Source organism: Chelonia mydas, chromosome 2 (genome assembly GCF_015237465.2).
Source record: "Chelonia mydas isolate rCheMyd1 chromosome 2, rCheMyd1.pri.v2, whole genome shotgun sequence".
Taxonomy (NCBI): domain Eukaryota; kingdom Metazoa; phylum Chordata; order Testudines; family Cheloniidae; genus Chelonia; species Chelonia mydas.
The window spans coordinates 110107442-110684157 of NC_057850.1; the positions used below are offsets into that span (position 1 = coordinate 110107442).

The 576716-nt window shown below is 41.8% G+C and overlaps 1 protein-coding gene and 2 long non-coding RNA genes across 15 annotated transcripts; 2 read left to right on the top strand and 1 right to left on the bottom strand.

Annotated features, from left to right (window-relative positions):
- Window positions 1–12901: 12901 nt before the first annotated feature.
- Window positions 12902–436360, bottom strand: PHACTR1 (phosphatase and actin regulator 1). Of its 11 annotated transcripts, none has more exons than XM_037893141.2 (16): window positions 436211–436360; window positions 433918–434044; window positions 422857–423003; window positions 311716–311784; window positions 190929–191093; window positions 114751–114831; window positions 100043–100207; window positions 97440–97646; window positions 86606–86936; window positions 74165–74373; window positions 70233–70389; window positions 47061–47116; window positions 40176–40237; window positions 28047–28187; window positions 21744–21820; window positions 12902–16541 (listed from the first exon to the last, which is right to left on the bottom strand). In XM_037893141.2, the coding sequence occupies exons 2-16, from the start codon at window positions 433979–433981 to the stop codon at window positions 16526–16528; spliced, it is 1947 nt and encodes a 648-aa protein (XP_037749069.1). In that variant the 5' UTR covers window positions 433982–434044; window positions 436211–436360; the 3' UTR covers window positions 12902–16525. The 11 variants fall into 11 exon arrangements, with proteins under 11 accessions (XP_037749069.1, XP_037749070.1, XP_037749072.1 ...); XM_037893142.2 differs by lacking the exon at window positions 436211–436360 and adding an exon at window positions 435268–435402; XM_037893144.2 differs by lacking the exon at window positions 311716–311784.
- On the top strand, window positions 122602–123107 carry LOC122464538. 2 transcript variants are annotated; one of them, XR_006288675.1, is made up of 2 exons: window positions 122602–122676; window positions 122957–123107. It is a non-coding gene; the product is annotated as an uncharacterized LOC122464538 (long non-coding RNA). The 2 variants fall into 2 exon arrangements; XR_006288674.1 differs by having other exon boundaries at window positions 122633–122680.
- On the top strand, window positions 422811–451674 carry LOC119565626. Of its 2 annotated transcripts, none has more exons than XR_005224402.1 (3): window positions 422811–422893; window positions 450124–450309; window positions 451374–451674. It is a non-coding gene; the product is annotated as an uncharacterized LOC119565626 (long non-coding RNA). The 2 variants fall into 2 exon arrangements; XR_005224403.1 differs by lacking the exon at window positions 422811–422893 and adding an exon at window positions 448762–448824.
- Window positions 451675–576716: the final 125042 nt, after the last annotated feature.

Below are 576716 nucleotides of genomic sequence, written 5' to 3' on the forward strand. Positions count from 1 at the left end.
ATAGCTGCTGATTCTGTGGGTGCTCCAGCACCCTTGGAAAAAAATAGGGGGTGCTCAGCACCCACCAGTCACAGTTCTCTGGTGGGTGCTCAGGGGAGAGAAGAGAACAGCAAGCTGCACGAGGTGGGCCGGGGCGGGGGGGGGAGGGAAGGTGGGTGGGGCCTTGGGGGTAGAGCACCCATGGGGAAAAATAAAGGTCAGTGCCTGTGCCCACCGGTGTGCTTCATCAAATTGGGATAGTCAGCCACTGAACTACAAGTAGATTGGTGAAGGGGCTGGAGGAACTAAGCTGGGGGGTAGCACTGTTACTTTTGGAGTAAGCAGAGGCGGAAGGACCAGTAGCTGGATGGCTACCAGCTCTCGTTGGCTGGCCTGTGCCTCAGGTAGGGATCCAGCCGTGGTTTGCCAGCTGAGCCGTGCCGCTGAGCTGGAGGCTATTTTGCAGCGGCAGGGTGGTGAAGAGACCATCTGCTCAATGCTACTGTGTAAAATGTAGGCCTGGGCTGTGCGAGGCAATGTACGCCTGGCCGACCTAGTTGGAGTACATGGACATTTAGAATCCTTTGAAATGAATAGTGCTAAATACATACAAGAATGTATTTGGGCGAAGGAGCACGAGTAGCTTGTAGCAGGTCTAAATTTGGCCCTTAGCCCACAGGGGCAAATAAAGGATTAGCTTTGCTATCACATTTTCTGTTAGCTTCCTGTCACTGTACAAGAGACACTAAGTCATTTGATCATAGGTTGTTGGGTTTTTTTTTTAAAATAACTTTCCCCCCATGCCACCCCTTGGAAGCTGGAAACTGAAGTGTCAGGCGTATTATTTCTCCTCCCTTCGCCAGGCATAAGGCTGGTGGCTGCATGATTGTGAGTGTACGTCTGCTGGAAAATAGAAAGAGCACTGAAGCATTTATTTTGGAGGGGGAACCCCCCCCCCGGAAAACAACTACATGGATCTGTCAAACAAGTCGCAGCATCTTGGTCTGGTCCAGTTGTACCCAAAGCAGTTGTTTTTCCTCCAGAGGCTTAAAAAGATGCCCTGGCTCTAGCCGAGCCCACGGTGCCTGCTGCAGTTCTTACACTGGCAGCATCCAAATGTGTGACTGTGGCACTGGCACAAAGACACCAGCTGATAAAGATAACGCTGACCAGCAGAGGACGCCACCAATGGGGCGGGGGGGGGGGGCCTCAATTCTCTACCACCCAACAGAGCTCACAGAAAAACCTTGGCTAAGAGTCAGTAACAGTGAGCCAATAGCACATTTGTGCATTGGCCATAAATATCTTGTCATATATCTAACTGAGAGAGATGATTGTAGGTATAAGGGGCTAGAGCTGCAAAGGGAATTAGGTGTTGCAACATATAAGTCCTAGGATCCCTGCTGCCTAGTGGAATTCACAGCCCTGAATGAGGTGTCAACGTCCCTCCTGCATGGTGTGGTATTCTATGTATCGAAAGCTTATGCTCAAATAAATCTGTTAGTCTTTAAGGTGCCACAAGTCCTCCTGTTCGTTTTGCAGCTACAGACTAACACGGCTGCTACTCTGAAACCTGTCAGTATGGGGAGAGTTGCCTAGGAAAGTGGTTCCCAGCAGCCAGTGAGATGAGCACAGAGCTGTCTAAGCTAGCCGGGAGTGAAATGCAGAGGAAAGGAGCTGGGGTTATATCCCCAAGTGCCCCACTGCTGTTCATCTGGGCCTTGGGCACATGACTGACAGGCCAGAGGGAGGCACCTATTTCTGCTCAGGATTCTTAGCTGTGACATGGAGTTAGGTGCCTAAACCAGGTCAGCCCTTGAGAGAGAGAGAGACCCCCCCTCCCACCATTTGGAGGGGACGACCGCTGTTGTGTCCCATTTGGAGTCAGAACTTAAACCCAGCTCTTGCCCATGGCAGGTGAGCGCCCTACTCACCAGGCTCTATGATATTCTGGGATGAGTCTCTCAGACTCTGTTACATCTGCCAGGCAATTCTGATAACACTTGGCTCTTACACAGTGCATGGAATGACATGCACATGTCAGGCAGCTAGCTCAGTTCCACGTTTGCTTGACCACTTGTCTTTTAGGTGAGGTGAACGCTGAGCATGGTTCCTAGATTGGGTCTTGCAGGCAAGAGAGGTGGAGGAATGCCTAGTCTAAGAATCCCATCAGGGTTTTGTGTTACCCTGTCACCTCTGTTTTCTTGGGGAACCAGCCTTTCTGACACATGAAAGACACCCCCCCCCCCCCCGCCCAGCCTCTTCTTGAACCAAAACTGATCAGAAGAAAGACTTACACCTAAACACCTGGGATAAGGATGACAGGATTAAGGAAACTCCCCTAGCCTCATTTGCATTAAGATGGGACAAGGAGGCATCTCTATTAGCACACAGAATGGAGAACAGAGATTTCAAGGCAAGAACCGCACTGAACTCTGGGACCAGAAAAGTAGGGAAGCACTGCATGATCGGGGAAATCTCTGCTCCAGATGTTAATGAACCCACACCTGCACACACCCAGCCAGCTCAGTACTTATCAGACCAATTCTAGTAATAAATCCTTTATTGATATCCAAAATAGTGAAGCTCCTTAATTGCACTGTGAGCTCCCTCCAAGGAACACCGCCCAAAGCCAGGAATGATCAGCTCCCATTGTCTAGCCTGAACAAAACACCTTTGGTAGACTCCCTTGTTTACACATAAACAAATCTCGTGTTCTCCCTTAAACCATTGTTGTTTCTCTACAAAAACCCCTCCCATGCTCAAGTAAGTGGTCTGATGCCTGGATCCAAAAGCTGCATCAGTTCTATTGGGACTTCGTCTTCTCCTGACTGATCGTGCTGGGGGCTCTGCCGTGTGATCCTCAGCTACCACCACCACCTGGCAACCCCAACTGGTTCAAGCTTCACGGAGCGGTGAGAACTCCTCTCTCTCTCTCTCTCTCTCTCTCTCTCTCGGTGTAGCCTTCTGACCCTGACTTGTGTGATCAGTTATTGTTTTCTAAACCTTTCCTTTCCTTTTTTCTAAACCTGACTTTTATAATCAAGTTTAAGTTAAATGTAATATTATAACTGTTTTGTTTCTTTGGCTCCCCTATGCCCTATGGTTATTACCTGGCAATAAATAACTTGCATAACTAAGCTGGTTGAATCTCGCTCTCTCTCTCCCCCTTCTGGTTTTTTTTTGGTTTCCCCATTTGCTCTGCAGCAACACTCCTTATACCTAAGCTAAAAGATCCCCGCAGCGCCCAAAAATCCTGTGGGGTTTGCTCATCAAGTGGGTTACTACCAGAACAATTGTAACATGAAAGTGGGGATAGGGACGTGTTGAGCCTGGGACATATAAGGGTGGCAGCTTGGACGTGCTGATTAACCTGGTCCTCTAAAACGTGCTCTGTTAATGTGTGTGTGTTTGTCTGATTCTGGGAACCTAGGTCCTGCAGGATAGCTCCATTGGGAGGGGACTTGCAGAAGGGAGGAGTAAAGCTCCGTATGAGACCACAAGTAGTACATTGATAGAAGTACAGAAACCGCCCTCCCCCCAGAAGAGTAACCCTAATAAACGAGCATACCTCGAAGTAAGGGGGAAAGCTGGTAACATTTGGCATTAGTTGGGTTCTGAGCAGCTCATCCTTGAGGGGGCCATTTAGGGATCTGGGGCAAAAATTGGGGATTGGTCCTGCTTTGAGCAGGGGGTTGGACTAGGTGACCTCCTGAGGTCCCTTCCAACCCTGCTATTCTATGATTAACTGCCAAAGTCTTCATATTGCCCCACAGGTTGGTACATGCCCACTGGCAGAAATTTTAATGTCTTTGGGGATTTAGGTGCTTAGATGGTCAGGCAGCAGCCGAGCAGTGGTTTGGTCAGTGGTGCCTAAACATTGGACTTCAGGCACCTAAGTCCCTTTGTAAATCCAGCCCCCTACTGTGTGCCTCATTTCCCCCCTATGAGAAACAAGGGGTATAGTAATACCCACATTACCAGGTTAATTCATTAGTGTTTGCAAAGCTCTAGGAGCTCATCAGATGGAAGGTGCTGTGTAAATGCGCATTAGGCTTTGTGCCCTGCTAACAAAGCATTTTGCAACGTAGTATTTACAGGTGAAACTATATGCAAGTGTTAGCTTTGTTGGTTATACTTAAACCTACAGTGTTTACATTAAAAAAAGGACAACTCTAAACAGAACCCTCTCCTCTGCTTTCCCCTTCTTACCTCTGTCAAACGGGTAGACAAAGCTAGGAGGTCCCTCAGCCCTTAAGGCTCTGAAGCGAGAGTTGTTAGAAAAAGCCTCAAGGTAGCCGCTGCTCTACACAAGCTGCTAATGCTGTTCCCAAACTGGCCACCAGAGTGTACCTTTCAACGTGGAAGTAGAACACCCTCAAGACACAGCCAGATTGCAATCCATGTTGCAGACAATTATAGTGGGCTATGCTACACTTAAAATTAAGGTGAACTTTCTGATTAAAGCTTGATTAAGTACTCTAAAATCCACATTGCTACTTGCACTGCCTTGAAACTTGGGGTGCCTCTCAGTGGCCCAGGGATAGCGAGATAGTCCCCTCATTGAGCAATGCCCCAATACACCTATAACACATACTCACTCTGTATTTGCACTGTACTAAACAGGAGCTACCTACACTTGCCCAAAAACTTAGCCTGCTTGACAGCAAGAACACCACATCTGCTAAATTTTACAACCCCTTCCCCTTAAAGCACACAATGCTATCCAATGCTACATTTTCCACTTACCCTTCATTAAACTCACAGACCAGGCTTGTCTCCCATCTAACCACTGACTATACCCATGGCAGGAAGACCCCCCTCTACTGACAGCCTACACAACGCAGTGCTGAAATGAGGCCTACATACATCTCTTTCCTTTGATAGCACACCTGGTGATCAGGGAGAAGGATTCACACAGCCCCCCAGATCACCTCATATCACAGTCACAGCTCTTCCAAACTGCTCCAGCCAATGCCTCCATCATTCAATACAGCTACACCTAACACAGTGAATACAGCTGGCCCTGCAAGCTGATAATTGCCAGGGGCTGTTGCTGGCTCCAGGGAAGCAGAGTTACGGTACATGCTCACATAATCTTAACTCCATAATTCTTGGTTCTCAGTTTTGCTGAACTTCATGATATATAATAAAACCATAGGGTTAGATGGGACCACAAGGTCATCTAGTTTAATGTCCTACCAAGATGTAGGATTTGTTTTGTCTAAACCACTCAAAACAGATGGCTAGTCACATGGGAGGTAGGTAAGCCCCCCCCGTCCCTTTCAGGGAGGCAAGCCCCTCCATGCCCCCTGAGGCCCCACCCCTCCAGCCCTCCAGAGCCCTGAGCAACCTCCTGCAGCTGGAGGGGCCCCGCCCCACCCCCTCTCAAGCACTAGCCCCAGCGCCGCCTCTGGCCACCAGCGGGCCCAAACTCAGGCTGGAGTTGAGACTCTGGCGCCCTGCCAGCTTTAGGATGTGTGTGGGTGTCTCAGGGAACAACATGGGCATGGGCAGGGCCCGGCCTGGGTCAGGGGAGGCTCAGCCTGCCCTATGATACCCACCGCCCATGGCTGTTCAGTCTCTTCTGTGAAAACCTCCAGTGCAGGACATTCCACCACTTCCTTAGACAGTTTGTTCCATTGTCCTACTGTTCTTACCAGAGGCGGATTAAGGTTTCCTGGGGCCCTGGGCTAGAGCAAATGGGGGCCCCTCCCTATCCCTTCCACCTACCGTCCCTCCCCCATTCCACCGCTTCCTTCTGCGGCCCTGCCCCTTTCTGTCTCTTCCCCGGGCCCCGCCCCATTCCACCCAGGGTCTCCCCCATTCCATCCCTGTACTGTGGCCCCGCAACCAGACATGCGCAACCCATGGAAGAAAATGCAGAAATTGGGCTTGATTTTGGCTTAATTGGCTTGTGAATTGCTTGTTGACTAGTTTTTGGCTTGTGGCTTCTTTTTTTATCATCAGTTCCCGGCAAGCTGGCGCAAGTGGGGGAGAGAGTCAGGGGTGCACAGCGGGCCCACCACAGTCCCAGACTGCATGCGGGAGGATCTAGTCACATACAATGTTGGGATTCTTAGGGATTGGCTTGTTTTGGCCTTGTTTTGGAATGGGATTAGCTTGATTTTTGGCTTATTGTGAAAGTTGGGTGCTCATTTACTGCATGAAAGTTGGCAACTGTGGTGGGCACCAGGACCCAGGAGGTTGCATCCAGCTGCTGAGGCAGCAACCCAGAGCAGCTGCTCTGTCCTGCTCCCTTTGCTTGGCCTGGCAGGTGGGAGAAACGCAGTGTGGGAAGGACGGCCCACTCTCCCCACCCCAGGCTAAACAGTGCAAGCCCTGCAGGACAGCTCAGCATTTGCAAAAATTGGCGGGGGAGGGGGGGAATTGGAGTGGCATGTGCCCCTGCATGTGCTCCCCATACATCGCCTTTGTTGGGGGGGGGCAATGCCACCCCCACAGTTCCCAAAACTACACCCATATATGTGACTTGCATCCTATGACTCTGTTAATGCAACCCAGAACTGCATTTGCTTTTTCTGGAACAGCTTGGCATTGTTGACTCATGTGAGATTGTGATCCACCCATAGGTGCTGACTTACCCTCTGCCCAGTGGGTGCTTGATCCCCCCCGCCTCTGCCCCGCCTCTTCTCGCCCCTGCACTGCCCTTGCCCTACCCCCATTCTACTCCTTCCCCAAAGTCCCCACCCCCCACCTGTTCCCACCCCAGACCCGCCACCATTCCACCCACTTCCCGCAAGTTCCCGCCCCTTCCCTGCCTCTTCTCTGCCTCCTCCCTTGAGCGCGCCATGTCCCCGCTCCTCCCCATCCCTCCTGGAAAGTCCTAAGTGCCGCCAAACAGGCGTTGGGGGGGGCAGCAGGGAAACAGCGCGCTTGGGGGAGGAGAAGGAGGGGATGGGGTGGGGGGAGCTTGGCTGCCAGTGGGTGCGGAGCACCTGCTAATTTTTCCCCATAGGTGCTCCAGCCCTGGACCACCCACGGAGTCGGCACCGATGAATCCACCACAGCTTTCAGATCCTTCTCAGCAGTGCTGCTGCCAAGCCAGTTATCCCCCATTCTGTATTTGTGAATTTGGTTTTTCTTCCCCAAGTGCAGCACCTTACATTTGTCTTTTTTGAATTACATTTGGTTATCTATAGTCCAGTTCTATACTTTATCAAGATCCCTTTGAATTTTAGTTCTATCTTCCGAAGTCTTTGCAACCCTCTCTACCTTTGTGTCACCTGCAAAGTTGATCAATACACTCTCTATTCCTACATCCAGGTCATTAATAAAGACGTAAAACAACACCAGACCCAGAACAGATCCCTGTGGAACCCCAACTGAGACCTCCCTCCAATCTAACTGGAGGCTCCGAGAGGAATGAAGCGGCCCATTCCATGATCATTCAGGGTGAGAACCTCATTTGAAGGAGAACACCCGATGGAGATGAATGCAGCCTGAAACAATAGCTGAGATGTGAACTACTTCAGTAAACTCAGTGGGTATCCTCATGTCTCCAGTGAGTACTTGGAAGCCTGAGATATGCATCAAGCCTCACACCAGTGTGAGCAGCGTGTTCTCTTGAAGCATGCTCTGCGTGTGCCTGTTCTCAGCTGCCCACCCAGAGGGCTCACATGGGGGGACAGGGAGAGGGGCTGTAATCCACCTGGAAAGACAAGGTCCCCCATATCCCAGCTCCCAAGAGACAACAACGGCTCAGATACCTACTAAAAGGGCCTGGCCATGCCCCACCCAGATCTTGGTGCACACATGGGAGGAGAGAATGAGGCTGACAGGTGCCTCCAACGCCAATCCCTCCCACTTACCCTGGCACCCACCAGCATGTCCCCCCAATCCCAGTATCCCATCCCTTCCCTAATCTCCACATCCTCCCCCTGAGCTGAGCTGAGCCACCCCTCCCCCAACACTGCTCCACTCCTCTGTCACCCAGCCCACCCCCCAAATGCCCCCATTCCTTGCCGCAGCCCCCATGCCCCTCTCCCAGCAACCATTCACACGTGTAAGAGAGCTTCAGCATCCTCTGAATTTTCTGCTGCACTCAGATTGCACCCCTCCCCAAATAAAAAAAGCCCTTTGCCAGAGGCAGATTGTAGCAGAAATCTGATATAAAAAGAGGCACGTTGCTATCAATCCTCTTGGCTTGTCAGGCTACACATGCCCAGTGTAATCAGACTGGCACATGAGCCACTCTTAGGACTTTTAGGCCTGCACCTAAATTGAGAGAGACTCTCTTGGGCAAATTCTCTTCGGAATTTTGGTCACCAAAAGGCTTGTGGGTGCCATTCCCTCTTTAGGGATAACACTTGAGTGACTGAGTCCCTGGTGCAACAATCACAGCCCTGTTTCCATTCCTATCTGCACAGAAAGAAATTGGAAGAATCCATAAACCTTAAGAAACACTTTTACAGGGGGCTGTATCTTGGGAACCCCCTTGACAAATGGTCTTAAATTTGGTTTACTAACTCTCACCAGCACCCCCATGAGGCACGCCAAATATCAAGACAATGCAATTCACTGTACAGATTTTATAACCCTTAGACTAATCAAGCATTAAACAAAGCTGGTCTAAAATTGCTGCTTTGGCACATGTCACTACTGCTGTTCCCACACTGGCCACCAGAGTGTACCTTTCAGTGGAGATTAGGAGAACCGCCTTCCTCCAGACTGAGCAAGTGCTGGTAATAAACTAACATTAATGAAAGCACAGGCCTCTCCTTCATTAGTCCAGTTTGGAGCACTACTTTAGCTTGTAAAGTTTGAAAGAAGCCGCTGATTCAGGAAGGTTACATTAGTCTGTCTACAGGCGGAGAGCAGTCAGTCTCCAGCAAGAAATATAATCAGACACCTGTAGCAGTCTAGGCTCATCTGTTCTGAGCTAATGGTAAATCCAGATGTTCCTCCTAATTTTTTTAATCACTGGAAATTTTGAATGGGCTTTTCTCTTGCTTACTGGACTTAATAATAACTAAGGCAGGCTGTACAGCTGCACAGATGAAATGTGGAAGTTGGCCAATGAGGCTGAGGCAATATGAGATGCTGAGAAGTGGGGGGTGGGAAGGAAGAGACAGAAAGCAACTAATAGAAGAGAGCAAATGTTTATTTAAAAGTAGAAAATCTAGCCCCATACTTGATGGGTAATAGCAAGTTGTGTATAAACCAAGCCTGTAATGCAGGCAGCCTTGCCAAGCTGTAATTCAGTAATGGTGGTAACTCATGGATCCGTAGTTAAAACACATAGTATCTTTGCTGTTTAGTCAAAGTAAATGGATTCCCCCCTCCCCCATTTTCCTTTAGAACCCATCAACAACAGAGAGGAGGCAGAGCAGAACTGGGACTGGTAAAATACATAGAACTCTCTCTTCTACCTGAGCAATCCAAATCCACCTGGCTTTTTAGAGAGCAAATGCTATTGCCATCTGAGAGTTATTCAGAGACCAACGTGAAGCACATCGGGACTAAAATCTACAAAGGCACTGTCACCAGGACAGGTTACTGCCTGGTAGACCTGGATGACCTGACTACCACAGACACGAGGGAAGGGAGGAGACAGAGAACACAGCAGTTCTTCAGACACAGATTCTATAAATGCTGCACATTCTGAGTTTCACAAGTGCAATCAAAGACTTTTTTTCCCTTTCAGGAACCCAAAGTACAAGTCTCTAAAGGGAGACAAGCCCAGCTTATGCCCACTTCAGTATCTTCATTTCCAATGGTCCGTCATTCTCTCCCATACTCTGCTCCCAGGCTCCAGTCTAGCCTTCCTTGGCTAGTTGTCACTCTCCACACGCCAAGCTTTCTTTAAGCCAGCCTCAGAAAAAAGCAGTAGCAAACACTCCCTTCCACACATGAGACCTCTCCACCCGGCCCCCTACCACTCCCAACAGCCTCTGAGGGGATTGTGGTTGATTAGAGCCAGCTAGACTACCTACAGTTGCCTTGTTTAATTTGTCATAGGGAGTGATGCATTGCAATGCCTGTCAGGTGTCCTGCTGCCCAGTGGAATTCACAGCCTTGAATTAGGTGCCTAACAATGGGATTCACAAAAGCCAGCAACAACTCCAACAGGAAAGGCTGAAACAGCCTCACCCCAGAATATCCAGTAGGCTGGAAGGTAAAGGCACGCACCCGGGACACACAGTTTCAAGTCCCTGCTCCAAACCCAGCAGCATGGGGATTTGAAAATGGGTGTCCCACATCCCAGGTGAGTGTCCCAGCTACTGTGCTATTGGGTATTGTCGTACACGTGCCAGCCAGCCTGCCCCATGAATTCCTGATCTGGTCACCCTTGCTCTCTTTTGCGCTGGTGAGGCATGCTCTGAGAATGCCTATTGGATCAGGCCCTGCAGGCAAGACTGGCAGGGAAACACCTAGCTTGAGAATCCCACCAGGTCCTTAAGCATCCCGCTACAATGCCAAGAAGCTTGGTGTCATCAGGACTTAGGCAGTTTTGTGTATGCCCACGGGTGGAAACTGAGGCGACTAAGGGAGTTTACTAGCGGACATTTAGGTGCCTAGAGGGTTAGGCAGCAACTGAGCAGGGACTTTAAGAATCTCAGGGGCACAAAGTGGTGGTTCAGCACCTAAATACCTTTGTGGATTTTATCCTTGATGGTTTTAGCCCAGCTCTCTGGAGACACTAGTTCACATCACAAATTGCTACCCTGGACTGAATGGGCATGGCAGGGGTGTTACCTTCACATCTGTGTAGAGAAGAATATTAATAGTGGAGTGTCAGGAAACTTGTACTTCAGCACCTCAAGCTGTTCTGCCTTCATGGATAGGAAATTTCACTCTGCAGTGCTGTCAAGCTGGCAACCTTTATAAAGAATGGAGGCACTTGGAGAAAAGAAAAAAGAGGAGCAGAAGCCCTTTGTTTGCAAGAGCCTGAATGAGTATTTCTCTTCCCATGGCTTTTGCTAAATTGTAATGAGCCTTTGCTGCTGCTCCTGCTTGCGCTTGTCTGATCAATATCTGCTCTAATACTATCCACCAAACTTCTGTGCCTTGAGATTTCCAGAACAAGGAGACCACTACAGATGTGACTCCTGTAATGGGTACTCAAAGGACAGCAAAAACCACAAAATTCACATGCTGAGCGGGATTTTTCTGCAGTGAAGACCAGAGTTTACTAGATTAGTGTTTGGGACAATTGTAGCTGCAGAGTGAACAGCCAATCCTTCCCAGAGATACATGGTGACAGATTTCACCCAGAGAGGTTTCCCAGAGATGGTGGGCTAGATCCTCAGCTGCTATAAATTGGCATTGCTCCACTGAAGTCAGTAGTGCCATGTCAATTTACACCAGGTGAGGATCCGTCATCCTGATTACATTCATTTTCCCTTTACAGGCTAATACTGTGAGGTATTGAGTGCTTACAACCCCCTAGCAGGGCTGGTATCTCAAAGTACTTTTTTTTTTTTTTTGGCAATATCTGACAAAGAATATAACAGGAGGTGAATAAAATACACAAGACCAGGAAAGGTTTTTTTTAAAATGATTTTTTTTTTAAAGAAACTGCATACATCAGAGACAAACAATAATTTAAATACCATGCAGTTTCAGTATGTACAAAATCTAGGACAGAGATCCAGTTTACTTTTTCTTCTAGTTATTTACACTGTTTTCATACAGTTATAATCTGTTAAATTACAATACTGGAAGAGCACATGATTGACAGTCACCACATTCACTCCTATACAAAGACAAACTATGTACATACACTTGGATATCAGCTGGAAAATGCAACTGGTTCTGGAATATGTGAGACGCATGGAAAAGCAGTTAATGTACCCTTCACGTACTTTGTTTTTATAGACGTGTGATACTAAATTAGAGCTGGGTGAGCAGTGGGGAAGATCATTTGTAACCATTTCTGTTGGCCAAGTTTTCATCCTTTTCTTCCATGGATATTTGTACAAAGTGGGTTTATCTGCAGGAACATTGGGGAATGGATGTTCTGCGTGTCATAACCCTATTTGCATGTGAACCTGGGTATTTGTGTGTGAATGCAAGTATTTGCTGGTCATTTTTGGAAGTACTCTCCTCCTGTTTATAAAGTTTCAGCTGTCCAGTCGGCATGCAGAAGCAGTAAAATGTTATTCAGGTGACCAATCACACCTGATGAAGAGAGAATAGTCAATCACAAAGTGAAGTGCTTGCATGTAACCCAGAGGTTGAAACCTCTCAAGGGTTCATTGAATAACTATAAATAAATAAATTAGTAAAAATAGAAGCCTATTATTCTTCTTCACTATTTTTCCTGGTAATGCGTCCTAGGCACCAGATGCACAAAGATGGTACAGGCCCTGCCCCAAAGAGTTTATATCCTGAAACCTACTCAGATCTGAAATGGATAATGCACAGTACATTGTTCACTATGAATAGTTCACCCAGCTCTATTCTACACTATTTCTGGTCTGGAGGTGAAGGAATAGACGTCACCATCACTTCTCAGTAGTTTGTGTCACTTTCTCAAACTAAATTATTAAATTATCTCAAGCAAAACATTTAGTTAAAAGTTTTATGATTATTTTTACCACAACTCCTTGTTTTTTCCCCTTCAATTTTCCACTAATGTTTCCATAAGTTCTCGAGCAGATGTTGCATCACACCTTGTAAGTATTAACACCATTGATTCATTAGATTATTACCGAGATATTTTCTTTTTCACCATTGGCATTTTTTCCTCCACATAGTTTTTAGCAATCAGTGATGAGTAGATGAAAATTTTGCTCTCACCAACCTAGTTTTGTTTCTTTAAACCAGGTAAAGTGAAGTGCGTGCTATTATAAATTATAAATCCTTCTCATACAAATGGAACTCACTGCTGATAACAACGGTAAGCAGAAAAATTATCTGCTTTCTTATTAGCTCTACTTGGCCAATTTTTTTTTAAAAAAAGCTCACTCCTTGTTCCAGATGGAATCCCAAGTACAGTAATACAGTGGACGTGGCCGTAGCAGCGTATTTGATGGGAAAAGCATTTGCACTTCTGCAGAAAATACAGATTTAAAAAAAAAAAAAAAAAGTCTGCTCTCATTTTGGTCTTAAACTTCCATGCCTGTCAGGTGGAGTGATGTAAGTAAACTGAGGATACAATGCAGTGTTCAGTCACCAACAAGTCACCTTTCAGGAAGATGCCTTGTCACTGCGTAACTCCTGCTAAACAGAAGAAATGCCAACCGTGCAGCATGGACTGATGCTGTTACGCTGGGCATTTCACCTGGATTCCTCCGCAATCTGCTGTAGCTGCAGCTCATGAGAAATATGGCAGTTCCACTGAATACTGTTTCAGATCAGAGCGGAACTGCGGTGTCTTCTGCTAGACTGTCAGGCAAATGGAATAATACCTCAAGCGCCTTCCACATCTTGTCTCAGTGCAGAGCAAATCCTGAAAAAAACTTCCTGGGAGTTCAGTGGGATCTTATCTCCAGCCACATGGTAGTCTGTAATATTATGACCATACCCAGAGCCAGAACTCTACTGTAAACTAGAAAACCATTGAGCAGGGCCAGTTCAGTCTGGCTGCCTGACTTGCAGGTGAACCGGGGGTTGCGGCATGGCCCTGACACACCAGGGACAGGTTATATTGCTACAGTGGCATTTCCTGTGTTCGCTCCTCCACCAGCGGCTCAGTGTTGCCTGAGAAGTCTGCAGTGATAGCAACAGCTGGATGCCTATCCCCTTATCTCAGCCTCTTATTCCTCCTCTTTAACAAGAAACCCAAATCCACCCCTTCCTTAGTGCCTCCCACCAACACACAAGCTCTGAATACTCTGATCTCCGTCCTACTGCTTCCTCAGCCCTCCCATCTGACTCAACCTCAGACAACAAGGCAGAGAAGCCAGGACATGTGGGCAGCTGTGGGAGGTCACGTTCTGAATCCCGGAGCTTGCAGCTGTTTGAAGCAGCCATGTCTCTGGGCCATTTCATAATGCAATGTGCACATACAAATGCCAAGACCTTTGTTTTCTTCTTTCAAGCCATGTGTGAGAGTGAATTGAATAATGTGCACCCCTTTGTGATTTCAGGGAAAAAACCCTGCAGCAATACGTGCTAGGCGGATACCTGCTCTGCTGTTCCTGCACTGTGCTGATAATGTTGAACATTAGGTTCTCACTGCTGGTGAACTCTTGGCTGAGGAAGTGCATTGTACTTCCCCACTAACTTTATTTTGCAATATCCTGCAATCAAGCCACGGAGAACTGGTCACTGGCAGATCATATTTACATAGATGCCTCTGTCTGAGATAAATCATCTTCTCCCAGAGTGTATTGGGGTTATTATTTTCTTTTGACAAGTCCAGGTAAGTATATCCTGTGCGTGTGATGGGGATGCAGGAATCACCTTTATTTTTAGGCTATCGTGAAACCACTAAACAGTGCTAGGTAATAACTTCAAAGACCTATTGCCTCAAATAGAAATGAGGAAAAAGGGCAACAGTCAGTACTTTGGCTCCTGTGGGAATGGCTGAGGGTTTTCTTTCTTTTTAATGCCCTCCATCCTGTAACAGACATTCACTATTCCCCAAATGCTCACTCGTAAGTCACACGGGTGACCTCAGATGAGACTGAAACGCTTCCACTCTTCTCGGATACAGCCCAATCTTGGCAGGTGCTGACCAGCCTCAGTTCCTTAATGAAATCGATAGGCATCATTCTGTTGTAATTTACATGGGCTTTATACTAACGTAACTTCACTGAGTTACATGGGGTTGCAGCCGATTTACACCAGGGTGAGTGGGATGAGAAAGAGGTCCAAGAGGAGCTGAGCGCGCTCTGCACATAACTGGACACATAATATACACCTGTTAAAGCAACCTCAATCTGATGCTGGTCTGAAATCAGCGGAGGGGATGGGTATTGTATTACCAGGGCACTCCGGGGAAGAATGGGAGGAAGGGTGAGTGGTTGTGCATGCAAGTGAACTCTTGCAAAGGATACCGTTGTCATAGAAAACATAGGCCTCCCTGCACAAACTTTCAAAAGGAAAACAACATTTGATATTATTCCACAGTCATGATCCAGAGCACTGCAACTTACAGTCATGTTACTTCAGCATTTTGGCCCCTTTATATTGAGTGTAGCAATATATTTTCTCATAAGGGATGGCATCACAGACATTTGTTCCCAGCTTGTTAGGTTTATACTGAATCAGGGCTGGGTGCTGCAAGGGGCTGAACCCTCTGGTCCTGACCCGGCAAAGCACTTCAGCCTGTGCTTGACTTTAATGAAGCATCTGCATAATCTCGCTGGTTTCAAAGTGCATACTCAGTTAAAGTTAAGCACAGGCCGAAGTCCTTTGCTGGATCAGGGCTAGAGTGATCACCCCCTTGCAGTGCTGAGCTGTAAGTGGCCATTTTAACAGTTAAAAGCATGCCAATATAAAAAAGCCTCGGGGTTTTTGCCTATTGCCTTGGTTCTAAATATGGCAGATAATTCTGAGCCATCCACAACAATACAGTAGTATATTATTGTTACACCAGGCCCACATTTTGCTACACCAGAACCGAGAAAAGATTATTCTCAATATGATTGAAGAGCAGGCCCTTACATGCCCAATCTGCCCTTTAAAAATCTCATACGTACAGAATAATACATATCCGATGGATACCTTATTGGAATCCAGACCTTTCACCTGATTCACTGCTGCCTTACAGTTGTGTGAACTGGAGGGCAAACACAGCTATTCTGATTTGAGTGTGTTCGACACGCCTTTACGATCACTAGGCACAGGTATAAATGACTACACAAGGTCAAGGTGGTGCCTTTTGCTCGTTATTTACCAATATTATTGTTACTTAAGGTTTGTGGAGTCATAATTAGGTTTGGAAAACAAAAAATTGATTGAGTGAAACCAGCCGTCAGTAAGTAATGCTGTTCTTGTTCTTGTCAACCAAAATGGTGATGATCAACCAGTCACAAACTCCTCCATGGAAAGTGAATTTCTTTGTACTCGGAAAGTGGGCAGGTCCTGAGAGCAGTCCTCCTCCCTCACTGTCCTTCTAAGGTGCTCCTAAACTGACAAGTGTTTGGACTAAAAGTGCTTTAACGTGGCTGCAGGCCTTTTGGAGACTTCACCCAGCACAGTCATTGCCAGAATAACACCAAGTGCCTCAGCTTTCTTTGGAGTCAGGTGACAGATACTTGCAAGGATGCGGGGTGACTGAAGACAGAATGGATGCATTACCAGCTGGGCTTGGACAAATATGGTGAATCCACATGCCAGGAAGTCATAAACATAGATGCCAGCTCTTGGTATGATTCCCACCAGGGGTATTTTCTATTATCGAAGCTTGTGCCGGCAGATCTGATGATGCAGCAGAACCCATCACATGTAAGTACAATTTCCATTTTGCTTCTTCCCCCCTTATTTTCATTTATTTCTTTAATTTAATTATTTTAAAAAGGCAGTTCAGAAGATTTACATTGTACGTAACAGGAAGTGAATAATACCAGCACTTACGGTCCTTTTTAGTTAGGTTTTAAAGATGGCATAGTAGTCAAGTAGAATGGAACTGCTACGGCCTATGAAACCTAAAAGAGAAAGGATGAATGAAAAATGCAATACTTTGCAACAAGCTTGTTCTCACATAAGTATTATATGTCATCAAATAGGTGGCATTATTTAATGGTTTAGAGCAATGGCATTGGACACCAGGATTCTTGGGCTCTGTTTTCAGCTCAGCTATTGACTCACTATGTGATCTTGGAAAAGTAATTTAAACCTCCTTATTCCTCAATTTATCCATCTGAAAAAATGGGTTTAGCAACATTAACACTTACCAAACTCACCGAGTTGTTGTAAGGGCCTGATCCAAAGCCCACAGAAGTCAATTAGCGTTTTTGGATCAGAACTTTAGGACCTGTTTACGCACCAATTATTCCAGAATAGCTATTCCAGAATAACTCCTCAGTGTGGACACTCTTATTTCAGAATAAAAGTGTCAACACGTAGTTATTCCAGAATACGAGTGTCGACACATAGCTATTCCAAAATAACTATTCCACTTCAAATTCAAGGCCTACCTTACTCCAGAATAATTTTCATGTGCAGGCAAGCCCTCAGATCTTCAAATAATAGACTTGACATAAATTCAAAGTATTATTAAGGCTATATTTTAGTCACTGGTATTTTTAGTAAAAGTCATGGACAGGTCACGGGCAGTAAACAAAAATTCACGGCCCGTGACCTATCCATGACTTGGAGCTTGTCTACACTTACATTTTATAGTGCTCTAACTTACTGGCTCAGGGGGGTGAAAAATCACCCCCCTGAGCGCAGCAAGTCTGAGTGCTTTAAAGTGCTAATGTAGACAGGCTCCGAGCACTGGGAGCCACGCTTCCAGCGCTCGGAGCTAATCCCCTCATGAGCTAATCCACACTTGCACTTCAAAGTGCTACTGCGGGAGTGTTCCCGCGGCAGTGCTTTGAAGTTTCCAGTGTAGACATACCCTTGTACTATATACCCCTGACTAAATCTTGGGGGCGGGAGAGGGCCGTGGGTGCTGGGGGCGGGTGGCCCGGGACCCCTGCCGGTGCTGGTGGGGAGACAGTTGGAGAGGCTGGCAGGCTCCCTGTCCGGCTTTGTGCCTCCCTAGAAGTGGCAACATCCTCCTTCCTCAGCTCCTAGGCAGAAGTGTGGCCAGGCAGCTCTGCACACTGCCTCTGCCTCGAGTGCCGGCTCTGCAGCTCCAATTGGCTGGGAACCGTGGCCAATGGGAGCTGCGGGAGGTGTCTGCAGGCAGAGGCAGCATGCAGAGCTGCCTGGCCACCCCTCTTCCTAAGAGCTGAGGGATGTCGCTGCTTCTGGGGAGCTCCTTCCCCTCCCCCCGAGGTAAGTGCCCCTCAGAGCCCTCACCCCCTCCCGTGCCCCAACCCCCAGTCCTGAGCCCAAACCCAACACCCAAACTCCTGCTGCTGCTGGGGGCGCAGTTGCCTGAGACTGCCCCAGCAGTGGCCTGAGCAGCTCGGGCAGCCCCTGGGCCAGCTGCACCGGCCACGGCAGAAGTCCTGGAAAGTCATGAAATCCGTGAGTTCCATGACAAACTCACTGCCTTAATTATTATTCATTAATGTTTAAGTTTAAAGAGACATTTGAAGTTAAATTTGCAGCTTCTCTGCAGAGGCTGTTTTGAAGTGTGTCCAGAGGCTTTTGTTTCCAGCCATGTATGTTTGTTTTGTAAGTGTTGGTCTTTGACTCTATCATCAACTAAAGTATCCATTCCTCTAGAACAGCAAAACTCATATCCTTTACCAAGCACATATGTCATTATCTTAATGACAAAAATAGATTGTTACCCTGCTAATGATTTTATAATGGTGACTTATCTGAGTTTAAGAGAATTATTCGCTTTCATGTAAGTATGTTTCATTTATGTGGATATTTTTTGGTTAGACTAACAGCTCAGCAACCCTGTTGAACTTTAAATGAATCTTTCTCCAGGTTCAAGTATGCTGGGCTTAGCTTTCAGTGAGCCCAGGGCCAGATTTGACTGAATCAGAACCAACTTATGGATTCAAATGGAAATCAGACAAAATTCAAGAGACTTCAGATGAACGGTCTCCTCAAGATTTGGAAACAAAAGCAAAATTCTGGCTGCAAACCCACAGGAACCAAACTGAAAGAAAGCTCACGCAGACACGCCTGCAAACCAAAATTGCTAAGTTTTGCAGTGCTTCAGTGAGCTGCTGCTCACTGCCATTGTAGTTCTGTAGCGTAAAAACTTACTACAGAGATGGAAGGGGTTTTTCCACCGCTGTAGTAAATCCACCACCTCAAGAAGCAGTAGCTGGATAGTATAATCCTTCTGCTGATCTAGCTGTGTCTACACTGCGGGTTAGAAATTTTTCACAAACCTGAGCAATGTACCTAGGTGAACCTAAGTTTTAGGAGTAGATCAAGCCACATGCTTCTAGACTTAATGCCTGATCTGGTGAGTTGTTGAGCGCTCAATGGAAGCTGACAGCGCTTAGCACCTGTTAGAACCGTAACCAGTTATAGGTATCTCACATCTGGAGGCTGAATTTAGCAGGACAAACTCAACCCTCGTGTAAATCCATTGAGAGGTCAAAAGATTAGGTCAGAGATGATTATGACCGTTGTGTGCAAGTACTAAACTAGAACTGGCCTAAGATCTCATGACTCAAAGGCAGCTGCTTGTCTCTTGCAAATGACTGCCCTGCACCTTTAAGCGGGGGGTTGTTTGGCTGGCTGGCTGAGTGAAGGGAACAGTGCTTTATGGCTGCTGGTGTCAGCGTGGTTGCTGACTCATACCCTGCGAATGCAGGGTTTCAAAGGGGAAGCTCAGCTCCTGAAGCCTTCCTTTTTACACAGACCAAGGCTGAAGCGACCCACCCTCCCTCCCTTTTAAGTGGTAAAATACCAGGTTTGGTCAACACCTGTGGTGGGCATTACTCTAGCTGCTCCTTTTTTAGGGGGCTGGGAAGGAATATTTCCCTTACCACCATATTGGCTTGGGTGCAGTTGGGGGTTTTTCCTCCTTCCCCACAGCAGGTTTCAGGAAGGGGTCTGTTCATGCATGGCATGACGGGAGATAGGCTATATGTCACAACTCATTATTTAAGTGTATGGTGGATGTCCAGTGCAGGTACTCCATAAGGAAGGTATACAGTGACCAGATAAAAGGCTTGGAAAATAACTTAAAAAGAGGTGTTCATTAAAGGAACGAATGGGAGGTGGTTGGGGACTCCTATGATTAGTACGGCAGGGAACCAATGCCCTATTTTAGCCCACCTTAGCCCTCCTACAAAGGGGTGTGTGAATGGTAAGGTCCCAGCAACGGATTTACTGGACGGACCTGGATGGAAAAAGACGGGGAGCTGGTAAAAGCCCCCTGGGTAATTATGGAATAAACATGGGGTTACCTGCACTGTACACTGTTATCTACCACGTAGTCTCAGACATCTAATAAGAAAGTTGCGGCCTGATTAAACCCATATCAAATGTCTCCTGTCCTTCTTTTGGCATAACCAGACAACATACACGTACATTCTTATTTGTTATTATTTGACTCCTTTTTCCACGTCTTCAAATATGACAGTTAATGTGGTGCTAGCTGGTGGATCACTTCTACAAATGAATATGTTCATAAACTATGCAACACTTTTAACATGATTTTAATGTATTGTGACAAAGTTCCTGCTCTACCTTGGTGGGTCTTGCGCTTATTGGTGGATTTGCTCGCCTTGGAGCTTCACGGCAGCCCTCAGCTTGGCCGTTTTTCTGAATTCATAGTCCAGGTCGACTCCTCCTGTGTCTGACCAGGAGTTGGGAGGATTTGGGGGGAACCCGGGCCCGCCCTCTACTCCGGGTTCCAGCCCAGGGCCCTGTGCAATGCAGCTGTCTAGAGTGTCTCCTAGAACAGCTGTGCGACAGCTACAACTCCCTGGGCTACTTCCCCATGGCCTCCTCCCAACACCCTCTTTATCCTCACCATAGGACCTTCCTCCTGGTGTCTGATAATGTTTGTACACCTCAGTCCTCCAACAGTCCGCGTTCTCACTCTCAGCTCCTAGTGCCTCTTGCTCCCAGCTCCTTACATGCACACCACAAATGGAAGTGAGCTCCTTTTTAAAACCCAGGTGCCCTGATTAGCCTGCCTTAATTGATTCTAGCACCTTCTTGATTGGCTGCAGGTGTTCTAATCAGCCTGTCTTAATTGTCTCCAGAAGATTCCTGATTGTTCTGGAACCTTCCCTGTTACCTTACCCAGGGAAAAGGGACCTACTTAGCCTGGGGCTAATATATCTGCCTTCTATTACTCTCCTGTAGCCATCTGGCCCGATCTTGTCACAGTATATAAATGTAAATAAAGATCTACATAATGCAAAATTAATTCAGCCATATGCTTTTCCAGGGCATTCCAAAAGTAATAATTGACAGAGACTTGCTTGAGACCTCTCTTTCTTGAAATGAATTCCTACAATTGTTATCTGAAAAAGAATCTATGAAAAATCAATGTAATTTAATTTAGTGTAGGACTTTATGAACCACAGAGAGCTTGATTTTCAGAGGTGCTGAGCTCCTGCAGCTCTCACTGACTTCAGCTGGAATTCTAGGGATTTAACACCTCTGAAAATTACAGAATAGAAGCAGCATGGACAATGGTAAGGCAATGTGCCTCAGCCCTGAATTGTTAGGGATGAGCGTGTTAGTTCAGGCTCCTGGCTCATTCAGTCCTGGGCTTTTCTGTCCACACGGCCTACAAGGATATGAACTGGTGCCAGTTATAATGCTGAGTTTGAGATTTTCTCCTAAATTGCCTATGGAAAGAACTGAAACACAGGGATTAATAATAGAATAACCTGAGTATTCTATACGATTTGTGTTCACATTGCAGTGCATTAGCATCCTACAGTGTATGAGCTCTGAAACTGGAAATGCTGTTATACCCTTTCTGCTTTCCTTTTCCTTCTGGACACCAACACCATTTATTTTAGATACCAGAACAGTGAAATGCAAAATGACCAGCATGCTACACAAGCAAAATAAAAAAAGAGATTAAATATTGTTACAGAGATGACGCACAACTGCATACAAACCTGTAATCTTGACGGGCATATCTCCTGAGTGGTGGGTTGATTGTGAATGCTGTTTGCGTGTGGCTACGTATTTGGTGTGTGCATGTTTGGGAAAAGAGGATGTCTATATGTTTTGGAAATCAGCACTATCAATTGTTAATCTTAAAATAAACGAACAGAAAAGTCTCATCCAACCTTGTTAGATGCTTGCTTAATTCATGAACCTCCATTTCAGTGCTTTTAAATTCGTTGAGCTCTTTTCGAATGGCTGCCTGCAAATGACAAAGAAACAAGTAAATATGCAAATAAAAGATCAAAATAAGCTCACTTTTTATTCAAAATGGTATATTTGATTAACAAACATGAAAGAGGCCATAAACGATGTTCTCGCAGGTAGAAGAGAAAGCATATACAAGGCTCTTTAAAATATTTCTTAAAAAAAGAGAGATAAACCCGATCTAAAAATCACAGGAAGGCAAGAGCAGAAGAATGTTTCAGTGAGCTGTATCTATTAGAAGGAGAGGTTCTTTGTAAACAATGCTGACATAGGTCCTAGTTCTGGTCCCTCAAATAAATACCCCACAATGGGTGCACATATATGTTGCAAAAGCAAAATTAACAAAAAGCCGTATGGAACAGACGAATGGCTGCCAGACTTGGACTATGCCTGACCATAAGGGACAGAGCACCAGAGCTGAGTGCCTTTCACCTAGAATGCCCTGCTGCTTATCCCTATTAAGTCAACCTCTGGGAGAGACAGCAAGACCATTCCAGTCAAACAGAACTGCTGCAGCAGGGCATATAAATAAGAGATGCCAGCAGGGCCGTCCCTAGCCATTTTGGTGCCCTATGCAGCCCCCCACCCCACGGGGGGGCTGTGTGGGGCCCCAGGCCTCCACGATAGGGGGGCTGGCCCCAGGCCTCTGCAGGGGGGGAGGAGCTTGGGGGGCAGAGGGGAAACCGCCCCCCAGCACTCACCGGTGGAGCGGAGTGGGCTGGGGCTGGGTTGCTCCACTTCCTGCCACCCGGTTAGAGTGGGGTAGGCCAGCCCCCACACTCACGAGACAGCGGGAAAAGGAGTGACCCGGCCCCAGCCCACTCCACTCTGCTCTCCTGGCTCCCAGCCTTGGAGCTCGGGGGGGTAGGGGAAATCGCCCCCCAGCACTCACCGGTGGCGCGGAGTGGGCTGGGGCCAGGTTGCTCCACTTACTGCCGCTGCCAAGTGTGGGCCCGACCGCTGCTGGAGTCCTCAGGGGAGTGGGGGTGGGGGTGGGGCTGGGGTGGAGCAAGGGCTTTGGGGAAGGGGTGGAGTGGGGGCAGGGCTGGGGCAGAGCAGGGCGGGGGCCATGTGGAAGAGGTGGAGCAGGGGCTGGAACAGCACGCAGCTGCGTAGGGCACCCCAAATTTCCTGGTGCCCTACGCAGCTGCGTACTTTGCGTTTGGATAGGAATGGCCCTGGATGCCAGAACGCTGAATTGCAGCACCCACAGCAGACTGGAAGCCAGTGCAGGGCAAAAAGCATGAGTGCCAATTGCTCACATTGGCCTGTTGCTTAACAGGCAGATGGCCACATTCTGCACTAGCAGAAAATTCAGAGTGATCTGCAAGGGTGGTCCCACGTAGAGCACATAGCAGTTTCCAGAGTAGAAGTGCCAAAGGCATCGGCAACTGCGGCACATGGAAACATTTTCAAAAGTTCCTAAATCCCACTGACTTTCAATGACGCTTGATGATCCTGGAGCCCAACACATCTTACAGTTTGGATTGCTTCATTATTTATTTAAAACAATATTCTTTCTGCAAAAAGAACTTCTAGCAGGAGATAGCACTAAGCAAAGTACAGAAATAGCACCAAATCCTAAAATAGCTAGAGTAACTGGATAGTATTTCACCCAAATCACTAAAGTCTCAATCCTGAAATTTCCGTGGATCAGGACTGGGCCCAGATTGAAGAATGTCTAGCCTCCAAGCAGTCTCATAGACATTAAGGTCAGAAGGGACCATTACGATCATCTAGTCCGACCTCCCGCACAACGCAGGCCACAGAATCTCACCCACCCACTCCTGCGATAAACCTCTCAACTACGTCTGAGCTATTTAAGTCCTCAAATCATGGTTTAAAGACTTCAAGGAGCAGAGAATCCTCCAGCAAGTGACCCGTGCCCCATGCTACAGAGGAAGGCGAAAAACCTCCAGGGCCTCTTCCAATCTGCCATGGAGGAAAATTCCTTCCCGACCCCAAATATGGTGATCAGCAGAACCCTGAGCATATGGGCAAGATTCACCAGCCAAATACCCAGGAAAGAATTCTCTGTAGTAACTCAGATCCCACCCCATCTAACATCCCGTCGGGCCTATTTACCATGAATATTTAAAAATCAATTAAATGCCAAAATCATGTTATCCCATCATACCATCTCCTCCATGAACAGATCAAGTTTAATCTTCAAGTCAGATAGGTCTTTTGCCCCCACTGCTTCCCTTGGAAGGCTATTCCAAAACTTCAGTCCTCTGATGGTTAGAAACCTTCGTCTAATTTCAAGTCTAAACTTCTCGATGACCAGTTTATATCCATTTGTTCTTGTGTCCACATTGATACTGAGCTTAAATAATTCTTCTCCCCCTCCGGTATTTATCCCTCTGATATATTTATAGAGAGCTGCTGATGGTTTAGCCCAAGATCGAAAAACCTTGAACTTTGACTTTTTTTTCCCATTGGTCTTATCAGTTTATGCTTCTACCTTACTGCCTGATTATGAAACCTTTTACTCATGTGAGTAATGCCACCGGTAAGTGCTACTCATGGGAGGAAGGGCTATCTCTAAGGAAATCTGCACTGGTATAACCCCCTAATACAGATAAATTACATCAGTGCAAAACAGGATATGTGCCAGTGTGATTTATCCAAGAGCAAACTGCCTTCATCCGGACTAGAACCAACGCTAGGCATAAACAGACTAAGGCTATGTCTACACTAGCGCTTTCGTCATTAAAACTTGTCGCTCAGGGGTGTGAAAAAACCCACCCCCCGAACGACAACAGTTTTAAGGAGGAAAAGTGCCAGTGTGGACAGCGCTTCGTCGGCAGGAGCCATGCTTCCAGCAACAACGCTACCACCCCTCATTTATTTTGTCGCCGGGATAGCTCTCTCCCGGCGACAAAGAGCGGCTACACAGTACACATTACAATGGTACGGCTGCAGTGACACAGCCATGCCGTTGTAAGGTGCGCAGTGTAGACATAGCCTAACAATTGCTTAGGGCCCCGCGCAGCTTAAGGGGCCCCCAAAATATTCCTGCTGAGGGTCTCCAATGGGCTACCACTGCCTCTGATCTAGACAAGCCCTAAGCCCGACTCTTTGCATGGGCTACAGAACTGGGCCCGTTGTGCTCTTCAAATACAGCTTTGTTGTTTTATTTACTTCGGAAATGACTGTCAGGCTGTGCCTTATCTATCACTGAAAAGACTGACTGTTTATGCAGCAGCTCAAGGGCCTGCCCTCAGCAGACTGATTTGCGACCTAAGTGACTGTGAAGGGCCACACAGGCCGCTGACTCCCACAAGGTCTGAAATCTATTACCCCATGCATTCCTGATCTATTGGTGAGATTTTAACATGCCCTTTTTATTCCTCAGACCATTACAGTTGGTAAAGATGAAGTCAGACTGAACACAATTCCGCACATCCAGAACACGGAGAGCAAGATTAACTTGACAAACAGAAAATCCACTAGAAAAATATATTTTTGCAATAAATCTTCACCCTGGCCTGTGAAGACAGAGAGTTACTGAATAGTAGCTGTGGAGGGGAATAGTCTTCAATAGGGGAGTTTTGGTTTTGTCAGAGCTGGTTTCAAATTGTTTTTCTATTTTTTGTTTAAATGGTGCAAATGGTGATGTGGAAAAGCAGGCATTGCAGATGCCAGCAATCAGGATATTTTCCACAGAACCTGACCTGAAGAAGGAAAAATAGATTAGTGCACTTTTTTTGCTCCCTTATACATGCAGAAGGAATGCCAAGCCTTGTTTCCTCTGTTTTGCTGGAGGTCTTGATCAGTGACCACAAGAACTCAGTGATACAGACTGGCTTTCTACATACACCATAAATAAGGGTCCCAGCTGCATTTTTCTCCCATATTTACTTTATTTTCCTTTACTTTCTTTTTAATACTGGTACTTAGCACTTTTATACTACTTTTCAGCCACAGATCTACAAACACTTTACAAAGCTGGACAGGCATTATTATCCCCATTTTATAGATGAGGAAAAATAAAGTACGGATTGGTTAAGTTACTTGACTAAGGGCTTGTCCATAAAGGAAAGTTATGTTAGTATAAGCCAAGATGTGAATTGAAACTGATATAGTTATCTCCACATAATGCCCAGGATGGACAGTCTTGTTCTGGAATAAGTAAGGCTTGTTTTGGTTTGGTTTTCATTGCTTTGGAAGGGATTAAAGTTAAACTGAAGAAAGCCACTCTTATACTAGAATCAGATTGTCCCCCTGGGTAGTTATACTGATATAACTATATTGGTTTAGCTATACTGGTGGTAACTGCTAACACATATCTGTGTAGACCAGCCTTAGTTGCACAGTAAGTTAGCTGTAGGGCCAGGAATAGAAATCAGGGCTCCCAGTCTTATTTCCTGTCCACTGGATTACACAGCCTGGTGGTAACATGCTGGGGTTGACACAGTTCCACATTTAAAAAAATGTAGACCCTGATTTTCATTACACTACGGACCCTTTAAATCACACTGGCAATGTAAAGGCCAAAGAGTGGATGTAACATTTCTCAGGCCCACAGTCTTGTCTGTCTTGAGAACTGCAATAAAAAGTTTAAATTTCTCTGTCTCACTTTGTGGACGCTATCACCTTGTCTCTGCTTGAGATAGACATTACACTCTACATAGTAGGACAAAGAAACATGCAGAAACAGCCTGAACTATGAATACAGTCCACCTTCTTTCTGCAACCTCAGTGTGATTTATAGAATGTCAGGGCATTAAGCCCTTTGCTGCTAGTTCCACCACAGACTCAACGTGGTGGTAGAATATCGGCATAACTGATGTGCCGAACTCCACTAACACTCAAAAGAAGGTGCACTTGATACAGAGAACTGCTTTTCTCAATATATATGACACACAAGACAATAATTAGGTGGTTAAAAAACCTTTGGGGAGCAGGAAAGAACATAACATAAGAACAGCCATACTGGGTCAGACCAATGGTCCATCTAGCCCAGTATCCTGTCTTTGACAGTGGCCAATGCCAGATTCTTCAAAGGGAATGAACAGAACAGGGCAATCTTCAGGTGATCCAAAATCATGTTCTATCCCTCCTGCCTTAAGATAAAGATACTGGGTAAAATTTCCAAAAGCAAACAGGACCGGCTCTAGGTTTTTTGCTGCCCCAAGCAAAAAATTTGCCGCCGCAAGCTTCGAGAGCGCAATTGCCCAAGCAAAAAAAAAAAACGGGTGGCCGGAACGCCGCCCCTGGACTTGTGCCACCCCAAGCAGGTGCTTGCTTTGCTGGTGCCCAGAGCCGGTCCTGAAAGCAAATGAGTCCCAATGGCTTTCTACTGGATAGGTGCTTTTGACAATTTTATCCATTGACATTTTGCACCCAAGGATTAATTAATTATGCGATTACAGCTTTGGTGAGTGCCACTGAGGTACTGGTTCATTAATTCTGTCTCCCGGTATCATGCGCAACCTTGCTTGTAGGAGCACCCCACCCATAAAGTGGTAGAATTACTCAGCGCAACCAACCGACACACATGCACAAATACAAGGGCAGTCAGCAAGGTCTCTTCCTCACAGGGCCTGCTTCCCCTCTAATGCTGATTTTACACCAGTGTAACTCCATTGATTTCACTGGGAATTAGTCCTGGTTTACTGGGATTGGCAAATGAGGCTCAACGTTTCCAACAAGAAAACAAAATAAATTAACATAAGCAGAAAAGGAACAGAAAACTCATCAGCTCCGAGTTCAACACAGCCCTGCAACCCTGGATGGTCAGTACCCTCCCAAAGGCATTTTACCCTCTACCTTCCAGCCAGCCGCTCTTAGCCCTTGTCTACATACAAAAGTCGTACTATTTTAACTATACAGGTATAGATAAAGCAGTACAATCCCTCTAGTGTTGATGCAGATATATGATGGGATAAAAGAGGTTACACCAGTATAGTTTATTCCTGTATAGGAAGGGGAATAAGTTATACTGATATAAAGCACCTTTGTATAGGTAGATCTGCATCCTCACGAGGGAATGTTCTGGCATAACTATATTAATTACAATCACATTCCTAACCAGCATAGCTATGCAGATACAAAATCTGTGGGTAGACCAGGCATTCTAGCCTTTCCCCTGTACACCTTTGGAAGGAGACTGAATTGAGGTTAGGCCCTTGTTCGCAGTGTCATGTCACACAAGCATTACAGAACCTTGTGATCAACACACAGCTCCTATCCCATCCTAAGCTCACTGGGCTTACTTTGTCGGCGGCTGAGAGTCGCGTCCAGGGTTTGTCCGCCCTCCTGTCATAGTCCTGAGCATCTGCCACTTCCACGTAGTCACTGAAGCGGATGAGGATCTTTTTCTCACGCAGCTCTTCCACTGTGGGCCTTTGGCTCAGCTGCAGGTACGGGGGAGAAAGGGCATCACAACTTAATTCCTCCCCACTCGCCAGTGCTATTCATTGAGTTATTTTACAGGCAGAATGATCATAGCAGGTCCCAATGGTAACACGGCCAGCTTCATTAGTTTTAATTATCTTCTGCATAGTCACTGGCTGGAAGACAAGCCACTGTTTTGCCTTCTGAATACCAGATATGAGGGTGCAAAAAGGCCCTAGAGTTGGAGTAGCTGGTTGCAGGAGGATCCCTCAGTGGCACAGAGTCGGCATAGCAACTTATATGCCATCCCCCCTACGGCTGGAGTAGGGGCAGTAGGTTGGGGAGGGAGTGGGGCTGGAACGTCCCTATGCTTCACTGATCCCTGGCTGCTGTTGATACCCAGCAGAAGTCAAGCTAATACCAGAGACTGGCCCAGTGCACAACAGGCATAGGAAGATCAGGAGAGCACAAAGGTGACTAGCCACCTTCACGCACCTCCTAGGGAGACCAGACGTCTGATATTATCGGCACTGTTGCAGTATAAGGGGCTTTGTCTGACATAGGTAACTATATTTCCCCCCCCCCCAAAAAAAAAAAGTGTCCCAATTTTTGACACTTGTTATTTGGTCACCCTAGCACCTCCCCACCCCCACGCCCACTCCTGGGTTGTGATGTGTGCTCTTCTGCTGTACCGGAGGCTGCAGGCTGAGGAAGTGAGCCTGTCCCTTTCCGAATTATGATCTAAAGGTGACAAAGCACCATTACTTACCATTGTAATACCTCAGGGAAAGGAAGGCAGGATGGCTTTTGCTCATTAAGCTTTTCACTTTATGCTTTAGTTTGATTTTTTGTCACAGCATATTGGATTTTTTTAAAGATTATATTGAGTACAAGCAAAAATGTTCAGGCACGTATTGCATCATGTCAAGAAACCATCTTCATTGTTCCAAAGCAATTTTTCTGAGTTCTGCAGAAATGTAGGCCAACCATGCTTAAAAACACAAATCAGAAATAATATGCCCATAGTCCACACATACTGTAGTCATGTACCCAAGGGCAGAATTTGGCTGTAAGGGATTTATTCTCTCTGAATGCACAGAATTGCCATTACTGTCAATTGGAATTATATGTACTTTTCTAAAGAAGAGACTATATATACATATTCAATGCAAACAGTTGCATTAATCCAACATTATAGCTGAACAGTTAAACTCACAGTATGTAAGAAACTGCAAAAATTAAAGTTCCAATAGCAATTTTAACTTGGCCATGTTGCCCAATGATAAGCTTTATGGCACAAAATACATTCTATATTACCTCAGACCTTAGTCCACCCTGTGTTTTGCTGCCCATTGGGCTACCCACATTTGCCATCCTTGCCTGTCAATGCCCTTCTCTCCAAATCTTCCCATTTCATGTTGAGGTGCTTGATGTTGTTCAGAACTGTTCGTTATTCGCAGTCTTCCTTTCTTTCTTCTTGCGTTTTCTGGCTTCCATTCAAGGTTGGTATTTGGTAAGTGTTCTTTTTCCATTCTCAGCACATGTCCCAGCCACTGATCTCTTCTTTTGTAGATTATCTGTGAGAGGGTGCCTTGTCCAGTAATTTTCCTGACTTCTTCATTCGTCTTCCTATCTCTATAGGTTATTCCCAATATTCTTCTCAGACATTTGTGATGAAATGCAACAAAATATGATGGAGGAGAACGTGCCGGAAGAATGGACCCTCGGTATCATAATCAAGTTACCAAAGAAAGGTGATCTAAATAATTGTTCAAATTGGAGGGGAGTAACACTTCTATCTGTCACAGGAAAAGTATTAGCAGCAGTCTTCCTGAACAGAATGAAAGGAAAGATGGATGCCATCCTACGTGAACAACAATCTGGATGTAGACAAGGGATATCGTGCACAGATGCTATTTTCTCCCTGAGACGGATTATTGAGACCACAGTTAAATTCCAAGGCAGTCTTGCCATCAATTTTGTGGACTTTCAAAAGGCATTCGACAGTGTAAATGGAGAAACAATGTGGAAAATTGTGAAACAATACGGAATTCCAACAAAATTAATCAACATTATGAAGGCATTCTACACCACCTCAAAATGCTACATTAAAATGGAAAATGGATTGAGTAAGCCATTCAACATTTTATATACGTAACATATAATGCTACCCAGTTAACTAGAAAAACAGAAATGGTAAATACTACACATGTGCAACATAGCTGAGCTAATAGTGCTGGGATAATCTTAATTTTTGCATTTCTTAATTTTGATTAAAAGTTTCAAATAAGCCGAAGGGCAACATCTTCAAAAATGCCTAAGTGACTTAGGAGCCTAAGCCCCATATTCAAAACTGACTGAGGCCCAGATCCTCAAAGGTATTTAGGCCGTCAACTGATACGAGTTAGGTGCCTAAATTTCTTTGAGGACCTGGGCTGCACATACCTCCCCGCCGAAATTCTAGTGACTTTCAATGAGCTTTAGGCTCCTAAGTGCCTAAATTGTTTTTGAAAATCACTTAGATGGTTTGAAAATTTACCCTTTGTGATTTCTGTGCAACTCCAATGGTGCACTAACAGTTTTTCCTTAATGTTACATTTCCTAAGCTTTTTAAAGAAACAAAGATTAAAAAAAGCCCATACTTAATGGTGATACCATTTCAATGGTGACAATTAGGCTTTGGTGTTCACACATCGCTGAGGTGAATGGGGCAAATTCCTATGTTTGCTGCTGCTACTGTATGGATGAAAATAATTTTCTGCAAGGCTGATTTAACAGGGAAGAAGCTGATTGCAGAATATTGCTGATGCAGCCAAAATTTCTTATTACAACAGAAAAAAGAAAGATTACTATTTGCAGAATATTGCTGATGCAGCTGAAATTGCAGAGATCCTAAAAGCAGCTGTTCTCTCTCACACCATGTTTTGATATGAAGTCAGAGTTTTATGGGAGGATTTTGTGGTGTGTATTTCACTAAAACAATTTCAATCACTTTTACGCAAACTGTACTAACAGTGGCCTGAGAACAGTAGCTACTGCCTATGCCCAATCCCACGCTCAGGAAAAACAGCAGACACTGAGCATGCTGGGTTGGGCGGGGAAAATGCACATTGTGATGTCAAAGCGGGGCTTTGTTAAACTCTGCTAATAACATTGCAAGCCATCTTGGTTTTTGAAAACAACAGTGCACCTCGGCTTGTACAATATTTTTCGCTACTTTTGTGAACTATTTGTTCCAGGCAATAATACAAAACTATCTTTGGGATATACAGTACTTTGTCAGTCAAGTGTATAAAGTACAACTGTCTCTGTGGTTCTCTCCACACTACAGAGATAACCAACAACCAATAAGGTTGGCTGAAACATGATTATGTTATAAACACACTCTCTCATTACTTAGCAGGGCAGAAAAAGCAAAACCACCACCTGCAAAACATGGTAAGGAGCCATTTATAGGCTATATCAGGGTTAATGCATGGTTCTCGAACATGTTTTTTTTCTGTCCTCAAAAGCAAGGAAAACAAAACATGTTTGGGCTGTAACTGTGGTTATTTTTATCTCGTAGATGGTCCTTCTCTCTGTGTATTACACCTCACATCAAATATAATTGTGAATTATGTGTTAGGGGTTCCGTGCATGTGAAAATAATAGAGAAACAAATGCTGTCAACTCTGTTAACATTACAACATTGCTGTTCAGGCAACTCTGCAGCAGGTTAAACATGATTATTTCTCCTCTAAATTTTTATCTAACCCGCAAATGAGCCACTAAGAAAATCCCCAAACCACCCCTACATTTAAATAATATCACGGCAGGAACGAAAAGCAAGGACATTCAAAGATAAGTTTGACACTCCATCTTTTATTTGAGTCAACGTGCCTCTTTTCCCTATGACATGAATTAAGGAAGTGTCAGTGTGTCTCTTCATTTCTGAGCTCTTGTCAGTTCATGACAGACCTTGGTCGTTATTTAAAAGTAGAGATTTTTTCTTTGGTATTTAATGCCCTATTTATATAGTAGGGGATGACATTTGATCAAAAGATGAAAGCGTGTCAACTAAATACAGTTTTTAAAAGATGGATTCAAAGGAAACACTGAAGTCAATTTTTACAGATTTTGACTGATAAATTACTGCAGTCCTTTTGGGGGGAGGGAAGGCTTTTTTTATACACTTGTTTTTCTTTCATAGCTCCTTGCCCTTTTAACCTGATTTAATATTTGGGCGGTGTTGCCATACTAAATTATTTGCTTATTTTCCCTGCAGCAGGCAGACACGAGGATGCCGTTTGATGCACCATGGCATACAGTGCCAAGCTAGTGCGTGGGTATATGGGTGGGTGGTGCTTCTCACATGTCAAGGAGGCACAGGTGCCAAGCGGCTTCCATGCCATGGAACTTTGAAGTTTATTTCATTACGGTGTGTTAGCTCAAAATTGCAACAAAGGCTTGAACAGCTTAGGAGTAGGGCTTGTACGTGCTATGGTCATACAAAGAATATTGATAATTATACATACACACATATATATAATTTTTATAATAAAAATCATATTTACACACACTAAATACTCAGTACGTTAAACCAAATAAGGATCTGATAATAATAAATAAAAGAAGAGACTACTACAAAGAACGTGTGTGCTTTAGATAGACTGCAATAAATAAGGCGGTTATTTACATAGTTAACATACTGATCTGTTAGCAATTCGTTTTCGTTCTATTTCGATTACGTCCTGTTATTTACAGTCTCTCTTAGGGCCCAATACTGCACAGGATGAGCACCTCTTGTACCCTGCTAAGCATCCTCAGCTCCCAGTGGGTGTGATTCTCCAAGGTGCAGAGAACCCTCAAATCCTACTGATCTCAGTGGCAGTTCAGGATGCTCAGTACGTTGCAGGGCTGGGTCCTTAAGCAGAAAAACAGCACATACCACTTCAGCGTTTGTTCTTGGCAAGGACATTCAGGTTATTTGCTTTGAGACCTTTGCTGGGAATTTAGTTTCTATCTCCTGAGCTGCAGTATCTTGGGTCAAAAGTACCTACTTAGTGGACAACTAGTAAAACGGATGACTGCCTCCTCATAATGGTCAGGTGGGATACATCACCATTATAAAAAAAGGGAAACTTGCTTCAAGCATTCAGTCAAGAGTCTGACACAACTGGTTGCTTAATGAAGGTGGTCTACTCATAAAGATGGAGAAGAATTGTACCCAGTGGATGAAGCCCTGGCTTCATCAAGTCAATGAATGTTTTGCTACAGACTTTAATGAAGCTAAGCTCTCTCCCCGTGGGCTTAGGGATGCTTTGGGGCAGTGTTTTAGGACGGGAAGTTTCCTAAAAAAGCTGGTGTTCACTAGCACAGGTTTCACTGTCAATATCTGGAATGAGCATTTTTTAAGCAGAGGGAATTCTCGTTGCTCCCATCTGTGATGGCAATGAGATATGCATGTATCTTTTCCTCCTTCTGGGTGTATACAGGGGGGGCCTGTGTGTGAATACTGGGGAGTTGGGGAATGTAATCTCTTGGGCTGGATATTGATCTCACATTAGGGAAATCAGGAGGAACGCCCCTGAAGTCAATAGAGTTCCATCAGTGTAAATGAGATCAGAACCAGCCCTCTGTATGGAAGGGGGGAGGGGGCAGGGGAAGAAGGGGATTTCTTTCAGTGTTGTCAGGGACACTGGAGATAAAACAGCAGCTAATTGCAACCTTTGGTAACAACCCCGTTTGCAAGCTAAAACAAAATAAAGTGCTGTCTCCTCAGGTTGGCAAACCAAACCACCGATCCCCTGTACAGCAGAGAATAACATAGTGTTCAGCAATCTGTCCTGGGGATGTTACTGGGTATGCAACTAAATGCTGAACTTGCTCTGTATTTCTAGTGTAACAGCAGCTGAGGGCTTGGCTCTACAAGGAATTCATGGGGAAGTCAGTGCGAAATAGCAAGGATGTGAATTTAAAGTGCAATAGCTATTCTGCACTAGCTCCCCATGTGTACACTCTTACTCTGCACTAAGAGTGCCTTTGTGGGGTTTAGCTTAATCCACTTCCAAGGTGGATAAACCAATATCAACCAAGGAATTGTTAGTGCGGAGTAAGAGTGTTCACAGGGGAAGCTAGTGCAGAATAGCTCTTCTGTACTAGCTATTATGGGCTTTTCCCCACAGGCGACAAGCCCTAAGATGTTGCTGTAGCCCATCACTTAATCATTATCTCCTTAGGGTTCTATGGAAGTTCTAATGGGGTGTTTACTCTCACACTATCCACCCCAGTTTCCATGAAAATGCATGCACCGCTAACAGACGATAAATTCCTTGCAGCGTTTCCCGATGGCTCAGAACCTCTAAAGGAAGGTTACTCACCTGTAATCAGAACTCTTCAAGATGGACTCTGCAGGGTCACACACTTTGGATATACCAGTGGCACTGGTCATACTGGGGTAGCTTCTAGTAGCAGTGTCTGTTGGAGTGCCCCCTTCCTCGTGGCTCTGAATGGTTGGGGGGCAGGGCCATACCGTGGGTGCACGGTGTGCGAATCACCTCAGTTCTTTTCATTACCCCCCTCAGGTACAAAACTAAAATTAGGATTCTGGGGAAGACGGGGAAGTGGGCAGGGGAGTGCGACTGTGCAGAGTCCATCTTGAAGAACTCCTGTTACAGATGAGTAAACTTCGTTCTTCTTCAAGTGGTCTCTGCGCATCTGGGGAGTTTGTCAAGCAGCATTATGCTCTCTGGCTGGTGCGATGAGCTGGCTTGCTTAAAAAAGAGACTGTCATATGGCGTTACCAAATTGCGGACTTTACTTCTTCTTGCTCTTTGAACAGCAGCCACCGCCACCAACCTGGATGTATCTGGCAGGATGGGAACCTGCAGGATGCAACTGGTATAGCTTATCTGATTTTTTAAAAATTGTCTGTCCAGATGATGGATTAGCCAGGTATTTACTGCAGACACTAATAAACCATCTCGAGCTGGCAGGCTAATCTTACTCCTAGAAAGTGATCCCAGAACTCTGAAACCAGGCATGCCATTTCTAAATTTACAAAAGAGAGGGTTTAGAAAAACGGCAGGGCAAGGGGCACCCCTCTTGGACCCTGGTTTCTTTGCTGTCGTTAAGTCTGACACATCAGATCCTTAGTTAAAAAAAACAAGAAAAGAAAAGAATAATGTAAAACGAATTAAAATCTAATTGAAGGCTGCTGCACAGGGAATAATCCAAAGACCTGGCAAGGCTCCTGGTCCATCTGCTACCATGGTTGGAAGGAACGAAGGCAGTTTGTGTGCCAGACCCTGACATTTGGAGCTGCAAGGTTAACAGAAGATTCTGCTCATTCAAGATGCACTGTCAGTTAATTCCAAGAGTGGGAATGTGCAGAGGCCACCTGACGAAGAACATGTAGTTTTGGCCCTGTTTTCAGTAAGACGCTGCAGGGAAGGCTGAGGCATGACAGCTGGGCAATGTATTCACACTCTCCAGGGCCAAGAAAGCCCGCACAGTGATGAGCGCTATGTAAATAACTAGATGGAGATGTATGTATATAGAGAAATCCACAAGCTGGAATTAGTCTGCCAGGACAACACAGGCAAAAAACCAGTTTACAAAACCAAACTGAACTTTCTGTGGGTTAGGCTATCAGCATTTGAGCCATACAGGAAACAACTGTTGCATTTTAAGTTGCCATAGGAAAGAAGGAGGCGCAAACAATCTGTACAGACTCCCCAACAACCCCTGTGATGTTCATCTGCAGCCTCTGCTCTCTTCCCTCACCATCCTGAAACTCCTTGATGCTTCCTGCTGACACACTCTCTCTCCCTGTCTCTCCAGTGCTTCGCTTACTCTGAAGTTTTTGATCCATCTACAGTGCCCTCAGACCATTGATCCATTCTTAAGGACTTCCACACACTCCTCAGGAATGCGTTACTCTGTCCCTGATCTGGATCTAGGTCTGTGAGAGATTTATTTCAGGTTTTAGATTTACAGTAAATCTAAGTTGCTCTTTGAATAGCACTGAGGATTTCTGTGTAATGAAGCTTGTGAAATCATCAACGGCTCCTTTCCAATCCTTTCTGGGCTGAGAAGAGGTCTCCATTTGGATGTCTGTATTAAAAACGTAACCTTTAACAGTTTGCCCATGGGGTGAAATCTCATGTCCTTATAGTGCGTCATATTTCAATATATCATCATCATGCTGTTTCAAAAGGCCAGCCCTAGAAAATTTTCAAGGACACTGTCAGTGGTGCTCGCAGCCACACACATATTATGCACGGTGCATAGCACTGGCAGGAGTACCAGTTGGGCAGCAGGTTTGCCGAGAGGTATGGGGGGGGAAGGGGCAGTTTGTCTTCGGCCTCCCATTTAAGAGGGGGGCCCCCAAATCAAATGGTGTTGCAAGCTGGCATGTGAGGTCACAACACCATGCAGGTTTGGCTCAGTGGCTCCTGGATGGAGTGGCTGCTGGGCAAACCTGAGGGTGATTGTGACCCTGTATGCCAATTTGCAATGCCCAGAGCCAGGAACCGGGCTCAGCCCCGTGGGATAGGTGCCCAGCCATTGCAGGGTGAGCGTGGTTCACGTGAAGAATTTCTGGAGGTGCCCCTGGACACCGAAGAGGAACTGTTCCACTGAAGACAGGATGGTCTCACAAAACCAGATGGGTAACAATTTGTGTTGTTTAATGTTCTTACAGTTAAGAGACTTTAGAATGGAAACTACAGAAGCGTCTTTCCCTGTTGTTGTTAGACATACAATGCTACTTGAATAAAGCTCTGCATATATTTCTTCACTTCGAATTTGCTGTGTGTGCGTGCGTGTGCATTAAATACCACCTGGAAACAGGCAGGTATAGTGGAGTAAACATTTGGAAAGACCAGTTAGCTGTGTCCACGATCTCAGGTTTAACATTCCTTGCTAATTAGACTCCAGTACAGCTGGGCAGAGAGAACCTGCCATGGTACTCAAGATGCAGAGACATATCTGGGCCATATTCATGAAAGTGAGAGCTTGGGGAATAATTGGAATCTTTCTGAAATTCACCAGGTACTTGGCATTCCTAATTGTTATTTGTAAACTTTCAAACTTTATTCATTCCTTCTCTCTAGTGATTTCTGAGCATTTGTTCTCTACAGGGACACAGTACATTTGTAGATCACAGGAAAATCCAATATTAGTGAAGTACCATCATTCTTTCTGTATAATTACAGACAATTAGAAGCTGTCACTAGAACAATTAGTTTACAAATTGAAAACAGATAAACAACCTAAGCCATGTATCCACTTAGGGCTTGATCCCAGGAGCTTTCCATGCACAAAGCTCCCACTGAAATTCAGTGTGATTATAGTATGTGTAGAGCTCATGAGATCAGATCCTTATTTAGCAAAAGTCCAAAAAGGGCCAAAAGAAATGTGTCTAGATATGAGCATCAAAGAACCTAGTTTAATAGGAACGGAGGGTGTGCAGTACCAGGCTCAACTGTTGCTATTGTTTGCAAGTGTGAACAGGAACTGCCTGTCAAGTAACTGAAATCTTCAGGCTCACAGGTACAGTTGCAGTTATACAGTAGACCAGTGGTCACCAACTGGTTGATCGCGATCGACGGTCGATCCTCGAGGATCTCCCAATCGATCACGATCTCTGGTTGCACAGCGGGGCTGCCACTAAGACAGGCTCCCTGCCTGTCCTGCCCCATGGCGCTCCCGGAAGCAGCCAGCACATCCCTGGGGGCAGGGGGCGAAGGGGGTCTCCCTCCACATGCTGCTCCTGCTTGCAAGCACTGCCGCCGCAGTTCCCATTGGCCGGGAACGGGAAGCTGTGGCCAATGGAAGCTGCGGGGGTGGTGCTTGCAGAGAGGGGCAGCGTGCGGAGCCACATGCCACCCGTCCCTGCCCAGGATCCTCAGGGGCACATTGGCCCCTTCCGGGAGTAGCGTGGGGCCGGGGTAGGCAGGGAGACTGCCTTAGTAGCAGCCATGCTGCACCGCTGACCAGGAGCTGCCAGAGGTAAGTGCTGTCTGGTGGGAGGCTGCATCCCAAGCCCCAGCCCTGAGCCCCCTCCCAGAGCCAGCACCCCATACCCCCTCCTGCACCCCAACCCCCTACCCCAGGCTCAGCCCAGAGCCCCCTCCCACACTGCGAACCCCTCAGCTCCAGCCCAGAGCCCTCACCCCCTCCCAAACCCCTACCCCAGCCTGGTGAAAGTGATTGAGGGTGGGGGGGGGTGGAGTGAATGGGGCGGGACTTTGGGGAAGGGGCAGGGACTCGGGGAAGGGGCAGTGTAGATTCTGGGTTGTCCTTAAATTCAAAAAATGATCTTGGGCATAAAAAGGTTTGAGAACAATGCAGTAGACAGAACACTTTAGTCCTTGTAGCGGTGACCTCTTCAGTGCAAGTAGCTGCTCTTGCCTTCTGCATTTCCTGAAGGGCGGATGTGTAGCGGGGAACTGTACAGTGACAGGGCAAGTTGGTGTATGAAAGCCAGATTCTTTGGCAATTATTTGTGTGTGTATGTAATATTTCTATCTTGCAGGTCTGTTTAGCAAATAGCACTACCATTTGGACTGGATTCCTGTACATGTTTGCCAGTCTAAATACAACAAGAATGAAAGACTTGCAAAATGATATTTGCAATTTCTGTGCAGAGATTAACACAAGCTTTGCCTTGAAGTAGGTGCAATGTGAATTGATTCTTTTCCTCAAACATCGGTATAGCAGGATGGCAGTGAAAGTGTACTTAGCCTTGTTGTCAGGATTTTTTTTTTTAAACATTATAGCTCAGTGGGCCAAATCCTCATCTGTAAATTGGCATACCTCCATTGAAAAGATAGAGCTATGTTGATTTACACAGACTGAGACTCTGGGCCATTATTTCTAAGGGTGAAAGAAGCCAGGTTGGACAGAAGACAAACTGACCCAAAAATTAGCCTGGAATTAAAACTTTTTTTTTCACATTGCAACAAATATCCTGTTTATAGCCCTTTCTCAGTTTTATTATTTATATATTTTACTACTGTCTATTCAACTTCTTGGTGTTTATAAAATTGTTTGGACAAGAGAACTATTTAACAGTATGAGTTCACAGTGGTGCTTCTTCCATCTCTCTCCTCATATGGGAAATATTATACAAACTGCAAAACAAACTTTATTTAAAAAGAACAGGCAAGGTCCTGAACGAATATAAATGAGTATAGTGCCGCTGAAATCAATGGCTCCATGACAGTGGTGGGCAACCAGCGGCACGTCAGGGTAATCTGCTGGCGAGCTGCGACACAGTTTGTTTGCATTGACCGTCCGCAGGCACGGCCGCCCGCAGCTCCCAGTGGCCAATGGGAGCTGTGGGAAGTGGGGGAGGGCTGCAGGTTGCCCACCACTGCTCTGATGAGGATTCACACCAGCTCACCAAGTATATATAAAATTACTACTGTTTGCCCTTAAGAGTAGAAGAATCATAGATGGAAAAGACCTATTAGGTCATCTAGTCCATCCTCTTTTGCCAAGACAGGATTGTTCCCTTTCCTGCATTACACACTATCTCTACTGCTTTGTTCCTATCTAGTTTTAAATGTCTCAGGCAATAGTTCTCTTCCATTAAAAGTCCATTCCCCGGTATAATGCGTCTTGAGTAGGATTTTCAAAAGCACTCAGCATTGCCTTAACGCTGCTCCTATAGAAATCATTGGGAGCCACTGACTTCAATGGAAATAGCATTAGACCAATGCTAAGCCTTTACTCTTCCTTGTTACGCCTAAGAAATGCTTTCCTGCTCTTGAGCCTAAATTCTCCTTTGCTTATTTTCATTCCATTATTTCTAATAATTGCCCTGGAAGTCCCCAGAGATGCTTCTCTCTTTCCCCTGGGTTTTCACCCTTAAAATGCATAGACAGTTGTTTAAGATTTCGTTCAATAATATTTCAAGTTCTCTTTTTAAAAAGGGTGCTCTGGAAAAGAAAAAGGCAAAGAATTATGCAGTCAGTAGCAAGTTCCAGCTGGACTACAACAGTATAAAAGTTGCCTCTCACCTTGCGTGTTAATCTTCTCTTTATCTCCCGTTTTTCCTCCTGCTCCTCTTGCTCATTCCGAGCTAGAAAAAGATTTACATGATTCTAGACTGTTGGCATGATCAAAATGCACAGTATGCAACAAATAAGCCTCTAAGTCAGTATACTTATGGTTAGGGCCCTCCAAATTCAGGGCCCATTTTGGTCAATTTCACAGTCAGAGGATTTTAAAAATCGTAAATTTCATGATTTCAGCTTTTTAAATCTGAAATGTCACGGTTTTATAATTGTAGGGATCCTGACCCAAAAAGGAGTTGTGTGTGTGTATGTCACAAGGTTATTGTAGCAGGGGTTGCGGTATTGCTACCTTTTTATGCTGCTGCTGGTGGTGGCACTGCCGTCAGAGCTGGGCAGCTGGAGAGCGGCAGCTGCCGGCTGCAATCCCAGCTCTGAAGGCAGAGTCACCACCACCAGCAGCGTGGAAGTAAGGATGGCATGGTATGGTATTGCCACCCTCTGCGCTGCGGCCTTCAGAGCTGGGCCCTTGGTCAGCAGCCACCACTCTGGCTGCCCAGCTCTGAAGACAGCAGCACAGAAGTAAGGATGGCATGGTATGGTATTGCCACCCTTACTTTTGCACTGCTGCTGGCTGGGCGCCTGGCCAGCAGCCACCGCTCTCCGACCGCTTAGCTCTGCAGGCAGTGCAGAAGTAAGGCTGGCAATACTGTGACCCCCTTAAAATAACCTTGTGACCCCCCTGCCACTCCTTTTTGGGTCAGCACCCCCAACTTGAGAAACACTGGTCTCCCCCATGAAATCTGTATAATCTAGGGTAAAAGCACACAAAAGACCAGATTTCATGGGGGAAAACCAGATTTCACAGTCTATGGCGTGTATTTCATTACCGTGAATTTGGTAGGGCCCTACTTATGTTTCAGGGCTTGACAGATGCAGAGAAAGTGCTTCTGGGAACAGCAAACTTCCCTACCTACTTGCTACTGCACTTCCTTCTGTGCCTCATGAAATATCCACATCTTCTGCCTCAGTATCACTATGAATTTTACTTCTTTGTGTGTTTCACTTTCTAGCATTACCAGGCAGACAGCCAGTGCTTCAGAAACCACTGTCTGCATTCTGGTGGCCTAGCGGTGGACAGTGATAATACAGCTAGCCTCTGAGAAGAACAGGCTGAAAGGGCAGGAGTTCGGGAGGAAGCAGAAGTATTTTTTCCCTGGCCACAGAATAATTTGCCCACAGTTACTCAGTGGAGGGTCTGGAAATGAAACTCACAATAGGGGTACTGGGCAAAGTCCCAGGCACAGCACACAGAATAGCCTGCCATTATCTGAGCTATTGTCTAACAGAGTGGTGAGAAGGGCCTTCCGATACGGGCCTTGCATAGCACAGCACAGGAGCACAACAGCCAACACTGGGGACAACACGCTTCACAAACTAAAACCAAATAGGCCACATGGCAGTTTCTTACCAAGACAAGCCTGTGTCACAAAGGCTCAGGAAAGTAATATCTAGCACTGCCAGCTCTATTAAACTTTCACAAGCCTCATTGATCCTTAAACTTAAAAAATAGGCTCAGGGCAAAACTTTCCAAAGCTCTTAAAAATCACATTTTCAAAAGTGACTTAAGCACTTACAAGTCTAAATCTCACTGAAAGTCAGTGAGATGTAGGAATTTAAACAATGGGATGTAGGCTCCTAAGTCAGTTAGCGCTTGTCTTCACTGAGGAGTTAACCCAAGTTAATTCTGCAGTGAGACCATATCCTTATTTACACTCTTTTTGAAAAGCTTACCCCATTGTCTAGGCACAATCATAATACACAGATAGCTTAGGTAACTAAGCAATAAGCCACAACAAAATGTTCATTACTGAGCTGCTGGAGTGGACTCTTAAGGCTGAGCACCTTCAATGAGTCAAGAAATAATAATAATATACTATTACTTTACACATACAGTCTATTGTATACAGTGCCTTTCATCCAAGAATCTCAAAGTATTTTACAATTGTGGGTAAATATTACCCCTGTTTTAGAGAAAGGGAAACTAAGGGCTGTTCTACACACAGTTGGAGCACTGATTTAACTGAACTGGTGCTGGAACCAATGTAGCTCAATCCGGGCAAATCCCTACTGTGGGTATTCTTAAAACTTTCAGTTACCAACTGCATTAAATTAAGCCAATTTAAGGCACTCAAACTAATCTAAAAGTGTCCACACCTGGAGTTTATTTAAAACGATGCAGTTAAACTGGTGTTCAAAGTGGGCATAGACCAGCCGTACAGCGCAGAGGAACTATTTGACTTGTCCATGATCACAGAGCAAATTGGAGGCAGAGCTAGGATTAGAAACCGGGTCTCCTGATTCCCAGCCTGAGGCTCTAACCAGTACAGGAGAAATCCTGGCCCCAGTGAAGTCAGTTGCAAAACTCCCACCAACTTCAGTGGGACCAGGATTTCCCACTAAAAATGCAGCAATTCAATACATGCTGTGCATGATCGTCTCCTATTATAATAGGGCTCTTTAATTTCAAATGGCAGATTTCCAGTAATACTTTTAAAATAAAATTTTCTGGAGGAAGGCGTTTCATGCAATAGCAGAAGGATAAGCAGACAGCAGGGGACAGATCCCAAGCACCTTTTCTATACTATTTCGAATACATGTGTTGCTCAATTGTTGCTCTTTTTCTTCGTTTTTTTTTTTTTTTTAAGTTTCCTGCATAGTTTCTCCCTCCAATCAGTCTCCAGTCAGACTGATTTATTGTTCCACACAAAATCTAAGGAGCTGATCTTGTCAACAGTTTACTAACAGAAACAGTGCCATTGAGTAAATCTTTGAAGGATCAGGCTGTGAACTGGGAGAGGTAAACAGCTTCTAACAGGGCTCAGAATAGAATAAATTGGCTGGAAGACTACAAATAAGTGTCTGAAAGGGCAGAAATGAGGCTTCTTAACAACTGCACTATTTTTCCTGTCTCCTTGTTTCCTTCAGCCCAGTTACCAAGCTGTAGAGACAACTGGGTAGGGTGAAACCTTTACCAAGTGAAAGCTGGTCATTGGCAATTGTCCTTGTCTGAAGCCAGAAAGTGATTTCTTTATTTTAAAACATGGCTAAAATTGATGAAGTCCTTTTAGATCTACAGAGCTTACAAAACTGTTGTTTTGTGTGTTTTGTTTTAAGTGGTCAGGAGATTCTCTCTTTCTTTCTAGCCTCTTTATGTGAGAAGAACTTGAATTTTCAGGTCTGATGTCAGTGCCAGTGTGACATTTTGACTGAAATCGTGTCAGACCCATCAGATCCAATCTCATTGCCTTTTTACAGGGAATTCATGCTCATTGAAGGTGCCAACCTGGCATCCTTAAAAGCTGAAGTCCTCTATTCATCACAGATAACAGTCACCATGCAAGTTTCCTCACAAACTAATGTGCCTCACCCATGCCATAGAAGGACCCTCCGCATGGGTGAGCATCAGTTCAGCCTTCATGCTTATCCAGCACACAAAACTACAGGGTGCTGTGTTCCTCACCCAAGCTGCTTCCTGCCCGTGACTCTTATTTAAGTCAATGGGAGTTGAGGGCATGTGACATTTCATGGGAGGCCCTCAGCTTCTCTTCTGAGACAACCGTAAGTTTACTAGTGCCGTCTGTGGCCGTGGGTTTTGTGCTATGAGTACCTGTGCTTTCGGAATTCGATCAGCAAGACTCTTATTCATTCCGTCATAGTGGGGCTAGGAAATGGACAGGTGATCTCTGCATGAGCAAAGACTGGATGAGTCAATACATTTTGCCTCCTTTTGTTTTCCCCCGTGGAACGGAAACTGACACAATTGCATTTGATATAAGAACACAGTGATGTCAACCGTGACAAGTGCATCAAGGAAATTTCAGCTCTAACCACAGAGGAAAACCAACTTACTTAACTTTGAAAAACACCACGTGTTCATTTACTGTATTGTAAATTGGGCTAATAAAAATAGTTTCACTTGTTTGGGATAAGAACTTTGGACTTAATTTTCTTGTTTTACATCATCCGTCTGTCCATCTATCTATGTTCTTATATATTTATTTAAATTGCATCACTGAACTATTCAAGGGGAAGTGAACAATGCTGTCTTGTAATGCTGACCATACTGGTATCTGATGCTCCTTAGTTTGGATTTTTAATATTTGATGTTTTCATTACATAATATTTCAATAATTTGTTCATCACGCAGGTGCTTCAGCAAAGGTGTGAGGTGATTTATAAATACAATTATTATGTAACAATTTCCCCCCAAGTATTTAGGAAATTTTTCATTTACCAAGACGTATGGAGTTCTATGGCAGATCTATGTTTTATTTAGGTGCCGAAATGTAGTTCTAGATTTAGGGTAATAGTTTCAAATGCACTTAAGTCACTTAGGAGCCTAAGTCCCATTTTAAAAAAATCCCTAAATGACTCAGGGGGATGAGTCCCAGTGAGATTTAGGTTCCTAAATGACTTGGGCACTTTTGAAAATTTTACCTGTAACAGCCTACCTTTAGATACCTAGGTTTTTAAATGTTGGCCATTAAGTCTATGGTTCAGACAATGCTGCCAAAGCTGCAGCCTGACCCCCCGACTCCTCCCGCACCAGTACCAGTGTGGTGGTTACTGGTCATGCTCCAGTGCCAGGTGATGTGCGGTATCAGATGGTTCATGCTGACTGGGAATTCTGGGGTGATAATATGAGCTCTTTGGAGAATCTGGTTCTGGTAGGGTGACCAGATGTCCCGATTTTATAGGGACAGTCCCGATTTTTGGGTCTTTTTCTTATATAGGCTCCTATTACCCCCCACACCCTGTCCCGATTTTTCACATTTGCTGTCTGGTTACCCTAGGTTCTGGACACATCGCCTCTTTTTCCAGTCATTTTCCCCAGGAGACTGACTCCCTCCACCTGACATGACATAGAAGTTTAGAGAATATAGTAGGAGATGACACACTCATAAGTGAATGATGACCCCATATCGGCTTAAATTGGTTCTGATAGCTAATCTAATCTTCTCTCTAGATCAGCGGTGGGCAAACTACTGCCCGCGGGCCGGATCTGGCCCATCAGGGCTTTAGATCTGGCTGGCGGGATTGCCCCCCGTGGTGCCGCAGGGCCCACGCCACTCTCAGAAGCGGCCGGCACCACGTCCCTGCGGCCTGGGGGGGCGCAGGGGCAGAGGGCTCCGTGCATTGCCTTTGCCTCCAGGCACCGCCCCCTGCAGCTCCCATTGGCCGGGAACGGGGAACTGCAGCCAATGGGAGCTTCGGCGTGGGAAGGGCAGCGCGCAGAGTCCTGTGTCCCTCTCATCCCCCAGGGGCTGCGCAGGCCTGGGGCTAGGGCAGGCAGGCAGGGAGTCTGCCCTGGCCCTGGTGCATGCTGCTGCCACCCCGGAGCCACTTTAGGTAAGCAGTGCCGGGCCGGAGCCTGAACCCCTCCTACACCCCGCCCCCAACTCCCTGCCTGCACCTTATACCCTCCTACACCCCAACCCCTTGCCCTGAGCCCCCTGCCGCACCCCACACCCCTCCTGTACCCCAACCCCCTGCCCTGAGCCCCCTGCCGCACCCGCACCCTTCCTGCACCCCAGCCCCTGGCCCTGAGCCCCTGCCACACCCTGCACCCCTCCTGAACCCCAAACCCCTGCCCTGAACTCCTCCCGCAGTCTGCACCCCTCCTGCACCCCTTCCCTGAGCTCCCTCCTGCATTCCGCACCCCTCCTGCACCTCAACCCATTTCCCTGAGCCCCCTCCTACACCCCGCACCGCTCCTCTGCCCCAATCCCTTTCCCTAAGCCCGTTCCTGCACACCGCACCCCCTCCCACACCCCGCACTCCCTCCCACACTCTAACCCCCTGCCCTGGCCCTGCTACAATTTCTCCACCCAGATATGGCCCTCGGCCAAAAAAAGTTTGCCCACCCCTGCTCTAGATCTATAGCTATTTGTCTATTCATGTGCCATATTTACAGAAAACCAATCACTGCAGTGCCAGCACATTTTATTCTCTAACTACACCACTAAAATATGTTAGAAATTTGATTTCATGGTATTTAATCAATTAATTTTACTAATTTCTAGAGAGCTAATCACTCATTACATGCCTCTAGGATTCTGTTCAATGTAGAAATTAAAAAACAACAATGAATATACAATGTTTAGCAATGGCATCCTATCTAAAGACACACTAAGGAATTTAAATGCATTATTTTACAATATTTTTTTCTTGTAGCTTTTTAAAAATACTCTAGTTCCATGCTCCAGAAAGGATGCAGGATACATCACCCAAACAAGAGTGTCAGTGAAAATTGTATTCCTGCTGTTCTCTGCTTTCTTGCTAGTTACCTTCAAACAAACAGTTTTATCTTTTTATATTTAAAACCATTTTGCTTTGATAAAAAATAACTGCCATACTTTTTCAATATCTGATTCGTTCATCAGAAAAACTTGTTTCAGATTCAATCTTCCTCTCCTTGAAATCAGTGGTAAACTGGAACAGGATCAGGCTGTCTGGGTGTTTTTTGTGGCTTTAAAATATCATTAATTACTTTAGGGATGTTGCAACTCCCCATAGGTTTGTTTGTTTAAAGGATCAATACAGATTAGAATTCAGAAACTGTGGGCTAAATCCTGAAGTCTTTACTGGATTTCAATGGGAGGTTTGCCTGTGTGAGAACTTTGGAAGATGACCCTCAGTTTGAATTTTCTTCTCAGACTGCTTATATTGGTTATCTTACTGAATGTCTTTTTTACAGTCATTCCCACCCAACCATAGCTCTTATATATATTATTACTTATTTGTGATATAGCTACAGACTTGATTTGGTGCTTTATAAAAGATATTGAGCAGCTACCAAGTTCAATTCCGAATGGTACAAATGCTTACGTTTCAGAATGTTCCTCTGCTCCAGTTCCTCAGCAGTGGGCCTCTGGCTCAGTCGTCTGCGAAAAAAATCCAGGATCAGTTTTTGGACCATATCACATCCTCCTTAGTTCAATGTGTATAAGAGCGACTTTGCGGCGCAAAAGGCAGAGAATGGGACAATGACATTGCTCCATTATCTACACAGTATGTCCACACACTGCGTGATATTATGGCGTATTCTTTGCTCTTCTATTTCCAACCCACAAAAACCAAAATGTGTTGTGTCATGTTAGACATGTGACCTTCCCACTCCCACCCTGGGCAAGCCTGCTAAAAGGTAGGCTGTGCAGATTTCTTCACTTAATTTCCTTCCTTTCATGACTGTTTCCTGACTTCCACAAATATGACAAGTTTAGTTCTAGCTCCCTCCCTCCCTGCCCTCCAGTCTGCTGTGTGTGAGCCTCCCAACTGTACCCAGCTCGTCCAATCAGAGTTTGAACACAAAGCCAGTCCACAGAAACAAGGAGGCATGGTTAGGCTTCGCAGACTGCAGAACAATAGCAGCTCTTCTCCTCCTCCTCCATTCTCACTCCCTCCTTGGACAGCTTTATTAAACGTACTAATTACAAATGAACATGAATTGAAATCACTTGGCAGTCAACCTGTATGTAATACAGTCACAACAAATAAGATCTAATTACAAAATGGGGACTGCAAACAGAAGCAATCAGAAAACTCCGACTGGAAAGCAAGAGAGCGCAGCGGAAAGGGGTGTTAGAAAAACAAAGGAAACCAGCAAGATGACCTCAGAAATTAACATTTGTTGAGCCTGCTCTGACACCCACTGAAGTCAATGGGAGTCTTGTCACTGCTTCCAATGGGAGCAGTAACAGAACATTAATCACCATCCAAAACATGAACTTGGGGCCTGATCCTGTGCTGAGTACCCTCCACACACAATGCAGTCATTTACATCAGGGAAATTGATGACTCTCATTTAAATAAATGGAAGCTGAGGCCGCCTGATACGATGTAGGCTCAGGGCTACTGTCTGACAAAGTTTAGGAAATGATTTCAGGCTTCTCAGAACAAACTGGCCCCCCATCCGCAGCTGCAGCCAAAGACTGCACAGCACATCACAGGAGGGGCGTGCAGCAGTATCTTCAAATCATCTTTGCACTCCATTGATCCCGGAGCTACTGTGTGCCAATCTGGTACCCAGGCATAAATTACAGCAGCCTGGGGACTGCTCTTCATTGTGCTCATTCCCTGTGGCCTCAAGGAGTTGTTACAGCAGCTGGGATTCACAGCAGTGCTGGGACTTCTTCTAGGCATACACCCTATGCCAGATGCTTAGAGGGGAATATGCCAGAGGTACCACTACTCAGCTCTGTGAAGATTCCCATATGCAGGGGGTATAATCCCACGGCCAAATATGCTGGTTTTATGATTCATTTACACCACTGCAGCAGCAAAAAGTGACCTTAATGCAGTAGAGAATTAGGACCATTAGCTTGGTCTCTTTGCCATGGTTGACTGGACAATTACTTCATTGGAAAAGTGCTGAAAACGACAGAAACTCATCCTTAATTCAGAATGAATGAGTGTTTGTAAATCACTCTGAAAATGGAAAGTGCTATTCAAACACTATTATTTATTATCATTATCCTTAAGATACAGTAACCGTTGCTAATGGGATGTTTAGATAGTTCACCTTAGTGTAAGGAGGCCATTAAAAGCAGTTTGTTACTAGCAGTGTGTGGGAATCAAAGAATAAAGTCACACAGTTTAGCTCGGCAATACGTAGCTCTAGTGACTGAGTTACATAATGCTTCTTGTGCATCACATTGTGAGAGTTCTCAGGAAGATGCATCAGAGGAATGCTGAGGCCAAATTCCAGCCACTGAGCATCTGAGTTTTCCACAGGGACAAACAGCACATGGTAAGAAAAAAGAGCAATCCCTGTGACTTTATGAGGAGGATGTTACTGTCAAGGGCCTTTTGCTCGCAGTGAAAAAACAAAATGGGATTAAAAAGGATCAGCTAAAAATCTCATATTTTTCAGACATCAGAGTAAGTGAAAGCTGGCCATTTCCGAGCACAGGGCCAAATCCTGTGACTTCAGTTTTTGGTTGAGTGAGGAATGAGTAAAAACTGATTTAGGCACTCGAGCATTTCAGTCATAACGAAAGATGTACTCTCGAGGGCAAATCCTTAACTGGCATAAATCAATGTAGCTTCACTGAAGCAAGAGAGCTACACCGATTTATACCAGCTGAAGGCCTGGCCCCTTGGCTTTATCTTCTGACAGGACCATCTGAAAAATGTAAATGGAGTCATGAGCACTATGCAACCTCTTCTGTAGTTTAGATTACCCAGCCTTTTGAGGCATGACCTCCTGAGGAGAGGGGAAATTTTCAGGAGGCTGGGAGACAAAGCAAGAGTTTTGGTATAAAAGACTGGGTTTATACTGACAGGGGGGCCTGCCTTTAGATCCAGCAAATGGACCTGACCTTTGGTCCAAGCAAGGATCCAACCCTGCTTGAAAGGTTGGAAGAACTTTGCCCTGTCAGACTCCTCCATTTGGTCAACAGACGACCACTGGTACATTCAGTATGTGATCCTTTGGCTATTTAATATGTTTTCTCTGTATGATTTTTTCCTTAAATAAATGTCCTCTGCTTTGAAAGAGCTATGTGGTCACTTATAACCATTGGCATTCCCTGGTCACAGCCCTTGGAAAAAAAGCAAAGTGCGGGGGCTAGCCATTAGTCAGACCTGCCTGAGATAACTTCAGCCTAAAACCCGATCTGGGGAGAAAAGGGACACAGGTTCCTGCCCAGAAAGAGGTGCTGGCTGGAGGCCTGAGAGGGCATTCCTTGAGCAGATCATGGAGGGGGTCCAAGGTGCAGTTACCCTGAAACTGTGACATACCTTTCCCCAAAATGATAGCTAGATAATAAACAAATGCTGTTCATGGCCTTTCAAAAGTTTTCTGCAATCCAATACTAAGTATAGGTGATTAGAAGAGAACTAGGGAAGAGACCAATAATCAAATCTCATGTTTCCACGCATATGTTAACTGTTAGCAGAGGTCAGGGAAGAACTGCCTTCACACCTCCTGGCCCAGCAGTGCACAACTGGATAAGTGCATTTATGAGGCTCAGGAGTTTCACTTTCTTCTGCAGCATCAGTTTTCACTTTCTTCTGCAGCATGGCTAGAAGTAGGATTCCAAACTTGAGGGGCTTATTTTCCTATTGAGAATCAGCCTTCTCTAGTCAGTCTTCTCCAATTAGGATTTATGAGATGGGGGAAAACACTGTCTTGTCAATTAATTAAGTTCTCAATTGCCTACATGCTAAACTGAAGGCTTCTCAAGCAAGGAATCCCTATCCAAAGAAGCACAATATTAAACATAAGACCTCTACACTTGTACAATTCCTGACAGAAAACTTCATTAAGATATTGTTAAAACTGAAAATGTGCCTGACACACACTCTCTTCCTTCAAGTTGTTCTTCCTGCCAGTTCTCTTTGTTGCAGGTCTCTTGGTACCTTTCCTGACAATGCTTCTCCCTCTCTCTCTTTACTGATTTTTAATTTCCCAGGGAAACCCGTAAGGAGCATTTGCTGAATTTCAGCTTTCAAATAACGACTATCTTTTGCCTTCCTGCTGATTTTAAACATTCAGCTCCAGTTAGATTTTTGCATTTGTGCAGGCAAATACAAGAGCATGAGTGAGGCAACGGCTAGAGCAAGCCAGAGCGGATGCAAGACCATATTCAGCTCCAATGAAGATGAATTTAGAATGGGATTGGTTGGATAATGGATTTTTCCCTGTGGAAAATTTTGATTTTTGGAGAAAATTTGAATATTGAAACATTTGAAAAATGATTAAAAATGCCGCAGTGGTACCTTGTGGAATCTGTTGTTTGGTTGCCTCATGCTCCCATTCTTCTCTATTGGCTGGGCTCCTGGTCAGACTACAGTTCCCATGATTGCCAGTCTTCCCTCTTGGATAGGTACATGGGAGTCCCAGGTCCTGGTGCATCATGGTAGATGTAGTTTGGCTGGGAAGACCAGCCCATGGAGCAAAATGGGGATGAGAGGCAACCAAACTACAACTCCCATAAGGCATTGCAGCAGCATATCCAAATTGAAATATTTTGATTTTTATGTGAAATATTCCTGGGTTTTTTGAATGAAAAACTGAAATTTTCTGTGAAAAATTGTGTTTACTCAAAAACCTAATTTTCTGTTGAAAAACAGTTTTAATGGGAAATTTTTAACCAGCCCTAGTTTACACTGTTGGAAAGATTTTTAGCAAATCCAGTCAACAGTTTTTTGCTTTATTGCCTTGCTCAAACATCTGTGGATAGTCAAAAATATCGTAAAACTGGCCTTCTGAGTAAAGCCCCAAACCTGGGTTGCTTTGATTACTTCCTTTTCTAGACCTCCTTGAGGCCAAGCAAGTCAGCTTCTACTTGAGACATCTCCAAAAGTTTATTAATATTGGAGATTTTAAAGAATGGGTTAGACAAACACCTGTCTGGAATGGTCTGGTTATTACTTAGTCCTGCCTTGAGTGCAGGGGACTGGAGTAGATGATGTATTGAGGTCCATTCCAGCCGTACACTTCTATGTTTATCTTCTGTTCCAGCTCAGTAAGGAATTGTTTTATTATGATTTTGTTTTACTCTTAGGAGAAGTTACAGGTTATTCAAGAAAAGGTCTTTAAGATTTTTCAGAAAAGTATGGGCTGTTCAGAATGCATCAAATTATGTCTTCTAGAAAAAAAAATCACCATTCATAGTCAAAATGTAGATTCTCTTAATTTGCTATCCCTAAAAAAATAAGACAACTTTCTTGAGATTTTGCCTGTAATACATGGGGTTTATGTATTTAAAAAACTAAAAAAACCCCCCACAAACCCCAAGCTCGACACTGTCTGATGTCCTGACAGATGTAATCTTTGCTAGAACATCCATACACACTGAATCTAGTCCAAAAAACGGAATGAACGGATAGATTTATAACTGGATACAAATGGAGTTGTATGACTGTTTGAACAATGATATACTCAGACCCATAATCTTCAATAAAATCACAGGTATATCACATCACCAACCCAATAAAATCCCTTTTAAAAAATGAACGTTCTTTTTACACGATGAATATCACAGCCAGGCACTCAGTATTTTCTTGGAGAATTATTGCATTTCTCAGGGCTTTCAAAAGATGAAGCCGTAGCCTAGCACAAAAGACAGGCACTAAGGCCCTGATCCTCTTCCCACTGAAATTAACAACAAAACTCCCTTTGATTTCTGTCATTAGGATCAGGTTTTAGTCCTCCATCCCGAAAGGGAACATCCTTTACACTTTACTGTTTCATTAAAAAAGAATGACAGAAGTATAACAATTGCATCCACAATGCAATAATAACTCTACAGCAATAACATCTCCCTCTGGGGAAACTCTGAGTACTCAAATTCCTAATCTTTGAAAGGAGAGTGCCTACTATGAATTAGCTAATTCAAAAATATATTTCATGGGCAACAAAATAAAAACACTTCACAATGGCTGGCTGGGGATCTAAGATGTGCTAGATGGCTATCAGATGAATATTAGGACCCATAATAATAAAGCAAACGTTATTCTAAAATGCTAGAGATCTTGTTCAATTGTACTCTTATTGTACACACCATATCGCAGAAAGAAAATGAGTTTCCCAGACGCAGAAACACTGGTCCAAAATCTAATTTTACAAGTCTAGCATGAGTAGCAATAATCCAGAACCAGGATTAGAGCTCAGGATTTCCTGTCTTCCTGCCCTGAGTTCAATTAATTACAATGCATTACCTGTAGAATAAAAAGGCACTATGGGGATTACGCAGAGGTTAGTAGATCTTCTTCTCATGTTCCCAGGCCAAGGTCACAACTTTGGTTTAGTAGATCTGTCCTCTCATTAATTTTGGGCCCCTCTAAATCTGTGCTGTGCATGAACACACTTTTCTTTTCAGGAACGAGCCTCTAAATGTATGTTTTTAATGAAAGTTTTGCAGGGCGAGAACCTCATGGATACTCAGCTATTGCCCCTCTCTTCTTATACGTTCCTCCTTGTGACCCAGAATTCTCTGTTTCCCCCCATAAATACCACAGCTTAGAAAGCCCTTTGCTGTCCTCTCTTTTACTTTTATTTGGTTTTCGTATACTGCTGTGGCGATCTAATACTTGGAGGCTCCACTGTGAAACCATCTGGTCCCTGGTGTAACTGCAGTGGAGTCATTGATTATCCGCTGTCTAATAGCCTCCTGTGCAGTCCTTTGGACTGTTCTCGTAAATAAAGGGATAGATGATGGGACCTAGAACCTTTCAACTCTCAGTCACTTGTTCAAATCCAGCTAAGGGTAATAGTAACTAAAGTCACGTTCATCTGATGGTTGTTTGGCAGTGTATGTGAAATGCACTAGTGGTCTCTCTCCAACCCCAGGTAAGTAGGTGTTTCACATCACAAAAGCCATAATCCCATTAGCACACTTGCTGGAAGACTCAACACAGAGGACAAAGACTGAATGGGTATGGAAAGAGAAGAACCCTGTCACCTATAGAGATGATTCATTCAGTGAAGGCCAAGACCTGTTGGTGGCCATTGTGGATTTACTATGGCTCCCCCTGCTAAGTGTGTTCTGTGAATAAATAGATGCCTTCCATTTTTAGTGTTGTCAATATTCAATTAGCCTTTTTTTTTTAAAAAAGGTCTCTATAAAGGGCATATAACTATTTACTACTTCATTTATTCACGTGTTCCTTAAGTACAAATATGTCCATCCAAATGAGGAATCACATATTGGGAATTCTATCAGTTATAATCCATACACTCAATACTTCAGTACCTGTGCCGCTTAATGCTGCAAAATCTCCACTGTTATTACAGCAAATACAGACTATTCAAAGAAAACAGGCAAATGGAGTTGTTCTGTGTACCCTCTGACAAAATTAGTTCACACGGAAAAGATCTGTCAGTGCCAGGGATGAACAATGGCATACAATCAGTAAAAATCACTTAATAAATCAAAATTAACTCAAAACAATTGGTTTTAGATTCCAGTGATATCATAAAGAAACATCACCTTCCAAACATTAAGACAGAAATTAGTCTGTTCATTGATTCTTATTATTCACAAGAATTCCAAAGGTGTGTTTTTAAAATTAAAATAATAAAGTTTCAACAATTTAAAACATGGCAAGTAAGGTTCTGAGGGAAGGGATGCTTGGGAAGTAATATAATCTCCACACTCTCTCTTTCTGTATTGTTAATGAAGTGGAAAATTCTGGGAACTGCACAGGGTTTTGATGTTTAAGAGTGGTTAACTACTTCAGGCTGGAGGCATTTCAGATTCTCACTTTGTTATGAAGAGTGGTGGATGGTTGCAAGGAGCTGTGCCCTAAGAAGTATATGCGGGGTTGTTTTAGCTGTGTTGATCCTGGGATATTAGAGACACAACGTGTGTGAGGTAATGTCTTTTAGTGGACCAACTTCTGTTGGTGAAAGAGACAAGCTTTCGAGCTTATAGGAGCTTTTCTCCATATCTGAGAAATGTGACTTTCCCTTGAATGGTCTCTTGAAATGTGTGTTAATTACTTATACTAAACAATCTGTTCCACCTTGTATTCAGCTGTGGCACTCTGAATATGTTTCCCAGACCTGAAGAAAGTGCAAGCTCATAAGCTTGTCTCTCTCACCAACAGAAGTTGGTCTAGTAAAAGATATTACCTCATCCACCTTGGCTCTCTGAAAAGTACATGTAAGATACAGCTTCCCTACAGTAGCTATTTGGTAGTCAGATTTGTTTTTTCATTTGTTTTTATTATTATGAATCTTTTTTGTGAGTCACCACATGTAAAATCACCCCTTATCTTTTTTTTAATGTCTTCATGAATTTTGCGTTTAGCCATTACTTATTCAACATGTATGTCTCCTGCCCTCTAAACTTCCCAACAACTATTTATTCCCATTTAACTACACATTCATACCCCTTCCCCTTCTCAGATTTCTCTAGACAGTGTGCCTTCAACTACTTCCGCCTCTATAATTAGCAAAGCACAGGAGTAATCTTTTAACTGATAGCTTTTCCCTGGAAGTTCAGGGAAACCATGCTGTACCAGATGCAAGCAATACTGGAAGTGTTTACTCTGATAAATCTCGTTCATTAAACAGAAGTGCAATAGTTAAAGGCACAGATGCCTCTTGGAAAACTTTGAAATTATTATTATTAATTATTATTATTTTAGAGATCAAAGGACAGTTTTGTGTCAGTTACACCAGCATATCTGGAGTTAATTGCAATGACCTCAGCAGAGTTGTGCTGGATTTGCACCAAAATAACAGAAGAATTTAGCCCATACTCGGTTTTTCCCTTCCACCTTTTTATATTAAGGTCATCTGTATGCTGACAGATTTTTTTCCCCCTCAGGACAAGTCTTTCCCCTCTTGGGTTTACTTCCTCACTTAAGGCCAGGGAGTTGCACCCGCTTACATTTGGGCTGAATTTGGGCCAGGAAGTCATAATCCTTTCTTTGTTGCATCATAACTATTTCCACAGCAAACAAATGTAATGTTGCAAAGAGGATTATTATTTCAAATGAGGAATTAGCAGCAGGAATTGATAATCTCTAAAGTAGCAAAGATCCTGTTTCCACGCAATTATCCTTAAATAAAAAAACAACAACTGGGGGTGGGGGGTGGGGGGGAGAGAAGGGGAGGGAACAAAACATGAGCACACAAAGAAAAAACATGCAGAGGGATATAAAAAAACAACAACATGGTATGTTATAGAGGCAGTACTGTCTCTAAATAATAATATTTTACATTAGCTTTTTACATATTCCATGAATTTTCAAGGGCTCGGTCCGCGCTCACTGACATCTTTCCATAGACCACCTTCTGAAATACCCATGCACATACTGTCACCTCCTCCTGCACATCCACCCCTCTTTGCCAGTAACATTCAGGCTGTATTTTGAAGGCTGAAGAAACTTCACCAAACTAGAAGCCTGCTTTATTATCCTAATCCAAGTGTAATGGTCCCTGCGGGACTGCTAACCTTTTAATAAGGAATATTTCCTAATTAGAATTGATGTTAAACAAAGAAAGTGGAGGGGGGAGGCCCAACAACCTTTTCCTTTCTGCAAAATAGAACAGGAGCTATAATCCTGGCCTAACTTGTCTAAAGAATCATTATCCCTTTACACTTTAAAATACTTTGATCTTTAGACCCCACTGGGATTCTGTCATAAATTAAACTCTCGACAAGGACACGGCAAAAGAGGAGACTAGTAAAAATGACAAATTGTTTTTGTTTGCTCTCTAAAGAAATTAAAAAAAAAAGTTAAGTAAAAACTGTGTTTTGAGTTTTTCACTAACATGAATAAATTATTTGGATGATGCTCAGAATCAGAAGCTGAATAGAGTTATTATTACAGAACGTTCTGTATGCAAGAGCTAAAACGCATGTGTTCATGGCAGTTAACTGGTCTACATTCCACAGGAGAGTCCTGGATTTCCCCCTAGAGTCCTGCAGACATGCTGATCTGTCCTACATGTAGTAGGGATGCCAGCCGTGAAATATTTTCCCCTGTAATTTGGAACTCTTGCTCCAAGGGGATACTCTTTTGACTGCTATGCACGTAGCTAGTGGGACTTGGTTTCAAATTTGTCTTTGGGAGGTAACAAATGGAGTAAGTGTGGTAGTCTCAGCCTAGTCCATAATGAGTGTCCGTTGACATCACCAAAAGAGCCCACTGTACGGCTGGCCCAGGACTAAGCTAGTAGATAGATTGCAAGTCAGTGTTAAAACACAGTCAGAAATGAATGGGGAAACCATGCACAAAGCCTGTTCCACATTTATGCTTAATTTCATCCATTACTACAAAACCTGCTATTTCACATTCATCAGCCTTCCACAGAAGTGTCAAAAGGACTTGCCCCCTTCCAGCCCAATCTTGAAGGGCACACATTGACCGTGTAACCCTACAAAGCAGGAGTTAGTTTTACTTATATCACACTAGCTTCACACTGCACACTCCTAAGGACCTCTCCTTAGATTTTTTTGAGGCAGGGTTTATTTGGGTAGCAGGGTCCTGAATACTGAACTGAACATTACTCAGTCATCCAAAGAACTACATATTGTCAGACACACTGCGTAAGAACAAAAGCCCAACAAACAACCGCTCCAACAACAAAAGCACTGGGATGACGTTTTTGGCTGACAGCGAATGCCAAAGGGGTTGTAAATTGTTCTCGGTGCTCATATTTATAATTATCTGATTAGTATTTAAAAGCAACTTTTAAGAAAAGAAGCATAGTGCTAAATCCTTTATGCTGCTGGCTCCTGTAGTTTCATGCATGAAAATACATATTTACATTTAATAATAACAATAGAGGATTTTCATTCTTGTTTATTTTAATATTGGCAGTTAACATTGAGGGCCAGATTGTGGATGATCTAGTGCAGATACAACAAAGATGCGGGAAGGGACAGGGCATAAGGAACGTAAGTCAGAAGATCAAAGCTGACATAGCAAGTGGGACAATGGTAGGCAGCTGGGTGTGCTGAGACCATGCCTATCATGCTGACCAATATTGTCTCATTGTTTCCTTGTGCTTCCCAGATCTGTCTGTATCCACCTGTTTGGTCTTCGACTGTAAACTCTTTGGGGGTAGGGACCATCTTTTTTGTGTTTGTTCAGTGCCTAGCACAAGGGGTTCTGGTCCGTTACTGGGGTTCCTAAGGACTATTGCAGTACAAATAAGTCAAAATAAAGTGGAAGGGGAGAAACAGAAGAAGGGGGAACAAATGCATGCCATACCTTTTCAAAAGGCTTAGCAGTTACTCTGTTGTGGCTTCTAGAGGCAAAGCCAGAACCGTCCATTGCTGTAGAGTCTCTTCCCTGCTCTCATATTACATTAAGTCATGACAGAGCCCCAGTATATATATATTTTTAGAGGGTAAAAATATTAGTATAATCTCTTACTATTCTGAGAGAGGTGAGGGGCTTTCTGCTTCTTTGATGACCCCTGGATAATAATCTACCTGCTTTACACAGGTAAATTCGGCCCCTTGCACAAGACCCTGCCAGCCACTGTCCTGGAGAGGATAGCCTTTGGAACCAGCCAATGCTGCTCCTTAAAAAGCTGAGATGTCATTGCTGAGTGATGCACAGCCCTGCTGATTGGTGGAGCACCTTGCCCTTTGTAGGCCAGGAGACCAAGAAATCCAGAATCTCTCCAAATACTTTTATCACCAACAGCCCAATTAAGAATGCATGCAGCATGATTACAGAAACACCAGTGCACTGCTCCTGCCCTCCAACCCCTATCATACTGGATTAGGATTTCCAAATTTTCAGGGCTAGTTTTTAATCCTGACAGTTGTCAGCAGGAAGAAATAAACACACAGTGTCCACTTTTATTACTGTAACAAAAGAAAACTTGTTGAAGATTTTGCTGACAGACTGAAGAATATAGGTATTTTTTTGGATCACGGTTCCAAAACTATTCTAAACACATCCACTCTTAGGGTAAAAGTAACATCCTGAATGCCTATTCCTATGATATAGAATTCATCGCTGGCATCACTGTCCATGAAATTCAGTGATCTCAGTTAAGAGTTGGGTTATCAAAGATGCTAGGTTACTTAATTAACTGGGTGTGCCACATAAATATGTGGTTTCCCTGTAGTCTGCTATGTTGCAGATTATTAGAAATCTCCATTGTGAGCCCAATATTTGCAGCAAGTATTACAGCTATGGATTTAAAGGACACTGAGATTTGGTACAGCACTCATTCTCTTCACTAAAAGAAAAGGAGGACTTTTGGCACCTTAGAGACTAACAAATTTATTTGAGCATAAGCTTTCGTGAGCTACAGCTCACTTCATTGGATGCATGTGTTAGTCTCTAAGGTGCCACAAGTACTCCTTTTCTTTTTGCGAATACAGACTAACACGGCTGCTACTCTGAAACCATTCTCTTCACTGTGGACCAAAGCATGTTTCTATTAATTAGCATTATTAATGTGCTTTATAATTCCACATATCAAGATGCATAGTCTAGGGGGGTATATTTTAATCTCCACATATGGTGTGAGCTGCGCCCATAAATCCCAGTGCACTGAGATGTGAGCATACCTCTTAGCCATGTTTTCCTGTAAAATAAGCAGTTGTGACTAGGCATGCAAATAAAACACATCTCTCTTGACCTTAAAGTGACCCTTGAGGTTCTCCACAGTCTTTCAGGAAGAATGTGCAATATTTCAAGCTTGTATAATTTTATCATACATAATGGTAGATACGGTAGTTTTCTTGAAACTGATCTGACTATCCAAAAATCATTTAATTCCCTTAAATTGTAATGTGAAGGTCATGAAGCAATACTTACCACAGACCGAATATAGGCCAAATGTTTAAAAAGTTACCTTTAATTATTCACATACATCAACTTGCACATGAAATTATCATGTTTATACACACAAATAGGTGATCACGCATGCAAACTGGATTGTTACAAGTCCAAAAATCCAGCTTGTGCTCATGTCCATGCCTATTTAAAGGCTGGCTAAAGAATTGGCCTTGCATGTTGACTGCTTTATGGGAGTGAACACACATCAATTAATTTATTTGAGCATAAGCTTTCGATGCATCCGATGAAGTGAGCTGTAGCTCACGAAAGCTTATGCTCAAATAAATTGGTTAGTCTCTGAGGTGCACTAGTACTCCTTTTCTTTTTGCGAATACAGACTAACACGGCTGCTACTCTGAAACCACACATCAATTGTCAATCAGGCCATAACATGTTGAGAAAAAAGGAAAAACTAAGAGAAGTTAAATTCTTTGACCAAAAAAGCAATTTCTTCATCTTACAATCATCAGTCTATACAAACGAAATTTATTCCTGTCAGTCTGCTTCCTTTATCTACTTGCATTGCTTTCTGATTTGTTTCCTTTACAGAATTTACAAGGTCATCCAATCCATACAACAATTGTTCTTGTGATTAACTCCCTACAATCAGCAGACACAAAACGAAAGATGTATGATGAGATTTTTCAAGGTGGAAATTTATGACCTGGTTCTTAGTGCAGCTGTCCTATATTTGTCAGCATTCAGTATAACAGGGAAAAAGCTATTTTCTTGTTTTAGATCTAAGGCATTAAATTTGTAAACAGCCATTTCCTTGTTTTAGTTCCAGACTATGTCTCAATTTTTTATTTAAATACATCATTCTTTAGCCAAGTAAAAAACTCTGGATTCTTTGTGGTTCTCCTATTTATTGCAGTGATATAAAGACTTTTTTATTATTCCTACTGCAAGCTCACACTATATTATACATATCTAGGGTGACCCAATTTTTCACATTTGCTGTCTGAACAGGGCGTGGTGGGTAATAGGAGCCTATATAAGAAAAAGACCCAGAAATCAGGACTGTCCCTATAAAATCGGGCCATCTGGTCACCCTGTACATATCAGGAATGATTTCACCCAGTGCTGAAATGCAGCTGTCTCTGGGTAGAAACTGTTAGCTGTTTAACAACTAACACTACCACCACACAACAATTTAGAGTAGGAAACAAAGGACTCCACATCCCATTGAAATTGCAGAGAAAAGTTAAGTAGACAAAGTTTTTTAGTCTCTGCAGTGGCAAGAACATGTCTCAGACCTGTATTTGGGCAAATATATCTAGATTTGTATAAAAATGAACGGGGGTGGGGGTGGGAATTGGCAACCCAGTTGTATTTACTAATTTGGTTTCCACAAAGAAAGGACCGGAGAAACATGCACCACAATGAGAATGTAGAGTGATGTGTACTGCGTCTGTCACAGCAGACAGCAGGGGTACTGAGAGGCATAGGAATAATAGACTTGTTCAATGACTGGTAGCACCTCTGACTGAAATACAAATCTTTAATGCAACACAAATACTTTCCATTTAACGAGTGACCACACTGATGCCTTTGGGGAAATTTTGTCCTGAAATTACACTTTCAAGTCACAGTTGTCTATGATTAAGACAAGAGCATCCCTTTAGTCTCATCATTTAAAATAACAAAAATAAATAATCTTGACAGATTTAGAAGTCAGGCTTTGACACAGTCATGTCTGCCAAAAGGACAGACTGCAGTCAGCTAGTATATACCTCCACTCATACAAGTCTGCTCTCACACACATGGCATCCACTGGACTCGATTTGCTGAAACTGGCACAGGAAGGTATAAATTTCACCCTGGGGTCGGGGTTTCCCTGTTTGGAGGGCGGAGGGCAGAGGATGATGCATCTGCTACCAATTTTCAGAGTTCTACTTGGGGTGGGGAGCTTTAGTTTGCAGATGAGGGAGCCTGACGAGGGGATGTGCTGAATCAGTGCATTCTGTGGTGACACTGGACATGACCCCTTCCCTCTTCCTGGCCTGCTCCATATCCTTTCTGGTCTGGATTGGCTCCTTAGGAGCCTAATATATTAAGAACTCTAACTCTTAAAAAAATTGAACAAATTATTAATGTGTTGATTCCTACAATGTGTAAGGGGTTGGACCTCTGCTTTAAAAGGGGAACCTCATTCCTGATATAGGGAACAATCCTATTTTTATTTGCTTTATCAGTGACACCTACAGCCCCAACCCCGAGTTCATGGCTCCATTTTGCTTAGTACGGAAAATGCATAGTAAGACAGTCACTGTCCTAAAAAGCTTAAAATCTACATGGACAAATTAGAATCCCATTTTACAGATAGGGAACTGAGGCACTGAGAGACTAAAGGTGGGATTCACAAAGGTATTTAGACACCTAACTGCCACTGATTTCAGTGGGAGTTAGGGGACTCAGTACCTTGGTGAAGTACCTCAGTATGCCAAGGGCCAGATTTTTAAAGGTATTTAGGCATCTAAAGATGGAGATAGGCATCTAGAATTTCCAAAAGCACCTCGGCGTTGAAATGTATGGGTGTTAGGCACCTAGATGCTTTTGAAATTCCCACTAGAGACTTATCTGCATATTTAGACACCAAAATTCCTTTACAAATCTAACTCTAAATGACTTGCCCAAGGTCACACAGAAAGTTTGTGCCAGGCCCAGGAACTGAACCCTCATCTCCGGAGACCCAGTCCAGTTCCTTAATTGCAAAAGGCCATCCTTCCTTTCAACCCAACCGAGCTCACATGGATTTCAGTGAGGCAGGATTTGGCCTCACAGGTGCAATGATTACTCAGCTCAGTTTGCCATTATCTTGCCTCTCACAATAACTCTCTGACAGCATCCCAACTGATGATAATAGCAGTAATAGCCCTGGGGTGTCTAGAAAAGTATGGTTTCCTTCATCAAGCTCTGACAGGAAGAAAAAATGCCATTGATCTTGGATGCAGGGAGTGAACAGATGAGCCTGCACCCTCATCACTTAACGGTACATCTACACAGCAAAGAAAAACCGACAGCTGGCCCGAGCCATCTGACTTGGGCTCGCAGGGCTTGGGCTGCAGGGCTGTTTCATTGCTGTGTAACCTCCTGGGCTCAGAAACAGACCTGCAGTCAGCCATGGATTTTAGTTTGCTGTGTAGACATAACCTTTAGATGCCAATTAGTTTCCCAGGGAAAGATGACTGAGGTAATTAGATAATCAGGCTGGTGGGGATAGAGAGCCAATGAGCCCATCATCCCAAATCTGATAAAAAGGCACAGGAAGGAAGGAGGATGGGGGAAGGACAGGGAGGGCTAGTTAAGCCCTCAAGTCCTGATGAGAGGGTCAAAAGCACAGAAGATACTGTAAACAGACTGTTGCACAGGGACTCTTCTGATATTGGTGGGAACTCAAAATAAATGGCACTGTGAATGCAGAGCTAGTGGGAGTGTAGGCAGTTTCTATGGGGCAAGATGTCAGGAGCGAAGGCACTCCCTGTTATACTCTGATTAACCATCATCACCAAAACACGGGCTCAGCTCTCTTCAGCTTTTCTTCACCAGACAACACTCAGACATCTAGTTCTGCTGGACCCTCCCCCTGAATCCAGGATTTAGAGGAGCTTGTTTACCACAATTCTATTTTCCGCGTAGTTTTTCCCTAACATGCAAAATGTGCGGAGGCAAGCTCCTAACACTCTGCTGCCATTAAGGATGAGTTGTTGCCTTGGGGAATGTTTTTCTCTCATTACTGAAGCCTAACGATGAATGGTAGAATTGCAGACCTCAGAGGTAATTAGGAAGAAATGATTTCACATTAAAGAACTAAAATAAAATCTTTGAGCAAAGCCCAGAATCACTGCCTGGCTATCCCTAAATGATTCTGAGATAGTGAGAGAATGAAAATCCTGAGAACTGGGTCCAGAACAATCATTCAATCATGATCGGCAGGGGCTACCTTGCAGCCAGTCTGTGGCTGAATAAAGCCTGCGCGCACCCTCAGTGGGACTGGTTAAATAATAAATCATTTCAAAAAGCTGTCTCTGTCCTCATAGCAGAAAACTTTCAGTAAACAACAATGATCTCTTTTGGCTGTTTCCTGCAGGCCTTTTAAAGAGCCTTTGTGCATTTAAAAACATTGAGCAATTCATGGGTTGGTTGGTGAAGACATGTAGTACAGTACAACTGCAATTACTCTATCACTGAATAATGTGTGTGTGGCCATGGCAGTGATTCAGAGGGATATTTAGCATTTTCCCCACATTACAACCAACTGACTTTGTCTCTCAAAGTTCAGATTTAGAACCTGAAACGAAAAACCTGCTGATGTGAGAATTGGTCGATCAGCATAACTAGTGTTGTGTTAGGAATAGAGGTCACAGTTACAGTCCTTGCTGCATCTGTCAACACCATGGCATGGAGTACGGAAGGCATGATGTTACTGAAGGTGCCAGCAAGCCATCCTCTGAATGGCATGTTCAACAATTGCTGGTCTACTTTTACGGGCATGAACGATGCCATGGTCCCTTATAGAAATATTTGCCAAATTTTATTGTTAAAAATAAATTCTTTTGGACCGCTTTCTACCAAGAAGTACTGTCTCTGCCAACGGGATAATAACATCTCCTCTGAACACATCATCCTCTATAAGGATCTGTCAACCTGAAAAATGCAGCTGACTTAAATAATTTGATTATCTTTTATTGCATTACATTTAACATTGAAGCAAATTTCAGACAAGTCAAATTATCTGAAGGCGACTTGACTATCCAAATAGCCATGGTGCTTGCTGTTCTGCAAACATTGCAGATTTACAGTACTTTAATACTTATGACATTTCTGCCAGCCTTATGGTCAAATCATATCTGAACTGATGACATAATTTCCCCTCCACCTTTTCCCTGCCAGCCCAGTTCTCTTTCCTCTTCGCTCCATTTCATCTGTCCGCTCTTCCCTCTTTCTCCCCTGTGTGTGCACACACACTCCCTCACACACGTAGGCAATCAGAACTTGATTTGAACAGGTCATAAAATCCCACAACAGATATGTGACATTTCAGAATTGCATGGTGATCTTTTACTTCCATGGGAATTCCCTGGATAAGCGGATTCCTTTGTTCCTAGGCAATGTTTTTCAGCACAGTCAAGGCAGACACAGCATAGGTAGGGTGAGTGTTCAGAAAAGATTATCTTCCCCAATAAAACTGTGGGAGACCACCATCTGTGAAGTCCGCTATTCAATAACAGATTTGACATGTGATTTTTACCACAATATTGCCAAACCACAAATACTTCATTCTTATTCTTTAATAATCTGTGGGATTGTATTGTGTCACACCTGTTTTTATTGATATATTATGCGGAATGCGTTTCAATAGACTACTCTCATACATCATATTTGTCTTGTGATACATGCAGTGTATTATCTGCATTGCCTGAAATCAGATTTTCCAGTGGCGGTGGTATAGATAGTGTGTTGCAGAATGAATAAATTTAGGAATATAGAACAAAATATAGTGCAGAGCACTATCCTCTTACGCCTTTCTGCGGAGCATGTTACTGAAGTATGTGCTGGTTAACACTGTATTAGGGCCTGGCTACACTCGAAACTTCAAAGTTTTTTCACACCCCTGAGCGAGAAAGTTGCAGCGCTGTAAAGGGCCAGCGCAGCCGTAGCCTTATTTGCATTGCAGATCTCAACACACTATCTAGGTGCCCCTTACTCAGATATGTGAGGATAGGGGGCAGATCACAAAAAAGAATGCATATGTGTTGGAAAGAGACTCCTTTGTTTGTTTGTTTTTTAACTGAATCCTTTTAATTCTTAAATGTGTGGATGGAGACAGGATGGGAGTCATGGTTTCCCTGTGCTACTTTGGATGGGTTTCAAAGGACATTTTGAGCATGGCAATGCTTAGACATAGCTTTGCAAATAACGGTGTGTGGCAGGGGCACAGCACACGCTCCGAGTATTGCTGCAGAAGGGAGGGCAATTTACATCTGCTCCCTGCAGGCCTAACGGGCACCTGGCCAAAATGCCTAGAGCATATGCACATTGTCTGGAAGATGGTGTGGCATTCCTCTGGTCTGCCCTCCTGAGGGCAACATTTGCATATCCCACACAGTGCTGCAACACCAGTACTCTGAGGATGATGTTGTGACAGAAAGAGCTGATATGTAATGACGTTATGCATACAGAGATGTAACCATTTCATTAACATTGTATGTGAGCTGGTTGGGAAGGGGAAGTTATGGTATACTGGGTTAGTAGATTATCCTGTATTGATCTATCTTAACACGGGACTGTTGGAACAGCAAACAGGACGCTGTGGTGTGACTCCATCTGGATCATGCTGTAATGGCTAGAGGCCTGAGAGCTGAGCGGGGGTGCACTCAAAGAAACCAGGAGGGGCCAGAGGTGCAGTTCAACCAGTAACTGTGACAACTGTAAGGTCCCAATTTTGCTTAAATTACCATATTCCGGCCTAACGTCACTTACATTGCACACCTCTGCCTTATTGTGCAGCCGGGGGGTTGAGGAGGCACCAGAAAACATAAACAATAGGAGGTGTAGGTGAGCAGGTGAGCATACCTAATAAAGAAGTTTCCAAACACAAACTTTGAAATACACAGTTTTAAAAAAAGATTTGTTTAAAGTGCCCCATCCTCAGCTGGTGTAACCCAGCATAGCTCCATGGGAGTCAATGGAAATATGATGATGTACAGCAGCCGAGGAACTGGTCTACAGTGTTCAACTCCTACCCGCATCTCATGAGTGTTACAAACTGAAGGACAGTATCTTGTTTCACTACTAGAAACCAACATATCGGAACAGCTCCTTCTAATTTGGCCACAGGGAGGATTCCATATAGCCACTTGCTGGCATTGCTGCTTCTGAATTGATGGGTATTAGCGCATGGTCCCATGGCCAATGCATGTGACTGGGATTCCAGAGACCTGGGTTTTCTTCCTGCTTTGTCACAAACTCATTTTGTGGTCTTGGGTAAGTCACTTTACTTCTCTGAACCTCAGTTTCCTGATCTGTGAAATGGGGATAACAATACTTACTACTTGTGCGAAGCGCTACAAACGTGTTGAGTGTTGTTATTATGGACCGTGAAGATCCTGCGTTGCATTGTGGTGATGCTAAGATTCAAAGAGCCTACTGTAGGCCAAATTCTGCTGTGGGATATGCTCTGCAGCCCTATTTACTGCTGCAGCATCACTGGGGTGCAAATCAGGCTAGAACTGGTTCAGCTGGTGAACTTTGATAATTTATTAAATGTGCTGTGGTATCTGGCTATGGGTTGGCAGACACAATAATAGAGTCATAAGCATTTTCTGAGAACAATTTGAGATTTAAATACAATATGAACAGACACTTCTGAGTCAGTGGAATTACACAGGGATGAATTTGGCCCTGTGCAGTAGGTCGAAGATCGAAATCTTAGCATGCCAGCCCATAAGCTTCTTTTTTAAATAACACTCTCTTTTTAGATCTGCAGCTAATGTTCTCTCCTTAACTAAGCATAGAGAAGAATGCACATAAATACTGAAGTGTCCTAATCAGCGTTCTAGTGAAAACAAATTGATCCTGTTCATTGCTGACAATGGTAACTATCTGCTAAAGTTTTTATTCTGTATTTTATATTTCTTCTGCAAATAATGTTTGTAATTTAATTGGCTGGTTATTTCAAACCTTTGGGACCCATTGCTGGAATGGTACAAATTCCTCAGAAATATTATTAAACTTACCAACTGCAATCATAGTCTGCATCTCAGTTCTTCCCCAAGGACTATAAATCCTGTACGCCTTTAATTTTGCTTGCAATTTGGATCATTATGTGACAACAAAGGATGGATGCAATAATGAGGTTTTGAAATGTTATTTACACAACAGAAAAAAAATCGACTTGAGTTTTCTGAAAATTATTCTGCAAGCCATGGAAATGGCACATTTTTACACACCAAACTCGAGACATTTCCATCCAAATAAATGTAATATCTATCAGCCTACAGGCTAGCCATAGATAGCCTGGATTTATACTCTGATATTTTGTATTTAGACATAAGACACATTCTAGGTTTTTACTACTGAGACCTGTAACCCTGTCTAGTTTTGCAGCATTTGTGACCTATCATATTCGCAGCCTGGCTAAGGAAGTATTTTTCTCCCCAAGTTTCTTAACTCTACTTCTAACTCTACTCAGCAGAGGGAGATGCAAAACTCTAAATTCCAATTGTCACAGAGCCTGATTCACCACTATGTTATTCCTATTGTGATTCCATTAACTTCAATGAAGTTACACTGGTATAAAACTGGAGTAATGCAGTGATGAATCAGGTCCTGTATTTTTCTCAGCTCAGATATTTTATCATTCTAAACTTTTAGGATTTTCACTCTCTAACCCATGGCTACATCAGAAGACAATATCATGTTTCGTACCTCCGACAGTAAAGGAGCACAAATAGCAAGATGAGTGCACTGGAGAAAAAGGCAGTGATGTTGTGAGAACATGAGGCCTAACTAAGAAATGCTCTAGGTTTGTCAAAATTGGTTTCCCTAGCTGAAAATCAAACTGCAGAAACACCTTGTTCTCACAAGGACATTAAATCAGTTGGAGCAGTGTTGTTTAATATATGTATTAATCATCTGGAAAGGGGAATGAGCAATGAGGTGGCAAAAGTTGCAGATGACACAAAGTTATTTACATTAGAGAAGTCCAGAGAGGAGTGTAAAAGTTCAGAAGGGCCTAACCAATCTAGGTGAATGGATAACATGATGGCAAATGAAGTTGAATATCAACAAATGCAAAGTAATGCACATTGGGAGGGAAAAATTAAACCCCTCAGATACCTTACAGGGTTCTAAATTAACTGTATCAACTAAGAAAAAGGATCTGGGTGCCACTCTGGACATCTCATTGAAGACCTCAACTCAGTGTGCACCTGCAGTCAAAAAAGAAGTTATGATGAATAAGGAGTAGGATGGAGAATAATATGGAAAATATTATAATACCATGATATAATTCAATGGTGCAGCTTCATCTGGAATACTGCTCACAGTATTGCTCACCCATCACAACCAAGATATGGCAGAATTAGAGGGATTTCAGAGAAAGGTGTAAAAAATGATTAGGGGCATAAAGAGATTGGAGAAAAGACTGGAATTGTTTACCTTACAAAGGAGATGAGTAAGAGGGGACATGGGACAAGTATATAAATAATGAATGATATAGAGAAGGTACATTAGAAGCGTCTATTCTCTCTGTCTGATAACACAACAAGACAACATTCATTAAAATTGAAAGGTGGCAAATTCCAAACCAATAAAAGGAAATATTTTTTCACACAGCATGTGATTAATCTGTGGAACTCATGGCCATAGGATGTTGTTGAGGCCAAAAACATAGCAACATTCAAAAAGTGATTGGACATTATATATAAAAACAGCTTATTCAAAGTTGTAATGATTAATATACATTCTGGAGAGATATTAAACCACATACTTCAGGGTTTAAGACAATCTCTTACTAATAAGGATTATAAGGATACCTAATGTGGGGAGGCAAATAATTTTACAGCTGCTTACTGCCAGGTTGCATGTACCTTTCTCTGAAGCATTTGGTGTGGACCACTGTCAGAAACAGGATACTGAATTAGGTGAGCCTTGGTCAGATTCAACATGGCATCCTATGTTCCTATATGCAAGTTAAGAGTCACCCGGTAGAAATAATCTGACCTGTACCAATAACACAGGGTTCACTGAGGGAAACTCCCGAGTACTGTATGTGATAAAGCAGATGTTGCATATAGATACACACTTCTCCTTCTCTTCCTGACACTTCTATTTTTAGCTCACTATCAATTTGGATCTTTTTGTGCAAATACACTAAGCCAAGCTACTAAGCAAGCTGTAGAGTTGAAAATTTTAGTTCATAAAGCATTATTACTGCCTACTCCTGCATAATACTGGTGCCAGACCCCACAGGCTAGTTGGAGTATTAGATTTAACATAGAAAGCATAGGTAAAAAGTATACAGGAAAGCACTCGAACATCTTACATATTTCGCCAAGGAATGCTAACTATTCTGAATGCAACTAATTGCTGAGAGGAAGAGAGGTAATAAATTCTATCCTTCATGTTTATCAATCACCTCTCTACCCTAGCCCACATCTATCACGGCAAAAATAAGATCAAGTGGAAAGGAATAACATTAGAAAGATGAGTCTTCAAAAGGAGAAACCCGGCCCAAGCCTGACCCACCCAAATCAGGTTGTGTGTGATAGGTATGGAGTGTTGCTGGATAGGAATATATTTAGCTGCTCCAAAGGTAACTCAGTCAGGAGGGGGCTTCATGTCAGTCATTTAGTAGCACCAATGGTTTCACAAAAGAGTACATAAAGAGGGTTCCACATGCTACAGCCCAGAATGTCCCCAAAGCTACACCTTTTCATTGGGAAGTAGAAAATGGGCACCAATGCAGAAAGCACATTTCCATGGGCCCTTCTGTAGCAAAGGACCCCTGAGGGTGAGATAGGGCTGTGTATGGGAAATTATACTGAAGCAGAGGCAAAGCCTAGAGCTGTTGGTTTTCTTCAGCCCGTTGGGTGACATCTCACATGTAGAGCATTGCGAACAGATGACCTTAAATCTCCATAGCCCAAGGCTAAAAGTTGTATCTTGCAGTCCACTCTCCCAGCAACCCATTGCTTGACGGTAAACATTAGAAAAGTGTTTGGATCTTACCTTGTTAGCTTTGTTCCAATCTGCTGCCTCAGTTCAAGTCTCTCCTCATCCGTCTGCTTTGGGAGGATGTTCTTTTCCTCCAGCTCTCGTTTGGAGGGCCTGTTGCTAAGTTTGATTGCTAAAGAATCCTGCCTGCAGATTTTCATTGCCAGAGAACCTATGGAAGAAACGAGAGGTCTTGCCAAAGGGGATGTCAACATTATACCATATCATACTGCAGGCAAAGCAGTACCCGTCAGGAGAGGATAAGCAGAGTGAACTAAGTTAGATTCTAGTCTACGCTACAGTGGCACAGTTATGCCACTGCAGCTGCACTGTTGCAGTGCTGTAGTGTAGATGCTTCTTACATTGACGGAAGGGGTTTTTCCATCAAGGTAATTAAACCGCCACCTCAAGAGGCTGTAGCTAAATTGACACAATAATTATTCCACTGATCAAGCTGCATCTACAGTGGGGGTTAGATTGACCTAAGTATGTCGCACAGAGTGTGACATTTTTCATAGCCCTGAGCGACGTAACTAGGTCAATCTAATTTTTAGGGGTAGCCTTAGATTCGAATTTTTTCCAGATTTACACCAGTTTATTAGCTTCAGTGGAGTCACTTTTAATTCACAGTAACTCCTCACTTAATTTGGTAGTTATGTTCCTGAAAAATGCTACTTTAAGTGAAACGATGTTAAGCAAATCCAATTTCCCCATAAGAATTAATGTAAATAGGGGAGTTAGGTTTCAGGGAAATATTTTTTGCCAGACAAAACACATTGTATACATATACAGTATAAGTTTTAAATAATTGTAAACAAACAATTTAATACTGTACTCACCAATGATTACTGTGAAGCTTGGTTGAGGCAGGGGTGTAGTGGGGTTGGGGTGCGGGGGCTTGCTCCGCTCCACCCACCCAGTTCTCCTGATGGGGAGTGGGGTCAGGGTGCGGGGGCTTGCCCCATTCTGCCCACCCAGCATTCCAGCCGGGGAGCGGGTGAGCCCCCGGCCCCGCTCCCTGGCAGGAGCGCTGGTCAGGTGGGCAGAGTGGGGCGAGCCAAACAATCTTATAACAGAACATTGTGCAAGTTTAAATGAGTATGTTCTCTAATAGATCAGCGACCTAATAATGAAATAATGTTAACCGGGATGACTTTAAGTGAGGAGTTACTGTATATCATTACAGTGAAGGACAGAATTTGGTCCAACAGGTAAAGAGAATAAGATGCAGATGTAACAATTGTGGGGGTGTTTTTTAATAATGATTAATATTGTATCTGGATCTGCCACTAGCGTGGGGTTTCTGTGCCAAATAACAGAATGGATATTTCACCCTCAGCGTCTGACTGGGTAGCAGGGCCTGTCCACCTAGAGACGGATGGAGGAGGTCTTTTCTCATACTCACCTCACAGCTTACACTTAAGTTTCACAAAGAGACAATGCCAGAGCATGTATCCTTACTAAGTCAAGCCTGCTGTCCTTGGGCAGCACCCAGACCAGCTTGAACAGTGAGAGTCAGAATAGGTACGTATACACTGCAGCTGGGAGTGTCTCTCCCAGCCCAGGTGGACAGCCTTGTGCTAGCTCTGCTTGTGCTAGCTCTGCTTGAGCTAAAAATAGCAGCGTGGCGCTGTGGCATTAGTGGCGGCTGGGGCTAACTACTCATGTCCCTCTGGGTCTGAGCTTGGCTGGCCAGCCTGAGCTGCCACCCATTCTGCAACATCCACACTGCTATTTTTACTGTGCTAGCTCGAGGAGAGCAAGTGCGAGTCTGTCTGTGTGGGCTGCAGTGGCACCAGTTTGGGGAGGGTGGGGGGGGAAGGCTGGAGGGGAATGAACGTCTCTCTCCAAGGTTTTTGCACTTGCTCAAAGTTGCATAGGTTGTGGAGCCGCAGGGCCCATGGCCTGACCACTTTTAAGCAGTGATCCCATTCTAAATCAGTATGGCTGCTGCTGGTGCGGTCCAGAGCATACGACTCAATACTACTCAAATTTGGCCTGGCTGCGGAGGGGTGGCCAGCCCAATCGGTACTGTGACTGGCACATGCAAAGTCTGTTCAGATACAGCAGACTGCAGCCGACAACTTGACTTTTGTCGGAACCAGCTCATGCAGTATGAGGGAGGGAAGCTCACCAGCTGAGGGAGACCTGGGGTTCCTGCAGGAGGAGGGCGGGCATGAAGAGAGACTGGAATGGGGTCCCTTGCCGGGGGGTTGGATAGAGGGACCGGAATTTGCACCTTCCAGGAAATATCTGAATTGGTGCCACTGACAGGCTGGGAGGCATGCTCCCAACTGCAGTGTCGACACACTAACTGAGAGAACCAGATTGAGAGTCTCACAGACACAGGAGGATCAGGGCTTTGAGAGGTGGCTCTGTTCTGTTCTTGTCATTTAAGAGGAAGTCTATCTAACTTAGCCTGTAGTGAAGCATAAGATTAGATGACATTAAATATGCAAGTAGGATGTTCGTTATTTTAAAATCTTGTGTCTTTAATTCTTTGTTCTAAGTGCTCAATAAAAATGCTTTGTTTTAAGAAAGCTGTTTGTCAATATTGTCGGTCATATAATCCCGAAGGGAGGAAATGCAGGTCATTCAGACCTTCAGGGTGATATTCAGTTGCTGTACACAGGGTAGCGGACCCATGTTCTAGTCAAAGAGTGGAAGAATTGTGAGATTTCACCTAGAGAGAGCTATGGACTAGAGGCCAAATACTGGAGGGGGGTGCACTCAGAGAGCAACCAGAAAGGGGGAAGAGATGCAGCTAACCCCGCAACCGTAGGTCTCAAATTTAACGTAGAGTTGTCATTTGTGGGCCTGATTCTCCGCTGCCTTGCACCGTGTAGAGTAGGAGTAAAATGATACCAAATGAGATGATAGCATTTGTACAGATGTAAATTACGCTACATTGTGCAGGGTAGTGGAGAATGAGGTTCATGTTTTTACTAGTAATTACACTTCGTATTGTAGCTTAGGGTTTTGGAGTCTGATTCTGAACTCATTTAGACTGGTGTAATCCAGGAGTGACTCCAAAGAAGTCAGCAGGGTTACACTGGTGTAAGAGCGCTGTAAGCAAGGTCACATTCAGGCCCTTGATTTTTAAATCAGTAAGGACTAAATTAAGAAAAATGTGAGCACAGCATACAGAGAGCTGAATACTGCCCACAGTACTCAAGTATTCAGTGAGTTCAGTAAGTACGTGAGCAGAATTGGCCCTGCCCCCTGTGGATAATGATCCTAACAAAAAACAGTGTACCTGTGTTATTTTGTTCTTAGAGAACATGCTGAGCTTTCTCTATGTGTATAATCCACACTATATGAGGTACAAACCAGAAATGCCAGTCAGTGCTGGAAGGATCTATTTCAAAAACTACCCCTTGTCCATTAAGGGTGATATTTAAAATAAAGAGCAGATGTCCAGCAATAATTTAGGGGCGAATCCTGAAGTCCTTCCTCGTTTTTTATCCAATACTTACCTGGACAAAAGTTCCAGGGCAAAATACTCACACTGACTTAAATGGGAGTTTTTCCTAAATGAGGATTGAATAAAACCTGAGTCAAGATCTCCAGACCTGGCCCTACTTTAGTATTGTTTCAAAACTGCTCAGTACTGGGCTCATTCTGATCCTATTTAAGTCGTTGGTAAAACTCCCACTGCCTTCTTGACTTGACGCCGACACGTTTTAAAAAAAAAACCTGTATGTAAATATTCTGACATGACTTTGTACTTATTCAGTATAAAACACCTGATTGTCCTCTCACAATCACTGATTTTATGCTGCTGTTACTCTGTTGTAGTCAATGGAGTTTATTCTAATTTAGGTCAGTGAAGTGACAAGAAAATCCGGCCCAAGATATCCAGTTTGCTTGTGTTTTCCTTGTGCTTTGAGGATAAATTAAAAAAAAACCAACACCAATAAAAGGGGAGAGGGAAGGATGAGTCTTACTTGTAAATAATGAGCTATCATCATCTTCATCTTCCTCGTCATCCTCTTCCTCTCTTGAGTAAAGGCAGGAAGAATCTTCATAGTCAGATTCATGAGGCACATTTTCTTTATCGTCATCGCATTCGATCACAACGGTTGGCACTTGTCTCATGTCGGAAAGGCCTCCAGGTCCTGTTTTCGTGACACTGTCACCCGGGTGTAAACCAGAGCTATCGGAAAAGAAGAATTAAAAAGAGAAATTAAGAAAATTAGAGAAAATTGCTTAGCAGGAGTCAGGGCTGCTTCTCTGAAGTCAGAGCACAAGGGCCTTTTTATACTGCAGACATTTTTTTTACGAGGGGAAGATGGAAGGATTATAGTTACCAACAAGAATGGGTTAAAACATGGTAAACAGGAGAAATTAAGTTACATTGGTTAGTAAGGAATTAAAGGATAATTCCAATTTAAAAACTTGCATAACCAGAACTGAGAAAGGACCTATTATTAAGGTTGTCTGACACCTCCCAATATATGACCCTGTTTTCAGTTGCTTATAATGTTGCCAAATGTTAATCATCTGGACTAAACTTTCCATGCTTGGTGTCTGCCTGAGGCTGAATTTCTTTGGAAAATTTTGGTGAAATTGGTTCTGTTGTTTCTGAGAATGAGTTTAGGGAAAAACATGACGGTTTGCTCATGTTAAAAAATTCTGCTGACCTTTGCACTGAAAAGCTATAGAGCCCCAACATTTTGGAGGACATGTTGAAAAATTGGCAGGAGCTGTGGCCTGTATGTCAGGGATGTGCCTTTTGCTATCCCTGTGAAAATCCACATAAACTGGGACAAGTTATAGGAGGGAGTTTGGGACCAGCTGGACAAGGAAACTAGGACTAGGAACCAGTGTGGGGAGGACCCAAGATTCCTGAGTCTCACCATTCCTCTGCTGTCAGCAAATATCTGTGAAATTCACTGGCATAGTGCATGTCTCAGCCCCCTCTAGGGTTGGTCCTCATGAAGAATGACAACCTGCTACTGCTATCAGTTACTCAGTTGCATTGGCAGAAGCCTGTGCAGTGTGTCTAAAGGTGCCAATCCCACTGATGACTCATGTGGGCATCAATATGATGCCACATGATTGAATTTTTGTTTTTCCAGTTTGCTTTCTAAAACGCCTAGGAAATTACACAGAAAAAACTATATTAAAAAGAACATTATTAAGGTTGCAAAGTTAAGCATGTCAGCCATTCAAAAAGGCCAGAATCAAGTTTGAATGAGTAATCTTAATCTGGCCCCTGGGGCATACACATGATACAATCTGTAATTACATGATCACATACTATGTTTTTCACAGGACCCCTGCCTCACTCAGTGCACAGGATGGACCTGCTCTGGGAATGTGCCAGGGTTGTGTATAAAGGAGGCTGTTGTCCCTGTGACAAATGAAGCAGAAGATGGAAGGTGTGTAGAGAATGAGGTATGGAGGGAAAGGAGGGTCTCATGGTTAAGGCAGTTGAATGCTGCCCTGGAGAACTAGATTCTATCTTGCCTCGGACAGAGATTCCTATGTGACATTGGGCAAGTCCCTTAAACTTTTCACAGGTGGTTACTAATTGTATGTTTCTCATTTTCTGGGTCCGCAACTTGAGACCTCAGGGTCTGGTTTGTAGAAGTGTTGAGCACTCACAGCTGTAAGTCAATGGGAGCTGTACTTTGAATATATCAAATGATATTTAAGGCCAAATACTCTGAAAAATCAGGTCCTAGGAGTCTCAAATTGGGCCCCCAAAATTAGTGGAAACTTTTGGCCTTAATTTCTGTGTCTCAGGCCCCCATCACAAAATGGGGCTAGAACCACTTCCTAATCTCACAAGGGGTTTTTTTTGGACTATTCATAGATCATTTAATCTGATCTCCTGCAGAAGGCCATAGGATTTCCATGAATTAATTTTTGATTGAATTAGTGCATATTCTTAGCAAAACATCCAATCTTTGATTTCAAAATTACTAGTGAATCTAACAAAAAACTGTTGTAAAGTTAATTACCCTGACTGTTAAAACTTTCCACCTTATTTCTCGTCTGAATTTGTCTAGGATCAACTTCCAGCCGTAGGATCTTGTAATACCTTTGTCGGCTAGACTTAAGAGCCCGTTATCAAAGTTTTGATCCAAAAGTACGTACTTACAGACTGTGATCAAGTAACCTTATCTTTGTTAAATTAAACAGATTGAGAGCCTGAAGTCTATCACTATAAGGCATGTTTTCCAATCCTTTAATCATTCTTGTGCTCCTCTCTGAACGCCTTCCAATTTATCAACATCCTTCTTGAACTGTGGACACCAGAACTGGACAGAGTATTCCAGTAGTGGTCAACCAGTGTCAAATACAGAGGTAATATAATCTCCTTGCTCCTACTCAATATTCCTATTTATACATCCAAGGTGTTAGGATTCTGGGCGCAGGTAGACAGGACTAGTGGCAGGAGCTTGAGATCCCAGAACTGAAGCTAGGGTCAGAGCCAGTATCAGGGACAAGTCAAGCTGAGGGTCAGAGCCACTGTCAGGAATCAGGCTGATGGTCAATACCACATATCAAGGTTCATTTTGAGTTTCCGGGGGTCAACTAGGAGTCAGAATCCAAGTCAGAGCCAAGGTCAGTACCAGGCGTTCAGGAACAGAGAAGCAGGGTGGTCATGGCAGGTAGCTAGGGATCTGCCTTGTTGCCTGGATTCTTCCTGGCATGCCCCCTGGGCTTCTATAGGGACAAGGAGACAAACAGGGCTTGCTAAGACCACTGTCAGTCAGATCACTCGAGGTGAACCTTGTCATGGCATTGAACCTCTGTAGACTATGAGTTGCAGGGAGTGGCCAGGTTACAGCTGCTGTCAAGCAGCAATGTGGGGATTCGGCTGCTTGGTAGCATTACTGGCCTGGTTCAACTCCTGCTGATCCTTACAGAAGGATCACATTACCTCTCAATTGATTAATGTTTGTGAAGCACTCGATATTACAGTGATAAGCGCCATAAGAAAAACCTGGAGAAATTAATAATTCTGTCTTCAGAGCAGAGTTTGAACAGGGTCCAGTAAACAATTGCTAGGGTCACACATTGAACAATGAGAAAACAAAATATTGAACAGCTACTCATTAAGTGAGCACCCTCCATCCTGTGCACCTAATGAGGCAGGGCTCCTGTGGAAAAAACAGTATGCGATCATGCATTTAAAAGCTCAAGGGGAAAGAATGAAGGTTGCATCTCCAATCTTATTTCTGAGTGCATGACTTAAACTTAATAATATTCTTTTAACATGGGTTTCTGTGTGTAATATATATACATCTCTCTCAAATTCAAGGATTGTCACTCTGAAGCCTAGGATGACATATTCAAACAGCTACAAGCATGGTTGAGACCTCTTTTTGTTTAGAATATCACAAGGTTCAATCATCTCTAGGATACTCAGTCTGTGACTGTCCAATTCTTAAGTTCTCAGCCATTTTGACTGTACTAATTACACCTGTGCAGCGTCCAGCTACAGCAAGGCATATATCTACACCATGCAAAAAGTCCTAGAGCACTGTGATATCAAAGGGTTACTCAGCCCATAGGCACTGACTTCTACTGGCGCCGGTAGGTGCTCGACTCCCCTCTGCCCCAGCCCCGCCCCCACTGCCCTACCTCCTCCCGCCCCCATTCCAACCCCTTCCCCAAATCCCTGCCCTGGCCCCACCTCCTCTCCTGAGTGTGCCACGTTCCCACTCCTCCCCGCTCCCTCCCGGAGCTTGCTACAGCTGTTTGGTGGCAGCAAGCGCTGGGACGTAGGCAGAGGAGTGGGGACATGGCATGCTCAGGGGAGGAGGTGGAGGAGGTGGTGAGGTGAGGCAGAGAGGGGAGCTTGGCTGCTGGTGGGTGCAGAGCACCCATTAATTTTTCCCCGTGGGTGCTCCAGCCCCGGAGCACCAACGGAGTCGGCGCCTATGACTCAGCCAATTACACCACTCTTACTCTACAGCTAATTTGCATGCAACACTTTCATTAGTTGTATGAAGGAGACTGCACAGATAGTGGATTAACTGGCCAAACTGCCACACCTATGTGACAGCATGGGCTTCCAACTCTCCCCTGCCCCGAGAAACTTTAAATCCTTGGGAAATATAAATACAGCATAGGAATCTTTACCGAGCGAGGGGAGATTAATTAAACCATTCCAAGCTTGCCAAATAACTTGGACGAACAGATGGTTTTATAATTTCTTTCATTATTTTGGTATTTTACATCATCTCTCCAGGAAGAAGGTAAATTGAAGCGAAATGTAAGTCCTGAGATTTTTTTCTTCACCTCATTTACAATAGAACAGTACAAAAGATGAATGGGGATACATTATCTGCAGATGAGCTGTGTCTCAGATGAAATATATGACCAAGGTTGTGTTTAATTTGTGAATGTCAGGCAAGGGGTCCTACAGGAATCAAAAAGAAATGGAAATGTGCATTAGAGCTGTCTGTCTACAAACTGACTTGGGAGCGCCAGTGGTCATTTTCTATTTTTAGCGAGATCCCAAATGGGATACACCAAGACACATGAATTGTCTGTGCAACAGCCCAAAAAGCCAGACACTGAAGAGCAATTTGCTTTTACTCTCTAAACATTCAGTCCTATTGCTGCTGCCATATAGTATCTTAGGTTATGAGCTCATCGCTTCCCACAACCTAATAGGTTCAAACCTGGTTGTTATTACTACTGTTTAGCTCTCTTCACATGTAGATCTCAAAGCACTTCATAAGGGAACGTAAGTATCAATGCAGGTACATTTTTACAGACAGGGAAACTGAGAACGGGAGAGCTGAAGTCCAATGTCACATCGCAGGTGAAGCACAGAGCCAGGAAAGGAACCGAAATTTCCTACCTCCCAGCCACGTGCCCTATTCACCAGACCATATTGCCTCCCTCTACTAGGATCAAAGACTGTCAGAAAAAATCCTGGGTGTTGCAGTGGTGTTGGTGATTCAGTAGTAGGTGCTCTTCTTTCAGAAACAATAACTGTATGAAATCAGGAGGCACTGTGCTGTTGGAGAGGCTGCTCTTTGGATGAGAAGTAAATCTGAGTTCTTGATCTTGCAATTGTTAAAATTCTCATGCTCCTTTCCACATGAATATGGACATTAATCCAGCTGTCCTGGCCACATTCCATTTGAGGCAACTATCAGATTTGGGTATGATCCTGCAAAGCAACTGCTACTCCTTTAGAGAGTCTAGGATGTGCAGAACCACAGTAGATACTCCACAGCACCCTGGAGGACTGGGCCCTTTAACTATTTAAATCACCTTCCACTACGTCAGTTGGAGATGTTATCTTAATGTTCTGCCCTAACCTGTTGTGTGGTGTTGATGAGGACCATTAAACAGTTGCCAAGTTTCACCCCAGAAATGACTGCATTTTCAAGGGGGGTGAACTGTTATCCCATAAAGTGCTTTGGGATTCTTAGGGATAAAAGGCCCTAGATACTATAAGTGAGTGATACCATTTGTTATCATTATGTTAGACGTCAAAGAGATCATTTGGTAATTGCAGCTTATATTGCATATATTTACTGACTGGACATATCAAAGAAAGGAATTTATTTGCCTAGAGATATTCTACATTTTGTAGCACAAAGTATTAAACATTCATGAAGAATTGGGTTGTGAATTTTTCTATTAGATTTCAATGAATTTTACATTATACTATTTTTATCCAAGAAGTAATTTTGGGATGCATCAGCTGAATTCTTCTAAGGATATATAAATGCATTACAGTCTTTAAAAACTTTCAATTAACTTTTATTTTATTGATATGCTTTAATAATTTAAATTCAATTAACTTCTTTTAAAAATCTCTCTTTTTCTGATTATCTGTTTTTCTGTGTAACTCTTCAGTGGCAGATATACGAAATCCCGAAGACTCAGATCTAATATCTTAGAGATGATAAAGCTCAGCATAATGCTGTTCTGTAAAAAAAACAGTGAATGCTAGGCAGTAAAATCATTCAGCTCAGTTTAAAAACAGCACTGTCAGGCGCAGGACAAGTTCACCAAGTAACAGAAGAGGTGAGAGGGTAGCTCAATCTTTATGCCCATTCAGTCTGCCTCTACCTCTCTGCTGGAGTTACCAACCAGGTGCTAATTGTGACAGAGTATTTTGGGGGGGGGGGGGAAGAGCAGGGGGGCTGGGGCTATTCATTCCTGAGGTCCTGTGTACATTTCAACAATTTAGGTTACCATACAGCAGTTAGATGGTAATAGCAAGTTTCAATCCCTATCACACTGAGGCTTGATTTGAACTGGTGTCCTAGCAGTGGAAGATTCTCCATCTCTTTACAACTTCCCTCAGTCACGCAGTCCACCAATAATACCACTTGCTATTTTAAGCCCTATTTTTTCCTGCTATTTTATGTATTTCCTGATTTCTGTTCCACACGATTAATTTCATTCGCTAAGTCAGATGACAAGGTGTTGTGCACTTTTGCCCTACCTGCAGTACTGCAGTTTACTTATGAAAAACAATCAAGGGCACAAGTAATTCTACTGTGATAGAGTTCCTCTTTGTTGGTAGGAAATATGCACTGTCATGTGGTCTACTACAAAATTATTTGTAAAGGCTGTTGGGCTAGTAGTAGTATTACGTACTGAACAATTACACTACTAAATGTTTCAGATCATCCGTTTTAAAAGCTGTTTCAGATTTTGTTGCTTTGGTTGTTTAGAGATCAAGACCATGGCTATGTGGGCACTGGTTTCAAAAAAGAATTTATCTTAATATGTAAATTACAGTGCTGCTATTAAGAAAAGATTTTCATGAGAAGTCAGAATTTAAGGATTATACAGACAACTACTGATATTCTTGTTACTCAATGGTGTACTCTAAATAGAACAGAAGAAATCACTCCTGTAAAAATCTAGTGGGATAAAACATATCCCCACAAACTATCACCCATTCTTCTTTGATAACAGAATGAAGAGTTACCAGAAAAGATTCTATCAAAATGTTGTCAGATCAAGAGTATATTGTTTTGTTGCTTATCAATTAAAATAAAAATAGAAACACTTCAGATCACTGTACATTCATTAATATAATACTACACTGGGATGAGCATGGGATTAGCTATACATATTGAGAGTGTCTATCCTCAGGCCGTGAAGTTTAGACTAAAGTAGTTCTCTTGAAAAGTTTTATAGACTGAAATGCATTCGATAAGAACTACAAGACTTCTGGTAAGTAGGTCTAATATGATTTATTTTATAAATTTGAAGTCTGAGGGAACTGGATGTCTAAGGACAATTGGTTACAGAAACTTTCTGATACAGAGGTTTTCGCCTTCTATCCCAGGGCAGGGCATTGGTAACTGGAATTACCCATCATTACCATCTGTTAGCTGTTTAGTATCCTGTAAGAAATAAGGTCTGACCCCAGTTGCGAGTTTACAAGAGTATGCATCATGATTGACACTAACTGGCAGCCTCATCAGAGAGACTGATTGGGCGCATGGCTGGAGATTAGACTAGCATGTCACGCCAAGTAGCTGCCTCTCCAAGTCAACGTTCAGGAACACAGGAAGGGCACAAACTATATGTCAGAAAAGCCATAGTGAAGTCGGGGAAGAGAGGTACCCTGATAGCAAATCTACATCGTGGAACCCAAAATTTTCTTGAATTTTAAAGAAGTTGGCTGCATAAATTAGCCCTTTGTTTAAATTGTGACACAATGTTATCCTCATGTAGGAAAATTGCGGCCTAGCTCTTGTCCCACCGTTGCTACAAGAAGAGGGAGTGAGTGCAGATCCTTTATGAGAGTTAGGAATGTGTCACTTAAAATCATAACACCACTTGGCACTTACATAGTAATTTCCATTTTTAAAATGCTTTTAAAATATTGCCCTGTTAATGCTCACAACACTCTTGCGAGGCAGGTAAGTGTTATCACCCGTTTTACAGAGAGGAAAACAGAGGCATAGAAGTTAAGTAACTTGATCAAGGTCACACACAAAAACGTGGTCCCTGGTTCCTACTCCATGATCAGGTAGTCCTCATTTTTCTTTGGCATGCTTCTAACTCATTGGCAAATCATTTCTAACTTCCTTTCACATAGCTCGTACCTTTTCCCTACCTTCAGATGTTGTTAGACAGTCAGCTCTCTGAAGACCTGGTCTTCTAAAGCAAAAAATCTATGTTGTTAAAAGAAGGGGATTGCATGTTCTTTCTTTCCCTATTCTTGGCCACAGAAGCGGAGGTGGGTGAGGAGGGAATGGTTTAGGGGCGTGAGGTTTAAGAAAAGAATGCTGGAGAGTTTAGGGAGAAAATTACAGATGGGCTCAGGAATCAACCCACACCAGCTGAATTTACCAGAACGAGCAAATCCCACTGACTCAGGAAGAAAGCAAGAAGAAATAGGCCTTTTCTTTTAACAATTAAAAAAAAAGGCACCCTTTTGGCTGAAGAGGGCTGGTTATGGTTCACACTGGGGCTTGTCAGTATCCTCTTCCCTTATAAAAAAATACTATAGTGTTCTTTAGTAATGCTTCACATCACTTGACAGTAGAACAACTGCAGTATCTGGAGTGATTATTTTAGAATACTTAAGTATTTAATTTTTGTAGATAATATCTGGGATCAGCTGAAATGGGTGCTACACCAAGTGATGTTAGGCACACCCAGATCAACTAGTCTGTCCTGCATGCAACAGGCCACCAACACCACAGGTTCACATTTGGTGTTTTTATGGGATCATTAAATTGGTGGCTCATAGTCATTCTGTGATTAACTGACACACCCAAGTTTTTCTCCTCTGTCATTTCCAGCTGATAGCAGAGATTCTTGTTGTTAGTCCCTGAGTGCATGACCTTATACTTTGTACTATTAAATTTCACCCCATTTCTATACTCCAGGCCTCTAGGTCATCCAAATCTTCCTGTATAATATTCTGATCCTCCTCTGTATGGATGATGCCTCCCAACTTTTTGTCATCAGCAAATTTAATTAGCACAGTCCTACTTTTTGTGCCAAGGTCACTCATTAAAATATTAAATACAATCAGTCCCAAGAGTGATCCTTGAAGAATGCCATTAGTAACCTCCCTCCAGCCCAGCAGTTCTCCTTTCAGCACAACCCACTGACCTCTCCCCTTTACACAGTTTCCTTACCCACATGACGATTCCTGTATTAACCCCCATTTTACTAATAATTCCCCATGTAGTACCAATGCAAATGCTTTATTGAATTTTAGATAGATTTCATTCACTGCATGTCCTTTGTCTAAAAAATCAATTATTTTATCAAAGAAAGATCTACCTTTGATAATCCCCTGTTGGATTTTATCCCATTTTTATTTACCTCCAGTCTTTAATTATTCTTTCCTTCAAAACTTGTTCTAAAACCTTGCATACTATTGAGATCAGACAAACAGATCTGTAGTTGCCTGGACTACTTTTTTCCCCTTTCTTAAATACAGATAACTGTTTGCTATTCTCCAGTCATATGATAACTTGCTACCTGACTTGCAATTTCATGTGCCAGTTCTTTCAGTATTCTGGGTTGGAGATTATCTGTTCCCCCAGTTTGGGAGCATTAAACTCTTTGAGCTTTGTTTCTATTTTGGATGTGATCATTTCCGTTTTCATACACTGATTCCCATTAGCCATCCTGCCTTTGCCTCTATGTTCTACATTCTTCTCCACAGTTGCTGGCCTGGGAGCAGGGGCCCAGCAGCATGCTATTTTGGAAGCAGTAGAAAAGTTTAGGAACCAATCTCAGATTCTACATATTTGATAGACATGATCATACAGCAAAATTGTATATTGAAGAAAAAACAGATCTCAAATATAAGCAATTTACAAGGTTTTCAAGGCTTCTGAGCTGAAGTGTCTCATAACAAACACTGCAATGTGATATAATTTGGGTTTAAACCTGTTTTTTTGTACAATTAGGGAGAAAAGAAAGCATTACTGTCAAAATATATCAGGAAAAGATACCACCTGGTGTACATAATCCCCTCCCAAATCAAATCTATTCTGAAAACCTACACTAATCTCCTTGGAGACATTAGCACATTTGCTAAAAACAGAGAGTCCCTTGGAAGTATAAATTAAAAAATTTAACAGCACATGTCGACTTTACAGACGGTTCGTCCGCATACATTATGAAACTACTGACTGCCTTTCCAGAAGAAACAGTCATCAACTCTTTTTTTCCTCGAGTACCATAAACATTACTGACTTACTGGACAATGAGTGTAACTGAAATACTTGATTCATTATTCCATGACTGAAATATCGATTGAGGCACAAAAAAACCAGTTAATCGACTGAAAAGAAAAAATCAAAAATCTGTTCTATTAATGTGAGCTAGGAGTCCCTTAAAGGTGAAATCAATACTAATCCCATTTTTAAAAAAATATTCTCTTCTGTGATGGGAGACAACTGCTTCATTCTGGGAACTGGATTCTTGCTTGTTCAGTTTTAACAAGTAGCTCAGTTTCAGCTTCTGGTAAATGTTAAAAATTAACAAAAAGAAAAAGAAAAACCACCACAATCTTTACATCACCTCCTTTAAACCAATTAAACATACTTGTAAACACAGACTTGATGGAAGCTTAGAAACTGGAACATCCATTGCTGGGAAAAGGGGGGAACAGATGCCACTATGAAGTCATATGAAGAGAAATATCATTGGGTTTAGAATAATGAAGTGCAGCTTGCATGTACCAGGGCCAGATTGTGCAATTAACACCCAGACTTGTGCTAGGAATGGTGTGAAGCTGCACTGCTCTAGAGGGGGAGACAATCCCTCTTGACATCCCCCAGCACTCAGGAGTGTGTACAGTACTTGGTATCTCAGGATGATGCAGCTAGTTCTGCAAGGGGCTCTTGCTAGGCTGTGCTGGCCTATGTGAAAGGTGGCAGGACTGTGGTCCCATCAAATCTTTACCCCTGTTATAATGACTTGTGCTCATAGCATGCTACCTCCTGCCTCACCACTGGAGCCCCTTATCTGTGGCAACAGGAACCTCCCACTACAAACTAGTCAACTTCACACCAGCTGAGGATTCCCTTACACTGGGAAAATCTACAGCGGCCCTTTCAGAGCAGCTACAAAGGTCTCTTTTTACTACTCTGGCAGTGCAAAGGGCTAGTAGCATGGGGCAGAATCTGGCCTCTTGTCTATTTAAATTGCACGTGTTTGGTTTTCTGTACAATTTCCTATTTTCCTATCACCTTATCAGTTTCAATAGAACTGTCCGTGGTGAACTGCCCAGCTACCTCCTTGTGTTTTCACCGTCCATTTAGCTAATTCTCCTGTATATAAATTACAGCAATATTCAGATTACGCTAATTTATACTGGGGACAGGTCTGGCACCAACAAGGACTGCAGAGCCAAGCCTTAAGCCATATTTCCACTGCTCCTCTTGAGCTACTTTGAGCACTGATTTCTGGTCACCTGTATTTATTGATTTCTTCAGACTATAAGTATTCAGTGTAAAAATTCCTGTAGGGGACTATGTTCTGCACTACAGGGTGTACACACTGTTTCTCCAGGAAGAAGCTCCACATGTCATATAATTTGGTATTGGATCTACCCCCCTTGAGAGCCCCCACAAGGCTCCAGTTAATTCAGGTGTCCTGGTGAAAGCCTAAGGATTGCTGTTCAGAAGCCTGTGCTTTTGACCAGAGACAAGCTGGTGGAATCCGTGCAAGGAAGTCAATATACTGGGATACATCCCGCATTCAATTAACTCACTTTACAAAATATGTGTGGGGATCTTGCATGGAATTGCATTAATATTCTCTATCCCCTTTGCAGTCTACAATTGGGATTGCTACAAAACAGCAAATTATGTTGTGTTTGTGTACACACACACACATACACACACACACACACTCTACCCCGGCACACATTTATTTTATTTTATTCCCAGATGCATTTTAGATTACATGATAAAACCTAAATAGCTTATGCAAATCACTATGTGCTCCCTCCAGCTCATCAGTAGCATGTAGATTCTTTGGTGGGGGCAACACATTTGGTCTTTATTGTTCTTTTCTAAATCCTCCACTTTTTTTTTCATTTTATTTTCTTTTGTCTTCCATGTAACCAAAGCTTTATTTGGAAACCAGGTGTTATGTTGTTGCAAAACAGGAGATTCCTAAAAGCTTTTTAATCTAGTAGCATCATAATCTAATGGCTAGAGCAGGAGACTGTGATTCAGGACACTTGCGGTTTATTCCTGACTCTGCTACTAACTCACTGCATCAACTTGGGCAAGTCACTTAATCTCTCTGTGCTTCAGCTTCCCCAATAATGACATGGCTTTGTAAAAGATTTTAGATCTTCAGATGAAAGGCTCTCTGTAAGTGCAATGTATTATTGTATGATGTTATGTTCTGATGCTGTAATGACACAATATAAATTAATATTTTTAAAAAACAACCATTACCTTTCTAGCCTCTGCATGGTCATGGCCAGTGTCTTGTTCAATTCATCTATCATCCGGCACCCTGAAGGGTGAATAGGTAATGAGCTGGATCCAGAAGGCAGATGCTGGCTGTGGCTGCCATACGGAAGCTGGTGCTGGTGTGCTGCTAATTGGGATGGCAGTACAGAGTGATGGTGTGGAGCCAAAGGCTGCTGGGAACTCTTCTGCATGGAATAGGATGCAAGAGAGAGGTCTGGCCCCCCTAAAGGCATGCAAATCATGACTTTCTTTGGAGGTAGTGGAGGCGATAGTTTAACTGGCATACAAGGCAGTTTCATAGGACCGCCAGGATCTAAAACACAAGAACGAGAGGCACACACATAAGTTTCTATGGCATTAAAAAGAAGACCACAATATCGGGTAATCAGGCACAAAGGTTGCCAGTAAAGACAACAGGTGAATCTGCATTGGACTTACCCCTTTCCTGATGGTGAAGGAAGATACTGTACCCTATAACACGCTGAATGGTTTTCAGAAGGGAAGTTTTCACGTCACAACATTTTTGAGCCTCACAGAAACATTTGAGGACTCTCAATAAGAAATGCCTTAAACAACAATAGTTCATATAATCACAAGATCTATGTAGTGCTTTTCATCTTCAAAGCACTTTCTACCAGGGACTAACCCTGACAACATCCCTGTGAGCTCTGTGTTATTATCCCCCATTTAATGAGTAACCTGAGGTAGAGTGACGAGGTGCCCAAAGTCACAGAACGAATCATTATCACCACAGCGGGGATTAAAACACAGGAATTTCTGGCTCCGACTGCTACGGTCTGACTACTGCACATCATGTCTCACATTTTTGTGGACCTGCAGAACATTTGGTGTAGCAGAATTACGCTAATGAAAAAAAAAAATCATGAATGAGGTACAAGGATAATCCAGCAAAAATGGAGGGAAATGGTAGGATTAATTTATACTTTTATAAAACACCCAGCAAACAAACTTTGTTCTGGATTCCCATGCTGTGGATTTTAAACTTTTTAACTCCATTCCGCATTCCTCAGAAATACATAATTTTATGGGGTTTACCCATGGGGGAAAGATTACTGTTGACTTCAATGGGAACTGGATAAGGCCTCAGAGATGCATGTAATGGAGACATCTATAAGCAGATGGAATTTCAATGCATTGGCTGCCTGAGCTCAGCAGGGGGAAGGAGACTTGCTGGGTTGCATTATGAAAATGTTTACAATGTCAGAGAGCCAATGAGAGGAGCTGGAGGTCTGAGAATGAGGAAGGCAATGGAGAAGTAGCCACTTGGGGTTGGGGGATAAGAGAAGTTGGGAGTTTACATTATGGACTGATGTTGTTTGAAGTTATAGGGAAGGAGGGAGCTAGAAAGGCCTCCTGAAGTTGGGAGGGGAGTGACCTCAATGAACCCTTTCAAATCTGGCAAACCTCTGGCATTCAGGTTCTGTAAAGGAGTTCTGGCACCATAACATATTTAGCCTCTCTTATTTGAGTTCATGCACCTTACTAAAATACAATGAAGAGATAAAAGTGCCAACAGCTTCTTGGGAGTTGACAAAGCCCACCAGATAAGCTGCTGCTGAGGTTTCAAAGGCCACCACATGTTTGTGAGCTGCATCACAGTTTTTAAAAGCACTTCTATAAATTTTCATGTTTGCACTAGCAATCCATAATCTCTGGCCTGAGTATTTATTTGTCAGTAATGGGGCCAACCCTAGTAGCTAGGGTACAAATGGCTCCCGGGGCAACACTTCTCCAGAAATATCAAACTGAAAAAAGACACTAAGCTAGAAGATGACACGGACCAAATTCAAGGCTGACATTACTATTAATTCTTATTAGAGTAGCTCTACAACAGCACCTAAAGGTCCCAGTTTAGGTCAGGACCTTATTGTGCTAGTCACTGAACACGCAGATTGTAAGAGACAGACCAAGTCCCAACGAACGTACAATCTAAACAGCCAGCCAGGATAGAATCCAAATCTTTTGACTCCCCGTCCAGCATGTCCTATCCACTAGACTATGGTCTCTCCACTAAAGTCAATACCTGTTGCACCCCCTTGTGCAGAGCCAAATACGGCCCTTGGATTTGCCAGCAAACATGAGCTGTCAGTCAGCTACACAGTCAGTCTTCTAAAGCGGACTGGTTTCCACATTTTGCAATTAGAATTTTTGTGAGTTTTTTACCCAAACACAGAACAGGCTGAGCTATCATGTCTCTTATGCACATACATGCACAGTAGATATGTTTTATCTTTGTACCCTGTATGAAAGCACACACTGTCTTCAAGAAAACGTAAGAGAGACAATAAAGAGTAAACTGAATAAAACCCTGAGAATTAGGCTCCTATGCAATTTGTTGTAACAAAACATTTTAATACATTATTTCTCCAGGATACCTTACTACTAAAAGATGGGCCTGAGCTACACAGCTGGGATCCAGATCTGCACTTCCCTAAACTTCTGCAGTAGCCAGATCTGGGTGTTTGGTTTGGTCTAATCACTGGTGTACTTCAATGAACAGCTTTAGTTCACAGAGGTGGTGGTATTCTGGAAGGGAATGCTGTCTTAATCCCAGGCCTTCACTCTGTGTATGAAGTAGAGGAGACATCCGCAATGGAGGGTTCAAAGTGATACCATCCACCGGAGCCGCTCACTCCTGCTCCTGGCTGAAGAAAAGCTGGAAGGGCAATTGAATTGGCAACTTCCTGTGTTTCTGAAGTACTAAAAAAGATGATTTTCTGCTGGGAGCCAGTGGAATTTGTGAGGTTGATTGAGGCACAAAATAGATAGAAATGCTTCCATTTAAAAAAAAAAACAACATGAAAATGAAAAGGATATTTTTCTTTTTAAATGAAAATATTCCCCCACTAGGTTTGCAGCCCCAAAACTGTTGCTTTGGGGGACTGTAGCTTGGGGTCTCATATGATAACTAGAACTAGAAAGTGAAATTCACTAGTTTATTTTCATTGGTAGGTGAAAGGCAAAAAAGCATAAAGAGTGAGTGAGATTTATAAAATTAGTCTAAATTGTTTAAAATATTATTCATACCACAGGTAAGGACATTTGTTTAAACACATGGAGCTAGAGTAATCAGCATATCTTCACTGACTTCAGTAATGGAGTGATGCTGATTTACACCAGCTAAGGATTTGGCCCATGATTTTTCACCTCATGTTCACACATCTTTGAAAAATAGTCATGAAAATCTACTAGTCCTCCCAGTGGAATTTTACTGCAGTTTTAAATCTTTGCACAAAGCACTGAAATGACAAGATAGTAGCAAATTGCCAAAAAAGATTAATCTCAGGCCTGAGGTCCCTTGTATCCACTATTATGTATAATGGGACCAGTTCTGCAAGATGCTGAACAAGCTCAACTTCCCCTGGCACTAATAGGAGTTGAGGTTTTTCAGCATTTTGCTTGATTAGGTTCTAGTTATGCTGGGTTTAATGCAAATAATGCTAGAAAATTAAACCTTATCACTGTTTATGACAGTGGACTATAGTTATATACAAATATATAACTAGAAGACAAAATTTGCTACACCAGACTGGGGCACTGATCCATGAAGAAGGCAGCCCCTTCTTCTCCACAATCTACCTAGCCAAGTGACCATCCTGTACATGGGAGGAAAAATTCCTTCTGACTCCTATGGTGACCAGCTGATGCCCCAAAGCACGAGTTTTTATTACCCTTGTTGAAGTACATATAACTACAAATGTAACTCCTTGTAATGAATATCCAGTTCCCTTGAAATCCTATTCCAGTAGTTAACTGTGACCTCTTGCAGTAGTGAATTCTGTAGTCTGTAAAAGTCTGCATGTATTTAGGAGGCAGTGTTGCCCAGTGGGCAGGACCCTAAAATGGGACTCAGGAAATCTGAGTTATATTCCCGGCACTGTCATTAATTCACTGTATGAATTTGGGCAAATCATTTGACTTCTCTATCCCTAGTTCCCAGATCCTCTAAGGCTATGACTACATTTACAGAGGTGTGTAGAGTACATATAGTGCATACAACCCAGCATGGGTATACATAGCAGTGTAGACAGTGAGGTGCTGCTTAGATGAGTAAAGACATGCCAGAACCTTAGGGTACGCATCCTACATGGCTCTCTACTCCCCCAGGCAGTGCCTTCCACACCTACACTGCTGCTTTTTAACAATGTAGAGTCCCATTTTCACCCTGCTACCTTGGACTCTTTCCCCACCACAGGGAAAGGATCTGGCTGCTCCCTGCAGTGTGGAAAGGCTTCAGCAACGGGGAGCTGCTGGAGCTTTTCCCCATTATGCCCCTCCCACCAGAGCCTTTCCCTGCTGCATGTAGCTACTCACCGCAATGTGGACACAGCCTTCATACTCTACATGCCACTGCCAGTGTAGACAAGGCCTAAGAAGAACTGATCCAAAAGCCTACTGAAAATAATGGCAGCCTTTCCACTGACTTCAGTGGGCTTTGATCAGGTCCATTATGAAGGGTCAAATTCTGCTTTCATACACGTGTACGCTGTGGTGGACATGAAGCTGCTATGTATAATTTTATGAATGCTGTATGTAAGCTAGTTATTGAGCTAGACTGCATAACTGTATTAGTTAGTGGAATGCTTATTATAGATCTCTATTGCTTTAATTCCATGGGAGTTGTCACCAAGACAACAGAGGTCTTGGGCTGTTTGTAGGAAGCTTAACCCCACGTGCAAAATGGATAGACACCAGGTAAACAAGACATACGTATAATCTGTTTACCATGTTAAGATTTTTTTCTCTGAAGTCCTTTGGTTGAAAAAAACAACACTCAGCTTTAAGAAGGCTGGCTGATCTCTGTATGCCACTGGGACATAGCTCCCAAGGACCAGAATCGCAGGTGCCGAGGCAGTCACATTTAGTTCCAGGGGACGGCAAACCAAGGCCTGGCCTAAGAGTGGGAGAATCAAATGATTCCACCTAACAAGAGGTGACAACTCAAGGCCTGAGACTGGAGAGGGAGTACACTCAAAAAGACCCCGAAGGGTCAGAGATGCAGTTAGCCCAATAACTGTGAGATAAGCATTGCCTATTGACTGCAGTGGGATTGCACATATGCATCTTAGGCCAATTTTGGCTCCCACATCTTTTTCTGTTCTTCTGCACAATGTGTACAGAAGAGATAGGGGAAGGACTTGGGAGCACATGCAGAGGGTGTGCATGCCCTGAATGCCACAAAGCCCAGTTCTGCAGGGACTGTCTGCATAGTCTCACAGCAGGCATTAAAGGCAGGGCCAGACATTCTTCTGTTACCTTGATCCACTGGCTATTGCTCTCCAAATAGCAAATCACAGGACCTATGGAAGCAACTACAATCCCAGGGTCCAGCCCACTGCCATTCTGCAGACTGGGGGAGATGATCCATTCACTCTGCTCCTGTTCTGCTGCATCCTCCTCAAGAGCGCATCATGGGTACTCAGAGTGTGCACTGGGGAGAGAATTTACCTCAAACTGAATAAGCCATGTGCATACTGGTGCAGAAAGCAGGAGGAGGTATGACAGTGCAGAGGGCTCATGCCTGCTGCAATGGGCTCAAATACAGAGGAGCAACCCCAGACATATGTAAATGCTGGGTTAGAACATACTGCAGGCTGTGGAGATTATCTGCCAGGTAAATTTGTAGTTCTAAATAGTTTTGTAATGTTGTAACCAATGATCAACTATGTTTCAAGAGGCCTTACAGCCATTGTTCTGGAATTCAATCCTGGCAGGTCCACATTATCAGTAGTTATTTTTATGGACTTACAACACTTTCTTCCCTATTAAATGTTCACTTCTAACCATGGCTAGTTGCTCTATATTTGAATTATCGCTGTTATTCAGCCAGCTGATAGTTTGAATCTTACTGTATATATACATAACTAGATTGTGTGTTCTTAGAACTAAAAACGGGACAAACTTCCTCCTCCCAATGCCGGGAATGAGACAACTGAAAAGATGCTAAAAGGATTTTTAAAAGCTCTAATATGATTGTTGAATTAAAGGGCCAGATTCTGTTCAAAATTACACCAAATGTAAAACTGAAGTAAACCCACTGACTTTGGATTTACACAGGTGAAACAGTTATGCCCCAAATGTTTTGCTTCCAAATTTTTTAGAGAATTTCATGGATAACTGGCAGTTCATTCTTTTGAGCTGAATGTGGCTGGGTTAATCCCAGAAAAACTCAAGTTTGGTTCTGAGAAGTAATGGATTAACGGACAATGGGACGAAGGGGCACAGTGACAAGGAGTGTTGTTTTTCAAATAAGATATAAAACCAATGTGCTGGCCGCTTCTGGTCATTAGAGATCTCTTGGCAATAAATCTCAAGGTTCCAGCAAATTCAGTCTCAGATGGTTATTTGAATTCCCCCCACAATTTCAGCCAGATATGGTATTTTGCAATTCTTGTCCAAAATGGTTGTGTAACGCTGCTATCTTCCACCTCAGAGATATCTACTTTTTAGTGGTGGGTGAAGATGATCCTTGTGTAAAGTTGGTATATCAGAGCTTTAGGACTCTGATGGATGAAAGTGGCTTTATAAATGAAGGATGGCTTATTATTAATGATCATATTTAACAACTGGCAGAAAGATCATTGTAAAATAATTGGCCAGTGAAGAATGCTGAGTGGTGAAATTATACTGAAACAATAACAAGACATGTTCTCTTCCTAGGGCTGACTGCTTTGTACTATGAAGAGATGGATCTTGATGATTACAGGGCAAATGCTGCTTTTTCCTGCTCATGTTATGAGCATGCAAGACAGAGAATGGGCAACAGAAAGGCTGCTCAGGGGATTCCAACACCCTCCACATACTATAGAGAAGTTCTCTCTGGCTGCTCCTTCCATAAAAGCAAGATGGATGGTTTTGGAGTGGATGGGGCAGGAACATGGGTCTCTGAACTACAAGATGTCAAGCCCCCTACCAGTAAAAAACTCCAAGAGGCAGTCTCACTCCCAGCCTGCTCTGGTTTCTCTTCTATTCAGGTTCTTATATCCTCCTCATCTCCACAGTACCCAAAAGCCTACCAGAACTGCACTAAGCTATGTGATTAGAAATTGCCACATGCTTTCATAGAATATCAGGGTTGGAAGGGACCTCAGGAAGTCATCTAGTCCAACCCCCTGCTCAAAGCAGGACCAATCCCCAATGTTTGCCCCAGATCCCTAAATGGCCCCCTCAAGGATTGAACTTACAACCCTGGCTTTAGCAGGCTGATGCTCAAACCACTGAGCTATCCCTCCCCCTGATTCTCTTTCTCCCTTTTCACTCCCATAGTAAATCTGAGGGTTTTTTTCTTTTTCAAAATTTAATTGCATTTATTTTTGTTTATTTTATACCTGCTCTGCTACGAGTATTTGTTATTGAGGGCAAGGACAAAGCCTTGCACTTGTACAGAAAGCGGTGATCTGTGAGATGGATCTTAGATCCTGTTGGAGGGGAGGATTCTGTCTCCCAAGTCCTGCCCGATCCGCACAAGGTCCCTTGAGCATACCCCTTTAGTCATTCTTCATGCAGGTGATGAGGATTTGGCCCAGAGTTTCCTGATAAGAAGGTGGTCTGATTTTTAAGCCACTGAACCGTCACACTATTTGAGGTATTTATCTGTTTTTTTTTCTCTGCTGACCATGCCTGTGGAGATTTTGTAATTATATGTTCTCAGGTATTCTTGTATTGGATTTTATAAACAAGATAAAACAAAACAAGATAAAAGATCAGAAGCATTTTTGCAAGCTCCACATCAGCAATATACCTGAAATAAAACTCATGCCAAGACCATGTTTCCTCTCATATCCTTCTTGCACAGATCTACCAGACCATTAACTACTGTCACTCTCTATCAGTCATGCTCGGTTTGTCTTAATTTGTCCTTCACTCTCCTCACAAAATCCTCAATAGAAAAGCAGACACTGAAAGTGCAATGAAAACCTGAAAAATCTTCATTTGGAGCTCCAGAAGTCTTATTTTATTAATTCTCTCACACACAAACTAAGGATGTCTCTGGAGTAATTAGTAAAAGAATAGGGTTAATTTAGCTTTCTCGTGGTGAGGGTGATTCATTAAAACACACTGCTCATTTTCAGGGATTATGCAAGTCTACTATAATCTAAAAGGGTAGCCTAAGGCATATAGAAATATATGTCCCTAGACCCTCCCAGTAAGAAAAAGTCAAACCTATTGGCCTGAGACATTAATGTTTATAAGGGTATATATGGGTGAAGCTGTCAGCTCTTCCAAGAGGCAATTACCTGCTAAACTAGGACCTTGTGACTGAAATTGTACCTCCTCTCCCACAGAGACGTGTGTGTGTGTGAATCTTGTCTATGTGTGAGAGTGTATGTCATCATGTCTACATGCAAGTGAGTTTGTGTCTGAGTGGGAGAGAGCGAAAGCGAGCTGAGCAATTACCCTAATTAGGCAACCGTCTGTCTTTAAAGACCATTTCAAAGTAGCCCCAGAAGTAGAATACAATTCTGCTTCACCTTTATTGTAAGGTCATCTCTGTTAAACAACTGACACATGCTGATCCCTTGAGTGGTTACTAAAGACAACTCTATATAAAAATTTGATTACAAAATACATAGAAGCAGACACAAATCTCCATCCATTGTTTGTTTTTCCACCTAACTTAAAGAGCAGGGTAGTCTCTCTCTCCCCCCTCATGTTTCTGTACAATGCACAGTTAGCAGAAGATGTTTCCCTTTATGTTAGTTTCTTCATTGAGTCTTCATATGTGAGCAATAACTCATAGGGGTAAACTGAATTACAAGAATGGATGGGAAACAAATTCAGAGCTGGTGCAAGCAGCTGTAGCCCCAAATGAAGTAACTAAGAATGGTGCCTGCTTTAGCCCTTTTGGTTTGCAGTTTTAGGCGAAAAATAAATCAATTTAAAGTTGATTGTGGCAGGTGGCAAAAGTGAAGAAATCCCATATAAATTTCAAATAAAAGTGAACAAAAGTAAATAAAGCACAAATCAGTTGCCCATCTAGATAGAATGCTATGTAGAAACAGGTGAGAAAAGCAATATATATAATTTGGTAAAGATTCTTTTACTTTATAATAGTCAAAATAAAACAAAATGATCTGGCAAAAAAATAACAACACATAGCATTGTATAAACAGGAAGCGATCATCCTCACCACATCACTGTGAGGCAGGAAAGTATTAATACCAGAGGGGTAATTGAGGGGAAAAGACTGCGATCTGCCCAAGTTACCTAGGGAGTTACTATCTGAACTGGTTTAAAACCCAGGAGTTTATAGCCTCCTAACCTGTGCTGCTCTCTCTGAAAGCAACGGGAATTGTGCACACACATCTCAAAAAGGATAGACATGTATTTTAGGAATATTTAAACGTTTCATGGTCCTTGTGTGTGTGCCTGTAATATTTCTCTACAGCAGTGGTCTGATGGTAGTCCAGGGAGGGTTGACTGGTCACATATGGTTGATTGTTCCTCCTTGCTTCTAATAGCTTTTACAGATAACCGGGCTCTTAATTGCAAAGAAGAGCCTGGATACATGTAGAAGCAGCTGGAAACCAGGCAGAGAAGACTGCATAACCTGCCTCCATTACAGTCTCTAACACAGCAGGAATGGAAACCAGAGCATCCTCCAGGAACTGGAGCAGGAATGGAGCAATTGGGGAATTTGAGTTGTCAATCACCGCTAGCATCCACCAGTGGGAAGCTATGGAGAAGGAGACTGAGTAGCCAGCGATCATGAGCAAGGAAGCAGAGGAGTAAGGAACCAGAGGGCAGAGTAATTGGGAAAGAAGGGGACTGAGCTTGATAAGTTTATGGAGGAGGTGGTATGATGAGACTGCCTCTAACGGCACATAGATGAGTTGCAACTGCCAGCAGCAAATACACCTATCTCCAACAGCTGGTGAGAGGACAGTGGATGGGGAGGGCTCCAAGTTATTACAGAGAATTCTTTCGCAGGTGTCTGGCAGGTGGATCTTGCCCCTGATTAGGGTCTAACTGATCGCTATATTTGGAGTCGGGAAAGACTCTTCCCCTGTGTCAGATTGGCAGAGACCCTGGAGGTTTTTTGCCTTCCTCTGAAGCATTGGGCATGGGTCACTTGCAGGTTTAAACTAGTATAAATGGTGGATTCTCTGTAACATGAAGTCTTTAAATCATGTAAATCATGAGTTAATTCAGTAACTCCGCTAGAGGTTAGGGGTTTATTACAAGAGTGGGTGGGTGAGGTTCTGTGGCCTGCGATGTGCAGGAGGTCAGATTAGATGATCATAATGGTCCCTTCTGACCTTAGAGTTTATGAGTCTAACAGAAGCATGTGCAGAGGAATGGAGGGAAAAAGTGGGGAGAACAGCACTCATGAAAGCTGGAGAAGATCTAACAAAGAGCAAAGGGAGAGAATCTGATTAATTCCCCCCACCCCCCACCAGAACAAAGGGCTTATCTCATGAAACTTGATTCAAGATTACAAAAGTACTTTCCTATCATTATTTTTTCATCTAAGTGACTGCTGTATTTGCTAAGGCGAGGTCACATGTTGGTGATCAGGGTCATGATTAAGAGGCTGGGAGAAGTGGCAGTCTATGAGACTGTGGATGAGACGGGAGGTGTCCATCTCTATTAAGATGTCGTCCACACTATGAAATAGTTTGCGAGCCCCTGTCCTGCTGTATCAGTACAGCCATGACACACATACAATATCGATACACATGCAAACATTTACACAGCAGCTTTACCAAAGAAAGACATTGAGATCCTCAGTACAGGAGTGGACTGTTCCTTTAAGGGAAGTAGTGGTGCAGAGCATTCAGGAACACCTACTTACCAGTTAAGTGGTTGGCAATCCTGGCAATGGGTTTAGGAGGCAGGGCAGGGGGCTGTTTGAGGAGGGACACCTGTTTCACTGGGGTGTCCTCATGGTCTCCAGGGAAAGCAGCAGATTTTTTGGGGGGAAGTAGCAGGACTGGTTTAGCTGAAGGATCTTGGGACAGGAGAACTCCAGACTCACTGGATGTGGGGCTCTCTTCAGACACTGGAGGACACAACCACATCATAGACGCAACAACGTTACAAGCAGAGTGGCAGCAGGTACAGTAATAGTAAGAGAAGAAAAGCAGCACAGAGATGCAGATTAAAAACATAACTAAAAGATTTTGCTCAAACATCATAAAACACAAAGAGAGAGAGAAAGACACACACACACACACACACACACACACACACACACACCTACACCACAGGCCAATTTCAGCACTGGGTCATTCTCCATTAAAATCAATGGAGCATCTCTCACTGACACCAGAGTTGAATTTAGTCCCACACCCCTTTAACACAATCAAGAGCCTTGAAATGTCAAACCCCAGACTCTCTAGACGGGTAACAATACACAATCAATAAACAAGTAGCTAGTCGACAGGTTTATGCTTCCACACAACGGCATCCTGCCCATTTCTCTGTCAGGGTCCATTATATTTTCAAAAGACCACTCAGTTGTGCAGGATCACGGATATTCAGTTATACCAATTACACATTCCTTTTCATTCTTCCTCTTTGGAGCAATGTGCAATAGTCGCCACACAGCTGGTGAAAGGCACATGCCTCCAAAATGCTTTCTGAAGTCTGCTGTAGAACTGAGCGGTACAGCTGAAAGGCAACACCAGAGTCAATCATCTTGATTCTTAAGAACGCTATTTTCTTATGTAACTGTTTCTTCTCTGGAGCTATGCCTTTTACAGCGGGGCTGAATTTGGCCCATTACTATTTGAATGGTATTGTGGTTTCCATCCAGTTCCCTCTCTCTCTCAAAATAACAGACATGGAAATTGTTATGTTGTTGCTGTTGTACAGTATAATTGAACGGCTTTTTCTTCAACAGGTGCAAGGCCTAGCTGATCCACGTCTCAGCTGAGCATATGCAGCTGAGGTACGAAGACTGTGACCCCTTTCTAGTCAAACTGTGATTTGAGAGGCATTCCACTGAAGCCAAAGGTATTACTTCTGATTCAATCAGACGCAGCTCAAGTGGACCGTTGTTTCTCACCAGAGACACCCCATTTAACTTTCTCAAGGACAGCAAAAGCAGAAGTTGAACACTAAAGCAGGTGCTCTTTAACAGGAGGTTCTGGCTGGTCGTCCTGAAGCTGCGAAAGGGATCGCTACCAGTGACCTCTTTAGAATGGCCAGGTTTTAGATTCCCAAAGTCAGAACTTCTTTACATAAGGTTCTCTATTTGAGCTGGTGAAGGGATGGGTCTAGGCGTCTGCACCAGGGACAGGTGGATCAAGTCAGATAAAATAAGAAGTTAAATTAAGTTTGGTCCTAGACTTAAATCCAACCTTTCTGATGTTAATACAAATAATAATGTGGTTGCTTCCCTCCAACCCCCCATATTTTCATGCCTGTGCCTCTCCAGGACCAGCAGCACATATGCTGAAATACCATGAGAAAAAGAGTCCAGACAGTTTGCTTAATTACCTAGATTTTTGGAAGTTCCTCCTCATCTAAACAGACACTCCAAATCTTTTAAGAGATGCCCAAAGCTAACTTGAACATTGTCACTCCCTCATCCACAACGAGACCTCTCATTCCTTATGTGAAGATAGCTCTTTTGCCACTCAGTGACCCAATGGGTCTGAGTAGATTTTTCTGACCTATCAATTTACCCTAAGATCTGAAATCACAGCTCCTGTGCTAAGCTTTCTTTATTGAGCAGCTGCTCTTGAGTCACTAGTCTTGTGAATTGGAAAGCAGAAGGTTACTTCTGAGCTATACAATGTCTCAACCTTGTCCACATGATAAATGGTCTGCTCTTTCTTTTATCTTAACTATGTTCTCATTCTGCTCTGGATGTGAGAATCCCTCAGAACTCCTTATCACAGGTCCCCTCCATGTTAGGACCTTGGCATTACCTACCAAGCTATTTGCTTTGTTACAACAATCAGTGAAACATAAAACTCTCCTCTCTAAATCTGAAAGTACGCAAGATGTGCCAGGCTTTTGCTTTCATTACAAAATCTTCTTTCCAAATAGCAAAGAACACAGAATATCAATGAGAAAATGAAATTAAATCTATACAGTTTCCAGACTTGAAATGTACAATGATTTTACTTTGCATTCTGATTTATGCGTTACTCACTAGTAGTATATTTACAGAAAGACGGTAACCCTAGTCTGTAGTCCTGCATACAGATGGGACCGAGTTACGAAGTTTGGACCTGAATCCAGACTTTCCCCAAGTTCTGAAATGTTTGGATCTGAGGTTCCGGTTCTGGCTTATATCTACTTCTGTATGTCAAGAGCACTCCTGTGTGTTAAATATTAAGTACCAAAGATCAAAAACCATCAGAAGCCAATTTTAAAAAGCTTTAAAGAGCATAATGTTGAAAAAATTCTATATTTTGTATCTTAGAATGAAAACAGAAATGTTACCTGCCCCATCCATGATATCTGTGGTTGGCAGCACCTCATATGTACAGGGTTCCCCAGACGCGGAACCTGATTCCAGTTCTGCTAGGCCTGGTAGTGAAATCTGGCTGGAGCTCAGAGCCTGCCCATTCTCCAATGATCCTTCATTTGGTATGGAAAGCTCCCCATCTGATAGCAGTTGGAAGAAAGCACAATGATAATAGATCAAGAATAAGTAAGATATTACAAGAATTTAAATAAAACAGTGTCTGCAAAGAGACTGCCCTAAAGCTGTGGTTTCCTTTGGGTTATCCATGGCCCAAGTACCCAAATGGTGACTACACATCCAACAGTGCACAATGCAACAGTTTATTTAACAGTTATTCAGGCATGGCCTATATTTACAGCAGCCTTATTTACGTTCCCCAGAAATCTTTCTTAGTTCCTCCAGCGTAACAAACTCCTCCTTCACAATATCCTGGTGTTTGTATCACAGTGTTACAAGCTGGGTATGTTGCAATGAAACTTTTCTGCAATGTCAGGTTGAGATGTAACATAATGACATGCAATTTTGCACCTAATGGCATTTCTCTCACTTCAAAAGATGTTTCAAGATTTGGGAAAATCCTGAAAAATGTTCTTGTTGGACATGGGATTATGGCAAGAAAATAATTATGATAATCGGAAATGAGATCAAATGTGAATCATCCCCATTCCTTCTCCACCTTTATATGGTCCAAAAACCAATTTGTATTGCACCTCTGCCAAACCTGCGAAGCGGGGGAGGAGAATGTGCTTGAACTGATGCTATGAAGCTTTTGTATTAATTTGGTTTCCCCTCCACTTGTTTTTATGACATAGGAGACATATAAATAACATCACAGAGGTATATCCCTATTTCACACACCACTTAACCATTAAAGCTCCCAGCATGACCAAGAGTTTAAAGTGATAGACTAACTTTTATGGCCAGTTGGTATAAGGCCTTAATATTGGCATGTAGCAAATCCTAGCTGGAAAACCCACCCATAAAATCCTTTAAAATCTCTCCTTTATCTGCACCAATTTCTGTAGCAGCAACAGATTTCTTTTTCCCATCAAACACTAGTCAGGACTAAAAACATCAGGACATGAGAGAGAGAGAGAGAGAGAGAGAGAGAGAGAGAGAGAGAGTTACTATTATTCTCAAAGGTGTCAACTCTTGTGATTTGACTGCAAGTCTCATGATATTTGGTGTTTTTCCTAACACCTCAGCTGTTGGAGGCATGAGCATCTCACGCCTGGTCTACACTGGGGTGGGGGTGGGGAGAACTGATCCAAGTTACGCAACTTCAGCTACGTGAATAACGTAGCTGAAGTTGACATACTTAGATCTACTTACTGCGGTTCTTCACTGTGGTGGGTCGACTGCTGACGCTCCCCCGTCGACTCTGCCTGTGCTTCTCGCTCCAGTGGCGTACCGGAGTCGACGGGAGAGCGCTCAGTGGTTGATTTATCGCGTCTTCACTAGATGCGATAAATTGACCCCCGCTGGATCGATCGTTCCGGAGGTAAGTGTAGACATGCCCTCAGCTTTTATTAAAACAAAGAAAAACAGTAAGTTTCTACCCCTTGTGGTTGTGGAAAAATGAAAGCCTGAAAACATGATGTGACGGGTTCCCCCCGGGGTGCCACCTGGAACTGGGGTTCCACTGAGCTCTCGGACCCACCAGCCTGGCTCCCTCTAACACTTTACACTCCCACCAGCATGCACAGAGGCAGGGACCCACCCACCTGCAGTTATATGCAGGCACCAACGAGGCACTGCACGAACCAACCATAGAGAAGCTACAGCCAAGATAACCGCCCAGCTCCCCAGCCTAAGACCCCAGAGCTGTACCATCCTGCCCTGATTGAAACCCCGACTGGGATGAATTCATTACCCAGTTCGCCTCTTCCTCAATGTGGAGAGGAATATGCAACAAACTTGTGTTAACCAAGATAAGATTTTTCCCCAGACACTTCACTTAAAGGCACACTAGTTTAGATTAAAACATAAAACAAGTTTATTAACTACAAAAAGATAGATTGTAAGTGATAGCAAACAGATCAAAGCAGATTACCTTGTAAATAAATAAAACTGCAAACCAAACCTAAAATACTAGAAAGATGGGATATGAATTAGCAATTTTCTCACCCTGACTGATACAAGCAGGCTTGCAGCTTCTCAAGGCACAAGCTGCACTTGCTTTGCATGTTGGGCTCCCCACCTCCATTCCAAGTCCTTTTCTTTCAGAGCTTCTCTCAGGTGTTGAGTTGTGGGGAGGTGAAGAACCACGGATGATGTCACTCCCTGCCTTATATAGCTTTTCCATATGGTGGGAACCCTTTTTTTCCAAAATTGGTTCCTAGACCAGTTTGTGGAAAAATACAGGTACCCAAAATGGAGTCCAGAGTGATGTGGTCTGGTCACATGCCCTTGAAGAGTCATTGTAGCCATTACTTACAGGAAGGCTCACCAGGCAGGGGATAAGTTTCTCCTAAGGCCTATTGTTTTTCCTAATGGCCCATTACTCCGAATAGACTCTTCACAACCAGCTCTCTAGGCTGGAAGCATTTTGCCTAGTGGGTGTTACCCAGATGTAACCACATTTGAAATACAGATACCTATTCAAAATTCATAACTTCAGGTCCAAAAAGAATACATGCATACAAAAAGGATCATCATATTCATCAAATCATAATTTTTCCAATGACATCTTACATGACTCATCTTGTACAAACTGCATCATAATTATGTCATAACCATATCATAACTGTACCCCCATGATGCATATGGGGTGTAGTGTCACACATGACCCCAATGCACCCTAACAGTTCAGAAGCCAGAAGGCAAATAGAAAGACCCCAAACCTTATTATTGAAATCAGGAATTTTGGGGCCTGACTTATGATTTTTGAACACTTATGGTTGGCACTGTTACATTCCAAATCACCAAACAGAGATGTACATCACCAAAGTGAGAGGAATCATCTGACAAGTACATTCCCAGCTTAGAAGGCTAAGATGTGCATATCAGTTTGGAAAGAAATGAAAAGCGTAAGTCCATTAGTTTAGCCTCAGGACAATGGCAATTAGTACGTCTGAAGGTAGATTAGCAGCAAAGAATTCAAAATCATGTTTGTGACCTTTAAGACTCCTTTATGAAATATGAAGATGATCTTCTGCTTATTTTTAACCTTGGAATTATTAGGAATATCAGGGTCATGACTTCCTTGGTTTGGGTGGAGGATTTTTGGAGGACTAGCATGACATGGCACAAGAACTCACATGACACAGTGACATCACAATAAGCTGAAACCTGAATAGTAGTTTTCTCAGCACTTAGCTGAGTTGGAAAGGGGAGATAATATTAATAAAACCTGTAGGTTTTAGTCAGTTGTTAACTCAGTGGCCTTAATTTGATCTCACTTGCCCTGATTTTAGACTGCTGTAATTCTGTTGACGGCAGTAGAATGACTTCTGTTGATCTGAAAACAGAATCAGGGTTCTACTCTACCACTAAAGCAGCATTTTCCAAACTATTTTGGCCATGGAACACCTGGTATACATTTACGGAATACTTCTAATATTATTTTGTAGTCGTTTGGTTTTCAAATAAAAAATTGCGTGATTTCTGCTCAAATATATTTTATTTTATAAAACAAAGCAAAAATACAAATTTAAAATAACTTGAACTAACAATTTCTAACTAGAAAGCATGTATAAAGTAGTACAAAAATCAAGTGCAAGACCCTTTTTTTTTTTTTAAATTACGATTCTTTCACGGAACACCTATTCACATCGCGCGGAACACCAGTGTTCCGCGGAACACGGTTTGGGAAATGCTGCGTTAGAGCTAAGTTCAATTTTCTCAGCTCTTCCATGCAAGTATTTCCAATTTGAAACACAGTATTTCAATATACGTTCATTTGATCTAGAGCTAAATTTGACCATAGCTGGTAATAAAGTTTGTACTATGAAAATAGCAAGACTCGCTTGAGGAAAAACGATACATTTTAAAATAAATCTGGGGCCTAATCCTGAGGTGCTGAGTAGAGTTGGATAGGAAATGTTTTCCCATTCTGGGACAGTTTTTGAGCTTTTGATATTTTTTCTTGTCCCAAATTGGGGTGAAAAGTCAAAATCTCAATTGTTTTTTCCAAACTGAGAATCTGAAATATATCTGAATTGGGCCACTCAAAAATTTATCATTTAGATTTCCATTTTTAACCTTTGTTTTTAGTACAAATAAACTGAAATTTTGAAACAAAGTCATTTTCAACATTCTGTTCAATTGGGAGACTGTCGAAACGGATCCTTTGTAATTGGCATTTTCCATAGAAAAAATATTTCATTGGATAATTCCCGACCAGCTCTAGAGTTAAGCACCCTCAGGTCCTACTGACTTCATGCTTTTAGCATGTCTCTGTAGGTGTTCAACACTTATTAAGAGGTGGTATTAAAATTTACCATCTGAGACATGTTTGAAAAAATATCAAGATGACAACACAAATACTTTTGCTTTTTATTTATTTATTTATTTTTGCATAGCAGCAAAACACAAGAAGTCTTTTTGCTGGTGGTAAGATTTATTTATTTTGAACTCATCTTCATTTAATTTCTAAAACCCAATAATTGCCCTTTGGTGCTTGCATTGTGCTGCAGTCTTTTGACATTTAGGGACCATTGTTGAACAGTATGCCCAAAATTTGATCTTGTTTAAAGCAGAGCAACATAAAAGGCTGCTAGTTAACAGCACAGGGAGAGATCAAAGGCTTGGATACAATGGTCATTTGTAGAGTCAAGAATATCCCAGCATGAATTAATCCTGGCTCACAGGCATGCTTGACAACCAGATATAGAAGTCAAATTAATTTTTTTAAAGTGCATTGAAAGCTGCTCTGGATAAATGAAATACAACTGAAAAGAATCTAACCTCAGCATAGTTAGAATCTAGTAATGCAATTACAAAGTATAAAATGATTTAGTCCTGAAGAAGTATGAGTTTAGAATTAATTTAGGCATAAAGATAATACACATACTCGTTTCTCTGTGCATTTGCAAAATCCTTTGCATACTTGCATGGAGCATGTTGTTACATACTGCAGAATTACTTTCCCCAACATCGCATGAGCTTTTGGAAATGTACATTGAACATAAATGAACTCTAGCTAAATGAGAATGAACAGAATAACTTACATTTATTCTACAACAGGAACACATGAGGGCTACTGTTCTCTGCTAATTAGTAGGTATAGCACACCTACTAGTCATTTTAAAAAACAGACATGGCCATAGAGGAAACTATATAACATGGAAGATCCTACACTGACACTTTGATCCATCGTAGCCTGTAAAAGTAACACCATGAGGCTGAAAGTCTAAGTATGTAGAACAGATACTGGGAAGACATGGCCTCCTAAGCATGGTTTAATCTTCCTGAACTCCTCTACACTGCCCCTACCATCTCCACTTTTATGTAACTTTTGAAAACATACTTCTGCTGAGCTACTTCTAGCAAAATCTTGTTCATTTTTATAGAAAACTCTTTTTGTTGTTTGCCTTCCTGGAACTCTGCCTACCTGTCTGTCTTTCTTTAGACTGAGTGCTGCAGGGCAGGGACCTTCTATGTTTGAGTGCTATCACTAACAAATAATGAAATAATAAAAATAATAATTCTGTATACTGGATTATTTAGATCTATATCAGTTGTCTCCTTGAAAATTTTCCTCCTCTCAGGTAATCTGTGTCCAGGCAAGGACACTCACTGGGGTGTGGCTGGTTCTGAGGGGTGCAATACTGTGGTTAGGAAGCAGCCAGACTTATTTTTTCAGTGATGTGCTCTAAAGATTTCAATGTCACATTAAAATCAAAAGGAATCTTTCATTTCTTTCATTACTTCCTAGGGAATCACTCTTATTACTATTTTGGCAGACAGCAAAATCTATTCTAAATAAAATCTTGGCTACTGATTACAAATGAGTCATTAATGGAATTTCTAAGGTCAGAGCTCAATCCTTTCCTCAGACAGACAAGTGCAATCTGCAATGTCTGTTGAAATATCATGTACTATATTCTGGAGAGCAAGAAATGAACTCTTAAATGTCTGAGATTGCTCTCTGGCCTATGATTGCTTTGTCTACCCATATTTATTAGGGATGAATATGGCCCTTCGTTTTCAGTTTTTATTTTATTTAATTTTCCCCGAGAATTTATCAGTATTTATTACCACAAAAACAAAAACAGGTGAAAATCAGTGCAAAAAACTACTAATAATTTTTCTGGGTAAATATCAGGGTTTATTTTGGTGGAAAGACAGGGGGGAAAAGTATTCAGTAGACTAATGCCCTGAATTCTGTTCATCAGTGTGGTTTGCTGCAGAACTAAAACAGAACTCAAAACACAATGCCACTTCTGAGTTTAAGAAAAAACAATATATCTCTAATTCCCAAATAAAACTTTTCATTTGAATAAACCATTTTCCATTGTAGAATTAGAACGATTATCCTACAAATATTTACTTTTAATAATTGGGCCACACCATCTGCAGCACATACACTCAGCTTCATCCTTTTCTCCTGTTTTTGTTTTTTTTAAACTTTCAGATATTTCCTTGGGTTCTGAAATGTATTCTGAGCTCAACACTCTAACTGACAGTGATATACTGGAGGTGATCAAGCTGTCCAGCTGATCACATTCCCTCCTCCTTGCTGCACTACTGAGGCTCCCCCTTCCACTACACACAAACACAAAGCACAACCACTTGTCCTAGTAGGAGGAGGCACAGCACCTTCTCTCCGCAAGTTTCAGCAGGTTTCACACACTCAAGGTCAGTAAATCCTCAAGGCACTTTGGGCTACAACCAGAAATTTGGATCAATGTCCCTCATATTGTTAAAACCAGCAGGAAGACACTGAGTCTACAGAAGGTGGAGATAGCCACCACTTCTCTGATGAAGCCATTGTAACCACATCTCTTAAGCAACTGTTAGCCTCAAGTTCAATAAATTCCTTGTCACGAACACTCTCACCTAGATTAACCTTGTCAACACTGCCACTTTACAGCTCTGAAACGTTCTCGCTCAGGGGTGTGAAAAAACACGCCGAGCACTGCAAGTTTCAGCACTGTAAAGTGGCAGTGTAGACAGTCCACCAGTGCAGGGAGCTGCTACTCCCCTCGTGGTGCTGGTTTCTGTACAGTGCTGGGAGAGCTCTCTCTCCCAGAGCTGGTGCCGCGACTACACAGCCACGTTAAAGAGCTGCTCCGGCAGCGCTTTAATGTCGGTAGTGAAGACAAAACAGGTATCAAAATACTATGAGAAAGAGTACTCCTGGGGCTGAAACCATGGAACAATGGACATTCTGAAAGATAGCTTGTTTTCATGATGCTTACAGTTTGATTTCTATATGAAAATGAGAGAGATGTGGAGAAGTTCTTACATTTTGGATGCCTACCCGACCCAGGAGCAAACATCAGACATGTTTGAAATGTCCCTGTCAATAGAGTCAACTGGTCAGATTCACATGTGTTGACATAAATGGGTGCAAAAATTTCTTCTCTCTGTACAATCTGGCCCACTGTGTCCCCAGGCCATGTCACCCAAGGGATGGCAAGTGTTGCTGCTCAAGGTAGCAGCTTTAATTTAAACTAAACTCTACACAAGAGACCCACTGATGATGGCTGTTGAGGGGATGTGTTGCCATGACCACAATTACTCCATAGTCAGTGCAACCAAATCTTTGTAAGACAATGTGGCCCTTGGACTCTTAGGGACTGATCTTTACTGCCTTGTGAAGCAATTTATGACTGCACAGGGTGAGTGAAAAGTGGGTATAAAATTGTACCATGGGGGAATTCTGTCTGATAGTATTTTAAACTCACTACACAAGTTGCAAGGCAGTGGGAATAAGGTCTGAGATATGAGTGTGTATCTGTGTGTAGTGGCAGACATCAGATAATCAGTTTAAGATGTGTAATGACTGGTTTACGAAAAAAATGGGTTTTTTTAAATGCTGCATTGCAGATAGAGGCTGTACTTTAAAACTCACAACACTATCTACCACAAACCATTTAGAGCAGCAGGAACCTAATCAAACAGTTTTTTTTTTAAAAAAATATATACAGTACTTGCAAACCCTGACTTGTACTTTCATAGACTCAATCACAGAATCCTAGAAATTGAAGATGACCAAAACCGATTAAGCGGTTTAGCCAACTCCTTGCCAATGCTTGGTCATTTCATGCAGTGTATTCTTGAGTGATTTCTCTTGTAATGATTTAAGATACGGGGCCAGTGTTGTGATGAACACCTTTCTTGCTCCATGAATGTTGCATCTGGAATGTTGCACTGTGATGTACTGTGTCTTGTTAGATTTCACCTGCCAGATGACACTACATCATCAAAAAAGTCACCAAGCACTCAGTGAGTGAGACAGAAGGAGTGAGATATCTTGAAAGGCCTGTGAGACAAAGGCAGGAAGCCAGCTCTCTAATCCTGCTTTTTCTTCATCCAGGATAATATTAAGGCAGAGGCTAAAGCATGCTGTGGATCCAGCATTTTAGGTACTCAGTTCAGTTTATCTACATTATTTTTACTTTGCTAAGTATGAGTCTTTTTAATGAATATAAAGGAAAAAATACTCATTCACTTGTCAATTCTACTTGTTGCTGTCTGCTCTGCTCTCATCTTATGAAAAAGGGAGGCAGGGACCTACTGTCTGCACAAGATGCTTCCTTTGGGAAGAAGGCACTACAATTAGGACAATAAGGTCCTTCTTTATGAGTACTGTTTGCCAGGTCCACCACCAATTCCTTTTGACTGTCCCACAGGATCGGAGAAAAGGAACATACAACAGAAAATTACGCATTAGTAATTCCATTTTTTGTCATTTTATGTTCTCTCATCTTACAACCTCCCCTTCTTCCTTTCAAAGATTGGTGCCAATTCTCACACTCCTATCTTTTTAACCAGAAGAAGATGGAGGTGGTGGGGAGACTGGAGCTTGCATAGAGGAAGACTCACTCTTTTGCATCCTTTCCTCCTGATAGGCAGAATCATATAACACCAAAGGTCATCGTCTGTTTTGTAGGTTGTGAGAAGAGAGATATACAACCAAGTTTTTTATATGCTGCCTCTGCTGTTCTTGACATGAAAAGCTAAAAAATAAAATACAAAGGAAGAGCAGAATTTCCACAGCTTGTTTTCAGGTGAGGAACTCTGGACAAGTTTTCATCTGCTTCTTGAAGGACAATACCATATTACAAGCCAGAACATTATCACACAATGAGGGCGATTATTCAGCATGGTATACAATGTTCTATCTTGATGCCTTGTGAGGCTTAACTACTACAGCTTTTTGTTTTCTGCCTTGGTGTTACCAAAGTTGCAGGAGACCAAATATTTAAGCCTTGACCCGGGTGCCTACTTGGACATCAGCATGCAAGCACAGGTGCATTTTCCACACAGTCAGACACCTTGTTGCTTTTCTTTCTTGCCCTCACTGAGCAACAAAACTGACAGCAGATTTTCAGCTGATCAGCCTAAAAGTCTGGACAAATCTCTCGGGCAACGTCCTAACTTGTTTTCAGTCATATTTCAGGGACCTTTTCCTAAGTGTTTTCATTTGGATAAGAATCAGTTTTGTTAAACTACAATGGGGAACATGGTTCATTTTGATTCCTGCTCCTTTATTATGTTACATAGAGATGATCAACAAGACTTCCATTACAAGGCCATTTTTCACACACATCTCTAAGTCAGGACTGTGAAAGGATTTTTGTCTCAAAAGATTTATGGTTATTGTCAGAACAGAGAAAAAGTGGTTTTTTTTTAATTTACAGTCACTTTTAAAAATGCTTTAAACAGTGCTATTTAAAATTAGCCTCTTTGTACATTTGATTTTTTTTTAATTTCCTGCTCTTCTAACTTCAAATGGACAGGTTAGTAATAAATCAATTGCTTTCTCTTTTTCTTTTTACGTACATCTAGCTGTAGAGAAAAAACACCCACATATGGGTAAGGATTTTTAAAACAATTTTTAAAACAAATCAAAACCTATTCCCTGTCACTAGCAGACCAAATTCTCTGCTGATGTAAATTAGCATAGCTCCACTGAAGTAAACGGAGCAGTGCCAATCTACATATGCAGAGAATTTGGCCCTGTGTGTCTATAAATTAATTGCAGAGGCCAGAGTTGGAAGGTTTCATCAATTTCCTAATACCAGTGTTGGCACTAAACATTTTCACGGTCAGAAATTAGAGCTAAAAATATCCACTGTAAAATTCTCCCATGTAAGATGTTTCCTCTTCAATGCAGGGTTTACAAAAATTTCTCTACCAGCACACTGATACAGGCAACTACTTTCTATGAGAGTTGAGTCTTATTAGTCACTCCATTTTAGTGCAGCAAGATGCATGAGTTTGGCTGTTACTGTTCTTCCTTCTTCCCACGAGGCACTCCTCCCTCCAGACATAATCTAGGCTTCACTGGTAATTGTGGGTGCTTAACACCTCTGAAAACCAAGCCACTTTTATGAAAGTGACTGTGGTCCTCCTGGTCCAGCTCCAAGTGAAGCCAGTAAGAGTCTTCTCACTGATTCCAATGGGAGCTGGATCAGGCTACACATACACAATTTCTCTCTCTCTCTCTCAAAACTTAAAAATTTGGCTCTCTTTTTCAAAAACTAAATCTTCTCTACAGATGTGGAATGTATTGCTCGTGGCTTATTTTTGCAGTGTTAAAATCTATTATACAATGTTTTATATTAAATCATTCTGAAGCTATAACAAACTGCGGATGACTAAAGCAAAGTATGAAGCTATGGAGATGCAGTAGTGATGCTGTTTGCACAGATAGGAATTTTGATTTCCAGACTGTAAAAATTCTTTCCAGGTTGACGACTGGCACAGAAAATCTGACGTGAAGATCAGAAGATTGGCTGTAGCAAGGGCTGAAATGGGTAATGGGATTACGGTGATTCTGCATTCTCTGCTCACACCACATTACAAAGCATATTGCAAAAACTATATATATTAATAAAAGCCATCTTTCCTCACAAATGTCAATCAGACATATTTAAAAATTCTAACATCATGGTAAAGTATATTTAGTCTTGGAAAAGTGAATTTAAAGGATATATAATTAATTTAAAGGAATCTTGGCTTTCCGATGAAGTTCCAGTGATTAAATTCTGAAATTGTTTCCTGTGTTGGATTTCCATTAAAGTCAATGGAAAATCTGCCCCTGGACCACTTGAAGGTCTGCGGCTCATATTTTTACCTGTCCCTGGCAGGTCACATGATATCATGCCTTCTTGATAATAGGAAAGCTATTTTAGAGTTTTTGGTCATTGAAAAATTAAGCCTCCAAGCCCACAGAAAAATGCTTATCTTTATGCAGGTGAGTAGTTCCATTGATGTCACATGACAGAAGCAGAAGTCACTGGGAATGTTCATAAACATAAAGTCAAGCATATATGTAAGTGTTTGCCTTATTCTAACATTTCAGCCACTGTGAAATCTGTCCATGGTATTAAAGTAATCTTACTGCAGAGGCATGCAAAAAAATAAAAAAAAAATTTTAAATTAGAAACCAGGAAATATTGTAAAGCTTTATATGACAATCCAATATCTTTTTCTTTTTATTTAAAATGAATAATGTTGTTTGGTGTGAAAAATGGTTTTATTGGACAGGTTTGTGATGACCTAAAATAACTCACTTATGGCTTCTGCCAGGATAAACAACATATTCAAACAACTGGTTACCTTATGAACAGCTAAATTATTCCAGTAGTCCCTGGATTTCAAGTAATCCTCTTTGTCCTGAATTCCCCTTTCACAGCCTCCGGTATGGATATGTTATGTTCTTTTATAGTGATTTGCCTTATCTGCTCTTGTAGTACAATACAGGATAGTGAACAGATCTTACAAACTCATGCCAATAAAAACACCACACACCACCACACCACCATGTACAGTAAACAAGCACGCTCTCTCTCTGTCTCACACACACAGAGTTTTTTTATAATTCTGTATTTCAAAGTGCAGTAGGTCCTTACTTTAATACCATGCATTATTTCTTTTTCCTCACAATTGCATATGTTTTCAGACTTAGGTGTCCTATTTTAGGCACCCAAATCCATATCTGGGGACATATAGAAGTAGTCTGATTTTCAGAGGCGCTGGGATGCAGTTCCTAATGATAGGCAGAGTGTTTGATGATATAGTATTTCATTACAGAAGACAATGTCACATATGTATGTGTGGAAGGGGATTTTCCTTCTGCACTTGGATTTTCTTGCTATCAGTGTAGAGTGAGCCCTCTTTAGTGGCGCTATATACTACATGTTTGTTTATTTATTTAGATATATGTACTATGGTTCCAATTTAGGAAAGCATAACCTACTCAGGACAGCACTGAGCATAAGCGGAAATGCTGTACTACACAGGGATGGATTTAAGCATATGCTCAAGTGCTTTCCCGAATTAGGGCCTATAAAAAGAGCACCCACCCTCCATCTGCTCTAAGACCCCTTGAGATAACTTAAAATACAAATAAAAATGCACCCCATTATAACTCAACTGCAGTCATTCCAGCCCTTATAACCATCCCCAACTAGCAAACCAGGCAAACGACCTTTCCTCTTCAACAGTAAATCACCCTCACAAGTCTCCCCTGCCCATTTCAAATGTTCAGGGGAAAAAAAAGATGAGCTTTACAACATGTCTTAAAGGTCATCAGATTCAGCCTTTCCTGGAGAAAGGTGGGGAGTAAGTTCTAATGCAAAGGAGTCCCAATTCAATCAGATTCCAGCTCTAGCGCTTCTCCTTATCTCAATTGTAGCTCTGTGCCATGATGAGAGAAAGGGTCTCTTAGATAGACCCATTTAGTGTATGTCTACACAGCACACTAAGCCTTGGCTCAGACTCAGGTTTGAGCCCAAGTCCAAGCCCCACTTCCATCCGCATAGAAATTAGCCTGATGACATATTTAGTGCAACAGACTATTTTTTTAATCACTGGAAGGAGTTATTCATGTTTCTTGGTGACACCCAAAGATATATATAAAATTAGTTAAGTGGACAAGAATTGCAAGCTTCCACAATGAAGTAGCATCTGAGCTGACTTCACAGAAATAAGGGCAAAGAGTAAGGCAGAAGTACTGCTAAAAATAAAGTGTTAGAAAGTGGCTAAAACAAACAAGCTGAAATGTGTAATTTAATTACAAACACTTTTGTAATTTTTGAATTCACTTAAATGGTTGTAATCTGTGGGATGGGAATGAGTTAGGCGCCTGACTCACTCCACACAAAACAATAACAGGATGAAGACGACGATGAGGTGGCCTATTTAAGTATTTATCCACAGTGGAACAGCCATTGGGCCAGAGAGAGAGAGAGAGAGAGAGAATGATTCTGTAGTCCGGTGGTTAGGGCATCCACCCGGGACACTGGAGACCCAGGGTCGAGTTCCCCGGCTCTATTCATTCTTTCATTATTTATCCATAATGGAACAATCTTCAACTGGAGAGACAGAGGGAGCCCCAATATCAGAATATCCATAGCTCAGTTGCTAGACCACTTTTCTAACAGGTAGGAGACACCTGTTCAAAACCTCTCTCTCCATCAAGAAGAGGGGAGGATTGACCTGGGCCTCCCATAGCCATTGGGCTAAAAGTTATGAGGTATGCAGCAGCATCACCACCACCTCCTCCTTCTCCAGCCAGATATTGAATGGCACACTATCCGGGAGATATGCTCAGAGGCCTCTTACCAGATTGGGCCCCAGACACAACTTAGGCAGGTGAATGCCTGTCTACCCTGGCTTGTGAAACACTTTGGGGCTTATGTGGGAGATAGGCATATGGATGCCAAGAGTGACGTATGCCCAGAGGCCAAAACTTAGGTGCAGATGGAACTTTCACCCTGAAAAGTTAGGCGCTGAGTAAATTTGTGTGTCTACTGGATTTGGCAGGAGTTTGTGAATCACAGTGGAGCCAAAACTGGGATGTAGGCACCGAAAGGCACCTTAGGATGAGATCAGGTGCCTAAATCTGGGCTTTAGGCAACCTTTGTGCTCTTCACACAGGAAACAACAGAACAAACTGAAGGAGAGGTTAGACGACTGACAAATACGTAATAGGCAACGTGTATTTTTTCCCTTACTTAAATGGGATGACATAAAGCAATGAAATTTCATTCTCGGGTGTGAATGTTATTTTTCTTGTCACATTTGTGAAGTATCCAGGTCATGAGTATTATGGATTTTCAAATTTGCCATGGGAATCTGTGGTGCCCTGTGCTCTAAGCAATCCAAAGCAACGTAAATGATTTCCCTTTCCACAATAGTTAATCCAGCAGTTACTCAGCCAGAATGTTGATATCAACAGCACCATGGGTCATTTCATTTTTCTTCACTATGTCCTTGTTAGTAAGAGAAGAGTGATTGCCATACACGGCTATAATTTATCCTTCAACTACTTTACGTATGTTTAATTTTTAACTCTCATTAGATGATTTTTACAATTATTCAAAGTGACAAACCTAAGTAAAATTAAAAGAGAAGTATGAAAGCCTGATTTGGATCTCATTAGGTAAACCACGAGTTAAGGCCATTGAAGTTACTGGTATTATAACATTACAAGATCAGGCCGTAAGACTGTACATACAGTACTGTCAATTTAAAGTTGAGTAGACAAGGTATGATCTCTTACCTTTATCATAGATTTCCTTCAAGACTCCTCGTTTTATAAGCTCCTCTCTGCTTTGCCTCATTGATATTTTTCTTTCCAGAGCTACAATGCAAGGACAAACGTACGATTAAATACAAAAATAAACGCCAAGGCAATTTTGAAAGGTCATGTGCTTTTTATAGCATTTATTTTTACTCTCTGGGCCAAATCTTTGTCCAGTTGAAGTCAATGGCAAAAGTCAGTCCCATTAGTATCTGAAACAGAGACAGCCACAACTCTGTAGATTTCCGCTGGTAGTTGTAACATGACTGTTGATACAAATGAATACAGACTGATTTATTGGGGTGCACTTCTGTACTCTCACTGCTTCATCAAACGTATGAGCTAAGCATATTGGAGAGAATTAGAAAGGATGAGGAGAATGGGGTATAATTCACGTGGAAGGGGGGAGAAGGGAAGATGGAAAGAGATTTGAAGGAGCACTGTCAGTGAATGGCATTTGGCTGTGAAATCTTCCCATACCAGATCAGGATGAGCTCATGCCTTAGCTCCTTTAAAGGGCCTGAACCTGCATCTTTGAAGTCAATGGGAATTTTGTCATTAACTTCAGCGGGAGTAAATTCAGGCCCTTATGGCACAATGCAAGACATGTCTGAAGAGGTCTTTCCTCAAAGGAGGCAGTGACATTTATGTTGGCAAGTCCCCTTCCTCCTATAGATTTCTTCCCAAAGAAAGGAGTCTTGTGAAATACACCCCTCATGAAGGGGGAAGTGGAGAATAGGCTATGTTCAGGATGAACGAGAGCCATGTCCTCATCTGGTGTAAATCAGAGAAGTTCCATTAACTTCAATGAAGCTCCCCTTACCTACACCAGTTAAGGATCTGGCCAAACACGTTATAATTCTTATTTTGGTGCCTAGATACCATGGTGATCAGGGAACCAGAAAGACAGATAGAATCATGTTGTTTGATTAGTTCAACAATAATTTTAAAGCAATGTCCAGTTAACCAAGACATCAAAAAATAATTGGCCTTATCTGTCCATTCAGGCATGTATCGGAGAGTGAGCAAGGGGTGCATAAAATGATGCATAGGGTTTGCTGAGATTTTGTGTGCTCTGTGAGAAACCAAGGCATAGCTTGCCAAAAAGGAAGCATAGTCAAGGGCAAATCCCTAGAGCCATATGCTCTCCTGTCAGGTCCAGCACACAAAAAATGAACCAGGAGGAAGCAACTTCAAGCTGTGCAAGACAGATTTAAAGTGAAAGAGGCACTGAAATGACTTTTTCTTCCCCTCCAAACATGAGAACATAACCACTGGTTGTGCGGCTGCGAGTTCTCTGTTCCTCAAGTCAGGAGACACTGCGTACTTGGAGGATGGGTGAGGTTTATATTGACAACTTGTTTGCTATTAGATATATGCTGTGTGATGATCAGTTTTAAGATACTAAGGCCTGGGACCTGGTGCCTATTATAACTCTGCTTATAAAAGGTACGGTGTCTGATGGAAGTAATTTCTGTCTCTCCTTTTTTATCTAATTTTTAGATTTGATTATATATCTCTCAAGATAAAAAAATAAAAACAAGTAGTCAACATCTAACATCTGAAAAAAGCAATATATGAACATTTGTGTATATTAAACACACTTACATTTCCTTACACATTGAAATCCCAGAATGATCATCATATCATCTTGAACATGTCCAATTGACCTCTAATGTCAATTAGCCTTTAAAGGCTGTTCTCTATACTGGAACAGAAGGCTTCAGACCCAATACCCCATCACCTTCTAGAGTTTTATGTCTATATGTGTGTCCCAGATGATATTATCTGCTGCTTTGATCACCCTCTACATTTAACATAACAAATCTCTTACAAGAGACCTAATCTATACAATATGGATAATATTTTCAAAAGTGACTTTGATATTTAGGAGCCTACGTCCCACTGACTTTCAATGAGATTTAGACTCCTAAGTACCTAAGACACTTTTGAAATGAGCCTTAGGGTACATCTACACTCCAAGCTGGAGGAACAAATTCCAACTCAAGGAGACATACCTGTGCTAGCTCTGATCAAACTAGTGTACTAAAAATAGAAGTATAGCCGTGGCAAGAGGGGCTAGCTGCCCTGAGTACATGCACAGCATCTTTGACTGGTATGGTCTCAGGACAGCAAGTCAGTGGCCACTGCTTGCGTCGTTGTGGCTACTCTCTATTTTTGGTGCACTAATTTGAGCACAGCCAGCGAGAGTATGTCTCCTTGAGCTGGAATTTACGCTTGCAGCTCAAAGTGTAAACATACCCTTAGTCACTTTGGCCCTTTTGAAAATTTTACACTTCGTGCATTTTGCTGAGTGTTGGATCTAAATAAGCTGAAACACACATCTTGCTATCAAGGGCTTTGCATTTTTGAAAGCCTGGTTATTTGTCTTGATTATCTGACAAAACAGTAAACAGTAAATGAAGACAAAATAGGCCAACAAGCACCAGAAAATGATTACACAGGCTAAAAAAGTAATTCAATAGATCCCATAAGAAGCATCAAAAAGCCAAATTAACAGTTCAACAGGTTTTCTAATGATGAACTGTTATTAACTACCAGAACAATAAAAACAGCAAACTCAACTTTGTAAGATACATGAGATACATGCATGGAGAGGCTCCCCAACGGCTAGAAGAGAGGAACTGAGAGACAGTTGGGTCTTTTATCCCCTTGGGGTGATAGGCAGTTTTGCAATCGACTTCAATGGGCCCAGGAGTTCACCCTTGGACTCTAAGGAGGGTAGGGTGACCAGATGGCAAATGTGAAAAATTGGGACGGAGGTGGGGGAGTTATCGGAGCCTAAAAGCCCCAAATCTCTGGACTATCCCTATAAAATCAAGACATCTGGTCACCCTAAAGGAGGTTAATGAGCACAACTCCTACAGATTTTCATCACTAGCAGAAGTTCCATTGATTATGAATAAGGCTAGGTTTTAGTGACGGGTATTTTTAGTAAAAGTCATGGACAGCTCATGAGCCATGAATTTTTGTTTACTGCCCGTGACCTGTCCATGATTTTTACTATATGCCCCTAAGTAAAACTTGGGAGGGGGTGACTTGGGGGAGCAGCCCTGGGGGTGCCATGGATACTCTGGGGAGTGCGCCCTCGGGGGGCACCACGGGTATGCAGGGGAGGGACGTGGCCTGGGAGGGGCGCCATGGGTACTCGGGGGAGGGAGGGGGGTTGTGGGGGCTGGGGCAGGTTCCCTACACAGCTCCTGGGAAGCGGCGACCTCCAGCTCCTAGCTCCATGTGCTGCCTCTGCTCCACCCCAAGCCCCGATTCTGCAGCTCCCATTGGCTGGGAACCATGGCCAATGGGAGTTGTGGGGGTGGTGCCTGTGGGTGGAGGTAGCACCTGGAGCTAGGAGCTGAGGGAGGGGCATTCCTGTCACACTTCCGGGGAGCCCCCCCCCCAGGTAAGTACCACCCCACACCCCAATCCCTAGCCCTGAGCCACCCTCCCCCACACAAACTCCTGCTGCTGGAGGCCCGGGGGGAGGGGAGACAAAGACTGCCCCAGCAGCAGCTGGTGCAGCTGGCCCAGGGGCTGCCTGAGCTGCTTAGGTCCTCTTTACGATAAATTCCCACTGGCTTCAGTGGGAGTCAGCCTGAGTAAATGCTTCAAGATCCTACCATTTTATATTTCCTTGGATTAGGTGGGATTTTATGCTGCTCTGTTTTGGCATCGTTTTTAAAGCTTTGCTCTTTTTAAACACTGAGCACAGTGAGGTCCTGAGCCTGTCCCCATTGAACTAAATGATAAAACTCTGACTGACTTCAGTGGTGCAGGACGTGGCCTTAAATAAATAGGAAAAACTTAAGCCTGTTGAACTGTTTTTTCAACAACTCTGAGCAAATCTCTCTTTTCTCATTCATTTAAACAGTGAAGTGCATTCACTCTGCCTAACGGTACCTCTCTACAGGAAACCAAGTTGGAAGAAATATCACCAAAATAACAACACCTGCTTACAGGCAGCAGCACTGTTCACTGAATGGAGATACTGAGAGTGTCAAGTATTGCTAAACGATATTTTGAAAAATTAATATACTAAACTGTACCTTGGGCAGCTAGATAACCAATGTATATTGTATCTATATACATATGTATACACACAGGAATATGTGTGTGTGTGCATGCACAGTACATACATGTGCAGATGGACCAAATTATTCTCTCTCTCTCTCTCTCTCTCTCACACACACACACAAACACACACACACACACTCTCTCTGTTTAGTCCATAGTTCACTCCGTAAGGCATTACAAGTAACATTTCTTTTATACTCAGGAAGAAGCATAAGTGAAGAGCTTCAGCCCACGCCATCCTACACCCTGCGGAATCAAAACCAGTGTTAAGGAATAAGGTAATTTCATGGATAGAAGTCAACATTTCAGAGAGGCAGACATTAGGTTTTAGTCAAACAGTCCTAATCGGAAAGACAAGAAATAGTGAAAAAAATCACAGCAGACAGAGTCCCCTCTTCAAAATAATTGGATAGCCAGACAGCTAAGTAGAGAGAAATGCTTCCCACACACACAGAGAGGCTATTTTTTTAGGCTAAATTATGTAGAAGTCTAAACATAGATTGTTTAGGATGATTGTCTGCACACCAGCTTCTTCACCGTCCCTGTAGCAAAGTTGTGCTTGTCATAGTCTTCACAGCAGAAGATGATACAAAAGCTTCTGTTCAAAACTTGGGCTAAAAACAAGAACTTTGCTCTTTTTTAAAAAAAAGTCTCCTGTGTCCATTAGAAAGGATTTGGCAGCTACACTCAAAGAATTAATCACCTACCCTACTGAACCAGAGTTTAGTTACCAAAATATCTACAGGAAGGGCTTGTCAGGCTGTTCATCTAAGGACAGCTCTGAGTGACAGCAGGACCTGATGATATTAAAACTCAAGAACCAATAATTTTTCTTTATTAGGACTCTTCTCCCCACCAAACAAGTCCTGTATATTTATGTGCATGTTCTCCTTAAGGTGCTGCGGAATCAGGGTGAGATAATCACAAATGCACAACTTACAGTTCATAAAGCCTATGTGTAAAACTCATAGCGAACTAACAGCTTGAACAGTGTGAACTACCTGCAGAGCTCAGAATTACCCTGACAAAGACTGAAAGCTCTTTTGCCAAGGATTTTTTTCAAAGGAGGAAGCTGGTACAGCATAAAGTTATTCACTATGTACTTAGAAGGGATCTATTCATAAGAGAAGAAAAATAAAGACCTTTATGAATTAACCTTTGATTCTTGAGAACCTTGTAACTTCAGTGATGGGGAAAATTAAGTATAATTAATATTTAAGATGTATTCCTTCCATTGGGATTTTTACTAGTGATATATTGATTAACCTTGTTTTGTCCATTCATACAATATGGTTCCTTTTCCAGGAGGATATAAATCATTTGCAAGCTCTTGCTATAGGAATTAATTAAGTTTTAAAATGGTATTCTGCTATCAAAATAAATGAACTAGTTTTTAAATAAACCAATTTTCAGTTGCTGGTTTCTAGACAAAGAGGACACGTACATGGGCACACAGAGAGAACATATTTTGCTACTCTGATCTACAGTATACGGTTTCCTATCTGGTTTGATAAAATTAAAGATAAGAAATATTTTTATTTACATTTCTGAGCCAGTGTTTTTGAGCCTTTTTAAAAGTAGGGTCACCCCTCTGTTATTCAAGTAGCGCTTTTCTCTGTGTCTGATCCATGAAAATCAGAACAGTCTAGACAAGGTCACAAGGATTTCCTGCGCCTTCATTCTGGAAACATACCACTATTTTGTCTTTATTCCTTTAATAAACCCTTATGCTCCACGATAACAGTGATCATGGACTGTTTCCAGCTGAGAAGGTGAAGCATACAGCTGCCTGTGTGCCCAGTGCTTAAGCTGCTGCATTAAACCGCCACAGAGACATTTATGTAGTGAGGAAACATCAGCCAATCAACCCTTCCTACCCATCTCTCCCAGACCAAGCTTGTCACCTCTGTAGCACATCAGCGTCCCCAACACATATATGAGAGAAGATTGCCACCCTTTGCACAACATACCATGCTGCTGATTAAACTACAGGGATGACAATCAACACTCAAAATAATCTGCTCTAGTCAGATGGATCTTAATCTTGCTCTTGTGTGAGGCTGCCCCCTGGGCTTTTCTCTAAGGGAACACTGTGGCATGCTTAGTCTGAATTCTTCCTTTTAAAGACCACTGTATTTTCATTGGTCATGTAGTCAACAGAGGTCATTACAACATGGCAAGAGCTCTCTCTTTTGTAAACTATATCTGGAATCAATATTCGGAATTTGCTTTTCTAATATTCCAAATATGGATAGTTAGAAAATAAATGTAAGTTACTGGCTCCATGGTGTGAAGATACACAAACATGCACCATTCCCTTTAGAATTATGAAGGAGGAGAGATATGTATTTTCATGAGATACTCACATGAGAGGCACCAGTAAACTGTATATTAAGACATCCTGAAACTTGTTTTTCACACACATGGAGTTTCTAGGTAGTCAGCTAGTATCCTATTTGATTTAAATGAGTAGTTTTGAAAAGAGAAATAACGTGGATGAAAGTCTCAGACAGAGCAGGGCAAAACTCACAGGTTCCAGTTCACAGGAGGCTCAATTCATTTTTGGTTTGTTTCATTTAGGGTGACCAGATGGCAAGTGTGAAAAATTGGGATGGAGGAGTGGGGATGGGGTAATAGTTGCCTATATAAGACAAAGCCTCTACTATTGGGATGGTCCTGACAACATTGGGACATCTGATCATCCTAGTTTCATTTCACATGAGTTGATATCCCTGAGTTTTGCTTTGGGTCTGTAGTTTGAATGAACTTTAAAATCAAAGTAAGCTCAGCTGAACTACTGAATTTTGTCTTGTTTAGAACTGAAAGTGAACAAACTCACTCAGTTTTGCATGGTTTCAGGGTAGATAAAAATCAATGATTTAAAAATAAAATTAAAAAAATTGGATTTTTTGATAAAATGCTTTTTGAGGAAAAAACCTATCGAAGGATAGTTTTAATTAAGATACTTTATAGCTCAAAGATATCTCATCATGGAATAGGGATTACAAATTCTAATTCTATAGCATGAGACAATATATTTATGTTTATGTAATGTTTAAGAAAAGTTTTGTAAATGAGTTCCAATAGTTCATGGATTAGGGACCCAATTTTATGGGATTCCAGGAGCTTCTGTATAGATTATTTAGGTTAATCTTTCTATCTACCCAATGGGACTCAGTGCTCTGTCTAGAAGATAACATCAGAGATGCTTAGTTTTGCAGTTCTCAAACTGGATTTGTGTCTCCAGAGATAACATGCTTGTTAACAACAAAAATGTTTTTAAATAAATAAAGAATATATAGAGGTGAGAAATAACAGACCTCAACCCTATTGTCCCTCTGCAAATTTGTGTACACAGAGTCAATCCCTTACCTTTCAAAAAGTTCAATGAATAGAAGATTGTTGGGGGTGGAATAGATCTGGAGAAGGAGAAGAAGTCTGGAGATAAATGTGAGAAGGGAGGGACAGACAGTAGAAACAAAAGTGAAACTGTTTGAGCAGCATATTCCAGAAGTCTTGAGGTCTTTCTGAGCGTAGCCTTCATAGATTTGAGATCTACCATACCATTCTCTCACTAGAAGGGAAAACCTATAATGGCAGCAGGCCGTAAAAGAGACCCAGTTTGGGAATATTTTAATGAAGTTCCTCTACCTGTGGGTACGACAGGCATGCGTGCAAAATGCAAACAGTATAACAAAGAAATGCAAGGCCTGGTTGCCTCAATGAAACAACATCATGAGAACTGTTCCTTCTCAGGAGGAAGCTGCATTGAAGATGATGAAAGGAACATGTCTGAACACGCAGGATCTTCAGGTTGGTAAACTTTTTTATTTCATACTTCTTTCTTAAGGACTACCTGTCTTCCTTCTGGTCTGTTCTTGAATTCTCATGTTTGAGCAAAAAATATAGTTGTTACTCTATGGTACTATCATTTTAGATGCAGTTGTGATAAAAAATAAATAGCTGAAATAGGCAGATCTTCCTTTTACAATTTCACCTTTAAAGTAGTACTGAGTGTCAGTGAATGCAATGAGTAATACTAAATGAGCAGTATGGTAATAATTAAATAACTGCATTGACTTATTTTGTTTAGGAGAATCCATCCTCAACATACAGGATTCTGAAGACTATCCACCTTCAAGATCACCATCATTTCCTATAGTTTCAGAATTATCCGCCAATTATAGTGTTTCAGTCACATCATGTATGTCACATAGCCACAGTATATCACCTGTAGCAAAAAGAAAACAAAATCTCCATCATCCAGAAACAACCATAGAGAAGTTTGTGATAAGAACCAGCAGATTACAAAAAGAGGTAATTGATGAAAAAAATTTCCTGGTTTGTTTATGCAACAAACTCTCCTTTCTGTATGATTGAGAACCCACACTTCATTAACATGGTTCAGTCATTAAGACCAGGATACAGTCCACCCAACAGAGCAGATGTCGCAGGGAAATTGCTGGATAAAGTGTATGAAAGAGAAATTGAGCAGTATGCAAAAGGTCTAGAGGGTAAAATTGTTAACCTGAGTCTTGATGGGTGGAGCAATGTCCACAATGATTCTGTTGTATGTGCTTGTGTGACAACAGAAGAAGGGAATGTTTTCCTTACAGAAACAATTGATACATCAGGAAATGCACACACAGCAGAATACTTACAAGAAGTAGCAGTAAAAGCTATAACAAACTGTGAAAAAAAAATTCAAATGTCTAGTACACAGTTTGGTCACAGACAATGAGAAGATGAGAAGAAATTATTTAGAAGAGAGTGAAGAGAGTCCCAAGCTAATAACATACGGTTGCAGTGCTCATTTGATGCACCTCGCAGCCAAAGACTTCAGTGTTCCAGAAATAAAAGCTAATGTTGTTAAAATTGCAAAATACTTCTGTAACAACCACTTTGCAGCAGCTGCTCTGAAAAAAGTGGGAGGAATCAAGCTAACTCTCCCACAAGACTTGCGATGGAACTCAGTAGTGGACTGTTTTGAGCACTATAGCAAGAACTGGCCTAATCTGATGACAGTTTGTGGACAAAATCATGAAAAAATAGATGGCATTGTCACAGTCAAAGTTCTCAACATTGGGCTTAAGAGAAATGCTGAACACATGCCGAGTACCTGAAGCCTATTTCTGTAGCCTTGAACAAAATGCAGGGAAATAGCTGTTTTGTTGCTGATGCTGTTGAAATTTGGAAGGAACTGAGTGAGATCTTAAAGAGAGAAATATGCAATGACAGAGTTAAATTACAGGCATTAAAAAAATGAATGGGACAAGCACTATCTCCAGCTCCTTTTCTTGCAAATATTCTCAATACTCGGTACCAGAGTCAAACCTTAACTGCTGAAGAAGAGGAGTTGGCTATGACATGGACATCCAGCAATCATCCCTCCATAATGCCAACTATAATAAACTCCAGAGCTAAGGGTGAACCAGTCAAGAAATATATGTTTGCTGATGATGTTTTAAAGAAAGTCACACCAGTGAACTGGTGGAAGTCACTTAAACACTTGGATTCAGAGACTGTTGAAGTGATCATCTCACTTTTAACAGGAGTAGCTTCTTCTGCCAGTGTAGAAAGAATATTTTCCTCCTTTGGACTAATTCATTCCAAACTGAGAAATTGTTTGGGACCTGAAAAAGCAGGAAAGCTTGTTTTTCTTTTCCAGATTATGAACAAACAGGAAAATGAAGGTGAAGACGACTGAGTTAGCTGCAGAAGCCAATATTTTAAGTTTTTCATGTTGACCTGGTTAACATAGTCGATTTAATTTTTATTTTTTTGAAAAAAATATTTCATTTAACTATTTTAGTTAAAAACAATTTTAACAAAAACAAACCTGATTTTAAAAAACTTGAATGTTTAACTAAATTAAAAAATTCATATGTTTGTTTTGTTAAAATATTATATGTTTGCTGTTGAAGAAAAAAATCCAGAATACTTAACGTTGTTGTTTTAGTTAAATAAAACAATTTAAAAGTCTGTCTGGTAATGTTCTTCTCCTAATACAGCATGGCAAGAAAATCCTCCAAATATTAATGATTAACCTGTTGAATTGGAGATAGTTCACCTCCCAACGACTTCATAAATATTTCCTTCAATTACCTTTGGTAAATGAAATAACCAAACAATCTGATATAGCTGTAAAACTAATCTGAAAAGTTTTCAAAATAAATCACTTTAAAAATGTATAGTGTATACCTTCTAAAAATGAAACCTACGTCTATCTCTGAGTTGTGAAGAATATGTATTAAGAGTATAACAACCAACAAGCATGCACTTTTATGTAGAAATCCATGATTAAATCGAGTCTTCCTGACTCGTGACTTAAATCAAATCCACCCTGCATGGTTTCAAATCAAACCCATACAATCACTCCCCAGAACCTGTGAGAAGGGAAGAGCGTTCAAAAGAGTGTGCTTCATTACAGAGAAGCTTCTGGCAAACCTGGACCACGTTTACAATTATATACAAAAGTTTTGTATCTCTTTAGTCTCAGCCTTGGTTTTGGGGCCATAACACTTTCCACAAGGTAAGATTCATGCAAATCACTATCTACAAAGCAGGAGGCCATTATTTCTTTGTGGTGTCCACATACCAGAACTTCTTTCTGGTCCCAACCACAGCTTGTGCTGCCACACTGCAATATTATAAAACATGTGAGTCAGTGAAGGAAAGAGATGCTGGGGGGGGGGGTATGAAGTTATGTGGGTTTTTTTTTTAATTTGCTGAGCTTACACAAATGGCAAAAGAGTGAATTGCATTTCCAAATCAGTGAACACTTAAATGACAGAGAAAAGTAATTCCCTCCACTGCCTCAATTACTGACTGAAATTATATGGTTTATGTTATACAGGAAAGACTAAGAATAAATAACAACAGTAATACCAAGCTCTTATATAGCACTTCTCATCAGCAGATCTTAAAATATTTTCCAAAGGAGACCATTAAATTATCCCTATTTTACAGCTGGGGAAACTGAGGCACAGAGGGGTGAAGTGACTTATCCAAGGTCACATCAACAGATCAGTGGCAGGAGCAGGAACAGAATCTAGGTTCCCTGAGTCCCATTCCAGTGCCCTATCCAATAGAACAGGGTGGGCAAACTATGTCCTGCAGGCCGTGACTGGCCTGTCAGACGTTTTAATCTGGCCCTCGAGCTCCCGCCAGGGAGCGGGGTCGGGGCTTGCCCTGCTCCACGCATGCTGTAGCTCCGCACAGCTCCCGGAAGCAGCGGCATGTCCCCCCTCTGACTCCTACGTGTAAGGGCAGTAGGGGCTCCGCAACCAATGGGAGCTGCAGGGGCGGTGCCTGCGGATGGGCCAGTGCACAGAGCCGCCTGGCCATGCCTCTGTGTAGGAGCCAGAGGGAGGACATGCCACTGCTTGAGGTAAACGCTGGCTGGAGCCTACACCCCTGACCTCCTCCCGCCCCCCAAGCCCCTGCCCCAGCCCTGATCCCCCTCTTGCTCTCTGAACCCCTTGGTCCCAGGCTGGAGCACCCTCCTGCAAACCCCTCATCCCGAGCCCCACCCAGAGCCCGCACCCCCAGTTGGAGCCCTCACCGTCCCCACCCACCTCGCACCCCAATCCCCTGCCCCACCTCGGAGCCCCATCCTGCACTCTGAACTCCTCATTTCTGGCCCCACCTCAGAGCCCGCACCCCGAGCCGGAGCCCTCATTCCCTCCCGCAGCCCAATTTCACAAGCATTCATGGCCCACCATACAATTTCCATACCTAGATGTGGCCCTCAGGCCAAAAGTTTGCCCACCCCTGCACTAGAAGATGGTCAAAATCATCCCTTCTAGTCTTAAAATCTATCAGTCTATGACTGATTAAGACAATTAAAATAACTGATTAAAAATCAACTAGAAGCCAGAATGAATCTTGTTCATGTTATTCCCATCCTTTGTACTGAAACTGGCTTTATTGTAGACAGTGACTCACTTAAGTCATGGGAAGAACCTAGCAGTGCTTTTTGTTTGCACAGAAATTGGGATCAAGGAGAGCACCTAGTTTGTGTCTCTCTTCATCCCCTATGATAGTCCGACTATTGAACACTCCATAGTGAGCTGGAATAGTCAGTGCCCCTTGACTTCACTACCGAGAGTACCAGATAGGCACCATGAAAGGTTCGATTACTTAATGGCATCACAGTCACCTGTCACTGCGTATATGCACCTTCTAGTACAGAAAGCAGAACCTTTCAGATCAACAAACTCCAGCCTCTATCACATAAGCTAAAGGAGAATCTGTCAATTGTGGCAGAATTAGGGCTTGTTTGTTACACCCTCTTTAGGTCAGCTGCCAGAAAGCATAGCTATTAGATCTGTTGCAGTCATGACATTCCTTCCAGCAGACAACAGATGTACCAACAGAGGTGCCAACTCAGCATCATCAGGAAGTTCCCTCTCATCTAGAGCTAGTCAAATCAGCAATCACAACATTTTATCGAGAAACCCCCCCCCCCCAAACCTTTGTGTTTTAAAAAAAAAAAAAAATGTCAAAATTTGAAAAATTGCAGCCACTTCTACTCTCCTTCTCTACAACCGGGCATTCCATATGGCTGGGTGCACTCACTGAGTGCTTCTAATAGGTGAGCTGTGCACAAAATATAGATGCATCAGTTGGGAGAGTCCTCCTGTGCTCAGTGGTCCACTTTTTCTACATAAAGCCAGACAGATACGCAATAAAAGGCACTGATCAGCAGACCAGGAACAGTGTGACAGATGAATCTACATTGTTGGAGGAAGTCTTGTGAAATTACACGCCCCCACTCCCCGATACCCACTTGAAGAATAGTGGATCAAACTATATATCCTATGATTACTAACTGCAGGGTCAAATATCAGTTGCCCCAGTCAGTAACCACAGGGAAGGAAAGGAACCATTTCTACTTCTCACTTGGATTTTGGCAAAAGAAAGTAATACTGAATATTTTAATTAATGTCACACTTAAATAAAACTGTAGATCTGCACAGCTGATTAGCAAACATATAGTAAACTGCCAGAAGAAAGGATCAGAAAATATGAATACAAAATCAAATCTCTAAACAGAGAATTACAGGAGCTAATCAAAATGCTGCAGACCACATTAAACAGAGAAGACCATGATAAAGTAATAGGATTCAGAAACATGGCTTACAATCAAGAATTCAGTAAACACAAGCAAATCCAGATAAGTAAAATGTGAACAACTCTATGAAACATAACTAACAGAAGGAACTGAACTAGAGAAATCAGAAATCCAATCCAAAACCAGACAGAATGCAAATCTATCTATAGCAGGATTGAAAAGCAATCAAAGGAAAGCCATTCTAGGAAAGGGGGCTAAATTTCCAGCCAGCTGCAAAGTAACTCAACATAATGGATTCCTCAGGCCAAATAGAGGAAGCCTGACAGAAGATGAATAAATGAACAGACAAGAAATAAAACAGGACATCTCAAGCAAAACAATGGAAGGAACTGTCAGGAGGAAAATCAAAGAGAACATAACTCTGAATTAATGCAAGGCCACACATCTCTGCAGAAAGTTGTCATCTCTCATCTCTCCAGCTGATAAACAGAGACCCACAATCTTCATGAGTAGATATCATGCAACTATCAGATAGTAACAGCAGCAACAGCAAACTACGCAGACTGGTGAAGAAACAGAACACGCAGCCAGGGTTTTGCCAAAAGCACATGGAAGTGTCTCTATTAACGCTAGGTCTGCCCTGGCTTTCATAGACTCAGACCATAGTACAAGACCCCTCGTGGCAGTATCAAGTCTACCTGAGGAGATGCTTGCATCAGTCAAAGGTGTCTCATAGACTTTAAGGCAAGAAGGGATTGACGTGATCATCTAGTCTGACTTCCTGCACATCGCAGGTCACAGAACCTGACCCACCCAGTCCTGTAATAGACCCCTAACTTCTGGCTGAGTTACTGAAGTCTTCAAATCATGATTTAAAAAGACTCAAGTTAGAGAGAATCCACCATTTACTCTAGTTCAAACCAGCAAGTGACCTGTGTCCCCTGAGGGGGGGAAGCAACCCCCTCCCAGGGTCTCTGCCAATCTGACCTGTGGGAAAATTCCTTCTTGACCCCAAATATGGCAATCAGTTAAACCGTGAGCGTGTGGGTGAGATCGACCGGTCAGACACCTGGGAAAGAATTTGCTGTAGTAACTCAGAGCCTTCCCCAGAACTTTACTCCTTTGATGGTTAAAAACCTCCATCTAATTTTAAGCCTAAACTTGTTGATGGCCAGATTATATCCATTTGTTCTTGTGTCAACATTGGCCCTTAACTTAAATAACTCCTCTCTCTCCCTGGTGTTTGTCCCCATGTATTTATAGAGTGCACTCACACCTCCCCTCAGCCTTTGCTTAAGCTAAACAAACCGAACTCCTGAAGTCTCCCTCTTATAAGGTAGGTTTTCTATTCTTCTGATCATCCTCGTAGCCCTTTTCTACACCTGTTCCAGTTTCAATTCATCTTTGTTAAATTTGGGAGACTAGAATTGCACACTATATTCCAGATGAGGTCTCACCAGTGCCTAGCATAATGGTAATAACATTTCCCTATCTCTACTGGCAATACCTCGCTTGATGCATCCTAAGATTGCAATTAGCCTTTTTCATGGCCAATCACACTGGAGGCTCATAGTCATCATGTGATCAACCAATACACCCAAGTCTTTTTCCTCCTCTGTTGCTTCCAAATGATATGTCCCCAACTTATAGCAAAAGTTCTTGTTGTTAGTGCAAAGTGCAAGGTCATGAACTTAGGAACTATTAAATTTCATCCCATTTCTATTATTCCAGTTTTCAAGGTCATCCATATTTTCTTTTGTAGGGTTGCCAGGTGTCCGGTTTTCGACCAGAACATCTGGTCAAAAAGGGACCCTAGCAGCTCCGGTCAGCACCGTTTACCAGGCCGTTAAAAGTGCGATCGGCAGTGCAGTGGGGCTAAGGCAGACTCCCGGAAGCAGCGGCATGTCCCTTTCAGCCTCCTATGCTAGGGGCAGCCATGGGGCTCTGCAGGCTGCCCCACCCCAAGTGCTGGTTCCACAGCTCCCACTGGCCAGGAACCAGAGCTGATGGGAGCTGCAGGGGCGGCGCCTGCAGATGGGGCAGAGCCCAGAGCTGCCTGGCTGTGCCTCTGTGGAGGAGCCAGAGGGGCTGCTTCCGGGAGCTGCTTGAGGTAAGTGTCCCCCAGAACCTGCACCCCTACTCCCCTGCCCATACCCCAGCCCTTATCCTCCGCCCGCCCTCTGAACCTCTCAGTCCCAGCCCGGAGCCCCCTCCTGCACCCTAAACACCTCATCTCCAGCCCCACCCCAGAGCCTGCACCCCCAGCCGGAGCCCTCACCCCCCGCCAGCCCTGATCCCCCTCCCACCCTCCAAACCTCTTGATCAGAGCTCGGAGCCCCCTCCCACATCCTCAACTCCTTATTTCTGGCCCCACCCCAGAGCCTGCACCTATAGCTGGAGCCCTCACCCCCTCCTGGGCCCCAACCCCGTGAGCCAGCACAGTGAAAATAAGCAAGTGAGTGAGAGTGGGGACAGCAAGCGACAGAGGGAGGGAGGGATGGAGTGCGTGAGGGGTGGGACCTCTGAGAAGGAGCGGGACAGGGACAGGGCCTCGGAGGAGGGGTGGGGCAGAGGGCAGGTCAAGAGTGTTCCATTTTGTGCGAGTAAAAAGTTGGCAACCCTATTCTTGTATGATATTCCAGTCCTCCTCCATCTTGGCAATAGTTCCCAACTTTGTGTCACCTACAAATTTTATAAGCAGTCTTCCACTTTTTGTGCCAAGGTCATGAATACAAATGTTAAAAAGACCAATCCCGGACAAACTCCACTAGTAACCTTCCTCCAGCCTGACCGTTCACCTTTCAGTTACAGTCTCCCCTTTAACCAGTTCCTTACTCACCTTTCAATTCTCATATTAATTGCCATCTTCTCCGCCATGACTAGTAATTCCCATGTGGAACTGTATCTAATGCCTTACTGAAATCCAGGTAGATTAGATCTGCTGCGTTCCCCTTATCTGGAAAATCTGTTATCTTCTCAAAAAAAAAAAAAAAAAAAAAAAAAAAAAAGAAAGGATCAGGTTGCTAAACCCAGGGTTGTGAGTTCAATCCTTGAGGGGGCCATTTAGGGATCTGGGGCAAAAATTGGCCCTGCTTTGAGCAGGGGGTTGGACTAGATGACTTCCTGAGGTCCCTTCCAACCCTGAAATTCTATGATTCTATGCTTCTATGATGTGGCACAATCTACCTTTTGTAAAACCATGTTGTATTTTATCCCAATTACCATTGACCTCTACGTCCTAAACTACTTTCTCTTTCAAAATCTATTTTAAGACCTTGCATACAACTGAGGTCAAATTAACAGGCCTGTAGTTTCCTAGTTCACAACCCCACCCCTTTCTTAAAAATAGGTGCTATATTAACAAATTCCCCAGTAATAGGGTGTGACCCCTGAGTTCACACATTCAATAAAAATATTTTCTATTGTGCTTGCAACTTCATGTGCCAGTTCCTTTAATATTCTTGGATGGGGATTATCTGGGTTCCCCAAAGTGGATCCTGGGGATCTGTAGCATACTCCAAGCACTATCCCTCTGGTAGCTTTCTTCCCCAAAGTGATTTATCCATTCCACCACTTCTAATTTCTTTACAGTCTACCTCATCATTAATATACAATGCTACTCCACCACCATTACCTTTATTTCTGTCTTTCCTGAACACATGCCCTTCAACATCAGTACTCCAGTCATGAGTACTATTCCACCATGTTTATGTTATCCCTATAATATCTGGTTTCATTTCTATTAGCTCTAGTCTTCTGATGGCCTGGTACCAGCTAGAAGAGCCTCAAACATGGATTGTGTTGCCAAGGGGCAGGGCCAGGGCAGCTGGAGGATATTCTGATCCAGCAAATTCTCTAGACAGTCTTCACTGGTGTGGCTGCTCTGGACCCCTGGGTGCAAATTAACGCTACTGAGTGAGAACGGGTGTGGTGGAAATACTGTCTGTCTTCCCTCAGGGATACATACTCTATGGCAGAGGTGGGCAAATTACGGCCTGCGGGACAGTCCTGCCCGGCCCTTGAGCTCCCGACCAGGGAGGCTAGCTCCCGGCCCCTCCCCTGCTGTCCCCCCTCCTCCTCAGCCTCAGCTCACCGTGCTGCCAGCGCTCTGGGAGGCGGAGCTGCGAGCTCCTGCTGGGCAGTGCGGCTGTGAGAGCCGCTGGCCTGCCCTGGTGCTCTAGACTGCGCGGTGGTGTGGCTGGCTCCGGCTGGGCTGCACGGCTGCCAGTCCCGGTGCTCTGAGTGGCATGGGAAGGGGGTGGGGAGCGGGGGAGTTGGATAAGGAGCAGAGGATCCTGGGGGGCAGTCAGGGGATGGGGGGAAGGGGGCTGGATAGGGGGTGGGGTTCTGGGGGGGGTGGTTAGTGGCAGAGGGTCCTGGGAGGGGACGGTCAGGGGACAAGGAGCAGGGGGGGTTGGATGGGTCAGGGGTTCTGAGGGGGGCAGTCAGGGGGCGGGAAGTGGGAGGGGGCAGATACGGGGTGTGGGCCAGGCTGTTGGGGAGGCATCCCTACCCGGCCCTCCATACAGTTTCGCAACCCCGATGTGGCCCTCAGGCCAAAAAGTTTGCCCACCCCTGCTCTATGGAGTATAGCTGCCCCATTGGTGCTGGGGCACAGTTTGCGTCCTCCTGTATCAGCAGCAGCAACTAAGATCCATCTACTCCAGCATGACAATGAGATCTGATGTCCTTCCAAAACTGTGCAAGATAGAGAGAGAATATATATTGATCTCTCTCTCTGTCTCTCTCTCTCTCACACACACACACACACCCCCAACCTATTTTCTTCTCACCTTGAGAAGTAACATAAGATATCCTAGGAAGAAGTTCAGAAACCTGATCAGGACTTTGAAAGAACTGAAGAGAAACTACCACCTGCAGAAGAATCCACACCAGGATTTACACTGGACCCAGGGCATGCTGGGTCAGGAATGTGAGGTTTCAGTCAGAAGTATGCTGGGATACTCATGCAGGTAGACGTATTCAATAAAGTTGACAGCAACTTAATAAAAAGTGATTCTGGTTTAGTTCAAGAAACTCTCAGTATACTGGTAGAAGCTGGCAGACTTGTGCAGACTTTATACGATAAACATAGTGAAAGACCCCAAAGGTGTTTCAGACTGTAGATGGAACACAAGTAAAAGATAAACTGATGTTTTTGCCTACAACATGGTGTAACAGCATACATAAACGCATGAGGAACTGCAATAAACTATGAACTATAAACTGAAACTATGGGTTCAATACATCAAGCGTTCACAACCAAAAACCACCACTACAGTAATCTGAGATCAGTGTGAAGGAAAGCAGAATTTGGCACAGAGTATCATCCTCTAAAGAGCAGTCCTACAGCCCAGTCAATTGTACATGTTTTCATCAACTCAACTTTCTTTATGCATCCTGCAGGGCCAGTAAAGGAGTCTTCAAAAGAAATAAAGATGCTGCTAGAAGAAAACAGTGAATAGTTTGGTGAGATAATTAATCCTTACACACCTGATTGTACCACCAGCCAGAGTACGTCTCACCACAATGAGCTTCTCTGGCAGCACGATGACGATAAGCAAACAGATGGCTCAGCAATGGGGATCAGCAGCGTCATCTGTAATTGCAGAAATATATCTGCAACATTGATACATAATAGTGCAACTAATCCTTTTCAAACCAAAACCAAGCCATTTACGTCAGTGACATCATCATAATGAGAAAACACTTTCATGACTTCTTGCAGCTGAACACAACCCACTCCAAAATAGAGTTTACATATGAGATGCAAATAACTCGGCAAGCTGCCACTTTCAGATGTTCTCACCATTAGACAACATCGCCAGATGGCAAAATACAGACCACAGTTTACAGAAATGAGTCTAACAGATGTCAGTAGACTGGATCCTCCGGTATAACTCCTACATCTCGAAAGCAGCAAAACCAAAAATCCAACCCTACCACCCTGTATTGCAATTTGACAGGTTCACCTGCCAGTTTTCTTGTCAAAAAAGGAGATAAAGGCAGGGTGGGGGAGGGGGGGAGGAGAAAAAGTGAGTGGAGGGTGAGAATGAAGGAGGAATGCTGGATAGTCAAGATAAGGAGAAGACGACCAATCTGCTAGCCAATCAGCATAGTTTACCTACTTGGTCTGCCAGCCTGGAGGATAACTCAGCTGATAGAAAAGCTAAATCTGCAATAAGGCAAATGACTAACTTTTATGTCTTAATGGTAAACAGCAAAATGAAGTGCTAAACTCATGTAGATTTAGCTTTACCAGAATAGACTGCGTGGTCTCAATAGCCAGGCTAACACAGGAAATTAATATATTATTACCTAATGAAAGCTCATCTTGGCCACAATGTGGAAAGGTTAATTTGCAAGATACTTCCATACACCAAGTAAGTATTTGCATTGGCTGCAAAATCCCTGCAAATTAGGAGAAACCACTGTCCAAAAAGGGCATTTTTAAGCACAAAGCGCTGCTACACTGGAGTCTATTATCCAGCTGGGATTACATTTTCCAGTGTGCATTACTTTGCATTTATCAGCATTTAATTCCCTCTGCCATTTTGTTGCCCAGTCACCCAGTTTTGTGAGAGACTGAAGGAGCCCCACATCAGAATAGCTCATAGCTCAGTGGTTAGAGCCCTCTCCTGGGAGGTAGGGGACCCCATGTCAAATCCTCTCTCCCCCTCTGGCAGGGGGGTGGGCAGGAATGGAATATGGGTCGCCCACATCCCAGGTGAGTGCTCTAATCATTGAGCTAAAAGTAAGAAGGTGGATGGCACTACCACCAACCCCACCTCCTCCTGCCAGATTTTGAATGGAACCTGCTGTGGTAAGTAGCCTCTGAGCAGGCCTATTGGATCAGACCCGCAGGTGACTTAGGCAGATGAACGCCTATCTATCCCTGGGTTGTTAATTGCTCTGTAGCTTAGGTAGGAGATAGGCGTCTGGATATGTTGCCTAGCCTGAGGCAGCGGTGCACATATCCGGCACCAAGGGAACTTTCACCCTGGAAACATAGGTGCTGAGTGAGTCTAGCCAGCTACTGGATTTGGCAGCAGTTTTGTGCATCTCAGTGGAGCCTAAAACTGGGATTTAAGTGCCTAAACCCAAGATTTAGGTGCTTAAATCTGGGGGTTAGGCACTTAAATACCTTTGTGGATTGGGGCCAGACAGACATGGCAAATGGACGGACATTACATTTATAGCCATTCATACATCTATTAAAATAAGGGCAGCAAAGCAAAGCAAACCTAGCAGCAGGAATATCTAATTGATTTTGAACGTTCCCTGAAGGCTAGGTCTTCCAATAAGCCATAAAATTGGTTTGGCAGCCTGTGAAAGATATATAATCCAGTTCCCAAGAGTTTCATGACTAACCAAAGGAAATTGTACCTAGAGCAATAATCCTTCAATCACCTCTTAGAAACATCAAACGACTCATAGCTGAGAATGATACACTCAGAAACACAAAAATGAACTGGTATCATCCCCTAAATGCAGAGCTTCAGTGAGAAGCCAAATTGGGAGCTGTATATTTAATGCTTGATCAAAAGATCAAGTAACACAGAGAGAAAAGTCTCATCCAAAATATGGCAGTTTTCTGATCACATCATCTAGTGATTGGCTTTGCCATGACACACCTATCTTGTGGCATGGCACAAACAGGTTGGCACAGACCAGCCCCAGATTAAATGGTAACTTTTCTTGCACATCATTGCCTCAGGACACAAAATGGAGCAATGGCTACTTCATCATTTTGGAACCTAACATGTGATCGCAGTTAGGGGTCCCGGAAATCGATAAATGTGGAATTTTAGCTTATTTCACAGATTTTGGTTCTTTCTCTGGGTTTTTGCTCATTTGTTTGCACAGATAACTTTCCCAACTTGAACCAATGCAGTGCTGTCTTCTGGAATCTGCAGACATAAACAATGGGCCAGTTGGACCAATCTAAGTTAGACCCGTGTAAATCCAGAGTAACTCCATCAGAATGTGGCCCAACAGCTCTATCGACAGTATGAACTGTCCCATTCATCTCAATGGGATGTTAATTTTACAAACCTAATGATGACAATATGGGGCCTAATGCTCTCCTCAGGCAGGTGTGAGTAGATTGGGGCCTTTAATGTTAAAACTATTTACTATTTCATTGAGTATTATTTTTGTAGAAACATCCAGCTAATGTGCTTATCTTCTATGTTGGGAGTCCTTTGAAGAAACGGGAGCAAGTTTAGAGACTAACATATTTGAACAGAAGCTGAAGGCACTGATCTATACAGAAATATTAAAACAGAAAAAAATGATAGCTATAGATAAAGGGGGCATAATAACAGTTTAGAAATATCTGTAGTTAGTAACTGTACAAATATAACTAGAGATAATATTGCACAAAATAACTGTACTCTGTAACACAGTCCCAAATGGAACAGCTTCTCCGATGGTTCAGAACTTAACAGTGTGTAATTTAAATGTTAGGTTTTGTGGTTTAGGAAATAAAAGACACAAACTAAACATTTAAACTCCATATTTTATTCAGTTATTTGATTGTTCAGGAATGTGGGGCCACTTAATCTGTATTTACAAACAAAGGAACTTTAATCTTGCATCCTTGCAGGTATGCATTACATGGGATCATTCTTACCTGATCACACAATGTATGCTGAGTAATATATAATGCTGTGTATTTGCATCTAAGGTTACTAATACATCAACTTCTATACACTATATTGCATTTGTTGTCAAATAGCATGTCACATTTCTAGCTGTTGTGTGATCCTGGGGCAGAAATTTTTTCACCATAGACCTTGTAGCCTTCAGGGTTATTCATTCATTGATTTGGAGAAAGTTAAACTAGTTTATTCTTCCCTCTGTAGGAAACATGATGGTGAACTGTATTTCAATTCCGACAGCTCCTAATTGTTATTGATTGTTTTATGATGGAAGAGCAATGCCTGAAGCACCAAAGAAATGAGAAACTGGAATCTGAAATTTTGCCCAGCACTGGCTAGTGCCCTAACTGCTGCCTGTTTTCCTAGGAGAGAGAAGGAAGGCCAGCTGTTCCGTAGATTTTGACTAATGTTTCACAGCAGAACTGAAGCGGCTCTTAACCATTCCCATGTAGATTTATTGGTTTACTAAAAGTGGACAACTGTGCTTAATTTAGTCTTTTTCTGAACATAAGCCAGAAGACAGCAACATTTTATTTAAAATTAACCAATATACCAATATTTGGGTATTAGTGGCTTCAAATTCATGTACAAACTAAGACATAAAATAATCTTTCCTTAGAGGTAACATTAAGGGCCAGATTCTTAGTTTGTGTAAATTGCCATACACCCAGTAAATTGCTTATTTTACACTAGCTAAGACTAAGGCCCTAAAGCTATATCCATAGCTCCTTCCAGGGAGACTTCATTTTATAAACCATGTCCAAGAGCCTCTTTCTCTTTATTCCAAAGCCAATATAATCTCCAAGGGTTTCTTGCAAAAAGTAACCGAAAATGACAGATAGCAGGAAGCTTTTTCAGAATGGCTAGAAATCCAGAGATATTATGGCCAAGATTTCCAGACGTGATCACTGACTCTGGGTATCTAATGAGATACCCTGAAGGAACCCAAGTTTCAGAAGGTGGGAATTCAGCACCTCTTGAAACTCAATCCCCTTTAAAGCATCTCAGATTGTGCACCCAAAACTAGAATCACCCAAAATCAATAGTCACTTCTGAAATCCTGTATATTTTTGCCTTCCACAATGTTTCTCAGATGAAACTTACATCTTTCAGTTAGAGAGTTTGGTTTTATTATCCAGTACTTTTTAAGCACCTCTGTTAACTTCTTACATTCTCTCACTTGTTTCTTGTGGAAAATATAATTCTTGACACACAGCAAATGTTACCTCTCCCCCTTGTGTTAGGAAAATCTCTCTCTTCTTGCCACTATTTTCACTAATTCAATTCAGAGAAACAAATTTTGAACAAGACAGACATCTATTAATATGTGACGAAAGCATTACCCTTCTTTTAGTTCGCAGGCAAATATTATAACAGATCAAAGTTATCCAGCCCTTTTTAAAAAATAAGGTATGGTATTCACCTGTATGAAGACCTAAACAATGAAGAAATTAAAAAGAGAAATGGTACTGATATGTAAAAAAATCCACAGGAGAAACCTTGAACTTGAATCCTCGGGCAGCTAAATGGAGAAACAGGTTTTTAAACATCTGCATGGAAAATGACTAGAGTTATCCTGCTGATGTAATTCTTTGAAAGGCAAGTATCAAACTTTCTTTCACTACAAACTAATGAACCTCATCTGATGAAAGAAGGACAAAGTAGACAAAAATAAAATTTCTACTGTAGAACCTCAGAACTCCTTAGCTTTATGTAGCATTTTGCTTTATGGCTGGTTAGCACTCATTCTAGTGTGTGTCTTAAGTATAATGAGAACTGCTTTAGTGATTGTGTATATGATGCAACATTCACACCGTTCCTGTGTGTATTTTCAAGGTGACAATATTATTACATCTTTGCCTTTCTTGCATCAATTGTATGAGGCAGCTAGGCCTGCCTATAAAAACTGAACCCAAAATTGTGATTTCAGGAGAAAAAGACTTTCTACTCTGAGTTATAGACTCTAACCTTTCTCCTGGATTCTGTGTGACAAAAAATGATGCTCAAAGCTGAGCTGCTGAGTACCAAAACAAAGGTGAATTTATACGCATTTGTCTGTAAAACAGGAAATGTCCTTCGCTGAGCCTGGCTCAGTGAATGTATAATTGGTATATTCCTATGATTTCAGTTCCAACTTTTAGATAGCTTTAGATTTTTAGAACTATTTTTGAGTTATGACTTTTTAGGATGGGTGAGATAATGTGTCTGGGTTGACCCATGTCCTCAAAAGTCTCAAAATGCCTACAGATCTGCTAAATGACTAAGTATATTTTTGGATCCGTGAACTTTCTGAGGCCAAAATTACTAGAATAGAGAGGCTCTTCATTTGCACAGAGGTACCCTAATTGGATCTTATTTAGTAGTGCCAGTAACCTCAGAAGATGAGTGCCCCATTCTGATTTGCCAAGAAGCTGCTGAGGAATTCCAAGGGGGAGGAAACAGACAGACCACCACCTTCAAAAACAAAATGAAAGGAAGAAGCTTTTCTGCTGCTTGGCTTGCTTGCTTGAGCTGGTTTGCCTGCAGTGGCTGCTGCAGCAGCTGTTGGTTGCTGGCCTCTGGCTATGCAATGGCACGATGCCTGACAAAGAAACCTATGCTTCCTCGCCTTTGGGGCCTTCCACCAAGGGGCAGGAGTCCGGCAACATGCAACACCTAAGATTCACGTCTACAAGTAACCCCTAGCTAGCCAGCAAGTTCACCGATGTTAAAACCTGGAGCCAACAAGACCACAAGCTAATCCTTTCAATCACATACCAGCTTCCTCACTCTGAATGAAACCACCAGTTGCTACAACCATACTGCATAAGTATCAATCTCTTTAGTTTGGTTTTCCAATCTTCATTAGTAGAGTGACACTTCTACTTCAGCAATCTTGCATTTCTTTTTAATTCCAAAAGATGGCTGGTCATGAGTGCGCAGGGGTGTGTGTGTACAGAACACACAGAATGTATTTGAGAATGGTACCTGCAATAGAGTTCTCCAAATATCTAAGGCAGCTGTAGATTGAACAACCTTGCTGTCTAAAAGATTTCATACACACACATATTTTATGGGTTAGGAGTTGTATGATTAGTCCTGAGAAAATAAGCAGTGTTATCTTTTATTGTATTTGAATGTTTCACTGTTTCCTATGATGGAGGTTGGGATGGCAGGGAGAAGAGACTGGCTATCCATCTACAACCCACAATTTGGGCAGACTACCTTAACTGGCATTAGAGCTGTAGTCTCAACATTAACTTGAACGTGGGAATGATTTGACCCTCCTTGTATCATCTGTTTGGCCAGAACCTAAATATATTGATTTACATTGAGCTGGATAAAGCCCTATTAAGTTGGGTCTGACAGCTAAATAAGACTGCTGCCTTCCCAAATTATTATATAAAGCTTATACGGACTAGCTGATTTATTTGATATGATTTAATCAACTTGATGATCAGATTAATTTAATGAATTTATATTAACTCACTTTGTTTCAAGCTGACCTGTTTATATGTATTTCATGCTTTTGCTTAGTTATTTAGTCTACTTAATAAAATATATACAATTGGCAATGTGTGGTCTGGATGTTTGGATTCCTCAAAGTAAATAAGAGGTAACTCTGTGATCCAGACAGGGGTGGGCCATAGCACTACCTCTACAGTCCTCCCATAAATGGTGTCTGAGGTGGAACACTGCCGGTATTTGAGGGAAAGTTAACTCATGTATCAATAATTTTTTTTCAAATAAGCAATGTGGATTCCAGAGGTTTGTGAACAAAATGAGCTGGTCAAGCTACAGGTTGACCAGATACCCACAGTAACCTTGGTTTATAAAAGCCCTGGCCCTAACCACAGTTTGTGTGTGTGTGGTGTGTGTGTGTATGGGTGTGTGAACAAATGTAAGCTATAGCTTCAAGCACTAGTAGTTCCACCTGAAATCAACTGGATTACTCATGTGCTTAAAGTTAAGCACATGCTATAGTGCTTTCTTGGAGTTGGACCTTAGTGGTGGGTACCATGAGCATAATGAAGGCAATGCATCCTACGCCTTTTCTCTAGCCCTTCAACAGCTCCTTGACCAAGAGGAGTGAGAAGATGGAAGCCAGTGGAACCCAATTTTGGAGAGAGCCCAAGTTCACAAATTTTGCAGCAGAATATGCAGATTGCTAAACAATGAAAAACAACTTCCAATTCAAACATTACAGATCTTAATTTTAAATCAAGTTAGAACCATGATTAGTCTCTCACATGTAGGAGGAACAAGTTAACATTTTAACAGTTTATTGCATGATTTCCCTTAATCACTAGAAGTTATCAAGATCAACATTGACAAATGTCTGGCATGATTAGTATAGTATTTGATGCAAGTGGTAGGGAGTTAAACTAGATATACTGAAAGGTTCTTTACATGATTATCATCCATGATTATCAATCAAGTGATTGCAGAAATGGACTGTGACTCCTATGACTCTCGGATCTATTTTCCCATCAATCTGTGGAGGTGGTGCGTTTGTAATTCCCATTGACTCAGAATTGGAGTTGCCTGAATTTCTTCCCTCTGCAGCAGTGAGGGGATAATGTCTCCTTTATTGAAGTCTGCTTGTAATGGATAAGCCTCTATAGCAGCCTGATCCTGCACTTATTCATATACATAACATTATTTGTGTGAGCAGTTCCATTGACCTCACAGTAAAGGTACCCACATGATTAAATCTTGGCAAAACCAAGTTTTAACTTTGGAAGTTCAAATAATCACCCCGAAGTTGATACACTAAACTCGGAACTGATTGAGGTTACAAAATTGAACCTGAAATCTCAGGAGAACAGTCTCAACTTATGTGATTCTGGCACTTTCACTTCCAAGGATCAGGGATTTTCATGATGGAAAACATTATCTGACTTTACTCAAAACTCAAAGGGAAAAAAAAGCTTGGTTTGAGTTTTGCAGGAAGTTTCAAGTTGGCTATTATTTTATTGTAAATGGTTCATCCATGTCTAGTGTGTGTGTTACTGGTGAACAAGCACATATTACAGGTGTGGGGGGATGGGGGAAGGGACTCTTTCCTGAAGTCCTTTTTCAGGCAACTCTTCCAGTAACTTCAGCTGGAGTTCTTGAAGGCCTGCAGAATTGTGACCAAGACTCCATGGACTGAACAAATAAATGTAACTAAAATTTTAAACAACCCTGGTTCCTAAGATAGAACCGTGGTCCTCAAGGAATTCTCTCAGAATCTGATCTTACCAGGTGCTGAGTGCACATCAAATTCCCACTGAATCTTTTTAACAGTGCTTAGGTCATCAGAGTATCAGGCCCTCAAACAGACTCACACTACTGGAATGGGATCTATTTATTGGTTTCATCAGGAGAGTAGAATAAACTGGATGCAACTGTCAGGTTTTCTCCCCCCCCCATTTTGCTGTAATTTATTTAACTGAAGGCTAATGGTTGGTCTCAAAATCTGAATATGTCAACACTTCATAGTTTTTCTAGGCTTTCTAATATACAAGCTCAGCCAAACAGCTTTGATAGCACGATGGATTTGGAGAACATTTCCAGAAGGCTTTGTGGCTTCTGATATAATTTTCATAATTATATACATTGAGAAACCACAGGAACACTTGATTATTCACAAAGCCATCAAATAAGAGGTAACAGAATGAAAACCAACCAAAAAATAAAAATAAAAAGACTAAGGGGAAAAAATTACAAATTGAACCAAATGACTTTGCCAGGGATTTTGGTACAAGTTAGGGTTTTTGAAGGCTGTATCTAAAAAAAAGCCAAGTGCTAAAATTTCTTCAACATTGCACAGAGGATGTGTGCACAAAGATTCAATGTGCAATCACCTGGTGGGTTCCTTCTTGCAGGCATCTCTTGTGTAATGCTCAAAAAGTGCACCCTTAAGGACTTAAAATCTGCTTAGCACTATGTTCAATATTTTTGAGCTCAAATGGCCTTTTATCTTCTCTTTTATACACCAAAGGGGAGTTAGGAAGGGGTGTCACTGCTGTGCACTATTGGAGGAAACTATTCACCTATCATTATGTAGGGAAATGCAATGAAGCATATTCACAACAGATTCATGCCTTGGCAAAGCACAGGAGATAATTTCTTTAAAAGATTCTGTAGCAAATATAAAGTCAAAATGATTATATTATGTATTTATTTATTCATTCAGTGGACAGATATAGACAAGCCAGATGTTTTCCTTCCATCCTAATTTTTGAAGAGTAAAAAACCCCACAAAAACAATAAGCTGTCCAGTGTAGATATCCAGTTACCACAAACACAAAGCCAAATGCTGCGCTCAGTTACATTGATTTAAATCTTGAGTAAAATTCCATTGAGCTCAATGGAATTATTGAGGATTTAAACTGAGTAATTGAGAGTAGAGTTTGCCAAATAATTTTTTATATATTTTAATTCACTATTTTAAAAAAAACACATTGGTCTATGTACGTTTCCCCCCTTCTTTAGGATGAATAAAAAAGGCCAGAAAGGTGGTAGAGGTGATTATTTTTTCCTTAAAGTTTTTTTTTTACCTTAAAAATATCAGGAATGGCAAGTCTGGTCTTCTCTTGTTTTGCTGGAAGAGCTCTTGAGGGACTCCAATGATATCTATTGTGAGCTCTAACAACTTAATTGAAGTGCATGAGACACTGAACCTTTAACAAAGTTGTCCTTTCTCCAAAGTGTTAATTAGACATTCAAGTTTAATAGCTATTAACTAAATCAAAGTCTTTTAAACAACCTGACCAAAAATTCCCTCCCTTTTCAGTTCCTCATCTTTCACTCTTGACTTCGTTTTGGCATCATTTCAATTAGTCATATTAAAAGTCTGCCAGTACAGACAAGATCTGAATTTCTAATGTAACCTAATACGTCAAAATCCCCATCTTTCAGGTCTTCTTTATAAGTCAAAGAAACAAAACAAAAAAAGGAGTACAAGTCCTTTTTTCCATGGGTGCTGGTAATTTTTAACGTAGAGCAGATTTTAGGGCCAAAACCAAAAAAATATTTTTTTTCTGGTGACAGGGTTAAAGTGCTATGTTCCACTCCTCTGTGCTACCAGGCATGTTATAACAGAAACAACCACAACATAAAAATTAGATATGGACTTTTACACTCAAATCACACTTTTGGTATTTGTTAACAAAAGCAGTGGGAAGTTGAAAGCAAAATAGCAGCAACATATATTTACATTACATCTTTCACCCAGAAAGATGATAAAGCACTTAGTAGACCACATAAACAGGTTATTCGCCTACCACTGAAATGCAACCACTGCTGGGCTGGGAAGCTGTAATCATGCTGCGCTAACAACATTATACAACAGTTCTCAAGAGGATGGAAAGAACAACTCCATTTGAAATTTAACACAGAAGGGAATACTGGGGAGAATGTAATGATCCAAATCGGAATTTCGTCTAGATACCAGAATTAATGCCCCTGCTCTTGTGAAACTGCCAAGGGATTGCAAGTGGTCAGTGCCCTTTTTGTCTTGTTTTTGCTTAATTCAAAATATGTCACCATCAGCAGCATGACTGTATTGAATTAGAGAAAAGAGTGCATCCTAATCAATTACCACCAACACTTCTCACTGTATCCTGGCTGGCCCTCAATAAATCTATTCTTGAGAGACAACTTGCATATTGACAAGAGGCAGTAGGAAAGCTTTCTAATGGAGCTTAGTGGCACTGGAAGGCAACACACAGAACAGAGAGCAGCAATGTGAAAGACTTCCAGTGTTTGCTTCGGTATTCTTGTGAATCCTCCAAAATATGGAGTCAAATATGGATAGTCAAGAAGAAAATGGAGAAATTCAGTCCGTTAGGTGAAATCCTGAATTTGTATCAATTTGTCCTACATGGGAATTCATCCATTTCACTATGTTTTGCTATGAGAACAGCTTGGTGATGTGAAAGTCTGCCTTTGCTTTTCACAAAAAGTGTGTGTGTGTGTGTGGGGGGGGGGAAATGAGAAATAATTTAGCTTTCCACAAGTTAAAAAAAAAGTGATTTTTCTTCTAACCAATTTTGCTGGCAGTAAGATTTTCTTTTCTGCATTTTCTACTGGGCCCTCTCTCATTCATATGCACCTGTAAGTATGTCCCATTATCATTATGATTAATAATTAATAAATATTGTTACTACTTAGCACTTATATAGTGATCATCTGTAGCTCTCAAAGGGCTTCACTTGAATGGGTGAAAATTAATTTCCCTATTTTACAAAAGCAGACAGCAAGGCAAAGGGAATGCAAGGGACTTGTCCAAGATCACACTAAAGGTGTCATTTCCAGCTCAGGTAGACACACTCACACTAGCTCCGATCAAGCTAGTGCACTAAAAATAGAAGTGTTGCCACAGCGACGTGAGCATCAGGAGAGGCTAGCCAGCGGCGTATGTACCTAGCATCCTGGATGGAATCATACTTGGGGCCCCTAGTCCCTCCCACCATTCATACTCCTGCAGCTATACTTCTATTTTTAGCACGGCAGCTTGATTGGAGCAATTGTGGGTGTGTCCCCTCGTGATGGAACCTCCAGCTCAAATTGTAGACATCCCCCCCCAAGTCAGCCTAGGTCTCTCTATTTCCAGTCCCCACGCCCTCTGCACCAGACCAGACCACCCTGTCTTCCTTCATGGAAGTTATGCACATGAAAAGAGCTATGAATACTTATAACAGAGACGGTCTTATAACAAAGTCTCTCAGAATAGGGATGCCCTGTATTTTTCTGTAAGAATACTTAAGAGCTGTGATAATAATTCATTCAGAATCTTGCTACAATACGTTTTCAGAGCCTACTTTTATAAACAAAATAAAATACATCTATTAAACTGCAGAGTACTGTAGTCTTTGGAACTTACGACAGCCTTTCCTACGGGTTTAGTCTGGCTCAGATGCTAACGATTGTATTAGAATTAGGGCAGCAGGATTCATGTTACTACTGCTGCTGCTGCTGGCGGCATATTATTTTATCAGGACACGTGACCGCATCTGACAAGCATTCTTATCATTTCCAATTTGCTCTATTTTTGCCTTTTTTGGAAACTTGTCACTGACACGTCTTTTACTTCCATGAATACACTCCCCGCCACCAAGTGGCAAACAGGAAATACCTTCATTAGGAACGGGAATGTCATTTTGACAGGATTAGCAATGGCTAACATTTTCTTTAAATGAACTAAATTCATGACTATTTTTTCAATTGAATTTTGTAGACTGTCACATGCCTCAGAAAATTTACAATTTTGAAACACAGAAATGCATGTGAAGTCTCACTTTTGTTTTGCTCCAATTTTGTATTCAGTTTTCTATAGTGCTCATGACAGAGACCCCTAGTCAGCAAAACATTTAAGCTCATGCTTAATTTTAAGTACCATTGGCCCTGTTGGCTTAAATGGGGCTACTCACATGTTTGAAGTTAAGCATGTACTTAAATGCTTTGCTGAACCTGGGCTAGAGTCCCCTGAGTTCCCTTCCAATTTTCTCAGTATACAACACCTTCCTCCCACCTCGCGAGGGCATATATTTTAGCACACACACACACACACAAATAATTTATACTTCTACAGCAGCTTCCATTCAAGAGGCTCAAAAGGCTTAACAGGTGTTTTGTTGCCCTGGGTGGAAAATGTTTTCGGCACCTTCTCCCATACAAAAGCTACAAGCACCCCCCCTCCCAAACAACACTTTGCCTCCCCTATCTCCCCCATGCCCAAGGATTTGGCACTCCTGAATCCAATGGTATGGTGCACCTGAATGTTGGTGCCCAGGGCAGCTGATCTAATCCCCCCGACCAAAGGCTGGCCCGGGGGCTTAACAAACATTAATTAAATGAGCCTCAAAACATGTTGCCAAGTAGGTATGAGCCCCACTTGAAACACTACATTGGCACAGTTGCAGTGGCGCCACTGTAGCACAGACACTTACTGCAATGAGGAAAGGGGCTGTAGTTAATCTACCTCCCCGAGAGGCCGTACCTAGGTTGATGGAAGAATTCTTCCATTGACCTAATGCTGTCTACACAGGGGCTGAGGCTGGCTTAACTACATTGCTCAGGGGCGTTGGTTTTTCACACGCCTGAAATGACGTAGATGGGTTGATCTAATCTTCTAGTGTAGACCAGCCCTAAGGCAAAGAGAAGTTAAGAGATTTACCCAACATGGCACAGCAAGTAGGATAGAAGCAGGGACAGAAACCATATCTCCTGTCCCCCAGTCTTGTGCCTGACCCACTGGACAATGTTTCCTCTTTACAGTCATGAATCTCCAGCCCAAGAGGATGTGGGTGAGATTTTCTTCCAAATCTTTCAATGCTACAACACAATCAGCATGAATCGCTGCAACACAAGCCTTTTAACTTCTTCCTAAGGGAAATATGGGCTGTCATTGCTCAGGAAGTGAAAGGTAAAGTCTGGGAATTAAATTCACATTTCTGCTCTTGTGCTTGGCTGATCAGGTCTCATTTTTTTTAAACACTAGGAGATACTCCCATTGCTGTCATTGGTAGGTTATTCCATACATTTAACACTCTCTGTGTAAAGAACTATTATTAAATTGCTTTAGCGCTGGTATCTTTGTTAACTTAGTTGCACACCCTCTTGCCCTTTTACGTGTATTTTGGTTTAAATGGCCTTGGCAGGTTCTCTTTAGAGCTGGTCAACAAATGAAAACGTACTTGAATGAAAAACTAAAATTTCAAGAGTGTTTTCACTTCAAAGGACCCATTTTTGTTTTCTTCAAAATTAACATATTTTTGGAAAACAAAAAATATCAAAAAAAATTCTCATCACATTTGCAACTAAATATTTTAAATATAAAAATAAAATACACAAAATTTATTGGGGGAAATTAAAATGGCAATTTTTCACACAAAAAATCGTTTGAGAAAAGAGACTTATTTGATGAAAAATTGTTCTTTTATAAAATTTCAACTAGTTCTACCATCTTTGGTACCTTCTAAACTTTTCATACTTTTACAGATTTCCTTGCTTCTTCCTTAGTAATATTAACTCAGGAACAAACATTTCAGGAAGAAAATCCTTCAAACTTGGAAGGAGCCACCACGAGCAACAATGAAGAAATTTGATTGTAAAGTACCGTAGCACAGTGTCCTTCCAATTAAAAATATTAACCTTTCCTCATTGAAATAAACACAGTTATCATGGTGATTATTGAATTTCTCATTACAAATGTACTGAACAGTAAATATGAGCCTGGCTAATATAAGACTTCATAGAATCATAGAACTGGAAGGGAGCTCGAGAGGTCATCTAGTCCAGTCCCCTGCACTCAAGGCAGGACTAAGTATTATCTAGACCATCCTTGCCAGGTGTTTGTCCAGCCTGCTCTTAAATATCCCCAATGATGGAGATTCCACAAGCTCCCTAGGCAATTTATTTCAGTGCTTAACCACTCTGACAGTTAGGAAGTTTTTCCTAATGTCCAACCTAAACCACCCTTACTGCAATTTAAGCCCATTGCTTCTCGTCCTATCCTCAGAGGTTAAGAACAACAATTTTTCTCCCTCCTCCTTGTAACAACCTTTTATGTACTTTAAAACTGTTATCATGTCCTCTCTCAGTCTTCTCTTCTCCAGACTAAACAAACCCACTTTTTTCAATCTTCCCTCATAGGTCATTGTTTTCTAGACCTTTAATCATTTTTGTTGCTCTTCTCTGGACTTTCTCTAATTTGTCCACATCTTTCCTGAAATGTGGCACCCAGAACTGGACACAATACCCCAGCTGAGGCCCAATCAGCGCTGAGTAGAGTGGAAGAATTACTTCTCGTGTCTTGCTTACAATACTCCTGCTAATACATCCCAGAATGATGTTTGCTTTTTTTGCAACAGCGTTACACTGTTGACACAGATGTAGCTTGTGGTCCACTATGATCCCCAGATCCCTTTCTGCAGTACTCCTTCCTAGGCAGTCATTTCTCATTTTGTATATGTGCAACTGATTGTTTCTTTCTAAGTGGAGTACTTTGCATTTGTCCTTATTGAACTTCATCCTATTTACTTTAGGCCAGAGGTGGGTAAACGACTGCCGCGGGACCATCCTGCCCAGCGCTTGAGCTCCTGGCCGGGGAGGCTAACCCCGGTCCCTCCCCTGCTGTCCCCTCTCCCCTGCAGCCTCAGCTTGCTGCGCCGCCAGGGCTCTGGGCAGCAAGGTCCTGCCGGGCAGCACGGCTGCGAGAGCTGGCCTGCCCCAGTGCTCTAGACTGCATGGTGGCATGGCTGGCTCTGGGCCGGCAGGGCAGCTGCCAGTCCTGGTGCTCTGAGCAGCATGGTAAGGGGGCGGGGAGCGGAGGGGTTGGATATGGGGCAGGGGGTCTCGGGGGGCAGACAGGGAGCGGTTGGATAGGCGTGGGAGTCTCAGGGGGCCTGTTGGGATGTGTGTGTGGGGACAGGGGTCGGGGCAGTCAGGGGACAGGGGGTTTGGATGGAGGTGGGGTCCTGGGGGGGCGGTTAGGGGTGGGGGGTCCCAGGAGGGGGCGGTCAGGGGACAAGGAGCGGGGGAGGGCAGTTAGGGGGCAGGAAGTGGGAGGGGGTGGATAGGGGCCGGGGGGTCAGGCTGTTTGGGGAGGCACAGCCTTCCCTACCCAGCCCTCCATACAGTTTCAGAACCCCGATGTAGCCCTCAGGCCAAAAAGTTTGACCGCCCCTGCTTTAGACCATTTCTCCAGTTTGGCCAGATCATTTTGAATTTTAATCCTATCCTCCAAAGCACTTGCAACCCCTCCCAGTTTGGTATTGTTCACACACTTTATAAGTGTTCTCTCTATGCCATTATCTAAATCATTGATGAAGATATTGAACAGAACCATATCCAGAACCAATCCCTGTGGGACCCCACTCATTATGCCCTTCCAGCATGACTGTGAACCACTGATAACTACTCTCTGGGAATGATGTTCCAGCCAGTTATCCACCCACCTTATAGTAGCTCCAACTAGGTTTTATTTCCCTAGTTTGTTTATGAGAAGGTCATGCAAGACAGTATCAAAAGCCTTACTAAAGTCAAGATATATCACATCTACCACTTCCCCCCCATCCACAAGGCTTGTTACCCTGTCAAAGAAAGCTAACAGGTTGGTTTGACACAATTTGTTCTTGACAAATCCATTCTGATTGTTATTTATCACCTTAATTATTTGCTCCATTATCTTTCCGGGTACAGAAGTTAAGCTGACTGGTCTGTAATTCCCTGGGTTGTCCTTATTTCCCTTTTTATACATGGGCACTATATTTTCCCTTTTCCAGTCTTCTGGAATGTCTCCCATCTTCCATGACTTTTCAAAGATAATTGCTAATGGCTCAGATATCTCCTCAGTCAGCTCCTTGAGTATTCTAGGATGCATTTAATCAGGCCCTAGCGAAGACATCTAACTTTTCTAACTAACTTTTGACTTGTTCTTTCCCTATTTTAGACTCTGATCTGACCTCATTTTTCTGGCCTTCACTATGTTAGACATGCAATCGCCACCAATCTTCTTGGTGAAAACCAAAACAAAGAAGTCTAAGTTTAAGCACCTCTGCCATTTCCACATTTTCTGTTATAACTTTCCCCCCCTCATTGAGTAACGGGCCTACTCTGTCCTTGATCTTCCTCTTGCTTTTAATGTATTTGTAGAATGTTTTCTGGTTTTATGTCCTAGCTAGTTTGATCTCGTTTTGTGCCTTGGCTTTTCTCATTTTGTCCCAACATACTTGTGTTATTTGTTTATATTCATCGTTTGTAATTTGACCGAGTTTCCACTTTTTGTAGGACTCTTTTTTGAGTTTTAGATCATTGAAGATCTCCTGGTTAAGCCTGCGTGGTCTCTTGCCATACTTCCTATCTTTCCTACGCAGTCTCTTTTTCTCTTTGAAAAACTGCCAACTGTCTTCAATTATTTTTCCCCTTAGACTTGCTTCCCATGGGATTTTAATCTACCAATTCCCTGAGTTTTCTAAAGTCTGCCTTCTTGAATCCATTTTCTTTATTGTGCTGTTCTCCCTCCTACGATTCCCATGAACTCTACCATTTCATGATCACTTTCACCCAAGTTGCCTTCCACTTTCAAATTCTCAACCAATTCCTCCCTATTTGTCAAAATCAAATCTAGAACAGCCTCTTCCCTCGTAGCTTTCTCCACCTTAGGAAATAAAAAATGGTCTCCAATACATTCCAAGAACTTGTTGGATAATCTGTGTCCTGTTGCGTTATTTTTCCAACTGACGTCTGGGTAGTTGAAGTCCCCCATCACCAAGTCCTGTGCTTTGGATGATTTTATTAGTTGTTTTAAAAAAGGCTCATTGTGAGTAGACTACTGTAAAACATTAATTGATTGCTCTTCCTTGAGAGGTTTCAGAGTAACAGCCGTGTTAGTCTGTATTCGCAAAAAGAAAACAAGGACTTGTGGCACCTTAGAGACTAACCAATTTATTTGAGCATGAGTCTCTAAGGTGCCACAAGTCCTCCTTTTCTTCTTCCTTGAGAGCTATTCATCGTTGTGTAATGTTTGAATTTTAAAGAGCATGTTACAGAATTTACTTTTTATGATGTTGCAAACTTATGTATGATCACTATGGTGTCCACAGTGAAACTTATGAGTGGATTTATGGAGAGAAGAACTGCATATTTTTTAAATTAGTCCAGCAAAACAACCTCTCAGTAAGTGTAGCCAGGTGTGACTGTTCACCAGGGACATTTTTAAACTGGGACCAATGCCTGAGCAGGAAACTGTGTGGTCCTTGATTGAGCAAAACTCCTACTCACTTTAATATTCATAGGGAAAGAGTAACTAATTATCTTAATAACTGTATTTTTCGTGTCATCCAGAAAGGTTAATAGGGATACTTTAGTATCATTAAACATGAGTTAGACAGGGGTCAGCCCAGCACCAGAGCCTCACCATTTAGAAAAATGGAGTTCAATCCCCAATTGACTTCACCTGCTGTTTTTTGCAATAAAGAACTGTGAAATGTAGCCTTAAGTATGCATGGATAACCCAGAGCCATTCCAGTAGCCCATAATATTAATATCTTAAATGTGTATATTACCTTTAAACCTGAAGGACCTTAAATTGCTTTACCAAACTATTATACCCACCACAGAATTGCAGCCACTTTCTGGGGTGAAGTGAAGCAGCTGTTTAAGAGTTCACATCAATACAATAGTAGTTTAGATTAGAAAGTCTATCCAATGGAAATCCTAAGGGCACTTAAGTAACCAGAAGTTGGAAGTTTGCTAGTATTCCAGAGGAACTCCACTGCAAAAAAAACAAAACTTGAAACAGGATCTATGGGATTTGTAGTGACTGAATGAATGGTCAGGACCTAGTTTTCACATCTCATCTGAAACACAGCACCTTCCTTCAGCCCTTTAACACCATGTGGCTTATTTTCTGGCCTCGCTGAAGTGTGCTTGGAACCAGCTTTGGGACAGGTGGCAGAGGGGAAAGATGGCTTTGAACCTTCTTTATGCTCCCATCAGGACCGGCTCCGGCGTTTTTGCCACCCCAAGAGGCAAAAAAACCAAAACAAAAAACCTTGCCGCCAAACATGGAGGCAGAGTGATGGTGCTGCCGCCGAATGGCCGCCAAGCGCGAAACGCGCTATGACAGAGTGGCCACTGAATTCCCGCCGCCCCAGAGCCCAACCTCCTGCCGCCCCAGGCACCTGCTTTGTTCGCTGGTGCTTGGAGCTGGCCCTGGCTCCCATGATCCCAATACCCACGATACCCAACTGAACTGAGAAAGCTTGAAGGCTGGTCTTACTTATGCCAAGGCGTCTGTGGCCCTAAAGAACTGTTCTAGCAGCTGGGATCTCTGGGATGCAGGGGTATCCAGCTGTGTCCTCTTTTCTGGACATGCTCCTTACCCTGGGGTCAGGAATAGGGTGACAGAGGAGTCACCACAGCAGCTATATGCCATCTGGGATCTCCCTAGGTAGGAACAATGCAAAGCAGAGTGGGGCTATGGATCTGACTCCATGGTAGATGGACTGTTCCAGTTCTAACTTATGCTATGTCTACACTGCACACCTGCGGCGTTGGCGTGTAGGGTATGTGTAGCTACATGCCGCAATGAAAAGCAGGCGGTGTCCACACTATGGTGTGCAGCTTCACATGTTGGTGAAAGATTCTGGCAAGTGGGAGGCAGCAGGGTCAGACTTCAGCAGCTCCCTGCTGCCAGAGCCTTTCAGTGCTGCAAGAAAAGGCTCTGGCAGGGGGAGGCAGTAGGCGATGTGGGAGGCACTGCTTGGGCATGTAGAGAGCCATGTGGGTATATACTCAGGCACATACCCACTGGCTTCAGGTGACTCTTTACTTATTGAAGATGCATCTCACCATCTACACTGCCATTTATAGCCATGCTAGGGGGGTTAGCCATGTATGTACTCTATACACCACAATAAGAAGTGTGAGGTGTAAACGTACCTTTAGAGGGAAGAGCACTACTTGCTGAATCACCAGCACCAATACAAATTCTTAAAAGTACTTTGGTCCATTCAATAAATGGGGCATATACAGTAAAGTTGTAGTAGTGGCAAAGTATTTTCCAGTATCCCAGGTCTGAATCAATATCAGAGACGCTGCTAACAAACTCTCTTTAATATTCTTTCTCTACATGCTCTTCTACTTCAAGAATCAGCTGTTTAAAGATCTGGAAACTTGGTGATCACCAGGTTTCTAAGAATCACAGAGAAATAATCTGCAAAATGGATGTGGTGTGAGGATTAGAATGAAACTCAGTAAGAAAATGTTTTCTCTGTTATTGTCATGTTGAACTTGCTCAAGCAACAGATAAGAGGTTTTATAAATAAGGACTGTTTTCTCTGAGCCTTCTGTGCTAATCTGTTTCCTAAAACAATCCGTCTTTAAAATGTGACAGACCACAACGCAAAAATTATATAAAAATACAATGGCCAATCCCTTTTATTTTTCTTCCCCTTTAAAAACTTTTGCCTTATAGTGTGAAATATAATTGCAAAGCTACCTCCAGATTAAATGTTAAAAGAGTCTATTGCACCACCTCCTACTCCTGGCAATGAAAAGCTTCATCTAATTAAAGCCACAAACTGAATGTGGCTGCTGGTTTTAATCATCTGCAGTTTTCTTGCAAGGTTACGAAATCCTAATTAAAGATAAATTTAGACAACAGAAAAAGTTCAGTTTTAATAAGAGAAAAATATGTACAAAGTACTTGCATATTTACTTAGGAAGAATTTTTTAAAATTTTATTTTCATCTAATAGTTTTCAGTTAATAAACTGCACATAAGTATTCCTTCCAAGAGAGAAAGTCTCATGTTAATGTTTGCTACTGTGATATAGTAATTATTTGCTCTTTAATCAAAAGCTATCATTTAAAATGATGGTTATTTAGCCCTAGCTCATTCCACTGAAAATACAGGCTTGCATTTTCAAAAGTGTCAGGTGATTCTGGGTGCCTTAATTTGTGGTGTTCTCAACCTGAGATACCTTTAAAGTGCTTAATTTTCAGAAAGTACTAAGCACCCATACGCTGACAAGTTTTTAAGGGGTCTCAAACTGGCACCCAGAAATGGAAGTACACAAACTTACTAGTCACTTTTGGAAATGTAGACCACAGCACCTTAGATAAATTCATTTTAATTTGAATGGGGGCGGTGGGCGCGAGAGGATAAACTGAAGAAAAACACCGAGGCTTCTTTACAATGCTTCTATTGTTTTATGCATTATGTCATTTATTTCAGCCACAGGAGTCAAAGCTGACACCTTGCAGCACATATCATGCTGTGTAAGTAATTATTTTGATAACAATAGGAGCTTATGTCTCCAAGCAGAACCTACAGATGCATTCAGGTTACACATGAAGGCCTGATTTTTCTTTCACAAGGATGTAAATCATGACTAATTCCATTGACTCTGATGGAGTTTCACCTGCATACAACTGATGAGAAAGAAGCAACAGGCCTATTGCTTCCCCTTCTGTATGCAAGTTCTTAATTAAAAAGTAAAGCAAAGCGAAAAAGGACAGTCAAGTCACTCAAATGGGCGCTACTATGCTATGCATATATCAGTGTAGGACATTAAAAATTAATGACAGACAAAATGAAAAGTGCTGTATGTCCTCAAAACCATTGTCTTTATATTCACAGCCCCTTGCTCAGCTAGAAGCTGTTAGGAGTATATCTAGTCAGTCAAATTTATTAATCTACAAATGCAATTTATTTGAGGATCTTCATATTCTTATGAATCCACCCTTCTGGGCATTCACAGATCAACTGTGCGACTCACCAAGGAACATGCCTCACAGGCACACAAAGGGATGACCCAGTCTCATGCCTAGATAAATGCTGGTGCTCTAATTTTGCTGTTGGTTTAATATTTTCTTCAGAAAAGGAATCAGGGAGATGCATAGCCAGTTTTTCGACTAAAATGGGAGTCACCAGGGAAAAGAAGCACTGTCTTGCAAAACAGACAAGGAAAAAAGAATGGCAAGAGATAGGAAGCAGTGGAATGTCTAAGGACTAATGAAGGAAGATAGAAACTGAGGAAGGCAGAAACTGAGGAAGGAGAAGGAAACAGCGAAGAGACTGAAAGCAAGAGTGAGAGCCAAAGAGGAAAACATGGCCCAATGTGATGTGATGAGAGAATGTGCTTTTAACCTCTTTACTGGCAGCCCTGCACTGAGCATGCTGTTCTGTTCTCACATTCCATTAAAATGCCACAGAATATGCTCAAGAAACTAACTCAAGTAATACTATCCATTTCTGCTATTCATAATCTGTACCTCCGGTTTCCCTAGATTTTATGTGAAAAGCAATGCACAAGGTTGGTGAATGGTGAATTTCCCAAAGATGATGATAAAAGGAATAATGGTGCAATGTCATCTGTGAATCCTGCAAACTCAAATAAGTGTTTAGTGTAAGTAAAGCCCAACTTTAGAACGACGAGTGCATGAAGAAGGTCACTCGGGTGTTTTATCCATATCCCTATTCAGGCTCCTACTGTGAAACAAACACAGATGGTGAGGAGTCCGGTGGCACCTTAAAGACTAACAGATTTATTTGGGCCTAAGCTTTTGTGGGTAAAAAACCCCACTTCTTCAGATGCACCTGAAGAAATGGAGTGTTTTTACCCACGAAAGCTTAGGCACAAACAAATCTGTTAGTCTTTAAGGTGCCACCGGACTCCTTGTTGTTTTTGCAAAAAGAAAAGGAGAACTTGTGGCACCTTAGAAACTAACAAATTTATTTGAGCATAAGCTCTCGTGAGCCGAGAGCTTATGCTCAAATAAATTTGTTAGTCTCTAAGGTGCCACAAGTCCTCCTTTTCTTTTTGCGGATACAGACTAACATGGCTGCTACTCTGAAACCTTGTTGTTTTTGTGGATACAGACTAACACGGCTACCCTCTGATATTTGGCACAGATGGTGAGTTATTAGAGTTTGGAAGCATGAACTAAAGTTCTTCAAAATGTTCATTTCCTTTCCCTCCCGGCTCATTAGACTCTTCCAAAGTCTTTCCTCCAGAGGGTTTTTTACCTGCCATCACAGTACTGAGGTCTATAAAACTAAACTCTCTCTCTATATAACTGAGATCTATAAAAATCCTTTTCCTTCTTCAAAAAGTGCCTTAGAAAATGTTAACTACAACCACTTTATTTGTATAACCTTTCAAAAAGGCACAATTTCTTCCCATCCTCCCACGCTGCCTAAGTCTTTAACCTAACAATTTTCTTTTTGACAATCTCAATCTACCCACCCCAAAAAGGAGGCAAAGTGGCATACCACTGGCTTGCATCTCAAGTCATTCAAATACTGGAGTCAGATGCTAGTCTACAAGTGAAAGCAGCACTCTGAATCTGAAATGCCGTGTTTGTTTAGTGTGCAGAATGGAGCTGGTAAGGATTTTACTTTATAATTTTATTTATTTTTGCGAACACCTAAGGATTCTCTGGTAGAATAATTTATTCCACTGCTACAGAAGCATGGAAAATCCAAGAACCTGTCTAGAGGTTTAATAGGCTTATGAAAAGCTGCAGTGGGGGCAGACGTAAAAGTATGCCAATACGGTCTGGTAGAGCATGCCGGCAATAGCCAGTATGTCGTGCAGTGCCGGACCGGCTTCCCCAGGCTGGCCCTTTAAAGGGCCCGGGGCTCTGGCCATTGCGGGGAGCCCCAGGCCCTTGAAAGCGCCACCCAAGCCCTACTGCCAGAGCCCCTGGGGTAGTGGTGGCAGGGCTCCGGCAGCGCTTTAAAGGATCTGGGGCTCCGGCCGCTGCGGGGAGTCCCGGGCCCTTTAAAGTGCCCCCCAAGCCCCGCTGCCAGAGCAGCGGCAGGGCTCCAGCAGCGATTTAAAGGGCCCGGAGCTCCACTGTGGTAGCAGCGCCTGGAGCCCTGGGGCTCCCAGCTGCCTCTACAGCTGGTAGCGCCAGGGGTGATTTAAAGGCCCGGGGGCTCCCAGCCAGAGCCCTGGGGCCTTTAAATCTTGATTTAAAGGGCCCGGGTATTTAAAGTCCCTGCCTCTTCCAGTTGAGGCCATGCCTCTTCCGGCCGAGGCCACGCCCCCTGCTCAGGACTCCGGAGTACGGTAAGTCCCTTAAGTTACTTTCACCCCTGGGTGGGGGGCACATAATTGTCTTAACATGGTGTTAAATTTACATCTAAAAGGCAGAGAACATTCCCCACTGGTTACCATAAATAGCACAAATGGAGCTGTTGCATGGAATCTGTTTGACTTTAGCAGGTCCTGTATTAGAAAGATTTTTTTTTTTTTAAATTGAGACTTTAGGCTCCACACCTCCAAGTCTTTTCAAGTTCTCCCTGTCCTGTCAGAATTATTCATGAAATGAGGTATAGAATATGGTCATACCAAATATCTTAGGCTATAGCTATTTTTGATTAACTTAGCTTTTGAAATAGTTTTTTTTAACCTCAGTAGATCTCTACTCCATTTTAATCAGTTTATATAAGGAATGAGCAGGAATAACTACTGATTCAATGGATTTGTCCTTCATATAATTTATAGGTGACTGACTATGGGCAGGTTCCTTATTAGTAATAGTACTTTCAGTAAGGAGGCCCCTGTGGCCTTCATGAGGATTGGGTTTGTCAGTCATTTGATTAGAGGCCTATCCGGATGTGAGAAATGAGATTTGTTTCTGCATGATTTCTTTTGTTCAGAGTACCAGGTGCAAATGCTTCAGGTAGTAGTTCTGCTGCATCTCAGATCTTGGGGCCTGCCTCTCCAGCACAGAGTAACAAAGTTCCTCTGCAGGCAAAGAACATGTTGAAGAAGGATGCAGAACCCAGCGCAACCTGACCCAAAGCTGATGGGACCTGACTACAAGTGTCGGGTTGGGTCAGGTCTGAAAGCAACCAGAGGCTCCTGGGCTTGGGTTAGGTCAACTCTGATCACCTCCTCCTTCCTGTGGAGTTGGTGTGGCAGTGGCTGCGTGCCCCAGTCATGCTGGCCGCTGCCACCTCACTGCACTGTGTGGGGTCTTCCCAAGACTAATATTTATTACAATCAGATGTGCTGAATTTTAGAGTCAAAGTAATGTGTCAGTGCTTCTGTGTGGGGAAAAAGAGCCAGTAGAACTGACTTAAGGCACAGGCAGCCCTTTCTTTTCTCTTCATTCTTTTCTCCTCAATAAAAGATTCCTAAAGATATAAAAAGAGTTGTGCAAGAAAGAACTAAATGGTAATTGTTCACTGCTCCAGACTCCTAAGAGAAATCAGATCGGTGGTGTCCGAGTGTCATGATGTCTTAATTTCCTTTATGCCACAGAATAGAATGTCACAGATGAGCAGGTTCAGTAAAGGTTCTACTACATCCCCAAAAAGCCTAACCATCTGTGCCAAGGAAGTAATAAAGTAAATGGAGAAGTTTTCGGGACATAGCTCTACAGTAATATATCCACTCTGGAATATCCATTTTCCTTTAATTTCATTTTACTCCAACTGGACTTATAGCAGTCCAGCAAAACAATGATTGTTGAGATCCACTATATGCCACAAACACACAGAGTACGACATGTTGTGACATCAGTGACAGTACTTTTGCTGAATACTAATGTGCTAATCGATAATGTAATAAAATATTAAGAATAAGCTCTCTCTTTGTAAGGCTGAGGCCACTATTATTCGTGCAGCAAACTGAAGCACACGTTATAAAAGGATACTTATAATGGCCTTGAGAGTAATGGGAGGCAAGTGACAGGTGTCATACTTTGTAATCCATATGGTATTTCCATCCAGCTCTTGATACTAACCATGCTTAAATATGTAATATACGTAGCATTTTAGTTTTTTTCCTCCAGCTTGCAAAAACATAATGTAAGTGGTCCCAAACTTTCTTTTCTTTTTAATGAACTGCCTTTCCAGTGAGCAGCAGACAGCTGACAAATTGTTCTGTGCTGTCCCATCCATCCATCTTTTTCAAGTCTGCATACTGAATTATACATTTTTAATACAAAATCCAAGCAGTGTCTAGGAAGTTTCTGTTCCATGTATCGCACCAAAATCGTTCTACAGTCCTTTGATTACACAGGATCAAATGTCATTCCTTTACACTGAAACATTTTTCCACGCCTTAGTTCTATGTATATCCTTAAGCATTTCATACAGTCCCAGTGCAGAGCTCTGACACTTGCCTGTGCAACATCTGCTATTTTGCAGCATTCTGCTAGTACATACCAACACAGTATTATTTATCAATGGAAAAAAATGAAATACAAATACGCACACAAAGCATTTTAATCTCTGTCTAGATGGCTCCCACTGTAGTATCTGAGTACCTCACAGTCATCAATAAATGTGAATGACTTGCCCAAGGTCAAGCAGAAAATCTATGGCAGAGCTGAGAGTTGACCCCAGACTTCCTGAGTCCCAGGCAAGTGCCTTACAGGGACAAAGGTTATCTGGTATTGCTTTTTAAAAAAAAAAAAAAAAAAAAGGCAAAATTCCTAATTGGTTTCAGTAGGGATTTTTGTTTAAAAACTGATGGCATTGTGGAGTCAGTGTCCACTGATTCCAGTAGTTACTGCTATGTTAAATTTATTCCTAAAGTAGAGAAAATTCTATAAGGTTGATGCATTTGACTCTCAGTTCCATTGATGTCCAAGATAAATACCCTTTACACAATACTCGTATTGTATTTTTAGCGAACCTACTTACATTGGCTCCCAAGAATATAAGTGGGAGTGCAGGTGTTAGAAATATATGGTACCAGAAAAGCTGTTATCTTTTGAAACTGCAGATTAACACTGCTGCTTCTTTATTTAAAAATGTGTTTTGATGGATAATGCTCAGTTTCTGAAATCTAATAGTACTTGTTTCTGTTTGGACCAATACCACTTCTAGATGGATTGCTACACAGAACATCAGGTACTGTATTTTTGTCTGCAAAGTCAGCCTTATCCTGGGAAAATGAACAGTTTATAATTATAACACAGGCCTAGTAGGTTCTACTAACAACAAGTAAAACAGGCATGATTCAAAGGCACCAAGAAAAATTGGCCTCCATGTGCTCTTCCTATAAGGTGCAGCTTTATAATGATACAGTTTAACAATGCTTACCAGAAGAATGAAAGGATATACATCCTGGACAAGATTTTCAAAACTGAATGCCTAAAGAGAAGCTCCCAAGACCATACATAGATATTAAGTAAATGGCCTGATTTTCCAAAGTTCCGAGCATGCAGCGGATCCCACTGAAATAATTTCTTCTGAAAACCAGGCTATATATTTGGTTGTCTATATAAGGATGTAGGAGCCTAACTTGAAGTGTGCAGTTTGAAAATACTAGCTCTTTAGTTTAGGAGCAGTAGTATGCAGGCATCTATGACAGCTTTATCATAACTGAATAGGCAGCACTGTCATATGTTCCAAACCTAACTAAGGAACTTATCTAAGAATTCATTAAGGTGAATATAGTTTGGGTTCTTTGCCAAGGCTTGGGGAACATTTCTATCCAAGATTTTGATTCAGGCCCATCTGTAGATAATACTTGAAAAACAATATAATACTCAGAATAATTATAAATACTTCTGCATGTTTCTGTTGTGTGGAAACCTGGAATGTCCGTGATCTTATTGCGCTGTTCAGAAAGACATTGAAATATTGCTTTCCTTCCTTTTCTCAAACACTACTGCCACTGCCCAGTGGGATACTGCTGATGCAGAAGAACCGTGGATAACATGTAAATGAGACTAGGCTGACTCTGCTCTTTTAGCTTAACTGGAAGAGCATGTGCTGCAGGATCCAGGCTCAATTCTGACTATTAATTCTCTCTGAATTCATGATCTATCACCTGGATTGCACATTTGTAGCAGGAGGAGTGTGTGGTCAGTTTCCAATAGTGCACATAATAAAGAGTCACACTGAAAGCCGGTACAAGTGTAAAATCCCTATACTATTTTAAGATCTAAATTTCCTATGTTACAAAAGATGAAATTTAATATTTTGTGAAACATGTTTAAAATGTGCGTAGTCATTTATGAAACACATAGTAATAATAATACATTTATTAAGGATCTCTTGGACTAGATTTTTGGTCAAGCTTCTACCTAGCCTTTATATGGCCCACAGGACTGCACCAGCAATGAATCACTGGTACAAACATTATTAGTTAAATTGTGGCTGCCTGTTTGTGGTTGCAAAAAAGATGCAAAGTTCACAGATTAAAAAATAAATCAAATGATAAGATATTTAGGAATCACTTTACTCACCACTGAAGTGGAGTCACAGCCAGGATGGCACAGAAAATCTGTTTAACAGTGCACAGGAAAAATATACAATTATGTCGTAGAGATAAGCTTGAACCAAAACCCGAGATCTGAATACTGCAGTGTTTTGATGAGATACTTACATGGATACTAAATCTAAATTTTTCAGCTTGGGAACGCATCTACTGTTCAAAATACTTCTCCAACTGAAACTTCAGCATAAATATTGGGTAGGTAGAATTAAATTATCCAGGAGGGAAATTAGCCAGGACACAGGAAATAATGCCTCTATTCTTGCACAAAATGTCATAAGATCTTTAATGACCACCAGTGGTTGGGACCATTCTTCTATGTCTCATCCAAGACTATAGTAGCTGCAACTGTCTTTTATTAGTACTGATAAATATATTCTGCTACATACATGAGAAAGTCAGACAGAAGGCTCTTAAGCTTCTTTTCTAGAGAACTGCAACTCACAGCAATCAGCAAGAGTGAATTCACCCACACTGAAATATGGATTTCCTCTTACTGGGAGTTGCATTTGTATAGAAAAGAAGTACAAGACTTCTCTCTGTCATTAGCATATCTCAGAGACTGACATCTTTTATCAGTAGTGCTTTTCAGAACTAGGCTCTGACATCAACGATAGCATAAGCCTAAATTCTATCTTAATTACCAGCTGTCTGAAAACAACCCATGCAACTTGTTGGTCTAGAGGTAAGAATGGTTATGGTTATTTCCCAGACTCTACTGAACAAGATGTTCTAATTAGTGGTGGGTGTTGCCATGATTCTGATTAGTCCTCTAATTAACTAGTGGTATTACTGTCATTCTGGGTCAAATTGTGTGCTCAATTGCACTTAAGGCAAAATTTCTACTTAGCTTTCCCACAGGAGTAAAAATAATAAATAATAATAATAACCACAATAAAAACTATGTGGGAGGTGAAATGAGAAACTTAAGAACCTTGTCAAAATGTTTAAAGGCTTGTAAGGTGTTCTTATACCACAGTGGTAACCATAGCACTAGAAGAGAAAATTTGGTCTACTTTGTCATTGATGGCAGGTCAGACTTAATAACCACCATTTTAATACATCTGATTGACCCCCAGACACTACTTTACTGGAAATGCCGCTGAGAAGGCTTGCTAAGAACTTGAAAAGCCCCTTGAAAATATTAAACAGATTAAATTAGATATATATTCAATAGGCTGAAGTAGGAAATCGTATCATAAAGACATGTGAAAAGATTAAAAATTAAGTTATACCTTCTGGGACTCAACAGTTTCAAATAGTAAGACCAACGTTCTTAAAAATGACCAAATAAGTGGTCACTTCTGAAAATGTGGCTGCCTTGGATTTTCTTCAAAAGCCATTGGTTTGTTAATTTACCCCCTCGCATAGTCAGAAAAAGTTTTTGGACAGTTGGAAACTCAATATAATGGCATCGCTTTAAGCTGGTGTTTTATCAGAAACATCACATAGTAGCTGAAACAGGGCATGCAAACACTCTTACGTTGTAAATAGTCTCCCAAGAAAGTCATTGTTCAGTGTGACTTTCCTATCTACATCTGTATACTGATTGATTTTGACAATATTGGAAATGCAGTATATGCCTGTTCTTTCTACTGAATCTTTACCATGTATCTCTTCCATTTGCCTTCATACTACTATATATTACAAAGCCTCTACAACTAGAGCTGTGTGAAATGTGCCATTTTCCATTCACAATTTTCAACTATTTTGTCAGTTCTGGTTTGCGTGGTGTTACATCCCTTGAATTTCACATAAAATCTTTGGTTCATTCAAACTCAGGGTGGTACAGAGGAAATACAATATGAACATGGGAAGTTTCATTATGCTTTCTACTTATGGGTTTCACTCAATTTCTCTTGAAAATGACAGTAGGGAGCAGTGGCCATCTTTTAATGCCCCATTGTGAACTAAGAGCAAGAATAAGCAGCTTTTGGAACCAGATGGAAAGACAGAATGTTGTAAAATTGTGACAAGGATTTTCAATGTCACCTACGATCCTTGGATATTAGGACATCCAGTTCCCATTCATTCTCATAGGACTTGCAGGTACAAAATCCTTAGAGAGGGCTGAAAAAAATCTCAGTATATACATGCACATTTGCATGCAGTTGGACAGAATGCATGTCCATCTGGAGTTACACATCAAAACAATGCGAAGAATTATGAAGGTTCTTTCATGGGCCTGTACACTGCACAGTCAGTCACTCTGCACCCCACAACACCACCTGCCCACCTAGATCCATCTCGTATATTTTTTTAGATTGCGCAACGGTCAAATAAGACATATACCTGAGGCCACGTCTACACTAGAGCTCTTAAAGTGGCACAGCTGTACCTATGCTTTAAGATCTCTTATGTAGCCACTCTAAGCGGACAGGAGAGAGCTCTCTTTGTCGACATAATGAACCACCTCCAACAAGTGGCATTAGCTATGTCAGTGGAGAAGCTCTCTGCCAATACAGCGCTCTGCACAATACCACTTATGCTGGCAAAACTTATGTCACTCTGGGGTGTGTTTTTTCCACACCCCTAAGCAACATAAGTTTTGCCGACATAAGTGGTAGTGCAGATATGGCCTGAGTCAATAATTTCTCTTTACGATGTTGTTGTAGCCTTGTTGGTCCCAAGAAATTAGAGAAACAAGGTGGGTGAGGCAATATCTTTTATCGGCCCAACTTCTGCTGGTGAGAGAGACCACTTTCAAGCTGCACAGAGCTTTTCTTCAGGTCTAGCAAGTACTCAGGGTGTTACAGCTAAATACACGGTGGAAAAGATTGTTTAGCAGAAGTAGCAAACATATCGTAGGAGACCATTCAAGGCGAAGACGCCAGTTAACACTTCTGCAGACGTAGGACGAAAAAGGGGGATTAGTGGGTTACAGATTGTTATAATAAACCCTAAATTCAGTGTCTTTATTAAATCCATGATTTTTAGCATCTAGCAAAATTATGAATTTAAGCTTCCAAGATCATCTTTTGAAGGTGCTGTGGAAGTTTTCTTTGAGGATGCGAACTGAGAGATCAGATATGGAGTGATTGCTTTGTGAAAAGTGTTCATCCACAGATGATAAAGTATTTTTGTCTTTTATCATTTTTCTGTGGGAGTTCATTTGAGAGCATAGTGATTGTTTTGTTTCACCCATATTGGGGCATTCAGTGTACTGGATGAGATACACCAATGTTCTGGTAGGTACGTACAAGACGCATGTTAATGGGCCAATTTATCGTGAATGGTCTCGTAGTGTGCGTTAACCACTTATGCTAAATAATCTGCTCCACCTTGTATTTAGCTGTGACACTCTGAGTACTTCCCAGACCTGAAGAAGAGCTCTGTGTAAGCTTGAAAGTTTGCCCCCTTCACCAAAAAAAGTTGGTCCAATAAAAGATATGACCTCGCCCACTTTGTCTCTATAATTTCTGACATCTTGTTCCAAGGCTGGGAGAAACTGAAAACAGAAATCTATTACTGATGCGCCCCACTGCCTTTGCTTATTGTTCTGAGGCAACTAATACAAAACTATGTTTCTTTTTGAAATAACAATATAAAAATATGTTTACATTTACATAACTAAAGCTAGAGATGGTTTTATATTCTAATGGATAAGACCTGGAATGACATTTAAATTAACAAACTAAAACAAAATACAGAGACGAATAACAAACCCACACCATTTTATTCCCGTTTAACCCATTTCGGTTTACTGGGCTATGCAGTATCAATATTTTTTTTTCGCCCTCAAGCAGGCTGCTCCGGATGGCTCTTTTCCTACACTCAGAGATTAAAATGTTTCTTTACTAAGTTTAACCTCGCAGTGTAATTGTTTATATCAATCTGTCCCTACCAACGTCACCAAAATTAAATTTACTATCCCTCGGAGGTGTCAATTTACAGATTTTCACCAGGTTTTTTTAAAAAAAAAACACTACGTATTTTGAGTGATAAGCATGTAAATATACTTTAGACCTTCATTATTTCTGTTTGTCTTCCCACTTTCTCCATCTTCCACTCTTTTTAATCATTTAAATCTACTCTAGGTAGAAAATAAAACACAGACACAATAATGACATCCTCTCGGAGACCAAATCTCTGTAGTCTTTCACATAGTTTTTTATCTTCATGTAAGCGGGGGAATAGTCCCCCGCTATTGTGGGGAACTCTCCTGGCTTCTGCACTACCCCGGTGAAGTGGGCTAGCGAAAGGATCTGAGTCCTCGCTCCCACTTCCTTTACCCAGAGGCCTCCCTGCCCTTAAGGACTCCCCTTCCACTCTCCTGTCTGGCAAAGTCCTCGTAACCCCCACAATGCTGGGCCCAAGATTCCTGGGGGGCTCGACCCCCAACCCTGCTGTGGTCACCTAGGACAGGGGCTAGGGTGTCCCCACTCCGGGGTACTCTGTCTGCACTGGGCACTTCTCTGACCCACTGATCATTACATACAATTTAAAGCAAATGCAAGTTATTTAATCTACAATTAATTTTTAAAAAGAATAAGGAAAAATGGGAAAGGTTAAAGGAAACACATCAACCCGCTCTTGGCAGGGAACATCACAAACAGTGTCTCTGGAACGTCGGGGCAGTTCAGTCCGTTCCTTGAGAGTCCCAGGCCTCCTTCTCAGGCCCTGGCTTTGCTGCAGGGATGCTGTGGGTTGGACACTTGCTCTGGTGGTGGCCACACGCTCTCAGGCTCTAGGTGGCAAGGACTTTCTTCCCAGTGTTGCCCCCGCCCTGTCAGGGTTACCAATCCCCCTCCAAGTCTGGCCTGCAGAGCCTTCTGGCTGAGGCGTCTCCCTGTGCCGGGCCCACTGCCTAGGGTCCCCCCTCGCTCTTCCCAGCTGCTCATGACACCCAGCCCCGGACTGCTCCAGCCCCAGCTCCAGTTCCAGCTCCACTCTGCCTCAGTACGGCTCCTGCTCTGCCTCCAGCTCCCTGGGCTGCTTCTCTGGCCCCTCTGGCTCTGGTTGCTACAGCTCTGCTCCCAGGACAGGTCTGCTCTGCAGGCCGCTTCTGTGACTCTGCTCCCAGCACTGACCTGCTTCGTGGGCTGCTTTTCTGGCCCCTCTGGCTCTGGTTGCTGCAGCTTTCTTCCCAGGGCAAGTCTGCTCTCTCTGGGCTGTGCCTCTGGCTTTGGGGCTGCAGCTCTGCTCCCAGGACAGGATCTGCTCTCTCTGGATCTGGCCCAGCTCTGCTCCCCAGCTCAGCATTGGCCCTCTCTCCTTAGCTTGACCCCACTCTGTCTGACCCAGGCAATTCCAGCTCACCGGGAGGACGGGACCTCCCTGCCCGCCCTGTCAATCAGGCTGACCTGGAGCATAGGCCTCTCCCCATTGTTCCTTGGGGACTGTCAGTCTCAGGGTCCTGATTCCCCATCGACCCTTCCCCCTTTTAGTACTGGGAGCTAGCAACTAAAACACCCCATTGAATGTTAGTAAGGAGGCAACAGTCCCCTTACATTCAGATACTGAAAACAGGATCAGCTTTCAGTTTAGAATGTTAGCTCTGGGTTAATACTGGTAAATAAGTTATATAAATAAATGGATAATTATAGGGTGAAGAGACTGGCACTAGTCCATGGTTTGACTGAAGGAGACAAAACATGGAAGTTACATATGCACAAGAGACAAGACAATTAGCCAGCGGGCTTCAGTAGGAACACACAGGCATAACAGAGTATACTTTGTCTCAGGTATTTGAAATGAGGGTGCAAATCAAAGCAGAATATCCCTAAAGAACATCAAGAAGTTTTTTTTCCCCCTGTTTCAAGGTATCCAGATGGTATCATAGCACTAACTTAAAAAAAAAAAACAACCTTGCACATAACAGAAAATGTTACTATCAATCATATTCTAAATATAAAGCCATTGCCTTTCACGTGGGTTTCATCATTTTTCTCAACTGTCTATGAACATTTTGTTATAAAAGTCAAGGGTTAACTTCTTCCTACCTCATCTCTTTGAATGAGCTTCTACATTGTACCTCTAAGAGGCACAGCACAGAACACACAGCCCAGGCATAAGAGGGGACTAACGTGGCTTTAAATCAACTTTGCACCCTCCTGATACCTGGGGACCTGTGTAAGCTATGGAAGCCTCCTGGGCTGTCCTGCAGACAGTAGTACTGCTTAGAATCTCTTCCATGCTGCGTGTGGTGGCCCTGCCCCGATGCCCTTTTTGTTCTTGATATCCCCTGCCACAACCCCCATGCCAGGGCTTAATGTGCAGGAGTCCTCAGAAGACAGCTTTATAGCTAACTTCTGCAGTTCCTGCACTGGGGGAATTCTCTCCTGGCTAGATCCAGGGCTGTTCGAGCTCCATTTGCCCAGCATAAAGGGACTGGAACGAGAATGAGAATCTCATGCCTAGTTTGTTTGGCTATTCTAGCATTCTTGTCATCATGGCAACTAGGTACAGTCTTCTCCTTCTGTGTGTGCTTGTGTTGAAATCATGCTGTAGCTTGTGATGTCATTAACATCAGACTGTGACTTCTCTGCAGGAGGAAGCGCAGATATAACCCGGGTTGTGTCAAAGAGAAACTACTATCCAATTATATATATTTTCAATAATATGGAGAACACAGGAAAATTAAATCCAAAGCCTAAGTATAAATGCCCAAAAAATATTCAGCAATATTGAGGCAGGAAATACAGAAAAAGTATGCAGCAGTCTGAGTTTTGATGAAATATAATGAACCACTGGAAAGTACACTAGATCAGTGGTTCTCAAAGCCGGTCCGCCGCTTGTGCAGGGAAAGCCCCTGGTGGGCCAGACTGATTTGTTTCCCTGCCGCGTCCACAGGTTCAGCCGATCGTGGCTCCCACTGGCTGTGGTTCGCCGCTCCAGGCCAATGGGGGCTGCAGGAAGGGCGGCCAGCATGTCCCTTGGCCCACACCGCTTCCCGCAGCCCCCATTGGCCTGGAGCGGCGAACCATGGCCAGTGGGAGCCGCGATCGGCCAAACCTGCGGACGCGGCAGGTAAACAAACTGGTCCGGCCCGCCAGGGACTTTCCCTGAACAAGCGGTGGACAGGGTTTGAGAACCACTGCACTAGATGACATGGTAACTGGTGTGGTAACATAAAATCATAGAATCATAGGACTAGACAGGACCTCGAGAGGTCTTCTAGTCCAGTCTGCTGCAAAATCATAACAGAATAGAACCAGTTGAACCCAGTTGTAAATGAATGCAAGTAAGTCAGTGAGCTCACACCATATCTGAATTTGACCCAATTTTTAAATTTTATTTGGTTGCTGAAGAACTTTTGAAACCCAACAGCTGGAGAAATTCAAAGATAGTTTTGTTTAGATGTAACAGTCTTCTGCAGCATTAGTAACCCAATCACAATAGCACTGTGCTAATGCAGAGGCTTCCTAACTGAGCATTTGCTGCTTGCCCACAGAAAATTGATTGGCCACAAGATGCTGAGTATTCCTGGTTTCCAGCGGCTAGGTTTTATTAAGGGACAGCTAAAATTGCCTAAATGCTTTCCTCTTATTACTTAAGCAGTTGCCACAGCGTTGTTAACGTGATCATGAATGGAAGGGGAGATGGTGCATGAGGCAATCTCTCTGCTAACGTGCTCCACACTGAAAAAGTTTGAGAACTCTTTTGCTAGTGCGTGAGAACCAAAAAATGAGACTGACTAGAGACTAACCTGACTAGTGTGTTTTCTTTACCAAGCAGAGTGAAGTTAAAAATTTAAACAAATAGCATAAATGGAGACAAAAAGAAAATTAGTCTGAATTTGTCTGTTTTAGTATTCTAAAATGATATTGAGAGCACAGTAACCTCTTTTAAATACATGATTTTAACCTGAGAGTATCGCTTTATATGGTCTTTTAATTATCTGGCATTACTGAGATTTTAAAAATAAAGCAGTCTGACTTTATTCACTTTTCATACCACACCAGATCAGGACCCATTGAAGTCAACAGGATTTTGCCACTTATTTTAATAGAGGTAGGATTTGCTTCCTCAGTCCTGATTCAAGGATGCACCCCTGTCCAGGAAAGCACTTATGCATGTGCAAAAATTCCAGTGAAGTTATAGGATTTAATCACATGATTAACTCCTGTCCTGAATAAGAATAGTCTTAAACAGATGCTTAATTGCAGTTCTGAATCAGGGTCTCAGCAACTACACACCACAGTGACACACAAAATGCATAACTATGTGTTATTGAGATCACGTGATCCTGGAAATATCTGGCAACCAGAGCAGATTACACAGCCCAGACAGAGCTTTAGGAAGAAAATATATTTATATGGGATCACAGAGAGAAACTTTTCCATTCCTTTCACTTTTGTCTCCTGAAGTGCTTCCTTCTCTTTTCTTTGAGCATGAAAATGACAGAATTCTGTAGCCCTCCAGTATATGCCATCTGAGAAATAGACCAAGTAGTTCATGGTTTAGAAGTTTAACAGAGCAGGTTTACTCAAAGGGAGATTTAACATCCATTACTTTGACAGGAGTGGACATAATGAACCACAGCGGCTGAGGTGAAAAAATCAGAGATAGTGTTAAGCAGTCACGCACAATCTTCCATTCCCTACAGTTGGCTGGAAACACTGAAACTTTGTGGATGAAACCAAGTGGGCACTTTTAACCAGACAGTACAGAGTCACATTCTTCACTTGTGCCACGTTGGTCAGTCGTGGTATCTCAGTGGACTTACGTAACCCCCACACGCAAAAGCAACATTCTACTATATGCCTAGGAAAGAGCAAACAGTGTTTTCCAGGTGACATTTTCCTATTCCTTGTTTGCATGTGATCCTGTGTTCATTGTAATTATTATGTTCTCCTAATCCTTTCACCTGACTGTTAGATTTCTGGCCTTTTTGAAATGGAAATCTAGTCACTAGGCCATGTCTGGGAGAGGCAAGAAGGGTCACATGCCCCTCCCCAGACGCCTGGGGTTGGGAAAAACATTTCTGCCACTTGAAGTTGGAGCGCAGCTGCTGACACGTGTGCAAAGGCACCAGCAGCTAGCTGATCCACACTCTAAGGCACCTAGAGCAGGGAAGGAAGACTGGGCTGTCAGCCCAGCTCTCTGCCAGAGGGAGCTGCGGGGAAGCTTTTGTGTGTGTCCCTTCCTGTTACCTGCTGCTCAGGTACATGGCTGCCTAGACTAGCCTGCCTGAGTGCCACTGCCTGGGGTAAGCAAAGGGAGCTTGGGGACTAAGTGTACTGGGAGGGAAGGAAGGGGATCCAGGGGTGGGCAGGACCCATGTGGGAAATTATGGGGAGGGGCTGGGGGAGGCAGCAGGGGCCAGCAGCCATGTGGCCTGGGGGAGGCATTGGGAGCCAGGAAGGGAGATGGGGGGGGGGGGGGAAGAGATGCTGCAGGGGCCGGGAGCCTTGAGGAACTCTTTAACCATACATTTCTGAATAATGCAAATGGGCTTATTTTAGATAGATAGGTGAAGTTTTTCAGGTTCTGTAAGGGAAGGACTGGGGAGAGAGGTTCTTATTTTTTCCCTGATTTGTCTGTCCATCCCTTATTTCATTGTGCTCCAATAATGTATCTCATTGGGAGGAGAAGATGAAAAGAATGGTTTCAGAGTAACAGCCGTGTTAGTCTGTATTCGTAAAAAGAAAAGGAGTACTTGTGGCACCTTAGAGACTAACCAGTTTATTTGAGCATGAGCTTTCGTGAGCTCACGAAAGCTCATGCTCAAATAAACTGGTTAGTCTCTAAGGTGCCACAAGTACTCCTTTTCTTTTGATGAAAAGAATAACTCCTATTTCTTGTGTAGTACATGGTGCTCTTAAATAGTGAAAAATACTGTCCCGGCTTCTTAAAGGTCATCTGGGGAGGAGTCACCTGGGGAGGTCACGTGTCCTCCCCTTTAGCTGGTGCCCCTGCCACTCAGCAATCCCCCTCCCCCACACCAGTCACCCACTTGCTCCTGTGTTGAGGCTTAACAGATTTTGCAGCTTGTAAAACAACACTCAGGCAATTTCATATGCAGAACCTCCCGCTAAGACACCACTGTGTCCAGCCTTGCAGCCAGAAAGTAACTTCCTCTGTGACCCGTGGTCCTTCTTTCCTGCCTTCAACACTGTTTCTACTGTACTGTTGTTCCCTTTTACCCTCACCTGAGAAACTCCTCAGCCCACATGTCGTGATCAGACTGAGCTCACTGTACTCAATACTAAGGTGGGACTGGGCATCCTGATCATTAACCCTCCCTTTGCTCTGCAGCACAAATACATCCTCAGACAGGTTCAATTGTATGCTAGATTTAGTGTTGATTGGAGCTGGCTTCAGTCGCCATCCAGACAAAAAGGCACTTAAACCATACAATACACTTAGCATCCACGTGTGGTCACAGCAACCAGCCATTTGTTTGCTTAACCCTTTCTGTGGAGAGTTTCAGACAAACTACACATATCAAATAATCTGTAAGTGGCATTTCAGTGCTACTTTTTGCCCTAGCAGTTGTTTAGCTGGAGATAATAAGGAGTTTTATTGAACAATAAGAAAAGGAGTACTAGTGGCATATTAGAGACTAACCAATTTATTTGAGCATAAGCTTTCGTGAGCTACAGCTCACTTCATCGGATGCGTTCAGTGGAAAATACAGTGAGGAGATTTATATACACATAGAACATGAAAAAATGGGTGTTATCATACACACTGTAAGGAGAGTGATCACTTAAGATGAGCTATTACCAGCAGGAGAGCGAGGGGGCGGGGGGAGAAAACCTTTTGTAGTGATAATCAAGGTGGGCCATTTCCAGCAGTTAACAGGAACGTCCAAGGAGCAGTGGGGTGTGTGTGTGGGGGGGAAATAAACATGGGGAAATAGTTTTACTTTGTGTAATGACCCATCCACTCCCAGTCTCCAGTTTGCAAACTGGATACAGTTGACTTAGGCTTGAATACAGACTGGGAGTGGATGGGTCATTACACAGAGTAAAACTATTTCCCTACGTTTATCCCCCCACCACCACCCTCCACTGCTCCTCGGACGTTCCTGTTAACTGCTGGAAATGGCCCACCTTGATTATCACTACAAAAGGGTTTCTACCCCCCGCTCTCCTGCTGGTAATAGCTCATCTTAAGTGATCACTCTCCTTACAACGTGTATGGTAACACCCATTTTTTCATGTTCTGTGTGTATATAAACCTCCTCACTGTATTTTCCACTGAATGCATCCGATGAAGTGAGCTGTAGCTCACGAAAGCTTATGCTCAAATAAATTGGTTAGTCTCTAATATGCCACAAGTACTCCTTTTCTTTTTGCGAATACAGACTAACACGGCTGCTCCTTTGAAACCTGTCATTATTGAACAATACAATCCTCCAAAGCCATCCATGCACAAGGTCTGGCATTAGAGGCAAATTTTCAACTAGTACAGAAAAAAAGCACCTCATCTTAGACTGGTGCGGCAGGATCGCTCTAGTTAAGCTTCTGTCACAATATCTGTTTGAAGGTTGACCTTTCTAAGTGCTCTAAAAATCAATATACTGCGTTGGATTTCTTTGAAATTTGGTGAGCCTCAAGTGGGTGCAGGGTAGGGTTAATGACCCAAATTTGGAATCATCTGAGCCAGGGTTTCTGGAGATATAAGCCCTAGAAAAAATAGCTACGGAAAAAAAATAGTTTGTAGGTGATTTTTTATTTGCCCAGCACTGGAGATCAAATTACTGAAGTGATGCAGGTCAAAATGGCCTCAATCTGTTGGATTTTACCCAAGGTAGTGCATGACACCCACTAAATCTTTGAAGGATACAACTAAGAGAGGTATTTAAGAAAATACACATTTTTTACACTGCACAAGCACCAATATAGAAAAAAGGCTGGAAGGTTTCTATTCCTGCCATTTTATACCCTTTAAAGCTTGACTCTTGTAAGTGCTCTAAAATCCAAATGGTTAATTGGATTGCTTCAAAATTTGGTGTGCCTCCTGGAGACATGGGGTGGAGATAGTGTTCCCAATTTGAAGTCATTTGATTGAGAGGTTCCTGAGTTACAGGCTCACCCCAAAAATGACTTCCTTCATTTTGTACTGTTAAACTGAGAGGTAATAACGACTGGATGAATCACAAACCTCTTGGTGGCTGTGAATTCACCCTTCAGTTAACATATCTAAGGATAAATTAATCACAACCCCCCTCCTGAGATACAAAGAAGTTTTGGATTAAGTGGCTGGAGATTGCTACAATTTGTGAGTCATGAAATTACACATGTGAATGCTTTCTGGAAAGGAAGTGTTACCTGTCAGCTCTGTATTCTTGGGGAACCAGGGCACAGTACCCAGCCTGTCTGACTCACGAAAGACCTTCCCCCTTTAGCCTCTGCTTGAACCAAAATTGAGAAGAAATACTCACAAAAAGCAATGAAAAGGCAGTGGGACACACACCTAAATGCCTCCTGACAAGGGTGACAAGATTAAGGAAACTCCCCTAGCCTCATTTGCATTGAAGATGGGACAGAGAGGCATCTTCATTAGCATACAGAATGGAGAACAGAGATTCCAAGGCAAGAACCGCACTGAACTCTGGGACCAGGAAAGCGGGGAAGCACTGCATGATGGGGGAATCTCTGCTCCAGATGTTAATGAACCCTCACCTGCATACACCCAGCTCAGTAGTTATCAGAACAATTCTAATAATATATCCTTTACTGGTATCCAAAATAGTGAAACTCCTGAATTGCATTGTGAGCTCCCTCCAAGGAACCATCAGTTCCTATTGTCTAGCTTGAACAAAACAACTTTGGTATACTCAGTTTACTCATAAACAAATCTCGTGTTCTCCCTTGAACCATTGTTGTTTCCCTGCAAAAACCCCTACCCATGATCAAGTAAGTGTTCTGATGCCTGGAGCCAAAATCTGCAACAGTTCCATTGGGACTTCATCTTCTCCTAACTGACTGCGCTGGGGGCTCTGCCTGTCTCCAGCACTCCAGACCCTCATCTACCACCACCTGGGACCCCCAGTCGATTCAAGCTTCATGCAGTGGTGAGAACTCAGCTCTCTCTCTCTAGGTGTAGCCTTCTGACCCTGACTTGTGTGATCAGTTATAGTTTTCTAAACCTGACTTTTATAATCAAATTTAAGTTAGATTTAATATTATAACTGTTTTGTTTGTTTGGCTTCCCTATGGTTATTACCTGGCAATAAATAACTTTCATGGTTAAGCTGGTTGCTTCTCTCCTGCCCCTGCCCGTTGGTGTTTTTTTGGCTTCCTCATTCGCTCTGCAGCAATGCTCCTTGTACCTAAGCTAAAAGATGGCCGCAGCACCCAAAATTCCTGTGGGGTTTGCTCATCAAGTGGGTTACTACCAGAACAATTGTAACGTGAAAGTGGGGATAGGGACGTGCTGAGCCTGGGACATATGAGGGTGGCAGCTTGGACGTGCTGATCGACCAAGCCTGCTGAGTCCAGGGACATATAAGGGGTCAGCTGGGGAGTGCTGATTAACCCGGTCCTCCGTTAATGTGTGTGTGTGTGTTTGTCTGATTCTGGGGCTGGAAGAACCCAGCCCTGGGGAACCTGGATCCTGCAGGATAGCTCCATTGGGAGGGAACCTGCAGCAGGAAAAAGTAGAGCTCTATAGGAGAGCACAAGGGACACAAGCAGTACAGTGACAGAATTACAGAACCCACCCTCTCACCCCAGAAGAATAACCCTAATCAATGAGCATACCCTGAAGTAATGGGCAAATCTGGTAGCAGAAGGAATAATTAGGGGATGGAGAAATGGGAGAATAAGGGGAGAGGGGCATAAATGGGGATTGATGGAAGGGGAGGGGAAGAGACACTGGGGACTCAAGTGAGGGAGGCATGGGGTTTAGAGAGAGTGGAAGGGTGGGACAATGGGAAAGGGGACTAGAGCAAAATAGGGGCAGGGCACCTGTCAGATTTGTATTCTCTCTTCCCATGTTTGTACCTAGAAATGGGGGGCTTTTTTTGGGGGGGGGGGTTGTGCAGTGCTAGAGATGGAATCCTGTGTGTGAGTATGAATGGGCTGTAAAAAATGAAGAGCTTTTAGCAACTTTGGGGTTGTCAGAATAAAGGTATATGTGATAAACAGGGCATACTGGGGCTTTGCTGAAAGAGGGCAGAGTTAAGGCTGCATGGGCAACTTTAACTGTGAATTTCCTGGTTTTCAGAAGTCTGGTATTTGCTCAACTCAGCATTCTGCAAGGGGACAACCTACTACTAAGCAACCTTTACTCTGCACTGTTGTAGGTTTTTGCTATAGAATTCTATTTTCTTTCTAAACTTCCTGGGAAGTTTTTAATACCCATTCTCAGCACCATTTTTCCCATTCTCAGCTCCTAATTAGGGTGGTCACCATCTCCACAAACACAAGGAAACAAAAGAGGATCGTGTAAATCACACAGCACCCGAGGGTACAAAGTATCGCTCCCCACTCCATATAAGGTTAGGTTATAGAACTGTGACTCATGCTGGTGAGCCCTTGAAGAACAGTGTATAACATGATAACGTACTGTATTTCCTGGATGAAAATATGCTTGAAAGGGAACAGACATGCACACACAAAAATCACTCTCTTGTACAAGGCAAGTTGTCTCAAAGGGAGAAATACTGTAGATCTTACTCAGATAAAACTCCCATTTTCCTCAGTTGTCATGCAATGATCTTCTATGAGGCTATGAAGATATCTAATGAAAGATATTTTATATATACATGCATATGTACACACATAAATATTGTGTGTACATATGCATATATGTACACACAATAATAATAAATCTATTTATGGCTTCTTGGACCAGAGTACATGCCTTCCTATATGCTTGTGCAGTGTGGTACAACAGGGACTTGATCCTGGTTGGGACCATAGGGCACTACCGTAATTCATAATTTTGTTTTGCTTGACCAAGATGCACTATCCTGTCTTGGCAGTCTAACAACATTTAAGGTTTGCAGGTTCCCAGCTATACCTTCAAAAGAGACTGAGACCATCTAAATGAAAGGGACTATATTATATACTCCATTCCTGGTGTAGGGGTCCAAGAGCTCATCCCTACTCTTAATTACTTTCAGCTAGAAGAGATGAGCAGCTGTAATAAAAGATCACTGAGATTAAATAGGCACCGCATTAGATTTATCCCCTTGTAAAAATAATCCTCATTTATCAAATCTTCAATTATCAGATCATTGTCAAAGAAAAGGATCCGTATATTAGAAAGATACTCTCTGTAAGAAGTGAAAGGGGTTCAATTGACCCATGAGCAAAAAGTGTATTATTTATTTATATGGACATTGTGATAGACTCTTCTTTTTTGATGTTGTACATCCCCAGCTAATTAAGCCACCCATGTGAAATTTTCAATACTGTTCATTTTATGGGTTGAATAAGCCAAGGTTCAATGAGCAAATGGCTCATTACTGAAGTCTTTGGTTTTCTGGTTCCAAATATAACAACATCCATAAGGACAAATTATTAGCGTAAACCAGATCTTTAGAGCTGAACTAACTTTGTATATTTTTCAGTTAAGGGCGGGGGGGGGGGGAATACTTTAAAATAAATGGGAAAGTCTATATAACAGTTTTCCTAGACCAGGTTACCACACTAAAGACCAAATCATGCCTCGTCCATAAAAACTACCAGGAAGGCCAAGATAAAAGGAAACCCCATGTGCTTTCTCTCACAGATCATCCCAGTGGGAGACTGGGGTTTTCATAGCCAAAGAAGGGTAATGGGTGTGGTTCTCTTACTCTATGAGTGTTCCTTGAGATCTGTGGGGAAATCAAGGAAAAGTCATTGCAAACAGTGGGCTCTGGATCAGGCCCTAACAGCCTGGGGTTAGGAGAGAACTTTCCTTGTAGGCACATTATTAAAAATGATCTATTGTTGGCGTTTTCTACCTTCCTCTGAAACATTATGGTACTAGCCATTGTCAGAGACAGGATATCAGACACTGCTCTGGCCCAGTCTGGTGATGTGTCTGACTTCCGTAGGCTTTGGAGCAGAGTCAAAGATGGGATATCATTTTTCATGCTCCTAGATGTCCACTAAAACTGACTGCGGCATTTACACCACAGCCTTGTGCAGAGGGCAGTGCAGAGCTGCACCACCCCAGCAGGAGCGCCAGAGAGGTTGTGCCTGCTTGAGGCACAATTTCTCCCACAGCTTCTCCATGAACACAGGGGCTGTGCAATCTAGTCCATCACCCTGGCAAGCCAGTCTCACTCTGCTGGCCAAATATTATCTTTAACATGAGAAACTGGAAAAGTTATTAATCAATGTATTGGGGATTTTTCTGCACTGCTGGCAATAGGTACCATGACTCTGCCTCTCCCCCATCTTCCATTTTGGCACTGCGCTCCCCAGGGCACGGCAGGACCCAGAGTCCCTGCACTCTTCAGGGAACAGGAAACCCAAGGACTGCTATTGGAGGAGTCCCTTTTACAGCCATGTAAAGGGTGAGGTGAGGCGAATTTTTGCTGAAACCCACTAATCTCTTTCCTTTGTTTCAATAATGTAATGTGACAGAGTTCCGTAGATTAATTGGGCATTTTCCTCAATTGCCTTTAAATATGTTGCTTTTTCATTTCAATGGCTATCCCCTCGTTCTTGTATTCTGAGGGTAAACAGGAGCTCTAAACTGACCTTCTCTAAAGCATGCATTATTTTCTATACCTTTATCATGTCTGATCCTGACCGATCTTGATGCCATGAGTGCAGCAAGTAGGGACACCTATGGGCTTCCTTCTGCCCCTTCCTGCTTCCCTGGCCCCTGCTTCTCTTTTCTGGCAACATGGCTTCTTTAGGAGTTGTGTTCTTGTTAACACTTTCCTAATCCCCGCTGATTCCACCATATCCTCCTTCCCAGGAGGATGAGAGAGAATGGGTTTTCATGATCATTAGAGATCAGAGGATCAAAGTTAATTTCTCTAAGCATTTCTAGAGGTGAGCAGGGGAATGATGCCACCTAGAGCAGCCATTCCTTTGTTCTTTTCCTTCTACTGGTCATGTCCTCAAAACCTGCATAGCCCCAAACATATCTGAGTACAGGTCTACTGTACATTTGGGAATGGAGGTAGGAGCTGGAAAATGATAGCTTTTGAACTGCCGCTCCCCTTTACTGTAATTACCAACCAATTCTACGCATTGATTGTGAGCAATTATTTCTCTCCCCATCTAAAATCATAAGAGATGATTTATTTGCACCCCTCAGCAGTACCAGTCACCCTGTTGTCTTCCATTCAGTTGTGCTGCCATTTAGGAAACACTGGCCCGGGGACACAGGAGTAAGTGGAGAATTGTGTAGGCTGAGTTCTGCAAGGACTGAACTAAATTCCTTAGCTTCCTGAGCTATTATTACTATTGCACTAGTGAGCTGTTGTGCTACTGTTTTGGCCAGTCACATCTCCTGAGCACTGGGCACATTAATATTACATTGCACCTATTTTAAAATGCAGGAAAATCATTTCCATCCACTGGGAAAAAAGAATCTCCAAAATGGACTGCTGAAAATAACTCAGACTGATTATTAAAAAAGGTAAAATGGAATCTTCCTAAAGAGATCAAGTCTGGAAAAGTTGCTAGCCATGTGGCCAATTATGACATATCCAAATATACATACACATTAGCCAAAATTTTACCAAGGGTATGTCACTTACATCCAAGATACATCTACTCAACTGAATTTTTAACTTGTTTGTAGTAGTAGATCTTCTCAGTTACATTAGGCTTAGAATTGTGGAAGAAATGCCACGTATCAATCAAACTTATATACGGCTTGATCCAAGGTCCACTAAATTCAACAGGAGTCTTACTATTGCATTCAGTAGGCTTTGGATCAGGGCGATAAAGCACTGAGGCTAGTTGGTGTAGGGCTTACAGTTTTTTTTTAAATGAAGTCCCTGTACACAATTCTACATGGAGTTCTGATTCTAGGTAGCAACAATAGAAAATTCAGGGGCTTTAAAATGTTTCCTCAGGCATATTCCTAACAAAAATAAAACCCTAAGTACACATTTTAAAATGTCAAAGCCCACGTCTGTGTCCTGGCAACCCATGGGGTCCTGAATCAGGGACACAGGACTTGATCTTGCATGGTATCGATCACCCCTTATATCCCACTGACTTCAGTGGGAGTTAAGGGTGCTCAGCATCACACAGGACCAAGCTCATAGCTGCAACAGAGCTCACAGACCTTCCGTATTTAACTCTGAGTATGGGCTTCTAGTATCAGTATCTGACTGCAAGGCACTCCACCCACTGAAATCAAGGGCAGAACACAGCTCCTCAGTGGGAGCAGAATCAGGCTCTCTGTGAGGGATTTTCAGCACATCTACATGACACCATGAAGCAGCAGTATTTCTGGGCTCTGTTCAGCCCTTACTCAGAGCATGCCTTATCTATGCACTTCCAGCTGTCGGCCCTGTACTACTTTTAATTGAAGAATTAATGAGGAGCATTTTGAGACTGAAAATATCCTGCAAAATGCAGGGAGAAGGTATGGATTTGTGTCTTCAGATTCAACCAGGAGCCACTGGTAAATGTGAACTCTGTAGTAACTTTTTAAAAAAAAGCTGGTGAATGGTACCATTGGTTAAACTGAAAATGTGATAACTATTTCAAGTTAGTGAAAGAGCTGAATTTATACTGCCTGCTGCAGTAAACAGATTGGTTGCTGTTTAACAGAGCCAGATTAACTCTCCTGTGGGTTCAGGACTATTAGATTTTGTGGGGCCCCTGGGAGTCTAGGAGTGGGCTCAGGGCTGGGATTGGGGTGCAGGAGGGGTGCAGCTCCAGCTGTGGGGGTGGGAATGGCGATGGGACAGGGGATTGGGGTGCGGTAGAAGGTTTGGGGTGCGGGCTCTATCTGGGAGTTTGGGTGTGGGAGGGGGTTCAGGGATGGGACAGGGGGTTGGGGTACAGGTGGGGGTGTGGGCTCTGGGTGGGAGTTTGGACACAGGAGGGAGCTCTGGGCTGGGATAGGGGGTTGGGGGTGTAGGGTGCAGGCTCCGGCCAGGAGGCACTTATCTCGGGCGGCTCCTGGTTGGTGCTGCAGCGGGTCTAAGGCAGGATCCCTGCCTGCCCTGGCTCTGCGCTGCTCTGCTTCCCGACGTGGCAGACAAGTCCAGCCCGTAAGTGGGGGGACCAGGCTGCTCTGCATGGTGCACGCTGCCTGTGCCCACAGGCGTTGTCCCCGGCCAATGGGAGCTGCGGAGACTTGCAGCGAGCCGGCTTAAAAGAAGCAGCAGGCCACATCTGGCCTGCGGGGCCCCCCTTAGCCCTGGGCTGCAGCCCCTGAAGCCCCTGCGTTAATCCGGACCTGCTGTTTAAATGTGTTATTGATTTTAGAGAACTACACATGAAGAGGTACAATGTTACTTTCCATATTAAAATTCAAAGACAAGCTCAGACCCCAGTCCTGCAATCAGAGCTGCACGTTTGCATCCAAATGTAGAATCAGAGCCTAACCATGCAGGGCCATGTTCCAATCAGGTAAGAAGTACCTGCCATTGTATGAAGAAATATAGAAATAGTTAATAAGGATTAGCTGTCATTGATCTATTTTTGAATTGCTCTTTTCTAAAGTACATCCTGTAAACACCAGGCTACTCAGATACATTTAACAAAAGGTTTAATTGTGTCAGTGTATACAAATCAATGCAAACCAGTATGAATCTTATCTGCAACTATCTCTATTGCTCTTTAAATACATACCACATTATGTCCCCAATACGATCATTAACTGGTTTTAGTACTGTATTGCCTACCCTAAAAGTTCAAATGTTACAAGCTAGGCCTCAAATAACATCAGATTGGCTGAAAAATAGCGAGATTAAACCCCCCCCCCACACACTTTGGGGTCCTTTTTTTCCTAAGCCTTTAAGATGCACTTGCTTCACATTTTCAAGCTATTTTGCTTGGTTTTCTTTTCTTCTTTTTTTTAAAAAGCTGAAATTTTCACCTAATCACTTGATTCCGTAAGCTGGAGCTTTAAGGAAAAAATACCAAATATTGAGAGACTTGTGATAAAATTGCCAGAGTTAGTGAAACACTATTTTAGCCCCACAATACCCCAATATTATCACCACTGACTTCAGTGGGAGCAGGATTGGGACTCAGATCAGTAGCAGAACTCGGAACAGAACCCAGTACACTTGTCTTTTCATTTCCTGCTCTAATCACTGCACTTCTTCTGTTTAGTTTCCAAATTAAGTCCTGAACTAACAAGGTGCAGCTTTCACTGAATTTGGCCCTTAGAGTCCATCCCTAATTTCCAGTTCAAGCAGATATATGATATAATCATATTCTGCACCTTTTCTGTTTTGTAGCTCTTAGACTAAGATTCCTAAGAAGGGAAAAAAGAAAAGGAGTACTTGTGGCACCTTAGAGACTAACCAATTTATCTGAGCATAAGCTTTCGTGAGCTACAGCCCACTTCATCGGATGCATACTGTGGAAAATATAGAAGATGTTTGTTTTTATACACACAAATCATGAAAAAATGGGTGTTTATCACTACAAAAGGTTTTCTCTCCTCCCACCCCACTCTCCTGCTGGTAATAGCTTATGTAAAGTGATCACTCTCCATACACAGAGAGTGATCACTTTACATAAGCTATTACCAGCAGGAGAGTGGGGTGGGGGGAGAGAAAACCTTTTGCAGTGATCAACACCCATTTTTTCATGATTTGTGTGTATAAAAACAAACATCTTCTGTATTTTCCACAGTATGCATCCAATGAAGTGAGCTGTAGCTCACGAAAGCTTATGCTCAAATAAATTGGTTTGTCTCTAAGGTGCCACAAGTACTCCTTTTCTTTTTGCGAATACAGACTAACATGGCTGTTACTCTGAAACCTAAGAAGAGAAACAAATTCTCACCTCTGTGCATTACTATATGTCAGGCTATGTCTGATTCTTATTCATCTTCTCATTTTCCATTTTAAACCCTTCTTTAAAAAATTGATTCTCTTTCTGGCAACAATTTATTATACAATACATCCATCCATCCATCCATCCACCTACCCACCCACCCACATAAGTTAGCAATCCTCCACCCCACAGACCTAGACTGACCCAATGGAGTGATTTCTTTGTCTAGGTTACTTATATTTACAGGTCACATTTTTCATGGGATTATAATTCACATTCACAATATTTTATTCATTTGGCATTTTTACCATGATTCTAAGATAGCCAAATACTGGGAAGCCACTATAATAATTAAAAGAACCTATGAGACTTGAGCCACTGAACTATGTGCTCGCAATACTATGACAAGTAGCAGAAGTAAAATGTGGGTCAGACATGCAGCAGGTCACTGATACAGTAGCACTCAATCGATATACTACCACTCCAGCCTGAGGGATTCCTGCTTCTTTTATCCCATTGTTGGAAATGCTGATTGAGAGTTGGATCCCCAACCGAAATAAAACTCTTTCACCATCAATACTTAGTGAAGACATCTAACAGCTTTCCCTTGTAGAGGCTAACTACTGTTCCTTTCAAATGGCACTGTAATATTTATACTTTGTTGCTCTGGATCTCAAGGGCCAAATTCATCTCTAGTGTAACTCCAAGAAAGTCAATGGAGTTAAACTGGGGATATATGTTTCCTACAGCAGAAGAGCCTAAACTCTGTAATGCTAAGGACTGAAGCTTGCTTGCATTCCAAGGGACCCAGCTATCTATTATGAATAAATACACACAGCTGTGAATATTAGAAATTGCTCACTGCACGAGCTCACCAAAAGTAAAACCCTGCTGTTGATAAGCTTTGTCCTCATCCTCTAGGTAAAGAGAAAAGGTGGCCAATGGGCCAGGTATCCAGCCCTATATCTGGCATTTGGGGCGCACTCTGGACACCTATGCTTTGGAATCATAGTGTTCTTCTGTTCCTGTTACATACGGATGCCCCCATGACTCCATTTTACTTTAGAATGATCTTGTTATTTTTCTCCACCTCTATAAAAGGACAGAAAAAAACCCACTAAGAGCACAAATGGAGGCCAGTAGCGTACAAAGCATGGTCATTAGTTTCCACATGTCAGATGCGATCTAAAATAAAAATAAACCTGAGTATATTTCTGTCATTAAACAAAGACATTCTAAAAGGGCTAGTCTTCAAGAACCAGGCTGTTTTGAGGGTGGTTGTCCATTCATGTATCACTGTGATAGCAGCTGATGCTATAGAACAGATTGTTACACAAGAGGATCAGCTTTTTCAGACAGACACTCTTGTTCTGTCTCCCAAAAACTAGAGATTTTGTTATTACTAATTTTGTTGGTGAAACATTTCTTGACACAGCTGACTAATGATGCTCCCTAACCCTCAGAAAAAGAAGAGGATTAAGATATTAAGAGTGCATTTCACTGCAACTTTTCTTCATGCCTTGAAACACGTATTGTAAATCTTCTCTCTAATAGATTAATTGTATTACATTATTTTTTTGCAGGAATACATTATTGCAGAGTTATGCTGCAGTATTACTGTTTGGGGTGGCTTCATCATATAATCTTCACAGCAGCTGGTAGTGTAATTAGCATAAAAACCAAATGGCCTCATTAAACATTCCTTTCTTGTAAGACGGGATACATTTAAGGGCCCTTCTCACAAATGTCCCATTAAGGCAATGTGTAGTGCTGGCAAGGGGGTTAGTACAGTCTCAAAAAGCCTTTTGACTCCAGCTAGGCAAAGCCTGGTTCTTAAAGCCAGGGAATATATTATGTAGCAGATTTCAAGAAGGCTTAAAGATGCTGCTATAGAGTGGAACAAACAACGAATTTCTTCAGAAACTCCCCTTTGGCAATTCATTGATAAAAATAGACAAATGCTACAATCGTCCTCAGTGTGAAAATCTTAGCTGTATCTTCTGTACACAATTTAGCAATTTTATGATTTTTAGTCCATTTGAAATGCCACATTTAAAAATGATGCATAATATGTAACTCCAGAAAAGAGAGATGGAAAAGACCCAGTAGATCATCTTGTGCCAAGCAGGATAATTTATTGCAGTACATTTTTGGATACTAATCTGTTTGCTTGGTTGAAAATGATCTTTGATTTTAAAGTCTCCAGGGAACTTGGGTCCAACAGGAGTAAACAGGTGAGAGATCCACAGTCTGTCCTTATTCGCTCCCATAAAAACAATGGGTAAAATTTTCAAGAGTGGATTCTTAAAAAAAAGCCCAGTTTTTTAGTTATGGTCTAATTTTCAAAAGGTGCTCAGCACTTGCAACTGCCAGTGCCATCAGGTGAAATTGTGTGGGTGCTTAACATCTCTGACAATCAGTTCTGTCACCTAGCACCCAAAAATGGAGGCACCCAAAATTAAAGGCCACTTTTGAAAATCTGGGCCTTTCCATCCAATGCCTTTGCTTTCTACATTCCTGGAAAGACTGGGAGAGATCTTGGGTTTCTCTATCCACATTTTAGTTCTGCATGAGTGACTCCAACACTCCACACAGTTCTGACTGCAGAATCAGGGGCTCTCTCGGCTGCGTATCACCCGGCTTCAAATGTGTTAGCAGAATGTTTTATACAGATTCCTAAAACGATCAAGAGTGAGGACAGACCCCTTAAACTCTGCAATGCACACTTTTTTCATCACACACATTAGCCTACACTGCAGAGGAAACTTCAGCCAAATAACTTCTTAAATGCCAATTAAGAATTACATTTAATTTGATTAGATCAGATTTAAGCAAAATAATTAGATGAGAAAGAGTACAGAGTAAGAAACTCAAAAAATAACAATGCTTGGCTTTTATGCCGAGGCCACGAGGTACTGGTTTGAAATTACAGGGAAGGAAGGAAGGGAAACGATATTATAATTAAAATATTAGCACAAGTATCACATGTGTTTGAAGTACATGGAGAAATGATGAAGAGAGACATTGGCCAGTTGTTATAAGATGAAATTTCAGGGAAAGAGACTGGAACCATATAGTTGATTAAAATTAGGACTGTTATCTTTGTTAACTAAGGTGGTGATATCAGTGCAAATATTTTTGTCCAAACTGAATCTGCAAATGTAAAGAAGGAACTTTAGGAGTAAGCATCAACTTTCTCACAGACACTTAGAATTGTAGCCTTTACCAAAGACTACATTTATCATTTTACAAACGGCACTGTGGGGTGAGGATCTGTCAGAACTGTGGCAATACTGTCTAGTTACTAGTTAAAGTCTGGAAGATACTGGAATGCAGAGTTCAAAAGATTAGCCAGTTGCAGAGGGATCTGGTTAGAGCAAGGGTGGGTAAACTTTTTGGCCTGAGGGCCACATCAGGTTTCTGAAATTGTATGGAGAGCCAGTTAGGGGAGGCTGTGCCTCCCAAACAGCTAGGTGTGGCCTGGCCCCAGCCCCCAATCCGACCCCCCCCCCCCCGTTCCCTGTCCCCTGATTGCCCCTCCGGGACCCCTGCCCCATCCAACCACCCCTTTTCCCTGTCCCCGACCGCCCCCGGAACTCCTGCCCCTGACTTCCCCCTGCCGCCCCATCCAACCCCCCTCTCCTTCCTCACTGCCCCCCGGGACCCTTGCCCCCGTTCAACCCCCCCTGTTCTTCACCCTCTGAATGTCCCAACCCCTGCCCCCTGACCACCACCCCGAACTCCCCTACCCTCTATCCCACCTCCCCTGCTCCCTGCCCCCTTACCACGCTGTCTGGAGCGCCAGTGGCTGGCAGCGCTACAGCCATGCTGCCCAAAGCACCAGGACAGGCAGCCGCGCTGCCCGGCTGGAGCCAGCCACGCCACCACGCAGCACAGAGCACCGGGTCAGGCTGCAGCTTTGCAGCCCCGAAGCTCGCAACCCTGCCGCCCAGAGCATTGCGCCAGCGGCGCAATGAGCTGAGGCTGCCGGGAGCAGGGACAATGGGGAAGGGGCTGGGAGCTAGCCTCCCAGGCCAGGAGCTCAGGGGCTGGGCAGGAGGGTCCCATGGGCCATAGTTTGCCCACCTCTGGGTTAGAGGTAACTAACTGTTGGGATAAAGTGAGCTTGATATAGCTTATAAACAATGGTCCCTCTCACTGGGCTGACTTTATTAGTTTCCTAATTGATTCTTATTATCCAATTAAAGCCTTTACATTTAAATTAATGTACATGTTGTTAAATTAAAAGACATATTGGCCAACTGGATTTTGGGAGACATAATTTAAATAATCCAACTGACCTGAATCGTATTTTGTAGAACAATTTTTTTCTGGTCTGGAAAATGAAATGCCAAGTTTCAACAAATAGAAAAAATAGCATGTGATCATTTAAATAAAGACTGTATCATGATGCATCCACACAAGGAGGCCAAATTAAGGTAGCACAGGTGTAATCCAGCGGAGGAACTTTGTCAGAGAGGAGAAGATTCATTGTCGGCTTCTTTTGCCATCAGTAAGGATCTGATTCTGTCATGGAGGTCACGGATTCCGTGACTTCTTCCGCTTCAGCCTGCTGCAGCAGTGGGGCTGAAGCACCTGTCTGGCGCGCTTAGGAGTGCGGGATCAGTGGCCCCTGGGGGCTGGAGCAGTGTTGGGGATGGGTCAGTTGCCTGGGATCCAGAGCAGGAGCAGCAGCCCCGGGGGCCGGAGCAGGAGCAGCAGCCCCCAGTAGGACTCCGACAGTTAATCCCCCCACCACCACACACAGAGGGTATTTTAAATTAAAAAAAAAGTCAAGGACTGGCTTCCATGAATTTTTGTTTATTGCCCTTGACCTGTGACTTTTACTACGAATATCTGTGACAAAAGCTTAACCTTAGCCATCAGTTAGACTGCTCCCTATAAGTTAAAAAAAAAAAGCCTCATCAAGTGTTACAATGTTGCCATTTAAAAGTTTATTATGCTCCCAGCTATGACTGCCAACTGTATCCAACTGCTGACTGCTGCCAAAGGCCTTCAGCCCCTCATGGTAATTAAGGTTATAATGCTTTCTGGAGAAGATGAAGCTTTAGATAAACTGTTTAAACTTTATTTTATTTTTTAAAACTTTTATTCATGCTGTAGTTAAAGTGTGGTCGAGTCTAATTTCGTGTTATAACTTTCTAGTATGGCTCTGCTATAAATATTTATGTTCCAGCCTGGTAACAGTGTCCATCAAGGAAATTCTAGAAGAAATTTCTACTGTAAAGGGTTTTATATCCCAGCCGTTGAAAAAAAATTGCTCTGGAAAGAATTGCACTTTTTTCCTTTGTAAATTATGGTATGTTGTTTTGAAAATTCCATCAGCACTGTTCATTTTAAAAAAACTTGAGGTGCACGCAAATCAAATCCCATAATTCATAGATTTCAAGGCCAGAAGGGACCATTGTGATAATCTAATTCGACTTCCTGTATAACACAGGACAAGAACTTCCCAAAATAATTCCTAGAGCAGACCTTTCAGGAAAAAAAAATGTCTAATCTTGATTTAAAAATTGTCAGTGATGAAGAATCCGCCACAACTCCTGGTAAATTGTTCCAATGGTTAATTACCTTCACTTTTAAAAAGTGATGCCTTATTTCCAGTCTGAATTTGTCTAACTTCAATCTCCAGCCATTGAATTACATCATACCGTTCTCTGCTAGATTGAAGAGCCCATTTTTAAATATTTGTTCCCCATGTAGATACTTATGAACCTTAATCAAGTCACCCTTAACCTTCTCTTAGTTAAACTAAATAGACAGAGCTCTTAGAGTCAATAATAAGGTGTGTTTTCTAATCCTTTAATCATTCTCATCGCTATTCTGTAAACCCTCTCCAATTTATCACATCCTTTGAACCGTGGACACTGGAACGGGACACTGTATTCCAGTAATGGGAGCACCAGTGCCAAATTCAGAGGTAAAATAACCTCTCTATTTATAGTCCAGATTCCCCTGTTTATGAATCCAAGGATTGGCCACAGTGTTGCACTGGGAGCTCATGTTCATCTAATTACTCACTAGGACTCCCAAATCTTTTCCTTATCACTGTTTCCCAGGATAGAGTCCCCCATCCTATTAGTATAGCCTACATTCTTTGTTGCTAGATTCATACATTCACATTTAGCTATATTAAAACATGTATGGTTTGCTTGAGCCCAGAGTGCTTTACACCAGTGATCATCTTCGTTATTTATCACTCCCCCAATTTTTGTATTATCTGCAAGTGTGTGTGTGTCATATGAACTCCTGATCTGGATCCAGAGCTTGATCAAAGAGTCTGTTTGGGCCAATCTAATACTTTGGGCCAATGAATAATTTTTAAAGTGTGTTCTCTTTCACATTCACTTTAAACTATAGGAAATGCAATGATGCCCATGGATGGGTCACCTGCAAGAAAAGAACCCTAGACCTCTAGATCAAAAAACACGAGCCTCTACTGCTTAGCTAAACGGCCAGGTCCATTAGCACAGTGGCAGTAGCAGATTCATAAACTGCTGTGTATGGTCCAGTCACTAGAGGGAGACAAACAGCCACACTGTGTGGGCAAGGATTACAGAAACATATAAACCCTCTTCACTTTCACCTTCACCCCAGAGACACCTTAGCAATGAAGATAGAGACCATGAAATACTAAACACCACAAGGTGAATATTGGTGTATTGAGATACGCCATGTGTAATAAACATATAACTCAAGCTAGAGATTCTCTAATTATTTAATCCTATCATAAATCAGTTAACAAAAACTTTTCTTTCTACATAAAGTAACTGTTCTTTATTGTGCTTTTAAACATATTTTGAGGGATCTCAGCTCTCTGGCTGGGAATTCTTTGGCATGGAGTTTTAAATCTAAATAAATAAAAAATGGGTATAAGTGGTTAGCCTTGGGCACTTCAAACAGAGCTAAATCTTAGTCCCTAAAAAAAAAAAAAAAATCAGTCCTTTCCTAGGCAAAACTTCCTTTACCCTCAATGGAAGCTAGAACTGAGTAAAGGTGACTAAAGAATTTGGTCCATAACAATCTATCACCAACTTGGACACTGAAAACATTGGAATCTATCAGAGCAAAATATCTTTTTATAATTAGTAATTTTGTGAAAAGCTGGAATGGATTCTCCTAGGAGATTAATGGCATTTTTTTTTAAAAAAGTCACATTTATCAATGCACCAGAGACAGATAACCTAGAATAAGAAGTTGCTTACTGGCTGTCATCATGCCATTTCATGTGTTTGTCTTTTGAGTTACTATAAAAATTAAAGGGATCACTCTTGTGAGATTCAAGGCATCAGACACTAGATCAGTCTCTCTTATCATCATCAATGGAGACTTAACTTGGGATGGTTTTCCTGTTATGTATCATCCTTTATTCTACAAAAAAAGAGAGGGAAATATATAATTTTTACTGTGTTTTTATTCTGTGTGGTTACTAAAATGCTTTACTAATTGGGTTTCAAAAGAGCTATGAGACTCTCACAGAAATTGTGCTACAGAGATCCACAGTGATGACTGATAGAACATGAAGGGCAGGCCATTTGTTTTGCAAAATCATGTCACAAGCCAAAAAAAAAGATAGTCACTCAGAGCAACATAGCCACTTATTCCAATTCATTTGTTTCTGCCTGTCAGACCAGGCAGAAGTGGTAAAGCCAGGTAGTTGAGTGGTTTTAGGCACTCACCCTGCAAACCGTAACTTGTGCAATTACCTCATACTCATGTGAGAATTCCCTCTTAATTAAATGCTGCTTGTTGGTGAGTAAGGACCACTAACACAAGTAAGGGCCTGCAGGATCAGAGCGCACAGTTAAGCCCTGTCTACACTATAAACTTTCACCGTGCTATAGACAGGGGAGCGGTCAAGTGTGTGATATCCAGAATCACTGCTGGCACCTCAAAGTGTGAGATCCATAGTATTCTGTTTCTGGGTTTATCTTCATAAAGAGGTATGAAGTGAAAAATCTTATTTTGCCATAGCCACCCCAAAATGATTGTAGGGGCAGTGGGGAGAAGGTTCACAGATACACAATGGAGAAGGGTCTGAGTTCACCTCCAGATCCACACTTCCCCAAAGTTAGTGTTTGGATCTGGGGTATTGGCTCAGCCCTCTCTCTGATACAAAAACATGTTTTTGCAATTTTCAATACCTTTTTATAAAAAATGTCCAAGAGTAGGAATCTGAGAAAGGCATGGCGAAAGAGCCTCACTTGTCTCAGAAGAAGGGATACTGGTCATTCCAGTCCAGTTGAATGAATAATTTGTTATTATATCAGTAATATAAAAGTAAATTGTCTTAACTGCTTTTTCCTGGTTATTATTTTAATTCTCCATTATTTGTAAAAACTTTTACAACATCTGAAAGTAACTGCATTCTCCACTGATGTTCTCTCTTGATTTTTACCAGTTACTCTGACCTTTTTCCTTCCATGTTTCTCATAGAACAGAAGTCAACATGACTTCATTTGGTTTACTTGTTTTTTCTGAGCTTCACTAATATCAGAGGTTGTGTACACACCGGTGGCAAGTTTTGGCACTTCAAAATTGTTCCATTGTTTTTTAAATGCATCACACAAAAATGGGATTTTTTAAAAAATGCCCAGCAACAAAGTGATATATCTTTTTAGAATTTGGAGTACATTTCCAACAAAGTTATAATATTTTTAAGTTGATCACTATTTGTGCCTACATTACTTATTCATGACTCTGTACTGTTTTCAGCTCATTTGAACAAACAATTTAAAAACAGTCAACCAATGCATGTTTATTACCTGCAGAAGTGTGTTTGAACTTTTCACTCTTCTTCTTCCTCCATTTCCATGGCTTGAAAATCCTTCCTATATTGGCAAATTTACTTCTTCGCCTGATTGGAGGAGTGTGGGTGCCTGGTACTAGAGAGTCTGAACGCATTGCAGCCAGTCTTTCCACTTCGTCAGCTATTTTTCCCCAAGAGGAGGAGGAGAAGAAGAAGAAAAAGAAGGAAGCGTTAACAACATTGTGTAGCACTGCACAGACGGTCAACATTTTCATGGTACGGATAGCAGTCAAATAATGTGACAAAGGTTTTGTTTATTTAATCCTTTAAATGGAATCCAAGCCCTGTTACAAAGGTCAATATTAATCATATCAACAAATTAATCAGAGGAGATGCTTTGGTCTTGGGTAATCCGTCACCCAGCCAGCTTTGGAGAAGGAGCTTGAGAGAGATTTTTCTCCAGGGAGACTTTAAAAGCATTGATTATTTTTGGTGGTGTTTCCATTCGCCGTTTTGATGTTTATCAGGGACACAGAGGAGCAAAAGAACAACAACTTACTGTTTTAGGAGAAATATTGCCACTTTTTACCACAATGTATGTGAAATATTATTTGATAAATAGTGAGGACTAAAAATTCCTTGGGGGCCATTACTGTCTCAGTTAACATCTCATTCTTTTCCCCTTCCAGTCCATTCTTTCAACCAAGGAACTCTAGAAATCCAACTGAGTTCAAACTTATCAACGCCTGGCATCATAGCGATTATGAGTATGTTCTGAAACTTCTTTCCTTTAACACAGGAGGTTTTGCAGTGAATTTCCTAGCATGGTCACAATTTGCACTGAGTTTGTTGTGCTAAAATATTTCTAATGAAGATTTTCAGAAGCTGAATAGTTGCAACAAGTAATCTTCTGTTGGTCAAAATCTAAACTGCACCCACAACACATGCAAGTGAGTGCAAAAGAGTCAACTATGCGTGCAGCATTATACTATTTTTGGTGCAAGACGATTAATCATATTTGAAAATTTTGGGGAGATTTTTCATGCATAGTTATCTGTAGGGAACACCCCCCTCACTTTTACAGGCAAAACTTTATGCTGGTATTTTTTAAAATTAATACATTCGTGATCAAATTATCAGTATTTCACTAAAATTAGAGATGGATCTGAACCACACAGATCAGATCTAAACCTCCCCAAAGTTTAAGGGCATTTGATTCAGGCTCCTTTTAAAATAAAATAAATCCAGCAGAATAAACTGCAATCAAATGTGCTTTCCCAGTATGAAAGGTGAAGTAACTGTTTCCCATCCTCCTGCCACTTTGCCCCTCTGCTTCCTACTATGTTCCCCCAAATTCTATAGTGCCTCAGTGGAAAGAGCAGAGTTTGGTCTTTCCCTCCATTTATGCTCTATAAAATACAGCCAAAGACCTGGATTTATGTCTCCCCGTCTAACTATAATTTCCATTAGCAGTTTCAAAAAAGACAAAAACAGTAGCATTATTCAATATCAAACTAAGAGCCAACCCAGGTTCTACAATCTGGCTGAGCTCTGCTCAGCACAGGGTGGGCGGAGGAGAAGATGGCTGCACAATTCCTTTTTTCCCATGATTCTGGGATCTGCAGTCAAGTGCCTCAACAGCCGTTAAGAGCAACTCAGCCCAATCTGTCTTTACTTCATCCAAACGGCTCCCAATCCCAGTCTGTTTGTTCAGCCAGTGACAGTCTCCTCCCACCCACTCTGTTTCACATCAGATCTAAATTTTCCCTCATCCCCATGGCACTAACACTCAACCCTCCCAACTTTTCCCCTGGCTCTGCGTCCCAATCTATTTCCGACATTGCTGACGCTCCTTCCCCCTCTTTACCCCCCAGTGCAGCTCTTGTCCCCTTCTTCATACAAGTAAGGCTGTTTTCTCCTCCATGCTGCTGGGGTCTCAGTGGGGAATGGGGGACAAGGAGTAATTGAGAGGACAGGAGACACAGGTTCCCTGCTGTCAGTTCCTGTGCATGGTGCCACCAGAATCCCCTGCACCTGGGAGCAGTAATTGTAGGGAAAGTCCAGCTCTGCCCCTGCAGCCCTGGGCTGGAGCATGCTCAGTTGCTCTGTGGGGATGGTACACATCAGTCCAAGTCAGCAGGTAGGAGCTGTGAGGGGATGGAGCATGCTCAGTGCTGATAGAATCTCTGTAGATTTTAGCTGTCAAATTCTAATAATAATGTAACAATTCTAATAGTATTTTCTTCTAAAATCTTCTTCCTAGAAATGCCTGAATGGCTTTTGTTCAAACTTTCCAAAGGGTGTGATAGTGGGGAGGGAGGGAAGAAAAAGGGAAGATTCAGCCTGAGGCGAACAGCCATCATGGGACATTTCAGCCCAAATGGCAAAGTTATAAGCAACTGGAAACAGAGTCTTCCAATAAAGCAACCTTAAGTACAGGTGGTGCTACCTATATATTCAGATATGCCTATATACACAGACTGCCTACCTAGATATTTTGAAGGATACCATAGGTGGGGAGCTCTTCTTCTTTTTGAAATATAAAGAACAAGTTTCCTTTTAGCTACAAAGGCAGCTTGTTTTTCTACTCTGATTAAATGAATCAGTCTTTTGGGGGGAAGAGAAGGGGGGGGCACAGGCATTTAAATTACAGGGAAAAAAAATAGCTCACAAACTGGAACTAGCTTTCCAAGACTCCCAAAATAGTTTGAAAGTTTCAGACTCCAAACTCCATGACATTTTCTAATCTCCAGCTCCCAGTCTGCATGTCTACATTTTTTCTTTTTCTACTGAAGCACACAAGTTTAATCAATTTATTCTGACAAAAAAGTCAGATTCTTTAAAAAAAAAAAATCTCGAGTATAAAATGTGGCACATCTGGTAAAATATGTTCCTCATTACACCACTGAGCTATTATAACAAAAGCCCAAGTGGGGGAAAAAGTTGGAGTTAGGTGTATGTTTCACTGCATTTTGCTGAAGAAGCAGAAAAAACAGAAAAGCACGGGCTAGAGGAGCACAGTAATCTACTTTGGAGGAGGTGGGGGCGCTTAGGAGAACATTTGCTTTGCCCTAAAGGCAGAGAAAAAAGGTAGCCTGGTTAAAGCATGTGGCTCTTCATAGGATGGCACACAGAGCTGACATGCTCAGTGTGATGTGGTGCCAGATACAAAGCCTGGGGATTGCTGAATCAAGGCTAGAAATTGCCTGGTTGCGCAGAGCAAATCAGTGAGAGGAACAAAGAAGAAACCAGAAAACTCCTTATACCCTCTGACTTCACTGGAAGTTGCTCTGTTTTGAAGAACAAAATGGTTTTCACTTTCCATTCAGGAAATCATGAATCAAAGCAAACCCTTTTTCCCTTTAATAAAATAAAAAAAAAAGTGCCAGGGGCTAAGGCACATCTAACCAACCCTGCTCTGACTCAATGTTTTCCACTGCTGTGGCTTTTAAGAGCTTCTGCTAAAGAGATGGGCAGGTCTCTGGGCACCACTGTGATACTTGACTGGAAATTGTATAGGGTATAAAAGCATTCTGCTGAACCAACTGGGAATGACACCATGAGGCTTCTTATTCAGCCTGACTTTCACAATGAAACACAGCTGTGTGAGAAACAAAACTGCAAATGAACTCAAACTAAATCCCTCCAACCCACCTCCCCCCACTCTCCTGTGCTCCTCAAATGGGCCACAATTACTGCTACAAATCACTCCTGATTACTAAATTGCACAGAGCTGCATTACTCCCTCTTTATAAGGCTGCTCTAATTTGGGGCATCACTAAGGCTAGGGCTAGTCCTGTTTGAATTGATATCCATTATAGATCTCCTCTCTTCATGATGCACACCGTCTTTGTAAGTTACAGCTTTCCTCCCCTTAAGAGCACTTCCTCTTTTAGGGCCAATTCCTAAGGGTCTATACTCAAGCAAATCTCTCACTGAAGTCAAAGGGAAGTTACCCAAGTAAAGATTGGGTCCATAAAGAGCTAGAAACTGTCACAGAGAGTGTCAAAACCATTTCCGTATTTTGACTTTATTTCACTGAATTTCAATATCTTGTCTCACGCGGAACTGTGTTCCAGGAGCCCTACTGTGCATCCCATCAGCCGGGAGCTCTTCTCCATCCTTTCCAAATAAGCACAATGCAACTAATGCAAGTAACAGCACTTCTCCCTCTCTTTTTTTCAAAAAAGTCTACTTCACATTTCATGAAATATACTTCCAAATGTACTACTAACTCAAACATCATGATCACTGTAGAGGAATGACTGAATTAGAACCATATACACTACAGTCTTCATAAAAGAGTTAGAGTAAAGATAGTAAAAGCCATACTTCACTCCCATTTTCTGTCATCTCTTTTGCTTCAATTAGCCATGTTCCCTCTGCCTTTTTGGCTTCTCATGATTATTGACTAGCTGTGGGCTTTGACACCCACTAATGACAGCAGGCTTTGTAGGCGGTTTTCACACTCTTCCTGGTCCCAAAGAAGGTGGTGCTTTCAAGACTGCAAACTAACCCAGACCTACATATTTATTGCCTTTGGGAGAGAAAAGCAGGTCAGTACTTACCAATTTGCTATACTGATACTGCTAAACTGCTGTGTGTTTTGGGGCCTTTCATCACAGTATTGCAATTTTGTCCTTTGACTGGCACAACAAATACAAGATGATGTTTATAATCGTCACCATAATGACAAATACTCAGCATGTACAAATGGTGTTCACCTTATATCCCAGGAATGTCAAGCACACAATACTGTTGGTGAACGGGACACCACATGAACTGAAATACACATAAGCTTGACGCACAGGCTTTTCCTGAACAAATGGAAAGACACTGCAAGATTTCAAGACGACTTGAAAGTAGGGCAGGAGGATGACCCACTTCCCACTCATCATCTTCCTCCTCACCAATGCCTTGCAGGAGAAATGACAGGACTAAATAGAACGGTGTTTCACAGGTGTCTGGTGATAACAGTGTTGCCAATTCAGAATTTTAATCACAAATCTAGCAAAACTTGGTGTTCTTCATAAAGCCACAGATCAAGGGACTAGGTGAGAATCTGAGGGTCTATTAAAAAAGTTTCTAGTCCTCATAGTTATAGAGAAAAACTTGAAAACCTGACTATAATGCACCCGCAAAGACTCACAAACTAATCAAAAGAACCACAAATGTTCCATTTTGTCTCACGATTTTGAAGACAGACAATCTCAGGGTATTTTGGGTCGTGACTCACGATTTCTCAATACATGGGGCTGGCAATATGATGTAGAGGCACCACAGATGGTACACGGCTGTGTAAGTAGAATTGTCAGGACAAAGAACTGTTTGCAAAACAGTATCTTATTACTGTAGGTGCAACAGTGAAGCCCAGGAGAAAACATGACTGAAAACCACGTATTCCACACTTCTGAGTGTTCTGCCTCTTTCAATGCAAAGCCTTTCTGCGTATCTATTGGCCCTGCCCCCTCTGAAAATCAGCTGGATGCAAAGGTGACCTACTTCCCAAGCTCTGAGAGTTGCAAAACATGGATCAATGACCCTCAAAGATGGTAAGGAGCCCCAGTTTTGGTTGGGAGATGTATGGGTAGGCATCATACCAGTTGTTGAGATAAAGAATACCCCAGATTTCATTTTAAAAATTAATATGGTTGCATCTCTGCATTCAGGTACAGAGAACTAGATCATAGCTTAATGGCTGAAAATCAGCTAACAGATCATGCACAACAACCCCTCTGCATCAAACAGCATCTTCCTCTCCAGTAACTCCACTAGTACTTTATCTAACCTCATTTATGCAGTTTGCAATGCTGTCGTAACCATGTTGATCCAGGATATGAGAGACACAAGGTGGGTGAGACGCTATCTTTTACTGGACCAAAAGAGACAAGCTTTTGAGCTCCACAGAGCTCTTCTTCACGTCCTGACTTTAACGACAGGACCTTAAATAGAGGAGAAGAGTAACAACAAAATAATCGAGTTGTCAATTTGTTCACAAGCTACATCTAACCTCACCTCGTTCTTAGCTTCAGTCTCTAACCAATTTCAGCTGCAATTGCTTCTAGCTGTCAAGACTTCTTTTGCACTCTGGATCCAGAATGTTCCAGAACTTAAACCACACACACAGTCAGTTCTTAAAAGTCCCATACACCACAAAACTCAGTGGAGTTATTGTGAAAGTACACCCCTTTTCAGACGGTCTTCAGAGCATCCAGCCAACATTATAATAACCAGTAACAACCACCATAACTGTTGAAACTTTTTTTTGTTCTCTTTACCTGAATTAGATCATTTTAAATCTAATTTCAGATTATATCATTTTTCCTTATTCTCCTACAGGAAAGCTGAGCCTCTCCTGCTTTCCTATTAACACCTGATATTTTTGTAGGGTTATCGTCCCTTAATTGCCTTTTTTTTCAGGCATTGAGTTCTATTGGTCCTCCCCCTTCTTCCCATTTGAACCTTCCTTAAAGCTTTTCAGTGTCTGTTTTACAATGAAAGGCCCAACGCTGCATGCAGCATTCCAAGCGCCGTTTTATCAAGATGGGATTATTACCTCATTTGCTTTATAAGAAATCCTAGTAAAAACATGCTTTAGGATGGCATTTGCCGTTTTTGCAATGGCATTGAATTGTCAGCTCATATCCAGTTTATGATCCCCTATGAGGTCCGCAGCTTCATTTCTCTGCATTCTAAATAGCACTAGCTCATTTCTCTGATGATGATTATTTCTGTCTAGGTGTATTACTTTACATTTTATCTGCAAACAGAATCTCATCTCATTTACATTTACCCATCTCGATACACCTGTCAGATCACTCTGCAATTCTGATTTTTCCTATATCGTGTTTATAATCCCTTTCTAAGTTTGATATCATCTGCAGGTTTAATCAATGTGGCGTATATACATTTTCCTCTTGATTAAGGTATATAATTGAAAAGTACAAGTTTAAAAACTGAGCTGTGCAAGACCTCACTTCATACCTCCCCCACATTTTGAGGTTAAATTGTTAATAATTAATGGCTGATTGCAACAGGTCAGACAATTTCTTTAATCAACACTATGCTGCAGTGGTTTTTATTGACACAAAATCCTTCTAATCTCTAAGACTGTTTATTTTATATATGTAGAATGGTTACTTTACTAACCAAGCCTGTAAGGATAGAAAATAAAGAATATTAGGTTTGACTAATCTGAGCTATGCTTTATCCACAATGTGACTTTCACTGCTCATCACGTTCTTCACTGCTGAAGTGTTTATCACATATAGATTTCCTTATTATTGGTCACAAAAACCTGCTATTGAAGTTAGACCAAGTATTTGATAATTTTCTAGGGGTAAATTTGTCTAAAGCATCTAAATGAGTTAGGAGCTTAAGCCTCCTTTTCAAAAGTCATTGCAACTTAGGCTCCTAAAATCACTATGAAGCTCCTTTACCTTTCCTTATCTTTTTTAAGGCCCATTCATAAAAGCCTTGCTCACACAAGTAAGCCAACTGACATCAGTAGGACTACTTTGGGGCTCGATGTCCTAAGCCACAAGAAGAGGAGGGGAGTAAAGATGATCACACACCCCCAGCCCAACCATGGTGTGCCAGCATCTGGGCTCCCAGATCTTAGATCCAGGTCCTAGAAGGGAGCTCAGGGGCCTTATGAAAGATGCCATCCCCATGAAGCAAGTGGCAAGAGAGTGTGGGGAGTAGGTTGAGCCATTGAGACTGCCCCCACACATGCTGACCAATGGAGCTGGTTGGTCATGCAGGTGGAATTGAAGGGTATGTTGCACCCTGCAAAGCAGTGCCACAAATTACTAACACTGCTACGGCAACCAGGATGCTCCAGGAGGAATGGGGGATGTCTCTGAGGCATGATGCCTCCTGGTATTCCCCATGGAATGGTGCCTTCATGTGCAGTCCCTTACTCAAAGCTCTGTTAATGACCCAATTTAGCCCTTTGCGTGTAAGCATTGCAGGATCAGACCCTTAGAAAGCACAGAAGCACTTTATTTCTATTACATGCAACCTACAGGTGGAACAGCATCAATGTGCAAACACACTACTACAGGTATATCCCCCAACCCTACTTATCACACTCAATGTCATGGCACTTCTCCCCCCGCCCCCTTCATTTCCACTCCTTATCCTTATCAATTCTTATCTATGTTCAGCACCATTCAACCAGATGCCCTCCAACACTTCAGTAGCTGCACATGTAAATACAACCCTACTTTCTGAGACTGAATGTGAGGGATCCACACAAACAATTCCTTCTGGTCTTTCTTGATATCTAAGCTTTTGGAAATACAATGTTCATCCTGCCAGCGTCCCTACAGGCATGGCAGCAAGTTCATAACACTATACAGACTCAGTCACTCTCTCTCAAAATAAATGTCAACAATTACTTTGCAACTGCCTGTGAGAATAAGGTTCAATCCCACAACATCGAAAACAGGCAAGTAAAATCGCACACACGTAGGGTTATCTCTAATCTAGGGCTCTGGTCTTAAATGAAATAGCCACTATAGAAGTCACAAGCAAAAGATTTTCACTGGATTTTGAGATCATGTCCCTGCATGATGGCAACTCCCATTGATGTAAACGATGACTGGATCTGTGTAACTGAGGGTGGAATCAAACCGCATAGCTATCATCTCGGGATAGTATCTCTTGATACTGTTAGCTTGTTAGACCAGATGGAGACAAGCCTCACTTTCATTTGAGTCATGCCCTGACCGATCAAAACTGGAGTTCAAGCTCATTAATCATAGTTAAAGTACCCTCTGATGCCCAAGGATGTGGAAGACAGATAAACACAGCTTCCTTTAGGCAAATCTTCAAATGCTTAGCAGTGACTTGTTCGGCATGAAAAACAGAATTGGATTTCAAGATCGTTCCATTCCTAAATTTCCTTCAATCGTGAATGAGGTAATTAATTTTTATCAAATATATTGTTTCTGTGAAAGGCCAGCTCCCAATTGCATTAAATCATCATCAAACAGGTGCCGGTATTGACTAAGTTCTCAGGGTCTGATTCTTCTCTGATAATGATGTAAATTGGGGAGTAATTCCATTGAATTATAATAATGCAATGCTGGTGTGAGAAAATCAGGTCCACAGACAGTGGTGATGTTTTTGATCACAAAAATGTTACCAATAATTGTATGTACCTGATTACAACTTCACCATTTATCATAATGATCCAGAAGGGCCAGATTCTGACACACACACCTTGGATAGTACCTTGTTCTACAAATAGTTTAATTGAAAACAATGGAACTTCTTACAGTGTGTGAAATCTGGCCTTTAATGAATGGACAACTAGCTCTGAATGTTGCCTATTTTGAGATGCTCTGATATATATCAAAATTGTGTGTGACTTCTTAGGAAACTCTTGGTCAAGTAAAAGAAATATCTGACCCCCTTTTGCAGATCCTGTAAGTAAGATTATCCAATAATAGTTTTTATAAAAAGGGGCCTTCTAAATCACAAATCTTTAGATTATTCAGACACCACATGGGACTGTAATGTCAACCAAAAGCTGCAGTGTACAGACAATGCTACATCACCCGTTTAAAAAAGAAAAAGAGGTAATTTTGACAATGAGAACAGATTCTGTAAATAGCCTTTTTAAATATAGCTGTGACACTGGGGTTTCCATCCAGTATGAAACTGGAGAAAAGCCTGTTGAAGAGTCTTTGGATTAAGTTTAGAGGCAATAGCGACAAGTGTGGTGTCGTGGTGGGCATCTGCTATAGACCACCAGACTAGGAGGATGAGATAGACGAGGCTTTCTTCAGACAACTAACAGAAGTTTCCAGATCACAGGCCCTGGTTCTCATGGGGGACTTCAATTACCCTGACATCTGCTGGGAGAGCAATACAGCAGTGCACAGACAATCCAGGAAGTTTTTGGAAAGTGTTGGGGACAACTTCCTGATGCAAGTGCTGGAGGAATCAAATAGGGGCCATGCTCCTCTTGATCTGCTGCTCACAAACAGGGAAGAATTGGTAGGGGAAGTGGGTGGCAACCTGGGCAGCAGTGACCATGAGATGGTCAAGTGCAGGATCCTTACAAAAGGAAGAAAGGAGAGCAACAGAATACGGACCCTGGACTTCAGAAAAGCAGAATTTGACTCCCTCAGGGAACTGATGGGTAGGATCCCCTGGGAGGCTAATATGAGGGGGAAAGGAGTCAAGGACTGCTGGCTGTATTTTACTGAGGGCGCAGGAACAAACCATCCCAATGTGCAGAAAGAATAGCAAATATGACAGGTAACCAGCTTGGCTTAACAGAGAAACCTTCGGTGAGCTTAAACACAAAAAGGAAGCTGACAAGAAGTGGAAACTTGAACACATGACTAGGGAGGAGTGTAAAAATATTGCTTGAGCATGCAGTGGTGTAATCAGGAAGGCCAAAGCACAATTGGAGTTGCAGCTAGCAAGGGATATGAAAGGTAACAAGAAGGGTTTCTACAGGTATGTTAGCAACAAGATGGTCAGGGAAAGTGTGGAACCCTTACTGATGGGGGAGGCAACCTAGTGACAGATGATGTGGAAAAAGCTGAAGTACTCAATGCTTTTTTTGCCTCGATCTTCACAGACAAGGTCAGCTGCCAGATTGCTGCACTGGGCAACACAGTATGTGGAGGAGGTGAGCAGCCCTCAGTGGTGAAAGAACAGGTTAAGGACTATTTAGAAAAGCTGGACATGCACAAGTCCATGCAATGCATCAGAGGGTGCTGAGGGAGTTGGCTGATGTGATTGCAGAGCCATTGGCATTATCTCTGAAAACTTGTGGTAATCGGGGTAGGTCCTGGATGACTGGAAAAAGGCAAATTAGTACCTATCTTTTAAAAAGTGAAGGAGGAGAATCCGGGGAACTACAAACCAGTCAGCCTCCCATCAGTCCCTGGAAAAATCATGGAGCAGGTCCTCAAGGAATCCATTTTGAAGCACTTGGAGGAGAGGAAGGTGATCAGGAACAGTCAACATGGATTCACCAAGGGTATGTCATGCCTGACCAACCTGATTGCCTTCTATGATGAGATAATGGTCTCTCAGGATGTGGGAAAAGCGGTGATGTGATATACCTTGCCTTTAGCAAAGTTTTTGATACGGTCTCCCATAGTATTCTTGCCAGCAAGTTAAAGAAGTATGGGCTGGATGAATAGACTATAAGGTGGATAGAAAACTGGTTAGATCGTTGGGCTCAACAGGTAGTGATCAATGGCTCAATGTCTAGTTGGCAGCCGCTATCAAGCGGAGTACCCCAGAGGTTGGTCCTGGGGCCGGTTTTGTTCAACATCCTCATTAATGATCTGGATGATGGGATGGATTGTACCCTCAGCAGGTTTGCAGATGACACTGAGCTCAGGGGGAGAGATAGATACGCTGGAGGGTAGGGATAGGGTCCAGAGTGACTTAGACAAATTGGAGGACTGGGCCAAAAGAAATCTGATGAGGTTCAACAAGGACAAGTGCAGAGTCCTGCACTTAGGACGGAAGAATCCCATGCACTGCTAAAGGCTGAGGACTGACTGGTTAAGTGGCAGTTCTGCAGAAAAGGACCTGGGATTACAGTGGACAAGAAACTGGATAAAAGTCAACAATGTGCCATTGTTGTCAAGAAGGGTAACGGCATATTGGACTGCATTAGTAGGAGCATTGCCAGCAGATCGAGGGAAGTGATTATTCCCCCTCTATTCGGCACTGGTGAGGCCACACCTGGAGTATTGTGTCCAGTTTTGGGCCGCCCACTACAGAAAGGATGTGGATAAATTGGAGAGAGTCCAGTGGAGGGCAACGAAAATCATTAGGGGGCTAGGGTACATGACTTAGGAGGAGACACTGAGGGAATGGGCCTTATTTAGTCTGCAGAAGAGAAAAGAGTGAAGGGGGATTTGATAGCAGCCTTCAACTACCAGAAGCGGGGTTCCAAAGAGAATGGAGCTAGGCTGTTCTCGGTGGTGGCAGAAGACAGAACAAGGAGCAACGGTCTCAAGTTGCAGTGAGGGAGGTCTAGGTTGGATATTATGAAAAACTATTTCACTAGGAAGGAGATGAAGCACTGGAATGCATTACCTAGGGAGGTAGTGTAATCTCCATCTTTAGAGGTTTTTAAGGCCCGGCTTGACAAAGCCCTGGCTGCAATGATTTAGTTGGGGTTGGTCTTGCTTTGAGCAGGGGGTTGGACTAGATGACCTCCTGAGGTCTCTTCCAACCCAATCTTCTATGATCACCATAACAGCCAGGAGAAAAGGCAAAGTAACTAGTTTAAGAGCTAAACTGCCCAAACTATTCCCTTTTAATTTGTATTTTGCTTCTCTTGGGAAAAATAAACTACTGTTTCTGTCCTTTAAAGAAGTTGATAGGAAGCTGGCCAAGAGGAAAAAGAGTAATTAGACCAAATGGTACAAGCAAAAATCTGTTTCAGTGGACTCTAATTGAGAGGAGCCAGTTTGTATCTATCAATCTCAGTACAAGCAGTTAGAAGGAAAGGTGAAGTCTTTCAAGTTAAGATGCCTAAAGTCAGGCATTTAAGGTCTGGTCTAACTCCCATTAAAGTAAATGGGTAGCCCTTCCCTTGATCACCATGGAAGCTGGATAATAAGTCACAGATTTTTACCCAGTACACCTAGCGATTAAGTTAGTTGGGCTGGGAGTCAGGACTTGTGGGTAAATTTTGCCCTTTCTTTCACCCATGCAATCCAATTGACTTGTAAATGAGGGCAGAATCTGACCCCTGTATCCTCTTCCCATGTCTGCTGCTGATCTGACAGATCTAAGCACCAAGCATGGAGTGAGAGTGAGGGCGTGAACTGCTCTCTCACCCATATATGTGGTCCTCTCCAGGTCAGGCTGAAGCACGCTGGAAGAACAAAACAGGAAGCCTGCACTGCTGCAGCCTAGCCTGTGGAGAGAGGACTCTAGTGCCCAGTGCTGACATTTAGACACCTTTCCTCAGCATTAGAATTCACATCCAGAAATATAAATCAGCAGAGAAATCAGCTTGGCCTTCTTAATCTAATGCATTCTTTTGTAACAACAACCATCCACAGCTGTTTGAGGAAGAAACTGATGGCCTGTTCTGAGCCATTATTGCAAATAAAGCATTCTGGCAGATTGGGCCTATGTATACAAAGCCACTTGTCCTTGAAATTGACGATAATTTCATTGTGTAATATTATGAGGGTCACAACAGTAGGTATTTGCAGTAGATTTTATTTCAATACTGCAGGTGGAAAAAATAAAGAAACACAATCAGACAATTCTTACAACGCAACACAGGTATCTTCCTTTCACCCACTAGCTGCTGTGCATTTGGCACCATGCAGCAGGCCTGTGCAAAAGAATCTGCACATATACTAGAAATGGTGAATTATGGACTTTCCAAAGGTGTCTTTTCTAAAGGTGTTCCAAAGGTCTTACCATACAGGCTTCACAAAATTATTCTTTTACAAAGAAATACATAACTAGAGTTACCATCAGCAAAAACTCCTTCTGATCTATTTCTGCAGTAAGGGAAACTAGACATTGTGCATCTGGGGGTAACTTGGACAGGAGATATGCACTTGCTTTCATGCTGAATTCTATGACCAAAATATTTTTGCAATATTCTACAAATTTCGTAAACATTTTTCAGCATGGCCTTGAAATTTTGGCTAAGCAAAACTGCTGCATTCATAAAAGCTCTTAACTAAACTGGAATTGGCAAAAAGGGATTATTACAAAAATCTCAAAGCAAAAAGGCAGGAGTAATATTTGTTTTATATTTGCAATAGAGAATAGCCTAAACTGCAATATTTGGATCCAGATTTCAGACTTCCCAAAATTTGCAAACTAGTGGATTCAGATTGGCCCTCTGTAAAAAGGGGGGGCGGGCAGGGGAAATCAGTTTTAAAAAACATCTCTGTATCCAGGTTCAGATGTTTAGTGTGATGTGGTGGGCCCATTTCTATTACAAACATACACAAATGGAGACTTGTAAAACTCTGCAACAACAGCACAAAATAGTGAAGTTAGTGAGCACTGATAGGAGGTGAAGAACCGCAACCCTGGTTTGTCAACTGAATTTGAGTAGCAGCTCTACTAGCTCAAGTCAGCTGCTTTCTAACATAATTACCTCCCTCCCACCCACCCACAATACGGACTTGCATTTCTTATAATTTCCACCATATATGGACCCATTGCCCACAGCAGACTGCGGGGAAGAAAAAAAAAGGGGGGGGAGGGGAATGACTTTTTTAGTGGCAGAATGCAGGATCAGATAAAGAGCTGAACTTGCCACTCTGGCAACCCACGCCAAGTATGGGAAAGGGAGAAGAGAAAGTTAGGAATTACAGGGTGTCCATTCTTTCTTTAACGGTTAAGGACATACATGTTCTGATTTTATGTTGTGATGTGTACACATTGCACGAGTAAGAGAAAGCTGTGTTCATATTAACTCTGCTCATCATGGCCAGTATAAATGCATAAAAAGCCACTCGCACTTTTACACTTTAGAATTACTGGACATATTCTGGGAATCAAACTACAAGTACATAATACTGGCCTAATTCATTAGACGTACAATGATGGGAGGAGCAAAGGGTCCCTGAGCCATCTTGCTGGTACAGGGCAGGAATGTTTAGAGAGGACAGTTCTGGAAAATGGGAAAAGGAAAGATGCATTCTGGGATGTGCCTAAATTAGGCTACACACCAGAGCTTCATGAGACCCTATCTAGTGCCTGGCACTGACTGCAATATATATATGCTGGGTCAGGCTCCTAGCCCTCACATCCACAAGCCAGCAGATCAAGTCCCTTTGGGGATGGTGAATATTGTTGAGAGCTTTAGTTAATCCCCCCATCTATAGCTTAGGAAAGTAAATGCACTAGGGTGAGGAGAGTATCCTGTCCTGCTGCTGCATGGGTAAGTTTCAGGGAGGGGAAAGAGATTTTTTTTTTTTTTTACTTGTGAGCCCTATTTTCCCCACACCACCTGTGCGGTTAAATACAGCAAACTCTCACAACATCCATCCTTGTTTCTCTGCCTTTTAGTAATCTTTGCAATTTTAAAACAGACTGTAAAGTAGCATCAGGAAGATAAGAAATGATAAGTTTGAAAACATGACATAAATCCTGTCTGAATTGTTTTAATTTCAGCTGATGGAGAATAAACAATGTTTCTACAGAAAAAATTTACGGCACAAAAATTAAGCAAACTGACAACGTCTCCGTGTTGGAAATTATTTCCCCCTCCCACCCCCCTCCACACACACTTTGCTTGTCCTATATTGGATACGTCTCCTAATCCGGCAAATTTCAAGGCAGTTGTGCCTCAATAGTTGTGCAGGAGACATTGTTAATGAGTTCTTAGGGCCTCCGTATGACAGGAATCACTGACATTATAGTCCATAGGTGCCCCAAAGAAGCTTTCTAATATGTGGACCATGGACATAATAGACCACAGTAGCATTTCCAGAACCAGTTTATCTTGTCAATATGTATCTGGGGACTCTATAATATGTAAATTCTGACTGTAAAAAACTCTAAAGCACAAAGGTCTGCTTAGCAACATTTTAATCTGTGGATTCTTGACTCACCAGACAGCAGTATCTCCAGGTCACAACCTATACACTCCTTTGTGCACAACTCACTGCAACATAATATGGATTTGAACTGATCTTTGCTGGACCTAAGCAAGTCCCTCTTCAAAAATCCTGGTTCTCAATTATTGCACCTTTGCATTCAAAAAGTCCAGTCTTGCAATTACTGCACATTTGCATTTTTAGACATTTTAAACTGAATAACTTTAAAATATCTTTACTTCTGTTCTTCAAACAGACAGTACAATTTCTTTTGTGATTAGGTGAAACAGAAATCATTCTCAGCTGCCAAAGTCTCCCAAGACATATTCAAAAGTTGCAGCCATTTTAATATTTATGCCCTATATCCATAATGCCCAAATCCGTTAGACTAATGGCCTAAAAAATGTCAGGCAAAAGACGACTAAGGGCAAAATCCTTCCCTTAAGTTTCGTGGCTCTCTGCTGGGTGGTGGTGGAAATGGAGTGGCATCTGCTGAACTATGGAACTATAATAATCATTACTCCACTATAGGGCAGGACAGCTCAGAACAGGCAGGGCCAGGAGGAAAATATGTGAAGTGTAATTTACTGCTTCCCCAAAATGTCCAAGCTAATGTGTGCGTTGCACACTGTAGCATGTGTGCCGAGGGACGGGTGATATGGCCATATCCCTGAACTGTTGGATCACAACCCTTGAGGCCAGCAGGCATTGTACTTGAGCCCCTCTCATAGTAGTGTTGGATTAGAACATTGCCCTGATGCTGGACTGATGCACTGGGAGTGGCTCCCTGAACCTTCTTCTCCCCTAATACACCCATGCAAGACAGGGCAGGATTTGGACATAAGCTCTTTTTAAGTCATAAGAGTGCTTAAAAAGGCATCAGATGTCCATGCGATGTACCATTTACACATCCTTTTTTCTGAGCTGACTCCTTGTACATTAAATGTTGCCTCAATGTTCCTGCAATCTCAACTACAGTCAATGAACAAAGGAGCGCGCCTAGCAGTGTGAGCTACTTCTTTTGGACTTTTCAGAAAGCCAATATCAGGCCTTACATTTCATTAGAATCCTACTAAAGACCCAGAAAATAAGACATTGCAGGCAATTCTTATTCTTAATCTAGTCAGAGGGGGTGTGCATGTGTGGTTGTTCTTTATATTGTGTTAGTGCCTACAATACGCTAGGTGCTTTCCAAACACAAAGACTCTGTCAGACACATCTCCCCTACTGTAAAGTGGGGCCAAAAACAGAGATGGGGAAGGGGAAGAGAGACAGGACCAAAGGCTTTTTTTCTTCCCCTCTCCTTGTCCTTGCTGTGGCCAAGGGGCTGTGAAAGGAATAAAGTTGTAGAGACCCATCCCTCTCACAACAGCCAGAAAACTCTGGAGAGGAACAAGAGAATGAAAGAGCCTCTTTTTTCCCAGGAGCTAAACAGAGGAGGAGCCTTAAATCATACTCCTACTAGCTACAGATGGATACAAAAGATGGAGCCCCCGAATATATTCCATTCTCCTCTCACCCTCCACCCCAGCCCACCCAGAATCTGGTAAAAATCACAGCACCCTCCCACTTCCAAACTTATGGTGCTGGCATGAAGACTGGGCTTCTTAGACATCACATACTATAATACTGCCTTTAACCCTGACCTGTGTCTGCCTTTAACCCTGACCTGTGTCTGCCCTTCCCCGCCCGCCCTCATCTTTCATATCAGTCTCTCCCTAGTGGGTTAATCCAGTTAGCAGGCGTTCAGTGAGTTTTGCAAGACCTCGTCTAGCAGATTTCATAGACAAGAAGCTAAATTTTCTTTTGCTTAACTTCATCCAATTACTCCTGGAAATCCTGACAGACCCTTAGCAAGATATCACCATGTACATTTATACTATGCTCCTGAAATTATGCTTTGATTACTAAGTGGGGTGGATAAGAAGGCCACAGCATGAAGGCACGTTCTTCTATGCTCTCTGACTACAAATGAGACGTGCTAATGTAACAAATCATAGGTATCTATTACAAGGCACTGAAATACAGCAAGAAATAAAATGTTGTTGCTATAAAAATTAAAATGATGTGGAATATTTGCCTCCCTCTCTGATCAAACAGCAGAACACAACAGTATTAAACATCCAACAGTATATTTAAAAAGATAGGGTTCTGCAATGTTTTGCCAATCAAGCAGGAACTCATAACAGTTGTACCCTCCTGATGCTTTTTCACCTTGCAGGTACTAAGTACCAGCACTTACTACTTCCGACTCTAGACAAAAGGCAAATCATTTTGCCTGAACAAGAAAAAAAAAAGATGCAAAAACACATGAGATTAAAAGAAATAGAATGTGAATGAAAAAGACAAAGGAGAAAGAAAGAAAACGGAACCATTTATTTGAAGACTGGGTTGGATCTACCCTTCTGATTTCTTTTCTACCTTCCCAATGTCCCCGTGTTCTGCTCCTTACTCAGATTTGTGCCATGGTATTATTAGTAATAAACAGTAATAATACCTGATTTAAGGTATGCTGCTCTACAGATCACATTTTCCATTAATGAATCAGAAGCTTTATTTTACATAAGAAACAGTCAGCCATGCAAAACATCCTGCTATGGAGACTCCACTAAGGAGAGGCAAATAAGTAAAGGGACAATACTTGAAAATGAAAAAGGAGAGAGGAGAAAACTAACTACTTAGCATATCTGTGGCCGAGGTATAAACATAGATCGAATAAAATTAAGGGGGCAAAGTATGAGACATATATAAGAATAAGGAACAACATGCTTGTTCAGACCAATGGTCCATCCAGTCTGGTATCTCTCTCTCTCTCTCTTTCTCACAGTGGCCAGCATCAGATGCTTTGGAAGAAGGTGCAATAATCTCTAGTGGATAATTATGGAATAACCTGTCCCCAGGGAAAGTTTCTTCCTCAATCCTATCATTTAGTTGTGGGGCATGGCTCTGAAGCGTAAGAATTCACAGTACAGTCCTTATAAAAATATTTTAAAATTCTAACTATAGAAGTTCTCATTATCCAAATAAACATCTAATCTCTTTAAAAATCTCACTAAGGCCTTGTCTTCACTGATAATCTTGTGGTTTTGAGTATCATGGGTTAATTCTACATTATGTACAAAAATATTTTCTTTTAATTCTTTCATGACATGTCCCCAAGTTTTTGCAGCAAGAGAAGAGTTAAATAGAAGCACTAGCTTTACCATCTCTATACTATTCATTATTTTGCACACCTTTATCATGTCTCTTTTTACTCACCATCTCCCTTCATGTGGAAGTATTTCAGTGCCTTTAATCATTTTGATCACTTTTCTTTGAACTCCCTCTATTTCTGCTCTATCTATTTTGGGACAGAATGACCAGAACTCAAAAAAGCATTCAAGGTGATGACAACCACTGATTTATAGACTGACATTTCACTAATTTCAACTTTATTTGCTATCCCAGTCTTTATACTTCCTAACATTTTGTTTGCTTTTTGGACCACCCCCACCACCAAAGTTTTAATGACGAGCCTTCGGTGTTGCCCAGGCCTCTCTCTTTGACAGGCTTAAATAACAATATTTTCCAATTTGATCTTCAGCATGGGACAGGAAGCCATGTCACCTCCAAAGATGGCACCTAAGCTTAGAAGACAGCAGAGTCCACAGAGAGAAGCAAGATTGGAGCAGGCCACTTGGCTGCTCCCTAAAGACACTGAAACTGGAAGGTGATGGCAGACTAGAAGGTCTTTCCTCTAATAACATTCTCTGCAGTACACCTCTGTATCAGTAGGGTCTAACAAGAATGAGACAGGCTGATCAAAATGTCACAAACACAAAAAATGATTTAAAAAAATAACACGCCCACCAATTTTTTCCTTTCCCACCCCCACTTCTTGTGTTTTCTTTTTTCACAATTGTGGGCAATAACCCCAAAGTATTCTTTTCTCTCCTCCCTCCCAGTTTTAAAACTGCAAACAATTATATGAACAGACTGTTCTATAACAGGGAAGCCTGCTGCACTTTCTCCTCCAAGTTACCACTAACTTTCATTGGAGAAAAAGGAAATTACTCAGACTCCTGGGGGCAGGGGACAAAGAACTGGAACGCTGGTCTTTGGGCCTCGCCTTGGTGACTTTTTTGCTCTGTTATCTAGTTTCCCCAATAGGGTTCCCCGCTTGTCATCTGTGGTTTCCTCAAAGACCTCAGTCCATACTGGGAGTTCTATAGGGCCTTAAATCATGTCTAAATCATTGCCAGGACTCTCTATAATAAGCCCAATGCTCTCCTGAGTAATGTTCTGCACAGACTTGCCAGTGAACGTCTCATGGTTAGCCAAGGCTTGCAAAGATCTTTGATTGTGTACAACCATTTTATTTTGGGGCCAGAGATTTCTGCCACAAGCAGTTTAGCGGAATATGAATGATTCATTACAGTGCTGTACAAGTTTAGTTAACTACTTGCCTCAGGCAGAGAAATTAAGTTTTGGGTAAGGAAGTTCTTTTGACCTTATTTCAGCTCCTAAAGATTGAAGGTGTGATTTTCTCCCTTTTTCTTTCAACTAGCAAGTCTGCAGTTAAAACTGTTTCAATTTCCAATGTTTAAGGAAAGCATCACGTAAATCATCAGCCTTCTACTGTATTCCTTTGAATTTGCAATCCTTAAATAGGTACCAGTGTGTTATGTTGCACACAGTCCTGCCTGATCCTTTGTCCCTATGCAAGGGCCAGCCCCAACAGCAATCCCTGTGCTCCATCACCACGACAGCTTTCTGTGTGCAAGACACTCTAAAGTGAATGAAGGGATGGGATCCTAGCTAGGTGCTACATTCTGGCAAGCAGAATTAACCAGATGTGCAGAAAGGACCCAGAGTGATGGCGGTTACACCAAATAATATCACACTCTGTGCTTGCGGGAGCTCTCAGAATTCCCCTTGGGGTAGTGCAACCCCACAATACTTCCAGAACAGGGTTCTGTATAAAAGGTACATAATCTGGGCCATGGATGTTTCTTTCATTTAGGATGCATCCACACTAGGAAAAAAGGTGTGTTTTTACTGCGCGTTAGCTAACATGGTAACTAGCACTGGTAAAAACCCTCATAATGACAAGATTGTTCATAGCTTTCTCCCATGTGAGCAGGTCGAGGTAAAGGCTATGGGTATGTCTAGACTGCAACCATAGGGTGTGAATGCGAATCAAGTACACATACCTGATCTAGCTGTTGTTTAGCTAGCTCAAGCCCCGGAACAGTGAAGCCATGGCAGCGTGCAGGCCCGTGTGGGCTAGCTGTGTGAATAATTACCCAGGGTTCCAGGCTGGTTTGTATAGCCCGCCCTGAAGCGCATGCTTATGCGGCTTCACTGCTGTGGGTCCCTGCGGTAGTTAGATTAAAGAGAACATGGGTATGTCTGCTTGAGCTGCGATTGCACCCTGCAACTACAGTGTTGATATACCCCATGGGGGAACCTAGCGTTTACCTCAAATTGCTAACCCGTGTGAAAACAAAAAACTTCATTAAGATTTTACCGTGCATTAGTTAACCTGTGGTAAGAACACACCTTTTTGCCTAAATAAAAACCAACCAAAAATCTCCTGTCTCCATACTTGCCTCTCCAACTACCACTTCATTGCCTCTGAGATCCTCAAGCATGCAGTCTACTCAGGCGCAGTGCTGCCAGGATCACTCTCAGCAGCTACTGAAATCAAGGTGATTTGAAGGTACTCAGCATGTCCCAGGATATGCTTATCACCTCAACTTCCAGAGCACTTGGATCTGCTGTAATCCAATTCCATCCCTTCTTCACCTCCTGCAAATGTCCTCTTACCAAGTACCTTCCTGGTTAAGTACTGGGCATATTCTCATTCTCTTTGATCTTTCTGCCATTTTCAAAACACCGTCTCTCCACCTCTGCTCTCTTCCTGGGGCTTTTGAGACTCTTCTCTCCTGGTTCTCCTGCCCCCCACCCTTCTTCAGCTCCCTACTGGCATTCTTCAGAGTTCTGTCCTCACTCCTTTCCTCTTTTCTTTTGACTCTATTCCTAGGTGACCTCATCTGCTCTCATGGCTTCAGTTATCATCTCTAAGATGACGACTTGTACCTGTCCCTCCTCGACCTCTTCCTGTCTGTTCAGTCTTGCATGTCCATTCCTGTATTCCAGGATTCCATCCTGTATGTCCAGATGCCAACTCAAACTTCAGCAGATGAAAACTAAACTCATTTTTCCTCACAAACAGTTCTGTGCCCCTTCCATTTCCATCACCATCCTCTCTGTCACCCAGACAGGCAGCCTAAGTGTTTTACACTCCTCTTTCTCTTTTTCAGAACTTTTTAATTCTCAGATTTCAGAGTAGCAGCCGTGTTAGTCTGTATCCGCAAAAAGAAAAGGAGTACTTGTGGCACCTTAGAGACTAATAAATTTATCTTTTAAACATAGGGAAATAGTTTTACTTTGTGTAATGACACATCCACTCCCAGTCTTTATTCAAGCCTAAATTAATTGTATCCAGTTTGCAAATTAATTCCAATTCAGCAGTCTTTTGTTGGAGTCTTTTTGAAGTTTTGTTGTTGAAGAATTGTGACTTTTAGGTCTGTAATCAAGTGACCAGAGAGATTGAAGTGTTCTCCAACTGGTTTTTGAATGTTAGAATTCTTGACGTGTGATTTGTGTCCATTTATTCTTTACGTAGGGACTGCCCAGTCTGACCAATGTACATGGCAGAGGGGCATTGCTGGCACATGATGGCATACATCACATTGGTAGATGTGCAGGTGAACGAGCCTCTGATCGTGTAGCTGATGTGATTAGGCCCTATGATGGTGTCCCCTGAATAGATATGTGGACACAGCTGGCAATAGGCTTTGTTGCAAGGATAGGTTCCTGGGTTAGTGTTTTTGTTGTGTGGGATGTGGTTGCTGGTGAGTATTTGCTTCAGGTTGGGGGGCTGTCTGTAAGCAAGGACTGGCCTGTCTCCCAAGATCTGTGAGAGTGATGGGTCATTCTTCAGGTTAGGTTGTAGATCCTTGATGAAAACCTCTCCAGCGCATTATCAAGGATCTACAACCTATCCTGAAGGACGACCCATCACTCTCACAGATCTTATCACTACAAAAGTTCCCCCCCCGCTGGCAACAGCTCACCTTACCTGACCATACACACCGTAACAAGAGTGATAACACCCATTGTTTCATTTTCTCTGTGTATATAAAATCTCCCCAGTGTATTTTCCACTGCATGCATCCGATGAAGTGAGCTGTAGCTCATGAAAGCTTATGCTCAAATAAATTTGTTAGTCTCTAAGGTGCCACAAGTCCTCCTTTTCTTAATTCTCAGACTACATCAGCTCCAGATTCATCCTCTACTCTCCATGCTATTGCTAAAACCTCTCTTCACTTTCCACCTTGAGTACTGCAACCTCTTCCTCTTTGGACTTTTTACTTCCCACTTCCTCAGTCCATCCAAAATGCAGCTGCTAAAATGAATTCCTCTGTCATGGGTCTGACCATGCCCATCTATGTGCTCCTAAGTTCCTTCATGGACTTCTCACTTTCTGCATCAAGCTCAGCCAACATAGCTGGAAATACAGTTTAATTACTTCCTACCATTGCATAAGAAACTAATGGCACCTGTTGCAAGAAAAGAGTTAATAGGTGTAAATCAAACTCTATCCTTTTAAATTATTATGGTCAAAGACCACTTAAATGAGGAAGAATGAATTATAATACCACTGTACCATGAGGTAAAATCAGATTTCTGAGATGTCCCAAAGGTCTGTAAGCTGAAAGCCTGTCTTTCTTGTGCTTTTGTATTTCTGGGGTTACTGGGTTATCTCATAACTAGTGGGCTATGGTTATTAGTCTATATCCCACTGAAAATTAGAGACTGAACAGACTAACATAAAAAGGAAGAGAGATTACAGTACTATGCATCTGAGAATCTGCTAAAGGGACGTGCAACTGAGGTTATACACATAAGCACACATGTTTGTTAAAAGAAAGAGCAGTTACGATTTCTTCTTACTGTGCTTGCAGTTATACATACAATGCTGTGGAGACCGAAAAAGGATGTTGATGTAATCCATTTACACATCAATTCAATTAAACTGGCAATGCATATTTTTAAAAAGTGGCTTAGTCTGTTTTTAGGGATAAATAAATCATGCTAATACCGTAAAGTACTTGCGACTGCTTTGCAAATCCCTCAATTTGATTTTCCAGGGGTTTGCTGTCACCAGCAATATGTAGGTGTGGGGAAAAAGCACTTATAATAAGGTACACAGCATGGTCTGATTTCTTCTCTCCATTGCACAGGTGTAATCAATAAGGGAGTTTAACCCAATGTGTATTTCCAGGATTCCAAGGCTATCTCCATACTCTACAGCGAAAGGAATTCCATTCAGCTTCACTTGCAATTTAATCAAAGGCAACTATAATTACACTATCAGGGCTCTAATTTTGAAGAGACATTAGCAAAACCATAGTTACTTCATTAAGCGGCAGACCTGTGGCTGACAAAGGACTAGCAGATCCCAAATAATATTTTTCTCTTCTGCTGAGAGCAAACTAAGCAGGCTTTTGTTAATTCCAGAACCTGCCTCAGTATCAAAAGCTGTGAAATAAAGTGGCAAGCACCACAAACAGCGAGCAGCCCAGAGAGTTATTACATTTTCATAGTCACATTTGCAGTCAAAAACCTCTCTCTGACCTTCAGGAAATGAGCTCTGCCTACTGTATCCGTTTTAACTAGCTCTAACTCAAGAACCTTCAAATCTGAAGTAAAATGTAAAGCAACACAACAAAACAAACTCATATTAAACAAGGACATGGGGTACCATCTGTGAGGATATTTCTGCATGGATGGTTTTATGCCTCTTCTAGTTCTCTCCTTCTCCTAATTGCTGACTCTAGCAATATCCAAACAATCTGTCATCACTCTGTTTATACATTGCTTTTACAGAACATAAAAAGCATATACTTACCAGTACAAACACCTGTGATTTTATTGTCACTCTCCTGGAATACCTTTCGAGGTTTTGCTCAACCCCAAAAGCAGTGGGGGAGGATGTGGTAGCAGTTGTCTGCTGAAGGACACTATATTAATTCCAATATAACCACAAACACCCCCCAGTGATTTGTTGCTGACAGCATGGTGAAATATCACACAAGATTGATTCCACGTAACACACTCTTCCAAATACCAATAATTAAGTCAGGCAAACTCTACTGCTGCACAGTGAAGAAAAAGTTGATGCACCAAGGCAGAAACACCGGTCTAATAAATTCATAGCAACAATGGTGAAACCAATGAATATATGCACTAATTTCTATGGCAACTAGAGAGTGTTATCCCCCTTAGTTGTTAACACGAGGTTATTAAGATAACAGTCCTCCTGGCTTCTCTCTGGGCACTTTGCTGAATACTTGCTCATTACATTCATTCTGTGCCTTCTGTTCTATTTTCCTGCAGTCCATTAAGTAGCAAGCTAAGCATCAACCATCTGACAGTAGTGCACGCATACCCTACAAGCAAACATACTTTTCGGTCCCCCTCACACACAAAAATCGCAGCACTCACCGTCACGGGCTTCCTCCCCGCGACTGCAGTTGCTGCATATATGTTTGATCTCCTTGCCTATGTGACAGTGTATCACAAAAGATACATTGTTGTTGTTGGTAGCAGGCTCCTTCAGTGGCTTCATCCTCACTAGATAGAAAGCTTTTTTTTTAGGTTTCTCCCCATTCATGGCTGGAACAGAGCCCTCCCTGCAGCCCGAAGAAGAAAAAGCAAGCATCCCAGGCTGCCTGATGTGTGTGGAATCCGCCATCCGTTCACTCTCGCCTTAGCATTTATCTGCCACCCCCCCTCCTCCAAGAATTAAGGAGAAGGGGGAAGGAAGGCGGGAGGGGAGGGGGAGAGAAAGAGAGCGAGAGCAGGGAAAAGCACTGCCTGAGCCTTGGTGGCCTCTGTGACCCAGCTGCCTTAACCAATCCAAATGATCTTCGCTGGAGGATGCTCTCAGCATGTCGCTCCTCTCTCCACACCTGTGATACTTCTCAGCCATGGATTCTAAACAGCTTCATCAGCAAATCAGAACTTAATTATTTTCAGCTACTTTGCTTGCTGCATGCTTCCCATGAGTGCAGAGCTGCCCCCGTGCTCTCCCAACGCCTCCTCCCTTTCCCTCACCTCCTCCTCTGGTGAACAAATGTGAGAATTATCATACAGAGTACCAGTGTTGTTGGAAACCTTTGGTACTGTGCACGCAGGGACAGTCAACACTGTGTTCCTTTTGCAGAACAAGCTGCAATTCTCTAGCCCACTGAACACAACAACATTGCCTGTTCTCAGGCAGCACCACAGCCTATTCGGTTATAATTAATATTTTACACACAAAGGAAAATCATCCAGGATATTGATATAGGCTGGCTCCCCCTCTACTGCTCCTCTGCAGACTCACTTGGCTATCTGAGAACTAAAGACAATTTGGCTATATGCACCTATCACAGCCAGTTTTGCTCTTTCCTCTTTTTTTTTTAAAATAGTCCTTTCACTCTGGCTTTTCCAAATTCTGGTTGGCTCTTTTAAAATACAGAGGAGGCATCTGTCTGGTGGTTCTCAATGACAGCCATTGATACTAGCTGGCAGTGACTGGTGACATCAACGCAGGCTTCTCTGGAATGGAATCACTCTTCCTAGACCAACCCTTGCCATGGCTCACCAAGGAGGAGTGCAGACATGGAAAGTCTGTTTGGGCTACTCATCGCAGGACGAATACCCTCTCTTTGTTTCTTCACCCCCTTTCCTAAAGTGCAGCTGCTCTGAAGAGCTCCAATACCATCTCTGGATACTGGTAGTCAGGGCAGTGGCTTTTCAAAGGCCCTCACAAAGTTCCTGGCTTATAGGGGAATATTCATCTAATGTCCTATGATCTGTCATCCCCTTTGCCGATGACGGCCCCGTAGGAAAAGACCACATTGCCTCGATTCACAGTTCTGTAAAGACACCAAGCAGCTTCAAATGGTCTGACCCTCTGCTGAAGCAGTGCTTCAGGGAAGGACCTGGAACACTGAACAGAGATATCCTAGCGGGGGTGGGGGGGGGAGAGGGGAGGAGGGAGGGAAGCGAGGGAGACTTCGATCCTGCAGGGCCTGGGGAAAGAAGTATAGGAGAACAGGGGAGGGGAGAGATGAGAAAAAAAAAAAACCTCATTGAGAGGGAGTGCTGTTCCTTTAAATCTGTAGCTGGAAAGAGGTTGGGTGGGTTCCAGGCTGAAGCTCTACAATGTAGCGGAGACAGAGAGTAATTTAGGGATAGTGCTGGTACCTTTATTTTTACTAAGTTCCCTGTTCAGTGACAGAAGAAAGTGACTCACTCTGCAATTCTTTGCCATTGTCACATGACATTTTAATACACTCCATAGGCTAAACGAGACTGACCCTAATCCCTATCAGGTTTTCATTCCATTCTTACCCACAACCATCACTGAAACCAAGGGGAGTTTTGCCTGACCAAGGAGGAAAACTGAGGCAGACTTCAGGATTTTGCCTGATGTTTTTAAATTAATATTTTCTGTCCCTCTTCATGATTTTTCAAAATAAATGAATAAATAAAAATACACGTGATGAATTTCTGCCTTGCTTACCATGAATTGTTCTGACGCAGGTGTCACTTCTCCCCTGGCAGCACTGGGAACTGAACCTTGAGAGGTCTTTTACGGCAAAAATTGCAATGCTTCATTTTTCTTGGCATGGTTCACAGTCAGATTAGATACTGTTAGAGCTCACTACTGTAACATGGGCTGAAAAAGGCTCTCAGTAGAATAATGCCATTTACTCAGCCATGCAACACAGCCTACACATCACCCTGCGGGTGTGTTTGTGTCAAATGGAGTCAGTCACTTCAGGTTAGCTACTTCACTAGCATCACACAGGGCTTGATCCTGCATTAGTTGCTCATCCAAAATTCCCCATTGACTTTAGTGGGAGTTTTGGGGGCACAAGAAATGCAGGATTAGAGTCTCAATAGTAAGCAAACAGATAGATGTGATAATATATGTGCATCCCATTTATAAGGGTGAATGCATTTTAAAAAGTACTCTCTTTAACTGAGATTCAATCACTCAGCAAAAATGTACGTTAAATTAAAAATTCCAAAGAAAACAGCTGAAAATTAGCTGCGTCTTCATTCATTGGCCAAAACAGGAGCTCAGGGCCTCAGGATTTCCTCTACCACCATCTCGCTAACTCCTCAAATTGGGTAAAACACGGTTATGAGTCAAAAAGTAGTTCTGTAAACATTAGGGGTAGCTATAAGCTACGTCATGAACTTCCCAAAGTTCAGGGCTGCGTACAGTTGGAGTTTTACATTGCCACAATGGAGAAGTAGGTCAAGAGAGGCAAAGTAGCTCCAGATGTGAGCTTTCCGAAAGCGCAGGGGGTTTCAGATCTAGCCCTCTGGTTTGGGTCTAACTTCTTATTCAACATATCTGCTCCCTGCTGACCAATCCTGGAGTGCTGCACAAGGCTTGAGTAAACAGGCCTTGCACGGTAGATCACTGAGGGAGACTGAAGGAGCAGAGTACTAGTATAGCTGCTGCTAGATGGGGGCAGATGGTTTTGTGGGTAAGGCACTGGGCTAGGACTCAGAAGAATGTAGCTCAATTCCTGAATCTACCACAGGCTTCTTGTGTGACCTTAGATAAGTCACTTAAGATTGCTCTGTCTCTCAGTTCTCTGTCTATAGAATGGGGATGAGAATATTTCTCTAGTTCACACAAGTGTCATGAGAAAAAACATGAATGGACGTCTAAGAAGTGTTCAGAAAAAAAAAATGCAGAGATGGGGGCCATATAAACGGACAGGTAGTAGGAGGGGTGGGTAGCAACTGCAGCCTCTACATTAGCCAGGGATGCTGACTAGTATACCTCTTTAGTTACACCCATGGTCATGCCTACACCTCTCTCTTGGTTTACCCATCGTCATAACTCCATGACCCTCCACACTGCTGTGGAGGCGCTACCACAGGTGCTGCCCTATAGCGTGCACCTGCAGGCCTTCCCCACTGGACACTGGAGCCCTGGCTATTCTGCTGTGTTTTGGGAAGCACATACGCTAACAAGCTTGCCCAGTGGGCAACACGGATTCCATTCAGATCTGAACCCCAATTACCCATGAGAAAGTCTGGCACACTGCATCCAAAGTACATAGCACCTGCAGGAGACAAACAAGTCCTGAACCCATCTGCAAATACGTCTTTTGTAACATGCACTTCACTAGAGCATGCAAACTGCTTTCATTCCCAAGAGCTGCCTTATAGAAAGTCTGAATTTGCCACAGCTCGTAAGACAAAAATATGTTTTAATTATGATCTGTGTAATTACGGTAGAAGCTGCTGCTGCTAATCATTTCTAGCACAAATAATGGAAGATGAACATACTGCAGTATTCCTGCAGGAAATAACTTGCTTCGTCTTGATTTTAACAAAAGCCAAAAAAGCCATAACAACCCTTTCTGTTCACTGCCTCAGTAGTGTTTGCAAACCCAAGTACTCCTTACTACACTGTGGCACTTAAAAGATGACCGAGACAGAATGATCTTTTGGACTGGGCGTCAGCAAACTTGTGTTCTACTCCAATCTCTGCAACTGACTTTCTAGGTTACCTTGGGCAAGTCATTTCACCTCTCCGTGTTTCTGTTTCCCTTCCATTCTTTGCCTGTGTAGGCTGTAAACTCCTCAGGACAGGAACGGTCTTTTATGATCTCTTTGTCTAGAACAATGGGTTCAGAATCTCAGCTGTAGCCCTAGGCCGGCTACAATACAAATATCACCTTCACCACCAATTTGGAATAAAGAATGCTCCAAACCAGAAACCCAGATCTGAATATCATGAACCCTGATGACAGCTCAGATCAAGATTCACATTCAGATCCAAACGTTGAGCTCCAGCCCATCTTTCCCCTGGAACGCATTTCCTCATATCTCAAGATTACCGAGCTGGGAACTTCCTCTTTATGACACTGTTTAGTTGTTTTCAAATTATCCCTGTAAAGGCAGAGAGAAGCAATAGAACCAGTCAGCTAAAAACATCCAGGCTCAGATTTTCAGGTGCCCCAGACCAGTACTCAGTTCAACTGGAGAGTGGTTAAAAGCGGGTTTTCTGCCTACCTTCTCCAGTCCCATGGGGCTGGGTAAGCACCTGCTACAAGCCTCTGGGCTGCTCTGAGTTGAAATCATCTGGAGCACCGTACACTTCGGCCATGCCTTCTCCTGCTCTTTATGCAGAGGAGCAGGTGTTGGGATTGTAAAAAAGCTTCCCACAAGGTCCTCTTTGCAGCAGTAGATCAGCATAAATGATGTATACTGGGGTAGAGGATCACTATCCCCATAGATTTTAGATCACAGGCTGAGGCCATCTCAGTGGTTGCAAGCTGAAATGTTTGTGATCCTGCAACATTACATTAAATCCTTATTTTGCATAGCTCTTTAGCCTTATTTACTGAATAAGTATTTAATTTTGTTCACTTGACCTATTTGTTTTAATATCTACCTGCTGATCTATATTTGGAATCTCTTTGTGTTTGGCAAATATTGTCTAACTTTTTCCTTTTTGTTTCCTCTTCCCTTTCTACTATGAACTGTATACTGTAGTGCAGCTAGTTATCAATGGGCACAGTATACATAAACATTGTCCCATACTGCCATTAGGGGCAGGACAAGAATATAAGGTATAGTTAGAACTAGGACAGGTGTTAAAATGAGGAAAACCCCCTCTAACATTTAATCAAAAAACTTTTCTCCCGTTTTTTGATGCACTTTGAAATTTCAGCAGATTTTTTTCCAATACATTTTGACCTGCTCTAGTTACAAATAATAGGGAGCCTGTACTGCTTTCTCCATCAGACTATTTCAGAGAAAGCTCACTAACAGTGTACGATTGCTGCAGCTCTGCTAAACCTTGTCATGGCATCAGGAGGAGACGGAAATTGACTTCTAGGTTTTTACAGCTGGCATTAATTTCAGTGCTGCCCCTCCCCCCACCCCAGTGCAAAAACCATTATTAGGGATGGTGATGACAAGAAAGTGCCAAACTGAACGAGAATCGGGTCTGGTGGTGTGTCTTCTGGGCATTTATTCCATCACAAACAGCACAGGCCAGTAAATGTAAGCATAAAATTAAATACTGCAGGCTGTGTGCAATGACTAACTAGATACATGTGCTATCGGGTACTACAGGGTAGACTATATTTATGTATTTTATTGTACTATTTACATATCTAAATCAACAATCTCTAAATTAAGGAGAAAATATAACTGGCCTGATGACAGCAAAAGACTGATCAACCATCAATATAACATCCCATTCAACAGCACCCTCTACTTATCACCTGGGAAAAGCCTAGAAAACCAGATGACCCTTTTAGGGCACCAGGAAGTTGCAGAGAAAGTAAGTAAGTTCCAGAGCGAAGGATTCCTCATTGAGAGTTCTTTGCCAGCAGCTATCTTACGGTAAAGCTATGGGGCTTTCAGTCTCTATGTTTTCAGTGCCTAGCACAATGGGATCTGGGTCCATGACCGGGGCTCCTAAGCACTACTGCAATACAAATAACCACCAACCGGTTTTTTAGATATGGAGTGTTTGTGTTTAACACTTATTTTTTTTAAATTTTAAACATTACATAAACTCCAGCCCATTAGAGCAACCAGAGCCTGGTGCAGACCACAGCCTGCGACTCTCTGCAGTGCAGAACCCCACCTACCTCCTGAAATGGAGGGTGACCTTTGGTTTCTGCAGCCACACCCATATCTTTCCACAACAATCACAGCTGCTCTGCACAGAGCCCAAGAGTCAGGCGATCACAAATGTTACAGAAACACACAAGGAGAAGGGAATGGAAGTGCCCTTTCTTGGTTTCCCCTGTGTTTTTAAACACTGATTAACAGCTATGTGGAACTTCTTGTTCCTCTTGCTGGGCCCATGAGGTCCCAGGTGCATACTGTGTTGTTACACAGTAATTCCTTCATTTAGGAGAAGGCCTGCTCTATTTTGACACAACACCATATGGTGTATAAAGCCTAACTGGAAAAGTTACCCACAAGGAGGACAGCTTGGGAACACCTGTTTGCTGCACTGTGACTAACTGCTGGTGGTAAAATAGACGTATGGGAAAAAAAGATGTGTGTATCATCCTATCCATCATCCACAAGAGCAGGGGAAAGACTGCTGAGCTACCGTTTGAATGATGAGTAACACACACAATGCCAAACCTACACCCGTAATAGGTGAATGAAAGTTGGACGTGGTTATAAGGCTATGTCTACATTACGAGGTAGGGGTACGATTCCCCTACTTTTTGTACACATGCTTGCGCTAGTTCTCATCAAGTTAGCATGAGTATAAATAACAGCGTAGCTGCAGTAGCAAGGACAGTGGCAGCAGATGCATGGCTGAGTCATGCCGAGTATACGCCTACCAATTTCGGGTAGGTTTGTACTTGGCACAGCTCAGACAGGCCTCCGCTGCCCTACTGGTGCTACCATGATTAAGGTGCATCACACCTCAGCTTGTAGTGTAGACACAGACTAAGTGAACACAAATAACGAACCAATATGGAGGTGGGATCATAAGAGGGCAGAACTAATATTAGAGCCAGGTGGTGTTCTGAGCAGGAAGGAATAATACAGAAAATATTAAAGGTGAAATTCTGGCCCTACTGAAATCAATAGAAAAATTCCCATGGACTTTAGTGGGGCCAGGATTTCCCCCTAAGTCTTTGGACCTGATTCAGATCTCTGTGAGACCAGAGTTAGTCAGGAGTAACACCAATGAAGTCGATGCAATTACACCACTCTTATGCTGACGAGAGATCAGAATCAACTCTGTAGTCAGTTTAACAATGTATAAACCCTGCTGTTGTAAAGGCACCAACACCACAAAAATGTAAAGGCAGTGGCAATTTCTAGACGCACAAACACTTGTCAGCTTCCCAGCCAGTTATGTACTGCCTGAAGTGGAATGAATGCAAAAGTGTGATGCATAATAGAGCTTTTTCAAAAAACACTCTTCCCTCTTCTCATAAATAAATAAAGTTAGCTCCCCACCTCCTGCTTCCCGCCCACCAGAGGGAGAGTCTGCTGCTAAAAGACCAGGAAAAGTGTAGGAACACAGTCAGGTACCTATTTGGAATTATAATTCTTTGCAAGGTTATACTCTTCTACAGAATACTCAGACAAGACCTGTGAGGTAAGGAGGAAGTGTTTCCGTGAGCGTATGTGCAGCAAACCCTCAGGGGAAAGACTGCCTTATTCACGTTTGAAGTGCTTCTAGCCACGAAGGAGGAAGGGATAGAGACCAGGTGAACAGCCTGAACATATGGTGGACATGAGGCCAAGTACTCAACAAACTGTGTGAGGGACGCATGCAGGACTGCTTCATTTTTAGGTTTTTTCCCCTCCCTACTGCCAAGAAATGGATATTCGAGCCAGCAAAAAAATAGGAGCGAGTAAAACTACGTATGACCAACAGGTATTGCAAACAAGGCACAAGTCTGAGCTGCTGGGAGAATTTCAGAATTACTTATTGCAATTGTTTCATTTCATACATATTAATATGAATGTGTTCAAGGATATGTTTTAGGATGACATAGTAAATATAGGGAAAACCAAAGAACAGTCATAATTACCAGAGCAATGTGCAACCACTGCAATGCAACCTGAAATGACGTGAAACTTGGCAGGTTTCCAGTGTTGTTACAAACTCAAAAATTCAGAGCAAACCTGTCTAAAGATTGGTTAAGGCTTGCAAACTACCTGTATGAACCTAGTCTTCATTTTGGGTGACCTTATACAAGGCGCCAGATATAAATCAGCATAGCTCCATTGAAGTAATCAGGGCAAGTCCACAGCTTTGGTTCATTTTTTCCTGCAGTTGTTGCTTTCTAATAGCCTCCTTTGAAGGCAAGTGTTATGTGTTCTTCTCCTGAGATTCCCAGTAAAATTTGTACAGGTGTTTACCTTCTCATTCACTCATCCACTCACTGCTCATCACCCACCTGCCAGTGGCTACTGACTCCCATATAAAATGTCAAAATCAAGGGCGAAAACCACATTATCTATATAAATAACCTATATAAATATATATATAAATAACCATAACAAACTTTCATCAGCAGCTATAGTAGGCAGGGTAACCAAATATTAAGATAAGTTTGTGGTAGATCTCGATTATCATTCTTTAAGATAACTCCATGGTATCACAACATTATTCTTTCAGGATTTTCACATGCTTTAAGAGGGAATTTACAGAAATATAGGCCAAGGTTTTCAAAAGTAACTAGTGATTTCTGCTGCCTCACTTTTTTGGGTGCTCAGCTTGAGCCCCTTGAAGGGGCAGATATTCACAAGGGAGGGCACTCAGCACTTTCTGAAAGTCAGCCCTCTTTAAGAAGTCTCAAGCTGGACACGTAAAATGGAGACACCCAAAACCACTAGTCATTTTAAAAAATTTTAGCCATATAAATTATAGATGGAAAGACCCATCAGGCTATCCATTTCCACTCTCTTACGATGCACAATTGCTCTGTACATTGTCTAGTGTTTTGCCTGGCCTATTTTTAAAAAGATCTTTCACCAGCTCCTTTGGGAGAAAATTTAAGAAAATAGGCCAAAATTCTGCTTTCACTCACATCAATACAATTCTACTGAAGGCAGTCAGATTGCACATGGTAGCTCAAAGCAGAATTTGACCTCACAACTTTGTCTACATGGCTAATCAAATTTATTTCTGGCAATATCAGCTAACATGGTTGCCTGAAAAAATATATACATTCTAATAATCCCCTGTTGATAATCCATAGATTTATTGCCACTTTTCCAGACAAAGTACAGGAGGATCACCCTGCTGAAATCTCTGATAAAGTCATACATTTGAAGTAAACAAGAATAAGATTCATGCCTGCTAACCGGAATAAAAAAAGAATTAATACAAAGCAAATTCATGAATAACTATTATCTGAAAAGTTCTCCACTGGCTAGCGAGATCACAAGGCCATAGTGAACAAGTTATAATATTAAATGTAATAGGATTGACTAGATTTTTTGTTTTTATAAGTGGCTCATATGAAGTTAATTGGTAGTAGTTTAAAACATTTTACCTGAAGATCAGGAATATTATAGTGCATTAAACACATTCCCTTAGATGGTTCTCTCAAGACAAGCAGTTGGGAATTTAGAAAAATAAGTTTTCTGGAGTTACCCTAGAACAAAGTCATTTGAGCTGGCTCAGTTTTACACAGTCACATATTTTCGCTGTCAATATGGGTTTAGGCTAAGCATGAAAAACAGAAGTTAGAAAGAATTCCCTGCTGTGAATTTCCTATAACAAGAGTAGGCATTGCAAATGTTAATAATGGTCATAAAATTCTCTCTCTTTAAAATTCATTCATAGTTGTTTTTTTCTAATCATGAAAAATACAACGTATCTGTTCATCTCTCCTGTTTCAGAGCATAACCTGATAGAGTTGCTCTATCTCATGTAGTACTGGAGTACATTCTTTCTCCTGCTTTCTAACTGGCCTCTACCCCTGCCTGTGCTGAAATACTTCTTTGGTCAAAGGTTGTCTAGCAATCTCTGCCATAACCAGTGTGTTTTAGGACCTTTCCAGTCTCCAAGCTGGATGATGCATTTCGAGGAACCTTGGACCTGAGGATGTCATAAAACATGGACTTGAAAAGAAATCATCCAGTCAGTGAGAGTGCAAGGCTTGAACGAACCATGATGAAAGAGCACTCAAGGAAGGGGATCTGTTGGAAGAGAGAGACAGAGATAAAAGTTTGGGAGGGAAAGAAGAAGCGAAGATAAGGTGAGATATTGGGGCCAGAAAGAGGGAATTTGAGGTGCAAGGAAGAGGTATCAGATAGGGAGGAAAAGGAGAGAAAGGGAAGAAGAAGAAGAAGGAAAATCTACCGAGCACCAGGAAAATTGTGAATATATGTTCAAAATATCCAGGGTTTAATTAAATTGACTGATCCTCCCAAACTTCAGAGGTTCCCCATAACTAAAGAGCACCTTGCAATTTGGCATGGACAATATGGGATTCAGGGCGGCTAGAGATAAAGACTAAGGTACAGTGGAGGAGTTGCAGATGGAAGCATTCACAGAACCTGCCCACTTTATGCCTGACTGAGGCACACCCTGTCAATCTCTCACTTTAATAACTAAAATTCTCAATTAAAAAAGAAAAAAAGGACAAAAGTTCCTAGGACAGCACGCCGCTCCAGTTTAGTTATTGAAAAACACTGAAGTTAAACAAGCAGCTTTTGACCATACAATTAATGTCTTTCTGGATCTTTCTCTCCTTCTGCAAAAGACACAGGCTCCTCTGAACAGCACTGAAATCTGCATGAGGAGCCTTTCATGTTCTCCAAGAGAAAACAGAAAAGGATTCTTCCTCTCCTCTGCCCATCCCCCTTTTCTCATTGCAGTCTAATCATTTTTCAGTGTCAGACTCTCCGCTCCTTAGTGACTGCTCATGCTTTCACTGTGGATTGGCACAGTGCACAAACCATATATGAAAAGTCTCACTGTGCGTCAGCCCCGTGTCATCATTCCCTTACTGTCCCAGAGTTTAGCAAAGCTAGGCTAGTCTCAATAATACCAACAGACAATACACATGCCATCAATCGAGCTCACTGACAAAAGAAATAGCAAGTATTGTTTGCCTTTTTAAAGCCCTGAATAGCAATCAACAAAAGAAGCTAGAGTAAGCTGGTCTAAAGAAATAGCTGCATAATCAGTTCCTGCTGAAATACTGGTATGTATTTTAAAATAAAATTTGCTAAGCATTTTAACATCTGTCCCTTGGATAATTATAAAGTCTAGAGATCCAGAGTTGTGTTTGAGAGAGTTGTGTTTTTAAAGAGGGTCTTTTCATACAGGAAGGAAATTTTAAAACCATAGCAACCATACCCAGGGCCGGTGCAAGGATATTTTGCATCCTAGGTGAAACTTCCACCTTGTGCCCCCCTCCCCATCCCCCCGGAGCATCGCTTATTATAAAAACTTTCAAAAATGAATACTGCATCAACTGTTTGTGTTTGACATAAACATTGATTAAGAGATCAAGATGACTTTTCCTTAAAATTAAGCAATGTTGATTGTAATTGGAAATACACCCTTTTTAGTTACGTATACTTCCTTCCTTCTTTCATATCAAAATCTACTACATTTTATTCTACCTTTAGAATATCCAATTATTGTTATTAATAAAACTTATAAAATTAGAATGGCGGATACTCCGTCATACAACAACAACAGACAATATCAGTATGACAAATTTCAACAACATACACACGCATATTCGCACATGATAAACATATACACTCAAATACTTAATATACACACACAATTGACACAAAGTATTAGCGAAATGATGCAGCAGCAATTGCCAGAGTCTTAGATCTGAAACAACTCAATAAAAATAGTTAGCCTCAGTTGATAACCTCCGAAAACTAGTAAACTTAGCATGATAAACAGCCTGTCAGAACGGGTGAGGGCTGCGCACAATGAGAAAAATGACGTCATTGCCACTTTGTACCGTAGTGAAGCAGTAGGCTTGTAGGCCCGCAACGCAACGCTGGCGTAGGCTATAGCTGTAATGTACTAGAGAACGACAAGTTAAAATGCAAGTTCAACAATGTTTCTCTTTTCTTTATTCATTCGTTTTCCAGCAATAGTGTAAAAAAAAAAAAAAAATTGGGGGGGGCACTGCTTTTTGGCTCCCTCAAATCTTGGCGCCCTAGGCAGCCACCTAGTTCACCTAGTGGTGACACTGGCCCTGAGCATACCTAAATAGTGTCAACTTTCTCATGCATGTTTTAAAGAATTTAAAACCTTATGTTTTAAAGCTCTTTGCAATCCTCACATGTAGTGTGTGGTAATTATTAATAATGATGTTAGCGAGGGAGAGTAGAACAACAGCTGCTCTTACTATTTGTTAATTATCATATCTCTTGAGGTTTCAGTTAGGAATTTCCTCCCTCACAAGCCCAGTTGCTCCACCTGTATGACACTGCAGTGAAATCATAATATTCCATTTGTGAGATCACAGTTTTTGTGCAACTACAGACTGCGGTAATACATAACCAGAAGTTTACCATTTCACTGAAAGTTCAAAAAGCAGAAGAAGCTGGGACATAAGCTTTCAGAAGAAAGTCCTCAGTAAAACATACATTTTCAACCAGAGTAGTGGGAGTGCAGAAAAATCCTGGCAGTACACACTGCTTTTTTTTTTTTTAATTAATCTCTGTTTGTATTACCATAGTGCCAAGAGGCCCAAACTGAGATCAGGGCAGTATTGTGCAATTCTCTGTACATAAACATAGGGATAGACTGTTTGTCCTAATGATCTTTTCTTTCAAGTTTTCTCTAGCATTATAATCCTCTGAGCTGAAAACATTCAAACTTCAGGACCCATGGACCTGATCGTACAATATACTAGTGCGTTCTGCAAGGCGCAGAACACTCCCAATTTCCAATATGACAGCCAGGGGGCCTTCAATCTCTCTGCAGGATCAGGCCTGAAAATTCTCCAGGGTTATGAAATTCACAGTACAAGGGGAAAAAAAAAATTTCTTTGCATCAATATATAGAACCACTTTCATTGTTTGTGTTCAATGGGAGTTTTGTGCAAACATCCGGGGAAGAATGTAGCCTTCAGTGCTTCAAGTTGTTTGCTCTGTAGTAAACACTTCTTTTGTGCAGAAGATGCTGTTTTTGCTGTTCTTTCTTCATAGGAAAACTAAAGGTAATATTATTGATTATTCATCACGGGTATAGCAGCCTATGAACAAACAACACCTTGATCTAACTCAGACGCCACTCTGTGCCAACAACTAAAGGCAGTAAGAACCAAATTATTAATTCCATAGCACGAATGCACTACAATGGGAAAAGGTGCAGGAAGCCTCTTCCCTCGAAACGCAGCCATAACGTGGATACCTGTGCTCCCCAAGTGTAAAGTTCTCCCTGAGAAGAGACTTGTCTGAGCGGGGTGTGGCCATGGTCCTGTCCTGCTAGGGACTGATAAGAAGCTAGAGGGCTGCAACAATGGGAGTTGCAAACAACCCCTTTCCAAAGTCATAGCAAGGGCACTCCCTGCTTCGGAGGTGCATCTCTGCCTCTCTTCCCAGCAGGTCCTGATTTCTAAGAGCCATAATCAAGGCTTAAGCATTCAGGTCACTACCAAGGCTCCCCTCCCACCTAGCCGTACCTTTCAACGGTCCTAGGTTCTTAGGGATAGCCTGAATTTAAATTATTTGTATCTGCTCCAACTTGGAGTCCATCATGCCAATTCTTCCAGGCTGACTCCATTCCCTGTGAAGGGACCTCCACCACACCACTCCCTGCTGGGTTCACAGGCAGCAAAGGGCCTGAGGCACAGTGATAATCACAGGTGATGGGGCTTGACCCAGCTGTGTGGAGGATGCTCAGCAGAGGCATCACCCACTTGACAGCAGCACAGGAACATAATTCAGTGGCAGCCTTTAGAGGGGCTGAGGAGGAGAGTGAGAGGGTAAGGCAGGGTGGGGGGTATATGCGAGGCAGGCAGGGCTACTTCTGCTGCTCCAGGCCAGTGACTGGGCTAGTTATCTGCTGGGAGGTGCCAGTCGGGATCTCCAGCTGTCACCGTTTAGAACATCAGTGCCAATCTGGGAGTGACTGGCTAGTGGCAGCTCATGCCAGCTCAGCTAATCAGGCATCAAAATGGAAGTAGTGAGACCTGTGAGAGGGGAAAAGATGGTTCCACCGCTCTCGCCCGTCCACCTTAGGAGAGCTAAAAAGGAAGAGGGTGATCAAATAGGAACAAGGACAGGAAAAGAAGAAGCAGCTGTTGTGAATAGTTGGCCTGGTGTTTAGGCACTATTGACGTTAGCAATAAGAGGTAGAGGATGGTTGGCTGATGGGGCTCGTAAGGATACAGGGAGACTTTCATCCCTAAAACCACAGATTGAAGACAGGTCAGGTCATTCCAGACTGAAAGCTGATGCTGCCTGATAGATTTCAGCAGCCTACGTGAAAGGAGTTTGGTGGTCTCAGTCTTGTTTTGGTGTAAGCTCTTTGAGGCAAGGTCTTCTTAGAATCATCAATAATTATTTGGATCACAGTAATGCCTAGAGGTTGCAACTGTACTTGGGGCCTCTTTGTATTAGGTGCTATTGAAACACAGTGAGAGACAGTCCCTGCCCTGAAAGTCTTGTAATTTAAACAGAAAAGACAGAGAGACCAAGAGAAAAGAAGTACTATCATCTCCACTTATCGATGGGAAATGGTGGCAGAGCGAGATTAAGTGACTTGCCCAAGGCCAAACAAGGTGTCTCTAGCAGAGCTAGAATTTGAACCAGCTCTCAGGAGTTCCTTAATTACAAGGCCATCCTTTCTGTGTATTCCTGTACTGTGTTTGTACTCTGTGTTTGGAAAGTGCCCAGCACATGTTAGGCACTACTGCAGTCTAGATAATGAACAATAAATAGCACTTGGCTTTAAGCAGCTTCTTTCAAAGGGCAGCTGCAGCACATTTCAGTTGCTCCCTTCCAGGTCCCCTGGTGAGCAGGATAACAGAGATTAGCTGGTGAGACCTGATGCAGCCACCAAGGGAAGGAGCACGTAAGCGACCAGAATCTTAATGCTGCCTGCATCAAGGGAAGCAGGTGACAACATTATACCTGCTCATTGGGCAACTCTTCAGAAGAGGCCACCCAAGCCAACCCCCCACTTCTACCAAAGGTGTAGTGGTGTGGGAGGGAGGTGATGTAAAAAGGTGTGTAGCATAGTTGAGCTCCCCTATAGCAATTTTCAGCTGGCTAGGGTTCTCTCAGGACCACAGCCAGTTGTTGTAAGTTAGAGCAGTCTAAAGGCTGCTCTAACTTACATCGGGGCCAGGACTGGGGCTGGAGTAGCTTGAGAATTAGGGAGCAGCAGCCAGTTCCCTGACAGCCCCCTCCTCTCTCCTGCACCAAATGTACCTTGCAGGAGAGGAGAATATGGTCCACAATTTTTTAAAAGACAACCTCCTATTGGGGATTTACTGTAACTGCTCTATTGGACCTATATATTTACGAATTTGATGTTAGGGAAATATTTTAAATACATCAGTGTGGGTGGGTCATGTCTGTTTCTTTGCCCTTCCATATGTAGGCTGGTTAGCATATACTTGTATGGGGAGCCTAAGATTAAATGAACAAAGTAAAAATCTTTCTTGCCCTTTTACATCTTGGGAACAATGAGTGGAGTATACGTGGGTAGAACTCACACACTGTGAGAAGGAGTGTATTTAGGGTTAGTGGGGAACGGAGAGTGGGAGGGTTAATAGGAGAGACTGTACGGATGGGAAAGATAGAAGGAAGGAAGGGACAAAAGGTTGCGACTCAGGTGGACAAGAAGAGAACCGAGACAAAGGATGGAAGAAACAGATACACTTGGGCCCTGTTTAACTTCAAGAAATTGCTCTGGTGTAACTACATCGATGTGGTAAGAGTTGGTAGATTTATAGATTTTTAAATTCAGCTTTGCAATTAAGGAAAGTATTCAATTACTTCACAATTCAAGTATACATCTTCCTACTGCATGAGTGATGTTATGAAGTCCAGGGTGCCACTTCAGATATAACAAAAGAAAAAAAAAAAAGCTCCATGTTTGGGCCATTTTATGTTGATTGAGCGGATGTGATTGAGGCTGCCTTTGGATCACATCTGAGGGAAGCAGTATAGCATCTTTTAATCATTAGGAAGATAGTCTAGATTTACCACTTAAAACATTAAGACACTTTAAACACATATGTCCTAACAATGATTTTTGATAAAGCAAGTCCTACAAGAACAATATTTCAGGAAACAAGTGGACACACACATTTTTGAATCACTTTTTAAAAAAAAAATCAAAAGGAAAATGACTATGCAAGACTCAGTACATGTAGATTTAAAATACAATATAGCTTTAAAGGTTAAATGTTCTTTGCAGATCATTGTGCTCACAATGCAAAATACATTGAAATTGAAACCAAACATCCTGAAACAAACCCTACCGAAGGCATTAACTATGCTCCAGTGAGCATTCTGGCACACTTTAATATTTCAGGTCAATGAAGCTTATTCTGAGCAAAACATCTGGAGCATTATAAATCTAAGTTGGTTTTTTTCTGTGCTGCAGTTTTCACTTCATTTCTTTAAGATTCCCCTTAATTATAACACGGAGCAAATGACATTTCACAACACTAACTCCTGCAGTTGTTCCTTCACTAACTGCCCTATTTGTTTGCAGGTTCCTCCCTTTTCCTCTTTCCTCCCACACAAAATAGCTTCCCAGGGCCTGACACTGAAATCCTAATTCAGCAGCACTCCCACTGGTTTCATAGGAGTTTTGTCTAAATAGACATTCTAGGACTGGTCTCTTAGTCAGTGAGTTCTGAAATTCATTCATAGTTTACCCTGCTTTCTCATTTTCGTAGGTGTTGGTGTCATTCCAGGAGGTTTACATTTGACATTAAATATTCAATACGTAAAAATATAAGGTCAGATGCAGATCTGGTGTAAGCAGGTGCAAGGATGGTCACTTGGCTTTTTAAAGAGTGTTATTCAAACTGGAATAGGCATAAAAGTAAGACCATTTGTATATAAAATTGTATGGATTCCATTCCTGAAATTCATTTTACAAAATCCCCTCAGAGATAGCTGTGTGCTGAAGAGGGGCATTCAGCACATTGGCCTTGAGCCTGCCAGGTCCTGAGCTCCTTCAATTCCCATTTGACCAGGTCTATTATTAGTTTAAAACTTATAGTTTTTTAAAAATTTAAGTCCTCCAACCTCCATCCCTCCTCCAATATGATGCCCCAGCATTCATTATGTTGATTGTGTCATATCAACTGGAAAACTCCATTGGAGCATGAAGCTGACTTCTATAGGGATGCCAGATAAGTGCTATTTGACTGCTATAATGTGCAATTTTGCAACTGTTAAAATCTACAGTAATAAGGTTTTACTATCTTACAAATGTTAGCCTAGAGAGAGAGAGAGAGAGAGCGAGCACAAGACTTGGGAGGAAGGATGGTTTTGTGTTTAAGGCATTGACTGAGATTCTAAAGAGCAGAGTTCAATGACTGATTTTTCCACAGGCTGTGTGTGGGGTTTTGGGCAAGTCACTTCATTTTTCTGTGCCTCCATTCTCAGCTGTAACATAGGGATAGTAACACTTCCTTTCTCTGACTTCTCTATTTAGACTATAAGAATTTCTTGGCAAGGACTGTCTCTTACTATGCGTATGTACAGCACCTAGTACAATGGGGCACTGAAATCAACTGGGGCCTCTAGGCATTCCTGACATACAAATAGTAACAACAACAACAGAAAAGACTTCCTCTCCTCATATGCCATTTTCATGCTCAATAAATATCTAAGATAGCATCAGCATAGTGCATAAAGGGGCACTTGTAAGTGTACTTAAAACTAAGTAAGGGGTGAATATCAGAAAGGCCAGAGGTTCAATTTAATGCAAAAGTTTGGATGTTTAATTTGAGCTTTATTCAAACCCATTTTGTAGACAAAAATCAGACTTGAAATCTTTAGAGAAAAGGCTTTCTTAGAAGATTCCTAGTACAGCCGGATTACATCCCCAAAACAGCAGACAAACAACCTTTATTGCAGTATTTCAATTTTTCCACTTTCGGCCCTGGCAAATCCTAGGGGCAAACATTTTTAGTCTGTGTGAGAGAGAGGCAGGGTCAAATGACTCAAAGCATACGAGGCCAGTTTATTAACCACAAGAAACAAATAATAAAAAGAAAACCTGGCACATTTCATACCTCAAAATGGGTTCCCTTATTACAGAGGCTTTCAACCAGGGGTATGCGTACCCCTGGGGGTACGCAGAGGTCTTCCAGGGGGATACATCAACTCGTCTAGATATTTGCCTAGTTTTACATCAAGCTACATAAAAAGCAGTAGCCAAGTCAGTACAAACTAAAATTTCATACAGACAATGACTTGTTTATACTGCTCTATATACTATACACCGAAATGTAAGTACAATGTTTATATTCCAATTGATTTATTTTATAATTATATGGTAAAAAGGAGGAAGTAAGCAATTTTTTTAGTAATGTTGTGCCGAGACACCTTTGTATTTTTATGTCTGATTTTGTAAGTAATTTTTAAGTGAGGTGAAACTTGGGGGTAACACAAGACAAATCAGACTCCTGAAAGGTCGTTTGGAAAGGTTGAGAGCCACTGCCTTATTGCATCTCCTCCAAGCCTTTCGTGCACCAGATCCTGCCCTGGGCTGATTTCCCTCTGGTAACACTCTTAGAGGTCAGGTACAACACTGAGATTGGTCCCCCCGGTTCATCTCCAGTTCTCACTGGTTCTTAAGGGATATCATGTACGGGCTCTTTTGTTACCTGAGCGGCTTCATCTCATCCTGATAAAGCTAACAATTGCACATGCAAGCCATTCCTCCTATTACTGTGCATGGAGCTAAATGCTTGTGACGTATTCAATTGCATGCAAATCCATACAAGCATCACTGCACTATCTATTCTGCATTGCTCGAAGTGAGAGGAGGGTGGGTGAAGCTATGAATATAGTTGCACAACTGCAATTTTCAAAGAAAGCATTTTACAATCCAGCCAGCCAAACATATGAGAACCTGAAATAGATTAAATCTAACTTTCCCTAAGTATAAATTACATTAGGAATTCCTCTAATCACTCATTTTAGCTGTTAAAATTATTCTAAGGCTGGAAGGTCAGGGACCAATAGGTCATGAAACAAACTATGTTGGGATTAATACAATAGACATTGATCTATAATCCAAATCAAATAAAACAAAGCAAAGTTTTAGACCTTCCAAAGGAACAAGTTATAAACAAATACAAAATGCCACTTTAGATTACTGTAAAAAACATTGAGGATACACAGGATCTATAGGTTACCTGGAATCAGAAAAAAATATTTTCTGTAACAGGACATTATATAAACAGAATGCTAATGGTAGATAAGAAAATCTTCAGTGGTCTTTGTGGGGTCAGGTAAGACTCCAAAATGAGGTGGAAATATGTTTCTGCTGTGTGAGAGAACCTGTCAGGAAGCCTTTTGTGCACTGCCCAGCCCTTACAGAGGTGTCTCCACTGAAACACGGAGGAGGAAATAGATGCACTGGGGCATAGCCCAGGAGTCCAAGCACAGTACAGGTCCACATGGCCAAAGCCTGCAGGGGGGTGGGGGGAGCAGTGGGCTACAATAGGCAAAAACTCCTAAGGAAATTAGGCACCTAAGGTGAAATCCTGGCCCCAATGTCAATGGCAAAACTCCCACCAACTCTAGTGCAACCAGGATTTCACTCCTAATCGCCAGTGAAAGCCAATGGGAGCTGTAGCTAGCAGGCAGAACCACCAGCTGTGGAAGATGAACAACACTCAGAGTTGCAATCCTTTTCCTCAGGTCCTTCTTTTACTGATTTATAAACAAAAGGATTCCAACCTGAAACAAAGCACAAAGAACAGTGGGTCCCAGTTGCCATAGACCTTGCATCTAGGAGAGAGCACATCTACCCCCTAAAGCAAACCCCACCACTACCATTTACCCTCTGCTTTTATATCCCCATCTTCATCGCCAATGTGACAGGCCTGGGTTTGGATTAACTCTTCACGGACTGGAACTTGGGGAACATCTTTCTACTGTCTCATTACCTAACGCCCTTAGGTGCTTTTGAAAAAAATCTCACCAAACGCCACTGCCCCCCATTATCCTGTGGTTAGATCCTGTGTCCGGCCCAATGATAGCTATGGCCCTACATGCTGGGGATGAAGGTCCTGTTCCTCAGCCCCACCCCTTCTGAATGCATTCCCCTGAGCACACAGTGCATTTAACTCAGGCTGCATGTTCAATTTGCAGATATGGCCTAATATTTGCTTTCATTTTGACATACAGCTACACCAGTAAACCATGCAGGATTTTAATAAGACAAGATAATACACTAGCAGTTGAAGGAGCTCTGCCCTGAACCTATGTACTGTAGCGCTCGCTCTCTCTTCCCCTTCCAATGATAAATTGTATCAAAATCTGAAAATCATTTCATTCTTCACAAATGAAAACAAGTTGTGATTCGAAATGTCATGTTTATGGTTGTGTGAGCAGGATTCCTATCATCAATCATTCAAAATAAAGGGTATTATTTAGGAGCTATTTGACAGTGTATTTAAAAACAACAACAACAACGTCTCCAGTTTTAACATTATGAAAAAACGTATCTCAGGAACATCAACGTTTTTGTTTTACAGGTAAATGCTGGTTGTTGTTTTAGATTTAGAGCCAGAAAAAACTAAATTCACTGCCGGTTTGAGCAAGTGCAACTCCACCGTCTATCTATGATCTTGTAATATGGCCCCCATAGGTTCTCATCACCACTGAAGTCAGTGGAGTCGCATCCACATGCAAAAGTGATGACCTTTCCCCACAAATTTATCTCACATAGACACGGCAGGTTCCGCTGTCCTTACTAATACCTTCCTCGTCTGTAGTCCCATGGACTTCAATGGGACTGCTCATGTGAGGAAGGTAGTAAATAGTGAGAGTAAGCGTGGCAAAATGAACCAATCGAAAGGAAAGATTTTCATGTGCCATTTAAGGCTATATTTTGCTCCCTATAGTCATGGTGAATAGTACAATATTCTGGAGAACTCCCTGTGAAATCAATGGGACAACTCATAGAGAAAGGTGCTATTCACGTGAGTACAGATGGCAGGATCGGATCCTTAAGCAGCACATATGTCTAACCAGGATGAGACTGAACTACCTCAGTGATAATCTTTTAAAATACTCAAAAATGAAGCGTGTATAATATAACTACAGAATACCTGCATACATAAATATGTAGCCATTGGAGACATTCTTCTATTATTAGCAGTAGCTGTATTTTTCCCTAAGGGCCTCAGCTGAGATCAGGGCCCAGTTGTGCTTGACACTGTAAAAAACACACAGTAAGAAAGAATCCCTCCCCCAAAGAGTTTACAGTCTGAATAGACAAGAAAGAAACTGAAGTATTATCATCACCGTTTTACAGCTAGGGAATTGAGGTTCAGAGAGACACAGGAGGTTCAAGGTCACACAGGAAGTCTGCGGCAGGACTAGGAACTGAACTCAGATCTCCTGAGTTCTAGGCCAGTGCTTTTAACCGCAAGACCATCCTTCCTTTTAAAGCTGTTTTATAATTATTACATTCTGTGAACTACATTGTGGCATTCAGCCACAGCCCGAAATAAGGGGCAGCGGACAAGTGCACTGCCCCACGACTAATTGAGACCGGCTGACACAGGCCACTCTTCTTGCACTGGGCGTGTGTGTGTCAGGAAGAGTAATTTCCTGCAGCCCTGAAAGGGCATAGCTTGTTTCCTCCTGTGTGTCCAGCCAGATCTGCTGGACAGTGCCATTACTGTCCACTCGGAGCCCACCCCCCAGTCATGGGGAGCAGTGGCTACACAGCCCTTGTATTCCACACAGGAACCAGGCCCAAGATCTGGGTAGCCCTAAAGTGGCCACATACAGTGGAATTGGGGAAACCATACTACCCCAGTCCAATATGCAGCTGTGTTAGGAATAAGGATAATCTTCCAACCATTTAAAAATAAGGACAATGTATGTGTCAGCTGCAGCAGGCTATGTATGCAAACACTGCAAAGACAGCATGGCAAATGCAGCTTCCAATATTTTATAAGTCTGACCCATACCCTGTAAAACTCTTCGTAGTACTTAGGAAAGGTCTCTAGATGCTGATGATTCCTGTGACATATGGGTTCCTGTGCTAGTGCACAGACCTACATATTTCACAGCTTTGCAGGAACCCCAATGTATTACATCTGAAAATGAATATACTGATTGCCCAGTATTTCCCTAAGAAAACAGAGTTATTGAGGTTTGAAATGTCTTAGTCCCTCTTCCTCCAGCCTGGACTGAGTGTTAGACTGCCTGTTATTCAGGGTAGCTGAAAGTTAGCAGGCCAGAAATGAAAGCCCACCAAAAGAAATGTTTGTTTGTTTGTTTGGTTTTTTTTTTTTTTTTTTTTTTTTGGGGGGGGGGGGGATGAATAATTTTTCATGTGCATTAACAACAGCGAAACGCTCCCAACTTTCAAGGTAGGTTCAATTACTGTAAACATAGCCATGCATATGTTTTAATAGGGGAAAAGTATCACATGATGGAAGACTTTAAAAATCCAAACAACAAGAAGCGCCTTCTGCAACAGACCAGCTGAAACAAAGGCAGTGTATGCAGTGCAATTCTGTGTCGCTCTCATGACTACTTTTACAGCTCACTGTTACTAAAACCCTGAGTAACTCCTAGCCCCTCTGGGTAAGTATGTGCGCTACATGGCACATTTTTAGAAGGTCAATTGCCCCTGCGGTGCAAGTTGCGCTAACACAAGGGAAACTGGGCCTCACCAGGCTGAAAATTTATCCCTCTCCCATCTAGAATATAAATGATGCCTCCATGTGAGCAGCCAAGTAGATCTTAAAAACAAATAAACAAAACAAAACAAAAACATTTCCTTGCTCTTTCCACAAAAAAAAATAAAAATATATCGAAATGTGACTTTAAAACAACTGCACTCCTATTTTTAATAATACAGTTTGGGGTGGCCTTAAAGAGCATGATGCTCCTAGCTGTGGCTGATTCTAGATTTTGATTTCAAATGTTTAATTTGTAAGTTCTGTGAACATCTAATTAGTGACCTATTTTGGGGGGTGGGGGAGGGTGGAATGCTCCTATTTACTATGGCTTTTTTGGGCGGGGAAGGCCAAAATTCTGCTTTCACCTATTTAGCTGTAAATTCAGAGGACATCCATGTTGAAATCAATGGAATTATTCTAGATTTACCATAAGAGCAGACTTTGGCCCTATTATTTTTTGAATTAAAAAAAAAAAATCTCATGTCATTTTCCTCCTATATAGATCTCTGAGGTAGCCCCTATTACCAGAATACCTGAACACTTCACCTAAAAAAACTCAGTTTTTAATGCATTTATCTTTACAACACTCTCCCCTGTGGGATAGGGATATGCTATAATCTCATTTTGCAGATGGGGAACTGAGGCACAGAGAGATTCAAGGTTTTTCTTCACTGCAAAGTTAACTCAACTCCAAATGTTGCTCCTAACTAGAGTCCTGTCCAAACACAAAACCCCTTAATTCAAACGTGGTGGTGCTTGTAACTTGAGTTGGCTGGCCTGTCGGGGATGTAGGCTAAAACTTGAGGTAGCACAACTCATCTACTACCAAAATCATTTTGTAGCCAGCATCTTTTGGCATCAAGATAGAATTTCAGCTATAATTAAGTATATGTATTGGAAAATCAATTCTTTACAATCAAACAGAAAGATATTGGCACTGATACCTGAGCATAAAAATAAAGCAAAGAGGATATGAAAAATATCGCTTGCAAGTAATCATCAGTGACCGTCCAGACTGATTACCTGATTTTTAGGAGTAAACATATACAAGAGACATGTACAAAAGACAGTGCTTTGGTTTAGCAGCCCAATTTCTCTAGTCCAGCACAAATCACTCATGCTGTGCTTGGACAGGAATGAGGCAGAGGCAGAGTTCTTGACTCAGGGTGGCCACTTTTCTTTGGTTTGCGGTGCTAGGCAGTGTTTCTTCCCCTTTGGAGTATTTTGTCAAATTGTACATTTTCGTCCTGTGAAATAATCTCAATGAAATTTTCTAGGAAACACTCTTTGATCCTTTCCCGGACTTTTCTAGGAAGTACAGCCTTCTTTTGTCTGCCCCCCAATACAAAACTTTCCCACAGTCCTCTGTGATGAGTTCTACAGACACCATTATTATAAACAGCATGGCAGCATACAGGTCAGGATGATGTTGAGCGACCTAGAGCAGCTGCCTTCTCTGGGCCCTTGTCACCCTCAACCATAATCACCCCCACCTGCAACAATTTTCACCATATTTGCTGCACTGTCCCTGCACTCATACCCTGGGGCCCCCAGTGGCTCCCAGCGACTTACAGCTCTGGGCTTATCACAGGACCACCCCCCACCCTCCCCACTACTCATTATGCCTGGAGCTGCAGAGTGTCCTGAAACAAGTCTGACCCTTTGCATATTTTTATGAGGATCTTTATGGGAAAAATTTTAGAGGAGTTGTGAGACTTTTCATTTCTGCAATCACTGTAAATCTAACAATGTCTATCTTTATGTTTATCAGCTGTCTCTGCCAGGGTGTACTTGAGTTGAGCTCCCTCCCCACCCACTGAAAGACTGACCCAGATCCAGAGAAGAAAGAAGCAGACAAGAGAGAATGTGTTTTCAAAGCTTTTCCAGTCTTCAGATGCTGCTGACCAGGAGAATAGAGATTGGATGGACCACATGATGGAGACCAAGCAGAAGGACTAGGATTGGAAGGAATGCATGTACGAGGAAAAGAAGGACCAAGAGGAAAGTCAGAGGGACCAAGAGATGCACTGACAAGTACACCAGGACATTATAACTCTGCTCAAGCAGCAAATACAGGCATTGCAGAATAATATGGAGCAAAATGCCCAAAGAACTCCTCCACAGCAGCCTTCACACGCCCTAGATAATTCAATGTACACAGGAACATACATTCCTCCTCAAACAAGGTGCCAGTATTGCCTACCCTATCCCTTATCATGGCAGTTGAAACCAAGGAGAACTATGATTATTCATGCAATGATCTAGGATTACTTCAGGTTCAGTCAGCAAACACCTTGCACTTTGCATTTTTAATACATGTAATAAAGGTTGTAATAAAGGTTTGGTAAGAGTTAATGCCCTCAGAGTTTACCATTGTCAGTACAGTTGTTCATTGTGTATTTGCACCCAATAAATTTATGTTTTTAAGAAGACCGTATGTTATTGGGTATCACCAAACAGAAATGCCAGTCTCCCACCAAACTCATAAGAGTTGATAAATCATGTAAATTCCTCATCCAAGCCAACTACACAAAGTAGTACACAAAAGCATCACATGGCAATACTATGGCACATGTTAAAGAGATCTGTTAAGGCCTCTCTCAATCGCACAGCTCCTCGATGGACTCTTGTAATTGCCCTGGCGTCTGACTCTTGTAAGTCAGCAGACAGTCTTTCCAATTCACCCCTCCACCCTTTTGTAATATTTCCCCCTTTGCTTGAAAAATATTATGTAAGGCACAGCATACAGCAAAAACAGGAATATTTAACTCACTAAGGCTACGGCTACATTACAGCTTATGTCGACATAACTTATGACACTCAGGGGAGTGAATAAACCACCCCAAGCAACATAAAAGTTACACCAACATAAGTGCCAGCATGGACAACACTATTTCAATGGGACAGCTTCTCCCACCGACATAGCTACTGTTGCTTGTGGGGGCTGGAGTAGTTAAGCCAACGGGACAGCTCTCTCCCATCAGCTTAGAGCAGCTACATTCAAGAGCTTACACCGGTGCAGCTGCATCAGTGCAGTTGTGCTGCTGTAAGCTCTCTAGTATAGCCATAGCCCAAGATCCAGCCTAGCCATGAGAAATTGTCAGTGCCCCTTCAATCTACCAAATGCACATTCAACACTCATCATGTGTCTGCTCAGACTATAGTTAAATCTCTCCTCAGTACTGTCTAGGTGCCCAGTGTATGGGATCATGAGCCATTGATGCAAATGGTAGGCCGGGTTCCCCAGAATCACTATTGGCATTTTGACTCCACCAATGCCAGCGTGCCAGTCTGGGAAGAACGTCACTGGATACAGCTTTTAGAAAGGTCCTATGTTCCTCAAAACACAAGTATCAACACCTTATCAGACCACCCAACGTTAATGCCGGTCAAATGTCCATGAAGATCCATCAGCACTTGCATAACCATGGAAAAGGACTCCTTTCTGTTTATATACTGAGTAACAATGTGTGTGTGGGGGGTCTCTTGTCTATTTTCCCACAGCAGTTCAGGAAGCCCATTGCTTCAAAGCCCTCAACTATTTACTGCACATTGCCAAGAGTCACAATCTTGTGCAGCAAGAGACACTTAATGGTCTTGCACACCTACATGATAACTGTCCCCCCACAGTGGATTTTTCAACCCTGAACTGATTGTCCACTGAACAACAGGGGTTGCAGTTACCTACTGCTGTGGAAGCGGTAGTCGCTGAAGTTTTGCAAATATAGGAGAATCATACATCCTGTCTCTAAAACAGACGGTTTAGCTGTGCTGTGTTGATGATTCTGCCAGAGACCCAGCAGAGAGAATGAAAAAGCAGCACAATGAACTGTGAGAATTGTTTAAAAAAAAAAGTCACAAAAATTATGGGATGGAATAAACATTATGAGATGGAAATAAGGGACGTGTGGGGAACTTGACTTCTGTGCCCATCATTCCCTGGGTGCAGCGATAATATCCCACAATGCACTGCGAGGCATTGCACCAGATGGTGGGATTTGGGACACTGGGATGCCTACCCACAGGGCACCATGTCTTCTGACGACAGCCTCTAATGGGGAAGACGTGCAGCACCAACAAAGCAGTCAAGCCTGCATGTGCTGTAGTGACATAGCAACACTGGCACATGTAATTTTGTTGGCAAAACTTTCTAGCATAGACGTGGCCTTAAGTTAATTCTGCAGTGAAGATGTATCGTAAGGGACTCATCCAAGGGCCCACAGGAAGCCTGAAGCTAGAGTTTTCCTCTTCACCTCACTTCAGTTTATTTTTCCTCAGACAGTAACTCCTCACTCAACGTTGTAGTTATGTTCCTGAAAAATGCAACTTTAAGCGAAACAATGTTAAGCAAATCCAATTTCCCCATAAGAAATTAATGTAAATGGGGGGGTTAGGTTCCAGGGAATTTTTTTTGGGTAGACAAAAGACTTACTTTTTTTATATATACATATTATATATATATATACACACACACACACACATATAGACAGACACACAGACACACAGGCCCAGAGTATAAGTTTTAAACAAACAATTTAATACTGGTACACAGCGATCATGATTGTGAAGCTTGGTTGAGGTGGTGAAGTCAGAGGGTGGGATATTTCCCAGGGGATGCCTTACTGCTAAATGATGAACTAACAATTGGCTGAGCCCTCAAGGGTTAACTTATTGTTGTTGATATAGCCTCACACTCTACAAGGCAGCACGAACGGAGGGAAGGGAGACAGAGATGTGTGTGAGATGTCCCTGTGTGTGAGAGAGAGATGCACATTTCTCCTTTAAGTACTGTGCCACCACTCTTAAGTACACTACCTTGTTAAGTTAATCAGCAAGCTGAGACCGCAATATCTGCTGCCAGGAAGCTCCCTCCATCCTGAGCCCTGTCCTGTGTCCCCCCGGCTCTATGGAGATGGGGTAAGCAGGGTGCAGGAGCAGGGGGGAGGAGGACACCCTGACGTTAACCCCCCCCTTTCTCCCCAGCAAGCAGGAGGCTCTGGAGAGCAGCTCCAAGGCATAGGGCAGGAGCAGCACATGGCAGAGGGGGGAGGGACAGCTGAACTGCCGGCAATTGATAGCCTGCTGGGCGGCTGCTGCACAGGGAATTTAGGGGAGCGGGGAGCTGATGGGGTGGGGGCTGCCGGTCCACCCTGGTTCCAAGCCCCCACCAGCTAGCTGCAATGAGATGCTCTTCCTGCAAGCTGTGGACAAAGCAGGCAGCTGCCAAACGACTTATACGGGAGCATTGCACAACTTTAAACGAGCAAGTTCCCTAATTGATCATCAACGTAACAATGAAACGTTAACTGGGACAACTTTAAGTGAGGAGTTACTGTACTTTCTTTTGCTTTTTTGAAGGCTCTTGTTAATGCCATTAAGATGTGTTAACAAACCTCTCCATAACAAAAAAGACAAGACAAGGTGGGTGGACAGAGGAAAGAGAAGCCAGCTAAGCATTGCTGACTTTTTTTTTTTTTTTAAATAATTTAATGCCTATGATTTGCTGCAGCCACTCAATCGCAGTAAAGTTTCCATATACGGAGTACAGTATGTTCGTGTATAGAGTGATAATGTTAAACTGATGACTCAAGCTTTTGTGGTTAATTATGATCTCACCAGTACTCCAGAGTCTAGATTTAATTATACATTGCCAGAACGTACTTTAATATTCAAGAAATGGGCCTAGATTCTCAGAGCCATACTTAAGCCAACAACAATACTCCCATTGGTTTCAATAGGCATTGGAGCCAATACTTAGTTTTCTCTACTCTTGGCAGCCAGGGGCTTCACTGAAAGATTCAGGGGCTTATGTTAATGGAACGCATTCACAGCCATCAACACAACTGTTATCAGAAATTATATTGCTTTTGATAAACATGCAGCAATGCAAGTAAGTCTCTTTTGTATCTGAGGATGACTCTCCTTCTTGAGGCTGTCTAGCTAGGTGTGTCACAGAGCTGCGACCCTCACCCTCTAGGTGCTGGGAACATGCATTATTTCTGCTCCACTCTGTGGGTAGTTGCAAACTCAGAGGAGGAGGCCTTTCTCTCATTCTTACAGAGAATGCAAGAATCTTAAATCAATATATAGAAGGGGATGGACTGTATTAGGAAAGGATGGGTGAAAGCAAAAGGATTGATTCTTTCTGACCCATAGCCCCAAACTGGACTTACTAATGGCATGCTATCACTACCTTCTGGAGGAGAGAGCTCCCTAACTCTTCTAATTCCTGGCCTGGGTGAACAAGATGAAAGAAAGCCCCTTTGGAAGCCTGCACCTGGAACCCCAGTAAAATCCACTCTCATTAGACCCCTGCTATCCATTAATGCCAACCTTTGTGGAGAACTGAACCTTCTATTCTCCAGAGCTACTCTATTACTCTTTAACGTTAGCTGTAGTTAGGTATCTTACCCAGTGAGCAGGCAATTATAACATACAGATGCTGTGAACACAGTTCCTGTGTTCTTAACCAAACAATGACACCCACACAACACAAAAAGATGGTGAGAAGCGCAGACACATGCCTTGTGTTTACTGAGGCACTCATGGGTTATAAATAAGTTTTTTAAAAAAGGAAAGTATGTCACACTCTGATGTGAACATAACAATTTGTTGCATTCACTTTTAGCCTGAGTTGGACAAGGTTTCTTATTCCACTACCACATTTAAGCTCTGAGATTTTGACATGCTGAAAGTTACCCTTGAACAGAACACGTAATTGGATAGACACTTCAAAAGAATTTTGCTTTCCTAAACAGAATGCCACCAGGTTGTGATTACTTCCCCTTCCCTTGAGGCTATTTAAAATAATAAGTCAATGAAGTAAACTTTAAGGCCTATATTTTCAAGACTGACTAGTGATTTTGGGTGCCTGATTTGAGACACCTTTAAAGTGCCTGATTTTCAAAGGGTGGGTGCTTGGCACTTTCTGAAAATCAGGCCATATAAAGGTATCTCCAGGTGGGCATCCAAAATCACTAGCCATTTTTAGGCCTTAAACAAAAAAACAAAAACAATAAACAAAAAAACACACCACAAACTATTTCATCCTAGCTTTGTTTGTTTTTTTTATCTTAAATTGAAGCTGTGGAATTTAGAGTCACATAGTTAACATCAAAATGATGCATTTATTTTAACTGAGCATGATTCTAGACATAGTGAACAAACAATATGAGAAGCAATGGGAAGGTGGGCAGTGCAATGATGCTATTAACACTTATTCTCTCTTTTTGAAAAAGTAGCCTCTAAGCAGGAAAGTTCAGATACAGAACTGGCCATAACCAGTCCAAAGTGACAGAGAGGTCTCAAAGACTTAAAAACAGCAATTAGATTTACTGGCTGTACAAAGGCGTCTAAATCAGTGGTTCTCAAACTTTTGTATTGGTGACCCCTTTCACACAGGAAGCCTCTAAGTGTGACCCCACCCTTATAAATTAAAAACACTTTTTAAAATATATATATTTAACACTATTATAAATGCTGGAGGTGAAGTGGGGTGGAGCCTGACAGCTAGCGACCCGCCAAATAATAACCTCGCAACCCACTAAGGGGTCGCGACCCCCAGTTTGAGAACCCCCTGATCTAAATGATATTTCTGTCTATACAAAGGCCCCTATCTGAATGTCACCCCCCAGGCTCTCCCACACCTAGGCAATTCAGCTCAATACTTTGCTGTATTTTTTACTCAACCTGTTCAGAATTTTTTTGGGGAAAGTAACCAAGTATGGCCTACAGATTAATTTATATTTGGGAAATAATGTAAAGAGTTTTACTTTTCAAGCCAAAATCCTTTTTTGTTCTTGGAAGCTAAACTGAAGATTTTTGTTTGCTTCCTTTACCTTAAGACAGGCCTTCTTCAGACTGAAGATCTGGTCTTTGTTTACTAAAAGTGAAAAATTATTTCCAAAAGCTATGCTTTTGACCAATAGAAACCAAATGTATGCAGTGCTGAATATCGCATCTCGAACAAGCTCCTGTCTAATATACATAAGGCAGCCTGATATCCACATACAATCAAGGGTGCGAATTTGATATCTGCAGATAAAAAGAGTACTTCCAGCTTCTGGAATTTGGTAAATAGATATGGTGCTTTTCAGCTCCAGATCAGTTGTTCAAATACAATCAAGGATTGTAATGATCCAGAGTTGTTAGCTTTGGACAGTTGTTTGGTATCCCGTGTGAAATGAGTTTCTGGTCTCACTTCAGCTCGTAGTAGATAGCTGTTAGCATCCCTGGTTTGTCTGGTTAGCCACCAGTTGTATCTTGTCAAAACCCTAGCCTGTGAGCTCTCTGGAGGCAGGGACTTGGTTTTGTTTGCACACTGCCTAGCACACTGGTGTCCTGATTAGATGCCTCTAGGTACTACTGTAATATTATTAAGTGACAGTGGGGTTCTGGTCCATCACTAGGGTTCTTAGGAACCATGGTAATATAGCTGTCTCTGCAGAGGGGTTATAGTTTTGGCAACAGGACCGAACTAGCTTCTCAGTCCTAAGGTACATCTACACTCAAACCGCTACAGTGGCACAGCTGCAGCACTGCTGGTGTAGTGCTTCAGTGTAGACACTCACTACAGTGATAGGAGGGGCTCTCCTGTCGCTGTAGTGAATCTACCTCCTCGAGAGGTGGTAGCTAGGTTGATGGAAGAATGCTTCCATTGATCTAGTGTTGTCTACATCAGGGGTTACACTGACATAGCTATGTCCCTCAGAGGTATGGAATTTTCACACCCCAGAGTGACAGAGCTGTGTGCGCCTCAGTTTCCCCATGTGGTGCATGGTTAAACTTGGTGGTGAAAAAAGGTTGTTTTCTCTTTGCAGAGACCCAGAGATCCAGGTGTAACTGTGGCCTAGTTATTTGGGGCGTGGGCCCAGACAAGGTCCGGCCACTTGGTACCTAGCAACTAATAATAAGCGGAGCCCACCCTCTGCAGGAAGCCAGCCAGTTCTGACTGGCTGGAGAACAAAAGGACTAAGGAAGATGGCTAAGTGACCATTTTTGCCCTGGAAACCAGAACAAGGGACAGAGGAGGTATCCTTGGGGATCGTTATGTATGGGCCACTGGAAGCATGACACTCTTCTGGACTGGGGCTTGGGGCGGGGGGAAATCAGAGAGAGCTCTGGGCTTAGGACCGACCCAGATGGACTTTGCTGTAACTTTCTGCTCTCTATGTTAACCTAAGGCCTTTTTACACTGTGTTCCAGACATCTAATAAATCCTTCTATTTTTACAACGCTGACCACAAGCCACTCCAGAGTCAGGAAGCTGGGGGGCCATTGCTCCCTTTGAGTGTGTAAGTCTTCCCCAGTTGTCCAATTCAGGTGGACTGGCTGAGGGGAGGTCATGGGGCAAAGCAGGGGCGCTGAAGGCTCCGTTGTTCAGTCCCAGGAGGAGGTGAAACCAAGAGGCGTACCCCAGGGAGGAAGAGTGTGACCCTAAGGGGGTTGACACACTGAAGGGGGTCCTCACAGGCATTATTCCAGAGCCATTCAAGAGCACTGGATCTATGGATCCATTACAGTAGCCATGCCAATGAAATTTTCAGTGTAGACGAGATCAGTGGTCTCTCCAAGTCACACCACTGGGAGGGACAGCGTGAGAAAGCTTGCCGTATTACTCAGCTTGTAAGCTCTTTGGAGCAGGGATCATAATTTCATTATATGTATTATTATGAGCTGGATAAAACTTTGTTATGCATTGGGTTAAAATGCATTGAGGTTGATATGTTATTTGAAGGGTGAGTTCACACCTAACCCCCACCTAGAGACAAAAGGAGTGTGTGAACCATCCAAGGAACTTTTGGGCTGAATATTGTTTTGGGTAGGGGTGTGTGTGAGAAAACACCCAGATACTGAGGTCACAGACAAGAACAAAGAGAGGGGCAGAGGAAAAGAGGCAAGAAAAAACTGAAGCAGGAGCTTGTAGCTTAGGACAGTGTGGCTCTGGAAAAAGCTAAAGACAAGAAAGCTTTTGGATCTGGTGTTTGGTAAAGAAGCTTAGGGACCTGGTACTGCTCCTTTTTTTCCCTGGTTCCTTCTGCATTCAGAGACACAGGACTCTGTACATTCCTTTTAAATAAATAAGAGTGCAAAGAAATACCCTGGCTACCGGCAATTTCTACTCCCAAATGGAATACCCGGAGAGCCCTGAACTTTGACTAGGGATCTTATCTAAATCCTGTAACTAATTTTAAGACTGGGAAGTATCCACTGAGAGGGAGATACTATTTATCCACATAGAGTCTCTACTGACTGGATTATTTCTGCCTTTGGGCAAGGGATAGAGTAGAGCTGGTCAACTGTATCATACAGATCTCTTCATCCATAACATATGTTTCTATTAATGACAAAAATATGGCGGGGGCAGAGGGGGAACACTACTGTTTCTTTAACTCCCAAATGGCTTACTTATCTTTTGTTCTTCTTTCTAATCTGCTATTTTATACTTGGAGTGTTGTTCTAGCTGTGTTGGTCCCAGGATATTAGAGAGACAAAGTGGGTGAGGTAATATCTTTTATTGGACCAACTTCTGTTGGTGAGAGAGACAAGCTTTTGAGTTTACCCAGAGCTCTCTCTCTCTCTCTCTCCTCCTGTGCAACTTTGTGTAAACTCAGAAAGCTGATCTCTCTCACCAAGGGAAGCTGGTGCAATAAAAGAAATTACCTCACCCATCTTGCCTCTCATTTTATACTTGGGCTATTTAGTGAAAATTTAGCAGTGTTGTTAGGATTCTCCCACTCTTTGGTTTTCCTTAATTAAGTACCCAGGCACTGAGTGTACTGTATGAGTAAAGCGTGCTTCAACCCATCCCTCCCTGTCCCTCTCATTCACTTGTTCAAAGGGAGCTTATCAAACGGCAAAAGGTCAGTAGGAGGTCACTGTTTTTCACCCAAATGACTTAAGAACAGGTTAGTAAAGACTGGGTGAACGTAATATACCACCAAAAACCCTGGTTGTACGTATCAGCAAGATTCAGGCTGTAAAACTGGAGGAAAACTCATTACCATGACATACCAGTCATTTGTAATAAGCAAATTTAATGTTAAACACTGCAGCCTGATTAATCTGCAGATACTTTCTATTACAGACTTGTAGAACACAGTTCCTGGTAAAGTTTAAAATTCATTGCACTTCATTAAAGCAAAAGGTGAGAAAGGTATAAAGAGGGGGACAAGTTCAGCCCTGGTACAGTTCTAATGACTCCAGTGATAGAACCACACCAGAAATTAGCTTGCGCCAAGACCTACCACAATGTTGCTAACAAGCAAAGGATATCTGTGCGACTCCCACTTTCTCAGTAGGAAATCATAATCATGGACTGATATTTTCTAAAGTGCTTTGCATTACAGCTATAAGTGGCTATATTCTATTGAAAAACAAAAGCTGCATGCTTAAGTACATTTTGGAATTGAGTTAAACCCAGACACTCAAATCTGAATTCTAGCCATTGTGGGCAAAAGAGGAGAATTTTTTTTTTTTTAAAGGCAAATCATTATTACATGCCATAAAATGAAATGTGCTTTTGACAACACAGCTCCTCCCTAGGAAGACATGGCTGGGGAGACCTGGGCAAAACTTGGCAGTTTTATTTCATAGAGGTTAATGCAAACATGATAATTAGTTCCATCCACCTAGGTTTACACAGATGAACCTCAGTTGGATCAAGATCTCAGAGCTTGGAAGAGTGAAAATCTCAAAGCTTTCAAACTGTTGTTGAGTGTCACCTATTTTTGTGTTAAACCTATGCAGAATTTTGCACGACTTTGATGTAAAACCCGAAACTGGTCCTGGGTTTCTCAAAAGTGAGTTCAGATACGCAGGAAAATAATTATGGCAGAAAACTGTTTTGCCCAAAATGGAACCACCTTGAAGAATGCAGGTTCTATATATAGAAAAAACTGGAAACATTTGAGAATCGTGTTCCATTTTGCTTTGATACAATATGAGTTCTGGGTGGCTGCATTTTTTTTGTAATTGTTAGAATCATAGTTTATGTTATTCTCCTAGTAATCATAGAAGCAGGACAAGAATTACTTTCAAAACAAGAACATTCACTTTCAGATTGCAGAAACCCTGGCTGTTTAAAATTCTACCTGTCCTGAAAGAGATTTCCTGCTCTGCAGGATGAAAGCTATTATATAATACTGAGATTCTCTTAAAAAGCTGCTCCCTTCATGTTGAACAGAAGGAATTTTAAAGGCCCCAGAGTGTAGCTTGAAATATTTTTTTCCTTTAGAAACAATAAATGTATGAAATGTAAGAAAGAATGTACAATGAAACAAAAACAACAACAAAAAAAGCAGAACAATGACAAAGTCTCACATTTTGTGAACAATTTAACAAATGTGAGTTGAGGTATAAGCTTGTAAGAAAACTAAAAACCAGGCAAGTTTCATGTGGTTTCAGGGTTTATTGTAAACATTTTGCAAAGCTCTATTGCAAAAACTTTGGGTAAAATCTAGGTGATTGATCCAGGGGCAAGAGTACTACCAAGCCAGTCAAACTCACAGGTAAGGCTGGAGAATTAGCCTCGATTTTCATGCTTAAATTACAGGTTTCAGAGTAGCAGCTGTGTTAGTCTGTATTCGCAAAAAGAAAATCTTTATGCTTAAATTAGTTTCACAGCTTCTGTATTCATTCAAACTACTGATATAACCTGTTACCATCTATTACTATAGGTCAAGGCCAAATCAGATACGTTTTAGTCTGTTGAAAAATCACCCTTATTTGACCATAATTATTTTTTTGGAGTCAATATTATTTATCTGATCAATGCATGAAATGAAAGATTGTACCAGATCATTCAGAGTCATCATTGTGTATCACATCCAGTCTCCACGGAGAAGTTCTAATGTGCAGATGTTTATCCACAGAGCATGATGGTTCTTACAGAGAGATTGATGGGTTAATCTATTGTCAGTCTGACCACCACTCATAAAAATGAATGGGTAGGTACTCCCCAGCCTATCTACACATAACTCTCACGGTCATCAATGGGTGTACTGCATGGCAGTAGACAGATAAACACCAAACATATCATTGTCTTCAATTTCTATTTCTTGGAGAGGTGAGCATCTTTTATGGAAACTGGTGGATTTTTTATTTTTATTTTTGTCCTTCAACAGATATTTTATTAACATACTATTAGATATCTATATCTAACGGTACCGGCTATCACTGTGACCACATTTGACCAAACAGATCCCTACTGTAACTCTATCAAAATCAGTGGATTTATACAAGGGTTCAATCTGGCCAAATGTATCTGCCTTGGGAGATTATATTGGAAGGTGATATAATTCACTGGCTTTGTGCATATAAAATAGTGAGTGGTGATGCTCTCTAGTGGCTGCAGATACCAATATCAATACTATGAAATTTCTTCTTTAGCTCAAGTAGTAGAGGCCTGCGTTTTGGAGCTGACAGACCAGAGTTTCTAGTCCTAGCACCCAGTGTAGTCAATATATATACACATAGGGCCTGGCTCTGTGTCCCTGGGAATCTTTGGGTCGTGAGTAAGATACTGTACTGCTCAAAATGAGCAAGGGTGGCAGAAGCTGATCACTGTAATCACATCTGTTGTGTGAAACATGCATCTCCTGTACAATGGGAGCCACAGATCTGATAGCGTGTGTACGTACATATTACCTTCTTACCATAAATCTCTCCACTGACAGCAGACTTAGAAAACAGAAATTCAGTAAATAAAGCAAATGCTTACCAACCTGTAATCTAGAGCACTGTGAACAATATCGTTATTAAAAATAGGCTGACATTCATGTAGTACGTTTTATATAGAGATCCCAAAATGCTGATTCATAGATCTACAAACTACTATATATACAGTTCAGGGATTACATCCCCTACTGCTGAAACACTCGCTGCCTTCTCTAGTGCGGAAGATTTCCACACAGCAAATCTACAACATAACACTATAACCAGTTGAAACTACACTAGGAATTTTAGGTAAGCAGAATGTAATTACCCAAGTTAACATATAACATTTTTTCATGCCAAGGGAAAAAAAAAAAAAGAAAAAAGGGAGCTATTTTGTCTAATTGAAACAGTTGAATGGTTAAAGCACAAGGCTGTTCCAAGCTGTGCTACAAACTAGTTTGATCTCGGTCAGGGCCCATCTACAATATACATTTTACTATTTCACTCTATAGTTGTCTGGCATACATAACTATGTTCTAACCCTTTATTTTGTCCATAGTGTGAATTCAGGAATCGGAGTATAGCATGGTGCTACAGTCTAAATCACTGTATTAAGGCTTAGGCTGTCACACAGCTCTATAAACATATTGTCCTCCAAAAACTGCCAACACAAATACCCCTAACCATGTTCTGGCACAGTTAGACTTGTGGCAGAAATGAACCCACAAACTCTGTGCCTCAATGTCCCCACCTGAAAAAACAGGAATACTAATGCCTACCTCACAGACGCATTAGGAAGCTCAATTAACGTTAAAAGAAAAGGAGTACTTGTGGCACCTTAGAGACTAACCAATTTATTTGAGCATGAGCTTTCGTGAGCTACAGCTCACTTCATCGGATGCATACTGTGGAAACGTTTGCATTCTTAGGAAGGAAAGGATTACAAAAAAGCAACAGGTTGTTATGCATTTCATAGCCTCTAAAAATAGTGATTATAGACATATTGCCCTCCTTACCTCCTAACCAATGCTTGTGCTTACATGTTTTCTTTCCAATCTAAAATGTTAATTCCACCTAATCCCTTCTTTCAGTCTGAAAGTTGCTATATTTCAACATACCTGTATAACAGAGAATAACCAAACACAACAAGAGCAAGCCTTTTCCCCCAAACCCCTGGTTTTGGGCTTGCCCACTTTGCATATATGTGCACAGGGATTTGTTGTAATAGCTACCACATGGTGGGACAATTCAATTATTCTTTTCACATATCAGCAACTGGATCAAAGGGGGAAAATCAACAAAGAAGATCAAATTCCCTCTCTCAGCTTTTTCTAGCTCTCTCCCTTGTTTGCAACAGAGGGTGCTCAGGAAGGTAACTCCTAGGCTTTTTAGGTCTTCTAAATTAACTTTTTTGGGTTCCTCAAACAATCACGTGCTGTGGACCTGCAGTGATCACATGTCTCAATTGCAGCAGGATTTGCAAGTGAATCCCCCCTAGTCTGCAAATCCCAGATACCTCACTGATTTTCAGAAGAGCTTGAGATCTCTCATTCACACACTGGCTTTTGGGCATACACATGCTCCTGCTATCATCAACCATGTCTAATGAACACAAACCCAAACAATATATATAGATCTATATTACCAGTTCTTTGAGAAAGAAGAATATCCAGGAACAAACATATGGTTTATGCTCTTGCCTACCTGTTAGAGATCACAAAGCTGCTTTCACGCTTCCTGCCTCTCTCTCTCTCTGCAACAGCTATGCCTTCTGAAACTGAGCAACAGTCTCTTTAAGTGTTGTGGTCTGAAAATACACCCCCCCCCCCATACAGCCTTGCAGTGCCAGACAGCCCCTTCTCCTTCTGATTCAGCTAGTCGAAACAAGTTACAATTCACTGGCCAACTCACATGTGAAAGGGAGATAGAGAGTTCAGAATAATCAATCCAATTAACAGTCCTGCAAACAGCACCAAGGCATTTATGTGATAATAAAAGGTTACATTCAGTTTGTACCTCTTCCTCCTCCCTCTTACGTTAACCTATAAATATATCTTCTGCAGACCCCTGCCAGTTTACAGAGGTGTCAGCCGTTTACTCTCTCTTCTTCTATCTTACACAGTCACAGAAAAGTAATAATGGGTTTTAGATCACAGACTATTAGGAATGTGATTGCTTCTTACCTCCACAAGGCAATGATTCCTAGCTCCTTGTTGAGGTCTCCAGTGAGCCACTCATTTTGTTCAACATCGGATGCACCCAGTTTTGAAGGCAGAGGTTGTTATTGAAGGGAACAGAAAACAAACCACAGGTCCAGCTAATACACCCTCCCCCACCTCTGATCGCCACTAGTCCTCTCCCCATCAAATCCCTAAGCTTTGAACCAGAAATACATGTGGCTGTTGCAGCAGTAGACAATTTCAAATGAAGTACTGTGGAAATTCTATGCTATATACTTTTTGTTTTAAACACTATTTGTTGAGCTTTTTAACATGCAGCTTGTCTCCTTCTGCAGGGAATTACTCAGACAGCAAGTCATGTGACTCTCAGCAGCACAATTATATAATTCAAACTGTGCTAAGGCTATTCAGGGTTTTGATTTGGAAATCACACCCATGAAGAGAGAAACAAGCAAGAGCAGATGACATGGAAATCCATGCTCTCTCTAATCAGGAGCGTGTGTCTCTAGCATGCATGTTTATGTGAGTTTGCTGTTACACAGGACATCAAGGAGGGCTCTGCCGTAGTTCAACATCCCTACCTGAATAAGAAGGGAGTCAAGTAGCACAAGGACCTCCGAAGGAGTAGCCAAACTGGCTACCAACAGTTCCTTTAGGGGAAAGGGCTCCAGGTATCAGAAGACGTCACTTATGTATATGGGTTAACTACCTATATCGGGGGGCGGGAAAGTTCCAGTGACTATAATCTAGAGATAAGTCCTAGCTGTAAAATTCAGATGCAGATCTGGATCCACGTAAGCCCTTCTCCAGAGTTAGGGCTGTTCCAATCCAAAGGGGTTGATTCAGGCATTTATACAAATAGGGATTAGTCATGAAAGTCAGATCCAGATCCACACTTCTCCAAAGGAAGTGTGTGAATCTTAGGTTTTGGATCAGGCCCTTCTCTACTATATAATACAATGGAAAATGTCACACAGAACATAGCCATATTACTCTATAACATGGAGCTACTTATAAACACAAATAAATATACCACAGAAACATTTGGCCTTTCCACAGATGGGTCAGGAACATTTAGAATCTGGGCTTTGGTTTGTCCCATTACAGTGAAAGGCCTGGAGCAAAAATACAGATTTGGATTTGAACTTCTTCATAGTTTGGCCAGGAGGAGTGGTGGATCTGAGCCAGTACTTTGGTTCAGACACAACTGAAGGTGCTGTCCTGCCAACAGGCCTGGTGTAAAAGAGAAAGCTGTCACTTCCGCCCTTCCACTGATGGTACCACTATGCTTGGACTACTTCATATGTTGCCCCATTTGACTGTTTGAGGCCTTGTTTATTTCAACTGATTGATTGCTGGCCATTTATTTCCAAATGCTTTCAGCTAATGGGTTATACTATTTTATCTGTTCCTGGATTTACTTCATTGATTGACTTTTATCTATTTGATCTGACTAATGGATTACATTTTACTGATTCATAGACCACCCTGCTTAATTTAATTTGTCCCTTTCTTTCTCCAGACCCTTTCATGGGATTCCCCCAAAGTTCTCAAATCAAATTTATACTAATAAATAACAATAGTATATTATAATAATAAAATAATAATAATAATAATAAGCTCTTTAGCTTTGAATTCAAGGCCCTAGCTCCTACTTATTATTGTCATTAATTATTATTATTATTTGTACTGCAGTAGTGCCCCAGACAAGGACTGGAGCCCCGTTGTAGTAGGTGCTGTACAAACCCATAGGTAAAAATCAGTTCCCTCATGTCTTTTCTTCATTTTCATCTCCAGGCTTTCTTCTCACCTGAAACAGTCTCTTCTTACTAGATCCAGCTGGAGAACTCTCTCCTCCAAATCTTTCCTTAAACTGCACCATTCTGAAAGTTTATAAGCCATCATGTATCTTCATCCCCTGCTGAGAAGTTAGCTAATGAATGACTGAAAATCATAAAAAACAAAATGCAACAAAAAAGTGGAATTACTGGGAATAAGGTGGATGCATAACCTCACCACTCACATTGCTGTTTTGTTCATTCTGAGCTGGTAGCATTTTCAGTTGAGGGAGCTGGCTGTGCAACAAACTTCCAGAGAAGATCAGGTGAATCTATTCTACAGTCTGATTATCTTTAAGAAACACTGCAATACTTCCCTCTTTACAAAAGCCTTTCCCCACCTTGAGAATGACACTCATGCCACTTCCACCCTCTTCCACCCAATAAATCCCTACTAAGCAAGAAAGAGAAGTGAATAAAAAAAAAAAAGAATTAACAACAACAAATCTTACCCCAGGCAAAGCATTTACTCAGAGACCCCATGAAATCCACTAGAGTCTTTGCTATTGCTTTTGTTTTTACATGGAAGGTGCCTGAAGTGATAGGTGGCAGTATAAACCCCTAAGATTGATACATAGATAGATTTTACACCCACTTCATGCAGGTGTAAATTACTGACAAAAGGTACAAGGCAGTGGGGAACCAAGTATTTTGTGTTCATCCCCGGCCCAATGACCATTCATTGTCATGGTGAATGACTATGACTTGCCACTGTGAATGACAGTGAGTAGTCACCAGGCCAGAGAAAGACAGCGAGAATGATGCTACATCCTTGTAGTTAGGATACGCATACCGTAGACCCAAGTTCAAGTCCCTGCTCCAATGACTATATAATTATTTATAAAAAACAAAACAGCTTCAAGAGGAGAGATAGAAACAACACCACACCAGAATCTCCCATAACCAAGTGGTTAGGGCAGTCCTTTGCAATGTGGCAGATGTAAGTTCAAATCATATTTCCACATGAGACAGAGATGGGGCATGAACCTGGGTCTTCCACATTTCAGATGAGTGCCCTCACCACTGGGATGAAGCCTATAAGGGATATGGCTGCTGCACCATCTCCTCCTCTTTTGTAAATCTATTTTTCCTTTCCTTTTGTCAAAATGCCTAATGTTTTGTTTTGACATTACCACAAGGTTTCAATGTTTTTGGTTTGGTTGACACTATTTGACTAACTCAACATGAATTCACAAATAGTTTTGGTCAACCTGAACCTGCATTTTTTGATGAATAAACTATTCATCCAAAAAATTTTGCTCAGCTCTACTGTATACTGAAACCTTGTATCTTGCTTTACTGCACAATGCAATTAAACTCATAGTGTCACAGCTAAATCAAAGTCACTTCACCTTGAATGGTCCCTTAGAACAGAGGTAATTATTTTTTGTCAAGGTCCAAATTTTTGGTCACGGTCCAGACTCCAGAGACAATAATATAAAAATAACAATAATGATAAAAGCATTCAAAAGCGTCTGGCGGTCTGTATTTGGCCCATGGGCTGCCTATTGACTACCCCACCTTAGAATATGTGCTAACTACTTTTATGCTAATCTATCTGTTCAACCTTGTATTTAGCTGCGAAACTCTGAGTACCTTTCCCAGACTGGGGGAAGAGCGCTGTGTTGCTCAGAAGCTTGTCTCTCTCACCAACAGAAGGTGGTCCAATGAAAAAGTCTTTTCATGCACATTTTAGATGGTCTGACACAATGTCAGCAGTTCAGTTTCATCTTAACAAGTATATTATCTATTACTCTACTAGATAGGGAAGCAGCTAGTCACAACTCAGAAGTTCTCATCTCAAACCTATTTTCAATCCCACACATTTATCTAAGTTGCTACTCTGGTTTGGGAGTGCAGGGGAGACTCTCTTGACAACACTCCACTGCTACAGAATAATTACACATTTTCTGTCATCAGCACTGACAAACCCAAATATTCAAAAATCATTAGATTGGTTTAAAAATCATGACATTTTAAAAACATAATAAATGTGAAGGCTATTTTATTTGCCTCCTGAATTCTGAGACTTTAGGGTGCACTTGAGTCACATTTTCTAACTTCAGTTTGCAACCACGAGTGCTAGAAATGTATTTTAACACTCTCTGAGCCCTCAAAGCTGAGATTCTTATGTAACCATCAGGAGCTGGAGCTTTAAGAAAAATGCAAAATATTGTGAGAGTCACGGTAAAATTGTGAGAGTTGGCAACACAGAATAGAGGAACTGGACATTTAGGCAACATTCATTCTTGGAGTGATGCCACTGGCTTTATTGAATTTAGCACACTGTGTCCCGACCAAGTGTCTGTTCCTCCTGCAGCATGGGGACAGATGTGAAAAGTAAAACCCACTTAATCAGAAACATGGAAGATGCTAAGTCTGATCAATGTGGACAGTAGACAAGAACACTAGTGTCAGTTACAATTTCTAACCAAGTTAACCATATAGATCAATGTTTTGCCTTAAGTTCACTAGACAGTCTTTTTTAATGCTATACTTCAGTAAAACAAGCCAATTAAAATGTTACTCCATCTTCTTCCTATAAATGAATGATACTCTCCTTTTCTTCATGCAATCTGACAAGGTCTACTTCCAACTACCCTAGAAATAACAGGACAAATTAATTCCTGGAAAAACTTGAATGACACAAATGGAGTTACACTAAGATTGAATTTGATTCAATATCACAAAGCAATGAAGCACCTCTGAGAGTTGTTTAATGAGAGGGTTACATTTTCAGAAATGTGTGCCTAAGCTGAGCACACAAAATGGGTAACTAAGTGTGCAGTTTGTTTCTACTGTAATTCCATGTATAACTTACCCACGAGGCCAATGTAATTGTATGTTTTGCACATACAACTTAGATGTACTTAAAAAAAAACAAACCCATAGGCCTCAGCATATAGATTTTTAAGATGTCATTGCACTGTTTAAAAATTTCACCGCACAAAGATGAATCATTGCACTCCTTTAGGCCTGTTAACAGCCATAATAATACTTCACACTAATACAGCCCTTTTCATTTTCAAAGCACCTAACACTCAGTAACCAATTGATCCTCACAACACTCTTTTGAGGCACATGGGTATTATTATTCCCACTTTATAAGCAAAATGAGGTGGAATGGTTAAGTGTCTTGGCCAGTCACAAAGACAAAAAGTCAACAAGTAGTGATCATAGCTCAGAAGTCCTAGCTCCAAATCTTGGGGTCATTGTTAACTCTTTATATAAAGAGATTCCACTCTAAAAGTTCATTCCTATTCTAGCAATATATAGCTCTTTAGATATTTAGTTCTTCAGGGCAGGGAATCTCTCCTATTCTCTGTTTGTACAGTGCCTAGCACACTGGACCCCATTCACAATTGGCTCCTTGGCACTATTGTAATAGAAATAATATAATAAATATTTCTCATGTTACATAAGTACAAATGACTATTCATCTGAAAAATTCAGACTGGAAGGATATTATTCTTTCTTGCACTATTCTCCAGTTTTAAAAGTTTCAGTCATCCACTCAGGGAATGGACACTACCCCATGACCTGCAGTCAATGAACTTGCTTAGACTAGAGATGGATTTGGCCCATGACTTGTGCATGTGTGTTTCTGTACAAGAACACACAGAATACATGCCTAACCATATGTCAAGCACTGTCAAATCCAGTACAAATACCTCATCAGACTTTAAAACCACATGATTATCCATTTTAGGACAAATTCTTCATCCTTTCCAATGGGGATGGAGGGACTCGCATGCATCAGAATCAGAGTCATTCTACTGTCTGGTGGGGAAAGGGAAGACTTTGAGAAGGCTGTGCAGGGAATAAGCATCTTGGATATCATGGGTCTACGTGGAGGTAGAGCTGCTTGATTCACCACTACGTGGATCCATTGCCAACTGGCATGGAGCACGGAGGCTGCAGCCTCAGGGCTACAGAGATGACAGTGAAGCAACTCCAGGTTTATAAAGAAGGATTCCTTCCTTTATTCCCATAGAGACCTCCAGTGCCCAGACTAGTTATGCTGTCTAGTTGCTGGGAACCAGATTTTCCCCTTTATGGGTCCACTGCGTTAGCCTGGTATCTTTAGTGAGTAAGCTTCTTTATCCCTAAGTAAAATCTCCGAGCTGCTTAACTAAAGCTCTTTGTAAGGAGAGGAAGTTAGAGAAAATCCACATAAGGCTAACAACGAATAAACATAGACCAGCATAGACTATGCTAAACATAGACCAGCTTGTTCTTCTCTTCTATCATGGAAGTCCTGTGATAGCATATGTAAAAAATCCTAGGTCAAATCCTTCTTGCCGTAGTCCAGTAAATAGTCTCATTAAGTCTGGGACTATGCTAGGGAGAAAGGTGTGCAGGACTTGGCTTCTTGTGAGGTCAGTACGAACTGTCAAAGACAACTAAAGCAGAGAGTATATAGATTGTTTACCATGACTAAAACAGTGTCTGATTTGAAATGGATCTTAGGTCCCGGGGTCACCTGAAGTGTAGTGAACACTTTAGCCTCAGTGGCTTCTGCAAAGGGTCTGAAACAGAAAGATAACTCAAATCCTTTTAAAATAGTTCATCACATTCTCAACTGAAGGGCTTTTTCCCTGTTTGTTTGAAAGAAAACAGGAAAAGGGAATTTTGTATAAGGAACTAGAGAGTACAATTCCAGTTCTCTATAGTTAGCAGAAACATGCTTTTACCCATAAAACAGTTTGGTACTAAACAACGGCTCCTCTGTGTGAGACTGCTGATGGAAATGAGCAGCAGGGGAGATGAAGGGATGGGGAAAAAGGAGAACCCAAGAGGAGGAGGTAAAAAAGAATTAAAATGTGTATATGTATGTTCTGAAAATCGATTGTATTTTCAATTAAGGATATTTAAAATAGAATTAAGGGTGAGGTGAAGCAGCTCAGAGAATTAAATTAGATGGCGATGACAATGATAAGTAAAGTTTTTAATATCAGAGGGGTAGCTGTGTTAGTCTGGATCTGTAAAAGCGGCAAAGACTCCTGTGGCACCTTATAGACTAACAGACGTATTGGAGCATAAGCTTTTGTGGGTGACTACCAAAGGAGGCTGCCAGACAATTCTTCAATACCAAATTCTACAGGCCACTTTCCTCAGATCCCACTGAGGAATACACTAAGAAACTACACCATCTACTCAGGACACTCCCTACACTAACACAGGAACAAATCAACATACCCTTAGAGCCCTGACCAGGGTTATTCTATCTACTACCCAAGATCCACAAACCTGGAAATCCTGGATGCCCCATCATCTTGGGCATTGGCACTCTCATTGAGGGACTGTCCGGACATGTGGACTCTCTACTCAGACCCTATGCAACTAGCACTCCCAGCTATCTCCGTGACACCACTGATTTCCTGAGAAAACTACAATGCATTGGTGATCTTCCAGAAAACACCATCCTAGGCACCATGGATGTAGAGGCTCTCTACACGAACATCCCACACACAGATGGAATACAAGCTGTCAGGAACAGTATCCCTGATGATGCCACAGCACACCTGTTTGCTGAGCTTTGTGACTTTATCCTCACGCACAATTATTTCAAATTTGGTGAAAATATATAACTCCAGACCAGTGGCACCGCTATGGGCACCCGAATGGCCCTACAATATGCCAACATTTTTATGGTTGACCTGGAACAACGCTTCCTCAGCTCTCGTCCACTCACGCCCCTTCTCTACCTATGCTACATTGATGACATCTTCATCATCTGGACCCATGGGAAGGAAACCCTGGAAGAATTCCACCATGATTTCAATAGCTTCCACCTCACCATCAACCTCAGCCTGGACCAATCTACATGGGAGGTCCACTTCCTAGACACCACGGTGCAAATAAGTGACTACACATTAACACCACCCACTATGCCTACCTTCATGCCTCCAGCTTCCATCCCGGACACACCACATGATCCATTGTCTACAGCCAAGCGCTGAGGTACAGCTGCATTTGCTCCAACCCCTCAGACAGAGACCAACACCTACAAGATCTTCACTAAGCATTCTCAAAACTACGATACCCACATGAGGAAATAAGGAAACAGATCAACAGAGCCAGATGTGTACCCAGAAGCCTCCTGCTGCAAGACAAGCCCAAGAAAGAAACCAACAGAACTCCACTGGCCATCACATACAGTCCTCAGCTAAAACCTCTCCAACGCATCATCGGTGATCTTCAACGCATCCTGGACAACAATCCCTCACTTTCACAGGCTTTGGGAGGCAGGCCAGTCCTCGCCTACAGACAACCCTCCAACCTGAAGCATATTCTCACCAGCAACTACATACCACACCATAGTAACTCTAACTCAGGAACCAATCCATGAAACAAACCTCGATGCCAACTCTGCCCACATATCTAGATGCCACACATCTGCCCACATGTCACATACCGGTGACACCATCACAGGACCTAACCAGATCAGCCACACCATCACCGGTTCATTCACCTGCATGTCCACCAATGTAATATACGCCATCATGTGCCAGCAATGCCCCTCTGCTATGTACATTGGCCAAACTGGACAGTCCCTACGTAAAAGGATAAATGGACACAAATCAGATATTAGGAATGGCAATATACAAAAACCTGTAGGAGAACACTTCAACCTCCCTGGACACACAACAGCAGATTGAAAGGTAGCCATCCTGCAGCAAAAAAACGTTATGACCAGACTTCAAAGAGAAACTGCTAAGCTTCAGTTCATTTGCAAATTTGACACCATCAGCTCAGGATTAAACAAAGACTGTAAATGGCTAGCCAACCACAAAAGCAGTTTCTCCTCCCTTGGTGTTCACACCTCAACGGCTAGAAGAGGGCCTCATCCTCCCTGACTGAACTTACCTCATTAACCCTAGCCTGATTCTTGCTTGCATATTTATACCTGCCTTTGGAAATTTCCACTACATGCATCCGACGAAGTGGGTTTTCACCCACGAAAGCTTATGCCCCAATAGGTCTGTTCGTCTATAAGGTGCCACAGGACTCTTTGCCAAAGTTTTTAATGTTACATTTCAGAAGTTCTAGCCAAAGGAATCAGGAGAGGAACAATATACCACAGTGTACCAAAATCATCCCTGATGTAACTCCATTGAAGTCAATAGGCCCCATAAGACAAATTCTACCCCAGGCAAAACCAGTGAACACATAAACTGCATGTCAAGGCAAAGTATGGCCCCATATGATAGAGAATGAGCTCATACCAGAGGGCTTAGAAAACTGCAGAGATGACTTCGATCTCAACTCAGGAAAATACTTCAACATATTTTTAAATCCACCTCTATTCAGGACAGCACATAAGCATGTGCTGAACTTTAATCATCGGCTTAAGTCTCCTTGATGTCAATGGGAGTCAAGTGTGTGCCTCAAGTTAAGCATGTGCTTATGTGCTATCCTGAACAAAGAGTGTTTCCTGCATTGAGTCTTTAGAGGCAGAGTTGTAGGCACCCAGGATGTCAGCTTTTCCATTGTGAATATCACAAGAGAAAGGGAGTTATGTGGGTGCAGCAGAAAGAATCATTAGAAAAAGATGAGGTGAAAGAAGGCCTCATCCAAACAGCTCAACTCTTGTGTTCTTGCAGAACAGGAACCTCTCCAGGGACATCCAGATTGCTGGCCAGAAATATTTTTGCAAGCTTTTCAGGATTCCTGGGGGTAAAGCCTTGAACACAAACTCCTTTTTCCAGTACCAAAATATAGCAATCACTGACAGGAGAAAAATGACTGTGGTACATGTGACATCTAGGAAAGAGTCAATTTGGAAAGCCAGTTCCCAGAAGTGTCCTGCTTTTGGAATAGGTTCAGCCAATAAAAGTTTGTTCAAATGTTGCAGTGCTTTTAATTTGCCTGTCATTGCCTCATTTTTTGGGGGGTGGGGTGGGGTGGGGTGGATCACAAGTGATAGTCCTAAACTTGAATGCTGGCTTTGACACAATTTGTGGAAGTTTGGGTTTAAATCAAGATCTAATTCCATGGCTTGGGCCTATTCCTAATTGTCCATCAATATCCTGCTGGGGAAAGATATGTGGGTGGATTTCTAGATTAAGCCAGAATGTCGTTGTTCCATCCTGCTCAGCTGGTTTGAATTTAGAGGAGAGGAATCTAGATCTTAATAAACTTCTTGACTTACACTGAAGAACACATCAACTAATGAGCATTTCAGATCGTTTTCAGGATCATGCACATACCACCCACGAAAACATAGTGAAGTGTCCGTTATAAATGATTTCCACTGTGTTAAATATAACACAGGCAGAAGAAACCTGAGGCTTAACTCTTCATACTATGCTGATCAAAAGTGTCCGCAGATAATGAGCCTTCCTACATGTCCTTCTCCCTGTGATAATTAGACCAATCATAATGTCATTTTTGTGAAGGGAGTAAACAAGAAACATGGGGAAGGGTTAACCCACTCTAAACAAGGCATAGCCCACAAGCATTGATGTGTGCAATGAAACCTTCAGTGCAACATGGTCATAGGAGCATAAGAAAGGGTGAAAGTAAGGAAAAAACCCTACCATCTGATAATAGTAAATCCACAGAAAACACCAGGAAGCGTGTGACACAGAGACTATGGGACTAAACTGAAAACTGTGAGAAGGGGATGAGCTCTTTGCCACCCAATTTATTGCCAGGTATTTTTGTAACTACCCATTATTGCTGATGCATTAGTAAATACCATTGTAGGTACCATTTTGCTAGGCTTATATTTAGGTTTGGGAGGATTCAGTTTTTAATCAGTAAATGTAGGTAAACATCAATTTCCCTGTATGCATACAAACCAATGAAAAAATATTTCTGCTTTAATGTTTGAGAGAGAATGGAATGCATTATTCAAGCATGTCCACAGAATTTAAGAGCAAACCTATTCACACTGCTTATAAGTAACAATTGTAAGAACACATGCAAGCATTTCCCTAGTTAACTACGAAATCCTGACTCATTCAAAGAAGTCATTCCAGCATAATGTAATACAGTTGGAGCAACCTGCACTGAGATGATAAAATTCTTTACAAGGGAAATCACTCTCCCAGCACCTCCCCTGTATTTGTGAACTTCTTTAAAGGCACTTCTCTGGAGTCAGTACCATTCTTGGAAACCCCATTGGACATACAGAAGCTAAGGTGCCTTTTTGGTCTGCTCCAGCATATTTTCATTCAGAATCAAACCCTTTGGTCCATAGCCTTTTGAGGAGGCACCTTCAGTCTTTGAAGCTATGTGTACCATTGTGAAACATTGTCTAAAGCAATCCAGTCTCCCTTATCTGCTTTGTACACTTGTACAGCACACAATCCACAGTCTTCTTCTGCGACTCTTTTGAAGCCTTTATTGCTCTAGCAACAGCAGGCCTCCACTCATCACATCAATGATCACCCCATGAATAGGATGGCACTTGGAAAACATTGAAGTCTGCTGGACTATCTGGTGCACAGACCTCAGCATTTTGTCCATAAATCTGTTCAGCAATACAGCAAGCCCTTTCGTTTCTTGGAATTCCAGAAACCAGGACACTTTCACTCCTCTGCTCTCAAACACAAAAGCAGTAGATACTGCTTCTAGTTTGAATTTTTTTAATTTTTGCATTGCTCCTACTTTGATTTTTAGATTAAACCTCAAATATAAAAAATAAACTGTCCCATTAAAATACAGAGATGATTTCTCATATGCCATAAAATTAAGGACTACAAATGCAAACAATTCTCAAACTATCACTAGTAGGAGAAAATATCACACTTCCACAGCAACTGCTAATATCATCTGATGGTCATCTTCATAGCGGGATGACTTATGGAATCAAAAGTATTAACGACATAGGGAAGAAAAAAGCAAAGAAAGCAAGCAAAGAAAAAAACAGGCATTGAGCTACTCAAAACTCATTTTTAAAATCTGTACTGAGAAACAATATGCAGTGGTTGTTTGGTTTCCCCACAGGTTGCTTGTGTGTGATCAAAACAATTCTTCAATAAGTTTCTTGCCTTCTTCAAATGCCCGATCTTAAATTCCTTCAGAAGGGCTAGAACAGAAGGAGGCCAGGTCCTCAGTTGCTGTAAAATGGCAGCTTCCTTGAGGCCAGCGAAGTTATGCCAATTTACACAGTAGAGAATCTGGCCCAGGATGTTACATAAAAATCAACAGCATACTCCACTTGAGGGGAGATCAGTGCAGTTACCTATTCACCAAGGGCTTGATTCTGCCATCCTTACCCAATGGGGCTAACCGTTCAATGTAAGAGTGACAGAATCTCATTCCTAAAGGTCACCCCAGAAGACTGGTCATAACTGTTGTCTAACTCTAGGAATTGATTTGTGTCAGATGAGGTGTAAGTGTTTCAATGTCTTACATGCAGTTCATACCTGGTGGATAAAACCAATAATGTTCATGGATTCAGAGCTCCTTTCTAGTAAGGAAAAACATCTGATATCCACGTTCTGCAGGAAAATTATTGTAAGCTGCTGTGTTTCAGACCATTACTGTAGAATACTATAGCATTGTTGTTTTTAAAATAAAGGATGATTACAGAAATTCAGGTTGCAAAGACAATGTGAAGTTTTATGACTCAAGGGAATTCCCCCCCCCCCCCCCGACAGAGTATCTATGAAAAACATGAGTGTCCTTGTTTTGGGGGCCTGTCCCTATCAATTTTACATTGTGTCCCACAGGGACATCGCATTTGCTACTCATGTATTTGGCACGCCACATGTTCACACCTCTAGCTGCAATGGAAATAGGAAATTGCAGGCCACTGGGAGAAACCCCAGGAGAGCTGTAAAATTAAGGGGAATATTCCCTGGGCTTCTTTTTTGGAGGAAAGGGGTGTGATTTACACCTCATATTTTTCATAGAAATATTGTTCTGATATGACTATGGCATAACTAAGATATGTTTCATGCAAGATGGGTCATGTGAGCTATCATTGAAAAGGTTATGATCTACTGAATGTGTTTATCCAATTTGTATACATGTATCATGTCTGTATCTGAAGTTAGGAATATTGACTATGTTACAATTACAACTGTGTGTGTACTTGGGGGAACGCCCACCAGACAGTAGGCAATCAGCCTCAGTGGGCCATTAGGAAGAACAATAAGACTTGGAAGATAGTAATCTCCCGTCTTCCTGAGAAGCTCCCAGGGTTGCTGCTTTGACACTACAGGGTCAGGTGATCAAGTCACATGGTACTAGATCCCCATCTTAGGCTTTCAGTGTTTTTCCATTAAGAGGGGGTGAGGAGGTCAGACTGGGAAACAAAAGATTCCTGCCTTATGTAAATTATATTTAAGGCTGGGTAATAAGGGAATCAAGGCTCTTCTCCATTGCCTCCCCATCCAAGAAGGAAGATTGCTAAAAACACCTGAGTGGAAAGGCAGCGGCTGAGTCCAGGCTGAGACAGGGATCCAGTCTGTAAAGAGAAATAACTGGAACTCTAAGCAACAGAAACTCTACACTTAGGGTGAGAAATTACATTTTGTAACCTGTTTTTTGAATGTATTAAGCTTAGTTTGCATGTTTTGTTTTATTTGCTCAGTAATCTGCTTTGTTCTGTTTGCTATCCCTTATCATCACTTAAAATTTACCTTTTGTAGTTAATAAACTTATTTCTTGTTTATTTCAAAACCCAGTGAAGGGCCAAAATCCATTTCCTGTGTATGTAAAATCCTGACCACAGGCTCTGTCAGCAACTGTTCACATAAGCCCAAAGTCCAAAGCTTGGTTTGAGCGGGGGGCCTAGTCCACCCTGAACAATATTGGCTAAGAGAAGATGAATAAACAAGAGACAACCTTGTTTTTTGCTAAGATAAGCATAGTCAGCAGAACTCCAGATGAAGAGCCGTAATTGGTGTTCTTATCAGAAGTTACAGACATACCAAAGTATTGAAAGGGGCCTCCATGTCCACTTTCGTGCAGGAAGAAGATAGCAAATACCCTCCCCACATACCAGCCTAGGGTTCATGGAGAGGCCCAAACTTGTCAGTATGAGAAATGACATCCTCCCTTCCACAGATGCACCCCCCACCCCCGATGCCAATGTTAGCTTTTAGGAACACAATGGGGCACCCTGAAAAGAATTTCTATTGCCATGTACTTTTCAATGTCTTTTTGCTTTAACCCCCAGGAATGTACCTGCTGGACAACTGGGAGAACTGCCTCATTCCTATGGACCCCAATCAGAATTCAACATATATATTTTATAATTATACACTTTATACATTGTTTTAGGGAAAACACCTGTGTACTAACAAGTATCAGGGGGTAGCTGTGTTAGTCTGTATCCACAAAAATAACAAGGAGTCTGGTGGCACCTTAAAGACTAACAGATTTATTTGGGCATAAGCTTTCGTGGGTAAAAATCTGCTTCTTCAGATGCAAGATCCTTGTTGTTTGTGTACTAACAGTATGTTGTATGTTAACCTGAAACCTTGGGTAGAGCCATTATGTAATCTTTTAGACTATTGGTTTATTGTGCTTATCATATCTTGCTGCTAAAACCTATCCAGGGGTTCAGGACCTCCCACGCCGTCGCTTCCCTATGCCCATGGATAACCTATATAATCTATTGTAATCAATTGCTTGGCAGTGTCTCTGAGCCTAATAAGCAAAGTGACATTCCGCTAGCTCTGTGCATAATAAGCCCACGTGCTTCACTCTACACGGTGTCCATTTTGTTCCTTCATCCAGTTTGTGCAATTCATATCAGGGAGGAGGGGCAAAAAGCTGTGCATACCCCCCTCTACATTGAGGGAGGGGGTGAGTCTTTATGAGCTTGCACTGTGCAGATCTCTCTATACAGCGCAAGACAATATTATTTTGGATTTATACCCTAAAAGAGATGTGAGTGCTGGCCATTCCTCTAGCTAAGTCCTCCCACACAGAGCTGATTTCAGTCTGTGTCTGCAGCTGGGTGTGGCCTTACTTGTGTGTGTGAGCTTGGGTGTGGCCTCACCTGTGTGTGTGCGCTAGAGAAGGCTTCAGATCCTAGCACAGGTAGGGCTCAGTGAGACCCCAGCACATCAGGTGGCACCCTTAAAGGGGGGATCCAACCTGTCACAGGGGGTTTGTCAGGGCCTGTTTTGGGTGCTGCTTTGTGTCTAGGGGAAAGCTTAGAATCACGGGAGGAGAGTGGCAGGGATGGGTAAAAATTACATTCTGACAGAACTGTTTGGCCAGCAACAAAGCAGAGCTGACAGAAGAAGTGATGAAATTAGAGTGAAAGAAGAGCAGAAATATTCATGCTTTTGGGAAAATATATTTGTCAGTTCACACATCCTTACCCCAAACTCACTCTGTGACTGTGGCAGTCTAGGTGCCAGCTCATGCCAAAGCCCCAGGCCTCACTGAATGCTTACAAATGCATAGTTGGAAGCCAGGCCAATGCACTTGTGTATTAGTATAGATCAAAGTGATTGTTAAATGTTGAAGAGTGTATTTGGTGTTCAAACTTCATGAAAACTAGTGGTATGTTACACACATTGTTTTCACTTATCTGTATCCCAAACATTTACATTGTGTATGCTCCTGTAACTAAATAACCCATCAAATGAGAAAGACGCCTTGTGGAATGCAAATGAAGAACTTTAACAGAAAAGTGCTAATTTCAAAGGAAGTAGTCATTGTGTGTGATGATCAGAGGTCACAGACTCTAAATGCATTCCTCACTCTCTGACCTCCAAGGAAAAGCCCAGGTGGGTAGTGACACAGTCCATTTGCTTTCTGTGAGTATGGATTCAGGGAAAGATCCTTCATCTCATCTCTCATATAGAGGAGGGTATCAGGTGCAAAGTGGAGAGCCTCTGAGATAATCTGGGTACCCTGAAAAGACTTTTGCAAAACTGGCTGTTTATTATGTCACTGTCACCATTTGGAATTACAAACTGTGACTCACCTGCTTTAGCCTCTCAATAACTCTCATTTCTTTTTCTTAGCTAATAAACCTTTCGTTTGTTTACTATAGAATTGGCTACCAACGTTGTCTTTGGTGTAAGACCGAGGATACCAATTGATTGGGGTAAGTGACTGTGTCTTGCGACAGGGAGTAACCTGATGTGGTGTGATTTTTGGTGCAAGTGACTTTTTATCACAAAGTCTGGTTTGTCTGGGTAGCAAGATAGACTGGAGAGTCTAAGGGGACTGTCTAAGACTCCATGGTAAGACAGGAATTCTCATTTGTTACTGGCTTGGTGAAATCTAGTTATAGAACACATCACTAGTTTGGGTTGCCCTGTTTTCTCACAGTCTGCCCCAAGGTAGGCACTCCAGACAACATGACACACCCTTCTTAATAAACTTTCATTGGAAGGCAGATGCCAGACTCCACACAATAGGGGCTACCTCCTTACCCATGCCAACATAAGGATCCTCCCTCCTTCACTGCCAACATCAATTCAGAATTTATACATTTCTAAATTCATATTCTTGTGATAAAAGAGAACAGATCACTTTGTTACTAATAAAACACAGGGCTAGATTTCTTAACACCAGAAGAGGTGCAGCTATCACAATGGTTTCTAATAACTGTGACAGAATGTATAGTAAAGTTAGCATAACATAGTATTACCTGGAATTTAAATAATTCCATAAGACCAGAACATTTTCTCTCTCTTGTCACTGAGATAAAAAAAAAAAGAGATTAAAGCAAAAACACATCCAAGAGACGGTCAGATTTTGTGCTGTGCTTCTAAGAGGCATGGTACTGGACTTGTAGCCAAGGGCGATGGGGGGAGGGGTAAAGATGGCTTTTTGCAACCTTGGCACCCTCCCAATCCAGGGCTGTTCTGGGGGCTAGAGAGGCCCATGGCATAAATTAGACAGCACTGGGGGCTGATGTAACTCAGATAGTTACATCAGCCTCCCTGGACTATCTGGAATCTCTGCAGAGCTCTGTGCCATGGCCTTATCCCTGCCATGCCATTCCTGCCCCAGGCTCCATCCCCTGTGCAAGGGCTTGCAAAGGGTTCCTTGGGAGGCAGCCCAATGGCTGTTTTTTACATCCCTGTGCTTGGGAAAATCCTCCCCCAGCCAGATAACAGGGACCATTTATGCAGCTTCAGCCCTCACAGCTGATGTAAAGGAGCAGGATCTAACCTGAAAGATTTAGGTTTTATACTGGAAATTTGTGCTATTTTTTATATATATATATATATATATATATATATATATATATATATATATATATATATATATTTGAAATTAGCCCCCAAATCAAAATGTAACAAATATATAGCACCTGTCATTCTGAAGGGTTTTATATAATTTAGGCCTCATCTGCAAGCCTCATGCCTGAGGAGTAGAAGTTACTCAACATGAGCAAAGAGATATCAGAATTGGTCATATCTCTCTGTCTATGGAGTACACTAGAGAGTGCTGAAAGCAAGGTTATGTGCAGAAAGGTAATGCTGTTTTGTGGAGAATTTCCATATTTCAAAGTGTGGTTTCGTTCTGATTTGGAATGGAAACCAAAATGTTCCAAATTCTCGGTGAAGGGCAAAGCCATGGGATCTGTGACTCTGGGGCAGTCTTCCTGGTCCAGCACCATAGCTCTAGAAGCTGTGAGGTCTCCTAGACCAGTGCTTCTCAACCAGGGGTTCGTGTACCCATGGTGGTACTCAGAAGTTTTCCAGGGTACATCAACTCATCTAGATAATTGCCTAGTTTGACAACAGGCTACATAAAAAGCACCAGTGAAGTCAGTACAAACTAAAATTTCATACAGACAATGACTTGTTTATACTGCTCTATATGCTATACACTGAAATGTAAGTACAATATTTATATTACAGGAACCATGAGTCTAGGAGCTGGGGAGTCAGTGCTCCCAGGACTTCCAGGCTCCTCAGCCCATCTGGCAAGCTGCTGAGCAGCCTCGGAACTTAGGAGCAAGGGTTTTGATGTTCTCAGGTCCCTATGAGCACATTCCATTGGACAATTTCTGACCAGCTCTAATATAAAGGTTTCATAGTGATGAGTCTGGGATGGCTGCATTGCTCATGTGATTTTAGCTGATCACCCCAAACACAAATGCCAGTAAAACATTTAGACTACACGACATCACCAAGTATTGTGCAATCCATATATATTTTACAGAAAAGCTATTTTAGAAACATTTTAGAGAGGGTTTTTTTTTAAAACAATTACTTATCCTATTTTAGGTAAATAGGAGAAAAATAACTAACAAAATGTTAGAAACATCTAAAAATTCCCTATAATAACTTTCCATACATTAAAATGTTGTGGTTTTCAGATCTGATAGGCTAGAAGCAAATGCTGCAAATTATAGTGGAGAGCTGTGAACCTTGATATCAGTCGAGAAGAGTTGATAGATATCCGACCTTAAATCTGTCACTGTTTAAGACAGCATGATCTAGCAGAAGGGAAATTGGACTGGAAGTAAGGAAACCTAGATTCTATTCTCAACTCCACCAGAGATGAGCTGGGTGACTTTGTATAAATCACTTACCCTGTCTGTGCCTATATTTCTCTTCTCGCTCAGTAACAATCTTCTCTATTTAGATTGCAAGTTCTTTGGGGCAGGCACTGTGTATGTACAAAACCTAGCCCAAGTGGCCCCAGTGTTGGTTGGAGCATCTGAACAGTGCTGTGACACTGCTATTGCTAACAGTAAAGATTGAAAGTTGCCAGTCCAATGTAATTTTGAAGGGCAATGCCTTATTTCAGGTAAAGAAGGAAACATTTCTCTGGTAGGCGGATTAAAAAATAATGGGGACTACGCTCAGAAGTTAGGAACAGAAATAATGGCAGGAGAAGATGACATGGACATTTATATTGCTAACAAGGCTATCCAGAGTTATAACAGAAAATATTAAAGAAAATATTTATTTATTTTAAATAAAATAAAACCGTTTTTTTTTAGGGTTTAGGCCATTTTCTAGTTGTGACTAGAGACTTCCGAGGGACAGATTACCTCTGCCTACTGTGGGGTTTCTCGCACCTTCCTCTGAACAGGGCCACGTTAAGGGAGTCATGTGAGTACATCAGAATCTCAGCTTTCATGTAAAAAAAAAATGCACATTTCTAGCTTTTATGGCTAAGGAGTAAAACTTGAAAATATGACCCAAATATGTAACCAATAAATTGAAGTCTGTCTGAGTCTTCAGACAGTCTGAAATGATAGCTGAGAGGTGTGAACTTCCGCACACACCTCAATAGGGCATTAGTTCCGTGATCCTCTGCTCTAGGGGCCCCCACAAACACCATTGCAGCTCAGGGCTGTGTCTGTAGCAGATGAAGAAGAGTGGAGTGGGCCTTGCTCACTCATCCCAAGAGATACAATCCAGTTCCTAGGGAAAATACTGGGAGAAGGTAATGCCATGCTGTCACCCCCCTGCTTCTCTTGGAGGGAAGCCCCTGCTGATACCATTCCAAGTGGACTGCAGGGCCCCAGCTTTGGGGTGGGGCCATGGGAGGATCTCATGTCATTGTGTGCATAGGTCCCAGATTGCCTTAATATGGCTTTGCCTCTGAAGCCTCTGGTGTTGGCCATTGTTGGAGACAGGACACTGCACAAGATGAACTGCTGGTCTGATCTGGTATGTCAGCTCTTACAGTAATATGAATCAATAGTCAGAACTTAGGTGAGGCTGCCAAAGTGGCATGATAAATATAATTTAATCATAGGTTCTGCAATTTATAACCTTGTCACAACGAGGATTCCAGCAGCAGGGTGGGCGGCTGGGTGGATAGGGGGAAAATCAGCTGGGTGTATGGGCCCAGCCACACCCTGTGTTGGTAGATGGGAGGGTGCATGGTATAGCCATTGCTATGGCAGCTCTGCACCTTCAAGGATCTCCCTACAGACTGGAATCCTCCAGAGGCTAGACCTTCTGGGATTCGGGCAGCTTTGCACCACAGTAACAGCCCAATGCAGACTTAACACACTAGAGAATCTAGCCTGATATCTGTTCCCTTTGTTTTGTGTAGAAGGTGATGAAGGCTGTTATTTTTCTCTTACTTTCCTTCACATCTAATCAGAAATCACAACATAGCAACAGGATTTTTTGTTTTTGTTTTTTTGTTTTCCTTCTAAATTGATCAAAGCTATTTAGTACAAATGGATTTTGAAAGAGATTAAGAGGTCTTTAGTTTTCTGGGATAAGATCTGCTCAGCAGGAAGAAGATACAAGAGTGTAAACTAACTGTTTCAGTGGAACGGACCAGGAATAAACGTATTAAAAACTCAAGATTGCTTGTCCAGCAGCTCTAACTTGATTTCATTTTGACTTGATTTCGTTTTGACCGATACACTCCTGGTTGGCATGTGTGTGCCTTGTGTATAGTTATAACACACACTCGTTAGGAAAGTCATGATAAACACACTACAGTTGCTTTGACCATAGGGATATAACCACAGACTGCTGGCCACTTTGCTAATAATTATAGCACCACTTATCAGCTAAGGTTACCAGCTGGTAGAGAGATACCCATTAGCTCCTTTTTCCTCTTAGCTGTGCCAAATGTAAGTATATAATGTGACTTTTAGTATGACCACTTAATTTTAGGGTTTTATAAACTGGTTCATAGAATTTGCTCTACATTGAATCTTGGGTCCAAGTGTATCAGCTTAGGAGAAGCATTTTGGAAAATTTAAAAAGTAAATAAATACATTTTTGCTCTTACAAACCACAAGACATCCCCATTAATTAATACCTGCACATACATTTTGATTGCAACAGTTTAAAGTGAAATCCTTGGTTAGATATAATGGTCTAATATTAACTATTCCTTTCATTGTACTCCCTCCAGCTCTGATCTTGTAAAGAGTTCAATGGGACCATACACAGGTGAGTAAAGTTACTCACATGCTTAGATCTTTGCAGACTTGGCCCCTTATAAAATTCAATTCCTAGCAGATGTACTAACAATCTCTGTTTTAATGAATATCCAAAAAGTACCATAAACAAACAAAAACCTATTTTTATGGAAACTGTGATAAATGGTTTTTAATAAAGGATATTGAATTATTTTTATGTTGAATTTCTTCCTCACTTGCCAAAATGGTATAAATGCAATTAAGATATATGTTTCCTGTGGGTATACTAGCAGTCTGCCAACATGTTAGCATGTGCTGGAATAAATATGTTACCCATATTATTGAATCTCAGAAAAGATCCATTATCACATGAACAATGCAACCTGACCATACTAAGTCAGTTACTCATATATGAGTTTCTTGTAAGTGAAATGCACTAGGTTTTTTTACACGAATAGAAATGTCTAAAATTAATAGATGTTACAATTTTTGGAACGTAATAAAAATAGAAATGGTACAACATCCACCTATTTTCAAGACAAAAATATTAATGAGGCTAAAAAAGGTATTGAATTAATTAATTCACATTTGTTACAGCCTATTGTATACATGGTTTAAGGAATTAAAAAGGACTTTCAGTATTTCAGTCTTTTTTCCTCACAGAATCATAAAAATGCAGGGCTGGAAGGGATCCTGAGAAGTCAAGTTTAGTCTCCAGTGCTGAGGCAGGACCAAATAAACCTAGATGATTCCTGACAGGTGATTGTCCAACCTGTTCTTAAAAATCTACAGTGGTGGGGTGACACAATCTCCCTTGGAAGCCTATTCCAGAGCTGAACTACCTGTCTAGTTAGAAATCTTTTCCTGATATCTAACCTAAATCTCTCTTGCTGCAGATTAAGCCTATTACTTTTTGTCCTACGTTCAGTGAACATGCAGAACAATTGATCAATATGTCCTCTTTAAAACAGCCTTTAGCCTATTTAAAGATGTATCAGGACTCTACTCCCCCCCAACCCTAACTTCTTTTCTCAAGAGTAAATATGTCCAGTTTTTTAGAACTTTTCCTCATAGGCCAGGTTTTCTAAACCTTTTAGCATTTTGTTGCTCTCCTCTGGACTCTTTCTGATTTGTCCACATCCTTCCTAAATTGTGATGCCCAGAATTGGATGCAGAATTCAGCTGGGGCCTCTCCAGTGCTGAGTTAGAGCAGGACAATTACCTTCCATGTCTTACATACAACACTCCTGTTAAAACACTCCAGAATGATAATAGTCTTTTTCAAACTGCATCCCATTGTTGACTCGTTCAATTTATCTTTTGTAACTCCCAGATCATTTTCCTTAAGGTTAATTCAGAGTATAGAATTATCTGTATATGTGCTCTGTCAGCTGCAGCCACCTCCTTCACTTCTGTTTACTTTGTGTGGCTAGAAGGCAGAGAGGGGGGTTGAGAGCGGAGATGCCTGTTCTGAGCCTGGAGGGTTGTAAGTGTGTGGACAGGGAGGTGTTCTAGGCTGTGGGGTGTCAGGGTAGGAGAGAATTCAGAAGTGAGGTGGGGATTCTGAGCTGAGAAGTTAGGTAGGAAGAAGAGGGGTTCTCATTCTGATCAATAGGGTTTTGGAGTTAGCAGGGGTGGGTGAGAGGGAGCGAAGGGGGTTGGAAAGGTTGAGTGAAGGGGGACTGGAGTCAATTAGTGAAGGTGTGTGTGTAGAAAATAGAGGTGGAAGGGTAAGAGCTAGATTGAAGAGAGAAACAAGGTGAGATCAGTGAAGTAGTGACAGAGTGACAAACATTTTTTCCCACCCTGCCTGTTTAGTCACAGCGTTGCAGTCTGGAAGGAGGAGTGGGGAGGTGAGAGAGACAAGAGGGCAGCCATTTTGATTCCAACTTCTCTGATCACCAGCCAGCCCACTTCCCTGTGACACCTTGAACTACTGGGGCCAAGTTTATCCAATGAAAATATGACCAACCTGCAGAGGAGGCAGAGGGCAGCTGGCTACATGTACCCCACTAGTCATTTTGGGCATGAGCAGCCCGTGGATTTAGTCAATTAGTTTATTTAGCCAAATGTGTTAGAGAAGGACAATCTAGTGATTTACTATGGCAAGCACAAGCTCCAAAAATTACATTGCTGTTTATAGAAATGGTTTGGTCATGACGGTATTTTAAACCAGATTCAGGTTTTCGGGGAGGGGTGGGAAGATACGAAAAAATAATGCTTAGAGCAGATCTTTTTGTTCTATGATATTGTACATGGCTTAATGTCACAGAATGCTGGGAATAGATATTCCTTTTGCATATTGGAAAACAGAACATTTCTAAGTGATTTTTAAAAACGTTTCAGAAACAGTTTGACATTGGTTTATCACTTAAAGACTTGATTCACTGCAGTCAATGGAAAAATTACATTAAACTTCAATTGGGAGGCTCTAAAACAGGATGGAAGGAGGAAATGTGATCCAGTGGTGAAGCACAAAACTGGTTGCTAGGACACCTGCATTCTGTTCCCATCACAAACTTGCACAAGTAACATAGCTTATCTGTGCCTCAATTTACCCATTTGTAAAATAGAAATCAGAGTACTTATTTCACTTAGGGTTGCCAACTCTGACTGAAGCTATTCCGGGAGATTTTTTTCTCTACATGAAGTAGTGTCATTTTCTTAAAATATCCTATTAAAATCTCCCAGATTACTTTCAATAGTCACCGAGAGATTCCGGAAGACTCCAGGCCAATCCTGGAGGGCTGGCAACCCTAATTTCACTGAGGTGTTGAAAGGCTTAATTCATTATTACTACAGCATGTTTTTCATATGATAGGAGGAATATAAGAACACAGGAAAAAACAATTTATTCTTATGATTTTGGGGAAAAAATATCTCTTCCTATATTTTAATTATCCAGTGAATATTTGTAGCATTATTATAAACGTGCCGATACTGATTTTCAATTGGAGTTTTACATGTGAGGAAGGGCTGCAGGATCAGGCCCTTAATATTTTATCTATTTTGGGCTATAGTGAAGTTAACTAAGGGTGAAATTTACCCTCCTGAGCATGGTTTAAGTCCCAGTCAAAACAGGACTTACGTGGTACATGATTCTTGTTTGCCTTTCCACCTGCACAGGCTGAATTTCACCCTGAATTAATGTTGGAAGCATTATTTTTGTGGTGGTGTGAGTGGACAGAGAGGAGGATACTTGTAAAGAGATCAGGAAATCTAAATTCATTTTGGCCCCACGCCTGAAAACAGTTACACATGTGCATAAAATTATACTCACATACAGGGCTGATGAAAGGGTGAGGGGGAGACAATTGTAATGGGGCCTTGAATTTGAGTCCCACACAAAACATCTATAACGTGTGTAAATAAAGTGAATGGGAAGGGGTGGGGTCCCAAGGAACATGATGTACTGGGTCCCAAATTTTTCTTTGTGGGCCTGCTTCCATATATAGTCCCTTTGATATCAACCTACTTGTGTATGTAGAGTTAAGCACTTGTGTAAGTGCTTGCAGCACTGAGGCCAATGCTTTTGAATCTGTAAACTAATGCCTGTCATTCCCCATAGGCCCAGGCTAGTCTAGTCTAGTCTAGGATCTGGTCCATAGTCTTCTTTCTTGATGCTTTGGACACATTGGTTAAAAAAAAAAAAAAAACAACAACCCTGCTACAAACACAGAAAATATTGTGAAGAATATATATGTATATGTATATATGTGTGTGTGAGTGAGTGAGTGATTGGCAGACATTTGAGTTTTATTCACATAGAAAAAATATTAATTAACAGATGTTGCCCTCTAGCAGATGTGAAAGTACTGTAAGCTCCATTTAAGAAACAGTTTTTGCCTTTGCAGGTTCACAGCGAGTTTATAAATTATCTTCTGTTGAGGATAATGATAGTAGATATTACACTAAAAATGCTTTCCCTGGGGGAGCTCCAGCACTACAAGATCTAGGTCTGCATGAAGAATTTTTTCTTCTGGCTGTTGTCGCAGCGATGTACCTCAAGGTTCATCTAGAGGTGAACATCTCTGAGGGGAGATCATAAAATATAAAATTGAGACTGCAGCCAGAGAGGAAGGATGGTTCAGTGATTAGGGTGTTAGCATCAGAATCACAAGACATGAGTTCATTTCCCTGCTGTGCCACTGAGTTATCTGTGTGATCTTAGTTCCCCATCTGAAAAGATGAGGATAGTAGCACTTCCCTATGTAGCAGTAGTATTGTGAGGACAAATACATTAAACACTGTAAGGTATTCAGACATTATGGAAATAGGGGGCCAGGAAAATACCTCCATACTGCAAAACAAACAAAAATCACTTAGCAGCAGCCAGTCTCAGAACCTAAGTCAGAGGTGGGCAAACTATGGCCTGCGGGCCTCATCCGGCCTACGGGACCCTCCTGCCCGGCCCCTGAGCTCCTGGCCCGGAAGGCTCACCCCGGCCCCTCCCCTGCTGTTCCCCCCTCCCCTGCAGCCTCAGCGTGCTGCGCCGCCGCCGGCAGCACAACGCTCTGGGCAGCCGGGCAGCGCCGTTGCAGAGCCGCGGCCTGACCCAGCGTTCTGGGTGGCAGGGCTGTAGTGCCGCCAGCTACTGGTGCTCCAGGCAGCGCAGTAAGGGAGCAGGGGGGGGGGTTGGATAGAGGGCAGGGGAGTTCAGGGGCTGTGGTCAGGGGTGTGGATTGGGGTTGGGGCGGTCAGAGGAAGGGGAACAGGGGGGTTGTATGGGGCAGGGGTCCTGGAGGGGCAGTCAGGAATGATAGGCGAGGGTTGGATGGGGTAGCAGGGGGCAATCAGGGACGGGAGGTCCGGGGGTGGTCAGGGGACAGGGAGTGGTGGATGGGGCAGGAGTCCCGGGGGGCCGACAGGGGAAAGGGGGGATTGGATGGGGCAGGGGTCCCAGGGGAGCCGTCAGGGGGCAAGAAATGGGGGAGGGAGGTGGATAGGAGGAGGGGACCGGGCCATGCCTGGCTGTTTGGGGAGAAACAGCCTCCCCTAACGGGCCCTCCATACAATTTTGGAAACCCGAAGTGGCCCTCAGGCCAGAAAGTTTGCCTACCCCTGACCTAAGTCAACTGACTTGGGTTTGCAAGGCTCACACTATCAGACTAAAAATAGCAGCGTAGACGTCGCTGCTTGGGCTGGAGCCTGGGCTCTGAGACTTCAGAGTCCAGGCTCTAGACTAAGTGGAAATGTCTACACTGCTATTTTCTGCCCCATAGCACGAGCCAGAGTCAGTTGGTTCAGGCTCCGAGACTCGCTGCAGTGTTTTTGGTTTTTTTTTGCAGTGTAGACATACTCTTAGATAGATTTCAAAATCTAAGAATAAATATTTCAGGCAAACAAACCCTATCTGTAATAACATGGCTATAGTGGAGTGGCCATAGATTTCACTTTTAAACAGTCCAGATTAGAATTAAAGGTCTTTATTTAAAAATGTGAAAAAAATATTTTGATTTCAACACCAAGCTTCTCCATTATTGCACAGATCTTGGGATATTTTCTTATATAAAGGGAAATATTATTAAGTGCGGCTGTGTACACACATGGGCTAAAATTGCAGACAGGGGCTGACAAGTGATGTGATCTTTAGAGGGGCTTGGGGCCCTCTTTCTGCACTGAGTTATACATATGCTTGCCCCTGCATGGAACTCCCTGGAGGACACTGGTCTGTGTGGAGATGACTGCAGCTACAGAGTCACAGTGTTGCTAGGTCTAACTTATTGATCATGAGTCTCACACTATTTGGGTTTTTCTTAAAATTCCAGCTCCTGGAGTCATGTGCATACATGGGACTCTCAGCTTTCATTAACATAAAATACTGTAAACTCCTAGCTCTCGTGGTTGCACAGAAAAGCATGAAAATATGAACCCTAATTATCTCAAGCTTGAAGACAAATACAAAGGACCTCTAATTTATTATTTTAAGAAAAATCTCAATTTTTAAGTGAATTCGGTGGCTTTTGGGGGCCTGACTCATGAATTTTGAACTCTTGGAGTTGGCTGTGCTGTTGCAGTCTTCTGAGTTCCTTAATGAAACCCAGCTGCAGGGCCTAGGACTCCCATTCAGAGAAAAGAAGAAATGCAATAAAGCAGATAGCAAGGAAAGAAGATGTACTGGCTGAACATTTTGAACTAGCGGAAGGAGGTGGAAGTGTCCCCTGGAACAATTATAAAAATAGATGTAATTTGAAAGCAATAAAGTAATGCATTTTTAATAATTATTATATTTGCATATATATGAATTTAGTTTTTTGAATGACTTTGGAAAGATGCTATAGCTGGAAGAAATATGATGCCTTCATTTTTCTTCTTCTGATTTTGTTTTTTCAATTTTAAAAAATTTCCTATTTGTGATCAGGTGACTCAGTAACCCATTATCCCTCTGAGCTACTTGCCAAAGCATAAAATGGATTTTCTGAAAGCTGCCCTTCCTGTTTAGGTCAGACAGGCTCCTTTCTGGCTCAATGGACTTTCTCTCTTTTTTATTTTTTTTATACTCTATTTCCCCCCATTTTCTCTTTTACTGTCTACTTTGTTTTCTTTTTTCATATTTTCTAACTTCTGCTGTCCCTTTCTTCAGCAAGAGAGATTCAGGTTAGATATTAGGAAAACCTTTCTAACTATAAGGATAGTTACGCACTGGAGTAGGTTTCCTCAGGAATCCCTGTCACTGGAGATTTATAACAGGTTAGACAAACAGCTGTCATTGATGGTCTAGGTTTACTTAGTTCTGCCTCAGCGCAGGGGGACAGACTACATGACCTCTCGAGGTCCCTTCCAGCTCTACATTTCTAGGATTCCTCATGTGTTGAATTGTACCCTTTTGTGCTCCTATGTCCAAGATCCCCACATCCCTAGGAAGCTTCTTAAATTAAAGCACCGAAACTTTATATTTAGGTACACAGTCCTGAGTTTTATTGATAATATCTGTACTGCATGGATATCCTCACAGCCTCCGGACTAAACCCCCAGAGTTCTGTCTGCCCTCAGTGTAAATCCTCAGCTGTACTGGCTGGGATGGTCTCTTCTTTGGTTGCTCCAAAGGCCTACTCAGAAATCTATAGGAGATATCCCCAGGACATTACACATTTACCCTTTGCACTTGCCCCTCTTGTCCCATATCTATTTATGACCTGTGTCCTAGTCATTTTGGCACTCCTCTGTCTTAAAGGTTGGGTACTGAGCAGTAGTTAAGAAGCCATTGCTTGATACATTTGATCTTTCCAACTAGCATCTGGATTATGGCATCCTTTGGGAGGGAGGGGGGATGAGTGGGGAAACAATAGCTAGGAACAAAGAAATTGCTATACCAGATCAGACAGTGGTCCATGTAGCACAGTATCCTGTCTCTGACAGGTACCAGTTCCACACGCTGAAGGGGCATGTGCAAGAACCCATTATGGACAATTATGGAATAATCTGCACATAGGGAAGCTGCTTTTTAATCCTCATCAGTTACTGGATGGCTAATACTCTGCAGCAAGAAGGTTAACATCTCTTTTAACAAAAATCAAAACAAAAACTCCTACCTAATGTAACTGGGAATGTTCTCAATAGCCACATAAACGTCTAATCCTTTTTCAAATCCTACTAAACTCTTGGCCTTAAATGATATCTTGGCAGCTGATACCTGTTTTTTAATAATTTTTATTATTTAATCTGTATACTATGGTAGCACCCAGGAGCCCTAATTTTTCTTATTATTTTTCCTTGGTTGTTTATTTTTCCTGTATGTTGTACTTATTGGAAAATATCATTTAAGCAATATAAACATGGAAAGATTGTGCCAACTGTCATAACTGTGTTTGCTTGAATGTAATTTCAGAGTTTATATTGCCTCTTGCCACCAGATGTCAGCACTATATAACCTAAGGGAAGCTAGCAGAGCTGTTGGAATATTTCAGGGTATGTCCACAGGGGGCTGGAGTGTGTGATTTCCAGCTTCAGGAAACATAGCGCAATCAAAGCTAGCGAAGCTAACAGTCTAAAAATATAAGGGTAGTCATGGCGGCTCAATGGGAGAGGCTAGCAGCAGTCAGAATTGTACTTGGCTATCATCTCCTGCTGTCATGACTACCCTTCTATTTTTAGTGAGCTAGCTTGATCAGAGCTAGTGTGGTATAGCTTCTCAAACTGGAAGTTACACCTTCCACCTCAGATGTGGGCATCCCCTTAGTATACCCAGGATTAGGCAATATCTATCTTGGTTTAAGGTGTCATCACCAACATGAAATATAGCCCAGGGTCAAGTTGCAAGCAAACCTGATTGTTGATTTATAGTGGAGACCACGTTAAACTTGGTCAGAATTCAGTGGTTTCAGTTTCATTTGAATGCAAAACTAAAAGGGTCAAGTTCAAACCTAGAATAAGCAGATACAAGTCCAATGGAATCTACAGGCCTTCTCCCACTTATATCCAGTCTGAATTTGGCTTAAGGGGGACAAAATGCAAGCAAATAAAACTGGGAAAAGGTTCACATAAAACAGATTCCCCCCGCACCACCCCGATATTCTGCAGAAAATATTCTAGGTACTCTCTTTCTTTTGACTGCTGAGTTCTGCCCTTTGTTTTCTGTTGATAGGGGCCCTAGAACAGTCAAACCATAGGCAAACGTGACACACAACCATCTTTTCCCCTGAGTTACATTAGTGCCACTCCAATAAGCTCAGTGTGGTCTGTTCTGAAAGCAAAAAGAGCTCAATCCCACCTCTCAGTTGAGAGAGAGCCTCCATCATACTCTAGGCAGCCGTTGTTCAGCATGGAGGTTCTCTGAATTCTTTGCTATCAGCTCCCAGCCCCTGGTTGTTGATAATGCTGAGAGCACCCTTTTTCCTGCTTCTTCCCAGGAAGAGGCAAAAGATAAAACAGGCAGCAGCAGCAGCAAGAGGAGGGGTAGACCTGGGGATGGTGTGAGAGTCCCATTTTGGGGGAGGATTCCATACAGGAATCCGGACCCAGCCGTTCCTCCCTGATATAGCATGCCTTGGCAGCTACCCTCCCTGCACCCCCAAGAGTAGAAAACTAGTTTGTTGAAACCACTCAGTGTCTTAAGTGCTAAGCTTAACATCTGTGGGAGGAAAGTATTATTATAATTACATCCATTCCAGATATGAGCAAACAGGCACAGAGAGTTGAGGCAACTTATCCGCGGCCACACAAAAAGTCAGTGGCAGTGCCAAGAGTTGAACCCAAGTCTCCTGCCTCTAATGATTTCTTTCAATGCTGGGGAAATAAGGAATCAGCTCTCTGGGCAGTTTATTCTAGTTGAATGGTCCCCAAACTTTTTACCTTGTGCCCCCCTCTTACCCGTGTCCACACACACACTTCCGGAGGTGGGACCGAGAGCGGGGCCACGGCTCAAGGGTGGAGGGGGGAGATGCGGACAGGGGTAAGGGGGCCGAGCCTGGGGCCACAGCTAGGGGCAGGTGCAGGGGCAGAACCTCAGCCAGCAGCCAGGGGGCCAGCAGCTGGGGCCCTGGGTGGAGACCCAGGTGCGGGGCTGGGGCCAGCAGCTATGGGGGTGCTCCCTCCTGGCTCCCCATCGGGGCTGGCCTGGGCCCCAGCCCTACCCCCAAAACATTCCTCTTTGCCCTTCTAGGGGGGCACACCCCACAATTTGGGCATCTCTGTTCTAGTTGTAGTTGCTAGCATGATCTCACATAGGCGCGTTTTGCTCCATTAGGTCTACTGCAATTACTTTTGATGAACACCACCATGAGTGAGATCAGAATCAGCCTTCTCTCTCTCTCTCTGAGGGTACTACTTCTACACTGCAATAAAAGGTCTGCAGCATGGCTGTGGCTGGCCTGGGTCTGCCGACTTGGGCTCGTAGGACTCAGGAACCCGAGAATAAAATTGCATTGTAAACATTTGGGCTTGGGCTGAAGCCCAGACTCTGAGACCCTCCCCCTCACAGGGTTTTAGAGTCTGGGCTCCAGCAAGCCTGAATGTCTGCACTGCAATTTTTCGCCCCACAGCCTGAGCCCAGCGAGCCTGAGTCAATTGGCCTGGGCTCTGAGATTTGGTGCCATGGGGTTTTTTTATTGCAGTATATGTGCGCCTTGAGGGGCCTAACAAACACCCAGATCTGAATGCTCCTGAATGATAGAGTTCAAAAATCTGCTTCCAAAGCTGAACCTCCTGCACGTTCAAAGAATCAATTCTTTAGCAAAACAGGTTTGAAATGAAAAATCAGGTCCATGGTTGTAATTTGGGCCCATCTCCAATATGGTCTTTTGTACCTAGAACGTTAGTGATGTCATTAATTTTTGGTGTATTCAAAAACTTCTCAGTTTCCTCCTGCACCTGCTTCATCTATGAAAATTTCTCATCTATTTCTTCAAAATTTCCCTTAGCAAAACTTTTGATTACCATTTTACATATCAGTGTATATTTTTATTGGATGTTTCCCTCATTGATTTCTGTATCAAACTTATTTATAAAAAATATTTATAGCACATAAAAGCTCATTTATATCACCTGAAGAAATTACTACACTAATTCATTTCGATAACCTGCTAGGATGCTTATGAAAATCCCACTGGGCCCCTATCTGCATCTTAAGGTGTCTGAAAATCTGGGTCCTCAGTACTTGCAAACAAGTTAAGCTATTATTGAACTCAAAAAGGGATATATAGACCTCTATTTATATTTAATTACTATAAAATTGTGAAACCCTTTCTTAACTAATAATCATCCCTCTAATCTACTAATTATTCCAACTCTGCACTAGACACAATGCCTTAAAATCTAGTATTTCTAAGTCACTTCCATGTTCTAATTAATATGATTATAGAAACAAGCCTCAAATTGATGATCCTACATATAATTATAGATTCTGCTACTCAGCATAAGCAAATAAAGGAAACCATAGTTATTATGACAATACATTTTCTAATAGGAGCTGCAAGCTTAATTGTAGTTACGGGTGGATAGTGCTATTCTGTAATTAGTAACAAAAGTGTTGTTTCAAGATAATGAAACCATGATGTGGGCACAAAAGCTAATTTTAGAACAGCCTTTTTGTAAATGATGGTGAAATAGTTTTACGTATTTTAAGGGCAGAGCATATATTATATTAGAGTGTTTTTTTCATTCTGAAACCATGATTAAACATTTCGTTGCACATAAGATGCAGCTAAACAAATTAAATAAAATGGCTGCTTCCAGGTTCTACATTCACATATCAAGAAAGCAAGTTCAGATTTTCCTCCGTTTCATTCATGTGGCTCATCAAACTGAGAAAGGAAACATGCTCTTACTCTAGTGTAGATTTTGTAAAGGTAAACCCTGAACTGGATTATTGAGTTCTCAAGAAATACAGGTGACACCACTAAAATGGGATCAGATTTGCCTGAAGTTCCTGGCAAAATGAGACACCCACAGCAGAGCTCTGTAATGCAGCAGGGGAATGAGTACAGGAGATCTCTGTATATACAGAACAGACACACAGATACTACTGTGATGGGTGCCAGTGAAAGAAACTAGATGGATAAATAAATAGAGCAGTACAAGTAGATAAACCTAAATGCAATATATCTTAAACACAGCTTGAAACATTAGCATTTAAATTTAAAAATGAAGTGGCTATAAGTTTTGTGATCACAGAGAGATTTTACACTGTGATTTGCAAGATAAGAGTCAGACTGGAATTTTCATGGCTGAATTACAAACTTCTGGCAAAAAATCCTCATAATGGAAAGCTTTATCAACCTTGACTACATTGCTTAGATTGGCACTACTCTAAGATAGTGAGTTCTTTACAATATTAAAATCCTGTTATACTGCAATTCACTACTGCAATATTGAGTTTCATTCTGCACCCAATTGTAGTCAATGTCAAAACTCCCATTGAACTGAGTTGTGCAAGATCAGGACCCATGGAAGGGATAGATTGATTTAATTAAATCTTATTTTCTGGATCATTACAGTCACAAGAAGAAGTTAACTGATCTCTTCTTTCCTACATTCTCAAATTTTCTGATGGGAAAAATTGCTTTTAACTTCTGTGTGTAGTTCCAAAATTACCGATCAAAGTATCCCACTGTATGAAGAGGCATAATTTTCTGTTATTTAACAGAGCCCTAGAGGACATTTGACTCACGCTAGCTCTAAAACAGCTTCTAAAGTAATAATATGGCTATTTGTAGCTTTACCTGTCTGCAAATTCACTTTAAGCTGCAAATTAGGCAATTCCATGGAAATCAGGCTCTGTGTTATTTAATATTTAATTTGTATCTAACATTTTGTACATTATAAGCAGTTTCATAACTACCATGTCATTCACAAAAACACAGCATCCCCAGAAGACAGTTTTGGAAACTTCCTGCCATCAGATAGTCATTCCATGCCCACTGACTCTAGCAGAAGTGTACAGCTATGTATGAGAAGAATCTGGACAGTAGACATCTGAACCTCAAGCTTCTGAGAGCCTCCTGGGAAAGTGTCCAGCAACTTAAGCATGAGGTCCTAGGCGTGGAGCACTCCAGATACATCAAGTTACACAACCAGATAGTTGTTTTCAGCATTCACTTCAGGCCAGTGTGATCTTTTGAAAATACTGCCAATTATTTGGTCATTGAAAATTGCCCATCTGATTCATATCACTGTAGCAGAGCAAAAAAAGAAAAGTCCACTATTTCAAGCTCAATTGATCTAGGGCCCATTCTTGAAGTTCTTATTTTGATCAAACTCTCATTGGCTACAACAAGAGCTTTGCCTGAGTAAGGACTTCACAATTTCACCTCAGTTTTATTAATCTTAGTCTATTTTCTAGCGATATAAACACATCAATCATCCTGTCATAGAAATATACTGAGTTTTGTATTGCCAAATCTTTATGATATTCATATGGAACTACTTAGTTTCCATGCTAAAAAAAAAAAAAAAAAAAAGACCAAGAAAAGAAAAAGTCTTAAAAGTTTTTTTTTTTTGGAAAGGAAAATTTGAAGCCTGCACAAGACATAATAAATATGGGACTGAAGCTACTTTTGACTAGGCCCTTTGTGCACATATGATCACATACTACTTTTTCTAAAAGTTCCCTGCTTTATTCAGTGCACAGATTGGAAGGGTGGTGCTCATTAAATGAGCAGCTATCTAGTATTTTATTTTATCCTCACTATTTAGTGTGTAACACTAAACCTTATTTATTGTACACTATTCATGCTCTGAATCAGAATGGATAAAAGAAATAAAATGTAAATTAAATATAAGAATTTTTTTCTTAAAAAAACTATTTAAAATTACATTTGAAATTAAGACTACCTATATTAAGGCCCAAATTTAGGATAATCTATTATAGTCATTTAAATTAAATTAAAAACTGTATTCAAGCAGTTTATGTCTGCTGCCAAAACTTTAAAACAAGTCAAACCACTGAATTGACTAAGCAACTGGAACCAGAGTTGAAATGCTAAATCAGCTTTTGATAGCAGTAGCCTCTTCTGTAGGTGCAGAGAGAATATTTTCTTTATTTCACTTTATCCAACTAATTCTTCCAATGACTAATTCATTCAAAGTTGAAAAACAGTTTGGGAGTTAAAAAGAAGAAAAGCTTGTTTTCTTTTTCTAATTTTACTCCTGAGGGCATTCTGTGCCAAAAAATTAAAAATTCTGCACACAATATTTTAAAATTCTGCAAAATTCTGCAAATTTTATTTATCAAATAAATGTGGAGGCTCCAGCATGACATTGGGGAGCACAGGCCACTGGCTGCAAGGGGTGGTGGATCACTGTGCAGCTCCCCCAGGGACATGGACTCAGCAGTGAGACTGCACCCAACCCTTACACAGCGCAAGGATTGGGCCTGCCCCAGAAACACCCCAGGGTCCTGCCCCATGTCAGATGCACCTGGTGTGGACAGGCAGGATTCGAGTGTGGAGGTGCTTAGTGTGGGGGGATCCAGGTGTGGGTTGAGAGGGTTCTGTGTTGAGCAATCTGGGTGCAGGCGGCTCAGTGGGGGATCTGGGTGCACAGGGGCTTGTTGGATGGTTCTGGGTGCAATGGTAATGTTACTCTGCAGGGGGGTACAGGTGAAGGTGGTTGGGGCTTGGTAGGGTGGGGATCCAGGTGCAGGTGGCTCGTCTGGGTGGTCCACGTACAGGGGAAGTGGGACTAATCAGGGGGAGTTCCGGGTGCGGGGGGAGGACGTGAGGCTAAGCAGGAGGATTTGGGTATGAGGGGGTCTGGATGCACAGGGGTTGAATGGTGTGATGGGTGCAGGAAGCAGGGGAGGTGGGGTGGGAAGGAGGAAGGAGAGTTTGCAGAGCTTCCTACAGCCAGGGGATAAATCTGGGGGTGGGTCTGACAAGCCCCAGATGTCGTGCAGGGGAAGAGGAAGTCCCGTCCTCCCCAGCCAAGCCAGGACTAACAGCTGAGCCCGGCGCAGGGTAGGAGCCACCAGCTGGGTCTTCCCCAGTCCCGCCCCATACCCCACAGTGATTTACCTCTCTGCCTGCTGCCCTGGGCACCTGAAACATACTGCTGTGGAGGGTCTCATGATTGCTCTTGTGGCTTCCCTTTGCTTCCCTATCAGAAAGTCATTTTTCTGCAGGAAAGCAAAGAAATCTGGGGGGAGGGGGACACACGGGATGACAATTTCTGTGCATGCGCAGTAGCACAGAATTCCCCCAGGAGTAATTAGTCTAATCTATGAATAAAACATGGTGTGAGAAGATGAGATCTACTAATTCTAAAATCTAGAAGGACATGGTAAACAGACACAATCAATTCAATTAACTTCATAAGATAATATTTCCTTTGTTTAATAAATCAATTAGTTTTAAATGTGAAACATTTTTGATGAGGGAAAAAAGTAAATTTATGTATACAGAACATTTCAGGAAGATTTATTTAACTAACAAAACTATTTTAGAATGCTGTTTTTGTGCATTTTAATTAAATTTCAGTTTCCATCCAAATGTAACTTATCACAAGTTTATAGTCATAACCTAGTAAATAAGACATTATTTTCTAACATAATAAAAAAACATTAAAAAAAATCTAAATATATGCTAAGCTATATAATTGCTTAAATAAATGTATCTAAATACATTGTATTCTGGTTAGCAAAAAGAAGCATCAAATTTAGTGGAAAGGCTATATTTAGTTGCAAAGCAACATGTTTTAATGGTTATACCAGAAAATGAGAATTAGGAAAAATAACTAAAAAGTACAAATGCAAAACAAGATTAAAATTGCTGACTGAAATGAAGGTTGCTTACTTGCTGATTTATATCATGGTTAAAATTAGTGATTTAAATCAATCTGCCCTGCTCTGAGTACAGAATTAACTTCCTCATGGGCTTTTCTCAGATGTTCATCACTACAGTATCTATTAATTATTCTTCACAATACCCCTGTGAGGTAAGAGGGTGGTGTCAGAGTTGCAGGGTAACTGCACCTGTATTCCCCCTCCATTTTCCCTCAAGGGGACCCATTTAAGGTTTCTGGCTCCCAGCAATTGCCTCTTTTGGGTGGAGAGGCAATTCTCCCTTCTGGCCAGGGTTTTAGGGCTGCACAGCGTGCTCATTTATACTGCGATATCTTCAGCAAGTCAGTCTACCTACAGGCCAGTGCCTGTGCTTTGCCTTTTCTCTAAGGCTATGATCAGTGTATTGCCTGCAGTTTCAAGTTACCACAGAGCTCCTTCTAAGCAAGCACATTTATTCCTAAGGTAAAAGCATTACAGACAAAGCATTTTAAAAACAATAAAAGTTCCTATATGCCTGCTAAAAGCTCACCAGAGGTCACCAGTCTGTCTTATGAAGCCCTACTAGGCCAAAGTCTTTCCAACCCTTCTGCAAGGGTCTGCCTCCATTCCTGCCATGTTCTCACCCCCCACTGATTTCTAGTCCCAGTCTCCTTCAAATCCCCAGCTCCTTGTCCAGTTTCAGTGTTCCCCCTCCCAACCAACTGGTTCCCAGTCTCCCCCGATTTCCCTCACCAGTTTCCAGCCTCAGTCTCCTCTCTTTCCCAGCAACCAGTTTCCTTGCCCACTCACTCCCAGATTACACCCCCAGCTCCCAGTCCCATCTCCTTGCCCAACCAGTTCCAGTCCCAACTCTCAACTCCCAGTAACAGAATTTTTCCTTACCCCACCAGTCCCGGTCTCATCAGACCCCCTTGTCCCAATCTACTCCTTTCGCTCCCCCACAGTCCTGCTTTTGTCTCCTCTGCATTCAGAGTGGGTGGCTTCACCTCCACACTTCCTGGGCATCAGCAAAGGAATCATTAAAAGCACAGGAGAGAAATGCTCTCAGTTCTGGTACCATCCCCCCCAGGTAGCTAGGAGAAGCAGTTACAGGGGAAGTCCAGCTTTGCCCTTGTGACCCTGGGCTGTACCATGCCCAGTCACTCTGCGTGGAGGGCACATGCTGAGTCTGGTTGTCACTAGTAGTGTGAAGCTCAAGCTTGCACAATGAATATGGAGATTCAATCTTTGGAGATTTTAGCTGTTAAACTGAGACATCTTTACTGAACACATACAAACAGATTTTTTCAGTCTTATAATTTGGACAAATTTGGATGAATTTTCGTAGAGATGGCAAAAGGCACATCCGTGATACAAAAACCACCCCCTGTCAAAATTTCAAATCCCTGCTCCAAAGTACAGGGTTGCCAGAACTTTTCAAATAAAAGATCACTGGAATTTTTTAATGTGACAAAGCAAGCCTCTTTCATGGAAACAACTGAACAACTTTGGCTGACTTTTTCAAAAGCTAATTAATTAGTCCTAGTCAGACCACTGGCATAAAAAATTTACAGTAGTACCTCAGAGTTACGAACAGTAGAGTTACGTACTGACCAGTCAACCACACGCCTCATTTGGATCCAGAAGTACACAATCAGGCAGCAGCAGACACACATACACACACAAAAAAAAGCAAATACAGTACAGTACAGTTAAATGTAGACAACTAAAAAAACCCCGGAAAGCAGCACTTTTCTTCTGCATTGTAAAGTTTCAAAGCTGTATTACGTCAATGTTCAACTGTAAACTTTTGAAAGAACACCCATAACATTTTGTTCAGAGTTACGAACATTTCAGAGTTACAACCTCCATTCCCAAGGTGTTCATAACTCTGAGGTTCAACTGCAAGTGCAAATGGTTAAACTTTGGCAAAGTTATTTATAACTGAAAACAGGGTCTTGTAATGGGAATTATCATGCAACCTTAACAATGGATGGTGCTAACAGTCTGCCTGTAACACAGGGTTTGATACTACATTACTGAGGTCAATGGGCGACATTGACTTCAACTGACGCAAGACTAGACCTCATTTTGAGAAATCTAATAATTATTTTTGTGTGGGAGAAAGAATGGTTACTGTCCTTCAAGATGATTCCACTCGATCACACATTCATAATATACATAGTAGAGGCTAACTACCCAGGTGGCATGTGCAAATGTGGGTCTGGGTTGAGATTCCTTTGAAAATGCAGTCCTTATAATGACATGTTGTAACATTACAGGTCTCCATCCTGCAGCTGAATCAGTGTGTGGAGCCCCTTTGACTTCAGAGGGGTTCTGAGTGGACACAAGGGTTATCTTATGTAGGTTTCATTGCAGGATTGTGGCCATATTTTTGTAAAGACAGATTGTATCCAACGCATGGCTTCCGAATAAAACGTCAAAAATTGGCCCATGCTCTTGCAAAACTTGGCCTGGGTTCAATCGAATCCCACCTTGGGACTACTTGAAACATTGCCCAGGTTTTCACAAGAGATCAGAGATTCTCAGAGATCCTTTCAGTAAATCTAGGCTGTTTCATGTAGGTAATATAAAAAGTGTTGCATAGTTCTAATCACGAGCAGCAAGAATGATAATCTAAACACTGCAGGCTCAGCTGCACACAAAAGTTGTACAGCTTTCACTGTATCAATATAGCACCCCTAGTGTGGGCACAGCTGTTTTAGTATAAAAGTGCTTTATACCAGTATAGGTTTCAGAGTGGTACTCGTGTTAGTCTGTATCAGCAAAAACAACAAAGAGTCCTTGTGGCACCTTAGAGACTAACAAATTTATTTGGGCATAAGCTTTTGTGGGCTAGAACTGTTAAGGAAAAGTTAGCACGTGACTCCATTTTGGTTTGGGGCCCACCATTGTCTACAAACAAGCACATCACGCACCGGGAGGCGTGTTCCTTAGATACTGCATTCCTGTGAAAATCCTCCTCCTTGTCTCCAGCCTGCCTTGACTCCCAGTATCTGGTTTTTTCTGTCAGTCCCTAACTCCCTATCTCCTGGCCTTTGATGTGAGGCCTCCCATCCTGATAATAAAAGTTACTGATGCATGGCTTTAGGACCATGCTGTGTAATTAACATACTAGTTTAGTACGAGGAATGCACCAAGCAGGGATAGGTGGTAGATAAGAAAAAGGGTTTGTTTATTGGCTAAGGTTTCCGATGCATGAGGGCAACATGCTTTGCTAAAAAGTATATAACCTTTGTATAATCTGTATTCAGGGTTCCCTCCTGGCTAGCAGGGGGGCACCACGCTCCAGCGTAATAAACTTAGTGTGTTTTGGGAACTCTGCAGTTGTGGACTTTGTTTATGTGCCTCAGCCTAGATTCGAACTGTGCGTGTCCTACCAGGTATAATTCGTAACAGAACCCACTTCATCAAATGCATGGAGTGTAAAATACCGGAGCAGGTATAAATCCATGAAAGGATGGCAGTTGCCTTACCAAGTGTGAGGTCAGTCTAACGAGACAATTCACGTAACAGCAGGATACCACGGGAGGAAAAATAACTTTTGAAGTGGTAATAAGAGTGGCCCATTTCAGACAGTTGACAAGAAGGTGTGAGTAACAGTAGGGGGAAATCAGTATTGGGGAAATTACGTTTAGGTTTTGTAATGACCCAACTACTCCCAGTCTTTATTCAGGCCTAATCTGATGGTGTCCAGTTTGCAAATTAATTCTAGTTCTGCAGTTTCACATTGGAGTCTGTTTTTGAATTTTTTTTTGTTGAAGAATTGCCACTTTTGGTCTGTTATTGAGTGACCAGAAAGACTGAAGTGTTCTCCTACTGGTTTTTGAATGTTATGATTCCTGATGTCAGATCTGAATCCATTTATTCTTTTGCATAGAGAGTGTCCGGTTTGGCCAATATACATGGCAGAGGGGCATTGCTGACACATGATGGCATATATCACATTAGTAGATGTGCAGGTGAATGAGCCCCTGATGGTGTGGCTGATGTGGTTAGGTCCTATGATGGTGTCCCTTGAATAGAAACATGGACAGAGTTGGCACCGGGGTTTGTTGCAGGCTTTGGTTCCTGGGTTGGTCTTTTTGTTTTGTGGTGTGTGGTTGCTGGTTAGTATTTGCTTCAGGTTGGGGGGCTGTCTGTAAGTGAGGACTGGCCTGTTTCCCAAGGTCTGTGAGAGTGAGGGTTTGTCCTTCAGGATAGGTTGTAGATCCTTGATGATGCACTGGAGAGGTTTTAGTTGGGGGCTGAAGGTGATGGCTAGTGGCGTTCTGTTACTTTCTTTGTTGGGCCTGTCTTGTAGTAGGTGACTTCTGGGTACCCTTCTAGCTCTGTCAATCTGTTTCTTCACTTCACCAGGTGGGTACTGTAGTTTTAAAAACACTTGAAAGAGATCGTGTAGATATTCGTCTCTGTCTGAGGGATTGGAGCAAATGCGGTTGTATCGTAGAGCTTGGCTGTAGACAATGGATCCTGTGATGTGGTCTGGATGAAAGCTGGAGGCATGTAGGTAAGTATAGCGGTCAGTAGGTTTCCGGTATAGATTGGTGTTTATGTGACCATCGCTTATTAGCACTGTCGTGTCTAGGAAGTGGACCTCTTGTGTGGACTGGTCCCGGCTGAGGTTGATGGTGGGGTGGAAATTGTTGAAATCTTGGTGGAATTCCTCAAGGGCCTCCTTTCCATGGGTCCAAATGATGAAGATGTCATCAATGTAACGCAAGTAGAGTAGGGGCGTAAGGCGAAGAGAGCTGAGGAAGCGTTGTTCTAAGTCAGCCATAAAAATGTTGGCATACTGCGGGGCCATGTGGGTACCCATAGCAGTACCGCTGACTTGAAGGTATAAATTGTCCCCAAATCTGAAATAGTTGTGGGTGAGGACAAAGTCAAAGTTCAGCCACCAGGTTTGCCGTGATGATATTGGGGATGCTATTCCTGTTGGTAGTCCATCTTTGTGTGGAATGTTCGTTTAGAGATCTTCTACATCCAGAGTGGCTAAGATGGTGTCTTCTGGAAGATCACCAAAGGACTGTAGTTTCCTCAGGAAACTATCTATTCCACATATCTATTCAAGGGACACCATCATAGGACCTAACCACATCAGCCGCACCATCAGGAGCTCATTCACCTGCACATCTACCAATGTGATATATGCCATCATGTGCCAGCAATGCCCCTCTGCCATGTACATTGGCTAAACCGGACAGTCTCTACGCAAAAGAATAAATGTAAACAAATCTGACATCAGGAATCATAACGTTCAAAAACCAGTAGGAGAACACTTCAGTCTCTCCGGTCACTCAATAACAGACCTAAAAGTGGCAATTCTTCAACAAAAAAAATTCAAAAACAGACTCCAATGTGAAACTGCAGAACTAGAATTAATTTGCAAACTGGACACCATCAGATTAGGCCTGAATAAAGACTGGGAGTAGTTGGGTCATTACAAATCCTAAACCTAATTTTCCCAATACTGATTTCCCCCCACTGTTACTTACACCTTCTTGTCAACTGTCTGAAATGGGCCACTCTCATTACCACTTCAAAAGTTATTTTTCCTCCCGTGGTATCCTGCTGTTATGTGAATTGTCTCGTTAGACTGACTTCAAACTTGGTAAGGCAACTCCCATCCTTTCACGTATTTACACCTGCTCCTATATTTCCCACTCTATTCATCTGATAAAGTGGGTTCTAGCCCACGAGAGCTTATGCCCAAATAAATTTGTTAGTCTCTAAGGTGCCACAAGGATTCCTCGTTGTTTTTGCTTATATCAGTATATCCATTTCTGTACAGGAAGAGAAATAAGCTGCACCAGTATAAGGTACTATTATACCAATATAACTGTGCCCATGTAACTATTCAGTTAAGAAAACAAACAAACAAAAAATGTTCCTAACTGACATAGTTATACTTGAACCAAACCTGTGTTTAGACGAGGCCTTCTAATGGAGACATAGAAATGCCCAAGACAGGAGAGGTTCAAACACACACATGGTGCAATATTTAGGATGTCCAGAAGATGGAGGTAAAGTTTAAAAAATAAAATACAAACAGTTCTGAGTGGTGAGATGCGTTAATGTGCAGTCACTGTTAATATTATTTAGTTGATGGCAATTATTATAATCAATGTGGGGATTTCTTAGTTCTCTGATCTCTTCTCAGTAGTCTGGGATGCAATCAGCACAAAGTAAATATTGCACTGGCTTTCCACAATGGGATTTCCTCTTTGATGGAATAAAGGATTTACACAGTCATGTGAAGAGGAGTCTCTGATCTAGCCTTGCAGTCAGGGCTGGTACAGGATGACAAGCCACATGTGCTCAGTGATGTTTCTCCAACTCTGGCTCTGGGGGACAATTCCTGTTGACAGTTATTTGGTAGATGAAAATGGGGGAAAAAATCTAGTACTAATTCCAACCAGATTTAAATCTGTGCATCATAAATGCTGTACTAGCCAAGGAATAAAGTAATTAGTCAACAAGTTACCAGGAAAGGAAACTGGAGTTGAATGCAATGGACAGTATTACTATGTACAGCCCTGGAAAGCTGTGAATGCTGACCCACATTAAACAAACAGGCAGATGGCATTTGAACAGGGGGGAAGAATTTTTATATCCCTCTTGTGAAAGATGACAACTTAACCTACTACAGCTGTAATTCAGAAACAATCCAAATTGACGTGGTGGGTTGCTTCACAAGCACAGTAATACTTCTTCCTTAAGATCTCAAAGTGCTTTACAAACATTACAAAAACCTTACCTATCTCCTTGAGGTATTGAGAGGCCAAGTATTATGAAACACATTTAACTGATGGAGAGACTGAGGTTAAATGATTTACCAAGGACACACAGTGCCCTGGTACAGTCAGGTTCCAACGGAGGAGTCCTGATTCCAAAGCTCTGTTCTAACCACTGAACAACACTCCCTGAGCATGTGGTAATTATAGGTACTGCACCCTCTAGAATGTGAAGAAACTCTATATTCAACTATATTATCCTTTTATAAACAGATACGTTCATTGCCCAGAGCTCATCCTTACAGTACTGAACAGGAAATAGATGAAGTAAAGAGTTAGCACAAAATCTTACAGTATAAAATAAGCAAAGATTAGAAAGAGGGAAAATAGGAAAAAAGTGATGAACTGCTCTTTATCCTAGGTTGTTGATTTAAGAGGCGGTTCAGCCATGTAGAATAACTGTCTATTTGCAACCCTTCTTGGATAACAGAACTGTAATAGCCTTCATAGGTGTGTCAGTGTTGATGCAAGAGCTGAATGGAGTTTTCTTTGCACAGAACAACATCCTTCTAGATGTCTGTCCATTTTTGACAGCTAAAAGCTCGCTCGCTCTCTTTTAAATCTTATTTTGTTTAATTTCTTGCAAACCATGCAATTAGTATTTGTGCTGATACACCAAAACTAAAAAGCATGAATGGAGACAGTGGGCTGGAGTCTCCTTTGAGCAGCACAAAGTGGCCTTAAAACAGCCAAAGATTGCAAGTGGAGGTCTTCCCCAGAATCGGGGGAATTTTCACTGGCATAGAGCTGCATGAAACTCAGGAAATAAATCCCATCAGGTAAACAACATGCATCTGTGTAGGCCATTCTTTATAACCACTTCATGGGATCAAGAATATTTTAATTCCATGGAGTCAAAAATATTGTTTTGGATGCTCTAAGCCACAGGGAGCAGGGAGTTGTTAACATACCCACTGTCCATAAATCCAAATTCCTATTCATGGTAATCTTTGTAGAGTTATTAATATCTCATACAATCAAAATTGTTACTACCTTGGGATTTTTGAATAGACAATTGTCTTCCTCATCTTGGTGATGCCAAGTAGCATAGTAATAAAAGAAGGTATGTTTTGAACAGTAATAGTTATTTCCCAGCACCACTAAGCCTCAATCCAAAAGTTTAAGAGAGAGGTTATTTTTTTCTAGATGACTGATAACATTTGACCACCCACAGAGGTTGGGAGCACAGTTCCCTTTGTAATTCTGTCCAGTGTATCTGGAGAAAAACCGACAGACTAAATAGCTAGAAGGTCTTAAATGGAGGACCACCTCCTTATTTGAAGTATTTATTCCTTAATTTCCCACCCACAGCCCACCAAAATATGGGATGAGTTGGTTGCATGGCCATCAGTGGCAAAGGGACATGTATCCCTATGACCACAGCTCCACCTATACTTTGTGCAATAATTGTGGTTTATTGCATTTAACCTGGTTGAGATAAAAATATTTTGGAACTACTGCTATCTATTTAAGTCACAAGTATGTGTAGAATAGTAGATGTACAGTATATTATTTGTTTCAGGTGATGACCTCATTAAATAGTAAGTGGGCTGTGCAGGGGTTAAAGCTTTACAAAATACATTGTTTGCAAAGTCTGCTCTTTTTCTTGGCAAGAAAGAATCTCAAAAACTCAGGAGTCTTCTGCCTCCATGTCCAGAGTGACCACACTGGCTCTACTCGGCTAGTTATAGCTAAAAAAGTCATTAGGTGATTGCATCTAAAGTATGGGTAATGATACGAGTAGGGTACATCAATTACACTTCACGATAACTAACTTGTTTGACATGCTCCAAATCAGTCACAGAAAAAAAAAATGTACATAGTTACTGCATTTCAGTCTCAAGCTAGGCTAGGGGAATGTAACCACTCACTGACATAAATCTTCAAACTTGAATGCTGTTCAAGTAGGGGAGTCATGAACTCCAAAAGGTTCAAGTGGAATGGGCACCCAAAAATTTGTATGCTATCTTATTCAAACCCAGAGTGCAAAAAAGGCTTTCATAAGATTTCCAGTATTTCCTATTATTGGCTGAATCAAAAACATTGCCATAAACAAGGCAGACAAAATGCGGGAGTCGGATGGAGAACTGATCCTCAAGGAAGATTCTGTTCAAGTCTTGGGGAATGCTTTCATTTGGGTCTTTTTTTCTTATCTGAACCAATTTACCTATCTCTAGATGAAAGATATTCAGTGCACTGTATTTGAGAGTCAGATGGAGAGGGATGATGGAAAGGAAGATCAGCTCCTTCCCGTCAACAGGGCGAACTAAGAGATCATGGCTATGAAAAAAAATGTTAGATTTGGTTTTCATGTTTATGGTGAATCAAAATGACCAGGGTCTGATTGCCAGGGTTCATGCTCCTGCCTCCAGTTCAAATTTTGCATGAAGTTTTGGGTTTCAACTGTGACTGATTGGGGCCAGCTTGACCTGAAGTCAACAGGAATTTTGCTACTAATTTAATGGGAGCTGGATTAAGCCCTTAATGAGTTTAAGAAAGACAAAATCCTTTCATTTAGTCAGAGAACAATCACATCAGCAGCGCTCCCTGTTTATGCAAGCAAGGTACAATGCTATCATTCATGAAGCTATTATAATTTCAGAACTTTTTGTTGATTCTGAACATTATCAGTTTGTGAAAGAAAAAAACCCAACATGAAATCGCATTTTGTTTTTTGCATTACTCTGGCTGGCCTAAAAGTAAACAGGGCTGGGACTAGGTCAGGGCTAACCCTTTGTTCGCAAAGTGCATCCCATGGTGGTAGATCAGACAGTAAAAATGAAGGCCCCTACACCTGGCATGAGAAGCTCAATATTAAAAGTAACTTTGTATTTTCAAAATTAATGCGAGGTCTAATTTAACAATCAATGAGCCTCAGCCAGGAAGTTTTAATCTAGCTGTGAGCATCCCCAAAGTTCAATGGGCTAGTGTATCTGGTGTACTCATTTGGACCCATCTGAAATTTAACATCACCTCTGTCATTGCATTATTGGAAGATGACCATCAGCACTTCAGAACAATTGAAAAAACTTGAGAGAGAAACATGTAGCACACAATTCCCTGTTTAAAAGGTACCATTATTTTGTATGTAAGTACCCTTTTTCTCCCTATCATGTAGCGTATGCATATTAAAAGGCTCACTTTGTTTAAGTTTAAAAGCAGCTTTTAGCTAGGAGAAGCCTCCTGGAAATATTGCTTGCAACCCGAGAACAGGATGACTTTATGTGAGCCATCAGTCTGTGCATGAGAACACTTATGAAATGCATCCAAAACCTGTCTCGGTTAGTTAAGCTAGAATGTCTCCCTCTCCATTCCTTCCAATAAAAAACAAATAAAGAGAGCTTATTAAATAGAGATGTCATAGTACATTATATTTTAACTCAGCACCATGGGTTTATTTGTTGATAGGCTGCCAGTCTTGGAGCTGTGATTTCAGTACTGAGATAAGTACTCTCATGCTGGAAGGCTAATAGTTTTCTCCACTGGGGGTTATTTGAGAACAAGGATATGCAATTTTTATGGGGGAGTGAGACCCAACTTGGGGGTCTAGAAACCATAACAGTGTCTATCAGATTTTTTTTTGTTCCACAATAGGAAGCAGTGGCCCATACCATTTTATATTCCATTTAAAATTATACTGAAATAAAAGTTGCACTACCAGTATTAATTATTCATAAAAATCTGGAGTGGATTTAAGCCTCAGGAATAGAAGAGCTCGATTACCTGCAATCGCAGGTTCATATCCAAGTAGAATGAACTCAACCCTTTGTTCCATTTCATGCAGTTTACTAGGGGCCTTCTGCTCTTCTCCCTTACACTGGTGTGAATGAGGACTGGCTCCCCTGAAGTCAATGGAATTACACTGGTATAAAACTGTTGAGAGAAGAAGAATCTGGCCCTGTGTATGAGTCTTTTATAGAAGAGCTGGAAAACCAAGATCTTCTCTACTCTGTATGAGCAGTAAGGATCCTGTAGCTCTTTATGTAAGAGGAAGGGCAGCAGTGTCTTTAGGCAACACATCCACTTCTCCACTGTCATGCCCTGTAACATGTGCATGTAGCATCCTCCCATCCTCCACAGAAGCAGTTACAGTTTAACTGTCCTGGGATTCTTTAGATTGAAAGGCACTATTATTCAAATATTTCACAGTTTGTCTGAATCTTAAGTTTGCTCAGCAAAACATCACTCCAGTGTTGAAAACTCGCATGCAAATTTTGTTAGCAACTCTGACATCTAGTGCCTGATGCTCTTCTCAAGCAAAACTCCCATGGGGGGGGGGGGGGGGAAGGAATAATTAAAAAAAAAGAAAAAAAATAGATAGAGAGTTTTCCTTGAGTAAAGGCTGTAGGACTGGCCCTCTAGTACTGACAGTGGTGCCACTCTAACATTATGGCCCTCATCTTGCATTTTAGTTTGCACAAGCAAATTACAGAGCCTGGATAGAGCCCCACTGGAGTGAGACAGCTGAACTCCTACCTGGATCACAATGCAAGATCCTGTCGTTGAATGTTGTGTATGCTCATTGATCATGATGCTCTTTTGCTGAAATCAGGCGATTACCAGTATCTAGGGAGTTGGTGCAGAGAAACTGAATTTCTTGGGAAGTTGTTAAAAATCAGGGGAACTTGTTCACTATATAGGTCTTGGTGGGAAGTGACATGGGGAGAGAATGAAACCAGAAAAAAAAATCTTGATATTTATAGGATAGGATGTAATTTAAAACTTCAAAGCCAAAAATTGTACTTGTAGTCTATTTGAAAAACAAGTATTCAGATAAGGGGACTTTTTTGATCAGAGAAAGTATATAGACTGCAACTCAAAGAGTCCTCTAGGTATTTAAAAATGAAAATTGCATAGATTAACTGCCTAAGCAAATACATTCATCAGCAGTTCAGGAATCTGGAAGAGATTATCATACAGATGATTGAGCATCAAATTCTCATATAAAGCTTTTAAACCCTAGTGCACAAATCTTGAAGGCCATGTCAGCAAAGGATGAAAGGATTATTCTTTATTATGATCTGCCCTGTTTGGGTGTGAGGCAGAGAGTCTGGTTGTGGGGAACAGTGTACACTTGATATTGCTGCTTCTGCATTATTGATAAGGCTGGTCAACAACTATGACCCAAAAATGGCCCTCTGAGCTGGGAAGACAGGCTAATGGATCAGCAGCAAGTGGCCAGCTTGATAGAAGCAAGGGAAAGTCGAAGTGAAGATTACATCAGAGAGACTTAGCAAACAATCTTAAAAATAAGAACCTCTCCTCCCATCCCAGAAGGATGCAAAGAGGGGAAAAAAGAGGGATGACAGAATGAGAGTGAAACAAAGAGAAAAACAGGGAGGCAGGGAGTTAAAAACAGAGAAGAGACTCTATTCCATCCGCACAGTGAAAGGGAGAGGCAGTCCAGCCCGCAGTATATAGCGATTACCATATTGGATCAGATCTGTGGCCCATCTAGCCTGTCTCCAAAAGTGGTCATTAACAGCTGCTTCACAGGGAAGTGCAAGGAAGTGTGCATTTCTTATTGTTATTTCTCGTTTGTATTGTATTAGTGCCTACAGGATTCGGGTCTCATTGTGCTGGTCACAGTATTCATGTATAGCGAACACTGTTCTGGGCCCAAAGTGCTTACAATCTTAAGTAAGAAGATGAACAGCAGAAGGGTATAAAAGACAGACAGTGGAAAGAGTATGGGAACAGTGAGATCATTACGAACAGTGTTCTTAACAGAAGCCATTTCACACCAGTTGCCTAACGATTATTAAGTGTTTTGTGGGCATCACAGCAAAGACAAGTTTTAACGAGAGTTTTGAAGGAAGATAACGTAGTGGCTTTCTGGATCCTTGCCAGGAGCTCCTCCAATGAATAAGGGCAGCAGAGAAGGAAGCACAAAGGTGTCTGATGAAAAATTGGACGAACGGGGATAAAGGCAGCATTATTTACAGAGCTGGGATGGAGTTGATAGCTCAGTACCATATCAGAGGGTGGGTCTAAGCCAGGAAGGGCCTTAAAAATGAAGACAAATTGTTTGAGAAGGATGAGCCAGGGCAAAGCTGCAAAGGGGTATGTGTGAGAGAGACATGGTTAAGGCAATGAGCCAGGTAAATTGTCTTTGATACAGTTTTTTTAACAGATAGATGGCATTTGTCAAGATCAGCAGTCCAGAGATGAGATAATGAGGGTCTGAACCAGAGGTTTAGCTGCATAGGCAAAAAGAAAAGGCCAGGTGAGAAAGATGTTGTGTAGAAAGGAGTAGCAAGATTTAGACGTGGCCTGACTGTGTGGGTCTAGAGTGAGGGATGAGTCAAAGGGGACAGTAGAAGCTGTGTTTACAAATGAGGTTTCCCAGAAATAGGGCATAGAGGGAGAAGGCGGAGCAGCCCTGTGGGATCCACAGTGTGAGCTAGAGCAGGGATGAGGAGTAGTTATGGGATCTCCTGCTGCCAGGGAAAGTTTATTCCTAACCCCCTGAATTAAAGGTTGGTTTATGCTCCTTACAGAACCACAGGAGTTCTTTGTTTTAATCTTTGCTATTGTGGGTATAGGGAGGGCAGCTTGACCCGGAGAGTGCCACAGAGGTTTGATTCCCCAGTACATCAGGAAGCTTTGCTGGGCCATAATAGCTTTGCTGTAGATGAGGACATTTATAATTAAAATCTTAGCACATCCCTGTAAAAGATTCCCATGTGATTATTTTTAATGGAAGGATTTTTGAGCTTTTTTTCCATCTGCTTCCAGAAAATGCAGTCCCATTGTTCTCACTAATTATCTGAGAACTTGTTGAAATGCTCTCTTTGTTTCCAGTCTGAAAAAACCTAGGGACTTGCATGGAGTCAGCCTGTCAAGTTCCCCTCTCATAATTCCAGCACGCGATGATAACAACCTGTGAGGGGCACTTCCCATGTCAATGTATGATTAGTGATTGGCAGCCACTATGTGTCAGGCTGACTTCACCTTTAAATAAGGTGATTTAAAGAGCTTTGTATCACACTGCATAAGCTCTATAAATCATCTTAACTTGGTCTGACCTGGATGTACATCTACAAGCCTCAGTATAACCAGTGCATCTACCAGCCTTGTTATGTCCAGGCTAATGAATTAATTAAATAGATATCTTCTTTTTTGTTATTGGACTTATTTCAAAGTGGATGAAACTGTTTGATACCATTAACTAAAGTGACAATGGCTTTCTCTCTCCCCCATCCCATGAATGCTGGGTTATGGTGACACTACAGTGTGGTCCAATGGATAGTGTCCAAGACAGAGTCAGGAGCCTGGATTCTGTTCTATTTGCCACTGACTTGCTGTGTGGCCTTGGGAAAGACAGACATTCCTCTAAAACAGGAATAACGCTTTGTAAAGAGCACTGACACCTAGAGATGAAAAGTGGTAGTGATTCTGCCATTAAAGCTGAACCTGTTTCTTTTGCAAGCCCGATTAGAAAACCCTCCCTTCTCTTCTTCTTTATTATGATGATATGTTGAATATCTCCTGGTTAGTGTGAGGCAAGTTTGGGGGGGACGTAGTGTGGGAAGGGAGATTTCAAATGATAGGACTTCAGGAGGGAAGTAGCAACCTTTCACTTTTCAAAAATTTCACCTGCATAGCTCAGAAACGACATTGTCAATAGAGGTCAAAATAACATTAATAGTCAGGCCTCATGGAAAACTCATACACTGGGTCACTAGTAGGAACACTGGCTAACATTTTAAAAATTATTCAAAGTCAAATTCTTTAATGTTGGGAGGACTGATATATTCCATAGCAATTGTAGTATCCCTGTTAAATCCTGTGACAGTTAAAAAGCTCCACCCTATCTATGCTTACATTAAAAAAAATTCTTTGTGATGAGACACTACAAAATGTGAATCTATTATTAGAGCTTTTTGTCACTGGGATTTTTGCTTTAAAACACCTAAGAAAATTCACAGATCATCCACCATTCTTCCCAGCACTACTCTCCTTTGCCATGCTTATCCCAAGGTGGACAGGGTGTGTGAGGGTGGGTATCATCTCCCCAGTGGTGATTTTTCAACACCAAGGGCAAAATGAGGTAATATAGCTCGTGGCTAAAGATGCAAAACTATTGTTGTTTCTGTGACCATCCTGGTAAATGTTCTTCCCTGCTGACCATTGAAGACTAGAAATTTTGAATGCACTACCATGTTAAACCTATGAGGGATGAGGTGGCAGCTCACATCACTGGACCCCAGCAAGGAACTCCAACTATGTTTAAGGAGATAAGGTGGCATGACTGTCAGACTTTATGGCTTTTGGGACAGACCTGGCCTATTCGTATCTAAACTTATATAGAATGATCCAAGATTCACTTGCAGTAGTTCTCAAACTTTTGTACTGGTGACCCCTTTTACATAGCAAGCCCTGGAGTGCGACCTCCCTTTATAAATTAAAAACACTTTTTTATATATTTAGCCCCATTGTAAATGCTGGATGCAAAGCGGGGTTTGCGATGGAAGCTGACAGCTCGTGACCCGCCATATAATAACCTCGTGACCCCCTGAGGGGTCCTGACCCCCAGCTTGAGAATCCCTGTTTTAGAACATGGTTAAAACAAATACAGTAATCAAAAATTACAAATGTTTGCTTGGGGAATCTGTTCATAGTATGAGGTGTCAGTTTTGCCTACCCACTTTTAGAGTCTCTATGCTTAAGGATACAATGGTGAGTGTAAAGTATTAAAACGGACCTCTTCAGATGATGATGGTGGTACTTGTAATTTCAGTGATGTTTGAAATATGGCTCTGCTCAAACCAGTTACTTGTAACCCATTGTAATACCCCAACAACAACACTGGATGCTTTATGGAAGTTACAAATTCTTCGAGCACAACTTCCAACTCTCCTGAGCGGTATGTCTGAAACACTGGTCTTACTAAGTCAACATGCAAAATCCATTCAACAAGTTTTGAGTTATGAGTAGTTCTCCCCCTCCCCCCACTTAAAAATGGATGAAATTCCCAGATAAAAGACTTGATTAAGAAAGTCAGTGTTGGGAACATATTGCCCATTAAAACAGTGTTTATGGAATGTAACAATCCCACACCAGAGCCAACCTCTAGACACTAGAAGATTGTTCCAACATTAGCCTTAACTCTGCTCTTGTGTCCCTCCTCATCCTTCACCTATAAACTAGGCACTCCTTACCTTACCCAATCTAACATTTACAATATGGGCCACAGATCATTTATAAACACCATATGCATGCTGGCAGATGAACCACTTATCCACCTACTATGTGTGGGCCAGAGACTCAACCCTCCCGCTATGGGTCAGAAACTAAAACACCCTCACCACTGGCAGCTAACTGGCACCCATACAGGCAGGCTCAGTAGGGAGGTTAAGGACAGAGTAAACATGGAGAATGAATGAATGATCCTCTCAATCTTAGAGATGATCCCACTCATAAACATCACCTGGATAGAGGGAGGACGCTCGCACTACTGTTTTATGGAGAGAGGATTTTAATCTCCAGTGCTAGCAATCTCGTAGCTTGTGTGCGTGCTACATTCACACAAAAGCTGTATGACTTCAAATCAAAATGTTCTCCTTTATTACTGCAGTAGAAAATTCCACAGTCTTTATTAACACTAATGAGCCTTTACATTTTTACAGAAACATTTTGAAGATGGTGTGGGGGGAGAAAAAAATTGTGTACTTTGCTTGTCAGAGTTCGGTGTGGGCCCATTGCATGTGCTATTTTTATTTCTTCAGAGATCCTTACATTTGACACCATATTTGGTAATGAGCGACAGCATGGAATAATTCTAGCCATACAAATGACAAAGGGTGGGCGTATTGGGGAAGATGAAGTGCACTGAGAGAGTGCTACAGGTATTGTACCAATTAGACTCCCTACTCAAAAATAGGAATAAATAGGAGGAATGGAAGAGAAAATGCTTTCAGGTGTGTATTTTATAGCTAAGGTCCACAAAAAGTAACACAATTACTGGAAACAGTATTTGCTGTGAAAATATTACATTTAAAGCAGTTTACATGCAGATTGTTCATTCAGGTTTTTTTTCTGTTAGTACATACTGGAGTGCTAGTTTTTGTATTGTGTTGGTTTCAACCACTAGGAGCTAGAAGTCTAAAAACATATCAGCATTACTTTAGGAATGCAATCTAAGATCAGGCAAAGCTGGTGAGGGTAGGTATCAAGTTACTAGTGTGGGAATGACCACACAAATGAGACAAGGCAATGTTGTTTGGGGTGTGACTATGCTAACGTTTATGGTGAGCATGTTCAGTGTGAAGCCAATATTTTCAGCTTCTGGAGCAGACTCAGTGCTAATACAATGGTGTGCTGCCTTCTCCTGACAGACCTGACTGCTTACTGAGCCTTATACAATTCACTTGATTTCAGATTGTGTCATGGAAGCAAACGTTAGGCTAAAGTTCACAAATCTCTAGAAAGTGCGAGGGCTGGGAGTGGGATCTTTTCTTGCCTCCCCATAACTTCCTGTGGCATAACTACACCAGTCCCCTCCCTATCTAGTGTTCTTTTTTGAGCTCGTCATGGCGGGGGCCTGTGACCTCTTTGAGGCATCAAGGGGCAACTGGCTGACTCCTCTCCATGCACAGAGCCTTCCGGTGGTGGCCAGCTGCACCAGTATAATGCAATAGCATTAAAACCTAGCCCTTACAGAGCTCAGAGGAGCAGAAGAGTTTTTCTTGACCCTGATATTGCAGAAAGGGGAGGGTAGTAGCCTGAAGGCTAGGAGGAGCAAAGCAAAGACTCATGATGAGGAGAATGTGCCAGACCTTGGGAGATCCCAGGATGGAAGGGAGGGAGGGAGTCAGTTGTCCTCTCTCCTTGACTACTGTGGTGTACTGTTCACTCCCACCAGAAAGCAGCACTAGATTAGATAGGGATCCAGAATCTATTAGGGATAAGGAAAAATCTTTAAATATACCCCCCCCACACCCATTCCCACTTGTTAGTTCTCAATGGAGAAAAGTCTCAACGTTGTTTTAAGTTGTCAAGATAGGTACAAAATCAGCTGATTTTGCAGCTATATGCCTTCAAATGGATCTAGTTTGTAGAAACAGCAAAGAAGAAACATTTGACACTGACAAACACGTAACATTAAACATCTTCTAACATTAAACACTGATGATCAGTGGTGCAAGTATGGTGGTATGGTCCGGTACGCTGTACCAGTAAGACATTTATAGCTGGTATAGCGTACCAGAAAGACAGAAAAGGAGCCCAACTCCACCCCGCTCCTTGCCCTTCCATGGAGCTGCATCTCCTCCATCTGTACAGAATCCCCTTTGGAGAACAGGGCTGGGGGCAGTACAGCAGCCGCAGAGAACCGCAGCGGGGAAATAAGCAGAATGCCGGCAGCGCCTCTGGCGTGGCTGCTGTAGAGCCCCCAGCCCCACCCGCAGCCCTTCCACGCAGCCACGTCTCCTGAATCCTCCTGCCTGGGGTCTGTACAACAGACGTCTCCAGCGCAGTGGGAGGAGAACGGAGCCCCCTCCCCGGTAATGTGGGATGTGGATCATGAGGAGGGGATGGGGAGAGTGTGGGGCCCTGGGCTGGGAGGAGTCATGTGGGGGGGTCACATGCCCCCCCTTTGTGTCTCTCCCATGAGTGCAGCATGCCAGCAAGAAATGATTTCTACTTGCACCACTGCTGATGATCTTCCTAAATGCACAGCTTTTACATAGTCATGATCTGATGGCTTTGCACCTTTTATTTTCCAGCATTATTTAAATGCTAACATTGCTGCTAAACTTGCTCTTCCTAGGTTTTTGAGTGACAACTCTATTAACAATCAGATAAGCAATCTCCTTGCCTTAGAAGCTGTTAGATGACTTTGAAAGCTTTTACAACATAAAGCAAATGGAAAGCAAATGGAGAGAAATGCAATTTGCTCAAAAAAGAATTAGTTATTTGATCTAACCTTTGAAAAATTGGCACTTTTGATAGCACAGGTATATATGATTAGATTATGAAGCATGTTAACTTGGACACAGACTATTGGGGGGGAGGGATGACTAAAGTTAAATCTCAGAAGACTTAGCTGTTCAGTCTAGATAAGAATATAGGAGTTTATTTCAGTCTATCCTTCTTTTTTGGTTCGAGGAAACAGATTGGAATACATGCAAGAATGTGGTTTGTGTACGTGTGTGAGAGCCTGTGAGCTGGATTACCAGTTTTCCTAGTTTGAGTTGGGTGTGAAATAAAACAAGAGAAGTTCTTCTCAGAATATTTTGATACTTTTGCTCCCTCTCCTGATTGGAAACAATAAGAGAAGCAAAGTAAAGGCTCCTAGGCGTTATCAATCAGTCAATCAGCAAGCAAGCAAGCAAAGTTTTAAAGGGAGAGAAAAGTTCAGTCTCCACATCCATTTGGTCTCTGGCCTCGCTATTGAAACTGCCAACAAGAGTGACAATTAAAATGTTGGTTATGGGGAAGATGCTGGTCCTCTGGAATGAGACCTTTAATATATCTCAAAACAGGCCCATTGACCAACCATCAAACAATAATGGCTACCAACCTGAGACGAATTAGACCAGACAGCCTAAAGGTGAAAGGCAGCCTAGAGGTGAAAGGCAGCCTTTGTAACACCGAGACTAGACTATTGCAATGTGATTGATATGGAGCTACACCCAGAGATGGTTCAGAAAGTGAAACTAGTGAAGAATCCAGCTAATAACTTATTCAGTGGAGCATCACATCAAGATCACAGACCACCAGTACTTCATAGACTGTATTAGCTGGTTGTTAGTTTCCAGGTAGAATCCAAAGCGTCAGTTTTAACCATTTTAACCACTATATGCGGTTTAGAACCAGGCAGCCTGAGAGACTACTTCTTTCCCTGTGTGGCAATGATGCAGCTGGGCTAGGCGAGGGACTCTGGGATAGTTTCTCTTTGTCCCTCAGTGTCCCCTCATGACGGGTGCAATATTTGCTGGGACTGGCATCAGTTTCCGCACAATACTCTTTGGCGTACTCCAGCCAAGCTACTTTAAAGCACTCAACCTCTTTTGGGGTAACAGAGTCACTTAGTTCAAAGCCAAACAAACATAGAAAACAAAACATACAAAACAGTCCAGCGAGCCCAGCCTTCAGCCCTCACAGGCAGGTTCCTAGCTACAACAGCTTGACTTCCCACTTAGAGACTGGATCCTTGGCTTTTCTCTAATCAGCCATCCAGGCCAGGCCAGGCCTACCCTCTTTGCAAAGGCTCTAGAAAGCCATAGTCCTCCTATAATCCCTGGTCTGGGTCATACATAGGTGCTGGAACTAGGGGTGCTGCTGCAACCCCTGGATTGAAGTGGTTTCCATTATATACAGGGTTTACAGTTTGGTTCAATGGCTCTCAGCACCCCCACTATACAAATTGTTCCAGCACCCCTGTCTGAGCCAAGCTCCTTGCCCCACAGAGGAACAGCTTATCTGCTCTCCTTTTCCAACAGCCCTCAACTTCTGGGCTTTTCTTATCTTAAATCTAACACTCAGAACAGGTATAGTAGAGTGGGGTTAACTGACCTCAAGGCTGCTCTTTAACCCTTTCCTATCTGGTGTGGGATTTATCCATCCCCCTCACAGGCTCAAGATACAATCACCTTGATTTAAGTGCTGGGTGGCTGCTAGCAGGACTTTTTCCTGTATGGGTTCTTCATCTCTGTAATTTGCTCTAGTTCTTGGCACGCCAGAGCCCAACTCTGCTAAGCTTCCAGGCCCCTGCAAAAATTCACCCCCCCCTCCCCCAGTAAGTATGAGGAAGGGGGGTGGTTTGAAGAATACATGTTGGACAAGGCTTGTTAGGTTTTTGAGGAGGTGGGCAAGCCTGCATAATGTGTGCATTCAACTCGATTATATTGTGGATATTGTTAAATTATTTTGATATTGTTTCAAGATCATAAAATGCCTAGAAGAATGAATAAGCCCTTATTTGAAACTGAAAAACAAACAAACGTACATAACCCTATACCAAATTCCATATCCATCATGGTATCTGGGCTTTTGTGTCCAGAGACAAAGACACTATGAAGTCTATTTTTTTCTATTTTACAATGTGTAAGTAAATTTCTGTTTCCTTTTAAGAATGAGGAAGACTTTTTCACAGCATTGAATCCCACACAGTTTATCAATGTAATAGAAGCGTGTGTCTCTTTCCTGAGTCCTACAATGAATTAAAGCCTACCACAAATGAAAGCTGATTGGCTGGACAAACCACACAGTACAAGATTTTTGACGTAAATTAGTTGTATCATGCTGCAGGCAATACAAACGATATAATGAATGGAACGCACCTTCATTGAAAGGGGAATGGAGCAGATAACTTAGAAGGTCGTTTCCCATCTCTGCTTCATATGATCTCTCTGAAATCACAGGAAATATTTTTATCATCTTTGTTAATGGTCTGGAAAGTGGAGCAAACAGCACATTAATTCAATTTGCGGATGGCATTAAACTGGAAGTTGTTTCAAACATCAGTGAGGACAGAGAAATTCTGCAAAGTTACACAGCAGTTAGAAATATGGGTAGGAAATGACTCAATGTAATTCATGATGGAAAAATGCAATTTAATGTAATACACCTGGGTAAAAATAACCCAACGCACATTGGGAGAAATCTGGAAAGCAGTAATCCAAAAGGAGACCAGGGTTGACAGTGGGGAGCAAAAAAGGCCAATGTGATTTTGGCCTGTAAAGGCACCTCCTGCACAGAGTGGAGGGGTGATAGTTCCTTTGTGTCTGACTCCTTTGAGACTGTACCAGCACTATTGTGTTCATTATGGAGCATACCACTAGCAGAAAGTCATAGACAAACCAGAGGCAGCTCCGAGATGAACAATGTTTTCAGTTCACAGTGCTAACATGAAGGAAACAAGATTATATTTTTCTGGGCTATCATTTGCTAAAATTCTATCCTTGTTGTATAGTAGAATTTAACATATTACACAACAACATTATAATTATATGCAACACCGACAGACCCTGGTCATCGGTGGGCAGAATCAAACCTGGGATCTGTGGAACTTAGTACATGAGCCCCGACTGCATGAGTTAAAAGCCACACAGCTGTTAAAGCAGACTCATTAATCTTTCTCTCTAAGTGGTCTCAGTGCCACTTAGATGGGCACTGAACACCACACCAGGAGCTGTGTGGGTTACATATATAAGAATGAATAGGGTAATATTGTGCCTTATTAAATCTCATAGTTAATAGGAGAGATTGCTGTACAAAAAATGAAAAATTCCAACTGAACGGGCCTGTGACAGTTAATTCTCATTTAAATACACATTTTACTATTGTTAGTTACTAAGACCGTGATCCTGCCAGGAGCTCTGTATGGACACAGCCCTGCACCCACACTGAGACCCATTATAGAATCAAACCTAATTAATTAATGTCCTTTACTTATTAGTGTAATATACCAAATTGTTTTTCAACCTACCTTTAATGACCCACCCTTCCCCCCGACCCCCATGACATCTAATCTAATGTATCATCATCATTTGTTTGGTACTCCTTGAAAATAGGAGATTGGATCCCGAAGAGCTGTAATTTTGACTAATAATGATAATGATCATTCAGCCAGCTAATTTGCTCCTTCCCTCTCATTTCTTTTTGTTTTTCATTTTCCTTCCATTATATAGCTAACCAAGTATTTATATGGACAATAGGATTAGACAGGAGGCTGCCTCATTAGTACTTGCCACGGTAGCTTTACTTGAAGTCAGTAAGAAAAAGCCAGGATGGCAGGCTTTGTCAGCCACTGTCCAGCTATCAGTACTTTTACACGGAGGCAATGAGAATTCATTTCTGGTAGATCTCCACGACCTAGAGTTATGCCAGAAATGAATTTGACCCGTTGTGCAACTTCTGCAGTTCTCTTATCTTACATCCTTATTAGAAAGGGGATAGATTACCAGCCTGAGTTAAAATGGCACCCAAGTGCTAGTACATCTTCTACCTAGCTCCAATGAACTTGGGTGAGACAGTTTGTATGTGTTGGCAGAATGTGGGTTAGGGACAACACCTGAGTAAGAGTTTGAGTTAACTCTGCGGTGAGGAGTTAGTCTCTACCAGCTTCCTGCCTCTACTGCTGAGGTGAGATTCAGGTATCCCATAAATTACAAATGGTAAAAAGTCTGAGATCAGGGGGATATAAAGAAGGGAAATATTTGCATTTCAGGTAAAGGATTTGGAGAATACTGAAGAATTAAAGTCCTAATGATCCAAATTAATTATGATGCTATCCAAATGGTCTGTCTGACCCTTGATTTGACATCAACATCTTAAAATGTAGTTTAAAAGCTCTGTGCTGCTTTAGTCTTATAAAGATCACATATGCAACAATGTCATGTTATGGTATCCCTGGAAAGGGGCAGGACACTCAAGTCAATGCAAAAGTCTGTATAGATTTTGGAAGCAAGAGGTCATGGGTTTCTTGTATCCTCCCTTGCCCCCAATAATACTACCTGCCTTCCCTGATATAAGTAAATGGAATAATTAACCTCAAAGTTTCTCCACGTTGTTTTAGAAACAGATAGCTGGATTCTTCTAATCCTTTTCAGTGCAATAAACACAGATCTGATTACACACTCTTGCAATGAGAAAAAGGAATGAAACAAAATCAGGTATTTCATCTGGTATATTGTACCGCTACAGCCTCCATCTTTAAAAGCTTTGAAAACCCTCTTCACCAGGATATAGAATACAGTATGTCACAGTTCTTAAGAAAACAATCACTGAACATTTGACATGTGTTTGTAATCCTGATTCACTAGGTTAGCAATGTCTCATTCTGTTGTTTCCCGTCTATTCACTCTACAGCTAAATACCCTCATTATATAGGGTGATCCCAGAGCAGATGAGACATACATCCAGGACCTCTCCACAAACTCATCAACTCTCCACCTAAGGTTCAAGATCACAGCATAGCAATACAATCAAGCAGAAAGGAGAAAGCATTAGTAAAATACAATATGGTGCAGATCGGCTGAAGAGATAAAAACATGTTGAAATGCTCCAGTGTAGCTGTGTACTCATCACAAAGTTTTATTTGAAGTCAAGGTTGAGTTTGCTCCTCTGCAATGTTCCTCTTTCCAGAATTTTATTCAGGAAAATAGATGTTTAGTGCTTTTGTATTTTAAAAGTCCTTTACTCACATAATGAGTCCTTCTGGGCACAATTCCTAGAACAGTTAAACACAGCTACCATCAGGTTTTATATTAAAGAGGAAGTGGGGAGATCATTTAAATATTACTGTCAAACATGACATTTACCCATGTTGTTGATTTTACACTCTCTACAGTCTGACAACAGCAAAATTAATATTTGTGGTAGCCTGCTCTGAGCAATTGACATACTACTTGGAGCTCAGGAAGTTAAGTTGTTTGCTGAGAAATTATATGTGCAGTAGTTGTACAAATACAGAAACAATGGGTAGACACTCAGTTGGTGTAAATCAGTGGAACTACATTGAAGTCAATGCTGATTTCCACTAGCTAAACATCTGGCTGTATTGGTCCAATTGTCATCTGAAATGCATGTCTGTGGAATTCCTATTTAAGTCTGAGGGGACGACTGGGCCAAATCTGGTTTGTTTACCATAATTTTAACTAGTTTAACACAATAATACGTAAGATAAATAATGATTATTTTATTGAGAACAGCTAGCAACCTCCCTTCATTAAGTGAGGCAATGATCATGCTACCATTAATTGCATGGCTGCAACCACAGGTGCCATAAGCAATCAAGATGCTTATGGGTCAGAACCACAAGTGGTGGATCTCTGGGTATGTATAAAACCAGATATAGCCTTATTACATACAACCTGTGAATCACAGGCCATTGGGAGACTACGGTTGCTATAATCAAGAATCCTGGATAAACCAACAGAGCCTATCTATATCTTCTCTGCAAAGAACCTGATTTCACCAATGATCATAACTTGCAAAGAAAAGGATGACCTATTACAAAGGTTTGAGGAAAAAAAGTCTATTGTGACATCACAAGTGAGTGGAGTTTGGTATGTGGATGAAGCTTGAGAGATTATCTTATTTTTACTAAGTCTGAGTCTTAATGCCAGAAACATTTCATATTTTATGTTACAATTATGGGCCAAAATAATTAAATGTTACATATTTTATCAACACTGACATTTATATGCACCAAAATCATAATGGTTTAAAATAGTGCAGACATGAAGAACAAGTGGATAAATTAATATAGAGTTGTTAATATTGCACTATTAAAAATATTGACCAATAACTTTAGGCTTTAGTTGAAAGAATTTCTGACTTTATTAATGTTTAAATGAAAAGTGTGTGTATACATGTGTGCGCATGCACACATGGGGGAGAAAGAAATCTGTACTGATGACAGGAACATAGCAATTGCCAGAATGGATCAGATTGAAGGTTCATCTTGTCCAGTATATTGTCTCCAACACTTGCCAGCACCAGATGCTTCATAGCAAGATTTTAAAAATATACTGATTTTAACTCAGTCATTGGTAATTAGAAATGTGCACTTCTTTATTGCAATCCAAGACTAATTCATCCCATGTTGAGAAACCAATTGGGAGTTGAAAAAGCAGGAAAGCATGTATTTCTTTTCCAATCTAGGAATAAAAATAATGTGGGAGAAGATAAGATCTACTATTTCTAAATACTAGATGGACATGGGACCAGATCTTCAAAGGTATTTAGGCACCTAAAGATGAAGATAGGCATCTCATGACCATAGCAACCAGAAACAATCCACTAACTACAGTTAATGCTTCCTTTGTTTAATGATTCAGTTAGTTTTAAATGCAAAGCATGTTTTGATTAACATCCTTTCCCCCCCTCACATATCCTGAAATTTAAGGTAGTTTTATGTAATGTGATACAGCATGGCCAGAGGGCAGCAGGAGAGTGTTAGAAGGGAGCCTTATTCCCTGTAGAGGGAAGAAATTTTGCTATAAATTAATTAAAGCACCTGAAGCCAGTCACATGATAAAAATCCCCTGCTTCAATCAGACAAGAGGAGGAGTTGAAGCAGAGTGGATTGGTGTTGGAGCAGAGAGCAGTTTGGAGAAGTGCGGCGGTGGGCTAAGAAGACCAAGACCCGAGGTAAAGGGACACCTGGTTTGTGCAGAGGGAGGGCAGGAAGCCCCACAAGCTGAAGGGCAGGAGAGGGAAGTAGCCCAGGGGAAGAAACCGCTAGTTCTAGTTGTTTACTGCTATCTCTAGGGCCCTGGGCTGGGACCCGGAGTAGAGGGCAGGCCCAGGTCCCTCCCTCTCCACTCCCCTCCTCTAGGACACTAGTGGGGCAGTTAATACCTCAGTTCAGGGGCAATAAACAGTGCTCTGAACCCATCCCCCCCAAGAAGAGAAAGCATGAGACCCATTATAGTAGTGCTGGCAATTTGCCACAGTAACTAATCAACAATTTTAAAAGGCTGCTTTTGTGCATTTTTAATGAATTCCAATTTTCATCCAAAAACTTTATCACCACTAAATTATCTTCATCTAGTAAACAGAAAATGTGTCATTCACCATTTTCTAACATAATACTGTAGCAATTAAGGATCTGAATAAATATGCTGAGCTACGTAATTGCTTAAATAAACATCTATAGATATAGTGTATCCTGGTTAGCAAAAAGAAGTACAAAATTTAGTTTAAAGACTGTATTTAGTTGCAAGCTGACACATTTTAAATAGTTATAGCAACCAATGAGAATTAAACTTTCTTTAGGAAAATAGCTAAAGTACAAATTCAAACCAAATTTAAAATCAATTATTTAAATCAAGGTTTCTTGCTTACTGATTTAAGTCATTATTAAAATTGGTGATTTAAATCAAACCACTGTGACTGAACATATACTACTTCTCCCTTGAAGCTATTTTAAAAGAAACATCAGCTTAAAAGTTGCAGTGGATTATCAAGAAAATAAAATATGAATAGCTAATAACAATAGATCATAATCACAAAGTATCACCACATTTTCTCTGACAATTATTTAAAGTAATATCGTTTCAATTTTTAAAGGCAATTGGGCAGCTTCATCTTTGACATTTTTATACCTACTGCAGATTCAGAATATATTCTGTCCACCAGCACTGAGGTTACAGGAAGTTTCTGATGCAAGTTCCAATAAATAATCACAAATCATGTTCAGATAAAGAAGTTCTGATTTGGCCTCTACGGGTTGCCAGGGGGATTTACATAGGGTGACCAGACAGCAAATGTGAAAAATTGGGACAGGGTGGGGGGGGTAATAGGAGCCTATATAAGAAAAAGACCCAAAAATTGGGACTGTCCCTATAAAATTGGGACATCTGGTCACCCTAGATTTACAAAAACACAAAGGGCAGTTAGGTGCCCACCTCCCACTGAAAGTCAGTGGAAGTTGCACCCCTACCTCTCATGTATACCTTTGAAAATCTCCCTCTGAAACCAACAAGCCACTGAACCTCTGCTTTCCAGAATGCACTGTACATAATCCCTGCAGGCAACTTTAATGAAACCGAAGTGTGCAAGCACTGCTGGAATGCTTGACAGATGAAGTGGTGATAATGAACACCCCCCTTTCCTGTGGCAAGACACACAACCTGCCTTGTCTGCTGGAGGAAAGAATGGAAATAAGACTTTGCCACTGAAATGCACTGGATAATTATACTTGTCAAGAAGGTTCATACTGTTTCAATGCTACTTGCAACTGAACTTGTATTTCTAGTTATGATCCTGATTTTTCAGGTACCTCCAATATCAACTCTTTTAAACCACATCAGTCTGGAATGACTCCGGGACTGAGTCCGGATGTGACTTTTTCATTGTTGTTGTGGAAAAAACTAGCCTGATTTTTCAAAACCACTATTATGTGTGTGTGTGTAATTGCATGACCACAATGGAACCTATTCTGTGATTGTACTAATGATTGTGCACACCCAGATGGGCAGTGATCTCTGAACTTTTATGCAGCGGTGTGCACATAAAGTAGGTACACAGTTGTACATGCACAACTAAAAATCAGGCTGACACTGGTTTTAATGTTGCAGTCTCCCCATTTTTGGAGAGAAAAAATGAGGAAAAAAGTTTCAAAATGTTATTGATTGGGGTTTAGATGGCATGATCAGATGTATAGTGGAAGGAGAGAGAAAGGGGCAAGTGAATTTTATAAGCTGCCTATTCATCCTTACTTGGAAAAGATGGATTTACTCATTGCCCATGGAACAACCCAGCTATTCAGACTGGACATCAAATGCAGATGAATGATTGTCTTGTACAGAGCTCCAAGTGAGTTAGCAAAATCTTGGTCAAAAGTGGCATAGGGAAATAAACCCATCATCAAGGGCACCTACTTCTTCAACCACTGGAAAATGAATTGGAGTGTACTTTGCCCTGGAAGACAACTTTACTGGGGTGGGTTGGTGGGAAGGTAGAAATCAGAGTTTTGGACAGATCAGGGAACATATTTTGTAGCAAGACCTGCATAATGATTAAGTAACTTCATGACTTAATTTTGGAACTTTTGGGCCAGATCCTCCCTTGGTATAAAGTGGCTCAGCCCTCTTGCCTTCCATGGAACTGGACCTATTTACACCAGCTGAGGATGTTGCTGCTCCCTGCCATCCTCCTGTTTTCCAAAATACTAGCTCCCTGATGCTGCTGGGTCATCCATGACTGGAACCAGGTTAGGGGTATTTCATTCTCAGTACATCTCCATGCCACTTGATTGCTCATGTTGATCTTTTAAAAAGCTTTTAAAAGACACAGGCACAATGCACAAAAGCAGATGCCCTTTTCCATTACCAAAGCACCATCATATTTTCTTACACTACTCCACCTATGGAGGGATACATCTTTATTTCTTTTGGTGATTACTTCATTCGAGTAGCAGAATGCTTGTTTTTGTACTTCACAAAGAAGGTCCCTTATAGCCAGCTATGGCTCAAGCTCATCATTTGTGGCACAGCTTATTCTCACTAGGGTGTCAATCAAACTCTTGAATCCCAGTTAATACAATTCCCGGAGCAAATCTACCAGAGCTATTAAAAAAATGTTGGCAATAACAAGCTTTTCACGCCAGGAAAAAGTTTGAAGATGAGCGAAAACAATTGAATTTGAGAGAGATGCAGTTAAGTGCCATTAGCCATGAAACAGTTCTTCTTCAGTCCTTTTATCTCTGGGTTCACACCTGAAATGCAGTCATAAGATTCAATAAGCTAACATGATCCCACTTTGCTGACTTGAGCTTCAGTAGAATCAGAACTAAACTATGCCAGCAAATACAAAGAAACATTTGATGCAGTATGCAGAGCTTATTGTTAAGAAATTCAACCCAAATTGATGAATTGATATGCACTCATCTTCACAAATAGGAAATGCAAAACAAAGCCATCTGAGGTATACAAAAGCATCTGCCACTCTAAAAGAAATTACTTTAAAGTATCCTAGGCACTACGGCAACTCCTTACTTCCATGGCCTCTCTTCAGTAACCATCATCCAGTACATACTGTCTTGTCATGTCTTCATTCTGTTCATTACTGTTTCCGGGGCTTGTTATGTGGACCCATTGTAACCACTTATTATTCAGTTGTTGTTAAGGGAGAATCTGGAGTGATGTCTACTATTTATTTTAGTCTCTATATTGGTAGTTTTAAAATATTCAAAAATAAATTTAAAAGGGATAAGTATCTTTAGAAAAGTCTCATCTTGCTGGCTGGGGATCCTTTGGGCCAGATCTTCATCTTGGGTAGATCAAGCCCAGTGGAGCTATGCTGATGTGGCTCTTTGTCTTTAGCAGGGTCATAAAGAAACAAATTCACATCCCACAGCAGCAGCAGCACTCCTTCACTCAGATCAAATGATCATTTTACACTGTCATGTCACTAATGACAAATGTGTTGATGAAGGGCAGGGGGTGAGAAGAGATTAACTATGTGTCATCATCACCATCCTAGAATGTGGATTCTGAATTCTGGATCAGTGCCAAAGTAGCTACCTAAAAACAGTAAACAGTGGCCTAATGAAGATGATGTAATGGAGCCATAATTTAATGCTTTTTACTTTTTTTTTTGTTTTAAATGTCTGAAAGAATAACCTAGATAGAACAGGTTTTAGAGTAGCAGCCATGTTAGTCTGTATTCGCAAAAAGAAAAGGAGTACTTGTGGCACCTTAGAGACTAACAAATTTATTTGAGCATAAGCTTTCGTGAGCTACAGCTCACTTCATTGGATGCATTCAGTGGAAAATACAGTGGGGAGATTTATATACACAGAGAATGTGAAACAATGGATGTTACCATACACACGGTAACGAGAGTCATCAGGTAAGGTGAGCTATTACCAGCGGGGGGGGGGGGGGGGAACCTTTTGTAGTGATAATCAAGGTGGGCCATTTCCAGCAGTTGACAAGAATGTCTGAGGAACAGTGGGGGGTTGAGGGGGGAATAAACATGGGGAAATAGTTTTACTTTGTATAATGAGCCATCCACTCCCAGTCTTTATTCAAGACTAAGTTAATTGTATCCAGTTTGCAAATTAATTCCAATTCAGCAGTCTCTCGTTGGAGTCTGTTTTTCAAGCTTTTTGTTGAAGAATGGCCACTTTTAGGTCTGTAATCGAGTGACTAAAGAGGTTGAAGTGTTCTCCGACTGGTTTTTGAATGTTATAATTCTTGATATCTGATTTGTGTCCATTTATTCTTTTACATAGACACACAAACTTCCTCATGGCTGGACTTCACAAAACTAGTCAAGCCATTTACAACACACACTTTGCTTCTCTACAAAAGAAAAAGGACACTAAACTATCTAAACTACTACATGCCACAAGGGGCACAACAGTGGTTCCCTTAACCCACCCAGAATATTGTTAATCTATCCAACTATACTCTTAGCCCAGCAGAAGAATCTGTCCTATCTCGGGGCCTCTCCTTCTGCCCCTCCACCCCCATGAACATGATACAGTTCTGTGGTGACCTAAAATCCTATTTTTGATGTCTCCAACTCAAGGAATATTTCCAACACACCTCTGAACAGCATACTAACCCACAGAGAGCTTCCTACCAAGACTACAAAAAGAAGGATTCTGGGTGGACTCCTCCTGAAGGTCGAAACAACAGACTGGACTTCTACATAGAGTGCTTCCGCTGACGTGCACAGGCTGAAATTGTGGAAAACCAGCATCATCACTTGCCCCATAACCTCAGCCGTGTAGAACACAATGCCATCCACAGCCTCAGAAACAACTCTGACATCATAATCAAAAAGGCTGACAAAGGAGGTGCTGTCGTTATCATGAATAGGTCAGAATATGAACAAGAGGCTGCTAGGCAACTCTCCATCACCACTTTCTACAAGCCATTACCCTCTGATCCCACTGAGGGTTACCAAACGAAACTACAGCATTTGCTCAGGAAACTCCCTGACAAAAGCACAAGAACAAATCCACACAGACACACCCCTGGAATCCCGACCCAGGGGTATTCTATCTGCTACCCAAGATCCATAAACCTGGAAATCCTGGAAGCCCCATCATCTCAGGTATTGGCACCCTGACAGCAGGATTGTCTGGCTATGTAGACTCCCTCCTCAGGCCCTATGCTACCAGCACTCCCAGCTATCTTCGAGACACCACTGTCTTCCTGAGGAAACTACAATCCATCGGTGATCTTCCTGAAAACACCTTCCTAGCCACTATGGATGTAGAAGCCCTTTACACCAACATTCCACACAAAGATGGACTACAAGCCGTCAGGAACACTATCCCTGATAATGTCATGGCAAACCTGGTGGCTGAACATTGTGACTTTGTCCTCACCCATAACTATTTCACATTTGGGGACAATGTATACCTTCAAATCAGCGGCACTGCCATGAGTACCCGCATGGCCCCACAGTATGCCAACATTTTTATGGCTGACTTAGAACAACGCTTCCTCAGCTCTCATCCCCTAATGCCCCTACTCTACTTGCGCTATATTGATGACATCTTCATCGTCTGGACCCATGGAAAAGAAGCCCTTGAGGAATTCCACCATGATTTCAACAATTTCCATCCCACCATCAACCTCAGCCTGGACCAGTCCACACTAGAGATCCACTTCCTGGACGCTACAGTGCTAATAAACGATGGTCACATAAACACCACCCTATACCAGAAACCTACTGACCGCTATTCCTACCTACATGCCTCCAGCTTTCACCCTGACCACACCACACGATCCATAGTCTACAGCCAAGCTCTGCGATACAACCGCATTTGCTCCAACCCCTCAGACAGAGACAAACACCTACAAAATCTCTATCAAGCATTCTTACAACTACAATACCCACCTGCTGAAGTGAAGAAACAGATTGACAGAGCCAGAAGAGTACCCAGAAGTTACCTACTACAGGACAGGCCCAACAAAGAAAATAACAGAACGCCACTAGCCATCACCTTCAGCCGCCAACTAAAACCTCTCCAACGCATCATCAAGGATCTACAACCTATCCTGAAGGGTGACCCATCACCCTCACAGAACTTGGGAGACAGGCCAGTCCTTGCTTACAGACAGCCCCCCACCTGAAGCAAATACTCACCAGCCACCACACACCACACAACAGAACCACTAACCCAGGAACCTATCCTTGCAACAAAGCCCGTTGCCAACTGTGCCCACATATCTATTCAGGGGACACCATCATAGGGCCTAATCACATCAGCCACACTATCAGAGGCTTGTTCACCTGCACATCTACCAATGTGATATATGCCATCATGTGGCAGCAATGCCCCTCTGCCATGTACATTGGCCAAACTGGACAGTCTCTATGTAAAAGAATAAATGGACACAAATCAGACGTCAAGAATTCTAACATTCAAAAACCAGTCGGAGAACACTTCAATCTCTCTGGTCACTCGATTACAGACCTAAAAGTGGCAATTCTTCAACAAAAAAACTTGAAAAACAGACTCCAATGAGAGACTGCTGAATTGGAATTAATTTGCAAACTGGATACAATTAACTTAGTCTTGAATAAAGACTGGGAGTGGATGGCTCATTATACAAAGTAAAACTATTTCCCCATGTTTATTCTCCCCCACCCCCCACTGTTCCTCAGACATTCTTGTCAACTGCTGGAAATGGCCCACCTTGATCATCACTACAAAAGGTTCCCCCCCCCCCCCCGGTAATAGCTCACCTTACCTGATGACTCTCGTTACCGTGTGTATGGTAACATCCATTGTTTCACATTCTCTGTGTATATAAATCTCCCCACTGTATTTTCCACTGAATGCATCCAATGAAGTGAGCTGTAGCTCACGAAAGCTTATACTCAAATAAATTTGTTAGTCTCTAAGGTGCCACAAGTCCTCCTTTTCTTTTTGCTAGATAGAACAGAATCAAATCCATTGATCACCAGGGCTCAGGTTCACCACAAAGTCCCCCTGTCCTGGTCACAGAGATTAAGTAATCAGTGGTGGAACGCTGTACTGTGTTTGCCTGCATGCCCAGCCTAAATATGATTTATAGCTGGCAATAACATTAATTTACATATACAGATCATTTATTTCCTTCTTTAGGACAATGCCAGGCCTAATCTGTGTATTAAAAAAAAAAAAAATCAATCCCAATCTACTAATGGCTTATAAACATAACAGGTAAAATAGATAGCTATTGGAAAATGGGCATACCAATTTCTTATTAATGAAACTGACTTATAAGATATATCTCTCTGACATATACACACTTGTGCACACATTTAACTGTTACTGTCTGTGTTTATTCTTGGAAAGCCATCACTTTATATACCCAGTAGCCTGTAGGGTTGTGCTTTAGCACCTGCTGGCTCAGTATATTCTTCAAATTTTAGTGTAATACATGTCAAGTGAAGAGAGTGCCTTGGGCTGTTCAGAGGCACACTAAAAAATATGACTTACCGTCTTGTTGCTGTGGGTTATGAACTATAGCATCCTCAGACTGTTAGAACAAAATCTCATGCCATGCTAACGTGTTTACCCAATACATGCTGGGATTTTCTTCCCTTCTTGCAGCAAATATGAGAGATCTTAAAACTGTTAGTTTATTTATGGAAAAACAATGGATTGACTGAGCAGATGTACAATGGCATTTCATATGTTCTCACCCGTGAGCATCTGAAGGGCTGGTCATGCTGAGTGCCAAAAGCAATAGCTAGTTTAGGAGAGCTCTGAGGACATTCTCCACTGGGAAAACTTTTAGGAATGAAACAAAATCATGAATTCTTTCCTACTTTGAAACATTTTTTTTAATGTTCAAAAAAAATAGTCTGTTTACTTTTGTTTGATTTATATAATATTTTAAAAGCTGTTCAATTGAAAAGGCAACATAGACTACATTGCCTTAAGAGCAAAACAATATGTAACTATACCCTGTAACTCTGTCACCACACTCTGACCAGCTGTGAGGCAAAAAGGGAATAAATCCTTTCCTTTTGATTCTGCTGGTTTTAAAGTTCCTGATTACAAAAAGCAGCACTCACAAGCACCCCACACAATCTAGTTGAGTGCTGATATTAACTGTTTTGGTCACAATGTCTGATGCAGCTGCCCAGGCATCATCAGACTGGAGAAGAAATGTGATGGTACTTTACTAAAACTCCGATACAAATTGCACCATCTAGTCTTACCACCTCATGAATAATTTTTCTGTACATTCCAATTATGAGAAGGCTGATTTAATTCAGGACCGACTGCTAATAAAACAGAGAGGCAGATTTTCCTAGAAGCAGAGAGGTATTTAAATTCAAAAAGAGGGAATGTCATTTTTATTGTTTCAACAAAGAGGGCTTCATATTGAAGATTCCAACACTGAACAAACCTTATATGAAGTATTTGTTACAACCAGCTTTCCAGTAATTTTTTCAGGCCTTTAGTCATTGATTTCTTGTTTTACATGTAATCTTATTTATTCCTTTCATTAATATTTATTATTTGTATTATCGTAGCAGCTACGGGCCCCAGTCCCAGACCAGGACCCCATTATTCTAGGTATTGTACAAAGCCAATACTCCATTTCTGCTTTTGATATTAAATTTTTCCAAGTCCAGTGCTTTAGCTAGAAGACCAAAGTCTGCTCTCAGTTACATCAGTGTAAACCCAGAGAAACCAATGGCACACATAAGTCAATGGAGTTACTCTGACTGTAAGCTCTTCTGGGCACGAACTGTCTTTTTATGTATTTGTACAGTGCCGAACAGTGGGCGCCTGCTCCATCACTGGAGCTCCTAGGTGCTATTGCAATAGAAATAACAACTACTACTACTACTACTTTGGATTTACACCAGCCTAACTGCAAGCAGAGTTTGACCAAGAGGGCTTGATTCTATGCTGAGTTACACCGGCATTAATCTGGAGTAACTCCCTGTACTGCAAATCCCAGGCTGAAACTCAGGAGATTTAAAATCTTATGAATTTTATGCCACATTTTAGATTGAGCCTTTAGAGTGCATGATTTCAACCCTGTCTCAGCAGCCACTAGGACTAGAAACATTTTTTTTTAAATGAAAGCTGAGACTCTCAAATGCAGGAACTGGTCCTTTTAGAAAAACTCCAACTATCACTAGACACATGATAAAATCATGAGTTGGGCAACACTGAACTCCAAAAGAAGTCAGTGCAGTGACACCAGCGTCAAATGAGTAAGCGAGACATAGTCAAGCCCACAGTCTCTAATTATATCAAGTGTCTTTATCGGTCTACTATATCAGAAGCCTTTCCAGCTCTTTGCTATTTACCCACCTGCTGTGTGGGTAAGTTCATTTCCTTTGCTTGGCAGTTTGTATTGTGCTGGGAATTTGCAACCTAGCAAACCAACTTCAAGGTTGCAGATATGGGTATGTCTACAAACATCTTACTTAGGCATTGTGGGTACAGGTCTCCAGAGAGGCTTATTTTGATGGGGCATTCAGAAATGACGACATTTCCACCTGTCAGGTCTCCTTTCCATCATTTGTTAACATTGTCTATCTTGCACAAACATGCCGAGATACATGCTGAGTTTATATTGTTTCATCCCAGTAGACATTTTCTGTAGATCTGCTTTTGTTTCAGTATTGTACCAGAGGTTCTATAGCTAGCACACAATCTTCTGGGGCTAAGGGGAAGACTAGACTGTTCCTCTTCAGCATAAAGGATTATTGTTGAACAATAACTGTTTCAGAGGTGGGAAAACTGTACATTTTAATCAATTCTATACATTCCTTTTCCAGGCCACATTCTGTCTGGGTAGTAGCGTATAGCAAGATAAATGAAAGATGTTCCCTGCTTAGCAAAGGAGACAAATTCAAAGCAATACAGGTGTTATGCCAATGATAATCTATTTAGTAATCTGCAAGTACTTTCTTAAAAAAAGACAAAAAAAGGCTTTCCTTCATATAAACCCACCTCGTTTATAGTGTGTTGTAAAAAGGCCAGAGAGCTTAGCGAGTGATGGGCTATCAATATTTTGACAAGGGTCACCCACAAAAATTTTCCCCTTTATCCAAGATAAACCCTGTGAGCATACATGCTGCAGAGACAAAGAGCAAGACCCAGGATGGTGGCTAACCCATTTGGCAAACAAAATATGGGCCTCACAGAATGTAAGCTCTTGGGGGGTGGGGGGGAGAGGGCAGGTGGCAGTCTCCTATTACGTGTTTGTACTCAGCTAGCCCTATGGGGTGCTGATCTGGGTTGAGCCCAAAGTCCTGACTGTAGTGCATGTATTACATAATAAATTAATAATAAATGTGCTGAATATATTTAGACTGCCATTTGCATATCACAGTCACGATGTCAGAGGAGTCGGGAGGTCTCCTTACCTGGGAATATTTTGAAAACACCTGACCTTTTGGAACATGCTGGTCCTTTGCAAAGACAAAGGTTGCTCTCCAGAAGTATTTCTATGAATTTCAGGGCTGTCATCTCTGTCCGGGATAATTTAGCAGTCTCCAGACAGGAGAATAAACTCCAGCAGAGCACACCATCCTCCCTTTAGTTTCCAGACAGCATTTTAACAAGGGGCTCCCAAGAGCCCCCCAGACTCCACTCCAGCACACTATCAGCCTTGGTTAGAATCTTAAAATCACAGCTCAGCAACCCTCTAATTTGCCTATTGTTCAGGGTCTCCTGCTTTTTAAAAGTTGGATGCTATTATAGCATTTTTCATAAGCAATGACACTGTAGGTGACCTTGATTCATGGCATATTTAAGGTATCTGACAGCACGGGGGCCAATTTTCTGTGATTATTTTGTAGAACGCAGCTGGAAGTCCATTTTCTCCAGGGTGTGTGCTGGTTTTTTTGTTTTTGTTTTTGGCAGGTTTGGGGTGTGTGGAGGGTGTAATGGATTTTGTTATTTTCCTAGCACTGTTAATTGCAGTATGTGCATGTATTGTTTCAGACCTGCTAGACTTTTTCATGGTTCTGAGAGTCAGCATAGAATTGTTGACAGCATTCTTTCAACGAGTCATTAATTTCATTCAGTTTGCGGTTTCTTTTCCTTCTTTACACTTGCACAGTGAAAGTCCTGATTTTTCTCTCCTTGCTCTTTTACCATTTTTTCCAGTGATCCTCTTACCCTTTATGATCACAGTTTCTGGAGAACCCTTGGCAGGCATAGTCTTTCTTTCAAAAACTGATGGTGCTTTTTGTGTTTAGTTTTCCTCTGGATTGTAATACGTGAGCTAGTATTATTTTAGTGGGGCAGCACACCACTCAGGGGCCTATCAATGTGCTTTCAGTTCTTGTATTCAAACAAACATTCTTCCTCTCTTTGCAAAATGAGCTATCGCCCACCTTCTGCATGTAAGTTTAAATAGGTCCTGTTCCTATAATGTGTGTGGAATGACTAACAGCCATTGTAGTATCTTTGGATTAATCTAAAACCCAACAGTCTTCTCATACAAACAAGCTTTGTTAACAACTCCACTTTTGGGGCTTTGTCAAAGTTCTGGAGCCATCTAGCAATCAAAAGGGCATGATCAAATAAAATACTTGAGGTCTATTTACTGAATCACTTTTGGTTCACTTTTCTCTGGAGATGCCTGTAGTACATTTGATGTGGTGGGTGAAAAGTGCACTCTCTCTCCAGAGCATATGTTAAATTTAGGTCTGTCTATACATAGTTTCTTAAGCATTTGTGATTAAAGTCACCTCCTAGAAGCAGGTAGGTTGGCTGCTGGAGGATAGTTTTGTGATTGTCTTATAAAAGGGGGAATGTCCTGCTTTGGGTCACATGCTGTTGCCAGGATTATTTTCGTTCCCCATCAGTGTCACATACCTCTTCTCACGGTCATATACACATTCCTCAGCCAGAAAGAGTAGAGGTTTTTCATTTAAAATGGATAGGAAAGAAAACACCTGACCCCTCAAACAAAAATACAAATGAATTGATAGAAAGAGCCCGCACAGAAGTTCTAAAGTAAATGCCCTGTTCTTTTCAGATAGGAACAGGATTCTGGAAAGACTATTTCATTTAAAAGCCCAGAAATGAACCTGGTAAAGTCATTAATATTAAATTGTAGAGTCAGAAAATTCTTTAATTCATACACTTAAAATAGGATTAACTAATTGGATTTAGCAGAAAGTCAATGATCCAAAATATGAAATGTATTCAGCAATCCCTACAATAATGCAGGAAATTAACTCTGTCCGGTATTCCCACTGAACGCTGACAGATAATCCCTCATTCAATGTTGCACTGCAGCATCTATCTAATGTGAAAAATTCTGAAGAAATAGATGTTGGGTACATCGCACTTATGTTTTAATTGCTCAAAAGACACCAACCATTTTGGGTAAAGTTGTACCATTAAACAAATATCCATCACATTGATTGATCGGTCCTTCAGCCCTTGTACAGATTGCACTGATCACAACACATCTTCCATTCTTCTTGTATCCTGGCCTTCCTTCTCCATGTGTGGCCATGTCTTTTCGTGATAAAATCTTCTCATCTCTTTGGAGTTTGGCCAAATGGTCATTTCAGTTCCCGTGGGTACCACTTGGCGACAGCTGCAGTCCATCGATAGTCAATGAACTTACTATATGCCCGGCCCATCTCATTTTACTGTATCTGCTTTCAACAACGACATCCTGCACTCCACTCGGCTGTCTGATCACTTCACTGGGGACTTGGTTGTGGATTGAAATTCCCAGAATTCTTCTTTCCATCACCCTCTCCATGAGAGACAGTTGCTGCTCCTCCGTCTTTATCAGTGCCCATATTTCGCTGCTGTACAACATGCTGGCAATCCTGTTGATTTGAAGAGGCTGGCACTTGTTGCCTTGTTTTTTTCCTTGGAGGACATCCTTGATAGAACTGAGTGCACACCAACCTGCTTTCTTTCTTCACAAAAGAGTTCACCTTCCCAGATCGTGGCGCATGTTAATTTTTGGCCCAAATAGACATATTGCTCAACTTCTTCTATTTGTTCTCCCTTGATTGTTATTTGGGTTTTTGGCAAGGTATCAGACCACTTAAAATTTCATTTTGAAGTGGTTAGTTTTCAGTCCAACTTCCCTGCTTTTTGTGTTGAGTTCTCAAGGCATTTTCTGTAGTTTGATAGTATTTTCGGTGATCAACACAATATCATAAATGAATCTGAGATGGTTTAACTGCTTTCCATTTATGTTGATTCCACCCTTTCAATTCATCCGCCTCATTACCATTTTGAGGCAGGCTGTGAAGAGTTTTGGTGAAACTGTGTCTCCTTGTTTCACACCTTTCTTAACTGGGATGCGAAGGCAGGTATTAAATAAAGTTATCTCTGTATTGTAGTCAGAAATTTGCTTCCTTTAATAGTTTGATTTATTTTGTGTCGATGCCCTGCTCTGCAAGAGCTTTCAACACTGCACTGATCTCTACACTGTCAAATTCTTTTTCATAGTCAATGAGGCATTCCAAAAGCTAGTTTATAGTGAAAATATGGTCCATTGTGCTGAAATTCCTTCGAAAGTCTGCCTGTTCTCTCGGCTGCTACTCGTCCAGACTCTGTGAGAGTCAGTTTGTTATTATTTTGGTGAACAGCTTGTAGACATGTGAGAGCAGGCATATTGGACGATAGTTCTTTAGATCTTCGCTACCGCCCTTCTTGTACAGCAGAATGGTGTTGGACTCCTTCCAGCTAGATGGTATCTTCTGCATTTCCAAGTAATGGCTAAACCTCTGAGCAAAGGTTTCCCAGAGGTCTTGGCCTCTAGCTCTTATCATTTTGATTGTCAGTCCATCTTTACCTGGGGCTTTTCCTTCCTTCATTTGGTGAACTGCATGTTGAACTTCGCTGACATGGACTTGGAGTACATGCTCGTTGGCCTGTTGAAGTGTTGGTACCGGGACATTTATCTGAGACGCGAACAGTTCGGTGTAGAAATCTTTGCAGACTGCTTCTATCCCTGTTCCGTCAATTACAGATTTTCAGTCCCTGTTCTTCAGCGCCATTATTTTTGATCTGTACAGTGTCAATTCCCTTTTGCATTTTTTGAGGCTTCTGTGATCTCCAGCCGTCTTTAAGAGCCTTTCATTTTGGTACTTCTCGAAGTACTCCTTTAGTCTTCTTCTCATCAACTGCAGAGGAGAGAGTACTCAAGTTTGTCACCATCATTTTGCTTCATATTCCTCCACTTCTCTAGCAAATTCTGTGTTTCCTCCGAGATTCTTCCCTTCGCTTTTTTCGGTCTTTCTTTCTCGGCTAATTTCATACATTGCCTCAATTTATCAGTGAAGTTTTTATAATCCTCACCACAGTTATCTATAAGACTCCAGTCTTCCTTGAAAAGGTTTGCTTTCAAGATTGCCTCATTGAATATTTTTGGCCGCTGTCTCTGATTTGCCATCTGTAGCGCTTTCTTCTCCACCTTTTCATTGAAGCTGACCCATGCTCTGAGCAAGCAATGGTCACTACTGGTGTTAAATGATGGTACACCTCTACCCCGATATAATGCTGTCCTCAGGAGCCAAAAAAATCTTTCCACATTATATGTGAAACTGCGTTAAATCAAACTTGCTTTGATCCACCGGAGCGGGCAGCCCTGCACCCCCCGGAACACTGCTTTACCACGTTATATTGGAATTCGTGTTATATCGGGTCGCATTATATCAGGGTAGAGGTGTACTACTGAGATGTCTTGTACAATGCGTTGCTTATGGATCAGAATATAGTCACTCATTCTTGTTCTTCGCATTGGGTGCGATCCATGTCTACCTCCTCTTGGCCTTCTTCTTAAACCAGGTGTTACCAATGAACATTTCTTTTGTCTCTACCAGAGTAGCCAGTCACTCTCCTCATGGATTCCATTCACCTTCCAATACCTTTCAATGAACTTTTCACCTTCTTTCCCCTCTTCCAACTTTGGCGTTGAAATCTCCCATTGCAATCGTATATGTGGATTTTTGAGCGAGGGTTTCCTTGAGCTCCCGATAGAATTCTTCCACAGGCGCGGGAACCGTTGGAGGAATTGGCTTCATCATCAACAAGGAATGGTTTTCAAAAATCATCTCCTGCAAGTTCAAGTCATCACACATCGGAGTGCTACATCTCCAACTAAACAAGAACAGCACCCTCAAGATTATTCAGATCTATGCTCCCACAAGCACAAGCAAAGATGACGATGTGGACGAATTCTACAAATATCCATATTTTCCTAAAATAAAAACATTTCCTACCTCATAAAGGTTCCAGTTAAGGAAAGCACTTAAGCATGTGCTTAAAGCCATGCCTTTTTCAGGACAGGAGTCAAGCACATCCATAACTCTATACACTTGCCTTAATGCTATCCCAAATAGGCAGTCTTAATTTCTCTTCAAGTGTGCAAACTTCAGTTAATATCATCAAGCTGAGGTGTAAACAATAAGTTGGGAAAGTACGTACTGCATATGGTGGCAATAGCACCTGAAACACAATCCACAGCATGAAATCTAGTGACTGGAATTAAATTAATTCATACCATCACTGCACTAATTTTGAAGCATTTTCAGTACCTACAAAACAAGGCAACAAACAGGAAACAAAAAAGCTAGGGAGTTTTCCTTAGCTCATTTTTCTGTAGCTACATACAGTGAGGGATGCCATGTTTTAGTGCAATTGTTTTTCCCCTAAAACTTTTTTTGTTTTACACTTTCAGGTTAATATAATTCTCACTCAGAGTGGTAAGCTCTTCAGGAAAGCATGTTTTAGTATAAATACATTTCTACACATCACAATACAAATTCATGGGGGAATTTATGGCTTCTGAAAAGGTTCCAGATTAACATCTCTGGAGACTGAAATACTCTGTTCTCAGAGTAGTCACAGCATCCACAGCAGCAGTCCAAAACTTCCCCACCAATGTCCCTTAGGATTGAGCTGGAGGAATCATTCTAGAGGTGAAAGGTAGTTTGGTTTACGTGTTCATTTAGGTCTTGGTCTTTCTGCTGAGAACGCCATTACAATGGTGCTAATTGCTGTTGGTTTGTGACATATGGGTATAGTAGGAGTATGTGGACCTGTCCACTGGGAGCTGGATTAAGAAAACCAAACTCTTGCATAGTCCTCAAATAGAAACAGATTTCAGTCACTTCCAATCTGAACTGGATTTAAATCAATGACCTAGAAGCAAAGTTCTCTCTATGCTAGCCCTTTCCAGTCTCTTGAGGCATCTAGCCATCCATCAGAAGTCTTCCCCTATCTAATTCCATCCTCAAAATGATGAGAGGCCAGATCTTCAGCTTGTGTAAATCAGCAGAGCTTCACTGACTTATGCCAGCTGAGGATTTGGTCCCAGGGTTCTCTGGTTTACACTGGATGCTGTACAAAGGGAAAGGTTTGCATTCTTACAGATATGTATTTAAGTCTTGCTATAGCAGTTCATTTTTGCACATTTTTCTGTGGTGCTATTACAGCATTTGTACTCTAATTATCAGATCACTAAGTAAGCATTCTCTCACCCTGTGGCAATGCAGGAAAGGTACAAATTATCCCAACTGAAGAATAATAATAGGAAAATCTTGGTTTTAAGTGCTACAAAATCAGTTTAAGTCCTGATCTGCTTCATGTGGTCAAGTGCCTGAAGTAGATCTCACTAGGACAACAACTTGTGGTTTTAAGAGTTCCTTCATTTCTGGAATGAAGCCCTAAAAACCACAGCCATTTGAAACAAACTCAAGCATAATTAAACTATGTCAGCAGAACAGCACAGTGATACATGATAACGATTTCCTATTCATGGAAAAATGGCGAGATAAAGCACAGCATTAATCAAAATGAAACATCAGCGCAAAGCTGAGATGTTTGGAGATGCTTGAGACAGTGTTGGTTTCTTTTACTGTGCTGCTCTGATGGTTGTGTTTCTAGCGTACCAAATCCTTGATGTAGGAGTCTTTTGTCCAATGGACGTTTATGTGCTAGAATGACATTTTGCACAGTAACATTATTAAAGAGAAGAGACCGAAGCCTTATCTACTTGAGAAAACTGTAGCAAATTTAACTAAACTGGTTTATAGGAACTGAATTAGTTAAATGAATGCAATGTTCTTATGTGCAAAACTCTTATTTCAGCGTAAGTGTCTTACATTGATTTAGCTTAAGTTGGCAAGGAATCAGTTTAAGCTAATCAGTATAAGGGTCACTTAAATTGAAAGAGTATCAACACAAGACAGTTGCATTGATTTAACTAATTCAGTTTACTGTAAACTCTTTGGGACAGGGACTATTCTGTGTTTGTACAGCACCCTAGCACTCTGGTTTCCTGATCGATAGCTGGGACTCCCAGATATTACAACTAATAAATGGTAATGATCTAACTTAGCTAACTCTGTATAATTTTCTCGTGTAGACAAGGCCAGAGAAGGAAGCAGACCAGTCTTCCCTTCATTTATATTTGCAGCTTTCAGGACCAGAGCCTGCAATGAGTACAGTGCACACTCAAAACTCACATCACCATCTATGGGAGCTGGACAAGTATAAGGGCTGCAGGACTTGGCTTTAATACACTACATGTCACATCTCCCACTTCTGAAATTAGTTAAATGTGGCTTTTTAATTAACTATAATATACTTTAGTTTGTCCATAATAAATAAATAAGAGATACCAAGTAACAGGATAAAAATCAATCACGTTAGCAGAGGACACTGAGTTCTACAACTACATCCAGTGTCCCCTCAGTGCTGGGTTTAGTCTCCATTGCAATCCGAGCTGTGACTGCTGCCAATTAACAAGTTTCTCTGTGGGCTGTGTAATCCAATGTATCTCCTGCCAGAGCAATCACCAGTACTTCCAGAAACCACAAGTAAAGACAACGCCAATAGCTATGGCCACCTGAAACCACGCACACACCTCCCCATCCAAACAGCAGAACACCCACACAAACACACACAGGCTGCTCACCTCGACCGCAATCTTCACTCTGACCTCAGAATTGTTTAGATGGAAATAACAAAATATGCCAAGTTAAAATAAAAGTATGCCTTTCAAGAAGATATGTTCTTTTCACTGAACTCAGAGTTGTACATTTGATTGAGATGCTGATGAACTGGGAGTGTGCTTTGTGCAAAGTTATATGCTAAATGCGAAACGAAGTAGAAATTAGGAGTCTGTGGGTGTGTGAGTGTGTTAGGGTGGTAAGACCTGTGAGTTGGGAGTCATTATGGATGATGATTTGCCTTCACTGGTTACGTCGCTGTTTTGTAGTAACTGCATTAATACAGAAAGCACTTGAGTGAGTGTCTTAAGGGTTGTGGGTTTTCCATCATTTTTCAAGGTGTTAATTTGAATTTTCCTCTCCCTCTGAGGAACTGGGCTCCTGATAACTGAGGGTATGTCTACACTGAAATTAGACACCTGTGGCAGGCCTGTACCAGCTGACTTGGGCTCCCAGGGCTCGGGTTAAAGGGTTGTTTAATTGTGGTGTAGACAATTTAGCTCAGGCTGCAGCCCAAGGTCTAGGACTCTCCCACCTTGCAGAGTCCTAGAGCCTGGGCTGAAGGCTGACCCCAAATGTCTACACTGCAATTAAATAGCTCTTAATAGTGGCCCTGCGAGACCGAGTCAACTGGTGCAAGCCAGCAGCAGGTTTTTAATTGCAATGTAGACATGCCCTAAGGCACCCCGCTTTACAGGCAAAAGGGATGCAAGACATAGTCCCAACAAAACATTTTTTAAAATTTTCTAAGGGATTCCTAAAAGTATTCTGTTACATAAGTGGCACACAGAGATTACATGATGGTATTGTGTGGGGATAACATTTTATTAGAGTAAGTTTGGGATGACAAACATTACTCAGTTGCCAGCTGCAGGTGGGAGCTGCAGGTGTTCAGTACCACTGGAAAACAGCCCACTAAATATAGATTTCAGTGCCTAATATTAGGCATCTGCATTTTCAAATTTGGGCCATTTTTTTGTTTGTGTTTCCATCACCAAACTGTTTCTACAAGTTGGAATGATGCTTCGTTCTTTTTGAGTTAGTTTGTAATTCATACTTCATGATGTTATCCTGTCACTCGGTATTTCGTGTTGCACAGATGAAAGTCAAAGCAGGCAGCTGTACAGCAATTGTTCTTTTTTACTGCAATTATAATAAATGCTGCAAAGAAGAACATTACTGATCAATAGTGGAGTGGAGTGTTACTGCTCTCTCTAGCCATTGGGCTTAGCTTTTCCTCTGTCCAAACAGGCTTAGCATACAAATGTGATACAATTCTCTGCTAGAAAAAAATCATTTTGAAATGTCACAGTAGAATTTTGGGGTCCTAAAATACGGTTATGCCATGTTGCTTGACAGCTTCCTGCAACGTGTCAAAGAGGCAATATATTTGCAACTGTCTGACTCTAAGGCTCCCCAGTGATACATAGAGCTATTTTTTAACCATTAGGATAACTGAAAAATAGTAACATTTCTAGGATTTCTAGTAGGTACTATTCATGAGTCCTCTGTTAGTTCTATCTGACACTATTTGATTTCATTTCTCAGTACCACAATATATCAAGGTTCATGCTTTATCTGCTCACATTTAAAAACAAACAAGCAAATTCAACCCCTCCCTCCTCCCAGTGACTTGCTGGGAGTAAAACAGACACCCTATAAAGATTTAAGGAAAATATTTTCTATTAGGATGTGGCTATGGTACACTGCAGATATACTGAATTAACACTATATTGTTATTTATAAGGTGCTCGTAGTTGAAGGCTCCTAAAAAGTAACTACAAGAATTTGAAAAAGGTGACAGTTTAATGTGAACTGATCTCTTATGTTTTCTATAAAAATCCTGCCTTCCCCAAATGCACACAACTCAAGAAAACCTGACATCTTAGCTGTGATGTCCCTTTTGTAGGACTCCAAAAGACGAGAGCTAAGAACATACTGACATTTTGTTGATGCCTTACCTGTCTATTAGTCCTTGTCTGACTTGTCTATTTAGAACAATATTCAGATACCCTTAGTCATGTGGAGTAACACCTTACCAGGAAACCTATGCTAATGTGGAGGCGAGGAAGCGGTTCCTCTTGAATGTCATTTCTCAGAGTCCAGCTAGGACATAGTCTGGTCACTTTGGGTATGTCTACACTGCAATCAGAGGTGTGACTGCAGCATGTGAAGAGATACCTGAGCTAGCTTTGACCTAGCTGGCTTGAAAAATAAGAGCAATGAAGCTGTGACAACACTGGTTGTACAAACCCGCCTAATACCCTGGGTATGTACTATGTGGCGATCCTGTGCTGCCACAGCTTCATTGCGATTGTTATTCGAGTCAGCTAGATTGAAGCTAGCTCAGGTACATAATTGAACTTAAACTCAGCAAGTAATTTGATGAAATTAGTCCTTTTGGAATTGGTTCAACTACAGACTTAAGGTAAAGCAGACTAAGGAGAACAGATCTCTCCATCCAACTAATATTGCCAATTTTTGTAAATGGAAGTCTTTTTAATTGCCAAAATGTATTCACATTCTGATTTTTAGCCTCTCTGCTGCTCCACTAGCTTTTATTTCAGCCAAATAGAAAAGACAAAGTGTTTTCACCAAAGAGAGAGATTTGGATTAAGGAGGAAGAGGTAGGAAAGGGTTTGCATTGCTTGTTAAGAACAGCACACAAAACCAAAAATCTCCACCAAACTTTGCACGAATTAATACTCTTTGGAAATCTTAGGCTAGATGCCAGTAACAAGAGGACTTGTCTACATTGGCCAATGTTATTTTTGTAACAGTTAAAATTCCCACCATTCCCTGAGGTTGTGACAATGGCAAAGGTCAATTATTCATTGGCGGGGTGGGGGAGGGGCAATTGTGGCTTAGCATCACATATTATCTGGAATTGGGTGGTCCATCACAACATGTAAAAGGTGGCTCCCCGCAATAACACAATTAAGCGGTAACCATCAGCACGTATGAACTGCAAAGGGCAACACCTGGCAATTATGGCCCGTAAAGCCCCCCTCCCACCCAAATGTGTAAAAAAAAAAAAAAAAAAAAAAAATAATGCCAAGCTGCTTTTACAAGGTGGGTCAACACATCTGCTGGGAAGGGGAGGCATCAGAATATGCCCCACTAAGGCCCATGTGTTTACCAATACCTCTGTGTGTGTTTAAAGAACCACCTACCCCAAGATACCCCTTAATTTGCTGTTACAGTCTCAGGTGCAAAATTTTTCAGTGCATTGGCCCGCCATTCTGCAACAAACTGTTAATGTTTCTAACTATGTTATGATTAATTTTTCATAAATAACGCCCAATGTGTTTCTCCCGTTGGCGCACACCCAAAAGCAGCTTTTCGTATTCCAAAGAAATGCCTCCTCCTTCACAGTGTTACAACACACATTTAATCTTAAAAAAAGCTGCCTTTACCACAGCCATTCAAACGGGGCATTTATGCCAACAGGGAAATGTGTTATGCTATGTTACTATTGCAGCCAAAAGCCACTACTGGCTAGCGTATGAAATTGTTGCCGTCCTAACCATCTTGTTTGTGCTATATTGCTGTTTATGTAGGCGGCCATCTGTAACCCTAGCCACCATGTCAAAGGGAGGGTAAAAACCTAAGTGGTGACCCCTCACAACAAAATGTTGATTTGGGGTCAAGGGGGGGGGGGGGAAATGTCACAACCTCAGGGGTTCCCCAGGGGAAGGCAGATCAGCACTGCACGTTGCTAATGCTATTGCAAGCATCGCAAAGCATTTTGGGAAGGGTCAAAGGTATGAGTGAAGAGTAAAAGATTCTTCTGCAGGCTGCAAGAGGCCAAAGGGGGAAGACAGAAGAGAGCAGTGAGTGGGTTAACTCTTCACTCCTGCTAGGCCCGAAGATAAGACGCTGACTCCAGCCAGCTCAAGGCCACGGCATACATCTGACTCTCGGCTGCCTGCCAAGGAAGAGGGGGCCCCGGAATCCACTGATCAGCTGTGAGAAAGGGAAATTCAATTGAACAGATCTGCAGAGACAGCCCATAACAAGGAAGGCAGCAAGACCAGCAAAGAAGAAAACAAGGTCTAAGACTGCAGAGATTGAAAACACCGGCTAGATGGCAAGAGGGGGAGCCGAGCCTTGCGTCCCTGGAGCCGGGATGTTTTAAGAAAACTAAAGACATCATGGAAAGCCGGTTTGGACTGGCGCAGAGGGCACCAGGAGCAGAGGTCCCTAAACAAATCCCCCCGCCCACGCCCCAAGGAGCCCAGGACTTAAAACCCTCCTGAGAGCTGGAGGAACTTGGAGATCACAGCAGACCTGGATGACCCATGCGCACAGGACAGGGCTGCCGTCCACCCTTCCCCCTCTTCTTCTTACGTTACACCCAGGCCTGGCCAGCCTCTGATAGTGCATGTGTGAGTATGAAAGTGGGTTAGGGCTTGGGGCACTAACGCTTTCTTCCTTCCTCTGAGTGACGTGGGAAGCACCATCACTCTCCGCTGTTGTTTTATTATTTTATCAATAAAGCTTTAAAATGTAGACACCTGGTGCGTTCCGTCATCTCCTCCCTTAACAATCCTGTGGCCTCAGCCTGATCACCTGATGCTTCAGGTGGATTGGTAACAAAAATCTGTCACACCATCACTGATTCAACTTTGCATGTGACACACTGGTCAAAACCAACAACAACAACAAAACCAGCCTGGTATCCGATCAACAATTGTGCTCCCACCTCTGATATGGACTAGAGGAACAAAACTGGCAGCAGCAACAGTGAGAAATCTTCTGCAAAACATGACAAGCATAGACAAGAATTTTGTGTGTGTAGATGCTGAACTAACCTCTCACCCTAAGAGGTGATTCCTCCAGGCTAGGATTGAAACATATCGGCACAGAACTGCAGGTAAGCATTCATCGCCACTGTCTGTGCTGTTATACCTAATCTATGGATAAATAAAGAGCTTAAATATCCAGAGCTGTCAAGCTTGCATCTTTCATTAGCATGAAATTCATTTAAAAATACAACAGTTTACCATTAATGTTCTTTCAGGTTCCAGTAAGACTGGGTTACAACTGTTTCCTTTATTGTAAGTTTCATAACATTCATATAGAAACCAAAGCTCCAGTATCTACTTTTGCAGTATCATAATAAGGTCAAAGTAATTTACAACTCTTTCTTTTTTAGTATTTTCAACATGTAATAAGTATTCTCTTAATATGAAAACTATTTGGGTGTGGAGGAAAAAGACTAGAGCTGTTGGAAACTTTTTAATTAAATATTTCTTTATCAAATTGTGCAGTTTCATTGACACGGAAATATTTCAAAAAGACAAATTGATTTGAACGACAGTTTCAATGAAGCAGTTGCTCAGGTTCAGGGTGGACTTTCTGGAGAGGGAGCGCACAAGCCTGCCTAACCATTTTGATCAGAATATGGACATTTTGATACAATTTCAGTTTGTGGAAACCTTTGCGAGGTTTTAATTCAATTATGGAAGGAAAAGAAAAGTTCGAAACCTCAAAAGTTGTCAGAGGGAATTGTCACCTTCCAGCCAGCTTTATAAAAGATCTTGGCTGAAATTCCGGCCCTACTGAAATCAACATGAGTTTTGCCATTGACTTCAGTAGAACTAGAATTTCATCCCTTAGTCTGATATGTGCAGACCCTGGTATTTTAAACTTTACTTGACAAAAGCAAGCAATATAAAGGAATCTAAGTACTTAATTATCTTTTAAATTTTTTAAGTTAGTTGAGTGCTGGTGAAAAGTAACAAATTGACAGCCCTAGAAATTGAAGACTACTAAGTAATCCTTAGAACACGTATAGCATGGGCAGTGGCCGTGTGTGGCCCTAATCCTGCAAAGACTTATGCATATGCGTAACTTTACATATATGAGTAGTCCCAAGGACACCAAGGAAGAAAGATAATCTTGTGGCTAATGCAGTGGGATGCGATTCAGGATGTCCGACTTCAATTCCTGGTTCTGCCAGAGACTTCCTACTAGAATTTGGGCTAATCACTTAGGGCCAGATATTTCAAGGTATTAGAGTGTTGTTGCACGGTGTTTCAATGCTTAACTGATGTAGGAGCCTAAATGTCATTTTCAAAAGTGATGTAGGCACTTTAGAGTCAAAATCCCATTGAAAAGCTGAGCACAGGAATGCCTAAATACCTTTAAAAATCTGGTCCCTGATCTATCTCTGTGCCACAGTTCCCCAACCATAAAATGGGAATAATAGCACTTCCTTTCTCCCACCCTTTGTCTATCTTGTCTACGTAGATTACAAGCTTTTTGGGGCAGGGACTGTTTTTTCCACTACATGTTCACTCAGATTCTCGCACAGTGGGGCTCTGATCTTGGTTTGGGTATATACGTGCTACTGGAATGCCAATGATTAACAATGATAGTGCCAACTGTAATACTGGGTTTTCACATAAGATTCTGTCTTTGATGTCATGCCGCCATCTACATATCATGACCAGATTTAGCCATAAGAATATTAGTACTCTGATTCTGGTATTGGTGAGGCCTAATACCAAAACACATGGAAATGGAGCTAGTGCATAGGTACAATTTTCATACTTACACTATTTAAAACCCAAACTGGATTAAGGAATAAGTTATTTTTAAAATGAGCGCTAAGAGTTTGACAAGAGAAATTGAATCTCCTAAAATGAGAAGTGTCTCCAGAGATATTTTAATGAATGGGTTTAAGTTCCACAATCCAGGGAGCCATTTGTCAACTGCCATGTCGCAAACTAACTCCTATAAAAGAATAGCTTGAAATTTTACTCCTGTGACATTTTCTAAAATTAAAGTATTTCTTCATGGCAAGAGCTTCCAGATATTAATGATCAGTTGAATAGCTAGCAATAAAATAATAATTTGAGACAAATCCAAGTAACAATCTAACTTGTCAAAAGGAACACTACCAAATGAAAAGCAAATGTCCTAACATTATCTCCATCCTTAGAGATTGATTTTAAGTGGATACAGTTGATTGGAAGTATTTTTAATGTTCACCATTTCAAATGTCCTTTCTAGGGCAGCAGTTTTCAACCTGCGGTCCATGAACCCCTGGGGGTCTGCAGACTATGTCTAAGATTTCCAAAAGTGTCCGTATCTCAACTTGAAAGTTTTTAGGTGTCCGCAAATGAAAATGGTTGAAAGCCACTGTTCTAGGGCAACTTTTCTCTTTGCTTTATTTCCTGAGTTCTCAGCTCACTCAAGTCTTTGATGTGCAGCAATTGGATTGATTCTCTAAAATAAGATTCCAGCATATTCATAATAATGCGACAGAATAAAGTTTGTGGCCCAAGTGTAAAATAATACTATGGCTTCCAACTGAAGATCTCAAAGCAGTTTCAAACATTAGTCAATTGCAACACTTGCACAATATTCCTATGATGCACGTATTATCATCTCCATTTTTAAATCAGGGGATTAAATGACTGACGCATGATTGTAACAGCACAAGGAATGAAACCCAGGTCTCCTTATATGCTTTCATCCCTAGAAGAGATATGTACGAACTGCAGGCTGGTTCCACTATCTGGGCTAGCTTACAAATTAGCACAGTATTTTAAGTATAATAAATCCTTCAGAATGTAGTTCCTAGCTACTTGATTATTCATTCCTGTCTCTGTGACCTTGCCCTGGTACTTGCAGTCAGATCTGTCCCAAGGACAGAGCTACTTAGAGACTCTGTGCACCAATCCATTGCCCATGACCCTGTTTGTGGGCAGCACACCTTTGTTAGCCTCGTGTGCATAACATTTCTGAAATCCACTGCAGAAGTCTTCTCTTCAGCATGCATGTTTGCTGACAGTGATGAGATCTCCTAAAAGTATGTGATGGCTGTGTGTAGATAGCCTTCAGGAAAAGGTACTAGGAGGAGAAGGACATTTTGAATAGCGCCTGGACCTATTCTGAAAAGCAACAGTGCCAGAATAAACTCAGATCACTCACTCTACAGCCAGCTAGTGTGTGGTTCCAACCAGTGAGTAAATAAGCAGCTACATTCTGAACAACCTTTAACTGATGGAGAGCCCCTAGGGAAAGTCCTATTAAAAACACCTGGCAATGTTCCTACCTAATCTCCAGAGGATCTTCAACCAGATACAAACATAAAATAAAGAGAAATCACTGTAAATGATGGATTCTGAAAATCAGCATTGTTCTGAGAGATATTTATTGCCCTGCAGTTTGAGTTCCATTAAACAACACTGATTCGTATGAAAATACACTCCTTTCCTTTAAGGATCTTAAGGCACTCGGACTGCAGAACCTTAATGGCTCAGCAAGGGCATTTATTGACAGAAGTGGCAGGCAATGTTAAAAAACAAACAAACAAATGGATTATTTGCCTCACTGTTTCACAGTGGAAAAGGGAACAGATGCCAGAAGCAGACATACAGTTCCCAGGAGAAGAAGAGACACTGAAGAAAATCAGAAACAAGCTAGAACTAGAAAATGCTAAGTCAGAATATGTGTCTTTTTGATTCTCAGTCAGAACAAGGGCCAGACAGAATCCACCACTGAGTCCAGGTGCTCAAGGAGAGTGGGAACCTTTAGCAGGTATAGTTAAAAACCTCATTAGAAAATAGCAAAGATACCAGAGAAATGGAGAAAGCTCTTTTTGAATTTCAAGAGAGTTTAAGGCTGGTGAGAGGTCCCAGATTTAACAGGGATCCCTGGGGTGAATAAACAGAGACCCATGATTCTGAGCTAGTTCAGCGATAAAGCACAAAGCTAAATTGAATGTGGTGCAATGCTAGTGACAATGGAAGACAGAGTGGTTAAAATTTTGTAAACTGGTTTCAGAAATGTTATACAAAGAGGGGAAAAGAAGAGGAATTTTAGGCTATTTATAAAGAGACAAATAACATAACCGGCTTTAACGAGATTGAGGGAACAGTGAGTTGGGGGAAGTGAGAGGGCATTGTTATGACTGTGATCAAATAAAAATTGATTTTACACTTATGGATAATCACTTACTGTACCTGTGCCTCGGCTTCCTCATCAGTATAATAGGGCTAATACCACTTCCCCATTTCTCTTGGGTGTTCAGAAGATTAATTCATTAGATATCTGTAAACCTGTTTGGTACCCTCATATGAAAGATGATACTGAAGTGCAAATTGTTATTATCATTATTACTGAAGATTTGCTTCACTAGTAATCCACACATCTGATTCCTTATTGGGATAAATTGCTGAGTCTTGCAGTTTATCCACTTGGAAACCAGATTCTGTCTCTAGAAAACAGAGCTCCCTTCTATTACACATTAAATATTCATGGCAAAAAAATCAATTTTGCTCTGTTAGATAGCCGCATATTCCCTTATACTGTGAGCGTTTCAAGCTTTCCCCCCTGACAATCATAGGCCCCATCAGTGAGCTGCACTGAGTCAAGCCTCATCTTTGCACCAAGCCATCTCAGACCCCCGGGCAGAAAGATTTTCATCAAATTAGGTCAAATCAACTAAATTTACATTTATGTTAGGAGCCAAAGACATGTGGAAATACACACACTGTCATACAATCTTCTCTTATGCATGCTTGGCCAGCAGAATTCAAGCTCTTTAAAGGGTTTAATCAATAAGTTGTCAACCTGAGTGTTCAGGATCTGGTAAGAAACCATTGTTCCTTGAGAAAATGGGGAAAAAAAAGTTTCCTAGTAGAAATAATAACTGTTTAGTTACAAAGTTATTCATTCCTCCCCCCCCCATATTCCCTTATGGAAAAGGCCTACAAAAACCAATAGGATTTGAAAGAAATGACCGCAAAAGCCTGTCGGAGCCAGATCCTCAGCTAGTGTAAACTGGTATAGCACTATCTAAGTCAATGGAGCTATGCCAATTTAAACCAGCTGGTGGAGATCTGCTCATAGAATTCAGTAAAGAAGGATATCTCTTCTATATGCTTTTGGAGTACCCTATAGAATTCTACATCAGGAATAAGAAAAGGAGGACTTGTGGCACCTTAGAGACTAACCAATTTATTTGAGCATGAGCTTTCGTGAGCTACAGCTCACTTCATCAGATGCATACTGTGGAAACATACTTACTCTGTGTGGCCCTGATCCTGCAAAATGGAAAGAGCCTCCAGATGGGAGTGAGGACTAATCCCAATAGTAGTGAAGAGTTCAGAGTAAGAGCAAGTAGACTTGTATATATGTGCATATCTATACAGAGAGTGTACGATAAGCCTGTATTGCCTATTTTAAATATAATTACATTTCAAAAGATGCCAGCAATTCCTTCTTAGAACCTCAAAGGCAGAATTTTAAATCCTCCTACCACACAACAGCTTAATAACCTTCTGCAAATACATCTCTTTGCTGCATTGCCATCACATGTACTGTCGTAGTCACAGAACTGCAGCTGTACTGCACGACCACTCAGTGCACTGTCATTGGGCAGTTGGAGTTAATTAGCCAAAACCTACAGCTAGTTCTTTGTACAGATAATTCTAGCTCTTATTAAGCTGACCATCCTATTTGAATTAAGTTTCCCCCTTCTGAAGAGGCAAATTAATGACAGCTGAACTAAAACAGGACAACACATTAACTGTTTGTAAAGCACTATGAAGATGAAAAGCACTCTATGGGTGCTAATTATTATTACATGCGATAACCTAAGAGCATCCTAAGGACATCACTCAAAGGCCTCTCCTGTACAAGCCTCTCAAACATAAAAAAGTAACTTTTGGTTAATTTTTATTTTGCACTGTTATGGACAGAAAGCTGACAGCCTCATTATCCTTGTACATGCTACAGAAAGATGTCCACTGTTTGAGTGACAGTCTTTTCAAGAGAGAGCTGCCAGTTGTTTTTTGGCCTTTTATTCCATAGACCCAGTGGCAAAATTAAACTGCTTTGGAAATGCCTGAACAGTAGTGTGCTTGTTCAGCAGACACTCTGCTAAGCATATCAAGCTGGATCAGCCACTGCGTGGAGGATTTATTTCACATGGATGAAAAATCCTCTTATGGTCTTTACTGTAATTAATTCTCACTTTAACATCTAAGTCTAGGGTATTAGGGTACCTAAGTGGGTATAATACCACCATTAAATACACTGCAAGGCTCATTTATTTTAACAGCACTTAGAGACACTTAGATGAATGATGATGTATCAGTACAATGTTTTAGGATATTATCAATACAGAAAGGTTAATATTTTTGTTAACTGTCCTGTACAAGCAACTGATGAAAGAGGTGTATGTGCGTACACACACATTATATCTTTCTATTACAAAAAGTCTGTTACACAAACGGACATCCAATTTAGAAAAAAAAAGATGAAACAATATGAAATCTTTTCAAAGGAAATCAATCTGGTCAAAATCTTTTTGCACTGAGAACCTCATTGTCAACCAAACCTGGCACACTAGAACAAATTTAATATTTTCTGCTTATCCTTCTAATTGCTTTAATTTCCTTTGTATTAGTTCTCTGTCCTTACAACTCATCCCAGTTTAGTATTCTCATCTAATTACTTTAAATTATTCCCTGTTCTAGGTCATTAACTTCAAGGATGTTAAATAAGATCAAGCTTTTCATCCACTTGTGTTGCAATGATGTCTAAAAAGGAGCAATTAAGTTTGTCTGGGAAGATTACAACTTTGTAAAAAAAGTTATAATGAATCAAACTCAAATCCCAGTCTTTGGGGGTATTCAAAATCCATATGTAGATTTTTGGGGCTTTGAGCTATCTATAGCACTGCTACATGGGGCAAACAAAAAGAGAGCAAGAAGAGTTTGAAAAAATCAGTGATAAGGCTCTTATAATTGATATTCATACAAGGAAAAAAACTAAAATTCACCAGAATGCACTCAAAGCCTGATGTTAGCGGGACTCTCAGTCCTATGTCTTATTTGTAGATTTATCCTTTAAAAATGTATGGATGCAGATAATTCATTTGGGCTTCAGTGGCGGTAGATGCATCAGCCTATAAACTCACTTCAAATTCTAGGAGACTTTCAATTTAGCACAAGATTGGGGAGATAATGAAAGTTTGGGATTTGCAGAGGACCTGTTTTGGTCCCCCTTAAACTCCCTTATATTTAGAAGAGATTAAACAATTCCAAAAGACACTGCAAAATGGAAATAAAAGGTCTCTGAGAAATAAGGAACAAGAGAGGATCCTTTAAAAACAAACAAAAAGCAGAAAAAGTTGTGAAATTTTTTAGTGTCTTTAAAAAAAAAAAGACTTCTTGGCAAATAATAGCTTATTCACTTTTAAGAATTATGCTTTTCTCTTTGGCATTTGTTTGCATACTAATCAATATTTGCACAGCACATCATATCTCTGGTTCCAACTATTGTGCCCCTCCCATTATAAAATCTGAGGCGCACTACTGCAACAGAATAAAAATAGTAGACATACAGCATGTGTGATGAGTTAAGTCCTGATCTAAAGCCATTGAAGTCTATGGGAATCTATGTTGTTTAATCAACTTTTTGTTAGGACCTTTAGTTAGGTAAAGTCAACAAATTTCCAGGGCCATCTCCATTGGAAAATTTACACATTAATTATTACTAATGAATGCATATGAATCATCAGCTGTATCAGACCAGTTGTCCATCTGGTATGGTCCCTTTTTTCTGACAGTAGCCAGTACCAAATGCTTCAGGGGATGGTACAAAACAACATGTAATGGATAATTATTGAGGAATCTGCCCAGCAGGGAAGGTTCTAACCTTCATCATTAATGGTTGGTTTATGTGGTGAAACAGGAGAATTTATAGCCTTTGCCAATTTTTGTCCTCTCTGAACTGAGCTATGGATCATTTCAATACCATATTAATATTTACTTCTCAAATCCTGCTCTGCTCTAGGACTCAGTATCTTGTCGCAATGAGTTCCACAGCTTAATGATTTACTGTAGGAAAATATTTCCTTTTATCAGTTTTAAACATGTTGCCTTTCAATTTCACTGGATGTTTCCTTGTTCTTGTTTTATGCATAAACTGACATACCCAATTTACTTTATACCTTTCAGTATTTCATAGAATCATAGAATATTAGGGTTGGAAGGGACCTCAGGAAGTCATCTAGTCCAACCCCCTGCTCAAAGCAGGGCCAATCCCCAACTAAATCATCCCAGCCAGGGCTTTGTCAAGCCTGACAAAAATATTTAAGGAAGGAGATTCCACCACCTCCCTAGGTAACGCATTCCAGTGCTTCACCACCTTCCTGGTAAAAAAGTTTTTTCTAATATCCAACCTAAACCTCCCCCACTGTAACCTGAGACCATTACTCCTTGTTCTGTCATCAGCTACCACTGAGAACAGTCTAGATCCATCGTCTTTGGAACCCCCTTTCAGGTAGTTGAAAGCAGCTATCAAATCCCCCCTCATTTTTCTCTTCCGCAGACTAAACAAACCCAGTTCCCTCAGCCTCTCCTCATAAGTCATGTGTTCCAGTCCCCTAATCATTTTTGTTGCCCTCCGCTGGACTCTTTCCAATTTTTCCACATCCTTCTTGTAGTGTGGGGCCCAAAACTGGACACAGTACTCCAGATGAGGCCTCACCAATGTCGAATAGATGGGAACAATCACATCCCTCGATCTGCTGGCAATGCCCCTACATATACATCCCAAAATGCCATTGGCCTTCTTGGCAACAAGGGCACACTGTTGACTCATATCCAGCTTCTCGTCCACTGTAACGCCTAGGTCCTTTTCTGCAGAACTGCTGCCGAGCCATTCGGTCCCTGGTCTGTAGCGGTGCATGGGATTCTTCCGTCCTAAGTGCAGGACTCTGCACTTGTCTTTGTTCAACCTCATCAGATTTCTTTTGGCCCAGTCCTCTAATTTGTCTCGGTCCCTCTATATCCTATCCCTACCCTCCAGCGTATCTACCTCTCCTCCCAGTTTAGTGTCATCTGCAAACTTGCTGAGGGTGCAATCCACACCATCCTCCAGATCATTTATGAATATTGAACAAAACTAGCCCGAGAACCGACCCTTGGGGCACTTCATTTGATACCGGCTGCCAACTAGACATGGAGCCATTGATCACTACCCACTGAGCCCGACAATCTAGCCAACTTTCTATCCACCTTATAGTCAATTCATCCAGCCCATACTTCTTTTACTTGCTGGCAAGAATACTGTGGGAGACCATGTCAAAAGCTTTGCTAAAGTCAAGGAACAACATGTCCACTGCTTTCCCGTCATCCACAGAGCCAGTTATCTCGTCATAGAAGGCAATTAGATTAGTCAGGCATGACTTGCCCTTGGTGAATCCATGCTGACTGTTCCTGATCACTTTCCTCTAAGTGCTTGATTCCTTGAGGACCTGCTCCATGATGCCCTTTTATTTATTTATTCATTCATTCATTCACTCTCTAAACTAAAGAGAGACCTAATCTTAATCTTTTCAATATCTTCTCATACAAAAGTCTCTCCATCCATTTCTCCCCTCATCTCTGGATCATCTCCGATATCAGCCTTAATTTTTTTGAGATGGGGAATCCAGAACTGGACATAGTAGTATTCCAAGTTAGGATGCATTATTGATATTATATAATGGCATTATATTTTCTCTCATTCTACTTCCAAAAGTCTTGTTTACTCATTTGACCACAACTGCACGAGCAGAAGTTTTCATTGAGCTCTCCAACATGACACCCATGTCTTTTTCTTGAGTTGGTACAGCTAATTGTTAATCCAGCAGAATGTATAGCAGTAGTTCAAATTATTTATTTCCATGTGCATTACCTTGCATTTGCCAACACTGAATTTCATTTACCATTGTGCTGCCAATTCAGCTAGCTTTGTAATATATATATTTTATAGGAATTGGGAAAAGCTACAGAAAAGGGGAACAACAATGATTAGGGATATGGAACAGCTTCCACATGAGGAGAGATTAATAAGGCTGGGATTTTTCAATTTGGAAAGAGAGGATATGATAGAGTTCTATAAAATCATGACTGGTGTGAATATGAGAGAGTAAATAATTTCTTAACACAAGAACTAGGGGTCACCAAATGAAAGTAATAGGCAGCAGGTGTCAAACAAACAAAAGGAAGTATGTCTTCACACAATGCACAGTCAACCTGTGGAACCTTTTGCCAGAGGATGTTGTGAAGGCCAAGACTATAACAGAGTTCATAAAAGAACTAGATACGTTCAAGGAGCATAGTTCCATCAGTGGCTATTAGCCAAGATGGACAGGGAGGGTTTCCCTAGGTCTGTTTGTGAGAGGCTGGAAGTGGGCAGCAGGGGATGGATCACTTGATGATTACCTGTTCTGTTCATTCCCTCTGCGGCACCTGGCATTGGCCACTGTCGGAAGACAGCATGCTGGGCTAGATGGACCTTTGATCTGACCCAGTACGGCCAATCTTATGACCCTTTGAAGGTTCCCCCCCACCCCCGCTTTGCTAGTCTTTACTAACCTACATATAACATGAAGATATCTGCAGGTTTTCCCATCTTGCTGTACTGTATACCGTTTTATCCAGATCACTAATAAATATATTCAATAACATCCATCTTAGTATAGATCTCTGGAGCCCTTCGTTGGTCAACATGGTACCCACTGTTAGCCTTACATTTCAACAGAGTAAGTGACACTAGGACAAGTGTTGCTGTCATTTACTCCAATTCAGTCCTACTGAGTTCAATAGGGTTGAACTCAATAACACTAGAAAGACTTAACTGAGATTAGAATTTGGTCATAGCAAGCATTTGAGAAGAGCTCACTAGCAGATTCCAGAATACAAAAGCACATTAATTGAGTTAAAAGAGATTTTTAAAAATGATGCAAAAAAGGAAAGATTGTCCTAACTCTGGAAGTAAGTATGCCATCCACATTGCAGAATGAAAATCATGGAACAGAAAGGGTGTTGTGGCATTCCACGTCAGTTATTTCTACTTTGCCAAATATGCACATGTAAAGGTGAAGCCAGGTGTGTAAACTAATTCCAATTATGAGAAAACAAACCATACTGGGAAGGAGGAGTTCAAAGCAAATGAAACATGACATGAGAAGAATGTCAACCTGGGATGAAAAAAATAAATAAAATGAGCAAATTATACACGCATGATCAATGTATTTAGAAACAAATATACATTTGTAAAGTAATAAAGAGCAAGATGAATGAGAGCTAAGTAGGTCAGAGTGTTTTTAACTAAACTATTTATAAGGGAGGAAGTAGAACCCAGTGGTTAAATCACAGGACTGGGAGTCTAGACACGTGGATTCTCTGAGCTCAGCTCTGCCACTGACTTTCTGTGCGACTGTGGGCAGTGTGCTGATTTTCCTGTGTTTCAGCACTCCCATCTGTATCATAGAGATTTTTCTATTTACCTTCTTTGCAGGGTGAAGCATTTTGAGATGGAAAGTGCTATATTTGTAAATTTTGATCAAACGGCTCTCACCCCACAACTAAACCAAAAAGCCCACATAATGTGATTAAAACTATTACATAGGAATCTAAAGCTATGACAGAAAAACACGTTTAAAAATCTCTTAATGAGATAATGAAACAAAATGATTAAGAATCCATTGTTCTCAGCGTCATTTCAATGCAGATCCAGTAGAGAGGAAGCTTAAGATTGATTCCTAAAGGTAAAAACATTAATAAAAAACTGCAATTACACCAACTAGAAAAAGGAAGTGATGAAAAAAGTATACACTTATAAGCTTTGGGTTCCTACAAATTAGATAGATTTCCCTCATCCCTGACCATGGATCTATGAAGCTTATACTTATGCCTGTGAGGGCTGCCACTGCTTGAACACTGCTCAAAAAAGCCTGTGAACAGAAAGTTACTAGGATTTTGATGAATCTGTCATAGTACATAATAAGAACATAGAATGGCCATATTTGGTCAAACCAACGGTCAATCTAGCCCAGTGTCCTATCTTCCAACAATGGCCGATGCCAGATGCTTTAGATGAAATGACCAGAACATGGCAACTACGGAGTGATCCATTCCCTGTCGTCCAGTCCAAGCATCTGGCAGTCAGAGACTTAGGGGCACCCAGAACATAGGGTCACATCCCTATCTTGGCTAATAGCCTTTGATGGACCTAACTTCCATGAACTTATTTAATTTTTTGTAGCCAGCGATACTTTTGGCCTTCACAACATCTCCTGGCAACGAGTTCCACAGGCTGACTGCATTGTGTTTGTTTGAAATTTGATGCCTATTAATTTCATTGGGTGACCCCTGGTTCTTGTGTTATGCAAAGGGATAAACAACACTTTCTCCACACCCTTCATAATTTTATAGACCTCTATCATATCCCACCACGTAGTCACCTCTTTTCCAAGCTGAACAGTCCCAGTCTTTTTCACCTCTCTTCATAAGGAAGCTGCTCCATATGCCTAATAATTTTGTTGCCCTTCTCTGTGTGTTTTACAATTCTAATGTCTTTTCTGAGATGATGTCACCAGAACTGCATGCAGTATTCAAGGTGTGGACGTACCATTGATTTATATAGAGGCATTATGATATTTACTGTCTTATTATCTATCCCTTTCCTAATGGTTGCTAACATTCTTAGCTTTTTTGACTGCCACTGCACATTGAGCAGATGTTTCCAAAGAACTAGCCACAATGATGCCAAGATCTTTTTTGAGTGGTAACAGCTAATTTAGACCCCAACATTTTGTATGTGTAGTTGGGATTGTGTTTTCCAATGTGCATTACTTTGCATTTATCAACACTGAATTTCATCTGCCATTTTGTTGCCCAGTCATGCAGTTTTGTGAAATCCCTTTGTAACCCCAGCTCAGCAGCCTCCAGAATCTCATTTGTTCCACTCTTTTAGGGCCCATCGACATTTAGGGCCCATCTGGTCAACAGATCTGGTTACAACATGGCTGTTCAAGATGGTTGAAAAACTGATTGGTCTTGCAGCATAGGCAGGGCAGAACCATAGTTTCACCATATCACTGCAGCCCACACAGCCCGGCTCTGTCTGGGGCTATAATACAGTTCAGGGGCCCAGCAAAAACATGTCTTGACCCCATCCATCTACACGGCAAGAACAAACCATGTTTTAACTGTGTTAAGGAACAACAAGGTAGTAAACGGGTCTCCCGCCACATCTGGCTATGTGGATGAGTCCTGACTCTGCTGAAACTGCTATATTAGCAGCAGTTTTTTCTTCCTACCCAAAGTTGAGTATTGCACTGACACCTCAGCTCTTTCTGAAATAGGGGTTGGAGAGGTGGCAATATGCAGAGATGTGGGAAGGAGAGCAGTGAGAGAGTGTGAATATGGCTCAGTTCGCTTACAAGTGAGCCTAAATTCTCATAGAATCAGAGTTCGAGGCCAGAAGGGACCACAGATCATCTAGTCTGACCTCCTGTATCTCAAAGACCACTCAATACGAGCCAGCCACCTCCATACCAAGCCCAACAACCACAATTAGATGAAAGTATCACAGCTCTCAGGAGACTAAGCTATTGTGGGCCACAGGCACAGAGCAGGAGAGATGTAACAGTTTTGACTAACTACTTGGCCAGAGCCAGAAGGTTTTGTAGTTGTGTACTATGCAATTTGTGCATGTGTTGGATGGCCCTTAGCACATTAATGTGCTGAGAGGGCTCCGGGGAGCTGCTTGCTCAAAATTCTGCCACCAAACTGAAAGGAGAATTTAGATGGCTTCCCTGCCTCTGGGGGAGTTCACGCCCTTGCTGGATATTGCTAAATAATCACCAGGGCTCTTACACATGTCTGAATTTAAAAAGAAAAAAATTAAATATTTATTCGAACAAAATATTCTTCAAGAGTATACAGTTGTGTGTTAACACACTCAGAACGTGTAGTCAGAAATATTTTTTAATGGCTTGGGAGGTTGTGTTCGCACTTTCAGCCCTATGCTGCATTTCTGATTCCACAAGCTGAACACCGTTAACTTTACTTTACACTGTTTCTTAATTTGCTCGCCACAAGTTTTCAGTACTGCAGAATAAGCATTTCAAGGACACACGTTTAATATATTCATTTTCACACTGCTGTGGTCTCCCTCTTTGTTTTATGGTTAGGAGAAAGGATTTTTGTTTAAATGGGAAAACAAGTTAATGGATTCCTCATTCTCCTCTTTGTGAGTACCTGGAGCTTAATTACAGCCTAAGGAAACATTTTTGTGGGGGCCCCCTGTTAAAATACTGACAGCACATCACTGCCTTAGAAGTAAATGAGAACAAGATATTGGCCCATTAAAGAGAAATTAAATAATGCCCACCCACGGTTATATGAAATACTAAAACTGATGACCAGGAATGAGCTAGCCTGCACTTGCTCACACTCAAAACTGCATTTTGTTATGTTTTAAATGCAGCCATTTTTAACTAGGAAGAAAGTAACAGCTGGCAGATAGTTTTAATTAAGTGTCTTTCCTGTGGCGGTTCAATTTCCTCTTTTGAAGCTTTCAGAATAGCACAAAACTTTTCTCTTTTTCTTTTTATGTACACATGAATCAAATGTATTGGTTTAAACTACCTACGCTGCTCATAGGCAAACATTAGAGGTTTGCAGGTTCACTTGAAGGGCTGGAAGCACCTTAAAGTCTTCATTCCTCTCCACATCTCAACAAAAATTATCTGAACTTCTTGGCTGTATATACACAGGAATTTTTTCTAAAATTTCCCACCACTGGCTCAGCTTAGCACTCTCAACATTGCTACCACTGGTGGAGCTGCAACTGCGGGAGAATTTTATACGAGATTTCTTACTGTAGGTTAGGTCCTTGACCCTGCAAAATTTGGCTTAGTGTAGGTAAGGTCCTTGACTCTTCACAGATTCAGTCAAAACTCCACGAGAACTGCTTTCCTTGGAGTATTTCAGCACTTCCATTTTATTCTGAAATCACCTTTAAAGAGACATTTATTTTAAGCTTCAAGAGCAATTTATTACAAGCATCAAGAATAATTTCAGACATGTTTGGAACTTAGATAATGACTAGTACATCTTTTATTGCTGTATATAAAGTGCATAAAATTTACAAAAAGACCTGAATGGCCCATTGTAGCTTTTTGGGTAAATATATAATTTGGCAAAAAGACTGGGTATCACTTGTGCTATTATTGTACCATGCAGAATACAAAATCTGTAAATGTATTTTACATAAACTGTATTTTTCAAAATCTCAAGATCCCATATCATTTTAAGTTATTTCAATAATAATAGTTAAAGCAACAGATAATTCACACATAAATCTTCCTCATTTTACAGACAGAAAACTGAGAGCGGCCCAACAGCAAAGTAAAAAAAAAATATTTTTTTTTCATCTAAGCAGAACCAGTGTGTTTTTTTCCAGTTGAAATCAATGGACAACATAGGGAGTAAAGCATGCAAAATTGGATTTATATTATTTGTTAATTTCCCCCTTGAAATTGAAGACATCTTTGTGTTGTAGAAGAATACAGCAGGACTCAGTAATCTGCTCAGAAAGCAGACACTTAACGTTGATTTTTGCAATGCTATAACTTGACTACAGAACTAATAGAATGTTTTCTTTTGGTAAAAGGGATAACATTTCCTTTTGGGTTGATGAGACCATGTATTTCAAGATTAAGGGTGAAGAGAATGTTCACAGCTAAATTGTAAATCCCTGAAAATAATGCAAATACTGACTTCATGCTTAACTATAGCAACGTAAATAATCACATAAAATATGGTATTTAGGTGGTAGAGTTAATATCTTTGTGTCCAGACCTTCTTTGGTGAAGTCCTGAAGAAATCTCTCCTATAATATCTATGTGTAACCTTCTAATGCCCCTAGTAGAATAGCTTGTTCTCCCTCTACACACAGGACTTAAGCCTTAAATAGATTTAATCAAGGTGGATTTAAGCATGTGCACAAGTGTTTCCTGAGTCAGGGCCAATAACTATATTTATAAACCATGCTGGGTGGTGTAAAAGTATTCTAAAATACAGCATGATATTATAATAAAAAACTCAAGGAAAGGGAAAGGATCAGCTTGTGTTTAGATTATAGGACTGAGAATAAATAGACTTTTTGCTCACATAGAGAATTTAGTACTTAGCTCCTGTATATATTGCACTCACGGTGTTTATTATCCTCATTTCACAAACAGATAAACCAAGGCACAGAGAGGCAAAATGACTTGTCATAGTCACACAGCAGATCAATGGCAGAGAAATGGATATAGCCCAAGTCTCCTAACCCCTAGCTTAGTGACCTATCCACTGAACCATATTGCCCTTGTGAGTTGTTGAAACCATAAAGGAAATCTTCTGCAGAGCCAGAAATAGAACCCATGTCTATCAGCTTCAATGGAAGTTTGCTTATTTAAGAATAGTAGATTTTGGAGGCAGGTTTGCTTCAGGTTCTCCATCTTTAAGACGGAGACATTACAAATACACATATAAAGTAATGCTATGGCATGTGTTCATGCACTCTGTGCAGTGTGGTCAAGGCAACATTGCAATGGGAAACGTGTGTATTTATACAAGCAACCTTAATATTCTATTAATGAAAGTTTCCTGCATTTAATAATTATTAGCATTGAAAACAAAACAAAATTGATGGTTTGGATATACAAAGAAGGCAGTGAGGGTGGGAATAAAAGTAATAGATATGGGGCCAACACTGATCATATTGAAACCCCTCTGGGAGAAAAAAGTGAGACTTTAAAGAGACTAAAAGAGAGGAGAGATTAACTGAGACCAATCTTCTGCTGACCTAAGACACTACAGTAGGATCACTAAAAGATGGATGGTATATGAGCATATATATCCTTCAGGACATTGCTTAAGGAGGCCTCAAACACAATCAGGGCCTGTGGCACTGAAGGTCTTAAAAGTAGACAGTGGCAGTTTAAAGTGGGGGGAGGGATAGCTCAGTGGTTTGAACATTGTCCTGCTAAACCCAGGGTTGTGAGTTCAATCATTGAGGGGGCCATTTGGGATCTATGGCAAAAACTGGGGATTAGTCCTGCTTTGAGCAGGGGGTTGGAGTAGATGACCTCCTGAGGTCCCTTCTAATCCTGGTATTCTATGAAAGCAATCCACCACTTTATAGGCAACAAAGAATGGAATGTAAGTGTAACATGATCTCAGCCGTTCCAGCTATGAGCAAGTGTTCTGCTTCATTCTGAACAAATTACAGTAAATGGAGAAGCACCGCTGGGAGCTCTGCTAAAGGCAATTACACAGTACACGGGCTTCATCATCAAGAGGGCATATATGTTACTTTGCAAGGATATAAACAAGGGTGAAACCTGCACAAATAAAAATTCCTTTGAAAGAAACTCCAAAGTCTGTATTAGAGAAATTTTCTGACTGGTTTGAAAGCAGCAAAAAAAAAAAAAAAAAAAAGATCAGGTTACTTTAAAATCAATTAACCTGGAAAAGACTTAAAACCAGTTAGAAAATGTTACTGGTATAGACAGACCCCAAGATTCTTTAACTGACTCCAGATGAATCTCTTTCAATAAGTTGGGAAGCAAAAGAGAAGAGAGCCTCCTTGCTAATAATAGCCACCAGTCATTTGGATCTCAGTTTTCTGGGCCTGAGGATGGGGTAGGTTGGCTGCATCCAGCTGACAATATCATTCAAGTAACGAAAAAAAGAAATCTTTTCAGGGTTCCAGGAAGAGAAGATGGACCCTTACTTCTCAGCACACCAATGATACTATAGTCAGTGTTCACAAGTCATCTCAGCAAGAGACGTCATATACAGTGAGCAATATGGGAGAAAGGACAGATCATTGAATGATGACAAGCTTTCGTGAGCTACAGCTCACTGCATTGGAACATTTAGCTCACGAAAGCTTATGCTCAAATAAATTGGTTAGTCTCTAAGGTGCCACAAGTACTCCTTTTCTTTTTGCGAATACAGACTAACACGGCTGTTACTCTGAAACCTGTCATTGAATGATGCTGCATCTAAAACCCTTGCTAATGACACATTCACATAGACACACATCACTGCTGATTGAGTCCCATCTTCTATGATGCTACTGTAGAATAGCTCCAGATACACCAGCAATGTCACTAACAGTAGTTACTGAAACAAACAACCCATCAAATCAAAAATGGATAAGACCCCCAGGATGAATAAAGGGCCAGCTGATCTCATTCTTAACCCACCTGGAGATCTTTCATGATGATAAAAATCAGAATCTCCAGAGGAAGGCTAGAAATCAGACTGGACCCTTTCTGGGGACAGTCTTAATTTTGGGGTCATCCCCCGGATTCTGGCCAGTAGAATTTACCAGACTTCAGAAAAACAGAATTCTGACATCTTTGAGGTTGACCTGGTTCCCTTACTTTGTAATCTTAATAAAGCACCATGCAAAACTGTGTATTATGAATAATACTCTTAACTGTGATACCATGATGAGTCACCACCCTGGGATGTCAAGACATTATGTTGCAAATATCACCACATCATGTTTTTAGGACTTTGTCTAGGAGGACAAAGTCTGAAAGTTGGCAATTCTGACTCACTGGAATATTTTGCTAATAAAACCGAAGTGGGTGCTTTCTGATTCTTCAATACACTGTATTTATGGACTAAAACATTTTCTTTTTTCCTCCCAGCAATTATAAAACAGGTACACATACACACACCTCAAATATTATTTCTACTGTAGCGAAGTATATCTCTGTGTGTATATGTTATACAACGGTGCATGTTAAAATGGGACAGTTTATAATGCCCTCCTACAGCACTGGGTGCTGAATAAATCATGTAACAGAGATGGTCTTTTAAAGTAGCGTTCTACTTAAAGAAGTTTGCACTCTGTTCTCAATACTTTACCAAAGACCCATTTCAATCTTAATTAAGCTTCAATTAAGAAAAAGTAGAACTGTTAGATATTTAGTGTCCAAAATAAGCTTTAATTAACATTTATAAATACTAAAATCACTTATTAAGTGATAAACAGGCCTTAACAAAATCAAGACTGATTTTTACTATCTAGATAACAAAGCTTTGCAAAATATTAGAAAAATAAATAGACCTGATGAATTAATTATTAAATCTGTCTCGGTTGCAGTTCCTCAATTATCCTCATGAATATTCTAAACAGGGTGTCTCATCAATAGTTTAAAAAAAAAAAAAAAGCTTGAAAAAGGTTTTTCTCCTACTTAAAGTAAATCTATATTCATCTGTGTAACACATACTTTCTCTGTACTGTTTAAATTATCGCCACTTAAAAACAAAATACAAAAAACAACGACTAGGTTTTTAATTTTCATATTTTATGTAAATACCTGTTATGATACCTTGTGGAAAGAGTTGAAGTATGTGTTAAGACTATGCAACATATTCACAACAAAAAATCAAGAACCACAGAATGAGATTTTTACTCTTCAGGAAATTGGACTGATTTTACAAAATCAAAATGAAGAATCCATAGAATTTTTTTTTTGGGGCGGGGGGGGGGGAGTTCTACCAAAATGAGAAAATTTTGAGTGAAATACACTCAAGAATAAAGCCTATTTTCAGATTCAATATATTCTTTCATTTAAAAGATTTTTGTATTGGCACATATGGATTTTATTTTCAAGTTTCACATATTTTTATGTGAAACCTCAATAATTCCTCTCTCTCACCCCCCCCCCCCCAGTAATTCTGAGTACTACAAAATAGCCTGGAATAAAATTGTATAGCACTTTTAAAAATTCAAGAAAAAAAGTCATGAAAATATGCTATTTTTGCACAACTCTAATGTGTATACTGGCTTATATCTTTTATATATAGACAGACGAATATGTTGAATGGAGACAGTAATTTGATTACTTTATAAAGCTCCCATATTCAAAATCATCACACTTGGAGTAGGCATTCTTATATTATAGAGAAGCCTCATGTGAATGCAAAAAATAAAATGAGAGCATACCCCATGGATCATTAGCTGAAATATTTGAGAGAATGTTTCATAGGTGTGGATCTGGTCAGTTACGGTGTCACAGGGGCAGTACCATATTACTTCAAACTCAGGCCACATACAAACCAGAGCCAAGAACACAGAGCACCACATGTACTCTCACTGATCCAAAGCCTATTGTAGTCAATGGGAGTCTTTCCACTGACTTCAGTGGACTGATGTAGAATTACCTTACATCAAGGGACAGATGAAATGGTTTTTGCCTTAGCTAAAATCTTATAGGAAACTCACCACATTATGAAGATTTGCACCAGTTTGGCTAATTTAAACTATTATTAAAGTATAATTTAAGTTATATAGCTTCAGCCTTAATTCTTCTTCTTTTCTTTCTGATTTCTGAGGAGGCTTATATCTTTATGAAAAACCCTTACACATGCTTTAAAGCAAAGCAAACAGTGCTTTCATTTCAGTATGGATGTTTTCTGACATTTCATTATTCATTATTGCAGTCTGTTAAATCTGACACAAAAAAAGTCAGTTGAACATCCTGATAGTGAGAATCAATAACATTGGGAATGAAATGTGAGCAATTTATTTAAAGTATTTTTACAGTAATTTTTTCATGAGATACAGTGCTGAGTTAGGATTTCCTGTTCAACTTGATCTGATTACAAAGAGTACTCTGTAATTAGTTAAGATAATTTGAAGAGGCTTCTATAAAAGTAGTAATGGAGATCAGAACTGTACACCTTAAAACAATTCTGACTTGGGAACCTGAAAATGAAGATTTGCTAACCAGTGCATCTACCTAGAGAAGAACAAAAAGATAGATGCTCTATACCTTTATGGAAGTATGAATTTATGTTACATCTTTTGAACTGGTTCTTGAAAATGCCCTATGGACTTGATGCTACATCAGAAAAGACCATGGAGAATTTTGCCAACAACTTTAATGGACCAGGCTCAGATGTTGCATATAGAACTCTCCGCTCAGAGCTCATATTGAAATCAGCAGCTGTTCTGCACACAGAATCTGTTCTACTCACATTACAGTCATTGGCAAGACTGCTACGGACTATTCAGGATTAGAACTATTGAAAAGTTGATTGTTGGAAGTCTGAAATAGGACAGAGGAGTCAGGGTACTTGTGATTCCTGCACCAGGAGAGTTAAGGAGAGTTTTTCTAAATCCTTGAATGGGAGCAAGTTTTAGCTCTTTTGATGTATTTGTTCATAAGAATGCTATAGAGAAAGTGGAAGAAATTTCAATGGTTCTAATAGTTTTTAAACAAAATTAAAACTTGTATGGGATAAAATCTGACGTTCAAAATCTCTAGGATTCTTGTAATAAACCTAACTTAACTGAAATGAGATAACAAATCATTACCAAAACATTGAGGGTATTCTCAAGACCCATGGTAACCAGGTATATCTAATTGTCCTTACATCCTGTATCATTGCTGTGCTTCCAGAATCTTCACAATGTACAGTATCGGAGCAGAAACTCTGACTTACGGCACAAAATGGGCACCTTCACATGTGTAGAATCTGTCGTCGTTAAGCATTTACTTCAAAAGCTCTTAAGAAGCTTGCTTTACTGCTGCTCTCCATAGTCAGTAACATTGCATATAATATATGAACTCCAGACAGCTACAACATATGCCTATGAAAGTGAACAGAAGTTTAGCAACCAGTTGGGGCCTGGAGGGAAATGTCAGCCAAATCACCAACAAATGTACTTTACTTCTGCTCATTTCTGCTGTTCCCCCTGAAGAATCATTTGTTGAAGAGGCAATTTGCATATCTAAATATTCCCTCCTCTAAGTCAAATGCAAGGTAGTTTTTCAAATTAAAAAAAAAAAAAAAAGTGACACGTTAATATGGCTGCCATTATAATTAAGTGGCAGAAAGGTGATATAAAAATAGTTCCTCCCCTGCTGCATGATTTTGGTAAATTAACTTCCATATTTCAAAACAACAAACTTAAAATTATACTTGTTTTTCTATTTCATCACTTCCCATTCTTCTGCTTGCAACCTTTGCTTTGTCAAGATTGTGCACTTCAATGCTCGCTTAGTGTCCTTTCACAAGCAGCTGCACACCTTTGACGATGCTGCTCCTAAATCCAGCAATATTTTTCCTGATACTATGTACCATGTAATTTCACTGTCCTCTTTCAAATCCCTTACCAAAGAGGAATTTAAATTAGGCCTGATTGGTTTAACTAATGGTGTGATTTTAAACCAATACAATTAAATAGGTGCAAAGCCCTATGTGTTCACTCTTAATTTAATTCAAACCTGGTTTATAAATTTGGTTGGTAAATTTACAAGAGCAAACTAAACTCACGTAACCTGTTTTAAACCAATGTGGTGTGTCCATGCTTTAAGTAAAAACACTAACTTATTTCAGTTAAACTGCTGTAACTTCTGTGTGTAAACTAAGCAGTTTTCTCAAAGAAGATTGTACTTTGATCTCAGAACTATAATAAAGCCCCATTTCAAACTCAATTAAATATCATGTTACTGAGTTTTAGAAATTACTCTTCCATAGTGTGCATTACGCCATGTGTAGACAGTCCCTTAAGCTCCTAAGTCACTTTTCAAAATGAGACTTAGGCCCCTAAGTCAGTTATGCATTGCAATGGTAATTTTACAGCAGTTTAATTATGCCGGTTTAAAAAAAAAAAATCACACCGTTAGTTAAATCAACTGTGTGTTGATCAGACCTTGCTTCAGACGTCTGTGAACATTCTGCTGTTTGTAAATACTAAGCACACTCTTCAGTTTGTAACACAAATATTTCACATTTCCTAGCTCTGTGTGCCTTTCTTACAGCTTTTCCCTCATTGCGTAAATGTGGTTTGTATCATACTAAACAGATTTAGTTATGATATTTGTGTCGGGCTTTGTGAAATTTGCAGAAAAGCTACAAATACATCTATTTCTATGCTAAATTCCTCCACCCCACCCACCACAATCATTGCCACCACTACTATAGCTCTGCCAGTGAGAGCGCTAGTGTAGACAAAGTTCCAGGCAGGTGCTGGCATCGTTAACCAGCATATTCTCTAATCCTGCTCATAGAAGGTATAAGTGGCATAGTGGTTAAAATGTTTGTTTTGTTTGTCAACACTCCCAATAGTGCTCCCATCATGTTGTGAAGACAAGGCCTAGAGGGTTTGTTGAGGCAATCATAGCTACTGCCAGAGTCAATGAATCTTCTTCCCACATCTTTGGCCCAAAGGTGACTGAGATACTCGGGACGTCACCAGGAATTTGGTGACCACCAGAAATGATTTCCTTGTGCATCTATATAAGGAAATATCACAATCTCTCTTTACATAGGAGCGTTTTTTAATTGCACGTAGCCTATTTACAAACATCTTCATTTGAGATAATTACAGGAAATTATTGTAGGTGACAAATATGAGGAATTCTCACAGATTGAAGTGTCACTAGAGGAGGTTTTAGACTTAACAGTAACAAGTCACCGGAACCAGATGGCATTCACCCAAGAGTTCTGAAAGAACTCAAATGTGAAATAGCGGAACTATTAACTATGGTTTGTAACCTGTCCTTTAAATCAACTTCTGTACCCAGTGACCGGAAGATAGCTAATGTAACGCCAATATTTTAAAAAAGGGCTCTAGCAATTACAGACCAGTAATCCCAGCAATTACAGACCAGTAAGTCTAACGTCAGTACCGGGCAAATTAGTTTAAACAATAGTACAGAATAAAATTATCAGACACATAGAAGAACAAATTGTTGGGCAAAAGTCAACACGGTTTCTGTAAAGCGAGATCATGTCTTACTAATCTATTAGAGTTCTTTGAAAGGGTCAACAAACATGTGGACAAGGGGGATCCCATGGACATAGTGTACTTAAATTTCCAGAAAGCCTTTGACAAGGTCCTTCACCAAAGGCTCTTACGTAAACTAAGTTGATATAAATTAGGATAAGAGGGAAGATTCTTTCATGGATTGGAGAACTGGTTAAAAGACAGGGAACAAAGGGGTAGGAATAAATGGTAAATGTTCAGAATGGAAAGGGGTAACTAGTGGTGTTCCCCAAGGGTCAGTCCTTGGACCAATCCTATGCAACTTATTCATACATGATCTGGAGAAAGGGGTAAACAGTGAGGTGGCAAAGTTTGCAGACGATACTAAACTGCTCAAGATAGTTAAGACCAAAGCAGACTGTGAAGAACTTCAAAAAGATCACACAAAACTAAGTGATTGGGCAACAAAATGGCAAATGAAATTTAATGTGGATAAATGTAAAGTAATGCACATTGGGAAAAAATAACCCCCAACTATACATACAATATGATGGGGGCTAATTTTCCTACAACTAATTAGGAAAGAGATCTTGGAGTCATTGTGGATAGTTCTCTGAAGACGTCCATGCAGTGTGCAGCGGCAGTCAAAAAAGCAAACAGGATGCTAGGAATCATTTAAAAAGGGACAGAGAATAAGAGAGAGAATATCTTATTGCCCTTATAGAAATCCATGGTACACCCACATCTTGAATACTGCATACAGATGTGGTCTCCTCATCTCAAAAAAGATATACTGGCATTAGAAAAGGTTCCGAGAAGGGCAACTAAAATGATTACAGGTTTGGAACGGGTCCCATATGAGGAGAGATTAAAGAGGGTAGGACTTTTCAGCTTGGAAAGGAGGAGATTAAGGGGGGATATGATAGAGGTATATAAAATCATGAGTAGTGTGGAGAAAGTGAATAAGGAAAAGTTATTTGCTTGTTCCCATGATATAAGAACCAGGGGCCACCACATGAAATTAATAGGTAGCAGGTTTAAAACAAATAAAAGGAAGTTCTTCTTCACACAGCTCAGAGTCAACCTGTGGAACTCCTTGCCTGAGGAGGTTGTGAAGTCTAGGACTATAATAGGATTTAAAAGAGAACTGGATAAATTCATGGAGGTTAAGTCCATTAATGGCTATTAGCCAGGATGGGTAAGGAATGGTGTCCCTAGCCTCTGTTTGTCAGAGGGTGGAGATGGATGGCAGGAGAGAGATCACTTGAACATTGCCTGTTAGGTTCACTCCCTCTGGGGCACCTGGCATTGGCCAGTGTCAGTAGACAGGATATTGGGCTGGATGGACCTTTGGTCTGACCCAGTATAGCCATTCTTATGTTCTTATGAAACAGCAATACTTATCTATTCCATTACTGTACACACAGCATAAAACACTAACTTAGGAGTTCAAAATGGTGCAGATGGAAAAAATTATAAGGCTAACTAAGGGGGTGGGGAGGGTACTAGCCACATGTTTCAAAAAGAGCAGACTAAATGCCCTCAAACATCTAAGCTTGTTCAATCACTTCATAGGACACCACTTCAGAATTTGTCTCTGCACTAAAATTACAATTCCATTTCGCAATATTCAGCTCAGATATAACGTTCTGTTTGCACTTTCACAAAAAGATGAGTAAAGAAGAACGATCACTTCCCTGATATCACAAGAAACACCCTATAGCCATGTGATCTGAGCAACAGACAGCAATTATTTACTTTATTAACTCTGCTTTCTTTTTTCCACTAGTATAATCCTCTATGTGTGTGTGAATTAGTAATACTCAGGGGAACCACCACTGTTTATTATATGGAATATGCTAGCAATCCTTTATACATGAAGAAAAACCAACCCTATACACATGTAACCCACATATCTGAGCCAAAACTTTCAAATCTCAGTGCCTAAAAATAAGGATTTAGCAACCAGTTTGAGGCACTCAAGTTCGAAAACCCTACTCTTGTTTTTTCTATCGAATAAAAAGTAGCAATCAAAAACAATTTAAGAGGTTAGCATGATATTTTAGGTTGATTTGCTCAAATAGTAACAGCTGTTTCAGAGCTGATGGCAATATTTTTTGAACTACAGTATCAGCACTCTCCTGATAACCAAGCCCTTTTCCCTAGGGGACACTCACTGTGAAAATGTGTCAACAGACTATACATTTGAAATGGAATTAAGTTCATTTATAGACATCATAACTCAATGTTGAATGTTCAAAGTAGGCTCTGCATTTGTATGCTCAAATTTTATGTGTATGTACTTTTGAGCACCTGAGTTTATGCATCATAAAAATATTGTTTTATGCATGGAAATTGGCTGGTTAGAGCCAATTAGTCAATATGCCCAAGCAAATGGTATTGGCATCTTCAAATATAGGTTTTCAGAAGCACAAAATCTCAGGAACCAAAAAGTGGGTTTACATAATTCAATTTCATAAAAATGTTGGCCCCCATGCTGCAAAGTGGTTTTCAGAGGCAACCTCTGTGTCCACATAAAGGGCCCTAGGTAGATCAGCTAGCAGAAGTGAATTTTCAAAATCTTTTTTGAGCATTTGTCCCTTAGGGGTTTATACTATTGCCAAGCACGTAGAATTTATTGGCACCACACATTCATGAAACAAACAAATTTAACATGAACCGTGTTAATTTGTGTTCCCAAAGGAGGATAGGTAGGAAAAAATAAACTGACGGCGCTTTTTCTAACCTGTGTGTTAATTATGTTGAGTTAACACATTTGCAGATTTGTACTATAATGTTGAAAAAAGATCACAGGACCCCCGAAATGCCGGCCATGCTTGGAGAAACTGAACACTAGAAAAATCCCAAAGTTTACCAAAAGTAAGCATTATTCATAGATTCCAAGGCCAGAATTATTAATACTCCCTCTGTCTTTTAAGACCAAAAAAGGAAAATGTCTTTTGCATTATCAATGAGAAAGTAAAAACAGGCAGCTGTACTGTACCACTGCTGAGCTGAAACATCTCTTATCCCCTAACTGAATATCACAGGCAGGTAAAACCAGCATTGGCTAACCTGGGCTGGAACCTGTGCTGTTCACTAGGGAAGTAATAGAAACATTCTTCACTGGTATTTTTTTTTTTTAATTCAAGCAATGACTGGGTTATTCTAATTTAAATTCTTAGGGCCAGGTCATGGCTTATCTACTGTTGCTGCATATGTGAGGAAAGGACTCAAAGCTACCCTGCTACTTCCCCTCCTGTATAAATGCACAGGGAATGGGTGGAGTTAAGACTTCTCCCGCACTGACATGCCACCTGGCACAGCCAAACCAGGGGACAGACACTATGTCAGGTATGGGACTGGTGCAGAGTGTCTCCCCCATAGCAAGGGGAAAACTCTGAATCACTGTCCATTTCCTGGTCTGCTCCTAGGGCAGCAGAGCTACATGTTGTCCCATCCATAGGCAAAGCCAAAATGTAGTCCTTTGAAAGCGTATACTTAAAGTTAAAGGCTTATAATAAATTACTTTAATGTGTGCTCGTGTTTTGGAAATAAGTTTCAGCTTCAGTTTTAAAGTCAAAGTGTTGCTAAGAGTGGTGAGGATGAAGATATCAATATTTTAGTGATTAATTCATTTTAGCACAGAAACAAAACTTGTTTACATGCAGCAATAGCAACTACCTGTTAAAACATTATTATATGCCTGACAACATGTACCTTGACCAAAGGTAATGATAAGCCACATTATTGCTATCCAGGAACAGCTAATTTCTGGAATTGTTGTTCATGGATTTTATTATAAGAAAATTTACTGCTGAGTTAACATCGCTTGACATAACTGTAATTTATATTAAAACTTATCAGTGAGTATCAGCTAGAAATTCAAAATAAATTAGAAGTAATTTTGGAACTAGGTGATTGCATATGTCAGATGAAGTCATTTGTGTGTGTGAGAAAAAGACTTGGCCAGAGATTATAGATTTTTTTCCCCCCCGGAAACCATTTTGAATCTCAAATTGAATTAACTGAGCAATTATATAAATTCCTAAGCTTTATAATTTTAGAATTACCTGGGTTGAACTGCCAGTTCCAAAAACCTTAATTTGTACAAACATTAACTGATAGGCAAGCTTCATTGACAAACTGACAAAATCTTGTACTAAAAGATCCACAATAATTCCATGTTAAACATCAAAATTACCTATCCAGAATACTATGGAACTCTCATAAGTATCCACTTTGTGCTAAGACATCAATTTCAAGCTGTTACTCTGATTGTTAGAATTTAAACATTCTGTGGTAAATACATTACCTTATGATAAATTCAGTCATAGTTTTACAAGTTTAAATGACAGTATTTGACAATCAAATAACTATCTTTATTTCCTTTCTGAAATTTCATTGTTTCTTTTTGATTAACATAATATAGAATTGCCAAGTCTGCATTTTGGCAAAGCAACCCAAATTTTCCTAAGTTCACAGAAAACACAGCATGGGAAATTTGTTCATTAAAAAGGGAGGAAATGTGGCCTACTGGATAGATCAGTGGATTGGGACTCAGGAGACCTGGACTCTACTCCTGTGACTGCCTTTGGCTTGGTAGGTGTTTTTGAGCCAGCCACTTCATCGCTCTATGCTTCAGTTTCTCCCATTTGTAAAATGGGGAGAATGATACTGACTTACTTTGTAAAGCACTTAGATCTACTGAAGAAAAGCACTATATAAGAATTTATCAAAAAGTCCTTGTTCAATATGAATACATTTTCACCTTTATGTTCTTACAAAGGGCAGGATTATTTTAGATGATGTAGAAGAAGAGGAGGCAAGGCATCGTAACAGCTTGGATGATTGGGGCAAAAGAGAAACAAGATTCATTTTAGCAATAGGCCTAATGCCCTTTTGAAGAACATTGAAAAGAAACTCAAATCCTGTCACCCTGCAGTTTACCTACATGAACTTGGATTATTCACAACAGCTAGTTTTCCAGGATGCGTGTTTTAGTGGGCAATCAGTATTTGCCTAATTTGGTTTCATATAAATGCTTAGACTGTGTGAAAGTCACAGAAGGTTGATACTTTGAAATGCACAGCACCTCCTGCAATAAGCTGGGTGATGTCAGGAAGAAGGTGCTCAGCTCCTTACAATATCAGGCCCTAAAAAGTGGGATGGAGAACAGCAACTTTACCTTTTCATAGAGCAAAGCTGGTTTTTTTAAAATGAAGTACTTTAAAACAAGAAAAACATGAGTAACTGACACAATAATAGAAGCAAATGAAGGCAACCTTCAGCAATAGGAAGATCAGGCAGCATCCTGTCAAAAGACTACAATTACATGTTATACAGTAGTTTTACAGGATCCTCAGAAGGCTTACCACACAATTATACCGCTGAGGAGGCTGAGCTGGAGAAGGGAGCAGGAGATGTACCTCCCAAGCTGCAGAGCCTGCACTCACACCTCCCTAAAGGCATTGGGGTGGGGAGCACAGAGCAGCACCAACAAGCAGGTGTAACCAATGCTCCCTAACGAGCAGTGCTGCTGGTGCACAGGGGCCCTCACAGCCCAGACACTCCATCTCTAGGGTTGGCAGCACTAGCTAGCTATACACCCAACAGCTGGTGCCTAATTACGGCTGCTCCCTGAGCAGATGCACTGTGACGAGAGAGAGGAGGGTTCTCTGTGTCTCCCCACAGATCCCAGCCATCATTTGGCCTTCCTCTGTTCAGAACAATTCTAACACACCTCGCGCTTTAGCTCCAGCATCAATACCTATCTTTACTGTATTATGTAAAACAAAAAGACTATAAACGACAGAATCCCAGTACAGATAAAATGTAGGGGAGTGCTAGATAATAAACAATAAATAGTATTCAGTTGGGGAAAAGCAAAACATCCTTAGATTATTATTATTATTTTTAAAAAAGAACTCTTAAAAACCAAATCTGAATGAAAAAAACCTGAAAACTGGGCATTTGGTTTCTGCCTGATGAGATTTTTTTTAATTAAAAAAAGATATTTATATCTGTTTAGTTATACATGACATAAGTTAGAAGTTTTCCAAGAGCCAAGTTACATTTTCAGAGAGGCACCTTGTCAAATATAGATGATTTTTTAATCAGTATTTCACTTATGTAGTAGAGAGATATGTTAAAATTTGGCATGAAATTGCAAGACTCACTTGTAGAAGGAAACATGTTGGCAATGTGTGAGATGCCAAATATGTCACATTGAAAGCTGGCTCACATGATCTTTACTTACACCATAGGGTGCAAGTGTCTATGCTGTTTCTGAACTCTTTTGAATTACGTGCAACTCTCAGAGAGTCCTTCATAGCCACATGGAAGATACATACCAGTATTTCGGCTCTATTGATGGTTTGTTCACTGAGATCCTGATTTTCCAAACCGACAGGGCTTACAGCTTACTACCATGAGTGCTAGCACTAATCCCAGTAGTGAGTGTTTGCATGTTCCTACAAAATGTGATTGGTTTCAAGGGGGTTGAGGGCACCTCAACTCACAGGAACTTACATTAAGAAAGGAAGATGTCAGCCTGGCTGGGCAAAAGTGTTGAGGAGCACTTTGCACTGTGAAGCAAAGCAGTCTAATACAAAGAAAGATCAGCTGGAATGCAAGAAGTAAGTTCCTGTGTGAGATGAGAGCTACAATAGGGGAGACGTAGTTAAGATAAAGACTGCAGTGTCATAGCTTAGGGCCTGATCTTGCAATACATGGAGTGCCCTCAGTTTTCAAAGATGTGAGCAGGCGGCTGCAGTACAGGAGCCAGAGTGCAATACATTTGTGCAGCAGAAGTCTGCAGACAGAAGAGCTCAATTGTTTAAACACACACACACACCACACACAGCTGTGTCTGCTTGGCATTTCCAAAATATAAACAAATAAAAGCCCCCCACAACACTAAGAAAAATCTATCCAGCAACAAGTGCACAAATAAAGAGGGGGAGAATATTAGTGTTTGCTAGGAATGCTGCTGAGGGGGGGTGAGAGAGGCTCTGAATGATACCAAGAGTAAGGAGCCTAATCACAAACGGAATGATTTTCTCTCTCCAGAATTTTTGTTTGCCAGGCATCTGATGTATTTATAGACTGTACTTTGTTATCAAAGCACTTAAATACAGTAGCTGTAATACAATATATGCTGTTAGAGGGCAGCACACACAGAGTCATAAAAGCCAGTGAGAGAAAACACCATGGAAGTGCCAAAAAATCTGACAATTAAGCATCTGAACTTCATTCAGCTTTTAGTTGCTTGTGCTAGAAAGTGTATTTCAAGACACTGAAGAAACATGAAACTGTCACTTAATATTTGAAATAAACTGTGTATATTGCTTAGTGTATCATCGGAATGCATTCAGGTACACAGTGATGATGGTTATAGCATAAGAACCTAAACAGAATATACTGAGTAGTACTGAAATGGGGATAGATTATAGCAACCAACCACCTCACAGTATGAAAATGGCAAGGGGGGAGTGAATTTCTGTACAGGACAGTGACGAATCACAATATTTTTTGGGCAAAAACTTTTTTTTGACAAAAAATACAGATTTGGGTTGACTGAAACATTTGGCAAATTTGTATACAAATTGTGTTAGAACAGAACAATTCTGAAAAGTCAAAATGTTTCATTTGGACGTTTTCAAAACAAAATGTTTTTGACTATTCAATTCAAAATGGCTTTTCATTTTGAATTTTACTTCAATTTTTCAAAAGAGTAAGACACCCCTCAAAGACAACACAAAGTGATTTGTTTTGGTCAGACAAAAGACCTGAAGGGATTTTTTTCTCCCCAACTTTTTCTGTTTGCTGAAAAGCTCAACACATTTTTAATTTTGGGTTAACCCAAAACTGAATTTTTCTTCCTGCTTTTTCGGTTTGGCCACTGAACTGAAAAATCGGTTATTCACGTCTCTATAAAACACTACACTTTCAAAAAAAATACTGTGAGATTTTAATACCCACTTAAACCACACCAAAATAGAAGTGTGTGGAACTATTTGTTGCAAGTATTTGAAAAAAAATTTGTTTGTAAACAGACTTTGATTTTTCCTACTTTGTTATTCAAAATTGTTCAAATGCAAGCACCAATCAGTGTATGAATTGCCTGTAAACTATTTACTTACATTGTCTCTGAGTGTTTGTGGTGAACTTTGGTCACTTTATCTGTTCCTTGACTAGATGATAAACCTTTTATAAAAAGTCGTAGAGAAATCTTAGAGCTTGTTTGCACTAGCAATTGTTATTGTGTTTAAAATACTATTGAGGAAACTCAAGTTAGATGACTTATACAAATATACTTGCAGGCAAAACATCACTCGTATGACATTCATGAAAAAGGAACGTAAAGCATCAAGAATAGCGTCAAAGTGAATTTGTGGCTTTTATTCCAACAAATGCTTTTTAAAGTGCTATTTTCCCAGTTCTAGACAGGGTCTTGATCTCTAAGATCTTATCTGATAGACTTGCACATACTAAAGTACATGGAGCTCAATTTATCTTTCTTAGGATAAAGTACTGGGTCAACATTGCTGAGATTCAAACCTTACGATTCCTGGAAGTCTGGGTAATTCAAACCACTATGCCATTCCCTGCATTTAATGAGAAGTCAAAAGAAATTTTGCAAGTTATTTACATGCAGTAAGTAGAGCTATTTTTAGCAGGGTTCCCTCCCCTTTTTAAGGAAGAATCACTGGGTGATCGATATGAAAATGGAAAGTGCCATGCAAACACAGTATTAAGAACTATGTAGTGTCAGACATTGATTTGCATTTCAGATACTCTTTATTCCTCTTGTTAGTGCAAACAGCTAGAACGTTCCTTGTGCTTTGATAACATAGAAGATATTAACTTGATTCTTGCACATGCCAGAAATGTCATTTGAAGCCTACTTTAACTCTCCAAATAGGGAAAAAGAGAAAATATGAAGAGGCAAAACCCTCATTACCCCTCCAGAGAATACAATTCTCAGTGAACACGGCTGAAAGTTGAAGCCTTGTTCAGAGTGAAAATAAAATGTAGATTTAACAGTGAGAATAATTAACCATTGGGACAATTTACCAAGTGTTGTGATGGATTCTCCATCACTGACCATTTTTAAATCAGGAGCGGATATATGTCTAAAAAATATATACTCTGTATTGCGGAAGTTCTATGGCCTTCGTTACACAGGAGGTCAGACTACATCAGAGGTGGGCAAACTACAGCCCATGGGCCACATCTGGCCCACAGGACCATCCTGCCCAGCCCCTGAGCTCTTGGCCCGGGAGGCTAGCCCCCGGCCCCTCCTCCTCTGCTCCTCCTCCCCTGCAGCCGCAGCTCACTGCGCTGCTGGCACGATGCTCTGGGTGGCGGGACTGCGAGCTCCTGGGGCAGCGCAGCTGCAGAGCCTGGCCTGACCCGGTGCTCTGTGCCGTGCAGCGCAGCTGCCTGTCCTGGTGCAGCCACACCACCAGCCACCGGTGCTCAAGCCAGCGCGGTAAGGAGGCAGGGAGTGGGGGGGGTTGGATAGAGGGCAGGGGAGTTCAGAGTGGTCACGGGCCGGGGGTGTGGATAGGGGTCGGGGCGGTCAGGAAGCAGGGAACAGAGGGTTGAATGGGGGTAGTCAGGAAGGAGAGGATGGGTTGGATGGGGCAGCAGGGGGCAGTCAGAGGTGGGGGGCTGTCAGGGGCAGAGGGTCCAGGGGTGGTCAAGGAGAAGGGGTGGTTGGATGGGTCAGGGGTCCCGGTGGGGCAGTCAGGAAATAGAGGGGAGTTGGATGGGGTGGCAGGGGGCAGTTAGGTGTGGGAGGTCCGGGGGCAGTCAGGGGACAGAGAGCATGGGGTGGATGGGGCAGGAGTCCCGGGGGGCCGGGCCATGCCTGGCTGTTTGGGGAGGCACAGCCACTCCTAACCGGCCCTCCATACAATTTGAGAAACCTGATGTGGCCCTCAGGCGAAAAAGTTTGCCCACCCCTGGACTACATGATCATAATGGTCCCTTCTGGCCATGGAATCTAAGAAGCTATGAATTTGAGAATTTGTTGGCCTTGTCTAGAGGTGGGCACAAACTGCAAAGTTTGGATCTGGATTTGGATCAACACTTTGCAGGGGATTCAGATTCGGAGTTTTGGTTTGGCCTGTTTCAGAGTTAGGGACCAGCTGTGAATTTCACAGCTGGTCCAAGTTTGAAACCCCCCAAAAGTTCAGAGGAATTTGGTTTTTGGGCTCTGGTTCAGTTCCAACTCTACTCTGTTCCTCTGCGTCACCACAGTATTGTTATTGAGCTCCTCTTCTCTATTTGCCTTGTATGCTACCCAAGGTTTAACTAGTCATCTCAAGGTTATCAGTGAATTTAATTCAAGTGCTGATAATTTTACCTATCCACTCATACTAGGTAACCTCCAACATCAAAAGTCTTGGATATCTTTAAAAAAAAAAAAAGCCACAAATCTAAGAATCTGCAACTTGAGTCCTGTGATAGCTAAGACAAACGTCCAGCCTTATGTATACTCCACAAGAAGGAACTGGAGAAGACACTTAGCAGTTTGCTATGGCTTTGCAACGCATCCAGAGAAGCAGGGCTTACACTGAAATACCTAGACAAGATCTTTTATTGCACAGATTTTGCATCAGTGTACTTCTCCCTCCAGCATTCCTCCCTATGTGTTTAACATTGGTACCCTAGATTTTTCTCATCTTTATGTTTGACTCACTGCTCAAAACTTATAATCTTTTCTCCACTTAATCACTAGATGTTATACTTTAGGAGAGTGGGATGGTATTCATGAATCTGCAAAGGCGTGTCACAGCTAACTTCTGATTCAGAAGAAGGATGCTGTTGCTTCTGAGCTCATTAAATCTAAACCACACTTTTATTTCTTTTAATTTATTTTTAATTAATGTGCACATGGTCTTTTATCTTGGAATCCAAATACAAATGAAAAATCAATACAGTACTACCCACAATGAAACACAAATGAAATCTAATGCCAAACCAAGTAAATATGTCCTACATTTTCCTCTGAAGGAACCTAAACTCAGTCTCTGGCAACGCACAATCCTAATGGAGAATTCTCTACTGACAAAGTTCTGATGCTCTCCCTGGAGAGTTCATCTTTCACGACACCTTCATCAATTAATATGTGTGAGAATTCATGTTTGTGCATATTGGATGTATGCAATTGATCTTGGAAATTGAAATCCTTTATCAAGCCAACAGTAAGGCACAGCTGAGGCAGTACAAACGTTTCTCCATGATAGGCAGAAAATGCAATATCAGATCTCTATAGGTTATAAGAGTTAATTCATTCACTTTCAGTCCTACCCCAAATTGGGCCAGTTGCAGTGAAAGTTTACTGGAATTAAAAATGAGCAATCTGGCAGGCATTAGTGCAAGACATGATATGAGCTCTGAGATGTAGCCTGATGTCCTCTGCGGTCTTCTGTTCACCTGAGCAGAAATGTGATTACCACGTTAATTTTGCATGTGAATACTAGAAACATTAAAGAAATTATCCAAAGAAAAAAATTGAGGAAAACTCTAGGTTATATTTAAGGGACTTTGAATTTCTATTTGTTTAGGAAGGACAGTCACCCAAGCTCTATATACATAAATTCTGATTCAATTTCAGAAGTTACTGATAAAATACAGCATCTAATTTCAAAATTCTGAAACATACTGTATTAACATATGATTAACTGCATACTGTGCCACATGTTATTGCAAAGGTTACTAATTTTCATTAGACTAGCAATTAGATCTCCGATTTTAATCTTTTACTGGCATTTTAAAGATATAGAAGATGAACCAAACCTGCCCTGTCTACATTCCACCCTACAAACTTGGGGACATAAATCTTGAGCCTGAAATCACAAGGATTTTCATCTAACAGAGCTCCAAGACCAATCAACACCTTGCTTTGGGGTGGGAATGCTAGTGACACATAGTTGTCTTTGAGCTGTGCCTGGTTTTATGGCCTGTTTAGAAAGAGAAAATAAATCCTACTGGCACAGGTGGAATTATGACAGCCAGAACTTTTGCTAGTGTAAATCAGGATAGCTCCATTGAGGTGCTTGCCCGGGATCTTCAAAGGTTCCAACAGGTAGATAACCATCCAGAGTTCTAGACGCTTTTCCAGATCAAACCACTACTCCAAACCTTTTAGTTTTTAATATGTTTGTGCTGGCTTTTTTGTGTGTGTGTGTGTGTGAGACAGACAGACTCATACACACAAATTTGGGGTAGTAAATTTTTATTTTTCCTGTAGGCTTAGAAGCAGAACAAGAATTACATAAACTAGCAAAACCCTCACATATTTCTTTCTGAGTGCTATCAGAGTAAGCAGGGGAAACTTAAAAATATACTCTATATTCCAGCTCTATAAATTCAAAACATAACAACTGACCAGATTCTGGCAAAACCCACGCTAACGTCCATCATTTCTATTATACCCATTCCAGAAATGGGTACCACTTCCACTAGTTAATAAATATTTCATATATTCCAATAGGTTTAATCCCTGAGGCTTTACGGTCTGCTTCAGTGACATTTAAATGTGAAGAACTGTAAGAAGGTAGAATGTGCATGTTTGGTTTCAGAATGCAAAATTAATTAGAAAAAAAGGAATATTACCTTTTAAAAAACAGGTGTGTAACGGCAAAGTATGGATTTGTCATCCAGTCTCTATTTGAAATATATTAACAACACACAAGCTAAGAAATATTTTCAGTTTGATCTGCAAGGCAAAAGTACTATCAATATTTATGCAAAGGCATGTGAATGTTTTTATTATTGTGATCTGCAGCATATTAATTAGGGTTGGAGGGGAAGGAACCCTGAATCTGAACCATTAAACAGCATCAGGCAAATGTTAAAGAAAATAATCTTTTGAAATACAGTACTGTATAAGAGCATACATTTGAATGCATAGCCAGGAGAACCTTTATAATCTTCTTTATGTTGATAGCAATGACCTGATCCTGCTTAGCACCTCCCGAGTAGTGCTGAGGGCTTCCATTCCCCCTGAAGTCAATAAGAGTTGAGTGTGCTCACCACGTCTCAGGGGGCACTCAGCACCTTGCACAATTGGAAACCAAGTTTTCTCTGAGGACTAAACTATCACAGCCCTTAATTGGGAAGTAAGAGAGTGTCAGGACCCGTTATCCCCATCCCTACTCAGACTGTGACTCCTGCCATGCCATGGCAGAACAATGCACCTGGTACCGCCCCTCCAAGCAAATGGGAAGGGGGGTCATGGAGAGGAAGGAGTCTTAGCTCCCCTTTAGCCCCATTAGCTGGCCAAAACAAATGGATGGGGAGAGTGTGGGGAGGGGAAGGCAGTGCGAGGAGCCATGACTTCACACCCCTGCTAACTGGCCAGAGTAGCTAGTTCTGGGGAGTAAATTGCTCCATGAAAAGTGGTAAAGTAACTTATTCCCATCTCTGAGTGAGAGTGGGGAGCAGGGAAGAAATAGTGACTGCTTGAGTCACACTTTTTTGTGTGGTCTGCTCTTGAGGCAGTGTGGTTACACGCTGCCTTTTCCTCAGGGCAGGACACACTGTAAAGCTGCAGTCTACTCCTGAGTGTTTAAATTCGCTACTAGCATAATGGAGTTACAGAGGCTTAATATCAATGAAACGGCACCTGCTTTCCACCTGTGGTGATTTTGTCTGCTTAACACATTGCTAAAATAAGGAAGAAACAAAATGACTAACGGGGGAGGAGTGTGATAACTTAGTATTTCATTTCCACAAGATTTTGAAATTAACAAATGGGAAATGTGAATTTAAAAGTACTAAAAGTTCAACAAAACAGTCAAAACACTAAATATAGGAGACTGGGTGCAATCCAATAATTTCAAGCAAAAAAGTTTTTACCCTCTTGTCCCTAGAAGTAGTCCCTTCCAGGTCAGGGGAGAGACAGGTCTGGGTAAGTCTGCACTGTTGCTACCAATGCTGTTCTGTCCTCTGTGAATAAAGAGGACTTCATTCTCCAGGGCTGGAAGTACAGCAGCTTTTGTGAAAAACGCAAAATGGCAAGCCACTCACTGGCAGGAGTGAATATTCTGTGCTTACATCTATTGCTTTGGGCCCATGTGCACATATTTTGTGTGTAACATAGTAATCTATTTTATTTTAAATGTAGCCCTAAAAAGTTTCCTTTTGCCTTTTAACCACCTTACAGATAATGGGTCTCAGGTGTTTAGAAAGCAGCAGGGACACAACTTTGCACAGATTTAACAGAATGGCTGGTACTAGGCAGAGCAGAGAGCTCAACGTTGGGCATAGCCAAACCATCATTGGCTTTAATAACTATTCTCCTCTGCTCCACTTGCCACTGCTTCACATATTTTTTTATGTCTAAAGTAAATCCAGGCAATCTATTGTACCTAATCACATTTCGGTCTATAACAAGCCTCAGATAAAATATACAGTCTGCAAATGCCAGCTGATTAATTGCTTTCTCTTTCCTATCCCTTCTCTCTTCAACAAGTTGAACAGTGTCTGTAGCTGAATGATCTGCCTCCCCAGTTTAAACTTTACTTCATTTAGCACGAGATTTAATACATTCACTATTATTTCTCATAAAAGGATATTTCAATTTGCATACACACATATCCATGCTTCATGATTTCCTTTGATTTTCTTTCCAGGTCCACAGGGTGTGTCAGGCAATAATACCTTGACAGAACAGCTCCAGATAATGAAACATAGTTAAGTTCCAATCTACAATACAAATTGGAACCCTTTTGGTAATCTGATAAGGGCACAACCGTGTTGTAACTTGGTTTGCTACTAAGGTTGTATTTGTAGTGTAGACAGGACCTTAGTTAACAGACAGTAGTTGGCAGTGAAGGGTCAAATGCAGCAAGCACTGGGCTGCAAACAGCTATTTATTCAATTTACTCAAAATACTGCAGAGCTTCTGATGCTTAATTAAAAGTGGGATCCCTTCTGAGTACAGCCTGCATTGGCTCCACCACTGTGAGGCTTAATTGGAGAGTAATTTTGCATGAAATAACAATTGAGGCTTATGAAGAACTGAAGTGCAGGTAGGGCAGCAGGGGTTGGTGTATTCCGAACACCTATAACACAGTCATTATCAGGCATCTAAAGAAATAGCATGCCAATGTGACTGGGAAATGCAAACAGTAGGACATGAATTATTCCATATTTTGTTTTAGCTGTGTTTGCTGTCAATGAAACAATGCAAGATACAGATGTTTAAGTTCAGCAGGTCCGTGGCTGTTGGATCATTACGCAACTCTGGCAGACATAATTTCTAAGAAGGCTGCTTGTGCAGACACCAGCCCATAAGACACATGGGCCACATGCAGAATAATCTACAGCAGAGAGCAAAGTAGCACTTCATACATTTAAAATGACTTCTTCCAGTAACAATCAACCAAGACTGTTGTCTGGGCTACTCAATAAGTGCATGGCCATGGAAATAGAATGATGTTCAGAGGATTGGAAATGGTATACAGAACCTTTCCCCTGAAGGCCACCAGTTCAGATCCATTCTAGTTTAACAGCAGTGACTAATAGTCATTACCATCTAGTGGCTTTTCATCAGCTTATGTTAAAGGAGTTGGTGGTCACAGTCTACTTGCTAGCATGGAGAGATGTCTGCATCTCCATCCCATCCATGTCAGCCTTGTTTGCAGTCTCAACAGAGGTGCTAAGGATTGAATGGGCACTGAAACTAAACTTCCCTCTTGACCCTTCCAGGTCAGGACTGAGACACATTTGCAAGGGACTACACTGCCACTCCACATGGTATGTCTGTTCTCTGGGTGAATACAGGATTTCATTTTTCAGGACTGGCTAGTCGGAATGACCACTCAGTTTTACTTACAAAATATGTGCACACTATGCACTGTACCACCTTCTCTTGATTTTTTCTGGGCATAAAACCAGAGGTATTAGTAGGTTCAATATAATACTATCAAGTGCATTTTAGCATGGAATATTAGTAGCTTATGGGCATAATATTTGCTGCAATCATATTTTCAGTAGCTAGTCTGAAGCACAAGTAACTGAGCAGATAAAGACATTTTCAGTTTTCTGAACAGGATCTTTTTATATTGATGAGTCATATACTGATGAGGAACATTGTTAAATATATTTATAAATAATGTATTGCTTCTAGATTCCTGTTGAGAATAACCAAAGACAAGTGGTCCCTAGGGAATCCATCCCAGGTTTTACACTGAGCCAAATTCATTCCAGGACAGGACTTTGAGTAGTATGATCAGTGTTGTGTGAGTACTCATATGGTGTAAACATGATCAATAAAACCCTAGTTATATACCTCAATATTGAGTCTTGGTGCTTTGATTTTAGTAGTTTCTCAGTAGCCAGGGACCCATCACTAAGCATACTAACACCCACTGTATTATGGCAGTGAGATCTTCAAAGAACTTCAGCAGGCTAGTTTAGCCTGAATGACCTTCTTGGTCGGACTTCATGGTGTCTTTCTTTAATCAGTGTATGCTTTTAATATTTTCTTCAAACTTACTGGCCTATATGCAGAGTGCAGGATAGGGATCATTTTATAGTTTCCTGCTTAGTCTCGTTATGCTTTTTAAAAAAAAAAAAAGTTAAACCTGCCATGCTCTAATCTTCAAACATTCCAAAAGTAGTACACATTTGGAATGTGTCTATTAAAAGTTTACATGTTTTATCACTCACTCTCAATAGTCTCAGATGCATGTAGTGCCATTTATGTTCCCAACATATCTAATTCTTTTACCATTGATTTGGCAGTTGTCCTAATACACAGCTCATTTTCATATCAGGTCACGTTTACTCTGTAGCATTAAACCCAGATTGATAATTTTTACCTGAATCTTTTAGGTAAAGCAGAAAACTATCAGGGAACAGAACAGCCACAGGAGGCCTGGCTGCCCTGGCCCTGCTTTGTGCTACATGATGTCTTAGCAAAATAAACATAAGTGGTAATGGATTAATTCTACCTTGATTACAAGGCACCAATGCACTTCCATAATGCATTTAATCAAACTAGAATTTCTCCTCCTTACCTTCTCCCTGGATAACTAGGCACAAAGTGACTTATTCTCTCCTGCATCTGAGTTCCATTTTCGCTCCCTGATTCTCTGGTCTGCTCAGCTCTGCTCAAGCCCCAGCTCTGGCATGAGTCAGAGTAGCATAAGGGCAGCTCTAACTTATTCCCTAAAGTTCCATACATCAGTTGGAGATTGAGTTAGCGAAGCTCCACAATAACCCCCGTTCTGGGGATGGGTTTGGCACACCTCAAAAGACACTCCCTAGGCGGGGGATTGGTATAGTGGAGCTTTGTCTCATCTGCTACATATAGGGATAGAAGTAATTGGTGCAAGAGTCAGCTCTCACCTGCATCGGCATATGACTCAGCAGCACAAGCAGACCCTGCTCAGAACATTCAAAATGGCTTTACTGTCAGCTCAGTCATTTGGGCTACAGAATTCTCAAGTGAACAGTTATGGCCTGAATCTGCCTCCCCTGTGCCACACAAGTAGTGCAAAGGAGCCAGTTCAGGTGTGAGAATCAGGCCTCTAGGGTCCAACGGTTGCTCTAATATTTGGTGCATGAGGGAGGTGGGTCAGCTGCCTCTCTGAAACTGTCGCCTCCTGCCTCAGATGCTGCAGAAAGCCTTCTACAGTACTGGGGGGAGGCATCAGCCCAGCCTCTTCCTCCCCACAAACTACACAGAAAATCCAACACTATCTTTTAAATCAGAAACACTAACTTTTGCACTGGTCCTGCCTTTTGCACTGCAAATCCCATTAAGATGAGGAAAATGTCTGTAACCATTAGCAGCCAATGAAATCACAATATTCAGGAGTTAAAGGGAGCCAGGGTCCATCATAGAAAAGAGGAAAAGATGATCCTAATCTGTTGCAGATTTCCTCAGATACACAGCTTCTGGAAGTGCCATTTATTCTGTGAGAGGTAAAACCCCAGGAACAGTACATGGAAACCACCATAAGGTGATCCTTGCAGAACTTTCCTCTCCCCTTGCAACTTTTATCTCTTCCCCGGAGTATAAAATTCACTTCTGCTACTAGCAATAAATACAATACAAACAAATAATGTAAGTTATTCCTTTCTCTGGGTCTCCTGTCTTCTCTTTGGCTGCCATTTAAAAATCATAAGATCTTCAGGGGAAGAATTGTCTTGATCTTTATGTCTTGTACACTGCTGAGCATATACCATTGCCAGCTGTATAACCATAATAAATGCTATATGCCCCCTTTTGACCTACTTCAGTTACTACGCAGGGGAGCTAGCAGCCATTAGGGTTGCCAAGGGCCCAGTTTTTGACCAGAAAGTCCAGCTGAAAAGGGAACCTGGCAGTTTCTGATCAGATGTACTGACCGGACACCAAAAGTCTGGTTACCATGAATGGGAGTGGGAAGGAGCATGCTGGGTCATCAACCCGTGCCAGCTCCTGCTCAGCTGCAGCCGCCTCCTACCTGCATCTTGTGGGCAGGCAGGTTCTATGTCAGGTTGCAGCTCCGAAGCAGAGGAAGCCCAGCAGGGGGGAAGAGGGGAGAGGATGCAGTTAGGAGGGAGGGTGAGGGATGAGCAACAAGTGATGGGAGGAGTGAGCCGGGGCGGGGCCTCAAGGAAGAGGCAGAGTAGGGGGCAGGACCTTTGGGGTCCAGCTGTCAGCAATTAGAAAGCTGTCAGCCCTATCTCGGCAGCCAGCAGCAATGGTCTCGTTAAGGCAGGAACAGATTTTCCTATGTTCTCTTGTCTCGCTTTTCATTTTTCTCCCTTGTGTTTATACATGCAACATTTCTTCCCTGTGCTGTGCAGGATCAAGCCCTCACTAGTACATTATGGAATACTGTGACCAATTATGAAAACCAAACTAGGATTTTCCAATAACGAGCAAGCCATTTTGTGATGCAGTGTGCTTGTTTCTGCCATGGTGTTGGTTCACTCACTCATGTAAATTTCAGCAATTTGCAATGGGTTTCCCAGTCATTACTGCAGAGTAGGCCCCAATCCAGCAAGCATTTAAGCACGGGCATAACTGTGTGTGTTCATAATGCTATTGAAGGAATTGAGTGCAATTCTACTGTACTAACAACATTGCCCCCTGCAGTGTAAGAACACTAGGAAAAGTTCATTCTCAACCCTAATGTGTTCATGAAATACCATCTTTCAGCGAGGCACTTCAATACCATAGTTTTTACAGTATTTAACAATCATACTTTTCTCCAGAAAAAAAGAGGGTATGTGATGATAACAGAAAATGCAGCTCTAAAAATAAATCAAATAAATCTTTTAAAACTGTCTGTAAGTGAGAAGTTCAGCTAGATCCTTGACTGCAAGATAGTGCTTGCTAAGAATAGCAAATGAGTAGGCATAGTCAAGGCTGAAAATTTCTGAAATGCTTTGACTGCTGGCTTCTTCATTATTGAGGCTACCATTATGGGGAAAAGACCATGTAGTCAGAGGTGCTTTGATGGCTTGTGAGTCATAAAAATTCTAGATGTATAGGTATATATCTAGTTAGTATGTGGATTGAAATAGCACACAGAAGAGTTTAACAAGAACAATATTTGTATTGAATTTATTTGCAAAGAAAAGATGTTGTTAAGCAAACTAAGTCACAAATAGAATCAAATTGCATGTGTTAAAGTCGAGGCCAGTAGATTGCAGGCTCAGGAAGGATTCCCCCCCCCCCCCCCCCCCCGGCCCCCCATGTATACCATCACACAATTAGATGGGGCATTATACATTTTTGTTTTTTAAAATCCCCCTATCAGCTAGTGCAAAAAGAATGATGCTGGATTACATGGATCAAAGATCTGCTCTGCTATGGCTAATCCTGCCTCCCTTTGCCTTCTAGAAGATGCTCTTTTTGTAAAATTCTGTGGGCCAAATCTTTAAAGGTACTGAGCACTTGCACCTCCCACTGACTTCCACAAGTGATTGGCAGCTCCCAGGACAGAGCCCTTAGTATTTAGGTAAACCCACAGTGAATGTGTTGTGGCTGTATTATTGCCACACTTTGGGTACTTTATTATCCACAAGGCTAAAGCATGAATACCACACCAACCTAGACACTGGCAGTCGCATTAAATCACATTTGCTCAAAGACTGGTGCTTAAACTGCCTCCAAAAATTGTATGTGCACTGTCATGTAATTTTGGGTACAGAAACAGGCACTGAGATTCCGTGGTGATAGGAGTCTTAGAAAATCCACAGAGTTGGTATAAAGAGCATGGGTAATTCCATATTCAAAAATGTAAGCATTCACTCCTGTGTGAAACAAGCACACGCAGCAGCTGCACGGACAAAATTTACGGGAGTAGCTTAAATTCCAGCCAAAGGAAAATTGGCCACCCCAAATTGCTCCTGGATTAGTTTGAATGGATCATTTGACAGCCAATGACTAGCAGATAGAAAAGCCAGGGCAACCTGCCCCTCTTTAAACTGCATCCTGGGTCTAAATACTCAATTTCCCAGCCTGAATAGAACCTCTCATATACTTTCCTGCTGTTTGAATGAGCATTCGTTAAATATGTTACAATGCCTGGACTGCTGTTTGAAGTCCTTTGTGAGGTTTCCCCATTTTATGAATTTGCTGCAGGCAGCTGAGTGCACTTCCTCTGCAGCATGTACTAGCTCTCACAATTCAGAGCCAAGGGATCATTTTGGGGACCTGAATTAGAATCCTTCATATTGTGCAATAGCTTGCCAGGTGAGACCAATTCAAAATTTTCCAGCAGAAAACAGAAAATGTGATTTGATTGGATTACTATTTTTGATTGGAAAAAACCAACAAAAGGCTTGCGTGGGTGGTGATTTCCCTTTCTTTTCATTCTGCCTGGGTCACTGGCTAACAGCTTTCCATAGCCTTGTCCTTGTGATCTCATCCAAATTGCTTTCTGATGTTCTTTTTAAAAAGCTGAATCAGAAGTGTTGTTTCCTTTCCCTTTCAGTCCCTCTTTTATAACTGTTTCCCCTGGCAGCAGGAAACAAATCTTGTAACTAAAGCTAAGGCCCTTTAGACCTCACATTTGTACTTAAGGCTATTTGGGACTTTGGTGACCACAGCAATAATACTCAGATCCTCCTGCTCCAAAAGCACAACTGCCTAGCGCTTGAGAAAAAGAAGAATCTCCTATGCAGAGTCAATGACACGCAGCTGAACAGGTCTGATTCCATCCAGTAGAGGACAGCAATATGTATACACGCTAGACAATTCATTATCTAGATATCCCCCACAGTAAAGGTGATACATTTCAGTGCTTGATTCTGTGTTTAAAGACAGAGTTAAAACAGTTCTTTTTTAAAAAAAAAACAAAAAACACTGGAATTTACAAATTTGAAAAACTAGTGTACTATGTAAAATGCTACTAAACCCAAAGCAAACCAACAGGAGGATATAACAAAAGTTCAGGCGATATTGCAGGCTAGAAGTGGAATTGGACAATCAATTAAAGTTTCACTTATTGTTCCTCACCTAGCTAATGTAAATTTAAATTTCACTTCATCATACTGAGAATATTTCAGCTCTCCTTGTCACTTAGAGATTTGCAGCACCAGAGCTGCTCGGGCTTGTCATTTAACACCGCTCACAGAAATGAGTCATCCACATTCTGACTCACTAGTTCCACTTGACATACATTTTCTTTAATTTTAAATCACACAAAATTATCTGAGTGGCAGCCAGCAGCAGCCCTGTGATTTCTTTGCTTGTGGATCATCATGCCTAATTTCTGAGCACTATACTCAGAAGGTTTCACTGCATGGCAGATGTAAGAAAAAAACATTTTATTTCTCATAAAAATTTAATAAAGATTATCTTTTGCATGTCTACAGCACCTTTCATTTGAGGATCTTGAAGCACTTCACAAACACTGGTTAAAGGTTCACATTGCTATTGTGAGATCTCTGAGCAGAGCTAGCGTGGGAGGTTTATGAATTGATCCTTACAGCTTGATTTGAAGGGGCTGACAGCAAACCACCCCCTTCATGTTCAGTTTAGAAGATCAAATTAAATGAACGTGAATTTCCATGGGGAACATTTCAACCCTTTCCCCTCTAGCCAGCTACTCACAACCAGTCCTCCCACCTCATCACCTTTGATGTCTTCAGGGGAAAGGCAGTCTGATTGTCCCAGCCCCTTTGGTTCCACCCTGGCACAATGATGGATCCTTCCCTAACTTCAGGGTGTCCCTCCTGCGGATCTTTTGGTTTGTCCTTCTGTAGGCACTATGCACCAATGGGGGAAACCCTTGCTATCAAGGAGCCTCTTCAGGGGCTGACAGATGCCACAAGATTGCTAGTGTTGTAGGGCTATGAAAACAATGTCCAGTTAATACGTGGCCTATTCTCTTATTTAGATCAAGTAGTGGGAATCAGGGGGACTCTTTCTGTTTTAGTTCATTAAGGGAGCTAGCTAACGAAGGAAGTGGGAGGGTTTCTCTGGCTTCTGCTGCACTGAGATTCTGGGTTCACTGCATTCAGACTCTCAGAAGCCCCTAGCAGAATGGTGAGGAGGGGATAGTAGGCCTTATCGGACAGACACGTGAAGAATCTGCTGCAAGGGGAAGTGGCCACCCGGTGGACTCTGAATATTGGTGAATTAGCTATCTGGATGGAGCAGGCCCCTGGGCAATGTAGCTGAGCCCTGGGTTTGGCTTCAGGAGAGCTGTGTAAATTTAGGAATGTCAAAGCTCATATTCAGACATTTTTGCAGCCCCGGGCTGATGTTCATGAATACAAAAAACATGAACATGGCCCAAATCTATGGATAAGTATTATTAGCTCCTAGATACATTGAGGCAGAGATTTGGGGTCTCACAGTTGTGTCTATCAGGAGTAACTAGAATGAAGCTGACAAAGTCATACTGCTATTACACCAAGGTGAGGAGAATCAGGACTCAGATGACTTGCCCAAAGCCTCACAGCAAATCAGAAGAGACAAGAACAGAACCCAGGAGTCCTGACGGCTAATTCTCTGTTCCCACCAGCAGGCATGCCACCACTGCTGCTCCCTCATTCTGTGTACTGTTATTGAAACGCTAGTATCTTTTCAAGAGGCATTTTCAAAACAGAACTGATAACTTTTGAACTTCACGCACTGCCAGAGGCTCATGCTTTTGCTGAGGAGCCTAAAATGGGCTGTTAAACTCAAAATATGGAATATTTGTCTTCTGATACCAATTGCTTCGTAGCAGAAACCTTGTTTTCTTAATGTACTTACTAGCAAGTTGGGAGAAAACTGGATTGATGTGTAAATGAGGCATGTGCCATATGGAATTATAAAATATAACCTGAGCTGCTGTTATATATAAGATGGACATGTGGTCCATGTAAATCCCAGATACCAGTGCTCCATCTTGACATAGGAAGGTGGCTATTTGGACCTTTACTGTAGTTCCATAATTGCACCTATACTGTAATTATGATAACCCCAGCATGGGTTATCAGTTATACTTGAGTCCTCCAGTTTCAAAGCACAGACTTCTACCACTTGTGCTAACGGAATAACTCCATTATATATAGCACTAGTAGAAGACCATTATCCTCTGTGCATCAGCCAGTAGGGGTCATGCAACACACCTCGCAAGCATGGTACAGTTTCCATAGGCTGTACCTCAATAGTAAAGATAACAGTGGCTGTAATCTGCCCCCAATTGAAAGAATCAGGTGCAGTTCTCCAGCTCCTGACAGATTACCAATGTAGCCCATGGCTGGGCAGCCCTAAATGAACCAACAAAACCACTGGTATAACTTTCAGGTCTGTCCACTTAGCTGCGAGACTCAAGATTTCTCCGAATAAAAACAAAAACCAACGAAACAAAAAAACCCAACTATTTAAATGAAAACTGAAGACTCACTTGTTTTCCCTCTGCTTTCAGTCATTAGCCTGGCACTGCAAACTATATCAGTAACTATTATACATATTTTGTGATGTGCTTCATGATAAGCTGGCACAATAAGGCACTATTTACAATGAGGTTGTTGCTGATTTTGGCTTTCCTTCTGGGTAAAAAATAATTACCATTCATTTTAGTGGATAATTTAGCCTTGTCAGTGATTTTTTTTTTTAAACTAAAGCTCTTAAAAATGTTAATTGGAACAGTGTCTAGGATACTTTTCCTTCACCAGCATCTGGTCAGGAGCAAAAAAGGGGTGTGTGAGACATACCTACCCATCATCCCTAATTAGAAGGTATTTTCAGCAAAATTATTTACATTTGGTTCTTTCAAAAATCTCCCATAGTCCAATATATTTCCCTAGAGTTGAACGGTGCAGGGGTAGATTTTCAAAGTTAGGTTTCCACAGTGGCATACATATATTTAGGTAGCCCTACTTACACACACACACAAGTAATTGGTCAGTAAATGCAATCAGGTATTTACAAGACTAACTAAAAATCTGGACATCTGCCCCTATTTTTTCCTTCACAAATGTCCCTTTTTATAACTTTAATATGTTGGCAAGCCTAGGTGGGATTGTATCTGTTCATGTACGTAAGTAGGGAGAGAGATGCTCAGGAGGAGCAATGAAGAATAGTCTACAATGAGTAAAATTGATAGTTCTTGTCCTTTCTCATTCTCAGCAGGAAGAGAATAAATAGCGCATAGATTTTTGTGGGGGCCTCAGCACTGGAGAAAATTTCACCTCACAAAACACAAGATTTCTCCTTCTGTTCAGTCATAACTTTATAATCTCAAAAACTAAATTTCTTAAACCTAGCAAGTCCTCACACAGTTCCATAAAGACACAGTAATCCCATGAAAGGGGTATTAAAGTTCTACCATAGTTTAGTTCTCTGCATTTACAAATCCTGGTGGATAGAATAGGAAATACGCTATATTTGCACCCTCCTACAACTAGAAAATGCCTGAAAATTGGATCCAATTTTAAAAAAAAATCAGCTTTAGGAAAAGGTTAAAATCTGATGAGGTTCAACAAGGACAAGTGCAGAGTCCTGCACCTAGGATGGAAGAATCCCATGCACTGCTACAGACTAGGGACCGAGTGGCTAGGCAGCAGTTCTGCAGAAAAGGACCTGGGGGTTACAGTAGACGAGAAGCTGGATATGAGTCAACAGTGTGCCCTTGTTGCCAAGAAGGCTAACGGCATTTTGGGCTGTATAAGTAGGAGCATTGCCAGCAGATCGAGGGACGCGATCATTCCCCTCTATTTGGCATTGGTGAGCCCTCATCTGGAGTAGTGTGTCCAGTTTTGGGCCCCACACTACAAGAAGAATGTGGAAAAATTGGAAAGAGTCCAGCAGAGGGCGACAAAAATGATTAGGGAGCTGGAGCACATGACTTATGAGGAGAAGCTGAGGGAACTGGGATTATTTAGTCTGCAGAAGAGAAGAACGAGGAGGGATTTGATAGCTGCTTTCAACTACCTGAAAGGGGGTTCCAAAGACGATGGATCTAGACTAGGATGGATCTCAGTGGTAGCAGATGACAGAACAAGGAGTAATGGTCTCAAGTTGCAGTGGGGGAGGTTTAGGTGGGGTATTAGGAAAAACTTTCACTAGGAGGGTGGTGAAGCACTGGAATGCGTTACCTAGGGAGGTGGTGGAATCTCCTTCTTTAGAGGTTTTTAAGGTCAGGCTTGACAAAGCCCTGGCTGGGATGATTTAGTTGGGGATTGATCCTGCTTTGAGCAGGGGGTTGGACTAGATGACCTCCTGAGGTCCCTTCCAACCCTGATATTCTATGATTCAAATGACAAATTTACAGAAAAGTTGTGTGTAATTGAAAACAGAGGTTTTTAACAAACGGTTTGACAACCTTTACTATAGTGGTGACCTGTATAATATATAGCTTGTTAACTTTATTATTTATTATTGCTTTCTAGACAGATAGAAGGACATGGCCCTCGACCCAAGAAGTTTACAGACTTTCCCTTTATACAGTGTTTTGGTATCTTTTCAGACAATTGCACCATTTACCCAGATTAATATCTCAGCAATACCAGCCATTTCCCACTGCCTTATATTCAATAGTACGTGTCGTAACCTGCAGTAAAACTGGACTCTTAGGCTACATCTGTGCTACAGGGTAGGGCTGTGATTCCCAGCTAACATAGACATATTTGTGCTCGCATGCTAAAAGTTGTAGCATACCCTGACTTCACAGGCAGCAACAGCACTGACTAGTCGCCCCAAATACAAACCCACCTGACTCCCATGGGTACCTACTTGGAATAGCTAGCCTGTGCCATCGCTACCGCTGCCCATGGTACTGCCCATGGCACTGAATGAGAGCTAGCATGAGTATGGCTACACGAGGTTTGAATCACAGCCCTAGCTTGTAGTGTAGATGTAGCCTAAGACAAGTTTGGAGCAGCCAAACTGATGTTGCAGGTGAGATTATATATACGGAGTTCAATGGAATTACTCACAAACCTAAAGCTAGGTACTTGCTAAAGTACCCTGATGACTTAGGGTGTAATGTAGGAGGGCGTGAGCCTGTTACGGTCTCAAGCGTCAAACACAAATACTGGGAATAACTGCCCTAATTTACACTAAATCTGTAACATAAAAGCAGATTTTCTTCTAATTCCAATTAATCTGATTCTAAACAGCCCATCATCAGAACGTTTCATAGCACCATTTGGTCAATTATTTCATTTAAATTCATAAAACTGTTTTTCTAGTTCACCGAACACATCACACTGTGAAGAAACATAGAAGTCTGACATCTTTACTACAAATTTAGTTTGGGATTTTCAAAACCACCTAGCACTGGCTCAACTACTTCCATTGAAGTCAATGCGAGTTTTGTACAGTGTGTCAATGTTGATTGCTTTTGAAAATCCCACCAATAATAAACAATACAGAAAAACAAGAGGATAAATCCAACCGCACATTACCTTTACAAGTCACACCCAGAAAGCAATACAAGGTTGGGTTGTTAGGGCTGGAAATCAGATGGGGTGATAATGAGGAAAGAATGATTATATAATAGTGGGGAAGTGAAATGTCTGGATTCCATAACTCTTGATTTCCAGAATTTCCAACATTTATAAAAATAGACATAATTTTTGTTTTAAAGGTGTATTTGGAGTGTGGTAAATGCAGGATGGTTAACTGGGCTCCATTCTTTAGCATTTTTTTTTTTGCTTAGAAATGATGTAAAATGTTCTACATAATTAGTTAATTAAAAGTTGAGGTTGTGGCAAGATAACAGTCTTTAGACTTGATTAAGCACATAAGCACATCCTCAAGGGCTTGTCTATAGCTAAAAGTTTTGCCACTTTAAGTGTGGTGACCAAGTTAAAGCAGCAAAATCCCCCTAGTGTGGATGCAGTGGAAATGTGCTTATACCTGCACAGCTTATTCCAGCTCCGGAGGCACCTTGAAACGGGTATAACTGCAATAACACTAGGGCTTTTTCTTCTATACGTATGTTGGCCAATAAATAAATAAATAAATAAAAATCATACCCTTAACCAATGTCATTATGCCAGTAGAGCTTGTAAAGCATAGACCAGATGTATTCTCTGTCTATTCCGCAAAGCATGTAGGCCTCAACCATGAGCTGACCATTCAGAGGAATAACAGGGCACATTGGCCTCCCTCGGGCTATTCCTCCTTCCTCCTGTGCTGGTGGATGGGGAGTGAATGGACAGGAGCAAGGAGTGCTTCCCCCTTTTCCCAGCATGTCAATCATCCCACATGAGCTGACAGGGAAGGGGAGTAAGTTGTCCCAAGAAAAGGGCTGGTCGCTGTTGCAGCTTCATTCAAGGGTGATCAGGAAAGGAGATGCAGTTCTGCTTCTGGGAAGCACAACTATACACTGCCCCTTCACTCAAGGGTTATGTTGTGACCTTGCTATTTGCCCCTAAGTACATGCTTAAATCCCATAGAAGTCAATGGGAGTTAAGCATCTGCTTGAAGTGTAAAAAACATACGGGTGCTAGCAAGAGATGCGCTTATTATAATTATAAAAATTATTATTAATTATTAAAAAAGGAGTACTTGTGACACCTTAGAGACTAACAAATTTATTAGAGCATAAGCTTTTGTGAGCTACAGCTCACTTCATCGGATTCCACTGTATGCATCCGATAAGCTTTATCGGATGCATACAGTGGAATCCGATGAAGTGAGCTGTAGCTCACAAAAGCTTATGCTCTATCGGATGCATACAGTGGAATCCGATGAAGTGAGCTGTAGCTCACAAAAGCTTATGCTCTAATAAATTTGTTAGTCTCTAAGGTGCCGCAAGTATTCCTTTTCTTTTTACGGATACAGACTAACACGGCTGCTACTCTGAAACCTGTCATAAATAATTACGTGACAGGAGGGGAAAGTACTGTCTGGATTCCTTAACTATTGATTTCCAGAATTGCCAACATTTATAAAAAATATTTCTATAAGCACTGTTCTGTATCTGGGCTTTACGGTCGTCTTAATATCCTGCATGGAGTAACAGTTGAAGAATATTTAAGTTTACTTAAGAAACCTGCTCACAAGAGATTGTGTAAAACATATTGATACAAGTATTTACAACTAATATTATTGCCACTCCTGGATATAAGACATGGATATGTGGCACCCCTTGATAAATTAGAGAGGCTATATTTAGTAGTCCAGATTATATAATTATGCTCTGTGGTTTAACATTGCCACCAGAAACCCTTCATAAGTTTTTTAATGCAGTATTGTATTACCGTATATGAAATGATGCAGATAGAGTTGAAATAAAAAATATTTACATAACAGTTATTTGTGCATTATGCTTGCATAATTTAAATGTATCTTCTCAAATTGCACCCTCTTTGGAAGTCAATGGCGTTACATGAAGGATTAATTTGAACACTTGTGCCTGATTCTGATCTCATTGGTCTAAAATAGGTATAATGCCATTCAAATCAATGGTGTTACAGTGGGATAAAATTGGTATGAGATCCAAATCAGGCCTTTTGGGTCTGATCCAGGCAGACAAAAAGAAACAGCTTCCCAGTATGTTATGGTTTAATTATTCATCTAGTAACCACACTGTTGCCTATATCTTATGAAAGAATATACCACTATAGCTACCTTTTACATAGTAACTGGTGCTGTTATAGCTTTCTGTCCAGCTTGGCTGAGATTGTGACCTCAATTACACTAGTGTAAATCTATATTAAATCAAATAAAGTCAACTGAATTACTCTGTGTTAACACCAGTGTGACCTTGGTCCAAATCTGGTCTCTTCCACTACTGCAGAGAGATATGTTACAGCCAGCTTCACATCATATTTCACAAGTTACAAACAGAGTTCAGAGTACAGTTCCACTTGTATGTAGAAGAACTGTCATGGTTTTATGACTTAATTCTAACCCACAGTCCCTCAAGGATTTAGGTTTTGAAACAATTTTTTTAACCTAGACGCCACAATTCTGTATTTAAAATTTAATTTATTTAATTTTAATTATGAAAAGCTCTACTAAAGAAAGCTTGCCTTATCTAACAAATACAAGTATTAGGCTTCAATTAGAATAGTGTATCCTGAAACACAAATATCTTTTATTTTCAACGATGATTAATTGTCAATTAAAAGGTTTATATTTCGGGACTTATTGCACAAATTCAAGCCTCATGCTGTTTGGGGGATTTCCCCCACCCCCCACTTCTATTTAGCTATGGAACAAGTAAGGCAAGCTCCCACTGTCACAATATTTCAGGAAGGTTTAATCAGGCTGAAAAAAGAGGTGAGTAATTTTCCAGATTTCAAAATACTGGGAATAATTTAACTTTCCTTCACGGAAATATTTCTTTTTCAGAAATAAAATCATTATTTTTAATCCCATGAATATAATGTCTTCATGAAAGTCAAAAATACATGTATTTGTTATTAATTCTCTGTTAATGAGATGGCAGACATCACATTCCTGTTAATGGAGATGTAGCACAGGTCCAGGATATCATTATGTTGTTTGCAGTGAAATGAGTGGAACACTGGAGGTACAGCTTCCATCAATGAGCACCTTTCAAGAACTCTGCAAGTCAGATAATCTACATTGGGAAGAGGGAAGCTTTCCACTGAAACAGATAACAGTAAACTGTAAAAGTATGTTGTTCTGAGCAATGGAGAAGGTGCCCAAGGCCTGTGAAACACTAGGTGATGGTATAGATTTAACAGCTTTAACTGTCTCAGTACCTTCTTTGATCAACACTCTTTCCAAAACAGAAAAATCTGCAAGTTCAACAAGAAGATTAAACAGTCTCTTTGCACAAAGGTTGCAGTCCTGGTAGAAGAAATCCAATAAGCCATTTGGGAAATAGTGGCCTGTGTACAGATCCCAATTGCAGTCTTCATATCATCTTTAGTTGTGCTTAACTGATATTTGCTTAGACACTGGGCTCCCTTTCTCACATCTATCAAATTTTTAACTTTGTCTTTTGTTTCTCATTATTATAAAGCAGGTCATTTTTATATACATAGCAACATTCTTTCTAATAATGGAAATATACATTTGCCCAGTCAGCATAAACTATACTGTGCTAATGGATACCTGATGGGGTTTATGTAGAAGACTTTTGAGTCTTGAAGTGTAATCAGACTCACTGATAGATTAACAAACAAATTTAGAATCAAAAGAGTAAATGTACACCATGAAAACAGCAACATCCTAAAAAGAGCCAAATCTTCACAAGTGAAGACACAAAAATGCATATGCACATTTGAACGCACCCACGTAAGGTGCCCAGAGACTTCAATGCATGTGCATAAATTGGACTAAACGTATGTGCTCATATTGAAACATTTGTGTGTTTAAGTTGGGCGTGCATATTTTTGCCCTTACATTTTTCAATATTTGGCCCACACTATAGGACTGATGCTGCAGCTCTCACTCCCACAAATACATCCTTATGTGTGTTTACTTTGGGCTTGTCTACACTACCGCGTGGGGTTGATCTAAAATATGCAACTTCAGCTATGTGAATAGCGTAGCTGAAGTCGATGTACTCAGATCTACTTACTTGTCTTCAGTAAGTTAACAGCTGACGCTCTCCCATCGACTCCGCTTGCGCTTCTCGTTGTGGTGGAGTACCGGAGTCAACGGGAGAGCGCTCAGCGGTCGATTTATCGCGTCTATACTAGACACGATAAATCGACCCCCACTGGATCAATCCCTGCCCACCAATCCGGCAGGTAGTGTAGACAAGCCCTTTCCTTCCTCACATAAGCACAGATCGCTTGAGTTACCACACCAATAAAATGCTGATAAAACCACAAAATAGTGAGCTACATCTACTATGCCTCGTGTGTTGACAGACTGATAGTTAAGCTCTAACTGCAGCATCTTTACTGTTGGTGATGATGTGAGAAACAAAAAGATCCCAGCTTTGCTTTCTGCTCCTTGTTTGAGTTTGCAGTACCCAAATATAAAAATCATCTCTTGATTTATAAACTAAAAGGGCTTTTTATGGTAGTCCTTGAGAGCAAATAAGCAATAATAAATACTGGAAACTCAATTTTTACAAAATCGCTTTTCCAGCTACAACTGCAGTTTGATGGTAGTGTCTAGTATAAGGCTGGATAGAAATCTGTCCAATTAAGAAAACCAAACAGTTTATGTATCAATTAAAATCTTCTGCCACAAGCCCAGAATACTATTTTATTGAACCTTGTTCAAGGGGCTCCTGACCCACCAGTTTCCTGGAGACACATGATAAAAATCCAACTTCTGAGCCTGATCCAAAGCTCAAGGAAGTCAATGGGAGTCTTTTCATTGACTGTGATGGGTTTGGGGTCAGGTCCTGTGATAGGACACAGCACTGCCATATTATTCAGGGAAGTGCCAAGAAGAAATTCTCTTGAATCAACTGGTAGGGCAGTGAAACTGAAGAGTTATCTTCCTACTAGATCCTATTTTTCCTTTGAGGATAACAGTTTGCAATGGATTTACAGAGCAAATGCAGTGATGCATATACATTAGAAAATCATCATACCATTCAGAAATCTACTAACAGTGACATACCACGGTATGAGTAACAACACAAAAAATAAGTTATTTCTCAGAATGAAAGAACAGAAAGACAATATTAATTGGCTATGAAAGATGAACTACTCTATTGTTTGTGAAGATGTGAAACCAACTTCCTTTTGCTGACTAGAGTGAGAGGTCATAGCTGAAGAACCTCCTGTCTAAGCTAAAGGTTTCAGGAGGGCACAGAGAACATTAATCTCCAGCATCCCTATAAGGAATAAACAAACAGATTTTAACATAAATGAAGTGCATCTGATATGTAGTAATTAAAACAACAAAATTCAGCCACACAGGTGTAAAGTAAGTGAGCTCTATCTGAAATGCTGTGCTGTTTTGATCGGAACGGGCACATGAAATAGAATGAAAAGCCAAGATTTTTTGAGATTTTCAGTGACTGAACATGGAAACTCCTGGGAACTTTTATGTGTGTTCTGTTGTTTCATCAAAAAGGTATGAAACATGCACTTTTCAATATTTGGCATCTTGGGACCAAGAAGAAAAAGGTGAAGAACAGCAAAACAGAGTTTCTCAAATTAAAGCTCTGGATCATAGAATCATAGAAATGTAGGGCTGGAAGGAACCTTGAGAGGTAGCCTTGAAAGGGGCCTGTGCTGAGGCAGGATCAAGTATAACTAGACCATCACTGACTGGTGTTTGTTCAAGCTGTTCTTAAAAAACTCCAATGGGGATTCCACAACCTCCCTTGGAAATCTATTTCAGTGCTTCAGTATCCATATAGTGAGAAAGTTTCTCCTAATATTTAACCTAAGTCTCCCTTGCTGCAGATTAAGCCTATTACTTTCTGTCCTACCTTCAGTGGACACGGAGAACAATTGATCACCGTTCTACAGTACTTAACTTATTTAAAGACTATTCTCAGGTCGTCCCCCCCCACAACCCGGACTTCTTATCTCAATACCAAACATGCCCAGTTTTTATAACCTTTCAGGTCATAGGTCAGGTTTTCTAAATCTTTTATCATTTTTATTGCACTCCTCTAGACCCTCTCCAATTTGTCCACATATTTCTGAAAGCATGATATTAAGAACGGGACACAGTACTCTAGCTGAGGCCTCACCAGTGCCAAGTAGAGCGAGGTAATTACATTCCGTGTCTTACATCTCACACTCCTCTTAATACACCCCAGAATGCTATTAAACATTTTCACAATTGCATCACACTATTGGTTCATATTGAATTTATATTCCACTGTAGCTCTCAGATTCTTGCCTATGCAGTTATTCCCCATTCTGTAGTTGTGTATTTGATTTTTCTTTGTAAGTGTAGTACTTTGCACTTGATTTATTGAATTTCATCTTGTTGATTTCAGCCCAGTTCACCAATTTATCAAGGTCATTTTGAATTCTGATCCTGACCTCCAACACGCTAGTAAGCCCTCTCAGCTTGGAGTCAACCATAAATTTTATAAACCTACTCTCTATTCCATCATCCAAGTCATTAATGAAAATATTGACCAGTACTGAACACAGGACATATCCCTGTGGGACTCCACTAGATATGTCATCCCTGTTTGACAGCTAGCCATTAATAACTACTCTTTGAATTCAGTCTTTCACTAGACCAGGCCAATAATCTAGTGGATGTGGGGGGGGTGGGGGGGAATCTATAGCCGTGACATATCCTGATTTTAGTAAGGCTTTTGAAAGTTTCTTATTATCTCCTTTCTTAAAATCCAATGGAGCAGTGATATTGGTATACACGAAACAACTCTGATGGAGTACATTTTAAAAAATTATACTGAAGCCCTGCTTATTTTGGGTGGAGAGGTGGCAGTAAATGATAGCTTTATTGTGAGTTCTCAATGGATAGGTGAAGAATTGAATGACTGAATTCTCCTTTCACCTTACAGGTGGTCCCTTCAGGTAGGTCAGCTACCCACACTGTGCTTATGTTCTTTGTATTAAAATAAGGGCCTTGGACTTACAGAAATGTCAATCCAGCATGTCTCACCAGAACTAAATGTGCTTTCAAAGAAATATATTAAAAGCAGCAGCATGTTTCATTTAAAGAAGCATCAAATACTTATTTCAGGGAGTTAACAGGTTTCCAAAGAAGTGTATCATTTTATATTCCAGTTTTCTAGAGAAAAATAAATACTGTGTTACAGAAAACTGTACTACTCAGAGTAGTAAACCAAATTTCAAATTATCCAAGATAACTTGCCAGTGTTTTGCCACTTGTAAACTTTTGTAAGAAAAACATTCAAAATTATATTTTAACAGTTTACCATCAGTTCCACTTATCAGGGATAGGCTATTTATTTAACAGCAACATGGAAGTGCATGAGACTAATTACTTATTTAATTGATTGGTCAAATATGCATTCCTTAATATCGTCTTTGCTACATTCCCAACAGATGGAGAGGCCTGAACTGCTCACATTAAATAATATTTGTTTTTTAGTGTTTAAACATTTGTAATAAAGGGAGGAACGTTTCCCCTCAGAATACTGAATTGGGCTGTATAAGTAGGAGCATTGCCAGCAGATCGAGGGATATGATCATTCCTCTCTATTCGGCATTGGTGAGGCCTCATCTGGATTACTGTATCCAGTTTTGGGCCCCACACTACAAGAAGAATGTGGAAAAATCAGAAAGATTCCAGAGGAGGGAAACAAAAATGATTAGGGGGCTGGAGCACATGACTTATGAGGAGAGGCTGAGGGAACTGGGATTATTTAGTCTGCAGAAGAGAAGAATGAGGGGGGATTTGATAGCTGCTTTCAACTACCTGAAAGGGGGTTCCAAAGAGGATGAATGTAGACTGTTCTCAGTGGTAGCAAATGACAGAACAAGGAGTAATGGTCTCAAGTTGCAGTGGGGGAGGTTTAGGTTGGATATTAGGAAAAACTTTTTCACTAGGAGGGTGGTGAAGCACTAGAATGGGTTACTGAGAGAGGTGGTGGAATCTCCTTCCTTAGAGGTTTTTAAGGTCAGGCTTAACAAAGCCCTGGCTGGGATGATTTAGTTGGGGACTAAACTGAACTGATTTAGGGAGTTGAACTAGATGACCTCCTGAGGTCTCTGCCAAGCCTGATATTCTATGATATTAAAATGTCTCCAGTAATAAGACTCTATTCCATTGTAGAAACGTTAAACGTTGGGAAGCCCCACGTGATAACGTGTGCGTTGGCTGTTTTATAACTCATTGACATATGGCTCTGAAGAAGATAGAATACTTTCCAAAAGTTCATGTCATGTTAATATTCTAGGAATAAAATCACATTAAATAGGGGTGAAAACACACTCTCTCTTCATTTGGATAACAATAAACTCAGCACCATCATGACACACACTGAAAAATGTCTAGCAAATGGGCTAGAGGCGAAATCTGCCTGGTGATTGCACCTCTGTGCATGTCTGGAAAGCCATGGTTAAAAGGGAGGTTGGAGTAGAAGTTTTTTTTGGTCAATGAATTGGTCTCATCCAATACCCCTGAGTGGAGTCATAAACGGTTATTCCAAGGTTAGGATCTATAGGTTAGGGCTATGATCATGTTTTAGCACATACGTTCATTAAACACAATACATTTTCACTAAATATGTTAATTTCCCGTTATCCACAATTTCTGTAGATTGTTTCTGTGTTTTCTTTTGCCGGGTTGAAAAACTAATACTGTCCCCTGCCATTTTTTCACTTTTAAAACAAGCAGGAGCTGAATCTATATCCTGCTCTGATTTAGCTCTTTCCCTCCTGATTCCATACTGGCTCTGCCCCACTCTCCTTTCCTTCATGAGTAACTTATCTTCACCTTCATCTGGCCTCCTCTACTGTGTTCATACACCAGTCATTTTTAGTAACTTTCTTTTACAGTCCCCAGAGGAAGCAACTTCAGACAGAAACGTAGGAAGCTGTGAGACACAGGGAGAGACTTTTACAGTAGGCACTCAGATTGCAGCACCCACCAGAAGAGACCTGCACAGATAGCTAAGGTTCAGGAAGAAACCGAAAGCTGCCATTATAGTTTGGGGTGAGGAGGCTTAATTTGGCAAAGTTAAATATCATATTCTCTCTCTTTTTTTTTTGTTAAATGTCAAATGGTTGCCCAGAGACAATGTTCACAGTTATTTTATAAGATGGCTAAAATCTGTGAATTGATGCTGTAAATAGTGATATACTGTTAAATGTAGTGGTAATAACTGGCAACACTACAGTTCTGTGACACACAGTAGTGGTTGAATTTGAAACTCAAAATTTTAGCACTCATTCATGATGTTCTAGGCCAAATTTTCAAATCTGATCTCTAGATTTGTGACTGCACTTTGGGGCTTCACCTTGCAAGCTGCCGATTGCTACTGAAAGACGATCCAATGCATCCCCTCCTTCACTGTGATACCAGAATGCTAGTGATCAATGCTCAGCATTGCCTCAGCACTTACGCAAAGGAGCTCACAGGTAGTAGAGCAACATGCAACTACACATGTACTGAACTGAACTGAGAATAAGCAGGTAGAAGACAAAGTGGCATCCAGGAGTGCAAATAAAACTGGGCCATTCAAATGCAATCCAGTGAATGTAAATGGTGGATTATAGGATTTTCAGTTGTTCCTATTGCCAGTGAGAAATAGTGGCTTACCCAAGTGTGCTTAAAACTGCACTTAGAAGAAAGTGAGAGCAGGGTCACCCGGCTGACACAGATCTTCTTGTGAGGGAAGAGAACATGATCTTTCACAGCCAGCTGCTCACTGCTGCATGATGTGTATTGGAGAGTATTCTTATTAGCTTGACAACCTGCATAATTTGCAACCTTCAGTTTATTTCACTTTAAGGGACTATGCATACAAAAGAACCTTGCACATCACCTATCTTGGTCACCCAGTCTCATCTGCACACCAACAGGATGGAAGGAGGGTGCAACCAGATAGTTTCAGCTCTCCGGGGTGCACATGCAAATTTGGCTGGTCTGATTCTAATCTCACTTACACTGTTTTTACACTGGTTTAACTCAATGGAGTTGTTCCTGATTTGCACCAGTTAACTAAGAACAGAATCTGGCCCTTAAAACACTGGCATTTTCCAGACTGATGGCCAAATTAATGTTAAGGGTGATATTTTATATATGTTCATACATCACTTTACAGTTCAAAATTGTGACTTCAAGACAGAATTAGGGTGTTGGTAGCAGTACAGCCTGGCATCACATCAGGGGAAACTGGGAGGCAAAATTCCTCCCTGTCACATAAGAGGAGTGTGTCTGCTGCTATGATACTTTAGAGACTACAGAACACTCCCCTCTGTATAGCCAATCAGAACACTGGCTAGTACATAAGAGTGGGATAATGGTCTTGCCAACTGCATGGTGAAGTGTCTTGTGCTCCAGGAGTTGCATGATGGGAGCAGACCCCACACTCTAAGAAGCACAGGGACTGAATTGTGCCCTTCTGCTATGCAGGAATATGGAGGAGTGTGTCTTCATGGGCATGTATAAAAGAATAGGGAACAATCTAGTCCTAATATGGGGTTCAATTCTCTATCCTCTTCTCACGTCAGGTAGCACTTACTCACAACTCATCCCACTGAAATAAATAGGACTGCTCTTCTCAGTAAGTGCTCCCTAAAGTCTTTAACCCCTAAACTTAGGGTAAACAATTTTATTTTATAGCAGTTTTGATGGTCATTGTTTCTGTGATGTTCGTTTGATTACTGGTCTGTACAAACACTGAAGTAAAAATTCCTCCTACCTGTTTTTCAGGGGCGCTATAATGAACTAAGCTCTGTGCATGTGCTCTGTACCAGTTTACAGGTGTATGCAGCTTTGTCTCCATTAGAAATGCTCATGTTGTGTCCACCAAATGGACTGTCAGTTACAAACCTGCTGGTGAGAACATTGGGAGTGAATCCCTTCTCTTCCTCTAGACCTCGCACTGAAGCTTGAACCGCTTGAAGATGATCGCTTCTATAAACAGTACAGAGGCAGCAGCACACACAGTTCTCACAGCAGCATACAGAAAGTACTGTAATGACTTAGGTTTAGATTCTGCCAGCTTTACTCATGTTGAATAGTACCTCACCCTGCGATCAGCCTCACTGACTTCAGTGGGACTGCATAGTGAGAAAGATGCTGCTCAATATAAGGAAGGATAGCAAAATCTGGCCCTTAATTTTAATCTTCCTGTTTTTACTTTTTCAGAGTGTATACAAGTGGTAACAACTACTTGAGTTTGGCATTTTTTGGCAGTTCATAATTTTGTGTTGGGCCCTCTGCTACTACAGCCGGCCCTTCACTGCTATGTAATGGATTCCCTGTCAATTATTATTACTTTAAAGGAAAAACTGTTGGAATTCTGACCTCCAGGTTCATAATGAAAAATAACTTTGGAAGTTACATAATGTTTGGAGCTTAAAATCTTTGAAAATGTTACTTGAACAGTGAAGAAGATAAATAAAAAACATTCTTTTTTTCATGGCAAAGGCTATGGGCTTCCCACTACAAATTATTAGGGGAAAAACAGAGTCTGGCTTCAAACCCATTTAAAATCACAGTCTCAGTGTCTGTCAGTTCAGAGCCACAACAGCAACCATTCAAGAAGCGGGTTGGAGACAAGCATTGCTGCCTTCTTCAGTTTTGCTTTCTTGCCTCAGCCTTTGCAAGAGCAGCAGCACGATGCAGACATACGCTAAGGGCCTGATCCAAAGTCCACTGAAATCAGTAGGGGGCCCCAATCAGCAAAACACTTGAGTATGCATTTAGCTTGAAGCATGTGAGTAGCCTCATTAAAATCAATGGGACTACTCACATGATTAAAGCTAGGCACCTACTGAAGTATCATACTGAATTAGGACCTGGGTGCTTTTCTATTGACTTGAAAGGGCTTTTAATTAGGCTATAAACCATCAGTGTAAGCCATGCTATTTTCCCAACCTAATAAAACTAGGGAAACAGCAGAATCCATCACCCTGCGACAAATCAGTCATCCTGATTAGTGGAGTTCATGATCTCTTATAGATTTCGAGGCCTTGCAGGTTTTAAACTTGGCAGCTCTTCAGTTCCCCAATGAAACTGGCTCACCTGTTACTATCACATCCATCTGCCCACAATCAAGACTCCTGAAATGTTGGGACTTTTTGCATGTGTGAAGAAAAAAAACCACACACAAAAAAATCTGTGTCCATGATTTCCATGGCAAATATACAGTCCTTACTTATGACATTTTAGGCCTCTGAACTTTCAATGAAAATGCTAAATATAGGTCATGTGTACTTGAGATTAATATTACCAAATAATTACATCTGCCTCCTGAAGTGTTCTTATGCCATTCTCTGAAGTACCTGGTTCTAGCCACGATCAGAAGCAGGATACTGGACTAGATGGACCGCTGGTCTGAGCCAGTATGGTAATTCCTATGTAATAAGGGAGTTTTATAGTAGTTTGTTTCAATTTAACCCAGCAATCTCTACTAATACATTCATTTATTAGCATGCACATGAGGAGAAACAGTGGAGAGTTTCTCCCTCCTGCTATGCTGTCTGTATGCAGCCATAGCAGTGAATAGGGGCCAGAAAAACCCCACATTATCCTGGGAAAATCTCTCCCATTGCAGACACTGCATAAGCCAGCGATAGGTTGCCCTGCTGAGGTTTGTCTGTGCATACTAGGGGTACAGCCAAATCAGGAGAGGTTGTGGTGGTGGAGGAGGGCAGCCCCCATGGCATATGCAATTTACAGGGATTCTCAGAGGCTGAGAACCATGGAACAGTCCATAAGCAGACGGGGGATTGGGTTATAAATTAGAGCATGCAGGGGCCCACACCTCTGCTACAGCAGTCCACCATCCGACAATCACAAAGGAGTCTATAAGCTGGTTTTAGAAATTTTGATAATAATTTAAATAAAATTGGGATAAAATTTTGATTAAAAATGTCATGAAAAAATTGTCACCCCCCCAACCTACCCCAAAATGGGTCAGTTTCAAACCCTGAAAAATGAAAACTTCAGAAGTTTTCACTTAATTGGTTTCCCACTTTTCCATTGGCTTTAGTTTTCAACTATATGTTACCGATAAATGCTTTCAAACTTAATTTCCCTTTGGACATTTCCTTAGGTTTGTTTTTTTTTTTTTTTTTTTTTTAAAAATAGGCCTAACATAACAGGGGAAAACAGGATTCTTGCAGGAAATAGTAATGAAGGAGGATGGCGCTGTCCCCTTTCTGCTGATTTCCTGAGTTTATTTTGTCTGATTCTTTTGTGCATGAACACACAAACCCGATTCTGATCAGGATATCTACTTTTATTGTTGTGATAAGAAAAATAAATTGTTAAGGAGACTGTCTCCCTCTAAACCACTACTTTTTATGAAATAATTTTAATGGCAATGAAAATAAACAGCTTCTTTTGGAATTGCAGCAAGGGTGACTCTGACAAATCTTTTTGTTGGTTTGTTTGCAAAAGCTGATGGTTTGAAAATCTTTTCTGAAACAGAAATATAATACAGAAGATTTTCCTATGGCTGACATTTTCTGTAAAGTTGAACTTCATATGCAAATAAAGCCCAGATCCAGGAAACACCACTACCGAAGACGTGTTTTTAAATGCTGTCTTGAAGAGGGCTGGACTTAAATACACTCTTAAATCTTTTCTGAACTGGGGCTTAAATTGGCAGTAGTGAGACAAAGCCAGAAATGACTGGTAATACAGCATACTAGTTTTTATGGTTTTATAGCTTTTCCATGGCTAGCTATAACACAGTAAATAGAATATGTATTTATTTAACGGAAGCAGGATACCTAAATGGTGATTTATCAGAATGGTGTTCTCTTTATAGCAACATTAACCAGCCTACCCATCATATGAAAGTTGCTGCAAAACACATTTCATTATCTTCCTCCAAGGGGATTTAAAATATGATGCAGCAATTCTTTCTTAGAGAGAAATTACTTAAATACAGCCATATACATTCACTTGATATCAGTGAACCTTAATTTTCCCCTACCCCTTTAACGGTCTTATAGGAGATTATTTCTGATATAGTTTTAAAGTAACTAGAGTTTCAGAGGATATTTTTTCAATGGATGTGAATTAGTTATCATGTGGCCTTTTGCATTTAAACTAGGCATATGTCAATGTCATAAAATGAAATTAGTCAGACAAATCAATTCTGAATATTTTTTTTCTGTTTTCAGATTACACTAAACTTACTATTAAAATTGTGTTAAATTAAAATTTATCATGTCCTTAGCTCATTATCAGAGCTTCTCTTAATGGGAAAAAAGAAACAATTTGCAAAAAAAAAGTATTTTTTTTAATAATTTTGAAATTTTAGCAAAACTTTGACCATCTGAACTCATGATAATGAACAGATCACCATAACTTTCCCAGGGCCAATCATGCCACTGCATTGACAAGTTAATGAAAAATCATGCAGAGTTTCTGAGTATGAAACATAAGCTTGATCCCTTAGACTTGGGTCACTGTGGGTTAGAAGTATTGAGGAGTCAGTTTACACAGTCCGCTGGGTTGAAAGAAAATCTTATATTGCTTTAGAGTCACTTCTCTGACCAACTCAGAGTGACATTTCCAGCCTCTATTAGAAACAGCATCTTGTCCTCCTCTTTTAGAAGAATGACCAATATGACATGGACTTTTAGGTGTGGAGGGGGAAAGAACAGGGAGAGAAGTGAAAAAAAAAAAAAAAAGACAGGGATTCCTGGGGGATCTGTAAGGAACACAGAAAACTCAGCTAGGAGAAAAGTACCCAAGAGCAGACTTGTTTTAGCTGATAGAAAATAATAAATGCTTTTATGGATGTAAATAAATATCTGTACAGCTGTACCAAGGAGGTACAAAAGTTCCATCAAAAAGTTATGACTTAGATAAAGTATTGCGTGTGTGTAGACTGATAGCAAGGTTTTGGCTAATGTTTTATGTGCAGTTTTAAGAGACAAGAAATAAAAATAAAGTCCTCTAAAACTCAGCAAGCAGAAAAAAACAACACGTTCGACTTCAGTGCAAACAAACGTCTTTCCTCAATCTGTCACTGTTCTTTCTGGGAGAAATAATACATTTATTATTGAGTTATTAGTTATTGAGTCAAATGTGGGCAATGCCCTGCAAGTTGATTTTACAGGATTTGACTGTTGGATAGTATAGCGATGGCTGGTATAGAAAGCCCCAAGATAGGTAATCTTTGGGTCAAATCTAGAGGTCTTAGCTCTGTCCCTACTTGGGGAATAGCTCATTAACTTGACTGAGAGTCTTGCCTAAAAACTGGATAAGACCTGTTCATCCTCTCCAGGAAACTAACCAACAAACAAAAAATCCCACCATAAGATGGGGGCTGAAGGGTAGAAAAATCCCTGTATGGTCCCCTTCATGGAGTTCTCTCTCCAGTCATTCCATCGTGGAGGTGAGTATCCTCCCATAGGAACAGACCAGCCCACAGACTCACAGGAATCAGCAAGAACCCATGGTCATATGCCTCTCCCTGCCAGGACTTCCCCCCAAATAATGGCTTTCTTTGGGATCCCCCTAAAAGGGGGGTTATCTAACATTGGGTATATAACATTTCTGTTCTGATCTAACTCCTGAGGTCCTTTTCCTTGTGGGAAGAGTATACATGCATGTCATAAATATAAAGGGAAGGGTAACCACCTTTTTGTATACAGTGCTGTAAAATCCCTCCTGGCCAGAGGCAACATCCTGTTACCTGTAAAGGATTAAGAAGCTCAGCTAACCTGGCTGGCGCCTGACCCAAAGGACCAATAAGGGGACAAGATACTTTCAAATCTTGGGTGGGGGGGAAGGCTTTTGTTTGTGCTCTTTGTTTACATGGTTGTTCTCTCTTGGGACTGAGAGAGGCCAAACAGAAATCCATCTTCTCCAACCTATCCTAATCCAAGTCTCCAATATTGCAACCAGTATAGGTAAGCCAGGCAAGGTGAATTAGTTTATCTTTTGTTTTATGTGAATTTTCCCTGTGTTAAGAGGGAGGTTTATTCCCGCTTTCTGTAACTTTAAGGTTTTGCCCAGAGGGGGATCCTCTGTGTTTTGAATCTGAATACCCTGTAAAGTATTTTCCATCCTGATTTTACAGAGATGATTTTTATCTCTCTTTTTTTAAAAAAAAATAAAACCCTTCTTTTAAGAACCTGACTGATTTTTCCATTGTTCCAAGATCCAGGGGTTTGGGTCTTTGATGATTTTGTAACAAATTGGTTAGGATATTATTCTCAAGCCTCCCCAGGAAAGGGTGTATGTAGGGCTTGGGGGGATATTTTGGGGGAAGACGTCTCCAAATGGTCTCTTTCCCTGTTCTTTGTTTAAAAAACACTTGGTGGTAGCAGCGTACTGTTCAAGGACAAGGCAAAGTTTGTACCTTGGGGAAGTTTTAACCTAAGCTGGTAAGAGTAAGCTTAGGGGGTCTTTCATGCGGGTCCCCACATCTGTACCCTAGAGTTCAGAGTGGGGAAGGAACCCTGACAATGCACAAAAGGACTCTCTTCACTCATACATTTTCAAGTACATGGTTGGAGCCAGAGTGACCACTTCAGTGTCTGGCCCTGTGTTTATAGAGTGCTATATTAGTTAAGGGCACTAATTTAAAAAAACAAAACAAAACACTATGGACAGATGAGTTGTAATGCAGCCTCCCTTTTGTTCAGTGCTGACCCTTTGCTAAGAAGGAAACACCAACTAAGCTGAAACATGAATATTCATTTATGCTGAAGGAAACATCTCTTTTGAGACACAGCTTACACTTCCATGCTTAATCCACTTTAACACTGTGGCTTAAGTTCAACACAAAGTCTTAAAGGTGATAAAACATTTGGTTATCAATTTAAGCCACCTAAGATACAACGCAACCACAGAAGAAATGTATACATTAAGGGCATTAGTACATTTATTAAATGTAAATGCTTTTGCTTCATAAAATCTTCAATGAGGAGAGGAGGAACGAATGCATGTCTGTGTTTCTATGTAACTTTCTATAGTGATATATCAATTACATTACATTGAACACTATTTTCTTTGCTAAAAAGATATTGTTTTACTGCACCTAGTACTGTTGCTGAATTTGCCTGAGTAATGTACATACCTTTCTCCTGTTTGCCTACTGTTAATCTTTCTACCTCTTGTTATTAGTTTTACTGAGTGCCTTCATTTATTTACCACACAATGGGCTATATGATGATATCCTTTCCTGAGTGGGGTGAGGTAGTGCACAAGGAGGACATGTCTATAAAAGGTTATATGAAGTGGGATGCTCTGTGAAACACCATGGCACCAACTCACAACTGAGTTAGTCACAAATGACAGTAAGCATGGTTAAGTAAATCAATGTACAGAAACAAAATCTGGGGAAACTATGCTGAGAGAGCCATGCAGCACTGCTCCGACATGCATATCTGCTATGGGCTTAGACAGCCAGAAGTTAGTAAGTATAGATATTCTAAATATGACCCCCTTCCAGTCCAAATATGACCCCCTTCCAGTCCAAACTGAGCCCTTCAAACCCACACTGGTAACAGATGGTCCCTCTATTCTCCTAAAGTTAATGACACATATCTATATATATAGAACCACTTAGGTGAGTAGCCTGCTGAGAGCAAGTTACTGATGTCTAGGGCAACCATAATTGACCAATCAGTTCTTTTACAATAAGCCATGCTGTTTTGATGGGATCATGGGGCTTAGGTTGCTTTAATCTTGGGTCCTCCTCTTTTTCCCAGACCATGTGTCTTATTTAGAATATAAAATAAAAGCTGCATGCCATAATTGTAATTACAGTACAGACCAAATATTTATTACAATGTAGCATCCTTTGCACACCAGATACTGCACCCATTTATTTAACCTATCCTGTGTGACTGGTCTGCTATAGGTAGTATGCACCACAATGACCCAATATCTTTACACCACTGCTTTCTGTGGTTTATGTCCATGGTGCTACTTAACTCTATTAAGCAACATAAAACAGTTCCCAGAAAAGATACTATATGAAGTACAATTTCATTAGACAGTAACTTGTATAGCATTACTGCTTTAACGCAATAAATTTTAATATATACTTTTAAAACACTCCTTGCTATTAATGGGGGCTATATTCCCTATTATCAGTGCATGGGGGATTTACATGAGTAACTCTGAGACTTCTATTAATACATGGGGGATTTACCCTTAGGCCTGATCCAAAGCCAATAGAAGTCAATGGCAAGACTCTTGTTGACCTCCATGGCCTTTGGATCAGGCCCTGAGATTCTAATATTGTGATAAAGAAGAATTACAGCAGATTGAAAAAAAATGAATAAATGTTAAGATATCTTCAAGAATTAATATATAACGTTTATGACATATTTTTAACAAACATGCCTACGGCCCAAATCTGTACATCTTCACTCACACAAGTAGTCTTATGCAAGTGTCCTCACTGAAGTCAATGAGACCGTTCACATGAATAAGGACTACTTCCACAAGTAAATGTTTCTAGTATTGGGCCGTTAAGTCCAGCAGCCACTCATGTACTTTTTAAAAGCAACATTCACAGTTTAGTTTGTTTGTGATGCTTTCTCAGTCCTAAATTACCCATCATTCAGTTGGTAGAAATATTTGTTGCTTTGCGCCTTTGGCTCAGATTAAAGCAAATTTAAACACTTGTTTTCCATAGTCTTTTAATTATATGTTGGTTTAGTAATTTTAATTATTTTAAAATGGTCCAAGCTATTATCATGGCCTGTACACTGTAAGTCAAAGTGATTGATTGACATAGCTATAAATAATATACCACACTGTGCCATACAACTCTATATAATGCAGTGCTTCTGAAACAAGCCGTTACATTGTTTGACAATTATTCACAGATCTGCCAATGGATGCTCCTTTCAGATTGCACTAGAACAAACCATATGGAATACCATGATGAACAAACACGGTGATAAGACAAAATGAAAATTGTTCATGATTGGATGAACACATCAGACTGTTTTAAATAGAAGTGATGTGCTGTTCAGTACTAGTTAAAATCAGTCTATTCTTACCTTTCCATCCCAATGTTTCCACTAAACCTCCTTTAATAATGTGGAACCAGAGAGTAGTCAGAATGCATCTATGAAATTAATCACTTAACTGGGTTCATAAAAGGATCTTGTAGATTATATGGCTCTTTATCATGGGGCCTTAAAACACAGGATGACCACTTAGGGCCCTATGTTCTCATCAGCTGAGCACAAGCAGAATATGTATCTAGTAAGTTAAAACAAAAAGAGGCAGCATACCCTGTGCACTGTTTACAAATGTGCAAGCAGCATGCTCCCATCAGTAGAGACACTGCAGTAAAACAGCAACACGTGATATCTGCACTCTGCTGAAATGGTAGAGTGGTCAGGAACAAAGCAGAGAAAGTCAGGCCTCAAGAGTCTTTAACCTTAGGGTACTTCAGGGTATGTTATGGAAAACTCTGGAGAAATGGCAGCACAACTGGATAATGGAAAAAAGTGAAAACAGAGGATTTGTAAGCTGGCCATATCACCTAAACAAGAGATAGCTACAGCAACATTACTGGTCAATATTGTTGAGGGAAACAAGCTACAAAATATGTTCCGTGGGCTCATGTGCTGTGGGATGCCAATGACTGAAGGCTCTGTGTGAAGAAGGGCCACCAGAGGCTCAGAGGATTCCTTAATGGCTAAACATAGTTATGTCTTTTCAATATTTTTCTAGCAAAGAAAGTTAGGGAAGACAATTATACAGTAACTCCTCATTTAAAGTCATCCCGGTTAATGTTGTTTCGTTGTTACATTGCTGATCAATTAGGGAACAAGCTCATTTAAAGTTGTGCAATGCTCCACTATTACGTTGTTTGCCTGCCTGCTTTCTCCACAGTTGGCAGCCTCCCTACGCCCCCCCCCCAGCACCTCCCCCCGCCGGCATACCCCGTGGGTCAGCGCCTTCCCCCTCCTCCTGCCCACGGCAATCAGCTGGCTTGTGGTGTTTAGGAGGCAGGAGGGAGGGGGGAGGAGCAAGGACTTGGCACATAGGCTTCCCCTCCCTCCCCTGCTTCCTGAACACAGCAAACCAGCTGATTGCCCCAGCAGGAGGGGAGGGAGGGGGAGCCTGCACGCCGAGTCCTCACTCCTTGCCCCTCCCTCCTAAACGTGGCAAGCCAGCTGATTGCCTTGGGCAGGAGGGAGGGGGGAGGAGCGAGGACTCAGCGCACCTCCCCCTTCCCTCCCTTGCCTCCTGCCTGCAGCAATCAGCTGGCTTGCCATGTTCAGAAGGGAGGGGAGGGAGGGGGGAGGAGCGAGGATGCAGCATGCAAAGTAAAGGGGGAGGAGGTGGGGAGGGAGAAGAGGCAGGTCAAGGGTGCATGCTTGGGAGAAGGGGTGGAATGGACAGGTTGAGGGATGATGATCCTGACAGGAAATGCAACTCCAAAGTGATTACGGGAGTTGGTTATCTAATGACTTGCTATAAAGAAATTTACCAAGAAAAAAAAAAAAAGGAAAGCAAAACAACAATCTCTAGATGTGTTTTTTTGAGTTCAGAAAGTTCAGCAAGAGGAGCAGTTGGACAATCCACCCTCTTCCACTCTCTGACTCCACCACCTCAACCAAGCTTCATACTCAGCAATGATGATTGTAGTATTAAATTGCTTGTTTAAAATTGTTTAAAATGTATATAATGCCTTTTGTCTGGCAAAAAAAAAAATTTCCCTGGAACCTACCCCCGCCCCCAATTTACATTAATTCTTATGGGGAAATTAGATTCACTTAACATTGTTTCACTTAAAGTCGCATTTTTCAGGAACATGACTACAACGTTAAGTGAGGAGTTACTGTATATGAAAACTGCACTGATATATGCGGTCAGAGAGGGGAGCATGGCATGGAATCAGAGAACTCTCTTTTTCAAGGAACAGTGTGATGCAATTGTTCATTTCTTGTTCCGTCATAATTTTTGACATATCTTACTCTGAGTTGACAAAACCCCCATAGATTATACTGCAAAGCTCTGGCATAATGGGACAAGCTTTAGACTTGTTAGGCTGAATTTAAGGGTGCTTTGATGGTTTAACCTTGTCCCTAATGTTATTTTAGCACTTAGGCCAGATTGACTGATTCACATACACAACATGCTCATTGACTTCAAAGAGTTCTGTATATGGCAAGATCCCCATATAGTAGTTTTGTATTTGAACTTGTACTTAAACACGTATGAAAGGCACTCAGACCCAGAAAGAAGGATATGAAATGCAAAATAAGATCTGAAATGTAGGGGATGCATTTTTAACTAACAAAACTAACAACATTTAAAGATAATTTCTATTTCCATTTTAAAAACTTAGCCTAGCTATTTAACAGAACTGGAGCTAGACTAACAGAACTGAAAATATTTTCTCAGCAAAGGCCCAAAACTGTAGGGGGGCTGAGTACCCTAATTCACATCAAAATCAGTGTGAGTTAAAGGCACCAAGCATCTCACAGGACTGAGCCCCATGTGATTAATATTGTTTCTTTCTGAGTAAGTGAACATTCTTCTGATTCTTAACATAAACATTATTTACAATTTTTACAAATTTAAACCCTGATTTATTTGTGTTACAAATGTAATGTTTATTGTTATAAAACAAATGGGGAAGCTATTTCAAGCATTCTACCATTAGGTATATGCAGACTTGGACGTAAAGCTTTATATCATTTTAATAATGTATTTACATATTTAGTTTGCTTAAAATCTGTTAACCAAATATCTGTGTCCAAATACCACAAGTTATATTCAGAAAGTCATATTGTATTATGAATTATGCTTAAGAATTCCATCATTAACTGAAATGTACTGGGATATGTTCGTCATCCATAATAGTTACAATGTCAGGTACATATTGTAGGTGTTTATATAATAGATCAACATACAAACAATTGGAACTCACTCCTGAATTTCTTGTGCATCCGATAAACCAAATGAAATTAATATGCGTTTGCGGTGCACAAGGAATACAAGCTCTAGCCCAAAGTCAATCTAGTTTTCATGTGCACTTCCTTGTTTTCTTGCTAAATTTGCTACTCATTAAAATTCTGGTGCAGGAACCATCTTCATCTCATTTGATTTATTTCATTTCAGATACATTAAACTGTAATTTCAAGCAATGGAAATTATTATGATGCCACGTGCAATGTCTGCACTACATGCAAATACTTATGTTTATTAAGGTATCCAATAATAGCACCCAAATGAAATCTAGTTGAAGGAAAGGAACGACCATTGGAACAATTTACTCAGGGTCCCGGTGGATTCTCCATCACTGACAATTTTAAAATCAAGTTTGGTTGTTTTTCTAAATAACCTGTTCTAGGAATTATTTTGGGGAAGTTCTGTGGCCTGTGTGATTCAGTGGTCCCTTATGGCCTTGGAATCTGAGAATCTATGAAGGCATATACTAAGGACCAATTTCTCTCTCAGATATATCACTACAGTCCCAATGATTTCAATGGAATTGCATGATCGTAACTAAGGAAAGAATTTTACCCTAAAAATATTCTGGATCTAGAAAACATTCTTGTTAACTATGACAATATAATTTTAAAGATTTTTAAGATTCCTGACATAATGTAAAATCTATTTTAAATTAATGTAATTTAAATGTCACAAATGACACCTTGCTGAGATTTGATGTATTTTATACACGAGAAATTTTCTGCCATGAATATTCATTACCAAGACAGTATAAAAATTACATTTGTTTATGTTTTGCCATTAAGTTAAAAATGATTAACATTTTAAAATTATAACTTTTAAGCATAATGAACTGTTTATCATACACATAATCAAGGCAAACTCATTAGTACCAAAAGTGTATGTGATCTGATGGTAGATGACCCAGGATATTCTTTCAACATCAATAATTTTCAAGTATACTTAGAAAAGCTTACAAATTTTAGGACTGATGCTATACTTACTGTCAGGTACAGTGGGTATCACTATGAGTAGTCCCAATTAAACCAATAAGTCTACTCATAGTAGTTAAGCATTATGCCCAACAGTAAGTGTTGCTAAGAATTGCCCCCTAACTTATTGTTAATATGCACAATTTAACAGTATTGCCAATTCTAACAATATTATTGGGAGTCTCATGGTTTTTGGTGTCCCAGTTCTTGGAAGCAAGTGATTATGTGAAAATTTCAGCTTCCATTAAAAAAAAATCAGTTTGTCTTCATGGTTGCAGAGATACATTTGAAAACATGAACCCCAAAGGATCATAAAACAGACGGCAAGTAAATAGAATTCCCAAATGTTTTTTTTAATCTAATAATTAAGCCATTTTTTCCAAAGCACTGGGTTTTAACTGTTCCACAAATAACTGTATAATTTGTAACTGATAGAGCTGTACTCATTTTGTGCCAAGGGATCATGTAGGGTTATATCACCCCTTTCCACATAAAGCATAGATAGTGGGCATTTACAGCTGGATACTCTGGTTTCTTAAAGAGACAAATTTTGCAGCATCTTCTTGGAAGCATGGGAACAGCAGTGGAGCAGAACTGTATCCTGAAAATCATGTGTAATGTAGTAAAAGACATCAAATTTGTAGCTCTTGATCATAGATGTGTTTGTGTCCTGCTTCCTCATGATTCCCAGAACCCAGCAATGGCAGCTCAGTAGGCTCACTGCCCCATGAATATGCTCACATGACCCCATCGATGGAGTGGCTCACACCCCCTAGGGTGGAGTACTTTTGAACATTCTCACAGGACCCCTCTGATGGAGTGCTACAGGAATGTAGTGAAAGTTAAAGCTGCTTTAAGCTATTTCCACCAACATTTTCAGGACTTTGAGGGGAAACTTATTGTGTGTAATTTTTCTTCTTCATGTTTCTCCACTTCTGACAAGCCACACCTTGCTCTCCCAGCACATGGCATAAGTCCTAGATTATGAGTTATTATTTTTATATGACCTGGTAGAGCATAGGCAAATCTTCCCTTTACATGCCTCCCCATGATCTTTTGCTGTCTGGAGCGTTTCTTGCCCCAGAACAGAATATAGGACCTGATCAAAATACTACTGAAGTCAATTGGACTATTTCCATTTACTTCATTAAGCTCTGGATATGGCCAATATTCCTTAATCATAAAGGGATTATCATATTCTTATCATATTCTCCCTATGATATTTACCCTCAATTTACGTGTATATTTTCAGTAGACTGGGGACTTGTCTTCCTGTTTACTGGTGTGAAACAGAGACAAAAAATGAATTGTGCATGCAAATTTCAGAGTTTGCACCTTTAGATGTGCTCCAAATTAGGCAGTTAAAGGCAGAAGTACTAAGACTGGATTTACAAATCAATTGAAGATGCAAAAATGCAGGCACGAATTTTGTTGATGCAATTTGTCATGGCAAAGGAGAGACCATTCACACAAGCCCTTTAACAAATATATCTCTTACATTAATGTTTAGTCAAATGCTGTCGTTTGGGCTCATGAGGATCTCCATGGTAGTAAAGCCAGGAGAGAGGGTGGAAACTGTGGCAAAGTAAGCGGAATTTGTCCAGGTAGGAATTCTTGCCCGATATTGCTTCAGAAAGCAACAAAACTGAATACATATTAACCCCCCAACCCACACCCACCCCGCAAAGCCTTTACTTAGCCATGATTTTAGTTACTTCTTCATTGTCCTCATGAACCCCAATCTCCCTAAGCTTACAGTTACAGTAGCTTTAAAAACATAAATATGTCCTTTAGGTTACCCCTTTATTTCTTTTCTAATCTGTTAACACCCTGAATCCAGGGTATTTTATATTCCTATACAATATTTGGGGATTATACATTTTACAACAACCCAAAAGAGGATATTTAATAACATTTTAAATAGCTAAGGAATTGATTAATTGGGTTAGTGCCCTAATGCTGTATTTAAGGGTGGCCAGAGGGTAAATTCAAAAGACTTCAAACAAGGTTTTCAAATCAAGTGATGAGCTTTAGAATGAATTAAAAATGAATGGGATGCAGATTTCCCCAGGAAAATCCAATAATTTCATCAAGCCACTTCATTTTTTAAACAGCCTTTGAAATGGTTTCATAAACAATACGAGTTATTTTACAGAATGAAAAGATAAGTACCTGAAAATAATTACTGAAACTTGTTCCTTGACCACTACAGAAAATATCATCATATCCTTCTATATAATTCAATGTGCAGGGGGATGCCATGGGAAAAGCCTACCCTGCCATTGGAAAGGAAAAAACTGTACATCAACTTAGCCTCTGAAAAACATCATTCATAGTGTCCTTCACAGTAGCCTTCAAAATGACAAAGAATAGCCCTTGGGTCAAAGAAAGAGAGTGAGAATTACTCAGCAGGGTTAGGGCACTCACTTAAGATGTGGGAGACCCAAGCTGAAGTCCCTGCTCTAATGACTAATTAGTTATTTATAAAAAGTGGAACAGCTCCAACAAGAGAGACCCACACCAGAATAGCCCAGTGGTTAGGGCACTTACCTACAGGCAAAGGGGAGGAATTGAACCCAGGTTTCCCACATCCCAGGTGAACACGATAACCACTGCACTGACAATTATAAGGAGATTGCCACTGCTACCACCCTTCTCCTCCTGGCTAAAAGTTATGAGGTAGGACCTTCCTTCTCCAGCCTTTTTTGAAATCTAGCTGTTTAAAAATGCCTCCAAACGAAACATTTCAGATCAAATGACACCCAAACTAGATTTTTTGATGTGCCAAAATTTTGGTGTTAAACAATTCTTTCTCAATGATTTTCCAGAACTGCCAGAGAACCAAAAAAAAAGCAGTTGTTCGCCCAAGTTTGTGGGAAAGATGCCACTGCATGTGAGAACATAAGGTCCCTATGATTTCAACTGAAGGAGGATTGGGACCTTATTCAGTATAAGGCTGGCTGACACTCACTGCAGTTCTACTTCATGTCCCATGCCCTGTCTCTTCCTTTAGCCATTCATCAGCCTCCACCATGTCCTTATCCTGCCCCCTCCAATCCCTGCCAATTGTGATTTAATGCTGCTTGAAACAGCATTAATTTGTGATAGTTTTCTGTGTGAATTAATCACTGGTTCAAGGGTAGCACCTGCTGACTCTGCATATTTGTCCAGAGACCACACCCACTTTTCTTTGCAGTCAGTAATATTATGGATTTTTTTTGTATCTTTTTGTAATATTATTTATTATATGACTCCATCTTTTTCTCCCAGAAAAGTGACGTTTGTAGCATTTTCAAATATAAGTTGCTGCTTTATTTCTGCATCTGCAGCTCACATTCTATGGGAACATATGGCCCCTTCATAAAACAAAATAAACAGGTATTTCACAATGAAAGAGGGAGAAGAGCTGTATGCTTGCTTATGGGGTCATATAATCAGCGGCTGTAAGTTGTGTAGCTCCACTGAAGTCAATTGAGCTATGTTGCTTTACATCAGCTGAGGATCTAAATCCCAACGTGAGATTACTGATGAATCTGAGTACACTTAGATCTGAGCAGAACTTCGGGGCTGATCCAGTTTATAATATGCTCCATGGGTAAATCATAACCACAGAGAATAATCATGGCTTTTTGGAGGGAGCATTCCCCCTTCAGTGACCATTCACTCACCTAAGCAAGTGTTCTGCCCTGCTACCTTCTCCAAAGCATGGCCCCTTTCCTCTGACAAGACTTTAGTCCCAGATAAGCAAATGAATTCAAGTGGGGAATGACACTGGGTGACCTCCTTGAACAAGCTCAGAAAGTCTCCATAGCAGCCTGACATGACGATGACGTCTTCCAAATGTCAATCAGCTTGGAAACACCTTAAAAAATGGCTGTGGTCCAAAGTTTACTGCTGGATTCTTTCTCTAGCTGAAATATCCATTCCATGTATGGAAATGCCATATAGGACACTACTGACCTTTATCTTGCTATTTATAGATGGACAGATATAGGTCAATCGCTGGCAAGCAGGTCTGCTTGAATGTACCAATAAAGAGATCAAACACTACCTGAATAGTTAACACCCACCTATCCACTACCTCACCCAATTCACTGTGTTTGCAATAAGATTTCCCAGCACTACACGTTATATTTCTTATCAGACAGGAAAAACAACACTCCCCGCCTTAGATCATTAAGTATGAGTCACTAAATGGTCTGTCCCCTTATCAGTAATCAGATATCATAATTTCTCCAGCCTGGAAGCTCTCTGCTTCCCAGATGGTTCCATCATTTAACATTTGTAAGTTATAGCCTTCTGTAAAACTACTAACATCTGAATAGGTCAGCGTGTCGGGTGAAACTTGGAGATGTTCTAGGGATGGCATAGGAATGAGGGGACGAGATACTTTATGTGATTAGTCAGTCCTAACAAATGTAGGCATAAATTTTCAGAAGCAGTGATTTTGTGCCCCTTAATTTTTGGATGCCCAAATGGAGACCTTCAAAAGGGCATGATTTTCAGAGGGCAGATGCTGAGAACTTGCACCCCTTTAAGGTATCTCAGGTTGGGCACCCAGAAATTGATGCACCCAAATCACTAGGCATTTAAAAAAAAATTAGGCCCTTTATAGTTTTCAAAAAATAAAGTGAGAACACATTCTTGTGGTATGGAGCTGAGGTCCTTGTTTAAGCACATTTAGTTTTCAGATATAGCATTTATTTGCACATGGACTGATACAGTATCAGATAGGCAAAAAAGCATTTTATATCTGTCTATAGTTTTATAATGTTCCTTGGCTACATTCATTGTGGCACAAGAGGCAATTGAAGTCATTTGAGAAACATTATCCTTTTGATATGAGCATGTAACTAAGATGACTAGGATTGGCATATGTACATCAGTAGGGAGAATAGTCCTCTTAGTTTGGAAAACAGCTTTGTTTCTTTTTAATCAGTCCAAGAAGGCTTGAATAAGATATATGCCGGAGTATACTAATTGAACAGCATTTGGAAATTCACGGTAGGGAATATTTATAATACTATAATTGATCAGTCTTTGGAAACAAAGATCAATAAACAAATATTTATTTGAAAACTAATTAAACAAAGCAATGTGAAAAATAAACTATGAATATAATCTGATTGGAGGGGCAGATAAAGTTTGCCTTGCTTAATTGTTTATAAATTGTTCTTGAGAAACATACCAACTCCTTGCTATACCCAAATTATGTAATTGACTGTGTGTGCAAGCGGGCAACAATGCAGATAACTTCAGTAATGGTATAATTATAACTTGCAGCTGAAGTAGATAAATAAGACTGTTTGCTGTTAACCGGTAGTTGCCATTAAATTTAAGGGTGGAGAAGTGTAGCACTAACTCCATCTGCATATAGATAATAATAATAATAATTAATAATAACAGATTTAAAGGTCAAATAAAGCAAAGCAGCAGCAGCAGCATGCTGCATCCTATCCCAGCGAGTATCCTGGAACAAGACAATGACCGGATCAAAAGGGGATGCAACTCTGCTTGTAGCAGCTGGCAGGAAAAACACTATAGGCTGTGTTTGAATAGCCAAAGTGTACACATGAAATGCATTAAATGGGAGCTAAACCATAGGTGTGTAGGGAAGGGGATATTTCCTGTGCTGTAAGCATCACTTTAGTCCTGACTGCATCACTAAGTAGAGGAAATGACATTCTTTCCTCATTTCCACCTTGCTTCCCCTCTCCATGTACACGGACGCAGTTATATACGCACTTGCACAAACACACAGCTCACACACATGGACGTAGAGGAAAACACAGCAGATACAAAGCACGCAGAGAGAAAGAGAGGGAGAGTTAAAACAATGAATTATTAGAGTCCATTTTTCTTGGTAGCAAACAGCCACTCTATTCAGCACCTCCTGAAATGAACAGCTCCTCATGTTCATATGTGCTCTGGAGTCTTTCCCTGACCCTAAACCTCTCAGCTCTACACCAGTGCAGCAATTAAATTTTAAATAAGAGAAAAGTAATACCTGGTAGTTTCACAATTAAGAAACAGTACTAGCAATGGACACATAAAGAGGAGAGATACAGAATGGGGAATCTATTTCCAGATGGATTCCAAATAGGCTCCATCCAACATACAGTAAGTGCTTCTACTTTCTGCAGTGAAAACATTTGATACCAGAGAACACAGCTCTTACCCTGAATAAGCAATAAGTATACAAAGTAAAGGTTAGTTGGGGGGCCAGCTATGAATTAAGTGTTCTTGTTTAATTGCACCTTTAATTGCTTCATGCAAGCTAAATATACAATAACTTAAGGGATAACTATTGTACCACTACTTCCTAAAAATACAGAATATTCAAAGTAATTCCTAATAAAGTGTACACAAGGTTTGTTTGTTAAACCTAAAATTCAGCAGACAAGTTCAGAAATACTTTTTGCCACAAACAATTATATGAACCTTAAAAATATACAAACACACCATTCCTTATAAACGAGAGGTTTTCAAAACCTAACCCTTCACCATACAACATAATCAGATCTAGTAGAAGTTTAACCATCTTTAAAATAAAAACTGGTTCTTTGGAATACAGGTTCTTCTGAAATCAAGGGCCCTTGGTTTATGCATTCCTGGAAAACAGTCACAAAACCAAAACCAAAAGCTCAACAATGGAGTGGATATCACTGGCATATTTCACTGAGTTAGCTCACTAACTTAAACACTGGTTGCTAAGCAATTTCTTTTTTTTTTAAACTCAAACTACCCAGTGCCAGATGGATTAATGAAACATCCACTTGCACTGCTTTAAACAGTTTTATTCTGTTTCTTCACAAATCTTTCCAGTGCTACTTCTTTGAATTATTCCCTTTAAAGGAAGTCCATTCCTGAGAGGTTAGAAATGTAGCTTTAAAACACGTAAATTAAAAGGGGAACTAAATGTACTTATCAAATTTTCATACGAATTACAGAAAAAAGAAAGAAAGAAAAAAGAGGACTATAAAGAACAGCATTCTACCTGACCTTCCGGGCCTTGCTGTAGTAAAGACTGCAAGTCCAGCTCAGTGTAGAAATGTGAGGCACTAGGTGACCTGAAGGTACCTTCCTCTCAACTGATAATCTATTTATAACTCCAAGGCATAATGTCACCTGTGACAGTGAAGGCCAACATGGAGTTATTTTCAGCAATCAGGTAACCATGCACAGCATTTTTTCATTTATACCTCATTACTTCCTACACACCACCACTTCCTACCCTCCCCACACTCCTACATCTTGCCTGTTTTCATTTTCAGTTCCTTAAAATCAGTGCTACTCACTGGCATTACTTTCCAACTCCTGCCTTGAAATGTCACCCAGCCAACCTAAAGCTTTATTCAATAATTTTAAAAAAACTAATCATGACCAGAAAGGGATAATCACACTGCGACCAACATAATCAACCAGTCACAGTCAATGGTAGCCACAACCTGCATATTACCAGTTAATAAGGGTGTAATTATAGTGAGGACAAAGGGAATGAATCGGTCTCACACCAACTTTCAGACTAGAGGAGAAAACAACTACATGTTTATCACCTTCAATTTGCAACCTGCTGAAGGGGAAGGGAGAGAGACTGCAACATAGCAAGCAGGAGCTCTCAGTCAAACCCTCTTCCCGCAGTGAGCTGTTGAATTGAGGGGCTCAGCTGAAGAAGGGAGTTGCATTGTAGGACCCTGCCAGTAGGGTCACTTCAGTGTACCCTGGTGGGAAAGTCAGGAGACTGCAGCTGAGACTCCTCTCTAAAGTTATCTCAATTCCCTCCCTCCTATGTAAGGGGAGCCTGGCTCGGTATGAAGGAAACTGAGTAACCAACCAGGAGCAGCTGTCTCCTCCTTTCCTCATTTTTGAGGGAAGGTAAAGGGAGGATCATCATGGGCAGGAGACCCTGAGGAGGGGAATGGCCCAATGGAGAGGGGACGGGAACAGTCCTGGTGGGAAAGGACCTTGAGGATGGCAGGAGTAACATGAAAGGGGATCTGGGAGGGAACAGGCGTAATGTTGGAGGGACCTTGAGGACAGAGAGACAGAAAGAAGAGAAGTGAAAAAGGAGCTGGAGGGCAGCTCTGGAGGCAGTGTCTATGTGGCAGGGAGGGGGAAATGACAGATGGAAGCAGAAAGAAGAGGGGTGAATTTGGGGAGCTGGAGGGATGAGAGAAGACCTGGGAAAGGTAGAGCAAATAAAAAGGATGTGACACATCGAGGGGCAGAGAGAGGGAATGTCAGGGTGATTGTGAGAGAACATGGGATCTCATGGGGCAGAGAGAGTGGGAAGGATATAGGTATAAGTTATAGATTAATCTTGGGGACAGAGGCATGGGAGGAAAGACTGGAGAAATTACGAGTGGGAAAACGGGGTCATTTCAGGGAAGGAATGAATGAATTTGGGGAGAAGAGGAGACTAGTGAGAAGTCAGAAGGAAAAGTAGTTTGATAGGGAGGGACAAGAATGATGGGCTATGACAAATGGAGGAGATACTAGGGGTTGAGGAAAGGAAGGATAGAATGAAGAGTCTGCAGAGAGAGAGATGTAGGGTTGCGGGGACAGAGTGTATTATTGGAGAGGATAGAAGGAGAATTAGGGGCTTGAGGGGAGGGGAGAGGAAAGGGACAATGAGAGTTTGCAGGGAGAGGGAGGTGAGAAGGGAAATTTGGCAGGAGGGAAATAGGTGTTGGGGACAGGGAAGAGGAAAGTGGGATTTGGGAGTAAAGGGGGTTGGAGAACAGATGGGGAAGGAGGAGCATGGTAATAGGAAGAGCAATGTTTGGGGAAAGGAAAGGAAGAAAGAATGAGGGATGTGGGGCTATTTGGTAGAGAAAGAGAGGAGGCAGGGCTTTTGGGGGGGAGAGAGTAGTTTGGGGGCAGAGGACAGGGAGACTAAGTGGTTTGAGGGGCAAAGTGAGAGATTTGGAGAGAGAATAAGGGGCATAGAGGAAAAGGGAAGGGTTTGAGGAAAGGGGGGAATATGGTCTTGGGGGAAAGGAAAGAGAGAATGAAGAGTTTGGGGAAAGAATGAGGCGTGAAAAGAGAGGACATTCTGGAAAGCTAGATGGAGGGAATGTCTGGGGAGAGTTAGGTATCTAGAGTCTTATGGGGGAAGATGGGAGATAAATGAGGAAAGATGTATTGGGGTGATTGTGGTACTGTGTACGTCTCTTTTCTCCCCCCCCCCAAAAGAAAAAGAACTTTGAGGGGGAAATTACTCCACTGCTTGCTTACTCCATGACAGGAACTGAACGCTGCCCCCGCCACGTCTTAGTCCTCCCCTCCTGCCCAGGCATGCTGCCCCCTCCCGCCAGTTCATTTTGTACTGCACCCGTGTCTGAGGGCTGGGGAGCGAAGGGAGGGGAGAAATGCTTGTGTGACCGTGGCAGGACATGTCAGGGTTTCACAGCCCTTCAGCAGCGCCCTGCACCCAGCAGACACAAAGAGGCAGAGTGGAGCGCAGCAGCAGCTTGAGGATGGGGAGGGGAGGGGATGGGAAGGGATGAGCATTGGGGCGTGTGTCTATGTGTGTGCACTGTGGGGGATGGACAGGGAGAAGGGGTCGCTCTTACCTCGCCCAAGATTGAAGGAGATCCTGGCCTCTGCGAGGTAAGGGGTGTCACTCTTGGACCTGACTCTCCTGATGGGTCTCCGGTCTATCTCCTCCTCCGAAGATGCCGCCATTAATGTGGGTACGGTGAGCAGGGTCGCCCGGCGAGCTGATGAGGGAGAAAGGAGAGAGAGGTGGGGTGGGAAAGAGGAAGAGGAGGGAGGGAGGGAAGAGGAAGAGGCGCACACACAAGGAGGGGGAGGGGGAGCAGAGGAAGGGGAAAGAGAGGAAAAGAGAGAAAGAGGGAGAGGGAGGGAAAACCCGTTAAGGATCTCTGGACTGGAGCAGCGAGATCGGGAAACGCTGCCCTGCCAGCCCCTCTCCCTGCAGCCCCAGGGCAGGCTGCCCTTGGCTGAGGGGGCAGGGCCAGGGGTCACCCAGCGGGGCTCATGCAGGCGCCGCACAGCGTCCACCCCGCAGCAGGGAGGGCAATGCCCCAGTGCTAAAGTGATCCATTATTGCCAACAGTTACTGGCTGGGGACTAGACTGGCCAGTGGGGTAGGGAGGGAACCTCAGCACCGCCCCATTGATTCGGGGCTGGGAGCTTGGTGTGACGGAAGCCTCTGCTTGGGGGAGCGAGGGGGTGCAAGTGTGGGAGAAAGAGACACACACACATCCCCTCTTTCCTGGGCAAGCGTCCAGGCTGCTGAGGCACGCGGAGGTGGGGATGACAGCACCAGTGCCTGCTGGTACAGCTGAGGAGGCGGTGAAACAGGACAGGCTGTGACTCTAAGGTGACCTGACATTACAATTGCTGGAGAGGGACTCGCTTTTCCATTTAATCAGTTCGTGTTCTAATATTTATGCTCGTTCCATATAATCCCTTTTTTACCAAAAAAAAAAAAAAAAAAAAAAAAAAAAAAATAATAAAAAGATAGTTTGATTGTTCCACCCCGTTTCCTATAAGCAGGGAAAGAAAAATCAGCAGTGTGAGGACCAACCACAACATGCACCAGCACCAGCTCCTAGAGTAGTTGAAAACTTTTGACAATATTTCAGGATGTGCAGAGCTCCTTGAAAGTTCTGTGTATAAGGTTAGATTTGGGGAATATCATACTAAGACCCTCTTCATTGTTGGAAAAGCTGCCACAAGACTAAACTGCTTAACTCCCCAACCCCTATGTATGCATACATTTTCCTTTCTGTGGACAAACACACTGACAAAAGTGGAACCATTTATAGGTAATATATTTTGTACGTGCCTAAGTGACCTAGGAGCCTCATTTTCATTTATAAAAGTGACTTAGGCCCAGATTCTCAAAGGTATTTGGGTGCCTAACTCCCACTGAAATCAGTGGGAGTTAGGTGACTAAATACATTTTGGGATTTGGGTCTAAGAGCTTGGGATATAGGCTTCTATGTCCTTTTGGCACTTTTGAATATTTTGCTCTGTATCTATAAAGCATAAATGCCCTTAACCTTATTTTTAGAGATGAAAAATGGTTTTGTAGTTAAAGCATTGGACTGGGACTCAGGAGATCTAGGTTTAATTGCCAGTTTTGATGCAGACATTCTCTGTGGCCATAAGCAAATATCTGTGACTCAGTTCTCCAGCTGTAAAATAAAGAGAATACTTCCTGTCTCCTGCCCTTTTTTGTCTTGTCTATTTAAATGGCAGGGGCTGTCTCTTAGACTGTTTAGCACATTGGGTCTCCAATCTCAGTTGGAATCTCTATATGGTGCTGTTAAACAAAATAATAATAATAAATGCTAACTTATTATTAAAGATAAACAGAATAGTAGACTATACACATTATTTTCTCACATAAATAGTAAAGGATGAGAAATATGAAAGGTAAGGGAATTCAGCAAAGTTGAATTGAGTGACAGTAGGTATCCACATGGTTATTATAAAATGTATATTATTGTTTATTGTGTCAGTTCATTCCAATCAACCCATCTTTCCTCAAAGAAAGTAACTGAACTACTTGTAGGCAGTAAGTTGTTCATTTCTCTAAATTATTTTATTCTGAATTAGTCATCAGTACGACCAAACAAAAACCTACTATCCAGTTGTGTTTTAAGTTTTCCCCATCCCTCCCAAAGCAGTGAGGTGGGACAAGGATAGTTTATCCAAAAACCAATGTCATAGAACAAGTAGTTCTGTTTAGTTTTCTTCTGTTCCAGTCTTTCCTCTTATGGACCAAAATGCATAAGAATTTTAAATAGAGATGGGCATGTACCTGAACTTCAGATCTGAAACTCACCCACTCCTAAATTATTGGGAAGTTTGAGCCTAGACAGAAGTCTGAATCTCTCTTTGTGGTTCAGGCCTACCTATATAATTGGCTGAAAACAGAACCCAAGTCTGAATGCTCCTGAACTTTTGGGAAGTTCAGAGCCAGATGCAAACTTTCACAGCTTGTGCCCATCTGTAGTTCTAAAGATTGCTCTTCGTGACAGCAATTCCAAAAGATGTCAGGGTAGCAGTAGCTCTGTGGGCAGCCATTATGACTTTAGCAGGGTTAAATTATTTTAGGACAGTTCCTTTACTCACCCCTGAAAATTCAAACTTTTCTTTTCTGTTACCCTTCATGGCAGTAGACGCTATGAATATGCTGAGGCACTCTGCACACTTTTCCATGCTTGTACGGTTAAGTATAGTCAAGAGAGTGTTTTCTTTCTCCTCATATTTGAAATCTGCTCTTAAATCTAATACCTTCATAAATGTTGATACAGAGCTTTAATATTTCTGAGGTGGTTTAGTGGTATGAGCTGACAATGCTTGCAACCATATTATCTTAGACTGTGATCCTACAGACTCTCACTAGCTAATCAGAGACACGAAGTGAGTGAGATAATATCTTTTATTGGGCCAACTTCTGCTGATGAAAGAGAGACCTTGTGTCTCTAATATCCTGGGACCAACATGGCTAGGACAACACTGGAAATAGCTAATTAGGGACAGCCCTGGTCAGTGTTTGAATCAGAATCCTTAACAGAAAACTATGCTGATATAGGTAGCAGTGCTGGTGATTCTGTAGGTGACAATCTTACTCCTGTTTCTTTAATTAAACATTGTCCTATCAGGTTCTTGGGAACAAGGAGGTACCCTCGTGTGCATATGCATTATGATACAATCTTTAATTACATGATCACATATGATTCTTTCCTAAGAACGCTGTCTCATTCAGTGCATAGGACAGATCTGTTCTGGGGGTAGAGCAGGGTTGTGCAGAGAAGGAGGCTATTTTGAGTGGAACCTCTGCCTCCTTTGATGTTGAATTTCCAAGATGTGTAGCAAATGAGGCAGGGGAAGAGAAAGGATGCTCTCATGGTTAAGGCAGTTGAAAGCTGTGCCAGAGAATTGGATTCTGTCCCTGCCACAGAGGTCCTGAGTGATGCTGGGTAAGTCATTTAACACAAGTTTTCAGAGGTGGTCACTAATTCGGTGTTCCTCATTTTGAGGGTCCCCAATTTGGTACCCCAGGGTCTGATTTGTAGAAGCCCTGAGCACTCAGAGCTGAAATTGAAGTCAGTAGGAGTTGTGCTTTGAAGATACAGAATGCTATATAATGCTGAGCACTCTGAAAAATCAGGTCCCAATGGTTTCAAATTGGGCCCCGAAAATTAGTGAATACTTGGATCTTACTCTCCGTGCCTCAGTTTCCAAACTATAAACTGGGGATAATAATGCCCTGCATCTAACAGGGGAGTTGTGAAAATTAATTCATTAATATGTGGGAAGGACTCAGATACTACAGTAATGAGTGCCATAGAAAAGCCCATAAGGATATTAATAATTCTGTCTTCAAAGCAGGGTTTGAATAATATGCAATAAATAAGGCATAGGGCCACATATTAAACAATGAGGAGAACACAAAATATTGAATAGCTGCTCATTAATTGAGCACTGTCCATCCTGTGCACTGATTGTGGATGACGCAGGGGATTGTGTGGAAAAAACAGTATGTGATCGTGTTAATAAAGACTGTATCATAATGCACACGCACAAGGGAATCAAATTAAGGTTGCACAAGCTAACTCAAGTGCTTGACTTTACAACCTTAATAACATGCTTTTATTGTAGTTTTATTTTATGTAATGCAACTATAGATGCCCATCCAGTGCTCTGACCACCTATCCTCAAAATTAAAAATCATAACATACACAGAGGAGTCCCCCAGAAATACATCCTCCTCAGCCCCACTCCTTCCTTAGTAGCCTTAGCAAACAGAATAAAAAGGTTGCTCAGATGATTAACTCTTGTATATATTGAAGGAACTCCAGCTTGAGTGTTTCTGCTGATCTCAGGATATCATGGGGAGAGATGCGATCTCTCATGTAACCAGGTCCAAAATCATTTAGGGATTTATAGGTTACCAACACCTTGAATTCCACATCCATATATACTAGGGGAAATAAGGAGATCACACCCATCTTGTAGTTAAGACCCTGTCTGGCCTGACACTTGGGAAATCTGGGTTCAATTCCTGGCGCTGCCACACACTTCTTATATGACCAAGGCAAGTCATATAATCTATCTGTGCTTCAGTTCCCCATCTATAAAACATGGACAATGATCCTTTTTTTCTCCCACCCTTCCTGTCTTGTCTATTTCGATTCTAAACACTTCAGGTCTGAGATGATTCTTGCTGTATGTATGGACAGAGACTAATACAATGTAATCCCCACTTCCCCTCTTCCATCTTGGTTGGAGGCCCTAGGTGCTACCATATTACAAATGACTAATAATAAAACTGCATTTTTCTACTGGCGGGTTAGTGCTAGGTTTCTATTTGTCTGTCAATCAGCAACTCTCAAATGCCCAATACCTATCAGGTTTAGCCCTGACAGTACATTACTAACTAAATTTAACAAAAGCTGCTACAGTACATGTTCATTTTACAGAATCATATGGCCTACCACAATAAAACACTGCTCGAAATAGCGCCTATTTCTGATATGGGCCGAGCTGTTTTAAAAAAAATACTTTCCTTTCAAATTTCATGCCAATTTTTAATCTAGCATTTTGATTTTTAAGATCAAAGCATAAGGCAAGAGTTGGAGTATATTTAGTAATTTCAAACATTTAGATTATGATAAAGTAAACATCTGTAGTGGACTGTAAACTGTAGCAGCCAATTAGCAGGAATGAACAGTAATGAGGATGAAAGAAAATTACCCTCTGCACTGGAAATATTGTATTCAGGATCATCGTCATTTCAATTAGGAAAGCATTTTTCATTTGCAAAATAAACATGTAAAAATAGTCATTAAACCAAATTTAGGGCATGACCTTTGGAAAGTGAGTCGAATGATTCCCATTCACTTCAGTGGCAGTTGGATCACATTCTTAGAGACCATTGAAAATTTTTATTTTATAGTGAGCATTTTCATCTGGTGAAACAACACACTAAAGAAAAGTTCAACTTAGTGGCCTGAGCCTGCAACTTTGATTTCAGTGGGAGTTGAGGACATTCAGCATCTTCCAGAATCAGACCCTTCATTAAATAACTTCCTGCTGATGCCATCCTTACGAAGCTGAAAGATGGAATCTGTTTGCTGCAGTTAACATACTGAGTGATGGAGGGAGGTGGAAAGATGTGTCCAAAAATGAGTTTGTATTTATTGTAAACAGAATAAGAGTGGGTTTTTCTGCTCACTTGTTTGGAATTCAATTTTTGCCTTGCTAGCTCTAACTACTTGGGTCTGGCACATGTTCACTTTGACTACAGCTGGGTAAATACTCCAAAAATGTTTCCTTGAATATTTATTCAAATTTTTAAATAGTTTGCATCTACCATGTTTCCAGCTCTTCTGTGCAAATTTTTGCAAACAAAATTACTGACAGGAACATTCATGGAAACAATGGCTTTTAATTAAATATTGGAAAATATTCATAGGGAACAAAGTTTTAATTAATAAATGCTAGTAGTTTTCTAAATAAAAATGCCCCTATCTCCAGGATATACATAGTTATAAATTAGATTGTCTCTTTCCTCCATGATTTCAAAGCACTTTACATAGCGACATTGGGAAGGGTGGCGGGGACACATTTAAAACTAGATATTGTACATTCATGGTCACTTAAAAGATTAAATTCAGTATATTAAATTACAATTAGAGCTGGTCAAATCTGTTTTACCAATCTATTTGAACCCACTGATAAATGGCCTTTACAATTTTTTGTTTGCTTTGCAAAATGTTGACCTGTTGAATTTTTCATTTTCCATGAAAAATGCTGTGCCTTTTTGACTTTTTCAAAATTGTAATTAGAAATTATCAAATCCTTATCGGTTGTTTTGTTTACTGAAAACTTGGTGTTTCATGAACACAAAATTATAATACCTGCTTTGATAACATTTTTGCTATTTTTTGGACGCATTTTAGGAATTAAAAACAAAAAATCACAAAAAATTCCTACCCCCCTCCCAAAGTCATCAATCCATTTCAAGCCCTTTGAAATGAAAACAAGTTTGAAGTTTCTTGTGAAACCGCTTTTTTTCATTTTTAACCAGCTCTAATAATATTTTAAAGCTGAACATTTATTCGCAATACACCTGCCATTCTGATTTCTGTTCCAACAAGACTTCAGGAATCATTACTTGCATAATGCTGTGTCATCTCCTAATAGCAGAGGAGCTTGCATGAGTTGTTGTTTTTTTATTTTCTAATATTTTCTCAATGTATTAACATACTTAGCTTGAACCGTGTAGCTTTAACTGTACAGAAAGTGACGTGTTTTTGATGTATATAACTGAAAGAAACTTCAGTGATCTGGAAATAGCCCTAAAGATATGATATTTTGTGTTGAAGTCTTAAGTTTTTGAGGAAAAACAGATTTCTTAGTGCAAATTTTGAATAAGTTGTTCTTTGGGAACATCTATGAATTGATTTTAATTGGGATATAGCTGATGCTGATTGAATGGGATACTTATCTACTACTTATTTTCATTAGGTAAGAATAAGAGCCTATTAACTGTTTGGCTGCACTTAGACTGCATTTCATCACTGGCATTCTCTCCTCTTGCCACTTTTCCCCCGTGCGTAGAGTTCACAATAGCTGTACATAGCATAGACAGAAGTTTTCTATTTGTTTGGATCCAAGAATTTCTAAAAAGAACTTAAAAATTAAAGATACAAATTATGAGTATTTTTCTATGGCCACATGCAAGCTGTGTGTTCAATTGATTGCTGATTACATGTGTGTATGGGTTATGGAGAGTGGAATGACTGATTTATTATCTTTTCACTTTAATTTCCTTTTAAAATCAGATTCTAAAGAACAATATGTTAAGGATTAGAGAAACAGGGGGAGGTTAACAGGGGAAGAAAGAGTGAGATCGTGTATGAGCATTAGAAAGGAGCATAATTGGTCATATGTGAGTAATGTTTTACGTACATATGATTCCTGGATAAATATATTCTCATAGTAATAAGTCCTGATTCTATAGTATGCTCCATTTATAGTTTATAATGTAATAACTTAAATAAGACAAAATAATAATAATAAATAATACCTGTAATAATTTAATTTGTGATCATTATGTATTTAATGACAGATTATGGCCATCTCTTTTTGACTTGACCAAAATGCAGTTTAAAAAATATACAAATACGCTTTTTGATTGTATGATTTGAGACAAAATTTTAACATCATGCAATCATTCTAGATGAATCTGGCAGCAACACCTCTAGTTAAAGTTGTGTCATGTTTTCCATGATAAGGTTCTCTTTTCAGTTTCTTATAACTTTGCCAAACTTTAACTGTTTGAACTAAAATGTTCACACTAGGTGCCTGCTTCAGGTTGTATTTTTTAGGAAAGTTTCAGTTAAAATGGCTTAGCCATTTCCAAGAATGAGGTAAAGGAAAAAATACATTGTTTTGCCCAGGATTAAACCAAAACCATACAATTGTAAAACTGAGAAATTGTAGTGCCTCCATGCTTTGAAGGACAGACTTGAAATTTGGCAAGGGGTACCCAGTGCTGGGAATGTTCTCTTTGCCATTTGTGACAATATGTCCAGACTGGCAAAATTTAGAACCTCTGAAAATCTCAGTTCACTCATGCTCAGTAGCGGCTTGTTAAAGGCTGGCAGATAAATTCTCTGAGGATTCTGTCTGCACCTGGAATGCTCCATCCCTCAGCTCCTATTGCTGACCAGAATGTGTATGCACCATCCCCACAGAGTGATGGAGCATGCTCCAGCCCAGAGTGGCAAGGGCTGCCCCTGCTATTGCCAGGGACTGCTGTGGCCCCAGTCACCAGAACTGAGAGTGGCGAGATTGTTTCTGCTGTGCTTTCACTGCTCCCCCTACTGGAACTCAGGCAGAGAAAAGGAGGAGCAGCAAGCAGCCTCACAAATAAAGAGGAAAAGTTGGTGGTGGGGGGGAGGGTTACAAAAGCTGTGGGGAAGAGATCTGACGAGCATGGGGTGGCAGACAGATAATAAGGACAGGAACCCGGGTGGAGGGTGGGGATAGGAGCAGAGGGGAACAAGTGGAATAGAAGTGGAGAGGGAAAGGGACAGGTACCAGTGAGGTGCATAAAAGCAGACGAACAAAGGGACATGAGTCCAGGAAGGGAATAGGGCAGAGATGCTGGTGGGGAGAGGGCAGAAGGTTCTATAACCACTATACACCAGCACACTCCTGTCAGAACCTGGCATTGAACCCAGGATTCCTGAATCTCACAATGCCGCTACTGTCAGCACATAGCTGTGCAACCCACAGGTGCTTGTCCACAAAGAGGAAGACACCCTATTGCCACTACCAGTTCCTTCCTTAACTCAACTGATAGAGGTCTGTGTGGCGTGCCTAAGGTCACCACCCTGCTGATGATCCAGGTGGTGATAATTCTTCATGATGGAAGTTCTGGGTTTTGAGTTTGTTTTTTAAAAATTTAGGAAATTACCTACAAAAAAACCTATGTTAAAGAAAAGTTAAGATTTCAAAATCAAGCACCCAGATGCTAAGAAATGTCTGTGCAATCTTAATTTGGCCCTCTTGTGCATATGCATTATGATACACTCTTTTCCACAGAACACTGCCTCATTCAGTGCATAGGATGTTTGTCAATTGATATGGAAATCTAAGAAAATAAGTCAGGCAAGTTACAGATTTCTGAATTCCGGTTTTCCTTTCTGTGGAGTCATAAGGGGGTCTGTCCTCATACCGATGCGGGATGATATATTATTAATATTATTTCTATCACAATACTTAGGTGTGCATAGCACTTTAGAGATGAAGTAATTAAAAACAAAACAAAACAGACCTCTGCCCCTTGGAGCTTTCAATCTATTTGCTTGGTCTTACTAGGTGCTTAAGGTCCTGAACTACCACTGTTTGATGCAGAAGGCTACAATGGGACAAAGGAAGAGCTGCAAATCTATCTTTAAATGGTTTCCCTACGTATCTTGTATAAGTGGGGTCCAGCTGAAATTCTAGCCCATTGACTGCAATAGCAGCTGCAATAGGCTGTGCGGCGGTGCCACACTTAAGTCCCGGGGTGAGGGTGGTGCACATCTGTGTCCTGCATGAATGCTTGGGTTTTATGGAGGTGGAAAGTGCATTTCACCTTAAAAAACCTGACCTGGTGTGGCATACACTGTCTATTAGTTTGACTATAAATTTGATTACCAGCTGAACAAAGTCTGTTACAGAAAAACTGGACTTTCTTTTCAAGTGAAAGTGCAGTAAGTGAAAATAAGGCTGAAACTGGATTGACCTATTAGGACCAGTGGTTCTCAACCTATGGCCCGTGGGCCGCTTGCGGCCGATCAGCACACAGCTGCGGCCAATGTGACATCCTCAGGACCATACAGGAGTTATATATAGTGTGTGGATGTGGCCCACATAACACAAAGAGAGCAGCATATGTGGCCCACAATGGTAAACAGGTTGAGAAACACTGATTTGGGCCTTACATTTACCAACCTCACAGTTTTTATAATGCCTTTAAGTTCTGCTATTAAAATACTATTCCTGAAGATGTTTTTGCCCTCCCTCCCCACTTTTTCCCCCCCAGTAAATGAGCTTTCTTTAGTATCCTCATTGGATTCCCAAAAATTAGAGATGGTGGAAAAATGGTGATGTTTTTTCACAAAACATTTCAAAGTTTTCTTTTTTCCCCCATGGATTTCAAAAAGGAACATGTCTTGAGTTATTTGTTTTATTTCCTCCCTCTTCCTTCCCCTTTTACTTTTTTCTTTCTTTCTGCCCCAGCTCCTTTTCCATTTTGTCACTGACAAAGACAGGGGGGAAAAGATATAAACTAAAATCACCCCCAATTTTTAATTTTAATGTATCATAGAAAATGTGGAAAATTAAGAAAATAAGTTTTTTAATTAAAACGTTTTTGCTATTGAAAAAAAAAAAGTAAATTTTTCAGTTAAAACATCTGTTTGAAAAATTTTACCCAACTCCTGTATCTATTCTATCATTGCTATGCTATTGGGCCCACGTTTTGTAACGGATGTTAATGAACCACTACAAATATGTTGTTTGGAAGTTGTGCAGTGGAACACTTTGTAGTTTTCCTGTATAATTTATGCTAGTCAGTTAGAGCCTTAGAAATAAGATTATGCACCAAAGTATTAATCTGATAACATTTGGAGCACAGGAAGGAAGGAGGGACTTGCTGGGGGAGGGAGGGGAAGCGCTTGTCACGCCTAAGAAGTGAGTGGAGAGGGCTATTATTCGTGACTCCAAGGGACCAGAGGAAGCCATACACAGCAGCTGCACTTGATGCATCTGTACAAGAGGTGTATCACAAATCTCTGCCCTACCTTCCCTGCACTACCGGTTCTGCCAAGGGAGAGATCTCTCATCACCAAACATGTTCTACCCTTTGGTTTCGGCTGTGCTGCCAGCTGCTTTAATGGCTCACTCATAGGCTCAGAGGGAGCAAATCAGCCCATTTACTGTTTCCTAGACTTCTTGTGTGGCTGTTTTGCGGGGAAAGGACTCCCTGTGCTAGCTTCCCCTTCAAAAGTTCACCTACAAGGGGGCAGCCATAATTTGACCCCATATATGTAACACAATTATATTTCTGATTTTCTATCTCAAGTTTTTTTTACCTTGAGCTCCTTGACTATATAACATCATTCTGTGAGCAGACTCAACATCCAAAAAATAGTCCATCTTGGAGGAACTTTTCGTTGTCAGTAAGTCTTTCTTTTCAAAGTGATGTGATCAGTCAAATTCCTGGGGGGGAAAAACAACTAAAGATCAAACATACAAATATAAATAAAAATCACAGTTTTTTTCTAAGTAAAGAATTCTGCATGCAGTATCTAAAACATTCCATTTTAGCATATCAGAGTGGATCTGAGAAAAGCATTTAAAGCCATCATGCATAGAATATTTTTAAACTGCAGATTTTAGTTTCAAAGAATAATTTTTCAAATCCACAGCTTAAGACAATCTGAGGAAAGTAGAAATACCAAACACAAACATGATTCCTAGAATTATCAGTGATATCCCATCCACAACCTCCATCCCTCCACAACATATGCTTGTTTTACCCACCTGATGCATCCTTTCTTAAACTAAGATTGTAAGAACTTTGGGGTAGGGGCCATCTTTTACTTTATGTCTGTATAATGCCTAGCACAACAAGATCCCAACCTGATTAGGGCCTCTAGGCACTACAATAAAACAAATGATAATAATATTTATGTTAAAAACACAAACATTTCACCAGGCAGGACAGAAAACAGACTGCACTACAGCAGGTATACCATTCCGCCACAAGACAAGAAAACCAACTAGTCCCGCCGGCCCCCTTCTTTACATTGACTTAGAGTCACAGCAGAACTTCACACCATCGGCTTTTAACATGTCTGATAACAGGTATAGTCAGTGCAATGTCAAGCACTCTTAGCATTCATTCTTGGCTGACCTTTTCATTGCAGTATTCTCTTGAACCCATTGATGGTATGTAGTCTATGAGTTAACCTCTCCTCTAACATACAGTGCTTCTTCGGTGACACCCATTGACATGTGAATTATCATGAACCTTTCCCTACCTTCCTGTTGCCTCTTGCATTTTCTTTCACTTCACACAGCAATTATATATATTGTATATTTAAAGTCCAGCAGTTACTGAAAATATATACACTGGCATTTCTTTGCTTCTTTCACAGCATGTATGCTCGATGTATAAGCAGCTATATAAATATCACCAATAACCTTCATTTTTTTAAAAAAGAGATCAGTAGTCCTTCCTCTTTCAGAGCATTTCTTTTAGGGTGGTGTGAAAGAATGATCCTCACTTCAAACAATATCTTGAATTCCAAAGTATAAATCTATTTGTTTGGAACAACATGTGAAATCATTTTCAATTTACAAACCTATACTAGTGAGAGAACTTCTAAAATTCTTCAACATATCACTTCATTGCATCATTCTGAACAAATGATACTTACTGCAAATAACAAGAGCTGCCTGCCAGTGGTGGAAGCTCCTGTAGTTTCAGGGAGGGCTTCCTTGATCTTACTAAATGTCCCCAGTGTAAGCAAACAATTTTGATTGTTTGATTGCAACTCTGATGAATAATGCATAACGTCAACTGGACTTCCTTTATCTGATAAAAATGGCCAGGCGATGTTGTTACTTAGCAACAGAAGGTGACACTACTGTCAACTCCCCCACACCCTCCACACTGAAGGAATAAACCCCTGATAAAACTTTCCCAAGGAAAAAAAGAAAAAAAACCCCAATCCTATTTCAAGTTCCTTTATTAATCTGGTTTTTGCTCTTATCTTGATCACTTTCCCTTTCAGAAGCTCAGAAAACTTGAACTGTGTTATAATGCTCAAATAAATTGGTTAGCCTCTAAGGTGCCACAAGTACTCCTTTTCTTTTTGTGTTATAACGATTAACTGAAGCATTTTGTTTCGTCTAATAATTTACTTTTACTGACCTGGACCCCCTTTCCCTGTTTACCACAAGAGTAATGAGACTATGAAGTATTTTACAGTAAATGTAAGATGAATAATAATGTCATAATGAGACTGTTCAGAAATCACTCCTATTTTATCTGGTGCTGTGTGTTGGGTAAGGCTGTTTTGCACAGTTCAGAAAGGCACTAAGTGCATTAAATATTCCAAGGATGCCATAAAAGCCACAGGTTATCCAGAAGCCCTTCTCACTGTGATATTCTTACTTTTTGTATTAATTCACTGTGGAATATGTGCAAAAATCTGATATAATAGTCTCTAGGAATCATCATATTTCTATATAGTATGTAGCTTTGTACAAAATACACAATGAAGCTTTTCCCAGTAGATGTACATTGCTAAAGAGCAAAGGCATTATATAAAAGAATTACAAAAAAATAAAAGCTCAGGTTAGCAGATAGGTACTTACCAATATTACTGATCTCTTTCCATCCTACTGGCTTGAAATAGGACTAAGCAATGTAACCAGTCTGTGAGCCAGAGCGAACAGCTTCAAATTGTCACTTCAACCTCAAAATCAAGAGTACAGAGTAGAGAAAGGTGATGGATCTGCTGTTTTATATTATGATGAAATGAAACGTCTTAGTACAGATCTGAGTGGAACTGCTTTTTATATTACATTAGCCTGCTAATTTGAGGAAATTGAAAGGCTTTGTTTTACTGTCTTTTATCTGTTCTCTTTGCTACCCCCTCAATTTAATTTGCATTTAAAATTATTCTTATGGCTTCACTGCTCTTCAAGGTGTGGAGTATTTTCTAATCACGATGAATGTTCAGTATGGTTTTGTGCAATGCCACTTTTATTCTGAGCCAGAAAACATTGTGAGTAATTATAATTGCTAGTTATTTTCTAGAACGAAATAGAGTGGTTGTCTGATGCAGTTTCTGATTTTTCCTCCAAATAGCAGTGCACTGTAGCAAAACTGCTCAGTCAAAGCTTGAATAAAAATATCAAATCAAATGGCACTATTTCATCTCCTGATAACTTCAATATTCAAATCCATGTACATTGGAAACTAAATATTTTTTCCACTGTCGTCTTTTTAATAATATTATGCTATTTCTGTTTTTGAAATGAACTTACATATTTAGTAGAGATGTTGTAAAATACATTTGTGATTGGTTCCAGTTCATATTGTTTAATCCCCTTGAGGAATCTTCACAAAGTTTGGGGTTCAAATGAAGCCAGGGAACGAAAGGGAAACTGTTAAGTTTCACCTGGTTTTGTCCCGAGAACCTAAGGCAGGACCCCACTCCTTCCAGCAAGTCTTGGGACCCTTCTGTTGCTTCTGATCTATGAGAGGAGAAAGGAGTGACTGGTAGACCCTACATTTTCACCCATCCTCTTCCTGCACTTTAAGGTGGGAGGAAGGTCAGGAAACATGGTCAAGCCTACTCTTCCTATATCCACAGAAATTCCGTTCAAGGAAGCAGGTATAACCTCTGAAACTCATTGCTACAAAATATCACTAATGCTCAGTACAGTACTTGGGATTCAGAAAAGGATTAGACATTTATCTGGCTAATGAGAAGCTCCATTGGCTAGCATAACATTTTCAGGAGGGAAATAAAATGAACTTTAAAATCCCATGAGGGACTAAGCTGTCAGGAAAGGAACTAAATGCCAATGCACTCGTCAACAGAGTTGATGATTCAAGTGACAATACTTCTTGTCACTCACTATGGATGCTACAGGGCATAAGCTAACTTCTAACTGATAGGAGTTAGAAAGTAACTTCCCTGAAGGGCAGGTTATTGCATAATTTTCCATTTCATGGTTTCTTACACATTCGTCTCAAGTATCTGCTACTGACCATAGTTGGAGACAAGATCTTGTACTAGCTGGATCACTGGCCAGGTCTGGTATAGCAATTCCCGTATTCCTCATCTGCAGCACGACTCTGAATGTACATGGGCGAGAAGGAAAATGTGGAAAACTCTGCCCCATTCCTGCTTAAGAGTAATATGTTAACACCTCCTCATCAGATTTTAATATGTCTTCCTCCTCCTCCTCCTCCTCATGACTTTCACAAACTTCATTGTCCTTTTCTATATTGAGTGACAAGAAGTATAGTTACTTGACTCATCATCACCTCTGTTGACCAGTACATTGGCATTGGGCACCTTTCATGATAGCTTAGTCCTTCTTGGGGTTTTGAAGTTGACTTTAACTTGCAATGCAAAAGTTGTGACAATTGGAAAAAGAACAGTCTGATTTGGAGTTGGGCAGCAGCAGGGAAGATAATGGTACCTATCTGTAGCTAATACATCTATCTAGATTGTTATATGGCACCTATCATTCTAGGAGAATCCTCATCTGCCCCGTTAGGCAGCTTTGGAGCCCTGAGCTATAGCATGGGCCAAGATCTGGTCCTCAGTTTAGAGAGATACACCTCTCTGCACTAAGAGGGGGAAAAAATTATCTCTAGCTCAGCTGAAAGGCTTGCAGGCCTAGAAAAATGTTTAACTGTAAAAGGACTGGTTCTAGTTTGTGTGTGAATCCAAAACTAGGTGATTTTATGTGGCCTGGAAACTCAGAAGAAAAGATTTGCACAGCTGTTCTGCTAATGAGGGACATACTCTGAATTTGTTTGTTGTCAGGGATGGTAGTTTCAGAGGGCACCCTTGTGATAAAATGACAAAGCCATAACAGTGCAGGAAGGCAAGATGCAAACTTATCCCCACAGCTCTATCAATGCAATCAGCAAAATACTTATTATGGAAATACTGGACCTCTTCTAAGCACAGATTTCTAATCATGATAATCAATGCAATGATTTTGTAATGCGCACAAATGTATCCCCAGCACTAGAGGAAACCAGCAAACTCACTTCATTTGTGACCGACTTTTTTTTAAACCTATGTTAGAGAAATACTTGATAAAAAATTTGTATACATGGAAAAATCTGAGTCCAGGCTTCCAAATGTTAAGTTTAAATAACCTGCTACATCACATTTGATTTTTTTTCCAAAGGCAAGAAAATGAAAATAATTGAACACTTGGCATTTACAAGATGAGAGTAGCCTTATGGTTTTCTAGCAGTCAGATACATCCCCCCCCCCCCCCCCACACCACCACCACTCTGAACTCTCTATTGTGAGCATAACTGAGACTGTAATGACTCACAGGCTGAATTTTTTTTGCTGCTGACAAACACTAATATTAACCCAAAAGAAAGTGGGAGAGAGAATGTAATGTGTGACTGAAGAAAGTGTAGGCAAGGTGATTATTACAGGGAGTTGTTTCCTGAGGGATACATTCAGCTTAAAGAAAAATATAAAAGTTTAAAGCCCACTAAACTGTGAAGAATAGTTTTTATTATAATTATTAACCTTGTGCTTAGATGGACCAAAAAGAAAGAACTAGTAACAAAACTGGGATATGTTCTCTGTTTCTGATCCCCTAACACAAGAGAGACATTACAATAAATAAAGGATGCAATAAAATACATAGAACTGTTCAAATAACAGTGTCTCACAGCACTTTACAATTATATAAAATATTACTGACAATGTTTTCAAAAAAAAAAAAAGGAGTACTTGTGGCACCTTAGAGACTAACCAGTTTATTTGAGCATGAGCTTTCGTGAGCTACAGCTCACTTCATCGGATGCATAGCATCTATGCATCCGATGAAGTGAGCTGTAGCTCACGAAAGCTCATGCTCAAATAAACTGGTTAGTCTCTAAGGTGCCACAAGTACTCCTTTTCTTTTTACGAATACAGACTAACACGGCTGTTACTCTGAAACCAATGTTTTCAAAAGTGTCCATGAATTTTGGATGACTCCACTCGGGGTGCCCTGCTCAAGACAACTGTGAGTTTCAAGATGGTTAGCTAAAATTGGAGGCCTCCAAAATTTGTAGATACTTCTGAAATCTTAACCATAAAGTCAATAGCCTGTAAACATTCAACTATAAAAATATCTTGGTTGACATTCTGGCCCCACTAAAGTCAATGGGAGTTTTGCCATTCAGTTCAATAGGGTCAGGACTTCATCCCTATAGTTTGGTACTGAAGACGTCTGAAAAGACCTTAAAATACTTGAGATGGAGACTGTAGGGCAATGAATGGGATTATATGACAGGGTTGCCTTTGACAGCAGGGGACAGGTCTCAGTAACCCAAGAGGTCCTATGAGAGTAGATATTCTGTGTGAAAGGCGTCCAGGCTATAGTGATATGTGCAGGGCCGGTACAAGGATATTTTGTGCCCTAGGTGAAACTTCCACCTTGCCCCCCCCACCCCCGCCATTGCATATCGGTTCATTAAGGGGCAAATCCCAATGAGCCTTTATAGACCTCAGGAGCCAGCCATGCTCAGGGGCCAGCCGTGCCCAGGGGCTGCTCCCCAGACCAGGTTCTTCCCTCCCCGCCCCCTGAACTCCCCTGGAGTGTGCACAGACCCCTCCCACAAGCCCTCCCCACCCCACCCCACCCCAGTGGTCCCCCACCCCGAGCTGTGGGTCCATTCACTGGCTTTGCTGGGCCACTGTAGCAGCTCGGCAGGGAGGAGCCGCCTTCCGGAGGCACCGGAGAGCCAGAGCGTCGGGCTTGCGGCGGCGGCGAGCCCCAGCCATGGAGGAGCCAGCACAGCACAGGGGGGCAGCAGCCCTGCAAAGGTGGCGGCGCTGCTAGTGTGGAGCAGCCACGCCCCCCACCCCTCCTGCCTGGGCTACAGCCCGGTGCCCCCCCCGGGGGCTCCTGCAGGCTGCAGCAGATGCATGTGGGCGCTGGCCCCTGTGCGTCCCCGGCTCCTCCCTCCCCGTACTTGGGCTCTGTGGCTCCCGGGTGTCGGAGTCACCGCCGGGGCACGGGGCCCTGAGCCTGCTCCGGGAGGGCAGTGGCAGCTCACACGCCTGGGAGCCACAGAGCCCAAGCGCGGCGAGGGGGGAGCTGAGGGGCACGCCTGCCCGGGCTGCAGCCCAGCACCCCCACAGGGGCTCCCGCAGCAGATCCCGTGCTGCCCCCCTGCGCCGTGCTGGCTCCTCCATGGCTGGGGCTCGCCGCCGCCACAAGCACGACGCTCTGGCTCTCCGGTGCCTCTGGAAGGCGGCTCCTCCCTGCCGAGCCAGGGCACCACTTTTTGGCACCCACAACCACTTTGTGCCCTAGGCGGCTGCCTAGTTCGCCTAGTGGTTGCACCGGCCCTGGATATGTGGCAGTGTACTGTACTTTTATTTTCATGAACTGAGGCTGAAGAGATGTGTATCTGATAAAATCATTAGTGTGGAGAGATTCTGGGGAAGTTCACATGATGCACACTTTGCTAATAAACCAAATTCTGCAGTCCTTATGCAGGCAGAAGTTATTTTGAATTCAATGGTCTCTTCATCATCATAATCATAGGTTCAGATCATTCTCTTCCATAAAGAAACATGCAGGAGAGGGCCTGAGCGGACAGACAACTCCACAAGTTTGTCTGTCCCCTCACCCCCATAGATGAAGATTGGGGTGTTTATGGCGGGGGAGGATGCAGATTGATCAGGCGGTGATTAAACCTGACCAGCGTGAGACAGCAAGGTCCATGGGAAGGGCTACACTCCTCCCAGCAACACATAGCAGCCATAGAGGGCTACATACAGCAGCTGAATCCTTGCTCTGTGCCAGGGTTTCTCAAACTTCATTGCACCATGACCCCCTTCTGACAACAAAAATTGCTAGGAAACCAAGGGTATTGAAGCCCAAGCCCAAGGTGGGGGGCAAAGCCAGGAGTGGGGCCAAAGCCAAAGCATGAGTGCTTCAGCCCAGGTCGGGGAAACTATAACCTGAGCCCTGCTGCCCAGGGCTGAAGCTGAAGCCTGAGCCCTACTGCCCAGGGCTGAAGCCCTCGGGCTTCAGCTTCAGCCCTGGGCAGAGAACCTTTGGCTTTGGCTTCAGCCCCAGACACCAGCAAATCTAACACCAGCCCTGGCAATTAAAACGGGGTCGCAACCTGCTTTGGGGTCCTGACCCACAGTTTGAGAACCACTGCTCTATGCCCTTCTGCAAGCCTCCTGGAGCTCATTCTCTAGCAGAGACACTTCAGACGTTTCCTAGGGAACGCGGGGAGCTGGAGACAATCTGTGAAGCCACAGAGCCCCACCTCCATGCCTTACTAAGAGAGAGTCACTCGATCTCAGTCTCATCTGCTGACTCTTCCTGTCTGTAGATGAGACTGAGACATTGTTTTAAGAAATAATACAATACACTGATGCCTTTAATTTGACATTAGTAAATACACCAAGGCAATTATTGATGATCACAATCTTCATCTTCACAGCGGAGGGAAAACAATGACGAACAGTAGAAATATGGCATCAGAAGGCACCAAATGACATACTTATGAGAAGTTACACTGTGAGCAGACCATGCACAAATATGGTCTTAGCAAGTTGCCTGTAGGTCACAGGATAAGCAATTTTGAAATGACTGAGCATCTGGACATAAGTACTGTAACATACTTACATTTGATAATCTACAAATTGCAATCTGGTTAGAACAAAATAAAGGAATTCTTACAGTCTGGCTTTCAGCAATGCAGCAGCATGTCAGGGATTGTGGGCCTCAAACTGGGCAGTGTTCAGACTGCAACCATCACCCAGCAGCCCACTTCAAGCAGTGGAGAAGGGGGCTAGTGGAGCTCTACCCCCACCAACGTCTCTGCCTACAAGGCTCCTGACTGTGGGAGATGTCCAGCGATTGGCTTGGATGCAGTACTTAAGCCAGAACAAGGCAAAGGAAGCTGTCCAAGCAACTAGGTGAATCCCTGACTGGCTGGCACTGTGGACCCTGCCTACTTGCCTGACTCCTGGTTCCTGCCTCTCAGCCTGCTCCTTTCCCTCCTTATCCCAGATCCCTGTCTGGTCCCAGTTCCTGCTTCCCTGCCTTGCTCCAGGTCCCTGCTTCTTTGCCCTACCCCGGCTACTGACTCTGGCTCCGACCCTTAGTTTAATCCCAGACTCTGACTCTGGTTTGCCCCTTGGCTTGCCTCCTGATTCTGATTTAAACTTTGACCCTTGGCCTGACTCCTGACTCTGTCTCCAGTGTGGATTCCCAACTCTAACCATTAGGCATGACTACCTATGTCCTGGTCCTTACAGCATTCTTGAACCGCTACCTATTCCTTCGACTGGGCCCAGCTGAGGCTGGACCCTGCAGAGTTCCCTGTACCCGCAGGGGCATCAGTGCTGCATGACAGGTGATCTGCCTCCAGGCAGATAACAGAGCATTGCAGGCACAGAACGCACAGCTGCTCACTGAGAATCAGGTGTTGTGGGAGCAAGCCCATCAACTCCAAGAAGAAAGTGCTGTGTACCTGTTCCATTCAGCCATGCTGTCACCTGAGCTGGGACCTGCTATTCCTCTGCCCAAGCACTTTAATGTGAGCTGCTCCTAATTCCAAGGCTTCATGAACTGGCGCCACCTCTTGTTATTGCTTTAACCTCAGACATACTCTTCCAGTCAGAGCAAGGTAGGCCTGGTATTCTGCTTGCTGACTGGGGAGGAGTTGGAATAGGCCTTCTCCATTGTTGGGATGCCTTCCAGAAGGTGATATCAACCATCTTCAACAACCCCGCTCCACTGATGCTGCCTTACAGAAACAATAGAAACTCCAACAACTCCAACTTCTTATGCTGCTCACTTCTGCTGTCTCATATCGGACATGGAACTGAATGAGGCGACCCAGTTATTTTATTTTTGATGGAGTTTGTGGGATGAGGTCAAGGATGAACTGGGCCAAGATGAGACCCCCCCCAAAGGTTATGGACACCTTCATAGATCTTGTTATCTGGATAGACATATGATATATGTGAGCAATGGGATGAAAGAAGAGGGACATCACAACTGTGCCCCTGCTATTTCATTCCACTCCACCATTGAGCTGATGAAGGTTAGACCTGGCCTCCTGGCAACTCACCTCTGATGAGTCAGAGTGCCAGTGATAACTTAATCTGTGTTACTATTGTGGTGAGCTAGGCCATGTTATCTCCAGTTGCCCCAAAAGGAACCCATCCTGAAGGAATCTGGAAAACAAGTCAGACCAGCTCCATGAAGGGTGCCCTGACAGTGTTCCCCTGAAACCCAAACTGATGTCCTGACTGGAACACGTCAGTTCCTGTCAGCCAGCAACACACTCACAAGTACCAGTTGAGTTATGAATCCCAGCCATCCCCAACCACTCCCTCCACAGCAGGCCCTCATTGACTCAGGTACAGCAGATAACTTTATTGGTGCCCGGGCCCTACAGATTCTCCTGCAGCTCAAGCCCACTCCAGACCTAGTAGAGATGATCAAAGGGTCTCTCTTTGATGGAAACTAGTCAGTGCCATCCACTGACAACTTGCCACCCCCACACCCCCCAACAGGGACTATGATTACCCAGTTGAGCTACAACCTGGGGCAAACATACTGTTCAGGCCATATCCAATCACAAACTAGCCACTCCGCACACCTACCTTCAGGAAACTTAGCTAAGGTGTTTATTCACAAATCTACCTTGCCCACTGGGACACCAGTCCTCTTTATTAAAAAAAAAGAAAAAAAAAGAAAAAAGAAAAAAAGATGGCAGCCTCCAACTATGTGTGAACTATCAGCCGGTGAATCAGGTCACTATTAGAAATGGATACCTGCTACCACTAATCCCTGAGCTAATGTACTGCATGGCTGCTGCTCGGCTTATACATAAAACTATGGTGGAGGCATACAACCTAGTATGTGTTAGAGTTGGGGACAAATGAAAACTGCCTTTATTACAGCAACTTTAATTATCTTGTGATGCCTTTTGGTTTGAAAAACACATTCAAAACATTAATGTTTATTAATGATGTACTCTGGGACATTCTGGACCAACATGTGGTAGCTTACCTGGGTGACACTTTTTTTTGGACAATGACAAACACGACACCATGCATATCTGTTCCATCCTGAAGAGGCTATGCTGACATGGCCTCTATGCTAAACTAGTAAAATGCACCTTTGATTAGTTCACCAGAGAATTCTTGGGGATCATCTTATCCCCTGCGGGTACTGAAATGGACCCATGCAAGGTAAAGGCAGTCCTCAAGTGGGCAATGCTACAGAACATTCCTGAGCTACATTTCATGGAGTTGTCAAACTTCTATCAAGTATCAGAGAGGTAGCTGTGTTAGTCTGGATCTGTAAAAGCGGCAAAGAGCCCTGTGGCACCTTATAGACTAACAGACGGTTTGGAGCATAAGCTTTTGTGGGTGAATACGCACTTCGTTGGTTGCATTTGACGAAGTGGGTATTCACCCACGAAAGCTTATGCTCCAATACGTCTGTTAGTCTATAAGGTGCCACAAAACTTCTATCAGTGGTTCATTCTGGGGTTCTGGAAGTGGATCACCCCTCTCACTGCCCTTCTCCACAAAACCAGCAGATTCCTCTAGTCTCCTGAGGCCCAGCGGGCAATCAAACAATTAAAACTCGCATTTATCACTACTCCCATTTTGGTCCACCCAGATACCATGCAAGCCTTCATCACCAAAGGGATGCCTTCCCACTTGGTGACAGGAGCAGTGCTATCCCAAAGGCACAGTCCTTCAACAGTTTTTACATCCATGCACCTTTTACTCTAGGAAACTCACACCTTATGAATTTTGGAGAAAGAACTCCTGGCAATTAAGACCACCTTCAAAGAGTGATGCTACTATCCAGAAGAGGCCTAGTGTACATCAATCATAAGAAACTAGAATATTTGCATAAAGCCAAGGCATTCAATCAATGATAACATCAGTGGGCCTTACTCTTTTTGCACTTTGATTTCGTAACCTCTTATCATCCAGGAACCAAAAATAGTAAGGTTGTTGTAGAACTACCCAAGTCCCATGGGTTTGAAACCTTTCTGACAGGTGTAGACCACTCACATTGTCTGCACTGACCCACTCTCCTGCCAGGATACCGCCTGGCTCTGGGTGGATCCAGTCATCTGCTTCCATGGCCTCCTGGAGTGCATCACCTCCAACAGTGGTGAGCAATTTCTCTCCCACTTCTGGCAAGAAGCTCACCAGATTTTGGGCATCTGCTCCTGTCTTTCCTCTGTCTATTGCCCCCAGACAAATGGTCAAGGAGAGAGAACCAACCACATTCTGGAGCAGTATCTTCAACGCTACATAAACTTCCACCAGAACAACTGGTCCTTGCTGCTACCTCAGACACAGTTCATGTACAATAATGCAGAACATGCCTCTATGGGGAAAAGCCCCTTTTTTACCCTTCAAAGTATCAGTTCCACCTTCAGTTTTACCCAGAGCTACCTGCAACTTCCCACAATCCAGCAACATTGAACTGGATACAACAGATACATCAAACCCAAAATGACCCAAGTATTCATCTCAAATACCCCAAGAAGTGCTACAAACAATATGTGGACTGTTTACAACAGGAGAGGTCCACGCTTTTGGTAGGTCAGAGGTATGGCTCTCAATGAAATACCTACACATGGATAGGCCATTTCATAAATTGGACTACCAGTTTCTTGGCCCCTACTGAGTTTGCCAGCAAATTAGCCCAGTCACCTTTGAACTCAACTTACGCAGTTCTCTCCAAATATACCCTGTTTTGCATATATCACTCCTGAAGCCCCAGATTCAGGACTCATTTCCTCACCGTTCCCAATAGGGTGACCAGACATCCCGATATTATCAGGACAGTCCCAATATTTGGGGCTTTGTCTTATATAGGCACCTATAACACACATTCTCCGGTCCTGATTTTTGCTCATTATTTTTTGAGGGACAAAAAATAAAGAAAAATGCCGTCATGTGTAGTTATCCTAAAATGCTGGAATGGGATGGGGGGTTGAGCCTAACCCACTGAAGTCAATGAAAAGATTCCCATTGACATTGGTGATTTTTGGATCAGACCCCAAGAATACATAGAGAGTTCCATACGTGTTTCTGGTGTGCCAGATCCTGCTCTTATGGAAGTTAATGGGAAAACTTTAATGGTGCAGGATCAAGTCCTTTGTCAGGAGTCATTTGTATGTTGTACAGTAGTTACTTCTGAAACACTAACATTTTTGGTTACCAAAGTTATACAGTGGTCACTTGTGTTGAATGATCTATACACCAATTCTCCAAGGGACAGGATGCAGGTAAACAGTACAGCTGGCATCCTTCTTACTCTTAGGCTTGCAATGAACAATTCTCCCAGCATCTGATAGCCCTAGGCCTGGATCACATACTGTGATATGGCACTTGTCTCTCTGGGATTTGGAAGTTAAAAAAAAAAATCACTGGATTGACTGTAAAACAGGGATTTATTTTAAATTAATTTCTGATATTTCCACTAACTGTATAAAAATGAAACTGACCTGAAAAAGTAGGTCTAACCAGTTTTGTTTTATTTATTTAAAACATGTGCAATGATACTTGCAGGAAACAAGTTACCATTGGTTAGGCTTTTAAGGTCCTGCTGGGAAGGGGGAGCGGCGGAAGAAGCCAGCCTGATAGAGAATGTTGCACAACTGGAAAAGGTGAAGTTCAGAGCAGCCGTGGGATTACAAATCCTGGAGTTGCAAAGATGAATGTAATGTAGAGGTCAGCGTCTCTAAGGGGAGGTGAAGGTGTTGACTGCTCTGTCAACAGCCTCCCTTGTCTGCTAGAGAAATATCACTTTAATTTTTTCCTCCCTTTCCATTTAAAAAAGTCTTCAAGAGCAATAATAAAAACTCTCCACAATGTTTTCTTTTTAACACATCCAAAGTATCAGAAAAAGATGTCATTTAAGACAAATTCTGCCCATCCCTATGGCAACTAATGGAAGCATTTAATACTATATATACAAAATGTAATTTGCTCCCCCGTCATTCCTAGTTATACTTTTCTTTTTATGCTAAAATTGCTCCATGCCACCTACAATGTTTTGAAAATGCTCCTGAAATGACATACATCAGAAGTGCAGCATCACAAAGAGAGAGATCAAATGACCAATTAGAAAACGAAATATTGATCCTAAAAAAGCAATTGATGAAATTAACAAGTGCTAGAAACATATACATCTGAAGGGTCATATTTGTAATTTTAGAAGACTCCATATTAAAACCAGTGTTATTTCTGTGTGAAAAAGGTATCTAATGCTAAAGATTAAGTCAGTAAATGTTCTGACATTTAAAATATTTAAAATATTTGTTTAAAATATTCCCATGCAGAAATCAGATCAGTGTGCCCTGGCAGGTAAGGAGTAACAATCTTTAAAAGCTACTGTATAGTATAATTCTTTGGTTGCAGCCTCCTGAACCCCTTCTCTTTCAGCACAGTACAAAATAGCACTAGAATTTAACCTAATTCAGCTGAATTCATGGCTTAAATATGAAAATGGAAGTGTGAAAGTAATGTGGCTGTTTCATCTCCCTTTCCAGAATGAGAGAGATGAGGAGTATTCATTATATATAGTTAAGTGTTGTGAAGCCGCTGGTGTAAAGAATATAATGAAAATTAGCGACTGACCATGCAAAATATGCGCCTTTTATTATTGCTCTCTGTACCTGCTTCTGATTCAGGCTGATGCTATCTGTCTTCTAATATACAGTATAATGTATCATTATTTAATTCAAGCTCACAATGAAATAATTCCTCCTACATCTCTCCACTTGAAATTGTGCAACATGCACAAAAAACAGGAACCCAATTTCAGTTAGGGTAGATTTTAAAAGAAGGCATGACCGTAGTCAAGGAGCTCGCATAGCATTGTTAAGAACAGGAATATTTTGCAGTCATGGCCTTTGGTACTTTGTTGCAACGATGAAAACATATATAGATATTTTTAGGAGTGGGCTCTTTGGCTGTTCGTGTGGTGTTATCTTAACTGAAGCATTCCAGGCATGAGAGGAGTTCATCCCAGTCATTCCTGAGCATGTTGGGCCACTGTTGCCTACATTCTTAAAAGTTCTTTTTCAGAACATTGCGCTCTCTAAACAAGAGGTCTTGTGTAATCACCAGCTAGCAGCACATCCCACCACTCCACAAAGGACCACAAAGCAAGAAGCTATAAGATGGTTAGCTTAATAGCTGACAGATCAAGTAAGTATTTTTGCCTCTTTTAATTAGGGACATCCAACACAGGCTAGTGAGAGTAAGCTATTAACAACTAATTTCATGGATGTTTTCTGCCAATATTTCTGCCAGGGTTGGCCAGGGAAGTGCAGCTTCCACAAGTGGCATACATTGATGTATGTGTGACTACACCAATTTACCCTGCTGAGGATCTGGCCCTAAATATTTAGATTTTCATAGAAGAATCTGTTTTAAAACTTTCTTGTGTAAGTTTTCTGTCGTCCACAATCTCTTAGACCATTGTGCAAGCAGACTGAGCCACATCATGGTGTCGCTCAAAGATTCTGAGGTCCTAGTTTTAACAAAGACCCCTTCCTGCTAAGCAGCTGAATTTTCTACTGAACTTAGTGGGAAATGAGTGTGTGCTTGGTACCTTGCGGGACTCAGGCTTAAAGAAAGGACTAATTTGGAAAATATCTCTCCACAGCAGACAGATGGTGAACACAAAAGGTAAAGGATGGAATGGGCTAAGGCAAGAGGTGGGACTCTGTATGCGGTGGGAGTGGTGACCCTTTCTCCCCTCTCCTCAATCTGATGTGTCCATCGTCAGTATCTGCTGTTTGGATTTGGGTTTTGCTTTGTATTTCAGTTCATATTGGTATCTGAATACCTTCCACATGGCCTGATTTATATACAGGGTGAAGACAAATTGAAGATACAACAAATCCCAATTTGATTGGATCCCAGACTGAAGTTGCCAGATAGGGAAAAGGGTCTTGATTAAAGACAGTTGAAAAAAAAAAGCTTTTGCCAAATAAGTTATGAGGCAAATAGGATTCAGACAGATACACAGCTGACTGAATGCCACCAGAAAAATTGTCTAATATATTTGACAAAACCCAGCAATATTTGCCAAAGAGCATAGGGCCAGATTGTACCACTGGCTAATCACCTGCAAAGATGAGTAAACATGCAGAAGGTGTTAACCCTGTAACGTTAACTATGTTGCTGAGGATGGTATAGGCCAGCTATACCTTGCAGCTAATTAGCAGGATCTTGGACCCTTACCTATCACCCGAGGATTAGAAGGGAAAAATAGTGTACCTCCCTATCCTGTGATGCAAATGCGTAAAGAAGAGAAAAGAATAAAGTAAACATATAACAGCTTTTATTGAAACAGGTCACTTAGTAAGAAACAACAGTGAGATGTGGTTTGACAGTTTGGGGTTTAAAACCCAGGCCCAACCAAATAGGTGCTCTGGCAATAAACAAATAAACCTAAAACAAAAATACCCCAGATACTGCACCGTTTCTTGGTGTTCATAGGCAGTAGATGGTACGACCCCGTTGTCACAGGCGAATGATGGACCCTGGGTCTCAACCGCTTCTTAAATGGAGATCAACAGGATCTGCTGATGCTAAAGAGAGGCCTGGCTCTGCGATCACCCGAGGGTGAGCGACCAACAGGACCTCTGTACCTCTCGCTGAAAATGATGTGGGATTCAGAGATTGGTAAGCACAGTCATGGTTCTTAATTCTGATATCTTCAGATGCTGATCTTCTGATCCTCAGTGCCGAGCAAATACAACGGTACCATGATGGTCTCTAGGACGGACAGCAACTAAGCTGTGGGTGCTCAGAGTTTATATAGGCACAAGCGCGCCACGGTTCTGAGGTAAAACTGGCAGCTGTCCTGCTGGAACCTGTTTGAACCCAGTTCTGTGCTGACCGTTACCTGCTTTCCCAGCCAAAATTCCAAAAGGGCATGAAAACGTCAACAAGAAGTTAAACAAAGATGGAGTTGAGCTTTTGTTTGGCAGGCATGCCATTTTGAATTTCAGACTCCATGTCTAATACATGGTCAAATACCTTAATCAAATGTAAAGGCATAAAGAATAACTTATTTTAAAGCACAAAACAACTTATAATCGCTATTTAATATACAAAAACATGTTACAAAGGTGCCCCCTTACTCCCAAGGAGTGGGGTGGGAGTTGAGTCTGCTGTGCCTTCCCAGCTCACAGACTAGAGCAGCTGATACAGTGAAGCAGGAAAAGTAATTTGTGCCAAGCATAGAGCCAGCACAGGTTGCCTCCCCCACTCTGCAGTGCCAGTCCTAGCCCAAAGGGTAACTGTGGATCAGATTGTGACTCAGTCACAAACTGGTTCTTGGTCTGCACATGGGGCACTGTAACTATGCCCTGCCCTTTACTAGGGGCTCATGGCAAAACCACAATGGAGCCCACCTTAAGTGAATATTATTCCACCGATAGTATAGCATAAGAGAGCATTATACTGTACCTCATTTGGCTTGAAAACAGGAAGCAGTGGGTGGCTGTACATACTAATGGCCCTTACTAGAAAGATTCCTAGCCAGGAAGTACCCAGAATGGCTTTGGGAAAGGGCTTTATCTACGCAACAGAGTATGAGAGCCAAAATCTGGTACTATCTAAATCAGTCAGGGTTTTGCCCCTGTCTTCAGACAGACCAGGGTTTAATTCTATGAGACTATCAAGTGTACAGTAAGATATCAAAGATTAATATCAATACAAACTTGACTATAATTTTCTTTTAGATGACTGGACCTAAGAAAAAAATGCCCTTTCATGGAAACAAATGTAAAACCACAAACCTGAGGATGTGAACACACCAAAACAGAATGTACATTTTAAGCAGAAGAGAGATGCAGAATACTTCCCAAGAAAGGGATTACTGGGGAAAAAAAATCTTTGGAGGCATAAAAGGATGAAAGGCAAGCAGCATGCTGGGATACATCAATAAAAGGGCAGCATACCAATCAAAAGACATGATGCTACTGGACAAGGCATTTGTACATCTCAAAATAATGTATTCAGACACTTTAAATAAAACCAGAAAGGCACCCACAATGATCTGAGTTTTTTTGGGAGGGAGGAAATAGAGGGAAAAGGTTGACTTAACTCTTCCTGATGAAGAAAGCTTTTTGAGATGAGCAGTTACAGATGCTGAAAATGCTCATCATACACATTGGGATCCTCAGCTGTTTAAATCCATGCAGCTCCACAGACTCTGAACTAGATGTGGCACAAAGACCACATACTGGCCACTGAGTAGCATGTAAAGATTGAGTAAATACTTTTCTAGACCCTTCAGATTTCTGTTCTCCCAAACTTGTCTTTCTCCCTCTACATTTTTACTTATGTCCCTCCACTTTGAAGATTAATTTTGTTAATACAGTTATTTAAATACTAAATGTATTGGGCTGCTCCTCATTAATATGGCCAACGAGCTCATTAGACCAAGATACCACTCCTAAAGAGCACTTCTGTTACTACAAAGTATTATTACTGTAATAATGAAATGTGCTTTCCATCCTCACACCCAGTACTCTGCTTGTCTACTGCTCACAGGACTCCACCTCCACCGGTCCACAAGAAACATAGCCTTTTCACCTTCCAAACCCCTCATTTAACCCCAGACTTCCCAATATCTTCTCCTCTTTGCTGCCGTAGATGGCGTCTTTCCCCTCCTCTCCTCCCTGGAGTAATTTCTTTATTCAAGTATATTCCATATCTGAAGTTAGGGTAGGGTGTCACAGAATCAGAAATTAAGGCAGCCGTGTTTAAGGGGTCAGATAGATCCAGAGTTCAGTGAGCTGTAGCCAGTCACAGGAAAGGATTTTTAAAATACCTGTACACTGGAGAAATAGCCATAGAATAATTGTTCAAATCCATGATCTCTGGTTGGCTAATAAAGGCCCTGAGGCAGGGTAAAGGGATTTGCATATTATACTATTGTTGAGAAACGTTCTTATTGTCATTATGCAAGCCACACTCCCACAGCCAGAGTGCAGGGAATTGCGTAACTAAGAAATAACTAAGTGGGTGGATTCCCTGCTCTGTGATGGGCAGAGACAAATCTATCTCAGTAGCATTCTTTTCAGTTTCAGTAGGTCTGGGTTTTTCAGAGAGATTTCACTCAGTGCTCTGCATTTCTGCCTTTAATAGTCTTTAGGAAACAAATAGAGTGGAGCTTGTCTCCCCATCTTTACATGTGTGTGAAGCCACACCACTCTCCTTCCACGATGGAGACATTGCATACTAACCGTAAGGGAAACTCTAAATCAGGCGTTCTCGCCACAAAATTTTTGGTGGCCTCAGAGTGTAGCCACCAACTCTCACTGACACTTAAATACGTAATTAACTTTAGGAAAAACAATTAAATATGCGCAGATTCACATCCAAATCATTGAAATGTATATTTATAGAGGTTTTTGGCAGACTCAGTAACAAAAATAATGCTGCCTCTCCCTTCAGTCCCCCCGCCCATCCAGGGCTTAGTGGGTCCTGGGGCTTGCTGTGAAAAGTGATATTTGTTAATATTGCAGCACTTAGTAGCTACCGGGGAGGCTATGATAAGTGATATTAACAAACATGCAAGTATCACTTTTCGCAGACAGCTAGTAAGTTTGCTGTGAAGAGAGAGACTTGCATGTTTGTTAATATCACTTTTCTCAGCAAGCCCCAGGACCTGGAGGCCAGGGCCGCATGGCCAGAGCCGGGGAGGTCCGTACCCACTGCCCCGTGGTCGGAGCTTGGGGCTGCATGGCCAGGTTCCTGATGTCCCACCACTGGAGCCTGCCACCCAAACCCCTTCCCCCCAAGGTGAGTCAAGAACACGCCTTGCTCCTGCAGCATTGTGCCCCACCTCTCTCCAGAGGCGGTGCAGGGCGGCACATCCAGGAGTAACAAAGAAGGAGAGGAAGGGACCGATGCTTTGCCCGCCCCCTTCCCATCATTGCCCAGGAGGCTGTCATGGCCTCATGAAAAGCCCCCGGTGGCCGCATTTGAGAAATGTTGCTCTAAATGCATCATTACTTTAGAACCATTGAGCTTTGCTTTTGCTTCTGAGCTAAAACCCTTTCACATTTTTTCTTAAGGACGCAGACACTTGACTAACTACTGTTGATAAATTTGGAATGAATAATAAGTCATCCCTAATAGTTTAACACTGTCAAAAAAGTTCTCAGTCTATTCAGAGTTATAGCCACATTTTAAATGACTCATATTTTCTCTTTTGAGGGATGTATCCCATCTGCTTCTATGTTATGTCCCAAATGAGCAGCTTGATTCTGGAAGGAGGCACATTATTCTAACTTTACAAACCATGTTTTACAATTTTTTTCCAAACCTCTTAAAAATGTTCCTCTATCTTTATCCCAGTTTTCAATAAAGCATGCCATCCAAAGAACAGATAATGCCACTTAACCCCTAGAGCACGTGCCCTAGTATTCTCTAAAGCACTGCTGGGAATATTCCAGATAGTCACCTCTCATATCTAAACAGCCCTTTGCTTTTAAACACTGGACATGTCACTCTTCCCAGCAGTTTTAGGAAATGGGTGTTTTTTACCCCTAGCTTGAAATAGCGTTTGCCTCCAAATTCTAGTATTATTTATAGTTTGTGTTCTACTATTATTACTCTTTTTAGAATTTGTATTGTTATAGTGCTTAAAGGGAACAACCAGACATTAGGGCCCCATTGTGCTAGGCACTGTATATACACAATGTAAAGATAGATTCTACCCCAAAAGAGTTTACAGTCTAAGGGCTTGATCCTGTGCTCATTGAAGTCAATGGCACTCATTGAGTTTAGTGATGCAGGATCAGAGCTTAAGTGCATGATGAGAAAAAACAGGTGTTCCCTTTGTTGTAACCACGAGTGAGGTGATTATGATTAGTGTAGTAAACAATCATCACAGTACACCAGTTGCCTAACAATGTTCTGGCTTCTGAACATAAGTTGCAAGTTCTTCCTAATTTTCAATAAACTGGAAACCTCCTGTATTTTTTCCATAAGTGTGCAGATGTCATTTTCTGTAATTTTTAAGAAGAGACCTTCATTGCTCCTTCTCTTTCTTCACGCAGTCTTCTGCTAATTTTTTCCCATACACTTAGAGAAAACGTACACACTTTTAAGCCCAAAGACATTTTGAATTACCAGAAACAAAAGACCAAGCAGAAGTAAAGTGGTAATGAGAGAGCACAGTGTCTCTCTCCTCTGTGACATGCCACTTTGCCCAGGGGTCACAAAATAGCAGCTGTCCCATAGGCGAGCAGACTCATTTGAAATTTAAAGGTCCAATTCCCAAAAATCAAATTCACATTTTACAGGACATCTGGGGGCATGTCAGGGAGTTGCAAAGTATTTGAGAAGGCACTGAAAAATGGGTGCAGGGAACTAAGTGGGAAGAGGTACAGGAAATAGGAGTTGGATGACATTGAGAGGAACAGATAAAGACAAAATCATCCCTGTTAATTTTTAAAAAGCTTAATTTTCTAGATTTAAAACTATTGAAATCCTTAAACGGTGGATAAAAGACTACTTCCCCTCCATTCACCTCCACTGTACACAAACCCCATATGCTACTCAGGTATAACTCCCCTGACACACACAAACATACACACCTCTATCTCATATGAAATTGCTAAAGTTGCAAAATATGCTTCTGCTAATATAGCATAGAAAAAAGTGTGTATTTTTTCTAGCCCTTCCATGGCAAAGTGCAGTGTACCTAATTTTGTTAAATTCTAAAACACACTGAGCACCAAAGTACTCGTAGGTGTAAGTAGAATGTCAAGGATGAGTCAAAGATTAATACCTAAATTATAGGGCGTGAAATGGGAATTGTCGTCTTAAATATCTAGTTTGGAGCTAGGAAGTATTGATCTTGTCTAAAGTACTCCTTACATTTTGCTAGTCAAAGGGGATCCTGTACAATTCCGTTTGACTCCATTTAGGTCTAAGGCAGTGGGTCTCAAACTTTTTTTACTGGCTACTCCTTTCACACAGTGACCCCTGCCTAATAAATTAAACACACTTTTTTTTGTTTATATTTAACACCATTATAAATGCTGGAGGCAAGCAGTGTTTGGGGTGGAGGTTGACAGCTCATGACCCCCCAATGTAATAACCTCGTGACCCCTTGAGGGGTCCTGACCCCCAGTTTGAGAACCCCTGGTCTATAGTAGTCCCATGCTTGAACGGGAAACCACAGCATATGGGATGAAGTGATAATTTCAGATTAAGATCTAAAAGATAAAGGCCCTGATTTAGTAAAGCACTTTAAGGCCTTGTTCAGTTTTAAGTACAAGCTTAATACCATCCCTGTACAGTAAAACACTTCAGCAAAGCAGTGAAGGCAAATGTGATTTAAGCATATACTGAACAAAGATGGATTTAAGCATGTGCTTAGGTGCTTTCCTCAGTTGGTGCCCAGCCAATACAGGCCTTCAGGACAGATCACAGCTGTACGTCTGGCAGGTTAACAAACCAATTAAAATCTCCAATTTTTCTTTTGTATTACAGTGTCATCATGCATATCACTTGGGAGTATGTCAAGAATATTTTTTAAAAGACAACTGAAAAAGTGAAAAAAAGAATCTGATTAAATCCTCACATGCAGTAGTCATTTATTTTCGATTCTTGGATCTAAACAATGTTTGGAAACAAATTTCAGGGGTCTGCCAATGTCAAAAGAGGAGGCCCACCCACCTGCATAAAGTGACTTCTTTTAATTGAAAAATCAGTACCTGGTGATCTGATTGCCTGACGAGGTACTTTGCTGGCAATAAGTACTTTGCATTGCACATTGGATGTTGGAAAACAGGATAAAAATCAAGCAATTTAAAATAGACTTAACTGTGATTTGATTATTCAGATTACTGGTGCCAATTTTATTTTTATAGTAGGAGGATCTGCAGTCAAGCCGTTCCAAAGACCAGAATTAGCCTTCTTACATATTTTAGACCTCACAGAAACTGTTTTATATTTTTTTTAAAAATATTGAATATCTACATGCATTTACTTTTTGTGGAATCAGCTAAATACTACTTTAGTACATCTTTCCGTTCAGACTCACTGCACACCAAAGTACCTGCTTCATTGCTGTAATAACTCTGCTAAATCTTAAAAAGACACTTGTTTTATATTATACTTTTTAGGACTCTACTTATCAGAATTTAACTTACTTAGGTATATTTTCAGCAGGAAACTGGAGGCAGGGCACAAACACTTATCTGAAGGTTGCTTAGGGAAGTGTGCCCTTTAAAGAATGTCTACAAGTACAGTATACACTAAGCTTGGGCTCTGACTCGGATTTGAGCCCAAGTCCCCCCTTCCATTCACACACTCACCAGTCTGACTCAGGTCACAAGCACTTAGGACCTGGGTCCTAAGACCTGCTATGGGGGTGGGTCAGAGCCCGAATCCCACTGTGACTGAGGTCCAAGCCCAGTCATTTTGCTGTGTGGACACAAGCTGCAGATCCAGGTCGGAAGGTCTGTGTCATGCAGAGACCTGAGTCCATAAACCCAGGTTTACAATGCAGTGTGGATGCTCAAGTGCATGCTTGAAATCCCTGAATTAGCAAGCCCGGATCCCACAGACCCAGGGTTACAATACATATCCTTAGAGACTCTTGGGAAAGTTAGGAGAATATATGCAACTGCAGTCCCTGGGTCTTCCCTGAGAAGGGTTTTCTCTACAGAATTTCCTGTTTTTCCTCTACTGTTTCTTGTGCCCTAGATACTCATCTATTTTTCTCACTTTGTCAGAGTTAGTGTATCCCACCTGGTCTGGCTTTATAGGTAAGTCAGAGAAATAGCTCTGTACCTCCAAGGGGGGTCCTAAAGGCTGAAAGTCTGTCTTAAGGAGCTGGAATGTGACTAAAAGAACTTTCGAAATGAGATGTAAATTTAAAAGAAAGACAATGAAAAGGTGTTTTAAAAGTAGTAATATATTTAGACAGCTGAGTGACTGTAAGAATGCAAGTTGCTGCATTTTAAAGAAGCTGTAAACTCGATGTACTGCATGTAGGAGTCCTTTAAAAGAAAGCATTGCAACACTCAGTTTGAGGATATAAAAGCATTTATCAATAGCTCTAAATCTGGCAATGTTTCAAAAGATGATAGAAAGAGGTTTTAATAGTGGTCCTAAGATACATATCCATCATTGTGTCTGAGGATAGCAGGACAACCAATCTTTTGAAACTTTCTGGAGTCAGTAATACATTATTGCATGGAATCATCATGGTTGTAGAATCACTTAGCAGTTGCTTAGAGTTGATTATTAGTGTGTGTGTTTTCTTTGAATTCAGCTTCAGAGTTGTGGGACATCCATTGCTGAGTGTCCCGCAAACAGTACATTTCACAATCTCACATTCATATGGAAAGATAAAGTATTTCTGAGTATTGGCTGCATAGCTATGAAAATATAAAATTATGCCTTCTTACGACTGAACCAAATGGAAGCATGTAAATAGTGTAATGGCTCTGCAGTATTTCTCTGTTGGACAGCACAAGAAACAGAATCTGAAATATCAGAGGGGTAGCCATGTTAGTCTGTATCCACAAAAACAATGAAGAGTCCGGTGGCACCTTAAAGATTAACAGATTTATTTGGGCATAAGCTTCCGTGGGTAAAAAACCCCACTTCTTCAGATGCATGGAGTGAAAATTACAGAAGCAGGCATAAATATACTGGCACATGAAGAGAATCTGTTTTGATTAATATCTTCTTGACAGTTTTTGTCCAGGAGAGGTGCAATAGACTGGTCCCTGTGATGCAAAGTTTTCTCACATGCACAGAGCCAAAGTATGACAAAGGAACGGAGCATGAAAAATAAAAAGTAGTTAGTAAATTCAATCCAAAAATGTATTCCCTTTGTGTAAGACATTTTCTGTAGCTGCATTTGTAATTTAAACATTCTGATGAAACCACACTACAGAGTGCCTTGTTTGTTTGAACTGAAAGAAAGCTTAATACCAAGAACCTGCCCAAATACAATAGAGAGATTCAGTGTTAAGTCGCAATAGGAAATGAAAAACACTTATGCAAACTAAGCACCAAATCCTGTCTTCAGTTACCCTAGTTTAAACCTGGAGTAACACCATTGATTTATACTGGAATAACTGAAAGCAAAATTTGGTCAAAGGAGAGTTGTACACGTGTCACTGCCTCTAGCCATGTGCTGATCTGACGACATTTTTGGCATGACATGCTTTTAATTTTTTTTATTCTAAAGGATAAAAAACAGTTTTTTCCCCAGACCTAACTTTATTTAATGAAAGCTCTTCACTAATGTTCTTCCCTCACTTCCAGTCATGGCCATTCCAGACAAACCAGAGATTATTACTACACACATTTCTAAAGAATATCTGAATGTTAGACAGTGATTTAGCCAATCAGATTTCCTCAAAATTTTTAAGGATAATTAAACAGAGCTAATAAAAGTATCACTAACAAAGGGCTGAAGATATATTAGATAATGCATGCCTTTTTCACTCTTTACTACATAATTCTTGTGCAAATGGCTTAGAGTATCATCCATCAGTGCATTGGTTGCCAATCAGGTAGTTTTAAATTGGATGTTTTTAATAAGATTTCATCAGATATGCATACAGTATCACCATAAGAAATATTATGGAAGTGCATCATTTTCTTTCATTACCTGCCCTTTTTCTACCTCCATGTAGTCCTTCACTCATTCTAGATTTTTGTTTGCTGTTATTAACTAAACATTTACATTTCTGCAAATAAATACTAATCATTAGTGTGTCAGTTTACATAACTGAAGGCAAATCCCACTAAACCGTTTTGCCAAAGAGACTATTCACTTGTAAATGCAAAAATATGCACTTAAGCATGCAGATCACATATTTCTAGGTGCAGACTTAAACAGGTAGGGAAACATTTTTCACACAAATGGCTCTATGCACCTGCTTATGTGCAATTTAATGTACACAAATGGATGCACCTGCACTGAAAAAGATCCACAGAAAACCTTAGCTTTTAAGGATTTCCTCTGAGAAAAGTACATAGGCAAAGTTCTGACCTGACTGGTAGGATAATTGTCACAGCCCTAGTGGAAAGAGGTCATCTTTACTTTTTGATTGATAAAACAGAAAGGTATCTGAGAATGGGAGGTGCACCTTTTTCTCAGCACTGTATAAAAATCAACAAACAGAGTCCCCAGCTATGGTAACATTTTGCCTTGAAACTTGTTCACTGTAGAACAAGATCATCAATTAGTAAGTCTCAAGAGGAAGAAGGCTGGACAATTGCTTTTAAAGAAAGTGATTATTAGTAACATTTCACTGTTGACCAAGCACAACAATCACTCTAATAAAGGCACCTTGAGGGGCTCTTCTGTGGTCTCGGGAAGACTGGTTTTGTGGCTGTTAGGTGATACAATCAATTCTCCAATTACATTCAAAGAGAAAAAACAGGCAAACAAACTGACACGGTCAGTGGAAGTTATATTTTATTAGCCACTTGCTGCTGGTGGTAGTCAGGCACTTTTGATGAATGTTCTGCATGGTACCTCTATATAGTTGCTTCTGTAATAACAGTCAAATGCAATGCTTAGCCCCATTTATTAAATAACAATGGGCTAGAGTGACATTAGGCTGCACCAGGAACAATTGAGTAACTAGCACCACAAGAGATATTGTGCTTCAGATACACCTGTCTGAGGCATAGTCTCTCTCTCACCCTCTCACTACTTTCCTCTTCCCTTGTGGAGGGACACAGTCATTTTCTGCAGGCCATATCAGAGGCAAATTGTGACCATCCCACATGGTGATCAGTGTGTTGGGGGCACAGAGTCAAGGCTCCGCCTGTTTCCCTCTCCTTCCCACCCACTTATTTTGGAGGGAGGAGTAGCAGGTGCACAGCATTCTCTTACTCTAGTGCAGTGGTTCTCAACCAGGGGTACATGTACCCCTGGGGGCATGCAGTGGTCTTCCAGGGAGCACAACTACTCATCTAGATACTTGCCTAGTTTTACAACAGGCTACATAAAAAGCACTAGCTAAGTCAGTACAAACTAAAATTTCATACAATGACTTGTTTATACTGCTGTGAAATGCAAGTACAATTTTCATATTCCAATTGATTTATTTTATAATTATATGGTAAAAAGGAGAAAGTCAGCAATTTTTCAGCAATAGTGTGCTGTGACCCTTTTATATTTCTATGTCTGATTTTGTAAGCAAGTAGTTTTTAAGGGAGGTGAAACTTGGGGGTACCAGAGAAATCAGAATCCTGAAAGGGGTACAGTAGTTGGGAAAGGTTGAGAACCACTGTTCTAGTTTATCCAGACCCAACATCTTCATAGCCCACACAGTTGTGCAAGGGAAAGGGGAAGGACTCCCTTCATCTTACTCCCCTGCACAGGGCATGTAGGCCAAGTCACATTCTAACCCTCCCCATCTTTACCACAAATTCAGCAGGTGACCCGGAGATAGGATTGCTATATTTAATTAGCTAAGATTGTAGGAGTGTAGGGAGATTTGCAGAATCTGGACACGCAATGAATTCCATGTCTGAAATGCAAAATAGCCAGAGACTTTACCTCTGGCTATATTACTGCAGTTTTGTTGTAGCCATGTTTGTTCCAGGATATTAGAGAGTCAAGGAGGGTGAGATAATATCTTTTATTGGACCAACTTCTGTTGGAGAGACAGAGAGAGAGAGAGAAGCTTTCATGCGACAGAGCTTTTCTTCAGGTCTGGGGAAAGTACTCAGAGTCACAGGTAAACACAAGCGGTGTACAGATTGTTTAGTGTAAGTAGTTAACACATATTGTAGGAGACCATTCAAGGTGAAGTGGCCAGTTAACGTCTCTGCAGACATAAGACTAAAAAGGGAGAGTTAGTGGGTTACAGGGTGTTCTAATAAGCCATACATCTGGTGTTTTTATTAAGATCATTATTTTTAGCGTTGAGCAAAGTTATGAATTTAAGCTCCCAGGCTCATCTTTGGAAGGTTTTGTGCAGGTTTCCGTTGAGGAGGAGGACTGAGAGGTCAGATAGGGAGTGCCTGTTAAGTGATAAGTGTTCACCCATAGGTGATATAATGGTTTTGTCTTTTACCATTTTCCTGTGTGAGTTCATTCGAGAATGTAGTGATTGTCTGGTTTCACCCCTAGAGTTGTTACTGGGGCATTCAATGCACTGAATGAGGTACACCACATGTTATGATAGGTGTGTGTAAGACAGTGTATTGCGTGTGGGTGAAGGGGTATTGATACTATTAGCAGTGGAGACCTGCCTGCAGGTTTTGCATCTGTTGTTATGGCAGGGTCTGGTGCTGCTTTGTGTTGGTGGATCCTGTTCTTTGGGGAGCTATAACAAGTTAAAAAGACTTTCTGTCCAGAGGTCAGGCAGTGGTTGCTGAGAAGCTGAAGAGACTGACGCAAACAGACATTGCCAGGGATATCTGAAGATGCTAAACCTGCTTGGGTCAGTCACAGAGTGGGAGGGTTTTGGTAAGACAGCCATGTATATAATGTTATTCTAAAATCCTTTTTCTCTTATCTTATGCTGTATTCCAAATGTTAAGGTTAAACAATACTTTGGTTGTAGAAGGGTGTCTCATTACTATAGTAACCACTGGTCATAAACTCTTGAAGGGAAGAACCGCAGGTGCTGAACTCACTTATCTGCTGGGTACTGTTTCCCAGATCCTGCTCTAAAAGTGGGAGGATCACACAATTTCCCTCAGGAGAGGTAAAGGTGTAAGTCCTGTGACCAGGAAGGGAACAGGGGTGCAGCTAGCCCTGTGACCATGACAAATAGATTTTTTTGAATAAATTCATTTAATAAAGATTTCTTGTATTCACTGAACCTAAATAAATCAACATGAACAGATGCTTATGCCTCAGCCTCAGATGAATTGCCTGTCACTCATTTAGGAAAACACACTGGATAAAATTCTGGCCCCACTGAAGTCAATGGCAAAACTAATGGCTTCACTGGGGTTAGGATTGCACCCAGAATCTTCTAATATTTCTGCTATTGCTTCTTGTAACTGACTTCATGATAGAGGATACCTTTTATGCATGGCTACGTTGTTCAGCAAACAATGGTAAGTGAAGCCCTAAAGTCAGCAATGCAGCATTAGCTTTATCCAGATTTCTGATTAGATTACTGCTTTGGTTATATGATGAATTGAATAGCTCTGTTTAAATGCTTTTGCATGCTACTGTTGTACATTCATACACTGACATTGCACCTTGCTGCTCCACTCACACATCAGTCATCCATTGGCTAGAGGCCACATCTGCAGCACCCATACATTGTGACATTTGAAGGATTCTACATACAGGTAGGTTATGGAGCTATGGTGTTAGTAGTGTTTCCTGTGGCTTGATGGCCCCAATTCAGCAAGGCACTTAAACATGTGCGTTAACTTTGGACTTCAGCACATGCTCAAAGTTAAGTATGTACCTATGTTCTTTGCTGAATGATGGATTTAAACATATGCATAAGTGCTTTGCTGAATCAAGGTCTTCATGACCATCACATGACCATGTTCAATGTGTTTTTTCACTTCTTTGTGGAATGGTATGTAGGATGCTTACTACGGTGCATGGAATCACTTAAAAATCTTCTCATGACACAAAGATGTTCTTTCCCAGTTTGTTGCTCAGACAGGGATGAAGGAAAACAAAAACCTACAAAACCTCCATAAGTAGAGTTCCCAATTTTTCTTGGATGGTTTATTTCCACTCCAGAGTATGCATAATCTTTCTCTCCTCTCATGTGGCACTACCAGACAAATATTAATTACTAAATTAAAGAAAACTCATGTGAGAAGTATTTATTAAGCTTTATAAAAAAAAGTTATTGAGTAAAAAAAATTGCAAACAGACAAAAGGACAGTAGCTTGACATTAACTACCCCCTATTTGATATGATGAGAAACACAAGAACATATCAAGTGTGGGAATGACATAGGACACACTGCTTCAAAACATTGGCTATTAGCAAATACAGGTGTGAGCCATCAGTCCCTCAGGAGCTTCCTTCAACCACCAAGCAAGGAAAAAATCCACTGTGACCTTTGAAAGATGTGGAGTTTAATCTTTATCCAGCCCAGCTTCATAAAAATTAACTATCAACGCCATCACTTCAGAGAGAGAGGAGCAGACCTCACTGTATCTGAAAAATGGAAGATTATAGTTTAGCTGGGGACTGGTCCTATTTTGAGCAGGGGATTGGACTAGATGACCTCCTGAGGTCTCTTCCAACCATAATATTCTATGATTCTAAATTCTTTTCCTTTGTACACATTTATGAAGGGGGCTAGCATCCGAATAGTAGCCCCTTTTGTACGTGTGTGCAGGCGCACATGTGCGCACGCACACACACACACACTTGCACTCCGCCCTTGCATGACATATGATCAATTTTGAGAAGAGACCACTGTGCCGGCTTAGTAGTAGTACTATATTAACAGGTCAAGTTACATGTTAGAATCCTACCTCCCCTTCCAGAAAAGCTATTGTATTTGTGGTATATTCCATTTTAAAAATCACAAATTTCAGGGTTCACCTGATGGAAGTGAGAGTCCAGATTTGCAGTTTTGATATTGCATAGCCCAGGATGGGGAGGAGCAGTTAATCACTGGCATCCAAACTTTGCAGTTTTGGCCCACCCATAGTTCAATCTGAACTTTTTTCAAGCTTCAGGACAGAGGTTGAATCCAAAATTTGTTTCAGCTTATCATAGAAATAGGAGCAAATGATGACATTCAGGTTCAAATTCAGTGCTTTGTCTTCCCAGAGTTCAAAGGTGTTTGGAGATCCAGGGTAGTCTCCATTAAAAACACATATTTAAGAATAATAAATCTCAGTGAAAAGAACCTCAGATTTATTTAGAGCAAGAGACACACAGAACAAAGACTATATATTTAGAATTTAGATTGCTTCCTACTGCCCTTTCCTTTTCCATTTCTACTGATTGTGGGTGTAAATCTTAAATGACGTGAAGTCCTTGAATGCAGCAAAGATAAAAGTTAGATAAATGCTTAAAAGGCAAATTCTCTCCTTGGATGCATGCATGACTCCTGTTGACTTTAATGGGAGAAGTAGGCAGATATCCAAAAGACAGATTTGGCCTATAATTCTCAGGAATCCAGTGAAATTTTAAACGTATTTTTGATTTGTGTGGCAACTTTTCCACGGCACTTGTAACCACAGCACTTGAATGCTACAAACATTAATGGATTTATCTGCAACACTGCTGTGAAAAAGGGAAGAGAGTTATTATGCCCCACATTTTACAGATGGAGAATTGAGGCAGAGAGGGAGGGAGGGACAGATTCTGCAACCCCTACTCACATTGAGTATTGCCTCACTGCATGAGCAGTTAGTCCCATGCTTTTCTTTTTGTTTTGTCAGGGTTTTATACCGGTTTAATCACTATAGTAGCTGGGCGCTATTTAACTCAACGTACACATAACTCTTTGCATTTAATCCAATGTAAGGCTAGATTTTGCCTTTAGACAGCTCTGAATAAATGTATGCACCATCCCAGAAAATACTGAGACTTATTTTCATTGAGAATTGGGAAGAAGAAGAAGAAAAAAAAACCTGCTTAAAAAATTTGTGGCTTACACAAAAAGATTGGTAAACAACAAGGGTAGGGGAGTCATACAGAGCAATTTGGATTGCTTTGTAAGCTTGGCCCATTCAAACAAAATGCATTTTCATAGAGCCAAATGCATTGTCATACCTCTAGGTCAAAGAAAGTAGGCCATACCTACAGAATAGGGCACTGAATCCTGGAAAGCAGTGTCTCTGAAAAAGGACTTAAGGGGTCATATAGGACACGCAACTCAACATGAGCTCCCAGTGTGTATCAAAAAGGGAGAATGTGATCTTTGGATGTATAAACAGGAGGGTAGAAATAGTGAGGTGACTTTACTTCGGTGTTCGGCCTTGGCCAGACTGATACTGGAAAACTGCACCCAGTTTGTCCATGGTTGAAAAAGAGTGCTGAAAAATTAAAGATGGCGCAGAAAAGAGCGACCCCCCCCCAAAAAAAAACCCAAAACAAGGGCTGGAGAAAATGCCTTACAGTGAGAGACTTAAAGAGCTCAATGTGCTTAGGTTATCAAAAAGACAATTAAGAGGTGAGTTGATCAGTGTCTAAGTATCTTGATGGGAAGAAAATACTAGGTACTACAAAGCTCTTTAATCTAAGGGAGAAAGGCATAACAAGAACCAAGGGGTGGAAATTAAAGCCAGGCAGGTTCAAAATAGAAATAAGGCACACACAGAACAAACCAACAAAAACAAAACGAAAGGTCAGTGAGGGTGATTAACCATGGGAACAAACTCCCAAGGGAAGTGGGAGATCTTTCAGCTCTTGATGTCTTCACATCAAGCGTGGTTGTTTTTCTGCAAGGTTCATGTAGTTAAACACAAATTATTGGACTCAGTGCAGAGGTAACTGGTGAAATTCTGTAGCCTGTGTTGCATAGGAGGTCAGACTAGATGATCTAATAGTTCCTCTTCTAGTCTGAATTCCTCCCATCTCATTCCAGGGGGCAGGAGAGAAGATAAATTGCTGCATCCCTTGAAAAGGTGCAGATTATTTCCTCTCTCACATCTGGTCAGTTACTCCATCCAGTGAATAGGAGGCACAGCAAGGCTCTCCCCATTGCAAGTAGTGGGAGTATTCAAAGAACAAGGCCTTCACATTGGACCCACACTGAAGAACCAAGTAGGCCAAGCAAAGGACTGAGTGGGGTCTTGCTTCCCTGCTCTAACAATTACACGAGAGCACAAGCTAGCTCTTAATTATGGAAAATGCAGTGGAACTACTTGCGGAGTTAAGTACTACTCAGGTATGAGTAGGAGACAGATCAGACCCTATATGACCCCCTAAGTCCTTTTTCAGAGACACTGCTTTCCAGGATTCAGACCCAACATCACCAGGCAGTCTGTGTCAGAGGAGGGAAGAGCACCCCTATCTACCAAGTCCCAGTCCTGCACCTTAATCAAAAGACCATCCTTCCTATCTTACAGTGGAGGTCTCATTTTTAATTCTAAAGGGCAGCATCTGGCTCAAATAGCGCCTGGCTGACCTTGTAAGAACTTGTTGATAGTTGCATTAAGAGATGTGATTTTGTTAGGCCATGACACTGTCTGTCACTAAATGCCCAGAAAGAGGAAACAATCCCCTGAAGGTAAGATTATTCTATGACGCTTCTGAGTGTTTTATCTAGTAAAGAAAAATAATTCTGGAGAACAAGGAAAAGACTAATGAGGATCCAACTAAGAATTTGCAAATGGGGTTGACCCTATTGGAAGATAGTGCTATAATGGGAATAGACTGCAACCTGATGACACACATGACTCATACAGTGAATGCTGAAATAGGTGACAACAAGCAAGAATGATTCGTGTTTTACATAAATGAAGAAAAATGAACATTTACGTGCTTTCCATAACTAATTTGGTTTAATAATAAATGCAAGCAAGAAGTGATGAGGTTCCCATTCTGGCTGTGTGAGAAGAAATGCAGTTTCAGTTCTGCCCCACCCAATCCATGATTTAGTTATTAACTTTTTTTAGTTAAGACAAATAAAAGCATTGACAGGTAGGTGCCCGAAAGTCCCTGTTGGCAAGAACACGTAATGAGTTGCAGGATCAGGGCCATGAAGGCTGTGTGCGTGAACCCCTGTGACTCCATAGTCTCCCAATGAAGTCAATGGGGATCTGCATGGACCTGTCCATACGGACCCAGGATGAGGCTCATCCCACTAACATTCTCCACATGTCACAGTTTTGGGGGTTTAAGAATCTTGGTTCTCTTTATGATACAAATGAGAGAAAAAAAGCTAAGGTCTTCCACACTTACAGCTGGCATCCCCTCCTCCCCCATTAACTCATGGTTTCCTTAAGTACAGAGCTAAGGGTTGGTCCTGTAGTAAAGGAAGGGCCCTTTTCCCAAGCTGGCTCTGAGTCACTATTATGACACTCACTATTCAGGCTTTTGTAGCTTTAGGATCTACAAAATACCGTGCATTGGTTAGGTGTTTTAAAGCCCTGTTACGAAATTCGTACATTAAATTTTTAAATACACATACCAGTTTAGAAGCGAGGATTATTATTTATCAAAGAAGCCATCACACCCAAGAGTCCACTGTGCATTAATTTAAAGGTACAGTAATGAGTTATAGGCTCCTTTTTAACAGTGGATTTAAGCCATTACAGTCTATCAAGTAAATACTTAATAGTTTGTGAATTATTGCCCTGATAGGGCAAAACAGCTCCATCTGTCCATTTAAAATCAGGCACGATGCATGTTCAGTACACTAAATCCCACTGTTTGTAAAGTGCTTTCTTTTTTTGTATACTGGGTTTCAGTATGGAGTGACATTTTATGCTTATGGTTACGGTCTAAACCCTTTTAATTAGGGCTTTACATGGCACACTGCCCCTATAGTGGCACCACTATATTACTTTGGAAATGAGGCCATTGATTCAGATCCAGCATTTAAGAGCGATATAAAAGTTGATAGATGGGCAAACCATTTAAAAGTGAAGAGAGACTCCCTCATGAAATGGTGATAACAATAAGGTCTTAGTTAATAGAGCTTTTATAGCGATGGAGAAAATTACTTTCAGACATCCTACTTGAAGTTGTAGTAATGAAACAGCTAAACATAGGCTCTCAGGGACTTTTGACGAAAAGGAAACAAAATTAATTACAAGTTGATGTATGTCAATACAAGTCAGGGCCAAAGTGGACAGAGAAAAGATATCGGTCTCTTTAGTAAACATTTGTTGATAAAATAAATTTACGAAGGCCAACATGTTGAAGTGTGGAGTCCAAAAATTTCTCATGAGGGATTTGATTTAGGTATATAAAAAACTAGATTGTCTATTGTAAATTTGCCCTTCTTCCAGTGCAGCAGAAATTAAGAGTATTATTATACTGTATATGTTCTATGCATTAGAATATGATGTGTTTTTTTTAAGATACTGACAATGTGCTTAGTGTTATATGACACACAAATACAAATGACAAAAAAGACTGCACAATTGTGCCCTTATATCACCATGAACATGGTGGATTTAATCTCTGATATTCTGTTCCCTCCCTATATGCATGCCCCAACCATTGACATCAAAGGATTGACGACAATGCATGGGCCTATTCACATGCTTAAAATTAAGTACATGCTTAAGTGCTGTTTAGATTAGGACCAGACTGCTCAGCATCTTGCAGGATGACCAATTATACAGGGTTCAATGGAAGAGAAAAATTTGAACCAGTCAATTCTAAATTAAAAACCAAAACCACCTCACAAATGACCTAATACAGCTTTCATATACAGAAAGATGTAATGATTTAAAACCTCATAACTCAGGCCTGTCCATGATTAGAAAAAAGTGGTGCATGTCCCATTCAGAAGATGACAATCTCCCCTTTCCAGTTGGTAACTTGTGAAATATTAGACCTTAAATCTGTTACTGGAGTAGGACTAAATATTGCATGGTCTTCACCTCAGACTGGGATACTTTTTTGGGGGAGGAGGGAGTGGAGTGGTGGGTAGTTCCGTATTTGGGTGGGAGAGGGGAGGGAGAATCTTTTTGGCAGGTTGATTTTTAAAAAAGAAATTTCAAGTGCTGAAGCTTCTCAAAAGACTTTTCTACATGGGAACATTCAGGAAAATTAATCTGAATTAAATGAAAGTGTGAATGGGAAGTGAATTAGTTAAACAGCATTAAACCCATGTGATATCCCTCATTCAGAATTAAAGTGGCCTGAATTTGGTTTCACTTAGTTCACAGAGAGAGTTAAACAAAGCCAAATTAAGGCCAAATTCTGAACAACAGTTCAGGGATTTAATGCCGTTTAACTAATCCACTTAAAAGTCACATCTTTAGTTAACTTTCCTGGATGTCCCCTTGTAGACAAGCCCATAATCTCAGAAAGATAGATTAGTGGTGCAGGTGAGTCTGTTAAAAGCGCAGCATAAATACAAATGATTACACTGATACAACTTAATATATGATGAGTGTAATATGAGTGACAAGAGGTGGGGAGAGGGAGAGAATGAACATCTCCTGCCTGGCCCAAATCCTAGTCACTTTGCTCACCCAAGTATTTTCAGGGCGATCTATTCAGGACTTCTTGCATAAGTTAAATGAGCAGGACTTGACACACTAACTGTAGTAGGATTTACACAGTACGAAGGGCAAAATTTGGTCCTAAACTTTAAAGCTTTTGCAAAAAAGTTTTCCCCCTTAACTGAAAGTAATTAACTTCTCTCAAAAGCGTCAATCAAAAATAAAGACAGTTTACAGAAATATATATTCCATGCCTGTCATTCTTATTGTTTTTGCAAGATTGAAAAGTAATGGCTGTATCTGTGGGACCTGGCAGAAAGTGGCCTCAATATCTGGCGCTATTTGAAATGTTGTCAGGACATACAACATAGGGCAAAAAAGTTTGAAATGTTTATGAAACTTTCATCCAGCCATGAGCACTGAAGTGAAAAGCTAGATTCTAATGTAACCCTTCTGCCCGTCCGAGTTGGCAGCAACAAGGGCCGGGTTCAATATCTAGGAGATCCATTCCAATAACACAATGCAAACTGGCTCGAGCCCCCACCCCGTGACCTGGGACAAATATATACCACCCCCGCTGGGCGCCTCCAAGAGGCAATACTTCCCCTCTCGCAAGCACATAGCCTGAGTGTAGCAAAAGCCTTTTAATAACAGAGAGAAACAATGTGGCATTATGTTGGGGAAACACCACCAACAGGATTCATAACACAACCCATGAGCAAAAACCCATCCCAAGCGAATTTGGGGCATGCCCTTTCCCTTTGGTTCTTGAGTCCAGCAACCCCAAATCACCCAAAGTCCCAAAAGTCCAATGACCCCAAAGTCTCTGTCCCTGGTCAGGGCAGCCCCAGAGTTCGAAAGTTTATCTGCAGAGCTTTACCTCCCAACCTGGGTGGAGATTGGGGGGGGGGGGGGAAGGGGAGGAAAGAGAGGTAAGGGGCACCTTACATGATCTGAAGCTGACCGCCCCACAGCTCCATAGGCCTTCACTCCACTCCGCTCCACCAGCCGCCCCACGAACTGCTTTGCTCGGCTCTGCTCTGTGGCCCACAAGCAGCTCCCGCCGTCCCACGAACTGCTCCAGCAGCCTGTCCACAAGGCACTCCAGCCGTCCCGCAAACTGCTCCACAATATATCTTCAGGCTCCCCCACTACTTAACACAAAGCTCAGTGATTTCAGCTCTTGTCAGTTCAGCTCTTTGGTGAATTCAGCTTGTAGTAGGGGAGCCTCAGTGCTGATACACCATTAGCCCAAAGTAAGCTCAGCAGCCTGTAACTAGACTTCTAATGGAATCAAAATTAGCTCTGATATTCCACAGTAGAGAGAGAGGAGGAAGTGTAATTAGCATGTAAGGGACACCAAGCCTCACCAAGGGGCCCATGCCACCAAGTATTAATACTTGTCCCCAGCCTCTCTCAATTCACAGAGTTTTGGAACCCATGACCCTTGCCTAGCGAGTGCTACTTAGTTGATGGTGAGTCCCTCCATCATAACAAAAGGCCAAGTACAGTTCCAAGCACAGTTCCCATAATCAGGGTAATAAAAATTTATTCTTCCTGCCCCAATAACAGAGACACTGGGGATCCCACAGCAGCCAAAGTGACCATTTGGGCAGCTATGGCCTCATGCTAGGCGGGGTGGGTTGCCTATGCAAATGAGATCGGCCCTGAAATTCTTTTCCACAACTTGCCACACCTCACCACCAGATGTCAGGGTGGAGCTCATCCTGACACTGCTTACACTAAGATAAAACCATCTTTTCCTGCTGTGCTGTAATATTCAGTTTAACTGAGTGAGAGGAGAGATTGATTCATTTGGACGTTAGTGTAGGCAGTTATTTTAACAATATTTGTGCAGTGCTGATATGCCTCAATAGCTGAAGGACAAAGAAAAAGAGCATCAGTGGAATATTAAAATGAAACGTTTACATTTAGCTCTGAAACACTGCTGTCTCTTTGGGATCTAAGTAGAGTACTGTCAGGCATACTATATACATCTGCTGGGATTGGGATAAGCAGTTCAGAAGTTTAAATTAACATTTCTTCAGATACAGTAGAGAATTAAATAGCATTTGTCTCCTATAGCTATGGCTGAAAATCTTTAGGACAGTTGATAAAAGATCACCCAAGAAAAATCTAAAATTAAATGCACTGGATATAGCCATTTTTGGCATTCAGTCTGGCCAGTTGTACTGCATCCAGTAGGTGAAATTTAGCCCTAAAGTAACTCCAAGGAAATCAATAGAGTTATGCCAGGGAGTAATTTGGTCCAGAAGAGCTTCAAGTGCTGGGATAAAGACACCCAAATATTTTAAATGGCTTGAGACAGAATGCATTTTGCAAGTGAAGTTGGCTAAGAAAGTTGCCTACTCTGTGCATGAGCACCGCCCACTGGCGCTCTGAGGGAAATCGGACACTTTAAAGAAAGTTCAGTTCCATAACATTACATGGGCATGGACTTACTATACAACTTCTTAAACATCCCCAGTATTGTGTTAAAGCTCTGGTAGCCAATACGAAGGCAGAACTTTTGGTGTATCAAAAAAGATGGTTCCAATAGTGTAACTGATTTTCTGCATAGCAGCAGAAAAATATCTGCAAAAAGAAAAGGAGGACTAGTGGCACCTTAGAGACTAACAAATTTATTTGAGCATAAGCTTTCATGAGCTACAGCTCACTTCCACCTATGCTGACATACTCTCCAGAACTGGAGGTGACAGTCGCTCTTCGAATATAAAGGACTGGAAACCGAGACCCTCCAAACCTTGAAAAGATTAGCTAAGTCTCCGGACGCTGTTGCCTAAGAAGGTTCTGATGACCACCGTTCTATGAGGTCCTTTCCCTCATGCGATGTCTTTCTCCATTTACCTACTGTTCTCTTCCAATCTATCTACCCTCCCGCCTTCATGGGATTCTCGTAATGATTATATTAATCATGCTCGCTGTCACCAAACTCAAATAAGTCCGTTAGTCTCTAAGGTGCCACAAGTACTCCTTTTCTTTTTGCAAACACAGACTAACACAGCTGCTTCTCTCAAAAATATCTATTACTCTCCTGTAACATCTCAGATGACTCTTCGTTCATATTCATAGCAATGCATTGCTGATAGTGTTGTTTATCAGGCCCCACTGATGCCAGATTGTGAGCAAATAGGATTCCACACTTTAATATCAATGACCTTATTTTAACTATTGCTACAATGTTCCCTTAAAAATTTAGGTCACTGAACTACATAGCCTGAAGGGACTCAATCACTGTTGCAGTGTTTTGATCAAGCATTTGACAATCTTTCACAGACATGTATACTGATTTTACACTGCAGAAATCTACCCTTCTGCCAGCTGGTTGGACAGGCTAGTAAAGAACAGATTCCACATCTGAGAATTCAGATAGGTAGGAGACATGAAATGTTTGCATGCCTTCAGATTTTATATTTTGTGTTGCTAAGAGCTAAGGGGTTAGAAACCCCATAAATTGCTTTATAGAAAGCCTTAGTCCTTACAAAGACTTCTGTACCATAAGGTTTTATTTCCTTTTAGAAAAAGTTTTTTTAAAGCAGGATAAAAAGAATGGATATCTTGACTACTAAATCCAGAATTACAGCCCCATAACACATCATGCATACATTACAAGGGACATTACACATCACAACCTCCACATCTCCCCAAATTCCAGTTACCTATATTTCAATGACAGTTAAATTTAAGGGGAAAGAAAGATGATTAATTATAAAACCGAGAAGACAGGAATTTGCCTACTCGATTTTCATCCAAAATGATCAGCTTGCCTGGAAAGGGTTGACAATTCCTTTAAACATTGGCAAAACTACCTATTGTCTAATAACTTTGCGCTTAAAGTTCTGCTCAAAACTTGCAAAAAGAAGTTCAGCCTGAGGCTGAGAGCAGGCATGGAAAATTGCAGCTGGAATGGTTAGAGTTTGTCAAAATTACCGACCACTGAAAACAGATAGTGAGCATAGTGCCTGAACCTCAAGGCTTCAAGGGTGGTTGTGTTAAAGAATGGGAGGACCTTATAACTCTAGGAGGAGATATGGAAGGCTGGTTTTTAGGGAAAAAAGCAGAACACTATTCTGGGATGGATTCTGGTTTCTCTTGTACCAGTTTTACAGTGGTGCCAGTTCATTGACTTTCGCACAGTTACCCCTGATTTGCACATTACTGGGCAGATTTGCCAGGCAAGGGATAAGGAAAGGCAGGTTACGCTTTATCTGTTCAGGGAAAAGCTAATTTGGCCCTCAGCACAGACTAGAGCAGCTGTCAGGGCTGTCCTAAATTGCAATCTGCTTCATTGTCCCTTATGGATCATTTCAGGCGTACAGAAACACTGGAGGTGCAGCTGCGCCCAACTGCACTCAATGTGCCACTTCTAACCTACCCCTGCTCCAGCCTAATCTGTGCCTAGGGATGCTGTTCGTACATGGTGCAGAAGAGCCATGTGCTGGGGATTTTTGCTGCAAGGTCTGACAGACAGACTGACTGACACACACCAGCTCCTTTGTGCCAGCCTCATTGGTGCAAAGGCCCTAGGGCATGGATGAATCTATGGGAGCAGATTCAGGCCTTTTATCTCCGCTCAAACGTTTCACCTCCATGTGTGAAAAATCAAAAGGTAATAGAAAAAAAGCATTACTCAAGTGCCCACTAGGTGGCTGAAATGAAGCTCACTTTTTTAAATTGTGAAGGTGGTGAATTGGTACGCAGTTCTGGAACCATGGATGGACAATAACAAGCACCATATAACATTGACTTATTTACAGAACAGGGATATGGAGTCTCAAGATTCTGCCATGATCCAAGCAGGGATTATAATAGCCTGCATAAAACATGTCTGCACTGCTCTCAGTGGATCCCAAAGGAGGGGCACATTCTGGTTTACAAGGAGTGTTTTTAATTCACTGCTCCATCAAGTGATGTTATTCTCTCTTGATTTCTGCAAAGGAAGGCCATACCTTGTAGAAAGATTTTCACTCTTTAGCTGCTTTAATAATCTTTCTAAATAACTCTCCACATTTCTCTCTTCTAGGAAGGAATGGTCTCGTACCATGTGTTTTTATAATACAATGGTACCCCATGGTGGGAGGGAGGGACAGACAACAGTGAATAATCAGAAACAATGTACAATGCAAACAGATCTGCCAATGCAAAGGTCATAAAACAAACATCAATCAAGAGCAGCAAGAAGGTTGTGAAAAATCCCTAACAGACTAAGCCCTCCAAGACTCATGAAATCAAGTTGGCAGCCTGTGAAATATATAATCCAATGCATACGTCTTATTATAAATGGTACAAATATCCTCTCATCATGAAGACATCAAGAAATACAGATTAGAATGATACATCTGAAACAGATTAGAATCATCACTGAAATACTCACACCTCAATGAGGAGCCAAATGAAAATCGTAGTCTGATCATTTTATCATAGCTGAACAACATGTGTAAGTAAATCATACATAATTAGGAGAAATACCATCAACACTTGCAGCTTTCCCATAAGCCCTTTGTGGCTACATCATGGAACCATGGCACACAGTTTAGGAAGCATTGGCATATAGTGTTTTTCCATTATCATGCATTACTGTGCTAGAGTGCTGGACTCCAGGGACTGGGCAGTTTCTCATCTTTACCCGTTACTGTTCCTTACAAAACAGAGCTCTTTGGAGCAGGCTCGCACTCTAACCCTAACCCAACTTCACCCCAGAGTGGTGAAACTTCCTATAGGCTACCCTGGTAGTTCTATTTCTCATAGTCTAGGTGATTCAGAATACTTGTCACCAATCTCAGTACAGCTGGACTTCAACTGTTGGTACTATTGATCTGGAATCGAATCCCGTACTATGACTAAATAATATTTGCCTATTCTGGGATTTAGGTCCTGGCCCAATTCCAGTAATGTCTACACGAGTCTTTCCATTTATTTCAATGGGAGTTGGATTATGCCTATAGTTAAGGCCATGTCTTCCATTTAATGAGGTTGGATTTCATGGCATTATGTATCTCTTTTGAGCCTATAATTTAACCACCCATGGAAATGTGTCCGAGTCTTTGTTTCAGGTAGGATGACAATCTCTACACACTAGATAATGAAGGAAGTAGAGGAGTGGGGTCAGTGTTCACCTGTACATACAGGGCTAACTGTTGGGTTAACACCAATCCTTCCCACAGCACATTTACGATGTTGCAGCCATAGGAAGATAGTAATAATGAGGATGACAATAACTACATAGATTTCTAAAATGCCCATTGGCACTGGGCATTCACAATCATATCTACAGTCTTCTCTGAAATGCAGGAATGTTATGCCAGTCTCTTAAAACCAGATTAATAAAGCAGCAACTTACTTTCCCAGCAGGCATCTCCCATTTTTTGCCAGAACATTTCCAGTATAGCATTATCTTCTATTTGCAACTTAGCAGGTTTGTCTGTTTCAATGATTGGGTGACTATGAAACTAGGAAATCAGCCACATTTATGTCTTCACCTCAGACTTTCATTAGTTTCCTTTTTTCATCTTAAACTGAATCATCTCACCCTGCCTATTACGTTTGAAGTAACATGATTATTTCCTATCTTCTTTGGCCTTGTTATCCTTGATAATATTCATGAACAAAAAAAAAGAAATTAAAAAAAAATTGTGCTTTAGAGAAGTCTTAAGTTTCAAAACCTGACCTCCACTTTTATACAGTGAACATTATTACCTCCTGTAGGTACAGTAGGAAATATACAAACAAATATTAATAATGATCTAGAAAAACATGAACAGGGAAATGGTAAAATTTGCAGAAGTCATGAAGTTATTTAGATTGCTGATGCTAGAGAAGACTATGAGGAACATTAGAGACCCCCTAATAAAGCTAAATTAACAGACAGCATGATGGCAGATGGAATCCAGTGTTAGCAAATGCAACAAAATTCACACAAAAGTAATAATAGTGCTAAAAATGTTTTTTGGGCATGCAAAATTGTGTCCCCACAAATGAAGGATCTTTATACATATGGCCCTAAGTCCTTAGCAACTGGAGGTGGAGATCCTGTGCTAGCAATATCTGTACTAGAATCTAGAGCTGGTCTTAAAACTTTTCCAAGGATCTGCAAGTTGTTGGATGTGAGAAACTGTCTGTGGACAGAGCAGTCAGTAAACAATTTATTCATGGCAAGTGTATAGAGTTAAAAAAAAGTGCCATGTAGAACTGCATGTGTTGCATGGGTCTGCAATCAGTTATGACTGGAATATGAGTAATCTTTCTAAAGCATCATCAGAAGGCGACAACACATTCTGGAACTATGCATGATGTACCATAAATATTCAGAGACCAACAGAAGCAAATGATAACCCCAAACTTTTGGTTACTTGGCCACATCCTGAGTTTTAAGGGAATAGATATTTGAGTCTGTAGAGTTGAAGGATGGGGGAGGGAATAAGAGGCATAAGGATAAGGTTTTAAAACCAACCACAGGATTTGAAATCCACCATATAACCCATAAACCTAAAGCAAGGGTTGCAGAATTGGAAATGGTACAAAGAGCCCTCTAAGGCCTTTTTCAGCAGAGAAAAGAGCTGTCTAGTAATACTTGCTACCTTTTCAACCAATCCTTTTCCCTGTAGAACAGGTAGTAGACAAGATCAAGGTGAGTGACGACAACAGTCTTCTTTAGAAACTGACCTAATATTTTCCCACATACTTTAATCCACTCGGATGAGAGTCCAAATGGTCCTAAGTATAATTAATACTTCTAAATACCTCAGTGAGTGATGACTTTGCAGTATTTTCCCAATTCTGGACATTGCCTTCCAGAAAGTCAGAGCTCTCCTCCACACATAAGAAAAGCCTATAAAATGTCCTGTTGTCTCCTTCCTTCGACTGTAAGTGTTTTCTTGGGCAAGGATTGTCCTTTGACTACATGTGTCTACAGTACCTTGCATAATGGGGCCATTGTATCTAGGTGCTAGTACATTACAAATACAGTAAGTGGGGTAGGCGCTAATACACAGGTACACACTGTTCTCTAGTAAGACACTACTTGCCAGAAGCCTGTAATGCATTATGCTTGTCCTTGAAAAGGGTCAAAGCCAAAACAAAACACACACACACACACACACAAGCCAACACAAAACACACAAAACAGATAAACCCACCTCAAAACAAAACAAAAAACCCCACAACTTTTCACCCTTCTGTGGGTCTTAATATTTTGCAAGTAAGATTAGTGGTTATCTTGCAATGCTTTCCACTAGGCCCATATACATTTACTGCTTTCTTTTTCCATTATGCTGCCAATAAAAGTTCTACCTGAATTGGCTTCTGTGACCATCTCCCTTGACATAGTTACTTGGCAATGCATTTGGAAGAAGTTATTGAAATAGAGTCCCAGGCATCCATATGGAGAGGGCTGCTGACTTCCTCTGGAACAGTGTTACAGAATGGCAGGGCAAGCATAGAGAGGGTGAAACAACCTAAATGGAATGAAGCGACAGGTAGAAAAATTCACAGCAAACCCATTAATAGTAGGGAATGGTGGGTCATAAAAAACAACCACCACCCATAAACCTGTTAATCATAATCCCATTTTCTTCTACAGGCTTTTGTTGGGTTAGCATATTCTAGTTTACATCCCACACCCACTCAGTTTGATCTTCTTTTCTGTGGGTTTGCATTGCTACACAACAAGTACCATCAGCAACTATGGCAACCTTTGAACTGCCTTCTATTCTATAGGAAACCACATGCAAGGAGATCATAAGTGGAGCCTCTCAGACGCACATGACGTCACTACATGTTGAATGTGTTTTATCATTCTTGCTTCATTTTCAAGGACTTGGAACTTACTGAAGAACAGCAGTTCCCTGTAGATTAGATGTTAGTCAAGATTGTAAAAAAATGCTCCAGGCACTTTGTATGCAGGTAATTAAATGATGATATAAAATCAGTCAGAAATACTGTTCTAGTTCACACTGTAACTATTTTGTTTGGGTGCAATCATCTCAATTAGCTGGGTACAGCACAGAGCCTTTTTAAAAAGCTCTGCTCAACTGCAATGTCCATTTGTGATCTGGTCACAATTTTGCCACATCAAAAGTACATTTTCCTTGCTTCCTTAAAGAATCCACTTTGGATCCTTAATGTCAGAAAATTCGGGGCTATTAAGGCCCTTCACGTTAGAAATTTACAATATTAGGTCCTGAATGAATCAAATAGCAGCTCGATATTTAAATCAAACCATCTTTAAGGTTCAATTGCAAAATGGATCCAGTTAATTTCTCTACTGAAGTGACTGGGTCTGGTAACCCTAGCAGGCATTTCCAGTATCCTTCCCTTCCTTGCCTGGATTTGAATTTTAACCTGCTTCATCATTTGATCAAGGGACAATGAATCTTCCAGCCATCTGCTTCACCCTTCTTCCCTCCAACTCTCAATTCTCTCTCTCTCTCTCTCACACACACACCCACCCACCCCCCCCTCCAAAGAAGACAGACAACAAAGAAAAGGAAGATGAGGTAATGGGATATAACAACAAGAAGAAATCTCTTAAAGGAATAAATTTTGGTTTCCTTTTTGTGGCAGGACAATAAGGACTTATTCAGACCCAGATTCACAAATGAATATAGGTGCCTAAACCCCAAATTTAGGCACCACTCAGATTCACAGTACTCCCACTTAGCTGCCGCCTAACCCTGTAGGCACCTACATTCATTCAGTGCCTCAATTTTTGCAATAAAAATTTCTCAGGTGCCTTTCTGCCTCTGGTCATGCACACTCTAGGTACTTAGACACTTATGTCTAGCCTGAGCCCCAAAGCCATCCACTAAAATGGGAACATAGAGGAGCGTGTATTGTGTCTGCATGGCCTTTTCTGGTAGTTGGCCTCTGAGCATGCCTAATTCTACACAAAATGGCTGTGGGAGCAGAGGGGAGAGGACGACTCCCTTTAACTTTTAGCACAGTGGTTAGGGCACTCACCCAAGATGTGGGAGGATGTGCCTGATGAAGGGAAGGGATTCGAACAGGGGTTCCCTACCTCTTAGGTCAAATGCCCTAGTCACTGGACTATGAAATATTCTGTGGGTGTCCCTCAATCTCTCCTGTTGAAGCCGTTCCACTTTAATTAAACAAACATTAACTGCGCCAGAGAAAGACTAAGAATCGCTCTTTAGTCTAATGTTTAGGGCACCCACTTGAGATGTGGGAATCCTTTTCCTTAGGCAGAGGCGGGAAATACCCAGCATGAGAGTTACACTCAGCGTGAGTGCTTCAACCATTGGGCTAAAGGTTATAAAAGAAGCTGCCTCCCCCTCCTCCCTGGCCTGCCTCCCAACTGTTTTGTGTGGAGTTAGATGCCTGCTTAACTCATTCTTACAAGAAACAGCTTAGGTGCCTAAGCTGCCTGACTCCAGCAGAGCGGTTCCCTGCAGAGACAGGCACCACCTCATAGTGCAGAGTTAGGCACCAAGTCCCTGACATACACTCCTCTTCTCAGCATCTCCCATCGGTAGCTTAGGCAGTTCACCTTCTAATATGTTGGCTTTTGTCAATCCCATTCTTAGGCACCGATCTCTCCCCCTGCATTCTATAGGGAGCCTAGGCACCTAACATGGGCTGTGTAGATCCCACTGTTCAAGAGATTTTCTAGGCATCTAAAAGTCAAGCATTGCAATGCTTAAGTGCCTTTGTGGATCTGAGCCTCATTTTTTCCCCTTTCTCATTACATTTTATTTTGTACTTTAATTTTTCGTTCTACAAAAGCTGCTTTTTCCTGGTACGACTTATAAAGAGTCGAGTGGAGAGTTTGCTTATGAAACCTGGGAGGACACCAAGCTGGAAGGCATCGCAGGCACTTTGGAGGATAGGCTTAGAATTAAAAAAACAGAAACAAAAAACCAAAACCCTTGACAATTTGAAGTTTTGACCTGAATTCAACAAGATGAAATTCAGTAAAGACAGAGCGAAGCAATATACTTAGGAAGGAAAAATCCAATGCACAACTGCACAGTGGGGAATAACTGGCTAGATGGTAATACTGCAGAAGAGGATTGGGGAGTTATAGTGAATCACAAACTGAATAAGCCAACAATGTGAGACAGTTGCAAAAAAAAAAAAAAAAGGGGGGGGGGCTAATATTCTGGGGTGTATTAATAGGAGTGTTGTATGTAAGACGCAGGAGGTAATTATGCTGCTGCACTTGGCACTGGTGAGGCCTCAGCTGGATTACTGTGTCCAGTTCCGAGAACCACACTTTAGCAAAGATGTGAACAAATTAGAGAGAGTCCAGAGGAGAGCAATAAATATGATAAAAAGGTTTAGAAAACCTGACCTATGAGGAGAGGCAAAAAATATCTGGGCATGTTTATTCTTGAAAAAAATGACTGAAAGGAGACCCGATAGCTTTTGATGTGTTGAAAGAGTGTTTATTATAATAATGAGGATGGTGATCAATTGTTCTCCATGTCCACTGATGATAGGACAAAAAGTGCTTAATCTGCAGCAGGGGAGATTTAGATTAGATAGTAGGAAAAATTTTCTTGATATAAGGATCGCTAAGCACTAGAATAGGCTTCCAACTGAGGTTGTGGAATCCCCATCACTGGAAGATTTTAAGGACCAGTTAGACAAACATCTGTCAGGGATGGTCTAGGTATACTTAATCCAGCCCCCTGAACTGATGCAGGACCAGATGACCTTGAGGTCCCTTCCAGCCCTATATTTCTATGATCCATAATGTATATCATAGAACGACACAGCCGATTTGGGCAAAATAGTCATTAAAAAAAAAAAAGTCAATTCTACTTTTTCTCCCCCAGGGGTTGCAACAAACAAATAGAGCAGAAGCACTTCTGGCCATCTTTTGTCTGGTGTGGAGAACTGGAACCTTGCCAATTGCCTGGAAGGACGGTGTTGTGATCTCACTTTATAAAAGGCAAGGGACCGCGCCGTGAATACAAGAGCTACAGGCCAATCACCTTGCCGTCTATTCCAGGAAAGGTGTTTGTGCATGCTCTGCTGGCATACTTGGAGACTCTGCTGAAATCAGAAGCCTCGTCCCCAGCAGTCAGGCTTTACAAGGAACAGGTCCACATTAGATGCCATTTTGGCTCTTCGCTTGTTGTCAGAGATATACCGTGAGTTCAGGAAGCCCCTGCACATAGCATACATTTATCTTAAGGCTGCGTTCAATTCAGTTGACAATGGCATGCTATGGAACGCCCTAAAAAGGGCATAGGTCTCCCTACCACTCTGCTGGACTTGATTAAAAAGAGCTGCATAATGGAACCACTGTCTGTGTATGTCTGGGGAATTGGATACCAGCACCAGTATCTGGTGTCAGACAGGGCTGCGTCTTGGCCCCGTACTCTTTTGTCAGGCAATGGATTTTGTAATGCAGCATTCTGTCAGGTCCATAGGCATTAAGATTGGTGATCTCTTGCTCTCAGACCTTGACCACACTGATGACATTGTTCTTCTAGTACAGAGCCCCAATAGGTTTCATGAGGCATTCACACAAATGGAGGAGGAGGAGGAGGAGGAGGAGTCGTCAGCCAAGGTTGGACTCCATGTTTCGTGGTCAAAGACAAAGCTGCAAAATTTAGGACCAGGTCCACCTATGACTCCAATCTCTTTGAATAATAGAATTATTGAACTAGTCTCCTGCTTTTGCAATTTGGGTTCTATACTCACCAGTTCCTCTCACACATAGGTTCTCCATCGGATTGGCATTGCGGCATCTGCCTTGGGCCTTTTACAATGAATATAGAACCAACATCTCAGCATGACAATCAAGTTCAGGATCTATTCAAGCTATATCCTCCCCATATTGTTGTATGGCTGAGAATCATGGACATTAAGCTGCTCAGACTGGGCAAAGCTGGAGGCTTTCCACACAAAATGCCAACATTGTATATTGGGCATAAAGTGGAATGACTTATTCTGTAATGCAGATGTTTATGGTCACTCTTGTCTACAGACTATTTGGTCCATTGTCCACAGATGGTGCTTTATGCTTTTCGGACATATTGCGAGAATGCCAAAAGACATTCCAGCGAACATCGTTTTCCGGGTGGCTTGTAACATCTGGGATAAAATTCCACCAACCGAGGGGTGGAGGCGGCCCAAAGGCAAACCCCCTATTACATGGGTTCATCAAGTCTCTTCCGATGTTGGACCTTTGGGCTGTCAAGCCCTTAAGGCCATGCAGGAACGGACAAAACGGTGAAAGATCACTACGGCCAACTGTTCAGCTAAGCATTGAAGAAAGAAGAAGAAGAAGGGGTTCCAAATACACAAAATTAATATAATTCTAAATAAATGGCTACATTTTTAACCTCTGTAGTCTTTGCTTTAGTAAAGCAACAAGACTTTTGAAACAGTGTAGGTGAGAGACCACTACAATTGATTCCTTTGCTAATATATAAGCAAAACAAGGAATGGATTATTTGGTCTTTGAAGATATACAAAGCTTGAAACAGTATTTTTTTTATAAAAGATGTTAGTGGTATGCAAATAATCCTCTCACCTCACTCTATTTGCTGTATTGTTGTTGGGCTGCTGTGAGCTAAAAAAAAACAAAAACGTCAGTGCTCTAAAGCAGAAACAGCAGCAGCTCCAGGCTCACCAAAGTCAAAGCCTAAATACCCATATTATATCCCAATCCTAATTGGAGATCATGGAATTGGTTGATTTTTTTTCCATTTTAAATTTTCAGGTTTTGGCAAACTAAATTCCATTTTTTGTGACAAAACAGACATTTTCACACAAAAATTCTTTTAATTCAATGCCTTCCCTTCCCCAGCAGCCTCAGAGAGATGTGTTTGAAGTAGAAAGAAAACCCTTGGCTCCTTTAAGGAGAGTCTCTCTTAACCCCTCCTTGTGGGCACTCCTCCACCTCATGGGCTAAAAGAGAAGGAATCAGTGCTGACTCTGGTTGGCTGGACACAAGGCTACCTCATAAACCCATTGGCTCCTAGGCACCCAATAGGAAAGTTTACAACTACAAGCTCTTCCTCCCTGCTGCTCACCCACTTGTGATTAGAGTAAGACCAGGTCTTCTAAGCCTTGCTGTGGGCATTGTGCTAGTCAACTTTTGAGGGGAAACTTCCTTCCCAGCTTCCACTGTCAGATCAGCCTGGGAGGGATAGTGTTTTTTTGCCTTTCTCAGCAGCCCAAAGACCCGATAGGTAGGTTAGGTTGAAAAAAAATTTGTTGTTGTTGTTGTTGCAACTTGGCAATTCACTCAACAGGGGATCCAGTTCTCCTGAAGAACCTGAATTGGAAGCAGATTAGAAAGGGCATCTCCTAAATGCAGGGAATAGGGTTGGGGCTCAATGTCTGGTACAGTGAGGAGACAACCCCTTTTCCCTACCCTCTTTACTTTATATGATGGTGGTGGTTGTTTGGGGGGAAGAGGGTCAAAACAGCCCAGCACCAGGTGGAATGGATTATGCAGGAGGATGACCTACACTGAATTAATGCAGGATAGTTTCCCAGTGCATTATCTAATAAAGTTACTGCTTAGTTAAATCTCATTGATGGTGTCTTGTCTGTCTTCTTGTGGTGACAGGGACAAAAGCCCTTTTTGTTGGAAAAAAAAACCTTCCAATAAAAGTTTTTTCCGGTTCTAGTAGAAAGGGAAAATAGAACTAGTATTGGGAGCTCCTGCTAAACTCCAGTTTGCATATTACAAAACCACTGCAGAGTTTGCCATGAAGGACAGGTTTGGTACTGGAATAGCAGGAATGTTGCAGGATGGATGGTATGTTACATTAGTTGAGGTTTGGAAGCCAAGAAAAGTTTGCACGTGTCTACTACATTTGACTAAGGATACTGGTATTGTTCCCTTGATTTTAAAAGTATTATGTTCATTCTAAAAGCGAATAGATTTTTAATGAATCCATGGGCTAATCACTGGAAATCAAGCTATTACTTTTACTTGGGATACCACTACAATACATGTATAATCTGCACCTGTACTGTCCTTGGTAACAGTTATTAGAGAATGTCCTAAAGTGGTATCCATTATTACTTCTTCTCTGAAAATAGTCATTCCCCTTTCATTTGATTTGTAGTAATTAGCTTAATTGCTACAATTCTGAGAGTAGCTGCAGTAATTGCTTCTCCTAGTGAACTTGAGAGAAAAGATGATCACATAAATCAGATAATAAAAAAAGTTATAAAAGTTGTAAATTACAATCAGAAAAGAGGAGAAAATCCTTGTAACTAGATTCTTCCAGAATATTTAAATCATTTTTATCTTGTCTGAATATTACTCTAGCCAATCTATCTGTATTATATATAGATAGCCAAGATTTTAGTGATTTTAGGTGCCTAAATTGAGATAACTTAATGGAGCTTGATATACAGAGGGTGAGTACTTAACACTTTCTGAAAATCAGGCCTCTTTAAGGTGTTTCAAGAGAAGCAAAAAAAAATCACTAATCACTTGGGAAAACATTGAATATGTATACCCTTCCATTCTTTGATGCCGTCTATTGAATTATAAGCAAGGATCTTGTCCTCATCCCTGTCTGTAAGACACTTAGCACAATGTTGCTGCTATGCTATTGACAATCCACTCCCATTGCTCTATTTGCTGTATTGTTGGGCTAATAAAGTAAAGTAAAAAAGTCAGGGTTATGAGTAACTCCAGGCCTACTGACAGCCAAGACCCTAAATAGCCATAACAGCTGCCAAATTTACATTAAAAGAAAAGGAGTACTTGTGGCACCTTAGAGACTAACCAATTTATTTGAGCATAAGCTGTAGCTCACGAAATTGGTTAGTCTCTAAGGTGCCACAAGTACTCCTTTTCTTTTTGCGAATACAGACTAACACGGCTGTTACTCTGAAACCAAATTTACATTGCAGAACGTGGAATTGGCTAATAAACTTTCTAAAGAGTTGGAAGTCCTTTAAAAAATAAAGAAAGTTTAAAAAGTGTGATGCTGGACTTCCAGACAGACCATTTCAAATTGGTAACACAAGTCCTGAAAATCATTGATATCTGATGTGTAGATTATTTCTATCTTGGTGCAGATATATGTAAACTTATTGAAGTATAAAAGATGAGCTATGGCAAACCTGGAAACTAAATATAGTCACTTCTAGACTTAGTTGCTGTGTGCTAATAGCAACACAATTTGATGCTGGTTGCCAGAGAAACCCATTTATGCTATTTAACAAGGTTCCCTCTTCCCTGCTTTATCCTCTCCCACATAATCTTCATTTTAAAAAAGTTCATTTAGTATAAAATTCAACTAGGACGACACACTGCATATGGAGGCGCTAAGTGTTTGGATGTCACCTTCTACATATAATTCTCCTTTGTATGGCATAGTGGAGTATCTCTAAGTGACCCTAAAGCCCCTCAGTGCTAACTGGCAGTGGGGTTACAAGAATGTCCTGATCCCGGTAAGTACATTATAGTTTACCAAAGAGTGTAATAGAAGATTTTAAATGAAAGCCAGGATCACACTTGCATCAATATAATGAAGAACCGTATGTACAAATACCAGGTAAGGCATATGTATATATAGGAACATATATTCCTAAAGTATGTATCAAGGCAGGATTGACACACACATTTCTGCCAGACAAAGGAAGCATGTTCACCTGTCTTTCTCCAGTCATATGTAAATTAAGCATTGTAAGCCAACACAATGGAAGCTCCATTTACATATGAAATCAACAGGGGAATGTGAAGTCAGCAAGGTGACAGACACTGGCAAATGAAGCATGAGAGGTTGTCCTGTCTTTGGAGGAGACAAAGAACTTTGGGGAATATCAGGAGAAGGCAAAAGGCACCCCATTTATTTTGTACCTCAGAAGTAATTGTGCAGTTCTATTACATTTGTGAAAACAGGATCACAACCAACTCTGGCTGAAACACTGCAGAAGACATTTAGGGAAAAACTAGACAGAAAGCTAGCCTGTTAAACTTAGCCTCTCGAAAACAGATTATACTTTTTTAGTATATGTAACCGCTTGTTTCCATAATCCTTACTTTCTCTCTTTTAAATCTTAAACTTTGATAATAAACTTCTGTTTGTTTTCTCTATAAATATATATCTCGGTGCTGTGGTATTAATCTAGGTGCTGATCCTACATTGAATCATACATACTGGTGTGTACGCTGTCCCCTTGGGGACAGTTGACCTGGTATTTTTGTGAGTGTTCAGTCAACAAAGGGGAACACTTCAAAGGGGCTGGGGATGTATCTATTGTTAACCTGCAAAGCACAGTAAGGCTGGCTTAGCCCAGAGGAGATTGTTTGGGCAACTCACAGGCTGGTGGTGTCAGGTAGCTGACATCCAGTCAAGCACAAGCAAGTCTCTCTCTCACTGGAGGCAAGTGGGTAACAAGGTAACTCCTAGTCCTATGCATCCTGAGAACCATCAGACTCATCCTGGAGGAAGACAGTACTGCAGTTCACCCTGAGCCCTTTAATCCAGGAAGTGTTAGCTGTACTTGTATGAGGCTAGGCAAACAAATTCAGAACGATTAATCTTGCAACACTTTTGTCTATATCAGAACTGAACATTGTGAGATACTTAATGTTCTAACTGATTGTTTTTCATATTAATGGGCTTCTCCATGTCAGGGACCAGACACAGGCATGCCAAAAGACAACAGGTAACTCATCTGGGCCAACCAGTGTATTTTTAAAACTTTCTGAATGGATCCCATACTTTCCTGAAAGGTTTGTTTTGATTCAGAAATAGCCCCTTTGCCAGATTTTTTTTTTTTTTTTTAAACAAGTGATTAAGGTAACCGAGCTCTAAATATATTATGACAGTAGCTCCCTGAGGCCAAAGCAAAGATCAGGTCTCTATTGTGCTAGGTGTGTATAGAGTGAGAGACACTCCCTGCCCCAAAGAGCTTAAAATCTAAGGCAGACAAAAGGTAGAATAAAGGAAATATCATTATCCCTATTCTGCACATTGAGAACTTCAAATAAAAGATAAAGTGATATTCCCAAGGTCACACAGACTATCTGTGGCAGACCTAAGAGTTGAATTTAGATCTTCTGAATCACACTGCAGGGGCCTTTAATACAAGACCATCTTCTTCTCAGTGTTGATATGAACTTTCGTGTAATTCATTCTTAGTTATTAGGTTTTTGCTCTGTGATTAACTTTTAGACCTTTCGCTATTATTCTGATGGTTGCAGTGAAACTTAATATAATTCTGTCTTTTACTTTCTGCTAGCTAGGCTTGAAGGTAGATAATTCTCATCTTTAGTATATTGTAGAAAAAGCTTCTATCCTTGTCTGTCTGAATGTGCAATTTAATTAAAGGGTATATTTGCTCTTTCCTGTATTCGATTTCTGTAATATCTGTAGCAAGGTTAGATACTAGGCAAATGAACTACAGCACCTTGTTGTGGACACCACAAGAAATGAATTGAAGCACTTTCGTGGTGGTGGTGGTAACTGGCCTCTGCCATCCATGATAAAGATTTACAGCCAAATTCTGGCCTCAGATACTCATGCCACACTCTTTAAATTCCTTTTGGAGTTGCTGTCTTGTAATGGAAGGCCAAATTCTGCCTTCAAAAACAATTCATACCAGTCTATGGGATTTGAAGGCAAAATTCTGCCCGAAGTAACTAAAATCTCTGGTGACTTTAATTAGCCTTGTGAACTTCATGAGGCAGATGGGCTGTACAGACATGAACATTTATTTCCCTTAGGGTGTCATTCCTGGTTTCATTATTAGCTCAGTTATTGATTATTCAGTTTATTACACAACCCTTCCATAACTAATCTGACACGACTGATTCTAAATAACTTTACTCTCTCAACCATAGTTTTCTATTAGTTGACAGCAAGGAGGATTGGGGGTTTTTTTGTTTTGTTTTTTTAAAAGGAAACCATGATCTATATTACATCAATAAGATGATGTCATGACCACAACCATGTGTTACTTATCAGCTAAGTAAAGACCCCTCCCCCACCCACCCCAGGCATAATAATTACTATTCTTAATAAAGAGACGCTTTCCTAAAAATCCAGGGGACTAATACAAGTGTGTAACATACATCACTGTCCACATTCACCAGCTCAGTACAATAGAGTTTTAAAACCAGCAATGAGGGGTTCCAGGTGGGAAGATCTATTGGGAACAGTTGTCTCTGAAAGAGCACAAGAAAGAATTTAATATTGGAGATGGACCAGAAATGAAAACCCTGATCCAAATACCTCCACACTTCAGAAGGGGGAGAGAAATAATAAAAATCATAGTCTCTAATTGTAATTATATTTAACCACTGCCAGTTTTGGCATATCTGAAACAAATGCCAGTCAATGCATTAGTTCAAAGTTTCCATTCCTGCTGTCACTGAGGTCAATGGGACTTTTTCAATGGATTTAAGTGGGAACAGGAGCAAATCCCAGGTTGGTGAGCATCTAAGGGCAAGATCGTGGCTTTGCCACAAAGCCTGCATAAAGACTTGGTCAGTAAGCAGACTAGGGACAACGTTGTGACAGTCACAGTATGGTCCCTCGTTCCCCCTTGGAATGATGGCAAAATTAATCTGCAGTTATATAACAAGTGTAGATTACTTCTCTCTCTGTGCCAGCTCAGCTGCAACCGGATGGTGTTTTAGAATGAAATTAAGACTTTGACCATTCCTTGACATTATTCACACCTCACGTACTTGCACAAGAAAGGGAAATATGTTTACCAGACAAGTCTGGGGAGGGTATAAATCGGTCTGTCAAAGATATTTGAACTGTTCAGGAAAGAGCTGGATAGCACAGAACACATGTTTTGGGGAAAATTTAGAACAGGGAGTGTGTTGGGGTCACCCTACAGGTAGTAACCCAGGCTTCTGGAGGGCTTAGTGTGGCTGGAGTGTTGCTGACAGACTGCTGGGATCAGAGTTGCTGGACCAGGGCTATGGCTATACAAAGAAGCTCGATATAATCTGCATGCTGGGAAGCTGACTAAGCATCCCAGGTTGTGAGCTACAGCAGCAAAGCATTGACTGTCACCCAAAATGGCAGGGCAAGCTGCAACAACCCTTCACTGGTCTGGATTGCACCCTGGAATGTGATGTGCTGTGATTCATCACACAGGTATCCTGTGCAGAGGGGTAAGGGAGTGCCTTATGCATAATTGTTTCTTCAGAGATTGCCATAGCTAATCAGCTGCCTCAGAGCCCCCACTGCCCAGGTGAGGTGGCTATGCTCTCTTTCTGAAAGGTCTACTCTTCACTACATTGACCAAGAATTGCAGATGGAGGAGCTTGGTTTATTTATTTATTTTACTGTAAAGCACAGTAAAATCTAAAATATTTAAAACAATAATAAAAGCAATGAGTATTTCAGAAGTACAAGTCTTCACCAACCATAATGATTACTTTAAATTACTCTCAAAATCCTAGAAGTTGGAAGAAAACATCAGGGAGGGCAATAGAAATATCTCCAAGGAAAAGTTGTTTGCCTGCACTTCCAGGGTTACTTGCATCATAGGAAACAGAAGAAAGAGAAATGTTATGCCAATCATTGTTTTCAATATCATCCCACACAACAACTGCTTCTATTCAGGCTTCCTATTGTTAAAGCACTTATTTTATTATAAACAGATAGAACTCTTAGCGAGTCTTAGCTCCTGGCACTGAAAATTGTTAGTCAAAGCAGTTCAATTAAAACGTACTACTTCTTTTCTGGCCTGCTACAGCGCTAGATGAGTCAGATACTCCGACGTGCTGAGCAGTGTTCTGACACTGCAGAGGGACAGGGAGCTAGATCTGACTCCTAGATTCTCAGGCTGGCTCCAACTGCAAGCATGGTTCAGAGGAGCCTGGAGGTCATTCTAAAAACTATGCCAGCTTATAATAGTTCCCAATGGACTGTATGCTAACAGTGGATTGATGTGCCCAGCAGCGCATTGGCTTCATCCCTACCCACACCCAACATTCCCTCTTCTGGCACCAGGAAGGGGGTGTTATAGGAAGCAGCTATACACCACAGCCGAGAACCACCCCAGACAGAGGAATTCTCCAGTAGCCAGATCCAGGTGCATTCAGCCCCTTTGCATCACCCTATTTACATTATTAGAAATTTACCCAGATCTTCACACCATAAATCAGACCATGCCTGAATACGGAAAAGGTTTGGATCTGAAATTTGCAGTTTGAGCCCATCTTTAGCCCATTATGTAAATTTATGGGCTTAAGAGCAGTACTGGAAAGAAAATACATTCTTTAAAAAATGAGGAGTCAAATGATGACTCAAAAATGCCCGAGAGACTGAGCTCCTGTTTAAAAATCTGTGTTTAGTTAGAAAAATATGCAAGCAGAAGTATGGTCAAATCAGTAAGGGAGACCCTGTGAAAACAACTATTGATAAAGAGCAGGTAAGGGAATATTCGAAAAATCAGAAGGTAGCAGTTCCAGACTATATGTAGTCCATAGTTAATTCCTGCAGTGCTAACTTTCTGTAACACTGATTTACTTTTGAAAGATCATGGACACATGGGAAAGTACCAGAAAGTGAAAAAAGCAAAACTACCACCAGTTTTCAAAAAAAGAGAATAGTAAAGCCTGGCAATTACCACACATTTTTCTTCTAGTGGTCAAAATAATGAACCGATATTACTGGTAGAGCCCCTGGACTACCCGAAGGGAAAAGCAGCACTGAAAGAGAATAAGGCCACTGAAGAGAAGTTAAATGATGTCTCAGCATCTGACTTTACCACAGAGAATGTTGGGGAGATCCACTTATTTAAAATAGTGGTTATGGGGGAAGTGTAGGTTCTGCCAGAGATCGAGCATCAAACAGATGCTGGAAGAAACTCAGACACTGAAAAGCAACCAGTCATCAGGACCCAGTGGTATCCAGGAGTTCTGAAGGAACTTAAAAATGAAATGTTGAGATGCTAACATTAATATGCAGTCAATAAAATCTACTGCCCCTCCAGCACTCTGGTGTTGTAGATAAAGTCATAAAGATGATGGGGGTGATCCTAGAAATAACAGGCTAGTAAGCCTTGCTTCAGTAATAGGTAAACTGGTTGAAATAATAATTAAAAATAGCATTGTAAAACATCTAGATGAATATGATGAACAGGACAAACCAGCATGGTTCCTGTAAAGGAAAATTGTGCATTTCTAATCTCCCAGAATTGCTTGAGAGTGTCATCAAAATAGTGGACAAAAAGAAATGTTATATATAATTTATTCAGCCCTTCAGAAAGCTTTTGACAAAGTTGCTCATGAAGCTATGAAATAAACTTAAGTAGCTATGCAATAACATTAGGAACTGGTCAAGGTACAGAAAGAGGAGGAATAATTTTTTTTTTTTTTACATATCTTAGAGCAGTTTCAAATGTTTAGTGTGCACCAGCATGGTCTACATGGACCAATGTAGAACATGTTAGTACACCCTTCCAGAGGGTGCATTACAACACTGCACAGACAAGGCATATGACTGTACATAATATTGTGGCACTCTGTGCCTGAAAGCAGCACCCAGGAACCCTCATATTTACCATGGTGATATAATTATATGTTGTAAACAAAGCATGTCTTGTGAGGTATCATTTTAAAAGTCTTGATCTGTTAAACTTTAATATCCTGTTGCAATGTATGTGCTATCATTGTATGGGAAGTTATGAAGTTTTGATCAGTGTGTGTTACTGAAATATGTTGTAAGTTCAGGAACACCCACAACCAGCCTTTCAGGTACAACAATGGAGCAGCCAGACACAGATGATGGCCCATGAAGGGGAATTCACACTCACAAGGACTACCCCAGGGACTGTATACAATGGAGACTTCTCAGGGAGAGCACATAGACAATGGAGATTGCTTGATTCACATCATAGCAAAGGATCTTTCCAGCAAGCACGAAGAAACTATAAAGGGGGGAAGAGACATCATCACTTGGCCTCTTCCCCCCACAACTCCACACCTGGAAACACGTCTGGAGGACAAAGACTGAACTGAGGAGGTGGAGACTTCAGGAGACTTCCAGCCTGTGTATAGAACATCTGTGACCTGTTTGTATTGTCCATCAGGGTGAGAGACTGCTGGATTCAAATCCTGTCTAGTCTATAGAACTCAGATTGAGATGTTACTTTTATTTCTTCGGTAACCAAATTTGATCTGTATGTTTACTACTTATAATCACTTAAAATCTATCTTTCTGTAGTTAATAAGTCTATTTTAGGTAAAACATCATGTTCTGGTTGAAGGGCGTGGGAAATCTGCTCAGGAAGAAGAGCTGGTGCATGTTCTTTCCTCACTGAAAGAGGGGTAGACTGGGTTATAAACTTACAATGGTCAGACCTCTGATCAGAACAGGACAGTACAGCCTTGGGGACCTAGGAGACTTGTCTGGAGCCTCTCTACTATTAGCTCATGAGTGGCTAGGAGAAGTATTCATGTAACACAGTCGGGTGTGACCTGTGGATGGCCTGTGTAAGTGCAGTATGTGGAGATGTTTGCAGCTTGTCACAACATCACAGTACAAGAGAGAGAGAGAGCTGATTGGTAAGCCCAGAGGGCTCAGTGGTACCCCAGTTCCAGGTTGTACCCTGGAACCAGTCATAAATAAATAATGAATGGCATAGAGAAAGTAACTCATGTGTTCCTATTTATCTTTTTCTCATAATACAAGATCAAGGGGACATCCAATGAAATTGGAAAGCAATACATCTAAAACCTATAAATACTTTTTACCACAACTCACTATTAACCTGTAGAATTCATGCCCCAAGATATTAGAAAGACCAAGAGCTTTGTAGGATTTTAAAAAGGATTAAACATTCATTAATTAATGGAGACAAAAGTTATATTATACTGTCACTGACATTGGGGTATTTTCAGTAAACCCTGGGCGTTAAATTCCTTTTGTCATGAAAATATTCATTGTAGCCTGTAAAAAGTGACACAAAAATAGTCCTTTTACACAATCTGTTTGTACTGGCTATTCTCGTTGTAGGGCAGGAAGCTGGTAATTGAAGGGTCATTAAGGAGTTAAAATTTGTTTCAAAATATCCTGCTCACAAAGGAGACTTTTATTGGATTTTTTTTAAATCTAGATCCCAGCTCTGATCTTTCTCATTGCTGCAGTATGCTTTGTATGTGAGTGTATCTCACACTAGTACCGCTTGCTGTTTGATTAAGTAGTTGCTTTTAGACTAGATTTTTGATAGACTGTGCTTAATGAACTTAACTGGAGAGCGTCAAAGTAAAACAGTACCTTCCTGGGCAAAAACAACCCTTTGCTAAGTCTTTGAGCTCTTGTATTTGGATTGAGGTGGCTAATGGAGACACTACAGAAAACACTATTTCCAGGGTATCAGATGGCTGAGATGCTGAAAATATTTGGCCTGAGATTTTAAAGGGACAGGTTTAATTTACTACTTGTATTTTAAAAGTATAGATGGGCCCAAACCAAAAGTCCAGATTGGAATGTCCCTGAATTCTGGGAAAGCCAGGGACATTCCTTAGAGCCAGGGTCTGAGGCTCATGCCTGTCTTTATTTAAAAATACCGTCTTTCAATTTCCCCTTCTGTACTTTATAAACACTAAAAGAAAAGGAGGACTTGTGGCACCTTAGAGACTAACCAATTTATTTGAGCATAAGCTTTCGTGAGCTACAGCTCACTTCATCAGATGCATTCATCGATGAAGTGAGCTGCAGCTCACGAAAGCTTATGCTCAAATAAATTGGTTAATCTCTACGGTGCCACAAGTCCTCCTTTTCTTTTTGCGAATACAGACTAACACGGCTGCTACTCTGAAACCTGTCTTTGTAAACACTGTGTCCTGAACATAAAACAAATTCAGTGACTGAGGCTCATTGTAGTTTTCTCTTTCAGACTACCAGTTAGATTTACAGCTTCAGAAACTTAAGGTGCATGTGACCTCTTTGCCCTTTCACCTCTGCACAGTGGAATAAAACTGTGTGTTCCAAAACTGTGTACACTCAGAGCCATGCTTTGTCTACAAGGCAGCAGTGCACATCCACAAAGCTACAAAAGTGTCCCTTAGCAGGATGCATGCTGAACATTCTTCAACCCTAATGTGGTTAATACAGTTAGCTTCTACATGGGTATTTACATACAGGGTGTAATAAAATCAAATAGCACTCTTTGGCTAAACAACAGTGCATTATTTGCTTATTATACTACTGCTTTGATAATGTCCTTCAGAGAGCCACTCATTCCTGTCCTATCTTGAAAGAAAGGTGAACATTCGTGGGTCATTTCCACACACGGCCAAGTGTCACATGAGAAAACTGGCATTTATACCTTTAGATTTGACTCTTAACATTGACAATGTGAGCTTAAAGATTTCTTCTATCCTCAGTGCATGTAATTATAGCCTCCCACTACTTTAAACAAAAATACATTATTCTCTTTCAAATAGTCAGATTGTGATAACTTCTTCTGCCCACCTTAGCTCATGTCAGTCAGACTTTATATAACCATGCTGCATTTCCAGAGATGAGATCCACCCTTCAGAACAGCTATTAGTGGAAGAAGTCTTCAAAAGAAAAGCAGATCTTGATATTTTATGTCATATTCTGGCTATACACCGAATTTCATGAACAACTAAAAGGAAGATCTGGTTTGGATGGAGAACTGTGCAGCAGAGGACGACTTAGCAGTAAAGGGGATTCAGTTTTTTAGAACTAATACTGGCTATACTGGAATAAAACATTTTAAGCATGCTTTCATTCTCAGTGTACTACAGAAGAGGGCAGTGTAAACTACATCTAAATGTTTTGAGCATAGTAAATAAAATGCTTTTGTGGCCACATTAACTGATTTAAATCTCAAATCAATGGGTCTATAAATGCACAATGGAGTGATTTATTAGAGGTCTGTACCAGTTTATGTAATCTGAGGGTTCATGTTATAAGAGATTTTCTATACTGACTCACATGTCTTGGAACTCTGATTTGGTAATCTTTTTCAGTCTGTCTGTTCTGTGTACATGGTCTTTAAGTCTAGATTTCATTTTGCCTGTGAAATACATGCCAAAACAAAATAAGGGGGGAAAATCTAGTGGTAATTGCTTAACAAGGATGATGGTAGGTAACTGCAGAACTATGCTTCCTCTTAAGGCAAGTACAGAGGAAGCCTGTATCACAGAAATGTCTTGGACAGATCTGATTCTGTGGCCTGATCCTGTAAATCAGGGATCTCAAACTCAAATCACCAGGAGGGCCACATGAGGACTAGTACATTGGCCTGAGGGCCGCACCACTGACACCCTCTGCCCCTGGCCCTGCCCCCACTCCACCCCTTCCATAAGGCCCCGCCCCACCCCTTTCCTGTCCCCATCCAACCCCTTCCCCAAAGTCCCCACCCCAACTCTGCCCCCTCTCTGCCCCTATTCCAACCCCTTCCTCAAATCCCCGCCCCTGCCCTGCCTCTTCTCCACCTCCTCCCCTGAGCACATGGCTCCCCGCTCCTCCCCACTCCTTCCTGGAAAGTGCTAAGTGCCTGGAGGTAGGCAGAGGAGCGGGGAGGAGGGAAGCTTGGCGGGCCACAGGAAATAACTCCCAGGGGGGCGCGCGGGCAGGGGGCTTGGCAGGCTGCAGGAAATAACCCCACGTGCTTGAGACCCCTGCTGTAAATCCTTGAGAGATAGAACATCAATTGGTCTTAGTGGGATTACATTGATGGAGCAATTGCAGGATCAGGGTCATAATGTAAAGTCTTTAACATACAGTATTTCAGCGAGAGGTTAGGAGTCTAGGACAGGAGGGGGTAGGTGAGGTTCTGTGGCCTGCAATGTGCAGGAGGTCAGACTAGATGATCATTATGGTTCCTTCTGACCTTAAAGTCTATGAGTGTACATAGGTTCCTATACCACTTTCAGTGCAGTATCTGAGCACCATCAAGTACCTCATTAAGTGACATGATTGACATTGAAATCAATAAATAAGTTCAGTGTGCAAAATGGTTTCAGTTACAGAATAGCACTGTCTTTCTTGATTACTTGGCAAAACATTCTCCTTTTACACAGAAATTTTCTGTGCTGGTCTCTGTCCAAAAATAAATTTATCTGGGAAGTTTGAGGAAAGTCCCTTTAGCGGTTTTTGAGTTACGTGCATGTAAGTTAAAAAAAATATTTTCTCTTTGGATGGGCGGGGGGGAGGGGGAGGGGAAGGTGAGGTGAAATTACTGCTCATTTTTCCAGTTAACCCACATGGCTGAATGTTGTAACTTGGCATTTAAATATTCCTCCTTGGGAAATATGTGCAAGTTTAATTTTAAAAAGATAATTGGATACAATAGAAATCTAATAGGGTTCTGTAGACTTGTAGAATTTAGAAGTATATCCTTTTATGAACCATCTTATAGAAATCTCTATACAGGGATGATTAGAAGTATTAAAACGTAATTCTCAATTACATTCTGTAGGACTTTTCCAGAGGAGGAAAATATAATTGATAAGAGGTTATATTCACTCTAGAGGTTTTGCAGGGTTGTGTAGGTGGAATCCAGAGCTAGATTCCAAAAGCCCCCAAAGCATGGAGTGTTCAAACCTACTAATATAGTGTCAGATCATCTTTAGCAGAAAAATATAATTGTTTATAGATCCATAATCCTCAATTATTTCATTCTTCATAAAGAAACCTGTAAAAATCAGTAACTAAATAAGCTCTTTTGGATGTTAACATAGTATTACTCAATAAGAAAAGGAGGACTTGTGGCACCTTAGAGACTAACCAATTTATTCGAGTATAAGCTTTCGTGAGCTACAGCTCACTTCATCGGATGCATAAAGTGGAAAAGACAGTGAGGAGGTTTTTATACACACAGACCATGAAAAAATGGGTGTTTATCACTTCAAAAGGTTTTCTCTCCCCCCACCCCACTGTCCTGCTGGTAATATCTTAATTATCTTAATATATTAATTATCTTAAGTGATCGCTCTCCTTACAATGTGTATGATAATCAAGGTGGGCCATTTCCAGCGGTTAACAGGAACGTCTGAGGAACTTTGGGGGTGGGGGTGGGGAGGAGGAATAAACAAGGGGAAATAGGCTTGAATAGAGACTGGGAGTGGTTGAGTCATTATACAAAGTAACCTAAGTTAATTGTATCCATTTTGCAAATTAATTCCAATTCAGCAGTCTCTCGTTGGAGTCTGTTCATGAAGCTTTTTTGTTGAAGAATAGTCACTTTCAGGTCAGAAATCGAGTGACCAGAGAGATTGAAGTGTTCTCCGACTGGTTTAAGAATGTTATAATTCTTGACATCTGATTTGTGTCCATTTATTCTTTTACGTAGAGACTGTCCAGTTTGACCAATGTACATGGCAGAGGGGCATTGCTGGCACATGATGGCAAATATCACATTGGTAGATGTGCAGGTGAATGAGCCTCTGATAGTGTGGCTGATGTGATTAGGCCCTATGATGGTGTCCCCTGAATAGATATGTGGGCTCAGTTGGCAACGGGCTTTGTTGCAAGGATAGGTTCCTGGGTTAGTGGTTCTGTTGTGTGGTGTGTGGTTGCTGGTGAGTATTTGCTTCAGGTTGGGGGGTTGTCTGTAGGCAAGGACTGGCCTGTCTCCCAAGATTTGTGAGAGTGATGGGTCATCCTTCAGGATAGGTTGTAGATCCTTGATAATGCGTTGGAGAGGTTTAGTTGGGGGCTGAAGGTGACGGCTAGTGGCGTTCTGTTATTTTCTTTGTTGGGCCTGTCCTGTAGTAGGTGACTTCTGGGTACTCTTCTGGCTCTGTCAATCTGTTTCTTCACTTCAGCAGGTGGGTACTGTAGTTGTAAGAATGCTTGATAGAGATCTTGTAGGTGTTTGTCTCTGTCTGAAGGGTTGGAGCAAATGCGGTTGTATCGTAGAGCTTGGCTGTAGACAAAGGATCGTGTGGTTTGGTCTGGGTGAAAGCTGGAGGCATGTAGTTAGGAATAGCGGTCAGTAGGTTTCCGGTATAGGGTGGTGTTTATGTGACCATCACTTATTAGCACTGTAGTGGCCAGGAAGTGGATCTCTTGTGAGGACTGGTCCAGGCTGAGGTTGATGGTGGGATGGAAATTGTTGAAATCATGGTGGAATTCCTCAAGGGCTTCTTTTCCATGGGTCCAGATGATGAAGATGTCATCAATATAGCACAAGTAGATGCCATCATGCGCCAGCAATGCCCCTCTGCCATGTACATTGGTCAAACTGGACAGTCTCTACGTAAAAGAATAAATGGACACAAATCAGATGTCAAGAATTATAGCATTCTTAAACCAGTCGGAGAACACTTCAATCTCTCTGGTCACTCAATTTCTGACCTGAAAGTGACTATTCTTCAACAAAAAAGCTTCATGAACAGACTCCAACGAGAGACTGCTGAATTGGAATTAATTTGCAAATTGGATACAATTAACTTAGGCTTGAATAGAGACTGGCAGTGGTTGAGTCATTATACAAAGTAACCTATTTCCCCTTGTTTATTCCTCCTCCTCACCCCCCCCCCCCCCAAAGTTCCTCAGACGTTCTTGTTAACCGCTGGAAATGGCCCACCTTGATTATCATACACATTGTAAGGAGAGTGATCACTTAAGATAAGCTATTACCAGCAGGACAGTGGGGTGGGGGGAGAGAAACCTTTTGAAGTGATAAACACCCATTTTTTCATGGTCTGTGTGTATAAAAACCTCCTCACTGTCTTTTCCACTTTATGCATCCGATGAAGTGAGCTGTAGCTCACGAAAGCTTATGCTCGAATAAATTGGTTAGTCTCTAAGGTGCCACAAGTACTCCTTTTCTTTTTGCGAATACAGACTAACACGGCTGCTACTCTGAAACCTGTCATTATTACTCAATATATAACAGATCTGAACTCATGCTTTTCCACCATTTAAAAAAACTGAACCTGGCCTATCTTTTGAAAGCTTTTTCAATTTCGGTCAGAAAGGCTATTCAGTAGTTTAATACTTTCTGGCTGTTGTCAGAGGATAGACTGCCATCTGAATGTCACCTCATGGTCTGAGGTCTCTGCAGAACTTTGCCTTTGTTTGCCCTCTTCTGGGCTCCTTAAGCACTCCACGCTCTTAACTTTAGCAACACCTTCCTGGGGCTGGATTTATTAACCTAACAAAATATTGAAAATAAAGGTTCTCAATGTGCCATCAGGTCTTTCTAGTCTCAGCCCTTCTGCTGGGGTCTCCCAGGCCTTTCTTGGAAACTCAGGGTTCTCTCCTGGAGTCAATTTACTCCTAGCAGCTATTGATTCCGCTTCTTTCTCCCTACACAATCCCCTTCTCTGCAGCTTCCTGCTGTAATTTATAGGAGAACTAGCTCCTCCATACCCAGCTGGTTCTACTAATTAAACCCCACTGCTCATGCCAGGTAGGGCTAATTGTATGGGGCTAGCCAGCTCCAGGTCTTAAAGGGGCAGGCCACCCTGTTACGCAGCCCCGTTACGCAGCCATAATAGGAAAAAGCCTGTGTTTGGCTTGGAAATGGACAAAACAAAGGAAGAAACTGATTATTTTCAATTTCTCTCTTTCCCTTTCACAAGTCTGCTCCCCAACTCTCATCTCCGTTTCCGATTTTAAAAAAAAAGTGTAGACAGAGTATAGGGGAGAGGAGTGCAAAGATAATGGTCTTATTCAGGATGCAACCTACCTTTGCAGCTAATCTGGAGGTCTTCAGGCTCTCTCTTGGAAGGCATGTTGGTTAAGTACATTTCATATACGGACTAATTCTATTATTTTTATGTTAGTTGCCTGGACATTTACTGGGCATTCTGTGCCTTTTAATTGTGCTCTTAAGTTGATTTAGGTTTGTTGCATTTCTAAATTCCTGCCCCGCCTGAACAGCTGTGTGTTTAAAGAAAGAAATTTGGTCACCACCCAGACTGATCATCGAATGCCATTGTAAAACATCACCCTGACTCTGCAATATATACAGCACAGAGAGTTCATATTGTATTATTGGCTGGGACAGTGGGTAACTGTACATTGGCCCCTCTTTACTGTAGAGATATATAAATACCTAGTGAGTCATACAATCTATTTCAGAAAGAAGAATAAGCATTATGTACAGCAAATTGCTCTATTCTTGTAGTTTATTAGTGGCATTTTGAAAAAGGGCTGTCTATTCAAATGACAACGTAAATTTAGAAAACTTGCATTCAACACTGATTAAAATATGATCTGTTCTTGTACGGACAATCCTACCTTTCCCTTCTTGTGTCTTCTGCTGTAGGTGCTTTCTGTTACCACGGAAAGGTGCTGGTGCCAGAGGTAGAAGCAGTGGTGTCCTCATTACCCCTACATCTTCCTGGGGCCCTCATTTTCCAGCACCAGCACCACCACCTCCCCTCCCAAACCCCATATCTTTGGGAGTGGGAGAAGACACTACTGCCTTAAGTCTATCTCAGAATAGCCTGGAAATGGGTCTTCTCCAAAAGATCCCTCTTTTCTGGAGAATAGCATGCTGGCCTCATCTCCACCATCCTCAGACTGGCCAATCTGTGCCCCATCTCAGTGATGATAGCAACAATCCCTGACTGCGTGCTTGTCCCAGTGAAGCTGACCACTATTTTTCTGTGGCAGCTTTCTGTGCACTGCATGCTAGCGTTAGTGCTGCCTCTTCAGGGCTGGCCTTACCATGAGGTGAACTGAGGCAGCCGCCTCAGGTGCCAGACTGTGTGTGTGGGGCGGTGTCAGTAGGACCCAGAGTGTAGAAAATTGTGTCTGCTGCTGGTGCATATTGTATTCTCTCTGCTCTAGATGCACAGAGATGGTGGAGTGCTGTGCTGGAGGAAGGAGGGCACAAGAGACATAACAGGCAGGCAGGAGAAAAGGTGAGAGGGAATAATAGAAAGCAGCAGGAGCGCAGGGAGAGAGAGGAGGAGGAGCCTCTTATGTACCTCTCTAACATCCCCAAGAGCCTGGGCTGATTAACACCAGCTTCTCAGGGAGCTTCCTGCTGCTTCCCTGAACCCACTTGAGGAGAACAGGCAGTTAACTGAAGTAGTAGGAGCCAGTTAGGCCCTTAAGAAGCTGATATCTTCCCTCATTCAGGCCATGCTACCGGCCTGCTTATCTGTCCCCTTCAATTGAGTGTTAAGATCCACTATAGCTGGCACAGAACAGCAGTCATGAGTGAAATAAGAAAATGCCCCTCTGGGGCAGCATTCAGAAAAAGAAAGAAAGCAAAGGAAGCTTTTCTAACCAAGCAGGAAGGCGCTCTCCTAAGATACATAGACACAAATGTTCACAGTGAGCCTTCCGGTCCCAGTGAGGATGTGCATGGTGAGGAGATGCCTGATCTTCCAGTTAGTCAGAGTGCAGGTGACCTGGCAGCTACTGCAGATCCATATCTCCATCTCAAATGGATGTAACCATGCACATTCTTGAAGAAAAGTGTAGATCAGAGAACAGTGTGGTGGAGGCACAAGAAATAGCTGCTGCTGAGTTTAGTTCCTTAAGTCTAGAGGATTCAGGACTGTGGACCCACTTGAGCAGTAGCCTGAGGGACTTCCTTGTACTGCATGGGCCACAGCAAGTGAAAAACTTCATGTTCCCCAAAGACAATGAAAATAGAAGTTTCCATCCAACACATTACTGGCGTGAAATCCCCAATGGTGACAAAGTGGAGAGGCCATGGCTTATGTACTCAAAAACCCAGAATGCTGCTGTCAAGGTTCTCTTCCCCACTCTGAACTCTAGGGTACAGATGTGGGGACCTGCATGAAAACCTCCTAAGCTTACTTTTACCAGCTTAGGTTAAAACTTCCCCAAGGTACAGACTATTTTACCTTTTGCCCTTGGACTTTCGCTGCCACCACCAAACATCTAACTGGTATTATTTTATTAGGAAAGAGCCCGTTTGGAAAAGTCTTTCCCCCAAAAATCCTCATCAAAACCTTGCATCCCCCTTCCTGTGGAAGGTTTGATAAAAATCCTCACTAATTTGCATAGGTGACCACAGACCCAAACCCTAGGATCTTAAGAACAATGAAAAAGCATTCAGTTTCTTAAAAGAAGAATTTTAATAGAAGAAAAAAGTAAAAAGAATCACCTCTGTAAAATCAGGACGGTAAATACCTTACAGGGTAATTAGATTCAAAACATAGAGAATCCCTCTAGGCAAAACCTTAAGTTACAAAAAGAGACAAAGAGAGGAATACCCATTCCATTCAGCACAGCTTATTTTCTCAGCCATTTAAACAAACAGAATCTAACGTATATCTAGCTAGATTACTTACTAAGTTCTAAGACTCCTGGCAAAAGCATCACACAGACAGACCCAGACCCTTTGTTTCTCCCCCCCCCAGCTTTGAAAGTATCTTGTCTCCTCATTGGCCATTGTGGTCAGGTGCCAGCGAGGTTATCCTAGCTTCTTAAACCTTTACAGGTGAAAGGGTTTTTCCTCTGGCCAGGAGGGATTTTAAAGGTGTTTACCCTTCCCTTTATATTTATGACAGCTGCATGCTGTTTTTGTTGCAAACTCTTCCAGTCTAATGTTCCAGCCACATTGGGTTCTACAGGAACAAACGACTGGAAAAGTCTGGCCAGAAATCTGGCATGCCATGAGAAGGCAGCAAATCACCAGAGAGCATTCCATAGGTGGAAAGAGCTTGAGAGGAGACTAAGGTTAAAGGCCACCATAGATGATCAGCACCAAGAGAAGATTGCATCAGAGTCTCTTTACTGGCATTGCCATTGTGAGAATGCTTGCTACCCAAAACCTAACACTGCGTGGCACTTCGGATCAGCTGTATGTGCCAAACAATGGAAACTTCCTTAAAATTGTGGAGCAGATGGCGGAGTTTGATGCTGTACTCCAGGAGCATCTAAGAAGAGTTACCAACCAAGAAGTGTACACATACCACTACTTTGGAAAAAATTTGAAATGAGATCACACAGTTACTGGCAACAAAAGTCAAACAGAAGATTGTGGTAGATCTGAAGTCAGCAAGATATTACTCTGTTGTCAGGTGTGCAGTCCAGAATATCGACCATAGGGAACAAATTACTTTAATGGTTCATTTTGTAACAACAGAACCTAGTGAAAATGTCCCTGCAATGGTGACTGTCAGAACATTTTCTAGAATTTATTGACATTGATGATACTACAGGAGCTGGTATGACAAATGTGCTTCTTAAAAAGTTGGAAGATAAGGGAATTGCAATAGCTGACATGAGAGGTCAGGGCTACGATAATGGTGCCAACATGAGAGGAAAGAACAGAGGAGCGCAGACACAGATCTGAGAGTTAAACCCTCAAGCTTTTTGTGTCCCATGCAGTTCTCATTCATTGAACTTGGTGGTCAGTGATGCAGCATCAGCTTCTAGTGAGGCTGCTGGATTTTCTAATGTAATTCAAAGCATCTATGTATTTTTCTGTGCATCAACACATTGATAGGAAATTTTGAAGCAACATCTGGGAACATCCTTTCTGACACTGAAACCACTGAGTGCCACAAGATGGGAAAGTCAAGTGGAGGCGATAAAGCCTATCAAACACCAAATTGGGAAGATAGAGGATGCCATAGTTGCCATTATGGAGGATAATGCTATGACAGGAACTGTTCATGGAAGAACAGTGGCAGAGGGAAATGGAATCACCAGAAACATACATAACTTCACATTTCTCTGTGGCTTAGTGTTGTGGCATGACATACTGTTTGAAATAAATGATGTAAGCAAGAGACTCCAAGGTGTTGACCTTGAGATATCTGGAGCAATGGAACAACTGGACAAAGCAAAGTCATACCTACAGTCTTACCGGTCAGATGAGGGATTTCAAAACATTCTGAAGAGTGCACAGAAGTTGTCAGAGGAACTTCACACTGGAGTTATTTTCCCACCCATTCAAGAATGCAAGAGTCACCGAAGAAAAAGACATTTTGATTATGAGGCATTGGATAATCCCATAAGAGACCCCAAACAACAATTCAAAGTTGAATTCTTTAACCACATGCTAGATTGTAGAATGCAGTCAGTTGAAGAATGTCTCATGCAGCTCAAGGAACACAGCAGTATATTTGGGATGTTGTATGATATTCCAAAACTCCCCACTATACCTGAAGAAGACCTACACCAGCTATGCAGGGCACTAGAGACAGAGTTGATACATGATGACATGCACAATATTGATGCGAGTGATTTAGGTGATGATGAACTGAAAGCCCTTTCAAGATATATTTCAGCAGGATCAACTCCAAAGGCTGTTCTGGAACATATGTGCACAAATAAGATGACCACCCTCTTTCCAAATGCTTTTGTTGCTCTGCGCATACTTCTAACACTTCCTGTAACAGTTGCCAATGGAGAATGCAGCTTCTCCAAGCTGAAGTTAATAAAAAAAACCAGATCTACGCTCTACAATGACACAGGAGAGGCTGGTCGGCCTTGCAACCATCTCAATAGAGTACGAGCTGGTCCAGACTGTGGACCTTCAGGAAGCAGTTCGAATCTTTGCAACCAACAAGGCATGGAAAGCACCATTTTAATTATTCAAACAGATTAAAATGCCAGTGTTCTCCTTTACTAGGGTAGGTAGCAGAGCAGTACCAGGAGGAGTAGAAAAACAAGAAGAAGGCAGAAATGAGAACTTTCAAAGTTTTGGCCCAAGCGAAGGGGCATGGAGGCGTCATTTGAGCTCCCCACCTCAGGTGCCAAAATGTTGTGGGCCGGCCCTGCTGCCTCTTGACAATGCCATGCTGGTACCAATGTCAGAACTGCCCTGGAACTGGTTGGGCAAACAATTTCTCTATCCTTTGCTACTGCAAATATTTTCCTCGCTGTATGCTGCTGAACAGTGAAGGCCATTAGCATGTTTTATATGGGGTCCTGCTGCTTAACGTGGCAGGGGGACAAAAAAAGCTGTGCCAGAACCCTGACACAGAAGCAATTAAATCAGCCAGAGAAATATCAGTCTGCACTCTTCCGAGCTAGGGACACTGATCGCACAATTAATTGGTGTGCATGTGAGGAGGAAGTGTTAAATGACCTAATTTCTCTAGGAATAATATACTAAGCAAAGCCAGAGTGTTCAGAAACAGGAAATGTAAGATTCCCTATTCCTGCTTACCAGCTCGCTCCCCTTCAATGCTCCAATGGCTCCCGAAGCTGCCCTCCTTACTCTAGGCGTGAAATGAAACAATACCATACAAATTATCTGATCAGTCACCGATAAACAGTTCAAGTTTTGGCTACTGAATAGTCTGATACAGAATACTAATAATAATGAGTATCACAGTAGCATCTAGAGAACCCACTCAGGCATTAGAGCCCCGTTGTACCAGGCACTGAACATACTTGTATTTAAAAAAAAAAAAAAAAAAAAAGAGAGAGTCAGTCCCTGGTCCAAAGAACTTACAGTGTTAGCACATTATGAGGCAACAGGTAAATAAATAAAAAGAAGGGGAGGGGCAATTAGCCTAGCAAGCAGACATGTCAGCACACTATTTCCCTAACGATGGGCGCACAAGTGAGGGAGAGCACAGAGCAGCAGAAGGACAATAGATGGAGAGGCAGCAGGTGGGAATGTGACAGAAGGGGGACACTATTTTGTTGAGTAAAAGCAAACAAGAAATAAATATGAGAAGTGCAATCTGCTCTTGGATATTCTGAGAGCAGAAAAAGATCCGAACTGTGTCTGAGTGAATTATTCACTGGGAATTATTTGTTGTTCTTTACTAATTGTGGTCCCTCCACCTCAGGGTTGGGGCACATTAGGTCTTGTGCAGTTGGGGGAATTCAGATTCCAGAGTTGCCAACTCAGCATTTCGCCCCCTAACACAATATTAAGTATTAGTTATGTTCAGCCCACATCACAGAAAACATGAGGGCAGGCTGTTAACTTTGATAAGTAGCACTTTACAACTGAAGTATAAACTTGGTCAGTAGAGGGAACCAACAGTTCAGGTTTTAACAGAATTGTTTCTAAAATGGCTCCAAACATATCACAAATGCAGCTCACGGAAGGGGAAAAAAATAAATCTCGTGTTCAGAGCTGGCAACTTGCAATCATAGTAAGAAGGAAAGAACTGCCAGTATTAATGGCAGTGCTTTGGAAACAAAGATAAGCTGGACTTTAAAATTCATGTTAAACAAGAAAGTGTCTGGATAACCTTCTAAATTTTAACTGCAAATGTGTATTGACAACTGACAAAAGAAAAATACCCAATTGTGACAAATAGTCATTATGTGTTTTAAATAATAACAGGGAGCATGCACATGTATTACGAATTAATAGTATATTGCTTCAGACAAAGAATGAACAAAATAATGATTCATTAGGTGAACACGTTCTATAATACTGGCCTGGCTTCTAAGTAGCTTCAGATATGAATGGAAACACCCTGAGATGGGTCAGGCCCTTCCTCTCAGACTGAACTCAGAAGGGCCTCACAGGTAACGGTTCCTCACCTGTGCAGTCTCACAAACTTCTCTCCTCTCCCCAATTCTATTCAACGTTTCTGACACCACTGGAAGAGACAACATAGGCTGAAGTGGCAGTACTCTACAATCAGCCCACATATCCTTACCATCAGAAACAGCCTCATCTCCCAACCAGCACTGGGATCCTGTTGGCCTACAAACTATACAAAACAGAGCAAGAGACAGTCCCTACCCTGATTTGTAGGGGTACAGAGACAGTCCCTACTCTGAAGAATGTGGGTAAAATCTGGGATATGAAAAATTGCACATGCTGTTTTATAGATTTTTGCTGGATGCATCTTCACAGATGCAACTTCCAGTGTACCTTGTGTCTGATAGCAATTGTATTTGAATGTGCATGCATCCTAGCTGATTTGATTTAACTCGCTGACGGATGGAGGACTGAATTTTATGGGCCTAATGCTGTTCCATTTTTGTACTGCTTAACTACACTGATATTAGACTTCCTGATTTACACCAGCGCAAATGATATCTGTACTATGATCATACAACCAAAGTGACTGTCAGGTTATCCTGTCCTGTTTCATCTATCCCTAAAAGGTTCCCTCAGATGTCAAGCAGGATTTGGCCATGGATTTTGCTGCTGCACTCCGGAGACAATGAGAATCTCCTAGTACAATGTGTAGTCAAGGTGAAACATCCTCTCTTAATAGGTCCTTTCTTTTTTCTACTATGACACATTTGCAGCCCTAAATTTACATATGGTTGACTTGGTGCAATATTTTAGCAATTCAACACAGAATTTCAGTCATCTTGTGATGGAAAAAAACAGTTTTGTTTAGAGCCATTGCAGTACCACATATGGACAGTTGAGAACCTCTGAGCACAGTATACCCACAGGTAGAATGGCTACAGCAGTGAAGTCATCTTTCTTGCTGTCATTCCCAGAAGAAAAAACTCAAAGGCAGCATGCTTAAGAATGCAGTTACCTGAAGTTTTAGCAATGTAGGACAGGTACTTTTGGGAATAACCATTGCAGCAGGCATGCAATCCTGCAGATAGCCGTGGATAGTATATGTTTTAATACCTGCCTGCAATGAGAGTTACAGACAGAGCTGGAATAAATATTCCTAACAAGACCGGCTTTGAGTTTGCGAAGTATCTATGGAATGGGAGCAGTATAACATTTTTCACTGGGAAAATCAGCTACTTGGATGACAAAGAAAATTCAATATAAGCCATTGCTGTTCAAAGTAATGCATATTCTTGAATTTTGGAAAGCTTTGTTAGATGTGTGGGTGGTGCCCCAAAGGCATGTGATCTATCAGAATAATTACAGGGCTAGATGCTAGAAAGTCTCAGGCATGCTACTGTCGGAGCATAAAAGTTTGCACTTATATTTATATCTCTGTACAAACAACATACTGATACAGAGACACTCAGGTGTCACGACTTGCTCACAGCCACATACAAGTTAGTGTGAGAGCCAGGATTGGACTCCTGAGTGTCTCAGGATGCTGCATTTAACTGTCTGGAGGACATTGTGGCTGTTTTAATCATTTTGGGATTTAAGCCTTACCTACTAGATAGGTTTTGCTCCTCCTAGTGGAGACATCTTATTCCAGCATAATTTACATCAATTTCCCCGAGACACAAATACTGGCAAAAGCACTTTTATGCATGTGCAAGTGCATCTACACTAGGGCTTAGACTTGTATGGCTGTTGGTTAAACAAACAAAACAACCCCACACCAAAACAACCTCCCTCCTGCCCAACTCACACACCCATGCTGATGTACGTTTTAAGTAGATCTTCAGTTCCAGATATTTACCATAGGCAAAAAATCTAAAATTAAGGTGTCCAGAGCCACAGGTACTCCAGGAAGGTAGTTAAGTAGTTCTACCTCCATTTTCTGGACTAGACTACTAAAATACTGACTTCAAGTCAACTGCTGGAGATGCATAAAGTATTCTGCTTGGTGTTTGAGATTTTCATATGAGACTTTTTGTATACAGTATTTACATCAAAAACTCGTGTTTAGAGTTTCAGAATGCTTCCCTGTGAATAATTTCAATTCCCTCTAGCCTTTCCAGGAATCAAGATTTTGGAGATACAACACATGACCTCTGCAAAAATATTCAGTTACTCTCCACTCTAGCTATCCATCTCATTCCACAATCCAAATCTGGGGACTATTATTTGCTAAAAAAGTTAGGCACTTTCTTAGGTACCTTGTTGAATCAGGGGCAAGGCAAGGCAACAGTTCAAAGAACATGAAAGAGGGCTTTAACTTAGATGCCTCATTAATAGAACTCTAATTATTCTTCTCTTTAGCCTTCCTTGACACTCTAATTATGTTTTTGAAATGTATTTTTGTAGTATTAACATGCAAATGAATTTTATGTTTGTAATCATAATTTTTTGTACATTTATACTGTGCCCACAGTCATCTCTGGGTTAAGACGGGTGATCAAAAGAAAAGCTAAATGAACAAATATTAGGAAAAAACCCGAAGCTGAGAAAACAAAAACTGACTAATGGGAATTAAACTCCACTGGAGGAAAAAAGGAATCCCACAGTGGAACAGAAAAAACTTTTAGATCCTACAGTAGCAATGGGAAGAAAGCTTGAGCTGCAATATCTAGAAGGAAGAAAAACCAACAATGAAATCAAGATAAATGGAGACAACGTAGACAAGGCACCAAAGCCATTCCCTTTTTGTGCGCATCTATTTATATTGTATAAACTCTGTTTCTTTGCTGGATACTTCCTCAGGACTACCTTTGAGGACTGATAAATTATAGAATTTCAGATGGTTCTGCAGCGTCTTAGCCATTGTGAACTTTTCCTTATGTCATGTCTGAAATGCTATTGGGGAACTTTCTGTAGCAATATAATTTTTTTGTGACTTAAACTTATATTTAAATTTATTCTGTGAGCTGCCTGATGAGAAAATTAGGTAATTTTTGAGGTGCATGGTTTTTAAATGGCTTAATGATTGGTAAATGAATAGCTGAATTCATTGTCAGGCCAGTGACCCTAAGCACCCATATGTTCATACCCTATGCCCTACTGTATTAATCGTTGTACCAACTATGCCTTTGAGGTATTATCTGAAAAACTAACAACTCACTGATCATTAATATTTTACATGATGTATGCACAGAGCGTGTACAAAAAGTTATGCGTGTATGCTAGAATTATATTCTTAACATGTGTTTGGCAAGCAATGCCTAAACAGTCTGTCTTAGGCAAAGGAGTTTGTATTTAATTCTCTGACCAGCCTGGTCTTCAGGAAGAGACAACAAAGGTCCATTTTTACAGATCAGTAAACAGAGCTGTCAAGCTAACAAGAAGGGGAGGAGACAGTGTGGCCTCTGCACCCAGCAGGAGAGGGAAGCTTGGTCTGGGTCTAACTTTAAGAAAAATACACTGGAAAGGTTTACTGGTCTATAAAGATGAGGGGGTGAACCTCAAGAGATAAACAATTGAATCAACTGATTTTATACACCATTACTGTTTTATAAAAGTATACAGTGAGGTCTTTTGAGAGCCTATGACACAATGTTGATTAATAGTGTAAAAATGTATCTAAACATCAACACGAATTATTGATATTCATTGATATTAAACTTTACAGTCTGTGTCCAAACAAAGGGAGAATTAGGTTCTCTCCTAGCCAGGAGAAAAGGCAGCTAGTTACCAGTTTCCAATGAGATTAAGCAAGATGTGACCCCAAAAAACCCAAAACAATGGAAGCCCCATTTATGTAGAAATCAGGAAGGGGACGGGAAGTCCACACGAAGAGAACAGCATGAGATCATTCTGCCACATGAAACAAAGCATTGGTCCACACTACCAACTTATGTGGCAGAATGATCTCATGCTGCTCACTACATGGGCAAATCCATACCCCAGAGCAATGTAGTTATACCATCCTAACCCCCAGGGTAGACAGCACTATGTTGACAGAAGGGCTTTTCCCATTGACATAGCTACCACCTCTCGGGGAGGTGGAGAACCTACACCAACAGAAGAAGCTCAGTTAATTTAAGCTCTGATGCGCTTGTGTGCCTTCGGAGAAATAATAAGGTTCAGTTGTTCTCTAAACTGTCCAGGAGATGGCTACTTATCGCAGAGCATGCAGCTTGAGGAAAATTTGGGGCTGGGAGTACGTTGGGGGTCACCTTGTTGGTTGTAACCACGGCTGGTAGAGACCAGGGAGCGTGACTGGTGTGTTGCTAGCAGGCTGCTGGGGTCATAGTTGCTGGAGCAGGTCTTCAGCTATATACTAACATTCAGGGTGTGAGCTGCATGCTTGTTGCAGAATGTGAATGTCTCAGGCAGGGAGTTACAGTAGCAAAGCACTGTAAGGCATCCAGGGCAAGTAGTGACAACCCCTCACTGGTCTGAATTTCATCCCTGAACACCGTGAGAATGCAAAAACACAAAAAACCAAAACCCCCACACCTCTTAAAGTACAAGAGGACTTTAATGGGAAAACTAAGGGCTGTACTGTGGTTCTAAGCCAATGTCTGTGCAACTGATGAGGAGTGTGAGGAGTGGTTGCATGCCGACCATAGTTCCACAAGCTATTGTACTCAAGCCAGGCATAAGAGTTGAGGGAATGCACATGGTGGGGGCATCTGCAACTTCCTTTTAGAATGTGCTGTCCTCCAATTCCTCCATCCAAATCAGCTGCATGGGGGGAAAGAACAAAAGCCCCACTAGTGCTCTGCCACATTTGCGCTATAAGAAATCTTTGGTACTTGCTGGCAGTGCTACAGTTTCCAGCTCCCCTCCATTGACCCAGAATAGCAAGTCCAGGGTTGGGACTATCCTAGACACTGAACAGCAAAAACCATGAACATCTTACATAGTAATGTAGGATTTCACACCCAGCTCCATCCAAATCAAAATGTCAGTTCTTAGCATAGCAGTGAGAGCAAGAAAACAAAGTACTAGCTCAAGCAGTGAACAAGCGCTTGCTATAAATGAGGATTCTGAAGGACTCAATAAGTTTAAGTAGAAACTGGAGTTGGTGTATTTAAAGGCCTCAGAATGAGACTTTGGTGGAGCTTTGCACTGAAAATACTTTGTCTTTTGCTTCATATTGGAACTGGCTACCCTCCTTGATGCTTCCTCAACTCTCCACCATGCTTCACTAGTCCTTGATTCTCCTTTGCATCCTTCATTCTGCCCTCAATACTGCCTAAAGGAGTTGCCTTCCAAGAGAAGCTCCTAAACCCCATAGGAGTGCAGCTTCTTTCTGTGGCTGCAATGCAAAAACCATTGAAGCTAATGAGTACATCTACACTGTGATTAAAAAAACCTGTGGCACTGAGTCTTAGAGCCTGGGCCAGCTGACTTGGGTTCCTGTGGCTCAGATTGTGGGGCTAAAATGGCAGTGTAGATATTCAGACTTGGGCTGGAGCCTGGGCTCTGAGAACTTCCCCATTGCAGAGTTGCAGACCAGGGCTCCAGCCCAAGCCCAAACATCTACACTGCAATTTTATAGCCATGCAGCCTGAGTCAGCTGACCTGGGCCAGCTGTGGCCGTGCTGTGGGTCTCCAAGGGTACGTCTACACTGCAATAAGAGACCTTCCATTTGCTTTAATGGGCTTTGGATCAGATCAGCTTAGGGCTGGTCCCTACTACAGAGTTAGGTCGACATAAGATGCTTTATGTCAACTGAATTATGTTAGTCTCTACACCACAGCCTTCCTCCCAACTGTGTAAGGGTATGTCTACACTACAAAATTCGGTCGATTTTATACAGTTGATTGCGTATGTCCACACTAAGTGCATTAAGTTGGCGGAGTGCATCGTCACTACCGTGGCTAGCATTGACTTACGGAGCAGTGCACTGTGGGTAGCTATCCCACAGTTCCTGCAGCCTCTGCCGCCCATTGGAATTCTGGGTTAAGTTCCCAATGCCTGAAAGGGGCAAAAACATGGTCGCGGGTGGTTTCGGGTACATGTCGTCAGTCGCCCCTCCCTCCGTGAAAGCAATGGCAGACAATCATTTCATGCCTTTTTTCCTGGATTACCACGGCAAGCATGGAGCACGCTCAGCTCACCGTCACCACTGCTGTTGTGGGCAAGTCTACTGTGGGGGCTGCTGTGATCCAAGTAGCCAATGCAATCACTGATGTTCTGTTATCAAGGGTAGTGACTCTGGGAAATGTGCGGGCCTTTTTAGATTTTAGGTACATCATATTCCTGTCCTTTGTCGCTGGTGAAGAAGTCTTGCAGCCGTACGTTCCAGTCCGGTCAGTGCTGTAACACCCCATAGCACATGTAACAGCTCCAGGGCTCTTGCTCTTTTGCCTTGGCCGAGGTACCTTGCCCTACCAGGACCTCCAAGCATTCGACACACAAGCTCCTGCAGCAGCTGGCATTGCTACGCAGCAGCAGCTCCTGGGTGCCTTCGCAGCAGATGGTGCAGTAGGACTGCTAGCCATCCTTGTCCGTGGTGTACAGCTCCACCGCTTCCGCTGCGAATCTGCTCTCCTGCAACTCTGCAGCAGGACAGCTAGCCGTCCTCATCGGACATGTAGCTTGGCCGGGGGTTCTGGGAATGTCTTCCCTGCCCGGCTCCTAGCAACCTCCAGGCCATGGTGTATGGCTCCACCGCTTCAATTCTGCTCTCCTGCAAGCTGGAGGCTTCTGCCTCAGGCTGTTCTCCCAGCCGGCAGTACCACGCGGTCGCACCTACCCCAGCCTACCCCTTGCTCCCATGGCTCATGAAGCCTGGACAGTAGTAAGGAGCAGTTCAACTATAGGCTGAGCAAGTAGAATGTGCCTTTGGATGTTTAAAAGCTTGCTGGTGCTGTTGGTCAGACCTCAGCGCAACCAGTATCCCCATTGTTATTGCTGCTTGGTGTGTGCTCCATAATATCTGTGAGAGTAAGGGGGAGATGTTTATGGTGGGGTGGGAGGTTGAGGCAAATCGCCTGACGTCTGATTTTGAGCAGCCAGACACCAGGGCTATTAGAAGAGCACAGCAAGGTGTGCTGCACTTCAGAGAGGCTTTGAAAACCAGTTTCATGACTGGCCAGGCTTCAGTGTGACAGTTGTGTGTGTTTCTCCTTGCTGCAAACCCACCCCCTTTGTTGATTTTAATTCCCTGTAAGCCAACCACCCTCTCCCCTTCGAAATAAAGTAACTATTGTTTTTAAACCATGCATTCTTTTTTTTTTAAATTAAAAAAGAAAGAGATAACAGACAAGGTAGCCCAGGTGGGGTGGGAGAGGAGGGAAGGACAAGGCCACATTGTTCGTTGTAGCCACACTAAAAATCAAACTGTTTGAACGACAGCCTTCTGTTTCTTGGGCCATCCTCTGGAGTGGGGTGGCTGGGTGCCCGGAGCCTCTTCCCCCCACGTTCTTGGGCATCTGGGTGAGGAGGCTATGGAACATGGGTAGGTGGTTATACAGTGGATGCAGTGGGGGTCTGTGCTCTTGTTGGCTTTCCTGCAGCTCCAACAGATGCTTATCATGTTGGTTTGCTCCCCCATTAGCCTCAGCATCGCATCCTGCCTCCGCTCTTCATGTTCACTTAATTCTTTCCTGGCCTCTGCCACTGAATGCCTCCATGCATTAAGCTGTGTCCTATCAGTGAGGGAGGACTTCATGAGCTCAGAAAACGTGTCATCGCGAGTGTGTTTTTTTCGCCTTCTAATCTGCAATAACCTCAGGGACGGAGATGATAGGGGGAGCGTAGAAACATTCTACGCTCTACGATTCTGGGGGGACTGCATGGTCACCTGTGCTGCTGAGTTCACCATGCTGACCAAACAGGAAATGAAATTCAAAAGTTCCCGGGGCTTTTCCTGTGTACCTGGCTAGTACATCAGAATTCAAAGTGCTGTCCAGAGCTGTCACAATGGAGCACTCTGGGATAGCTCCCGGAGGCCAATACCGTCAATTTGTGTCCGCACTACCCCAAATTCGACCCAGCAAGGTCAATTTTAGCGCTACTCCCCTTGTCAGGGAGGAGTACAGAAGTCGATTTTAAGAGCCCTTTAGGTCGACGGAACGGGGTTGGTTGTGTGGACACAGTCATTTTTAAAATCGGCCTAACCCCGTAGTGTAGACCAGGGCTAAATGCCCTGCTACACCGAAATAATAATTCCACCTCCATGAGAGGCATAAGGCTTATGTCAATGTAGTTAGAGCGATGCAGAGTCTGTGTAGACACTATATCGCTTTCATCGGCTGTTGGCTGTCTTACAAGCTTGACTTACGTTTCTAGTGTAAAAACTGTCTACGGCAGTTGCCTCCTCTTCTGAAAACATCTGCTTACTGCCCCTCCAGTCCCCTCAAAGACATGGCTTCAGGTCCTTTTGCTGCAGCCTGCCCTCCAGAGCTCCCATTTAGAAGCTGCACGGATAATTTTGTAATAAATTATAATCACATCATTCCAAGTTTTCTTAAGATTTCAATACAACTCTACCACAAAAAGGGGAGGGGGGTTGGTTGGAGAGAAGGAGGGTGTGTCTTGCAACATATTTAGGTCTAAATGTGCTGGGTGATGAGAAACTATAAGAAGCTGCCATCCTTTATCAAGGCATCCTAGCAGAAATGCCTCAAATGCCTCTTTTCCCCAGCCTACCTAATCCTCAGCCAAACAGTACCTGCAAGAGAAATTCTGGCCTCATTTAACTTTGTTGACCTTGATTAAAACACTTGAGATGTATCTTAAATGGACATTGATTCATGTGGTCAGAGCTTCTGAGGACAGCTAAAAAGAGAGGCATAAATAGCAGCATTAAATCAACAGTTGTTATGAGCCTGTCAACAAACATACTTCAGGGGTTTTCTCTTTAAGCCAGGTGGATGTGTAGTGGTGGTGTAGGATTTTAAGCTTTCAAATTCTATTTAAAAAATAGTCCACACACGGAGTAAGAGGAAAAAATGTGTATAATAGAACTTCCCCAGGCATCTTTCATGTTGGAGAGTTATGTAAATGCCTATTTTAGCACATCCTCACTGGGAATCATAAGAAAAAAAAACCCCATCTGACTGGATACCACAGAGTGGACAAAACCACACTGTTATTACACTGATTACTTCAGGGGGGAAAAAAAAAAAAAAAAAAAGACTGAAATGCTTAAACATCACATCCACCATAATATCTCTCCATCACTGAGAGGACAGCCACACAGTCCCTGAAATCTAACCACCAGATAGCGATCAAACCAGCATACAAATGGGGCACCATTGTAGTCTTCAACTGCGACGACTACAAACTGCGACGACTACATTAACAAAGCCAACCGATAACTCTCCGATATCATCTACTATAAAATACTCAAAGATGACCCAACACCACAATTTACCCAGAAACTTAAGGATATCATCAAATCCTTCCCCAAACAACTTCAAGAGAAACCCTACAAACATATCCCCCACGAACCCACCCCAGGGACTTTCTATGTGCTTCCCGAGATACACAAACAAGGGAACCCAGGCAGACCCATCATATCTGACCATGGCACTCTTACCGAAGGAATATCGGGATTCAGAGAAACCATCCTCAAACCACTCGCCACACAAAGGGCCAGCTTCCTCTGTGACACAGCTGACTTCCTCCACAAATTCTGCAATATTAACCACATTCCTCAGAACACCATCCTTGCCACTTCCCTATACACCAACATCCCTCACAATGACGACATAGCTGCCTGCCTCAAATATTTACAAGACAATGGAGAACCCTCAGATATCCACCCAAAACACATTGCTAAACTAATCCATTTCATTCTAACCCATAACAATTTAACATTCAACGAATACTTTGTCCAAACCAAGGAAAGAGCTATGGATACCAGAATGGCTCCCCAATACACCAACCTCTTCCTGGGCCACTTGGAAGAAGAATTTCTGGACAAATGCACCACAGAACCAATGATATACCTGTGATGCAGCAATATTTTCACCCTCTGGCCAGATGACCTAAACTCTCATATAAATTTCCACCACAACTTCAACCACCACCACCACTCCATTAAACTCTCTCTGGAACACTCCCACACTAGCATCAACTTCCTGGACACCACAATCAGCTTCAGAAATGGAACCCTACAGATTACCATATACAAAAAAAACCTATGGATCCCCACACCTACTTTCACAGATCCAGTAACCACGCCAAACACATCAAGAAATCTGGTGGTAGGCATTCAGATACCATAGAATATGCTCCAGGGACAAAGTCCAGAATATACAGCTTAAAATACTTAAAACCACCTCCACCAGAGAAGTAGATCACATCATAGAATGGGGCATCCAAATACCCCAAGAGAACCTGCTTCAATACAGAATTTCCCCTCCTCCCCACATTCGTCTCCTACCACCCCACACTGGAATCCATAGGGGGTATCAAACAACTACAGACTCATCATACTCGATAGGGATCCTATCCTGAAAAATCTTTTCTGAACCCCCACTGCTGCTCTTCAAACACCACCCCACCCCCAACCTCTCCAAGCTCATCATCTGAAACAAGCTGCCCAACTCAAAATGGCACCAGACCCTACTAGAACAGCTGATGCAAAACCTGCAGACATATCTCCACTGCTACAATGAGCAATACCCCACACAACACACCTTTCAAGATCCATGGATTGTCCACATGCCTATCACAACATGTGGCGTACCTCATCCAGTGCACTAAATGCCCCCCACAACTATGTAGGTGAAACCAGAAAATCACTACACTCTTGAACGAACTCACAAAGGAAAATGATAGACAAAGGACACCCTATCACTTGTAGGTGAACATTTTTCACAAAGTGATTACTCTATATCTGACCTATCAGTCCTTGACCTCAAAGGAAACCTGCAGAACACTTTCAAAAGACAAGCCTGGAAGCTTAAATTCATTACTCTGCTGGACACTAAAAATCACGGCCTGAACAGATACTGGATTTATGGCTTATTACGACAATCTGTAGCTCACTAACCCCCCCTTTTTGTCCTATGACTACAGAGCTGTTAACAGGCCACTGTACCTTGAATGGTTCCTTATAATATGTACTAACTGCTTATACTAAACAATCTGTTCCACCTTGCATTTTGCTGTGACACTTGGAGTACCTTTCCCAGACCTGAAGAGCAGCTCTGTGTGACTAGAAAGCTTGTCTCTTTCACCAACAGAACCTGGCCCAATAAAAGATATTACCTCACCGACCTGGTCTCTCTAATGTCCTGGGACTGACACAGGTATAACAACACTGCATATTTTATCAACTATTTGTTTGATAGTTGTTGGGAATTTTTGATAACTGCTCGGGCAAACTTTTCACATAAAAGCCCAAGGGAAGCACTTTCATTTCTACTGCCTCAGAAACAGACTCCTCCCCCACATCATTGTGCTGAGGAGCCATTTTCAAATGCCACACAGAACAGCCTGAATACAAATATTAAACTCTAGAGTGTGTCCCTCAGGTATAACTTGGTTTGAACTTTTTTCCAAGAAGACTGCCGTGTTGCCAGCTCATGATTTTATTGTGAGTTTGGCAAGAGTTGTTGATTTACCTAAATCCCCTGTTCCTGGCATCTTGTGATAAAAAAAGAAAGAAAGCAGGGTCTCATTAAGTGTAAAAAAGCCTTCAGTACAGAGAAAAGGTTTAAAATGTGACCTGAGTGCATTCCAAACATTCAAAATCCAAAAGGCAAATAAAAAGAACACCTTTTTAAAAAGAAAAATCATGATTTTTAAGACAACCTCATGTTTGAGGGGCTTGACAATACTGAGTTTCATACTTCCCCAGAGGCTTAATATGTGGATTGAATTACATAAATTATAGCCAAGTTTACTGGGATGTCACAGTGATAGGAAAATGCATTGTACATAATAATAATAATAATATTAAAAAGATAGGAGCAAATTGCTAGATATGAGTTTCCCAACAGGTTGAAATAATAGACAATAGTAATCCATAAGGATTTTGTATCTTAAAAGGAAATTTTAGGCGAGTTCTCCTGAGTGCTGGTAAGAAACTAAAGATTTTCAAGCCTAGGTGCCTAAAGCTGGGCTCTTAAATCCATAGTTAGGCATTTAAATAATTAGTCTGATTTTCAAAAGTGCTAAGCAGCCAGCAGCTCCCACTGAAGTCAATGGGATTTAGGAAGAGAATTCAGGCAACCATTTTATTCAAATCTTGACCTGAAACTTTATTTCCTAGCCCCAGCCATGTAATCTGGTAAGTATGCATCACATGCTAGGGGTTACTCTTGATCACATACTAAGCAAAGTTTACAAAAGCTGCTGTTACTCAGCACTGAGCCAAACTGGTCAAAAAAGTTTCCTGCACAACTTTTTGTCAGTTTCTTTTGTACAGTTTTTATATTCTCAGAATATCACTCTCCCTGAAATGTTGGAGACCTGAAGATTTTTCATAGACTGTCTTGCAAAATGCACTTCTTGCTCAAAACCCCATGTTTTCAAAATGTTGAGCATTTGAGGTTGTTCATATAAACATTGTACATGTTGGTTTACAGTGATTTTATGCACTGATTTTTTTGCACTCAGTAAAGTTTTATTTTTGGATAATAAAAGAATTTTTGTTCATTCACAACAAATATTACAGCAGCCAAGAACTGAAACAGTGCTAACAAACACACACCACAGAATTCACAGTTAGGAAAACACCCAGCCACATTTATAAACACACAGCAAGCACCACACAATTCACAGCAGAAGGCAAAGCACAGGCCTGGCTGTATTTATATAATTTTCAGCAGGCCTAAAATAGATATCAACAGGCACCCTCCCCAAATACATAATTGAAATGACACAGGACACTCTCTCAATACAGCAAGACAGAACAACACTATGGATGCCTGTGCAAATGAACCTTTAAAGCAGAGATGGGCAAACTACGGCCTGCAGGACCATCCTGCCCAGCCCTTGAGCTCCTGGCCCCTCCCCTGCTGTCCCCCTCCCCGGCAGCCACGCCACCACGTGGACAGCGAGCTCTTGCCTCTCTGAGCGGCATGGTAAGGGGGCAGGGGGGGGTTGGGTATGGGGTCCTGCGGGGCAGTCAGGGGACAGGGAGCGGTTGGAAGGGGTGGAGGTTCTGGGGCAGCTGGGGATGGGGAACGGGGGGTGAGGGGGGTTGGATGGGAGTCCTGGGGGGCCTTTCAGGGGCAGTCAGGAGACAGGGAGTGGGCGGGGGGGTCCTGGGAGGGGGCAGTCAGGGGACAAGGAGCAGCGGGGGGGGCAGTGTTGGATGGGTTGGGGGTTCTGAGGGTGGGAAGTGGGAGGGGGCGGGGGCCAGGCTGTTTGTGGGGGCACAGCCTTCCCTACCTGGCCCTCCATACAGTTTCACACCCTGATGTGGCCCTTGGGCCAAAAACTGTAGATCCACAGTTGTACCAACTCTCTTGCATGGAAGTGAAATGTAGGTGCTGCAGAAGCGTGAACACACACTGGATTGATGTTTTCCCAGTCTCGTCATATCAGTCAGCTGCTCCTGATCAAGTGGCAGGACAAGATCAAAAACAAGTCTATTGGAGTCAGAAGCGGTGTTCAACTTCAGTCAGCGCTGATTCAGTTTCGGCACCTTTCTTAGTATGGACATATCATAGGAATGGAAGGCCAATGAATTCCGAAGTACATGTGCCAAGAAATGCTGCTGCATAGCCAGCAATCTTGTGAGCACCAAAAGCTTCAGTGGCACAAGACTGTATATTCAGTTTCTGTCCATCACTGGCAGTGGAAATCAGACCACCATAAGTACCTTCCCAGAGATGGATCTTCATGGCACTTGATTTGCAAGGTGGCCAGACTCCTTTGTGATTTGCCATAACATTTCTAAACCTTCCTGCTTCAGAGAAAAATCTTGAAAGCCATGAACTAAAAACACCCTAAAGGCTCAGAAACTGGAAAGCAAATACAAAGAATCCAAAATTATTTGTTATAAATTTTTAAAAAATTCTAGCCAAGCATAATTCTTTGCTGCCTGACATGATTTTTGAACGGTTGGGGTTAACATATGCTTTTTTTAAAAACATTCAGATATGAACATAGAATAACTCAAGAGTTTGCAGTGTTATTGTAGCCTTATTGATCCCAGTATATTACAGGGACAAGATGGGTGAGGTAATATCTTTTATTGGACCACCTTCTGTTGGTGAGAGAGACAAGCTTTCGAGCTACAGAGCTCTTTCCTCAGGTTTGGGAAAGATAGTCAGAGGGTCACAGCTAAATACAAGGTGGAACAGGTTGTTTAGTGTAAGTAGCTAACACACATCCTAAGAGGTCATGTAAGGTGAAGCGACCAGTTAACATTCCGGCAGTTAGAGGACAAAAAAAGGGGAGTTTTCTTAATCAGCCATAAATCCAGTGATTATGTTGTTGTAATATATAACCACAGTTTGTTTGTTATACACATATTAAGTTGAAAGTTGTCAATAAAAATTACAGATGAAATATCTTGAACTGCATTCTACTTTGAAAATGTTTTGTAACACGCATAAAGGTATAAAAGAACAAAATACTTTGGAAAAAAAAATAACCCATCTGGGTTATTAAACAAGTTTCCTTGATCCACAATCATCTTCTTGTGATGGAAAAAGGATTTGATTGGTGTTTTCTGCTCTGTCAAGGAGGTGAACTCACCCTTTTCAAAGGTAATCTAAGGATTCTTTCAAATTGTTCTGGGACTAATAGCAGCAAAGAAAAGCACCTCTTCACGTATGTGATTTTCTAGGTGGCTGTTGCTATTGCTGGTATGACAGTAACGTTTAGAAGGCCCACAGTGTGCAGTGCTATACAGACATGGAATACAAAGACAATCCCTGCCCCACATTGCTCACAATCTAAATTTATGACAAGGACATAACAGCTGGATGAAATGGACAAATAGGTAGGTGGATGACTGGGAGAACAAAGTAACAGTAAGGTGAGAAAGTTTTGCATAACAAGCAACAGTCTCACCCTCTTGACATTTTTTTTTTTTTTTTTTTTAGAATAAACAAAAGCTCACTCTGTTGTAACCTCTTTCCCTCCCAATCACCATACTGTAGTTGCCCATTCTTCCATTACCTCCAGAGTGCACGTGTTCTATTTCCAGCTACCCTTGAAGATAGACAATCTAGGAGGATATTCCCTACCTGGGCAAATTTTTCTTCATACTGTCTGGCACTCCCTGAGGCCAAGATAGATTCCCATAGCACTTAACAGGTAAGGCCGGAGGACTGGCAGTAGAACTGTAACCGGTTTAGGTGGTGAGGCTCCATCATATCTTTCGAGTGGGAATAGTGTTTCCTTTTTTGCCTTTCTCCACAGAGATGGGGGAGGGGGGGGGTAGGTGCGGAGGGGAGCTACTGGAGAAGGGCTACTTTCCTGACCCTTCCTTCAGGCATAGGAGGTCCTCTCCTCCACTGTTAGAGATAGGGTGCTTGGAGTCAGGAGTGCATGCATTCACAGCTCGGGCATGTGTCTGAAAACAGAACACTTGTTCTAACGGAAACTGCCCCTCCAAATGTTTGAATTCAGATCCTGATTCCAGTCTCATGGTGTTTGTTTGATGTGACATACACTTGACTTCTTGGTCCTTTGTTACTGTTTGATGTTAACTGAACCAGACACACAGAGGTCCCCTTTCTTTTTAAGGAACACGATTGTTGACAGGGGTGCTGGAACAAAATAGCGGGGGGGGGGGGTACCAAGAGCTATTGAATCAAACTGTAAACCCTGCATATAATGGAAACCACTTCAAGCCACAGGGTGTGGCAGCACCCCCAGTTCCTGCATCTGTGATTGCTGATCTTCCCTGACTGCAGTGTTCTTCCACTACCTTTGTCATGTATTTATTAGCTTTGGCAGTTTTCATTGTGTTCTGATCATTAATTAAAGCCTCATTCCTCAAGCCAAACATTTCATTCCCGCTATTTGTCTTCCAGCTGCTAGTTGACTGTCGCATATTTGACACCTAGACATTACCTACCATCAGCTACATCAAAATAATTTTGGAGCACAAATGCTCTTTTAGTCATAAGGGTGCTTAGAATGGCAGCGAATAGATTACAGATATTGTTCCCCTTTAGCACTTTGGCATGAGAAGTTCCGGTACATTCTAAATCCAGTGCTTTGTCAGTAATTGGAAGGCTGCACAGGCAAACTACTTCCCGACAGCGATGTTTGCTGTAGCAACTTTGAGGGAAAGTGGGGCTAACATCTATTTCTGTGACCAAGTGTACGTAGACTTCAAGTAGAACACGAATTAAGAGGCTTGCAGAAAAATCTTCCTCTGTCACCTTTCCAGTCTGAGCTGCCTAAATTGGTTGCTGGAGCCTTTATACCAGGATCGTTATTCTAGGTACTGTCAAACCTGCGCCTGGTACTGGGAATAGTGTCTGAGCCTTTCTGTGACATGCATCGGGTTTAGAAATCTATGGTTTCAACCACAGTTTCATAGACCCATGCTGGCACCAGCCAGCCCTTGCTATTATTAAAGAATCAGGGAATCAGCAAAGAGGGGACCTTGAATTTATGGCTGCTTCCCAGCACCCTTACTAATCGGCAGACGCCATTGTTGTCCCACATGGTGGTTAAAAAAAAAAAAAAAAAGTAACTGCGGCTTTCAAACTTGGGGAAAGAAGTGGAAAGAGCTTTTGAGGCAGCACCTCACCCCTCTCTGAGGGGACAGCTTAGCTACTGCAGGAAGCTCTGGAAAGCAAGAATACAAACGTGACATGCATTAGAGATTTTCCTTCTGTACTTCCACCGGCTTTTCATGCCCAGTGGCCGTGCTTGCTGCGTGACTTTCTTCATGCACGGAGATATTTCAATTGACATGATGGACATTCCCCCTTTGAACTGACCCTAAACTGATGCCAAAAAGCCCATGATAGATTCCTTGTGCCATCCTGAAAAACAGGCTGAAATATAGCACCTTTAAACCAAACCTCAGGGTAAACAATACAGCCTGTACTCTGGTTCATAAACAGTCTTCATTATTACAAAAGGCATTTCAAACGCAGTGTGATATGACTTGACCTTAAAAGCTATAGACAATCTAGCAGCGCACAGACGGTTTCTTAAAGTACAATCACTTCCTGGAATTCTTGGGGCAGCACAGCCGGAGCCATGCAAATCCTGTTTTCCTTGCATTGTTTCCTGCATGTGAATATCATCAGTCTAGCGAGCCTTGTAACTATGGCACTTGTTAAACAGTAGAGGGGAGACTTCTGATAAAGTCATCCACAGCTAGGACTTCAAGGATTTTCATGACAACAATCTTGATCTGGCAATACTAGGCATCAGCCTTCATTTAAAAAAAACAAAAACCAAAAAAACCCCACACATTTAACAATAGTTACTGGTAGAAGTCTGTCAGGTAAAAGTTGTGCCTGTAGAAATGGCAGGAGTACTTGAGAATTCTGTCCTTATTGTGGGGTCAATTTCTGGCCTATGAGCATAATGCTGTCCTTACTTTAGGGGTCTATGGCAGGATAGAGAGTGAAGGGTATCAGGCACATGCCCTGCATGAGAGCTATGCTGCTGACTGCAACTTATGCATGACTTGGGTTGAGGGTTGCTCATGTGCCCGTCTGGGAGACCACTCCCCCTTGAGGCAAAAGTGCATGGGTTGGCAGAGTAGCCATGCCCTGTTCCTAACATTCTCTGCGGCATATCAGGCTTCCATCCTTACATGGGGGTAAGGAGAAGAGGCGGCATTCTACAATCCCTGCCCCAGGACAGGATCTACTTCAGTATGAGTGGTTCATTAGATATTATCATCATCATCTCTACTGCAGTAGCACTTGTGATCCCACGTCCCCTTGTACTGGGTGCTGTGAAGACAAACATACAAAGACAGGACCTGTTCCATAGAGATCACAGTCTAGGATTTGCTGGCTTTTTTATATCTGACGTAATGGAACCAGCAAAAAGGGGTAGGCGGTGTGATCATAAGAATGAAGGGCAAAATAAAATATAAAAGCTGAATCTCCAAAAATACCAACATTCAGAAACAAACCCCAACCAGGTACCTCCCTGAAAGCACTCTCTTTAGTACTTATCTGGATCCTACTACTGTAGCATCTTCGTGCCTCATGATCAAGAGTTTTTATCCTCAACACCCCTGTGAGGTAGGGAAATGCTGTTGTCCCCATTTCAGAGATGGCACTAAGGCAAAGAGGGTAAGTTACCTGTCCAAGGCCACACAGGAAGTCTATGGTAGAGTAGGGAAAAATTAAACCTGGGTCTCCAAGTCTCAAGCTAATGCCCTAACCACTGGACCATCCTTCCCTCATTTCTCTTCATCTTGTCCACACTGAGCTCCAGTCACCTCACTCATCCATTCACCTAGGAAAGCACTTTCAATTCTTAAAATCAAGGAAGTCAATGGAATTTCCATCCCATACCTAAACTTGAAATGTCACTGAAAAGCCAAAAGGAAAAGGGACTAAGATTTGCCTTTTCTTTAAACTATGTATACATGTCTAAAACAGATCAATGCTACAAAAATTCTCTGACTACAACATATTAAGTATGCACTGTGTAATAAGATTCACTAAAATCAGTCAACTTTCAATTTATAAGCAGACCACAAGTAAGTTATGGTTATATTCTATTGCTGCAACATAACCTATCGCGCCATGCCATGAACAGTTGTGTGTATGTGTATGTATACACACACTCACATTATCCTGTGTGGCACTGATTGGGCAATGAGGTCGGGACTGAGAGCTGGGGTCGGGGGAGACTGGAATCTGGTTGGCGGGGAGGGAAGATGCTGAGATTGGATGAGGAGATAGTAGCATGGGCGAGAGACTGGAACGAGGAACCAGCATGAGGGAGAATGGGACATAGGGAAGACAGATCTGATAAGAAAATAGGCTGTGGGAGGAAGAATTGGGACTGGCTGAGTAAAGAGACTGGGTGAATTTAAGCAGGGTAATTTTATTTACATATATTTTGACAATTGGTTAGTGAAGTCCTGTTACTTTACATCAACTCCACAATCCCTCTACTTTTACTTTTTAGAGAGCAGGGACAAGAAGCCAGGAATAGGGAAGAGACAGAACCCGAACAGGTTAGAGGGGACGGGGAAGAAGGGGAACAGGACCAAACAATTCCAGGGTGGATATTTCATTTCAAATTGTAGGTACAAGAGAAACAACAAATCACTGTAATAAGAGATTAATGCTATTAATGTGGTGTCAACAACTAAAAGCAGGCTACGTTGAGCCCTGGACTCCAACTATGGCTGGAATATAGTTACAGCATCAGCTGTGAAAAATTATAGCCTTAGGTTTCATCTGTTTGTATCAGCTCTGTGCTGCAGCCTCAGGGTACATCTCCATTGCAGCTGAAAGCATGCCTCCCAGCGTGCGTAAACAGGCATGTGCTAGCTCTGCTCCAGCTTGTGCTCTAAAAATACCAGTGTAGGTGGGGTAGCACAGATGGCAGCTCAGGCTATCCACCCAAGTACATACTAGCTCTGCCACACCCCTCCACCAGGTATGTGTCTGTCTACCCACTCCGGGAAGCGCACTCCTGTCTGCAATGTAGACATACCCTCTGGGTGATAGCTGAATGCAGCAACATCCTGTGCATCAATGCACTTACATGATTGCCATCATCAGTATCTGAACACCACACAAAAACTTTAAATTTATTCTCCTACCATGCCTGTGAGGTGGGAAGTGTGACTGGGATGTAGGCTTTCCCAAGCTCACACAGGAAATCTATGGTTGATTCAGGAATGGAGCCAAATTTCTGCAGCCTTGGATGCAGTGACTTAAGCACGAAACCATCTAAATTGGGTAATGGAATGTTTAATGGAATGTTGTGCCATGCAGTGGGGCAGCATTGAAGCCCTACATAGCAAGTAAATTAAGCAACACTAAAGTAGTTAAATGCAGATAATCTGTACTATACCTTGCATGCTCCTCAAAAGGAATCTTTTAAGAAGATTATAATGCGCCTCTTAATAGGATTACAACTTTGCATTATTTTACTAGGAACACCCAACCATGTAACAGCTTTAAAGACATGGGGAAATGTGGACACTATTCTGGAATCTTTATTCTAGAAGAATTACTCCACTCACAAAGCAGAGTAGTTTTCAAGAATAAAAAATGTCCTTGTGGGGACATTATTCTGGATTGGCACGCCAGGCAATCTCCCCTATTTAGTAGGCCAGACTACAGAAGCTAAAGTGGTAATTAACCACAGGAGGCAAGACTGTCCTGTGCTCTGGAGGGGAAGCAGAGGGTATCACTGGACCCCCAGTGTAATTCTGACTGAGTGGCTCCACCAGCCTTCGAGAACATGCAGTGTGTTCCTAAATCTATGCCCAGACAACCCTGTTCTCACTCAACTCCTCTCTGGTGGCTTAAAGGTGGCTCTGGCTGGGCAATGAGACTGGGATTGACAGCTGTACTGTAGACACGAGTAAGAAACAGACAGTGCACCCCCTAAATAGATTCTGGTCAGCCCCAGTGCAGTGGGCATGGACTCCTCCTTATGCCCTCTGACTGCCCTAACACCCATGGAGCTTCTGCCCAACATTTGCCCCAAGTGGCTTCAGACATACAATTTTTACTGTTATATCTACAGATTAATCACCATGTTGCTTGCACTCATTAAACTACTTGGTAACATCAACAGTAATGGTCAAGAAGCTGCCAAGAACTGGTTAAATGGTATTTATTGAATATTTACAGAGTCATCTCAAATCTACTGTAAAGAAAACCTCGACACAGTAGGCCAGATTATTTTTTTTCAAATTCTGTCCGGAGAAGAAACAGACTGGAAATGAGGTGCACATTTTTAACAAGACGGGTAATCGGTCATTAGTACAACTTTCCAAGGGTTGTGGTGGATTGTCTATCACTGACAAATTTTAAAATCAAGATTGGATTTTTTCTAAGAAATCTGCTCTAATTGAAACAGGGATTAATTCAGGGAAGTTCTGTAGTCTGGTATGCACAGAGCCCTGCAAATCTGCAGATATCAAAGCCTTGCTTGACTTCTTTCCAAAACATGACCAGAAATCGTCCATTTTCTTTTTAAAAGTTTTACAGGAAAAAAAAATGTTGCTACTTTATTTCGAGTCAGACATTCATTTTTTCTGTAAAAGCTGCTTAGGTTTTCATGCCAGCATACTGATATGCATTCAAGTATTTTCCCAGAAGCTTCCTTGTTAACCCAAACTCTCAGACACACGGTTCCACTGAAAAGGTTTCAAATTGTAAGATACAGTTCCTTTGTTATTTTTCCAGTAGAAATTCCACTAATTTCTGATTAAATCTCTGATGTGCATGAATGGTTATTTTTGTTACTAAGAGTTATTATTGTTAATAGTTTCTAGAGGCTTCTCCCAGGTCAGGTCCCATTGTGATAGGCATGGTACAAACCTATAGTAAGTGATAAGCTTCCTAGGGTAGGGGCTACCGTCTAAAAGACGAGATTTAACAGGGCGAGTGTGACAAATAACTGTGGGGAGACGAAAGAGGGGTACCAATAATAGGATGCTTTAGTACAGGCTAGCTCTGCGTGCAATTCATAGCTAATCAGCAGCAAAATTCATGACTCTAGCTGTTGTCAGATACCAACGTTCTGGCTTTCAGCAGAGAAGTTTTGAGGAGGGATTTGGAGAAACAGAAGACAGTGGCTTACTGGCTTTTTGGATTTTGACAAAGAAATAACTTAGCTATTTTTCTATATTCTACAGCTTTAAATTGGGAAAAACCTCTCTCCTGGTTGCAGTGACAGACCTTTTGTGTGCTCAGGTGCAGCCTTGCTCAAGAGAGACACATACGCGAAGTGAAAACACGAGGAGTTCTTGTGGCACCTTGGAGACTAACACATTTATTTGGGCATAAGATTTCGTGGAATATAACCCACTTCATCAGATGCATGGAGTGGAAAATACAGTAAGCAGGAATAAATATACAGCACATGAAAAGATGGAAGTTGCCTTACCAAGGGGGTGGGGGTGGGGTCGGGGTCAGTGCTAACGAGGCCAATTCCATCAGGGTGGATGTAGCCCATTCTCAACAGTTAAGAAGAAGGGGTGAATATCAACAGAGGAAAAATTATTTTTTGTAGTGACCCAGTCACTCCCAGTCTTTATTCAGGCCTAATTTGATGGTGTCAAGTTTGCAAATTAATTCCAGTTCTGCAGTTTCTCATTGAAGTCTGTTTTTTGTTGAAGAATGGTGACTTAAGACTGTTATTGAGTGTCCAGGGAGATTGAAGTGTTCTCCTACTGGTTTTTGAATGTTACAATTCTTGATGTCTGATTTGTGTCCATTTATTCTTTTGCATAGACACTGTCCGGTTTGGCCAGTGTACATGGCAGAGGGGCATCGAAATGCTCTCTCATGGGGTTTTTTGCTATCACTTTTTCTTGTTCTCTCAATAAAAGAAAGGTCATTCAGATGGAGTATATGGTTGCTGCTGATGTCGGGGGGACAGACCCAAAACACTTCAGATATTCTTTATTGATTGCTACCGGAGCCCGAACCGCATGTAGGCCATCAGCTCTGTTCTAAAACCTAGTTGCCAACAGGGAGCAAGTGAAAAATGTGTAAACGGAATTTCCACTCAAGTTGTCTCAATAGAGTATGAAAAGACATCAGGATAAGTCAAGTTAAAAATTCAGAAGACAACAATAATGGCTGTTTCCCTTCCTTTTTTGAAAAATTGAATGCCTATTTTGTATGATTGTGTTTGTTAAATGACAGAGCACTGACTTTGTAATGACATTTGGATTACCTTTTTGTTTGCTCTGGGCTATTTTCATGCTTACGCTAATCCTGAATGGTCAGGGAGCTTCTGGACATTTTTCAAGTAATAATGGCTGTATCTGTTTGTAGCTCAGCCAAGGTGTGCTCCGCTTTCCTTAACTAAACTAGCTAGTCCCTCTGAATTGTAGGTTAAGATTCCAAGTTCATCAGACTCAGCAATGCAAAGTAGATGAAAGGGAAACTTGCAGTCCATGAGACTTTTCCTTGCACCATATCTGGTGAGGGGCCATGTTGATGGTGTTTGTCCCAAATCCCTTCAAGTCACCAAAGACTTTTGACAGATTAATCACAATGCTGAGGCCTGTCACTCAGAGCCACAGGTGTCCCCTGCAGCAAGATGTCTACTTCACTTCAGGATGACAGCACCAGAGAAACACGCTCCCTGACTTTGAAAGATGTCAGCAGGTTGCATGCCTTAAAAAGTACGCTTTAAATAAACATGCAGGTACTCAGGCAGTGAGAACTAGGGGATAAAAACCCCTCTTATTGCATATGATATATTGCTGGGTTGGGAAGATTAGAAAAATATGAACAATGGAGGATCAGGGCAAGGGGGGAAATGTCAGAAATAAAAGCAGTCAACCTACTGAGAAAAAAAAGATAGCTACTAGCAGACTGATATCCCACTAAGTTTTCTATTGCTATTGCTAATACTAATAAGAAGATCCCTGATGGCTGCCAAAATCACCTACAACATCCTTGCACTGTCAGTTTTTTACTTTGGGATATACTGGGAGCATGAAAGATGCTGTATTAAAAATCAGAGATGGGCTAGAATTATACCCCGATCCAAACAACCTCATGCTTGGTGGAGATCTGATCTCGATCCAGACATCTTTGATGAATCTCATATCTATGACTGACTGAGTCAAAACCCTAGACCCAAACACACCTGAGCCCTGAAGAAGTTGGGATTCAGGCTGCACAGTTCAGTTTGGAATCTAGGAACTGCTCTACACAGAACCCAACCGCTCCTTACAGAAGAGCCTCACTAATTCTTACCTGGGTAATCTCCAAAAACACTAGAGCTGATGATCCCACAAAGCCCCCTGATCTGGAGTCACTCGGGGAAAAAAAGCAGATATTCCTTTTATGTAAAGCAAGTTCCTAGCTAGGACTGGTAGAAATTTCACATTTTGCATTTCCCTCATTGCTTTTCCTATACCTGCAACAGTGCTGACCGTAGTGTATTATGATGTAACACAATTAAACTACACCTGTTACTAATTTGTGAGATGCAATGTTCCTGTTTCAATTAACTGTTTCTTTTCCTACTTTCTAATCCTCAGAATTCATCTATTATTATAGGCCTCTCACTCATTAATGCACATTGGTTCTATTGTGGTCCATTTTATAAGATACATGAGAAAAGTCTCACTGTGCTGTATGTTTCTGTGGACCATATAAAGTAATCACATGAGAAGATCTGCATGTGACACACTGGATACCTATATTAGATGCACTAAGGCACAGCACCAGAACAAAACTGCCAACTCACTTAATCCCAGTGAATTGGCCTATGGGAAAGCTGGCTCAAAGAAGAAGAACCCATGTTTAGATCTCTCTGACAGCCCATAGCAATACATAAAAAAACCTATTTCAAACCGATGCCTAAATTTAGACCTCTTTTGACAGAAGCCTAAGGCTCCGCTTTAGTGCCTAAATAGTTGGTTTGATTTTCAGAGGCTCTCTGAACCAACAATAGTCACTTCAGTCAGTGGGAGCTGCAGGTGCTCAGCACCCCTGAAAATGAAGCTGCTTATTTAGGTCCCTATTTGTGGATTTAGATGCTTAAATTGGGGCAACCAAGTTTGAAAATGTTGATCCAAGTGCCTACATACTACAGTGATGGGTGCTTTACAAATACCCACGTTTGTTTCTTTCATTATTGTCAACATTGAGAATCCACTAATTGAATAAGTTATTTAGTATTTGTGTTGCGGTCGCACCCAGTGACTCCAGTCAGGGACCAGGGTCCACCGTGCTAGGTGCTGTACGGACAAATAAAGAAGACAGTTCCTGCTTAATAGCAATGCAGACAAACACCTGTCAGGGATGGTCCAGATAATACTTAGTCCTGCCACAAGTGTAGGGGACTGGACAAGATGACCTCTCTAGGTCCCTTCCAATCCTACGATCCTATATGCATTATGAAAACAATCTGTAAATTGTATAAGAACTTTTTTCAGAACTTTATTCCAAGATGTTGACACGGAATATGTACTCTCCTCAACATGTCTGGGATTTACACATGCAAGCCAAACAAGAAAACAAATTTCAGCTAACTGCTTTACTGTATGTGGAGCCTAACTGAGTGGATTAATAAAACACGTTAATAATTAATTCTTCTAAGATGTTATTGGACTTTCGCCACTGATTTCTCTATCAGACTCATTCTAACAGATGTAGTTTCCAGAGCTCCACTTCTCTACAACTAATTCACATGCCATCTAGTGACAGACTGGGGAGTTATAACTTAGTTAAGAAAAATACAGGTTGAGAGGGACAAAAATAACCCGCATTTTGAGCCGTAACATTAGCGTCTCTTCTTAATGAGTTTCTGTTACAGGTGAGTGAACAGCGTACAAAATGACAAATAGATGCATGTTATTTATCCGCAGAAGTGAAGAAAACATAACCTATCAATCCTGAGAGTCTTCGTCAAGCGGTATTTTAATGTATTCTGGGATCCACTGGCCCTTGGTGTTGTGTGAATTTTATTACACCAGGGAGCCATACTGAAATTTACAGTCTAGCCCTCACCCACAATTCTTGGCTGTTGGAAGACAGGGAATCTCATTGCTAATATATATTTGCACAATGTAGTGTATTATTTCCATAGAAGGACAATGGCTGTCTACCTAAGCATGGACACAAAAGAAGCCTATCAGGCAGTGAGCTGTGTTAGTTATGCACCCAAACAAGGGATTAGGAAAATCCAGGGATTCCCTGCATACTTGTCCTATGAGTCACTTAAAAAGAAAAGAAATTGAGTAATTTTACTCCACATTCATTTCTATTTCCTATGGTTTTCTTATCAGAGAAACTTCCAGAGTTCTGTGAATGTATTATCTTTCTTAGATAAGAGAATACAAAGTAGCTCACCGTTTTAGCCAAAAAATAGTCACTGTTCTATAAATGCATGGCTTGAGAGCCTTGTAAATGAAAAACCACAAACTAACATTTGAGAGTGAGAAATAGGTTTACTGCAGGTTAAGGTCCCAATTTGTCAAGATGCTCAATTATGTGCCTAACTTTAAGCACATGAGCAGTCCCACTGAGGTCCACGTATGTGTTATTTTGCAGTTATTTATCTCCAGAAGTGAAGCAAGCAATGTGAGATATATATATATATATAGCTCCTCTGAAAACCTGTTCAGAGTCTTTTTCTAAGGCTGTGATTAGTCCTATTAATTTCAAAACACATTTAAAGGCAAGCTTACTTTCCTTAGCAAAGACTAAGAGTGGAGTAAAGGTGGTGTTACTGGTAAGGATTAGAGTGCAATGGTAGAGCTCTGTGGGGTAGACTGGAAGGGACCTCCTGGATCACTGAGTCCAGTCCCCTATTGCAGGCAACCCCATCATATCAGTTATGGAAACTTAAAATTCTACCCACTCATTATTAACCAACCAAATTCACTCTGCAGAACCAGAGAATTTTCAAGTGCCTTGTACTCCAAAAAGTGACCATTACGAAAACAGCACCTCAACAGATCAGGTCCCTAAATGTATTCAAATGCATATCTGCTAAACATGGTGCCAAAATCATTTTTAAATTCTCTTAGCCCTTCAGAGACAACACAGTTAAGAGTGTGAAAGCTTCTATTGCATCTTGCACAGAATCAAGCAACTGAACTGTTTATTAAATTTCAAGCCATTACACTGGTGCAGTCCCACTGAAAACAATGTGTCTGCACACGAGTATTAAGGACCTAATTAAAGACAAACACGTCACTGACAGTAGAACTTGGCCATCTCCATGCTAATGTAAAAAGGTTTACTGGTAAAGCTTTACTAGTAACCCCTCCCCCCCACCCCGAGTGTAGTCAACTTATACCATTGAGAAAGTGCTTTTGCCAATACAGCTTATACCAGTTCCCTAAATGAAATAACTAAGCAACACCAGCAAAAGCACTTTTTTTGCCAGCATAACTGCATCTACATGCAGGTTTTTGCCAGTATATAACTGACATTAAAAAAAAAAAAATCACACCCCAAACTGATATTACTGTACCAGCAAAAGTTTCTAGTGTTGACTCAGTCACTTGCAAATCTGTGGAAGACACACACTGAGGAGTTTCCAATCTCACCTGCCATACACCTTCAAACTAAATCCCTTCTTCCAGCAATACCTCCTCATCTCTCACTATTCAGAACGCTCGCAGCTGCTCTCTCTTGAGCTAGCATCCCAAGCCTCATTTTTTCTTCACCTAGACTGACAAAGCCTTGTCTTGTGAGATGCTCGACACCTTCATTTCCCACTGACTCCCAATGGTAGCTAAGGGTACGCAGTACATCACATGATCAGCCCCTTAAATTGTGAGCCCTTTGGTACGGAGAACACATCAAGCTCTGCACCAATCCTGGAACATAGGAATTGCCATACTGCATTAGATCCAAGGCCCATCTAGTCCTGTATCCTGTCTCGGAGAGCAGCCAGCACCAGATACTTCAGAGAAAGATGTTAAGAACCCTACCATAGGCAGATGTGAGACAACCAGCCCACCCTTGTAAGGGATTATACTAACCCTTTAAAATTATAAAGACTGGCTTAAGTCCTAAAACACAGAATTCTTTTATAGTGTTAGATATTATAACTTTGGATATTGTTGTTAAGCCATATAAATGTCTAATCACTTTTAAATCTTGCTAAATTCCTGGCTTCAGTGACATCCTATGGGAACAAGTTCCACAGTCTACTTATTCACTGTGGGAAAAGTATTTGCTTTTGTCATGTCTGAAGTTGCCACCTTTTGATTTCATCAGGTGTCCCTTTATCATGTCTCCTCCTAGTCTTCTCCTTCCTAGGCAGGGGTTCTCAAACTGGGGATCGGGAATCCTCGGGGGTCATGAGGTTATTATGTGTGTGTGTGGGGGGGGGGGGGGGTCGCAAGCTGTCAGCCTCCACCCCAAAGCCAGCTTTGCCTCCAGCATTTATAATAGTGTTAAATATATAAAAAAGTGTTTTTAATTTATAAGGGATGGGGTCGCACTCAGAGGCTTGCTATGTGAAAGGGGTAACCAGTACAAAAGTTTGAGAATCACTGTCCTAGAGTAAACAATACCAATCTTTTCATTCTCCTGATATGCCCCTAATCATTTTTGTTGCCCTTCTCTAAAATCCCTCTAATTTTATATATTCTTTTTGAGGTACAGTGATCCAAAAATTATGAGCAAAAAACTCTCACTGACTTCAATGGGAGCAGGAGCAGACTCCTGTAACTTGTAAAGAACTGTGCAGATTTAGGACACTAATATTTTCATTAATAATAACCATTAAAATGATGTTGTAGACTCACCATTCTAGCTAAAAATAGCAGCTTGTCCACAGCAGCATGAGCAGCAGCTCGGGCTAGCCACCTGAGTACGTATCCAGTGTGTTGGGCAGGGCTGTACTTAGGGTAGCTATTTTGAGGTGCTAGCTTGAGTGGAGCTAGTGCAGATACATCTAAATGAACTGGGAATCACACTTCCAAGCTCAAATGTAGACATGCCTTAAGATTTCCACCCCTTCTGAAGTAAGTGTCCAAATTCAATGGAACAAAAACTCTTTCATACTTCCCAGGCTCTATTCTCCACAGATTCTTCACCCCTCTCCCAGGTCTTGCAGAGTTTACAGTACTGCCTCCCAGGGCTTTCTCCCTGAGGTACCACTCCTCTCAAGCAGCTGACCCTCAGAGCTTCTTCTCTGGAATCTCTCTTCTCCCAGGCCTGCTTTAGGAGTCTCCTTCTCCCCAGCTGCCCTGTCCCTTCAGGGATAGTGCCAGGGTGCAGGGTCTTCAGTAATACCTTTCCCCAAGATAGAAATCTCTCACTAACTCCCTCTTGCAGTCTTTCCTCTCTACAAACCACCAAGTCTGGTTCACCCCAGCTGGGTCTAATCCTTAATTACCTGTCTCCCCTCCAGCTGCCACAGAAAGAGCTAATTGGGCACACTGGCTCCTCTTAATCCTGTCCCTGCCAGTATGGGTCTATGCACAGCAAGCATTTCTGGAGTGTAGCAGTGTGCAGTATCTGGCAGCCTTCCCTTTTGGTAGCTATCTCAGGAACCTAGTATGGGTAAAATGGCTGTTTGGGTTAGAATTTCTAACTCACTTTTTTATTAAAAAAAGAGAAGTTCAACACCTCCATTCTAGCCCTGTCCAGTCTGACAGAATGAAACCAAGAGCATATATTGGGTTGCTTCTTTTAAGGAAGAGGTTCTCAACCTTTTTCTTTCTGAGTCCCGCACCCCCATGCTGGAAAATCTCCACGGCTCACCTGTGCCATAATAACTGGTTTTCTGCATATAAAAGCCAGGGCCGACGTTAGGGGGTAGCAAGCCAGGCAATTGCCCAGGGCCCCACGCCACAGGGCCCCCTGGCAAGCTATATTGCTCAGGCTTCCGCTTCAGACCCAGGTGGCAGGGCTCAGGGCCCTGGGGTTCAGCCCCAGGTGTTGGGGCTTCAGCTTTCTGCCCTGAGTCCCAGCAAGTCTAATGCTGGCCCTGCTTGGTGACCCCCCCTGAAACCTGCTCACGACCTCCTAAGCCCCAGACCCCTGGTTGAGATACTGTTTTAAGGTACCTTTTAGCTTGGTTTGGGGAAATCACTCCAAAATGCAGAAGCCTCCCTACACAAAAACAACTCTCCCCCCCAATCTCTTCTGGCCTTTTTTTTTTTATTATTTGCTTTCCTTTTCCTTTGTCATCCTGCTTTTGAAACTCACTGTGAGATTGCACTAAGCAAACATTTGAGGGAGAGCACCCACACCCCCAAACCCTGACCTTGTGGTCAAACTGAAGAGCAACATGTAAAATTCATGCCTTTCATATTAGTCATTTTCATACTATACTTTCAAACTGCACTATAGGAAGAGTAAGAGAAACATGCCAGAGATAAGAATACATTGCTCAGGAACAGTATATGAAAAATGAATAAAGCTAAGTGGGGGACAAGTGACCAGTTGAAAGAGGAAATTAGAGAAACTTCAGCACAGAGAAGACACCTCCTAGAATTCTTAAAGCACTGGAGACAAAATAAGAAGAGCAGTAGATGTGATTTGTAACTCATCCCTCCTTCATTTGTTTTGGTTTACAACAAATGGGATTGAGCTTCAGCCAGCTCTCTCTCACTCACACTAAATACCACCAAACACTGGGTGGACTGGAGTGGGAGAGGCTCAGAAATATGCCACGGAGACATTCTTAACAAGAAGCCTGTGACAAGTATGCAAGCCTTCCTCAATGTTTTCATAGAACTATACATGTTAGGGGCTGGAAAAACAAAGTCTGAATTATCTTGTCCAGTCATCTGCATCATGAAGGCTATTTCCCTAAATTATTCCCACTAGCCGCTCATCCTATCTGTTCTTGTCCACCCAAGATGTTGCCTTCACTATCTCTTTTGATGGTCTATTATCTATTTCAAGGCCTATCATTCCCAAGATTAAAAGATTTTTCCTAATGTCTAGTCTGATTTTTTCCCCATTTTTAATTTCAGGGCTTTATTCCTTGTTTGACCACTTTCTAAATTACCCAAATAATGCTCTTCCTTTCTTTGATGTGATTTCCTTTAATGTATTTACCGGTATATTGCTATCATCATGCCACCATCACTTCATTTATGTTTTTCCCAAACGCTATAGACTGAGCTCTCTGTTCTTCTTCCAGTATACTCTTGAATTCTTCTACCATTTTAAGTGCTCTTTGAATGCTTTCTAGCTTTCTTTCACATATCTGTATTGGTTTTAAGTTTTGTGAAGTATTTGGAAAGGGACCATTTCCAATAGCATCAACTTTCATTATCTGGCATTCTGATCTAAGAAATATTCTTAATATGCTTCCCCTCAATGAAGGTTTTCCTTTTCCTTTTGCCCCTTTATGCAATTCTTTCCTATTTTTGTTCTTGTGCACATTGCATATTATTATGTCTATAGCAATAGAAGGGTTACCAGCTCTTTGCAAAACAAAGGGTCAGAGTGTGTCTGACATTTGCATGAGTACATCAGTGGGAAGAGGGTGGAAGGAGCCGTTCTTGAGCATATGGGCTGTTTAGTGGGGCAATGTCACTTAAGGCAGTAACCTCTCCAACAGGGGAGGGACTATGATGCGCGCATGTGCACACACACACACACACACACACACACACACACACACACACAGATATGAGCTTGCTGGGTGCAGAGAGAAGTTTTTCAGGTACAAAAGCTCCTGATGGGGCAGTGTGCCTCTGACATAGTTCAGTGCCTTAAAGGAGCAATGGAAGTCACATGAGACATGTTCTCCTCGCCCTTTACAGCTGACAGTCTAAGGCCGCCATTTTGCAACTCTCCTCATCCTGAACTCCCACAGAAGACAACGGTAATTCCATGCATGGCACACTTGTAGGATCTGCTCCTAACTCAAAGAATCTTGACCCAAGGATCACCACCAGCTCCAGCAGGAGGAGGTACAGTAATTGCATTGAGGAGCATCATAATGTAAGATTTTTGAAAGAAGTGTGTTAAAGGAGGAGAGAGAAAGAGCATAGGAAGTGGAAGATCATTTTACCTGTGAAATGAGCAGAAGCCAAGAGTGTAAGAAAAGGACCCAGAGATCAGATAGGGGTGAGAATATGGAGGAGTGTAGGGCATAAGAGAGGCTGTAGGATGAAATGGGAACAGAGAAAAGCATTTGAGGGGAGAATTTTAAAGGCACAGGTAGGAATCAGGGATCCAATTCATCGGCTTTCTGTGGGATTTAAGCATGTACCTGACTTTGGGGCCTTTGAAAATCCCCCTTTGTAAAAAACTATTATTTTTTGCCTTCATCAGATGAATTATATTACATTATATTATATTTATATTAGGTATAAAACACTTCTTTTTTTATAGTGGCATATTTGAAAAACCAAGACGCATTGGGAACCTGTCAACAGCTGCTACCGGACCTCAGCTCCCTCTGAACACTGCCTTACTGAGAGCCAAAAATCTGCTGCCTGCCATCTTTGCACATATCTACCCACGGATTGAACACAGGCATAATCACACTATTCTTTTTATCACCATAAAGTATCTTGGGCCTCCACCTGAAAAGACATTTTATTTTTTATTTTTTTAAATTGTCTCAGCCTTGTTTAAACTAGGGTCTTTTTTAAAAGTATTATTAAGTTAACAAACATGTTTTCCATATCCTACTTTCAAATAAATGACACACACACATTTCCCTCTAACAACTTGCATTGATTCTAATTCTCTGTGTGCATCCCTGGTTAGAATTCAATGCTTGTTTTTAACTCAATTCTGTAGGCATTTAGAGATTGCTCTTGCTCCCATTGATTTCAGTGGTATAGATTTGGGCCCTTAAGTAAAGATTTTTCAAAGGCATAAATGCTAGCTAGGGACCTACGTCGCTGGGGAGCTTAACTTCCAATACACTTTTCCTAAAGTTTTTTCAATCTACAACATTAAAATGAAAAATCCAGTTTGCTGTCTAAGAATTAAATTCTGGGTGGCATCGCTAGATACAATGTGAAGTCATTGGAAATGGTGATTAATCACTGGCACAATATGCAAGGGAAGTGGTGGCTTCTTCAGAAGATGAAAATAACCACTTCCCTTGTAGTTTGTTCCCAGAATTAATCACCATTTCCAATGACTTAATGTTGCATCTAGCACTCATCTTCCTCTCAAGTCTTCAAATCAAGAATGGATGCCATTCTGGAAGAGATGCTTTAGTCAAACAAGCTATTGGGCTCAATACAGTGTTAACTGGATGAGATTCTGTGGCTTGTGGTATACAGGAGGTCAGACTAGACGGTCTGGTAGCCCCTTCTGGCCTTATAATCTATGAAACAGCCTATTAATTTATGCTATTACTTGATTCTCCTAGTGGCTATTTAATATTTTTCTTGCAATGTATTTTCTACTGATCCATGAGAATGATAATTAAAGAATCCAATGTAGGAATTTTTAGAAATGACTCTTGGATAAGTCATTTGCATTATCTTCTCCTTTGCTACTTGCCCCACAACTTAAGACACTATCAGAACAAGGGTAGTTTTGAAACACCCACTTCTCCTCTTGATTTTGGTGCCTCTCTGGTAAGAAGTCATTCACCTTTATCCTCTCTTAACTCCCCTGAGAAAATAGAGGAAATTGGCTTATGCCAGTTTGAGCTGCCCACTGGCTGCTAGGGTTAGCTAAAAGGAAGGAGTATCACTCCTGTCAGTTAGAAGTGTGGAAGTCAAAAATCCTGGGCCCCATTCCCAGTTCTGACACTCCCTTGCTTTGTAGTCATGCAACCTTTCTGTACATCGTTTAGCCAACCCAAAAAAAAAAGCTCAATACTTACCTCAAAGGAAACACTAGTTCCTGTGGTACCGAGATACAGCTGCAAAATGAGAAATCCCTAAGACTGACGGAAAGGCAGGAGTGTTGAGATGTTTAAATGAATGAATGCTTGTAAAACTCTGAGAGCCTCAACTGAAAGGGCCTTTAGTGTGTGAGGTCATTATACTTAAACTCACCAAACCCTTTTCAGGTGATAGGTTACAAGAATTAGTGTCATAGTCCTGGAGATAAAAAAATCTGGTCCCCTCTTGCCCCTACCACTCTCTGGAATCCAGCAGAATCAGATCGGTCCCAGTAACTCCACTCTAAATCCTATTACACCTCTGGGATAGACACTAACAAAAGCCAGTAAAAGCAAAGGATTAGAACAAGCTTTCCAAATTGATAAGAGGGAAGGCTCTCCCCTAATTATGGTCAGTAATGTCACCATCTTAGAAGCCTCGAAATCGTCAGCCCATGCATACAGGGGTAGGCATAAGGACTGATGAGGAAATATTGGATTTTCCATAAAAGAATTATTACAGGAAAAATGGGTCAGTGAGTCAAGAAACCAATTAATGAATAGGGAATACTATCCCAGGGAAAAAACAAATATCAGCATTTTCCCTCAGTAGCTGTTTCAATAATGATATCCAAAACTGATGACAAGATTTCCTCCCACCATCCAACTCTATCCTGTTGTTTTGTGTTTTATAGGGTTGTCAGTCAAGCAGAAAATGAGAAAGAAACAGAAACAATACAGAACAGGATATGAAGGAATGTTGCACAGCCAAGTCAATGCTTTCAAATGTACAGGCACTTCACGTAGGAAACTTGGAGCTTGATCCTGAAAATCCTCACTGATGCAAGTAGTCTCAATGAACCCAATAAAACTGCATGCATAAGGGTTACCCTTGTAAGCAGGGACTGGAATGCTCCAGTTCCGGTAGATGTTTCTGTGCTGCCAATTCAGTATTGTCCAGTTAGTGGTATGTCTTGAATGTAAAATATCCAACTAGTGGATCAAGTAGTGACAAAACTTCAGTGTTTTATTCATGTTAAATACCTGAACAATAAGGAAACATTTTCAGAATTTGCTCCTTTTCCGCCCTCCCTCTTTAGTAAATATTGAGTACATTTTCAGAGAAGAAGATACTGACACAGACTTCTTCATTCTGCTGAGCCATATTTTCTCTCAAAAGTTCCCCATTGTACAGTGGCATTGTCAGAGTTTGTAGCAGAAGCAGCTGAAGAGCACTGACTCTCTGGAGGAAGTTAATGTACATGTCAGTAAACAAAAACAAACTGTTCAGATATACCAAGGAGAAAAATATGCCCAGTAACACTCAGAACTGTAAAGTAGGTGTCCAGATCAGTGGGTGAAAAACCGTGCCCTTTATTTTGAGGAATGACTTTTATGTGTCTCTGAGGAACGGGGGGCTGGAACAATTTTTATAGTGTGGGTGCTGAGAGCCATTGAACCAAACTGCAAACCCTGTATACAATGGAAACTACTCCAAGCCAGGGGGTGCAGCAGCAGCCCTAGTTCCAGCACCTATCCTGAGGAATATGGGAAGGACCTGATTCACAACTAGAGAACTACTTAATCTTCCTGGACATCCACAGGGAATACGAACTGCAAAGTAAGTAGTGATAATGTAACCCACAGTCAATATGTGTGTTACAAGTCATCCTCTGTACATGATTCACAGAAGATATGAATCTGTTACAGTTTTCAGCTTGAGTCTGGTTCTTAAATCTCTAGAGACTTGTTCATTTAGCTCCAGATGTTCATGGTTCAACTCGTTAGCCAAGATGGCATATTATGTGGGAGTTTGTCCAGGATTTCACCTGTGCTAGGCCTCAGACTGAGTTTCTTTCTATGGCTGATCCACAGCAGATGAGAATCTGTTACAGCCCCCAGATGCAGAGCCTACCTCTTCAGCTGTACAGACTCATCCAGAGTTGTCCATGGTGGAAGCCAGCACAATAATGGAATTCAATACAAAGGGCTTCAGATTTTAAAAACATTTGCTTCATGGAGCGCTATAATTATGTAACCACACTGTTTCTGATATGTACTTTGCTGCAAATACTCGTATACATTTCTGTTCGATTTTTAATCTCTGACTCCAAAGGTCTCCTTTCATTCATTCCTTCTTTCTTCTTCTCTCTACATATTTATTCCTGTCTCCCCCTTAACCCTAAGACACACCTTCATAATCAGCCTATACCTCAGCCCCTTCACCAGAGCTGAAAATCTTCCTCCAAGCTGATAGGACTAGAACAGGTTCCTCCTCAGCCATCTGCCCTGTGCAAGGAATAAGGGAGACACAGGTCAACGGTGACTGACCTGACTGGAGTACTAGAAGAGTAACAGGTCCCTCTTCATCCCTGACCATCAGGGCTTGCAAGGAGCAGGTGCAAACTTCTGATCCCTGTGAGCAGTGGGGATCCACTGCAGCTCTGACTGATCTCTAGGGGTGGGAGTGGGGGGCGGAAGGGAAGGAACAACTTTGAACTTCAATTCCTTTGAGTGCCAATCTTGCCTGCCCAGAGCCACAACAATACCCATGTTCTCTGATTACAACCCACCACAACCACTTTAAAGACCCATTCAGGAGAAGAAATAAAGATGTGTGTCAATTTAAAACCCAAGGTGGAATTTAAATTGGGCAGAACATAATTACCTTAGTGGAATCTGAGCAGAACAGTGAGCCATGGGACCTTTAATCATAAGCTTCATCAGGATCTCAGTTTGGCGTCCCATCCAACATACAGTACCTCCAGCAACACAGCACTCTCCAACACCATGCTGGGACACTGGTTCAGTACAGACTCCGATGGCAGCAGGTCACCTACAACAATGCCACTTCCTGAAGCACCTGTGTTTTCCCTGCTTCTGAGCAGAGATAAAGGAAATATAAAACTAATATAGAGAGATTCAGAGAGTTGACTCTGTTCCAGATTAAATTTGCAAGGAGTATCCGTGTATCTCTCTTATGGAGCAGCTCATTGTTTAAATCAAACATCAGAGCTACTCCTCCCAGGAAAAGAAAGGCAACATATCAAAAAATAGTGAACATCACATAGCTTAAGCATTTGTACTATTGTTAAGAGTCCAGCTAAAGTGAAGCAAATGTCCCACTACAGACAGACTTGCAAAGGTGGGCTTCTGAAATTCAGAGAAAACCACATTCTACAGCAGCTCTGGCTCCTTTGATGACAGAAGATTAAGACTGAGCCTCTTAAAGTCCATAGCCAAAAAACTGTGACGGGTCAGTGGGGAGAGTGGCCGTGGAAGTAATCCTAAAGCTGCCCAGCTGCATTGTTCTGCACAGTTAAAGGAGCCAGAACAAAAGGGCAACTTCATAAGAGGAATGGACCACACACACGTGGTATATCATAATGGGTGCCAGGACAGGAGGAAGCAAATTCCATACTTTGGAGAACTAAAGTATTGCTTAGATTTTTAAATGTCTATAAAAGAAGCTGTTTAGTCCAAGCCTCAAACTCGTCTTTGCTGTGCTTCCTACATGGCACTTGACCATAGCAAGGTAGCAGGTATGCTGAGTCTGCTGTTTATTGCCATAAGCAGCATTGCATCACAGAAACTTTTTCTCTCCCACCACCCTCCCATTTGTTTTATTCACCTGTCCCATCGTATGCTACGAGTGCAAACTCTCTTGGGCAACATCTTTTTTATTGCATATGTACAGTGCTCTGCACATGGGGCCCTGCTCCCTAATCAGGCACCTTTGTAACACCTGCCAAAAGAGGCGATTGTTAACATGTCCCCACGCTGCTGTAGCGAGAGATGGGCCTGAGACACACCATTCAGATCCTATCCAAACAACTCCAAAGTCCCTGTGTACTTGAATCCAGGATTCTGGTTTGGGCCCCTCTTTTGCTAGAACAGCGCCTCGTTTCAACATAGAACACTTTGCTTCAACAGGCAACAGTAGAATTTATCCCCTGGCTAGAAACGTGTCTAGATGAAACCTGGCTAATAATCTCTGACTTCAGGATGCTGGCATGCGGAAAGGCTATCACTTGCCACCACCGGAGACAGGGCCCTCCTTAGCCATACGCAAGCCAGCTGCGCAGGGCACCAAGAAATTTGGAAAAAGAAAAGGAGTACTTGTGGCATCTTAGAGACTAACCAATTTATTTGAGCACAAGCGTTCGTGAGCTACAGCTCACTTCATTTGGAATGCATCCGATGAAGTGAGCTGTAGCTCACGAAAGCTTATGCTCAAATAAATTGGTTAGTCTCTAAGGTGCCACAAGTCCTCCTTTTCTTTTTGCGAATACAGACTAACACGGCTGCTACTCTGAAACAAGAAATTTGGGGCACCAAAAAGCCCCAAATTTCCTGGTGCCCTACGCAGCAGCGTGCTGCAGCCAGCTCCAGCAGCCAGCCCGATCCCCTGGACAGCTGAGCCGGCCCCTTGTGGGCTGCGCACAGTGGGGCCCAAGAAAACTGCCTCCGGCCCTGCCCCACCTCCTCTCCTCCCCTCCCCTCCCCTCCCCTCCTCTCCCCTCAGCCCCTACCCTGCTCCACCCCTGCCCCTCAGCCCCCGCCCCTGCTCCTCTCCTGCCCCACCTCTTCCTGCCCCTGCTCTGCCCCAGCCCCGCTCCTGCCCCCCTAAACCCCGTCCCTGAGCTATTGTGTCCCCGGGGACTGCAGCAGGGGTTGGCGGCGGGCCCGCCCTGCACTCACCGGGCGGCGGGAAGTGAAGGGACCCGGTCCCAGCCCGCTCCGCTCTGCAGGCTCCCAGCCATGCCGCCGGTGAGTGCTGCGGGGTGGTTCCCCCTGCATCCCCCAAGCCTGGGAGCAGAGCGAAGCAGGCTGCGGCCGGGTCGCTCCACTTTCCGCCAGACCCCTGCTGCCTTCCTGCGCTGGCTGCTCCTGCCTTCCAAAGCCCTTGAGCGCACCCCCCCCCCCAGCGGGGGCCTGGGACGCCCCCCAACCCCTGCAGAGGCCTTAGACCTGCGCCCCCGCCCCCCGCAGAGGGGCTGAGTAGGGCACCACACTCTCTAGGGAGGGCCCTAACTGGAGAGCTCAAAAAATTTGAACATAAACTTTACTTTCCAGTGCTATTGACCTTTTTAAACTAGGGAGATGTCAACTCACTCATAACATCAACTTTTAAGAGGCTGAGCAAAAATGGGCATGAATTTCCTTTTCATTTCATTGGAATAACTACTAACCAGAGGCAGCCCCAGTACTTGTCTTTTCCCATCTCCTCGAATGTAAGGGGCAGCGTGCCTCTGATGGCACTATATCCCTGCCCCAGATGTCCCTCCACAGGGACTCTGTGTGGGGTAAGGCATTGCCATACCCTACTAACCTAGATACTGAGTAGATATTCTAGCAAAGAATCCCCTCAATGGTATTGTTGAGAAGCTACAGGATGATGACTTACAGTAGTAACACTTCTGTGTGGAGAAAGGCCAGCAGCGCTTCTGCATCTGTGGGACCACAAGCCTTTTCCATCTACCAAATCCAAGGAGTCTTAAACTCTAGATGGAACAATTTACAGTGAACTGTGAGATCACCCTCACTGAGAGATTCCTTGGCCCTCTGGCTCCCTTCCATAGGTTTCTCCATGGAAGAATGTGACTTAACCTTATAATTACACATGATATTTTAACATGCCTTCCCTATAAACTGAATTATAGGATAGTCAACTTTGGCATTTTTTATGTACCTGTAAATTGGCTGCCATTAACATGCACAACAATAATAAAAAAAATATAGTTAACTGAAAGAAAATTTAATAAAGGTGCAGGAGCATTCCTGTTAATGATTCTGGGAGAGAGAGTGTCTTTAACACAAGCCCACGCTTCCTCCAAAAATGCTGTTGCTTGACAGCAAAATGACATGTCCCCACTGACCTTGTCCCCAAATCATGATGAGTCAAATTCTGACTGAAATTACAGTCACGTAATCCCAAAGAGACTCAATGAAGTTGCACTGGCCCATTCCAGAGCTCGGCAGCTGCGACACAACACCATCCAAGATTGCCTGGTCAGAGCCATCCTCCCACCTGTGGGGAAGGTAGCTGTGAACTCTGCCATCCCCAGCACCAACAGCCAACTGCGACCAGATACTGTCATCACCAACGAGGACCGGAAGAAGATCATAATGGTGGACATCACAGTGCCCTTCAAAAACAGGACCCCCTCTTTCCACGACGCCTGATCTTGAAAGCTGGAAAAATACACCCCTCTGGCTGAAACCTTGAGAGCTAAGGGTTACCAGGTTCAGACACACACACTGATCATCGCAGCCCTGGGTGCATGGGACCCCGATAATGAGCGAGTGCTGAGAGAATGTGGAGTCGGTCAATGCTATGCTCGGCTGATGTGGCAACTCATGATGTCGGATGCCATCGGGTGGTCGAGGGACATCTACATAGAACACATCACCGGACATTGGCAATACCAGGAGAGATGAGCTGGAGTGCTGATGAGAAGTGCAGTTGGAAAAGTAACTCAAATACTTTCTTGATGGACTGTTTTTTCTCTAAATGGACAACCTATCCTAAATTCTCAATTACAGTCTTCAGTCATTGATATATCTGACCAACTCTCTGTATAACTTTTTTCATGAGTAATGTACCCGGATGCTAAATATCTAAACTGTGTTCTTAAATTAATTCACCTAAATTTGGGTTATTGCTGATTATGCACAATATGTATCTTATGACTTTAGAAACAAACTTTTATTGTGGATAATCTAAGCACCATGCCCAGATGTACAGACACTCTTTTCTCAACCTATGTATAATTTTTTTAACATTAATAAAATGTTTAAAGTTGCCTGCCAGGTAGTGGGGGGAGGTGAATTAATGAGAAAAGGGAAAGTAAGCTGTGCTCACTGTGTCACTACATTGTGCTGGGGGCTTCAAACCAATTCAGTCCTGTAGAAATATTAGGGATATACAGCACAGCTGAGCTTTTCAAAGCAGTCTAGGGGATTTAGACACAAGGTAAGTGGAACATGTGAGTCCAACTCCCCTAAAGTGCTTTGAAAATTTCCACCCACATTTTTCTACATTTAAATTAAAACAGAGATAAAGGACATTAAAAAAACAACAACAAAGTCTACATTTTAAAACCTCATATGTACTCTACTACATTGGCTGTTGCAGCTAAGATCTCTGGATGCCTGACTTTTAACGAAACAGGTTTATATAACACCACACATAGATTTTGTCTTTATTCTGTAGTATTTCATTGTCATATCTTGCTGAAAAAAGTTCAGTGAAAGCCAAGTGACAATAAGTATGGACAGTCCCAGAAATGGTGGTGATGTGCTGCAAAAGATTCATTGTGAGGACTCCATCTACCTCTGATATGGTTCCTGAAAGGACATTCTTTCATTCTGTTCTGCAAGGGGGCATAAGCATTCTGCATTTTTAACTCAAAACATACAATGTTATCTGCTTCTAGTCTCTTGTGTAACTTTGCAGGAATGTGGAAAGACTTTCCGGGCTCTGGGAGGTTAGGAGTTGGTGGTGGTGGGGGGTGTATATGTGTTTGAATCAGGACCGTCATAAGCAGTGGCTTTTTGGGACATGAAGTTATTGCAATTAAGATATAAGCCGGATGTGTGGGCTAAAGAACCCTGCTGATATCAGAGGCATTTATTGATAATGCAAATTCTGTTGAAGAGATCTGGGGAATTGTTGTCTTTTGGGCTTTCCTATGCAAGTGAACAAACCATATGGATTTATCAAAAAAACACAACACTTTATCTAAGTTGGGAGAAAGTGAACAGTGTTTATTTTACTGCAGAGGAATGTTCCTCTCAAATTTTTAGAGACAATAGTCTGGGCTAGTACCGTATATTGCATGGCTTACTATGAACACAGTGCCCTGGCTCAATCAATACTGTTTTAAACTTCACATGATTTATTATGTGCATTACTGTATCACCCAGGAGCCTCCCATTGTGCAAGGTGCTGTGCTAACACAGAACAAAAAGATGGTCCCTGCCCCAAGTAGCTAAGCTAAGGGCTGGTCTACATGAACAGTTAGTGTGTGGCGAGCTGGGGTGTCCATTTAGCCTGTACAACCCTGGTGTGCATTAAGGGGCTGTGTGGATCTTGCTGCTGTGCATTAAAAAATTTCTAGTGCACTTCAATCTACTCGTGTTTCAAAGCAGGGTAGATCAACACACACAACAGAACTTTTAGTGTGCAGCAACAGGGTCCCCATGGCCACTTAGTCTGTGGCAGGTAGCGCAGGGTAGGCTCATAACCCACCTTGCTGCAAACTAAGGATACATTCTGACAAGCCCCCAGCAGCGGTCAAATGAAAGTGCCTAAATCTATTATACAAAGGAGCAAAGTGTGGTCGGTGGTTAAAGCAGAAGCCTGGGATCTTTCTTCCCCCCTATTACTATGTGATCATGAGCCAGTAACTTTTCTGTGCCTAAGTTTTCCCAGATGTACCCATAATATTGTCTGTTAATAATTGTGTTGGGAAATGGAGATCACACATTAATAAGGTCTTATTGATAGGAATGACCAGGGGAAGACGGCAGAGAAATGAAGGATAGTGGGAGAAACTGTGCTTCGCAGCATGCTCTTCTCTAGAGGCACTGAATGCTCACACAGATCTTCCATATGTAAGTAGATGCTGCTTGACACAACATTACCTCAGCCGCTACACCTGTAACCCCCAAACACAACAGCATTCCCACCCTAAATTTTCTGTAAGTAGATTAAAAAAAGCTGAAAGGCACTTCCATGATCAGAAATATGGTCCAAAAATCTTCACAGGCTATGCGTGAGTGACATTTCTTCTGGCCTGTGTACAATGTGGCAGGCTGCCGTGTGCCTATTTTGGGCCCTTTCTTGCTCCCCACTGAAGACAACGGCACAGCTCCTGTTGATGTCAGTTGGAGCATGGTCGCTCTCTACTGCTTCCCGGGCGATAGCTGCATCAGAGAGACAATGAGTAAAAATATCCCAGTCTCAGTGTGTGTGGGCCCTGATGGCTCTTTGGGCTTGATCCTAAAAGGGTACTGTGCACTCCAGCCCCAATCCAGCATGCAGCTGCTTAAGTGATTCACTGGCTCAGGTCCTACAGGCTCAGCACCATGCAGGGTCAAGCCTTTGTTGGTCGAGGGGTCAGTTGGGTCAGTGCTGTAGATGAAGCAGCCACTGGCCCACCCACTTCCCACACCTTTCTGTGTAGGGCCAGATTAACTCTCCTGTGGGCCCGGGGCTATACAATTTGGGGGGCCCCTGGGGGTTTGGAGTGTGGGAGTGGGCTCAGGGCTGGGGCAGGGGATTGGGGTGCAGGAGGGGGTGCAGCTCCAGATGGGGGGGTGCGGCCAGGGATGGGACAGGGGGGTTTGGGTGCGGTAGGATGTTTGGGGTGCGGGCTCTGGGTCGGAGTTTGGGTGCAGGAGGGGGCTCCGGGCTGGGGTAGGGGTGCAGGGTGCAGGCTCTGGCTGGGAGGTGCTTACCACAGGAGGCTCCTGGTCGGTGGTGCAGCGGGTCTAAGGCAGGATCCCTGCCTGCCCTGGCTCCACGCTGCTCTGCTCCTCGAGGTGTTCAGCATGTCCAGCCCCTAGGTGGAGGCTGCTCTGCACAGTGCACACTGCGCGTGCACGCAGGCTCTGCCCCCACAGCTCCCATTGGCTGTGGTTCCTGGCCAATGGGAGCTGTGGAGCCAGCGTTGGGGGCGGGGGGAACACACAGAAATTCCCTGAATGCCCCTTGGCCTGGTGGGGGCGCCGAGGCGCAGGGAACGGTTTCTGGCCCACAGCACGGAGACTTGCCGTGGGCCGGATGAAAAGAAGCAGCGGGCTGCAGCTGGCCCATGGACCTGTGGGCCCCCCTTAGCCCGAGGCCCTGGGAGGCAGCCCCTAAAGCCCCTGCGTTAATCTGGTCCTGTTTGTGTGCACATCTTCTCTAGAGAAATGCATCATTTTCAAGGTCAGATCATTGGTAAGTGTCTTGACTTATGTGCCCCAGTATGTCAAAGTGATTCATGGCTCCACAGATGAAATTCTGTCTTTCAAATAAAATATCTTAAATTCCAGCAGCGTGAAGTAAAGCAACACCCATGCTCTTTGTAGGGTCAAGTAAAGTCATGGGACTCAGTGTACTAAGTAGAGTTCATAAGAAGTGTATTTTCGTGCTTCCGGATTTTGTGTTCTAAAATATTTTTCTGTTTCAGTAATATTTCAACTCTGTCTAGTTTTTGATGTTCTCCAGGTGGAGACTGACTGAGAGTTATTTCCATCTGAACTGTGAGGATAACCATTAGCAGGCAGTGTTATGGTAAATGAAGCAAATAACAAACTGGGCTTAGGACAATTTCATGGATCATTCACATGAAACCTGTGCTGGCTTCTTGAATTATATCAAATAATTCATGCTGAGTTAATCATATGGAGAAGTGAGTTAACAGAATGATGTGGATGTGTATATTAAATGGTTCAAGACAATAGAGCTCAGCTTCATTGTTTGAGACCTTTAAGGTAGAATACTGGGGCCAGATGAGACGTTTCCCTGACTTGGGCCAAACTGTACCAACAAAATGCCAGTGTAAAAGAAACCTGAACAAACAGAGACTCATATGAACTGGTATTTTTGGAAGTTTGGTGATGAGACGCTTGTCATGGGACATGTGGAAGCCCTTCTGCATGTTGTTTACAGATTTGAGGCTTAAAGGACTTTGAGGTGGCTGAATGCCAGACTATTTTTTGCAGAACTGTAATAAATAGTTTTCGTACAGTATCTAAATGTACATAAGTATTCCAAAAGACCAGCATTGCAGGAATTAGCAGCTGCACAACAGTACTGGAAGCACAAACATTTGTTTTAGATTTCTTTATGATATCACACTATGACAATTTTAGTTGGATGACCTTATGTTTTGTTCATCATTGTTGCTGTGAATAAAGTTAATTCAAGAGTGGCTCTGGGTTTGTGTGTTTGATGACACAGCTTCTCCTCAAGGAAGCTTAGGTATGCCACACTGATAATTTTGCTTGTGTGTTTTATCCATTTCCTCTATCCCTTCTCTGTTTTTGTATTTTTAGATTGTAAAAAGCTCTTTTTGGCAAAAATTCCATACGTGATTAGTGAGTTTTGGGTGCTATTGTAATCTTAATAAATATAATCATAATAATTTTACCCCTATAACTGGGCATTTTTTGTCTAAGTAGTTTATGGCACACTATCATTAATTCAGAGCAGTTTGTCCTTACAGATAAGAAATGTAAATTAAAATGTAAGTTTTGCAAGGCGTAGATAACATAGTTTAATACATAAATTCCACAAAGTTTGATAGCTTATTTTTATAGCCATAAGTGGTGAATGAAAGTAAAGTGCAGGAACTGAATCAGCATACTGTATATACACAGCAAATAACATCAAAATTCCAATGTTATCTTATCAAAGTAGAGCATACTTTTATATGTAAATGGTACCTACGTACAATAAATAGCATTTACGGTGAGAAACACTGTGTATTCCAGTTCTCTAATTACTCTATTTGGCTTTACAGTCCTGTTTTAAACTTATACAAATTTGTGTATGGGTTAATAGTTTACTTCCCTATTGTTCAGCTTGTTGTTTGCATACTGAATATCATAAGAGTGAGCCTTTAAGGGGCAGAAATGGGCCAGATCCTCAAAGGTGTTTAGGTTCCCAACTCCCATTGGCATCAGTGGAAAATTATTTCAATGGAAGTTAGGAGCCTAGACACCTTTGAGGATCTGGGTCAATATGCCCACCTGACATGAGTTGGTGTCAGTTTAGTTTCTGTTGAACATGTGAAATTCACACACGGAAAGGTTGCAAAATCAGGACTCTAAGTAACATATTTTTATAATTATCCTCATCAGATACTAGAACTTCTCCTTTTCTCTGCTTTCGTAGCATTGGATTCATAATTATTTTTAAACAGAGGGTATTTAGAGCTCAAAAATCAATTGCATACTCAACTGAAAGAGCAAAAACATGTGGGAATGGACATCTATTTGATGAAGACATAGGATTCCCAGTATAATTAGGGGTGCGAAATTGTGGTCCTAGACTTTTTCTATGGATTTGCACTCCAAAAAGTAAATGTTTGCTTTTATTTATTTTAAAAGGTCTTCTGAAGTCACTGGGATCACACCAGGGTTGAAGCTGGCAACTATGTTAATACTGAGAGACCATTTGTAATCTGAATGCTATTAAAAGGATTTTCTTTTTGCTGGGAAACATGGCTCTTCTTAGCAGATCCCATTGTAACCTCTTAAATACTTCATTTAGAAGAACGTCATTTTGTGATGGGTCATTTCATTTCCTCCTCAATTCCTGAAACAAAATAAATGCATATAAGATACTATGTCCAGAAAAATCATTATTCTAATTGTAAAAATAATAAAAAGGTCAACAAATGTAAACAATAGAATTCTGGTAACTATTTGGAAAAAAAAACTTCTTGCTGCAATGAAGCTGGCTGCTTTCTTAACAATGTGGTTGTGACATTCCCTTGGTGTTATCTGGACTGGTGATCTGCTAGATCACTCCAATATCCTTGACTCTGGGAGCCAGCCTTACCCTCCTCTGCTGTGAGAACCCTGGGCTCTTCACGCACAGCCTCTGGCATGGAAGCTGCTCCTTGGATTGTGCAAATGAATGCCACTAGCCAATATCTCCAGTCCCAGACACAACCCTAGGAAACTCTGTCTTGCAGTGTCCAGTTATGCCCACTGGATGCTGCAAGTTTATATGAGTTCGTCAATGTAACAAAGAAATTGACATGTACCAGGCTTGTTATCCCAAGGGGAGTCTCTGACACGCTTCAAACCAAATGAACTGCTTCAGGTAGAATAAACAAACAAATTTATATAACTATGAAAGATAGATTTTAAGTGATTATAAGTCAAAGCATAACAAGTCAGATTTCGTCAAATGAAATAAGATCAGCTCTGAATGTGTTTTGCTTTTAACACTTTCAGTGCCCCTACAAACTTAGATGCTTCTCACCACAGGCTGGCTGGTTGCTCTTCAGCCAGGCTTTCCCCTTTGATCAGCACTTCAGTCATTTGGTGTGGTGTCTGTAGATGTAGGTGGAAGAGAGAGGAAGAGCATGGCAAATGTGTCTCCCTTTTATCATGTCCTTTCTTCCCTCTTGGCTTTGCCCCACCCCCACACCCTTCAGAGTCAGGTGAGCATTTTCTCATTGCAATCCCAAACTGACCAAAGGAAGGGGGGTGACTCACTCAAGAGTCCAACAGATCCTTTGTTGTTGCCTAGGCCAGTGTCCTTCGTTCCTGTGAGTCTGGGCTGGGTTTGTCCCATACATGCCCTGATGAGATGTGAACTGCCCCTCTGCTTCTGGAGAGTTTTTGCCTGGGCTTGCTTTAAGCCATGAAGACACATTTTCAGCCTCATAACTATATACATGAAATTACAACCTATAACATTACTATAACAATGATTACTATAACATTACCATAACAACAATTCTCAGTACATCATGAGCCTTCTGAAGACACCCGACACGACAAACTTTGCAATAGATACCACATAATCATATTATAAGGATGAACATGGGGGTGCTGGGTGTTCCTCCAAGGTACATAACATCACAGTGGTACATACTAAAACAGTCCCCAGAGTATAAAGAACGTGGATCAGTCAATATTGTGGTAGCAGTCGTTAGAGCACAATTCACTACTGATTATTAATAACTCCCAGGTGCTGCTGCTACGGTCCTTCATGCAGAGTTATACCGCTTTGTTTAAAAATTAAAATGGATTCACCCCTACATTTTCCAAGTGTTGCATGTAGAATTAATGTTAATGGTTGTGATGCAGATAAATTCTAGAACACTGCTTTTGACTTAAAGTGTGCTAAGCCACCAAGTCCATCTTTGAGCTACGTTTACTTCTACTTTTTGATAAAGTGATCCATAAACAATTTATATCTGACAGCAGGGGTCAAAGAAGAAGAGGAAGGGCAATCTTGTGATTTAAGCACAGGACTGGAAGTCAGGACACATGGGGTCTGAGTCTCTGTTGTGTTGTGCTTTGTGTAATTATTTACACTAGGACAGGGATCTGTAACCTTTGGCACGTGGCCCATCAGGGAAATCCGCTGGCGGGCCGGGATGGTTCGTTTACCTGCAGCATCCACAGGTTCGGCTGATCGTAGCTCCCACTGGCCATGGTTCACCATTCCAGGCCAAGGGGGGCTGCGGAAAGTGGCGGCCAGCACATCCCTTGGCCCATGCTGCTTCCCGCAGCCCCCATTGGCCTGGAACGGTGAACCATGGCCAGTGGGAGCTACGATCAGCCGAACCTGTGGATGCTGCAGGTAAACGAACCATCCCGGCCCGCCAGCAGATTTCCCTGATGGGCTGTGTCATAAATATAAAGAGAAGGGTAAACCCCTTTAAAATCCCTCCTGGCCAGAGGAAAAATCCTCTTACCTATAAAGGGTTAAGAAGCTAAAGGTGACCTCGGTGGCACCTGACCAAAATGACCAATGAGGAGACAAGATACTTTCAAAAGCTGGGAGGAGGGAGAAAAACAAAGGGTCTGTGTCTGTCTGTATGATGCTTTGGCCGGGGACAGAACAGGAATGGAGTCTTAGAACTTAGTAAGTAATCTAGCTAGGTATGTGTTAGATTATGATTTCTTTAAATGGCTGAGAAAATAGCTGTGCTGAATAGAATGAATATTCCTGTCTGTGTGTCTTTTTTTGTAACTTAAGGTTTTGCCTAGAGGGAGTCTCTATGTTTTGAATCTAATTACCCTGTAAGGTATCTACCATCCTGATTTTACAGAGGTGATTCCTTTACTTCTATTAAAAGTCTTCTTGTAAGAAAACTGAATGCTTTTTCATTGTTCTAAGATCCAAGGGTTTGGGTCTGTGGTCACCTATGCAAATTGGTGAGGATTTTTACCAAACCTTCCCCAGGAAGTGGGGTACAAGGGTTGGGAGGATTTTGGGGGGAAAGACGTGTCCAAACTACGTTTCCCAGTAAACCCAGATAAAGTTTGGTGGTGGCAGGGGAAATCCACAGGTAAAATAATTTTGTACCTTGGGGAAGTTTTAACCTAAGCTGGTAAAAGTAAGCTTAGGAGGTTTTCATGCAGGTCCCCACATCTGTACCCTAGAGTTCAGAGTGGGGAAGGAACCTTGACAGGCTGCGTGCCAAAGGTTTTCGATCCCTGCACTAGGACAAAGTGGGTGTAAAATGTTACTAAGCTAGCAGGGTCACACACTTAACAGCTTGTGGAGGCCAAGCTCACTGCATGTCTCCTTACATTCCTCCATTCCCTCCCACAGGCTACCTGAGTGCTCTCATCATGCCCTATTTCCAGAGCCAATCAGAATGGGGGGGGCAGAGGGCCATTTGCCCTGGGCCTCAAGCTCAACGGGGGCCTCAGATTTAGACACTTGTTAATTTTTTGGCATTTGATAAGTTTCGCAACTTGTTTTTATGTGCGTCCCTATCTGACCAAAATGTGACACACTCTCTCAGTTTACAGCTACAAATTTAAGCAAATAAGAGATGTGATTTGGGAAAAGACATAATTTTTTTGTTAACTGATATAGATTTTGTCATATTAAAGAGTTAAAAATGTTCATAAATATTAATAAAAATATATTGGTTCTGCTGGCACAAGACTAGACCGTGATGAACGTGTCCTCTCAGGTCAGCTGATTATATAAACAAACCACTATTAGTGGCTGGTGCTGGATAAAGTGCATGTTGAAAGGTAGAGAACTGTTGCATTTTAATGTCTTTATAGTTTTACATCTAGTTGACTAAGGAATTATTTATGTGTGAGAATTCCTCATTATTATCTTCATATGGTAGCTAAAAGAGGTGACTGGTTGGTTGGTTCAGCCCTAGCTTGGTAGCTTGGCCATCATCATAGGCTTTCATAGTCTATAAGCCCAGATTCAAGATGAAAATTTGTGAGGACAATCTTGTACAGTGAGTTTCGTGAGGACACAAGTTTGAAATTTTTGGACATTATCCCTCTGTCTGTATCTGTGTCTGTGTTTACTATATATATATGTCATCCCTTTGTCTTCAGCTCAGCCTGTTATATTATACCTTGCATGCTTGAGTTTTGATTCATTGATGAGGATAATAACCTATCTGACTGTTTTATTTTGTGCTCTTAATTAGTATTCCTTTATTTTAAGTCTTTTCAGCATTTGTGTACGTGTTTACAGTAGAAGATTTCAAGTGTAGACAAGCTACTTATTTCCAGCAGAATATTTCAGTGTGGATAGGCTACATATTGACCAGATAGATCACTATGAAGATGAGATTTGAAAAGTGGTGCAAGCAAGAGATGGCGAAAACAACTGAGTGAAGCAACAGCTAAGAGCTCAAAGCCAATAACTTAATTTCTCAAACCACTGGAAAACACACCTTACCCAACAAACAACGCTACAGATAATGAAAACTCTGCAACTGCAACAGGTGATATTTCAATGCCAATACCTGAACATGAGGACAGTAGTCAAAAAGAGATGTGCCAACAGTAACAGATGTAGCAGAAGATCCTGTGTATGATCAAGAAACTCAACAGCAACAGGAAGATGTAGATCTTATGCAGCAAGAGCAATTCATGAGTACTACAGGTTTGGCTGTGACTTACATTGGAATTATCGACAAGAGCAATGCTGCCCAAATGCAATCTTTTCTTCAAATTAGTTGTTTTGAAATTCCAAGTAACATTCCACGAGATGCTGATAATCATGCTTTTCCTACTCATCTGCTGACAAAAACGCTTCCAAATGGTGAGACCTGCACAAGAGACTGGTTACGCTGGAGTACGGAAAAACAATCTTTGTACTGCGAACCCTGCTTCATTTGGAACAAAAATGCTACAAAGGCATCAGTTCTCTCTGATCAATCAGGATGAAGCATCAACAGAGGTTGGAGGAAGTTGAAAGACTGAATACCACCACACGAGAGTTCAGTGTCACATAAAGAAAACTATGTTGCATGGAAATTAGCCAGAAGGGTAGCATCAGCTGAAAGTTCAGTTGAGAATTTACTCTTGACTGAACTCTCTACAGAAACTAAAACTGGAAAAAACTTCTTGAGTGCATCCTGAATGTCACCCTTTTTCTTTCTGAGTGGGGATTGGCTTTCTTTGGTTCTGGTATTGGTGATCGTCCAAATGGAAACTTTCTAGGCATAGTTGAACTCCTCAGCAAATATGTCCAATTTTTATCAGAACATGTTAAACATCTTCGAGAATTGCAACAGCGTCAAAAGCACATGCAAGTCCATTATCTCTCCACATGCATACAAAACGAGTTTATTGAACTATGTGGGTCATTCGTACAAACAACAATTCTTGATGAGATTCAAAGTACCAAGTATTTTTCAATCATTGTTGATGCCACTCCAGATTGTTCTCACAAGGAACAGACTACTATTGTTCTTCAATATGTTACGATTGTAGACAGCTCAAAATTTTCAATTTAAAAAAGGTGTATTTTGTTTGATAATTTCACGAGAAAAACTGGAAAAGAAATTGTTGCTCGAGTACTAGCAATGGTAGAAGGTTTTAAGTTAGATTTTCAAGTCTGCATTGGTCAAACCTATGACAATGGATCTAATAGGGCTGGGAAGTACAAAGGTGTACAAGCAGTTCTGCTTGAGCATAATTCAAACTGTATTTTCTCCAGCTGTGGAAACCACACACTAAACCTTGTAGATGTTGACTGTGCTGAATCATGCAAGGAGGCAATTACTTACTTTGGAACTGTTCAGTAAATGTACAATCTCTTCAGTAGCAATCCACAGAAGTGAGAAATTCTGAAGCAATATCTTCCTGTTTCACTGCCTGGGATGTCCAGAACTAGGTGGTCTGCATGGATTGATGGTGTTCAGTCAGTTGCGCAGCATTTGAATTCAGTGAGAGGCTTTAAATGAGGTTGAATCTCTCAGTCTCACTGCACAGGCTTGAACTGAACTTCAGTCTGTTCAGAAGCACATGTCCAAATTTGAATGCATTCTAATGTCATCTTTGTGGATGAAGCTACTTACTATGATCCACCAAACTAATCTGGTAACTGAAGCACTCAATGATACACTTGATGTTGAGAGGGATAACACTGAAAGTCTTATCAATGACATTTAACAGATTCATGAACAATGGAATGCGATCCTGACTGAGTCCAAATTAGTAGCACAGAATATTGGCATTTCATCTGAGTTCTCCACCAATCACAACTTACTTACTGAATCCGATGCTGAGCAGCATTATAGGGTCAATGTCTTCCTTGTCATCATTGATCTATTCAGTCAGGTCTTCACGTAGATTTGAGTCTGGTGGCACCTTAAAGACGAACAGATTTATTTGGGCATAAGCTTTCATGGGTAAAACACCACTTCTTCAGATGCATGGAGTGAAAATTACAGATGCAGGCATTATATAGTGACACATGAAGGGAAGGGAGTTACCTTACAAGTGGAGAACCAGTGCTGACAGGGACGATTTGATCAGGGTGGATGTAGTCCACTCCCAATAATAGATAAAGAGGTGTCAATTTCAGGAGAGGCAAAGCTGCTTTTGTAATGAGCCAGCCACTCCCAGTCCCTATTCAAGCCCAAATTAATGGTGTTAAATTTGCAAATGAATTTTAGTTCTGCTATTTCTCTTTGAAGTCTGTTTCTGAAGTTTTTTTGTTCAAGTATAGCTACTTTTAAATCTGTTATAGAATGTCCAGGAAGATTGAAATATTCTCCTACTGGCTCTTGTATGTTACCGTTCCTGATGTCCGATTTGTGTCCACTTATTCTTTTACTACAATACCCACTTGGGGAAGTGAGGAAACAGACTGACAGAGTGAGATGGGTACCCAGAAATCACCTACTACAGGACAGGCCCAACAAGGAAAATAATGGAACACCACTGGCCATCACCTACAGCCCCCAGCTAAAACCTCGCCAGCACATTATCAACGATCTACAACCTATCCTGGAAAACGATCCCTCACTCTCACAGACCTTGGGAGGCAGGCCAGGCCTCGCTTACAGACAGCCCCCCAACCTGAAGCAAATACTCACCAGCAACTACACACCACAGCACAGAAACACTAACCCGGGAACCAATCCCTGTAGCAAACCTCGTTGCCTATCTGTCCCCATATCTACTCTAGCGACACCATCAGAGGACCCAACCATATCAGCCACACCATCAGAGGCTCATTCACCTGCATGTCTACTAATGTTATATATGCAATCATGTGCCAGCAATGCCCCTTTGCCATGTACATTGGCCAAACCAGACAGTCCCTACATAAAAGAATAAATGGACACAAATCGGAAATCAGGAATGGTTAACATACAAAAGCCAGTGGGAAAACACTTCAATCTCCCTGGACATAACAGATTTGAAAGTAGCTATACTTGAACAAAAAACTTCAGAAACAGACTTCAAAGAGAAACAGCAGAACTAAAATTCATTTGCAAATTTAACACCATTAATTTGGGCTTGAATAGGGACTGGGCGTGGCTGGCTCATTACAAAAGCAGCTTTGCCTCTCCTGAAATTGACGCCTCCTCATCTATTGTTGGGAGTGGACTACATCCACCCTGATCGAATTGGCCCTGTCAACACTGGTTCTCCACTTGTGAGCTAACTCCCTTCTCTTCATGTGTCATTATATAATGCCTGCATCTGTAATTTTCACTCCATGCATCTGAAGAAGTGGTGTTTTACGCATGAAAGCTTATGCCCAAATAAATCTGTTAGTCTTTAAGATGCGACCAGACTCCTTGTTGTTTTTGTGGATACAGACTAACACAGCTACCCCTGATACATAGATTTGAGTCGCTGCAACTAATTTGTACCCTTTTGGGGTTTCTTTGGCAGTTCAACACACTGAGTAATGAAGATCTACTTTCTGCAGCTGAACAATTTCAGCAATAGTACAACAAAGAAATCTCAAAAGATCTCAGTGACGAGCTCATCTTCCTCAAACAAATATATTCCACAAACTTTAAATTGGATTGCAAGGCAAAGGAATTGCTTCAAGAAATACTTGAACTTGGACTCTCTGGGGTTTTTCCTAATATCACAATTGCATTGTGTATTTTTGTCAGTTTGCCTGCATCAGTGGCTTCAGGTGAACACATCTTCAATGTGTTGAAGCAGGTAAAGAACTATCACCATTCAACTATGGGACAAGAGCGTTTGAATGGACTCGCCTTGCTTAATATTAACTGTGACATTGCACAAAAGCTAGATTTTTCGTCAATAATTAGTGCATTTGCACAGAAAAAGACTAGAAAAGCATTTGTTAAATAAAAAAAATATTCAAATTATGTCTCTCTCTTTTTATGGTGCTTTATTTTGTTTTCATGTGTCGTCATTTTTTTATTCTTCTGGCTAGGGGCCTCAAAAGCTGGAAGTGGCCCGGACCTCTCTGGACCTCTGAAAGGGCCTGCCTATCTCAGGGACCTGATGGAATCCTCCCACACACCCTCCCTCATGCTAGGGTCTCTGTGTGCCCCCTCATCCCATCTCCTCCCATACCAGAGTCTCCCAGTCTCTCCTCCATGCTATGGGCTTTGGGTACAACCTTATTCCCCCCATGCGCTAGCCCCACCCTGGCCGCAGGACCCACCCACTACCCCCCAGTTTGCTCCATTCTCTGGTCCACCAGATGCTCTATATGCCTCCTTTTGTTCCCATGCAAGAGGCTCCGTGTGCACCCCCGTGTCTCCTCAATCCCTCCTAACATTCTTATTCTCCTTTTTCTCAAACGGGGTGTCAACATTTTTAAACTGTATTGGGAGGATGAGCAGAGCTAAAAGGAGAGGTATTGATATCATCAAAGGTGTTAACAGCTGTCATCAAAATGGTTCTTTGATTTATAAACAGTTACAGAGATGGTTGAAGCTGTGGCTTTGGTAACTAGATGCCAGGGGCTGTGTCCCCTATTTCCTCCTTTCAGTTTTTCTAATTTTCCCCAAAATCAACAGGGTTCTGCCCATTGACATCCAAACCATTCCCTGAAATTTTGGAATTGATAGGACGTGGTGTTCAAAAGTTATTGCATTACATTCAAACAGAGAATAGCTATCTAGTTGAGTATATGGCCTTGCAGGCTTGGCCAATCAGAATGATAGGTCTGGTCTACACTACAGACCTATGTCAGTATAACTACATTGCTCAGGGGTGTGAAAAATTCATAGCCTTGAGCAACATAGTTATAGTGACCTAACCCCCTATATAGCCAGTGCTATGTCGGTGGGAGAGCTTCTCCCCCGACATAACTAGTGCCTAGCAGGGAGGTGAATTAACTATGCCCACAGGAGAGCTCTTCTTTAAAGCGTTGTGCTGATGCAGCGTTTTACATGTAGACATGCTCATGGTGTTTGCACTCACTTTGCCGGCATATAAATGACTACACAACATGCTGGGCAATGGAGTAGCAGGCCCATGATTTCTACTACTGGCTCTGCTACTGTTTGACCTTTGACAACTTCTCTGTGACTCTGTTTAATCATCTGTAAAATGTAAGGCTCCGTTCGCTGAAGTTTGTAAATTGTTTTGAAATCCCTAGATGTACCAGAGAATTGGAGGTGTCAAAGTAATTTACTTCATTTTACAGTATTTACATGCTTAAACTCAATGGGTAGATTGCAAAACTTAACACGTTTAAAAACCTTGCTGTTAGGTACTAGCATCTGTAATACTAGGATATATGTCAACATCAGTCCTCCAGGAGATAACAGACAGGACTTATGTAAAAACAGTGAAGTTGGTAAAAGGCAAGATTGACGGTTGTGGAAATAGTTTTGGGAGTTGGTTCATTACTTCATAGGAAAACAGTTGAGATGTCAACTAAAGAACATGCTTAAGCAATCTCATTTGAAAGGAAGATTGATGTACGAACTGCATGCAAATCAACTGGTATTATGTAAGTATTCTTATCTGACATGGTAATTAATAGCTACACGGGTTTCACTTGGTAATAAACATGTAATCACACAGCAATTATGTGTTCCTTGTGTTATCTCTTGTAGGTCCAAAAGCAGTTACCCTGCACCCTGCGGCTTGGTTTACAAGCAAGAAAAAAAATCCATTGCCTGTGTATTTGCATGACACTTTCCAGGTCATAAAATCATAGAATATCAGGGTTGGCAGGGACCTCAGGAGGTCACCTAGTCCCAGCCCCTGCTCAAAGCAGGACCATTCCTCAACTTTTGCCCCAGATCCCTACATGGCCCCCTCAAGGATTGAACTCACAACCCTGGGTTTAGCAGGCCAATGCTCAAACCACTGAGCTATCCCTCCCCCTCAAAAGTCATATGTTGATAAACTGGGCATAGAATCTTAGGATATCAGGGTTGGAAGGGAGCTCAGTTAGTCCACCCCCCTTGCTCAAAGCAGGACCCATCCCCAATTTTTGCCCCAGATCCCTGAATGGCCCCCTCAAGGACTGAACTTACTACTCTGGGTTTTGTAGGCCAATGCTCAGACCACTGAGCTACCCATCCCCCCATACCCTCCATGCTACCTGGGAAGCACAGCACCTGATTTTCCATTCCTTTACACTGGTGGCAAGCTGATGTAACTCCACTGATTTCAGTGGAGTTACACTGGTGTGTAACAGTGCAACAGAGTGATGATTCAGGCTCTTAGGCTCTGTCTGGCTTATACACCTAGAGGTGTATTGGGTGGCGATGGTACGGAGCAGTGATGATTGGTGGCTGGAGGCATCGTGCCTGCACGGGTCACAGGCAGGCAAGATGCACTAGGGTCACTGGGGAAGCGTGTGCTTAGAAGTGCAACATGCATCTTCCGTAGTGGCAGCCTCTGCGCACCAGCAGTTTCATAAAGTGAGGTGGGTCCTAACCACCATCCCTCTACCTATCAGTTTACACTTCCTTTGGGTTTTTACAGCGTCCCCAGCACTGTCAGTCAGCACCATGACCCGTCGTGCTCAATGAATGCTGACTGCAGCACTACGGCTCATTTCCACATGGGTGCACTGGGAGTTCCTGTGCCCTCTTCTCCCCTCTAGCACTTTTGCCCATGGGACGCTACAGTGTATTTACTGCCCTTCTGGGATATTCTTCCCCTCGAAAATACAGCATCACCACCACAAAATCCAAACAAACAGCTCAAGGAGCAGTATTTGACAAGATGAATTTACTGTCTTTTAGTTTCTCTGAGCTTCTAATTCATATATTTTGAGGCCAGAAGGGACTACTATGATCCTCTAGTCCAACCCGCTGTAGAACACAGGCCCATAGAACCCAGTAATTCCTGCATCAAGCCCCAAACTTCTGGATGAGCTGGAGAATATCTGCTAGAAAGACATCCAGTCCTGATTTCAAGACTTTAAGTGATAGAGAATCCAACACATCCCTAGGAAAATGGTTCCTATGGTTAATTAGACTCACTCTAGTCCCCACTTCTGGTCCTTTATAATGTCTTTCTCTTCCCTCCCCGCCCCAAGGCACCCAATGGGAGAGCAAACAAACCAAAGAAAAGGCCTCTCCCCTCTTCCTTCCCTTATCAAAGAGAGGAGTCTGTACGAAAACAAAGAGAGGTACCAGAGACCTGGGTAACAGGCAGTCTTCCTGGGTCAGCACATTGGGCTCATTCCACAGTGGGGTGTGGGATCTACCTCCAGCCCCTCCTCTTGGAGTATACTGCTTTGCAATGGGGTCATGCAGCTTTGGGAGCAGCAGTGACTGCCCTGGTCTCCCTCTCAGTGGGCCTGTCTCTACTGTCTGAGGAAGGGCTGCCTTCACCCTGGCAGGTTTTCCCTTTTAAGCTTCCCTCTCTCCCGGCAGAACAAGCCTTACAAGTGCGCCTCGTTGGTGTTGAACAGGCCCAGAGGAGCTCTTTTGTCCCCTCTGGGCCAGAGTGAGGGCATGCCCCTTCCCATGCTGTTAAAGAAGTGTGGCTCATTTCTGGTTTGGATTTGCCTAGCTTCAGCAACCACTTTCTAGATCTTAATATACCTTTGTCTGCTAGATTAAAGTATGGTTCTCAAACATGGTTATGTGTACCCCTGAGGGTACGCAGAGGTCTTCCATGGGGGTACATCAACTCATCTAGAGATTTGCCTAGTTTTATAACAGGCTACATAAAAAGCACTAGCGAAGTCAGTACAAACTAAAATTTCATACAGAAAATGATATGTTTATACTGCTCTATATACTATACTATATACTATACTGAAATGCAAGTACAATATTTATATTCCAATTGATTTATTTTAAAATTATATGGTAAAAAGGAGAAAGTCAGCAATTTTTCAGCAATAGTGTGCTGTGACCCTTTTGTATTTTTATGTCTGATTTTGTAAGCAAGTAGTTTTTGAGTGAGGTGAAACCTGGGGTTACACAAGACAAACCAGTCTCCTGAAAGGGGTACAGTCGTCTAGAAAGGTTGAGAGCCACTGGATTAAAGAACTGTTGCTCTTCACATTTATACATCACTACTGCATATAGAACGCATTAGAATGTGTTCATTTGATCACAATCTTGTTTAGTAACTTGTGGTCCACAGTAAAACCTAGTCATTTGTAGTGAGTGACAGTCAGAACTTGCCAAAGCCCCATTTTGCAGTGTTGGATGGTGAAATCTAACATCTGACCCATTTTAGTAGAGCTGAACCTGAACCAATACCTCAGATCTGAACATCCACAAATGTAAGAAAGCTTGCATCCAGATCCCACTTTATGTATATCATACTTATCTCTCTATTTTAGACTCTTACGTCCTGTCTACACTAGCAAATTGGCCTGTTTCTGACAATTGAGCTACTGCTGAAAACTGTTCGTTAGGGCATGAGAACTTTTTCAGTGTCATTACAGAACGCATGATTGAAAATGGTTGTACATAGGGTTGTATGCACCTTTGGGCACTCCACAAATAGCAATACACAGGGATGTATGGGATTCACTTCACAGGGCATTGAAATGAACCTCCATCTGGTCTGAAACACAGCAGTAGTCGCAGCACTCAGGTGTTGGAGGGACCTGTTGGGAACTCCTGGTAGGTCCTTATTCAAATTCTGCCACCAAATATAAGGAAGAATTATGCTGATTTCCCTGCTCTTGGAGTCATTTCTCCCCGAACGTGACTTCTGGCTCCCTAGCAAAGATGACTTCTCAGTCTCCTGGAGGGTCAGAAAAATCCTGCCGAGAAGCAAATGGCAAGTATTTTCCAGAGAAAACATAGTGGGAAAGATAATCACCAGTCCCCGAACTTTATAAATATACAGTCTGAACCCTGTGCTGCCCTATTAGTCCATTTTTCGAGAACGAAGTCTAAACATTCACCATGTATGTTTAACAGATGCCTGTTTGCTGGAAGGTGGATCACTTTGGCTACGAGAAAGTGGTTTTGCTTAAGAGAAAATAAGCCAGTCCTGCAACCCTTCCCTCTGCGAGCACACTCAACCCTTGCACTAGGTTGTTATCACAGGCTAAGGGGTACATTTTTGTGGAAGCTCTGTTAAAATATCAGTATGGTGTTACTGAGCAGCAGCTAAATAGTGTATCCTATTCAACATTTTAGGACAGGACAAGAAAAATACTGTATCCCAAATGTCATATCATCTACCATTAATTTGACAGACCAGTATGTGTTTATTTGGGTTTCCCTTTACTGAGAAAGTTCATTATCATCCATCTCGGTATATAAAACCAACTCCTTATAGACAGCTCCAGTGTTAAACTCAAGGGGTGAAATCCCGACCCCACTAAGTCAATGGCAAAATTCCCATTGACTGTGATGGCCCAGGATTTCACCCCAGGTATTTGCTTATTATGCAGACAACTGTTAATTAATCTGACCTTTCAAATGTCTCCTGACTTTACTGAAAGCTTTTCATGTACAACATTCATTTTGCTTTCTGGAGGTGACGTGCCTTAGCTTAGGATCAGCATTTAATAATATGTTTCCTACACATTCCACCTTGATGCTGTTGAGGCAAGCCTTCCTTCTAATTACACACATGAGCCAGAATGCCAGGGAAGAAAATGACATCATAGTTTCCCAGCTAAACTTACAGTTCAAGAGACTGATCAGAGCTCGTAGTCATTTCCAGCTATTTTCATGGTCCCCTAGAAGAGAAACTTCTCAAATCCAAAATATCAAATACAGGTTCTTGGTTATTTTTCCAGTGGGGGACATTGGCAGGGAGAACCAACCAACCAGCCAGACCCACTATTGTCTTTCCTACTGTCATGGGAAAGTCCTGTAGCATCTAATAGGAAATGATAACCTTTCTATAGAGATGTTCAACCATGCTATAGAATTAATAAAGAATTATATCCCTGCTGTAGAAGATTAAAGGATTTTTCCAAAGGCCTATGGGAAAGATATCATTCTGTATACAGTTCTGTTTTCAGAGTAATTTCTATTACATTTCTGTAAGGAAGGGGTGTCGTGAGGCTGAATCAATTAACATTTGGTAAGCACTTTGAGATCCTTGGTAAAATGGTATATATAAATACAAAATATTAAGTATATTGCTCTCTCTCCCAATTCCTTTTCCCTTCTTTTCTTTACTTTGAAGCATAATAAGTATTAAACAAAACAAAAAACACCTGTTTATTAAACATGCTGGAAAATTTGAGTAAAACTGATAATGGGTAAAATTTTCAAAAGTCCCTGATTCACTTAGGAGCCTAAGTCTGGTTGAAAGTCAATGGGAATTAGACTCCTAAGTGCCTTTTGAAAATGGTAGGCTACTAGGTCAGTTGGTCCATTTTGAAAATGTTACCCATTATCAGTTTTACTCAAATTTTCCAACATGTTTAATAACCATAACTAATTATGGTTATGGTCTTTTGGATAATGAAAATACTTTAACAGAAAAGAAAATGGATTCTTGCCCTTCTGAATATATATTTGGCAATAACAGAATGCCTGTGCCATGCATGAAATACGCTGAGTATCCATGGATCATTATTTTGGGGGTTGATCAGATCAATGTACGGTGCATTTTTTCTTCTTGCTAAGATGAAAACATTTTCAAGATAGCAGCAATTCAGGGTAGCAAAGTATGCTCCCAAAGAAAAACCCTAAGAGAAAAACCAGACTCTTTTACATGTTTATAAAATTGTAGGGCTTTTGGTGCCTGCTTGTGATTCACTATACAAGCACTCAGGACACAGTGCCTCTGTGGTTTACAGAGCAAAATTTCATGTTTCTTCCAGTAATGTGTGTTCCTACCAATGATAACTTGAAATTATCTTGCCACGATGTCATCTAAAGTCATGTTCAGATCTGACACGGACTCTGAACAATCAGAGACAAATTATAGGGTGAGAGAATGCTATTTCTTGTGAGCAGTTGAGTATGAACCCACTTAGCGTCAGTACAGGTGTTGAGATCACAACAGGATTAATGTTAGAGATGGGTAATCCTTGAAAGGTTCAGAGATTTGGTTTAGATAAAGATCTAAACTTTTGGATGCTTTTCTGAAACCTTATCCCGGTAATCCAAACTCCTGGGGCCCGAACGTCCCATCAGTTGCACATGTACAACTGACAGGGTAATTGGCCTCCTTGTGTCTGCACACTGAAGGCCTGATCCTGCCATCTTTGAATGGACAAAACCTCTCATTAATATCAACCTGACCTTGAGCTGGACGTATTGCAACAGGAAGTTTTCTTTTGACTAAGGCTGGTTGAAAATGTTCAGTCAAAATTGTTTTGATGAAAAAATGGGTTTTCGACAAAACAAATTCAAAAAGCTTCTGCTTTCTGTGGAAATTTTAAATTTTTGGTTGAAAAACTGAACAGCTGAAAACCATTTTTTATTTCTTTGTTTTTGGCAGAAAACTGAAATATTTCAGTGAAAGCCAGAAATATTTTGATTCAGAAAGGCAGCCATGCTGCCTTATGGGAGTTGTAATTTGAACATTCTCTTCTATGACTCAGGCTCCCCAGCCAGACTTCATTTTCCATGAGGAGCCGCCTCCCTTTACAAGAAGGGGTGCCGTGGTGCACCATGGGACATGTAGTCTGACGGAGTTCAGGCCATAGAGGAGAATGGGAGCATGCAGCACCTGAACAACAACTCCCACAAAAAAGGGGTAATAGCATTTCAGGATTGAAATGTTTTGGATATTTCAGATTCCCCCCCCCCTCCATCCCTAGCTTTTTTTTCTAAATTTGAAATTTTACTGACATTCAAAAAATTTTCACCAGTGGGTGAAAAATGGGGTAGGGGGAAGAGAATTTGTGAGCATTCTGTGGAATACTTTCCCCATTTCCTTTACCAACACTGGAAAACTTTCAGTCAGTTCTAATGTTATGGAGGTGTCCCCTTTCACAGGGCACTGATACAGAATGTGCAGGGTGCAGGTGTGAAGTCTGTGTGTTACTAGACATGGAGTCTATGCATAGCCCCTGTACATGTGATTCAAAACTGTAGGACTAGGAGCCAAGCAACAGGCTGCTTCCAGCTACTTTCCACTGTACCCAGCAGAAGCTGGAAACATCACCAGCTGCACAGGTTCCCTCTATTTATCAGCAACGAAAAGCTGGCCTGTCGGAGGGAAAGGAGAGTGCAGCAGGAGAGGAAAGATGGTTCAGTGATAAATGGCACCAGCCAAAGTCTTAGGAGACCCAGCTTCAGTCTCCCGCTTCACCACAGACTTTTTCAATTACCTTCAGCACGTCACTAATGGTATGTCTTGTACAGGAGCCCTGTGTCCATAGGGCACAGAGGGAACGTTGTCAATATTCATATCTCGTTAAACAAAGAACTATCATTGCTTCACAACATTTTAGGGGCACTGCAAAAAAAAACGAAACAAAAACAAACAAACCCCAACCCCATGGCAGCAACTCTCAGATCCCAGGTCTAGAGGTTTGGGCTGAGGTGCTAAAGATAGCTGTGTAGACGTTCCAGCTTGGGCTGAATCCCACCCCTAACCCTGGGCTTCAGAGACCAAGCTGGGACATCTACATGGCTATTTTTAGTGCCACAGCACATGCCCTGTGAACCCAAGTCTGCAGACATGGGCTCTGAGATTTGCTGCTGCTGCTGGGTTTTTGTTTGTTTTTTTGCAGTGTAGACGTACCCTTAGTCTCTCTGCCTCAGTTCCCCACCTTTAAAATACGGATAATAGTACTCTCCTATCCCACAGAGATGTTGTGAGGATAGACACATTAAAGACTGTGAAGATATTACAGTAATGGAGGCCATATAAGTACTCTGAACAGGCAATATAAGGCCCTGAAATCAACTACCTTTGACAAAAGGGCAAACGTACTTTACCAAAGACTGGGTCCTCGGTCAATATTGTAGTTCACAGAGTGAACTATCTCAGTATTCATATCATATTAAGCAAAAAGCAATAATTGCTTCACAATATTCTAGGGGCAGGGAAGATAATTCAAAATACTTCCCATTCAAAACTACTATGGTATTGAACTCCCCTCCCCCGACTTGCCAGGTACAACCTGACGTTAAGAGGGTAATTCTGTCACTTTTATACCGCTGGGGTTGTCTGCATAGCTACCACATAGTTCTTACTTTCTAGTCTTTCTTTGTGAATGAAAAAAATGCACTTGTTTGTTTTGGCGTGTCTGTATGGTAACAAGATTAATGGTCATTAACTAAAAATAAGTTAGTAGGACTCTTCTTTGATACAGAAATTTCAAGCTGATATCCTGAAACAAAATGCTATTCAGAGTTTACAGAGTATATTTTCCTATCCACATGGGTTTTTTTTTATAATGACAAGAAGTATGTATGTTTTGGGGGGAATATGGGGAAAGTGTTTTTACTCTATATAATTATATTCTGAAGCCCAAAAGCATCATTCTTTCAACTGCTTGGTAGAAAATAAATACAGGTCTCATATCATTTTCATGGATCATTGTGTTTCTTAATAACAATTATTTTTGTCATACTTCTCTATTCAAGCTTTCCCCCCGTCCTAGTTAACTACACTGCATATCTTCAGCTGTTGTTTGTCAGCATTGCTTCCTGTTTTGAATGAAAACTCTAATTTAGCTCATGTAGAATGAGATTTAGTCATTTCGTTAATAGCCTGCCTATTACAGTAAACCAGTTTCCAATAGGTCAGACAGCACTGTATTGTATAATGCACGTGAGTAACTGTGTGGTCATGTTCAAAGGCTACTCTGAAATGTATGATTTGGGTCTGGTTCCTGGGGGGAGTGAAGAGGTGGGAGAAAGAAAAACAAGGCACAAAGAACACAGTTACCAATGATAATGAGGGCCGTATAAGTATCCAGATAGACAGACTGAGCCTTCCTTTCCTCACAGTTGTGCATCATGTGCAGGGACCAGAAGTGAAAGGGATGAGATGTAGCTATATTTTGCAAAGTGTTGAGTGTTTGGAAACAGAAGGTTATACTGGAATCTGTTCTTTAACTACTTGTCCCAGTTTTATGTGTGTGTGTTTGCGTATGAACTGGAATCCTATTATTACTACTTATTTCTTTTGCGGTAGCATCTAGGGGCCAGGGCTCTGTCATGCTAGGTACTGGACAAACATATGACAAAGTGTTGGTCCCTGCTCCTAAGAGCTTAGTAGTAATAACACCTCTGTTTGCCTCTCCTCAGCCTCCACTCACAGACATTATAAGTTGGATTCACTATTGTCCTGAATCTTCCATAGATGTTTAACCTAGTGCAAAGCCAGAGTAAAGCATGACCATTCTGATCTGGTACTGTTTTTACACCCATGTTGCACTGATTAAAATGACTCCACCACGTGTCAGAGGGACGGTGAATAGGGGCTTAGGTTTGTAGCAATACCATGAGCTTTGCTGTGATGAAAAAGAACTGCAGGCTGTGAAATGTGTTGGAAACACATTTGTGATTTATGACTCAATACTAAAGGCAGGATTCACATCCACCTCCTGTGAACTGAGCCACTGGGTTTCACACAGCTCTGTTCACAGTCACTGAAGCTTGTGGCACCACCTCTCAAAGGCATGCATCCCACAACGATAGGGGCCTGCCCGCAGCGTCTGTCTGGCTTACCTTCAATAGTTTGAGGAAAATTCTTTCAGGGTGCTTTAAGTTATTCACATAATCCTCTCTCACATTTAAACTCTGTACAGTACATTACAAAAGCTTTTGATGGTATATTCATATAGATTTGCTTTGTCTGGGCTGCTTGTCACTGGGAGTGTGCATTCAACAGCCTTGTCTAGTCCTGGATATTTTGGATAACATTGCTCACCATTGTAACCACTGGTGGCGGTTCTGTTCCATCTTGTGCATCCCTACGGAATTGCTCACTAAGTTCCAATCTGTTCTATCTGTGCAAACCCACTGAAGGCAAGGAGGTTGCACAGGTGTCGGTGAGGGCATCATTCAAAGACAGTGCTCAGCTGTTACAAAGCAGGGATGATATATTATCTTTTTTATTAGTGGTAAATAGTTATATTATAGTAGCACCCACAGGCCTCAGCTGGGATCAGGGGCTATTATGCTGAGTGATGTACAGTGAATTTTGGACATTATGCAAATCCCTACATACTCATTGGCTACTTAATGTAAATTTGTTTCAGTAACCATACTGTTTTCAAATCTTTGCACTCTGATTTGCTACTTCATGCCTGAGCTCACTGTCCATATGCCTACAAACATGGCTTTCACAGCGGCCAAAGTTTCAAGCTTTTCTTTCACTTACAAAACTGTGGCTAGCCCAATTGTGTCTCAAATTTATTTAATTATGAAGGCATTTCACAAGGAAATAAAAAAGTGGATATGCTCTACTTCCCTCTACAGGATGGAATCTGAACTGCTCAGCTGTGTGTCACAGATCCTATTCTAAAAAAAAAAAAAAAAAAGGAGGACTTGTGGCACCTTAGAGATCAACAAATTTATTTGAGCATAAGCTTTCATGAGCTACAGCTCGCGTCATCGGATGCATTCAGTGGGAAATACAGTGGGGAGATTTATATACATAGAGAACATGAAACAATGGGCGTTACCATACACACTGTAACGAGAGCGATCACTTAAGGTGAGCTATTACCAGCAGGAGAGCTGGGAAGGGGGGGGCGGGGAACGTTTTGTAGTGATAATCAAGGTGGGCCATTTCCAGCAGTTCACAAGAATGTCTGAGGAACAGTGGGGGGGGGGGGGGGGAAATAAACATGGGGAAATAGTTTTACTTTGTGTAATGACCCATCCACTCCCAGTCTCCATTCAAGCCTAAGTTAATTGTATCCAGTTTGCAAATTAATTCCAATTCAGCAGTCTCTCGTTGGAGTCTGTTTTTGAAGTTTTTTTGTTGAAGAATTGCAACTTTTAGGTCTGTAATCGAGTGACCAGAGAGATTGAAATGTTCTCCAACTGGTTTTTTAATGTTATAATTCTTGACGTCTGATTTGTGTCCATTTATTCTTTTACGTAGAGACTGTCCAGTTTGGCCAATGTACATGGCAGAGGGGCATTGCTGGCACATGATGGCATATATCACATTGGTAGATGTGCAGGTGAACGAGCCTCTGATAAAAGAAAAGGAGTACTTTTGGCACCTTAGCGACTAACCAATTTATTTGAGCATAAGCTTTCGTGAGCTACAGCTCACTTCATCGGTGAGCTGTAGCTCACGAAAGCTTATGCTCAAATAAATTGGTTAGTCTCTAAGGTGCCACAAGTACTCCTTTTCTTTTTGCGAATACAGACTAACACGGCTGTTACTCTGGAGCCTCTGATAGTGTGGCTGATGTAACTTAGGCTTGAATAGAGACTGGGAGTGGATGGGTCATTACACAAAGTAAAACTATTTCCCCATGTTTATTCCCCCCTCAACCCCCCGCTGTTCCTCAGATGTTCTTGTCAACTGCTGGAAATGGCCCACCTTGATTATCACTACAAAACGTTCCCCCCCATCCCAGCTCTCCTGCTGGTAATAGCTCACCTTAAGTGATCGCTCTCGTTATAGTGTGTATGGTAACTCCCATTGTTTCATGTTCTCTATGTATATAAATCTCCCCACTGTATTTTCCACTGAATGCATCTGATAAAATGAGCTGTAGCTCACGAAAGCTTATGCTCAAATAAATTGGTTAGTCTCTAAGGTGCCACAGGTCCTCCTGTACCTTTTGCGAATACAGACTAATACGGCTGCTACTCTGAGATCCTATTCTGCTACCCTCTACTAGAGATACACCATCAATTCAAGTAGTAGGAACTGCGTGATTCTGCAGAAAGCTGCTTTGAGAGCTAGCCCATTGTCACTGAAGTTCTAATGGCCATGGCATTAACCACATTGTTAAATGCGAAGTCCTAAGTGTCCACAAATTTGCTATACTAATAATGATTAATAATGAGGGTGGCTGCTATCTGCTCCATTATATCTAAGTGGGATGTTTTCCCATGGTTTATTAGGTATAGGGTACATTTTAACTCATGTGTATGAAATCACAGCCAGTGAAGACATATTTCCAAGTGGAAAGGAGGATTTGTGGCACCTTAGAGACTAACCAATTTATTTGAGCATGAGCTTTCGTGAGCTACAGCTCACTTCATCGGATGCATACTGTGGAAATCGCAGAAGACATTATATACACAGACACCATGAAACAATACCTCCTCCCACCCCACTCTCCTGCTGGTAATAGCTTATCTAAAGTGATCATCAAGTTGGGCCATTTCCAGCACAAATCCAGGTTTTCTCACCCTCCGCCCTCCCACAAACAAACTCACTCTCTTGCTGGTAATAGCCCATCCAAAGTGACCACTGTCTTCACAATGCGTATAATAATCAAGGTGGGCCATTTCCTGCAGAAATCCAGGTTCTCTCACCCCCTCACCCCCCTCCAAAAACCACACACACAAACTCACTCTCCTGTTGGTAATAGCCTATCCAAAGTGACCACTTTCCTTACAACCTGCATGAAAATCAAAGTGGGCCATTTCCAGCACAAATCCAGGTTTTCTCACTCTCCCACCCCCATACTCACACAAACTCACTCTCCTGCTGGTAATAGCTCATCCGAAGTGACCACTCCCCCTACAATGTGCATGATAATCAAGGTGGGCCATTTCCAGCACAAATCCAAGTTTTCTCACCCCCTCCCCCCACACAAACTCACTCTCCTGCTGGCAATAGCTCATCCAAACTTACCACTCTCCCCACACTGTGCATGACAATCAAGGTGGGCCACTTCCAGCATAAATCCAAGTTTAACCAGAACGTCTGGGGCGGGGGAAGGAAAAAACAAGGGGAAATAGGCTACCTTGCATAATGACTTAGCCACTCCCAGTCTCTATTTAAGCCTAAATTAATAGTATCCAATTTGCAAATGAATTCCAATTCAGCAGTTTCTCGCTGGACTCTGGATTTGAAGTTTTTTTGTTGTAAGACAGCGACCTTCATGTCTCTGATTGCGTGACCAGAGAGATTGAAGTGTTCTCCGACTGGTTTATGAATGTTATAATTCTTGACATCTGATTTGTGTCCATTTATTCTTTTACGTAGAGACTGTCCAGTTTGACCAAGGTACATGGCAGAGGGGCATTGCTGGCACATGATGGCATATATCACATTGGTGGATGTGCAGGTGAACGAGCCTCTGATAGTGTGGCTGATGTTATTAGGCCCTGTGATGGTGTCCCCTGAATAGATATGTGGGCACACATATACAGAGGAAACTGGGATGGCATTCATCAGGGAAACATGACTGAAGAAACAGCAGCCAGCAATGAGGAGGGAGCAAACAGAAAATCCAGACATATTTACTGTGTGTGTTTCTTTTAAGCAGGACACACGGTGAAATCCTGGCCTTATTGAAGTCACTGGGAGTTTTCTATGAAGAGGTGGTCTTATGCTATTATGTAAAGATGTGCAGACTGACCTAATGTGTGCGAGCCAGCAAAGATACTGGCAATGTAACCCGGCTCAAAGGAAAGGAAGGGGTGCAGTACCACATGTGAATGATTTAAATAAGGCTCTCAAATTCTGCCTAATTTATGTCCTTAAAACAACCTTAAACACCATAATCTGGTATGATTGGGCCTTTTGGTGAGAAATATATACTATGTTTCTTAGATTGTGGCAGGGATCATATAGTCACATGTATTTGTACAATGACCCCTATTTGTGTCCTCTTAGTGTTACCCTAACAAAGTGGTTTTCAAACTGGGGTACATGTACCCCTAGGGGCGTGCGAGCTCTCATCAGGGGGTACGTGATAAAAATCCTGTAATGGTGGACAATGCACTTTATTTAGTTGTCCACTTTATTTACTCCATTTCACACTTAATTCACTAAAGTCTTCCTCCATTTTTCATCTGGAATGCTGTCACAAAGGGACACCCAAGGATCCCCCCCACACAGAGAAATCCCTGGGAGATGCAAAGCTGGCATAGCAAGCTCAAAGTCACCCATCCCTTCTCATTCTTATAAGGGACATGCCAATGTTATAGTAGAGGGTCCTAAGCCAAATCATTGGCTGCTGCAGCTGTTGGCTGTACGTGGTGTAATTTGGAGCATCCCTGAGTCTGATTTAAATTTTGCTGGAGCAGAAAGATGGCCAAAAGCCATCTTTCCCCCACCCTCTCTTCACTTGCGCAAAGTGTAAACCAGGCACTGCTCAGGCACTGAGCACACTGTGAATTAGAAAGACATGCAATTTAATTTTCTTTAGTAGGATTTGCCATTAGTTATAAAACAAATAAACTACAATTCAGCTCTTATCTGGCAAGCTCTCTATATATCTATTTTGTTTCCTGTTATTGCAGCACTAGTAGAAATGGTGAAATGGTCTTGATTTCTTTTTCCAAGGAAGTTTTCTGGTCTGAACAATTAGTATGAGAGTGAACAGAGAAAAAAATCCCCATGAATATTTCACAGATTTCCAGTAATGTTGGACCTGTGTGTATTATTTCAAGTCTCACCGAGATGAAGGTTTGATTATGTTAATGCCACGCAGCCACTTCATTTGTTTCACTTACAGATGCTTTACAGACTTTACTGAACCTTGTGTGCCAAATTCAGTTCTCAATTGTAGCAATATGCTGCCAATATTTTAACAAGGGGCTCCCATATATTTTTTTCTTTAGCCTATGACAAACCCCCATGTAACTGGTATACAAGTGCTCATAAAGATGAGGGATGAGGGACTGGAGAACCAATTTGGTTTCCTATTTAAACAAAACCCCTTGCTCATAACCATAACTAAGGTAAATAAGATGGATATTGCATGCTACTCTCTGGAAATGTTTGGACTTTGTTACTGAACTGCAGAGGACTATACTGATAATATAGCACAGCGTTCAACCTATGGCATTTGAATGGGATGTGTCATGACATTGTATGTGGTTCAGGGATATTCTCTCCCAGGGGAATTTTTGGAAGATACCTTATGTATTCCAAAGGCAAA

What these genes read in the sequence shown, in the direction of transcription:
- PHACTR1 (XM_037893141.2), bottom strand. Translation starts at nt 433,981, where the DNA reads ATGGACTATTTTTTGGATGTTGAGTCTGCTCACAGAATGATGTTATAT. An exon ending in GATTGCCAACCACTTAACTG is followed by an intron (nt 86,937 to 97,439) that starts GTAAGTAGGTGT and finishes CTTGTGTTTTAG; the next exon opens with ATCCTGGCGGTCCTATGAAA. An exon ending in AGAGAAGATTAACACGCAAG is followed by an intron (nt 28,188 to 40,175) that starts GTGAGAGGCAAC and finishes CCGTACCTGCAG; the next exon opens with CTGAGCCAAAGGCCCACAGT.